Genomic DNA, 576,716 nt, shown 5'->3' with positions numbered 1-576,716 from the left:
TACAGAAAAGTCACAAAAATAGCATTAAGAGCTCTTGTTTACCCTCACTCAGCTTTCCCTAATGTTTAAAATGTTATATAACCATAGGACAATTACCAAGACCAGGAAATTAATAATAATAAATATTAATATTACTAAGTAAATATTAGTAATAAAAAGATATTATTAACTAAACCACAGATCTTATTCAAAATTCAGCAGTGTTTTTACTATTGTCCCTTGTCTCTTCCAGAATTCTATTTAGGATCCCACATTGTCTTTTCTTGTTATTTCTCTCAGTCTCCTCTAATCTGTGAGAACCTCTCAGTTTTTCCTTATTTTTTTTTATCATCTTGACACTTTGGAAGAGTATTGATCAGTTACTTTGTAGAATGCCTTTGATTTAAGTTTGCCTGAGGTACCCCCACGACTGTTGTGAGATTGGAGTTTTTTGTCAAGAATACACAGAAATGGTGGTCCGTCCTTCTTAGTGCACTGGACTGAGGGCTTCACGATGATATGTGCTAACCTTGATCACTGAGTGAGGTTGGTATCTGCTGGCTTCTCCTCTGTACCGTTTCTGTATTTTCCTTTGTAGTTAATACATATCTTGGGATGAGATACTTCAAACCAGGCAAATACTGTTTTTTCTCAAATTTTCACCCACTAATTTTAACACCTATTGGTGGATCTTGTGTGCAGCAATTTTCATGGTGGTGTTTGTCTAATGGTGATTTTATATCACACTCTTCCTTCTACATTTATAAATTGGAATTCTTAATAAGGGAGAGCTGTTCCTTCCCCATTTACATATTCAATTATTTATATCTGTATGAATCACGGACACTTATTTTGTTGAATTATGATCAATTACTGTCATTATGCATTTTTGCTCAGTTTGTCCCAGATTTGGCCATTGGGAGCATCTTGAGCTGCCTCCTGTGTCACAGGCACAGTGTATTGGGTGTCTTCTGGCACATGGGATGTTCCATGGTCAACCCAGAGTCCTGGTGTCTTTTGTTAGAGAATTACATTAAACACAAGCATCTGAGTGTAAGATGTGCTCCTTGCTACTGGGATGCCATTGCTTCTAGGCCATCTCAGCTGACAAATTAGGAAATACCTGTAAGTACAGTTTTATACATGTCTAGAAAGGGCTCAAATAAATAAAATTAGAAATGAAAGATGACTAGTTACAGACAACACCACAGAAATACAAGGGATTATAAGAGATTACTACTAACAAGTGTATGCCAATAAAATGGAGAATCTAAAAGAAATGGATAAAATCCTAGAAACTTACAAACCCAAGAGTGAATCTATACACAATATGAATAGACTGATTACCAGGAATGAAACTGAGTCAGTGATCAAAAGCCTCGCAACAAACAAAAGTCCAGGAGCAGTTAGCTTCACTCGTGAATTTTACCAAACATTTAGAGAAGAGCTAACACCTATCCTTCTCAAGCTAATCCAAAAAACTGAAGAGGAAGGAATGCCTCAGAACTCATTCTACAAGACCAGCATCATCCTGATACAAAAACTAGACCAGACAAAGACACCCCATACACAAAAAATTACAGGGCAATATCATTGATAAACACAGATGCAAAAATGCTCAATAAAATATTAACAAACCAAATTCAACAATACATTAAAAGGGTCATTTATCCCAGGGATACAAGAATGCTTCAATATTTGCAAATTAATCAATGTGATACACCTCATTAAAAAAACTGAAGAATAAAAATCATAGAGTCTTCTCAATAGATGCAGAAAAGCTTTTGACAAAATTCAACATCCGTTTATGATAAGAACTCTCAAAAATGGGTATAGACAGAACATACCTCAATATAATAGAGCCTATTTATGACAAACCTACAGCCAACATTGTACTCAAGAGGGAAACCGAAAAACATTTTCTCTAAGCTCAGTAACAAGACAAAGATGCTCATTGTCACCACTTTTATTCAACGTAGCACTGGAAGTCTTAGCCACAGAAATCAGAAAAGAAGAAGAAATAAAAGGAATACAATTTGGACAGAATGAAGTAAAACTGTCACTCTTTGCATATGATATGATGCCTCATTTTGAAAATCCTAAAGGTACCACCAGAAAACAATTAGACCCCAAAATCAATTTAGTAAAGTCAAAGGATACAGAATTAATATCCAGAAATCTGTTGCATTTCTGTACACTAATAACAAAAGATCAAAAAGAAAAAATTTTTTTAATCCCAGTTACATTTTCATCAAAAAGAATAAAATACCTGGGGATAAATGCAACCAACGAAGTGAAGGACCTGTATTCAGAAAATTATAAGACATTGTTTAAAGAAATTAGGCAGGACACAAACAAATGGAAAGATATTCCAGGTTCATGGACTAGAATAATTAATATTGTTAAAATGTCCATGGGAAGAGATGGTTACTAGCCTTATCATGGGGATCATTTCATATTGTATATAAATGTCAAATCACTATGTAGTACACTGAAACTAATAAAATATTGTATGTCAACTATATTTCAACTAAAAAATAAAATAATTACTGCTACCAAAAAAATGAATAAGAAAAGAGGCAATTAAGTCACAGACACATACAGACGGAAGACTCAGGGGAACAGAGAGGCCTCAGAAGAAACCAGCCCTGCCAACACCTTCATCTTGGACTGTTAGCCTTCAGAATTGTGAGAAAATACACTTTTGTTGTTTAAGCCACCCAGTCTGTGGAACTTGGTTAGGGCAGTCCTAGAAAACTATAGGACACAGACTGTAAAGTGTTATAAAAACATGTTTTTCATCCTGTTAAGAGTCTGAGATTTCTATGTTGGTTGTAACAACCAGCATTGTTCATTAGATATACAGCACTTCTACCACCAACGAGGCTTATCTTCCTTTCTGTCGCACATTTTTATTCTGACAAATGCATATCCATGTCCTGAGGTCATTTGTGTTTTTTTCAATTTTGCCTACTTTTTCTTCATTATTTCTTTCATACTTTTTATGGTAAAGAGTCCTTCCATACCCTAAATCAAATAAATGTGTACTTGTATGTATTTTCTCTCATATTTTATTTCTTCAAGAACTTACATTATCACTTTGTAAGATGTTAAGTTCCATCTTTATTTTAGTTTTTTATCCACTCTGCTATTTTTCTGAATGTGCTATTTAACAAGTTACCCCAGAAGAATTTACTAAATAATTCAACGAAATGTTATATTTTTTCATCATATACTAAATGTTTATGACTTTCTATATTTCTGAATTTTCTATTTTGTCATACTATGTTTATTCATGTTGAAACAATCCTGTTTTATTTATTATACATTTATAATTTTCAGTTTTAACTTTAAGTTATCAAATTAGGCAAATTTAAAATATTTTATTGACTGTTATGCACTCTCATCTCAAATTAAGTGGAATAATTTTGTCGAGTAGAAGACTCCCTTTACAATATTGATTATAATTGCTTTTCTAAGTCAGTTAGCCACTTGGAGAGTGAAAGAACAAACACTGTATTATTTTGCATTTCCCATTAGGAACGTGCTCCTTAAGTCTTCATTCTACTCAGCTTTTCTCTTTCATCTAAAGATGAATTCTGTGGTTTTATTCATATACATTTTGCTTAGGATTTCTCATGAGGTTTAAATCTAGATATTTTTCTAGGAGTGTTTTAAATGGTGGTTTATTTAGTATTTTAAACATAGCTATAGTTATTAAATATATTTTAATTTAATTGAGATATTTCTTTGATATGGGACTACCTCACTAAAGTTTATCCATTTATTTAACAGTTAAACAAAAAATTTATTGAATGTCTATTTTCCTAAGCAGATAATCTTGTCATGTGAAATGAATGGTAATTATGCTGGCATAAAGTTGCTTGTAATAGCCTCATAATTTGTAATCTTGTCTACATGTGTTTTCATAGGCATCCTATTCCCTGGTCAGAGCTACTATGTATAGTTAGCGGTATCTAAAATTCAGGGGTCAAGCTTAAAATGAGAGCTCTTTATTAGTTCTGATCGGGTCCCTTGGAAAGGATGGTTTCCATCTTCATTCTTCCAAATTATGCTCCTTTTCCTCTTATCAAACTCAATCCTCCTATAGGCAAGGGGTCTATGTTAAGGAAGTTTAATTGTTTTCTTTTTTCTCATCCACCTTCTGCTACCATTGCCCACTTGATCCATTTAACCTTAGTTTCTGACCATGCCAGGATTGAGACTTCGAGGGAGGATGTGAGGTGAGTGGAAATTTACTTTTTTGACTAGCAAGTTTGCAGAATTTTAACCTTGGAATTCCCTGGAATTGATAGAATTTCAACCAGGCTCTTTCTCTCCGGGGTGTCTTCAGGAGTTCTTTGAGAAAATCTCTCCCCCATTGCTGAGGACCGAAGCATTCCATCTTCTCTTTGATCATGTGTATTTGCCCACCCAGGCAGCCTCCTTCAACAGGTTGTAAGATCCCAGCTCTCTTTGATGCATGGCTTATACTTGGTCCAAAGGTAACGCACATTGTTTGTCCTGGCAAACCCAGGGTGGTGATGGTTGTACATATCTGTGAATATACTAAAAAACAATGAATTGTATACTTTAAATGGATGACTTGATTGATAGATGAATTATCTTAATAAAGCTGTTTAAAAAAAAGAAAATCTCTGTGAACTGTGCAACTTCTGCCTTATTTAAAGCAAGAAAGAGGGCAATCACAGATTTATCCCATTTCAAAGAAATATGTGTCAGGCAGTTTAGACAGCCAGGAGTGAAAGAACAAACAGGTATACAGTCATTCTAGGCTTGTTAATTTGTTTTCGAGAATCAAGGATCGAGACCTACTATATCAAAGCACAATGTCATCATTCCAGTGAAAATAAAACAAATTGTTGGCCAAAATTAGAAGTAAAAGACAAAAAAGCCTAGTAAGCAAAGACTAGAGGAGATGTGAGGGATAGAGAGAAGTGTGATGATATTCTGTAATGACCTAAATGGAGAAAGAATCTGAAAAAGAGTGGGTGCATGTATATGTATAACTGAACCACTTTGCTGTACATCTGAAACTAACATTGTGAATCAACTACACTCCAATATAAAATAATCAAATTTAAAAAATGCTGAAGACTGAGGGAGAATGATACTCTCATTTTGATTTTTTCTCTACAAAATGTTTAATAAGTTCATATTTTGAATTATCCAAATGAGTCTTTCATCCTATTTTAATTCATAACTGCCTGCTTTCATAAATACAAGCTAAATGACTTTGATGGTTGATCAGGTACAATGACACCGAGCACTTGCCTTAGGTAATGTGGTTCCATTTTCAACTAAGATAGAAATCTCCTCAAAAATGAGTCTAAAACCTGATGAAGTCAGACCTCAACTCTATCCATGTGAATCTGGGAGAAAGTGATCCGTGCCCACATACACATAGTCACAAAAGCTAAACATAAAATAGTGGGACATTTGCTGAGTTTATGTTGCTGGTACAGAGTTCACCACTCCTTTATTTCAGCAAACCGTGGAATTGTAGAGTGATGAGTCATCTACATTACTGAAAAACACTCTCGTGAAGGATATATACAAAATTGAGGAAGAATAGAATGGCGTTTTCTTACGCTATTATATGGGCACTGCAGATGTTAGCATCCTGTTGATTTTTAAATTCTGTCCAGGCTATGAACACAGTGATAAAGGAAAGAGAGTTGTTTATGAAAGTGCAGGGAGCTTCCTGGTGTGCGGCTGTTCGCTGTTGTCCGCCGTTGCCATGGGAACAACATCCACCGTGCAAAAAGGAGTTGGTAGTTGTAACTACTCACTGTTCTATGTCTTTGGAAGGGATACAATGCTGATGAATTGGAAGCATCATAGATAGGCTTAAATTTTAAAATTTCAGAAGAGGATCATAATACTAATTTAGAGCAGATTCGTTTAAATATGGGCATAATAGGAAGAAAAAGAGCATATGAATAATCAGTAAGCTAAGATAGGAAAGGAAAAAGAAGAAAGTTACAGATATGTGTTTTCACTTCTGTAACTTTTTGATGCAGTTCATCACTTGAATAAACAATAATAAATTATCTGTCCATAGGAAGAAAATTGACAAAGCAGTGCAGTGTATTTTGACTTTGTCAAGTATATTCTACAGCTGCGTATTATGGCTGACCATCTGCCTAATAAAATTACAGTGCAGCATGATAAACTCTTGAGGGGAAATTTCTGTTTCACTTTGTCAAAAAAGACACATAACTAAGAGCTATATACTGCTTTTGGAATACTATATTATTTTCTCAATTTTCAACAGTAATCCAATTTCTATTACTTTCAGATCAGTGGATTTTGAATAACTGACAGAAAGTATGAAGCTTAGCTCACAATAAAATACTTTCCTATTGCTTCCAAGACATTTCTATCTTACCTATTGAAGGCACTTGCTAGTCCCAAATATACTTTCATTTACCTCATGTTCAAATAAGTAAACTAGAAAATTGGGTCAGAAAGAGGAATGGCAGTGAGCAGCCCTTGTTCTATGCGTTATGAATGTGACCAGGAACTAACAGCAACACTGATTCGTCCACTGCAGATCCGGGTGAGTGTGACTTGATACACACAAGATGGCACTGATTAGCCCCTGTGTAAATGCATGGTCATGCACATAAACTGAGCGTTACTGGTGTCTGGCAGTCATGCTATGCTTCCTTCTCCCGGCAACTATTTCACACATCTCTTGGGTCTTTAAATTTCCAACATCTCTCCCCATCTTCACTGTCAGCTGATGACGTGGCTTCCTCCCCTAGGTAAGATATAAGCAGTAAGAAGAGAACCACAGCAGATTCTTACCACATTTACCCACATCCCAGCAATCTGGGCTGAAATTCTGCCATCCTGCCCTTTATTAAGATGAAATATATGGTTTACCTAAAGACAATTTCTCTGTGTGCCTTACCTCCTCTTTCCTACCGGTGGCACTGCCAGCGTCTTCTGTTGAGTGGGGACAGCAGGGAGGTGACAGTCAAAGTGAACGAAAAAGTTCAGCAATCCAGTTTAATTTATCTGTTAGCAGAATAGCTGGAACTCCGTGTAAGTAGACAATGATATTTTTTATCATTGAACGCCCTAACCTATGGAAAGTTCTCAACAAGGTGTCTCTGGATGAAGATTGATTACGTAAATAAACCAAGTGTCTATGTATGTATGAAGCGTAGTTCCTAGGGTAATATCACAAGTTATATACAATTTCATAACTTAAATACCCCCACCTTGTAAGGTAATAACATGTGCACCTCAGTTAGAGACCATCTCTCTGCTGAGACAGAGGCGCAGGAAGGAAGCTCCTGGAGGCCCAAGTTACATTACTGGTAGCTGAATAAAAACAGATCCTACAGTTTATTTTTTTAAATGTTAGAATTTACTGGATGATTTTTTAAAATAAATTTATACTTTCCTGTTTGATAAGGAGACCAAGAAATTAGAACATTTTCATTTTCTTCCCCTTTGGCCATAGCCTGGCATAGATACGTAACCATCAGGGTGCCTAATACTGAGTTTCTAGTAGGTGAGAGATCCCTTTGTCTTTCAGAGTTTATTCCGTGATTAACCAAGAGAGGGACCAGTGGAGTCAGTTGGCTTCAGCACTTACAGGTCAGTGATGTAATGTAGATCCAGTCCCTTGATTTTGAGAAATCTGAGATACCTGGGTCCATGCCAGAGACAGAGATGTAAGATTTCAAAAGGAATTAGCTAAGCACAGAGGCAGAACTTGAGTAGTGTTCAAAGAGAGAATGGTGCTGAATGAAGGGTCACCTGAGAGCAGCATTGTAAATCAAAGGATCTTAAAAAATGTTGCAGAGGGAACAGGTGATCATTAACAGTAGATGACAAGTTATGAAATATGACCACATATGAGGCACAATATTCATCACGAACTCACTGAAGACTTGACGCACAGAGATGTTCATGGACAGTACTGGGCAAGACGGATTTTATGGGAAACTCACATGTAGAGAGAACTGTGTTAAAATTTAGGTCTAAATGTTAATAAATTTGCTTTGGAGACACTAAAGTCCCCCCAAGATTGTGATGTTCAGCATTCAAGGCTGATTTGTAGATTTCAAAATTGCCCATATTTTTGATGCAGTTATGTACTCAGATAAGGTAGTGGACATCTTATTCATATATTTGGAAGTATGTGTAATTCATGGCGACCCCACCATGCCATGACTCAGGCTTCGTCAGGGAAGAATAATCTAGTGACCAGAGGTATCTGGAAGACCGAATTAGAAAAGATTCCTGCCACAGTGCTGAATTACAGACCTCACACAACTTTAGTCAGAGGTCGGAGCATGAGATGACATCCAGCAGCAGTTTTCTTCCCGGGGCAGACAAGCAATCTAAAGGAGTGAGTCTGTATCGGAATTAATTGTAAGCTTTCAAAATTCCAGATTTCTTCCCCAACTCCGGAGATTCACATTCAGTAAATTAGGAAGGTGAGCCTAAATATCTTTTTTTTATTTTTAACTCTTCATGTGATTTTGACACAACCAGTTTTGGGAGCTGCTGAACTAGAACACTGTGACTCCCGTGGGGGGATGGGAGGTGAGTGGTTGAATAGATGGCACATCAAAACTGTCTGGGAGTTTTTTCAAATGTCCTTGAACACCTCACCTACCCCTGTGAAGCTCGAGGTGTAGTGATGACATGTCACTACTTGGGAAGTTTTAAAAAATGTTTATAACTGAGTAAAGATCATCAGGTGAGTTGTACTGTCCCTCCCCACTTTTACAATTGTTGAACTAAAGATTTGATAGGGGTAAAAAAAGAGCCCCTCAGAAAATTAAATGTACCAAGGTTAAAAAAATCACTCCGAGCAACAAAAGCAAAAATAAACAAGTGGGACTTCACCAAACTAAAAAACTTCTGATTTGTAGTGAGGTGGATGGACCTAGAGTCTGTCTTACAGAGTGAAGTAAGTCAGAAAGAGAAAAACAAATACCGTATCCTAACACATATATATGGAGCCTAAAAAAAAACAGAATGGTTCTGAAGAACCTAGGGACAGGACAGGAGTAAAGACGCAGACGTAGAGAATGGACTTGAGGACACGGGATGGGGAAGGGTGAGCTGGGACAAAGTGAGAGAGTGGCATGGACATATATACACTACCAAATGCAACATAGATAGCTAGTGGGAAGCAGCCGCATAGCACAGGGAGATCAGCTCAGTGCTTTGTGACCACCTAGAGGGGTGGGATAGGGAGGGTGGGAGGGAGACGCAAGAGGAGATATGGGCATATATGTATACGTATAGCTGATTCACTTTGTTGTACAACAGAAACTAACACAACATTGTAAAGCAATTATACTCCCATAAAGATAAAAATAAATACTCTGTGTGGTTTAGTGTTTTGGAGAAGAGTTTAAAATAAATGAAAAAAAAGTTTCAAAAATTTCTGCTATTTTAACATAGAAATGCAAGACTGACCAAAATATGGGTTATTTCAAAATCATTCCTTTCAAAAAGAAAGACCTAATCCCAACTAATTTGGAAAATTTTATTTCATATTCAAATTTCTAATTTTTTGTGATATTATTTTTATTCTGCTAATACAGATGAATTACCTCGAAGTTCAGAGTAACTGTATGGCTTGTCATGGTGAAAAGTTGAATTGTAGATTGTCTTTAAAGAATCTGGTAGTTTTCTTTCTGCTCCAAGTCTCTGCAAACATAGCTCCATTGTAACTGCCTCAAAGGGTTCTGGATTTAGGGTGGATCTTGGGGTCAGAACACACGGACATGGCTATCAACCTTTTAATGAAGATAATGTTGAAGCTATATGATTAAACATAGATAAGAATTCCCACTGGAGTCTCAACTCCACGAGGCATGGACTGCTTTCATGTGGTTTGCTCCATATTTTGGTATGCAGAATATAGGAGCAGGACGGGGTGGATCCCCAAGATAATTCACTCAATGCTGAACAAAAATTAATCATATACCTCCATCGATGGAATAAAATTGTCAATGCATCTGGCATAGCTCCTAGCCAGAACTAGGTACAGAGCCTTCCGGGTAGGTGTTGGGGTCCCAAGAAGTGGGCTAAGAGGTCCACGGGGGAACTGAGGTCTGGACCGGAAGCCCGATGTTCTTTCTTCCTACTTTGAACTGTGAATATTATAAGACCTAAATCTCTTACAATTGCTAACATCTGCTAATCTCCCTGTATTTCTCATTAGGGGTTGGACCCTCTCCCTACTGTAAGGAATAATGCCTTTATTGATGACGTTGTTCAGCATTATTTTTTTTTTTTTTTTTTTTTTTTTATTTATTTTTGGCTGTATTGGGTCTTTGTTTCTGTGTGAGGGCTTTCTCTAGTTGCGGCAAGCGGGGGCCACTCTTCATCGCAGTGCGCGGACCTCTCATTATCGCGGTCTCTCTTGTTGTGGAGCACAGGCTCCAGACGCACAGGCTCAGTAGTTGTGGCTCACGGGCCTAGTTGCTCCGTGGCATGTGGGATCTTCCCAGACCAGGGCTCTAACCCGTGTCCCCTGCATTGGTAGGCAGATTCTCAACCACTGCGCCACCAGGGAAGCCCCAGCATTATTTCTCATGGAGTGTTGGGGATGTATAGGGTAGATTTTTTTCTGTGAATATATACTTAAATAGATGTTTTAATGGAAAAAGATGTCTTCCACTCATAGATGTCCTAGCAAAGCTCATCTGAACGTTAACTAATATTTTAGTTGAAAATTTTGTCTTTCATTTCTTTTCTCTATTTGTTATTTTTATAACACAACAAGAAGACAGTCTATCCCCAGGGTTAGTGCCAACCCTCTCTGAAGTATCACCAATCCTCTAAATTCCACAGGAAATGAAGACAGTGTAAATCATATCCCGAAGCCTCTGTGTCTCGCTGGTCTTCTGTAACGAGCTCTCCCTTTGAGCAAGAAGAACACAGAAAGAAGAGAGACTGGACTCCTGAGACGTCACCGAGGACCACCCTCACCCACGTCTGGAAATGCCCTCCAGCTGTCCCTACACCCGACCACACACAAGCCCTCAAAGTCAAACCAGTACAACACGTGCTGACTTACTGAGGGGAACTGGCTAGAGCTAAGAGAGAGAATTTGTTTCCTTCAGGAAAGAAGCAGTGGTTGTGTCATAAGTTCTGAGAATCACAATGAACCCTACCCCACACCTGGCCCAGCCAGGCACATGAAGGCTGAGTTCACAAGACACCTGTGTTCTAGTTCAGTTTAACTACTCAGCTACTGGCTAGGAACAAAGACCATAAATAATGTTAGTTTAAACTGTGGAATGGAGGTAAAATGTAAATACTACAGGCTACATCTAGACAACTGTCATATTTTCCACAAGAACTGTCCTTCTTGACAAGGATCTAAGTGTGTGGAGGGTCCCTGTGTTAAAAGTTAGTTCTGGGGGGAGATGGCAGATTCAAAGAAGAAATGTCACCAAACCACCGAGAGGACGTCACATTCCCATCTCTCCTTTAGATGTCAGACTAAGAAGGAAGGGAAATAAGTCTGGCTTTAGCATAGCTAGGTTATAGGGATGATGGAAATTAAATCTAATAATTATAGAAATGTCCTCTTTGAATAAGAGGAAAGTCATAACGCTTCCTGCAGGAGGGACGTCTGGTCAATGACAACAGCCAATCCTCATGACGCTGGCTGCGCGGCAGGCCCTCGGCTAAGCAGTGTGGCTTGTCCAGCTGGAGAGAAAGGCACCCTCATGCTTCCAGCTCAGCCTCAGGGCTCAACCAGCCCAAGGTTCATCGCAGTCATTAATTCACTGAAAAGTCAGTATTTTTCCCATTTTCTTTATGGCTGTTTCCTCACCGCGTAGAAGAGTGTGTCTGGCTCAAAGTAGGTGCTCAGCAAATACTGGAAATACCATCTAAATAGTGTGACGCTCTTAAAGAAAGAAATCACAAAAGGGCAAAGATGTGAATATCACTCTCAGAATTCTATGTCTTACAAGAGCACCTCTAGTTTGCAGTTAATTCTAGGTACCATTTGTAAAATGCTTACTGTGACTGATACATGTACACGGTGAAGTAGACCTGGTCATCCTCATCTCTTAATTCGAAACTCAGTCTTCGAAACCTCGAGCTGTTACACAGCTAGTAGGTCTTACAGCAAAAATCTGAGCTCAATAAACTGGGCTCCAAAATCTACCTTCTTAACCGTTAATCCCCACTGCTTTACCAAACAGAGTGACTATGAGCTTTTGAACTAACAGTAAACAAACAGATTTATAATGTCTTATTATTAGTTAATTATTATCAATTTTTTTTGTTTTGTGAAATATCCTTCCAGAACCACCTTGGTTATAATTATTTGATCCTTAAGAAAGGACTGGGGAAATAAGAACATAGTGTCTAAAGCAATGACATATTTTTTAATTTTCAGAGAACATTGCTGGAATATGTAAGAACGCACTATGTTGAGTTCATCTCATTTCTATTTTCTACTAGGAAGCTAGTCTTCTTGTAATAATATTCAGAATGAAGAAGTTTAAATGAATCTAGAAAATATACTTAATTTGGGGGAGGGGGCTGCTATCAATTTTTATAGCTTCAACGATTACTCATCCTGACACATTAACAAAGTCAGGTCGATCTACCAGCAAGTCAAAACTTTGTCCTTAATCATATAAAAATTGCCTAAAATATTGGCTTTAAAACTTCTTGGTAGGAGGTTTCAAGATCACTAATGTGCCCCTGGCACGGTTTAGACCAGAGGGTGCAATGCTTGAAGAGGGGGGTTTGAGAATGGGGCCATAGGCCAGTATTAAAAGAGTTAATAGAAACAATAACATGGATAATATAAATCAGGTCTCCAGTTGGAGGATCTTCCTAGTTTTACATGATTGTTTGGTTTCAATTATTGCGTTCTGTTTTAAGTAAATGAGATTATGTAGGTCTATTAGGTAACGATATTTGGTTCTGTTTAAGTAGCAAAATGTATAACTTTCTGAAACAAATTTAAGGGAAGTTTGCAAAATGCACATATAGTTTGCCTCCCTGTATTATTAGATTGCAATGCACAGCAAAATTTGGAAACAAGAGCAATCAAAGAACAGCAGCTCATTTACATAGAATCTCGGAATTGTTCAAATCAATTTTATTTTGCCTTTTGGCAAATGTTTTCCATCAGCCTCAGATGTAGCATGCATTTCGATGGCACTCCAACAGCTGAACATACAGCCTGAGTCCAAAGACTGACAGCAACCTTGAAATAAATCACTTTTATTCCACACAGTAAGGCAAAGCCATTGCACTAATGGATCACAAAGAGGGTAGGAACAGACACAAATGTTAGTCTAATGAACACAATCAGTTCTCAGACTTCACTGCTTCTGCCTAATAAGCTGTTCAACAGATTGGGATATCAGCTTTTTTTTTTTCTTAATGTTCAAAATGGATGTGTGTAAGTGGCTTAATTAAATTGTAGAGCCCAAATGTTCGTGTCCAAAAAGTCAAAGTTCATATTAAAGATCTGTTTGTTTATATTTTCCTTGCCTTCTGTATTTTCTAAGGATATTTCTGAAGAGATCATTTCATTTAGAAGGCATTAATGATTACAAAATAAAAACCCAGAAAACACACATATCTACCCCAAAACCAATTCCAGAAGCCCAGACAATGCCTTATGGAGTAGAGCTGACATTCCTTGAAATTGCTTATGTATGCAGACATAAAAGTGCTCTTAGTAGATGTAATCGCAGTTTTTACAACCTTCTAATTGAACAGCACATCCTCATATACATTGTCTGCTTTGCTGAGATTGTATAAATCAGTCTGAAGCAGACTAGGCCGAGCTGCTTCTGCCTCTGCACCTGCTAATACTAACTGTAAACAAGCAACAGCCAAAGGGAGAGAAAAATCTTTCACATCAGAAAGTGAAAAATGATATGATTTCCTGTTCTCAGTACTTCTTGGCTCAGACCAGAAAGTCTAAATGTGCATTGTAATTATTGCATGTTATTTCTTTGGAGCAGAAATGCATCCTGTGATGTGAATCAGCACCATTTTTCTACTATTAAGTCAAGGGAGGATGAAGATTTTCCCCAAGATGATAAAGCAGTAAGCGTATTGAATGGGTGTGTCTGACTGGCAAAATCACTGAAATTCAAGTGGCAACTTACATCAGATTCAGGGTTTGCTCTGTGTCTGTGGTACCATTTTCCTACATTTAAATAAAAGGAAAGGAAAGGAAAGAGTTTATATTTACATTTTTATCAATATGGTCTCTGCTTTTTGATTTACTCTGAAACTTCGGTAATTTGAAAAGAAATGCTTCTTCTCATTATGAGGAAGAAAGGACATATTGATAAGTGACTTGGGAGGACTCTTCAGCAAACTATATATACGCCTGAAGAATGCATGTCCTTCCTGAGTCCAGAGTGCCGCGTGTCCGGTTGTCTGGAATTAGGGGAGGAGGTGGAGGATGGGTTAGGAGAAGGGGCCTCAACTGTCCTTCCTTAGAGGAATTTTAGTAGCGACACCATCGTACGGAGACACTGAGAAGCAGAGGATGGGGAGATGGGGCTTTTCTCACTCGTGGAAAGTGAAACCTCATTCCCTCTTTTCTCCTTAAGAGAAAAACAACACAAGTAAACACAGAAACAAGAACGCTGGTTTTCAGGTCGGTCATGAATGTGATGAGAAGCATCACTGAAGTGCTGACACCCACAGGCCCTGTTTCTCACCCCTTAGAGAAGCGTCCTGGGGTCCCCAGGGGAAGAAGGTGCTCCGTTCTGCTCACCGACTTTGCCCTGAATTGATCCACTTTATTAAGGTCCCGGAAAGATTATTCGTCAAACATGACTTTTTAAATTACTTAAGGTAACCCCCAAAAGATGCTTTCACAATGCTCTCCTGGGACGAACATCTGGAAAGGATCAGCTCAGGTTCAGAGAGGAGACGCCCTCTCCGGCCCTGCTTCCATCACCTCCCGAGACACGGAGCGTCAGTGGTGGCCCTTCAGGGTCAGTTCAAGGTTGAGGCCGGGCTGGGGGCTGCCGGGGATCTCTGTCACTGGGCACCAGAGACAGCCGGAGAGATCCAAGGAGGGAGAGACCATGGGCCAAGCGGTTCCACAGACCCACTCTCCTACCTTCTTGAAACCCTTTCCTGGTTCAGACGGACAGGTCAACCATTTGTGGTCTTTGCTTTTTTCACCCCGTAGTTTGCACTTGTGGGGAAGAGCCAGAGACATACTCCACGGAGAAGAAAGTCATTCAGCAGAAATCTGACAAGCTGCCGATTTACCTGCTCTTCAGATAGGAACATCTACTCCGACGCTATTTTCTGTTGTTTTGAAACACCAATTCGTTAATTCTTTTAAAATACAATATCTGTGTTTCACAGAGGCATGTGCCTAATCCACATCAGTGGGGAAATGGATGTTTCTTTGACAGCTCCTACTCTGAACTTCCTTACTGAGGTTTAGCAATACCACAGCAGCCTGTAAACCATCTTTTAAAAGTTCTGTATGGCCCTGTTGGCCTCGATATCTGAAAATCTTGGCTATTACCCATATCTGTGTTTACCATGTAAGTCTCAAAACTTCTAGCATGGAATTTAGAGATTATTCTTGAAAACGCAGCATGTTTGAGTTACTCACAATGAAATCATGAGGCACTTCTGGTAAGAGCGATCTGAAGAGGTCACCGATTTGGGGAGTTTGCAGAAAACAAGTATAAAACTGGACAAAGTTGGCCAAAAACCACACTTCAGGATGTTGGAAATTGACCAAAATCAGAAAAACAAATTGAGAAGCACTTACCTTGGGAAAACCAAGGCAAGGTGGACCGTGCGGTCCTCTCCCCAGCCGCCCCATCCTCTGCCCAGCGCCCAGGCGTGGGCTGTTCTACCTTCACCAGGTGAGGCCGGCTGAAAAGGATAGCAGCTTTAGTGCCACAGCCAGAAAATTCAATCTAGCACCAGAGATGTGAAAACCCAAGGCTTTGCTAACTAAAAATGGCAGACTTTATTGGGAACACTTAGGAAAAATTGAGTGTTTAGGGCAAGGGATCAACCAGCCAGAAACTTAACTGGGAGATTTGGAAAAGGAGGAAAATCTCACGGACGGGGTGAGCTAAGCTCTGCACACACCCAGCAGATGCCAAACTGTGCCTGCAGGGGGGTCCCGGGGGTCCTGCGAGAAGCGAACTTGAAGGCGGCTCAGGACAGGCTGCAGGAGAGCCTGTGTCCACAGCCCACACGCGGCTCGGCCCACAGGGGATGCACTCCTCTCGGTCTGGGGGTGAAGGGCACAACCTCTGCCCAGCGGAAAGTGGTGACCAGACCACACAAAGGGTGGACCACTGGGGTTCCCGACTGAAAAATAAAATGAGAATAAAAATTGGTCAGAGAAACTAATGGCTACACATCGAGATGGAAAAATACAACATAACCCAGAGTTGTTGGAATATTATCTAAATATCCAGCTTTCATCAAAAAATACCAGGTATACGAAGAAATGGGTAAGTCTTCCAGGTACTGAGGACAAATGAGAGCCACTTTAACCCTACTCAGAGCGGACTTGTAAGTCAGATAAGCAGACAAAGGCTTTAAAGCAGCTACTACAAACATGGTCAAAGAATATGTAAAAGGAAGGAAACAGTAAAGATCAGAGCAGAAATCGATGAAATAGAAAACAGGAAAAAAAACCAGAAAATTTACGAAACCAAAAGTTGATTTTTTTTGAAAAGATCATTAAAATGGATAAATCTTTGGCTACACCGAATAAAAAACAAAATACAAAAATCAAGAATGAAGAATGAAAGAGGGCATCACTACAGAAACTCCATAAATTAAAAAGAATCATAAGGGAATACCATAGAAATGTATATTTAAAAATTTGACAATTTAGGAAAAATGGACAAATTCTAGAAAGAAGCAAATACCAAGAGTGCTGAAAATTGGAATAGAAAATCTGAATAGACCTATATCAAGTAAAGAAATTTAATTGAATAGCAACCCTCATACATTTCTGGTGAAAATGTAAACAGTATGGCCACTTTGCAAAACAGTTTAGCAGTTTCTTAAAATTTAAGCATATACTTCTTGTATGACCCAGCATTTCTACTCCTAAATATTTATATCAGGAGAAATGAAAACATAAGTCCTCACACAGAGTTGTGTGGGAATATTCACAGAAGCACTATTGAAATAGTTCCAAACTAGAAACAAGGCAGTTAGTAGCTCCATTGTGGAGCTATGGGACTGAGAGATTTCCCTACGGTGACATCTTACTAAAAATCACGAATGTTCTTACATTCTCAAGTTCATCCCTTGACTCTGCTACCAAACAGGCTGAGCTCTGGCCGCATAACCATGTAATTTACTCCGATGCCCACTGTGAGCATTTGCATACGTATGTCCTCTGCGGAAGGTGACCCTCTCAGAACGTTAGTGGGTTAGAGATTGGAGGTGGAGAGGCGTTCCCAGGAGAGCAGGCCCTGCAGGTTTCAGGGAGGCACAGAGACACCAGGAACTCGTCCTCCCTCTTTAGGTCATAATATGAATACGTTCTCTTCCTGATCTCCGCAGTATTCCCGTTGGCCTCTCGCCAAACTTTAAACATCCCTTTTGTTTTGGAATTAATCATTGCTCACTTGTATGGCTCTTCTTTCTTAATGAGTTTTTAATCATTTATATCCCGATAATATAGTTATAGTGGCTACAACAACATTTTACATTCTAGGCTATAAATACAACCAATATTTTCGTACAACGAATACTAGTACCATCAATATTTATCTCCTCATTGAATCCACATAGTAGCTCTATGGAGTAAGTACTATTTTTATTCTTATTTTCATATGAGGAAGCTGATTGTTAAGAGACATTCAATAAATTACCCAAACCAATGTATCGGTTTCTCTTGACACCAGGATTTTAACAATGGTTGGTCTGCTCCAAGATTTGCTTTCTTAATATCATATTGTGATTTTGTTTTTAACAGTGCAAGAGGAAATGGAATCTAGAATAACAAAAATCCGAATAAATCCTATTTGTGTTTGAGGCTGCAGCTACTACTTGCAGTATCAGAAGATGGCATGCCCTTCAGTCTCTCTGGAGCAGACTTGACCATAGGCTGAAACCCAAATGAACAATGTCTTTGATATGGGATTGAAAATCTGAGGCACAGACTAAATTAATAGAGCATATTCAGTGGAGATAATTAGGTAAAATCAAAAGGTGAGACAAAAACACCACATGAAATTAAAAATCAATTTTCCATTATCTCAGTGATGAGTAATTAGACAATGAGCTCATTAGCACCCTAATTTAATTGTCATTAATGTAAGCATATGCTTTTAAAAATCACCTTGAACTGTGGTCACTCTTTAGAGACTGACCTCTGTTTATGATCCAAAGTATCTTCATTAATTCATTTACTCAAGAAATACTGGGAAGCTGGGTAATATATCAGTTATTATTGCAGGCACTAGGGATAGAACAATGAATGAAAGAGACAAAAATTCCTGTTCTCATGGGACTTACATTCTAGTTGGGGAAAAAAGAAAAATACTTGAAACAATCTTTCTATATCTAAAAAATAAAAAAAAAAACCTGTCTATATCTATCTATCTATCCATCAATCATCTCTCTACCTACCTACCTATCTAATATAGTAGATTAGTAAGTAGTAAGTGGCATAAAAATAAATGAAGCAGAAAAGATAGACACAAGAGCATTGAATGGGGAATGCGATGAAATTTCAGACAAGGTGGTCGGCAGAAACCACACGGAGACAGTAACATCTGAGCATAGACTGGAAGGAGGTGAGCGTGTGATTCATGATCATGTGATTCATGAACGTGTGATTCATGATCATGTGATTCATGATCGTAGTAGGACAAAGTAGTTTCCACTAATGGAAACAGAAAGTGGGAATTTTTCTCTGCAATTTCTGGAGGAGGGAGAAACACTGAAGATGGAGTACAGCCAGGGAGTTAAAGGAGCTGAGGTCAAAGAGTTTTGGAAGAGAATGGATGATGTGTAGCCTTGTGAGTGAGGGAGAGGTTGCAGGAGATCAGGGAGATGACCTGACTCACGTTTTAACAGAATGACACCGCATTGTCTGTTGACTAGACTGGAAGATGTGTCAGGGCGGAGACTGTGACACACAGAAGTAAGCTGAGTGATCATCTAGAGGGTTATTGCAGGTGAGAGAGGGTAACAGCTTGAACCAGGAGGAATGGGTTACAAGTGATAAGAAGTGGCAAGATTCTAGACGATAATTTTATAACAGAACCTGTAGGATTCGTTGATGGGTTGTAAGTGGAATGGGAGAGAAAGAGAGCAGTCAAGAAAGACCCTAACATTGTGTCCTGAGGAACTGGTATAACGGAGTTGCCAGTCACTGAGATAAGCAAGACGCTTGGAAGAGCAGAGTTGGAGAGAAAAACGAGGAGTGTGGTACTGGGCACATGGACTCAAGGTGTCTATCAGATCTCTGAGTGGAACTAAGTAGACATTGGCTACGTGAATCTAGAAAGGTCTCATATATATGTATAGTATTTATCTAAGTATATCTATATACCTATATGGATACAAACTTAGTATTTATATACTAATTTAGTAACTGTCAGGATGTTGATTGTACTTAAGAGCATTTGACTCAATAGTATTATAAAGACAGTGATAGAGAAGACGACCCAACAAAAGGAGAAATAAGGGAAGATCAAAAAAAAAAAGAGGGGCTTCCCTGGTGGTGCAGTGGTTGGGAATCTGCCTGCCTATGAAGGGGACACGGGTTCGAGCCCTGGCCTGGGAAGATCCCACATGCCGCAGAGCGGCTAGGCCCGTGAGCCACGACTACTGAGCCTGCGCGTCTGGAGCCTGTGCTCCGCAATGGAGAGGCCGCGACAGTGAGAGACCCGCGCACCGCGATGAAGAGTGGCCCCCGCTCGCCGGAACTGCAGAAAGCCCTCGCACAGAAACGAAGACCCAACACACCCAAAAATAAATAAATAAATAAATTTATTAAAAAAAAAAAAAAAAAAGAGACAAAAAGGTAATGGCCACAGAGGGATAAGGAAGACCAAGATATGGTGTCCTGAAAGACAAGTGTATTAGATATCTATTTCTATATGACAACCTATTCTGGAAATTATTGGCTTAAACATATACTTATTTACTCACGATTCTGTGCAATGGGAAGTTGGGCTGGACTCTGCAGGCATGGTCTGCATCTACTTCCTGTAGCATCGCTGGGCTCTCTGACATGCCTGGACCTTCAGTGGCGAGGCTGGCGTGGCTGAGGTCTTCGCCCACAAGGCCCCTGTCTATCCGGAGGCTGGCCTGTGCTTGTCCCACAGTGGAATCTTTCCGACAGAGAGAGTGCAACTCTGCAGTGTTTCCTGAAGTTTTGGCTCCGCAGTGTACACCACTTCTACCACGTGCTGTTGGCAACATAAGTAACAAGTCCAGTCCAGATTAAAGAGACGGAAAAGTGAAACTAGCTCTTTTGCAAAGACCTGCAAGGAAGTTGTGACAATTCTTTGCCATCTGTCCCATGCTAAAGAAAATGCTTCAACAAAAGGAAATGGAAAATTGTCTAGTGTTATGTCATGTAAGATGAAGGCCAAAATTAGACCTTGCATTAACAAAATTAAAAACTCAGCCAAATTCTCTAATGATTAGTATTGGAATATGTGGAATATAAGAGGACCATGTTTAATTATTTACGGTGTGGCAATTATGTTTATCACATGAGAAGTCTCACAGTTTGGAGAAACTCACACATTACCATGGGCTTTTAACAATATTTCAAAAAACAGCAGTGATCTTTTCATATTTTTATAAGATTTTAGAGTTCAGCCCTCCAAGTTTCCTTTGTTAATTCAATCAGGCAGCAACTTGCTGTTTTTTTTTAAGTGAAAGAATGTACTGAGAATTATATTTTTAAACAAGTCAAGGGCAACACCATAAAAACTAATGTCTGATTCTCTAATGGAAATCTTAACCATAATTTAAAAGAAATAAATGCTTGAAATACTCGTATGTATTCAAAATGAGGGCTTACAATTTTGAAGTTAATAGATATGTAAAAGATTTGAATATATAAAATTGAATTCTATTTTTATATTTAAACACATAATTGTCTATGACCTGAAGAGTTGCAAGAAGTTCACTTAAAAGAACACTAAGTAATTCTTTTTTTCCATTAAGCCGAAGAGGGAATATCTAGTTTTAAAAATATTTTTCAATTGAGTGCAATTTAACGTATGATAATGAAGTGCTCTGAGATGGCAGTTGCTACAAGAAATAAGAAAAAAAACCTTACTTTTGGAAAATATGTCCTTCCTTACATTTGGAATGACTAGAGGCACATAATATTACAAGATCAAATTACAAAAAGATGGCTGTTGTGAATAGTTGTGAAAAATAATCACATTAAAGCATCTTTTGTTTTAAATTACCTACATTCTAATTACATAACCAAAATTGATTAAAGTCAAAAACTATAAATTAAACACGCAGATAATAGATAAACCTTAAATCCCACTAGCACCAGATAATAATTAATAACATTTTAAGTAAATCACTTGAAATACGTTCCTATTCAGATATAAAATATATGGAGTATACAGTGGACACTTGAACAACATGAGTGTGAACTACAGCCCAGAACTCTTGGGCTCCACTCCTGAGTATATATCCGAAGAAAACAAAAACACTAATTCGAAAAGGTACACACACCCCAATGTTCACAGCAGCATTATTTACGATTGCCAAGATATGTAAGCAACCTAAATGTCCATCAACAGATGAATGGATAAAGAAGATGTGGTATATATACACAATGGAACACTACTCAGCCATAAAACGAATGAAATCTTGCCATTTCTGACAACATGGATGGACTTGGAGGGCATTATGCTAAGTGAAATAAGTCGGACAAAGACAAATACTGTATGATATCACTTATATTTGGAATCTAAAAAATACAACAAACTAGTGAATAAAACAAAAAAGAAGCAGACTCACAGATATAGAGAACAAACTAGTGGTTCCCAGTGGGGGGGGGAGGGGCAATAGAGGTGGAGGGAGGTACAAACTATCGGGTGTAAGATGGGCTCAAGGATGTATGTACAACACGGGGAATAGAGCCAATATTTTATAATAACTGTAAATGGAAAGTAACCTTTAAAATTGTATAAAAAATAAAATTAAAAAATATCTGAAGTCCAGTACTGTGACTGTTTAAGCATAGTATAGTAAACACTGGGTAAGTAACTGAAAAAATGATATTCTAGCTGGGTCTATATTTGCTACATCATATAAAGAAAATTTAATTCTAATGTTGATGAATCTGTGTCCTATATGAGTTTTTAAGAAATAAATTCCCAAAGAATAAAATATCAAAATAACCATCACTGGTTAGAGATAAAATAAATGTTCAATAATAAAAACAATAATTTTCTTCCTCTGCTTCTTTAGTGGTTTAAATTTTAATATTTGAAATTTGGCTCCCCATTACATTATATTGGATTTTTCTTTTTATTTCAGACTTAAGTGAAATCAAATAGCTTCTAAATGAGATGCATTTTTTCAATGAACAGAAAATGTCCCTCAAAGTGACAATGCAAGTCCTCATGGTACAATAAAATGTTAAAATATTTATACCCCAGAAAAAAGCAACCATTATTTTCCATATGTTCTTTTAGTCTTTCATCAGTGTCTTCAAATTATGGTTATCCTTATTCTGTTAAGAACACATGCTGAGAATCTACTAAATGAAGAGCTTAAAGGCAACTTAAGGAGATTAAAAAGAAATCGAAGTTATATCTCCAGAATTTAAGCAGAGTACAATGGTGACAAAGCAGAAATAATATGACAGCTTTGTTTTATGAAAATTAGTGAGTCCCTATTTTTCAAATACTAGAAATAAGATGTGTAAAGAACAAGGCTGGTTTTTTTAATCCATTCATAAATATTTACTGAAGAGTTTCCCAGATTTTGGGACCACAGTGATGAATAAGACATAATCATTAAGCCAGTGACATTTATCTGCTAAAGGGAGAGACAGACACGTAAATGAACCACTCCTTTCTGTAATGATGTTAACAATATTCACAGTACATACAATGTACTGTGGGGCTTCAGAGAAGGGGCATGGTGGGTCACCAGACTGGGGCAATCTCCGGAGCAGGGGAAGTATGTCCAGGATCCAGTACAAAGCCTTTCAGGGGAGGCGTGCAAATGTCTTTCCTGAAGAGGATTCAATTTAGAAAAGTTAACACTTAGGTTAACTCTTTTTTTTTTTTTTTTTTTTAAATTTTATTTATTTATTTATTTTTGGCTGTGTTGGGTCTTCGTTTCCGTGTGAGGGCTTTCTCTAGTTGCGGCGAGCGGGGGCTACTCTTCATCGCCGTGCACAGGCTCAGTAGGTGTGGCTCACGGGCCCAGTTGCTCCGCGGCATGTGGGATCTTCCCGGTCCAGGGCTCGAACCCGTGTCCCCTGCATTGGCAGGCAGATTCTCAACCATTGCGCCACCGGGGAAGCCCCTAGGTTAACTCTTAAAGGTTAAGAGGGAACTTTCCAGGCAGTCAAGACAGAACAATGTGTACAAAGATGATGAATAAAAATAATTACAAATGACTTTGCATATCGAAGACAAAGAAATGCTTGAGTATAAGAAAAGGGTGAGTGTGATTTACAAGGTTCAGATTAGGAGGACTTCGTGTACCATTTCAACAACTTTGAATTTTGCAGGCAGGAAACGAGGAAACACTGAAAGCTTTGAAACAGGAGGCTGGTGTTTGAAGGAAAACCTCCCTGGAGGCATAAGACTCTTCATGGGGCAGCTCTAAATGGCCCCAATAAGACCCAATTTTTTAAAAAGTATTTACTGTTACTTTTACAGAATTACAATGGAAATATCTAGATTACTGGTAGTTATGTTTTTTAAACTGTTTCATTGAAGTATAATTGGCATACAGACAATGATAGTTCGAAGGAAAATAGTAAAGCTCTATTTAATCAGCTGCACTTGCTGTGGCCCATGGGACAGAGTGAGTCTGAGAAGGAAGAGTGAAGGGCAATTTCTAAATTCCTGTTCGGGAAAGCCGAGCTGATGGCGCTATTAACCCCCACATACACTCCATCACTCACTCTAGTCTCCAAGACCTAAAGTAGATGGAACCTAAAAGACACCATGCTGTCGTAGAGAGAAATATATAGAAAATGGAACCATAGTCTATACCATGAATTTATTTTGGATAGTAAATGCTCGGGCACAAGACTAAATGTATCGAGAAAGGAAGGATGGCGGCAAGTAGATCAATCATAAATACTGAATTCATTTTTACTAAGTATAAGACTTGATTAATGTTATATGCTTGCAAAGAAATGTAACAATGATGGAACTGTTGAAATGTGCTGAAGGAAAATATTAATACTATTGTAATACAACGTTTAAACACTTCAGATAAACAAGATATATAACCATTATTTTTTTGCAAGCAAACTACATGTGCTGTGGCTGACAAAAGCACCTCTTATTTATATGTAATCGGCTCTTTTCTTTGTCTTGTTATTCTGCCAACTAAGAGGCCCCCTGCAAATCTTCCCAAGGGTCGCACAAGCTGACTCTGCTCCTGACACCTCCCAGAGCCCCCTTTATTTTCCCAAGTCAAGTGGAAACAACTTGTTTGACTTATAAATCTGGGTATTTGTTACAACAACATTCCCAAAATGTAGAATGTGTGTCCTATGGGTCCTGTGACAGTTTCCTAGGGAAAAGGAGTTAGTGAAGCCATGATTATAATACAGTGTAACAGGACCTAAAATGGAAATGGTTTGGTTCATGTTAGGAGCGAATGGGCAAGAGAATGCCAGAGGTTCAGCTTTGTACTTACTGTTACAAATTCATCAGAAGCAGAAATAATGGCTGGATTTCATTAATATCATTTTAAATCTCAATGTTAGTGATTTTAATCACGAAGTCAGTTAAGCACACATTAGACAATTTACAATTTCTTATGACTTATAAAAAAGAATTACATTGGTAATTATTTGGCCAGGTGTGTCAAGAAAAAAAAAAGATTAGACTTGTTTACTCATGACGAATAATCTAATACAAAAACAAATGAAACTTGTTCTCATCAAGCATTGAGGATGGCAAAAATGTTCCCATGCCTACTGAGAGGTTCACTATGAAAAATAGTGTGTTTGCATCAATAAAAATTAAACTAATGCCTCTAATGATTCTTTCTCAGGAGTAAAGAGATTTATAATCATCACATCTTTATCTCCAACGTGACATTCTTGGAGGAGATGAACCCGAGGTGCCTTCTCTGATGAAGGAAGCACACTGTTGGCCCAGATGCTTGGTTGGACTGACCTCCACTCCCCGGCTTTCCTCTCATCGAACGAGCGACCCCAAGACAAAGGGAGGAATCAACTTGCCGTCCACGGATCACCAGGTGTTTACAGTCTCAGCAAGATGTGGGCTGTAAGGTCACCCAGCACTGGGACCGAAGGCATGAGATGAAGAGGAGGAGAAATCACCGCCTTGCCGTTCTCTGTCCTCTGCACTCAGGTGAATAAGTCTATCTCCTTTTTACAAAAAGATATTCAGAGTTCCTGCTTCAGTCGGGTCCCGTGCAAGGGTTAGGTAAGGCTGGATTAGCCCGCCCTGCAGCCCCCAGCTCTCCCATTCCTGCACTGATGTTCTGTATTTAATTCAGGGACCGAGTGGAATATGAGTTCTTCACGCACGGCGGGCATCTTGGCATCCCTTAGGGGAAGGGGCGCTGCCGAAGTGAAAACTGCCCCCTCTGTGACGACAAGCCGGGAACCTTACGAGCCCTAAATAACAGATGTGTGGAGTCAGGGAAGTGAACCATTTGTGAGGTTAAAACCACTGCCAAAATCCAGGGGTACAGTGTTAAACATTAAGACTAGCAAGTGGTCCATGCTATAACACAGAACAGCAGAATCAACTGTACTGAAAAGTATGAATAAATAAATTTATTGATTGCACTTACCTGCTCTAAGAAGGGAGTGTTAAATGAATCAGTTTAATTATCTTTGGTGAGTCTTTATCTACTTTTTAAAAATAGCTTTCTATTAAACAAATATTTTCTAATGATCAATAAAGTATGCTATTACTAAATTACATTCTTCTTTTTGTTTATTGTTGCACTGTGTGGCAATAAATTACATTCTTTACAACACAAAGAAATACATATACATGAAATATATGAAAATGGAAAAATGCCTTTTTTAGAGTAATATGGTTATGAAACAATTTCTATACTAGAGAAAATGTGTGTCATCATTTCCTAAGATGGTTTCACGTTCATGAGACACATTCAATATCTCATTCTCAGCCTGCCACTGTACCTCTGGGCATTTCTAATGTTTTTCTTCATTTGAACTCCTTCTTTTTAATGAATCACCAGATTGCCACTAGTCTGAGTAAAAGTCCCATAGAGTTGGTTATACAAGCAGTATAGTGATGTGTGGTATCTCCTGACAGTGTGGTTGTGAACAGAACGTGTAAATCTCTGCACATGTAAGAGCGTCACAACACACAGCCATACAGTAACACAATACAGTGTTCAATCTTCTTCCTGGATGAATTGTTTCAACATAACACTGCTCCAGAGATAAGACCTGGCTGGTGGGTAAACACATCAGGATCAGCATAGGCTGCAGTGAACTTAATCAAAATATTGACAACATTTGTTATTCAGCATGTCACTTTTCTACAATACTAAATGCTTGACTTTCATATGATGCTAGAAACTTACAAACAAGTCCCCTGTGTGACGGACTTGGAGGCTAAATGTTCATCTAAAGGCTGTTCACCCTAAGTCAGACAAAGCCTCTCCTTTCCAAGCCCTCCAAAGCCTTCCTTGTCACTTGGAGTACAAGCCACAGTCCTTACAATAAATAACCAGCAAGACCTCAGTTCTCCCTCCCACTCACTGGCTCCAGACAGACAGGCTTCCTTGCTGTGCTCTGTAAACACAGCCACCAGCCCCTGCCTCAGGGTCTTTGCAGGTACTGCTCCCTCTTCTGAGAACACGCTTCCCCGAGTATCCCATTGTCTTTCTTACACACGTAGCTCCTTCATTCTCAGGCTATTATTCAAATGTTACCTTCTTAGAGAGATATTCCTTAGCCATCTTTTAAAAATTGTATCATCACCAGAATATTCCCTAAATCCCTTCTCTTCTTGCTTTGTTCATAGCACTTATCAATATACGTCTCCACAGTTTATTTATGTATATATTACCTCCCTGTCTTCTCTTTCTCCGCACTAGACTTTGAGTTCCATGAGGACAGTTTTTGATTGCTTATCCACTGCTTGCAACCCTAGAGCCTACAAGAGTGCCTCGTATACAATCAGTTCTTAATAAACGTTTGCTGAGTGATTGAATATTAACAAGTTGAACTGAGCTTACTCAACTTTTCCATCTCTTGAGAAATATACTGCATTTAAAAATATATCAAAGAGGGACTTCCCTGGTGGCCCAGTGGTAAGGAATCTGCCTTACAATGCAGAGGACGCGGGTTTGATCTGTGGTCAGGGAACTAAGATCTCACATGCCGTGGAGCAACTAAGCCCTCATGCCACAACTACGGAGCTCCCATGCCTCAACTAGAGAGCCTGCATGCCGCAAACTACAGAGTCCATGAGCTCTGGAACCCGTGTGCCACAACTACAGAGCCCACGGGCCCTGGAGCCTGCACGCCACAGCTAGACAGAAACCCATGTGCCACAACGAAGAGCCCGCGTGCTGCAACTAAGACCTGATGCAGCCAAAAATAAAATAGCAATAAATAAATAATAAATAAATCTTAAAAAAATGTATCAAAGAGATTCTAATTTTGAACTACTCAGGAATGTATCAAATGACAATGAATATGATGTAACTTTAATGGAAAATAATGAGAAGATGCTAAGAAAATATTAACAGTGAAAAGGTGCCCCCCTCAAAGAGCAAATGGAATGAGAAACAGATCAGAATGTGCTTCTATGTTGAAAAGAGAAAAGAGTAGAATATACAAAAGCTATGAGATAGAAAAGGGGAATAACATAGATTTGAAATTAGAAGAAAATTAATTTGAATAACTACATAGAAAAGGCAGGTGAAGACCTAATTTCTGTACTTGTCAAAGAAAAATGTATGTCTAAGGGCCATAGCAAAGCAGATAAGGTCAATGTTGATGAAAGATTTATTTTAATTTCCTAGACAGAACAGATGTGGCACAACAAAGGACAGAGCAGGTAGAACTTCATGAGACAAAAAAATATCTGATTGCACTGAGGATGCCAATTAAATGGTATCAGGAAGGCAGTGATAGTTGTACCTTGATAATTCTTAAATTTTATTTTAAAGACTAAGGGTATGCTTAAAACTAATAGAATAAAGGAGTTCCTTTAGTTTTGGCGTGTGTGTATATAAGACAAAAATACACAGGTTTCAGACTCAGGAAGACAGCGTTAAAATGAGAAATTTTACTTGCGATGTGATCTTAAATGACAAAATCTTACTGAGCCTTCCTATATCTTTTTCAGTGAAGACGGGAAAAGGGAACACACCTCTCAGGGTCGTTGTAAGATTAAATGAGATAATATATAAAAAGCCTATAGTACAGGCTAGAAACATACTTATTTTTCCCTACAATTAGTATTGTAAACTATGAAGAATATAGAATAATAGAATGACAAGTTATGTTGTGAAAATAAAAATCAAATTGGACATCTTACACCTGACCACACCTTTGTAAGCAACATCTTCATTAACCTCTGTTGCCCCTTTGAGGATGCATTCTGTTTATTGTGGTGTGGAGGGGAAAGGATTCACCCTGCTTCTAAGTGTTTATTTTATGTGGCATTTCTACTGGGATATAATTCTGGAGGTGATTTAATAGCCACTGAAGCGCAGGGAGAAAATGTTGGGGAAGCAAAAAATATGGCATTAGGTTTTTTTATTTGTTATTGGTTTCGTTTTGTTTTTTACTTACTAGTTCACTGTTGGCTGTTGATTGGTGTAAGGGAAGTGGGGGGACTTCCCTGGCGGTCCAGTGGTTAGGGCTCTGCGCTTCCAGTGCACTGATCACGGGTTCCATCCCTGGTGGGGGAACTAAGATCCCACAGCCAAAAAAAAAAAAGGGAAGCTGGGTGAGGCCTGAGGGTTACTTTCATATCAAGGCTAATTTTTTACTATTCAATAATGCCTGCCTTCGGAGTCCCATCTCAGAATTTGAGGTATCACCAGCACGTCATCTTAGAGCACGCATGCTTGTCCTAAAAGTGAATACTATTCTGTCTGAGGCCATACAATGTCTCCTACATTCTCCTGTGTTCCATTTTTGTATGTGTTCACCACACTGAAATAGGGCGGCACAGAGCCTTACTGGGAAAATTCCACCACCCAATTCTGGTGACTCAACCCTGACATTAGATTGAAAGTCGGCATCGATGATGTGGATGAAACTATTTAAAAGGCTTAATGCAATAACCAGAGCCAACAGTGAATCAGTATGCTATTTAAACAAAAATTGGGATACTCTCGTCTTCTCACAAACATCGTGTTTTTGTTGATTCTTCTCCTTTTTAAATCTTTCTCTCCTTTTTATTTCAATGCTACAAAAAGGATATTAAGATGTTTATTTGGGGGGTTGTTTTGTTTTTCACATTGTTTTTAAATTGTCTTATGAAACAATATAATGTTTATTCATGCAAAAAAGTGCCATAGTCAGTCAAAACAGTTTAAACTGGTGTCTCTTTTAAAATAGTCCCCGTTTTGTTTTCCCGTCGATGCACCAGACTTTTCTTCTTACCTGTCAACAGTGTTGACCTTTTGGACAAATTCAGTTTTGGCTCTGGATTTCCAGTGAAACTTTTTATGTAAACACACAAACCCAGAATTTTTCAAATTATGGAGATTATAGCATTTTAGTGCACACATAATGTAATTTTTAGATATGTTCCACTTGTATTTTCCACATCTTATGTTTTCTTTCCCAAGCTAAAAGGTGTCTTCTAATTTTACTGCTTGATTCTTCTATGACCCTCAATCTTATTTTTATTTTATTACCTTTTTTTGTTGTTGTTCTAAAACACTTCTTTCTTCCTTTGTGGAGCAATGGAGTTCAGGTATTATAGCTTCAGATTTGTTCTACATGGTTTCTGTTCTTTTGTTCACACAAGGCCAAACATTTCTGAGAGTTTTCAAAGAAGAGATTGGAGTTCATTGAAAAGCAGTGTTTTCTGTGATAAAACTCAGCACATATTAAAGGTGTGAAGAAAATGTCACTAAGGGAAAACTCAACTCAGGTTATGGAGAAAATCAAACCACTGCCAATTCACAGGTACACGCACAGAAAACAATGCAATTACTGATTTGTCTGGCTTTCCTCTTCTTGAGGCTTTTCTGGTCTCAGAAAATACCAGAAATGTATGTGGATCCAAAGGTGGATGCCAATGAGGTGAAAGGATGATGAGGTTTTGTTTCGATGTAATTTAAATTCAGCGATGATGTTAGCGGTTAAGATGAGTGTGTCTAAGAAGGGATTCATTTCCCGTGATTTTCCTACTGATTACTGATTAAAAATGTGTATACCTGAAAAGTGATTCTGAGAGAGAGGTAAAGACATGCATTTTTAAAAGGCACTGCAGAAACTTCAGAAAGGGAAGATAACTTCAGAAAGAGAAGATATACCTACATGTACTGTTATGCCTTTTTCTCTCTTCCTAAACAGTCTTGTGCAAACACTTTGTAGTTTTAATACAACTTTAATCAATGTCAAATCACAATGCAGTGACTTCTTGTGTTAAAAGTTAATTTAATGAGGTATTTCTTCTCTGATACACAGTTTCGAAGATGACTTTATTCTTATCCCATCATTTTAACTATTGTTTCGTTAATAGAAAAATATCCAAATTTGATTCTGTGATATCTTTGTTCAACTCAAATAAGCACAGTAATTGTAATAATTTAATATTGAAAGTAGAAAAATCTTCCCTAAAGCAAAAGTTAATACAATCATTTGCTATTGACTCTGAAATTTTAAATGAAAGTTTGAATAAATACACAAACACATACATATTTGCTCACTTGCATTTCTGAATTTTGATCCAATAATTAAAAATATCCAGGCTCTGTGTGTTACCAATGACAGCATCTTGGGTCGTTTAGAATGTGTCTGTGAGAGAAAAATGAAAATTTCATGAAGTGATTTAGCAATTGAATCTGCACAATCCAATAAATATTGGTAAATTTGCTGTGATATTCTTCTCAAATATTTGTTATTCTCTAACATATTCTGTTTTAGTTCATGAAATTCCCACCGCCTACCACTGGGAAGGGAAAGGGTTAATATATAAACCAGGAAGATAAAGCAAAATTCATGACGTTTTTAATATACTGCCATTTTGTGGCACATAAGGTTGCCTTGTCTACCAGGAGGTCTTCTTCTGTCCAACTAAACTTTCTTACATGAAAGGTCATCACAGGCCATGCCTGGACCATCTCCTCTGACAAGTATGAGGCGGGCTCTGCTCGTCAAGAGGGCCCCAGAGGTGCCCCTTGGCAGGAGCCTTGGCAGCATTTGTGCAGCCCCTGGAGTTACTTTCACCCCTGATGACGGCCCAGGTTCCAGAAGGTAAGACACACATGGTGGACGTGCAGTCCACATGGCTCAGGAGCCCCACGCCACGCAGGGGCCACTGCTCCCCAAAATGATGCACAGGCCTGTGCTTCAGTCTCCTCAGGGTCAAGCCAACTCAGGAGCTGCTGCCTTCAGAGAAGCCCAAAGCCAAGGGCACACTCAAGTGTTTGTAATTCGTGTATCCTTTCCCCACATACAGATGTAATACACAAACCAGGGGTAATGTCTCATGTTCCTTAGAAGCAGCTGGTTCTTGTCAGGTTTCCAGAAGAACAGCTAGAGAGAGGAAGTGACTCATGCAGCAAGGGGAGGCTTTTTCTACCCTTTCAAACACAAGTCTAGGTAAAATTTGCTCTAATGAACATTTTTCGTTGTTGTTACTGCTAAAGAGGCTCAAGGCAAACATTCCTTTGAAGTGCATACGTTTTACATAGAATATACCAATATTTCACCCTTTTCTTATCTAAAAATAATTGGGGGTGTTTTACAGGCCAACTGAAGGGATCGCCCTCCCATCCTCCCTATCCCACCCCTGTAGGTCATAGATATTAACAAATTGCTTTCCAAACAGGAAATTGTAACAATATAACTTGTGATTCCCAAACAATATATTGTAACCATATACATGCCCACCAGTAATGTGTGAGATCGCACTTTTTCCCCATCCAGCAGAGTAGATCTGGATTTAACAGCAGTGCCTGTGGAGTGTATGCTAATATCCAGTAGGACAAAAATACCTCGCAGCCTTTCTTTTCTATAGTTTCCATGCTAACTTCCAGCTAGAATTTTTTTAAAAAAACTATTGTGATCCTTTAAGATTGTATGAATTCTATGATAATTTGGGAGGAATTGATATTTTTATTCTTCTCACACTTTTCCATTTTGTTGACATTTTCTATTACTTCTTTGAATATGACTTGATTGCTTTATTTATAGAGGTCCTGTGTCTTTCCTGTGGACATTGTTTCCGAGCATTTTATTATTACTCTTATCTATTGTGGAAAGATTGTTTCCCAATTCTGTTTCTAGGCAAGTCTTGCCATCCTACAGATAAACTATTGATTTTTGTGTTTATAGCTTTTGTCAACTTTCACCTTAGCAAAACACCATCCAAAACCTGCCGAGCAGGCAAAGCTTACTTTGTTGGATCTGCTGAAATAAAAAAGAAACATACCTTGGCAGAATCTTAGCCCCAAACAGGAAAAGTAGAGTGATGGGTTTTTAGGGTCTGCCTGGGTGACAGATTTTCAGACAAGTTTTTGGAGGTCGGGAACTCTTTGGGACCGGGCAGTGTGTGAGACACAATAGCTTTACACTAACGCACATATGAGACCAAGTTTTGAGCCAAGTTTGCTCAACAGTCTTGATAATTCAGGTATTTATAGCTTATCTTCAGGGCTCAAGTATTTCCCAGAGCCAGACTCTAACATCTTTCATTTTTCTCAGTCTTCACACAGTGACAGGAAAGTATCCTGGGGATATATATTTTTAATCATGAGGAAAACCAAAACCCCATGGGTTTAAGCTCTCAGCCCCCCACCCCCTTGACATACTTGTCAGCCCAGGATGGGGATTACAACCCCATTGTCTGTGAACAGAAGCAATTTCAATCTTCACTGCTTTTGGATGAGTTGTGGATATATGATAAGGCTCTGCTGGCAGTTTTCCAGAATCTATTAGTGTCAGATTTTTTTTTCTTTTTGCTTGAAGATCGTTTGTTGGATCACTTGAAGGAACAAAGTCCATTTACCAGTATTTTTGGGTTTTTTAAATTAAAAAAGAATTTTTTTAAACATCTTTATTGGAGTATAATTGCTTTACAATGTTGTGTTTGTTAGTTTCTGCTGCATAACGAAGCAAATCAGCTATACGTATACATATATCCCCATATCTCTTCCCTCTTGCATCTCCCTCCCTCCCACCCTGCCTATGGTCACAAAGCACCAAGCTGATCTCCCTGTGCTATGCGGCTGCTTCCCACTAGCTACCTATTTTACATTTGGTAGTGTATATATGTCCATGCCACTCTCTCACTTCGTAAAAATATGGAACACTTCACGAATTTGCATGTCAGCCTTGCACAGGGGCCATGCTAATCTTCTCTGTATCGTTCCAGTTTTAGTATATGTGCTGCCAAAGCGAGCACTACTAGTATTTTGGACTTTGGTGACGACACATCTGAGCAAAGCAACGTGGAATAATGCTAAGAAAGACATGGGTCAGGGTTTGTAGTCCTATGTTAGGCAAGAGGCAAGGGTGCCCAAGCTCTACTTCTGTGACAAATTGCCTACAAAGTTGCCAAGTATTGTTACTTTTCAGGCAGACACCTTCATGTCCAGGTTTGACGAGAATTTTATTTTTCTGGCCACTTGACCCATTGTTTTATATGTCACTTAGAAAGCACTTAGTGCTTGATTCCAATTACGCAGAAAATCATCTTTCTTATTGCAACGAACTGGCATCACAGGAAGCTGGTTGTCATCCAAAGGAACGCAAGTATAAACAATAATTATATTGGATGTGCATCTTAATCAAAAGACACACACAAAGGAGTGACTAGAAGTATAAGAAGAAAAGTTAAATATAGGGAACGTATACACATTGTAGATAAGAGGTTTGAGTATCTGTTAATAATCTAGGTCCTTAAGTAAGTGGAGAAGAAAGCGTGGATGAAAGGCAAGAACAAAGGTGAGCAGACTGAGAGAGGACAGTCTGCCTCTGATATTTGGAGCTTGTTTTCTGGGTCTTATAGAGAACTTGTCCCCTGTGTGACTCATCATCTTGGTCAGGATTCTTGGATAAGGTTTATGGCCCCTGAAAAACTGACTGAGAACTTCTTACGGGTCCTGGCCTGAGATCTCTAGTTTTTCATGACTTGACAGTATCTTTAAATCTCTTTGGTTGTGAGGTGTAGATCTGAGTCTTAACACTTCACAGTTTTATTGTCGCTTTAGTTGTGACAACTCCTGGTAAGATCTTTTTCATTAGGTTCAGTGCACACATTTTCAGATGAAATCTCCTGAAGCAAAATCAGAACTACAAGATTAGAGTCTCCTCTTGAGGAGGAACACAAAATTAATTTATAGTGATGTAATGATTAGTCTGGTGGTAAATAATACTAGAAGTAAGGACACTGAAAATCTTCAGGGTTTCTTGAATCATATCACAAAGGACATTACAGGGACTTAACGTACTTGACAAGAGAATTGGAACACAGTGATCAAAAAATATGACTTTTGAAAGAAAGATTTTATAACCACTCTTTGAATATGAAAACAACCACTCAATATGAAAACAGTGCAAAGTCATTGAAATATGTTACTCTTTATGTATATATAATTAATTTAAGGCAACAGAAATTCATTTGGGGAGCAGGATTTTAATCTCAAATATGATCAACCAAAGACATCTTACAGTAGTACTGAGTTACTTAAAATTTAAATAATGCCAAGGAATCCTAATAATTATGTTATCTTCCTTTTCTATGGAGAAGAAGCAAAACTTCTTGTTATCTGGTGAATGTTCCAGAAACCTCCCCAAAATTAGTTTACAACGCTTTGTTCATGGTTTGTTTTTTTTTGAATTTGGGACATGAATTGGGAAAGACAAAAATATCAAGAGGGGTTGTCAGAAGAGACAAATATTAACAAAGCTATAGTGTTTTTTTAAAAAGAAGTGGCTGTAGGGACTTCCCCGGTGGTTCAGTGGTTAAGACTCTGCATTTCCACTGCAGGGGCACAGGTTCAATCCCTGGTCAGGGAACTAAGACCCCACATGGAACTAAGATTCCACATGCTGCATGGCATGGCCAAATAAATAAATAAATACATAAAATAAAATTTTTTTAAAAAGTGGTTGTAGAAAATATTGTGAAAACATACAATAATAAATAACAGTGAATATTAGAAATTTAATATTTTTCTAAAATAAGGAAATTGTACTTTACTTGATTAGTAATCAGGAAATGCAAAATAAGAATATGGTGAGATGACATTTGTAGTCATTATACTGGAAAAAATTGACTGATAACTCCAAATATTGACAAAGATGTGGATCAGTAAGAACTCTTACATCCTGGACTGTGGGGTTTAAACTGATGAAACTTTGGAAAATAATTTTTCTGTATTATCATGTTAAGTTCGACGTCAATACACCCTGTGACCCATTGGTACAACTCCTGGATGTATACTCAGAGAAGTTCTATCACATGTTTTTCACTACACAAATGCAAGAATGTTTATAACAGCATCATTTATACAAGAAAAAACAAGTAGTTCAAGTGTCCGTGAACACGAGAAACGGTTCACTGTGATACAGTCACACAATGGAATCGTATACAATCACAAAAAAATGAATGAATGCAGTCCCTTGAATCAACATGGATAAGGCAAGAAGCCTATAGTTAAAAACATTCCATATAGATAAACCTAAAAGACAAGCAAAAGTAAACAGTACTTTTTAGGGTCACGTGTCGTCAAAAAGGCTTGGGTAAATATATCTATTTATAAATACATAACATTAAGTTTATTTATCATGAGGAAAGAAGATAAATCCATTATACAATACATGTAACTTTTGAATGGGAAAAAATCGTTTTCAATGAAAAGGTCAAGGAAGGAAGCAATATACAAGTCCTTATAATTCCCTTAAGTCATCACTTCGAAAGTGAAAAACTTGAAATAATGCTGCAGAGTAACGTGGTCAAGAGTTTGTGTGTTTAGAACAGAGATGGGGGCGCTGTGTGTGTGTGTACGGGATGTGGGAGGTCCTCTGGGCTGGAATCTTGGTTTAGCTATTTTCCAACTGAATGACCCTGAGTCAGATTCCCCAAATAAAAAGTGGCAAATCATATGATTGCTCTGAGGATTGTTACAATAAAGTAATCCGAAGGAATGGAAGATTTCTCTTTATTATGCCACGAAGCAAGAAAATAGCCTCTGAAAAAGTGCATCTAAACAGGGAAGTGATTTTACAGGGTTTCTTAGAGAATTGGGGGGAAGGTTTTGTTACCAAATTAAGTCGTAGGGACCCTGCTCGGGCCCTAGCCTGGCCGAGGACTCTGCCTGGGCGGTGGAGGGTTCTGTCTCCATTCAGTTAGGAGGCAAATAAAAAAACCGAAGCTGAGATCGACACAGCATGGGCTTCATTCAGTGGCCAAAGAACGGAGAAGTGGGAACTTAATTTAGAGATCAACTTCTCACCCACCTGGAGAGAGTGATTTAATTTTAAAGAGTAAAGTCAAAGGGAGGAGGAGTGAGGGTAGTGATGGGGAGGCAGATGCGTTTGTCCACCGGGGAAGGGGCAGGGCTTTTTCAAGGGCCTGGGGTGCCACCTCCTTTTCATCCTATTTTGGGCCTTAATGCCGCCGGCAGGTGTGTCATCTGGTAGCCGATGTAGTAAAAATCAACGTATAATGAGACTCAGGTTCTGTTGGAGGTTAGATTCATTGCCATCTTGGTCCCAGCTGGTTTGCTTGGGGTTGTTGGTTTGTTTGTAGCTTCCTTTCTTATCTCTGGACCCTTTACTTTAAAGATTTATGTTCACTCCTGCTAAAGGTGGCGGTGGGCGTGCTTTGAGCAAAGACCTGGAGCAGCTCTGGCGATAGTTGGAGACATTTTGAGAAGAAGCAGCAGAAATTCTGACAATGGAGACCGAGGTACAGTCTTAACAAGTTTTAACAAGGCAGTCTTTTAATTTATGAGAGTAGGAACAAAAGATGCCTAGATTTTTTTGCTTGAGAAAAGTTATGCATGGTTATTTATCAATAATAGCTGTATCTTGGGGTCAAGTGGAATTTTCTCATTGAGATAAATGGGGACTGGGAAAAACATATGATAACAGGGAGATACAAGATAGTTCAAGAAAATATAGTTTGGGGGAATAAAATAAGTTTAAAAATGTAATGATCTTGGGGAAATGTCTGGTAAACAGCAGATGCTCTAATTCTATTAGCATTAGTTTTATAAATGATTGCTGTGATTAATTTTTAAAGTTTTCCAGGAGAAATTATGCATTTTTTTTCATTTACTTGTCCGAGTAACAAAGAATGAAGTTTTAAATATTATAAATATTTGAAGGATACATGATGGCAAAGGGGGTAATAGGTGTTAGGTTTTTGTTTTTTCTTAATTTATAAAATGATATATCTGTTAGGAGTTTTATATCTTTTAATTCTTCTAGAAGTAGAGGAATCCATTCATTCTGGGAAGCAAAAGCCTTCCAGGTGGGATTTAATGTGACTTTTAGTTAAACAAATGTAAAATACTATACACCTATTTTTCTTGAGTGAAAGAAGCCTGCCTGCCCCAGAGACACTGCCAGGTGTTCTGTGCAGCCTTCAAAGTCGCGCTTTCTTAGGTGGTGTAAATTGAATTTTGCCTTTGCAAGTTTCATTCTCTTTAGTAGAAAGTTTCTTTCCTTTATCTGGAATCGGTGGGTTAATTGTTGTTTGACAAGAGAAGTTAGGACTTCTGGGTTGTACCCGGTTGGCACAATTTTCCGGACCAGAGCTCCCCCAAGAGAAATACCCTCTTCAGCAGTAAGGAGGAAAGGTTGGGAAAGGAAGGGCCTCCTCTGGTGTTGTACAAGCAGACTGAGGTGTTAGGACCCACCTGAGATTTTGTTTGTGGCTGATTAGCGTAAAGGTCAGGTACCTTGCTGACTGCCTGTGGTTTTTTGTTTGTTTGGTTTGGTTTGTACTCTCATTACTTAGACTAGAATCCTATAAGTGAGTGTTTTGTTCATCCCTCCTCTGCCCATAAAAGAATGTTCTGAGAAAGTGCCTTCTATGGCAGCCAGCCACCCCCGACCCCACCCCACAAGGACCAAAATGACAGTGTGACTTCAGAAGAGCACCTCCGTGGCTCCCCACTTGTTCCGGGAATCGGCCCAGCCACGGAAAACCCTCTGCCCCAAGCACTGAACACTCTCCCTTCTTTTGAACTGTCCCTTTGCGGTGAACCAAGGATGGCCAAATGCACCTGAAGACCAGATTGGAAGTCTCCCCATTTCCAAAAATCCCAGCTCAGTAGAACACTTGCCAACCAGACATGCTCTCAATGTTCCCCGTTTATCCTCTATAAAATGTGCCATCCTTCCTAACGTCTTTGAATCCCGCTGAAACAAACGTGACATACTTATGTATAAACCACTCTGTTCGTTATGTCTGGCCTTAGTTTTGTCCTTGACAGTTCACGGCAGTACTGCCTAGAACAACCAGAACCCAGAACAACACCTGGGCATCATCTGGAGGATGGATGAATAATGGAAAATAAACCAGTATTCATACATGTTGGTTTACAACCTCAGGAGCTCCCCAGGGGAGATCTGAAACCTCCCTCCTTCCACGGAGGGCAGGGAGAGACTGAAGAAACAGGCAGACCCTCCAGTGAGCAGGTGCAGGTGTAATAAGCAGGGAGCTTTCACAGGAGCCCTGTCCTGGGTGCTATGAGATCAGTAGATCTCCATCCTTGCCAGAATCTCAGGCTTTAACTGGACTCAGTCCTGTAGACCATCCAGGTGGTCTCACCACCACACCACCAGCTCAGGGCTGTGTCCTTGGGCAGCTTCCAGCTCAGGCGAGGCAAGTGGGGCACACAGCCTGAGGATGGGGAGGGGGGCAGGAGCCTCTGATTGCCTGGGTCCAGCTGGAGGGTTAACTATTGTCACCACCTCTCATTGACCTCCTCCAACCATGCAATGAACAAACGGCCAAATAAAATAAAATTCATACAACGGAGCCCTGGAGAGCGACGAGAATGCAAGGAGGATATGGATGGATCCTGCAAACCTAATGCTGAGCACGGAAGCCAGACGCGAAGGGTTGCGTTTATGGAAAATCCACAGACAAGCCTATTTAGTTTAGTGTATTCAGTCAGGACTGTGGTTACCTTGCTGATGGATAGTGGTTGACAGGTGGCAGAGCGTGGGCTTCGGGTGTTATAGTTCTTGATCTGGGTGCTAGAGGTACAGTGTGTTTGCTTTGTGAAAATTTAATGAGCTATACTTAATAATTTATGCATATTTACACTAATGTATGCATGTTATAATTGTAAACATGTATTTTAAATGTCATCATCCCTTATGGTCATAGATTGGAAAGTTCTCTCTACCTCCAGGGATACACTAATGTGAAAGTTAAAAACATACTTTAGAAAATATCTGAAGCAGTATTAACTTCCCTTACTCAGAGAAAAAGAAACTTAAATTTATTTTAAAAGTGTACCAATATGATTGCCTGAGTGTGTTAGTGGCCGAGAGAAGAGTATTCTAAAAAGATTCTGGTCTTAGTGCACAATTAAAACCCTATCTTAAAAACAGGTATCTCTCTGAGAAGAATGAGTCAGGTGAAAATAGAAGTGGTCTTCAATCTGCTAAAATATTTTAGGTGGCTGGTGCAGTCACGTAATATAACACGTCTGAATTTCTATGTTGAACAAAAGCACATATCAAGGATTCAGGGTGGTCAGTATCTCAGGCAACAATATGTTACATTAACAGACATCTAATGAAGAAGACACTCGTGTGGCTCCTAGCAACAGACTGTTGTTTAGAGTCTGTGTCATTTAGGAATTGCCGTGTTGGGAAGGCCTTGCTCAAGACAACGTCTGAATTGTCTTCCTTTGTGGCCTTGAATATCTCATCTCCAGGACAGTCAGTCACTCCCATACACTGGTCTGCCACTGAATTCATCACATCCTGCCTACACAGTTATGTTTTCAAGCTTCCCTGAGTTATTTGTACAGATTTCCTCTCAGCATTTACTTACTATGTATGTTTTCTGAGTATAAAAAGGATAAAGTTGAACTAACTCTAACAAAACTGCATTTTTAAAGCTTTAAGAATTATTATTATATAAATGTCATTGAAAAAGTCTTATCAACTGGTAACATCTTGCTCCATTACACTGTATAAGAAGCAAAAATGATCAGTAAGTCAAGTCAAAACCCCATGTGCACTTTTTATTGGCACCAAGAAATGCTGCTTCTCCTTATACCATCCATGGACTTCTCCTTGACACTTTTGTGTTTGAATATCATTTTTTCACAAAGATACTGGCCTTAACAAGACCTGTCCTCAAGAGAACCTACTTTACCAGAGATTAGCCTACTCTGGTTTCATCAGTGCCTAACTGCCCTGGGGTCAGGAACTACCCACCTGCATTCTGCTCCAGCATTCCACATGGGGGAAGAAAATATCCAGAGTGGAGATTCACAAGTGGAAATTACACAAGAGCCATCACCAGGGTAGGAAAGCCTTAATTGTAATTTACCAGTTGCTGGAGGCTCAGTGTCAACAAACTGTGTTAAAAACTCCAGAAGGTGGGGGGAGGGGGGAGGAGAAAAAAAAAAAAACAACACTCCAGAAGGACCTAGTGGTGGGGGCACCCATAAGATTGTGGGGTTTACTCTTAGGAGCTCAACCAGGTTCTCACATTAAATATCAATAAAAAACCCCTTTATGCTTCTGACAGAGAGACCATCCTGTTCTTCTGAATAAGGCTGCCCTCAGGGGAACCTAGAAACCAGAACCTAACCTACCTGGGTATCATCAGAGCCAGGAGAAAGAAAAGAAAGAGAGAAAGTAACAAATGAAATATTTGAAACAATACTCGCTGAGAATTATATTTTCAAACTACAGGAAACCAAAGATAAAGAAGAAATCCTGAGAAGCACCAGAGGAAAAAAAAACTTTACCTAGTGTTGAAATAACTTTCTAGGTTCAAGATGGAGCTGCTCCCGCCCAGGGTGCCATGTCAGCAAATTGAAACTTAGATGACTTTTGTGTCTCTGTACATGTTCCTTTTGACCAGAAACACTGCATATCCAGTCAGCCAATCCCCACATGTCAAACCAGTTCTGGGCTCTGTACTTATTTCCTTGTTCCTTCTCATCCTAAACAAGGTTGACTATGTTGCCTAGCCAAGCAGATATTTTCTATTTGTCTTCTTCTTCTTCTTCATTCTTTGTCTTAGAAAAGCCTCTTGCCTTCTACCCCATTTTGCAGTTTTCTAAAAGTAGACTGTCTGCTTCATGAAATGTTAAAGTTTGTATTACCTAAATTTTCTTTAATCATTCTCTAACACGCTAGGGGAACAAAGCTAAGGATTACATTTGATTTCTCAGAATCCTTGAAAGCAAGAAGAGAGTACAATATTTAGTGTTGAGGAAAAAAAATGAAGGAGAAATAAAGACTTTCTCAGACATACAAAAATTGAGAGAATTTGTTTCCTTGCAAGAAATGGTAAAATAAGTTGTTTAGAGAGAAGAAAAATAATAAATTGTTTAGAGAGAAGGAAAAAATAGTTGTTTAGAGAGAAGGTCAGAAACTCAGGTCTACATAAATTAAGAAAGAGCACTGAGGAAAGAATAAGTGAAAGCAAAATAAAACTTTTATTTTTCTTATTCCTCATTTATTTATCAGCTAACAGTTTGTTCAAAATAATAATACCAACGATATATTCAATTATGCATGCATATATTATATACTTATATATGTTTGTGTATGCTTGTATATAAATGAAAAATATGACAGCAAAGATAAAAGGGGTTGAAGGAAGGGATTAGGATTATTTTGTTATTTATAAGGTTCTTACACTACCTGTGAATTGTGAAGTTATTTGAAAGTGGCCTTGGGTTAGCTGTAAGTGTATGTTCCAAACTCTAGGGCAACCACTAAAATAAGTAAAAAAGAAAGTATAAGTGATATGCTAATAAAGGAGAGAAAATGGCATCATACAAAATGCTCAATTAAAATCGTGAAAGGCAGAAAAAGAGTGGAGATTAGAAGAACAAGGGCAACAAATAAAATACAGTAATGAATATGGTAGATACGAATCTGAAAACATCAGTAATTGCTTTGAAAGTCAGTGATCTAAATGCACCAGTAACTGATTGTAAGTTGGATCAAAACAGAAGACTCCACCATATGTTGTCTACAAGAAACCCATGCTGAGTATAGAGACACATATCGATTAAAAGTAAACAGATGGAAGAAAATACACATGTAAACAATAGTTAACAGAAAGCAGGAATAGCAGTATTAATTTCATACAGAACAGACTTCAAAGCAAGGAAAGTTATCAGAGATAAAAACGGTATTAAATAATGATAAGGGTGTCAGTTATCAGGAAGACATAACAATCCTTAATGTGTATGAACCTAACAACAGACAAACTGTGTGAGGCAGAAACTAATAGAATTGCAAGAGACATAGGAAAATCCATTATCTTAGCTGGAGACTTCAACACCTGTCTATCAGAAATGGACAGATCATCAGGCAGAAAATCAGTAAAGACAGTTAAATGCAACAATAACATCCATCAACTGGATATAATTCACATCTGTAAATTATGGCAACAACAGAATACACATTATCCTTGAGCTCACATGGAGCATTCACCAAGATATACCACATTCTAAGCCACAAACACATCTTAACAAATTTAAAAAAATAGAAATCATATAATGTCTGCTCTCAGACTACCATGGAATTAAACTTGAAATTAGAAAGATAGCTGGGAAATCCTAAAGTGTGTGGAGATTAAACAACACTCTTTTAAAGAACACATGAGTCAAGGAGAAAATCTCAAGAGAAATTAAAAATATATTTTGAACTAAATGAAAATGAAAACACAGCTTATCAAAATTTGTGGTATGCAACAAGAGCAGTTCTTGGAAGGAAAGTAATAACACTTGATGCATTTATGAAGAAAGATCTAAAATCAATAATCCAAGTTTATACCTTAGGAAACAAGAAATAGAAGAGCAAATTAATTGCAAGAAAGCAAATGAAAAGAAATAATAAGAATTAGGGCAGAAATCAATGAAATTGAAAACAAGAAATCAACAAAGACAAATCAATAAAACCAAAACTGGTTTTTTGAAAAGATGAGCCTCTAGCCAGGTTGACTAAGAAAAAAAAGAGAGATGACACAAATGACTGGTATCAGGAATAAAAGAGGAGACATCACTACAAACCCTATGGACATTAGAAGTATTAAAGGAATACTATGAACAACTCTATGCCCACACATTTGATAACCTAGATGATATGGACCAATTCCTTCAAAGATACAGTTTACAAAACTCACACAAGAAGAAATACGCAATCTGAATAAGCTTGTATCCATTACAGAAATTGAATCAGTAATTAATAACACTCCAAAACAGAAAGCACCAGACCCAGATGGGTTCACGGGTGAATTCTACCAAACATTTAAGGTAGAAATTACACCAATTCTCTACAATATTTTTTTAATTGGAGTATAGCTGATTTACAATGTTGTGTTAGGTTCAGCTGTACAGCAAAGTGAATTAGTTATACATACACATATATCCACTCTTTTTTCGATTCTTTTCCCATATAGGTCATTACAGAGTATTGAGTAGAGTTCTCTGTGCTATACAGTAGGTCCTTATTAGTTATCTATTTTATATATACTGGTGTGTATATGTCAATCCCAATCTCCCAATTTATCCTTCTCACCCTTTCCCCCTTGGTAACGATAAGTTTGTTTTTTACATCTGTGACTCTATTTCTGTTTTGTAAATAAGTTCATTTGTACCATTTTTTTTAGATTCCACATATAAGCGGTATCATATAATATTTGTCCTTCTCTGTCTGACTTACTTCACTGAGTATGACAATCTCTAGGTCTATCCATGTTGCTGCAAATGGCATTGTTTCGTTCTCTTTTATGGCTGAATAATATTCCATTGTATATATACACACACACACACACCACATCTTCTTTATCCATTCATCTGTCGATGGACATCTAGGTTGCTTCCAGGTCTTGGCTATTGTAACTGGTGCTGCAGTGAACATTGGGGTGCATGTATCTCTTCGAATTATGGTTTTCTCCAAGTATATGCCCAGGAGTGGGATTGCTGGATCATATAGTAGCTCTATTGTTAGTTTTTTAAGGAACCTCCATACTGTTTTTGCATAGTGGTTGTTACCAATTTACATTCCCACCAACAGTGTAGAAGGGTTCCCTTTTCTCTGTACCCTCTCCAGCAGTTGCTGTTTGTAGATTTTTTGATGATGGCCTTTCTGACCTGTGTGAGGTGATACCTCATTGTAGTTTTGAGTTGCATTTCTCTAATAATTAGTGATGTTGAGCATCTTTTCATGTGCTTTTTGGCCATCTGTATGTCTTCTTTGGAGAAATGTCTATTTAGATCTGCCCATTTTTGATTGGGTTGTTTGTTTTTTTTGATATTGAGCTGCATGAGCTGTTTGTATATTTTGGAGATTAGTCCCTTATCGGTCACTTCATTTGCAAATATTTTCTCCCATTCTGTGGGTTGTCTTTTTGTTTTGTTTATGGTTTTCTTTGCTGTGCAAAAGCTTTTAATTAGGCCCCATTTGTTTATTTTTGTTTTTATTTTCATTTCTCTAGGAGGTGGACCAAAAAGGATCTTGCTGTGATCTACAATATCTTTTAGACGATAGAAGCAGAGGGATTACTTCATAACTTATTTGAGGCCGGCTTTGCCCTAATAACAAAATCGTACAAAGTTATTACAGGAAAAGAAAACTACAGACCAATATCTCTCATGAATATAAATGCAAAAATCTTTGTGAAAATATTAGCAAATGAAACCCAACAACATATAAAAATAATTATACACCACAATCAAGGGTGGTTTATCTCAAGTATGCAAAGCTGGTACAACATTTGTATTAATTTTAATTTTAAAAATAATAATAATCCTGGTTGACCACATCTGGCTTTTAAATTTATCTTGTTAAGTAGAAAGATAGAAAAAGAACAATAACTCAAAAGTATGGCCCAAGGGTTTTCACTTCTGCTCTTGCTGTGTTAGTGTCTCCCCCAAATTCCTGTGTTGAAATCCTAATGCCCATGTGATGGTCTTAGGCAGTTGGGCCCTGGAGAGATGCTTAGTCACAAGAGTGGAGCCCTCAGGAATGGGGTTAGCGCTTTTACAGAAGGGACCCACAGAGCTCCCTCCCTGCTTCCTCCCTGTGCGGTCCACATTGGACACAACCCTGTGCCTGACCACACTTGGGCGTCCAGCCTCCAGAACTGTCTGCTGTTTATGAGACACCCAGGCTGTGGTCTTTTGTTATAGCAGCCGGAACGGACCAAGCCACCTCCCCTCACTCTACTCCCATGAAAAAGGTTGGATGTGTATGTGTGTGATGCAGAATTAAGACCACTGACTCTCACATTTTACGGGGATGAGCCCTAGCAGATGATCAGACAGGCGCGGTTTCCTCCCTCCTGGCTCTTTGCTCCAGACCATCTTTCATTGTAATGAGGGTGGTACTCTCTCATCCATTCTGTGCTGAGAACCACAGTAGGCACTAAAGGTGTGAAACTCCTGGTTAGGTGGCCTGTGGGTGTGGGGAAAGTGGGCCTGCTGGGGTCCTGGGCTCTAGGCGCCAGCTGTTGTAGGCGTGTTCTCCATGTTGTCACGTCCGCCCGGCCGGAGACCATCATGAAGGAGTTGGTAATGAAGTCTGCTTGGTCCTCTCTTGATCTCTGTTTTCCTTGGGAATCTTGAGCAAGTGTTCAGGTGTCCTGGATTTGAGAGGCAGATCGAATCACACACATTCATCTTCAGCAACTTGCATGTAAAAGCAGGTCTGATGGAACCACAGGCCAAGAATAAGTTACCATCCAGGAGTGCTTGCTCGACTTTTGTTTTGTCTTCAATGGTGTCAGTAAGAGAGTGCCCCGGATTCTGTCTGACACCACTCAGAAAGTTCTTTCTCTCCAACAGATAAATGTATCCATTCTGAAACAGCCTTTGCAAACAGTGCTAAACATAAAACTAACCGGCAGAAATTGACAGTTACAGCCCAGAAGAGCTAGAGGGCTTCACCATTCCTTGTTACATATTTAGAATGCTGTTTTGATAATAAATCCTTCAAATCAAAGCAAACAGCGTGTTCCCAGCTTCTGTTTTATTTTAGGTCTTGCATTACTAAAAACGTGTGCAGTCAGTGAAGAGCTGGCAAGGCTGGAGCATGAAGGACTTTGCTACAGTTTGGCGATAGGATCATTTTAATAGGCTGAATCTCCAGTTCTAGCTTCTGAGAACTCAATGTGTGCACCAGCTTTTATTCTCTCTATAAAATTTAGTTTAAAAAATAAACTAACTAAATAAATTAAATAATTGTTAAATGATTACATGCATATAAATGCATGTGGAAGAGAAAGGAAAACACAATTAGCTGTGGTCACACAGCCTGGAATGGACACAGTTCTACATCAGTTATTGTTATCTGGAGCTTTCTTCTGACAGGGAAAATAGATTCCTTTTCTAGTCAAGATTTCTCCTAAGTCAATTGGTTTGTTTGAAGTTTTATTAGAGTTTTGATAAGAACAATAGCTTGCAACACTAAGGGGTTTATTACCAAGAGGAGATACATTGCAGTATATTAAACAGGCAAGAGCTTGTGCTTTGGACTGAGGGATTTTTTTTCTACATGAAATTCTGTGGACATTTACCCTAGTTCTCTAGATGAAAAATGCTTACCCATGCTCCTTGATGTCATGACTACTAGCTTATTCAGAGACATGAGACTTAGCCGAAGGAATAGCACTGAAATTGGGTTTATAGGAAGTTGTAAAGCTCCATGTGCCCGAAGGAACAGAGTTACAAGATACTGCCTGTTGTTCTGAGGACAAAGAGTCTCACTTTGGCTTAGATGTGGATTATCTGACCGCCCTTTTTATGCAATCACCAACTATGGAAGACAGAAAGATCCGCTGCTTCTTTCTCATGTCCTCCAGTTATTGAAATTATTTGATAAAGGAAAACAATAATTTAAAATGCTAGCAAGCCTGGATCTAGTCAGCAATTTTCCAATTAAAAATCCCATGGCAACTAGCTAAGTTCCTCTTTCATTGGCTGGACAAATGTTTTAATCTATTGTTCTGTGCCTGTCTTAGACTTACAGTGATAACATTTTGCCAAAGCAAAGCAAATATTAGTTATGTGCATGTGTATCTAACTACTACCTATCTGTGTAAATCCCACCTACATGACATTTTTTTTTTTTTTTTTTTTTTTTTTTTAATTTTTTTATTTATTTATTTATTATTTTTGGCTGTGTTGGGTCTTCGTTTCTGTGCAAGGGCTTTCTCTATTTGCGGCGAGTGGGGGCCACTCTTCATCGCGGTGCGCGGGCCTCTCACTGTCGCGGCCTCTCTTGTTGCGGAGCACAGGCTCCAGACACGCAGGCTCAGTAGGTGTGGCGCACGGGTCTAGTTGCTCCGCGGCATGTGGGATCTTCCCAGACCAGGGCTCGAACCCGTGTCCCCTGCATTGGCAGGCAGATTCTCAACCACTGCACCACCAGGGAAGGCCTACATGACATTTTAAAAATGTATTAAATAGCATCCCTGGATGTTAGCACTGCTGGAGAAATCTAATTCCAAGGTTATCATCATTATAATGCCATTAAATATTTAGTACTCTCTCCCTGAGATTGACAAAATAACAATGTTTGCATCAGAGTTTCTTCTGTTCCTTTTTTTTTCATAATATCACCTTTCAGTTTTATCTGAAATGAATAATTTGCTAGAAATTCTCATTTGGTGAGAATTAAGAACCTTTCAAAACATCACGCAACTTTCTGCCTCTCTGTTAATTTTTATGAGTGAAAGACACAAATAGATACAAAAATATGTAAAGATCCCTGACTTGTGTCCTATCTATGGGACAGGCTGGATTAACTAAAATAAGAAGAAATAACCTTAACCTGATTTAACTAATATGTAAGTTGTTAATCCACTGCCAAAATTTAAGCATTAATGCTTCTGTCAGTTATGGGAGATATGGGGTTAAAAAGAAAAGTTAGTTCAGTTATAACTTAGTCATCACTTAAAATTTCATAAACATCCTGAGGTTCTCAAGTTAATATTTTTTGAGGGGATTTTCCAAACTAGGATTAACAGGTCTTCATGATGCTAATCTAAGAAGTATTCATGGATTTAAAATGATTGTAAACAATTCAATTTGTTTCCCTTTAATGAATCCTTAAAATCACTTAAATTCAAAGGCTCTGTGGAGTAATTATGAGTGTATATATATATATAGTTATTGCCCTTGAAAATCTTACAATAAAGTGGGCAGATAACGTGTTCTCAAAGATAAGAGAGATATAGAGGAACATGGATACACAGTTACATGTAGATATAGAGAGAGATATGGAAATAATTCCATGATAATGTCCAAGCAGTTGCATTAAAATGTGAAAAAGATCACACAATCACAGAAGTGATCAAGAAAGAAAGAAAAGCAGAGGTAGAATTTTCTATTTTTATTTTTTTAATTTTGATTTTATTATTTACAATGTTGTGTTAGTTTCTGCTGTACAGCAAAGTGATTCAGTTATATATCTGCATACATTCTTTTTTATATTCTTTTCCATTATGGTTTATCACAAGATATTGAATATGGTTCCCTGTACTATACAGTAGGACCTTGTTGTTTATCCATTCTATATATAATAGTTTGCATATGCTAATCCCAAGCTCTCAATCCATCCCACCCCCACCCCACCTCCCCCTTGGCAACCACAAGTCTGTTCTCTACGTCTGTGAGTCTGTTTCTGTTTCATAGATAAGTTCATCTGCGTCATATTTTAGATTCCACATATAAGTGATATCATATGGTATTTGTTTTTCTCTTTCTGACTTACTTTACTTAGTATGATAATCTCTAAGTCCATCCATGTTGCTGCAAAGGCATTATTTCATTCTTTTTATGGCTGTATAGTATTCCATTGTATATTTGTACTACATCTTCTTTATCCATTCGTCTTTTGATGGACATTTAGGTTGTTTCCATGTCTTGGCTATTGTGAATAGTGCTGCTATAAACATAGGGGTGCATGTATCTTTTTAAATTATATTTTCATCCAGATATATGCCCAGGAATAGGATCGCTGGATCATATGGCAACTCTATTTTTAGTTTTTTGAGGAACCTCCATAGTGTTCTCCATAGTGGCTGCATCAACTCAACTTACACTCCTACCAACAGTGTAGGAGGGTTCCCTTTTCTCTACACCATCTCCAGAATTTCTTGTTTGTAGACTTTTTGACGATGGCCATTCTGACTGGTGTGAGGTGATACCTCACAAAATGTATCACCAAAATTGTAGTTTTGATTTGCATTTCTTTAATAATTAGCAATGTTGAGCATCTTTTCATGTGCCTGTTGGCCATCTGTATGTTTTCTTTGCAGAAATATCTATTCAGGTCTTCTCCCCATTTTTTGATTGGGTTGTTTTTTGTTGTTGTTGAGTTGCATGAGCTGTTTGTATATTTTGGAAATTAAGCCCTAGTCAGTCACAACATTTGCAAATATTTTCTCCCATTCTGTTGGTTGTCTTTTTGTTTTGTTTATGGTTTCCTTTGTGGTACAGAAACTTGTAAGTTTGATTAGGTCCCATTTGTTTATTTTTGGGAAAAGCAGAGAGAGAATTTAAATGAGAATTCTTCCTAGGTTTACACACAGGGTCTTGAACTCCAACCTGATATAAATTATTTTTTAAAACACCATGAGAGAAACAGCCAAATTTTAACAAATTTGAAAGTAAGGATAAGAGGATAACCGCTCTAGGAAAATTTTATTAAAGTATATTTTAATGGTAGAAATAGTGCTTTAAAGGTCCTAATGGCTTTGGGTTTCTAGTTCTTGATCCCTTGGGAAAGAGCTGTCAAATGCAGACCTGGGAAATGCACATGCAGCATGAGAAACCCATTTGAGTTTAGTGCAGTAACAGAGAGCAAACAAAATCTGAAGCTAGAAAGTAAAATCGAGAAGCAGTTTAACTTCACGTTTGGTCAAGTTTGGTATAACTGCTTCCATTCCTGCACATAGAGATGGAGGAAAATAATATAAAGAAAAAACAAAATAGATGGAAACGATCAATGGTGCAGAGTGAGGTGTTGAAACCACGTGCTGGTGATATTTTTCTGTAGATGGTTTCCCTGGCACAGTCTACCTTTACAGTTGCTTTTTAAAAACAATTGAGAGTGCCCTCATTCATTTCTAAAAAGCAGCCTAGTTTAGTGGATAAAGCATATGGCCACCCTGGGAAAATTCATAAATTGTGGTGAATTCAGTTCCCGTGAGGCAGAGAAAGTGCCCGTGAGAAACAAACTGGGGTTGTGCTCAGTATTCAGCCTTGTGCATTGAGAGGGCTCCCTCGGCTGGGGAAGGAGCCCAGGGGCAAAGATGCAGGTACAGCCCAGAGACCAGAGAGACCGTTCTAGTCTATTCAGTGAGCTCAGCGCACAGCTCTGAAAGAGCCTCAAGTGTTTCTTGTTGGAATGCGGGAATAAAAGCCAGGGCAGCTAACTACAAAACCAGAAAATTGCAAAAATGAAAACAAATCTTTGACAAAATGAGCCTATACATCAAAATTCCATAATGAATAATCTTATGCTAAGAAATATGATACAGAACCATGACAAAATAGAATCTCTCACAAAATGTGGGGAGGGTTTTGGGAACTGGAGGAGGGTGGGAACAGGGGACAGAATAGTGATAAACAGCCTTATGGGGTAACTAGTTACTCAAGTATTTGCGTAGTTGGATGGTGACTTGAAACGTAGGGCTTCCTGAGTCAACATAAACTGACAGTGAGGAATCAAGGCAGGATCTTGGTGATTTCCATGGTGCTGTTCAACATTCAGATTGTTTTTCTTTTATCAGGTTTGATATAGTCAAATCATAAAAACTCCCCAGGTTTTTCTTTATGTCATCACTTTTCTTCCTTTTTACCTTCCTCTTTACCCTCAGTATTCACAACTCTCCCGTGTTTCATTTCTCCTCATTTATCAAAATCTATTCTGAAAATGACCTGGTATTGATGTTATTTACAAAACAGTAGAAACATCTGCATATTACATGTTACATGGGTAGTTCAAAGGGATGCCTCCTCATTGAAACGCATCACTGAATAAAAGCCACACCTTATAGTGAAAAGAGAATTTCGAGTTTTAGGCCTACGGGGAAGCATTGAGGGAATAATAATGTTTTCCTCACGTCCTCTGCGGCCAATCAGAAATTACCAGTCATTCTTTCTTCAGAGTTCATTATTACAGATCTGTTTATCGTCAGCCATTTCCATGCTCTAAGAAACACAAAGCATTAATGCTGACCCACTGGCTTTACCTTAACTGAGTCTTCAGATCTCTAACTGCAATCTAAGAAGAGGACATTTTTAATTTCAGGAATAAGTAAATGTTATAACCAGATCTTATCATCCTTGTGAGTAAACTTACTGATGAGCTTTTTGCTCTAGAAAAAGCAGGGATATACACTACTAAATCTGACAGTATTGTCATCTTTGAAATGTACTGCTTTCTACCACCTTTTCCAGCTGACTCACATGAATTTACATCAAGTCAAATCTGTGTTTATCATTAACCTTTATATTAAAATTATTTAAAAGTATTACCTTTTCTTTCATATTTATTTACCATTTAAAAATATGAAAGATGTTCTCACTAAATTGTTATCCCAGTGGGGAAAAAAATACTTCCAAGAAACCAGTTGTCACTAAACAAATTATAATCAAGAGAATCTCTCCAAAGGCATAAACTATTTAAAAAATGTATAAAATGCATTAACAAAGATGTTGTTTGTTGTCTGTAAAATATCTTAGCTCTCAAATGTGTATTTTGAGACGTCGTTACAAACCAGTTCTGGCCAGTGTATTCCTGCAGCATAAGCAGTGGGCTGTGCCGTATTGGGACCTTGAGGTGTTTGGAGCAGCCGAGACCTGAGCCCACGTTCCTCCAGCTAGGTCTGAGCAACTGTCTTCCACTCACACCACATTACCTTCCTACCTGCAGGTGCATGACTACACTATACAGAGTAATGAGTCTTCCTTTTCTTAGTCTTTTCCTTCAAGTCTTGGCTATTCTTAGCCCTTTACATTTCCATGTAAATTTCAGAAGCAGCCTGTCCCTTTCAAAAATATCTAGGATTTTAACTGACATTGCAATGTATCTAAGGTCACTAGCCAATCTGTCTGTCTTTTTTTCCCTCTGATATTCAGAGTCTTCTGATAGTGGCTTTATGTATTTCATCTAGGATATTTGGTTATAATTAGCAGGAGGAGTAGGGCGGAATACATTTACTCTATCTTGCCCGGATCCAGAAGTACTCTAATGTTTTAAAATCTTATTATAGAGAAAGACTTTCAGAGAAAGGCACAGCCTATAAATGAACACCTAGCCGTATAATTCTGTAAGTGTCTTTAAATCTCAATAAGAAGGACACAACGCAACGTTAAAATAGGACAAAGTATATTCATAAAATAAACAAAATTATGAACATTACTAAAAAAAAGTCACTCACAAGTCAAATCAAAGCATTTATGAAATACCACTTGTCACCTATAAGATTGGCTAATAATGAAGTATTTTATAACATTCAATATTAGAAAATGCGTAGGAAAATGACCACATTCATAAATGTTAGTAAACATAAAAACTTACAGAGGACATTTATAGAGGGTAATTCGGACTGTTTTGAATTTGAGGTGCTTTTTGATCCAGCAATTCTACTTCTAGGAATTTATCTTGCAGGTATTTACATACATGTGGAAATGACATGGATAATTTTATTCATTGTAGCATCATTTGTAATAGAGAATAATTGAATACAAAATTTATGTCCATAATAAATAAATATTGTATTAATTATTTGTTATATATTTCCCCTTATTAGAAACTCTGCGAAGGCAGAAAGAGTATTGAATTCTTTCCTGCTATATATTCAGTGCTGAGTATAAAGTAGTAAATAAATATGGAATAAATGAATGAAACAACTAATAAGGAAGATACAAATACACTGTAAAATACTGTGCAGCCATCTATAGTATATGCATAATAAGATGGTGCATACTGATACAGACTGAGTTTTTAATAGTGAATAACCCTAAAGATGGCTGAGGAGGTATCATGAGGTTTCCTTTTTAACACGTATTTCTGTAAAGTTTGAAGATCTTTACATGAAGTATTAGTAACTATTATTGAGTACCAACAGTGAATCTCTGAGCTGGACCAGAGCTAAATCCCTCCTGCTACACCCTTCACTCTATGTAGACAAAAGGAACAGTGAATCTTGCTCGCCACTATAGACACAGTGTCTCTGGTCACATTCTGAAATCTCTCTCAACTTCCTCTGCTTTCTAGACTAAGATCCCAGTTTTTAAAAATTATTTATTTATTTATTTTTGGCTGTGTTGGGTCTTCGTTTCTGTGTGACGGCTTTCTCTAGTTGCGGCAAGCGGGCGTCACTCTTCATTGCGGTGCGCGGGCCTCTTCACTATCTCGGCCTCTCTTGTTGCGGAGCACAGGCTCCAGACGCGCAGGCTCAGTAGTTGTGGCTCACGGGCCCAGCTGCTCCGCGGCACGTGGGATCTTCCCAGACCAGGGCTCGAACCCGTGTCTCCTGCAATTGGCAGGCAGATTCTCAACCACTGCGCCACCAGGGAAGCCCTAAGATCCTATTTTTAAAAGGGTCAGTCACTTCAACCAGAATGTTTAAAACCAGAATTTCCTCATCCCTAAAGAGAGGTGGTTTCAGAATAAAAATACCAATGAGTTTTGAAATACTGAAGAAATGTATTTTTCTATCATCTCCAGCATTACTTCATAATAAACCAAACGAAGGCAAATGAAACAGAATCATTTCAAATTCGGAGCAACATCAGAAAGGCTAAATAAATTGGTTAGTGTTGCATAAAAACATTAAATAAGCCTTTTCAAACTTCCAAATATAAGGCTCCAAAATATATCCTTAAATATGCTTGACCATGGACATACCAAGTGCTCAACTGAACACCCTGAGATTAAATACACGATTGCTCTCTTTTTAAGAAATAGGAACTGCATCAAAATCAGCAGGACGTCATGTCTCAGAACCAGGTGGAGAACAAATCCAGTCAGGTCTCAGGTACGGTAAAATGGGAAGGATTTGTTGCCACAGCAAGCTTTGATTCCTGGAAGTAAAGACTGGCCAGCTGAGCTGCAAATAGTGCCTTTCCCACATTTCTGTTAAGAATAAAAGTCTGAAAGGTCAACATGTCCCTTTTGGCAACAAAATTAAAAAGATGAGGGAAAAGTTTAATTAGAAAGAATATGTGACTTTTTAAATAAAATGACTACCATTAAAATACATGAATATAAAGCTATAAAGTGATTAATAAAACCACTAGAAAAATTCTAATGCCAATTGTCTTCACATCTCTCATAAATATTAAGTAAAGAAATGTCAGAAGTATATACAGGATATTTTTTTTAGTTCATCTTTTTAAATTTAATTTTTTTATATTACAGTTGATTTACAATGTTGTGTTAGTTTCAGGTGTACAGCAAAGTGAATCAGTTATACATATATTGACTCTTTTTTAGGTTCTTTTCCCATATAGGTTATTACAGAGTACTGAGTAGAGTTCCCTGTGCTATACAGTAGGTCCTTGTTGATTATCTGTTTTATGTATAGTAGTGTGTATGTTAATCCCAAACTCCTAAATTATCCCTCCCCACTCCTTCCCCTTTGGTAACCATAGTTTGTTTTCAAAGTCTGTGAGTCTGTTCCTATTTCATAAATAAGTTCATTTGTATCATTTTTTTAGATTCCACATATAAATGATATCATATAATATTTGTCTTTCTCCATCTGACTTACTTTACTTAGTATGATAATCTCTAGGTCCATCCATGTTGCTGCAAATGGAATCATTTCATTCTTCTTTATGGCTGAGTAACATTCCACTGTATATATGTACCACATCTTCTTTTTCCATTTCTCTGTCAATGGACATTTAGGTTGCTTCCATGTCTCTACTATCATAAATACTGCTGCAATGAACATTGGGGTACATGTATCTTTTCGAATTCTGGTTTTCTCCAGATATATTCCCAGGAGTGGGATTGCTGGGTCATATGGTAGCTCTATTTTTAGTTTTTAAGGAACCTCCAAAATGTTCTCCATAATGGTTGTACCAATATACATTCCCACCAACAGTGTTGGAGGGTTCCATTTTCTCCACACCCTCTCCAGCATTTATTGTTTATAGATTTTTTGATGATGGCCATTCTGACCAGTGTGAGGTGATACCTCACTGTAGTTTCAATTTGCATTTCTCTAATAATTAGTGATGTTGCATATCTTTCCATGTGCCTGTTGTCTATCTGTATGTCTTCTTTGGAGAAATGTCTATTTAGATTGTCTCATTTTTTTGATTGGTTTTTTTTTTTTTTGGATGTTGAGCTGCATGAACTGTTTGTATATTTTGGACATTAATCCCTTGTCGATTGCATCATTTGCAGATACTTTCTCCCATTCTGTGGCTTCTCTTTTTGTTTTGTTTATGGTTTCCTTTGCTGTGAAAAAGCTTTTAAGTTTAACTAGGTCCCATTTGTTTATTTTTGTTTTTATTTTCATTACTCTAGGAGGTAGATCCAACAAGATATTGCTGCGATTTATGTCAGAGAATGTTCTGCCTATGTTTTCCTCTAAGAGTTTTATAGTTTTCAGGCTTACATTTAGGTCTTTAATCCATTTTGAGTTAATTTTTGTGTATGGTGTTAGAGAATTTTATAGTTTCATTCTTTTACATGTAGCTGTCCAGTTTTCCCAGCACCACTTATTGCAGAGACTGTCTTTTCTCTGTTGAATGTTCTTGCCACCTTTGTTGTAGATTAATTGACCATAGGTGCATGAGTTTATTTCTGGCTTTCTATCCTGTTCCATTGATCTATATTTCTGTTTTTGTGCCAGTACGATGCAGTTTTGATTACTGTAGCTTTGTAGTACAGTCTAAAATCAGGGGGCCTGATTCCCTCAGCTCTGTTTTAGTTCACCTTTAAAGCTATTTTATCCCAATTAAGTTTTACTGTAACAAAAATACTTGTAATTCCCCTGGTGAATACAGATCTCAACATAAATTGTGTAGTACAATGCTTATCATGCTCAATAAATGCTTGTTGAATGAACAACAGTATTATGTTTGTATCAAGCTTTGTTTTTCATGTTGAATGCAAGCTGAAGATCCTTACTCTATTATTCCAAAGCACCTCTTAAAATAAAGAAAATATATTCCAATGGTGGCTATGGGGTGCCTCTCAGATATAACTAAGCACTTACACCCCAGCTAGAAATGCTGTGCTCATGACTCAGCCCCAATCTTAAAGTTACCAGTGGTTGAAGGACATTGCCTGGCCTCAAATAAGACAACTTCTCCAAAGCTGCCTATGTCCATTACTTGTCAGTGTAGATGTTCAAAGACACACCCCCTTGCTTTAATTTAAGACTGTGAAGAGCCATCCACCTCCCGAAGCTTCAGTTTGTTTGTTTTTAATAGATTTTATTATTGAGAGCAATTTTAGGTACACAGCAGAATTGAGCAGAAAGTACAGATTCCGGTATACCCCTGTCCCATGCATGCACAGCCTCTCCCACCATCAACTTCCCCCACCAGATGGTACATTTGTGACTATTGTTAAACCTCCATTGACACAACATCATCACCCAGAGTCCAGAGTTTACCTTAGTGCTCACTCTTGGTGTTGCATATCCTATAGGTTTGGACAAATAAACATTTAATGACGTGTCCACCATTATACTATTGTACAGAATAGTTTCACCACCCTAAAAATCCTCTGTGTTCCACCTATTCATCCCCTCCCCCTTAGCCCCTGGCAACCACTGATCTTTCTACTGTCTCCCTAGTTTTTCCTTTTCCAGAATGTCGCATAATTGGAATCACACAGCGTGTAGCCTTCTCAGATTGGCTTTTTTCACTTAGTGATATGCATTTAATCTTCCTCCATATGTTTTCATGGCTTGATAGCTCATTTCTTTATAACACTGAATAATCTTCCATTTTCTGGATGCACCACAGATTATTTACCCATCACCTACTGAAGGGCCTCTTGATTGTTTCCAAGTTTTGGCAATTATGAATAAAGCTGCTATAAACATTCCTGGGCAGGTTTTTGTGTGGACATAAGTTTTCAGCTCCTTTAGGTATATACCAAGGAGCCTAGTTGCTGAATTTATGGTAAGAGTATGTTTGTTTATTTTTGTAAGAAACCACCAAACTGTCTTCAAGAGTGGCTGGACCAGTTTGCATTCCCACCAGCAGTGATGGGAGTTCCTGCTGCTCCACATCCTCAGCAGCATTTGGTGATGTCAGTGCTTCAGATTTGGGCAGTTCTGATGGGTTTTGAGCCCTTCCCAACACCCCTTCCCTGAGACCCACCTCCCCAGGTTTTATGTCTCCAGCTCATGAGGCGTCCAGCAATTTATCAGTTATAGTTTGAGTGTCTCTTCCGGCCCCAGTGGCAGGCTTCTGCTCTGGTGATTCTGTTCCAGACAAACTGTGATTCTCTCTATTTACCTGTCTCTCCAGTTTTTGTGGCAACAGTTTTTCCGATGACCTCAGTCTTCTAAAAGGTCTGAGAAGAGGGTTGATGTTCTGTTTGTTCAGCTTTTTCTCGTTGTGAGGATAGGAGTGACGGCTTCCCATCTCTTTACATGTCAGATCAGAAAACAAGTCCTCTAGATTTAAAAAAAAATTTTTTTTACTGTGGTAAAAGTCACATAATATAAAACATACTAATTTAACTGTACAGCTCAGTGGCACTAAGTACATTCACATTGTTGTGCAACTCTCACCATCATCCATCTCCTGAATTTTTCAGCTTTCTAAACGGAAACTCTGTCCCCATTAAACACTAACTCCCCATTCCCCCTCCCCACCCCCCATCCCCTGGCCCCTGGATTTTTTTAATCTAGAAAAATTACAAATGCATTGGAAGTTTCCTGGGTACTGTTTTTTGATTCTGTTCTAGCTCTTTCTAGCCTTGGGTGTCAATCACAGGTATGAGTTATTTTATGCATTTATTTTATATGAATATACTAAAAATATATATATAGTACATTTTGCACATTTTAAGACATTGTATAAACAATTAAATTGTGTTAACTGCTTATTTCACTCCACAATGTTTTTTTACAGATATGCTCATAATAATGTATGTGGCTCTGACTTTCATTTTGTTTTCTTCTGTAAAAGTCATGCCAAAAGTATGAAGGGTCTGAGATTTTTATACGACTTGCAAACTCACAAGTCAGCCTGTGGAAGTTTCAGGGTTGCTGAGACATTAGAATCTTGGGTCAGAAACAAAGGACATTGTTAGTCTGAGCAGTAGTAGAGGCCAGAATATCTCACATGTTCTCTTGTGGCCCAGGGCTCTGCGAACCCCAGAACTCACAGGGCAGTTCAAGGAGGTCCAGGTGCCTCCTACACAGGCATGGGCTGTGTTACAGGAGTAGAGCACAGAACTCAGGGAACCCAGTGTTTCCTACTGGACAGTAAGCGTGTCTGACCTCTGTACTGGAGGGGGACACCCTCTCTGTCTTCTAAGACTGTGCACAAAATCCTTGAAAAAACTAGTATGAAATAGAGGCAGTGTCTTTTCTCTGAATTGTACAGAATATGAGAACTGTCTCCATAGTCATTGTTTGCATGATATGAATTTGATTCATTGAAGCTATTGCTGATTTTATTAGTAATCTATTACTTATTGTTTTATATAGAATTATAAATTCTACTCATTAATCTTGTACAAATCTTCAACCTTCTTATACACATCTCCTTTTCTCTCTGGGCCTTCATCTTTATTATGGTATTGGCTATTCTGTTTATTTTTTGTTAATGCATATAGATGCTATTATATTGTTTTTTCTGTTTTTCTTTTTATATATTGAATTTATATGCATCATTTTTAAAATTCATTATAGTTTATCTATTATGTGTCAGTGGATATTTTCAGCTACCATCTTTCTATGCAACTAATTTTCAACAGTGCATATTTTAGAAAATGGTACCTATTAAATAATTTCATCGAGATTTTTGCTATTATAAGTCCACACTCTGGGCAGAGTGTGTGTGTGTATTTGTGTGTATCTGTGTGATATATATATCATACACACACACACACACACACACACACACACACACATATATATATACATACACATGTGTTGGTGTTACATTACCTGCAGAGAGAATTTACACTTTTAAAGGCTCTCATTTGAGGTTCAATAGAAAAGAAAACCTAAAACCTTTTGCTAAGTAGCCTTTATAGAATATAGTAACATTTATAGAGCGTTAGCTTCAATCAAGGAGAAAGCAAAGGAGTAAACAAAGGAGTTGAACAACAGAGAACCATCATTTTCTTTACCTCAGGTTCCCAAACACGTTGGCAGGGATGAAACTCACTTTCCTGCTGGTGCTATTATGCAGGAGAGCAAATCCTTTCCTCCTCACAATGAGGGTCCTGAAGGACATGGTGTCTCAGGTGGCAGAGGCAATACAAAATGAGAAGGTGAAGAATTTCAGCATAAGAACCAGAAGAGACAGAGATGCGCTGGACAATCACAGTCAACAAAGAGACTAAAGGAATGAATTTCTTTGTTGTGTTTGTTCCAACTACACCAATTCTTTCTGTATTTTCTTAGAGTTTCCATAGAGACAGAAACAAAACTGATATGAGAACAAAGAAATAAAAAGATGAGAGAATTTAATTTAAACTTATGATGATGAGAAACCAAAAAAAGTCCTTTTCTTTTGCTGGTATGATTACTCGGAATGGCAGTAATTTTGCTAAACATACTTTTCTTCTGATAGCTCTTAGGAAATGTCCTTACTGTTGTATTCCAAGCCTTGAATAATGAAATTTTGTAGAAGAGAAATTCTGGGGAGAGCTATCTAAATGCCATTTTACAATGAAACACTGATTTTGTTTCCAAGTAGTCTCTTTTTTAATTATAAAAGTTATACATATATGGGGGAAAAGTCATAACTTACTGCAAAGTGAACAGAAAATTTTAAACATTTCCTATGATTCCACTACCCAGAGAAAAAGCCACAATTAATATCTGATGTGTGTGTGTGTGTGTGTGTGTGTGTGTGTGTGTGTGTGTGTGTGTGTAGATATATACATAGTTTCCTGATATCTCTCTATAGTATTCCACTACATCAGATTCCTGCTCGGAGGCATGCATATTGCTATATTTTTTTAAAAACCTATTTTAAACTATTATGCAAGCATAACTTTAAATATAAATCTGAAATTGTATGCTCATTACTTCCTCCTGAAAAATACCAACAACTGGAATTGTTTGGATGTATGGTTTCCCTAAAATTCTCTTGTGTATAAATTACCTCATTTGATTCTTAAAACGATCTTGTGAGCTAGGTAGGCCCACACTACCCGTAATTAAAAGTTTATTGTACAGATGAGTGAATTGAAGCTTTTGAATGGAAAGTCACACTTGAACTGAGTTGTAGCACCTCAGATTCTACGTGCTTTTCACCATAGCAAACAGCAAAGATGCCTGTGGAAAGCGTTGTTGACTTTTGCGGTTGTAATAAATTGATGAACACTATGTAAATTACTGCGCGGAGACGTGCTGAGTGGAGTTTCCCGGGGTTAATCACAGATGTTCTGTGCCGGCCGCAGGCTTGATGCCCGAAGAGGCTGGTGGAACAGGATTTTGGGTTTTCATTCTTTTCTTTTTTTTAAACAAAACCCACCATGCAGAACCACTTTAAATCATTACAGTGTTGCCTTTCCTTCTGTTCTAATTTCTAATTAGTTTCCCTGAATACATGTCCCTTCCCCTCTAGACCAATCTGTCTCTGGCCATTGGGCAAGAAGTAGAGCATGAGGGGCTAATCCTACTCCAGCTAACAAGTCCCAGTTTCCAAGTCCTAACTCTGAAGCAGTTTGGAGTTTGCAGGATTGGGGAAATAATAAGCCTAACAAATGCTCACATATAGCGGTCGATCAGTGTTGCACTTTACCAGTGATCAATCTACTTTTTTCAAGTGACTGAGAGGTTAGTAAAGATGGTTCAGTTGCCATGAGGCATTGCCAATATGTCAAGAAAGAGCCAAATAGGGCCACGTTTGTAAAAGCTGTTATTGTTCAACCATGCTTTAGAACTAAAGTAAAACATTCACAGGCATTTAGAACTGGGTATAAAGACACTCAGCTGAGAGATTATCAAGTCAAGCAATGTCTGCTCAAAGTGGTTGTTTGCTAAAACAATGCTTGGGTCTGTCATTGTGGAAAATGTCAAAGTGGTAATCTTTTGAAATTCAAATATTTTCAGAAGACATTTTTCATTGTTATTGCAGAGGAATTAGGCTTAACCTTGTGGGAAAACAGTGTGTGCGGGGTCAGAGCTGTCTTCGATTTGGTCTTTGACATGAGCTGTTGCACAGAGATCTCACCTAAAATTTCAGTCTCGATTTTTGTCACCTAAAAATGGAAATTACACATACTACTTCACATATGCGTACTTATTTATGAAATTCGGCCTCTGTACGTCCATGCCAGATTAAATCTCGGAGACAGTTTTGGGTGAACTAGAAAATAATAGCTTTACTGCTTTGCCAGGCAGAGGGGGCCACAGCAGGCTAATGACGTCAAGACCATGTGACCCGCCCTGGAGGGGGTAGTGATGGGTCCTACAGTGTTCAAGGAGCAGGGCGTGGTCAGCTGGTGGACACTCTTCTGATTGGCTGGTGGTGAGGTCATGGGGGAGTTGGCATTATCCACCTTCTGGTTCCAGCTGGTCTGGGGTCTACGTGCCTGTGGGCAGCATGCAGTTAACTTCTCCCACCTGGTAGGGGCTTCAGTATCTGCAAAACAGCTCAAAGGCCATGGCTCAGAATATTATCTTCAGCCCTCGAGGAGGAACCAAAAGTCCTTGACTCTGTTCAATAGCTAAACTATTATTATTTTGTCTTGTTTGACTGTTTTCCTTTCTTTCTGCATTTTCTCACTTCTCTGATTAAATGTATTCTTTGACTAAAGTTTTTCTACAGACAAAAGGCAGGCGGAGGACATGGGTCGGGGGGCTATTCTGGGAAGGCCCCGTAGGGTCCTGTTCGGTTATGTGAGCTGTAGAGCCCACTGGGATTTACAAATCATTGATCCTAACAAGTTTTCTCTGTTCCCTCAGTGTCACTGTTCTCCATAAACAGCTTAAATTCCCAAAGTGTCTCCCGTGCCCTCCGCTCTCTGCCTCAGGTTCTCTCTCCCATGCACACCAGCCAAAGCTGTGTTTAGAATTTAATCTCCCCCAGCCCACGCCCACACTTATGCAGCCAAATATAATTAGAGCAAAACACACAAACGTGCTGACGATCTCTAAATGCAGGACTTCGAACCTTGACTCAATCTTCATTGCTGTCCAATAATTGTACTGCAAGCCAACAGCCCTCTCACTCTCTCCTTTTACGGAAAATTATTTCATCTCTCTTCTCAAACCTCTGAAACCTGCAACTCCATCTTCACTCTGAGGGACTTGGCACCCAATTCACTGAGAAAATACAGATTCCCACAATCTCGTGCTACCGCACCTGCACACCGACCAGACCCCAGGCCCCAGGACCTACGTCCTATTCCACGACTGTCTGTTAAAACCCCTTTTCTCTTCCCTTCCCTAAGTCGTCGTCACTGTTTCCAGTTACTCTTTTTCCTCTTTTCTCCGAATCACTGCACTGACTCTTGTCCAACCTCACCTTCCTTGAATCTTCATGTACATGCCTGTGTTTGACTATTTCCTCCATTTAAAATATTTTTTTTCACTTTGATTCCAGGAAATCTCTCTTCCAGTTGTGCCCACTACAAGGTCCCTCCTTCTCTGGTTCTTGCACGTGTTCTTTCTCATCCCCAATCTGCTAAACACTGAGGTGCCCCAAAGCTCCGTCCTCAGACCTTGGTCCTTCTCTCTTCTCTCTCTGTCTCAATGTCATCCTACCCCAAAGCTTTAAATGCCATTGATATGCTAATGCTTCCCAAATCATATTTCCAGACTAATCATCTCCGCAGAATTTGAGGCAAGCTTTTCTACTTTTTTTCCAAGTAATCACTCGCATGTCTAATTGATATCTCAGCCCAACACATTAAAAAATAAACTCCTATCTTTCTACTACCCCAAATCTGTACCTCCTGCAGATTTTTCTATCTCAGTTTACAGCCAGATCTAATCTTAGTTGCTCTGGTCAGAAGTGTAAGAGTTTTCCTGGATTACCCTCTTTTACTCAGACCCCATAACCAATCCAGTTGGGTTTTCTTTCAAAACACATCACTACTTCCCCTGATTCACCTGTATCCAAGCCATCACCCTCTTCCTCTTAGGTTACTACAGAAGCTTTTAACTCACCTGTGGTTAAGTCGCACCTTGTCACTTAGCTGCTCAAATTCCCGCCGGCTTCCTGTTCAGTCCTAGAGGGCGGCACATCTCTTAAAGGGCCCTGCATTATTTGGGTCTGCGGAAGCCTCTGCATAAACTGATAAGTAAGGCTTTATGGGATTTGCTTCCCCGCGTCCCCAGACTTTACTCTCACTGCAGGTTCTTTGGACTCGCTGAACCTCATTGCCTGGAATGCTGCTCCGGTGGAGATCTGTCCTTTCTCTCCTCCTTAATATCTCACTGAGGTGTTGCACCTCCTTTTTCTGACACCAACCTCTCACCAAAATCACAACTCTCCCCACGCTCCTGACCTCCCCCCCCCGCCCCCCCTTCATTTCCTTCTTTAGCTTATTTCCTGCATTTCCATATTTAGATTAGGAACTTAGGAACTACACTAAGTATGACTAGAACTGTTTAACTCAGGTGAAAGTGAGAAAGCATTATGTGGTCAAAAACATAGGAAGAAATACAATTTACAGTTCATTTAATTAAGAAACAGCATTTTAAAAATAATAATGATATACCTGTGTAAGTTAAATACATGTACCAATTTTAGCTAAGATGACTGCTATTGTTACCGAGTCCAAGCTCGCTCTGCTTGCCCCAGGACAGGCCAATGAATCGGAGACGAAGTGTTGAGGCACAAATACGACTTTATTGGGAAAGCCGGCAGACTAAAGTCTCAAAATAACCATCTTCTCGGGGTTTGGATGCCAGTTTCTTTTATAGCACAGAGAGGGGGAGATGGGGAAGTAAAGTAAAAGGCCATAAGTTTTGCAAATATCACCTGGAATGGCCAGCTTCCGGGAGGGGATGTGTTAATTTCTTCTTTCTTGCAGCCATCCGCAGATGGACAGGGTCCGGATGTTTCCCTGAACAAAGGCACTTTGGGTTAACATTCAGGCAGAGGGGCAGGGTTCCCTGAGGCAGGCCATTATGTATACACAGTATCCTTTTAGTGAACAAAAGCAGCGGGAAAGCAAAGGTTAAAGTAAAAGAAGCAGATCCAACATGTCAGATTTGGCTCTTCTCTTGTAACACTGTTTCCAATTCCAGTTGTTTTCTTTCAGAAAATATTTCAGTCTTTTGACTTAGAGCTTGCATACAAAGATTCTTAGCGCTTACATATGATAGCAGAGAGCTTGCTTTTATTTCATCAATAACATAATAAACAAAATCATTAATGGCTAATATTCTGATATTAGCACAATCAGTAATACAATTCTATCTTTAATTATGAAAATCCTAACTGCAGTCAAATAATTGAATTTATAATACAGTTTTTTATAACTAATTGATGATTTTTTCCTTGAATTTTTGGAACAGGTAGTGAATTTATTTTATTTTGAGAACAAGATAATCTAGAAATACCATGCATTTTGAGTATAAATATAATGACATGATGGCTCTAGAAATGTGATGTAAATTTTAAAACCGATAACAATTTAAGGTGCTCCTTGAAAGCAATTTTTATAATTTAGGAAAAAAATGTGAATTTTATGTTTCATTTTTAAAAAAGTAAGATGGAGGTAGAATTCTTTTTATTAACAACTTCATTTTGATATAATTCACATACCATAAAATTCACCCGTTAAAAAGTGTCATGCCATGGTTTTTGATGTATTCACAGAATCGTGTATCTATTCTCACAAACAATTTTAGAACATTTTCATTGTCCCTAAAAGAAACTGCATCCATTTGCTATCACCTCTGGGTCTCCTATCCTCCCCAGCCCTTGGCAACCACTAATCTACTTTTTATATATGTAGATTTGCCTTCTCTGGGCATTTCATGCGAATGTAATCGTACAGTGTGAGGTCCTTTGTGCCTAGCTTCTTTTTTAAAAAAATCATTTTATTGAGGTAAGATGGACCTATAAAAAGCTGTACATATTTTTTTTTTTAACATGGGGAAGTCACTTTTATTTTGTGAGATAATCTATCACGGAAGAGTTTACATTGTTTTTAGTAGAGAAGATTAAGTGGTAAGCCCTCTTAAAATTTTTACTTAGCTAAGAGACATTTTTTTTTTAACATCTTTATTGGAGTATAATTGCTTTACAATGGTGTTTTAGTTTCTGCTGTATAACAAAGTGAATCAGCTGTACATATACATATATCCCCATATCCCCTCCCTGTTGCGTCTCCCTCCCACCCTCCCTATCCCACCCCTCTAGGTGGTCACAAAGCACCGAGCTGATTTACCTGTGCTATGCGGCTGCTTCCCACGAGCTATCTATTTTTACATTTGGTAGTGTATATATGTCCATGCCACTCTCACTTCATCCCAGCTCACCCTTCCCCCTCCCCACGTCCTCAAGTCCATTCTCTACGTCTGCGTCTTTATTCCTGTCCTGCCCCTAGGTTCTTCAGAACCATTTCTTTTTTTTTTTTTTAGATTCCATGTATATGTGTTAGCATACGGTATTTGTTTTTCTCTTTCTGACTTACATCACTCTGTATGACAGACTCTAGGTCCATCCATCTCACTACAAATAACTCAATTTCGTTTCTTTTTATGTCTAATATTCCATTGTATATATGTGCCACATCTTCTTTATCCATTCATCTGTCGATGGACACTTAGGTTGCTTCCATGTCCTGGCTATTGTAAATAGTGCTGCAATGAACACTGTGGTACATGACTCTTTTTGAATTATGGTTTTCTCAGGGTATATGCCCAGTAGTGGGATTGCTGGGTCATATGATAGTTCTATTTTTAGTTTCTTAAGGAACCTCCATACTGTTCTCCATAGTGGCTGTATCAATTTACATTCCCACCAACAGTGTAGGAGGGTTCCCTTTTCTCCACACCCTCTCTAGCATTTATTGTTTGTAGATTTTTTTGATGATGGCCTTTCTGACCAGTGTGAGGTGACACCTCATTGCAGTTTTGATTTGCATTTCTCTAATGATTAGTGATATTGAGCATCCTTTCATGTGTCTGTTGGCAATGTGTATGTCTTCTTTGGAGAAATGTCTATTTAGGTCTTCTGCCCATTTTCGGACTGGGTTGTTTGTTTTTTTGATATTGAGCTGCATGAGCTGCTTGTATATATTGGAGATTAATCCTTTGTCAGTTGGTTCGTTTGCAAATATATTCTCCCATTCTGAGGGTTGTCTTTTCATCTTGTTTATGGTTTCCTTTGCTGTGCAAAAGAAAAGCTGTACATATTTAATGCATACAACTCAGTGAGTTTGGGGATTAGTATATAGACATTAAATTATCATTAATACCAAGGTCACGAAACCATCATCAATATCAAGGCCATAAACATACTATCACCCTCCAAAGCTTCATTCTGCCCCCTATAATATTATTGTTATTATTGTTGTTGTTACTGCTTGATGTGATGAGAACATGTAACACAAGATCTGCCCTATCCTCTTAGCATATTTTAAATAAGTGCTACCATATTTTTAGGTGTAGGCACTGTGATGTATAGCAGATCTCCAGAACTTATTTATCTGCGTAATGAAACTTTGAACCCTTTAACCATCACCTCTTCATTCCAATAAGTGTGAAAGGACATTTTGGAAAGATTTAGAAAATAAACAAGCTGATAATTGATAGAAATTTTTGGCCCTCTAGGCAAAATAACTCCTCTACAGGAAAAAAAAAAAAAAGAACAAAACTTTGTACTCTAATTGTGAGCCCCTAGACAAGAATATGTGTAAATATTGTGAACAGGAAGGCCATTGAAGGAACCAACGACCCATAATGGTTAAGAAACACAAGGATACTTACCTGGCAGGGGAGATACCATGATCACGAAGGTGGTTTTCCCAGGTTGAGGCTTATCCACTGCACTCTGGATGTGCTGACCCCTGCGATTTCCCCAAATGTAGGAAACTCGACTGCAGAATTTGTCGTAGTGGGGTACTGCGTTTGCGCTTTCCCCTGTTAAAAAAAGGAAAAAAAAAAAAGAAACACAAGGAAAACTGTCTAAAATCTGTTCAGTAGTGCTGCTTACAGGGAAACCTTGCATCCTGAAATTCCATGCTCTTCATCTAAACTCTCCAGGGAAATGGCCTGTAATTATTTATGAACAATACAGCTTTCCATTTTTCCTTTTTTTAAAATTTGAAATATAGTTGACACACAATATTACATTAGTTTCAAGTGTACAACATAGTGATTCAATGTTATATACATTACAAATTGATCACCATGTCAGTCTGGTTACTATCTGTCACCACACAAGGGTGTTACAATATTATTGACTACATTCCCCGTGTTCTACGTTGCAACCCTGTGACTTAGTTATTTTATAACTGGAAGTTTGTACCTCATAATCCCCTTCACCTATTTCACCCATCTTCCCATCCCATTCCCTCTGGTGACCACCAGTTTGTTCTCTGTACCTATGAGTCTGTTTTGGTTTTGTTATGTTTGTTCATTTGTTGTGTTTTTCAGATTCCACATATAAGGAAAATCGTACAGTATTTGTCTTTCTCTGTCCAACTTATTTCCCTTAGCATAATACCCTCTAGGTCCATCCATGTTGTCATAAATGGCAGGATTTCATTCTTTCTTATAGCTGAGTAATATTCCATAGCATATACATACTACATCTTCTTTATCCATTCATCTGTTGGTGGTGATGTAGCACTTTTCATCCAATAATTCTCTAACACCCATAAAGGGGAATCATGTGACTGTATATCTGTAATTAAGGAATTGTTCATGCTCAGAGCAGAATTTATGGACACTCCAAAACCAGAATCTGACTTACTATGTTTGCTCTGGTTGCTTTTAAATTAAACATGTAATGGAAGAATATGTGTTCACTAAAATAAGTAGTCTAGTCACACCTATTGAATCTAATTTCTTACCAAAAGTTAAATTGAACTGACCTATGACACTTTTTAGGACATGCCAAATTGTCTAAATAAAATAGTAAATCTATACACGAGTAACAGGTTCGATTTTAGAACACTTGGTTTCTTTGAAATAATATAGAAACAAAAAAGCTTCTCAGACTCTTCAGGTACTATTTAAACATGAACAAGTACATGAATTACTTGATTCCTTGATGTCTCCTAAGATAATTTCTGTCATAAAGGTAGATTCTCACAATAAACCAGATACTATAAGAGCTAGTATCTTATACTGTAAACAATATAGACTTACTTTAGAAATTCCATAGAAATATATAGGAATACTTTAGAAAGTACCTTAGCAGGTTTTCATCTGAACCAGGCTACTCCAACTAAAGTGTATACAAAAGCCCTTCTTACCAAATCAAAAAGTCACACATCTATGGAGCTTTGTAGATACACAACGTGTACACTACAGAATTCAGAAATAATGCCCCAGAGAACGATTGTGTTGTCAGAACCATGATCCCTCAAGCATCCGTTCTCATGCCCAAATCCGTTTATTTATTTAATTCATTGCGTGTTCTATTCCAGATCACAGATATAGCCGTTTCAGTATTCTTAGCTCCTACCCCCATGGGAAAGAACTTTATAAAACAGAGTCCGCTGTTTATGTACAGCACATTTTGCCTTTAGTCTACACATTCTGTTCATTTCTAAAGTTACTGAGGCCAGCACCTTTTGCCCCGCCACTGACAGTGAGTTTTTTCATACATTTTAGATTACGTGTATTCTACCCTGTGACACTCCCACTTCCTTGATTGCTTGATTTGAATAGGTTTCAATTGACTCGTGGAACCATAAAAATCTATGGTTTAGACAGATGCACGGTGGCAGAGGTCCATCGCTAAGGTATCTGAACTGTGGCGTGATCTGTTTACCATCTCTTAGTTTGCCTTTTCCATAACGTCATATAAACGGGGTCATAGAGTGTGTAGGCTCTTGAGCTTGGATTCTTTCACTTGTGAAGGCAGAATCAAAACGGAATACGTAATTATAAGAGAGTTCTTTAGAATGGAGCTGGGAGGTCATTTAGAAAGTGTGACTTACCACATCTCAGCCTGAATGGAATCTGACCTTCTGACTTGATGAAGTCATCCGGAGCATCTGCCAGAAGCTCATGAAAGGTACAGTATTGCCATTTATAGAGTGTCTTCCACGCAGTGCAGGAAGAGAAGGGCGTGAACTCTGACCGGTGAGGGAGGCACGGCCTGCACTTCCCGCACGGACCACAGGGTGGCGCCGAGCCCGCCTCTCTGACCCACGGCGCATGCGCGTTCCCGGCGGACTCGGCTCTGAGCGCAGCTGAGAGGAGTTGTGTCTCCTCAGTCGACGGCAGGCCTGCGGCTGGGACGCTGAGCTCAGCGTCTCTGCTGACAGGAGCTCGGTCTCCTCAGGACTCGCTGGGGTTTCGGCTTCAGGACAACGTGGGGCTGCGTCCACGCTGACGGGAGCTGGGTTTCCTGAGGACGCAGGCGACGCGGGGAGGAAAAGGTGAGGAAAATTGGGGAAAAGTGGGGAGAAGCTTCCTGGGGGCGACTGACGGCTGAGGGGGTCCGTCTTCGTGCGACCCGGAAGGGCTTGGTGTGCAAAGCTGGGTTTTTGGTCAGGCTGGTGCGCGGTGGAGCCGCGTGGGTTGTGGGGTGCAGTCTTCCCCTCACCGTTTACCGTGGGGCTGCCCTTCCCCTCGGTGTGTCCTTGGCCCCCTTGTCGTGAATTAAGGGACCCCGCCCGTGCGGGGTGGGTTCTGGGCTCTCCGTCCCGTCCCTCTGGTCTGTGCGCCTGTTTTGAGCCAGTTCCGCAGTGTTTTGGTGGCTGTAGCCTCGCCATGTAGTGTGAAGTCAGGGAGGGAGGTGCCTCCGGCCCGTGCTCCTTTCTCAGGGTCGCCTTGACTCTTCCGGGTCCTTTGTGGTTCCACACACACCTTAGGAGGATTTGCTCGGTTTCTGTGGCAAACACCATCGGAGGTTCGGCAGGGCCTGCGTTCACGGCGCACGCTGCTTTGGGCAGAACGGACATTTTAGCAGTATTCTTCCATCCCATGAGCACGGGGCGCCTTTCCACGGATTTGTGTCTTCCTCAACTTCTTCATTAAGGTCTTAAAGTTTTCAGTGTGCAGGTCTCTCACCTCCTTGGTTAAATCTATTCCTTGGTATTTTGGTCTTTTGGATGCAGTTGTAAACTGGATTCTTTCTCTTTCTGATGGTTTGTGATTCGTGTTTAGAAAGACAATTGATTTTTGTGTATTGATTTTGTAACTTTACTGAATTCGTTGATTCGTTCTAATAGTTTTTTTGGGGAATGAGGTAGAAAATTGGAACTTGGAAATCCCACTGCTTTTTTCACAGCCAGGTCATGCGCAACACGCACGACACAGTGGCTCCTAATCGAATCTCCCCACGGTGCTTGTAAATTACACGTGGGCTCCTGGGAGGGCAATTAGGTCCACGACTCTGTGTGAGCGGGATCTGGGTAGGGCTGGGCCTCTCTTAGGAAGTGTGATGTTTTCTCTGCTTTTCTGGTGTGGGGTTTTGTTTTTGTTTTTGTTTTAATTTATTTATTTTTGGCTGTGTTGGGTCTTTGTTTCTGTGCGAGGGCTTTCTCTAGTTGCGGCAAGTTGGGGCCACTCTTCATCGCGGTGCGCGGGCCTCTCACTATCGCGGCCTCTCTTGTTGCGGAGCACAGGCTCCAGACGCGCAGGGTCAGTAGTTGTGGCTCACGGGCCCAGCTGCTCCGTGGCATGTGGGATCTTCCCAGACCAGGGCTCGAACCCGTGTCCCCTGCATTGTCAGGCAGATTCTCAACCACTGCGCCACCAGGGAAGCCCCTCTGGTGTGGTTTTGATAAGTTATTTACTTTCCAGTAATTTCAAACATACAGAAAACTTCCAATAGCAGAACAAAGCCCTGTATATCTGCACCCTCAGATTCCCCAGCCGTCCTTGCTTCACTGCATTAGCCACTCCACACAAAATACTCCAGTGTGTTTTACCCACACCAGGGCACTCTTCCAGGCAACTAACTAGCAGGTAACCACCCAATGAGGAAATTATTGTCGTGGTTCCCACATTAGAATCCAATCCACAGGCCCACTTCAGCTTCCACCAGCTGCCCCAAGTCAACGGAAATGTCTTTTCCCATACTGATCCAGTTTTCTTTTCTGGGGACCATTACTGATACTTTCTCTCATTTTCACAACTTTGATGGATTTAAAGCACACAAGGTGAGTAGGTGATCTGGTTGGCTTTTTCTATATGGCTTTTTTTGTTTTTTAACTAAGGGTGTTTTCAGTGTTCATCCATATTGTAACATGTATTGGTACTTCACTGATTTGTTGTTGTTGTTGTGATTAAATATACATTACATGAAATAGTCCATTTAAATGGTTTTAAGTATACGGTTTTATGACATTAACTCCATTTACATCGTTGTACAAATATCCTCACCATCCATCTCCAGAACTTTTCAATTTTCACCAGCAAAACTCTGTAGCCATTAGACACTAATTCCCCTCAGCCCCTGGCAACTGCATTCTCCTTTCTGCCTTTGAATTTGACTTGCCTGGGTACCTCGTATTAAGTGGAATCATATCATTTTTGACCTTTTGTGACAGGGTTATTTCACTTGTCAGAATGAGTTCAGGGTTCACATACATCGTAGTGTGTGTCAGAATTTCCTAAGTTTTTAAGGCTAAATAACATTCCGTCCTGTGTACGATACAGTTAGTTTATCCATTCATCCATCAGGGGACACTTGGGTCACTTCCACCTTTTGCTATTGTGATTAATGCTGTTATGAATATGTACAAATATGTACAAAAAGAGATATGTGTACAAATATTTCTTTCGGTCTCTGCTTTCAATCTGTTGAGTATATACTCTGATGTGGAATTAATGGATCATACCTTAATTCTATGTTGAATTTTTTGAGGAACTGCTATACTGTTTTCCACAGAGGCTGCACCATTATACTTTATAAATTTTATGGTGGAATAATACGGCAGTTTATGGATCTACCCCATTTTGTTTATAGATTTACCCATTGATGGACATTTGCCTTGTTTCTACTATTTGGCTGTTGTGAAGAGTGCTACTATCAATATACGTGTACAGGTTTCTGTATGAGCACCTGTTTTCAACTCTTTGGCCTATATATATCTAGAAGTGGAGTTTTTGAACGATATGGTATTTGTATGTTTATATTGTAAACGTAAGTTGCACCATTTTACCTTTACACAAGTAATATTTAAGGGTTTTAAATTCTCTACATTGTTGCCAAGATTTGTTATTTTTAGCTTTCTTGATTGTAACTATTTTAGAATGTGTGAAGGAGTTCTTGCATTGTGGTTTTACTTTGCATTTCCATCATGACTAATGATGTTTGACATCTTTTCATCTGCTCGTTGACCATTTGTATGTCTTGTGTGGAGAACGGTCTATTCAAGTCCTTTGTCCATTTTTAAAATTGGGTTATTTGTCTTTTTGTTGATGAGTTGTAAAAGTTCTTGATGTAATTTGGTTAAAAACTCGTCAGTACATAATGTGCAAATATTTTCTTCTGTGGGCTGTCTTTTCACTTTCTGGATTGAATCTTTTGATGCAAAAAGTTTGTAATTTTAAAGAAATCCAATTTACCTATTTTTTCTTTTGTTGCTTGTGCTTTGGTGTCAGATCTAAGACACCATTGCTAAATCCAAGGTTATGAAGATTAATCCCCATGTTTTATTGGAGAGTTTATACAGTAGTCCCTTGATGTCTGTGGGGGATTGGTTCCAGAACACCCAGGGACGACAAAATCCTCGGATGCTGAAGTCTCGTACAAAAGGGTATAGTATTTGCGTATAACCTGGGCACATCTTCCTGTACACTTTAAATTATCTCTAGATTACTTATTATAACTAATACAATGTAAATGCTACATAAATGTTGTAAATACAATGTAAATGCTATGTAAATAGTTGCTGGCACATGGCAAATTCACATTTTGCCGTTTGAAACTTAACCATAATTTTTTTTCTAATATTTTCTTTCTGGAGTTGGTGGAATCCACGGATGTGGAACCCGTGAATATAGGGGATTGACTGTAGTTTACTACATTTAAGCCTGTTACCTGTTTTGAATTACTTTTTCTATGTGGTACGAGGCAAGGATAGGCAGTTGCTTCTTATGCATGTGGATAGCCAATTGCTTAGCATCACTTGTTGAAAACACTGTTTTCCCCCAATTTAATTTTGTTGACTGTTACCTAAAATCAGTTCATCCTAGATGGGTGGGTTTATTCTGGGATCTGCATTCAGTTCCATTTATCCCTATGTATATCTTTATGCCAGTGTCACCGTGTTCTATTTGCTGTTGCTTTATATTAACGTTTGATATTGGGAAGTGTGAGCCTCCAACTTTGATTTTCTTTCTAAGAATTGTTTTAGCTCCTTAGCTTCTCTTGAAATTCCATGTCTTGGGGTGTCATATTCTGCTCCCCTTCACATGGGTGTACCCCAGTTAGCTTAGGCATTCATCTTCTGAAGGCATCCTGATTCCTGTGAGGTTTAGACATTATGAGTAGAAGTTCTGTGCATAATAGCATCCTTGTTTTTGTTTGGATACTGTTTTTCAAAGCAGTTATGTGAATACTGGAGGCGTGACGGATGGATCTCAAGGTGTGAGACCCGTTTGGCTCGGAAAGTACTGCCAGACTGTATCTCAGGAGGCCGTCTGCGCGTCCCGTCAGTGATGAAGAGTCGCTGGTGTTCCCCACCCTCCAGTGATCGGTATTGTCATGTGGGAGGAGCTTAGCAGTTCTCATGGGGTGTAGAGCTGTCTTGCTGTTTTAATTGGTAATTCCCTAATGGTGTACAATGTTGATCATGTTTTTGTCCACTTATTGATTATCTGTTTATCCTCTCTGGCCAGTGTGGCTGACTGCTGGGGGCTGGGGTGGGGCTGGTTAGTCTTCAGAGGACCCAGCGGAGGAAGGGCTTGGCGTGGAAAATTGTGGGTTTCAGTGAGTTTTGTGTGTGGCGCAGACGGTGTCCAGTGTCCCTCTTGGGCTTGTGATGTTCCATTTTCCAGGCAGTTTATTGAGGGGAGTGTCCTTTCCCTGCTGTATGTCCTTGGCGGCTTTGGCATCAGTTAACTGGCCACGTGTGTGTGGGCTTATTTCTGGGCTCTGTTCTGTCCCTCTGGTCCGTGGGCCTCGTCTTGTGCTATTTCTACACTGTTTGCTTAATGTACCTTTGTAATATGGTTTGAAGTCAGGCAGTGAGTTTCCTCCAGCTGCTGCTCTCCTTTCTCAGGATCCCCTTGGCTGTTTGGGGTCCTTTGTGGACCACAGAAATGTTAGAATTCTTTGCTCAGTTTCTGTGAACAATGCTGCTGGAATTTTGGTAGGAGATGCATTGAATGTGTATATTGTTTTGGGTAGAATGGACATTTTAACACTGCTAATTTTTTCCATCCATGAGCACAGGCTATCTTTCCATTTATTTGTGTCTTCACATTTTCAGTGTGCAGGGTTTTCATGTCTCGGGCTAAATTCATTCCTAGGTATTTGTTTTTTCTGATGTTATTGTAAATGGGATTATTTTCTCAATTTCTCTTTCAGATGGTTCCTTATTAGTGTATAGAAACACAAGTGATTTTAGTGTATTGATTTTGTATCCTGCAGCTTTACTGAATTCATTTATTAGTTCTAACAGTTTTTTTGTGGTTTGATGCGGAAAACTGGAATTAGAAACCCCACTGTTTCTACCGCAGCAGGTCATGCACAACACCCAGGACACAGTGGCTACTATTATAATCTTCCCACAGTTCCCCTTAAAAACATGTGAAATCCTACAAGGGCGGTTAGCATGATCACTTTTGATTAGCAGGATCTGGGTAGGGTGGCCTCTATAACAAAGTTGGATGTCTTTTCTGCTTTTCTGTCCTGCTATTGACACAGTTGTTTCGAAAAGTAATTTATTTTCCAATAATTTCAAATGTATAGAAAACTTTAAATCGCAGTACAGAGTACTCACATTTGGCACTTCACACAAAATACTCCCGTGTGTTTTACCCCGAACAGCGACACTCTCCCAGGGAACCAGCACATAACCCCCAAATGAGGCTCATTACAGTTTCCACATACTAATCCAATCCACAGGCCCACTTCAGCTTTCACCATCTGCCCTGACACTATGGAAATGTCGTTTTCCATTCTGATCCAGTTTTCTTTTTCAGTAAGCATTACTGAGATTTTTCCTCATATTCAAAACATCGATGGGTTTAAAGTGCACAAGATGAGTTTATGATCTGGGCAGCCTTTCCTGCATGGCTTCTTTCACTTAATATGTTGTCAGCGTTCATCCTTGTTGTAACACGTATCAGCACTTCATTTTTTTCGTTGTGATCAAAACGTAATACATAGCATAGCCTTTACCATTTAAATCACTTTAAGTATAAGTTCAGGGGCATTAACTACATTTCCATTTCTACATTTCTGCCTTCCATCTCCAGAACTTTTTCATTTTCCCCAAGTGAAACTGTATCCATTAGACACTAAATCCTCTCAGCTCTTCACAACCACATCCTTTCTGTCTCTGAACTTGACTTCTCTGGATATCTTATGGAAGTGGAATCAGATAATTTGTCCTACTCTGACTTATTTCACTTAGTGTAGTGACTTCAAGGTTCATCCACGTTATAGCTTGTGTCAGAAGTTCCTCAGTTTCCAAGGCTGAATAATATTCCTTGTGTATTATGTACCACATTTTATTGATCCATTGATCTGTCAATAGACACTAGGGTTGCTTCCAGATTTTGTTATTGTTAATGATGCTGCTATCAATAGGAGTGTACAAATATTTGTTTCAGTCCCTGCTTTCAAATATTTTGAGTAAATACTCTGAAGTGGAATCGATGGATCACACGTCAACTCTATGCTTAACTCTTTGAGGAGCTGCCATATTGTTTTCCACAGTGGCTGCACCATTTTACTTTGTTCGTTTATATGGCAGAATAATATCTTACTTTATGGATATACCCCATTTTGTTTGTCTACTCACCTGTTGATGGGACATTTCAATTATTTCTACCTTTTGGCTATCGTGAACAGTGCTGCAATGAATATTCATGTACGAGTTTTTGGTTGAACACCTGTTTTCAATTCTTTGGTGTCTATAACTAGGAATGAAGTTGTTGAACCACATTGTATTGTACATTTAGTTTTTTGAGGAAATGTCAAAGTATTGTACACATAGGCTGCAGCACTTTATGTTTCCATAAGCCCTGTTTAAAAGCTCCCTTTTCTCTATATTTTTGCCAGTATTTGTTACTTTTTAGTTTTTTTTTTTTTTAATTATAACCATTCTTGTATGTTTGGAGGGCTATCATATTATGGTATTAATTTGCATTTCCATCCTGACTGCTGATGTTTGACATCTTTTCATGTGCTTGTTGACCGTTTTTTTTTTTTTTTTGAATTTTATTTTATTTATTTTTTATTGTTGATCATTTTTTTTGTCTTGTTTGGAGAATGGTCTGTGCAAGTCCTTTGTCCATTTTGAAAATTGGGTTCTTTATCTTGTTTGGATAAACTGTAAAATTTCTTATACCTTCTGAGGAACAGACTCTTATCAGATATATAATGTGCAAATATTTTCTTCCATTCTGAGGACTGTCTTTGACTTTCTAAATAGCATTTCTTAATGTACAAAGGTTTTTTAAATTTGAGGAAATACAATTTATTTTTTTTTCTTTCATTTCTTTTACTTTGGTGTCAGATTTAAGAAACCATCGCTAAATGCAAGGTTATGAAGATTTATTCCCTAGCTTTATTCAGAATTTATACAGTCATCCCTCGGTATACAGTTCACTACGTTTTAGGTCTGTGGTCAGAGTTGGTTTAGGGTCACAGTTTAGGGTTATGGTCAGGGTTGGAGGGTCAGGGTAGAGGGTCATGGTTAAAGGGTCAGGATCAGGGATTAGAGGCTGGAGGCCAGGGTTAAGGGTCCCGTGTCTCAGATTAGGGTTGTTAGGTTTAGGATTAGAGGTTAGGGTTATAAGTTATCGTGTTAGGGTTAGAGTTAGGTTTAACGATAACGTTCCCTCATCCCCCGTCTCCCTCTCCATCTCTCTGAGGCTCCCAGATGGACAGGATTCTCCCAGGGTCACATGTGAGTCAGGGTGTTGTGCTGGGCCACTTTTTTTGTCCCCCAGTCCTGGGCTCTGAGAGAAGAATGAAATGTCTGTATTGTCTTGGACTGTTTCACATCCAACTCAACCTCAGTCAAGGGTGTGGAGACGGTCAGAAGTCATGAAGAGTTTCTCTCTGCCCTCCCTCCCACCTGGGAAGGATGGTGCTGGCCCACTCTGCCTGGGCAGCCCCAGGTTCCAGCAGAGCCCAGACAGGAGGGCACTCAGAAGACATGTGTGGACTTATACAGGACTGGGTGCAGCGGCTGGCCAGCCCTCAGGGGCTACCTTCTTGAGGGCTGGTGGGACCCTCTTGGGACTGGAGGGATCCTTTGTCCCATCTGAGTGGGTGTCAGTAGACCATCAAGTCTCAGACAGGACAGACCTTGACTTCTTTTTTTTTTTTTTTTAAACATCTTTATTGGAGTATAATTGCCTTACAATGGTGTGTTAGTTTCTGCTTTATTACAAAGTGAATCAGTTATACATATACATATATCCCCATATCTCTTCCCTCTTGCATCTCCCTCCCTCCCACCCTGCCTATCCCACCCCTCTGGGTGGTCACAAAGCACCGAGCTGATCTCCCTGTGCTATGCGGCTGCTTCCCACTAGCTATCTATTTTACATTTGGTAGTGTATGTATGTCCATGCCACTCTCTCACTTTGTCCCAGCTTACCCTTGCCCCTCCCCGTATCCTCAAGTCCATTCTCTAGTAGGTCTGCGTCTTTATTCCCGTCTTGCCCCTAGGTTCTTTATGACTTTTTTTTTTTTAGATTCCAAATATATGTGTTAGCATACAGTATTTGTTTTTCTGTTTCTGACTTACTTCACTCTGTATGACAGACTCTAGGTCCATCCACCTCACTACAAATAACTCAATTTCGTTTCTTTTTATGGCTGAGTAATATTCCATTGTATATATGTGCCACATTTTCTTTATCCATTCATCTGTTGATGGACACTTAGGTTGCTTCCATGTCCTGGCTATTGTAAATAGAGCTGCAATGAACATTGTGCAGACCTTGACTTCTGACCATTTGGCAGGCATCTCTGTTCCTCTAGCTCAGGCCAGCCTGGGCCCTGTTAAGCCCCCATGACCAATTACTGAGCTGACCTTGCTGCTGGGCAGTTGAACAGCTACCTGGGGCAACATAGACGGCTCCTTGGGATGTTTCAGTTCTCTACATCCATGTGGTTGAGAAAAGGGCCTCCTGCTCACAGCCTCTTAACCTGCCAAGTGAGGTAATAACCCACCAAACGTTGCGTATGGCCCTGGCCACAAAACCAGACAGCAGACCGTGGCCCTGCAATCCTTTGGCCTCACAGTTGTAGCCAAAGCTTTGACATTCATACTCATTAAGAATCAATGATATGGAAGCAACTGGGCCTCCCAATAGGCGGTTTCACACCAAGGCTGCATGGTCTTGGAGAGCCACGTGCATCCCTGGGGCCTTTGGAGAAAGCCTGCCAGCTATGGATTCCATGGTATGCAATAATCCTTGAGCTTGCTGATAATTAATTGAGCAAGAATTTCCTTACCAGCCTAGCATCTGGTTCTGCTCTTCGTGAAGGAGAGAGAAGAGACTGGAAAATGAACACATTTGTTCATCAAGGATGGGTGATTCCTGTGGCCAGGGGGCAGGTGTGACTCCTGGGCTCCCACTTCCCAGAGACACAAATGAGGTCTGTGTGTTTTCTGAGGGCACACAGACTATTCTGGGTGGTCTCTGATATTCCAGGACCCAGTGCCCAAGGCAGGAGCCTGGTGTTTACCACCATCACCACCAGTCTTGCTTTTCAGCAAGTGAAAGAGCTTCTTGCCGTCCCAGGAGGACAGCAAGAACACTGGGTGGGGGGCTGCAGCCACTGACCCTCCGTGAACCCCTTCCTGCCTTGGGCTTCAGGTTCTGTGCTGTGCCGCGGGCTCTCGGTGATGTGGAATCTCATGCTTTGACCGGGCCAGCATCTGTCCTCATGTCCAGGTGCAGCACGTCAGCTTCCCTTTGGGAACTACCTCTCACCGCTTCCAGTGCAAACAGTTTCAGAGGGCTGACGCCATGTTCCACCCACCTGGAAGCTGGGTGTATGGTCCACACCTAGCTAGTCCCATTTTCCGTCCTCGGCTTGCTGTGATGGGTTCAAGGATGGGAGTGTGACCCAAGCCAAGCCAAAGGCATCCCAAGCCATGGGTTTTCATGGAGCCCTAGGGAGGGAGAAACCCTTCCAGGTATTGATAGAATGGACATTGGGTGGGTGTCAGTCTGGAGTTGCTGGAAGCCCTGGGCGCAGTGACAGAGACTGTGCCTGTGAATTGGGGCCATCCCAAGGCACTCAGCAGGATGGAGGGTTGAAGAGGGACCAGGTCAGATTGGAAGAGTGTGAGCCCCTGGACCTGTTAGGTCCAAACCCACCCTTAAACTTGCCTCTTGCCAGTATTAATTTATTTCCACCATTTAAAATATTAATTTATTTTACTTGAGTAAGTGTGTCTAGTTCCTTGTCATCAAAAAAGTCCTGACACATCAGGACCAGTGATTCCTGAGACTCCCTCTGGTACAGTGTCCTCACTGGGTGAGCGTGTCTGGGGGAGATGAAGACACCGGGAGGGGTCAGATCTAAGGGGAGCTGCCAGATGACTCTGTGCCTGTTCCTTCTATGTCCCGGGAGAGGGAAACCCCAGAACAACATGAGGACAATTAGCAGGCAGAAGGGGACCCGGGATGTTAATTGGTCTGCTTGTATTTCCCTTATTTTAGAGTTCATTTTGTTTGTATGTTTTTTACTTGATAAAGTCATACAGAACATCTTCCAGAAACTCATGACAACCTATTTACTTAATGGAACCTTACCATAAAATAATTCATGACAGTCTATCTACTTATTTTACCTCTACCCTAAAACAACTTGTGATTCTTTAAGGACACATATTTTATTTTACAGGCTTAGCAATATACATATCCTTGTCTTAGCATGGGTTAATGGTTTATTTCTTTCTATTGCTAAATTGTATGAGAGGAAAAATAATTTTCCCTCTATTCTTCTTTGTTCTTGGTTGAGAGTCTCCACTGTAATAGAAGGCAGATTAACAGGAGAAAAAATCAGAAATTTAATAACTTGTATATCTCTGGTATATACGGTAGATACCGAGGAAAACTGAATAACCCCCTGAAGTGGTCCAAGCCATCACCTTAAATGTTATCTTCAGCTAAAGATAAAAGGAAAATGTCAGGGGAGGAAAGTAGCCAGTAATGGGGGTTATCAGGCAAAGCACAGTAAACGTGGTTATGGCTGGTGTGCAGATTTAGGTCAGGCCTTTTTCACTGACAAGAGTTTCTTGAGATTTATTTAGCCTTCAGTTACTGGTACCGAGAGGGAGACACCCTTACAAGTGGAGATTTCCCTAATAAATGTAAATTTCCCTCATAAAAAGGCAACTTCTTTTTTTTTATACCACTTTGCATTTTATTGTTTATTGACAGAGCTTTTTAAGTCATTTGTGACAGTTTGTAAAATTGTATATCTTTGTACATACCTAAAAAATGAAAACATAAAAAATTTGGTTAAATTTTCTTGAAGCTTCTCCACATTCAGAGTCTGACTCCTGTGGATCCTGTTTGGACACAATGAAATGGCAGCTTCTTATGGGTTTACAGGTATTCTCTGGTGTTTGCAACTTTTAAAAATTAATTGGCCCCAAATAATCCTTATGTCAAACATATTTTGGGGTCCATATTCTGCTCCCCTGACATGGGGGTGCCTCAGTTTGCTTATGCATTCATCTACAGAAGGACATCCTAATATCTTTAAGCTTTTGGCCATTACGAATAGAGCTGATGTACATAATTTTATGCTAGTTTTTGTCTGAGCACAGTTTTTCAAAGCAGTTGGCTAAATACTGAGGTCTGATTGTTGGATCCTATGGGAAGACTTGTTTAGTTTTTGAAAAAAAACCTGCCAACTGTCTTCTAAAGTGACTGTACCTGTACTCTACCAGCCAAGAAGGAGACCTTCCTGTTCTTTCCCCTCCAACAATTGATATTGTCATTTTTTGCAGTTTAGCAGTTCGAATAGGTGTTCAGGGCTATCCCATTGTTTTAATTTGTGTTTCCCTAATGGTATATGATGTTGAGTATTTTTTTGTATGCATATTTACACTCTGTATGTCTTCTTTGGCCAGGAGTCTGTTCCGATCTTTACCCATTTTTAATGGTGTTTTTTGTTCTAGAGTTTTTAGTACAATTTGAGTTCAGATCCTTTATTACATGTGTTTTGCAAATATTTTTCTCCCAATTTGTGGTTTGCCTTTTGGTTTTCTGAATAAGGTCTTTCACAGAGTAGAAATTTTTAATTTTATGAAGTCCACATTACTATTTTTTCTTTCATAGATTGGCTTTTGGTGTTGTGTGTTAAAATTCATCACCAGACCCAAGGTCATGTATTGATAGATTTTGCTTTGTTTTGTGTTCTTCTAGAATTTTTATAGTTTGTAATTTAAGTTTGTCTATGGACAATTTTGAGTGAGTTTTTGTGTAAGTTGTCAAGTTTGTGTCTATATTCATTTCATTCCATATGGTTTCTAATTAATTATTTGGAGGGTGGTATCTAGTTTTCTCAGCACCTTTACCTGATGGGACTGTCCTTTCTCTGTTGTCTGTTCTTGGCCCCATTGTAAGGGAATCATTGACCGAAACCGCCCACCTTGGCCACACACCATGATAACCACTTCCATGAGTTGTCTCACGACAGAAGGTCCTGGTAAGGAACATGATGCTGCCATCGAAAACTAACTGGGAGAAGTCAGGAGGGCCAAAAGGAGGGAGGACACCAGCCCATAATATATCCTGCCAACCTCCCAGAATCCTCCTTGTTGGAATCCATCTTGGCTGAGATGCATGTACCACCAGGAAGGACCCTGAGTTGGACCAAATATGAGCCAAGCAAGCTGATTGGCCAGAGACAACCCGGAAACTAACCCCATCACCATAAAACTCGAAACTGTAAGCCACGTGGAGAGCAGTCCTCCTGGGTTTCCTTAGCCCGCTGCTCTCCGCCCAGGCGCCCTTCCCAGTAACGTCTCTTGCTTTGTCAGCACGTGTGTCTCCTCGGACAGTTCATATCCGAGTGTTAGACAAGAGCCCACTCTTGGGCCCTGGTAGGGGTCCCCCTTCCTGCAACACCACTGTCATTAATTAACTAACCATACACACATGGGTTTATTTGTGGGCTCTGTTCTGTTGCTCTGGTCTGTGTGTCTGTGTTTGTGCCAGTTTCCACACTGCTGTGGTTACTACAGCTCCGTGATACAGTCTGGAGTCAGGGAGGAGATGCCTCCAGCTGTGTTCTTTCTCAGGATCGCTTTGGCTGTTCAAGGTCCTCTGTGGTTCCATACAAATGTTAGGAATTTAATTTCTATTTCTATGAAAAATGCCATTGGAAATTTGATTGGGATTGCATTGAATCTGTAAACGGCTTTGGGTAGAATGGGCATTTTAATAATAGTACTTCTTCCAATCTGTGAGTATGGAATAGATTTCCATTTATTTGTGTCTTCAGATTTTCTATCAGTGCATTATAGTTTTCCCAGTACAAGTCTTTCATGTCCTTGGTTAAATTTGTTCCTTGGTATTTTGTTCTTTTTGATGAAATTATAAATGGGATTGTTTTATTTCCCCTTTTGGTGGTTTGATATTAGTGTATAGAAATTCAGCTGATTTTTGTATATTGATATTTTATTCTGCAACTTTACTGAATTTTACTCAGACAAATTTTTGTGTGTGTGATGTGAAAAAATTGTAATTCTAAGATCCCTCTGTTTCTGCTGTATCCCAGGTCATACACAGCACCCGAGACATGGTGGCTCCTGATGTAATCTTCTCCCTGTGTCTCTTAATACCATGTGGACTCCTGAGAGGCCAGCTAGCATCACAGCTTTGGTTGAACTGGATCTGCGTAAGTCTTGGCGTTTATAACAAAGTTTGATGTCTTTTCTGTTTTTCTGGAATGGTATTGACATGGTTATAGAAAACTTTCCAAAACAGTAAAAAGTATTCACATTTGCCACTTCCCACAAAATACTTCAGTGTGTTTTACCCAAAACAGGGATACTCTCCCTGAGAACCATCACATAACCCCCAACGTGAAGAAATTATATGGTTCCCACATTACAATTTAATCCACAAGCCCACTTCAGCTTTCACCGGCTGTCCCAGCTGTTTGAAACTGACATTTTCCATTGTGATCCAGCTTTCTTTTTCTGAAACTATTACTGAGATTTTTCCCTTATTTTGACAGTCTTAATGGATTTAAGGTGCACAAGATGAGTATGTGATCTGGGTGGCCTTTTCTGTATGGCTTTTTTCACTAAGGATGTTGTCAATATTCATCCATTTGTAACATACATCAGTACTTCATTCATTTCTCTTCATTGTGATTAAAAATATGTAACATGACATTTACCATTTAAACATTTTAAGTGTAAAATTCTGTGGCATTAACTACCTCACATTGTTGTACAAATATCCTCACGGTCCATCTCCAGAACTTGTCATTTTTCTCAAGGGAAACTGTATGCATCAACTAACTGCCCTCAGCTCCTGGCGATGACATTCTTTTTGTCTCTGACTTCTCTGGATACCTTATATAAGTGGAATCGTACAATATTTGTCCTTCTGTGATTGAGTTATTTCACTTAGCATGGTGATGTCAAGGTTCATCCACATTGTAGCATGTGTGAGAAATACTTTAGCTTTAAAGGCTGAATCATATCCATTGTATTTATTCATTCATCTGTCGAATGTACACGTGGGCTGCTTCCACCTTTTGGCAGCATTGTGAATAATGTTGCTATGAATATGTTTGTACAAATATCTGTATATACACTGAAGTGGAATTGAAAGATCATACATTAACTCTGTTTAAGTTTTTGAGGAACTACCATTATGTTTTTCTACGGTAGCACCAACACATTACTTTATTCCTGTATATGGCAGGATAACAGGACAGTTTATGGATCTACCCATTTTGTTTATCCATTCACCCTTTGATGGCCGTTTCAATTGTTTCTACCTTTTGGCCAATGTGAATAGTGTTGCTGTGAGTATTCATGTACAAGTTTCGTTTGAACACCTGTTTTCAATTCTTTGAGGTCTGTATCTAGGAGTGGAGTTGTTAAATCATATAATTGTGTTTTTTATCTTTTTGAGGAAATGCCAAAATATTGTAAACATAGGCTGCACCATTTTCCATTTCCCCAAGCAAAGTTTAAGGGTTCCAGTTTCTCTACATCATTGCCAACATTTGATATTTTCTGTTTTTTGATTATAACCATTCCATTGTGTGTGAGGAGTACTGGATTATGGTATTAATCTGTATTTCCATCACGACTACTGATGTTTGCCAGATTTTCATGTGTTTGTTGACTATTTGTATTTGTTGTCTGGAGAAGGGTCTATTCAAGTCCTTTTCCTTTTTAAAATTTGGGTTATCTTTTTGTTGATTTGTAAACATTCTTGATGTATTCTGAAGAACAGGCTTTTGTCAGATATGTTATGTGCAAATATTTTCTTCCATTCTGTGGGTTGTGTTTTCTCTCTCTGGATATCACCTTTTTTTTTTGAAATTCATTCATTCATTCATTCATTCATTTATTTATGGCTGTGTTGGGTCTTCGTTTCTGTGCAAGGGCTTTCTCTAGTTGTGGCAAGCAGGGGCCACTCTTCATCGCGGTGCACGGGCCTCTCACTATCGCGGCCTCTCTTGTTGCGGAGCACAGGTTCCAGACGCGCAGGCTCGGTAATTGTGGCTCACGGGCCCAGTTGCTCCGCGGCATGTGGGATCTTCCCAGACCAGGGCTCGAACCCGTGCCCCCTGCATTGGCAGGCAGATTCTCAGCCACTGCGCCACCAGGGAAGCCCTGGATATCACCTTTTGATGCACAAAAGTTTTTCAAATTGAGGAAGTCTGCTCTATCCATTGTTACATGCAAATTGTAACCTTCTGCCTTTGTTTATATGTACCTTCCGACCCCAAATGTAAGATACCTGGCTTCCACTTCTGTCATATACTGAATTCATTGCTTGCTCCATTCCAGATTACAGATGTGGTAGTTTCAGTATTGTTAGCTCCTAGCCCCAAGGGAAAGAACTTACAGAGTCCAGTATTTACAGATGGTACATTTTGCCTTTGCTCTCCAGTTTTGTTCTTTTCCATAGTTACTTAGGTCAGCCCATTTTGTCCCACCACCAACAGTGAGTTTTTTTCATACATTTCTAAATCAGTTAGATTCTTTGTCACATTCTGTATTCATCCTGTGACACTCTCACATCCTAAATAACTAGATTTGAGTATGTTATGATTTATTTGTTGGGTTGTAAATATCTATGTATTTAGACAAACACATAGGTTCACGTCTCCATCACTAAAGTATCACATGGGACATTTCAACCCCTACCCATAACCTTTTCCCATCTTTATTTTACTAGTTCCAGAATGTCATAGAAATGGGGTCATACAGTGTGTAGCCTCCTCAGATTGGATTTTTTCACTTAGCAATATATGTGTATGATTCACCCATGTTTTTTGTATGGGTTGATGGTTTATTCCTTCCTATTTCTGAGTAGTATTCTGAAGCACGTGTATAGGAGGAAAAATAATTTTCCCTCCACCCTCCTAGGTTCTTGGTTGAAAACAGCCCCTACCCCTTGTAATAAAAGATTATCAGGAGAAAAACAAAGAGAAGTATAATAGCATTTGTACCTCCTACATGCATGGGAAAGGTGAATAAGTCCCTGAAATGGCCCAAGCCATCACCTTAAGTAACATCTTCGTTTAGAAACAGAAGAAAACAAGTGTATATTTGTTCTGCAGATTTAAGTCAGGCCTTCTCCTTTGATAACAGTTTCTTGAGATTTAGTCATCCTTCTATTCCTGGTACAGAGAGGGGAGACAGCCTTTTAAATGGAGATTTCCCTTATGAATGTAAATTTCCCTCACAAAAGGGAAAACTTGACTTGGTTTTCAGAAATTGTGTCTTCTTTTTTTAAACAGTCAGGCCAAAGTAAGCCTTACGCCAAACAGATAGATTTTTGGGGTGGCATCGTTTGCTCCCCTGACGTGGATGTACTGCAGTTTGCTTATGCGTTCATCTCCTGAAGGACATACTGATGTCCTTAAGTTGTTAGCCATTATGAATAGAGGTGCTGTGCTTAATTGCATCCTTGTTTTGTTTGGACCTAGTTGTTCAGAGCAGCTGGAGGCAGGATGAGGGCTCCTCAGGTGAGACTTGTTTTAACTTTGCTGTACAGTCCTTTCAGCAGCAGTGAAGGGCAGTTTCCATTGCATCTCATCCTGCATCAGTTGGTAGTGTCATTTCTTTGGAGGTCAGCAGGTTAATAGTTGTGCAGTGCTATCTCATTGTTGTTTTAAGTTGTCATTCCCTAAGGGTATAAGATGTTGAGCACATTTTTGTATGCCTATTTACTATCTGTACATCTTCTTTGGCCAGGTCTCCATTCAGATATTTACCCATTTTTAATGGGGTTGTTTGTTCTAGAGTTCTTGGTATAATTTGAGTACAAATCCTTTTTCAGATAAGTAGTTTGCAAATATTTTTCTTTCCATTTGTGGCTTGTCATGGGATTTTTGCCTCCATTTCAGTTTCAGTGTTCAAATTTAGTGGCTTCATCAGACCTGCCAGCTGGGAGCAGGGCCTCCAGTGGACTGTAAGCGACGAGGCCTGCACACACCAGCTGGCAGAGCCAAGTCCGCCTCTCTCACTTTTGAGGCTCCTGCGTGCTCAGCTGGGGGACTTGATTCCATGCTCAGACTTGGCTCCTGCTGCTGCTGACAGGAGCCTGGTCCTCTCAGGTCTTGCCAGGGCTTTGGCTTCTGGACAATGCCCGGCTGAGTCGGCACAGACAGAAGTTCAATCTCCTCAGGACATACTGGACCTTCACCTTCTGGACGACACTGGACCTCATCCACGCAGCAGGAACCCAGTGTCTGGGAGGTGCCACCATGGGGGTAAAAGGTGAAAAAAAAGTGGGGAGAAGCTTCCTGTTTGTGGCTGACTGCTGAGGGGGTTCCATTTTCAGAGGACCCAGCAGAGGAAGGGCTTGATGTGGTAAAGAGTGGGTTTTAGGTAGTTTTGTGTGCAGTGCAGACAGTATCAAGTTTTCTCGGCATCATTTATTGAGGAGACTTTCCCCGCTGTGTGTCCTTGGCAGCTTTGTCGTAAATTAACTGACCACATATGTGTGGGGTTATTTCTGGGCTCTCTGTCCTGTTCCTTGGTGCATGTGCCTGTTTCTGTGCCAATTCCACACTGTTTTGGTTCCTGTAGCTTTGCCTTGTAGTTTGAAGTCAGGGAGCCACATGACTCCAGCCTGTTCTCGTTTCTTAGGATCACTTTGGCTACTTGGGGTCCGTTTTGGTTCCACACAAATGATAGGATTGTTCTGTTTCTGTGGAAAATGCCACTTTAATTTTGTTAGAGATTGAATTGAATGTGTACACTGCTTTGGCTAGATAACGTTTTAATAATATTCTTCCAGTGCTGGACCATGGAATATTCTTCTGTTTGTTTCTTCTTCAGTTTCTGTATCAGTGTCTTATAGTGTCAGCGTGCAGGCCTTTCACATCTTTAGTTAAATTTATATCTAGGTATTTTGTTCTTTTTGATGCAATTGTAAATGGAATTATTTTCGTAATTTTTCTTTCTGATACTTCTTTATTAGTGTATAGAAACTCAACTGATTGCTTTTGTGTCATGAAACTTTACTAAATTCATTTATTACCTGTAACAGTTTTTTTGGTGGTTTGTTGTGGAAAACTGTAATTCAAAGATCCCATTGTTTCTACCATATCCCAGGTCATATACAGCACCAAAACATAGTGGCTCTGAATATAATCTTCCTGTGGTGCCTCTTAATAACAGGTGGACTCTTACAACAGCAATTAGCTTCACCACTTTGGGTGAACTGGATCTGGGTAGGCCTTGTCCCCTATAATGAAATTTGATGTCCTCTCTGCTTTTCTGGCATGGTATTGACATGGTTGTTTTGAAAAGTTATTTACTTTCCAATAATTTCAAACATACAGAAAACTTGTAGTAGCAGTAAATGTACTCTTAATCTGTAAGTTCAGATTCTCCAGGCATCATTGATATTCCACGTATGCCAATTTAAATGACAACTTCCGGTGTGTTTTATCCCAAAAGGGACACTCTTCCAGGGAACACCCACATAGTCCCCAAATGAAAATCATTACGGTTTTCATCTTCTAATCCAATCCACAGGCTCAGTTCAACTTTCACCATCTGCCCCAAAGCATGAACATGTTCTTAAAGAAGTTGCCTCATTTTCAAACCTTGATGGATTTAAAGCACACAAGATAAGTATGATCTGCTGGCCTTTTGTGTATGGTTCTATTGCCTTAGGATGTTTTCAATGTTCATGCATGTTGTAACATGTATCAGTACTTCATTCACATTTTCCATTGTGATTAAATCTATTAAACATAATATTGACTAAACAATTTTAAGCATACAGTTCTATGACATTAACCACATTCACATTGTTGTACAAATATCCTCACCATCTATCTCCTGTATATTTTCATTTTTCCAAGTGAAACTGCATCCATTAAACACCAAATCTCTTCAACCCTTGTCAACCCCATTCTGCTTTCTGTCTCTGAATTTCACTTCTCTGGATACCTCATAGAAGTGGAATCATATATCTATTCTTTTGTGACCAGGTTATTTCACTTAGCAGAATGACGACTTTAAAGCTTATATGTGTTGTAGCATGTGTCTGATTTTCTGTAGTTTTTAAGGCTGAATAATATAATTCATCTATCCATGGACACTTGGGTTGCTTCCACCTTCTGGCCAGTGTGAGTAATGCTGCTATGAATACGGGTGTACAAGTATCTGTTTCACCCCCTGCTTTCAAACCTCTTATGTATTTTCCCTGAAGTGAAACTGATGGATCATGCATTAGTTTATGTTTAAGATTTTGACTGACTGCCATACTGTTTTCCACAGCTGCTGCACCGTTTTACTCTATTTCTGTATATGGCAGAATAATATCGAAGTTTGTAGATCTCCCCTCTTTTGCTTATCCATTCATCCACTGATGGCTGTTCAGATTGTTTCTGTTTCTACCATTGGGCCAATGTCAACAATGCTGCCGTGAATATTCATGTACAGGTTTTTGTTTGAACACCTGTTTCAGTTCTTTGTGGAATATATCTAGGAGTGGAGTTCTTAAACCCAACTCTAGTTGTATTTTTATCTTTTTGAGGAAATGCCACACTATTTTACATATGGTCTGCACCATTTTACATTTCCACAAGCAGTGTGTAAGGGTTCCAACTTCTCTACATTGTTGCCATGATTTTTATTGGTTTGTTCTTGATTACAACCGTTTATTGTATGTGAATGCATGTCACATTGTGGCTGTAATTTGCATTTCCATCATACTATGAAAGAAATATACCTAGGAGGATCTTATTAGAATCTCACACCTCAGGATACTGCTCAGTAGACACAGTTGTTATATAACTGAAAAGTAGTAACATTCCCCTTAAATAAATGTTAAAAACCATTAAGCACAACAATCCACCAAAATTTATTACTATACCACTACCACTCACAATTAACCCAAGCCCACCATAAATTTGTGAAGGTTTTGAAGAAAAACTAACTACAAATCTAACTACAAAAATAGTACTTAAAATGAATACCATGTATGTCATTATTATTCTCACATAAAATGTAACCATAGGCAATGCCATGAAAAATTATTGTATTTCAACTGTAGGAACACTGTAATGACCAACATTCAAAAGTCCCACCTGTTATTAAAAATTGTTAACACATTTATTGATCTACCAGCTCCATCACATATCTCATCATGATGAAATTTTTGTTCACTGCTTGATATTTGTTAAATTTTACAAATCTTAACAGGTTTATTCGTAGCAATACATATCTATCAATATGTAAACTACAGATTAATTATCTGATATTTATATGCAAACGGAACTTTCATATTCTTTATTTGCTTATTTATCCATGTAGGTCAAGGCCTGTATTATGGATCTTACACCTTCCTAGAAATATGAAACATTGGAATCATCCTACTATTTAAGGTAATAGCCACAGCATTTATAGATTATGTCTTACCATGGGGCTAAACAGGTAATTTATTTATTATTGTTTTTATTTATTTATTTTATTATTGGGGTAGAGTTGTTTTACAGTGTTGTGTTAGTTTCTACTGTACAGTGAAGTGGAGTTCCCTGTGCTATACAGCAGGTTCTTATTATCTATTTTATACATATTAGTGTATATATGTCAATCCCAATCTCCCAATTTAAACAGGTAATCCAAAGGGTCAGTTTTTCTTACATCTTGTAACCATTTTGCCTCTTGGGAAATTCTTTCTAGGTGTGTCTCAGCTTCTCCAGAGGTGCTGATGAAAGCGCAACAAGCAGTAAGAGCAGTAGCACAAACACCTCCTTGTTTAGCCAGTAGAGAATCTAAGGCAACCTGGTTATCTGATACTAATTGGGCTGAGAGATTTAGGGATGTCTGTAGTGCTGCAATCTCTTTGGCTATTTGACCAACAGTGGCTGGTAAATTTCTGATCATCTCTTTGTTCACATACACTCCTCCATTAGGAACCAAGATTCCCCGAAGATTTTGCCACGGGTATTTTGGTATCTTGCTAACATAGATTGCTTGACTCCATAAAGAAGAGAGAAAGGAGGTTCATCTGCTTCCTGAGGTATAGACAACGGGGTATCATAATGTCCTAATAAACATAAACCTGCTATTTGTCAATTAAGGGACAGAGGGAGGGGGTCCTTGGGTAAGTTGTGCTCAGTCCCTAAGGACCGAAGATAGTATCAGACAAGGGATGGACATATTAATATGTTGAAGAGTTTAAACTTGAAAGTTTAGGTCAGAGGGAGGTTGGTCTGGGTGAGTGGTCACATTAGGAACATCTGAAAAGTCAGGGATAGGTATTATGAGGTCCTAGCCCAGTAGCTGTGCTTTGTGAGAGCTTTACCAAAGAATTTTCTTTCCATCCTGAATATTGGGGCAAAAGTATAGCTAGAAGTAAAACAGTAACTTTCAACTTGGATAGGGAGACAAACATTTGGTAAACAGTTCAATTGAACTAGTAGGATGGATCTTACAGGCCTGGCCCCGATTCTTGGGTCAGCTGTCTATATCATCACTGTTGTCTTCCTCTTCTCGTCCTGGCTCGATGGTTGTTTTAAGGTAAGTTCGAGGTGAGCAGTCCCCTCTGTAGACCAGTCCAATGCAGAGGCCCTTGTTTGTTAGGTGGGAAATGAGTTCAAGAGTTCATTCCCTTCAGTTTCACTATGCATGAGCTAGTTAAGAGTACCTGATAAGGGTGGGTCCTTCCATTTAGGTTGGATATAGTCCTTCAGATGATGTCTTTTACCAGTCTGCACAATCTCCAAGGTGCAGGTCATGGAGCATCTGGTCTTCAAAGATAAATCACAGTAATCAGATTCAGAAACAAGCTTCAAATATCCTTTTAATAATTCAATTAAACTTTACAATAACGTAACAAAGCATCACCTTGAATGTAGGTTGTAAACACAAAACCTTAGGATATATAAAACCTCAATATCTGCAAAGGTATATTATTGAAACTTAATTTTTCTCTCTAAATTATCCTCATTTTGACCAAACATAGTCAAATTAAGACTAATTTTTCTGCAAAAGAAGTCTGGTTTCAATACAATTGGCCTGATTATTTGCATAGGTGTAATTGACCGTATAGGCTCTTTTAAATTTATATTTATTGGAACTTTTCCTAAGGGATCTCACTTTGAACTTTTAAAAGGCCTCTCAAGGCCAGGAAAGCCATGACATTAGGTTCAAGCTGCAATACCTGCAGATTTAGGTGGATTCCTCTCTTCTCAATTTCCAAAGTATCTTGAGGTTCTTACAGAAAGTGGCCTTCCTTATTCACCTGGAAAGGCTGCTAGGAACCTAAGAGATTCCAAATTAAGGAGCAATCAGGTAGGGAGAAAAGATAAATGCTTCGATTCTTAAAAAGGTTATAATTTACAAAGGTTATAATTATAACCTGACAAAGGTTATAATTTACCAAAAAATTAGCTTAAGGGAAAAGGTTCCCTTTTATCTGGAAAGCAAAGATTAAAAGCCAGTAATATTTCAGACCAAAAGGCATAAAAACCATAATCGTATTTATCAGTTCACTCAATCCCATGTAATTAATTTTTTTTCTGCTTGAGTCTAGTTTTTCCTTTAGTTTTGTTGACCTTGCCTGATGATTGAGGGTGATAGTGACAGTGATACTTTTAAGAAGTTTGAGAGATTTCTGTTAAAATCTTGTAGGATTTGCGCAGTGAAGTGGATGCCTTGATCACTGGAGATTGTGGAAAGTATACGCAGGTGGAAAGCACATTTTCTAACCATTTCTTTTTTATTGTGAGGCAGCAATGGAAGGCTTTAACCCAGCGAATAAAAATGGGGTTTGCCAGGGAGCCGGGAAGAACCGAGCGGCTATCTTGGGTTTCCCGTAGCCCTGACTGTTTAATTCACAGCTATTATTAACCCATCTTAATTTCTCCGATTTAGGAGCAGACTGTTGCCATGTTACAGGGATATCAGGATGGCAAAAGTCTGACAAGGAGGGGCTGATATTTTGTAGAAGCAGAATGGCCTTTATCTACTTGTGCCATAATCTTCACAGATCCTGTTGTTGCCTTGGCACGAAGGGGCATTTCCCTGAAACTTGGGTCCAGTCCCTTTACTGGGAGCCTCAATTTTGATGACAGAGAACATTTTATGTCAGGACATATAAGATTTCCAGGAATTTCATATAATTTCTAGAACATTTATTTGACAATGTTTTCCATGAAACTTAATAAACCAAATAAGCATAATTAAATCTCTCTCTTTGAGACACTTCAGGACAGTATCAATCACTTTTCCTTTCTTCAATCCTTTTACTGAAAACACACCTCTTATTTTCCTTGGATGAAATGTTTACCTAATTATTTCTACAAATTTAATTACATATATGTTATAAGTTTTAACCCTTAAAAACCTTAATCCATAATGAAAACCAAGAAACAAGCAATTGTGAACTGTCTGTCACATTCGCATTTCCTGATTGGCAGGCTTACAAACATATTCCACAACCTCTAGAAGCATACATTTTCTCACAGCATGATTCCTTTTCTAAATGTGGTACAAGACGTGTGTCCAATAAACCTAAACATCTTTAGTTTTTCTCCAGTAACGCAAATTAGGTAAATTCAGACATGCTTAGCAATGAATGCGTATTTTTATCTTAATTGGAAATGATCTGGATAGTCAGTGAGTTCCCATCATTTAATTTAGCAAAACTCTAAAGTTTCAAGTTACCAAAAATCTGGAGAAACTATTTTTAGGTAGAGGTACCATAAAACAATCATCTTTAAAGACTTCACCTAAAAACTTTTATCGCATTTATCTCTATTTCATCAGTTATGAATATATCATCATACCAAGTTAATTTTCTTGTTGACAGATTTTGTAACAGAGATAACATGAACTCACTGACATTTAGTAAACCTAGGTACCAAATAAAATATTATACCTAATGTTGATGACGCTAAAGACGTGTCTGCATTAGTCACCAACAACTTTTCATTTACTGAAGATTAATCCTAGATCACATGATCCTTTTAAAATTGGGTGTTTTTTTTTGTTATACTTAGAAATATTTGATTTTTAAGTGCTTATTCTTAACTCAGTAAAATAGAGCTCTTTCACAAATTCATTTTGATAATATCATCCGGAGGAAGAAACATGTTTATAACATACACATAGGCATACTTACATCCAGATAGACAAAGAGATCTCATAGTTTTCCTGCTTGAGTTTTAAAATGCCTTTTTTTCCCCTTCAGTTTTACATTCCACTAATTGAGCCAAGGCTGCAGTCTCAGGCAATGTGGGCTGTGTTTGCATTTCAAGGACATGATAAGAGTTACAGCTTCAAATTTTCTTCTAGGAGTACTTTTTTTCTCTCAGGGTCAGAATTTTGAAAAGATGTTTTATTAAGCCAGCTTTCTTTAATTGTGCATGTAAACTTCAGTTTTAATGTCAAAAAAAGTTCCATCCTGGCTCTTTCAGTGTTGGATAAGTATTTGCAAGTACTAGCTCCATACCAATTGTAGAAGCCCACCGAGTGCCAGTGGAGCAGGCGCTCTAGGAGCCTGATTTCCTGCTTTCTTTTAGCTTCATTTTATTATAAATTACAAATAAATTTAATTTTCCAATTTTAAGCCATATATATATATATTTTTTAAAGTCAGCCAACCCAGTTCACTCAAATTCCGTCCAGGCCTTCCTGCTTAGAAATTCCCTGGATCCTCTGCCTAGGAACCTCTTCACCTAGGAAATGTACTGGTACCCCCTTAAGTCTCCAAGTCGTTAAGATAACAGCTCAAATAAAAGTCGTGGAGCGTCACTTAATACAAGGAGATGTGATTATGAGGAAGAACTCACCGAATCACCTGAAGGATGCCCCGAAGCCAGAGGGGTCAAAGGCCCACGCTTGGTCCCGAGCGCCGGTCCACAGTAGACTCCAGGGGACCTCAGGTGGGTTTATCTGCTATCCTGCCAGCTGCGCCAAGTTTCGTCAGTGACGATCATCAATCTAGAATAGAAACAGAAAAGAGTTTTCGTAGAGCCAGACTGAGGACCGAAGCCAGGGAGACAGCCTCTCTGGCAGCTCTGAAACACTGCTCCAGAGAAGCAGTTTTCAGTACAGTTGTATATCTTCTCAGAGCAAAGAACATTAAACAGGTCAGGGATGCATTCCTTCAAGACTTCAAGAAAAAAAAACCAAAACCAAAAACACACAGTCACAGCGAGTCAGTATGGCCTGGGCACCTGGGAAGGGAGTGTGATCGAAGGAGGACTGGCTTTGGCAGCCCAGGAAAGGAAGCATTTAACCTTTATTTTTTATCATGGTCATGCTTCACTTCTGGTCAGTGTGCCCTTTCCTTTAGTAATTACAGCAAGTGTGCAATGTATGTTGGATAGGCTACAAATGGGCTGTTTTAGTGAGCATCCGATTTGAGTCTGTCTAAGCCAGAATGTCCCCGTCCCTCAACATGTGAAAATTTCTTTTATCAGTATCATAATAACACTCACTATCTTCTTCCTATTTATGCCCAGCTCAGCTACCACAACACTATCAATCATTATCACACACATGACATAAAACACCTTTCATCACAATCCTTATCCTCACCATCATAGTATCACGGGGAGGTCTCCCGCCACTATCAGGGGTTTTACCCAAATGAATAATTATCCAAGAGGTAACAAAAATGATAACATTATTCTACCAACACTAATAGCCATCATAGCAGTTACTCAGCATGTATGTCTACTTGCAGCTAACATACATCACTAAGTATATTTCCATCAATAAAAAACATAAAAACAAAATGACAGTTGGAACATACAAAACAAATAGCCCTCCTATCATTACTAATAGTAATAGCCACACGATTACGACCCTTAACACCCGTTCTGTCAGTGCTGGACTAGGAACTTAGGGTAGTTTACACCAAGAGCTTTCAAAACCGTAAGCAAGTGTAATTTACGTAATTCTTAAAAATAAGGATTGTGGGGCTTCCCTGGTGGCGCAGTGGTTGAGAGTCTGCCTGCCAATGCAGGGGACACGGGTTCGAGCCCTGGTCTGGGAAGATCCCACATGCCGCGGAGCAACTAGGCCCGTGAGCCACAATTACTGAGCCTGCGCGTCTGGAGCCTGTGCTCCGCAATGGGAGAGGCCACGATGATGAGAGGCCCACACACCGCGATGAAGAGTGGCCCCCACTTGCCGCAACTAGAGAAAGCCCTCGCACAGAAACGAAGACCCAACACAGCCATGGGTAAATAAATAAATAAATTAAATTAAATTAAATTAAAAAAAAAAAGAAACTGGTTTATAAAAAAAAAAAAATAAGGATTGCAAGACTCGGTCCTACATCAGTTGATGCAAATTAAAGATTTTAAGCCCAATCCTTACTAGATTGATGAGCTTCCACCCCAGGAAATTTTAGAATGTGTATCTCTAGATGTCTATATAGATAGATAGATAGAGATATCTATATAGATATAGATATCTATATTTGTATAACTGAGTCACTGCTGTACAGCAGAGGTTGGCACAGCACTGTACGTCAACTATACTTCAATAAAAAGATGAAAGAAAAGACATCTCGATGGACTATCAAATCAGCTTATGCTCACACATAACTGGTTTCATGCATTTGGTATTTTTTAATTCTGGGGGCTGCTGTGACTCAGCTGTGGCCATCAGAGGCCTTAACACAGTCAAGCAACTTGTAGCTGAGCTTAAATTGAATGTTATTTGCCAACATCATCAACCATAATGTGTTCCTGAGTCAATGGTCACAGGACATAGAACAATTACACACACACGTACATACGCACATGCATTTCAGGTAAACAGCTTCCTTAATCAAACCCTCCCACCTCCCACTAAATCTCATACTTTGTACACTATGATCGCCTTGACAGACCCCCCCAAACAAGGCAAAGCATATAACTGCGTGAGTCAACTAACTCATTTAACAAACATATTGCCCTTACCTAAACAACCCAAAGTTAGTATAACTGCAAACTAGCCTCTTCGTAATACCAATCAATCACTTAGATTGATTGCCATGTACCCCCTAGATCTGCCATGTACCTCAAACAAAAAATAAAGTACGTTTTTAAAATTTATAAAAAAGAATTTCATTGGAGTATAGCTGCTTTACAAAGTTGTGTTAGTTTCTACTCTATAGCAATGTGAATCAGTTATACATATACATATATCCCCTCTTTTGGATTTCCTTCCCATTTAGGTCACCACAGAGCATTGAGTAGAGTTCCTGAGCTATATACAGTAGTTCTCATGAGTTACCTATTTTATACATAATAATCACTAGTGTATGTATGTCAATCCCAATCCAAAAGAAAAAATATTAAATATTTCAATACCAATTTTAACACAACCCAAACTACTACACTGAATACCAATATGTCACTTAAATACATAAATCCTATATGTACGAAGTCCTACTCAGCCTGTTGCTGTAGCTTAATAATTAAAGTGAAGCACTGTGAATGCCCAGATGAATTTACTAACCCCATAAACACATAGGTGTGGCCCTGGCCTTTTAATTTCTAATAAAATTACAGATGCAAGTATCTGCACCCCAGTGAGAATGCCCTCAAATCATAAAAAATTAAAAGAAGCAGGCACCAAGCACACTACGAAGTAGCTCACAATGCCTTGCTTAACTCCATCCCCATGGGAAACGGCAGTGATAAAAGTTGAGCCATAAAAGAAAGTCTGAGTAAGTTATATTAACTACTTAGGGTTGGTGCATTTCATGCTAGCCACCTTGCTCATAAGATTAACCCATATTAATAGAAATCCAGTGTGAAGCATGTTAAAGATTACACTAAAATAAAGTACTAGCTAAGCTGTAAAAAGCCATAGCGAAAATAAAAATAAACTATGAAAGTGACTGCCATTTCTGATTACATGATAGCTAAGATGTCCCACTATGCTTATCCCTAAATTCAAATAATTACAACAAAAAAGTTATTCACCAGAATACAACTACCATCAGCCTAAAAGTCAAAGAGCTTGACGGTGATTCATACTCCTCTAGGGGAGCCCATTCTATGATCAACAAACTGATAAACCTCACCCGCCCTGTATACCGCCACCCTCAGGACACCCTGGTAGGGAACAATAGTAAGCGAAATTATCAGACATAAAAACGTCAGGCCAAGGTGTAGCCTGTGGGAGGAGAAGAAGGGGGCTACATTTTGTACCTCAGGAACATAAAATAATTTATAGGAAAGTTTTTATGAAATGAAAAACCAAAGGAAAATTTAGTAGTAAATTAAGAATAGACCTTAATTGAATCAGGCCATGAAGCATGCACACTGTCGTCCCCTCCAATACCAATAACCTCATAACCCGTTAATAAGTTCTAAATACATAAGCGGAGACAAGTCCTAACAAGATGAGCATACTGGAAAGCGTGCTTGGATGAATCAAACTGTAGCTTAAAGGAAAGCACCTAGTTTATACCCAGGAGATTTTATACCTCATGAACACTTCATACTAAAACTAGCCCAAACCTCCCACCAAATTCAACTATCATAAGTAAAGACTCATTTAGCATCTATGTATAGAAGGTAGAAATTTAAATCTGGTGCTACAGATAAAGTTCTATAAGGGAATGATGAAAGAAGTTAAATACCCTGAAACCAGAGGAGCTACTTATGAACAGTTTATAAGAAAAACCCATCCATGTGGCAAAATAGGGAGATTTATGAGTAGGGCTAATAAGCCTTATAAGCCTGGTGATGGCTGTTCAGAAAAGAACTTTAGTTTAATTTTAAATATTACTTTAAAAATATAATTTTAAATGTTATTCAAAAATGGTCCAGCTTTTTAGATACAGAATACAACCTTCCCTAGAGAGTAGCATATACAATACCACGGTTGGCTTAAAAGCAGCCACCAGTTAAGAAAGCATTAAGCATTCAGGGTCAACCACACAGTCACCTTAATACCAATAATAAATCAACTGCTAATTTAATACTGGACTAATCAATTAATAGAAGCAACACTGTTCATATGAGTAACAAGAAATATTTCTCCTTGCATAAGCTTATATTAGAATTTATAACCCACTGACAGTTAACAGTAAAGTAAAACTAAACCAATACCTAAGTATTTATTAAAACAATTGTTAACCCAGCACAGGCATGCATTTAAGATTAAAAAAGTAAATGGAACTCGGCAATCACAATTCCTGCCTGTTTACCAAAAACATTACCTCTAGTACTTCTAGTATTAGAGACACTGGCTGCCCAGTGACATCGCTTTAACTGTCATGGGCTCCTGAGTGTGGAAAGGTAGCACAGTCATTTGTTCTCTAAATAAGGACTTGGACTTGCAAGAATGGCCACATGTGAGTTTTACCGTGTCTTTTAATCAGTGAAATTGACCTTCCCAGGAAGAGGTGGGACTAATAGGAGAAAATCCTATGGAGCATTAATTAATTAATCCAGAAAAAAAAAAAAGCCTGAACTTTAAGGGATAACATAGCTTTTAATCGATTAACAATTTTGGTTGGGGTGACCTTGGAGAATAAAACCACCTCTCAGTGATTAAAATTTACAGCCACTAGTCAAAATGCTTTATCACCTGTTGTTCTAAAACACTGATCAACGGAACAAGTTATACTAGGGATAACAGTGTGATTGTATTCTAGAGTTCTAGACAATAGGGTTTATGACCTTGATGTTGGATCAGGACATTTCAGTGGTATAACTGCTATTAATGGTCTGTTTGTTCAACAATTAAAGTCCTATCTGATCGGAGCTCAGACTGGAGTCATCCTGGTTGGTTTCTGTCTATTATAAATTTCTCGCAGTATGAATGGACAAGGGAAATAAGACCTATTTTACAAGATGACTTCAAACTAATTGATAGTAAAAGCTCAATTGAATTAATTTATCATACCCTACTGTAGTCAGGGTTTGTTAGGGTTTGCAGAGCCCAGCAACTGCATAAAACTTAAACTTTATGGGCAGAGGTAAGTCCTCTTCCTAAGAATATGTTTATCATCAACATTCTTTCACTAATTACCCAATTTTGCTCGCTATAGCATTCCTTACATTAACTGAATGGAAAATCCTAGGCTATATACAAATCCAGAAAGGGCCAAAAATCATCAGCCACTATGGATTATTACAACCCATTGCTGAGGCAGTCAAATTATTTATTAAAGAACCACTATGACCATCAACATCATCAATTTATATATTACTGCCCCAATGCTAGCCATAACCCTGGCTCTCACAACGTGAATTCCTCTTCCCATATCTTATCCACTAATTAATATAAATGTAGGCATACTATTTATATTAGCCATATCACACCTAGCCATTTATTCCATCCTGTGATCTGGATGAGCTTCAGATTCAAAATACTCATTGGAGCTCTACAGGCAGTACAAAGTAACGTTAGCAGTTATTCTCTTCTCAGTCCTACTGATACATGGATCATTTACACTTTCAACAGTAATTATTACACAAGAACAAGTATGACTAATTTTCTCCTGACCCCTACCCTCAATTTGATTATCTCTGTACTAGCAGAAATCCAATGGAGCTCCACGCAATTTAACAGAAGTAGAGTCAAAACCTGTGTTTGGCTTAAATGTAGAAAACGCAGCAGGCCTATTCGCCCTCTTCTTCCTAGAGAATATGTCAATATCATTATAAAAAACATTTCCACAACAATCTGTTTTTAGGAGTACTTCACAACCCCTATGTGCCAGGATTATATACAGCCCAAGTCATCATTAAAACACATCTAACAATCTCCATTCTATGAATTCGAGCATCCTACCCATAATTTTGATATGATCAACTTACACATCTCTTATAAAAACTTTTTTACTACTAACATTAGTCCTAGGTATATAAGAGGTTTCACTACCTGTCATACCAGACAACCCACCACAAACTTAAGAAATATGTCTGACAAAAGAGTTACTTTGATAGAGAAAATGACAGCGGTTTAAATGCTCTTATTCCTGGAAGTGAACTTACTCCTAAGAATTTTATGTTCCCCATGCCACCACGTTACACCACATGCTATATAGTAAGGTTCTCTAAGTAAGCTATCAGGCCCATACCCCCAAAATACTGTCGTATATCCTTCCTGTACTGATAAACTCTATGCCCATTATCTCAGGAAACATAATTGTAGTAACAAGCTCACGCTGGTTAATGGTATCCCCATTCTAATAAAAAACATGAACCCGTAAGCTATAGAAGCATCCAACAAATATTTTATAAAACAATCCACCATGTCAGTGCTACTTATAATGGCTATTATCATTAATCTAATATACTCTGGTCAAGGAACACAGTGAATTACAAAAATCTTTAATTCAGCAGTATCCACCATCATAACAATAGCCCTTGTAACAAAAGTAGGACTTTCCCCATTTTACTTCTGAGTGCCTGAAGTAACACAAGGCATTCCATGAACAGCAGGCCTGATGCTATTAACGTGACAAAATTGCACCCCTATCGGTTTTATACCACATGTCACCATCCATCACCCTAAACATACTATTAATCATAGTGATATTATGAATCATAATTGGAGGCTGAGGAAGACTTAGCCATACTCACCTAGAAAAAATTATAGCTTCCTCATCAATTACCCATATAGGATGCATAACAGCTATTATAATGTATATTCCAATTATAACAATCCTAAACATACTAATTTATATCACAACAACACTATCTTCTTACTATTTATGCCCAGATCATGTACTACAAGAGTATCATTATCACACACATGAGATAAAACACCTCCCATCACAATCCTTATCCTCACCATTATAGTATCATTAGGAGGTAGCCCACCACTGTCAGGGTTTTTACCCAGATGAATAATTATCCAAGAAATAACAAAAATGATAACATCATTCTACCAACACTAATAGCCATCATAGCAGTCCTCAGCATATATTTCTACTTGCAGCTAACATACTCCACATCACTAACTATATTCCCTTCATTAAACAACAAAAAATAAAAAAACAATTTGAACATACAAAACAGATAACCTTCCTATCACTACTAATCGTAATATCCACTCAATTACTACCCTTAATACCCATTCTATCCGTGCTGCACTAGGAATTTAGGGTAGTTCAGACCAAGAGCTTTCAAAACCCTAAACAAGTACAACTTACTTAATTTCTAAAAATAAGGATTGCAGGACTCTATCCTATATCAGCTGAATGCAAATCAAAGATTTTAATTAAGCCAAATCCTTACGAGATTGATGAGTTTCCACCCCAGGAAATGTTAGTTCACAGGTAAATGCTCTAGTCAATTGGCTTCAATCTACTTCTCCTGCCTTCAAGGAAAAAAAAAAAAAAAAAAGGCAGGAAAAGCACCAGCAGAGTTGAACTGCTTTTTTGAATTTGCAATTCAATGTGTTGATTCACCACAGGGTTTGCCAAAAAGAGGACTCAATCTCTGTCTTTAGATTTGCAGTCTAATGCTAGCTCAGTCATTTTACCTCTGTTCATAAACTGATTATCTGCTACAAATCACAAAGATATTGGCACTTTATATTTACTATTTGGTGCTTGAGCTGGAGTAGCAGGCACCACCTCCAGTCTGTTAATCCAGTCTGAGCTATGCTAATCTGGAGCGCTACTTGGAGATGACCAAATCTGTAACGTAGTCATACAGTCCCTGCACGTGTAATAATTTTCTTTATAGTTGTACCCATTATGATTGCAGGGTTTGAAAACTGACTTGTGACCCACAGCAAGCATCGTACTCAATGGTGAAAAACTGAAAGCATTTCCACTAAGATCAGGAACAAGACAAGGGTGTCCACTCTCGCCACTCTTATTCAACATAGTTATGGAAGTCCTAGTCATGGCAATCAGAGAAGAAAAAGAAAAGGAATACAAACTGGAAAAGAAGAAGTGAAACTGTCACTCCTTGCAGATGACATGATACTATACATAGAAAATCCTAAAGATGCCACCAGAAAACTACTAGAACTAATCAATGAATTTGGTACAGTTGCAGGATACAAAATTAATGCGTAGAAATCTCTGGCATTCCTATACACCAACAATGAAAAATCAGAAAGAGAAGTTAAGAAAACAGTCCCATTTACCACTGCAACAAAAAGAATAAAATATCTAGGAATAAACCTGCCTAAGGAGGCGAAAGTTGTAGTCAGAAAACTATAAAACACTGATGAAAGAAATCAAAGATGACATAAACAGATGGAGAAATATACCATATCTTGGATTGGAAGAATCAATATTGTGAAAATGACTATAGTACCCAAAGCAATCTACAGATTCAGTGCAATCCCTATCAAACTACCAACGGCATTCTTCACAGAATGAGAACAAAAAATTTTACAATTCGTATGGAAACACAAAAGACCCCGAATAGCCAAAGCAACCTTGAGAAAGAAAAATGGAGCTGGAGGAATCAGGCTCCCACACTTCAGACTCTACTACAAAGCTAGAGTAATCAAGACAGTATGGTACTGGCACAAAAACAGAAATATAGATCAATGGAACAGGATAGAAAGCCCAGAGATAAACCCACACATATATGGGCACCTAATTTATGACAAAGGAGGCAACAATATACAAGGGAGAAAAGACAGCCTCTTCAATAAGTGGTGCTGGGAAAACTGGACAGCTACATGTAAAAGAATGAAATTAGAACACTACCTAACACCATACACAAAAACAAACTCCAAATGGATTAAAGATTTAAATGTAAGACCATACACTATAAAACTCTTAGAGGAAAACACAGGAAAAACACTCTTTGACATAAACCACAGCAAGATCTTTTTTTGATGCACCTCTACAGTAACGGAAATAAAAACAAAAATAAACAAATGGGACTTAATTAAACTTAAAAGGTTTTGCACAGCAAAGGAAACCATAAGCGAGACAAAAAGACAACCCTCAGAATGGGAGAAAATATTTGCAAATGAAACAACAAAGGATTAATCTCCAAAATATACAAACAGCTCACAGAGTTCAATATCAAAAAAACAAAAATCCAGTTAAAAAATGGGCAGAAGATCTAAATAGACATTTCACCAAGGAAGACATACAGATGGCAAAGAGGCATATGAAAAGATGCTCAACATCAGTAATCATTAGAGAAATGCAAATCAAAACTACAATGAGGTATCACCTCACACCAGTCAGAATGGCCATTATCAAAAAATCTAGAAACAATAAATGCTGGAGATTGTGTGGTGAAAAGGGAACCCTCTTGCACTGTTGGTGGGAATGTAAATTGATACAGTCACTATGGAGAACAGTATGGAGGTTCCTTAAAGAACTAAAAATAAAAAAAAAAAAAAAAAAAAAAAAACTAAAAATAGAATTACCATATGACCCAGCAATCCCACTACTGGGCATATACCCTGAGAAAACCATAATTCAAAAAGAGACATGTACCACAATGCTCACTGCAGCACTATTTACAATAGCCAGGACATGGAAGCAACCTAAGTGTCCATCGACAGATGAATGGATAAAGAAGATGTGGCACATATATACAGTGGAATATTAGACATAAAAAGAAACGAAATTGAGTTATTTGCAGTGAGGTGGATGGACCTAGAGTCTGTCATACAGAGCGAAGTAAGTCAGAAAGAGAAAAACAAATACCATATGCTAATCTAAAAAAAAAAAAAATGGTACTGATGAACCTAGTTGCAGGGCAGGAATAAAGAGGTAGACACAGAAAATGGACTTGAGGACATGGGTTGGAAGGCAAAGCTGGGGCGAAGTGAGAGTAGCATCAACATATATACACTACCAAATGTAAAACAGATAGCTAGTGGGAAGCAGCCGCAGAGCACAGGGAGATCAGCTCAGTGCTTTGCAATGACCTAGAGGGGTGGGATAGGGAGGGTGGGAAGGAGGCTCAAGAGGGAGGGGATATGGGGACATACGTATGCATATGGCTGATTCACTTTGGTGTACAACAGAAACTAACACAGTGTTGTGAAGCAGTTATACTCCAATAAAGATCTGTGAAAAGAAAAAAAAAGCTGACTTGTGCCACTAATAACTGGGGCACGTGATAGAGCATTTCCCCGAATAAATCATGTAAACTTTTGACTACTTCCCCTATCATTCTTACTCCTACTCATATTACCAGTAGTAGAAGCTGGTTCTGGTACCAGTGGAACCGTGTATTCAGCTCTAGCCAGCAATGTGGCCCATGCAGGAGCCTCTGTCGACCTAACCATTTTCTCCTTTACATCGAGCAGGGTCTCTTCAATTCTTGGTGCTATTACTTTTATTACTATAATCTTTAATACAAAACCAGCAGTCATATCCCAATACCAAACACCATTATTTGTTTAATCTTCCCCAACTATAGCCATATTACTATAATTACCAATCTCAGTCCGAGCAGCCAGAATTGCCATACTGTTAAGAGATAGAAATCTAAACACTACTTTCTTGACCCTGCAGGAGGAGACCGAATCCTATACCAACACCTATTTTGATTCTTTGCTCACCCTGAAGTCTGTATTCATGGCCTACCAGGGTTTGTTATAAACTCACATATCATTACATACTATTTAGGACAAAAAGTGCCTTTCAGCTATCTGGGAATAGTATGAGTCATGTCCACTGGCTTTTTAGGAGTTCTCTTGTGGGCCCATCATAGGTTTACCATAGGGATAGCTGTCGACTCAGGAGCATACTTTGCAGCAGCTACTGTAATTACTTCCATCCCTGCAGGAGCAAAAGTATTTAGCTGATTAGCAACTCTTCACGGAGGTAATATTACGTGACCTCTCACTATATTATGAGCTTTAGGCTTTAGTTTTCTTTTTACAGTAGGTGGTTTGACAGGAATCATCTCAGCCAACTCATCCCCGGACATTGTCCTCCAGGATACATACTGTGTAGCAGCACACTGCCATGGCGTAATGTCCATGGGAGCCGTCTTCACTATTATAGGAGGCTTCTACACTGATTCCCACTATTCTCAGGTTATACAGTTAACTCAGCATGAGCAAACATTCACTTCACAAGTATATTTGTAGTAGTAAATATGACTTCCTGCAGCGCTTTCGTGGCCTCTCAGGGATGTCACTGCGTTAATCTGAGTACCCTGAGGCTCACACAACATGAAATATTTTGTCTTTAGGCTCATTCGTCTCAGTAGCAGCAGTAATGCTAATAATCTTCATACTTTGAAAAGCATTTGCGTCTAAACAAGAAGTCTTAGCAGTGGAAACTGCTACTCCTAACCTAGAATGGTTACACGGATGTCCTCTACCATATCCTATGTTTGAAGATCCTACCTATGTAAATGTAAAATAAGGAAGGACTCAAGTCCTTTTCAACCACTTTCAAGCCAACACCATAACAATTATGTCTTTCTCAATAAATGAGATAAAAGTAAAAAGTGATGTAGCTTTGTCAAAGTTAAATCATAGGCTAAAATCCTGTATATCACTAAGGCATATCCATTTCATCTAGGGTCTCAAGATTCATCACCGATTATGGAAGAACTTCTACATTTTCATGATTATGGATTAATAATCATTTTCTTGGATAAGTTCTCTAGTCCTCTATATTATTTCACTAATACTGGCAACTAAACTGACCCATATACGTACAACAGACGCACAGGTAGAGAAAAGCTGAACAATTTACCAGCTATCATTGTAATCTTAATTGCCCTATCATCATTGTGAATCCTTTACATGATACATGAAATAAATAACTCTTCCCAAACCATAAAAAACTAGGGGTCAGTAATGATACTGAAGCTACGAATACACAGATTATGAAGAGTTAAATGTTGACTCCTCTGTAATCCCCACATCAGAGCTAAAACCAGGAGAATTATGACTAATAGAAGTCAACAACCGCGTAGTATAGAGATAGTCGTTGAATATTAGTTTCATCTGAAAATGTTGTACACTCCTGAGCTGTTCCTCCTTTAGGCCTAAAAAGAGCTGCTATCCCAGGACGCCTAACTGAAAGAATCCTAATACCGACAGGACCAGGCCTATGTCGTGGAAAATGATCAGTAGAGGTAGTTTTCCTGAGTTCAGAGACAGGACAGAGGGATATGGCTGAGACATGGGGTGAGTCTGGAGCCCATGGGGGATGCACTCTCCAAGCTCCAGGATAGGAATGGGGCCTCGGGGGTCCCAGGCCACCCACCACGCCCTCCTGAGCAGGATCTCAGCAACATTCCCTGTCACTGATGAGGGGGCCTGAGCACCTGTCATGGCCCCAATGCCGTGACCTATGTGGGCCCCATGCTCTTGGGACCACACCCCACACTCTGTGGGTCAGCCCTGCAGGATCTTCCCTGCCACAGGAGCAGCGACCACCCAGCAAGCAGGCCCCTCCCAGGAGCCCAGAACAGACAGCAATGACGCAGATGAGGCAGAGCCCAAGAGATGGGACCAGAGGGCCCAACAGGCAGCTGGTCAGGTCCCAGCTCATCTGCACGCCGGACACCCTTGTCCCTCGTACACCCCCTTCCTCATTCAGCCTCCCGAAATGCAGATTCTTCAGACGCAAAGAGGCAGAGCTTCAGACTGAAAGTCAGCTCTTCCAAAATGACCCGTCAGCAAACACTGCAGGATTCCACTCAGATGGGGGCCCTGGTGTCGACAACTCATGGACCAAAGTGGACGTCGGTGCCGGGGCTGTGGGAAGGGGTGGGGAGTGGAATGTTGTGGAATTTGGTTTTGCAAGATGAAAAGCTCTAGGGATGGTGGTGATGGCTCCACGAGAAAGTGAATATATCTGATGCCTCAGAAACGTGCACTTAAAATGGTGATGGTGAAGGGTATGTGACGTGTGTTATTTCGCTTAAAATAAATTTTAAAAATGATTTCTTGTTAATTGAGATTGCATTTCGACTCCCCTTCATCACAAATGTCAGAGGCCCAAGCACCGTCCCCCACCTTGAGGGCCATCATGGTACCCGCACATGGCACATGGGAGACCATTCTTAGGGGGGCTAGTCTGTGCTCACCTGAGCCTTGTCCAGGGGACCCCAACAGTGGTGACCCCCATGGCTTAGACAGATACACTGTGATATTAACATGATTCCGTAACCGAGCAGGACCCTGGGGAGCCTTCCCAGGACAGCGCCCCCTGCCCCATGTCCTCTGCCTGCCTCTTGTCTGTAGAAACACTTCAGTCTCCCAGGCTTCCCCGAGTTCCAGAGACTGCATTTAATCAGAGAAATGAGAAAATGCAGGAGGGAAAACAGCCAAACAAGACAACGTAATAATACTGCAGCCATTAAACAAAGCCAAGGACCTCTGGTTCCTCCTTGAGGGCTGTAGATAATATTCTGAGCCGGGTCCCTTGAGCAGTTTTGCAGATACTGAAGCCCCTACCAGGTGGGAGAAGTTAACTGCATGCTGCCCGCAAGCACGCAGATCCCAGACCAGCTGGAACCAGAAGGTTGATGATGCCGACTCCCAGTGACCTCACCACCAGCCAATCAGAAGGGTTTCCATCAGCTGACCACACCCCACAACCCCCCTCCTTCACCCTGTCTTTAACAGCCTTTCCCAGAAAGCCTTAGGGGGATTTGGGCCTTTTAAGCATAAGCTGCCCTGGACTCCTTGCTTGGCGCCTGCAACAAAAGCTGTACCACAACCCAGGGTCAGTAGATTGGCTTTACTGCACACGGGTGAGTGGACCCGAGTTTGGTTTCGAAGCAATACCACCAAGGGTTACTGGTCACTCAGCAGAACACGGAGCAGCAACCTGCTCAAAGGTTCCTGTCCTCATATGAATGTAATAAGATTAAGAGAAGGACCACAGGTTAATTACAGCAACACCCTCAATTCAGATGTTAGAAATCTCAGAGAGGCCAAGAACCAATGCAGGCAAAGAGCAGACAGGGGGTCTCCCCGTACATGTGGTCCTGACCCATGCAGATGGGGAGAGACCCCCAGTCCCCAGACCCTGCACCTGGGGTCACACGTCCACACTTGCCAGGTGACCCCACCTCCCCAGACCCTGCACCTGGGGTCACACGTCCACACTCGTCAGGTGACCCCACCTCCCCAGACCCTGAACCTGGGGTCACACGTCCACACTCGCCAGGTGACCCCACCTCCCCATACCCTGCACCTGGGATCACACGTCCCCTTGGTCAGGACACCACGGCCCTGCTGGTTGGCCCCCTAATGTGGAAGCGAGCTGGGTTCCTGGGACCTCCTGCGATGGCAGAAGAAGTGTAGGATTGGTCTCCTCTCCCCAAACTTGGCCCAGAGGAGTCCTCCTCTTTTCACTTTGGTTCTGTGATATTTTAACTGTTTTTAAAGCTTTCATGATAAGTTGAACATGCTACCTTGGTGCTGGCAGGCTCAGTCCTTTCTTGGCTCACTGAGGTGTTGAGAAAACACACGGGACAGCAGGGCTGAAAGCCGAGGGGCAGCTCTGGTCTCTGCTGAGCAGCGATGGTTGACCGGAAGTAGATTACAGCAGCAGCCTCACCTGCTTCCCATCAGCCTTTTGCCCAATCCGTGCGCCCTGCAATCAGTTCACCAGCTAAACCTGCCTGCCTACGCACCATGCACGGGCTGGTAAATTGGGATAATTTCCAGGTAGCCCACCTGAGGAGTCCCCACGAGGCCCAGGGAAGGTGAACCTTATGGGGGTAAAGACTAAGGCCCTGACCACAGCACTGACCCCTGGGAGAGCCAGGTCACCACAGCTGGCACAGAGCGCTGCTACCCAGACAAGCCCACCTGAGCTCCAGACCCCAGACGTCTAAGCACTGACATTCAGACACAGGCACCGAGCTTTCCAGGACTGAGGCCAGGACAGGTCTCTACCCTGGTCTCCTAGTCCTAGTGTACGCAGAACACAGGTCTAAATGTTCTCATTATAGACAGCACATGGTCAGGTCTAAACATACTCAGTGTAGACAGGACATGCAGAGGTCTAAATCTGCCATGTAGACAGAACTTGGTCAGGTTTAAGCTAGCTTAGGGCTGATCTCATAGGACGTACAGGCCACACACATGGGTCTCTCACCTTTGGACAGGGGGCTCACCCCCGTGTGGGAAGTAGGATGTACGTTTCTTGGAGAACAAATCAACATCGGGATCCACACTTCATCCACATCAGGAAACTGAACAAAATCTTTGTCATTAAAACATTTCAACAGGCAAAACAAAAATGTTGCCAGTTTCTCTGGCCACGTGATGGTCAGGATCCAGGGCTGAGCCTGGAGCTTCTCGTAGTGCGGCCCCGTCTCCTGCAAGGACAGACAGGAAGTGGCCTGATTCCAGCGTCCCAGGCTTCCAGCTGGAGGCGGCCGCACTGGAAGCCCGGGCGGGACAGTCCACTCTGCGGGCCAGTTGCGGGTGGAGCCTGCTCAGGGCCGCCGAGAGCCCGGCACTCAGGTCCTGCTTCCTGGTAGCGTGGGCGGGGTGAGGGGGGGGCTGGTGTCCCCTACGGCTCCCGGGCAGGTGACCTCACGCCCCGGAGCTGACAGGAGCATGGGCACCGCGGGGGACAGGTTGGGGCACAGAAGCCGTCGGAGTGGAGACCCCAGTGGCAAGCTCCTCACGCACTGGCCCATTTCCACCCAGTGACCTGCCTGCCCATCGAAGTTCTGGGGGCGTGGCACCCTCTCTGCCGCCCACTTGTAAGTCTCCCGAGCGTGCTATTCTAATAAATCATTTCTCATGTATCACTTTGCCTCTCGCTGAATTCTTTCTGCACTGAGACATAAAGAACCCAGCTCCCCGGAGACCCCGAAATGCCACCTAGTGGTTTCACAACCCTGACCTCAATTCTACCTCTCTGGTGTTCGCAGACGTTTTGGTGTCTCACCTGTTTCAACCTGGGGTTGCTCTTCCAGACTTCTGCTGTTTGACTCATAGATGCTTTCAAAATGATCCATAGACAAAGACATCTCCTTGGTCCTTCAATTCCAGAAAGCTTGGTAAAAGTGTTAAAATAAATAGTATGTCTTTTATGGGCATGATCTTAAAACAACTCAATCTGCTCTTACTTTATATGTTTAAAGGCATCTTAATTAGGAAGGCATAGGTCAGAGATGACGTTTATTCATTTTTGAGAAAACACACTAGTGACTTTCGATGCCAGTTTTCCTCAAATCTCATTGAATTCATGGCAAACTCAGCCATCTGCTTTGGTAGTAAAGACTTAAACATACGAACAAAACAAAAGGTCAACGACCAGCGAAGGACTGGTGGAAGGATAGCTTACATTGAGTGCTTATAAAATAATGTCAGTAAGAAATATAGCACCATTATTTTAAATTAAATTTGTAATAGTCTTCAAAGTTACTGCGCTCAAGGCTGTAGTCTTGTTTGCTTTTTATTACCGTAGACTGAATGATTATATTCTTTTATAAATGACAGAAAAACACTTTAAAATATCAAGTGCACTTAAATATTTTCAAGTTTAAAAAAGAAACAAATATTTTAACACTTTAGTTCTGTTCAATTAAGTAAATAAATTACACAGATGTATTTTGTTATTTATCTCTCTTTGGGATTCTGGGGAAGAATTCTGGAAAAGTATATTCTTTTTCAGAATGAAAATATATTCCTGAGATTGGCAAGCATATTAGTTGTTATTTGCAAACCTAAAATATTCTTAAAAGCTTGGCACCCTGACCTTTGCGGCTCCATTGGTTCTATTTGTGTTCAGATTTTCTTGCAAGAAACAAGCTGTCATTTTAAATTAGTTTCTCCTAATTGTGTTCAATTTGTTATACTATGAATGAAAAGCCACATTAAAAAAAAAAAATTCCTGGAAACAATTACTGACTTAAATAGCCTGTAAGCTGCATATACTTTTTCTTATAACAGTTTCATTTTTCTCCCTGAAGAAACCTGAAAACAATAGGCCCACTGATCTTCTTGCTGTTCTGTTCAGACTGAGCTAAACTGAAATTTATATTCTTATCAACAAGTAACAGTTTTTGAGTTTTGAGGTGTCATACCAGGGTAACAAAGCTTACCCTACCTCATTCCTTTAAAACTGGTAACATGATATAATGTGAATATAATGGGTTTGGAATTAGGCAGACAGGCAAACGTGGTTTTAAATCCTACCTCCCTGCTCGTTCTGTGGCCTAGAAAGATACTCTATGAGCCTCAGTTTCCTCACGAATATGTGAAACATGGAAAATAATAGCCAGTACGTAGGTTTGTGGTGCGGTAAAGTAAGACCGCATAGCTGAAGTAACTAAGTTTTTTGCACCTAGTAAATGTGCAATTTGTGCATCATTACAGCCATAAAGGGACATTATTTATTTAATTGAGGGTAATGAGAATAGAGATAAATTCAGTTAGAATACACACAAATGCATTTATAATCAGATATATAAATATAAATCTTAGATACATATATAAATCAACCTTATATATATGATTTATTTTCAATATCACCCAATGGAAGCAAGTCTCTCTTAGTGGATACGCCAAGTCATTCATCTGTCACGCAGGTTCCTCCCCAACAGCCTTGGGGGATGATATATATGAATCTAAGGTTAAGAAAAAACGAATGAAGTAGCTGGTAATAAAAAGTCCGCTGCCAATTACATGCCTCATATATTTGAAGAAAGAGGACATGCTTCATGTATAAACAGCTAATGCTTGGAAGCAGACAGTTGATTCAGCAAGTAATAGTCTATTATAATAAGAATACTGTCTTCCTAGGAAATTTTGTAAGACTCTGTGCATTGGTTGTATCCATGACGGATTTGGTATAAAGTAGGTGAAATTGGGTAAGTGCCATCATACAGAAAGTACCACAATCTCAAGTGCTTAAAAAGTAGAAATGATCCAAGTAGTACCAATTTTATAATGAAAATATCGATCCTATTCGTAACATCATTATTTTGATGCCATGTCTATGGGGAGTGGGACGGAATGCTGAGGAATAATTTGGGGATAAAAACTCACTTACCGGTGGTCTCTGTGTCCACACCACTTAGTGGTAAGAACACCTCCTGCTTAGGAGACAGACTTTCTTTCCAGCAAGAGTTCAGCCTGGTTCCTGATTTGGTGACGTAGCTGTCATCGGACTTTCCTTGAAGAGATACCTGGAGATCATTTCAGTCCTTTGTTTCCCAAGTTCCACTGTCAAGAAGAAAGAGGCTGGGAGGAAGCTTTCTTATTACTTGTCTGGATTCGGTCAATTTGTTCTTAAATTATAAAAACGCACTGAGCCTACTTCATTTTCAAGACAGAGATAACAGTCATTCTTATTTGGCACAAAGCAGTTCTCTCTAAAAGTTGTGCCTTCACTGTGCTGTAGTTTACAACCAGCTCTTGGTAAAGAGAAAAAATGCCCCGATTTGTAGGTTTTGCCATTAGCATGGCAAAAATACTCCAACTGTGACCAATCTGAATCTTCCAAAGTGATGTCACTAAATCTGGAGATGGGAAGAGAGTTGATGAATAAATGAAAAATACGGATTTTCAAATCTTTTTGAATTAATGAATAAATCCAGAGGCTGACCAGTAAAAAAAAAAACTTTTTAACTAAAAGAGTTAATTAATTTGATTGTTCTTTTGCTAAAAATTCCAAATTCTACACTAAAAATTCAGTTGCTCCTCAGACGCACTGCCCTCATTTCAAGTGTTCATGAGCCACATTGGCTGGTGATAAATGTAACAGACAGCGAGATTCTAGAACAAACCACAAGACAGACTTGAGTTCCTAATTTTTAAGCCAGCTTAGGTGGCTCTTCTTCCTGGTTTGCTGCTGTTCTATGTGAGAACCCGCAGTGTACGTATCAGCATTTGGGGGGTCCCTACCCCACCCCTGGACGTGCAGAGAACACTCACAGCCCTTCACCATCACACCATAGTCAAAGGCAGGGTGCCTTCCGGATGGAGAAAAGTGCGCATTAGCAGAAAATAGGTTGATCAAAAAGGAAATACACATATCTAAAAAGACCAGTGGGCTCCCAGATCAGCAAAACTTATTTGCAAACAATTTCAAAGAATACTCAGTCTAAAGTGTGTCAATCAAAGAAAGCCACCAAGGCAGAGGTGAAAAGCGCTCATTCTGAATCCTCCTGGGACAGTTCTACCTCCGCCACAAATATTTTCCAGGATTCACCAATTCTCTACTAGAATTTTATTTTTCTCAGTATCAAGTTATAATAAAATGACCCATTAAAATCAATTTAATTAATACTCATTAAAATCTTATTTATCATTTATCAAATTCAAATGTATCCTGTTTATCCTATTTATCACTCTATTTAAAATATCCTCTTTTATATATAAAGTCTCCCTCTTAAGAACATCTAAATAATCAACTACTACACACTTTGTTTTTATATTTGTGTTTCAAACACAAATCATGTGTTTCAAATCATGTTTCAAACCAGGTAATTCCTTGAGGTAATAGCCAGTAACTTAAGTTTTAGTATTGCATAATCTAGGTCTGGCATATCCTGTCAAATGTACCCAGGAGAGATGGTGCCCTCTTATTTCAGAGCTTTGTGTAGTTAGTATAACAATCTTCCACTTAACAGCTAAGCGTCTGCTTCTCTCAGAGTGCTAGGCATTTCTGAAGCAAGGAAAGCAGGGCTCTGGCTTTATTTAGGAGCTGGGGAAACTAAGGATAGCGGCTGGGATTCCAGAAGTACCAAGCATGTGAAGGGATTCTGCTCCAGGGCTTAACTCTGGACCACGCTGTCCCTGGGGGGTGGTGGCCGCTGTGACTGCCCTCTGCCTGACCCACATCACGAAACATGCAGGAAAGGCCCTCTGCTTTCACCCTTCATGCCTCCATCACATCCTTCAACCCGTGTTAGCACAGTAAATTGAAAACTACATTTCTAATCTATCACTGACTTGCATCTGCAGATGTACTTCCCTGCACCTTGAACTGGATCACCACAATTCTACTGACCTCAGATCCCAAAGGGACCAACACTGCTACAAGATTGTCAAATGTTTCAATCTGTCATTCTGTCACCCAAGATCCCTTTTCCCACAGGCCCCAAATAACTGTGAGCAGAGGGATCTCAAACAACATAAAATGCTGAACAGGAATCTTGATACACATCAGACACCTTGCCTCATGTAACAGATGTTATTGCCCGGAAGCAGCTAAACTTGTCAAAAGAGAAACATATGATACCAGAGACTGAAAAATAGCCTTTTATATTAAGATAACATCTTTCATTTGGAAACATCCCAAGGTGCTTTTCTCAAGCCAAACAGTTTGAATTTGCTGCCCTAAAGTGAAATGCAGGAACAGAGCGAACAATTTCCCCGTAGCTGAAGTATGCATTCTTTCAGAACGTGCAACTTTAAAACATTCCTGCTCCTTCAGGGTAATCTCACCGTCCATGTCCCATGGTCCATGCTTCCTCCTGTATGACTGCTTGTATGACGTTCATGTGACCTGCTGATAACATATGGCCATCAATCTACCACCTGCTTTAAGATATTTGGTTTACAAGGAGCAGAAACTCTCAAGTTCCCAAATGGGTGGATTGTTTTAAGGACACACAGGAAGCGTCTAGGAGACAGGCATGTTGCCTGAAGCCATGGAAAGAATCCAGGACAGAGCAGAGCCCCTGGGGGCTGGAGCCCAGGCAGGTCTGGAGGCCAGGGTAGCAGATGTGCACATCCCACCCTGATGCTCCACGAGGGACATGGACATCTCGTTTCCCTGGGTCCTACAGCTCCTCCTCACTCAACAGACGACTCTCTGTCTCCAGTCTCACTGAGCCTGTCTTCTCCTAAGTTTGGTTGCCATTCTCACCTTCCATCATCAGCTTGAAATTCCTTCAATTTCCCAAATTCATGAAAAAGAAAACACGTTTGCCCCAGCTCATCTTTTTTACACAAGGCCACCACTTAAAAACCTCTGGCCATGTCTTTAGTTTCACCACCCTCCCCACCCCGTCTATTCTCCATAGATCCATAGATGGCAATTTCTATATCACAAAATTGGTCTTGTAACTTCTTTTAATAAACGTTTTTCGATGATTTCCCCAGAGATTCTGCAATAACTCCAAACTGCTCGACACGGCATGTCGGAGCCTCCCAGTCTGGCCTCGATCCTTCTCCTGTTCTCACCAGCTCACGCTCTGCTCGTTAACTGCTCTCCTTCTCCACTGCTTTCCCTCCATCCCAAGCCTGCCTGCCTCCTCTTCAATTACCAAGCCGGGTTCTTGGATGCTTTAATCCACAGAAATTGATAAGAGGCCAGACCACGAATTCAGGCAAAGCTTTACTGGGACTCATGCTGCAGTCCGAGGGAGTGAAAACAAGTACCACTAGAGCTCAGCAATGAATTTGGTAAAGTTGCAGGATATAAAATTAATACACAGAAATCTCTTGCATTTCTACATACTAACAACGAAAGATCAGAAAGAGAAATTAAGGAACCAATCCAATTTACTGTCACATCAAAAAGAATAAAATACCTAGAAATAAACCTACCTAAGGAGGCAAAAGACCTGCACTCCAAAAACTGTTAAGACCCTGATGAAAGAAATCGAAGATGACACAAACAGATGGAAACATATACCATGTTCTTGGATTGGAATAATCAATATTGTTAAAATGACTATACTACCCAAGACAATCTACAGATTCAGTGCAATCCCTATCAAATTACCAATGATGTTTTTCACAGAAATAGAACAGAAAATTTTTAAATTTGTATGGAAACACAATAGACCCCAAATAGCCAAAGCAATCTTCAGAAAGAAAAACGGAGCTGGAGGAATCAGGCAGTCTCTTCCCATTCTCTGGGAAGACTGGACAGCTAAAAGTAAAAGAATGAAACTAGAACATTCTCTAACACCACACACAAACATAAACTCAAAATGGATTAAAGACCTAAATGTAAGACTGGATACTATAAAACTCTTTGAGGAAAACATAGGCAGAACACTCTTTGATGTAAATCGCAGCAATATCTTTTTGGATCCACCTCCTACAGTAATGAAAATAAAAACAAAAATAAACAATGGGGCCTAAAATTAACCTTAAAATCTTTTTCACAGCAAAGGAAACCATAAACAAAACGAAAAGACAACCCATAGAGTGGGAGAAAATATTTGCAAACAAGGCAACCGACAAGGGATTAACCTCCAAAATATACAAAAAGCTCAGGCAGCTCAATATCATAAAAACAAAAAACTCAATCCAAAAATGGGCAGAAGATCTAAATAGACATTTCTCCAAAGAAGACATACAGATGGCCACTGGCACATGATAAGATGCTCAACATCACTAATTATTAGAGAAATGCAAATTGAAACTACAATGAGGTGTCATCTCACACCAGTCAGAATGGCAATCATCAAAAAGTCTACAAACAATAAATGCTGGAGAGGGTATGGGTAAAAGGAAACCCTCCTATACTGTTGGTGGGAATGTAAATTGGTGTAGCCACTATGGAGAACAGTCTGGAGGTTCCTTAAAATCTAAAAATAGAGCTATGATATGACCCAGCAATCCCACTTGGGCATATATGCAGACAAGACTATAATTCAGAAAGATACATGCACCCCAATGTTCATTGCAGCACTATTTACAATAGCTAAGTCATGGAAGCAGCCTAAGAGTCTATCAGTGGAGGAATGGATAAAGAAGATGTGGTACATATTTACAATGGAATATTACTCAGCCATAAAAAAGAATGAAATAATGCCATTTGCAGCAACATGGATGGACCTAGAGATGATCATACTAAGTGAAGTCAGACAAATATCATATGATATCACTTATATGTGGAATCTAAAAAAATGATAGAAATGGACTTATTTACAAAACAAAAAGACTTACAGACTTAGAAAACAAACTTATGGTTACCAAAGGGGAAAGGTAGGGGGGAGGGATAAATTAGGAGTTTGGGATTAACATATACAGTCTACTATATATAAAATAGATAATCAACATGGACCTACTGTATAATACAGGGAACTCCACTCAATATTCTGTAATAAACTAGGAAAAGAATTTGAAAAAGAATAGATATATGTATAGCTGAATCACTTTGCTGTACACCTGAAACTAACACAACATTGTAAATCAAATATAATCCAATATAAAATAAAAATTAAAAAAAACAGCTTCACTAAAAGACCACCATATTTGTTACTTTAAATTCATTTGCTAAACCTCTATATAGCATTTGATTTTTTTTGTCTTTTTCCAACCAATCCACAAGTTACATTTTGTGATTTCTATACATTTGTTATACAGATAAGGTTATTCTGTCACTCTTCAAAAAATGCAGCTGCTATAGAAATTTAGCTAAATATGTTAAGTATAATACCACAAAAATGGGCTTAAAAATACCTCTGTCAACAAAGGAAATGATCTACTTTGCAATGCTATGACAAATGAAAACAATTAAAACAATCTGACAAAGAAAAATATTTTTAAACGTATCGAATAAAACAACATGCAAGATGTCAAGAGCTCTGACTTTGAAACTCAAAATTTTAAAAAAAACTTTTCTAGCTAGTCTGTGATGTATGCTTTTTAAAAATCAAGAAACAGATGAAGAATCCTGCATGCTACTATCTATACCCCAGAAAATCATTAAGGAACAGTTTAATTTGGTTGCAAGATTCTTTATTTTGTAAACTATACATAAACAGTAAAAAAGAAAATGCATTTTACCTTAAATATTACATAAAGTTAACATTAAAGATTTTTTTCTTAGTGTATATAAATCAAATAGAAAGAATCCAACAACTTTATTTCAGTGGATTGTAGACTGGGAAACCAGCTGACCCACTGTTTAAATGGTGACACCAGTGTGTAACACCCAACAGGTTTTTCCACTTGTATTATGGGCACAAAACCACAGGTCTGATATCCTTAAAAGTGATGGTGTACCAGAAGGGCTACATGATTAATTAACATGCTAACTTAAATACAACAATTAAAGTAATTTTTGTTGCAGTTAAATCTTAAATGCTACTCCACACAATAATCATAAACAAGTCCACATGGTAACTATGTAACAGTAGAAAAAAGAAAGAAAGTATTCTATTTTCTTCATTCCAGCAGCACTACCAGGACGGGTATTAACTTGTGATTAGGTGTGCCTATCTATGGCCTAATGTCCTATGTGGGGATGCATGCTGAAACCTTTCTATGTCTATTTTGCAAGGCACCATACAGTATGTTCTCTAAGTTTTGACACTAGTAACAAAAATGGCATAATTCTTAGATTAAATGCAAATATTTATCTAACACAGGAAATAAAATAAGAATGAAGATTTTTAAGTTTGATATTGGGGCAAATGACAAACTTTTTGTAAAAATACAGTTTAAAAGAATCTTTCCCTTTGTCTTTCCACTTTAAGTTCTGCACCCTAAGTTGCTGGTCAGAAAGATAAAGAAACCTAGAAAGATAAAGAAATCATGCTGGTTAAGGTTATCAAACAAATCAACATGAGACTGCTGTCTAAATTAAAATAAAAATTAGAAAGGACAACTATGTTAACTTTCAAAATCCACGGTTTTTCCCTACTGGCCATTTTATAAGATATCTGGTCACATCCAGAATAACTTCATAACTAAAAACATCACTAAAACTTCATAACTAAAAACATACAAACATGGTGGAGGTCTCCAGGATGGTGACTTTGTTCTTCTCACTTTGTGCTATTCCCTCACTCACCTCTAAATCACTCCAGCTCTGGGAAGAGTCTACTTGGAAACTGCAATTAAGGTCATGCATATTTTTATAAAATCCTTAGAATCCAGGTCACTAGTATGTTATTGTAGATTCAACTTAGAATTTCTCCCAGAAAAATATCACATATGACCTCAAGCACTGGTTGTTTTGTTTGTGGCAGACTCACATAGATCAGTAGCTCTGCATAACTTTCTCTTGTCTGGCTGGACTCCATATGTGTTCTCTTTTTCATATAAAAACTCAAAGTAAATGATACTTCTCTAAACATAAAGTTCTATGACTTTACTTGCAATATTTGAAATAATTATACAAAATATAAGTGAGTTTTAGAATCATTTTGTTTTGGGGCAAGAAGGTACTCCTCAGTAGGGGATCACTTGGTAAGTAAAAGAAACGTAGAATTTGTTGCTCTCAGCTCTCATCCATCAGATGTATCCATCCTGGTCACCACCATCATCATCATCCCCTTCATCCTCATCATCATCTTCAATTTCATCTTCATCGTTCACAATGTCATCTTCATCGTCATCAGCAGCCCATTCACGGAAATCTCCACTTGCAAAATCTCCAGAGATCTCAAAATCAATAGCTTAGGAAAAAAGTAAACATTAATGTTATGTGACTGAGTGGTGGGATAATTTCTGAGGGTCAGAAAATTCTGATGAAAATTGAGGAAATTAATAAACTGAGTCACTTTGCTGTATACCTGAAACTAACACAACATTGTTAATCACCTATACTCCAAGAAAAAATAAAAAGTTAAAAAAGATAAATAAAATAAAATTTTAATGTGCTCTTTAGCTTTCTTAACAAAAATAAGGTAAAATCCATTCTTTATCATTTGTTAAAATATACAGTGCTAAAAAGTGGAATTGTTGCTGAGGTCTGATATGTAAGATTTCCAGTTCAGTAATACTGAGCTCAGCCCAGTTTTTATAAAGTCCATGTCAAACTTTGAATTTTACAAAGAATTGAGAACTTCTTCTCTTAGTGTGTAGGCAAAATAGTTGCCCCTCAAAGATGTTCACTCGCTCATGGCTGAAACCTGTGACTATGTGACCTTACATGGTAAAGGGGCTCAGGAGATGTGATGAAATCACGGGCCTGGAGCTGACAGGTTACTGTGGGTAACTTGGGTGGGCCCAGGTGATCACCTCCATCCTTAAAATCAAAGAACTGTTTCCAGATGAAGTCAGAGGGCAGTGTGATTACAGAAGAAGAGTCAGAAGCTGGGTAACGGTCCCTGGGCCAAGGAACGTGAGTGGTCTTAGGACAAGGCCAGGAAACACTATCCTCGGGAGGGGGCCTCAGAAGGAACCAGCCCTGAAGACACCCTGCCCTTAGCTTGGGGAAGCCCACGCTGGACTTCTCATGTTCAGAAGTGCAAGATCACACATCTGTGTGGGTTAAGCCACGAACTCTGAGGGATTTTGTTGCAATAGCAACAGAAAACTAACACAGCCAGTAGGTACTTTAAAAAATGTTTAGAAATTTATAATGACTATGGAGGCAATAATGCACACATATCTCAGCTCAGAATGTAATCATTTCCCAACTCCCCTAGTATCAGTGTGTTTACTTTCTATCCTTTCTAATATTTTGGTCTAATAATTCTTTGGTAGCTAATTATAGCAAATCCTATTAATGTCATCCAGTGCTTATGAACGGATTGATTTCACCATACAACACACTGAAGTTCGTATCTTTTGTGAAGAAAATGTTATTTGTACTCTTCTACTTCTTGTATTTTCTTAATAATTTCAACATGCCGAGAAAACTCACAAGTCACATTCCCAAAACAATTTCCCTGTCACCTATTGAATTCATCTCCATATAATTATTATTTATAAAATAAACACCTGAAATTCTTTATCCATCACGGATAACTGAAATAACTAATAGTGCAACTCGTTTAAACTATGTGTTACAAAGCTGTGTTCTTCACATGTAACAAGTATGTTATGTAGCTATTGAGTACTGCACTCCATCCTACGGAATCTGAAAACGCTGGCCAGAAAGCCAAAACCAAGCTATTAAAAGTGTCATGGAATAAATAAATGCAGAACAGGCATTTAAGCATTAAACGCCATTGCTTTTATACCGTTTACCATTTATCTATTTCTAAACAAATGATGTCACAGTGTATCAGTTTAAAAATTGCATAAAGGAGAAAAGTAAACAGTTTCTGAAATACAAGACTGACCAAGTACTTTGTTTACATTTTGGTCATTTGTATTAGTTGAAACATAATCCATTAATTCCGTCTGTGTGTGTGTGTGTGTGTGTCTGTGTGTGTACAGCTAAGTGGCTTTTGTAGTGAAAGCTCTCCACAGTACAAGCAGAAATACTCACTTGAAACCTGCATTCTGAAAAAATATTTCATGAAACACAAAAGACATCACACTTAAAACTTTACAATGTGTGTATGTTATGCTCAACTTAACTGTAATATTATTTGTTTAGGTTTATATATAAAATGCATGCTCAGAAAAAGAACTAGAATATTAATTATAATTACCCTTCAAACAATTAAAACTATATTTTCTCACCCAAACATAAGGAAACATGCTCACACAGCTGCAATTTATGGACCTTTACTTTAAAAAGGTTACTTTTTCTTTCATCGGTGCTCCCATGTTCTCCCTGAGTGACCTTCTCCAAAGGCACACAGACGGGAGGGTGCTGTGTGGTGACACGGCACCCACCAGGGCCGGGTGACAGGGCCCAGAATGGATGACACAGTCTGCCTTACCCGAGAGGAACACAGAAGGCATGCGACATCCTTCCCGTACTTGAAGGAGTAAAAGCGGCCCACCTTTCATTATTCTTCCTTAAAATATCTAAGTTATGCAGTTCTACTTGTTAGTTATGCAACTTTTTCTAACATGCTAGGAGTGAGCCTTCCTGCCCCCCGCCCAGTACACTCCGTAGGGTTTGCATCGAGTCGGGAAGAGAATGCGACTCTCCAGCACTTATCCCGCGGGGGAGAAATCGTGGCCCGCGCGGCCCTCCTTACCACAGTCTGCAGCACCGCGCCGCCTGGACCCCGCGACTTCCCTTCCGTATCGGTCCACGCACCAGCACTGCCCAGCGCTGCCGTGGCACTGCGTCGGCCTGTAGTAACCATCTGCGTCACACTGGGGGACGTACTGTCCTGTGAGACACGCACATGCGGGAGGAACGAGTCACCAGCCAGGCACCGACTCACTCAAGACACACACACGCGAGCTCCGGCTCCAGGCTACGGGCTACGGCGCAGGTAGAACAAAGCAGGCGCTGTCATAATGAACTCCTTGCATTTCTTCTGCTGAGCAAATTTAGCGTCTTGTCTTTTTAATCACTCAGCAAAGGGGGCTGTTTCCAGATGTACAATATACAGAATTAGAGCTGATAAACGCCATGCATAATGAGTCACCCAGGCCACTCAGCAGGGCATATGAGACCCTTCACCATCTCATCACTGCCAATTTTTGGCTTTCATTTCCCCAAATTTTCATTCATGTATCCTCAGCTTTTTCCACATCAAGCTGTTTTCCACAAATCCAGTCCTGCTTCATCTCTCTGTGCATCTTCTCCTCAGCTGGGATCCCTCTCCTTCCCTCCCTCTTGCAATGTAAAACTTGACTGAAATGTGACCCCCTTCTGTTAGGTTGGAGGGTTTCTGATATATTTCTTCCATCGTGTGTGTCTCTCACTGCATGCGTTCACCACTACTCTGTGGTACCCTCTGTATTGGGAACTTTCGGTTCTCCTGATTTTGATTGTTATACAAACAACTCACACTCAGTCTAGTGGGAAGCTAGACACTTACTTTCATAATACAATATCTAACATGTACCTGGCACACTGCTAGTGATAAGTGTGCAATAATAATTGAGAAGTGAATTCACATTCTTCAATAAACACTCCCACACTACAGTGTAAGCTTTAGGAGATCAGACAATTTTCTTGTCTTTCCTGACCAATTGTCTGCTCAGTGACCAGACACAGTATAGTTACTTGATGAAAGGAAAAAGGAAAAACAATGACTAATAAACAGATAAAACATGAAACTGTTCCATTTAGTCTTGCAACAATATGGGATCATTATTTAACCTTTTAAAAAAGTTTCAAAATTCTGCTATATATCAATTTAGTTTAAAAATTATAATTCATTTGAAAGATTTGAACTTCTGGTCTTTCAGTGAGGTGGACCGGATATCACCAATATGGGAAACTCGAGAACACCTTCTGTGGATTTATAGCAGGAAAGATAAGGAAGATTTTCAACATTATTATCTCTACCTCTTAAAAAATACCATAATTTGACATACTTGACATAAAAATGTTAAGATGGACAGTCAGTGTGGCCATTTAATTTGTTGTCTCTGCCAGTACACTCTGGAAACAGAAGAGCATTGTTAGGAATTAGCCTAGAACTGCAGACACCAAGACAGCTTGCAGCCTGGATGCAGCGCACCTGCTACCGCGTAACAGTGGACAGACTGTCAGAGAAGGACGCTTTCCTACCCATTTCAGAAGGAATATTGAAGGGTCAGTGCTCTCTAGTAATGACTTTCATTTTTATTACATAAGATGAATAAAGGTGACTCCTCTCTCAATTGGGCTCTAAATATGTTTTCATTTTTTGTAACATCAAATAATCAAAGCCTGGATGTTAATAGCTTTTTGTCACTAATAGACCTTGACCAAGTCGAAGATATTTTCCAGTTGAATGTCAATGGCTTTTCCCACTGCACATGGCTGAACTTCGATTTGTAGAAAAAAAACAAACCCAGGTACCAAGGTAACGTTTCCACCTGTGAGCTGGAAAGGTGCATCTTGTAACAGAGTTAAAAGAAATGTGATACATTGTAGCTTTTATGTAATGATGTGGCTTCACATCTGAAATGCTACATTAAAAAATTTAGCCTATTTATTTTGAACTGTGAATTTTCAAGTAATATGAAAAATCTTCTCATATAAACATACAATATTGTAATTACAAACATAGCATATCATAATACAGATTAATCAGATCTAAAACCATAAAATTATGTGCCACTAAATACACAAGAGCATTAACATACATGAAAAACAACAACAAATGTTGCATATGTGGTGTTCTACACTGTATGCTAAAATGGAAAAAAGGACATGTGTGGACAAACTGGTGAAATCCAAATAAAGTGTGAGGCTTAATTAATAGGATTATAGCAATGTTAATTTCTTAGATTTGATAAATATACGACAGTTAATCTATACATGGTAAAATGGTAACTTTAGATGAAGCTGGGTGAAAGATATATGGAAACTCTACTGTATTTGTAAAATTTCTGAATCTAAAATTATCCCAAAAAGAGTTTATTGAAAAATTGTATGTTGACAAAAATAAAGAAAATAATCATATGTAATAGTTTAACAATCAGTTAATAGCCAAGCATTCTAATATTTCAAGGCTTTGGGTGAAATTTGGAATTATCTATGTATCTATGTATCTATTTATCATCTAATACATATATTTACTTAGTAAAAGTAAGTTTATAAAAAGTGCTGATGAGAAACTAAAAAATCTGTTCAAATTTTCCTGAGGAACTCAGACCACGCTTTTAACCGTCTCTCTCTCTCCCTCCCTCTCTCTTCCCCTCTCTCTCTACATACATACATGCCATCAATTCGTGAACTGTCAACCACAGAATTAGAACTGAAGTTTCTGCTGCTTTACCTTTAGCATTGTTTAAATTTCTTTTTTACTTAATAACTTTCAAAATGAGCATTATATTAGGGCAATAAAACAGACATCATATCTTTCAATAGGTAAGATGATAAAAGTAAGGCTAATGACTTTCAAAAACGTCATAAATTTTGTTGCTGAAATTTAGTGAGGTCCACGTTTGTGGGATTAATATCGATTTTGTGTTGCTGTTTCCCCAGGGTTATTTATGTGAGCAGTAAAGGTGTCAGAGAGTGATCCACTACTCACCGAGGAGCTTCTTCACCCCGAGCCGCTTCTGAATACTGCCGAGCTCCGTCTGGCAAGGTGGGTCTGCAACGGCATTAACGTCACCTCAATGGTTATAGGTAAACAAAGAGGGGGCGATTTCTACGTTACCAAACCTTAGTTAGATTTACAAGGCTTTAGAAGACCCGTTACATATCAACTGTAACTTTTACTTATGGAGACACATACAAGTATATACATATATGTATACATATACATGTATATACACACACATCCATCTACACCTACCTCTATACCTACAGTACATCTGCACCATCATGTACATCTACATGTATGTCATCTACATCTACATCATCTACATCTATATCTGCACCTACATCTACATCATCTACATTTACACCTACATCTACATCATCTACATCTGCACCTACATCTACATCATCTACATCTGCACCTACACCTACATCTCCATCATCTACATCTGCACCTACATCTACATCATCTACATCTACATCTATATCATCTACATCTACACCTACATCTATATCATCTACATCTATACCTACATCTACATCACCTACATCATCTACATCTACATCATCTACATCTGCACCTACATCTACATCAACTACGTCTACATCTACATCATCTACGTCTACATCTACACCTACATCTACATCTATATCATCTACATCTACATCTGCACCTACATCTACATCATCTACATCTATACCTACATCTACGTCATCTACATCTACGTCATCTACACCTACATCATCTACATCTACACCTACATCTACATCAACTGCACCTACATCTACATCAACTACGTCTACATCTACATCATCTACGTCTACATCTACATCTACATCTATATCATCTACATCTACATCTGCACCTACATCTACATCATCTACATCTACATTTACGTCTACTTCTCTATAGAGAGGCTTTTCTACTTATTGGTAGATTATCTTAATTTCCACAGAATGACAGAATTGGATGAAAGAAAGGAGAATGGTATAAAATATTTATAGGATAGAAAATGGTTCTTTTCATTGACTTTTAAAAGGTCAATCAACTCATTAATGTAAATACCACTGACAGGTTGCTTCCCAAACTAACTGATTATGTTTTCCCTCATTTAAAACAGTTCCTACGATCAACAGAAACAGCTTCAGATTGAAACATAATCTAGGAAAACGTGAATGCTTCCAAGTTATTCAGAGACACTGTTATAAATTTTGATACTGAATAACACTGACAGGCTTCAGTCTTTTCAGTTTCACCTAGATGTTTGCAGTATATACCCAATTTGGAAACAGGATGTAATATACAATAGCTTCTGAGAAGCCATCTTTTAAAAAATAAACTTAGAACATTAAACCAATTTGTAAATAAGTATATGCCTATTTTTCAAACTCTTTAAAACCACTTAGAAGGAGATTAGTTTCAGAGAAGTATAAAATTCTAAATAGACATAATATAGTTTGGCTTATATTATTATATTTAATTATATATTTTCTAATATATATACATATTCTTATCTGAAAACAGTTCAATGTACTTTAGACTCTTATTGTAAAAACTTGCTGTTAATACTTGCTATATAAAAACTGCATCACAAACTACTGAAACAGCAAAACAATAAACTAGTACTTGCTCCACTACAGCTTTTTTAGTGAAAAGGCAAGATATAATTCGAATAATTTAAGAATTTTTTTACCATACCAAGCTCACAATATTCAGTTATTAAATTTGCATGTAAGCAGCAGAGTGGAAAGAGACCATGAGAAAAAAACTTAGTACGTATTTTACAGTTTAATATGTCAGGCCAACAATGCTTTTCCTGGAGGAATCAAAAATGTGAAGAAAAAGTAATTTGCTTGAAAAACCTGATTACCTTATTGTTCTACTTCGTGTTGATACTGGCTCAACTGACCCCTTTGTTTTTTTCTAATAATTTGTGAGTCTTATATTATTAACAGAATAGGAATGAAGTTGCATAATATGGGCTTATAGAGTAGACCTAAAATTTACTGCCCCCCAAATATGACATTTAAAACCAAGAGGAAAGATTCTAGCTGAAGTTTCAATACTACATTGAAAGCAACTCTTCTCACTGCTATGGGACAGTTATTGTAAGTAGAAGTGATATTTCTCTTATCTTCCTGTGGGATTGCCCGAAATCAGGCACGTCTGAGTCTGACTCTCCCTGAATAAACCCGGGGCAACCACAACGTGTGTGTAGGGGAACCTGCCAGATTTCGAGCGACGTCATGACAGATTGGGCTGTTCCACTACCTACAGCACTGGATTGTGAATATCTATCCTGTGCTCTGTCTGGCCTTTGACTCAGGTACACTCGGATGGCGTGACTGAGATTTCACCTGTCATTACACTCTCTTGCAAACAACTGATGTAGATGAAAGGGCAGTGAGGTGGCAAAGTGCATGAAGGTTTGGACACGATTAGGCACAAGTTTATACACAAGATTTATTTCCCCCAATCTAATGGTGATTTGACTTTATGGAAAATTCTGATTTTATATGCTTAAAATTGTATGAAAATCATAAGTTATAAAATATAGGCTTTAATATAATCATTAAATTTACAAGTAATTATTCCCAACAGTAGTTTTAAAAAATAAGAAAAAAAAAGAATTAAAATCTTTTACCAGTTAATTTCAAAATGCTGTTTTTTAAAAAATTAACATTGTTTATTGTTTTGCATTCTGAATTTAAAACCTCAAAGCCTTATATTGGAACCATTCACACATTATCTATATTATGAGTGGATAATTGTCGATGCAATGGTAACAATGCATTTTTATTTTCCCGCACGATTTTGAACTGAATAAAATGTCACCGGGAAAAATAAATAAGGAAATATCTCTATGTTTACAACAGTAATATACAAAGGTGTTCTTACTGTACTCACAACTAGTTATTTCTAGGGAGTATATTTCTATTAGCTGTCAAATATATAGATACAATGCGGTGTCAAAACTGCAAAGAAAGTGGACATTGCAGAGTGTGCGCGTGACTCAGTGGGTGCCACACACACCTGCAGGGGATGCCTCCTCCCTGCAGGGAGGGCACCCGGACCAGCTCAGCCTCCTTCTCAGGAGGCCTCTGCCCAATCCCCTTCCTTCATGGAGCCTCTCACAGAATGGATATACTTAAATAACTTTATTAGGTTTACTTTGTGCAAATTTCAAATATTCATAATACCAAAGGACAGCATTGCCTGTATTTAATATCTTTCATTAAATTAAAGAAAAACATCCTTTGTAAAACTAATGCAGATGACGCCCGTTCTGACATCTCCCCTGTGGCTGGAAGGCATAAACGACCTCGAAAGATGCGGCTGTTCTCACTGTCGTCCCATCGGGTGTATCGCTGGCCGGGCTCCTGCCCTGAACAGGATTTGCCGGCAAGCTGCCTAGGGGCATCTCTCAGCATTTTATGTATGAGCACTTCGCAAAGTCTGAATGTAAAGGTAAAGCTGCTGGAGATGCAAACTACTATCAGTATATACAGGATGGATAAACAGCAAGGTCCTACCACAGAGCACAGGGAACTACATTCAATATCCCGAGATAAACCATAATGGAAAAGAAAATGAAAACGAATACACATCTATATCTATATATATCTATAACTGAGTCACTTTGCTGTACAGTGGAAATCAACACAACATTGTGAATCAACTAGACTTCAATAAAATTAAAAAAAAATACGAGGTACAGCTGCTGGAGAAGGAAGTTTCAGATCCCCCGTCCCTGCGCTCATTCTGTAACATGAAGGACTTTAAGATCACTGAGTGTCGTCCTCAGCTGTGGACGAGATCGTTACATTCTCACAGGGCTGTATGAGGGGGAAATGATTTTATGTGCCCAAAAGACGACATGGGCCTGAATAAATGTTAATTTCCTTTCTCTTTCCTGGATCTTACACAACAGCACTTTAACTGAAACAGCAACTAATAAATTGAGGTACTTTTCTGAGTAGGGGCTTAAAATATATTTTATGAAAGTAAGTTATTAACACCTAAGGTAACAGAAATCCCAAATTAATATTTTTCCTACGGATTCTTTTATAACTAATTAGAATGAAATCATACAAACCACAATCATATCCATTTTGTGTTGCTTAATTGTCATGATTTCAGAAAATCAGTCATAGAAACAGATATGCATTTTAGCTAATTACAAACTTTTTTTAGGTTACAATTTTTTTCCCTTGGAAAACTACAAGTATTTCACTTGCCTGAAATTTTATATTCTCAACCTCATTTATTAAACTTTTGAAATTAACCTTAATTTATTTTTGAAAGGTATTTTTTTTAACAACACTATTACTGTATTTTTCAGATATTTTCCAACAACCATACAACTATAGTCCTGATTGCAGTTTTAAGTCAACCTGGATTAATAACACCCCATTATACATTATTCTCTCCTTCTCTCTCTCTCTCTATATATGTACACACATACACACACACATACATATATTACTCTAATTATAATAAACTTAAGAATTTGTTGTTTTTATTGAATAAACAGGAAAAACACATTCCTTATAAGGTGAAACATTTGAAAAAATATTTTTAATGTTTATTCTTTTCCATGAAATTACTTAATGAGCTAACTCCATAGTCAGTTACCCCGATAGAGCTTTTGTAATATTTTCTAGCATATTAATGAATGGAATTAGCCAAACTCTCCTAAGCTTCTGGGAAGTTATATAAATCATTTAACCAGTTCAGGTATCATTTACTAAATTATCTCTACTGTGTATTAAATGATCTCAGAGGATGTCTTCATGTGACTATGAAGATTTTGATACTTTGGAAGTAAGTATCAAGAATAATAAATGAAAAGTATATAAAGCAGAATCTTTTGGGGACCTTTAATCAGTTCTACGAATATTACTGCAAAATCTAGGAATGTTTTAAGGTAAAAATATTTATTTCTGCAGTAGAAACATTCAGAGTTATTCAGAATATTTTTAAATGTTCACGTATAAACACTTGGACATGCTATCATAATAATCAAAGAAAAATTAAAATAACATTTGTCATCATAACAAAAGACCACGTCTCTTTGTGGCAGTTTACCTGGATTTACTTTTTTATTCTGTAAATCAGCGGTCCCCAACCTTTTTGGCACCAGGGACCAGTTCCATGGAAGACAATTTTTCCACGGATGGCGGGGGGTAACGGTTCAGGCGGTAATGGGAGCTACGGGGGGTGGGGGGATGGTTCAGGTGGTAATGTGAGCAGTGGGGAGCGGCTGTAAATACAGATGAAGCTTTGCTTGCTCGCCCACTGCCCACCTCCTGCTGTGTGCCCAGTTCCTAACAGGCCACGGACCAGTACTGGTCCGCAGCCCGGGGCTTGGGGACCCCTGCTGTAAATGATTTAAGGGTATACTAGTCATTAAAACCAGGGCAAAACTTTTTAGGGGTATTCAGTCACCTAAAAAGCACATATGTGATAGTGTAAGTCAACAAGTGTGTGTTTGTGTCAGTATGTGAGTGTGTGTTTGTGAGTTTGTGTGTGTCTCTGTGCATGTGTGTCTATGTGTGTGTGTGTGAGTGTGTGCATGTGTGTCTATGTGTGAGTGTGTGTGTGTGTGTATGATTTAGAATATTTTAACAGATCCAATCTACTTTTTAAACTTTGTTTAAAGTGGTTTATAAACACATTAGTGGTTTAATCTATGCTACAAACCCTGCTGTTGACTCACTGCTAATCAATTTATGCATAAGCATGTCATCCCTAATCACTGAACTATTACTAATATATGAAAAAGTAATTGTGATAGTAAAATGACTGATATAATGTGCTGGCTTCCATATGAAAACCTGAGACTCATTCACACAGATTAGAGCAGCTTGTTCATTCTGGTAGCTGTCAAGGGCTTTCAAAGGCAGTGACAATAGCAGATGTATCATGTTAGACTAATTCCCAATTTGTTTTTCAAAATTAGCATCAAAGTTACACATGTCATTTTTTCTTAGTTTCCCCAAACCTTATCACAATTTGAATGTTTTGGGTCTATTTCCCTTAAACACAATTTTAGTTATCATTTGGCTGATTACATAAGCATGGCTCCCATTTTCCCTTATGTTACCGTTTCCTAGTGAAGCAGGACCCATGAAGGACCAGCCTCATCCAACCCTCCAGGCTGCCTCGCCTCTCCTGGGGAATTGAGACTCTTTCTTTGCTAGTGCATTTTCATAAAGCTAAGTTATCTAAAAAGTTTGAAAGGCTAAGTCATTTTAAAATCAAAAGTGTAAAAATAACTTTATGGTGAATGCTGTGGTTCATTTGGCTCATTTAATAAGATCACAAAACAGAACATTAAAACTCCACAGCATAGTGATAAAAAACCCATTTATTTTACACCATGGGCAAAGCAGATAGCAAACTAATTTAAATGATTACTTTCAATATCTATGTTCTCATATCTCTGTGTGTTTCTTGGCGGTTCATAATGGAAACTATAATGAAGTGCATTAATAAAAAATATTAATGACTATTTTTCATCTCATTTAGCGTGTTTTGCATCCCTAGCTGAGTTATACTGTTCAACGTGCTGCTTATTTGCTCTTTTATTAAACACTCTAATTGGAAAACTATCCCTCACAATGAATGGGGTGTAGCATGCTGGTTTTTTTTTTCATTGAAAAAAATAAAAAAAAAAATTTTTCCTTGGAGTGTAGTTGATTTACAATGTTGTGTTAGTTTCAGGTGTACAGCAAAGTGAATCAGTTATTCACATGTACATATGTCCTCTCTTTTTTTGATTCTCTTCCCATTTAGGCCATTGCAGAGTACTGAGTAGAGCTCCCTGTGCTGTATAGCAGGTCCCTATCAGTTACCTATTTTATACATAGTGGTGTGTGTATGTCAACCTCAGTCTCCCAATTCCCACCCCCGCCTTTCTCCCTGGGAGCCAGAAGTTTGTTTTCTGCACGTGTAACTCTGTCTCTGTTTTGTAAATTGAGGACAGGGTACAAATGAGCTTGTCTGTAGTGCACGGCTTTACTGTGCGGACAAGATGGCCTTTGGCTCGGTACCTTGTTGCCTCTGGAAGCAGTAGCACCACTCATTGTTGGAGATGGAGCTGTCCTTGTACGTGTCACAGGAGCTGAAGAAGGCCTCCGCGCACCGCTCGTTCTTGTCCAGGTAAATGCTCCCAAGCTCCGACTGGTCCAGGAGCAGGTCGTAGTTTGTATCAAGTCTGTTAAACATCCAGCCGAGTGAATCCTTGCAAATTGGCAAAATACTGGTATCAAATCCTAAAGGCACAGATGGAAAGATATTAGCTAAACGTGAAAGTTGCCATCAGCAGCAAGCAAAATAAAGAAGTGTCACGGCGGGTTTGTAAGAACAAATCTGACTCCATGTTAGATCTGTTTCTTTTTCATTAACCTTTGTATTCTATTGCTTTTGCTACAGTTAAGAATGTTGCCTACAGCCTAAAACATACAGGATAGCCCAGTTCTCAAGGCTCTGACCTTTAAGGCGATAACATTTTTCCATTCATATAGAGATAAAAAGTTGCCCAACAGAGAAGAACATTTGTCTTGTTGGAGGTTTACAGGAACATCGTGACCTGACCTGCTGGACGGACGCAAGAACAAGGGTTCTGACACCATGAAGTTCGCAACAACCAGCCGCGCCCCTCCCTCGCCTGGCCTTTCAAAATGCTTTGCTGAGACCCCTCTGGGAGTTTGGGCTTTTCTGGGCATGAGCCACCCATCTACTTGCTTGGCCCTGCAATAAACTTTTCTCTGCTCCAAACTCTGACGTTCCGATTTGTTTGGCCTCAATGTGCATCACGCATACGAACTTGCAATCAGGTTCCTTAGGGCACCTACTCAACAGTCAGAAGTCGGGCTTACATCCATCTTGAGTAACTGGTTTCAGAGTGAAGTGGGGGTAGTAACATACACCTCTCAGGAGAGCTGTGAGAGTTAACTAACCAGAATATAAGGCGTCTAGTACTAATCAGTCATTCATTCAGTGGCAGTTACTACTGTAATTATATTATATATTATTTACTATTCTTTTTGTTGTTCAAGCTTTTTCTGAATAAATAGGCTAGACGCATGCCTTGCTAGATGGATATAGCTATAACTGAATAATAATACCCTACGCATAAAGAAATAAAATTCATTTATTTAAAGAAATGAAAATGCCCTTTGAACAAAAGTATAATTAACACATAATAAATAATAACTTCAATAATGCTCTGTATCTTGGTACAACCATGGTGACCGTGATAGTTCACAAGTAATATCCAGAGCAAGAATAACCAGCAGGTAATTTACACACTGCTCTGTCTTCCGCTTCCCACAAGGCAACTTTTTAAGCACACAGCCACTAGAATGAGGCAGCAGGGTTCAGTGGCAGCAGATGTGCATCAGAGCTACACACCATCGAAGTGTGGGCTACCCGGGTCAGCTGCTGACCTCGTGAAGGCTCGGTGTCCTAAAAAGCAGCAGATGCAATGTCAGCGTATGAAGCGTAACTGAGAAATTTACTTTCAACTCTTCATATTTGTCAGGTTTAAGCTACCTTTAACGTGGGTTTTGTCATCTGGTTTTTGTTTTACTTGCTACTTTTCATGCACTGCAAGTGAAAAAAACAATACTCGCGTCACTGGTATGGAAGAGAGGGTGTGTTTGGAGATACGACAGCTTTCTGAAAACCGAGTATCAGAAAGACTTAGTCTTCAACAGCAGGAGCTGAGGAGCAGTTTAACCGTTTACGAGCGGAGTCCCCTCTCAGGGGTAGTGAAGTTTGATAATTTTAGTTTGTTAAAATTCGAGATGCAAGAATAAATGCAGATATAGATATTTAAGGTTTCCTGTTCAAATCTTATCCAGCATTTTAAGGATACTTAGGATTAAAAATGAAATAGGACTTAAGCAATTCATAATTTCACCACCTTTTCAGGGTTTATTTTACTAATAAATTCAGAGCACATTTAGTGCTTTCTACCTGTGCATCACTGTCTCGCAATGGGGGCCAAAGGTAAAGTGGTATTTGTGACACTTTCATAAAAGCAGAGAGACAGAAATTCAGTGCTTTTCTCACTGTTTGTATTTTTCTTTGTAAAACTGTTTGTAGAACCAAACAGAATTCTCCCAAACAAACAGACAGAGAGCAAACATGAACTGCTCAATTCCTATTGACTTTCCAGGTCTTGACCCTGGTTCTGAGAATGCAGGGTTGAAACATACAGACAAGACCCCATTCTCTTAGAGTTTACTTTGAAAACCAGCCTGGTTTGAGATATTGGTTGAAACTGCCTCTTACCACCCGAAGTTGTCAAATGCCCAGGGATTACATGAAGAAAGCAACCTGCAGAAAAAGATATACTAAAGTCTGTAAAACCATTTAAAGAACCTGAATTCGGGGTGTGAGATTCTGGTGTGCCTTGGACCCCACCCTTCCTTCCCAAGCTCATTTTAGGAGGCAATGGAGAAACTTAACTGCCTTCAGCAAGACCTTTTTTGACCCACCTCCTAGAGTAATGAAAATAAAAACAAAAATAAACAAATGGGACCTAATGAAACTTAAAAGCTTTTATACAGCAAAGGAAACCATAAACAAAAGACAAACCACAGAATGGGAGAAAATATTTGCAAACAATGCAACCGACAAGGGATTAATCTCCAAAATTACAAACAGCTCATGCAGCTCAATATCAAAAAATCAAACAACCCCATCAAAAAATGGGCAGAAGACCTAAATAGACATTTCTCCAAAGAAGACATACAGATGGCCAACAAACACATGAAAAGATGCTCAACATCACTAATTATTAGAGAAATGCAAATCAAAACTACAGTGAGGTATCACCTCACACCGGTCAGAATGGCAATCATCAAAAATTCTACAAACTATAAATGCTGGAGAGGGTGTGGAGAAAAGGGAACCCTCCTACACTGTTGGTGGGAATGTAAATTGATACAAACACTATGGAGAACAGTATGGAAGTTCCTTTAAAAAGTAAATATAGAACTAGGATATGATCCAGCAACCCCACTCCTGGGCATATATCCAGAGAAAACCATAATCCTCAAAGATACATGCGCCCCAGTGTTCATTGCAGCACTATTCACAATAGCCAGGACATGGAAGCAACCTAAATGTCCATCGGCAGATGAATGGATAAAGAAGATGTGGTACATATATACAATGGAATATTACTCAGCCATAAAAAAGAATGAAATAGTGCCATTTGCAGAGATGTGGATGGACCTAGAGACTGTCATACAGAGTGATGGAAGTCAGAAAGAGAAAAACAAATGTTGTATATTAATGTATGTATGTGGAATCTAGAAAAATGGTATAGATGATCTTATTTGTGAAGCAGAAATAGAGACATAGACGTAGAGAACAAACGTATGGATACCAAGGGGGAAAAGGGGGGGGCTGGGATGAATTGGGAGATGGGGATTAAGTCATATATAATATTGATACTATGTATAAAATAGATAACCAATGAGAACCTACTGTATAGCACAGGGAACTCTACTCAGTGCTCTGTGGTGACCTAAATGGGAAGGAAATCCAAAAAAGAGGGGATATATGTATATGTATAGCTGATTCATTTTGCTGTACAGCAGAAACTAACACAGCATTGTAAAGCAACTATACTCCAATAAAAGTTAATTAAAAAAGAGAAGGAGACTTAACCTGCCTTTATGAACAAAAGGTCTTGGAAGAGGAGAGAAGGGCACTGGGAGTCAGTGACGCGAGTTTATCCCCTCCCCCACCTACTTCTGAAGGGAGGGGTCATCTGGTGAGCCTCCCAGAGCTCTGCACGGGGCGGGGGTGGGGCAGGGTGGTGGTGCTGCAAGAGCATCCCGTAAAGGCACCAGAGTCTGCGGGGACAGGGAGTGTCTGACCCCCGGGGGAAGGCCTGCTCATCTGCTTTTTGATGAGTCCTGTTGCTGCCAAAGTGGGAAAGGCAGCTGGAGTAGAGCAGCAGGGACGGCTCTGGGCCAAGCAGAGCCCGGAGGCTCAGTCTGGGTGCTGGGATGCTGAGGTGGGTGGGACACAGGGGACCCCAGAGGAGGTGCGCAGAAGCCAGCGGCTGGGGACCAGCAAGAGAGCTCCCTGGTGGGAGGAGTGATGGAGGACCAGCGCAGAGACCACAGAGCAAGCGTGCCCTGTCCTCAGCACGGTGAGGCTGCAGTGCTGACGTGACCGGACTTTGTTTTATTGGGTGGGCCAAGAAGTGCCTTCGGTTTCTTAAGTAAAAATAAAAGACACAGTGTTCATTTTCACCAAGAACTTTATGGAACAACGTATTCACCCTTTTGTTCCATTACTTTCTGCCATTTTTCAGGCAACTTCGTAATTCCATCTTCCCAAAACTTTTTGTCTTTTTGAGCAACGAACTGTTTCAGGTGCCTTTTACAGTCTTCCAGGGAATTGAAATTTTCTCCATTAAGAGAATTTTGTAAAGACTGAAATAAATGGAAATCCGAAGGTGCAATGTCTGGTGAATATGGCAGATGAATCAGAACTTCCCAGCCAAGCTGTAACAGTTTCTGCCTGGTTATCAAAGAAACATGCGGTCTTGTGTTATCCTGATGAAAGATTATGTGTTTTCTGTTAATTAATTCTGGACGCTTTTTGTTGAGTGCTACTTTCAGTTGGTCTAACTGGGAGCAGTAATTGTTGGAATTATTCATTTGGTTTTCTGGAAGGAGCTCGTAATAGAGAACTCCCTTCCAATCCCACCATATACACAACATCACCTTCTTGGGATGAAGACTGGCCTTTGGTGTGGTTGGTGGTGGGTTATTTCGCTTGCCCCACGATCTCTTCTGTTCCACACTGTTGTACAGTATCCTCTTTTCATTGCCTCTCACAACTGGTTTTAAACATGGAACGTTTTGATTACGTTTCAGTAGAGAATCGCATGCGGAAATACGGTCAAAAAGGTTTTTTTCGCTTAACTTAGGTGGAACACAAATGTCAAAGCAATTCACATAACCAAGCTGGTGCAAATGATTTTCAACGCTTGATTTGGATATTTTGAGTATGTCTGCTCTCTCCTGCGTGGTATAACGTTGATTGTTCTCAATTAATGTCTCGATTTGATCGCTATCAACTTCAGCTGGTCTGCCTGACCATGGAGCATCGCCCAGTGAGAAATCTCCAGCACGAAACTTCGCAAACCACTTTTGACACATTTGATCAGTCACAGCACCTTCTCCATACACTGCACAAATCTTTTTGTGCGTTTCAGTTGCATCTTTACCTTTCTTGAAATAATAAAGCATAATATGCCGAAAATGTTGCTTTTTTTCCTTCTGTCTTCAATATTAAAATGGCTACACAAAAACACACCAATTTTGATGTCTTTTTTTAAATGCACGCTGATATGACAGCTGTCACATACAAACTAACAAAATTGTTTCAAATGAAGTTAAAGACAACTAAGTGCTACTAGAGCCATCTTACGGAGAAAACCGAACGAAACTTTTGGCCAACCCAATAGAAGGAAAACAGCCTCTGCACAGGATTAGATGGGAGCTGGGGCGGAAGCTGGGAGACCAGCAGGAAGTAACCATCACAGCCCTCGTGAGAGATTTCTGTGGATTGTTTGTATCACATCTTCACTCGAGCTTCTTTTGAACAATCATCAATCTTTAAAATATAAGTTTTAAAATGATCTCTGCCCAGCTTTTATGACGTGCCAGCCAATATCCTTGTCAGTTTTAATGCGTTGTTATTTTTCTCAGTATAGGGTGAAAGAAAAGTGGTCTTAACCATTCAATGGTTTTTGTAGCTCTACTTTGGGGAGAGCTTTTCTGCAAATCAGATATCAACATGAAAGAATATTTCTGAAAATATGACATGCATAGATACTTAACAAACCTTAGACACAACAGGACCAAGAGTTTATCCTTTATGTTACAAAGAAACGGACTTCTTATAGAGTACATGCCTGGTGAATGATCAATTTGATGACATGTGATGTCTTTGATGGAGAATGTCAGGGAATCTGATTTGGAATCAGGTCACTGGCCCGAGTTCTGGCACTACCTTGTTGTGGTTAAGTTATTTAATGTATCAAGGCTGTAATGTCCACATTGAGACAATGTGGAGATTTTTAAAGTATGATCTCTATGTTACCCTGCAGATAAAAAATACAGTGAGTTTATGTTATTTGAATGATATATTTATACACAAAGTTGTGTTACAAGGGTCACTGGAATGATAAGTAACAGAAAAGGACTAGAAATAAAATTATTCTGATAGTCTAAATTATCAATAAATGTGTACTATTCAGTATGATTCTGTTGATGCTACAAATATAAAATAAGATTAATTTGGGAAAAATTTTAAACTTTTGGAGCCACAGATACTATGTGGTGACTTTGAGCATCTTGGATATGCTACTGTATATTTATTATATATAATACAGTACAAATATTATATATGTGTATATATATAGAGAGAGGAAAGAATTCTAGGTCCAGCCAGAAATCTGACTTGGGTCACCAAAGTAAAAACTTTTGCTTTCACCCAATTTCTGAAGTCTACTTTGCCTCATAGAAACATAACCACTCCAGCTTCCTTATGATTAGAATTTCCACTATTTTACTTTCAACTAATTTTCATTTTACATTTAAAATGGGTCTCTGAGAGACAGCATGGCACTGAGTCTCACATTTTTTCCAAGTCTGACAATCTTGGCCTTTTTACTGAAGTGTTAAGGCCACTTGCATTTAATATTATCAAAATGGTTGTATTTAAAACTTCCATCTTGTTATTATTTGATTTGTCCCCTCTATTATTTGTCTTTTCCTGTCTTGTTTTTTATTAAACATGTTGCTCTTGTTTTTTATGATTCCCACTTAATCTCCACTATTGGTTTATGTGGCAGGCAAAACCGTGGTCCCTCAAAGATATCCACGTGGACCTATGTGATACCACATCCAAAAGGGAGTTATGAGTATGGGTGGAATTAAAGTTCCTAATCAGTTGACTTTAAAATTGGGAGCTCATCATGGATTATCTGCATTGACCCCACCTAACCACATAAACCCGTAAAAGTGAAGAACTTTTCCCAGCTGTAGTCAGACAGAAATGACACAGAAAAAAAAGGCTTTAAGGAAGGAGGCTGTGAGCCCAGGAACACGGGTGGTCCCTGGGAACTGAGCACAACACAAAGGAAAGGGGGCCCTGGTCCTACAGCCGCAGGAGCCCAATTCTGACCGCCATCCACTGACCAGGGAAATGGAGCCTCTCCTGTAGCCTCCGACACCTCGATCTTAGTGTGGTGAGACCTGCCTTAGACCTCGGACCTACAGAGCTGTGAAACGATGAATCTGTGCTCCGAAACTACTAAGTTTTGAGGTAATGCTACATCAGCGGTAGAAAACCAACGTAGTTTATTCACTATATTTATTTTATTGTTTGGTGGTTGCCCAGGGTTTACAGTATATGTCACTGGCTATCATGTCTACCTTCAGATGATGTCACAGCCCTGACATCCGCTGTAGGGAACTTACCAGCGTGTACTTAGACCCCGACCCCAATTCCTCCACACTTTCTGCAATTCATCCATTTAAATTCTACATGTTATAAACCCCATGCGCTGTTACAGTGTTTGCTCTAAACAACTTAATAGCTTTTCAACTGATTAAAGATGAGAAAAGAAACCCTTTTACTTTAAAGGAAACTTTGTTTTCTGTGCATGACACTCTGACACCAAGCGTGCGGGTTTTCCGCCCAGCACTACTCTATTTTCTGTGGACGGCAGCGAGGGTCCTGCAGCTCAGTTCAGTCCTTACCTCCGTCCTCAGACCCCAGAGCCTATGGGCTCAGCTCCACAAGACGGCGCCCACCCCACATACCAGCTGCGAGAGGTGGGGATTCAGGTTCCGTAACTTATTAGAACGGCACAGAACTCAGGGAAAACATTACCTACGTTTGCCAGTTCATTATAAAGGCAATTATAAAAGACAGCAATAGACAGCCCGATGAAGCGGTACCCAGGGCGAGTTCTGGAAGGGTCCCGGGCCGGAGCTTCTGTCCCACGGGGCTGGCGTGTGTCACCCTCTCAGCACGGGGGCGCACCCACCAACCCAGAAGCTCTCTGGACCCTGTGATTGGGGATTTTATGGAGACTCCATCACGGAGGCATGAATGACTATTAACTCCATCTCCTCCCCAGAGGATGGATGGGGGCTGAAAGCTCCTCCCTCCTAACCGGGGCTCGGTCTTTCTGGTGACCGCCCCCCAACCTGGGGCCATCCAGGAGCCCCCGAGTCACCCCCTTCCAAAGAAGACGCTCCTTTCACCCAGCAGTTCCAGGGGATTCGGGAGCTCTGTGGAAGGAGCTCCTATCACCCTCATCATGCAGGAAATAACAAGGGTTTTAGGAACCCTGTGTCAAGAACTGGGGTCAAAGACCAGATATTAGAACAAGATACGCTCCCAGCACCTCTACTACTCAGGAAATTAGGGTAACAGCAGCGCTGTGTCAGGAATCCTGGGCAGGGACCAAATGCATTATCTCTCACCATGTCACATTTCTGGTCCGTAATAGTCCTCTGTGTAGATAGAAACTTCCGTGTGGCATCACTACCTTCTAGAAATTCCTGTAACATTTCTTGAAATCTCTCAACTTTGGATTGTTTAAAATGTCTTGATTTTAGCTTTCTTTGCCAGGGATGGTAGTTTTTTTCTTTTCTTTTAGCACATTAGAAATGTTCCACTGTGTTCTGGCCTCGTGGTCTCTGGGGAAAAGCTTGCCGATGTCCTGACCTTTGTTCCTCTGAACAAAATTTGTCCTCCCCCCTTTATTTTCCTTCCAGTTGCTTTTAAGAGGCTCTTCTTAATGCTGACTTTCAGCATTTTGATTAGGGTATGCTTTGGTTCGTTTTTCTTTGTTTCTATTTCTTGATGTTTGTTGTACTTGTATCTGTGGGTTTATAATATTCATCAAGTTCAGAAAATTTTAGCCATTATTTCTTCATATAACTTCTAAGCCTCACACCTCCAGTACTGTTACTCGTAGGTAATGCATCTGACATGGCCCCAGAGTTCACTAAGACACAGGCTTCTGTTTGTTTCTTTTTTCCTATGTGCTTTATTTTGGGTAGTTTCTATCATATCTCTTCAGGTACGTGGACTTTTTCTTCTGCAGTGTCCAATGTGCTTTTAACTCACCCAGCACATTCTTCATTTCATTTATTGCCAGCTTCCCCAGATATACTATGTGGTTGTTTTCTTCATATATCCCCTCTTGCAACTGCTGTCCCTGTTTACCTTTATATAACTGTGCATATTAATAATATTTACAATAGTTGTTTCAGGTCCTTGTATACTCATCCCATCATCACTGTTATTTCTGGGTATATTTTCTGGATTGCAGTTTCTCCAAGTTGTGGACCATATTTTTATGCTTCATAGCATACTTGGTAGATCTCAGTTGGATGCTGCACATTGTGAATTTTAAGTTATCAGTGGTTGGGTTTTGTGGAATACCTCTACGTGTTATACTTAGTTCTGACATGAAGTTAAAAACCTGCACGTCAGTCTAACTCTGAAGGCAGCTTTAAGGCTCTGTTATGTGGGTGCAGAGCAGACCTTCATTCCAGGACAGATATAGTCCCACCAGCAATGCAAGTCTTATTTCATCATAGGGACGAACAAACATTTCTTCATCTACTCACCAGGCAAGGACATTTGGGTTCTGGCCAGTTTTGTAATTATAAATAAAGTTGCTATAAACATTCACATATATGTTTTTATGTGAGTGTATGTTGTAATTTCTCAAGGATAAATATCTTGAGATGGGATTTCTGGGTCATATGGTACGTTTATGCTCCTTTTAGAAAACACTGCCCGATCGTTCTTCAGAGTGGCTGCACCACTTTGCATTCCCACGAGCAGCGGACGAGAGACACAGTTACCCAGGCCTCACCTAGCACTGCTATTCACTTGGAGCCATTCTCATAAGGACGTAAGAGGCATCTCACCGTGAACAAAAATTTAGCATCTCCCTAATGTTGACAGATGTCCAGATTCTTTTCATGTGTTAATTACACCATATCCCTTCTTTGGTGATGTGTACAGATGTTCTGCCCACTTTTAGTTGGGTTGTTTGTTTTACCACTATTGAGAAATGAGTGTTATTTATATTTTCTAGATGCAAGTCCTTTACCAGATGTTTTTGTCAATATTTTGTCCCACTTTGTGGCTTGTCTTTTCACTGTTCAATCAGTAGCTTTCAAAAATCAAACATTTTTAACGTTGATGAAGTTTGGCATCACTTTTTCCTTTTATGCATCGTGTCTAAGAAACCTCTGCTGACCAAAGGTGACATGTGTTTGTGCTTACGTTTTCTCCTATAAGTTTTATAGTCTTAGGCTGTCCACTTAGGACTGACTTTTACTTCAGGTAAATGATGACTTTGGGACTCTCTTCCACGGACTGCTCCGTTGGACACAAGTGAAAGTGTGGTCACTCTTACCCCACTTGGGGAGAAAGTGAACCTCCTGGCTAGGGGCGGGGACTGCATGTTCCCTTGTGCTCTGCACGTGCTGTAGGGCCTTGTGTTGCCCCATCGCGGGACACACTGCAGCCCTGGGCCCAGTGATCACATGGCCTGCCGGCCATGGCAGCTCCTCGGAGGGAAGCAGACACCGAGCTCTGGACCCCTGCCTGGGTCCCCCAGGCTCTCTCCTGGTCACAGAGCCCAGGACGAAGTACACACACGTGGCCCCTTCCCCAGGGCGGCTGCCTGCCCCACGTCTAATCCCGACACCACCAGGGTCACTGCGGGCTTTGTTCCTGTAGCTGCGCATCTCGAAGTGAAAACCGGGCACAAATGGGATCCCCTCCCCACCCTGTCCCAGCGCCTCTACCTTCCTTCCTGGTCCTCAGAGCTGCAGTCAAGGGTAATCAGTCAAAATCAGGGCAAGGAACCCCAGGATCTTAAAGACAATCACGCAAAATTAGTACATTTAGGGATTATTATAAATGATCCCCTTTTAGTTTATATGTAATTAACTTTAAAACTAGTGAGAAGGTAATACTTCATATAAAAAAATTACTCATAAATAGATTTAACTTGTTATCAACCTTTGCATTTTCCAACGGATGTTAGAACACAGGGACCCAATGCTACAAGTGATAGAGTGGAGACTAAATAAACAGAAAGTACATAAACTGAATTTAAAAAGCACGCGATGCTGTCTGCTTCTAGTATTTCTAAAAATGGCTCGCTCCCTATTTTTCTCCACTGCTCTGACCGGGTCTGTGCTGTACGTCTGGGTTATAATGTGGCCCCAGTGTTCCAGCTGGGACATTCTTCTCATAAGAGGCTCGATGCCCAATTTCCAGAAGCTAACAACTCACAGTGTTATCACAAAGACAGGGGATCTGTGCGTGAAATGCTCTCCCATTGTCACAAAAAGGATCAAATCTGCTAGTCTGTCAATATGAGATGAGAGAAAAAATAACTGAGGGATAATTTAAATTTATAAAACTGAAATATGTATTAGTTAGGAAACTGACACAATGCAACATTCAAAAATGGTTTTTTAGAGTCTAAGGTAATTTGTACCTTATAACAAATTCAGAAATAACACACAGCTGCGTATGGTTTACTCAGAGTGGCTTCAGGTCACAGGCTGTGGTTCTGCATGGCGTGGCCTGAAGGTCTCCGACAGCCGTGACTTCCTGAAAGTTCCCCTTGGGTCTTTGCAAGGTCCTCCTCCCTTGAGAATGATAACTTTCATGAACTTTTTGGATAGTTTTTCGAAACAGAAGTAACCTAGGGCTCAATCTTATAATAAATGTCATATTTGGGATACTTATATTTTTAGGATGTTAAAAATAATAAGTATGGGGCTTTCATCAGCATAAAAAGAATATTATATGCAAACAATTAAATTAAAAAGGATAAAATTACCATGTTTGTATGCAGACAAGGATGGGAACTGCATTTAGAAGGAGGTTAGCTCATTTACTTTCTTCTCCTCTCCAGTGTTCCTGAGATAATAGTTGACATAACATTGTATTACTTAGTCCAAAGTATGCAGCATATTCTTTTAGCAACTTTCAAATACACAACACAGCATTGTTAACTGTAGTCGCCATGCTGCACATTACATCCCAGGACTTATTTATCCCCAGAACCTCTTGTCTAAGTGGAAGTTTGTACCTTTTGACCCCTTCACTCAGGTCCCACATCACCCATGCCCACCTCTGGGAACTACCAGTCTGCTCTCTGTAGCCATGAGTTCTCTTTTTTTTAGATTCCTCATACACATGAGATCATAGGGTATTTGTCTTTCTCTGTCTGACTTATTTCACTTATATTTGGGATATTTAAAAGAGAACATTTAAATAAAGCCATTGTAATTTAGTTATGTTGTAAAATTTGTCATTATCTTAAAACGCTTTCAATAGTTAAACTAAAATTTTTTATCATGGTATGAGACTCTATCAAAGTTTGTCTGAAGAAAGTAATACTATAATTTACTTGTTACTTGTTATTTTGTAACTTAGGTGTTGCTGAGCAATCAAGCATAGCTAGGGTGTGAAGCTGGGCACTGTGTTGAAAATAAATTACAACGAACCTTGTGGGAGAAGATAATGCTTAACTCTTGAGACATTTTACAACATTCTCTCCTTTTATTTATTAATCCATTTTTGTCAGTGTCCTTCCTTTATCTGTTCCTTAAGTATTGGTATTCTATCTAAAATATGACACAAATGAACGTATCTACGAAACAGAAACAGACTCAGCGAGAGAACAGACTTGTGGCTGCCAAGGGGGAAGGAGCGGGTGGGGGAGGGAAGGAGTGGGAGTTTGGGGTTAGCAGATGCAAACTAGCATATATAGGATGGATAAACAACAAGGTCCTACTGTGTAGCACGGGGAACTATATTCAATATCCTGTGATAAACCATAATGGAAAAGAGTATTAAAAAATAGGATGTAAAAAAATAATAAATATTGGTATTCTAAAAACTCATTTCTCAACTGATTTTTTTCTATTTATTCACACCAGCTCGTGGGGGGATCATTCACTTATGTTGTCTTAACCAGCGTCCCTCAGAGCCCACAGCCTATGCCTGCAGCCCCCCTACCTTTTCTGAGGTTCATACTACGTAAGTATAAGCACAGGTCTTACCATATAAGACACTGTATGATAACAGTTCACTGATTATGTAATCACATATACACATATCTCAGACAAGTGTGGTTTACAGGATACAGTCTGAATCCACTTTTATTTTTTCTCTGATGCTCTCTACACATTCGTTCTTTGGTGAAAGTTTCATTCTATCTCTGGATGAATACTCAGGTGGTCCCCTAATTCCTTCAGCTCGGCTTCAGGTAACAAGTGTAGGTGAACTGGCGTTTCAGAATGCCTGACTTCATGTCACCCACACAGCCCCAAACCTGACCCTCCGGTCCCCACCTGGGGACGTGGCAGAGGCAGTCATGTAAGGGGTGCATCGTGTACCCCAGTCCTTCTTCATTCCCTTTTTGTCTTATGACTCTCCTCTTACCTTCTCTTTCTCTTATGACCACCTCCAGTTTGGGAGCAGGTGAAGGATACTTAAGGGTGGGGGGGGAGTTTCTCACCACACTGATGTCTGGCTGAGGACGGCTTTGTGCTGGGTGGGTTCATCAGGCTTTTAAAGCTTCATCCGTCTTTCTCCTTGTAGATCCTTTTATGGACCTTCCAGGGCTCCCTGGTGTGAACAACTGCATCTCCTGGATGTGTGACACTCCTCTGCCATCACCTCAGCCTCTGCGCACCTGGTGGTCCATTCTCTGTTGGGACTTACTCACTACTCCCTCTTGGGCAGAATTACGTTGGTTCTCACTCACATGGCTCAAATATTGTCCACAGTAAACATCCTTGTGTGTCTTGACCAAACACACAACTCCAAAGCAGCAGCAACTTTCCTTTGCTTTGACATCAAACAAGTAAGCAGCTCATGACTGTCTCTGACTCTCAGATTTTCCTGGTGAAATTCAGACCAGAATCCAATTGTCTGGGAACACACAGAAAACTGAGTGGTTTTGTTGAAATCTGTCTCTCAATTTGAAGTGAAGGGAAGCACAAATTTATCATCTTCTTAGATAACATTAAAAACTTTGGACAGTAAAACATAAGTTTGTTTTGAGGTAGTGAATGCACTTAGGGAAAGACATCCAAAGCAGTACAAATCGTTCATTATCAGCTCAGGACAGGGATCTGGGGAAGGAAACGCTTAGACAAGACTCACTCAAGGACTCACTTGGGCAGAAAGACCGATATCCCAGGCCTGGTCAGGCACAGTAAGGATAGGGGAGTATCCTTCACTCGTAAAAGGAAAGAGAAATCACAATGCAGCACCCTCTGAATTTTATATATCCCATGACTTATGAAATATTTAGCATACAGAAATCTTCAATTGAGGATATAAAAATTATCATGGAAATAAATGGTTTACTGTATGAAAATCATCTCCTTAAAATAATCTTTATAGGTAGAGATATAAAGTATTAGGGATGCCCACCAAAATACTTTTTCCTAATATTAAGGACATGGTTTTAATCATTAAATCTCAAGATACTAAAAACCTGGGTAAATTTTTGAAATTTCCAACAGTTAGCGCCAAGACTAATATGAGTAAATGTGACAAAGAAATAATTTAATGGACAAAAATCTTTCTCTTGTGAGTTGGTATAGATTATCAATATAACTCAATTCAAGAAAGCTTTAAATACATGTATTAATCCCACTCTATAAAAGTTATTTATATTTATAAGAAAAGAAACAGAAACATTCAGAAACATGATAATAAAGGCAAAATAATGATTAGTAATTTTTGGAAACATTTCTAAAATCTTTAGCCAAGATGAAATAGGAAACTATCCTCTTTGTGCAAGTGTGTTTATATGTCTTTATGTGTAAGAGTCTATCAGAGGCAGCTATCACAATCTAGATGAATTATGTATTTGAACTAGTTTAATATTCCTTGAGTACTGAGAGATCCATTGGGAGGTTACACGAAGACTCAGAGAGCATAAGTTCATAAGTTCAGAGCCCATAAAATCTATATTCAAATCCCAGCTCTACCACTTACTTATTGTGTGACTTCATGTTTTAACTCTCAACCTTCTTCATTATAAAGTGGAGAAAATAGTATCTATCCCATCCCCTTATCCTCCACATTCACCAATTCTTATATTCCTTTAGAGCACTGAAATTCCCATGAGACATCTAAAATCACTTTTAATAAATGCCTAGCAATGTCTCTTCTCTTCAAAGATGTGTCAAAATTTTCTGAAAAGCAGAAGTTATCAAACACGAAGTCTTTATAATCGAAAATCATCTCTCAACATTCCTGAGTGTTTATGCCACTGTAGAGAATGGAGTTATTCACATCTAGAATGTAGACACGTAGCAGTTCAGTCCCTCATCTTACGGAAATGCAAGCCTGTATTAACAACTGCATCTGCTTAGGCAGCAAATGTATCAGCATAACTGAGATTCACAAAAAATCAATGTAAAACCACTCAAAGGAAAGCAAAAACTCATTAAATGTAAATTTTGAAACATAGTCAAATTGACTGACGGATTGCCCTCACTCATGAAGGTTTAAAATTTTAAGGAGTACTGTAATACCAAAAAAAAAAAGAAGACTGTTAAATTCAGGAAGGAAGAGGGGTAAACAGGAATATGTAATGGAAAATAAAGTATCATTCTAGCCCACACTGGGTTCAATACACAGGTCTTGTAGATTCAAAGACAAAAATAAGGTAAAACAAAAATCCTCTCCTCAACCTGTCATTTAAATAGTTATTTTAGATTCTGTTTCCAGTAATGTCTGAGTAACATATACTGGACTGATTCTCCTACTCATAAATTGTTAAACTCTGCACATAATTTAAAAAAAAGACAGGAAGGAACCGAAGAGCGGTTAAGAAGCAGGCATGCTCTGGCGGGTAACCCACACTTTGAGGAGGGAAGTTCTACGGAGTGAATTCTCAGGTCTCACTGTTTTTCAGCCTGGGGACAGACCTGGCATGGCAAATCACGTGAGGGACAATGGTGGCAAAAGAATGCAGACATTCCAGCTTGGAAGAATCAAAAGACTGTAAAACTGCTGAAGATCTGGGGAGAAATTCGGGACGGAAAAGAGCCAGAGAGCCCAACATTGTCTGCCCTAGCTTCTGATGACCCATCAGACACACACACACACACCGTGGACTCAACTCACCTCCACTAGAGGCTGCAAATCTGAACTGAGGTTAGAGCTGGTGCCCAAGAAATACAGTTTTCATTTAGAGCCCAACAAAATTAATCATCTGCTGAAACAAAAAACACTCAGTGGACTAAACTAACATAACAAAGCCTCCCACAATTTAATATCCATAACATCGGGGGCACCATCCAGAATTAGGAGATCTATAAAGCACCAGGGAAATGGGACATGTTCTTAAAAGAAGAGATGATCAATTAAGAATAAACCTGAGATGAACCAGTTGTTGAGGTAGCAGACAAAATTTTAAAGCAAGTAAAATAGCTCTCTTTAATGAAGGAAAAAATATGCTTGCAATAATTGCAATGACAGGAACGATGAGAAGAGAAGTAGAAATTATAAGAAAGAACTAAATAGAAAGTCAAGAATAAAATAACAGATAAAGCTACACAACTTTTAAAAAAATCACAGATGAAGTCAAGAGCAGAAGTGAGTATACAGAGGAAAGAAAGACAGTTGTCTATAGATCAGCTGCAAGGATCTACTGCAAAGAAAAGCCAGGATAGGGATGAGCAGAGCCTCTGAGACTGTTACATTATATCAGGGAGCAAAACACATGTAATTCAAGCCCAGAAGAGAAGAGAGAGAGAACGGGGCAGGAGAAGTGGTCGGAGGAAAGGTGGTAGAAGTTTTGATAAATATCTAAATTTACAGATTAAAGAGATGTAACAGTCCTCAAGCAAAAACACAGAGGAGGTCATTTCTAGTCAAACTGTTAAGAACTAAAGATAAACGACACATCACACTTAAACGATTCAGTTAAATCCTGGTATCTCATTAGAAATTACAGAGTCCAGGAAGGGTTGAATGATATCTTTAAATGAGGAAAGAAAAAATGTTTTTAATGCTTTCAAACATCTATATCCATTGAAAATATTCTTCAGGCAAGAATTCCCTGCTTCCACTGAGGGAGGAAGCTGAAAAGAGTATTTTTCTCACCCTAACAATAAGAAAAATATAAATAATCTACAAAACCACAATTTTTTGAGCTCATCAGAGACTCTGTGTCTCTGGGCAGTGTAATAACTCAGGACCCATGACAGGCTTGTGGCTCCAGAAGGAGATGGTGCGAGCATCTGATCACCTGAGAAAGCCACAGAACATTACATAAGCTAAGGAGGAGAACGCAGCCAAGATCTTCCATGAATTGTGGAAGGCTTAGTGTATGTCTACTCTATGACAGCAAACAACCCCTGGAAGCCACAAAAGGAAGAGGAATCCATAAGCACCAACAGATTTTATTCCACAGACCACAGCAAGTGCTTTCAAGAAAGACACAGGGTGGGACAAGAGACCCAGGAAAGCCACCTGAGAAGCAGAAGCTGCTGTGAGAAAGTATGAGGGTCCACCTATGCCCCCTTTCCTGTACCCCTCACAGAGCAAGCGTGAAGTTCCTGGGGGAGAGCGGGAGCCTCTGTCACCCTGGGGACACAGCTGAGGATACTTCACCAGAGGAGTGGGAAAGAAAAGCCCAGCTCTCTCTGAGTGAGATCAGGACAATATTCAGGGTACAGATCATGGGAGAACCCTGCCACCAGCGGAGGATCGGGTCTCTGAGAAGGTCCCACCTCGAGACCCAGGTACATGGTCCTACCTACGGCTACAGCTCAACCGGAACAGAAAGGGATCTCCTAGGTCCGGGTAGCACCTGTCGAATACCGAGTATCAGCAGCCTGCCAGCGGGGGAAAGACCATGAAGGGGGACCTTCCCTGAGGCTGGGTTTCAAAGGAAAACCATAAAGAAGCAGGCGGAGAAAAAGGCCATGGTAACTAGCCCCACCACAAGCACAAGGCAGCACAAAGGAATCTGAAGCTTCAGATGCCGTGAAAGTGACAATAATAAACCAAACCACAAGCAAGTTCAGGTATACGTCTGGACCGACTTGATCACCTTATCAAAGGCCAAGCACAACAGGAGGCAGCCTCACTTCCAGGCATAAATACTGTTTACCTCAGTCTTACTGTCTACTCAACGTGTCCACTTTTAACGAAAGAAACAGACATACAAAAAAGGAAGGAAAAATTTAAAAACATTGCTATGAGATGAAACACTCAATAGAAACAAACTCAGATATGACAGAGGCAGCAACTATCAGAGAAGTAATTTAAAATGAATATGATTAATAGATTAAACGCTGTAGTATAAAAGGTAAAATTTGCATTAAAACTATAGGCAGAAACTATAAGAAAAAGAACCTAAAAGATACATCAGGAGGAGTAGAGGGAGGAGGAGGAGCAGGAGTACAGGGCACACAAGACCCATAGATCCTTAGAAAACAGACCAAAAGGGCTTCCCTGGTGGCGCAGTGGTTGAGAGTCTGCCTGCCAATGCAGGGGACACGGGTTCGAGCCCTGGTCTGGGAAGATCCCACATGCCGCGGAGCAACTAGGCCCGTGAGCCACAATTACTGAGCCTGTGCTCCGCAACAAGAGAGGCCACGACAGTGAGAGGCCCATGCACCGCAATGAAGAGTGGCCCCAGCTTGCCGCAACTGGAGAAAGCCCTCACACAGAAACGAAGATCCAACACAGCCAAAAATAAATAAATAAATAAATAAATATTAAAAAAAAAAAGATGATACTATCTTTAAAAAAAAAAAGAAACAGACCAACAGAAAGTGATTGAAATGGCAGAAGGAAAAGAGAGAGAAAATAGGGTAGAAGAAATATTGCAAGAGTTGATGAAGAACCCTCCAAATTAATGAGATACATCAGACCACAGAGATAAGAATCTTAGAGGACACAGAACAGGATAAGAATCAAACAAACAAAGAAACAAAACCTAGACACATCAGAGTCAAAAGCGAGTGATGAGGAGAAACATCTTTAAAGCAGCTAGAGGCAAAATACACATTTCTACAGAGGAACAAAGAGAAGAGAATGACAGCAGACTTCCCAGCTGAAACCACAGAAGCCAGAATACAAGGAAAATACATTTGTAACGTGCTGAAAGAAAATGGGCTCTTGACCCAAAACTATTTACCCAGAGAAATTATCTTTGCAAAAGGAGAAGTACCTTTTAAGAAACAAAAATGGGAGAAAATTTATTTAAAACAGATGTGATCTATAAGAATTGTTGAAAAAAAAAAGAGTTCTTTAGGCAGAATAAATGTGGTATCAGGTAGAAACTTGGATTGCTACAAAAAAGAAACTGAAGAATTCTGGATGTTGCATAAATAAAGATTAATATGAAATTCAGGTTTTTAATTTCAAATTGTTTTAAAAGATAATTGAATGTCTAATCTAAAGCTATTAGCAATGCATTTGTATTTGTAGTATATGTAAAAGCAAAACATACGTCAAAATAGCACAAAAGATGGGATAAATTGAAAGCTGTAATTCCTTCTAATGTATACAAAACGGCAAAATATTATTTGAAGGTAGCTTGTGAAAAATTAAATTTATATCTTATAAATCCTAGAGCAACCAATAAAAATCTTTTAAAAGCAGGTAAAGTAAAAGAATGTCAAGAGCAGAGTTAAATGAAATCATAAAAATACTTAACTGGTCCAAAACAAGGCATTATAAGAAAAGAAAATGGGCAAAGAGGAGATGGAAAAAATAAAAAATAACTAGCAAGAAAGCAGACTGTAATTAAACCATATCAATAACTGTATAAAATGCAAATAATCTAAGCATATCAATTAAAATACAAAAAAAATGCCAGACTGAATAAAAAACCAAGGCTCAACTATATATTATTCTAAAGGAAACCATTAAAAAAATGGCATAGTAGATTGAAATTAATAGATTGGGAAAAAAATATCATGCAAACACTAATGAAAAGAAAGTCAAACTGATTCTACTAATAATATATTTGACTTCAGAATAAGGAATGTTACCAAGATAAAAAGGGGCATTATATAATAATAAATTGTTCAGTAAGAAGAGAAAACAACCCTAAATGCGTTTGTATCAGAAATGAAGCTTCAAAATACATGACAAGGGGATTTCCCTGGTGGTACAGTTGTAAAGAATCTGCCTTGCACTGCAGGGGACGCGGGTTTGATCCCTGGTCCGTGAACTAAGATCCCACATGCTGCGGGGCAACTAAGCCCGTGCACCACAACTACCGAGCTCCCATCCTCAATGAGACAGCCCATGTGCTGCAAACTACAGAGCCCATGCGCTCTGGAGCCTGTGCGCCACAACCAGAGAGAAAAAACCCTCAAGCCACAACTAGAGAGAAGCCTGTGTGCTGCAACGAAAGATCCTGTGTGCCTCAACAAAGATCCCGTGTGCCACAGCTAAGACCCAACGCAGCCAAAAAAAAAAAAAAAAAAAAAAAAGAAAAAACAAAACACATGACAAAAAAATGAACAGAACTGAATGGAAGAATAGAAAAATTCCCAGTTATATCTGGAGACTTCAACACTACTCTATAAAAAAAAAAATCAGTGGAACAAGTAGACGGAAAAGAGTATAGAAGAACCGAACAAAATTTTCAACAAACTTGAAATAACTTCTACCAATAGAACACTCCAACACATAATAACAGAATACAGGCTCCTTTCGAGTGCATTTGGAACATATTCTGAGCCATAAAACGGACTTTAACACATTTGAAAGAACTAAAACCACATGAAATATGACATCAGAACGTAACACAATTACAGGAGAAATGAATCACAGAGAAACTCTCAAAAAACAGACATTAAAGAGAAAATAGAGGCATAGAGAATAAATGTGGCTTAAATAATTGCAAAGATGTTATTTTAATTCAGTAAGGAAATATGATCTATTGCCAGAATCCTATCACACGCCAATAAACTGGGGATGGTTTAGAGATTTAAGTGCAAAAATATATACATTAGAAGAATATCCATGTCAGTATTTTCTTAGGGAAGTCTCTCTCACAAACTAAGAACTCTGAAATCAAAAAAGATGCCGTGAGAACATATTTGCAATACAATAAAGATTTAAAAGGTTAAAATGATGGAGAGTAATCAGCTTGCTGTCACGTACTGTGTATAGTGTGAGATCATTTACATTAAAAATGTTTATGTGAATATATATGCTTGTATGAGAATGAAGTAGGATTGGAAACCATGTGTACCAGGTTGGTAACAATTTTCACCTCATGAGGGAAGGAACGGATGGAGTTGGTAAAAGGACAATAATTCTCTTCATGTTCCTTCATGTGCATTAAAAAAATAAGCATGTGTTACACATAATTAAAATATACGATATGAAAAATTAAATAAATAGGAAAAAACAATGTTATATATATGTTTCCTTCCCAGCTGTGATACATTAGAATAATTTAATACTCATTAATGTCTCAAAGGAATCATCATAAAATTAATCGCTTTTTAATTGGCTAGCCTGTGGCCCAAGGACCACTGTGGTGTCTAGAATCACTTGTTGCCACATTAAATAACCTACGGCAGTTATGAGTTTGAGCTATTTTATTTCCTTATTATACTTTGTCCCTTTGTTTTTGCTATCACCTTTTGTGGCTTTCAAGACATCTACTAAGCAAACATTCCAGGTTTTTGTGTATTACTCAACTGGCATTATTAGAGTAAAATTTGACAAAAATAATGCTTACTTGTAACTGACTGAATATATATGACATATATATGGAATGTGAAACTTTATGTTTTGTTTTCTTTTTCTGTACAGATTTTTAAAAATCTGTTGGTTTTTTTTTGGGGGGGAGGGTACTTTATCCCTTTTTTTCTAGGTTCAAATAGTTCAAATTACTGGTTAAATGTGCTCTGAACACCCTACATGATTATATTTTGAAATTAAGGTATTTATTTAGTTGAAAATGGAATGCAATAAAATTGGCAACAGTTCACTTACCCTGTGAGAAGCAACAAGCAACCTACTTTTTAATGATTCCCAAATTTTCAAAGCTAATAATGATTCCCTCTATTTGGAGTACTACACTTCCTAAAGACTAGAGTTTCACCAAAATTTAGTGCTAGTAAATTTAGTGCTAGTAAATAGTGCTAGTAAACTGGATAATTTCCCAGGTTATAATAATGTAACAAAACATTCTTATTATAATACATCATTCACTTAGCACCTTATTTTATATTTATTGTTTCAATCTAGCTAAATATGAAATAATTTCAATCTAGCTAAATAGGAAATACATAATTTCTATAAAATTATATCTAAATATTAAGACAATACCTTAGTAATACTAAAGTGTATAATTAAATTTTATTATGGAGAGAGTTATTGGATCTACCTACTAAAAGAAGAAAATGCCAGATAACAAACAAAACAAGCAATGATCTGAATTTTCATTTTATTACTTGAAATAAGAAAAGAAAATTTATCCACCAACTTTAGAGGTCTTTGTTTTCAAAAATGAAGTTCCCTGCTATACCTAGAATGCTCCTGATTACATTAAAATGGGACATTGTTTTTAAGCCATCTGATTCCAAATTCAACCTTCCTCTCAATGTGAAGGCAGCAGACATAAAGTGTGTCATCTTGGTAAGAAATTAGAATGTGTTCGTTTACCCGGGGGTTAAGTAGTCTCTCACCTTGTCTGACTGAGCAAAGCATTTGGCGGGTAGGAAAGCAAAAGTAAGACGTTATCTTAATTAATCTTAGTCAGACTGTTAATCTGAGGATTTTGCATATGATTCTGATGTCCAGACGCTTCTCAACTGACAAAAAGAAAATTAATATAGTATCTCTTTCAGAGAAGGACAGGCATACACACACACACACACACACACACACACACACAATTGCAACCATATTAACAAACAAACCTTGGTATAGTGTTTCTGTTCTTAAATTTTTGGAGATTTAGATAATGAAACAAAATATATCAAGTATACAGTTTAGATAGGTAAAACATATATACTGAAAAAAGGCTCAAACAGTACTTTCATGGTATGATGATAACAGAATCAGAGGCCAAATAGATCTATTTCCTTCACCTTCTCATAAAATACATTTTAAGTTTTTTACCATCTTAGGCGCTTTTCTATGGTTATTCCTTTGTGACAGCTCTAAAATATACCCAAATAAAACGTACCAAAGAAGCCTGATTTTTTTAATATAAAGTAGACTTAAGTTGTTAAAAAATAATGGCAAACTTTACCAGCTTGTTTAATTTCTTAAGAAGCTATAACATTATTGATCTTTTTTGTCAACTGAAACCACTTAACTATGTAATATTTACACTATCCAAGATTCAGATAAACAATCAATTCTTCTTGGGTAATGGTTATAAAATCCTTTATGGAATGGCTGTGATAAAATCTGGTCAATTAAAAACTCAGGTTAGTGTCCTATTGTGTTTGAGAGTTAAGAATAACTACTAAAATAACCAGTAGGAAAACAAACCCACTATTTTTCACCATACCTTAAATTATTTTGGGCAGTGTGACAAGATGTTTAACTAATGTCAAATGCATAGCAGCATTAATTTGGTAGCCAGTGTAAGAGGCTGGCAAGTTCCCCTTCCTTATAAAGCACAGACCACATTCTGGGTTCACTGCCTTATAAAAAGAAGTAGTGTACCTTCCCGTTTAAGCTTCATCAAGTCTTGACCCGTTTATTTCAATCCTGCTACAGTCAGAGATTTGCCCTCCTGGAACCTGCCTGTTCCAGCAAACATGGGAAAGCAGCTACAAGCTACTTTATCACTCTTCTGAAACTAGACCAATTTTTAGATGAAAACTTGTGATTAGATTTTAACTTATTCACTAAACAACTTGTTCCTGGGTCCCTACTGTGTGCCAGGGCTGTCTTTCTGGGAGCTGGGGATCCCACAGAAGAAAGTTCCTGGCCTCACAGAGCTTACGTTTTACTTGGAAATGACAGAAAACAAACTAGGAAACATCTGTATATCACGTAGTGACATATGCTATAAAGGAAAGCAAGGTTGTCTTGCTGTTTTACATGTGATGGGAGCGCAGGCCTCTGAGGCTGGATATTTGGGCAACAAGCTGATGGAGGTGAGTGAGGAAAGACCCCCGGGGGGGGAGCGTGTCCTAGGACCTCAAAACAGCAAATACAAAGCAAGCGTTTCTGATACATTGATCAACAAATCCTGTGAGACCTCCCAGAACCCAGAGACATCAGGGCAATGGTGAGGGCACTAGCATCCTTTGTACTAACAGTTCTGAGCAATCTGGCTTAAGGGTAAGAGCGAGAGTGTATTCCCCACTCAGCATTCAGCTAAGGACCAGGAGTGGCTCTGCAATGAATATACAGTGAGCTGGGCTATAAGACTCGGATAAAGGAAAACAAGGGATTTCATGGCTTGATCTGTATTTCTACTCATCATAACAGTGCAGAAAAATTAATAATTTCAATTATGTATATATAAAATAATAATAAAGAACTTAGACGAACTTATACGAATGTGCAGATTACTTTACATATGCAAAGTAGAGTAGTGAATTTCACATTGTTTAAGGACAGAAAGCACTGACAAAGCAGACCCGGGGGGGACACCATTCTCCACTCTCCTGTGCCCACTTCAGTGTCTGCCAGCGCCATCCCTGAACTCATTCTCTGACTTTTACTGTCTATTAGTCTATAAGGTTAGATCAAACAGATGTAAGTTTTCAGAGTTATTTTGTAAGAAAATAAATATTCTATTCACAAACAGTCTAACAACACAGAAAGTAAACTCTATTTCCAGACAGTACACAGGGGCCATTTTTATGAAAATTACCTTTGATTTAAACTAGAGATACAGATCCATGAAAAGACAAGTATCTATCTCAAGGGTAACACGGTACGTGTTAAACAACAGATACTGGCATTTAAGCATACTTATTCGCACAACCAGAAAAATATACACGTCTTGGCCCTCCGTTACATATTTGCCCCTGGCAATAATATTTCGATGTTTGAATGCAAACAAGAATTCTTCTCTGAATTGTTTCCCAGATCTGTCACTCTTTCTAGGTTAAACTGGAAGTTGGCTGCTGAAGCATAAGGCAGGTACTCTGACCACTCAAAACGCTGTGACCCCCCACCCCAGGATGGACTTCATTCTACTGTCCCCGCATTGTCCAGTGAGTGTTGCAGTCTAAAGTTGGGGTGCAGGTCAGGATGGGGGCTTCCCGTCCCCACGGCGGGACAGACTAGGGGTCCGAGGATGGCCAGGAGGGGACGGGCTCTGAGAACCTGACCACAGACACCCGTAGGCTCTGGGGAAGGTCAAGACCCACTCACTCTAGTCCTGGCACCGCGGGCTGGGCTCCACGATGGAGGCCAGCCCAGCTAAGGGACCCGCGGGGGAAGTGGCCTCTTTCAAGCCTCAGAGACCGGGGGCCTTCCCGATGCTTTGAGGCAAAGCCGAAGGGAGGCTCTTCCCACCCCGTGAGAGGAGGCTGCCAGCGAAGGGCCGGCCCCCAACAGACGGGCCCCAGTGAGCACGCGAAGGAAGGTCAGCGCACGGAAAGGGCCCAACAGCCGGAGGGAAGGATCAGTGACACGCGGAGCTGAGTGAGTGAGGACACGGCCCGCTTACATTTAAACACACGCACGGATACTTCCGGGCGCACACATTTAAAAGTGCACAACTGCTCTGTAGACCGAAAACCGTAATTTCCCGGCTAAGCATCCTGCACGTGCATTGTAGGCGGGCAGCAAACTAGCGGCCCAGACGACACATCAGAACACAGGCAGAGCCATGAAAGGGCTGAAATTCTGAGTAACACAGGAGGCGGCTGCAGGGTCTCACGTGCCTGCTTGGTAGGCACGTGGGTCAACCACGCAGAGAAACGTTTCCGAAGTCCTCAGGTTTGCTGCCTCAGAATCCCCACGGCCCTCTTCCCCGACAAAGGCACTTCTCGCCCTGCTCACCCCTTCCTGTAAAGGAAAAGCCTGCTTCTGTCTGATTTGAGACGCTTGCAAGTTTGAGGGTGAGGCATTCTCCCCATCGCAAGAGTCTTTAAGTAAAGTCTCTCTTTACTTAGTCTGGGTTTGTTCCCCTTTTTTTTTTGTTTTCCCCCAGACATGGATGGGTGATCGGATGGGGACCCCACACGTCTGAAGCAAGGTCCTGCAGTGACACGCCACCTTGTGGTGGACGGTGGGCAGGACACGGCGGCAGGCCTCGCTCTGGGTTTGTTCTTATTTGACATTTTTATGGTGTCCTGAACACCCCTTGGGCCCCACCGTCTTCACCCAGGGCTTCTCTGCCCAGTCCCGACCCTCCGCCCCTGCGGTCACTCAAGCTCAGGGCTCCGCCCCAGCAGGGGCAGGTCTCGAGGGGTTCAGGGGCTCCAGGAGCAACCATCTCAGGCTCAAAAAGCTCATTTTGTTAAAAATATAATTTTATCCTAAGATAAAATTTACCCTAAGACAAAATTTATCCTAAGACTAATTTTCAAAACCTGTATAAGATAAAATCTACACAGATACAAAAAATTATAAAATGTTTGCCCCAAATATTATTTGTCATGGTCATTACTGGCTAATATTTAAAGGGTGTATTCATTCACATAATATTTTTAAATTAGTATCAAATATTATACTGGTACAAAACTAAAATGTGATTTCTTCTCTAATGACAAAAGTTTCTTGGATTATTGGCCTACTCTTAAAAAGAGATTGTAAAATAAGTTTTTCTTTGTCTTCTGGGAAATCTGCCTAAATGGTAAACATTCTGTGTCTGATCAGAATATTTTCCTGTGCCTTCTGTTTATCTTAATTATTAAAAAAACCACAAAATACAAGTCTGCTCACTGTCATACTGAAGACTCAGAACCCAACTATGTATGTTTACAAGAAAGACACTTAAGTCTAAGTAATAAAGAAAGACTGACAATAAAATGTTAGCAAGTATATCAGGCAAATGTAATAAATTTGAAAGTAGGAGTGGTAATATTATTATCCGATAACATGAAATCTATGCTAAAAAGTGGTAAGTAGGGTAGAGTGTAATAAAATAAAGGGATAAGAAGCATAATTAATGGATAAAACAGAAATAAATCCATATATCTAAAAAACAGAGCAGCAAACACATAGAGCAAAAAGCACAAAAAGTACTAGAAGGAACTATTTAAATAAAATTATAATGTAAGACATCAATATGGATTTCTCAGAATTAAACATATAAGCTGACATAACTTAGGATGTTTTTTTGTTGTTTGGTTTTGTGCTATGGACTGAATTGTGTCCCCCCCCCACCCAGATTCATGAATATGAAGCTCTACCCCCCAAAGTGATGGCATTTGGAGGTGTGGGCTTTGGGAGGTGATTAGGTCATGAAGGTAGAACCTCATGACGGGATCAGTGGCCTAAAAGACAGACTAGATCTCTCTCTCGCTGCCTTGTGAGAAGACAGCTGTCTCCAAGCCTGGAAGTGAGCCTTCACCCAGACCCCAATCTGCCAGCACCTGATCTAGGACTTCCCAGTCTCCAGAATTTGAGAAACAAATGTCTAGTGTTCAATCCACCTGGTCTAGGGTATTTAATTATAGTAGCCTGAGCTGACTAAGACGTTTTACTTTGTTTTGCTGTGCAAAAGCCCTGCCAACCTTCGCCAATATTTTATGATCAATTCACTACTAAAAAAGGAAATAAAAATTAGATTAACAATGAAATATAACAGCATGCTCACCAGAATGAACAGTTAAAAAGAATGGTAGTAATTTTTTTACTGCCAGGGATGAAGGCAAAAGCTAACTGTCGTGCTTTGCCGTTAGAAATTAGAAATGCCCTAAGCTTTCTGCAAAGCAGTCTGGTAATCTATTATTGTTTATAATTTGAAATGCGTGCACATCTTGACCTATTACTTCGACTACCTGGAATCTTCCTTATAGAAATAAAAGCCTACCAATTAACCACAGAATTGATTGAGAAGGAGAAAATAATGGAAACAGTAAATAATCATTGCTAGGGGAACAAGTGGTTGATTGAATTACGGTATATCCACACAATGTGGTATTTTTGATGGCTTCTTTGCTTCATCCATCCATTAATTCTAACTTTAGTGAATGCCACGTGTCAAATTATTCTACGTTCTGATGATACAATGGTGATCTCTCATTTATGGCTGTCTAGTGTGGACAGAGAGAGAAAATAAACAAAAAATGTATAGATGAATATTATAGTAGACGGTGAGGGACGCCATGGAGGGAAAACAGGACTAGAAAAGAGATGGGAGCCCAGTACTGGGGGGCCGGTGTCAGGAGAGGCTTCACCCAGGGGCAGGCGGGCCTGAGGAGCTGAGGGACTTGGCCACTCCCCATCTCGGGACTCGTCTTATCTTTTAACAACTTCCTTTTGGAGATTTCCTCCCTTTGGCCTCTGACCCCTTCAGTCTCTATAAATAATCCTCTACCTACTGTTTCACTGATTCTGCAAAGACATTCAGCTCCCAAAGAGCTTCCTGTTAATTCGCCCACAATATTAAGACTGTCTCATTTTTTTGTAAGAAAAAGCCAGAAAGGGAAATAATATTTAGGAATGTGTACAATTAACCAGGCATTGTACTGCGTGTCCTACAAGATCTCCTTTTATCCATTTCCAAATACAGGAGGGATTATTAGTCTTAACTAAGCTCAACAGAGAAAGGTGAGAGTGAGCAATAAAAATATTCAAGTGTGAGTATTGGGAGAACAGGTGTGGACGTGAATCAGAAAAGTCAATACGGAAGGATCTAGAACAAAACTTTACGTTACGCCAGACATGAATACAGGGGCAAACATACTTTATTACTTCTATTAAGTAAGATCAGGCATCTTACTTACTCTCAAGGCATCAAAAACTTAGCTTCTGCCAAAAATTTAAATGATAATTCTGGAGACAAGCCTGGAAGCGCTCCTACAAGGTAGGGAAATACTGTGGTTTCTTTGAGGACTTCCTAAGAAGAGGCATATAGATGTGGCCACCACACATTCACACACAATTATTATGTCTTTCTGTGAAAGCTGAATGAAAAATAATTATTACATTCTTTTGAACATAAATACGATCCATAAACACCGAACGTTGGGATTATAGAAAATTCCTTGGTGACAAGAAAACAAATGGGGCATTTTAGGAAACATAGATTAGGGATGGCCGTGCCCTCTTATCAAGTGATTCTGTTAGAAACGGGTAGCTGAGGGTTGCGAGTGGAAGTTCATGGTCTCATGGCGATAAGCAGCGGGCACTGGGCCCTTCTCTGTCAGCCGGACGCTGCCCCGGGTCACTGTTCTACCTTCGTCCCTTGCATCTTAGAGCAAATGAGGCGGTCTTGGAAAGCTCCCCCAAACTAAGCTCAGGTTTCAATATCTTTCTTTTACATGCATGAAAAATGTTGTAGATATTTTTTATAAATGAAAAAACATAAAATGAAGAGTTCATAAAATTATTCATAGCAAGTGCACTATTTCAGGATGCAGTTCCTATTTCTAAGAAATTAAAAACCACTTTTATATAGATTATATAGATGAAAGAATCATGTAAGATTCACTTGGCTCTTATTTTCTTCTTTCTTTGATGAATTTGATTTGCAGCATGGCAAACATCCTGTTTCTACTGACATACTTGGGTCAAATCAGAAATGACTAAGGTGGAGGAGGGCTAATCATGTTGTTTAAAAATCTAAGCACTTCAAAATTATTACCTTTACTCCCCACGTTGTTCTACTCTTTAGCACTTCAGCCAAAATACTGGAAAATATTCCTACTCTTTCAATTCAACTGGAAGCTCAACGCTGTCTCTAATTCCTTTTCTAATCAGAGTTGTCACAAATGCTTTGTTTCCTTGCTAAATACATGTTATGGCTGAGCTTGGAAGTAAAAACAATGTTCAGACTTCCGTTCAGCATCTAAGTAAAGAGTAAACTTTGACCTAAGTAATTCACTGGACATAAAATCCCATATCAAAGACAACGACACAGGGGCTTCCCTGGTGGCGCAGTGGTTGAGAATCTGCCTGCCAATGCAGGGGACACGGGTTCGATCCCTGGTCTGGGAAGATCCCACATGCCGCAGAGCAACTAGGCCCGTGAGCCACAACTACGGAGCCTGCGCGTCTGGAGGCTGTGCTCCGCAACAAGAGAGGCCGCGACAGTGAAAAGCCCGCACACTGCAATGAAGAGCAGCCCCCGCGTGCCACAACTAGAGAAAGCCCTCGCACAAAAACGAAGACCCAACACAGCCAAAAAAATAAATAAAAAAAAAAAAAGACAACGACACACATCAAATTTAGAAGCCTTACTGCTTCTCTCCGGCCGCAGCGATGCTTTCGTCTTCTTGTTCTGGCTCCCACTCTCATGCAGGGCCTTGAACCAGTCCCGCAGTCTGCTGGCCATCTCCCTGAGCTCCAGGTCACTGCAGGCTGAAAGCAAAGAGGAACAACACAAAGCCTGAAGAGTCACTGAGCGTCATGTCAGCGCTAGTTCTCAAATTATTCCGATACCTAAAAGGTAACAACAACTAAAAGAGGAAAACTAATACAGTTGCTAATTGTGCTTTAGCCTTGAAGAACGAAATACGTGTTTGCAACATAACAAGATGTAATATAACAGTAACACTTCTTTAAAAAAGAAATATGAATAGTGGAATTCTGCTTGCACTCTTCAGAGGGTCTCCTTGTGAACATCACATGGATCTAGTCATAATATTCATGTACTGAACACATCATGGGAAGATGCTGGTGGGTTGTCTGGGGAAATAAGGGGCTGAAAAACCAAAATGAATACTTACACATTTATTACTGGCTCTACCTATTATAATAGCTTATGATTTATAAACCTGCATTAGTATGCAATATATGTAGGAATTATCAAATATAAATATGTGCTGTTTTTATTTGGTTTAATCTTAATCCTACATATTTTTTGACCACAGAAAAGGAACAGCTCTTATTTGACATTAGGAAAGATTGGAAAATATTTCAGAAAATGATATCATATTTCTGTCATAAAAGAAAGGTGTTAGCAAACTTTGACATTTGGACTTAAATTAATTCCTCTTTTCAAAATATTGTTATTTACCAATAATTATGTTCTTAAAATTAGTCTATACAATAAGAGTAGCAGAATATATTTTATAAATATGTATGTGTGTGTGAGACTAGTGCTAAAATATGGTAGGTCAAATTCAGTAATTTGTTGCCAAAATATTTTGAAAATATAAGAAATACTTATTTATATTGTTACTGGAGACCTCATCCCTCTTCAAGTAACTAATGTGCAATTTCCTGAACCAAGTGTCCTTTAACACACTCTTCCTGCTCAGTTTGTTAAAAACAATAATTTACACAATGATATTAAAGTGTTACATTACACTTAATATATGCTGTACACATTATATTACAATACGTATTATATATAATGTAACATGTACAACATAAAAAATATAGTATAGTGTAATGCAATATAATTTAAGAATCTAAGCCCACTTCCTGGTATTAAATAAAACTGCAGATGAAATAGGCCCTCCCGGTACCCAGTGAGGCGGATGACCCGTATCAGCAAATCACTGTGACATTTCAGGACCCTGGAGGCACAAAACAAAACCCTAAGACAGCCGTGGAGGGAAAGCAACACAAAGTGCCGTGTGCAAAGAATAAAGACTTGGAATGTCTTCAGACTTTCCAGGAGTAACATTGACAGGCAGAAAGACAACTGGAAAATTACTTCGTAGTTTATACCGGGAATCCTACATCCAGAAAAATCAGGTGGGAGAGTAAGCTAAAGGTATTTGAAATATACAAGATCCCAAGATTAACCACCCACATCACCTTTCCCCACGAGCCGCTGGAAGATGTGATCCATCAGAGAGAGAACTGATGAGTGGATGTGAGACACAGGAAATATGAGTCTTAGAAGTGAGGCGGTTTCTGGGACGATGGGAAAGAGGGTCCCAGGACACGTGCTGTGGGTTTGAGCATCGCTGGTCAAGGGTTAGGGCTGCAGGATTTACAGCTATCATTTCATCCAGGGAAACAATGAGCTACGTGAAGGTGGAAGAAAACATCACCTTTACAGGTCATGTCCAGGCTGGCTGAGGCTGAGGGACGGAGACAAAGAGTCCCTCTAATGTGACCGTGGACACTCCAGCCCGCAGCTCTGTGCCCACAGACATCCAGGCGAGAGTCTGCTGACTCCACAAACTGCTATGCAGAAGAAGACGAAAGCCCACCTGAAGAAAGGCATTCTTCTACATATGCTCATTTACCTGACACGCATCTCTGGAGGGAAAAGACAAGGCTGATGAGGCTAGTTCTCTCCAGCGGGGGGAACCAGATGAAGGAAGGAGAGTGCTGTGAGGGAGTCTTATGTTTACCGTTCATCTCTTTTTTCCTATTCAACTGTGTGCTTAAACCCCTATTAACATTCAAAAATAAATAGAAAGTTTTAAATTTCTTTCAAGAATTCATTACAACGCTTCTAACCCTTCACCCAGCATTTCTCTTTCTTAAAAATTGTCTTGCAGGTGTACCACACATACACAAGCTTATTTAAATTGCACAACATCATTTATTCAGCACGTCTCTAACAGCAGGGGGGTTAACAACACTGCTTCTCAGCAGTGGCCTGGTGATAAGCCAGGGACATCCACCGCCAATGAAGCTCTGAGTCATTAATACGTTAAGAAGGTCATTATGTACAGACTTGGAACAATACCTACACTACAGCTTCTGGTGAAAAAAGATGAACACAAAAGATGTTTGGTACACTTCCGTTTGTGTAAGAAGGGAGGAGAATGTGTTTGTTCATGTATGCCTAAAATATCTCCGGAAATACAAAGGAGAGATTGAGAGACTTTCACCTCTGCAAGGGGGCTGGGGGAGAGGAGATCCAGGTTGGTGGAGACGTCTGTGTACGTACATTTATTTTATTTTTTATTTTTTCCCACCCATATGATAGTCCTTTATTTATATATTTATTTAACTTTCATTTATAATTTTAAACATTACAGCATGTTAATGCATTACCTACTTTAAACACATAAACATTCAAAAGTGAATTTTAGTTCTCTTTTTCCTTTATCCACCTTATATTTTTCCCAAACCACACCCAGCAAACAGCAAAGTTTCATCCAATAAAATACCTGCTGAAGAATGATAAAGTCTGTTGAAAAGATGGTATAAATTTTCTTTTATTCTGTTAATTTTAGTGATATAGTGCTTACCATGTATATCTAATGAAATGTTTGTAAACTTGTATGATTTTTATGAGGTTAAGTAATTTACATTTAAAAATAATACCATTAAAAAAATTTCCTCAAATATGAGACATTACACAGCTTTACTGTGTGTCACACACACCTAAGCTTAAGTTTCAACAGAAGGTTATGTATGTCTTGTAATAGAACATTCTAGGAATTAAGAATCCTGTGGTAATAATAATAATGATATGATAATAGCAGCTAACACTACACACTTACTGCTAGTTCTTTACAGATATGAGCATGTTTAATCCTTATAAAAACTCTATGAAGATTATACTACTGGGAGGACCTTCAAGATGGCAGAGGAGTGAGACGTGGAGATCACCTTCCTCCCCACAAATACATCAGAAATACATCTACATGAGGAACAACTCCTACAGAACACCTACTGAACGCTGGCAGAAGACCTCAGACCTCCCAAAAGGCAAGCAACTCCCCACGTACCTGGGTAGGGCAAAAGAAAAAAGAAAACACAGAGACAAAAGAATAGGGATGGGACCTGCACCAGTGGGAGGGAGCCGTGAAGGAGGAAAGGTGTCCACACACTAGGAGCCCCTTCGCGGGCGGAGACTGCAGGTGGCGGAGGGGGGAAGCTTCGGAGCCACGGAGGAGAGCGCAGCCACAGGGGTGCGGAGGGCAAAGCGGAGAGACTCCCGCACAGAGGATCGGTGCTGACCAGCACTCACCAGCCCGAGAGGCTTGTCTGCTCACCCGCCGGGGCAGGCGGGGCTGGGAGCTGAGGCTTGGGCTTCGGTTGGATCGCAGGGAGAGGACTGGGGCTGGCGGTGTGAACATAGGCTGAAGGGGGCTGGTGTGCCACAGCTAGCCGGGAGGGAGTCAGGGAAAGGCTGGAGCTGCCGAGGAGGCAAGAGACCATTGTTTTAGGGTGCACGAGGAGAGGGGATTCAGAGCGCCGCGTAAACGAGCTCCAGAGACAGGCGTGAGCCACGGCCATCAGCGCGGACCCCAGAGACGGTCATGAGACGCTAAGGCTGCTGCTGCCGCCACCAAGAAGCCTGTGTGCGAGCACAGGTCACTCTCCACACCGCCCCTCCCGGGAGCCCGTGCAGCCCGCCACGGCCAGGGTCCCGTGATCCAGGGACAACTTCCCCGGGAGAACGCACAGCGCGCCTCCGGCTGCTGCAACATCACACAGGGCTCTGACGCCGCAGGCTCACCCCGCATCCGTACCCCTCCCTCCCCCCGGCCTGAGTGAGCCAGAGCCCCCGAAGCAGCTGCTCCTTTAACCCCGTCCTGTGTGAGCGAAGAACAGACGCCCTCAGGCGACCTACACGCAGAGGCGGGTAGAAATCCAAAGCTGAACCCCAGGAGCTGTGCAAACAAAGAAGAGAAAGGGAAATCTCTCCCAGCAGACTCAGGAGCAGTGGATTAAATCTCCACAATCAACTTGATGTACCTGCATCTCTGGAATACCTGAATAGACAATGAATCATCCCAAAATTGAGGCAGTGGACTTTATGAGCAACTGTAGACTTGGGGTGTGCTGTATGTAACTGACCAGTTTCTGATTTTTATGTTTATCGTAGTTTACTTTTTAGCGCTTGTTATCATTGGTGGATTTCTTTATTAGTTTGGTTGCTCTCTTCTTTTTTTTTAAATTACTTTAAAAATATTTTTTCATAATATTTAAAAAATGTTTTATTTTAATAACTTTATTTATTTCTTTTCTTTTCTTTCTTTCTTTCTTTTTTTTTTCTCCCTTTTCTTCTCAGCCTTGTGGCTGACAGGGTCTTGGTGCTTCAGCCTGGTGTCAGAACTGAGCCTCTGAGGTGGGAGAGCCAAGTTCAGGACACTGGACCACCAGAGACCTCCCGACCCTACATAATATCAATTGGCTAGAGCTCTCCCAGAGATCTCGGTCTCAGCGCTAAGACCCAGATCCACTCAATGACCAGCAAGCTCCAGTGCTGGACACCCCATGCCAAACAACTAGCAAGACAGGAACACAACCCCACCCATTAGCAGAGATGCTGCCTAAAATCTTAATAAGTTCACAGACACCCCAAAACACACCACTGGACATGGTCCTGCCCACCGGAAAGACAAGATCCAGCCTCATCCACTAGAACAAAGGCACAAGGCCTTTCCACCAGGAAGCCTACACAACCCACTGAACCAACCTTACACACTGGGGGCAGACACCAAAAACAACGGGAACTATGAACCTGGAGCCTGTGAAAAGGAGAACCCCAAACACAGTAGGTTAAGCAAAATAAGAAGACAGAGAAATACACAGCAGATGAAGGAGCAAGGTAAAAACCCACCAGACCAAACAAATGAAGAGGAAATAGGCAGTCTACCTGAAAAAGAATTCAGAGTAATGATAGTAAAGATGATCCAAAATCTTGGAAATAGAATGGAGAAAACATAAGAAACATTTAACAAGGACCTAGAAGAACTAAAGAGCAAACCAACAATGATGAACAACAAAATAAATGAAATTAAAAATTCTCTAGAAGGAATCAATAGCAGAATAACAGAGGCCGAAGAATGGATAAGTGACTTGGAAGATAAGAGAGTGGAAATAACTACCACAGAGCAGAATAAAGAAAAAAGAATGAAAAGAATTGAGGACAATCTGAGACACCTCTGGGACAACATTAAATGCACCAACATTCTAATTATAGAGGTCCCAGAAGAAGAAGAGAAAAAGAAAGGGACTGAGAAAATATTTGAAGAGATTATAGTTGAAAACTTCCCTAATATGGGAAAGGAAATAGTCAGTCAAGTCCAGGAAGCGCAGAGAGACCCATACAGGATAAATCCAAGGAGAAACATGCCAAGACACATATTAATCAAACTATCAAAAAGTAAATACAAAGAAAAATACTAAAAGCAGCATGGGAAAAGCAACAAATAACATACCAGGGAATCCCCATAAGGTTAACAGCTGATCTTTCAGCAAAGACTCTGCAAGCCAGAAAGGAGTGGCAGGACATATTTAAAGTGATGAAAGGGAAAAATCTACAACCAAGATTACTCTGCCTTGCAAGGATCTCATTCAGATTCAACCGACAAATTAAAACCTTTACAGACAAGCAAAAGCTAAGAGAATTGAGCACCACCAAACCAGCTTTACAACAAATGCTAAAGGAACTTCTCTTGGCAGGAAATACAAGAGAAGGAGAACACCTACAATAAGAAACCCAAAACAGTTAAGAAAATGGTAATATGAACATACATATCAGTAACTACCGTAAATGTAAATGGCTTAAATGCTCCAACCAAAAGACATCAACTGGCTAAATGGATACAAAAACAAGACCCACATATATGCTGTCTACAAGAGACACACTTCAGACCTAGGGACAAATAAAGACTGAAATAGAGGGGATGGAAAAAGATATTCCATGCAAATGGAAATCAAAAGAAAGCTGGAGTAGCAATTCTCATATCAGACAAAATATACTTTAACATGAAGACTATTACAAGAGATAAAGAAGGAGACTACATAATGATCAAGGGATCAATCCAAGAAGAAGATATAACAATTGTAAATATTTATGCACCCAACATAGGAGCACCTCAATACATAAGGCAAACGCTAACAACCATAAAAGGGGAATCTGACAGTAACACAATCATAGTAGGGGACTTTAACACCCCACTTTCACCAATGGACAGATCATCCAAAATGAAAACAAATAAGGAAACATAGGTTTTAAATGTCACATTAAACAAGATGGACTCAACTGATATTTATAGGACCTTCCATTCAAAAATAACAGAATACACTTTCTTCTCAAGTGCTCATGGAACATTCTCCAGGATAAATCATATCTTGGTATCTTGGGTCACAAATGAAGCCTTGGTAAATTTAAGAAAATTGAAATTGTATCAAGTATCTTTTCCGACCACAATGCAATGAGACTAGATATCAATTACAGGAAAAAAAACTGTAAAAAATACAAGCACATGGAGGCTAAACAATACAATACTAAATAACCAAGCGATCACTGAAGAAATCAAAGAGGAAATCAAAAAATACCTAGAAACAATTGACAATGAAAACACAACGGCTCACAACCTATGGGATGCAGCAAAAGCAGTTCTAAGAGGGAAATTTATAGCAATACAGTCCTACCTCAAGAAACAAGAAACATCTCAAATTAACAACCTAATCTTACACCTAAAGCAATTAGAGAAAGAAGAACAAAAACCCCCCAAAGTTAGCAGAAGGAAAGAAATCATAAAGATTGGATCAGAAATAAATGGAAAAGAAATGAAAGAAACAATAGCAAAGATCAATAAAACTAAAAGCTGGTTCTTTGAGAACATAAACAAAGTTGATAAACCTTTAGCCAGACTCATCAAGAAAAAAAGGGAGAAGACTCAAATCAATAGAATTATAAATGAAAAAGGAGAAGTAACAACTGACACTGCAGAAATACAAAGGATCACGAGAGATCACTACAAGCAACTATGCCAATAAAATGGACAATCTGGAAGAAATGGACAAAATCTTAAAAAAGCACAATGTTCCGAGACTGAACAAGAAACAGAAAATATAAACAGACCAATCACAAGCACTGAAATTGAGACTGTGATTAAAAATCTTCCAACACAAGCCCAGGACCAGATGGCTTCACAGGCGAATTCTATCAAACATTAAGAGAAGAGCTAACACCTATCCTTCTCAAACTCTTCCAAAATATAGCAGAGGACACTACCAAACCCATTCTATGAGGACACAATCACCCTGATACCAAAACCAGACAAAGATGTCACAAAAAAAAGACACCACAGGCCAATATCACTGATGAACATAGACGCAAAAATCCTCAACAAAATACTAGCAAACAGAATCCAGCAGCACATTCAAAGGATAATATACTATGATAAAGTGGGGTTTATCCCAGGAATGCAAGGATTCTTCAATATATGCAAATCAATCAATGTGATACAACATATTAACAAATTGAAGGATAAAAACCATATGATAACCTCAATAGATGCAGAAAAATATTTCGACAAAATTCAACACCCATTTATGATAAAAACTCTCCAGAAAGTAGGCACAGAGGGAACTTACCTCAACATAATAAAGACCATATATTACAAACCCACAACCAACATCATTCTCAATGGTGAAAAACTGAAACCATTTCCACTAAGATCCAGAACAAGACAAGGTTGCCCATTCTCATCACTATTATTCAACATAGTTTTGGAAGTTTTAGCCACAGCAATCAGAGAAGAAAAAGAAATAAAAGGAATCCAAATCGGAAAAATAGAAGTAAAGCTGTCACTGTTTGCAGATGACATGATACTATACATAGAGAATTCTAAAGATCCTACCAGAAAACTACTAGAGCTAATAAATGTATATGGTAAAGTAGCAGGATACAAAATTAATGCACAGAATTCTCCTGCATTTCTATACACTAATGATGAAAAATCTGAAAGGGAAATTAAGGAAACACTCCCATTTACCACTGCAACAAAAAGAATAAGATACCGAGGAATAAACCTACCTAAGGAGACAAAAGACCTGTGTGCAGAAAACTATAAGACACTGATGAAAGAAATTAAAGAGGATACCAACAGATGGAGAGATATACCATGTTCTTGGATTAGAAGAATCAACACTGTGAAAATGACTCTACTACCCAAAGCAATCTACAGATTCAATGCAATCCCTATCAAACTACCAATGGCATTTTTCACAGAACTAGAACAAAAAATTTCACATTTGTATGGAAACATAAAAGACCCCGAACAGCCAAAGCAATCTTGAGAAAGAAAAATGGAGCTGGAGGAATCAGGCTCCCGGACTTCAGACTCTACTACAAAGCTACAGTAATCAAGACAGTATGGTACTGGCGCAAAAGCAGAAATACAGATCAATGGAACAGGATAGAAAACCCAGAGATAAACCCACACACATATGGTCACCTTATCTTTGATAAAGGAGGCAAGAATACACAATGGAGAAAAGACAGTCCCTTCAATAAGTGGTGAGGGGAAAACTGGACAGCCACATGTAAAAGAATGAAATTAGAACACTACCTAACACCATATACAAAAATAAACTCAAAATGGTTTAAACACCTAAATGTAAGGCCAGACACTATAAAACTCTTAGAGGAAAACACAGGCAGAACACTCTATGACATCAATCACAGCAAGATCCTTTTTGACCCGCCTCCTGGAGAAATGGAAATAAAAACAGAAATAAACAAATGGGACCTAACTAAACTTAAAAGCTTTTGCACAGCAAAGGAAACCATAAACAAGACGAAAAGACAACCCTCAGAATGGGAGAAAATATTTGCAAACGAAGCAACTGACAAAGGATTAATCTCCAAAATATACAAGCAGCTCATGCAGCTTAATATCAAAAAAACAAACAACCCAATCCAAAACTGGGCAGAAGACCTAAATAGACATTTCTCCAAAGAAGATATACAGATTGCCAACAAACACATGAAAGAATGCTCAACATCACTAATCATTAGAGAAATGCAAATCAAAACTATAGTGAGGTATCATCTCACAGTGTTCAGAATGGCCATCATCAAAAAATCTACAAACTATAAATGCTGGGGAGGGTGTGGAGAAAAGGGAACCCTCTTGCACTGTTGGTGGGAATGTAAATTGATATAGTCACTATGGAGAACAGTATGGAGGTTCCTTAAAAAACTAAAAATAGAACTGCCATATGACCCAGCCATCCCACTACTGGGCATATACCCTGAGAAAACCATAATTCAAAAAGAGTCATGTACCAAAATGTTCATTGCAGCTCTATTTACAATAGCCAGGACATGGAAGCAACCTAAGTGTCCATCGACAGATGAATGGATAAAGAAGATGTGGCACATACATACAATGGAATATTTCTCAGCCATAAAAGGAAACGAAATTGAGTTATTTGTAGTGAGGTGGATGGACCTAGAGTCTGTCAAACGGAGTGAAGTAAGTCAGAAAGAGAAAAACAAATACCGTATGCTAACACATATATGTGGAATCTAAAAAAAAAAAAGGTTCTTTAGAACCTAGGGGCAGGACAGGAATAAAGATGCAGATGTAGAGAATGGATTTAAGGACACAGGGAGGGGGAAGTGTAAGCTGGGACGAAGTGAGAGAGTGGCATGGACATATACACACTACCAAATGTAAAATAGATAGCTAGTGGCAAGCAGTAGCATAGCACAGGGAGATCAGCTTGGTGCTTTGTGACCACCTAGAGGTGTGGGATACGGAGGGTGGGAGGGAGATGCAAGAGGGAGGGGATATAGGGATATATGTATATGTATAGCTGATTCACTTTGTTATACAGCAGAAACTAACACACCATTGTAAAGCAATTATACTCCAGTAAAGACGTTAAAAAAACCCAATATTTGCTATGAAGCACCAATTGGAAAATTTTGGCAATTATGAATATTTTATGTAGGTTTTTGCGTGCATATGTTTTTATTTCTCCTAGTGAAGTAATTAGAATTGGAATTACAGGATCTTGGGGTATGTTAGTTTCACAATAAAACTTTTTTTTCAAAGTTAAAAAAAAAAGATTATAGTACTACTGCTTCCATATAAGTGTCCGGAAATTGAGGCATTGAGAGCTTTAAAACTGTCTGAGCTCAGAGAAGTGGGAGAACCAAGTTCTGAACCCAAAAGGATAGACGTCAGAGCCCAGGTTCTTAATCCTGACGGGAAACCCCCCTCAGTAGTCCCAGTAATAATAATCACCACCACTGCCGCAGCCGCGGCAGCAAAGCCGTACGTGGAATAGCCAAGTCAAAGCTTCACTCCAAGCCCAGGAATTTCCGCTCTGGGAAGTGAGGACTGGATTCCTCAGTACTGACGCGTGGTGATCGCCATGCAGAGCGGGGTGATGTTAGCAAAACACACTTTTAGAAGAAAATAACACGAAACCTATGTAAATACATCTTCTTGACTAGGAAGGAATCATTTGTCTTCAAGTCCACTTTTCGTGCCAGTTAAGAACAGATCCCAGAGATGTGATGAACACCAAATGCAGGAGAGTTTATGCTGCTACAGACCTCACTGCAGTTCACAAAGGCCACGATGGAGGTCACAGAAGACGTGCCTTCCCCTAATCGTTTAAGAGAAGCCACAGTATTGCCCTCACTTTTTATGAGTCCAGCTGCCCTTGCCATACACAAAAAAGGACATGCCTAGCTCACGCAAGCTTGAAATATATTACTTACAGGACGACAGTCACAATTCCCTGGCTACCAAATCCTTTGCTACAGACACGCTCTGATAGGAACAGGGGCAGTCAGACCCCACCCACGCGAGGGTCTGACGGCCACCAGCACTTCAGTAGTGTTCTTTTCCAGAAAAAGTCAATGAATGTCTTTTCCTGATGTTTTCCACAAGTTCTACTATATTGATTTTTTTCTACATATAGACTCTTGCATTTATATAGCATGAAATGGTTTGAATGAGGTTTCACATTTGATTTTAATGTCAAGCCTGGAAGATTAGGTAAAGGATATTATCATTTTTTCTTTTTACAGCTATGGAAACTGGGACACAGAAGTTAAACGCTGCCCTAAATTTTATAGCCAGTAGTGACTAGAGCAGGCTTGGTGCTCACTGATTTAATTGTATTTGTAGTCAGGAGTGAATAACAGAACAATAAATCATAATCAATGTGAATAAAAGAAAAGCTGGGTTTCAATGCAAGGTTCTTCAGTTGTGTCCAGTTATAAACTAGGGCCTGATGTTACACAAAGCAAAGCAGTGAAAAGGGAAGAGGTCTTAGAGGTTTAAAAAGTTACATATTGTATTTATAGCAGTGTACACACACACAGGTCTTTGACAAGAGAAAAAAACATGTAGAAGAAAGGATGGGATTATTGTAGAAGGTAAAATAAAAGCAAGAGAGAGAAATTACAGAGGAAGAACATAAAAGAGATGCTAGGAGACAGGGGGGGATCTGTCTAGAAGTCCAGTATCTGACTTACACAGTTATTGAGAAAGAATTTGAAGTGGATAAATTACTTTAAAAATACAGAAAATAATTCCTATAACTGCAGAAGGAGAGAAGTTTTCAGAGAGAGGGACCCCCTGAGTTCTTAGCTGAATGAATTAAACATACACATATACAAACTCACACAAAGACATCTTTGAAAACAGAATATGAAATATAAAACGATTATAAGAGCTTTCAGGAAGCAAATAAAACTGAACAAATAAACAATCAAACAAAAACAAACAAATGGTTACTACCAAAGGCAAAGAATCAGCTTGCTATCTCAATAATCATTAGCAATAAGGGATTACAGACAATTATGAAGCAAGCCTTCAACATTCTAAAGAAAACTGATTTGAATCTAGTATCCCACATCCATTCAATTATCAATCAATAGGGCAGAATAAAGGCAGTTGAGCTGAGCAAGGACGCAGAGATTTTTGCATTCCACACCACCAGAAGAATGGGCTGAAGCAAAATGAGAGAGGAAATTAAGAAAAACAAAGGCAAGAAATTCACAAAAGAAACACGGAGAACGACATACTCAAACGAGTTGTGCAGCAGATCTGGGGGATGGCTCAGGGGGGAACAGACCCAGGTGGTGAGGAGAGGGGTGTGACGGAGCTTGTGAAAACTCATCACAGTCGTGATAAAGGCAGCTGGGGCGGAAATGGTAGAGCGCACTTCAAATTGATGCTGGGAATACTCTCCACTGAGACTGAAGAAAATGCACGTATACTGACGAAATTCCAGCATAAATTCTCACTCCGCAGTGAACAATATTTACATTATCATTGTAGGGTAAAAGTTCTTGATAGCAAAGTGACTCATCTTAAAGAATTCACAGAAGACCTAATGGTGGTTACAGTATAGTATAATCTAAGTGTTGTCACTCTTGGGAAGGAGTGGTCCCACTATGGCCACTGGACGTGGGCAGACAGAGGTGAAGACATGTAGAGTGAACAGCCAATGTTCCCATTTTACAAAATGAGCAGGCAAGAGCCATCTGCGGACCTGGAAGCAGACGGTTACGTGTTCTGGGTTTTGTTTTTTTTGCTACTGTTAATTGCTTTTTGAAATTGAAACAACTGGAAAACTAAGAATAGCCATATCTTTATACTGGACAGTGGGAGGGAAGTGAAATTTATTCTCATTTATCAAAGCAGAACATCTAAAGGTAATGGTTGAAGTTGATACATAGCCATTTCACCAACTGCTAATCACCAGATGGGGAAAACCATCAGGGCTCAAAAATGACCAGCTCTGTGACCAGGGCTGCGATGAGGAGTGCGGCAGGGGGCCACTGGGGGTTTTATTATAATCCCTTCCAAGCCTTTCACTTCTCAGCTACACTTGAAAATCAGCAGCAGAGGGTCACTCCCCTCTCAGCACCATGTCTCCCCTTTATGCAAACCCTGGGGGGCTACTGTGTGCACAACGAGGGGCGGGAGCTGAGGGGGGCCAGTTTGCATTACAACACGGAGGGACCAGCTTCCTTTACACACCTATGAGCTCAGAGCATTCGTCACCTCACTTCAAATCATAGTTGTTCGGTGGCAAATCTGGTACTGCTAATTCAGAACAATGTCTATTCTGCTAAACCAGCCTCTTTTTCCCACCATTAAACAAAATAATACTATTAAGATGTCACTGGCAGGGCAGACACAAAGACCTGTGAACCCACATCTGTATGGGTCCACGTGCGGAGGATCACCCAGAGTCAGGACGGATGGAGACATCTGGGGACATTCAGTGCCTTCAGATGCCCAAGGCATTTTCTTCTGGAGGCCCCTACTTGTAGCATACATTAAAAATAATATATTAGGTATAAAATCTTTGAAAATATTTTTTAAAATTTTGCAAGTTAATTTAATTAACTCATTCATTTTAAAATTGGCAATGATTTATCTGAAAGTCTTGAGCAAATCAGGAATTCTTCCCAAATCAGAAACTTTAAACATTCCTGAAGTTTAATTAAATTTTATAAACACAAAATTTAAAAATTAGAGAAATGCAAATCAAAATTACAACGAGGTACCATCTGACACTGGTCACAATGGTCATCATTAAAAAGTCTACAAACAAGAAATGTGGAAGACGGTGTGGAGAAAAGGGAACCCTCCTGCACTGTTGGTGGGAATGTAAATTGGTGCAGCCACTATGGAGAACACTATGCAGAGTCCTCAGAAAGGTAAAAATAGTACTACCATGTGATCCAGCAATCCCACTACTGGGCATATATCCAGAGAAAACTATAATTCGAAAAGATACATGCACCCCTATGTTCACAGCAGCACTATTTACATAGAAGCAACCTAAATGTCCATCAACAGATGAATGGATAAAGAAGATGTGGTACATATATACAATGGAATATTACTCAGCCATAAAAAAGAATGAAATAATGCCATTTGCAGCAACATGGATGGACCTAGAGACTGTCATACAGAGTGAAGTAAGTCAGACAGAGAAGGACAAATACTGTATGATATCACTTATATATGGAATCTAAAAAAATGATAAAAATGAACTTACTTACAAAACAGAAATAGGGTCACAGACTTAGAAAACAAACTTATGGTTACCAAATGGGAAAGGGGGGGAATAAATTAGGAGTTTGGGATTTTGGGATTAACATATACACACTACTATGTGTAAAATAGATAACCAACAAAGACCTACTGTATAGCATAGAGGACTATACTCAATATTCTGTAATAATCTAAATGGGAAAAGAATTTGAAAAAGAATAGATATATGTATACATATAACTGAATCACTTTACTGTACACCCAAAACTAACACAACATTGCGAATCAACTATAATTCAATATAAAATAAAAATTTTTAAAAAAAGAAAAAAAAACTACATTGATGTATCAATTCACACCAGTCAGAATGGCCATCATCAAAAAGTATACAAACAAAAAATGCTGGAGAGGGTGTGGAGAAAAGGGAACCCTCCTACACTGTTGGTGGGAATATAAATTGGTGCAGCCACTATGGAGAACAGTATGGAGGTTCCTTAAAAAACTAAAAATAGAAATACTATAGGATCCAGTAATGTCACTCCTGGGCATATACCTGGATGAAAATATAATTCAAAAAGACACATGCACCCCAATCTTCATACCAGCAGTATTTACAATAGCCAAGACACGGAAGCAACCTAAATGTCCATCAACAGATGAATGGATAAAGAAGATGTAGTACATATATACAATGGAATATTACTCAGCCATAAAAAAAGAATGAAATAATGCCATTTGCAGCAACATGGATGGACCTAGAGATCATCATACTAGGTGAAGTAAGTCAGAAAGGAAGGACAAATATTGTGTGATATCACTTATGTGTGGAATCTTAAAAAATGGTACAAATGAACTTATTTACAAAACAAAAATAGACTCACAGACATTGAAAACAAACTTAGGGTTACCAAAGGGGAAAGGGGGGGAGGGATAAATTGGGAATTTGCATTTAACACTACTGTACGTAAAATAAACAACAAGGACATACTGTATAGCATAGGGAACTATATTCATTATCTTACAATAACCTCTAATGGAAAAGAATCTGCAAAAGAATATATATATAGCTGACTCACTTTGATGTACACCTGAAACAGTGTAAGTTAACTATACTTAAATTAAAAAAAAAAATCTCAGTTAACAATTCCTGCATGCTTTGTGGTGGACAGACGGAAGTGTCTGGGGTTGATCCCATTACACGTGTTACAGGAGCCATGTCTCTGCAGCTCAAAGTACAAAATCAGACAAGTTGCCCTCCAGACACTCTTGACCCTCACCCCACCCCAGACACAGACACACAGACACACACACACACACACGCATCTTAGAGAAGACTTCTCACCAGGATTACATCAGTCTCAGAGTGCTGTGCCTTAAAGTCATACTAAAAATTTTACATGATAAATTATGGAACTAAAATCATGAGCCTTCAGTACTGCTATATATCATACAGTTTTATTAAAACATGAGCTACAATTTCTATAGCAGTTGAAGAATACTGATGCTCACAAGCGTATCTGAAACTCTCTGATTCATGGATAATTTTTAAAAATTTTTTAAATTAATTTTTATTGGAGTATAGTTGCTTTACAATGCTGTGTTACTTTCTACCATACAGCAAAGTGCATCAACTGTACGTATACATATATCCCCTTGTTTTTGGATTTCCTTCCCATTTAGGTCACCACAGAGCATTGAGTAGAGTTCCCTGTACTGTACAGTGGGTTCTCATTAGTTATCTGTTTTATACATAGTATCAATAGTGTTTATGTGTCAATCCCAATCTCCCAATTCATCCCACTCCCCCTTTTCCCCCTTGGTATCCATACTTTTGTTCTCTACATCTGTGTCTCTATTTCTGATTCACAGATAAGTTCATCTACACCATGTTTCTAGATTCCACATACATACATTAATATACAACATTTGTTTTTCTCTTTCTGATTTCCTTCGCTCTGTGTCACAGTCTCTAGGTCCATCCACATCTCTACAAATGTCCCAATTCCGTTCCTTTTTATGGCTGAGTAATATTCCATTGTATATATTTACCACATCTTCTTTATCCATTCGTCATTTGATGGACATTTAGGTTGCTTCCATGTCCTGACTATTGTAAAGAGTGCTGCAATGAACACTGTGGTACATGTCTCTTTTTGAATTATGGTTTTCTCTGGGTACAGGTCCAGTAGTGGGACTGCTGGGTCATATGGTGGTTCTATTTTTAGTTTTTTAAGGAACCTCCATACTGTTCTCCATAGTGGCTGTATCAATTTACATTCCCACCAACAGTGTAGGAGGGTTCCCTTTTCACCACACCCTCTCCAGCATTTATTGTTTGCAGATTTTCTGAGGCCATTCTGACAAGTGTGAGGTGATACCTCATTGTGGTTTTGATTTGCATTTCTCTAATAATTAGTGATGTCGAGCATCTTTTCATGTGTTTGTTGGCTATCTGTATGTCTTCGTTGGAGAAATGTCTTTTTAGGTCTTCCACCCATTTTTTGATTGGGTTTTTTATTTTTTTGATATTGCGCTGCATGAGCTGTTTGTATATTTTGGAGATTAATCCTTTGTCTGTTGATTCGTTTGCAAATATTTTCTCCCATTCTGAGCGTTGTCTTTTTGTCTTGTTTATGGTTTCCTTTGCTGTGTAAACGCTTTTAAGTTTAGTTAGGTCCCATTTGTTTATTTTTGTTTTTATTTCCATTACTCTAGGAGGTGAATCAAAAAAGATCTTGCTGTGATTTATGTCAAAGGGTGTTCTTCCTATGTTTTCCTCTAAGAGTCTTATAGTGTCCAGTTTTACATTTAGGTCTCTAATCCATTTTGAGTTTATTTTTGTGTATGGTGTTAGGTAGTGTTCTAATTTCATTCTGTTATATGCAGCTGTCCAGTTTTCCCAGCACCACTTATTGAAGAGACTGTCTTTTCTCCATTGTATATTCTTGCCTCCTTTGTCATAAATTAATTGACCATTGGTGTGTGGGTTTATCTCTGGGCTTTCTATCCTGTTCCATTGATTTATATTTCCATTTTTGTGCCAGTACCATACTGTCTTGGCTACTGTAGCTTTGTAGTATAGCCTGAAGTTAGGGAGCCTGATCCCTCCACCTCCGTTTTTCTTTCTCAAGATTGCTTTGGCTATTTGGGGTCTTTTGTGTTTCCATATAAATTAAAAATTTTTTTGTTCTAGTTCTGAGAAAATGTCATTGGTAGTCTGATAGGGATTGCATTGAATCTGTAGATTGCTTCGGGTACTATAGTCATTTTCACAATATTGATTCTTCCAATCCAAGAACACGGTATATCTCTCCATCTGTGTCGTCTTTCATTTCTTTCATCAGCCCCTTATAGTTTTCTGAGTACAGGTCTTTTGCCTCCTTAGGTAGGTTTATTCCTAGATATTTTATTCTTTTTGTTGCAATGGTAAATGGGATTGTTCCCTTGACAGATAGTGTGCTTTTTGAGGACCAGCCTGAGGGTGGAGGGTTTTATTCTGAGGCATTTTGTTCAGACACGAGATGGCCCATGTTCAGTGAATGAGCCTCCGGGGGGGTGTGGGCAGTGGTGACACAGGATTCGTCACCTGCCAACAGGCAGTGGCATTTGGGATTTTAAAAAGGTCTCTCTGAAAAGCAGGGATGACTGGAGGGGTTCAAGCAACACAGCCGCATTCCAGGCAGACGTCTTAGAGATGACAAACTCTTGGGATATTTAATGTCCCATAAAACACAGACAAATCCATGTCTGTCCTCAGGCTGGGAGGAGAATGAAGGTCAGGTTGTGTCAACGCTTTTTAAACTAAATTATCTGAATCAACAAATTTGAGCCTTCAAATGTCTGCTGATCTTTCCTACTAATGGAACATGACATTAAGCTTAAACTTATCTGTGACATTTAATAATAATGCAATCAAAAAGGCTATTAGAATTCCATGCCTGGAGTTATTACTAATCTGTATTTCTGGAAAGAGCAACGAGATACATTTATCTAATTCATCTGAATATACAGATGGCCTTGTTTCTACCCTTGTATTAAATGCAGACTAGATGTAGAGTTAACAAGAGGAAAAACTCTTGACAGCTTCCCCATCCCTGTAAGGAAACCACAGCCCAGGAAGCCCCCAGTAGAGACACGAAGAGGCTTCGGCAGCAGCTTCTAGGGACGAAGGTACTTACTTAAATCGCTCTCTCCGGGGTGGGTCGAGGGTATCATCACACAGGATCCTGGTGGGTCCGAGGGTCCCCGCTGGACTCTAAGATCCACCACAAATGCCTGGTAGGTAGACTAGTTTGCCGGAGCTGCCATAATTAAGTCTACACACTGGGCGGCTTACGCAGCAGAAACTGATTTTCTCACAGAGCTGGATGCTGGAAGTCTAAGGCCAAGGGGTCCACAGGCTACGTTCCACCTCTGCTCCTACGGCCTCTCCTTGGCATGAGGTTGGCTACCTTCTCGCCATGTCCTCACACGTCTGTGCCTCAGTCTGTGCTCTGTCCTAATCTCCTCTGTGACAAGGACATTGGTCATATTGGACCAGGGCCCACCCATTGGACCTGGTGTTACCTGATCTGCCTCCAGAGGGTCCGTCTCCAAATGCAGTCACGTCTGACACCCGGGGGGTCAGGGCTTCTACGTGTGCACTCAGACCCTGACAGGAGGGGAAGTGGGACATTATCACGGTGTCACAGGATGGAATACGAACCACCCAAAACTCACGTCGTTTGCAGGTTAAAAGGTTCTCCTCAAAATATGTTTTCAGGTATATTTTAAATCTTTATATATTTCTGCATTTCAAACATTAAATATCCTCGACCATCATCACTCATAATTGTATACTGAGGAAAGTGATGAAAAAAGAACATACATTTCTCTTTTGCTCCTAAGTCGTTTTCTAATCACTAAAACACACTAATTAAACAGTAAATTCCACCGCAGCACAAATGCCTCATAGATCACAGTTCTGGGAAGTATTACATTTGTTTCATGAAGATGGGTTCCACAGTCACAAGTTTAATAAACACAGAGCTGAAAAAATTTTAAACAGATTTATTTTACGCATAATTTATCAAGAATGTTAATATGCTTTCAACAAATATTCATCTCTAAGAGTGATAATATATATAGCATTATGAAAACGATTTTTGTTATCACAGAACCCTATTTTCTCTGGACAGTAATATTCTATGCATTTAAATATATTACACTTCATAAAAGGGAAAAAGTACTACACCTGTCATATATTTTCATGAATGCCTAATCTCTTGCATAACACAATTACATTGATAATAAACAGGACTTGAAAAATTATTGGTTGGATGGATGGATGGATGGATGGATGGATGGATGGATAAATCAATGGAAACTATAATGTTACTCTTTTGTTTTAAAATTTTTTTGAGATTCTCCTTTTGTAGGTCTGGCAAGTTTTAGATATCCAGAAAATACATTTGATAATCCACATACTTTACAAGCATAGCACTGCATTCTAACAGGTTTCTTTCCTACTGGATGGTAATTTTATGGTCACATAAACAGTAAGAATAATAGTCTGTCGGATTTGAAAGATGAGGTGAAGTAAGGCAGATCCATTCAGATTATTATTTTATCTGACAGACTGGCAGATGAATCTTTCATGGCAAAAGACAGACATTAAAGGTCACAGAAGGTTAGACAGTAATCAAAAGTGCATATTTAATCAGATGGATTCCATTCAGGAGCATGCTTTTACTCTTGCATAAGATTAATAGAAGGCATGCCTGCTATTATAATCAATTCTAGTAGCCATTAAGAGAATTACTGTAGGGTAAAAAGGAAGTCACAAGTGCAAAGGTAGGTACATTCAGCAATCATCTGAAATAATAAAACCTGCCTGGCTTTCTAAGTTTAAGACATAAAAGTCTGAAATAAGCAGAAGAATCTTTAAATTCATAAAACACTACAAGTACATTTTTCAGAAAATCCATTACAGTAAACACTATTTAAATAGTATAATCAATTTCTTCCTCATAGAGTAAAAGATATAGTGTAATTCTGCATTAGAATATAATTGCTGTTTGTAGGGAAGCACAATAAAATGTTGATGAATTTATACCTCCTGCCCTGAATTCAAAGGTAATTGAGAGATGTAGAAAAGCAGTGTTATTTAGAAAAAATGTTGATGAAAAAAACTGTTAAATTATGCAATATTGTTAATATATAGCTATATTTTTAATTACTACTTTACTACTACTTAAATATTATGTACACAAACACTGCAGAAACAGTTAAGTGCATGTCACATTTACATTTGAGCCCACAAATTAGAAAATGTCCTCATGTCAGTGTCTTGAAGTTCTCCCCAAGGCTCCAGACTTTGTTGTGACCTCAGTTATAAGTATTTTGATTCTCAGAAATATGTGATGCTACACATTTTACAGCTTAGTTTTGCAGTTTGCCGCAAGTGAATAATTTTGTTTTAACAAGGTCATCTCCTTGGAGATTGTTTATTTCCTTGGCAATTTACCCATAATTAAGAGGAGTTGCCACCAGATGGGGGACGAAGCTTCAATTTTGCATGTAAATGAGCTAAGTTATTCAATGGTGAAATTAAAAGGCTATTTGCATGACTTTTTGTGAAAATATTTCTTATCATGTGAAATACTGTTTTAAAAACCTTAAAGACTATTGCTACTATGTGTACCAAACGTGAACATATTACATCTGGTATGAAAAAATTTTAGTAAAATTTTAAGAAATATATTTGTTTGTTTGGATTATTCGTGTTTTTTATTACAATTGATTTGTCTTAAAGTATACACTACTATGATTAAGGTTCAAATACCTGCAACACTGACTCAAGGATGTTTTAGTAGCACATCTATATCAGATAAAAAAGAATACACGAGAATCCAGCCACCTGCTGTGTGGCAGACCAAACATCTGTACTTAGGTGTAGGATGTTTCAAGCAATCTGTAACCTGCAGCGAGGTGGTCCCCACGGCCTGGAGGATGGATGCCAGTCACAAACTCTCAGGGGCTGAGTCACAAGCTGTGGGACCAGGTGACCAAACCGAGGAAAGCGTGGCTTGAGGATTCCACGTGTTCCAGGTCCAGGTGACTGGCGTGGAGTCACGCCCGCCGTTACGGGTGCCCGGCCCTGCGTCTGGCGTGCTGGTGCCGGGCCCCAGACTTTCTTAAACAAAGTGCCCCTGTTTGGGGTACAACATCAGTGTGACCCCAGGACCCCTGCCGTGGTGGAGCCCAGTGAACTCTGTACTCAACAACACCCTTTTGGTTAAACTTAAGTTTCTGTTAGTTTCTTTTCCCAATCCTGCATGTTGAGCAGGACACATAACAGAACAAAAATCAAATACTTCATCATCATCTATCTCAACTCTTTTATTTTTCAGATAAAAAGAAGAAAGTCCTTCTTACTATTTGTATTCCTTCCCAGAGTGTATTTACTTTCTAATTCTTTTTCTTTTTTCTTTTTCTTTTTTGGCCATATGGCACGTGGGACCCTAGTTCCTCGACCAAGGATAGAACCCGCGTCCTCTGCACTGGAAGTGTGGAGTCTTAACCACTGGGCTGCCAGGGAAGTCCCCCTACTTTCTAATTCTTATACCCAGATAGCAGTTGAGCTGCACAATATTTATGGGCTCCAAAATGGTCTCTCCGTGGATATGGATGTCTTACTCTGGATAGCATCACAACACCATGGGAACCGCTGGCACTCAGGACCCCTGCCCCCATACTCTCCGGTGGTGTTGAAGGGCTGGGCGACGTGCACCACATTCCAGGAGCCCCGCCGGCACCTTCCGGGCCAGGCTCCCCTCAGGAGGGCTTACGCTACCCTAGGGATGCAGAAGAAGACGGGCAGCCATGATGCTTTTCTTCCTGCCGCAGGGGCAAGCCCATGGATGGCAGCGCCGCACGTGGGATTCTGCAAAGGCCCCTCGGGATCTTCGTTTTCTAAAGTCACGCATCTTTAGTTTATTTCGCTACCTACCACCTCCTGAGAGGAGCGAAACCAAGAGTCTGCCCTCCTTGACTTTTGTTTCTCTGATCCCTTCCCTGGAATGGCACCACTTCACGGCACCTGACATACCTGAGCGTTCACGCACGCATAACCGGGCCCCGTCTGTGGGGTCAGAGCCGGGAACACAGGCAAGCTGGGTGGGCTCCCAGGGACTAGGGGCACCTCTGTGTGATGATGTGGAAACCCCATTATTCCCCCAATACAGCAAAGCCGCTGTGTCCCCACTTTATCAGTCCTTATTGTACTGATAAGAATCAGTACAATACACAGTGGATTGAAATGACCTTTTCAACAAATATCTGTTGTTAGTAAATAGATATAAATGTACTTCTGAGACAGCTTGGTTGTTCAAAAAACCAGAGTGACAAGAAAACACGAGAATACCCGTTTAGATAAGCTTTAGGTTTTATTCCTAAACTTTAGTGATTCTCCTCTGTTCAATGTTCATTAGCATCCTCTGGCTAATGAGAGAACAAAGATCATAAAGTTCACGAAGCATGTTGGTAGCGATTTGTGTTTATTACATTGACCACCAGCCAGTATGGAGGGTGTTGAAAGGAATATGCTTTGAGTCAGAAATAAGACTCAGGGCTTCCCTGGTGGCGCAGTGGTTGAGAATCTGCCTGCCAATGCAGGGGACACGGGTTCGAGCCCTGGTCTGGGAAGATCCCACATGCCGCGGAGCAACTAGGCCCGTGAGCCACAACTACTGAGCCTGCGCGTCTGGAGCCCGTGCTCCGCAACAAGAGAAACCGCGACAGTGGGAGGCCCGCACACTGCGATGAAGAGTGGCCCCCGCTTGCCACAACTAGAGAAAGCCCGCGCACAGAAACGAAGACCCAACACAGCCAAAAACAAATAAATTAAAAAAAAAAAAGCAGAAAAAAAGAAATAAGACTCAAATCCTGGGTTTATTTAGGCAAGTTATTCTCTGAAGTTTTCTAGTTGCTTCATCTGCATAAGAGAGCTAATAACATGTATCTCAGGATGTGGGTGTAACAACCAATTGATACAATACCTGCGAAAGAGAGACGCAGCCCTGACAGCTGGAGATGGCTGAGCATGAACACTCAGGGGGTGTTGCATGGGGTCGTCTGGCCTCAGAGCTGAGCTGTGCTTCTGCACAGAGCAACCCCGTCAGACACGGGGGCTCTGAGACCACGACCACGACGGGGCAGGACAAAAGGAAAGCTGCTCTGAGATCCCAATCCCATCTGAGTGCGGACACACAGGAGCACTTCTCCACTGCACGGGATAAGCCCGCACCCCGACCCTGCTCTTCCAGCCCACGGAGCAAGTACAGTAACTGTATTAGTTACAGCTTTATCTCCACTGCAGCCCTCTCGTCCTACCGATAAAAACTATTAAGCAAATCAAACAAAATCCTCCTCTCTTCTGATGACACCTGATTCAGAGCCAAGTTCCAGTGCTTGAACCCTTTTTGAAACCATTTAACGCAAATCTACACGTGGATTCTCTGGGTGGCGAGGAGCCAGCAGACCTGCCTTTCCTGACTACAGGTGCGTCCCCAGCACTCGAGCTGACACTGGACGAGGCATCTAAAACATGATAATGTATCAATATTAGATTCTTTCAATTTTCTTTACATCACACCCAATGTTACTGAGATGGTGACCAAGCAAATAGCGTCTTCTGCAGGCCACGCCATGGGAATGCTAACACTCGTGAGAGTGTGTGTGTGCACATCTTGTAGCCATGGAACAGGCTCAAGACATTTTAGAATTTTAAATAAGAAATTGGGAACCTCACATCACAGTCCAAACTGGAAAACTGATACCTAATCAAATTCCCATTAGACTGCTAGCTTGCTGAGCTAGTACACGGGATGTACTCTTAAAAACAAAACACGCACCCCCACACACAACATGAATCATATATATGAGAGAGAAGAGAGGTTTCTCCTCTCAAATAGCTTCCAATTCTGAAGCTTTTATTGTCTTTTTAAACAAAATCTTTCATTTGATCAAAGACTGCAATTAAAATACCTTCCAATATATTTTTTTCCTAATCAAAAAATCCAAAAGCAAGTTTATAATCACATGCTTACTGCTGCTTTCACAACTGCTTGAAGCTTCATAGTATCTAATTTTTGGGAGCAGTTTCATCGACATGGTTCCTTGTTTTCTTCACTTACTTGGTCTAATGCAGTTCATACAATTTTTAAAAACAGTTTGTCAATTTCCACAGTAACTGACCTAGGATTTTCACTAGGATTTATATGTTCTAAAGTTCATTTTTTTGCAGTAGCATTAGTTTTAACACTACATACGTTTCACAGGTAATGTGTTACAACGTGACTTCTGCACACACTACAGGAGCTGACCCCCCTCTAGTTTGCATCACCACACACTGGACCCCCTTTAACAACTTCACCCACCCCACCCCTTCCCTCTGGTGACCTTGAATCTGTTCTCTGTATCTATGTGTTGGTTCATGTTTTGTTTCTTTATTTTGCTTTTTCTATATTCCACATATGAGTGAAATCATACGGTATTTATCTCTCTCATGGACAGAGCATATACCTCCATTTATTTATGTTTTCTTTTTTTAAAACATTAAAAAAAATTTATTTATTTTATTTATTTATTTTTGGCTGCTTTGGGTTTTCGTTGCTGTGCGCGGGCTTTCTCTAGTTGCAGAGAGCGGAGGCCACTCTTTGTTGCGGTGCGTGGGCTTCTCATTGCGGTGGCTTCCCCTGTTGCAGAGCATGGGCTCTAAGCATGTGAGCTTCAGCAGTTGCAGCACGCGGGCTCAGCAGTTGTGGCTCGCGGGCTCTAAAGGGCAGGCTCAGCAGTTGTGGCACGTGGGCCCAGTTGCTCCGCGGCATTTGGGATCTTCCCGGACCAGGGCTCAAACCTGTGTCCCCTGCATTGGCAGGCGGATTCCTAACCACTGCGCCACCAGGGAAGACCTATATTTTCTTTACTTTCAATATTTTATATTTTTATAGTGGTCTTACACATTTTGAAAGAAATTCATTGCTAGGTATCTGATATTTCTTGACACCATTTTAAGTGATAATTCTTAAAATTTTTATTTCTCTTTCATTTCACATAAATAAAAAATATAATTAGCACTCTGATGAATTTATATAAGTAGTCTTTATGAATTCACTTATTCATCCCAAAGTTTACCTCCAGATTCCTTTGGGTTTTCAACAGATTCACGCTGTCTGTGAATGGATGCAGTTTAATTCTTCCATTCTCATCATGACCACTTTTAGTTAATTTTCCAGACTTACTGCACTTCTACAACAATTGGATGAGATGAGTCTGTTACTATAGCAGCATCCTTGCCATGCACCCGTCTCAAAAACAATGTGCCCAACATTTTGTCACTAAGGATATCTGCTATAGACATTTTTGTAGAAGAATTTTATCAGGAAGGAAGTTTTATTTGATCATTAATTCCTGAAGCTTTTTGTCATACATGGACAGTGACATTTATCAAATAATTTTAAATGTGATTTTTCAATGTATTTTTAAGTGTTACAAACAAAACTGGTTTTTCAGTATTAAAATTCCCTTTAATTTCTGAATCCATTCAAACTTGTGATATATTACACTTAAAAATATACATTCCTAGACTAGTTTTGTTATTATTTATTAGGCTTTTTACAATTATGAGAAGAACATAATAATTTCCTTTACATATTTTCTTATCTAGGTAATGCTGGATATGTAAAATAAACTGGGAAGTGCTGCTTTTTTTTTCTTATCTGAAAGTGTGTTAATAAATTTCGTATTTTTTCCCTTAAATATCTGGGCCAAGAATTTCTTTTGCAGGAAGATATAAATGATAAATTCTACTTCTACAATATGATTGGATTATTTAAATTTTCTATTTCTCCTTTTGCCAATTTAAGCAAGGCGTTACTGTTTCATTCAGGTTATCATTGGTTCATATTACCAAATAACCAACTTTTACAATCCTCTCAATTGCTTTTTAAATTGTGCTTTATTAATTTATGCTCTTGTCTTCAGTATTGAACAAGTTCATTGAAAATTTAACTCCAGTTCTTAAGGAGCTCAGCACTTCCCCTAAACCATCATAATGCACAAATGAATCAAGTTGTTTCTTCCAGCAGGATGATTTTTTTATGACCTGGTGTATGATACGTAACCCAATATTTCCTCACTTTCAGCTAGGTCTTCGATATTCTAATAAATGCTGTTTAAATAAAATTTATACTCTAATTAATCAGCCTTGTAGAGAAGGTAATGTTAATGTTTATATTTCATTCACAGAAAAATAAACTGGTACATGTGGTATTCCATCTAGAGAAGTACGCCGATGACTAGAGATTTCACATGATAGAAACTGTCACACTCAGAATTCTCAACATAAACATTTTCACTTTAAATGTAGGAAGAGAGGACTTCCTTGGTGGTCCAGTGGTTAAGAATCTGCCTTGCAATGCAGGAGATGCGAGTTCCATCCTGGTCGGGGAACTAATATCCCACATGCCGCGGGGCAACTAAGCTCGTGCGCCTCAATTAGAGAAGCCCAGGTGCCACAACGAAGACCCAGTGCAACCAAAAAAAAAAAAATGTGGGAAGAGATTCCAACTGAATGATATTGAAGGATTTTGCTGACATATTTTTAGACGTAGTGTTTCTATTTATATTATATTTCTATTTGTATTATTTCAACTAAAATATTCAGAATATATCAACAGTATGATATTGAAAATTTTTTTAAATTCTGAGGCATGCCCCCACTGGATCATAATTCTTCACTGGGATGAATTAGAAAAGTTTATTTTTTTGAGCACAGAAAGGTTTATTGCAGGGCCAAGCGAGAAGAGGTGGCTCAAGCTCAAAAACCCCGAAGTCCTAAATTAAAATTTTTATTTAAAAATCTTGAAGTCTTTACATTTTAAAAGTTCACACATACACATATACCCACATGCAACTACACATGGAGTAACACTATTATATTTTCTTTAATTTCATTGCTCATGTGTTTTCATTAAAGGTATTACTGGTTTGGGAGGCTGTGGGAGGGGAGTGGAGTATATTTTAAGGTTAATAAACATAAGCACTTCGATTTCCTTTCTTTAATGAAACATAATGAATTTTCTATTCCAATGATTCCATTTCATGAGATAATTAATACAAACACTATAGCTGTCAAGCCGGGGAAACACAGCTGCTTCCTCTCACTGCTTCAGACTCACGCTCCATACACAAATTCTGCGCAAGATTAATGCATCATAAACCTTCAGATGATTAAATCAAATTACATTTTCATAAAGTACATCTGATCTCAGTGGCTTGTCACAATTGGTGAGACCACTAGTACTCAGTCTACAGGGCAAAGACAGAACAGCTGTGTAGACAGTGTATTCTCAAACACATCACAGTCACACCCGAGCATCTACGGAACAAATAGCTAGTGGGTGCAAGACTCAGCAAAGGCGTGGCACCGAGGAGTGTGTTAAGACCTGGCATCGGTGCTCTGCGTACTTGAGACTGAAGAATGATAACTCTGAAAATAATATTACATAGCAGTTAGAAGCTATTCTCAGATGTTCGTTCTTTGAAATAATCATTCATTCCAGGGAGGAATTATCATCAACAGAGCATATCCAAAAATATGACTGGGATAAATTAGAGTAATATATATGTCATTACATGTATCATGTTTTATAATATATATTATATAGCATGCATATATAACATATAAAATATCTTTAGTATATATCAATTATATTTTGAGGGAATTAAGAAAATGCTTATATATTATTTAACTGCATATATAATCTGTTGATACAAAAATAGTTGTTAGGAAGAGTAGAGAAAAACTTTTTATTTTACAAACTTCATGATGAAAAATGTTCCCTTCAGAACTTGTAAAATATAGCTGATGCAGGGAAACATCTCCTGTACTTGGGACTTTTTTCCTCATATTGTCAGAACATCACTGAACAGATAATGTGCCTATGAACCAACCAGCAAAATAAAGACCTGTGACCACAGAGCTGTTTAATAACAAGGACAGAATGAAAAGTTAATGCATCACGACACTGAGTGAAGCTGAGCTATTTTATTAGTAGTGAAAATTGTGCATTTTTTATGGTTACAAAATTCTGAACAAACTGTCTGGTGTACCACAAACACGAACATATACGGGATATGACCTAATAAAGGGATGTGTCCATTTTTAAGTTTCTAACACAAGTTAAATCTTATAATAGGCCTTCAATACAAGTACTGTAGCCGAGAAGGACCCTATGAGGCCTTCCAACCCACGTCCTCTGCTGCCTGCCTCTTGTCTGTAGAAAAACTTTAGTCAGAAAATAAATTTAATCAGAGAAGTGAGAAAATGCAGAAAGAAAGGAAAACAGTCAAGCAAGACAAAATGATAATAGTTTAGCCATTATACAAAGTCAAGAACCTCTAGTTCCTCCTCGAGGGCTGTAGATAATATTCTGAGCCATGGCCTTTGAGCTGTTTTGCAGATACTGAAGCCCCTACCAGGTGGGAGAAGTTAACTGCATGCTGCCCACAAGCACGCAGACCCCAGACCAGCTGGAACCAGAAGGCTGATGATGCTGATTCCCACCAGCCAATCAGAAGGTGTCCATCAGCTGACCACACCCCACAACCCCCCTCCCTCACCCTGTCTTTAACAGCCTTTCCCAGAAAGCCTCTGGGGAGTTTGAGTGTTTGAAGCACTAGCTGCCTGGACTCCTTGCTTGGCGCCTGCAATAAACACCGCACTTTTTTTCACCACAGCCCGGTGTCAGTAGGTTGGCTTCACTGCACATGGGCGAGCGGACCCGAGTTTGGTTCGATAACAGTATCTCATCTAGTCAGCCCTGAGAGACAGTATCCCCATTTTCAGGAAGAGGAAACTGAGTTCAGAGCATTTCCATTGGTAACCCAAATCCACACAGTTTGCTATTCCACAACTATGTATCAAATCTAGTGATTTATTGGCTTTACAGTCATGTTCTTCTTACTATTAAGCTGCGGCATCCTTACGATTACAGAGGATTCAAGAAAACCTTGTGTAATCTGGTAGGAACTAAATAATTCCTCTATTAAGATAAAGCAATTGTCTAAAGAATGAACTTAATTTCTGCTTTAATTGCAGCTCATCTTATCATTTTCTCTCCTCTTTGTAAATGAAAGCAATTCATTTCAAAATCATTTAATGCCATTTTCATATAAACAGCCCATATTTTTTTAAAAAAATGTTATCCTTAATCTCTTATCTGGCTTTAAAATATGCATTGTCTTTTGTTCGTAGATGCAATTTCAACTGTGTATGCCTATGCGATTCTTAATATGTGTTTTTCCTCTAGGCTGTTTCGAAATTCTTTATACATCCTGGGTAATTGGTGCTATACATTTCATTATTCATTCTGTCAGTTCATGCCAAAATGATTCTTATGTGTGTGTACATTTTGGCCCTGCAGATTTTTAACTAATTCCATTGCCATCAAGTAGCATTTTTATCAAGCATCCTGTATGCTTTGTAAGGCTGCAATTTTCCAGTCTGCCAAATGTGTTATTTCTCTCTCTCTCTCTCTGAGACGACAGGTTTCCTCTGGAGCCACATAATATCACTGTGTTGATTGGAAAGGAAATTATATACGGATCACACACTTTACCTTAAGATGAATGCATGACTAATTTTAAATCATGGACAGCCTATGGGGTCTGACAAGATGTTAATACAGCACATAATCCTTATTCCTTTCTCCAAACCAAACCTGGAGAAACCACAGAAGCAAGAGTATGTATGGATAAAAACGATTCAGAAAAACACCATTCAGATCTCATAGAAGACAGAAGGCTTCTGCTTTGGTGTGAGCAGAAAACTCCAGCCGGGAGGACTGGGGTGCAGCACCTGTGAAGAGGCCTGGTGCCCCTTTACCTCCACACGGTGCTGGGTGGATGTTTTCTATGACAGAAGGCCTGGCAAAGCTGTGAAGGGTCTGACGCTTCCCCTGCTTACACAGTAGCCTCCACAGTTTTATGGACTTGGGTAGAAGACCCAGACTCTGGGCCAGAAAGAAAGGCCAGTTTACTGCACACAGAGTGGAGCAGCCAGAGCACAGTCCTTTCCCTGCTCTTTCCCGGGCCCTGACTCAGGGCAAGGGGACAGGACCTGGGGACACGACAAGAGCAGGCGAGGTCTGCCTGTGCCCTGGGCTGTTTTACAGGGAAGACCCAGAGCTGAGGAGCTGCAGGCAAACCTGCTCTGCTCTGAAGGGAACCCATTCCCCCCCAAGATGGCACCATGTGGGGACCCAGCAGAACGGCCCCCGACAGGCAGCAGCAGAAGTTCAGGGTCACAGGGCAGTATCGGGTAACCAGAGTCTGACATGGGTGAGAAGCAGACTGTTTAACTAAACACACTATCCATTCCTGAGTGGCCCTCTGTCAGCAGCGCCTCCCCATCCATGCTGAGGTTGGAACCACTAAATCTGGAGAGAGGAGCTCTAAGAAAGATTAAAAATTAAGGAATATACATAAAAAAATGAAACAGGCAATTCAAGTCAAAAGTAAACCAGAATAACAATATTAATATCAAACAAAATGGAACACAAGACGAAAAACTGTTTAAAGGACAGAGAGGGATTTTAAGAGGAGCAGTAGATAAAGAAAACATCACTGGAACAGGATAGAAAGCCCAGAGATAAACCCACGCACATATGGTCACCTTATTTTTGATAAAGGAGGCAAGAATATACAATGGAGAAAAGACAGCCTCTTCAATAAGTGGTGCTGGGAAAACTGGGCAGCTACATGTAAAAGAATGAAATTAGAACACTCCCTAACACCAAACACAAAAATAAACTCAAAATGGATTAAACACCTAAATGTAAGGCCAGACACTATAAAACTCTTAGAGGAAAACATAGGCAGAACACTCTATGACATCAATCACAGCAAGATCTTTTTTAACCCACCTCCTAGACAAATGGAAATAAAAACAAAAACAAACAAATGGGACCTAATTAAACTTAAAAGCTTTGCACAGCAAAAATCCATAAACAAAGGAAAAGACAACCCTCAGAATGGGAGAAAATATTTGTAAATTAAGCAACAGACAAAGGATTAATCTCCAAAATATACAAACAACTCATGGACTTCAATATAAAAAAAACCAAACAATCCAATCCATAACTGGGCAGAAGACCTAAATAGACATTTCTCCAAGGAGGACATATGGATGGCCAAGGGGCACATGAAAGGATGCTCAACATCACTAATTATTAGAGAAATGCAAATCAAAACTACAATGAGGTATTACCTTCACACTGGTCAGAATGGCCATCATCAAAAAATCTACAAACAATAAATGCTGGAGAGGGTGTGGAGAAAAGGGAACCCTCTTGCACTGTTCATGGGAATGTAGATTGATACAGACACTATGGAGAACAGTATGGAGGTTCCTTAAAAAACTAAAAATAGAACTACCATACAACCCAGCAATCCCACTACTGGGCATATACCCTGAGAAAACCATAATTCAAAAGGACACATGTACCCCAAGGTTCATTGCAGCACTATTTACAATAGCCAGGTCATGGAAGCAACCTAAATGTCCATCAACAGAGGAATGGATAAAGAAGATGTGGTACATATATACAATGGAATATTACTCAGCCACAGAAAGGAATGAAATTGGGTCATTTGTAGAGATGTGGATGGACCTAGAGTCTGTCATACAGAGTGAAGTAAGTCAGAAAGAGGAAAACAAATACCGTATATTAATGCACATATATGGAATCTAGAAAAATGGTACTAATGTCAGGGCAGGAATAGAGATGCAGACATAGAGAACGGATGTGTGGACACGGTGGGGAAGGAGAGGGTGGGACGAATTGGGAGATTAGGATTGACGTATATACACTACCATGTGTAAAATAGATAACTAGTGGGAACCTGCTATAAAGCACAGAAAGCTCAGCTCGGTGCTCTGTGACGACCTAGATGGGCAGGAAAGGGGGTGGGATGGGAGGGAGGTCCAAGAGGGAGGGTATATAGGTATACAAATAGCTGATTCACTTCATTGTACAGCAGAAACTAACACAACACTGTAAAGCAATTATACTCCAATAAAACAATTTTTTAAAAAAGTAAAAAAGAAAAAAAAGAAAAGAAAATATAACAGTAATTGATAAACATACACATAGCAACAGAACACTACAATAGAAAGTAAGGGAATTGAGTGAGTTAGTGCATGTGACGAGGCTGCTTTTGTTATAAAGCCTTTACAATTAGTGACCCTTTTAATTCAGCAATCCTATGAAGTAGGTTACTACTAATACCTTCATTTTTAAAAATAAAAAACCAAAGCACAAAGAGTTACTTTGTTCAAGATCACAGGGTTAATAAATACTTTCACCAGATAATTGCTTTGGAAACTAAAATAGTCAAAGCTTTTAACTCCTTTGATAAAGTGCCTGTAATTATAAAGGTGCTCAGTAGACATGAGCGGTTGTTATAGGACCCAACACCGGTTTCCTACCGAGAACCAGTGTCTGAGCATAATAACTAGCACTGTGGTTTCTGGTACACAGATCAGAGCTGTGAAATAATTATACATTTTTTAAAATTTTTATTTTATTAAATTTATTTTTATTGGAGTATAGCTGGTTTACAATGTTGTGTTAGTTGCAGGTGTACAGCAAAGTGAATCAGTTATATATATACACATACCCATTCTTTTTTAGATTCTTTTCCCATATAGGCCATTACAGAGTACTGAGTAGAGTTCTCTGTCCTATACCGCAGGTTCTTAGTAGTTATCTATTTTATATATAGTAGTGTGTACATTTTTAAAAAGAAGTAATTTCATTGTTTTCCTTGGCAGAATTAGGTTTAACTTACTTTTTTTTTGATTTATGCAGTTTTATTTAGGTCACTAGTTACTGGTTGTATTGTTTTGTACATAATGTAAACTTGAATCGTCATATCCATTAAATCCCTCTACTCCTCTGTCAACAGAAATAGATACTTCACTTATCACACCTCATGCTAAAAGCTGCTATTAAACATTGCACTGAAGACTTATACTTCTTTTAAAAATTCATCTGTGAACATATAAACTCATACTTATACTAAAATTAATTTAAAAACCTGTTAGCTTAGTATAAGTCTCATTGCAACTATAGACAGGACCCTTAAAATGGTTTCCAATCAACAATTTAAAACAGAACCTTGTGAATTTCTTATGTTTATAACTGAAAGAGACTTATAAATGAAAATTGTTTAACCAGGCCATTAGGTGCTTTTTAAAAGTCTCTAGGCCTCACTATAATTTGAATCATAAAAGTCCATTCGTTGGCATTGTATTCTTAACAGTGAATTTTCCATTGAATTTTAGCACACCATGGTACTACTAGTATTTGGGAAAAATAAAGGAAGAAAAGCCAAATTCCAGTTTTCTTTAATTGTCATTATTTCAAAATTACAGTTGTTAAGGAAAAAGAACACATGAAAATCTCAATGAATGCAGAAAAATCATTTGACAAAATCAAAAGTCCAATTCATGATAAAAAATCTCAACAAACTAGAAATAACAGGGAACATCTTCAACCTGATAAAGGGCATCTACAAAAACCCCACAACTTACACTGTAATTGATGGTGAAAGTCTGCAAGGATGTTTGTTCTTACACTCACACTCAACTTTGTGTGGGAGGTTTTAGAGAAATGAGGCAAGTAAAATAAATAAAAGGTATCAGGATTGGAAAGGGACAAGGTAAAACTGTCTTTATTGGAACACACACACAACTACAAGAACTAATAACGGAGTTTACAAGGTCACAAGGATACATAATCCATTATAAAAATCCATTATGATTCTATGCTGCTAATAACAAACAATCCAAAATGTAATCAAGAAAACAATTCCATTCACAAAAGTATCAGAAAGAATGAAATATTTAAGAATAAATTTAATAAAACAAGTACACACTGAATGAAACTAGAGAATATTGCTAAAAGAAATTAAAGCTTTAAATAAATTAAGAGATAAACCATGTCATGGATTGGAAGACTCAACGTTATAAAGATGTCAGTTCTCTCCAAATTCACGCACAGATCTGATAAAATACCTATCAAAATTCCAGCAGACTCTTCTTCAAAAACAAGCAAGCCAACTCTAAAATTTATATGCAAACACAGAGGACCCCCAATAGCCAAAACAATGTTTAAAAAAAAAAAAAAGTTGGAGGGCTTACATTTCCTGATCTCAAAATTTAACAAAATGCTACATTATAGTACGGGTATAAAGACAGACATTTTAGATCAAGGGAAGAAAACTGAGACTCCAGATATAAACACTTATATTTGTGGTCCTATAAACCCACATATTTACAATCAACTGATTTTTGACAAAGATGCCAAGTCTCACACCAAACAGAAACATTTACTTAAAATGGACCACACACCCAAATTTAAGCTCTTCAAAAATGAAAACAGAAACAGCAAAAAAACAAAAAAAAAGGAGTAAATCTTCATGACCTTGGGTTAGGTGATGACTTCTTAGCTACAAAACCAATAACGCTAGCAATAAAATGAATTGATAAATCAGACCTCATAAAAGACAGAAACTGTTGCACTTCAAAAGATACCATCAAGAATGTAAGAAGATAGGTCACAGCCTGAGAGAAACATGTTTGCAAATCGTATAGCCGATAAAGGACTGGTAGCCAGAATACATAAAGACCTCCTACAACTCAGTAATAAGGTGACAAGTAATCCAATGAAAAACAAAGGGTTTGCATATGTGTTTTCTCAAAGAAGCTGGAAAAGCACTCTAGGGAGAGGGGTCTAAAAGGGACTGAACACTGGATGGACAGCGTCTCTACAACAAAGGGTAAAAGGGCAGCACTGAGATGGCAGGAGAGGCCGGGATGCAGACTTGCCGAGGGGGGAAAACACTGCAGCCCCATCTGGCGATCCACCACCAGCAAGGATCACAAACACAGTTATTTTCCCCGAGGAACAAGGGATTCCAGCTCCACATCAGGTACCACAATCCTTAGTTCCTGCACAGAAAAGAGGCGAATCCAGAACACCTGACTTTGGAAACCAGTGAGGAATAATACATCCAGGGAAAACGACAGAACTACAGGGAACAGAAAACCTTCTCTTTACAGGCTCCTGTGTAGACTCGCTTAACCCCAAACCAGCACAAAAACACCCGACTGAAAAGGGCATGGACCTTCCGTGAAGGGGACCCGCTCACTAATCTTGAAGCATCTGTCACAGAGGGAGAAACCGGTCGGGATGTTCACTGGGGTTTGAGACCCTGGCCGCTTTCGTGATCTCAGGCACCTGCTGACACCAGCACTGGTGGCCCCATCTGGGGATCCTCCCTCAACCTGCTCACACCGGTGGGTGGGCCTACTGAGACCCCCACCCACACCTGGGCTGCACAAGGGCCTCACAGCTGGTCAGGTGAACAGCCCACCCGCCAGCACCTGTCAGCACCAGGGCACCACAACAGCCCTGACCCACCACACAGGAGGGCGCGTGCAGCCACCTGGGGACACCCGTGAGCCCCTGGCCATGGTGGCCATGCAGGGCTGTGCCTCTGAGCCCACAGGACAGCTCCCCCAGGCCACACCTTCAAGACTGGGAGAGGTAGCTGACTTACCGAAGACAGCGAAATAAATACAGAGAGTAAAGCAAAATGAGGAGATGAAGAAATGTGTTTCAGTCAAAAGAACAAGACAAAACCTCAGGCAAAGAAGCAAACAAAATGGAGATAAGCAATCTAACTAATAAGGAGTTCCAGGTAAGAGTCATAAAATTGCTCATGGAGCTCAAGAGAAGAAATGGGTGAACACACTGAGAACTTCAACAGAGAGAGAGAAAATACAAGAAAGTACCAAACAGGAGTTACAACTGAGCTGAAAAATACACTAACCAATGGAATAAAGTTGGATGAACTAGAGAATCTCTCTGCCTCTCAGTCTTCTCGTCTCAAAGTGAGTATCAGGAGTTATCACACAGCATCATTATGGGGACTAAAGGGTTTATCTCGTACCAACCACTTTGAACACTATCTCACCAGCAAGACGCCCGATAAGTTGTAGCTGTTATTATTAAATATCTCTGAGATTTTCAGGCCTACGATTGTGTAGTTTCAGAAGCGAGGTCACAATTCCTTCAGGAGATCTTTGGCGTTCGTGCTGAGAACTGGCTGATTGTTTCTTCGGTTCCTAACTGTCCTCTGAAAAGACACTTCCGTGCTCCAGACTCACTTTCTATCATGACGAGGTAGAAATCGTGGTAACAGTGGGTTCCTAAAAACCTTCTGTTCTTGAATTCACCATCCTTTTTTCCTTAAGTACAAAAACGTCTTCTGTTACAATCCATCTAAAAAAGTGAGTACGTTCCACGCCTTTCACCAAAGAAAGTTAATACAAAAGTAGAGGGCTTCCCTGGTGGCGCAGTGGTTGAGAATCCGCCTGCCAATGCAGGGGACACGGGTTCGAGCCCTGGTCTGGGAAGATCCCACATGCCGCGGAGCAACTAGGCCCGTGAGCCACAACTACTGAGCCTGCGCGTCTGGAGCCTGTGCTCCGCAACAAGAGAAACCGCGACAGTGAGAGGCCCGCACACTGCGATGAAGAGTGGCCCCCGCTTGCCACAACTAGAGAAAGCCCGCGCACAGAAACGAAGACCCAACACAGCCAAAAATAAATAAATAAATAAATTTAATTTAAAAAAAAAAAGTAGAGAAAGGTATTTAAAAAAAAATAACAAAAACTGATCTACTCTGTTTTAAGAGCTTTCAGCTGGTTTAATAGTTTTTTAAGAAAATGAGAGAGCTCACATTTTCCCCTTTCTATTATGTTAATGGAAAAAATAGAAAACAAACAAGCAAAAAATAAGTTTACAATGGCAAATAACTAACCAAAAAAAAAAATACTTAGGAAGTATTTGTAAATGTCACTGAGATATGTTCAGGGTTCATTCTGTTTCCTCACGAGCCTGTACTGGGACTAACGCTCTAATCCTTCTTTGTGCTTTCTAAATCAGGTGATTCAATTTATAACATATTTAAGAACTTTACTTGCAAGGTAATATGAACATTTAAAGTTTTTTCTTTAGTTCTGCACTTTTAGCAACGGAATGCCAGTCAAGCTGGGACACTCGGGGGCAGGTTCATCTTTTCTCCACCATCTTCCCTCTTCTCCTGACCGAATCCCGAGGCTCTGACAGAGGATGCTACGGCAGAGACGGGGAGGAAAGGTGCTGGGTGTCTGCATCAGCACCTGAAAGGTGAGTGACCTGCGTCTGGCTGGACTGCTCCGGGGGCAGGAAATGCACTTGCCCTGTATGATTCCCTGAGATTGCGGAGCTGTCTTGTCGTAATAATCCGCATACCCTCATCGAGGGCGACCGCGTGGTGCCCTGTGAAAACGCTCCCATTCTTCATCAGCGCTCGACTTAAGCGTCAGGCAGCACTGGTGTAATAAATACCGCGGGGGGTCAGCAGGGAGACAGACAGGCCGACCCCGACCAGGTTAAAGACGCGCCCGTCCCTCGTCCCCCTGTGAGAACCCTTGGCACCTGCAGCTCGTTCACTGGACCCAGTAGGTGACTGGATGGCACAGGTGTCACTTAACACGCCACGGTGGTGCTGCCCGCAGGCTGCTGCTTTCTCCACGGCAGGCTGAGACCCTCACCTCCAAAGCCCACTGACACCAGACTCCAATTTTCACAATCCAATCATTTAAAAGTAGCCAGAACACGCCAATTCTTGCCCATTTAGAGCCTGCGTGCTTTGCACCCCCATGCACAGCGCCCACCAACTGTGGCCCCTGGTCAGATGGGGCCCCGAGCTGAGCCGCCCTTCAGGGTTCTCTGGGATGGAGACCCCAACACCCTGCCCAGTGACAGCGCCCCCGCCCGGCGCCCTGCTCCTCTCCATGCCCCGCCCTCCTCCCGTCCAGACGTGGCCCCTGGGCCTCAGACCCCCCCACGGCGCCACGTCCTGAGGGAGCCCCCTCTCAGCAGCCCGTCCCAGAGCTGCCCACCACGGGCCCAACCCCGAACCTTCCACAGCAGGTCAGAGAGCCCTGAGCCCTGAGGGAGCTGCCACCTGCCTCTCCCTTCCTCCACACCTGCAGGGCCTGGGTCCGCCCCCCGGTCCACCTTCTCGCTCCAAAGCGGTCATGCCCGATGGTCTCAGTTAATTTTCCAGTGACGTGACTCTGAGCCAGCATGTAACCCAGCTGTGACCAAAGACAGGATGGTAAGTCTGCTAGGGTTTCTGTGACAGGTTTCTTTGCTTAAAATTTAAAAAAGTTAAATAAAATAAAGATATAGGATCACACCTGACTGCTCTAAGTTAATTTGCTAATGGCGTGACTCTGAACTATTCACTGACCTCATCAGCCCTGGAGCACCTACCTCCATACACGTTTCAGGAGATTATAAATCCCAGAATTTTATCTGTGGTTTGATGGGACCTCTCATATCCTCACAGGGGAAATTACCCCAATTGACACCTTTACTGAAGCTGTATTGCCGATGGGAAACAAGTAATTGAAACCTACTCTACCAGGAAGAAAATACCAAATTTGTTATATTAGTCTCCCTAAAAATGCAATCAGATTTAATTAGGTGGAACTATGGAATAATCATTTGCCTTGAAAGATTTCATTTATTCAGACATTGTGCTATGCATTTTATTTCCACGCTCATAAGAAAGCTAAGGATTTAGACTATCTATGACCCATGGAAATAAAAAGGACACTATTATATGACTAAAAAAGTACCTAAGCAAACAGTCCATTGGATAAGTCTCGAGAAATAACAGATTTGACCTTGCCCTATCTTTTGTCATGGCTTCCAGTGTTTTCCTGTCCTGTTTCTGACATAAAAACAGGGTATTAGGACTCATATTGTTAAACTGTTTTCCTAAAGTTTGCCTTTACTTATCTTTACTATAAAGACTTGTCAAATAAAAACCTTTTACAACATGCAAGAAGTGATCTGCTTCCCTATAAGAAGAGTCTGTGAAACAGAGGTTTATACTGAGCTCTATTTTGCTCTGTGTTATTTGTAGGCCATCAATTGTAAGATGCACATATTTTCTCAGGTAGTGAATGTTTTAAAAATTGGCTACTAGGATATTTTAAAAGTAAAAAGAGCAGTTTTTCTCAGTGTCGTATAAAATAATGGAGCATCATTTGTACATTTTTGATTCAGTGAAATATGATAAAATAATGGACTTCAAGTCTAAATCAGTCAATCAATCAAGCAATCAATTATTCACTCATTCATTCAAATAACAGGAAAGATCTATCATTTCAATAAAGAGAATGCCAAGCCAGTTGTTCTGTGCTCCCATAACTGAAATTCTTGTGGAGGGCTCTAAATATACACTGAGGCCTGTTTTTGAGTGATGGACTTACTGGGTCACAAGGTATGTCCAATTTTAGAGTCACTAAGTCAAATGTTTTTTTCAATTTACATTTTAATCTGGATTATACGAGAATGCCCCAACTCATATAATGGGAGCACCACACCTTAACGGGAATATGAGTTTGTCTTTGCAGCTTTCCTTTTTTCGCCTCCTTCTCTGTAAATCTATCTTATCCTCCATTCCTTAGCAGCCTCTGTGTTTTGGGCAGAGTCAGGTCAGGAGAAGAGCAAATGGCCTGACCAGAAAATCAAAATGTCCTGTCTTATTGCTCCAGAGTTTGGAGAAGGGCTGAGACTAAGATCAAAACTGAAACCTTCATAAGTGTTGCTGGGCTTATTAAGAAGATAACATTTGACTTTATTTTGTTTTGTTTGTTTGTTTATCTAGAGCTTAAAGGAAATGCAGACTTGAAGTGTCAGCAACCCCTATATTCATTTATTTAGTTTTTATTTTTACCAACAGTGGAGTTTTTCAGGAGCATGTACCCTGAACTCTGGAATTAACTTATCTATTGTTAAAGTAATAGTCAAATTAAACTAGTTCTAAATGGAGATTTCCTTAAACATTTAATCTTTGACAAGTGATTTAATTACTATATACCCACTCCCTAAGACCATCTCCTGCCTTCTGAAAAGGAGATAATAAGAAGTAATTAGAAGACCTGCTGTGTTGACATAAGATAAGGTCGGTATGTAACCGAGCAGGGCCCTAGGGGGCCTTCCCGGGACAGACCCACTGGATGTCCTCTGCCTGCCTCTGGTTTGTAGAAAAGCTTTAGTCTCCCAAGCCTCCCCTGAGTCTCAAAAGGCTGGCTCAAGAGTTAGGACCAGGAAGGTGAAGACGCAGAGACAAAGAGTACTTGTTGGGCCAGGAAACTCATAACATTTTGGACTGTAAACCAGCCACAGAGCAGTCACCAGGCTGCCTGACACGCATCCCTAAACTGCTTTGACAGGAAGCAGACCCTGTCAGATGGAAACTGCTGACCTCAAGCACCTAGACCCCAGACTGGTGGAAACCAGAAGGCTGGTGACGCTCGAAACTTCACCTGGATGCCAAGCAGTCCGAGAACTGTGCCCGAGCTGCTCATGCCCCCTGCAGCGCCCCCATGCGGCCTTTCACACCTTAGTCTCCTAACTGGCAACTTGGAGACCGTCTGAGGACATTAGGCCACCTCCTTCCCAGGTCGCTGGCCTCCTGAATAAAGCACCTTTTCCTTGTCCACCAACACTTGTCTCTCGAGTATTGGCCTTTCGAGCAGCCGAACCTGGGTTTGGTACCAGCCTTGTCTGGTTGCATGTAAAGTGGCTGGTACACTGCCTGGCAGGTAATGGGCACCCAGAGGTTGGCAGGCACTGGAGCTGTTCAGTGAGTGAAACCACATTTCATAGCACTTAACAAGCACCTACATTGTGCCATGTACTTGGTTTCTCTGGTAGCAAGTCATATTTTGTTTATGGTTAAAAGTTCTACATTGCAATTACTTTTTGTAAAACAGAGCTGCCTTCAATAACCAGTAGGCTTTACAATAGGAAAAAATAAAAGGTTTCAGGTCAGTATTCAGAGAAAACAAGAGGAAAAACAGCAAAAACAGCATCATTTTAAAATCAGAAAAGTATGTTAGGATAGTACATTGTGGCCAGCTTGTCTCTGGGCTACGTGACTGGCTCTGGATAGCAGTAAATCTATAGAGCTTGTAGCACCAACTACGCCCCATATATTACCACATTCTGTGCCTGACACCCACTGCAAATCTGAGAGTGAGAATAACAGCCCCTGTATATACTTCACTCCCGACAGAAAAAAAAATCCTAGGACAAAATGTAAATAATTCCGAGAACACACTGCTAACACTTTTCATCTATTACGGAGCATCTTTCTTTTTTAGAAGAAAAAAGTTAGTAGCCCATAAGTGTAAGATTTAAATTTCCCCAAATTCACTGAATCTGAATTATTGTTATTTAAAACAAATGGCACTTTAGAAAAATGCAGAAACAGTACAATTCTCAACAGTCTTTAATTACTACCCCTTGTTTAAAAAATAATCACAGCTTAATTAATTTTTGTAAGAAATTTAGTATAATGTCGCCAGCTTTTCAAAAATTACTGGTTGATATGTCCTATAGTCTTTTCTTCTTCTTTTTTTACATCTTTATGGGGTTATAATTGCTTTACAATATTGTGTTAGCTTCTGCTGTACAACAAAGTGAATCAGCTATATATACACATATCCCCTCCTTCTTGAACTTCCCTCCCACTCCCCCCATCCTACCCCTCTAGGTCGTCACAAAGCACCGAACTGATCTCCCTGTGTCTTTTCTTTACACATAATCTAAATACTGTAGAACTGGAGTGAATATCGTTTGCTTTCTTACAAGCTGAAAAAACAGAATGATTTGTCATAGTTTATGATTTTAGCACATAATATATGATTTTTTCTAAAGAGGTATTTTCATATGTAAATAATTAATTTTGATTTGCCAAATTTTTCAAAATTTCCTTTGTATTCACTTAGCAAATCCCATCTAGTTCCAAATGTAATTTAGCTTGGATTTATACTTTTTTGTTTGACTATCTCCAGAGAAGAAAAATCGTTATCATCAGCCATATGTAGGAATTAGATAATACTGTGTAATTTATCATGTTCTGTGGACGACACTTTTTCCCAGACAGAGCTCCACACCATGGTATTCTCTAAGAGTGCGTCCTAAGGTGCACAGATTATCCTATCACAGGGCCTAATCGTATTTCCAGGATGAGAAGCTTCCTCCTCACGATGGTGGGGAAGTGATTGCTCTGCATCTGGGCAGAGTGAAATGAGCATTTATACGGTGGATGCTTTTGCATTTTCGTTTTAACACATTAAGAACAAAAATACCCACAGAATATGTGCTACCACATATACAGTGGCTCTTACTGCTGAATTTACAAACAATACATTTCAACAAAGCAAGCATTTCTTTTGACCATTGATCTTCATGTAAGTTTTCCCTAAAAGGCTGAAATCCACCAAGAGAAATGTATCCTGCTTTTAATAATAGGGAGAAATGTTGCGAGATATAATATTCCTGCCAAGACGACTGATGATACATCAAGATTGTTTCCCTAATAAATAATATTTTTATCTGAAACACTGAAAATGTTGTGAATATGTTTACTTAGGACAATTTCAGTGACCCACCTTAGACAATTTACTTAAGCGATACCAATTCAAACTATCCTTTAAAAAAAAAAAAAGCCAACTTGCGAACAAAGAACTTTAAAGAAATTGTGTACTCTCACCACACAGAGCCAAGCCTATACAAACGCAAAATCCTGGATTAGATGAGATCCTGTTGATACAGATCATATGGTAAATATCAGACTAATATGGCCCAATGAAATCAAGGCTGTTGTAATTTTCTTTAAGTAGAGTTTATCCTTTTTGGAGGTTAGCAGATAATTCTAAAGACCACCTTTGTAAAGAATGACAACATTCATGACTAGCCAGATGGCAGACTTCATTTCTACTCGCTAACGTATTTCTTTTTGTAAATAGGGCTGAATTGTTTTATGTTTAGGGCAAAAAGGACTATTCTAATGTCCTTTCATTTCTTTCTAACTTTGGAATTTCTTTTTTGACCTATCAATCTTTTAAACTGAATAAAGAGTATGATTGCATTTATTTAGTTATTTGCTAAAAAGAATAAAAACCATTTTCACAGCACCAGCACTCTGGAATGACCCCCTTACCTGTTACTGTTCTCAACTCAGAGACACTTTCTCTGCAAAGTCTGACAGAGTGTCCAAAGGTCCCTGGGAAGCCCCTGCTGGGCAGGACAGTCTTTTTACTGCTGAAATTCAAATTCTTTCAACAAAGGGCCTGTGCATGGATTGTCACCTATGTCTTTTGGAGATCTGTATTTATGAGAACTTTAAGAATCTCATTTCTATTCCATATGGCGACCCTCCAACTTTACAACACTCACCTCTCTGGACTAGCAACGTTTCACTTTCTTCAGGTTAAATATCTTAATTCCTTAAATCATTCTCCATAGTACGTGGGATAAGTACCATCACCACCCTGTCTGTTCTGTGGTTGCACCCTTACATCTGGATGTGCCCATTAAACAAGTTTGCACTGATATCTTAACAGTAACCCACACTGCTGTCTCTAGCTGGCATACTGGAAACTAAATTAAGTTTGCTTTTCACATGAATTGCTTTCAAATCAGGTCCCTCATTCTGTGATTTCTGGGATCTAAAAAGAAGTCTTTATAAATGTTTATGTTTATTTAAAGCTTGCTGCTTCTAAGTTATGTCATGGCATATTTTGACAAGCCTGAGTCTCACTGTGTCATTCACGGAAGAATCCATTCTTCTGAAGCTTGCTGGATGTTCAGATTTGATAAGTACATTTTCTAAGTTATTGGGAAGTTGTGACAAACAGGTTAGAACCAAGGATAGACTAATATCTAAGAATACCTAGGGAACTTCCTCAAAGAAGAAGTTAACTTCTTCTGTAACTTCTTCATTGGTTTGCACAGACTTCATTAAAAGCTAACTTGGATCTTGAAATCAGGTTATGTGAATCTTCCACCGTTTCATTCTTTTTCAAAATTGTTTTGGCCGTTCTTGCCGCTTTGTTTTTTCACATACATTTTAGAATCAGTTTGCCAACTTCTACCAAAAGCAAAAACAAAATCCTGTGGGGATTTTGATTGTTAATGTGTGGAGTCTACTGAACAATTTGGGAGACAAATAGTAGTTTGGCAACAGGGCGCCTCGAATCCCACCAACATGGTGTATGTCTCCATTTATTTAAATCTTTGATCTTGGTCATGATGTTTTGTTGTTTTCATTTAATGCACTAAATTTTATCACAATAATGTGAACCTCATAAAATGAGTTGGAATGCGTTATTTTCTCTCCCACTATCTGGGTGATTTGGGTAGAACTTCTTCCTTACATGTTTCTCAGAATTTGCCAGTGAAGTCATCTAGGCTTGGAGTTTTCTTTGTGTGAAAGTTTTAAATTATAAATTAAATTACCTTAAAATATATAGGAAAAAAGAATACAGGTCTACTCAGGGTGTGAATTTCTTCCTGAGTAAGCTTAGGTCTATATCTTTGAAATTATTTGTCTACTTCATTTAAGTTATCAAATTAACTGGCATGAGTTCTTCACGACAAACCATTATCTTTTAAAATAATGTCTAAAGTAATGTATGTCTTCTCTCTTATTTTCTTGACGGGTCTGAATAGAGTTTTGTCTATTATCTTGACCTTTTCAAGTATTTTTTTGGTTTCTTTAGTGTTTTCTACTTTTTTGTTTTTAATTTCATTTATTTGGGCTCTTATCTTTTTATTTATTTATTTATTTTTATTGGAGTATAGCTGCTTTACAATCTTTAAGAGATAAGATTCCCTCCCTTCTGCTTGCTTTGAATTCAGTTTTCTCTTATTTTATTAGGTTCTTAAAGTAGAAGCTTAGACTACTGATTTCAACCTTTTCTTGTTTTATAATATAACCTTCAATTCTTTAAATTTCCCTCTAACACTGTTTTAGTGGAGTCCCATAAGTTTTGACATATTATACTTTCATGTTGGCTCAATTCAAAATATTTTTTCACATTTATTGACCATGATTTATTTATTCAGCAAATATTTATTTAGTGTCTGTTGTATTCCAGAGCTATTTTATTTTTATTTTTAATTGAAGTATAGTTTATTTACAATACTGTGTTAGTTTCAGGTATACAGCATAGTGATTCAGTAATTTTTGCAGATTATATTCCATTATAGGCTATTACAAGATACTGGGTATAATTCCCTGTGCTATACAATATATCCTTGTTGCTTATCTATTTTATAAATAGTTCTTTGTCTTTTAATTTCATGCATGACTGCCACTTTGACCCATGGCTTATTGAGGTGTGTGGTCTACTTTACAAATATTTCTGGAACTGTCCATATAGCATTCTGCTATCCAGTTCTATTTTACTTCTATTTCCCTTTGATAACATACATCATGTGATTTCAGATCTGCTTAAGTTTGTTGCATGGTCCAGGATGCAGGTTGCCTGGGTGAAGTGCTCTGGGCTCTTGCAGGTGGTGTGTTCAATAAATCCAATTACGCCACGCCGGTTAGCAGTGACATTCAAGTCTCCTGTAACCTTACTGATTCTATGACTGCCTGTTCTATTGATGCCCGAGAGACAGATGTTGAAGTCTTCAACTATACAGCAGATCTATTTTTCCTTTCAGTTTTATCCATTTTGCTTCATGTGTGTTAAAGTTCCATTGTTAGGTGCCTATATATTTAGCGTTACATTTACATTTACTGTACGTATCAACAGGACTGGATTTAAACCGACCATAGTGTTAGTTATATTCTACTTGTCCCATTGATTCCCCATTCTTCTTTCTCCTGCCTTTTGAATTAACTGAATTGCTTCATGATCTCACTTCATCTCGACCAGTGGCCCACTAGTTCCATCTCTTCAGCAGGCTGAGGGCACCTAGGCCTGTAGGTGTGTCCTCTTGAGCATCCATGGTGGCCAAACTGTGTCTTCTGTCTGTGATTCTCCTGCAGGTGTGAGTGTTACCTACCTTATCCTGGAGTACCTTGGCTCTGCTTGTCCCTCTGCTCAAGAGGGGTCCTACCTTTCCTCCTGCCGACAATTTTACTTCTGTCTCAGCTCTAGAAGGAAACCGGCTGGGGAAGGATACTGTGCAGTCCACACCCTGGGGCGAGGGTGACCCGTCTTTATGGCTCTCCAGGGGCAGGGCGTGTCCACTGCGGGGAAAGACTGTGCTGTCCCCGCCCGGGCTAGACCCTGCAGTACACCTGCACCATGGGGGGCCCTGAGACCACCTGCCCCAGACGCCCCAGCTCTTTCTCCTGAGCACCAGTGAGTGCAGACCCTCTTAGTCTGGGGCCTAACCTGCAGCCCTTCCTCGGGCCTGGGGAACGTGGACAGTTTCCAACTCCTGTTGCTGGTAGTGCAACCTCTCTCCCTCATGGAATAGTCCCTGTGGCCTCTGTTCAGTGGAAGGTCCTGTCTGTCTTTGGAATTCAGATTATTTGACTGCCTTGCTACTACAGCTCTCTGATGAGCTAAAGAACAATTTAAATGTTCAGATTATCAGGCTTTTTCTCTATGTTCAAGTGCCAATATTCAGGTGGGATCAACCTTATCTTGGGGCTTTCTACACCCTAAGTAGACACTTAAGTCCTACCTCCTCACATGAGTCTAAGAGGTGATCTTCTCTGGCATCTCTTATCCAAGTGTATTTCAAAAAGTACCTGCTCTCACAACCATAAAAAATCTATGGGTTGCAGCAAAAGCTGTTCTAAGAAGGAAGGTCGTAACAATACAGGCCTTCCTCAAAAAACAAGAAAAATCTCAAATAACCTAGCCTACCACCCAACCTAACCTACCACCTAAAAGAATTAGAAAACAAACAAAACCTATACTCAGCAGAAGGAAGAAAATAATAAAGATCAGAGAGGAAATAAATAAAATAGAGATAAAAAACAACAGAAAAAAAAATCAATAAAACCAAGAGCTTGTTTCTTTTTTTTTTTTTTTTTTTGTTTGTTTTTTTATACTGCAGGTTCTTATTAGGCATCAATTTTATACATATCAGTGTATACATGTCAATCTCAATCGCCCAATTCAGCACACCACCATCCCCACCTCACCGCAGTTTTCCCCCCTTGGTGTCCATATGTCCATTCTCTACATCTGTGTCTCAACTTCTGCCCTGCAAACTGGCTCATCTGTACCATTTTTCTAGGTTCCACATACATGCATTAATATATGATATTTGTTTTTCTCTTTCTGACTTACTTCACTCTGTATGACAGTCTCTAGATCCATCCACGTCTCAACAAATGACTCAATTTCGTTCCTTTTTATGGCTGAGTAATATTCCATTGTATATATGTACCACATCTTCTTTATCCATTCGTCTGTTGATGGGCATTTAGGTTGCTTCCATGACCTGGCTATTGTAAATAGTGCTGCAATGAACATTCGGGTGCATGTGTCTTTTTGAATTACGGTTTTCTCTGGGTATATGCCCAGTAGTGGGATTGCTGGGTCATATGGTAATTCTATTTTTAGTTTTTTAAGGAACCTCCATATTGTTCTCCAGAGTGGCTGTATCAATTTACATTCCCACCAACAGTGCAAGAGGGTTCCCTTTTCTCCACACCCTCTCCAGCATTTGTTGTTTGTAGATTTTCTGATGATCCTCATTCTAACAGGAGTGAGGTGATACCTCATTGTAGTTTTGATTTGCATTTCTCTAATAATTAGTGATGTTGAGCAGCTTTTCATGTGCTTTGTGGCCGTCTGTATGTCTTCTTTGGAGAAATGTCTATTTAGGTCTTCTGCCCATTTTTGGATTGGGGTGTTTGTTTCTTTAATACTGAGCTGCATGAGCTGTTTATATATTTTGGAGATTAATCCTTTGTCCGTTGATTCATTTGCAAATATTTTCTCCCATTCTGAGGGTTGTCTTTTCGTCTTGTTTATGGTTTCCTTTGCTGTGCAAAAGCTTTGAAGTTTCATTAGGTCCCACTTGTTTATTTTTGTTTTTATTTCCATTACTCTAGGAGGTGGATCAAAAAAGATCTTGCTGTGATTTATGTCAAAGAGTGTTCTTCCTATGTTTTCCTCTAAGAGTTTTATAGTGTCCAGTCTTATATTTAGGTCTCTAATCCATTTTGAGTTTATTTTTGTGTATGGTGTTAGGGAGTATTCTAATTTCATTCTTTTACATGTAGCTGTCCAGTTTTCCCAGCACCACTTATTGAAGAGACTGTCTTTTCTCCATTGTATATCTTTGCCTCCTTTGTCATAGATTAGTTGACCATAGGTGCGTGGGTTAATCTCTGGGCTTTCTATCTTGTTCCATTGATCTATGTTTCTGTTTTTGTGCCAGTACCATATTGTCTTGATTACTGTAGCTTTGTAGTATAGTCTGAAGTCAGGGAGTCTGATTCCTCCAGCTCCATTTTTTTGCCTCAAGACTGCTTTGGCTATTCGGGGTCTTTTGTGTCTCCATACAAATTTTAAGATGATTTGTTCTAGCTCCGTAAAAAATGCCATTGGTAATTTGATAGGGATTGCATTGAATCTGTAGATTGCTTTGGGTAGTATACTCATTTTCACAAAGTTGATTCTTCCAATGCAAGAACATGGTATATCTCTCCATCTGTTGGTATCATCTTTAATTTCTTTCATCAGTGTCTTATAGTTTTCTGCATACAGGTCTTTTGTCTCCCTAGGTAGGTTTATTCCTAGGTATTTTATTCTTTTTGTTGCAATGGTAAATGGGAGTGTTTCCATAATTTCTCTTTCAGATTTTTCATCATTAGTGTATAGGAATGCAAGAGATTTCTGTGCATTAATTTTGTATCCTGCAACTTTACCATATTCATTAATTAGCTCTAGCAGTTTTCTGGTGGCAGTTTTAGGATTCTCTATGTATAGTATCATGTCATCCGCAAACAGTGACAGTTTTACTTCCTCTTTTCCAATTTGTATTCCTTTTATTTCTTTTTCTTCTCTGATTGCCGTGGCTAGGACTTCCAGAACTATGTTGAATAATAGTGGTGAGAGTGGACATCCTTGTCTCGTTCCTGATCTTAGAGGAAATGCTTTCAGTTTTTCACCATTGAGAATGATGTTTGCTGTGGGTTTGTCATATATGGCCTTTATTATGTTGAGGTAGGTTCCCTCTATGCCCACTTTCTGGAGAGTTTTTATCATAAATGGGTGTTGAATTTTGTCAAAAGCTTTTTCTGCATCTATTGAGATGATCATATGGTTTTTATTCTTCAGTTTGTTAATATGGTGTATCACATTGATTGATTTGCATATATTGAAGAATCCTTGCATCCCTGGGATAAATCCCGCTTGATCGTGGTGTATGATCCTTTTAATGTGTTGTTGGATTCTGTTTGCTAGTATTTTGTTGAGGATTTTTGCATCTATATTCATCAGTGATATTGGTCTGTAATTTTCTTTTTTTGTAGTGTCTTTGTCTGGTTTTGGTATCAGGGTGATGGTGGCCTCATAGAATGAGTTTGGGAGTGTTCCTTCCTCTGCAATTTTTTGGAAGAGTTTGAGAAGGATGGGTGTTAGCTCTTCTCTAAATGTTTGATAGAATTCACCTGTGAAGCCATCTGGTCCTGGACTTTTGTTTGTTGGAAGATTTTTAATCACAGTTTCAATTTCATTACTTGTGATTGGTCTGTTCATATTTTCTGTTTCTTCCTGATTCAGTCTTGGAAGGTTATACCTTTCTAAGAATTTGTCTATTTCTTCCAGGTTGTCCATTTTATTGGCATAAAGTTGCTTATAGTAGTCTCTTAGTATGTTTTGTATTTCTGCAGTGTCTGTTGTAACTTCTCCTTTTTCATTTCTGATTTTATTGATTTGAGTCCTCTCCCTCTTTTTCTTGATGAGTCTGGCTAATGGCTTATCAATTTTGTTTATCTTCTCAAAGAACCAACTTTTAGTTTTATTGATCTTTGCTATTGTTTTCTTTGTTTCTATCTCATTTATTTCTGCTCTGATCTTTATGATTTCTTTCCTTCTGCTAACTTTGGGTTTTGTTTGTTCTTCTTTCTCTAGTTTCTTTAGGTGTAAGGTTAGATTGTTTACTTGAGATTTTTCTTGTTTCTTTAGGTAGGCTTGTATAGCTATAAACTTCCCTCTTAGAACCGCTTTTGCTGCATCCCATAGGTTTTGGGTCGTCGTGTTTTCATTGTCATTTGTCTCTAGGTATTTTTTTATTTCCTCTTTGATTTCTTCAGTGATCTTTTGGTTATTTAGTAACGTATTGTTTAGCCTCCATGTGTTTGTCTTTTTTACGTTTTTTTCCCTGTAATTCATTTCTAATCTCATAGCGTTGTGGTCAGAAAAGATGCTTGGTATGATTTCAATTTTCTTAAATTTACTGAGGCTTGATTTGTGACCCAAGATGTGATCTATCCTGGAGAATGTTCCGTGCGCACTTGAGAAGAATGTGTAATCTGCTGTTTTGGGATGGAATGTCCTATATATATCAATTAAATCTATCTGGTCTATTGTGTCATTTAAAGCTTCTGTTTCCTTATTTATTTTCATTTTGGATGATCTGTCCATTGGTGTAAGTGAAGTGTTAAAGTCCCCCACTATTATTGTGTTACTGTCGATTTCCTCTTTTATAGCTGTTAGCAGTTGCCTTATGTATTGAGGTGCTCCTATGTTGGGTGCATATATATTTATAATTGTTATATCTTCTTCTTGGATTGATCCCTGGATCATTATGTAGTGTCCTTCCTTGTCTCTTGTAACATTCTTTATTTTAAAGTCTATTTTATCTGATATGAGTATAGCTACTCCAGCTTTCTTTTGATTTCCATTTGCATGGAATATCTTTTTCCATCCCCTAACTTTCAGTCTGTATGTGTCCCTAGGTCTAAAGTGGGTCTCTTGTAGACAGCATATATATGGGTCCTGTTTTTGTATCCATTCAGCCAGTCTATGTCTTTTGGTTGGGGCGTTTAATCCATTCACATTTAAGGTAATTATCGATATGTATGTTCCTATGACCATTTTCTTAATTGTTTTGGGTTTGTTTTTGTAGGTCCTTTTCTTCTCTTGTGTTTCCCACTTAGAGAAGTTCCTTTAGCATTTGTTGTAGAGCTGGTTTGGTGGTGCTGAATTCTCTTAGCTTTTGCTTGTCTGTAAAGCTTTTGATTTCTCCATCAAATCTAAATGAGATCCTTGCCGGGTAGAGTAATCTTGGTTGTAGGTTCTTCCCTTTCATCACTTTTAGTATATCATGCCACTCCCTTCTGGCTTGCAGAGTTTCTGCTGAGAAGTCAGCTGTTAACCTTATGGGAGTTCCCTTGTATGTTATTTGTCGTTTTTCCCTTGCTGCTTTCAATAATTTTTCTTTGTCTTTAATTTTTGCCACTTTGATTACTATGTGTCTCGGCGTGTTTCTCCTTGGGTTTATTCTGTATGGGACTCTCTGCGCTTCCTGGACTTGGGTGGCTATCTCCTTTCCCATGTTAGGGAAGTTTTCGACTATAATCTCTTCAAATATTTTCTCTGGTCCTTTCTCTCTCTCTTCTCCTTCTGGGACCCCTATAATGCGAATGTTGTTGCGTTTAATGTTGTCCCAGAGGTCTCTTAGGCTGTCTTTATTTCTTTTCATTCTTTTTTCTTTAGTCTGTTCCGCAGCAGTGAATTCCACCATTCTGTCTTCCAGGTCACTTATCCGTTCTTCTGCCTCACTTATTCTGCTATTGATTCCTTCTAGTGTAGTTTTCATTTCAGTTATTGTATTGGTCATCTCTGTTTGTTTGTTCTTTAATTCTTCTAGGTCTTTGTTAATCATTTCTTGCATCTTCTCAATCTTTGCCTCCATTCTTATTCCGAGGTCCTGGATCATCTTCACTATCATTATTCTGAATTCTTTCTCTGGAAGGTTGCCTATCTCCACTTCATTTAGTTGTTTTTCTGGGGTTTTTTCTTGTTCCTTCATCTGGTATATAGCCCTCTGCCTTTTCATCTTCTCTATCTTTCTGTAACTGTGGTTTTTGGTCCGCAGGCTGCAGGATTGTAGTTTTTCTTGCTTCTGCTCTCTGCCCTCTGGTGGTTGAGGCTATCTAAGAGGCTTGATGGGAGGCTCTCAAGAGCTTGTTTCTTGAAAGGATAAACAAAACTGAAAAACCTCTGGCCAGACTTACCAAGAAGAAAAGAGAGATTACCCAAATAAACAAAATAAGAAATGAAAGAGGAGAAATAACAACTGATACCACACAAATACAAAATACCATAAGAAAATATTATGAAGTTATATGCCAATAAAATGGACAACCTAGAAAAAATAGACAAGTTTCTAGAAACACAGCCTGCCAAAACTGAGTCAAGAAGAAACAGATAACTTGAACAGACTGAGCACTAGAAGTGAAATACAATCTGTAATTAAAACAAACAAACAAAAACTCCCTGCAAACAAAATTCCAGAAACGAATGGCTTCACTGGGGAATTCTACCAAACATACAAAGAAGAATTTATATTTATCCTTCTCAAACTCTTCCAGAAGATTGAAGCAAAGGGAACACTCCCAAAGACATTCTATGAAGCCACTATCACCCTGATACGAAAACCAAAGACACCACCAAAAAAGAAAACTACAGGCCTATATCTTTAATGAATATAGATGAAAAAATCCTCAATAAATATTAGCAAACTGAACTGAACAACATATAAAAAGGATCATAGACTATGCTGAAGTTGAATTCATTCCAGGGTCATACACCATGATGAAGTTAGATTCATTATATGCAAATCAATAAATGTGATACACATCAACAAAAGAGAAAAACCACATGATCATCTGCACACATGACAGAAAAGCATCTGAAAAAATATAACATCCATTCATGATAAACTCTTGCCAAAGTGGGCACAGAGGAAACATATCTCAACATAATAAAAACCATTTATGACAAACCCACAGCCAACATAATACTAAATGGTGAAAAGCTGAAAGCCAGCCTGCTAAATTCTTGGTAAAGACAAGGATGCCCACTCTCACTACTTCTATTCAACACTGTAATGGAAGTCCTAACCACAGCAATCAGACAAGAAAAAGAAATAAAAAGGTATCCAAGTCAAAAGGGAAGAGGTAAAATTGTCATTATATGCAGATGACATAATACTATATATAGAAAACCCTAAAGATTCCACATAAAACCTATTAGAACTGATAAATGAATTCAGCAAGGTAGCAGGATACAAGATCAATATTCAGAAATCTGTTGCATTTCTTTACTTTAACAATAAGATATCAAAAAGAGAAAGTAAAAAAAATCCTATTTAAAATCACATTAAAAATACCTAGGATTAAACCTAACCAAGGAGCTGAAAGACTTATATACTGAGAGCTATATAAAACGTTGATAAAGGAAATCGAAGATGATTCAAGGACATGGAAAGATATCCCATGCTCTTGGATTGAAAGAATTAATATAGTTAAAATGGCCATACTAACCAAAGCAATCTACAGATTTCATGTGATCCCTATCAAACTACCCATGACATTTTTCACAGAACTAGAACAAATAATCCTAAAACTTCCATGGAACCACAAAAGACCCAGAATTGCCAAAGCAATCCTGAGGTAAAAAACAAAACTGGAGGCATAACCCTTCCAGACTTCAGACAATACTACAAAGCTACAGTAATCAAAACAGGGTGGTAATGGCACAAAAACACAAATATAAATCAATGGAACAGAACAGAGAGCCCAGAAATAAGCCCACACACCTATGGTTAATCAATCTTTGATAAAAGAGGCAAGAATATACAATGGGGAAAGGACAGTCTCTTCAGCAAGTGGTGTTGGGAAAGCTGGATGGCTTCATGTAAATCAATATAGTTAGAACATACCCTCTCACCACACACAAAAATAAACTCAAAATGGCTTAAAGACTTAAATATTAGACATGCACCATAAAACTCCTAGAAGAGAACATAGGTAAAACATTCTCTGACATAAATTGTAGCAATATTTTCTTAGACCGGTCTCCCAAGGCAAAAGAAATACAAAACAAATAAAACAAAACAAAAACCAAATGGGACCTAATCAAATTTATAAGCTTTTGTACATCAAAGGAAACCATAAACTAAACGAAATGACAACCTATGGACTGGGAGAACATATCTGCAAATGATGTGACAAGGGTTTAATTTCAAAAATATACAAACAACTCATACAGCTTAATATCAAAAACAAACAAATGAACAACCAAATAAAAAAGTGGACAGAAGACCCAAATAGACATTTCTCCAAAGAAGACATACAGATGGCCAACAGACACATGAAAAGATGCTCAACATTGCTAATTATCAGAGAAATGCAAATCAAAACTGCAATGAGGTATCACCTCACACCAGTCAGAATGGCCATCATCAATAAGTCTACAATAATAAATGCTGGAGAGGGTGTGGAGAAAAGTGAACCCTCCTACACTGTTGGTGGGAATGTAAATTGGTGCAGCTACTACAGAGAACAGGATGGAGATTCCTTAAAAAACTAGAGTTGTCATATGATCCAGCAATGCCACTCCTGGGCATATACCTGGAGAAAACCATAACTCAAAAAGATACATGCACCCCAATGTTCAATGCTACAATAGCCAACACACAGATGCAACCTGTATCCATAGATAGATGAATGGATAAAGAAGATGTGACATGTCATATATATGTATATTAGCAACATGGATGGACCTAGAGATTATCATACTAAGTGAAGTAAGTCAGTCAGAGAAAGACAAATATCATATGATATCACTTATATGTGGAATCTAAGAAAAAAAAAAAGATACAAATGAACTTATTTACAAAACAGAAACAGACTCACAGACATAGAAAACAAACTTATGGTTACCAAAGGGGAAAGGGGGTGGGAGGGATAAATTGAGAGTAGGGGGTTAACAGATGCACATTACCATATATAAAATAATCAGCAAGGATTTATTGTAGAGCACAGGGAACTGTATTCAGTATCTTGTAATAAAGTATAATGGAATAGAATAAAAAAAAGAATATAGATATATACATATATATGTATAACCAAATCACTTTGCTGTACACCTGAAACTAACACAATATTGTAAATCAATTATACTTCAATAAAAAAGTACCTACTTTGCTAGACAAGAAAATACAAAACACAAGATGAAACAAACAAACAAAAAGGTCTAGGAAATGAATTCCTCATTTTCAAAACATGTAAGTGAGCAGAGAATTCCATCCTCAGCCTGAGAATATGTTTGGTTAGGTATCTACGCCTTCTCTTTCCTTCCCCTTCCCTCTTTATCATCCTGTTAACTAGAAATGTTTGACCATTTTTCTATCAATCAGCACCTCTACTGTACTCTGATTTCTCAAGCATAGTTCTATAAACACACCTTTGTTTTCTTTAGTAGCCCAACCCTTTTCTGGGTACATTAGGACAGTTTTATTCTTTCTAAACTAGATCTGTAAAGATTTACGATTAATATGGCAAACATGGAAAATCTGAATTTTCAGTGTATAAATAAATAATAAGAATAGTTTTCTGCTTATTTGCCATTATGTTTATATGTGATCACCAATAATGATGTCATTCATTTATCTATAATATAAAACTGTTGGAGACGTAGGATAGGAAAGGCTTCTGAACTAACTGGCTACATTAATTTACACCTTAGGACATGTGGAACTAAAAATCATCCATATTGAGATTATTTCTCCCTATACTTTAAACTTCTATAAAATCTTATTTATAATGTCCAAAAATTCTTGTCCATTCTATTTTCAGAATTCATGAAACCAAGAACACTTATAATGTCAACAGTAATTTCAGCATTCCCTTGAAAAGATGAAGGATAATATTCAAGTAGGAGTTACCTAAGGAAAGAAAACAATTCCTTTATATATTTTTTCAACACTGGAGGTTATTTTTTAATGTTGTATCTTAAACTATTCAAAAAGGGCCAAAACGGAATAGCTAATGTGAAACTAGGCTTCATTTCTCATTTATCTGTATGGAAACTTTCTCTGTTCTCTTCCTGTGTAACTGTTTCTTAAATAATTTGTTAGTTACCGTGCAGTTGTTCTACAGTTGGCTTCAGCAAGCTATGCTTTTGTGGATTTTAAACACTGTTTATCCTTTATTCATCAACCAGAGGAAATTCTTGGTACAATATAAATATTCCTGCAAAGAAGGCTGATTCATTATTGAATCCTTTGCAATGCCTTCAGGAAAGTGTACTGTTATGTTAACTCCCAACCTAACCGCAGTGACACTTTACTGTAAGTTATGTTCTGGTTCTGCTCTCAGGTTGTCTGCATCTAGTAAAGAAGAGTAGCTGAAGCGATGACCCCCTGTATCCTGAATCTGCCATCACAGCTAATCCAGCTCTCCTCAGCTTTTTGAGTTCTGCTTTTTCCTGGGAGTTTTAACCACAAAACAGTGTAAGCAAAATATAACAAGCATTCGGCTATTCATATCCCAACATTCACAGTATTTTGTCATTTTTTTCAGCTTTCCATAAAAAAATTAAAAAATAATCTGTTATGGGACTTCCCTGGTGGTGCAGTGGTTAAGAACCTGCCTGCCAATGCAGGGGACACGGGTTCGAGCCCTGGTCTGGGAATATCTCACACGCCGCGGAGCAGCTAAGCCCGTGCACCACAAATACTGAGCCTGCGTGCTAGAACCCACGCCACAACTACTGAGCCCACGTGCTGCAACTACTAAACCCTGCACACGCCTAGAGCTGGTGCTCCACAACAAGAGAAGCCACCGCAATGAGAAGCCCGCTCACTGCAAGGAAGAGTAGCCCCCAGTCGAGGCAACTAGAGAAAGCCCGGGTGCAGCAAGGAAGACCCAACGCAGCCAAAAATAAAAATAAAAATTCTAATTGAAAGTTACAAACTGCTGGAAAACAGAGTAGAGTTTTGCTCACTTAACTCTTCAAATGACAGCAGCATAGATGCACCAGTACAGGCCTGGGAAAGACCCAGAGAACTTGTATTTGACTCTTGAAAAAAAGGGAAAACAAGTTCCAACGCCTGCGCGCCATTCCCTCCCTGCCAGGGTCTGCAGCTTCCTGAACTGTCCGGCCCTAAGGCGGGCAGAATTCTTCCTGTTACAGAGTGATGTTCTGAAATGCTCTGAGACGTCAAATACAACACAAAGACTCAGGTCAATACAAACGCTTCCTTGAGCGCGCTCGGAGAGCGCTCCGCTTTGAACCATGTGGGGACCGGCTGTGAGCTGAGTGTTCCAGGCTGACACTTTCTCAAAGGCGCACTTGACCTCAAAACCAGCAGGTGGATCAAAAGCGCCCTCACACTCGGTATCTGTGTTTGTTCTGAAGGAAGGCGGCTACACTACTGCCCTTGCGCAGGGCCGCAAATACGAGATGCCGTTCCAGCCCGCACGGTGGGCTCCCGGGGGCGCTCGGGGGGCGGCACGGTGGGCTCCCGGGGGCGCTTGGGGGGGGGCACGGTGGGCTCCCGGGGGCGCGCGGGGAGGCGGGGGCACACGGTGGGCTCCCAGGGGCGCGCGGGGCGGCGGGGGCGCACGGTGGGCTCCCAGGGGCGCGCGGGGAGGGGGGGCGCACGGTGGGCTCCCGGGGGCGCGCGGGGAGGGGGGGCACGGTGGGCTCCCGGGGGCGCTCGGGGCGGGGGGGGCACAGTGGGCTCCCGGGGGCGCGCGGGGAGGGGAGGTACGGTGGGCTCCCGGGGGCGCGTGGGGAGGGGGGGCGCACGGTGGGCTCCCGGGGGCGCGCGGGGAGGGGAGGCACGGTGGGCTCCCGGGGGCGCGCGGGGAGGGGGGGGCGCACGGTGGGCTCCCGGGGGCGCGCGGGGAGGGGGGGCGCACGGGGAGTGGGTGGCGCACGGTGGGCCCCCCGGGGGTGCGCGGGGAGGGGGGGCGCACGGTGGGCTCCCGGGGGCGCTCGGGGGTGGGGGCACGGTGGGCTCCCGGGGGCGCTCGGGGCGGGGGGGGCACGGTGGGCTCCCGGGGGCGCGTGGGGAGGGAGGGGGGGCGCCTGCTGGGCTCAGGGCGGAATGTCGCGCCCGGCAGGCTGCTGTCCCCCTCTGTCGTGGCGCTGTTGCTCCCAAGGGCGTGTCGCTCCCCACACTGTGACACAGGTCACTGCTGACCGGTCCCCGGGGTCCTCCTCGTCTAAAAGGCAGAGTAACACGTCCTCACTTGCTCTTCTGTAGTTACCATCAGCACAGACACGGGTAGGCTGCGCTTTTTTGAGGACTCAAGAATGGCCTAAGTTAAGAGGTCAACATTTATCAACATTGTAAAAAACTCCACACCGTTACAGAATTAGAAATATGCAAGTACCTAAAGCACAGGCCCTGTCGCCGAGGAGGCTATGCCTTGACGGTGGAAGTGAGACCCTGGCTTTTCAAGGTGAGCCAGAGCGCCGGTGTAAACAACCGATACGTTCTCAACCTCACCAAACTTCGGTATCCGTTCTGCCTGTTTCTACACATGAGATTCAAATTTAACCATATGTGCACAGACATCTGTCAATCTGAATAGTTCATATTGAGATAGTAATTGCTGCCTTAGTAAAAATATAAAATAAATGAAATTTCAAAACTGAGTCTTCTGTATTATTGCAGTGGATTGTTCTATGCACACTGGGCTGTGTGTCCCCCCCCGCAGGAGAGACCACTAATCACATACACAATTAGTGGAAAAACTTTCAATACTTGTTTTCTCAGAGAAAGCTTCATGAAAGGGCAGGAAAGTTAAAGAGCCCTTATTCAGACACAGATACAACATTAAAAAGATATCTATTCGTTATTTTTAAAAATGGTGGAAAAATACACACAAAATTTACCATCTTAACCATTTTTAAGGATACAGGTCAGTAGTGTTACGTACATTCACACTGCTGAGAAACAGATCTCCAAAATGCTGTCACCGTGCAAATCTAAAACTCATCCTCGTGAATCACTAGGACCGCCACCCCCAGCCCTGGAGCCCGCCATCTACTTTCTCTATGAGCACGCTCCAGCCACTTCGTGTTAGTGGGTCAGTGCAGTATCTGTCTCTCTGGGATGGGTTGTTTCGCTCAGCAAGATGCCTTCAAGCATCATCTGTCTTGTAGCCTGCGTCAGAACCTCCTTCTTTTTAACTGATGAATCATGGTCTATTATTTGCATAAACCACATTGGGTTTATGCATTCATCTGTCAATGGTCACCTGGGCTGCTTCCACCTCCTGGGCATCGTGAACGATGCCGCTGTGAACACGGGTGTACAAATATCTCTTTCAGACCCTGCTTTCATTTCTTTTGGGAAGACGCCCAGAAGTGGAACTGCTGGATCACAGATGGTTCTATTTTTAATTTTTTGAGGAACCTCCGTACCCTTTTCCGCAGCAGCTGCACCAATTTACATTCCCACCACCAACTTCCAGTTTCCAATTTCCCCACATCCTCACCAAAATTTGTACTTTTGGGGTTTGTTTTTTTTTTTTTTTTGCAGAAGCAGCTATCCCAATAGGTGTGAGGTGGCATCCACGGTGGCTGATTTGCTATGTTTTAATAACAGTAAACAAATTTGAATGGGATGAAAGTTCTATGCAATAATGTTGCAAATACGGGTGGGGCCTGGACTTTTAAGAACCTTGACTGTGAAGCTAAACAAAATCTGGAATTTATTTTAGGGAAAAGGAAAGAGGTATGCACTTTGTGGAACCCGCTGTGACACAATGAAGTAAAGACTCAAAATACAGCAAAAATCATGATCATGAAATTTTATGGTAGATTTGAAAACATAATGTAACTGTAAAAAAAAAAAAAGTATAGAGTCTGCTTCTAAAAATCTGAATTAGTGGAAATATCTTTGGACTAGATGTAGAAAGATTTGGGTTCCAACCTCAATCTCTGGGCTGGTTATTTACTTTTTATTTTTATAACTTGTTTTTTCTTTCTTTTCCAAAATAAAGAGCTTAGATCATCTCCAAAGTCACAACCTCCACCCTCCTCCCACAAAAAAAAAAAATCTAAAATTCTATGAGGTATTTTAAATTTTATCCAGTTGGATATTGAAATAGGTTGCTAGTATTTCTAAAAATTAAACTGTATATTTTTATGTATTCAGTACACAAAACACTGATAGAAGAGGCACTAAAATAAAACCAGCAATATGAGAAATTCAAGGTCAAATGTAATAGAAGAATTATTTCACTGTAAGAATAAGGATAAGGCCATTTTCTAAATTATTCACATCAGTTTCCTAACATACAGATGAAATTTAAATATTATGCAGTGTAAAATGTTTCCCATGTGTCGAGGTCCTCTAATATAAGAGACTATTCTTTCAGAGGACTATGCCTTTTTCGGAGCTGACACAACTCCTCCAAGCCACCCTGCACCCTTTAATGTGTGATGCAACAAGGCACTGAAAATCCCCTTCAAATTTTCACTCATATGTTTCCAAAGTATTTTTCAGGGTGCAGAAGGGAACTACATGGAAATTACACAGACTCCACAAAGTCATCCACAGACAGAATTAATCACAACATTAGCCATAATAAAGCACAATATCTCCAAAAACGTGAAGCAATCTTTTAAAACAACATTAGGTGGAGCCACATGAAATTGATGATATTCTATGTTTTTGACCTACAAAGAGACAATGTCATGTAGCCCAGCTCAACGTATGCTGTTCCTTATTGGCATCCTAACCATTGTGGGTGCACTGAACTTATTCATAAACAAACCTTCCCTCCCCAGACAAGGACAGAACCGTCCTCTATCAGCAGAGCACAGGATGTTAGAAGTCTCAGTGAATTCAAGCTCCATTTTGTGCCAATTCTTGGGGCCAGAAGAGGTTTCTGACACTCATTTTGTTCCCCAGCAGCACTTTACCAGGGTAATCTGCCCACACCCTCCTCTGAATAAAGATGTGATTTATTTGGAACACAAATATAATCTATTTTCCATTGTCTAAATCCTGATTTAACTAACAGATTAGGATTGGTACTATTTGCTCTGCTCTGTTCACTGAGCAGAATTAAGAAATACCTACATACTTTCAACAAATTGGATTCTCTGACTCTATTAGGAAAAGTTATGAAAGACATATGGTCTCGCCATCAGCTACAATTCATTTCAAGATTTCTGTCAGTAGTATTTGCAGACTGTGCATTCTCGTTAGCATATTACATGCTATTTGGGTATAACTTAAGAATTTAATTCCTAAAAAAATTATGTTATCAAACTGTGTTGCTGAAACAATTGTGTAAATGGGAAGGTGAGGACTGAAGGTAGAGATACGCTGGAAAATTTCAGACACAGCAAACGTGCCTTCCATTTGCAGTTACATAGCAAAGAGGATTCCACAGACTGAAAAGACTTCACAAGTCGCTGACAGAGCTGACTAGACGGCAGAGAAGACACACAGCAGTATCCAGAGAATGAGGCTGGCTGACCCTCAGGTACCACCAGCCGGCCACTGGCTCTGGGCGCTCAGGCAAATCTTTATAAACTTACCATCCACTGTTTGAGAGATGTGGCATGACAATCTTTTAGAAGTTAAAGACACGCATTCACAAAATCAGAATAAATGACATCTGAGTTCACAACCACCCATAACACACAAATAATGAGACAAGCGCTCAACTGCTGCCTACCTGTACGAAGCAAGCGTGTTCTCGCCCGGAGCACAGGCTCACAGAGGACACAGGTTAGAGTCAGCTCTCGATCGCGCTGAGATTTTAACCAGCATTTTCCCATACAGAGCAAACTACATGTCTTACTAAGTCAGGCCAATTCTTCCTTGTATACATCCCCCAAATCCGTGCTGTAAGAGAAGTGCCTTTCCTTGGTATTTTGCACACACACGGGGGAGAAACCAGAAACGCGATCCCTACTCCCTGCCACTGCTCTGCATTCACCTTCCCTTCAGGCCTTCAACAAGTCCTGACCTGCATCTACCACGTGCAGGAACATCACGCTTAGAATCACCTGGAGGGTCTGTTAAAACACACATTGTTCTGATAGAGCAGGTGGGGTAGGGGCACGAGAGCTCGCATTTCTAGTCCTGACATGCTCCTAACAGTTTCCAGCTGGTGCTGATTCTGCTGGCCTGGAGAACCACTCTTCCAGGGGTGGAACACAGCACCTTTCCTCATGAGATGTACGTGCTAGTGGAGAAGACTCGAGGACAGATTAGTGGAAAGAGTACCTTGCCCGGTATTATGTCAATGAAAAGTAACTGAGTTGCATTCACATACACCCTAAGGCAGCATTTCTCTTGGGCAGCTTGACTTTCCAATTCCGCGCGTCCATGGCTAGATTGCTATGTCTGCTCCGCTAAACAGATACAGAGCACTGAATCATCTGGCAGCCACACCTGGGCAGGTTTCCAGGATAAAGCAATCAACCAGAGGCACTGATTTCTTCTTCTGACCCTAAAATGGGTAAACGAGATCATACAAAAGACCGCCTTTTGAAGTTTCAAGAGTCTAGTTTCTCTCGGTGGTTTTTCAGTTTATTCGTGCAGGTGGCAGGTCCTCCACCCGGAGGTCAGTGGGAAATGCACTGCACCCCAGGGAGCGTGGTCCCCACGGCACCGTCCCCAGGCTTAGGCCCTACCTCTGCGCAGCATTCACAAGGCGGGTGTGTGTGTGCAGAGGCCTGTACCAGACGGGGGTACAGCCAGCAGTGTCAGAGCGGGAGGGGTCCGGACGCAGACCTTGAGAGAATCTACACGAATCAGCTAGAAAGTCCTGCTCCTCTACCTTCAACATTTCACGTGTCTGGCGTGAAACCAAGACTTTCTCCCCACCCATGACTGAGGTCCAGTATGCCGTGGACCCAAACTTGTCAAGAAATAACCATAAATAGGAATCTCAGCGTAATTTCTCCTGCAATGGAGGTAAAGCTTGCGAGAAAACTGAAAAGTTGAATTTGAATGTCCCTTTTTTTTTTCTTGGAAGACTTTTTTGACGTGGACCATTTTTAAAGTCTTCATTGAATTTTTGTTACAATACTTCTTCTGTTTTATGTTTTGGTTTCTTGGCCGTGAGGCATGTGGGATCTTAGCTCCCTGACCAGGGATCGAACCCCCTGCATTGGAAGGTGAAGTCTTAACCACTGGACAGCCGGGGAAGTCCCTAAATTTCCTATCACAGGTAGTTTGAAGACACTAAGAAAAAAGGTAACTTTTAGGAGAAGTGTCACAAATAAATTATTCTCTTTCCTTTTATGGCTAGTAGCTCGAAACATAAAATCTTTCAAGTAATACAATCATAGGCTGAGGAATCAGGGTAGGAACTATCCACAGACGTGCTCGCTGCAGCCCTTCAGAGATCTGTTATGTATGGTTAGGTGTTGGCCCAGTTTACCAAGTAAGAGTGATCTGTACCACCCCATTTTGTCATAACTGTATTTTCCTTTTACATGTACCTTGGGAATGATATCACAGCAAAATATAGTCTCTTCAGCTTACAGCCCATAAATGGAGCTAAGCCAGGAGTAAAAACTCTTCAGTAACAATTCTTTTAGCATATTTTGATTTGGGCATTAATAATTATGTAGCAACAGAAAATACATGCTTATCTGTATTCCTGTAGCACCTAGCCCAATGCACATGTGGGCAAAGCACTTGATAGATACCTTTTAACCGAATGTGATTTCTTCCAACATGCCCACTGGCCACTTCAGATCCAATTTAATGCCAAATATGTAGTTATTAGCGTCTGGGAGGCAGTCTGACAGCATCAATATAAACATTCCTCTCAGAATTTGGGAGTCTCCCTATTTTACTAAACTCCTTGTGAAATCTTAATGCTACTAATTTGATCAGGTTCCTTGCTCTGTCTTCGTTCCTCATGCTTCTACCTCAATATGTAATCTTTGGTTGGTACCAAATGCTAACTCACCCCATTTCTTCCTGAACTGCCATAGAATTTAATCTCCATCATTTTCACGGCACTTCTCTGTCCTTATCTCTTATCATAGTATTTATGTACAGGTTGCATAGCCTGTGGATTCTTGGAGAAGAATATATTTACACCTTTCTCAAAACTATATCTGCCAATGTTACCCAGCATTCAATAAAATATTTCTTTAGTGAATATAAAATAGAGGCAGATTTAAACCCCCTGTAAATATTTTGTATTAATACGAAGTACAATATATGTGAAATGAGGGTCATCTATTTAAATTGAAAATGCAATAATTCAGACATTTTACAAGAAGACAGAGTAGGAACATGGTGGAGAAGGAAGACCCTGGGCTAACCTCGACAAACAGTTGGCTGGCTGCCACAGCGGGATGCAGGTCCTGGTGGCTTACAGGGTGGGGAGCCACCCCACCTACCAGACTGCTCACAGAAGTTGGCCCTACCACAACAGAAAAGTCCACTCGGCCCACATAGGGGCCACCTCCAGAGCCTGTGGCTCTGGTGACCAGAGGGGAGTGCACTGCTGGGATGCCTAGGACGCCTCCACTAAAGGCCACTCCTCTAAGATCAGGAAACGTAGTGCACCTACCTGATACACAGAAATAAAGAAAGAAAATTAGGCAAAATGAGATGACAGAGGAATATGTTTGAAACAAAGGAACAAGACCCAAGAAGAACTAAGCAAAGTGAAGATAAACAACCTACCTGATAAAGAGATCAAGGTAAGGATCATAAAGATGCTCAACAAACTTGGGAGAAGAATGCATGAACAGAGTGAGAAGATTAACAGAGAGTTAGAAAACACAAAGAAGAACCAAACAAAGCTGAAGAATACAATCACTGAAATAAAAAATACACTAAACGGAATCAATATTAGATTAAATGATACAGAGGGACAGATCAGCAAACTGGAAGACAGAGTAGTGGAAATCACCTGATCATTACAGAAAAAAGAAAAGCGAATTTAAAAAAATGAGGATAGTTTAAGAGACCTCTGAAACAACATCAAGCATGCTAACATTCGCATTGTAGGGGTCCCAGAAGGAGAAGAGAGAAAGAAAGGGGCAGGGAATTTATTTAAAGAAATCATACCTGAAAAACTCTGTAATTTAGGGAAGGAAACAGACATCCAGAACCTGGAGTGACAGAGAGTCCCAAACAAAATAAACCCAAGGAGGTCCACACCAAGACACATCGTAATTAAAATGGGAAAAATTAAAGATAAGCAACAAGACGGGGACTTCCCTGGTGGTCCAGTGGTTAAGAATCCGCCTGCCAGTGCAGGGGACACGGGTTTGAGCCCTAGTCTGGGAAGATCCCATATGCCACAGAGCAACGAAGCCCATGCACCACAACTACTGAGCCTGCACCATAGAGCCTGCGAGCCACAACTACTGAGCCCGTGTGCCACAACTACTGAAACCCGCTCACCTAGAGCCCGTGCTCTGCAACAAGAGAAGCCACCACAATGAGAAGCCCTCACATCACAACGAAGAGTAGCCTCCGCTCACCACAACTAGAGAAAGCCCACACACAGCAACGAAGACCCACCGCAGCCAAATAAATAAATAAATTTATTTATTTATTTTTTAAAAAAAGCAACAAGAGAAAAGGAGCTAGTTACATATAAAGGAACTCCCATAAGTCTACCAACTGACTTTTCAGCAGAAATGTTGCAGGCCAGAAGGGAGGGGCACAATATATTAAAAGTGATGAAAGAGAAAAACTTACAACCAAGAATATTCTACCCAGCAAAGCTATCATTCAGACTGGAAGGAGAGATAAAGAGTTTTACAGACGAACAATAGCTAAAAGAGTTCAGCACCATGAAATAAGTTTAAAATCAATGTTAAAGGGACTTCTCTAAACAGAAAAGGCCACAAATAGAAATACGGAAATTTCAAAAGATACATTCACCCCTATGCCACTGCACCTTTACTCACAATAGCCAAGATATGGAAACAAGTTAAGTGCTCATGGATGAATGAACACATGAAGAAGATGCAGTATATATACAATGGAATATGACTCAGCCATAGAAAAGGATGAAACGCTGCCATTTGGGACAGTATGGGTGGATCTAGAGGGTATTATGCTAAGTGAAATAAGTCAGGCAAAGAAAGACAAATACTGTATGATTTCATTTGCATGTGGAATCTAAAAAACAAAACAAAGGAACAAACATAACAAAACAGAAGCAGACTCATAGATACCCAAGAAGAAAGTGATGGTTGCCAGAGAGGAGGGAGGGTGGGGGGGAATGAGTGAGTAGGTGATGGAGACCAAGGGGTATGAAACTCCAGTCACAAAATAAAGAAGTGACAGTGACGTGTGTGCAGCAGATAGTCAATAATATTTTAATAACTTTGTACAGTGACAGATGGTATCCAGACATCATGGTGATCATTTTGTAATGTATAGAAATATCAGATCACTATGTTGTACCCTGGAAGTAACATAGTGTTGTAAGTCAATTATACGTCAACAAGAGAAGAAGACAGGGCAGGACTACCAGCAGAGATATTGCATAAGCAAAAAATAAGAGTAATTATTAAAAAAAAAATGAATACAGAAGTACATTATTTACTCCCTGCTTGCTGTTGGCCTCTGTGTATTGTGAGCATTAATAAATGTTATATATATATATATATGTATGTACACACACTATATATATATGCTATATATATACATATTATATAGATGTAGATATGAATAAACATATACATATAGATGGCCTTGGGTGGTATACAGATATGAAAAATAACCATCAATATTATCTCTGACAGAGATTTACATCTTAGGCACATTACTCTGTGGGAGAAATTACTTTGTATTAGGTTTACTTGAGTTTAAAATTACACAGATGTGTATACCCTCCTTAGTCAATAATTACAAAGAAAACAGACTGGCCTGGGAAAATTCAAGTAATATTTGACAAACAATACATACGACATATGACAAATAGTGACTATTTTTAGTACTGTAACATTATGATATCCTTAATCACACACACGTGCTAGTAATAGGAGCTTTTCCTTTAAAAAATCATGCCTTATAGTACCATCTGGAATACAACTGTTGCTATGAATTGGGTGATTTACCCCGTGTGCCTTGGAAACACAGTAAAACTATAATTTTTCTTTGTAAGGAAAGATCAGAAGGGGAATGCTTCAAGGATAATTAGCACACAGGGGGTTCCTGTTACTAAATAGGACACATCTTCTAAAACAGGGCTCTGAATTTGAAAATGTCACTTTCCAGAGACTCTTAGTCTAGGAAAAACCTACACAGCCAACAACAGTAGAAGGGTCTCACTTTGTATAAGTAACCTGTCAAGAAAGTGCATCACAAATGTATTAGAGTTGAGGATAAAGTACCAGTATCTTTTGGAAGAGCAAGCGTGACTTATTTAGACTAAGGACAGAGGCTAATATTCACTTTATAAAGATGCCAGTGGAACACGAGAGATTCTGGTAACGCTGCAGTCCATTCACCTGGGCAGCAAGGTGTGACAGCCTATCATCATGAGTCAGGTACGGCAGGTGGCAGGTCACCTGAAAAGCGCTGAGCGGGATGGAGACGGCCTGCTGGCGGCGAATCTGTGAGACCATCCAGGGCAGACTCACACCAGCACCGACACTGCTGGGCTACGTCGGTGACGCTCACAGCGAGATGTCTTTGTTAACCACCCTGAGGCCCTCATCTCCTCCCCGTGGTGGAGGCGTTCTCAAGTATAATCTGCAAAGTTTCTACAGCCGAAGGAGTTTAGCATCAAAGAGTGTTCAAACTAACTTCAAGGGAAAACATGGAACACAGCTTGACAAAAGAAAAGGGAGAGAGACAGAGACAGAGAGACAGAGACAAGGAGAGAGAGACAGGGAGACCGAGAGAGAGACAGAGAGAGAAAGAGCGAGAGGGAGAAAGAAAGAGACAGAGACAGAGGGAGAGAGAGATAGAGACAAGGAGGGAGAGAGATAAGAGACAGAGAGATAGAGACAGAGACAGGGAGAGAGAAACAGAGACAAGGAGAGAGACAGAGACAGGGAGACAGAGATAGAGACAGAGGCAGAGGCAGAGACAGGGAGAGACAGAGACAGAGAGACAGACAGCTCCAGGGGAGCAACTGCATTCACCATGTTGTAGAAATAATTCCTGGGAGTGAGAAAAACAGACCTCAAACAGTGAACAAGCTAGTGTCGGCGTCTGAGTGCTGCAAACAGGACTGATAAGTCACCTAAATTGTGTAAAATCCGTGACTGAAGGGGGCACACAATCTACAAGCACCCTGGTGCCCAACAGAATCCCGATCAATACACGATCGGGAGGAGCAGGGGCAGCAAGACACCCCCCCAACCACAGGGGAGCAAGGGCTTCACCAGGCTCGGGGTGGGCGGGGCTGCAATCGTCCCCCCAGCACACACACACACACACACACACACACACACACACACACACACACACACACACAGAAAAGAGAGCTCCAGGTTTACCTTACTTTCATTATAAACCTCAGAATTCTCGCACAATATGGGTTTGGTAACTTCCGGTCCTTTCTAGAGACAATATGAAGTGTGGAATAAAATTATAACTTTGGGTATGATTACAGGTAACTATTTTAACGGAAAGGGTCTCAACTGGCCATTGTGGGTTCTGGTTCCCTGGGCAAGTGGCTGGAGTCACCAGGTCTCCTGAGAATGAAACCACCACCAGGATCATCCAAAGTCCTGATTCAAAGTCCACTAGGAAACTGTCTACTAACAGACCGTCCCAGAAATGCATCAGGCCATGGATTAGCTTGCTTTCAATTAGTCCCACAGAGCACGACTGCTGAAGGGTGATGAGTAAAATTGAACACTTGGATAAGAGTGTCCTGAAGGTTACCCAGAGTCAAGGAAGGGTCTTCCCTCAGGTGGTAAAGCAACACCAGTTATTCAGACTCTCTCTCTCCTCCTCCCTCTTTCCTTCCCTCCCCCGGCCCTCCCTCTCACCACCTACTTCCCTCCCTCCCCCGTTCTCCTCCCCCTCCCCATCCAAGCTCTGTTCTCCATGCCTTTCTCAACATCCTTTACTAGAAACACTATAAACATTTTCACCTCCATACAGATACTTCAGTAAAAGCAAATCCTAATTTACTGAATTCCACTCGAAAATTCTAGCTCAGAACTTCTAAAATGGCAAACCCCCCACTTCAATTGATGTTTGAAAATTAGGCCACAATTGCCTTGAGCAGCCAGTTCAGCAAAGTTAGGCGACTTCCTTTGTGGTGTTGGGTCCACACTGCCCTCCCCTCGGCCCCCCAGCCTGGGCCCTATCATGCGACCCCTCCCGGCAGCGCTGGCCCCCGGACCTGGCTTGTCACCTCCTATAGCCTGGGGTTTCCGAGAGGCAGCTGTCCACCTGTCTGTAGGGTCAAGTCCACTGTCCCTGGTGTGGGCCTTCCTGATGGGATTTCCCTGGGGACGTGGGCCAGTAACAGCTCGGGGAGATGCTGGGGGCCCTCCAACCGGGTCAGGCCTGGGATTCTGCCGGACCCGCGCCCTCCGCTTCTCCCGATTAGGAAGATCTGCTTGTGCCCCTGTGGATCCATCAGTTCCCCTGGGAAACCCCCCACATGCTGTTCCGTCCTCGTGTCCCTCTGGACTCCGGCTGGTGTCACACCCCTGGAGCCAGAGCCAGCCTGGGTCCCAAGGCTGGACCATCATGGGACTGAGGCAGCTGGGAAGGATGTACCAGCAAATGTGCCCCCCTTGGACCTGTAGCGCCTGGTCCCCCTGTGCATCGGACCACAACCTCCAGGTCCAGGGGAGCCCTCGGTGTGTGTGGAACTCAGGGAGTTCATGCAGCCAGGAGGCTGGGGTTGCTTCAGACCCCCTCAAAAGCCAGACACAGAAGCTGAGAAAATGAGTACGTGATTAGATTTAGAGAAGCAGGTGGGAGGTGGGTTTCCTGCTCGGCGCACAGGATCTGTCCTCGGTGGTTTGGGAGATTGGAGGGCCCGCAGAGGGAGGAGTCTTGGAAGGGAAAGGAAGAGGGGAAGCAGCAGAACCGTGAAAAGCACCCGAAACACATGGAAAGACAAAATAAATGGAAAATAACATAGAGGAAACACCTGTTAAGCTCAGGGGTTGGTGTGCAAGTGACAGAATATTTGGAGAGTTAAGAGAAAATAGCCAATTTGGTTAAAAATTAGTTGGGGAATTAACTTTACATCTTATATTACAAAATAACATCAACCTTAAACATTTGAAAAATTCTCTTTTGAAATTATATGCTGTGCTTGTTTGGTATGAAAAATTGGGCAAATCACATAATCTCCCTGAGTAGCCATATGGGTCTGTAAGACGCTTCTACCGACAGCACCTAATACATTTTTATTCCTGATGGTGAGGGATGCTGACTTCCCCTTAACTAGCAGGTAGAGCAAGTGGCAATGAGTGTTAAGTAGGTCTTTACCATTTCTTTACTTTTCCTGTGAGATCTTTCCACAGCCACATCCCATCTGCCACAGGACTTCTATGTTCATGCGACGATTCCATTTACAGTATCATTTCCAATGTGTGGCCACATAGTATAACCTTTACATAATTGGTACTATTCCACTTTAGCATGTTTCTGTGGCTAGGAATCAGACACCCAGCTTAAATTTGTTTTACAACTACTTAGGTGTGTAACATTAATGTGTATATACATACACACTATACACACACACACACATACATGTAGGCTTTTGTTCCTTTAAAAAAAACCCAAAACCTTGGGTGTAATAATACATCTCCTAAATATTTCATAAGATTGCAAAGCATCAAGTTATGAAATGTAGTAAAGACATATTAGATCCTTCTTATTATGATTTTCCATTATTAACTAATCAAACCAATAATTGTAGTAAGTTAGCAAGACAAAGGTAGGGTGTCCGTAAATACAAGACAAATTCCTAGGAGGATCAGTGTATTGAGAAGAGACTTTCGACTATTATAGCTACATGTGCAGTGTTCTTTAAAGAGTATAATGAATAATTTAAATATGCTACTCATACAGAATTACATGATTTACAGCAAAGTACATCTTGTTTTCATTCTTCTTTTACTTAAAAACATCAGGAAGATTTATAATAAATTCACCTTCATCTGATTAGAAAATGTGTGTCTACTCTGAAAGTATAATATTAGAGGTCCACCGTTGAATTTATTAACTCATTAAAAATAATTTTAATTCATTAATAAATTTACCCGTTTGTGCAAAATAAAAACATTTCATGATTTGGAAAATTTAGACAAAGTATAAATGCATAAAGAAAAAAATATTCTGTTGTCTTAGACAACAAAATCTGTTGATTAATATGTACAGTATTCTGGAAAATTAGTTTTTCTTGGAGAAATAAATATTGATATGGATGCAGTAACATAACTGGGGTCTTACATAAATACTTTGTTTTTTATATGTAGTACTTAATATTCCTAAAACATAATTTAATGGCTTCATTGAAAACCACACATACTTTATTTATCCATTCCCACGTTATTGGACATTTAGGTTTTCTCCAATTTCCTTTGGCATATTTTTTTTCTTCAATGAACACCTGTGTTTAATAATAATTTTGTGGTTTTATGACTAGTAATTTAAATATATGCTCAGAGGTGGCAATACTAAGTCAAAAACTAAGATTTTTTTCATGGTTTCTGGTGCAATCTGGTTTTCAGAAGTTCCGTATTTTTATAGTACCCTCTGTCTGCCAGGGCTCATTTCACCATACCTTTTCAAACCTGGTATTATTATTTTATAATTATTATTTTAATTTGAAAGTCTAAAATCATACTATGTTCTTACTTTGATTTGTTTGATTATTCGTGAAGCTGAACAGGTTTTCTATAAATTTATTACCATTTGCAATGATAATATATTTCTATGAAATTTCTGGATAAATCCTTTTATTTTTCTATTAGAATTTGATAGCTTTCTATTACTACGTATGATCCTTAAAATACTGAAAATATTAAATCTTAGGCTACAATAGTTGTAGTTGATATTTGATCTGGTACAATTATCTGGTAAAATGTAAACAATTCTGTCATTTCTTTAATTTTTCTTGTATCTAGAAAAATATCCACATCTAGCTATAGGCTAGAAATTCACCTATATTTTCTTCTAGTTTAAAATGTTTGTTTATTTTTTTATTTCATCCATCATTAATTTTGCTTAATAGGGATAAGATATGGATTACCATTTTTTTTTCCAAAAAAATGATTGGTTTTCCAGATATTGTTTGGTTTCATGAACTTTCTTTTTCTCTTAACTGTGATGTGGCCTCATATATCAGAACCTAAACTCCTATGCAAAAGGTCTTTTACTTATGAAAAGGTTGGTTTCTGAAAAGAAGGCTCCAGGTCATTTGTTAGCTACACAACTTGAATAAGGGCAGAGACAGCCTGTCTATTCCCTAGGTAGTTCTAATTTTAGGTATAATAATCTGGAGGGAGACAGTTCTTAATCAGGGGAGAATATACACTCAGCAACACCTCCCCTCCCCCTAAATGCAGCTATCATATGAAGATTTATCTCTATCGAGACTTGTAAGAAGGTCACTTTCCAAAGGTACAGGTTGCAGGGTATGTAATATAACTTGGGAGTCTTGTTAACCATATTTCCATCAGGTAGGGAAGATCTAACATTAAATGTCTTGCATTCCTGGGATAAACTCAAAACAAACTTGCTACATCACAGATATTATCATCTCAAAACTGTCTGCTAATATTTTGCTTAGGAATTTTACATCTACATTTATGACGGAATTTTTTTTTTTCCCTCACACTATTTGGGCCTTGCTTTGAAAGGCTTGACTCACACAAGATTCCTCTTCTTTGTTTTTTTTTTATCTCTGGATATCTTCGTGGGTAAGACTGGAACTAGGTGGTTTGTTGCATTTTAAGTCTCCAGCAAAACAATTTGGGAATGGTATGTTTTTTGTTAGATGTTTTACTATGGATTAAGTTTATTTAATGTCATGGATCAATTCTGGTCTTTTCTTCCTGTTTGTGCCAGTATTGATATTTTCCTATGAATTTATCCTCCTCGCGTATGTGATGTTACTTATTGTAAACAATATCTTTTTTTTGTGTGTTTAATCTAAAAACACCAGCTTCTTGCTTTTTCATTCTTACTTTATCTCCTTTTTCTAATTTGTTAATTTTTGCCCTCTCTTGATTTCCTTCCTGTTATACTCATTGGTTTTACTATTTTTTAAGTAATTTAAATTCTATCCTTCACTTTTAGCCTTTCTTCGTTCCCAAAATAAGTATTTAAGGCTATAAATATCCCTCTGAGTTCTACCATAAATTCATCCTTCAACTTAAATGGTATATAATATTATTTTGTTATTTTTTAGTTTCACATATTTTCTAATATCCATTAAGATTATTTTAGCCTTTCTTCTTCACTTTTAGCCCTTCTTCGTTCCCAAAATAAGTATTTAAGGCTATAAATATCCCTCTGAGTTCTACCATAAATTCATCCTTCAACTTAAATGGTATATAATATTATTTTGTTATTTTTTAGTTTCACATATTTTCTAATATCCATTAAGATTATTTTTGTAACCTGTAAGTTATCTATATCTTTAGTTATGCTTTGATTAATTATATCATATGTGCAAATTATAACAACAGTGTCTATTAGCAGATTCTGTATTTTCAAATTTGCCTACTTGCTAAATCAATACTCAGGGTCCTTTCAAGGTTATTCATGGATGTGCGCAGATGGTGGAAAAAATGAGTCACCTGACAAGCACATTTCTAATTAAGGTCGAACAGGGAGCCACTATGGCTTCCGGTTTCAGCTTTCATATGTTAACAAATGTCTTTTTCATGGTCTACTAAGTGCCAGGGTGTTTGCATTTTGTGCCTTTTGTTGGAGATTTCACTGTTCAGAGTGGCCCCCAAGCCTGGTGCTGACAAGCTGCGTCCTGAGCCCAGGAGGGCTGGGATGTGCCTTGCGGGCAGGACTCCTGTGATATGCGCGTCCCTCAGGCATAAGCCGCTGGGTGTGCGCTCAGCATGACCAGATAATAACACATACTACATACAACAACACATGAAACAAGGTTAAGTGTGGACCAGTTGACAAAAGTGTACCCAGAGGTTTGCAGGAACCTGCCCTGCATTTCCCTCAGGAGCAGGGGTTTGAGGTCACTCATTCAGTATCTGTGGAAATCTGCAAAACAGAACAGCCATGGACAATGAGAGACTAGACTCTGAAGTTCCTGAGGCTTACTTTGCGGATAAATGTGGCCACTTTTAACAAACGTTCTAGGGGTGCTAGAAAAGAACGTGTGTTGCTTTGACACCGGATGTGGTTTTCTGTATAAACCATTAATATTAAAATTGCTGTTATGTGAAGAGTCAATATTCTAAGTTTTTGTTTGCTTGATTATTATTAGGAAGTGTAAAAAGTACTATGTATTCATTTTCCTAATTGTAGTCATAATTCTGTCATTTTGTATATTTTGATGCTATTTTGTTAGATGCATAGAAATTTTAAAATCTTCTTTCTGGTTATTTTAGTCTTTTATATTCATCTGAACTCTCTTCATCTCAAACAATTTTTTGTTTCCTTTAAAGTTTTCTTTCATGTAATAATTAAACAGACAAGCCAGATAATTCCCTGTTACATCTTGTTTTCTATTCTTTACCTTGAATTTTATGGAAAAAGGTAAATACATTAAATGCATCACTGTAAGCAGTTGTTCTTTTTTTTTTTTTTTAAGCTGGGCCAGTAATCTTTCTCTTTTATTTGGACTATTTAGTTAATTTGCATTAATTGTAATTACCAATATATTTTGTCTTTAAGTGTAACGGTATGTCTAGCATTTTACATATTTTCTTTTTTCCTCAACCTCTCCATTTTTGTCATGGTATTTTGTTCTCCATATACTTTCATGTCAAGCAAATAGTCTTAAATTCACATAAAATTAATTCCTTTGGTTTGGTTTTGTTTTACCAGCCACTGGTAGGTATTCAGTTCACTTTTCTGTTACCTCCTACTGCAGAGAAAGGAATTAAATATATTCCTATATAGAAATATAACAAGGAACACTATCTCCCTCAGGCCATGGACAATCCTCTCTCGTTTTTTCCATTATATTTTTCCCAGTCAGCAGAGATCCCTAATATTCCTTTCCTTTTTCCCATAGGTATGCATTTTAATATTTTAGATACTTCTGAAACATATAATATTGGTTTTGCTTGTTTTAATTCATACAAGTGTTATTGTTCTAGACATCAACCTCTTCTTTTTCATCCAATGATAATTTTTAAAATGTACTCATATATCACATTCTATTAATATATTGTTTTTTTCTACTGGCTGTAATGTCTGTTTCTTTCTGGTTTACAGGAATTTCACATAATTATTAAAGTCTTAACAAATTTGGACATTTTAAATATCTTCTGCTCTGTCACATGTATGTTAGCTAGATGTCCTCTTTTGAATAAAGTCCTCATAGAAGTTGTGGTAAGGTCTGTCAATTTATCAAGTTGATTATTTCTGGTATAGAGGAATACTATTTATTTCATAAGTTAATCATCTATCCAGATATTCCTGAATTTTCATTTCTTTTCTCAAATTCTCAAATTTTGTTGGACTTTATAGAAATAATTTTATTATTTGCTAATAGCAAATGGTTCCCTCCTAATCTTCCTATTTGCTCCCATTTCTTTAATAATTGGCCAGGATTTCCGATAGTACTTTGAGATAGCAGAGGATATTCTTATATGTTTCCTGAGTTATGTTAAGCATGGTATTTGTTGAAGATTTTGTTTAAAAAAATAGTTTTTGTAAGTTCAGGAATGCAAAAACAAATCCAGAAAGAAATTTTTTCAGGGAGTACTCATAAAGAGGTCATCCTATGAAATAACTGGCAATGTCTGTAAGTTCACAAAGAAGTTCTCCTCTATAGCAGCACCACTTACAATAGCCAAGACCCGGAAGCAACCTAAATGTCCATCCACAGATGAATGGATAAATATATGTGGTACATATATATACAGTGAAATACTACTCAACCATAAACTGAAAAAATAATGGCATTTGTAGCAACTTCGATGGACCTACAGACGATCATACAAAGTGAAGTAAGTCAGACAGAAAAAGACAAATGCCGTATGATATCACTTATATGTGGAATCTAAAATAAGATACAAATGAACTTTTATGAAACAGAAACAAACTCAGACATAGAAATCAAACTCATGGTTACCAAAGGGGAAAGGGAAGAAGGATAAATTAGGACTTTGGGATTAGCAGATACAAACTACTATATATAAGATAGAGAAACAACAAAGAAAAAAAATTTTTTTTAAATGTTAAAAAAAAGTTCTCCTTGAGAAGAGAACCCTCCTACACTGTTGGTGGGAATGTAAACTGGTACAGCAACTATGGAGAACAGTATGGAGGTTCCTTAAAAACGAACAATGGAACTACCATATGACCCTGCAATCCCACTCCTTGGCATATATCTGGAGAAAACCATGGTCCAAAAGGATACATGCACCCCAATGTTCATTGCAGCACTGTTTACAATAGCCAGGACATGGAAGCAACCTAAATGTCCATGAACTGATGAACGGATACATGGAATATTACTCAGTCATAAAAAAGAATGAAATAATGTCATTTGCAGCAACTTGGATGGACCTAGAGATTGTCATACTGAGTGAAGTCAGACAGAGAAAGAGAAATATCGTATCAATATGATATCCCTTATGTGTGGAATCTAAAAAGAAATGATACAAATGAACTTACAAAACAGAAACAGACTCATAGACTTAGAGAACGAACTTATGGTTACCAAGGGGGAAGGATGGGAGGAAGGGATAGTTAGGGAGTTTGGGATTGACATGTACACACTGCTATATTTACAATGGATAACCAAAAAGGACCTACTGTATAGCACAGGGAACTCTGCTCAATGTTATGTGGCAGCCTGGATGGGAGGGAGTTTGGGGGAGAATGGATACATGTATATGTGTGGCTGAGTCGCTTTGCTGTGCACCTCAAACTATCACAACATTGTTCATCGGCTATACTCCAATACAAAATTAAAAGCTTTAAAAAAAAGTCTCCTCAAGTCTGTTAACATGAGCCAAACATCACACCCAGAGCAAGTCCATAAATGCAACAATTCCAGAGTGAAAAACAGACACTCAGTCCTTATAATCCAGAAAGGTTTATTAAAATATCCGTTAAATAATGTAAGAGAACAAGTATTTCTTTTTTCTCTTGTTACTATTATTACTATCATCAACACCATAATAATCACCATCTTGTCTTTACTGAGCTTTGCACAGCTACTGTCCATCAGTTGGTTCAGACGGTGCCCTTTGCCAATTTCCTGCAAAAGTAGGGTTCCATATTCTCCAGGAGGTTGGAAAATACTATTAGCTTATGGTCACACATGGAGCATGGCTGACAATTTCTATGAAAAGTGACAAATTTTAGAATATACTCCTGGAGACCACTCTATAGTGAATCAGAAATGAGCTAATGAAAAATCCACAGATATAAATGTTTCCCTATAAAGTCCCTGTTATTCCATCAGCGACGCCCGACTGCATTCCACACTCTACGTAATTTGGACCCTGACCACGGAGTGCTAAGAGTGAACCAGACAAGCCTCACTCTGCAACTTCAACATCTGCTGGAAGTCCCTTCTGATAACTATAAGGAGACGCTTGCATTTCAATGCATAGTTTGCAGAACCTGGAGTGGAATTAATGAGATATTATGGAAAAACACAGCCTATACTCCTACTTCAAACTGCCCTGTCTTCTGACAGTCTGGATGGAGATCTCTATAGCATTTAATAACTAGAATAATGATGACAATAATAATAGCAATAATCTCCCAGACATACTGCTACGAAGGACTGTTCCGTCTCTTGTCCATATGGCTTTAATATACATGAGAAGAAGTAGAGAAGAAAAGAGAGTTTAATCCTAGTGAGGAAAAGGAAATATTATTTAAATTAACAGGATGTAATGGAGAGTTTTGCTCCAAAAAACTACAACAGGAAGTCTGAGTGGCGGTGTTTAAGCTATTACAATTATTACCAAAAGGCACTGCTCTCATTTAATAAATAGCCAAGTTTTAAGACAAATGATTTGTAAGTATGGAACACTGGAAATGAAATGTCATGATTTTGGATAAGGCTTTTGGCTCATGGTTAAGTGATTATTGATCAATTGACTACATTAAATAAGATGAAATCATTCATTAAAGGTAAGTAAAATTGCTTAATGGTTTTGAAGAATAAGCTTATGAATAGAATATGCTAATAATAAAGGTGAACAAAGTAAAAAAACTATAGTTAGGCATGGTTACTAAATATTAATAGTAGGCATATTATAAAAAATAGTAAGTTAGAGTATAAAAGAACTATGGTGTGTTTAATGGTAACATCAACAATCTTAAGGACCACATACTAATTTGTGAAAGGAAAAAGCAAAATTGAGAAAAGCTTTATGTTGAAGCAAGGATAGTCTTAACTACCAAAATACATGCACCAGACAAATGAATTTATTTACAAAACAGAAATAGATGTAGAAAACAAACTTATGGCTACCAGGGGGAGAAAGGGGGGGAGGGATAAATTGGGAGATTGGGATTGACATATACACACTACTATACGTAAAATAGGTAAACAACAAGGACCTACTGTATAGCACAGGGAACTCTACTCAGTACTCTGTAACGACCTATATGGGAAAAGAATCTAAAAAAGAGAGGATATATGTATGTGTATAACTGATTCACTTTGCTGTACACCTGAAACTAACACAACATTGTAAATCAACTGTACTCCAAGAAAAAATTTTTTTAAAAAAAGGCTCCTTTTATTAAACCCCATTTAGAACAACTGATCCATGTACTTAAGTTCAGATAATGGGATTTTGCAAATTCCAGGCATGCTTGCCCTGAAATTCATCATATTCTGACTTCACTCTGACTCCTCAGACCTCTTAGGAACGAGGAACAAGGATAGCAATGAATTTCTGCTCCCCAAGAAAACAGAAAGCAAAAAATAAATGGTCAAGCCCCTAAACAAAACTAATCAAAATCAAGTGTGCAGACCCCTATGTTCACTGCAGCTCTATTCACAACAGCCAAGACATGGAAGCAACCTAAGTGTCCATCAACAGAGGAATGGATAAAGAAGATATGGTACATATATACAATTACTCAACCATAAAAAAACGAAATAATGCCATTTGCAGCAACATGGATGGAACTAAAGTTGATCTTACTAAGTGAAGTCAGAAAGAGAAAGATAAATATGATATCACTTATATGTGGATTCTAAAATATGACACAAACGAACCTATCTACGAAGCATAAAGAGATTCACAGACATAGAGATCAGACTTGTGGTTGCCATGGGGGAGGGAAGGTTGGGGAGGGATGGATAAGCTGATGCAAACTATTATATATAGGATGGATAAACAACAAGGTCCTACTGTAGAGCACAGGGAACTAGATTCAATATCCTGTGACAAACCATAACTGAAAAGAATACAAAAAAGAATGTATATATTTGTATAACTGAATCACTGTGCTGTACAGCAGGAATTAACATAACATTGTAAATCAACTATGCTTCAATAAAAAAAAATAAACAAACAAACAAAAAACCAAAATATATGTACCAGAAAAAATAAGTTTGTGCTTTAAATGTTATTATTTTTATAAGAATATTATATATGTATATAGTGTAGTTGACTTGTTTGATTAAGAAACAAATGGTACTGTTAAAATATTTTTGAGCAATTAAACAGCATTATTTGCATTTGTCGTAATTTTAAGAAATTAGCTAACTATAAACTACTACATAGTTCTTAGTTTTTGTTTGTTTTTGTTGTTTCTTAATCCTGGATTAACACATTCTGGAAACAAGATTTCTGAACGAAATCATACATCGATTATCATCTAAAATAACCTGGGATTACAGAATTAAATTTTCTCAAAATGCACGTGCAGATACTCTTGGGGGGGTTGATAATAATATTCAAGTATAGATCGTAAAATAAATCTAGGCAAATTCAAATTCCTTTGGGAAATAGTTATCTAGTTATAAGCTTATTCATCCTTTTGTGTATTTATAAATTAGATACAACCTTGCTGAAAAAGTCAAACCATATCAATATGGTTTTATTCCTTTAGTCCCAAAAAGGAGAAGAAATGCAATGACTATATTCTAAGTGTGAATTTCCCATACTACTTGAAATCAAGACTTAACCAAATTAGATGGTCTCTGGCCAAAATTACACAAACTCTCTCCATTATTATCTTTTCTATAGTATGATCTCCTGGAATAATTTTATGTTTACTCTTTAGTGGCTTTAGTGAAAGTTACATTTTTGATAATGGAGTCTGAATTTTTTTGAAATTAAGTTTTTAAGAACAATTGTATGCTAGGAAAATCAACTTAAATGAAACTTTCAGTCAGAGGGGAGAACAATGAGTTGGTGTTTTCATTAATTATTCAGAAAATCACAGAGCTGCTCACGCTGATGGAGCGAGCTCTCGATTTGACCCAGGTGAGCAGCTGCTGACAAACGCCTGGGAGGCCTCATGGGGCTGGACCTCACAGGATCTGCAGGAACAGGTAAAAGAGCAGTGCTGTTAAGTTCACAAAAATGTAAAATGCTCATGTTTTGGTCTTTTGAGTTAAAGCAATCAGAGTTAAATACATGCCAGACCACATAGTCAGAAATCTTATGACAGTAAGTACAACCGCCTAATGAACCAGCAAAATTCAGATCTCTGACGCCCCCTCCTCCCTTTCAGAGTTACAAACTAAACCTGCAAGTGCAGTTGCTCTTTTGTGCATTTGTTCTATTGGGTCCCCCCAAATCAGAAGATGGTTCAGGATATGAATACTTTTAAATATCCATAATACTTCCATGAAGGAAATATCATCACATATATATTTTTTACCATTAAGTCCCAGTGTCACCCTTTCACCTGAAAGACAACTGATCAGCATTATATTCCAATAAATTACATGGGAATAACCAATAATGTATTAACAATTATGTGGTGATTTGCATTTTAAAAGTATTTTTACAGACTTCAAGTTACAGGTCCAATATGTAAAGAGCTTTAAAGTCATCACTCCTGTCTTACACCAAGAAAAATTTGAAGAAACTGAAAATCACTTACTTTTCTTAGACATTTCAGAGAACTGAGGTTACAAGACAAACCACCACCCTGAAATCTAGAGAGTAGGGAAAATCCAGAGAGATACAGCACCTGAAATTTATTTACTTCACGTATGAAGCAATGGAGTCATACACAGGTAGAAACTTTAAACAGTAATTTTGACTGATGGATGGAGGCTGAGTGTGGACTAGCCTGAGAGTGGGAGGCTCCTGGGGGCTGCAGTCTTAGGAAGGCCATACTTTCCTGGGCTTTCCTTCCAAGAACCCAGGGGAATATCACTTTGTGGCTCTGGTAGGAGAAGGAAAAAGTAAGCATTTGGAAACGACCCCAGTCCTTCTACCTAAGAGAGACACACTTTCCAGGGAAAAAATACTTTGCCAGAGCCTCATCCCATCTACAGGAAGGGACTCCCCCACTTCCAGGCCCTTTCAACCTTCCTATTTTACCTAAGGAAGCAAACAAACTAACGAAAAATTAAATAAATGCCATAACTGACAGGATAGGGCCTCAGGGAAACAGATTGAGAACTCTGGGGCTGCAGAAGGGAATACAGGTCGTGGGGGGGGGGGAGCCTTGATGCCTGGAAGAGGGACAGAATGACTTTGGAGGCACTTTACAAGAAATAAGCGCACTGAAAGACAAGACTTAACAGGAAAATTAGACATTGCCCCTACCCACACACACATCCCACTACCACTCTGACATGCCTCCAAGAATAACAGTAAAATAACAAATGAAACAGCTGCCAGATGTGGACTCTCCCTGGGGAGAAGTACAAAGCTCTGAAGCCAAAAGGAGAGAACTAAGCAATGGCACCGGAGGAATTTGGACCCTTTGAGGTCTGTAGCAACGATAAACATTAACACTCAAATCCAAGCCACAACAACATAAACACTCTCGCTACTGGCTTATTTACCTGTGTACCTACTACCCTCTCCAGCTTTCAACCAGAAGTTACAAGGTGTGCCAAGTTAAATAAATTAAGAAGTAACTCATCATGAAAGATGGCAGAGTAGAAGGACGTGCTCTCAATCTCTCTTGCGAGAGCACCGCCATGACAACTAACTGCTGAACAATCATCGAAAGGAAGACACTGGAACTCACCAAAATAGATACCCCACATCCAAAGACAAAGGAGAAGCCACAATGAGACGGTAGGAGGGGTGCAATCACAATAAAATCAAATCCCACAACTGCTGGGTGGGTGACTCACAAACTGAAGAACGCTTATACCACAGAAGTCCACCCCCTGGAGTGAAGGTTCTGAGCCCCATGTTAGGCTTCCCAACCTGGGGGTCTGGCAATGGGAGGAGGAATTCCTAGAGAATCAGACTTTGAAGGCTAGCAGGATTTGATTGCAGGGCTTCAAGAGGACTGGGGGAAACAGAGACTCCACTCCTGGAGGGCACACTCCACTCCTGTATGCCTCGGGACCCAAGGGAAGGAGGAGTGACCCCATAGGAGACTGAACCAGACCTACCTGCTAGTGTTGGAGGGTCTCCTGCAGAGGTGGGGGGGGGGTGGCTGTGTCTCACCGTGATGACAGGGACACTGGAATCAGAAGTTCTGGGAAGTACTCCTTGGCGAGAGCCTTCCCTGAGTCTGCCATTAGCCCCATCAAAGAGCCCGGGTAGGCTCCAGTGTTGGGTCGCCTCAGGCCAAACATCCAACAGGGAGGGAACCCAGCCCCACCAATCAGCAGACAAGCAGATTAAAGTTTTACTGAGCTCCGCCCACCAGAGCAACAGCCAGCTTTACCCACCACCAGTCCCTCCCATCAGGAAACTTGCACAAGCCTCTTATATAGCCTCATCCACCAGAGGGCAGACAGCAGAAGCAAGAAGAACTACAATCCTGCAGTCTGTGCAACAAAAACCACATTCACAGAAAGACAGACAAGATGAAAAGGCAGAGGGCTATGTACCAGATGAAGGAACAAGATAAAACTGCAGAAAAACAACTAAATGAAGTGGGGATAGGCAACCTTCCAGAGAAGGAATTCAGAATAATAATAGCGAAGATAATCCAGGGGCTTGGAAAAAGAATGGAGGCAAAGACTGAGAAGATGCAAGAAATGTTTAACAAAGACCTAGAAGAATTAAAGAACAAACAAACAGAGATGAACAATACAATAACTGAAATAAAAAATACACTAGAAGGAAGTAATAGCAGAATAACTGAGACAGAAGACCGGACAAGTGACCTGGAAGACAAAACGGTGGAATTCACTGTTGCAGAACACAATAAAGAAAAAAGAATGGAAAGAAATGAAGACAGCCTAAGAGACCTCTGGGACAACATTAAACAAAACAACATTCGAATTATACAGGTCCCAGAAGGAGAAGAGAGAGAGAAAGGATCTGAGAAAATATTTGAAGAGATTATTGTCAAAAACTTTCCTAACATGGGAAAGGAAATAGCCACCCAAGTCCAAGAAAAGCAGAGAGTCCCATACAGGATAAACCCAAGGAGAAACACGCCAAGACACATAGTAATCAAAGTGGCAAAAATTAAAGACAAAGAAAAATTATTGAAAGCAGCAAGGGAAAAACGACAAATAACATACAAGGGAACTCCCATAAAATTAACAGCTGATTTCTCAGCAGAAACTCAACAAGCCAGAAGGGAGTGGCATGACATATTTAAAGAGATGAAAGGGAAGAAGCTACAACCAAGATTACTCTACCCAGCAAGGCTCGCATTCAGATTCGATGGAGAAATCAAAAGCTTTACAGACAAGCAAAAGCTAAGAGAATTCAGCACCACCAAACCAGCTCTACCACAAATGCTAAAGGAACTTCTGTAAGTGGGAAAAACAAGAGAAGAAAAGGACCTACAAAAACAAACCCAAACAATTAAGAAAATGGTAATAGGAACATACATATAGATAATTACCTTAAACGTGAATGGATTAAATGCTCCAACCAAAAGACACAGGCTCGCTGAATGGATACCAAAAAAAGACCCATATATATGCTGTCTGCAAGAAACCCACTTTAGACCTAGGGACACATACAGACTGAAAGTGAGGGGACGGAAAAATTCCATGCAAATGGAAATCAAAAGAAAGCTGGAGTAGCAATACTCATATCAGATAAAATAGACTTTAAAATAAAGACTATTACAAGAGACAAAGAAGGACACTACATAATGATCAAGGAATCAATCCAAGAAGAAGATATAACAATTATAAATATAATGTTCCCAACATAGGAGCACCTCAATACATAAGGCAACTGCTAACAGCTATAAAAGAGGAAATCGACAGTAACACAATAATAGCGGGGGACTTTAACACCTCACTTACGTCAATGGACATATCATCCAAACAGAAAATTAATAAGGAAACATAAACTTTAAATGACACAACAGACCAGATAGATTTAATTGATATTTATAGGACATTCCATCCAAAAACAGCAGATTACACTTTCTTCTCAAGTGCACACGGAACATTCTCCAGGATAGATCACATCTTGGGTCACAAATCAAGCCTCAGTAAACTTAAGAAAACTGAAATCATATCAAGCATCTTTTCTGACCACAACGTTATGAGATTAGGAATCAATTACAAGGGAAAAAAACGTAAAAGACACAGACAAAAGGAGGCTAAACAATACGTTACTAAATAACTAAGAGATCACTGAAGAAATCAAGAGGAAATCAAGAAATACCTAGAGACAAATGACAATGAAAACATGACGATCCAAAACCTATGGGATGCAGCAAAAGCAGTTCCAAGAGGGAAGTTTATAGCAATACAAGCCTACCTCAAGAAACAAGAAAAATCTCAAATAAACAGTCTAACCTTACACCTAAAGGAACCAGAGAAAGAAGAACAAACAAAACTGAAAGTTAGCAGAAGGAAAGAAATCATAAAGATCAGAGCAGTAATAAATGAAATAGAAACAAAAAAAAACAATAGCAAAGATCAATAAAGCTAAAAGCAGGTTCTTTGAGAAGATAAACAAAATTGATAAACCATTAGCCAGACTCATCAACAAAAAGGAGAGGATGCAAATCAATAAAATTATAAATGAAAAAGTAGAAGTTACAACAGACACTGCAGAAATACAAAGCATCCTAAGAGACTACTACAAGCAACTCTATGCCAATAAAATGGACAACCTGGAAGAAATGGACAAATTCTTAGAAAGGTGTAACCTTCCAAGACTGAACCAGGAAGAAATAGAAAATATGAACAGACCAATCACAAGTAATGAAATAGAAACTGTGATTAAAAATCTTCCAACAAACAAAAGTCCAGGACCAGATGGCTTCACAGGTGAATTCTATCAAACATTTAGAGAAGAGCTAACACCCATCCTTCTCAAACTCTTCCAAAAAATTGCAGAGGAAGGAACACTCCCAAACTCATTCTATGTGGCCACCATCACCCTGATACCAAAACCAGACAAAGATACTACAAAAAAAAGAAAATTGCAGACCAATATCATTCCTGAATATAGATGCAAAAATCCTCAACAAAATACTAGCAAACAGAATCCAACAACACGTTAAAAGGATCATACACCATGATCAAGTGGTATTTATCCCAGGGATGCAACGATTCTTCAATATACACAAATCAATCAATTTGATACACCATATTAACAAATTGAAGAAGAAAAACCATATGATCATCTCAATAGATGCAGAAAAAGCTTTTGACAAAATTCAACTCCAATTTAAGATAAAAACTCTCCAGAAAGTGGGCATAGAGGGAACCTACCTCAACATAATAAAGGCCATATACAAAGAAACCCACAGCAAACATCATTCTCAATGGTGAAAAAGTTAAAGCATTTCCTCTAAGATCAGGAACAAGACAAGGATGTCCACTCTCACCACCATTACTCAACATAGTTTTGGAAGTCCCAGCCATGGCAATCAGAGAAGAAAAAGAAATAAAAGGAATATAAATTGGAAAAGAAGAAGTAAAACTGTCACTGTTTGCAGATGACATGATACTATACATAGAGAATCCTAAAGATGCCACCAGAAAACTACTAGAGCTAATGAATGAATTTGGTAGAGTTGCAGGATACAAAATTAATGCACAGCAATCTCTTGCATTCCTATACACTAATGATGAAAAATCTGAAAGAGAAATTAAGGAAACACTCCCCTTTCCCATTGTAACAAAAAGAATAATATACCTAGGAATAAACCTACCTAGGGAGACAACAGAAAACTTTAAGACACTGCTGAAAGAAATTAAAGATGATACAAACAGATGGAGAGATATACCATGTTCTTGGATCGGAAGAATCAATATTTTGAAAATGACTATACTACCCAAAGCAATCTACAGATTCAACGCAATCCCTATCAAATTACCAATGGCATTTTTTTACAGAACTAGAAGAAAAAATCTTAAAATTTGTATGGAGACACAAAAGACCCCGAATAGCCAAAGTGGTCTTGAGGGAAAAAAACAGAGCTGGAGGAATGAGACTCCCTGACTTCAGACTATACTACAAAGCTACAGTAATCAAGACAATATGGTACTGGCACAAAAACAGAAATAGAGATCAATGGAACAGGATAGAAAGCCCAGAGATAAACCCACACACCTATGGTCAACCAATCTATAACAAAGGAGGCAAGGATATACAATGGAGAAAAGACAGTCTCTTCAATAAGTGGTGCTGGGAAAACTGGACAGCTACATGTAAAAAATGAAATTAGAACACTCCCTAACACCATACACAAAAATAGACTCAAAATGGATTAGAGACCTAAATGTAAGACCAGACACTATATAACTCTTAGAGGAAAACATAGGAAGAACACATGAACCACAGCAAGATCTTTTTTGATCCACCTCCTAGAGTAATGGAAATAAAAACAAAAATAAACAAATGGGACCTAATGAAACTTCAAAGCTTTTGCACAGCAAAGGAAACCATAAACAAGACGAAAAGACAACCCTCAGAAAGGGAGAAAATATTTGCAAACAAATCAACGGACAAAGGATTAACCTCCAAAATTTATAAACAGCTCATGCAGCTCAGTATTAAAAAAACAAACAACCCAATCCAAACATGGGCAGAAGACCTAAATAGACATTTCTCCAAAGAAGACATACAGATTGCCAAGAAGCACATGAAAAGCTGCTCAAAATCACTAATTAGTAGAGAAATGCAAATCAAAACTACAATGAGGTATCATCTCACACCAGTTAGAATGGGCATCATCAGAAAATCTACAAACAATAAATGCTGGAGAGGGTGTGGAGAAAAGGGAACCCTCTTGCACTGTTGGTGGGAATGTAAATTGATATAGCCACTATGGAGGACAGTATAGAGGTTCCTTAAAAAACTAAAAATAGAACTACCATACGACCCAGCAATCCCACTACTGGGCATATACCCAGAGAAAACCATACTTCAAAAAGACACATGCACCCCAATGTTCACTGCAGCACTATTTACAATAGCCATGACATGGAAGCAATCTAAATGCCCATCAGCAGACAAATGGATAAAGAAGATTTGGTACACATATACAATGGAAAATTACTCAGCCATAAAAAGGAACGAAATTGGGTCATTTGTAGAGACGTGGATGGATCTAGAGATTGTCATATAGAGTGGAGTAAGTCAGAAAGAGAAAAACAAATATTGTATATTAATGTATATATGTCGAACCTAGAAAAAGAGTACAGATGAACCGGTTTGCAGGGCAGAAATAGAGACACAGATGTAGAGAACACATGTATGGACACCAAGGGGGGAACGTGGTGGGGGCGGTGGTGTGATGAATTGGGAGATTGGGATTGACATATATACACTAATATGTATAAAATGGATAACTAATAAGAACCTGCTGTTTACAAAAATAAATAAAATAAAATTCAAAAATTAAAAAAATAAAATAAAAACAAAGTTTGTTAAAAAAAAAAAGAAGTAACTCATCATTAGAACTGGTATCACTTGAGTGGATATTGAAATTATCAGAAAGGGAATGTAAAATAACTATGATTAATATGTTAAAGGCTGTAATAGAATAGAGGAAACATGTAAGAGCAGATGAGTAATATAAGCATGTAAGCACAGAGATAGAAAATATTAGAAAGAATCAATAGGAGATTGTAGAAACTTTTAAAAAATCATAGTAACAGGAATAAAGAATGCCTTCAACAGGTACATCAGTGGACTTGACACAGTCAAGGAAAAAATCTGTGAACTTGAAGATAGGTCACCAGAAACTTTCCAAAGTAAAACACGAAGAGAAAAAGAATAAATGCCAAAAAATAAAAACAAAACAAAAAGCCCAGGTCACCCAAGAACCATGGGACAATATCAAAAGCTATAACATTTGCTTAGTCAGAAACCAGAAGAAGAAAGGAAAAAACAGGGCAGCAATATATGTAAAGAAATAATAATCAAGACCTTTTCAGATTTAATGACAGATATCAAACTACAGATTCAAGAATCAAACAGAATATCAAGCAAAATAAACACACAAAGCAAAATAAAGCAAAACAAAAACAAAAACCCCACACAAATCACATTCAAACTGCAGAAACTAAACAATGTTTAAAAAAAAAAAAAGCTGGGGTGGGAAGAGCTCATCTATAGAGAAACAAGGATAAGTGTTACAGCCAACATCTCAACAGAAACAATGCAAGCAAGAGTGGCAGAGTGGTTAAGAATCTGCCTGCCAATGCAGGGGACACGGGTTTGAGCCCTGGTCCGGGAAGATCCCACATGCCGCAGAGCAACTAAGCCTGTGGCCACAACTACTGAGCCTGCGAGCCACAACTGAGCCCGCGTGCTGCAACTACTGAAGCCTGCGTGCCTAGAGCTCGTGCTCCACAACAAGAGAAGCCACTGCAATGAGAAGCCTGTGCACTGCAATGAAGAGTAGCCCCCGCCCCCTGCAACTAGAGAAAGCCTGTGTGCATCAATGAAGACCCAACGCAGCCAATAAATAAATTAGTTAATTAAAAAAAGAGAAAACTGGAGCAAAATCTTTAAAATAGTTGAAGAAAACAACTGCAAAATTGAATTCTATAAGCAGTGAATTTACTTCAAAACTTAAAGAGAAATACTCTCTCAGACAAATTAAAATGGTTGCAATTATTTCCATCAGCTAATTGTTTGTTTAAAGCAATAATAGTAACAACATGTTGGGTGTTTATAGCATGTAGATAAGTAAAATGAATAGATCTAATGTCACAAGAAATAGGAGGGAAGAACTGGGAAAAGTCTGCTGTAAGGCACCTATACTACACATGAAGGGTCACATTTTTTTTGAAAGTAAATTTATTGTTTACTAAATTTATTTAAACACATATATTGTAGATCCTAGGGCTAAAAAGTCCATAAAAGAAGTATAAATGATATGTCAGAAGATGAAGTGAAACTGAATCATATTAAATGCTAATTAAAGCCAAAGAAAGCAGGAAAAAGAGGGTAAAAAAGAAACAAGGAATAAATGCAGCAAATAGTAAATTTTTAAAGATGATAGATTTTAATCTAACTAAATCAATAATCACTTTAAAAATGAATGGTTAAAACACACTACTTTAAAAAAAGAGATTCTCAGTTTGGAAGAAAAGAAAATAAGACCAACATACGCTGTGTATCAGAAACCCACTTCAAAAATATATCAAAGAAAAATAGATCTTGCTGACAGTAACAAAGGGTAGAGCAGCAATGCTAATTCTAGACATATGAGATCAGAGCAACTAAGATTATCAGAGATTAAAAAGTGATACTACATAATGATAAAGGACCAATTCTCAAAGACGGTGTAACCATTGTAATCACATATACACCTAACAAGAGAATATCAAAATACATGAAGCAAATCTGAAAGAACTGACAAAGAAACAGACAAGTCTACTATTACACTTGAAGACTTCAGCCTGCCTTTATCAGTAGTTGACAGATACAGTGGGAAAAAAATTAGTAAAAATACAGATGGCCTAAACGCCACTAACAATCCTCTAAATCTAAATGACATTTATAAAATATTCCACCCAAAATCCACATTATTCTAAAGTGCACATGGGACTTTACCAAGATAGACCTCATTCGGGGCCATAAAACACACTCCAAGAACTGCAACTGAAGCAACAAGGTCCTGCTGTAGAGCACAGGGGAGTATATTCATTATCCCGTGATAAACCATAATGGAAAAGAATATGAAAAAGAATATATGTGTATATGTATAACTGAATCACTGTGCTGTACAGCAAAAATTAACACAACACTGTAAATCAACTATACTTCAATAAATTTAAAAAAAAAAATAGAAAATGACCTGATGGAGGAGTGGCTGATACACTCTTCTTAAAGGACATGCAGATACTTGTCACATTACATGAACTACTCATAACACAGAAGTATTAATTTATAATGTGTTAGTTGTTATTTTTGGTAATCAGTGTCAGTTTTCTGTGATAACCTTGCATCTTTTGAATAGTAAGAGGGGGAAACTGTGTATGATTGAAACAGTTACAGCTGGAAGGAATTAAATTCCTAGTTCGTTTAATATATAGCTTTGCCTCTTCTGGTAGGTACAGGTTTTTACTCTATAAGTATACCATTAACGTTATTGGTATAGTTTATGATTTTTTTCAGTCATTAATACAGCATTTGATACAATATACAGGATCTTGTTTTTATCAACAACTCTAGAAGCTAGAAGACAAAGAATCAGTGCCTTCCACTTCTGAGGGAATATGATAGTTTACCTGTTTGGGTTTTTTTTTCTCAGTCATACTATTTACCAATTGTAAAATATAAAAAAAAAGACTTTCCTGATATTGAAGTTCTCAAAAAGTCTACCATCCCCACACCTTTTGGAGAAAACAACGAAGACAACCAAGAGACAAGGTGAGGAGAAGGAAGACCTCGGACAGGAGGAGGGGAACAGAGTCACCGGTGAGCCCCCGAGGCTGAGAGGGAAGGTCGGGACAGACAGGGCGCATGCAGAGGAAAGTGGCTCCAGAAACGATGTCACTGGGCTGCATCTCCATCAGTTCAGTGGGGAAGCGCAACACCTCTGAACAAATCTGGACCGTTCACTGCTAGTGGGGCTGCGGGCAGCATGAGCCCCCAGGTCCTGCAGAGGCGACGTGGGCCAGGCCCGGGGACACGCGATGTCCCGGATCCCAGGGATCAGAGGACTGGGCCATCCGGAGACTAAGGAAAGTGGCCCGTGAACCTCCAGGGGAAGTCTGCGTCCAGGCTCCCAGGAAAGAATGTTCAAGACGCTGGGAAACACATGGAGAACTGCTTCTCTACAGCCCTGGAAATGCCAGTGGTGTTTTCTTACAATTGTTCTCTCACGAGGAAGAAAAAGAAAGTTTTTCAGAAACTTCATGGAGGAGAGTCACGGTTCAAATATAATGTTAACTAAATTTGGTGTTATTTTAAGCAACTGAGAGTGTTGGGAAGATGATCCCTTTGGTCTTGACAAGTGGCACAAGGGTTATAGCATTAAATCGTGGTGACGGCCAGGCATCTACAGCACAGATGACACCACAGCAAACTGATGAGAGACACGATAATATTAAGAGTATTTGTGGATTTTCAACACTTAGAATCACACTGCGGACAAATCACAAAAGACGTTTTAAAGAATAGTCTTTAAGTGTAATAAACATAACATTTACAGGTGAAAGTTCAGGTGATGGGGTGCGGGGTTGCTGGGGAATCCGGATGTCTGGGGGCATCTTCCTGAAGTACATGGAACACTAGACAATTTTACATTTATTATTTAAAGTTACAAAAATTGGGCTTCCCTGGTGGTGCAGTGGTTGAGAATCTGCCTGCCAATGCAGGGGACACGGGTTCGAGCCCTGGTCTGGGAAGATTCCACATGCCGCAGAGCAACTAGGCCCGTGAGCCACAACTACTGAGCCCGCGCGTCTGGAGCCTGTGCTCCGCAACGGGAGAGGTCGCAACAGTGAGAGGCCCGTGCACCACGACGAAGAGTGGCCCCCACTCACTGCAACTGGAGAAAGCCCATGCACAGAAACGAAGACCCAACACAGCCAAAAATAAATAAATAAATAAAGTTACAAAAATTACCAAGATAATGACTGTGACAATAGTTGACTGTCACCCCCTGGGAGGTTGCAGTCAGGTTAGGGAAACGAGCTAAATATTTATCTTTCAATATAGACAGTGTATAGTGTCTGTAGTTGATAATTGCCACTGAAGAAATACATATGTTGGAATAATGGTGGGAACAAATGAAAGACATAAATAGGAAAGTGGTTAGAAGTGGTGAGCTCCAACCAATAATGAAGGGTCCTGAGCGCTGGGGCAGCGACACTTTCTCACTCCTACTCCACTTACCCTTGTTTGTACTTCACTCAGTTCATGAATTATTTTGTAGTGTCAAAAAACCCTCCTATAAAATTAAAATTCTAAACCTTCCAGAAATATTTTAAACTTATTTGCTGTGATTCCAAAAATTAGATTTGTCTGTGCCTATTTTCTCTGGAACTATTAAACACTCTTTGATATGATAATTTATACCTGTTTGGGGTTTTCGGTGGGTTCTGCTATTAAAGTATTTCCTTCATGGTGATTGAACTGTCACCTTTTCAGTAAAGAGTTTCATTAAAAACTGAGAGTTCTCTCCTTCAGAAAACCTAAGCTAAGAACAAATAAACATAAATATATTTTAAGGCAAATGCAATATAAAATTAGACCAAGTAAGTGCTATCTCCTACCAGATCTTTGGTGAGAATAAACAGAGGGGGAAAAATATAAAAAACTGAAAAAGACAGTGAATAGAAAATAAAATGATTCCACGGTAAATTTGAGAGCATACTGTAATGTAAATTTCCTCCTCATCAGGTGACTTTTGTCCAGAGATAAATCACACTTTTATTATTAGAAATGATTTGGAGAAAAATAAATTAAAAAATTTAAACAGATTCTTAGGAAGAAGTATGCAGCGTGTGGGTTCAGAAGACAGAAAGATTATCTAGTAATTATGTAAAGTTGGGAACATCTCTTAACTCTGTGGCCTCAGTCTCCTCATGTGTCCAACTGGTCGACCAATGGCACCTCCATGTTTTGAGGAGGTAATGAAATAACAGGCAAAGTGCCTTGTACACAGTAGATGTCAGATACATGTTATTCGTACCCGTACTGTACTGTGTACTGTATTCTCTCAACCCCACCACACTGGCTGAAATGAATTACATGCTGAGCACAGGAGACGAGCAGGGGTGGAGAAAGGAAGAAACATTTACTGAACACCTACTGTATACATCAATTAACTTGTCTGCATTATGTCATTTAAACCCCATTAGACTGAAGCAGCTCTTTGTCCAGCCACTACTGGCATTCTAACTGCAGGTCTGTGCTCATTTCTCACGGCTCCCACTATAGAACTTCCCTCCTCGATCCAAGACGCAAGCCCACTGTCTCTTCAAGTCAGAATTCATCCCTCAGCTTCCTGGACCCTGTTCTTGCCTGTTTCTCATTTGAGCCACACTAAGTCCTGCCTACATCCTTCTTCCTGCTCTGAGCACCTCAGGCTTTTCCAGACCTCTCGTCCTGCTTTCCTCACCGTCTGCACCTTGTGCATCTCCAGCGTTTGCTCCAGCCCAGACCTGCCCTCTCGGATGCATGAACATGGGCGTGTCTACACTCAGAATGGGCCACACACACACCAAAAACACAGTGTGTCCCATATTGAACTTAACGTGGTGCCCACCTAAACTAGATAATTCACAACTTTTCCAACTCGGTTTTATCATCATAATCTTCTCAGGAGTTATCACTGACTCCTGGCTACCTCGCCTTCCCTAAATTCAATCAAGTCTTGACCATTTAGCTTCCAACACATTTCTCGATTCATCGCCTGTTTCTTATCCTTAATACCTTAGTCACCATCATCTTAAGCCTCAATTATTACCAACCTTCTCATTGCTCCTGCTTCTCCATCCTTGTACCTTTATATTTAACCTTCACACATCCAAAATTAAGTATTTAAAAATCCAAATATGACTTCTCCTCTGCCTGCTGAATCCCCTGAAAATCTTTGTGGACTGGTTTGTTCAAGTATTTATTCAAAATATTATTTCTCTTTTATATATCATTATTCTTGGGCTTTCAAATATGATTTCCAAATAAAGCAATCAAACTAACAGTGAAAAGATAAACTGTAATAAAAAACCATGAAGACATCCAAGAGACGCCTTTAAAATGAGTCTTTGAGGTATACAGAGTAGAGTGAAATGTAATTTTACTTTTGTAAGCAGTTTAAAATGAAGAAAAAGCACAGCATAGTTTACATTCTCTAACCTGTAAACAGAAACATCAATCCCACTTACAGGCAGATTTTTTTCAATAAATATATTGAAAACATTTTTGGAGATTTATGACAATTTGGAAAAAAACTGCAGATGAAACACGTAGCCTAGAAATATCGAAAGAAATAAGAAAAACTTAGGTACGTCATGAATACATAAAATATATGTAGATACTAGTCTATTTTGTCATTTACCACCATAAAATATGCACAAATTTATTACACAAAGTTAAAATTTATCAACACTTACGTACACAATTACAGACCGTACATGGCACCATTCACAGTTGAGAGAAATGTAGACAAACATAAAGATGCACTATTCAATCATCACCTCACACGGTTAACCGTGGCACATGCTGTCCTGCTGTAATAATTTTGTACCAGCCCTGCTGCTACTGCGCTCAGCTCAAGTGTAGTGAGGAACCACTTAAAATGCCCTGAGATGCTCATCGTCTCTGTCTGAGCCGTTCCCCTTCCCAGGATATTGCGAATCTACTAAAAAGCGATCTCTCGAAGTTCCTGCGTATTTTAAGTCCCAAACTGTAAACCCTGAATAACGCCATGGGACCCAGGAAGTGCCACTGGTGATGCTGGCCGTGCTCCCTAGAAGCAGAGAAAGTCAGGACACGACGAGAAAAGGCTGGATTGTTTGATGTGCTCTGCAGATTGATGCCCGCAGCTGTGGTTGCTGCCATTTCAAGATGAATGAATCCAGCATAAGGACCGTCATAAAAAAAGAAAAGGAAATTCATGATGCTTTCACTGCAACAACTCCAGCATATGCAAAAATCTTGCACTTTTTGCGAAATACTCTTTTATTTCCTATTAAAAAGGCAGCTTTTTTTGTGGGTGCTGTAAGAAAGGCTTACCTAGAGACTATAATACTATTGAAGAAAAAGCAAAGTCATTATATGACAGCTTAAAGTAAAAGGAAGGTGAAGGAGGTAAAGCTGGAGAATTGAAGGCCAGCAAAGGATGGGGTGAGAACTGTAGAAAGAGGTTTGGCTTAAAAAATGTCAAGATAACAAGAGAAGCAGCTTCTGCCAACCAAGAGGCAGCAGATGAGTACACAGAAGCCATTAAGAAAACCACTGGGAGGGCTTCCCTGGTGGCGCAGTGGATAAGAATCCACCTGCCAATGCAGGGGACACGGGTTCGAGCCCAGGAAGATCCCACATGCCACAGAGCAACTAAGCCCATGCACCACAACTACTGAGCCTGTGCTCTAGAGCCCGCAAGCCACAACTACTGAGCCCACGTGCCTCAACTACTGAAGCCTGTGTGCCTAAAGCCCACACTCTGCAACAAGAGAAGCCACCACAATGCAAAGCCCGCTCACGGCAATGAAGAGTAGCCCCCGCTCGCCGCAACTAGAGAAAGCCCATGCACAGCAACAAAGACCCAACACAGCCAAAAATAAATAAATAAATAAACAAATTTGTAAAAAAAAAAAAAAAAAAAAAAGAAAACCACTGGGAGCCACGACCTGGAAACAACCTAAATGTCCATCAACAGAGGAATGGATAAAGAAGATGTGGTACATATATACAATGGAATATTACTCAACAATAAGAAAGAATTAGATAATGCCATTTGCAGCAACATGGATGGACCTAGAGATTATCATACTAAGTGAAGTAATTCAGACAGAGAAAGACAAATACGATGTGATATCACTTATATGTGGAATCTAATTTTTTAAAAATGATACAAATGAACTTATTTACAAAACAGAAATAGACTCACAAATTTCAAAAACAAATTTATGGTTACCACAGGGGAAATGTTGGCGGGAGGGATAAATTAGGAGCATAGGACTGACATACACACACTACTACATATAAAACAGATAATCAACAAGGGCTTACTGTATAGCACAGGGAACTCTACTCAGTACTCTGTAATGACCTGTATGGGGAAAGAACCTAAAAAAGAGTCAATATAAGTTTATGTATAACTGAATCACTTTGCTGTACACCTGAAACTAACACAATGTAAACCAAGTATACTGCAACAAAATTTTTTAAAAAAGAAAAAAGAAAACCACTGGGGAGAAAGGACATCTGCCTAAACAGATGTTTTATGCAGATGAAAGTGCCCTCTTCTGGGGGACATTTATTAATATGGAAGAGAATCAAGCACCAGGATTTAAGGTAGAAAACAATAGGTAACTACTGTTTCGTGCAAATGCAGCTGCGTTTAGGATCAGAACGGACCTAACCAGGACTTCCCTGGCGGTCCAGCGGTTAGGAGTTCGCCTTCCAATGCAGGGAGTGCGGGTTCGATCCCTGGTCAGGGAGCTAAGATCCCACATGCCTCGCAGCCAAAAAACCAAACCATAAAACAGAAGCAATATTGTAACACATTCAATAGAGACTTTAAAAATGGTCCACATCAAAAAAAAAAAAAAAAAGAACTGCCCTAACCTATGAAGCTGCTGGACCCCTGAGCTGCCCATCTGTTGGTTGTACAACAAGAAGGCCTAGACAATAAGAACCCTTTCTCTGTGTTGGTCCCATCCATGCTTTGTCCCTGATGTCAGGAAACACCTTTGTCAGGAAGGGACTGCCTTTTAAAGTTCTTTTGATATTAGACAATGCCCCTTGTTACCTGGAACCCCATGAGTTCAACACCAAAGGCGTCGAAGTGGTCTGCCTGTCCCAAACACAATGTCTCTATTCAGCCTCTAGGTCAGACGGTCCTAAGGACCTTTAAGGCTCATTACATATGACACTCTACAGAAAGGACTGTACACGCTGCGGAAGAGAACACGGACAGAGAGAACATCCTAAGAGTCTGGAAGGATCACACCGTTTAAGATGCCATCATTGTTACACAAAAAGCCACGAACACCATCAAGCCCCAAACAATAAATTCCTGCTGGAGAAAACTGTGTCCAGATGCTGTGCGTGACTTCACAGGATTTAGGACAGAGCCAATCAAAGAAATCATGACAGAGTTGCTGGGTGTGGCAAAAGACGTGAAGGAGGAGAAGGGTTTCAAGACGTGGATCTTGGAGAAATTCAAGAGCTAACTGACACCCCACCCAGGGAATTAACAGAGGGTAACTTCATGGAGACGAGGGCTTCCAGACGAGGCCCATGATGCGGAAGAAGACACAGAGGAAGTGGTGCCGGAAGCAAAGAGACATCAGATTAGTCAAGACTGCTTCTGACTTCTTTCACGACATGGACCCTTCTATGGTCCGGGCGCTGGAACCAACGCTGACAGTGGCAGAAGGACTGGTGCCATGTAGGAACGGCTTTAGAGAAATTGAAAAGCAAAAACGTCAGGCAGAAATTACAGCATAACTCCGTAAAATTACACAGAGTATGCCTGCCTCTGTCACCCCTGAGACACCGGGACGCACCTCCGCCGCCCCCAAGACAGCGGGACCCCCGCCTCCGTCAGCCCTGAGACACCAGGACCAACCCCTCCTCTCCCACCTCCTCAGCCTGCTCAGCGTGAAGGAGGACCAAGACCTTTATGATGACCACCTCCACTTAATGCATAGGAAATAATCATCATGTCATACAGTTACTAAGTTTATCTGTTGTGTATGTGTGTCTGTGTGAAAGTCTAACAACCGTATGAGACACCTTTGTGTCACCACCATCATTGCCTAAGAATTCATTGTGTAGACCACTGCGGGCAAGACTTGTATTGAAGTGGATGGCCTATCTTACATGAGCATAAGGTGATATTTAATACAAAATTAATAATGTGTTGGTTTTCTTACTGTTTTGTAACTTTGCTTTCAAAGAATTACACTACCATACAGTATGCCTCTCTCCTGCAACTGGGGAAGCTGTGTACCAGTCTGTCATCATAGGTAAGTGGTTTTTTAAAAAATGTAACAATGTTTCTAATACTGCATTATGAATGTGAGTCTAATACTTTCTGCCATAAAATTTTATATTGATCCATTCATTAGTATATAAGACTAGGCTACCGTGAAGCAATTGTATCGATTGCATTAGGCTACCATAAAGAATCATATTGCTGCTTCTTCATTATCAGTGCATAAACCATTAAACCTCTAAATAAATATGAATTTCTTTGTCACATCATCTTTCATCTTTGATGTCTAGGGTTAGTAATACATATGACATCTACAGTGTTTTGTATCATATAAGACAATATCTATGTACGTATTGGCAGACAGACCATTCATGTTGTAAACAGATGACATAAACTTACGGTATCGATAAATACAGTACAGTACTGTAAATGAATTTTCTCTTATGATTTTCTTAATAACATTTTCTTTTCCCTAGCTTACTTTATTGTAAGAATACAGTTTATAATATATACAACATAAAAAATATGTTAATTGACTGTTATTATTAAGGCTTCTAGTTAACTATTAGTAGTGAATTTGGGGTTGGGGGGTCAAAAGTTCTACATGGATTCTTGACTTTGTGGGAGGTCAATGGCCTTAACCCCCAAATTGCTCAAGGGTCAACTGTGCAGTGTCTAAGTTCAACTAAATTACTTGTTCCAAATACATTTCACAGAAAAAGAATATATTCTCATTATTTTGCTATGAATTCAATCTGACTTCATGCTTTCTTTCTTTTACAAAGTACAGATGCAATCTATTTTTTCCTATATTCTGAAATATAAAATCAACAATTTTTTATGAAAGTATATTTATACTTCATTGACTTTACTTTCCTTTTTTTGAGGCTTAAATTTATCATCAGAATCTTGGGAACTCATTGAGAGTTTTGAGAAATCTGGTAAGCTACATAAAGAAACTGTAATTTAATCTCTGAAATATTATTCGAAAATACCGTTCAGAGTGTGTGATGCTAAACTTCAGATATATTTTTTTGATTCCTTTATTTACAAAAGAATTTCACAGAATACCTTCTAAATACAAATCAATTGGCCTCCTACATTTAGAAAGAGAGTAATAATTCAGTATCAGAAGTAGAAAAGCAAACATCTTATTATATAACATTACCTTTAATGTTGGTGGAAGGATAGACACTTTTAGTGTGAGGTAGGTAATACCCTTTTAGTAAGTGTTGTGTGGAATGGGGAAAGTGGGCATGTGTATTATTGGAAATAACATGTGATTTTGTACCCTTATTTGTGGTCATGTAATTATTTATTCCTTGTTCTAAACTTGAATGAAATGCAGTTTCTGTGTTAAGACTGACATCTCTATAAAGGTTTGAGTGCAGAGACAGTTTGGCTAACAGCTTCCCTCTCTCTGTCCAGTGTAACTGTGTTAGTTCTTTCAAGAAATGTACACATTTTACCATATAAATCTCAGGGAAAGGATCAACCGATATCAAACTCTTAAGGAATCGCAATATATCCCATTTTAAACCCAGAAATGTTTAGTTTCTAGGTCCACCTTTGGGTTGTTTTTGAGTCGAAGTCCAGTAAATGCTGGCAGCCCCACGGCGGTGCAGTCAATCCTGACCTGCTGGGCTCACGCCAAACCTGCTAATACCGTGATGATCACCCCTGCTTTTAGAAAGTGCTTATGTTGCATATCGTAAAGAACGATTTTCAGAGAACACAGATCATATGCTGGAAAGGAGTTAAACAAGGACTCAGTATAAACAGTCCTTTGCTATTGCAAGAATTGATGCAAGGCTTCCCCACTTTTATACCTGATAACATACAACTGCATAAACTCGAAATACAAAATTTCTAACTAGAATTTATAGGGAAGATAGAAATAAATCCCACAATAATTTCATGTAGAAAATAAAATATTTGTGTAGAATTTGAAATTGACAGAGATCAATTTCAAGAGCAACACACACACAAAAATAGTTTTTCAGAGAAGACTCACAACATGTGCACATTAAAACCACCCCTTTCCTGGATATTCTCTATCTTTGAAGAAAGATTAATTTTAACCCAGGAATGCCTTTCAAATGTTCCAAAAGAATAACTTCATTTTTAATTATAAATCATCATGCAACACTGTCCAATAATTTTATTTATCTTTATTTCTGCGGATCTAGTAAAACAAAATTATGGAAGAACTTATCATTTATGAATATTACATTTTATAGAGAAGTATGCATGTTCCAAGAGTATATTAATATGCTGATGTTAAACTGTTTCTTAATGAAAATTCACGTCATCATACAGGAGATATTCTTTAAAAGCCCATTCTAGAAATGAAATATTAAAAGTAAATTTTTGCCCATTAGTGAAAGCCATAAATAAGTGCTTACTCAATGCTATTTTTTAAGATAAATAAAATTTATAATCATAACTCAATAATTTAATAAATTATTTTTCTTAATAGGGCTCTACAGGACTCAGAGCATGAAATAAATAGAGAAAAAAATGATGGTGTCAGGTCACAGGAGAACCCATTCCCGCATCTTGTCTTACTGTGGATAAATCTCTCAGGCTTTCTGGTTTAGCAAATCATAGCTCCCCACAACCGTCTAAAAATTTCAACCAGTCTTAGATGGGATCTCGTCTGTTAAAAGAACTACCTTTTGTTTGTGCTGCTGAATGTCTATGACCCCACACCAAACCTTCCTGGGCACCAACGACCTGAAACACGAGGGACTCAGAACTCATGCTCCCCCTGGTCTGGGCAGGTCCCAGGAGGGCGCGGCTGAGCCCCTGTCCTTGGTGCTGAACCCACCGTGCTAGACCCTCAAGGCCCAGGGTTTGAAAAGTGTCTTTCAGTCACTCTCTGCAGCAGCGTATGGATCAAAACTGCTTTCCTGGAACCTTCCTCCCGTCCTCTAGCGCCCAGTTTGCATTCTAACGCTCACACATTCCGATGTAAACTAATTAGCAATAACCAAGCACTGAAAAATCTGAGGAACTTGAAGTAAATTAACTTCACAAAATTATAATTGCTAAAACAATGAAGGTCTAGGCATTAATAAATGTGTTTAGATTTGTAGTTAAGACTATCGCAATACATCTTTCATGAGATCATAAATGACCTGGAGAGGGTATTTTTAATTACTAAAATAATATACTGTGCAACTTAGGTTAATATGTTTAGAATCTAGATAAGCAAACAGTTATTTGAGAAAGCATAAATTAACATAATTGTTATAAGAAGCTATATATATGTACACACACACACACGCGCGCACACACACACACACACACACACACACACACACTACAAAGGCCAGGAGCTAGAAAGAACGTGAAAGATTTATCAAAGTAAATAACCAACAATAACTCCTAGGCCCCAGAATTTTACTGCTGAGTTATTTCAAACTCTCAATGTACAGATAATTTCTAAATTATATAAATGCTATTGACTATAAAAAAGATGGAAACTCTCCAACTTTTTTTGTAATGCAACCTGATTTAAAAAAAGCCCAAAAAATAAAATTACAAATGAGTGACATTTAAGGTATGAAAAAATTCTACACTTTGTTAGAATTCAACAGCATTTTACAAGTATCATCAATTAAAATGAAACAGAAATTAAAAGAAGGTTTCATTTGAGGAAATACATCCATAAATCTTTATAATTTATATATTTTGTATTTTACAGATGAAGAAACTGAGACATAAATTTAAATAAATTGCCAAAGGCCACATGGCTAGTGCAAAACTGGGATTCTAAAATCTATACTCTTAGACAATGAATGATAATACCCCAGAGGGTAACAACAGAACACATAAAGAAATTCTCCGGAACAGTTAAAACACACACACACACATACACACACACACACACACACACACACACACACACACACACACACACACAATCAAAGTTAGGACCAAGTAACTCCTACGTGCAGGATGACAGAATTACTGTCATTGAGCATCTGTTTAATTCTGACAGAATAAGGCATAGAGGAAAATATGATGCACTACATCAGGGGTCCCCAACCCCTGGGACGCAGACCAGTACCAGTCCGCAGCCTGTCAGGAACCGACCTGTACAGCAGGAGGTGAGTGGCGGGCGAGTGAGTGAAGCTTCATCTGTATTTACCGCCGCTCCCCATCACTCGCATTACCACCTGAGCCCTGCCTCCTGTCAGCCTTATGGTGAGTTGTATAATTATTTCATTGTATATTACAATGTGATAATAATAGAAATAAAGTACACAATGTAATGCGCTTGAATCATCCCAAAACCATTTCCCCACCCCCGGTCCATGGAAATACTGTCTTCCACAAAACCAGTCTCTGGTGCCAAAAAGGTTGGGGACTGCTGAATTACATGATTCTCAGCTTCTGAAAAAAGGGACCTCGAGTTGTACAAAACAATGCAGTGAGGATATAATGGAGACCACGAACCACAGGCCCAGAAAAATCTCAGGTGGCATTTTGGTTAGTCTTCTATCAATCACCCAGATCACTAAACTCACAATTACCTTTCAAACAGTCTGTTTCCTTGCCAATCGTATTCCATTGTGTGGATTTCATCTCAGTGACATTACTCAAATTCAATCTCTCCTCTTATTTATACATCTACTGCCTTTGCTGGGACCTAAGTACCTTCTTTCTGAATTACTGAGCAGCCTTTAAATGCATCTCCTGGGACTGCACCACCCAAAAAGACAAACAAACATCACCCCTGTAGCATAACAGCACAGATAAAACTTAGGAAAACTGTTTTGGAAATGCTCTCTGCTCAAGAACCTTGACTTCTTCTTATGTCTGACTCTAATGAATTAAACCCAGAGTCTGCACCTCTGGCCATGACCGGATGGCATCCTTTATGAAAGCCCCAACACCCCAGCACAAATGGAGCCCCATGCCTTCAGTGCCTCCAGGGTTTCATCTTCTTCTTCTATTCTGTCCCCTCTCATCTAGCTTTACCTGAGGAGATCTTTATGTTATTCTATTTTTTAAAATAAAAATTGTCTATATTTAAGATGTACAACATGATTTTATATATATAATACATATGTCTATATATAGCTATAGATATAGTGAAATGATTGCTACAGTCAAGCTACTTTTCATATCATCTCCTCACACAGTTCTTTTTTGTGTGGGGTGAGAACACCTGAAATTTGTTCCCTTAGCAAGTTTCCAGTATTCCATAGTCTTATTAACTACAGTCTCCATGCTGTATGTCAGACCTCTAGACTTACCTACGTAACCTCAGCTTTGCTCCCACTCACAGGCACCTCCCCATGTCCCCACCTGCCCATCATGGTAACCACTGTTCTACTCTCTGCTTCTATGCATTTCACATTTTCTCATTCCACACACACGAGAGATCTGCAGTGTTTTTCTTCCTTGGTCTGTCTTATTTCCCTTCGCATAGTGTCCTCCAAGTTCATCCACGTTGTTGCAAATGGCAGGATTTCTTTCTTTTTTGTAAAGGCTGAGTCATATTCCATTATATGTATATACCACAGTGCCTTTATCCATTCATCTGTCAACGAACACTTAGGTTGTCTCCATATCTTGGGTAGTGTGAGGAACGCTGCAATGATCATGGCGGGGCAGATATCTCTTTGACATACTCATTTGATTTCCTTCGGGTATATGCCCAGGAGTGGGACTGCTGGGTCATATGGGAGCTCTATTTCTAGTTTTTTCAGGAACCTCCACACCGTTCTCCATAGTGGCTGCACCAGTTTACATTACGATCAACAGTGTAGGAGCGTTCCCTTTTCTCCACACCCTCTCTAGCACTTGTTTACTTTTCTTTCTGATGATGCTAAAATCTTTGATAGGTCTTTTTCTCCTCCATCTCTATGGCTATCTCCACTGAAACTCAACACTTCAAAATATGAAGGTATGTGAACGTTTGTTTACATGCATGTTACAGGTGATGATAAAAAATATTAAAGTGATATTATTTTAATTAATAAAAATTGTAAGAGATTAGATATACAAAGCCATAGTGGGTACATAAAACCCATAACAAGAAAAGCATTTGGGGCCTTAGGATACTCAAATCTAAAGCAGAAGAAAAATGTCAATTAAAAGAATCTTCTGAATCTAGCCAACCAAATGAATAACCAAATGGAGCCCTTAAGATCTCTCACAGGTCTAAACTGTGCTGTGCTTACAAACCACCGATGAGTAGATAATTTAAGATATGTTTAGCGTACACTCCTTTGAGTTTGGTGTTACCAACTACAAAATAAATGCTTCCTAAGGCCCTTCCCAATGTTCTTGACCTTTGGCTCTGCAAGTTCCCTCTAAGATTTAGTATTGCTTTTTGTGTGTACAGAAAATCGGTTGAAACACAGTTCATGCTCACAACTATGAATCGTGTACTAGCCTGGCTACCTAAAATATTTCGGGTATCTTTAAAAATCAGTTATAAATAAATATTCTTTGAATGAAGTTGATTCACCTTCCAAATGATAATTCTATATTTGTGATCAAGCAATAAATGTTTTTACAAAGGGAAGGAAGTAACGCAGTAAAGGGACGTAGAAGCACTGGCCTTTGTAATATTGATTTTATGAGTTAGAAAAGCAGAAAACTGTATAGTTAGATTACTGATTGAAGAGGGGTGTGCTTATCTAGTTACATAAAATAAAAATCTAGAATTTTTTAAAAGGTAAATTATTTTTCTTTATTTGGGTTACTTGAATGTATATACTTGGACCAATTTGTGCCCATCCATTACTGAATACTTTAGCAGAACAGGGGAGAACTTTATTTTCCTTTCTATATAGACAAAATGCAATATATTTTATTAGTTTTAATATATTTCAAGTAGATTTAAAGAACTCATTCTGCTCGTAACAGAGTGAAAACATAACTGTGTCAATCTGACCTCAAATGTACGAAGTTAGAAAGATTTAAGCAATGTTTTATTGTTGGTAGTTTCTGCCTCACTTTTTCCAGAACAGAGATGACATTGAATAGAATTCCTTGGGCTGCACAGTCTGCTGAAGGCCTGCTTCCAATGTAAACGGCAGATGAAAGATGGGAAATGGTACTGAACCAGGTCTTACATTCCCCACGTCTCTTGGCCTTTGGTGCTGTGTAGAAATGCCATCACAGTTTCCTTACTGCTCTTCCACAGCAGCTGCTAACACCCCGGACTCGCTTTTCCCTGACAATCCATCAGAGCAGGACTAGTTTAAGATCTTCTTGCCTCTGTTTCTACGTACACTGACCACAAGCGCTCTCTATCCTCTGCTGATACGGCTCTAGGAAGTTTCCTTCTTAACATATCAATACAAACACCATGCAGAGAATCTGAACATGCAACACAACCCTGTTAACAAGCGGTCTTCTTCTCACAGGTGTTACCTTCCACATCTAATGCACTTTTAGTTCATTCTGCAGTGCGTGGGAGGTTACGATACAGCAACCCCATGTCAAACATCTCTTCTCATACAAAAGCAAGTTTAAAGGCAGAACATCTTACTGAGGGTTCCCTGGAGAAGAAAAGCTGTGTGAGAGGTCCCCGTGCACTTAGGATGACTCTCCTCAAATGCTGTCCTTAAAAGCTTCCGATGAAGAGAAGGAGATGTAGGTGTTCAACACCAAGGTAGGAGGCACTTCATACCCGACTTTCAGAGGAAGGTGTATTCCAAGATGTAAACAGGGGCAGGGCTGAGGCAGGCACGGCCACCCAAGCACTTCCGTCCATAGGAAACACACACAATTCGCTCTTAATTACACAGGGGCTGATCAGCGTGTTCAAGGTCATGCTGACCATCCTTATCTGAGCTCCACTAGGGCCCCTGGACTGGGAGACGGGGTCGGGGTGAGTATCCAGAGGAATGAAGCTCGGAGGCGGGGACTCGGGACTGGGGGGAGGCAAGCAGGTGAGGCTCGAAGAACGGGAGCCTTCAAGGCAGCTCAGAGCCTTTCCTACACCTGCGGGTGCCTCTCTGCACGGCGTCTAATGCTCGAACACCAGCTTACCACTAACTTTCAAATCACTTAATTGACTTTTGATTAATAAAATAGATTGCTGGCTTTACTAAAAGTGAAACATAACACAGCTTTTAAAATTAAAATTATTGGAAGACCTGCAAGATGGCAGAAGAGTAAGACGTGGGGATAACCTTCTTCCCCACAAATACATCAGAAATACACCTACATGTGGAACAACTACTACAGAACACCTACTGAACGCTGGCAGAAGACCTCAGACCTCCCAAAACGCAAGAAACTCCCCACGTAACTGGGTAGGGCAAAAGAAAAAAGAAAAAACAGAGACAAAAGAATAGGGACGGGCCCTGCACCAGTGGGAGGGAGCCGTGAAGGAGGAAAGGTGTCCGCACACTAGGAGCCCCTTCGCGGGCGGAGACTGCGGGTGGCGGAGGGGGAAGCTTCGGAGCCACGGAGGAGAGCGCAGCCACAGGGGTGCGGAGGGCAAAGCGGAGAGGTTCCCGCACGGAGGCTCGGCGCCGAGCAGCACTCACCAGCCCGAGAGGCTTGTCTGCTCCCCCGCCGGGGCGGGCGGGGCTGGGAGCTGAGGCTCTGGCTTCTGTCGGATCGCAGGGAGAGGACTGGGGTTGGCAGCGTGAACACAGCCTGAAGGGGTTAGCGCACCACAGCTGGCCGGGAGGGTGTCCGGGAAAAGGTCTGGAACTGCCGAAGAGGCAAGAGACTTTTTCTTCCCTCTTTGTTTCCTGGTGCGTGAGGAGAGGGGATTCAGAGCGCCGCCTAAACGAACTCCAGAGACGGGCGCGAGCCGCGGCTATCAGCGCGGATCCCACAGCAACAGGGGCGCAGAGGGCAAAGCGGAGAGATTCCTGCACAGAGGCTTGGCGCCAAGCAGCACTCAGTAGCCCGAGAGGCTTGTCTGCTCACCCGCCGGGGTGGGCGGGGCTGGGAGCTGAGGCTCGGGCTGCGGTCGGATCGCAGGGAGAGGACTGGGGTTGGCAGCGTGAACACAGCCTGAAGGGGGCTAGTGCACCACAGCTAGCCGGGAGGGAGTCCGGGAAAAAGTCTGCAGCTGCCGAACAGGCAAGAGACTTTTTCTTACCTCCTTGTTTCCTGGTGCGCGAGGAGGGGGGATTCAGAGCGCCGCCTAAACGAGCTTCAGAGAAGGGCGCGAGCCGCAGCGATCAGCACGGGCCCCAGAGACGGGCAGGAGACGCTAAGGCTGCTGCTGCCGCCACCAGGAAGCCTGTGTGCAAGCACAGGTCACTCTCCACACCGCCCCTCCCGGGAGCCTGTGCAGCCCGCCACGGCCAGGCTCCCGTGATCCGGGGACAACTTACCCGGGAGAACGCACGGCGTGCCTCGGGCTGCTGCAACGTCACGACGCCTCTGACACCGCAGGCTCGCCCCGCCTCCTCCGTACCGCTCCCTCCCCCCGCCTGAGTGAGCCAGAGCCCCCGAAGCAGCTGCGCCTTTAACCCCGTCCTGTCTGGGCAGGAACAGATGCCCTCAGGCGAGCTACACGCAGAGGCGGGTCCAAATCCAAAGCTGAACCCCAGGAGGCGTGCGAACAAAGAAGAGAAAGGGAAATCTCTCCCAGCAGACTCAGGAGCAGCGGATTAAAGCTCCACAAACAACGTGCTGTACCCTGCATCTGTGGAATACCTGAATAGACAACGAATCATCCCAAAATTGAGGCGGTGGACTATGTGAGGTTTTGCCTGTATAGCTTTGCTTTTACCATTTGTCCTAGGGTTCTCTCTGTCTGGTTTCGGAGTTTTTTTTAGTATAGTTTTTAGCACTTGTTATCAGTGGTGGATTTGTTTTTTGGTTTGGTTGCTCACTTCTTTCTTTATTTTTTTTATTACTTTTTAATTTTTAATAATTATTTTTTATTTTAATAACTTTATTTTATTTATTTATTTTTTCTTTCTTTTTTTCTCCCTTTTCTTCTGAGCCGTGTGGCTAACAGGGTCTAGGTGCTCCGGCCAGGTGTCAGGGCTGTGCTTCTGAAGTGGGAGAGCCAATATCAGGACATTGGTCCACCAGAGACCTCCCAGCTCCATGTAATATCAAATGGCGAGAACTCTCCCAGACATCGCCATTTCAATGCTAAGACCCAGCTCCACTTAATAAGCAGCAAGCTACAGTGCTGGATACCCTAGGTCAAACAACTAGCAAGACAGGAACACAACCCCACCCATTAGCAGAGAGCCTGCCTAAAATCATAATAAGATCACAGACACCCCCAAACACACCAATGGATGCAGATGCAGTCCTGCCCACCAGAAAGACAAGATCCAGCCTCATCCACCAGAACACAGGCACCAGTCCCCTCCACCAGGAAGCCTACACAACCCACTGAACCAACCTCACCCACTGGGGACAGACACCAAAAACAACGGGAACTACAAACCTGCAGCCTGCTAAAAGGAGACCCCAAACACAGTAAGTTAAGCAAAATGAGAAGACAGAGAAACACACATCACATGAAGGAGCAAGGTAAAAACCCACCAGACCAAACAAATGAAGAGGAAATAGGCAGTCTACCTGAAAAAGAATTCAGAGTAATGATAGTAAAGATGATCCAAAATCTTGGAAATAGAATGGAGAAAATACAAGAAACGTTTAACAAGGACCTAGAAGAACTATAGAGCAAACAAACAATGATGGACAACACAATAAATGAAATTAAAAATTCTCTAGAAGGAATCAATAGCAGAACAACTGAGGCAGAAGAACGGATAAGTGACCTGGAATATAAAATAGCAGAAATAACTACTGCTGAGCAGAATAAAGAAAAAAGAATGAAAAGAATTGAGGACAGTATCAGAGACCTCTGGAACAACATTAAGTGCACCAACATTTGAATTATTGGAGTCCCAAAGAAGAAGAGAAAAAGAAAGGGACTGAGAAAATATTTGAAGAGATTATAGTTCAAAACTTCCCTAATATGGGAAAGGAAATAGTCAACCAAGTCCAGGAAGCACACAGAGTCCCATACAGCATAAATCCAAGGAGAAACACATCAAGATACATATTAATCAAACTATCAAAAATTAAATACAAAGAAAAAATAGTAAAAGCAGCAAGGAAAAAGCAACAAATAACATATAAGGGAATCCCCATAAGGTTAACATCTGATCTTTCAGGCGAAACTCTGCAAGCCAGAAGGGAGTGGCAGGACATATTTAAACTGATGAAAGGGAAAAACCTACAACCAAGATTACTCTACCTACAAAGTATATCATTCAGATTCGACAGAGAAATTAAAACCTTTTCAGACTGCAAAAGCTAAGAGAATTCAGCACCACCAAACCAGATTTACAACAAATGCTAAAGGAACTTCTCTAGGCAGGAAACACAAGAGAAGGAAAAGACCTACAATAACAAACTGAAAACAATTAAGAAAATGGGAATAGAAACATACATATGGATAATTACTTTAAATGTAAATGGATGAAATGCTCCAACCAAAGACATAGACTGGCTGAATGGATGCAAAAACAAGACCCGTATATATGCTGTCTACAAGAGACACACTTCAGACCTAGGGACACATACAGACTGAAAGTGAGGGGACGGAAGAAGATATTCCATGCAAATGGAAATCAAAAGAAAGCTGGAGTAGCAATTCTCATATCAGACAGAATAGTCTTTAAAATAAAGACTATTACAAGAGACAAAGAAGGACACTACATAATGATCAAGGGATCAACCCAGGGGGAAGATATAACAACTGTAAATATTTATGCACCAACATAGGAGCACCTCAGTACATAAGGCAAATGCTAACAGCCATAAAAGGGGAAATCGACAGTAACATAATCATAGTAGGGGACTTTAACACCCCACTTTCACCAATGGACAGATCATCCAAAATGAAAATAAATAAGGAAACACAAGCTTTAAATGATACATTAAACAAGATGGAATTAATTGATATTTATAGGACATTCCATCCAATCACAACAGAATACACTTTCTTCCCAAGTGCTCATGGAACATTCTCCAAGAATAGATATCTTGGGTCACAAATCAAGCCTTGGTAAATTTAAGAAAATTGCAATCGTATCAAGGATATTTTCTGACCACAACACTATGAGATTAGATAAAAATTACAGGAAAAAAATCCGTAAAAAATACAAATACATGGAAGGTAAACAACACACTACTTAATAACCAAGAGATCACTGAAGACATCAAAGAGGAAATCAAAAAATACCTAGAAACAATTGACAATGAAAACACAACGGCTCACAACCTATGGGATGCAGCAAAAGCAGATCTAAGAGGGAAGTGTATAGCAATACAATCCTACCTCAAGAAACAAGAAAAATCTCAAATAAACAACCTAACCATACACCTAAAGCAATCAGAGAAAGAAGAACAAAAAAACCCCAAAGTTAGCAGAAGGAGAGAAATCATAAAGATCAGATCAGAAATAAATGAAAAAGAAATGAAGTAAACAATAGCAAAGATCAATAAAACTAAAAGCTGGTTCTTTGAGAACATAAACAAAATTGATAAACCTTTAGCCAGACTCATCAACAAAAAAAGGGAGAAGACCCAAATCAATAGAATTAGAAATGAAAACGGAGGAGTAACAACTGACACTGCAGAAATACAAAGGATCATGAGAGATTACTACAAGTGACTATATGCCAATAAAATGGACAACCTGGAAGAAATGGACAAATTCTTTAAAAAGCACAACCTTCCAAGACTAAACCAGGAAGAAATAGAAAATATAAACAGACCAATCACCAGCAATGAAATTGAGACTGTGATTAAAAATCTTCCAACAAACCACAGCCCAGGACCAGATGGCTTCACAGGTGAATTCTATCAAACATTTAGAGAAGAGCTAACACCTATTCTTCTCAAACTCTTCCATAATATAGCAGAGGAAGGAACATTCCCAATCTCATTCTATGAGGCCACCATCACCCTGATACCAAAACCAGACAAAGATGTCACAAAGAAAGAAAGGCCAATATCAGGCCAATATCACTGATGAACATAGATGCAAAATTCCTCAAGAAAATACTAGCAAACAGAATCCAACAGCACATTAAAAGGATCATACACCATGATCAAGTGGGGTTTATCACAGGATTGCAAGGATTCTTCAATATACGCAAATCAATCAATGTGATAAGCCATTTTAAAAAATGGAAGGAGAAAAACCATATGATCATCTCAATAGATGCAGAAAAAGCTTTTGATAAAATTCAGTACCCATTTATGATAAAAATCCCCAAGAAAGTAGGCAGAGAGGGAACGTACCTCAACATAATAAAGGCCATATATGACAAACCCACAGCCAACATCGTTCTCAATGGCGAAAAGCTGAAACCATTTCCACTAAGCTCAGGAACAAGACAAGGTTGCCCACTCTCACCACTATTATTCAACATAGTTTTGGAAGTTTTAGCCACAGAAATCAGAGAATAAAAAGAAATAAAAGGAATCCAAATCGGAAAAGAAGAAGTAAAGCTGTCACTGTTTGCAGATGACATGATACATAGAGAATCCTAAAGACGCTACCAGAAAACTACCACAGCTAATCAATGAATTTGGTAAAGTTGCAGGATACAAAATTAATGCACAGAAATCTCTTGCATTCCTATACACTAATGACGAAAAATCTGAAAGAGAAAGTAAGGAAACACCCACATTTACCACTGAAACAAAAAGAATAAAATATCTAGGAATAAACCTACCTAAGGAGACAAAAGACCTGTATGCAGAACACTATAAGACACTGATGAAAGAAATTAAAGAGGATACAAACAGATGGAGAGATATACCATGTTCTTGGATTGGAAAGAATCAACACTGTGAAAATGACTATACTACCCAAAGCAATCTACAGATTCAATGCAATCCCTATTAAACTACAATGGCTTTTTTCACAGAACTAGAACAAAAAATTGCAGTTTGTATGGAAACACAAAAGACCCTGAATAGCCACAGCAATCTTGAGAAAGAAAAATGGAGCTGGAGGAATCAGGCTCCCTGACTTCAGACTATACTACAAAGCTACAGTAATCAAGACAGTATGGTACTGGTACAAAAACAGAAACGTAAATCGATGGAACAGGATCGAAAGCCCAGAGATAAACCCATGCACATATGGTCATCTTATGTTTGATAAAGGATGAAAGCATATACAATGGAGAAAAGACAGCCTCTTCAATAAGTGGTGCTGGGAAAACTGGACAGCTACATGTAAAACGAATGAAATTAGAACACTCCCTAACACCATACACAAAAATAAACTCAAAATGGATTAAAGACCTAAATGTAAGGCCAGATACTATAAAACTCTTAGAGGAAAACATAGGCAGAACACTCTATGACATAAATCACAGCAAGATCCTTTTTGACCCACCTCCTAGAGAAATGGAAATAAAAACAAAAATAAACAAATGGGACCTAGTGAAACTTAAAAGCTTTTGCACAGCAAAGGCAATCATAAACAAGACGAAAAGACAACCCTCAGAATGGGAGAAAATATTTGCAAATGAAGCAACTGACAAAGGATTAATCTCCAAAATTTATAAGCAGCTCATGCAGCTCAATATCAAAAAAACAAACAACCCAATCCAAAAATGGGCAGAAGACCTAAATAGACATTTCTCCAAAGAAGATATACAGATTGCCAACAGACACATGAAAGGATGCTCAACATCACTAATCATTAGAGAAACGCAAATCAAAACTACAATGAGGTATCACCTGACACCGGTCAGAATGGCCATCAGCAAAAAATCTACAAACAATAAATGCTTGAGAGGGTGTGGAGAAAAGGGAACCCTCTTGCACTGCTGGTGGGAATGTAAATTGATACAGCCACTATGGAGAACAGTATGGAGGTTCCTTGAAGCACTGAAAATATAACTACCATACCACCCAGTGATCCCACTACTGGGCATATACCCTGAGAAAACCATAATTCAAAGGGAGTCATGCACCACAATGCTTATTGCAGCACTATTTACAATAGCCAGGACATGGAAGCAACCTAAGTGTCCATCAACAGAGGAAAGGATAAAGAAGATGTGGCACATATATACAATGGAATATTCCTCAGCCATAAAAATAAACGAAATTGAGTTATTTGTAGTCAGGTGGATGGACCTAGTGTCGGTCATACAGATTGAAGTCAGTCAGAAAGAGAAAAACAAATACCGTATGCTAACACATATATATGGAATCTAAGAAAAAAAAAATGGTTATGAAGAACCTAGGGGCAGGACAGGAAGAAAGACACAGATGTAGAGAATGGACTTGAGGTCACGGGGAGGGGGAAGGGTAAGCTGGGACAAAGTGAGAGAGTGGCATGGACATATACACACTACCATATGTAAAATAGCTAGCTAGTGGGAAGCAGCTGCATAGCACAGGGAGATCAGCTCGGTGCTTTGTGACCACCTAGAGGGGTGGGATAGGGAGGGTGGGAGGGAGACGCAAGAGGGAGGGGATATGGGGATATATGTATACGTGTACCTGATTCACTTTGTTACAAAGCAGAAACTAACACAACATTGTAAAGCAATTATACTCCATTAAACATGTTTAAAAAAAAAAAGATGGTAAAGGAGCCAAACACACACACAAAAATTAAAATTATTATCTTAAATGTTACTTGACAAGTAAAGACCAATATACATGGCATGACTGAACTTCAAAAGTTTTATCTCTAATAACATATTGATAATGGGAGTGCAACATGGAATATCAGGTATAGAATGTTTAAGACAATAACGACTTATACTAAACCCACTTCACATCCACTAAGTCGTTTTCCTATCTGCATATCCATTATTCATATTTGTCAGGAAAAAGGCAAAAACAAATTCTCTGCATTAAGGACCCACGATAGTAGTTGTTAAATTACAAGATTCAGACGGCTATAAAAATATGATAAATGTTGACGATGATGCTTATGAAACAGTCTTTGTCTTAAAGAAACACCTGGTCCCAGCATTTCCTCCTTCATCTGTGGCTGTGAAGAACTGAAACCAGCAGCCATGGAGATTTTTTTGAAAGGCATAAACAATATCTCAAATATAAAAATGCCATGTAAACCACAATATATAACCTATAAAAGTCAATTTATATACTGTAACCTGTGTCGGGTTAAATGTACTTCATTACTTTATTACACAGCAAACCAATAAAAATAAAGATTTAAGAACTCTAATCGAAAGAAAGTTTAACTTATAAAACTCTTCAGCAGGAAATTTTATACACACACAGGCACACATGTACATACACATACACACGCTCTACATGGGGTAGACACCTTTATTTAAAAAGGTTAGTATTAATTGATTTACCAGTTTCATTTTGACCAAACTAATTTATCACTTACTATGTTACTACTGATCAGTTGTTGGCTCCAAATGAAAAAATAGATGTAAAACACACATTTTAGGCAGAATAATTCACAGGAGGCATTGCTGTAGTTTTTTTATATGTAGAAATAAGCATCCAGCTGTTACTACTGAAATAACAGAAATCTACAGAAAGACATTACTTGCTATAATAATTGAGGCTAAAGGAAAAAAAAAATTCACTTACAGTATAATTATAAAAGTTCGGTATATGTATAGAAGTAAATTTAATTGTGTATTCAATGACTTAACATTCACTGCAAGATATTTTAATAGAGGGAACAAACATAAAAGTATAAATAAATTTTCATCACCTACCTCTCTTCATATTCCTGCTTGAGCCCATGGTCGTATCTGAAGGACATGGGCAACGTCCTTCACACTTGACTGAGATCTGCTTTCCTAAGATGCATGCCTGGTATTCTAGTTTGCACTGTATAAAAAGAGAAAAAATAGTAATTGAAGTACATTTAGTTATATCAACAGGAAGTCAAGAACATGAGAACAGGGCACCTGCAGTTCTATGACACCTGCTATAAGACAGAGAGGTGAATGGAACAGAGCAGAGCGCGTTACACCTGAATCCGCATCCTGTGATGCCATTCCCAGTGCGGTGTCTGGGCCAGCTTCTGAAACGTTCTCAGCCTCAAGTCCTCATATGAATAATGGGGAAGATAATATCTAATTCTAGTGGAATCTAAAAGAGTGATACAAATGAACTTATTTACAAAACAGAAATAGAGCCACAGACTTAAAAAACAAACTTGTGGTTATCAAAGGGGAAAGGTGGGGGAGGGATAAATTAGGAATTTGGGATTGACATATACACACTACTTTATATAAAATAGATAATCAACAAGGACCTACTGTACAGCACAGGGAACTCTACTCAATATTGTGTAATAACCTATGTGGGAACAGAATCTGAAAAAGAATACACATGTATATATGTATAACTGATACACTTTGGTGTACACCTGAAACTAACACAACATTGTAAATCAACTACACTTCAGTAAAAAATCTAATCCACAGAATTTTAAGAATCAAATGGTAGTAGCTACCATGAATCAGGCTCTCAGAAAATGTGAATAAAACCTGAATGAAATTAAAGGCAAACGATCGACATTGTTATGGCACATGAAGACATTTTTTTAGTTTACTTTTCTTTTAATTTTCTTTATAAACATTGCTCTTTATAGAATTTTAAGCCTGAGTAGTTTAAATCATTCTTAAGATAATATTTTATAACTGTATATTTGACATGATTTAAAAAACTGCAAACCTACTCCATCATTTAAGAGGCAATAATTATCTTCCACCTCAAAAAAATATAGATCTTGCTAATTCTGAAGTAATGTGATTTCTTTCCTGGCTGTGTCCATAATTTACTCAGTGCAAATGATTTTAAAATTAAATAGGGCAGACTTTCTGGCTCCAATTGACAAATGTACCAGTGACTAATTTAATTCAGCTTCAGCTGATATCAGGAAGCATGGAATATACCCAATGACTAATCAGATTATTCACATATATGTAACATTTTTTTCCTTGCCAAATAACTCTCTAATGGACAGGCAAAATTCTTAACTAGGCCTGTTACAAAAGATAAAAAATTATTACACTTGGAATATATTTGTAGTGGCTTAGTGGGCCTTTTTGGAGGAATAAACTCTTTCAAAGGTATCATTATTTTTCATTATTCAATCTTTCAAGAATCCAAGAAAAATGACCTTGTCATATAAAATCGCAACGAATTTTAAATGTAATTTAAAATGCCCAATAGTAATCAAATGTAGAAATAAATAAAGAGATTATGAGTGTTTTAATAAAAGACAATTTATATGAAACCTTGAGACTTCAAATTTAATATTCTTTACTGTAACTACTTTTAATATTTCAGAAACCTGGATTGGTCATAAGATAATGACACAATTTAAGAAAAGTTCAAGGGCAACTGTAAGTGGCGTATGAAGAGACAAAGCCAAAAGTCAATATTAATTACAGCTAATGTGGAATTTTGAAATTTGAAAATGTTAGGTCCTTTCAAAGATGTTATGCCATACTCATTTACATTTTAAATGTAGTTTATTTTAGCAGTGATTTTTTTAATAAAAAATGAATGTCTGAAAAATACCTGAATAAACAACAAAAATAGCACAATCTTTATAAAAAGTTGATTTAATTTTCATCAAAAATGTTTGACCTCTTAGCTAATTTTCTTGGATATGTTACAATTTAAAAATTTCACAGCTGTCTTTAAAACTTGGCATGATATGATGAAGTTGTAGCTTTGTAAAGAATTCTTTATAAAGAATTACTTTGTAAATGAAACAATTTCTCTTTCAGAATGAATGATTCTATGGAACACTTCTTTTCTGTATGCATGTCTGTAAACAGCAACAGAATCAGATGTCTAGCAAATACACCCTATGTGTATAGTTGTATGAATCTAGCTTCCTGTCATCAGAAAACCATTTATTTTTTTAACTTATGGATTTTGAAAAAAAATCTTCATGAAGAATTTTATTCAAAGAATATAAAGATATTAAAAGTACTATTTAAAAATATTTTTTAGCTACACCCACTGATTGCATTTCTAATTAATAATATTCAATTTACTTAATTATCACAAAGCTGAAATATTTATAACAGTGTAAGTGAACTAAAATATCACATAAAGGGCATGCTCATTAGTCTGTAATTACCCCAAAATGCAAATACTGTAGAGAGAGACAAGATTAATGCATTCCTGATTACCTAAGACCTTTAGTCTTGAGAACACTTGAGTTACCAGTGATCCTGAGCAGTCAGCCTGCAGGATGGTTTTTCTAATGTCAAAACTGACAACTGTCAGGGAAAATAAGTTACCTGTTTAAAAACAGGATCAAAGAAGAAGGTGTGACCTTTCCACCCGCAGAAAAGGACTCCGGCCAGGAGACCCTGGGATTGGTCACTGGTAAGGTTTGCAAGATGATGTAACCCCCACGGTCAGGGACACGGCTTAGACCAGAGGTTCTCGGCCAGGGGCTGACTCTGCTCCCTGGGGACATCTGGGGACAGTTTTGGTCGTGACCATGGGGCGGGGGGCGGGGGGACACTGCTGCATTACTAGTTAGAGGCCAGAAGCGCCATTGAACACCTCGCAGCACGCTGGTCGGCCCCTCCAGGTTAAAGCGCTACCCGGCCTCGCACGTCAGTAGAGCCGAGGCTGAGGAGCCCGGTTAGGGGTGCTTGTCTCCCAGAAGACACCAGATGGACTAACTAAACTCTCAAGGCCTCATCCACACTTCCTTAGGCTGTTTTTCCTTGAGCGTTCGCTAAAGTAACACATACAAAATAAAAACAATGGTATAAGCAAACCACCAGCTACAAGTACTTTATTTCTTTAATTTTTTTTTAGTAAATGTATTTATTTTATTTATTTATGTTTGGCTGTGTTGGGTCTTTGTTGCTGTGCGCGGGCTCTTCTCTAGTTGCGGCGAGCAGGGGCTACTCTCTGTTGTGGTGCGCGGGCTTCTCATTGCGATGGCTTCTCTTGTTGCGGAGCATGGGCTCTAGGCACGTGGGCTTCAGTAGTTGCGGCGTGTGGGCTTCAGTAGTTGCGGCACGCAGGCTTCAGTAGTTGTGGCACGCAGGCTCAGTAGTTATGGCATGCGGGCTCTAGAGCACAGGCTCAGTAATTGTGGCTCACGGGCCCAGTTGCTCTGTGGCATGTGGGATCTTCCCAGACCAGGGATTGAACCCGTGTCCCCTGCATTTGCAGGTGGATTCTTAACCACTGCGCCACCAAGGAAGCCCTACAAGTACTTTAATTTCCCAGAAAACCCAGAAAATACAAAACAGCTAAGACAACAACATACAGTTTATCAACAGCAACGTTCATGAGGCATCCCTGAGTGTGAAGCTCTGGGATTCGATGCATTACTCTTTTGATCATTGAGTAAGACAGGCATATTTTTTAAAATAAATTTTACAAGTCAAACTTAGCTTCTGCATCTGATCAGAAGTATCAATACATGGCTCAAATGGGATTCAAGCACTATTTTATAGTGTTTCTAATGTAGAACAAGTATGTAATTAGCAGTAGGTAAAACAGCCACAATGTTCTATGTGGTATTGTAGTGATAAACACATTTCTTCAAGTGAAAATAAACTAAGGAACACGGAATGCTATGCATCACTTTTTAGCCTCCGTTTTACCTGGGTTGGATGGGCTAACACACCACATCATCTCCCTTTAATACCTTAGAGGCCCAGGATCTCAGACACGCCCTGCGCTTTCACAGGTGGCTTTCCTCACGCTGGCATGGCGCCCCCTTCCCGAGCACAGCCTCCACCTGCGTTTCCTGGTCCCTGCTCTGCGTGGCCCAGCCCAGCCCATGGCAGCCGAGGAGGGGGTACAACCCCGACCCCTTCCTTCAGCTGGGATTTACCATCCGCGCGCACACCCTAATTTCTCTTTTTGGAACACCCTACATTTCGTTAAGAAGCAACGCCCTGCTGATTCGGGCACCTTACTTCTCTTTCCACTACAGAATGTTCCCTCACACACCCTCTCACGGGGACTCAGGTGACCTGTCGCCCTCCCACGTTCGTAACTGGACCTGGGAGGGGGCAGGTCCCCTGGGGGCTCACGGCAGGTGTGGGCACAGACATGAGGGTCCTGCACCCGAGCAGTCCCCCGGGCTCCCCGACAGCCATGTCAGTCCCCTTCTTCCAGACACTTGGCTTGCCCTCCACCAGGCCTCCAGTCAGCATCTAGAGACTGGGCTTCGGAAAGGACCAGCGGGATGTGGGCTGACCGAGGTGAGGTCACAGGAGGGCAGGAAGGATGCTTCAACCCGAGTTCATACATGTACAATCCTTGTCCTGTGCTGTCGACATGAATAGTAGAATATTGCTGCTCCGGCTGGTGACTCAGTCACCTGACAAGGAGAACTGCCAGGAGAAAATGAGGCAAGGAGAGCATCTGTAACCCTCACCTCGCCACACACATTCTCTTACATCTAGTACAGTCTCTGGACCAGTATGTCTCCAATTCTGCAAACAGGAATTAATATTACAGATGCTCTTTCTTCCAAAATTAAACACCTCACCGCAGAAACCTGCCTTGTTTGGCACACAGAGCTTACCGCATCCCGCAGGGCAGCACCAGAACACGCCAAAGAGAAAACAGTGGGCGTGGAGTGGGGACTCAGAACTGGTTTGGGGCTGGTTTTCCTTTGCTGAGTCTTTGTTCCCAGATGTCCCTGGGGTTCCTACACTGCCTTCAACTCAATTTAATCCAGAGTAGTCCTACAATATCAGGATGCGTAATGTCCCTCACCTCAGGCAAGGCTGCTAGTGTATGCATAAAGAAAACCCGCTTTTCATACACTGAATTACTTAGTGGAGCTGCAAGACCATCTAAGCAGGGTCTCCTAGTCCGTGATTTCTGTGCATACGGCAGAGCTCACGTATGGATTTTCCTCTTTGTTAGGCCATTGTTGCAAACAGTTATTCTAGACTTCAAAATCTGGTAATAAATTTAAAAGATTTTAAGGGTCAAAGGGATAGTATGTTTATTTTACCATCATTTCATGCTTACGTTTCATTGAATTTTATCATTAAACCAAAATTCTTACTTAAATTACTCCAGATCAAAGTTTCTTTCAAGTATGAGTAATAGTTTCAATTAAAATAAGACCTATAAAAACATATTGTTTGATGACTGATACAATACATACATGAAATTAATAAAATTATTTTAAATGATTTGTACTTCCTTTATTTACCTTCATATATATAACATGAACTTTGTAAGATAACAATTCAGAATTTTCCAGAGGTGCAGGAGTGGTTAAAAATACTTAAGAAATGGATGAACACAGAAGGTTGTGACACCAAGCACTCCTAAAAATGAGGATGACATTTGCGGAGACATTATTTTTACAGATATAAATGACAGTGAATTTTTAAAAAGAGAATGGGAGTAAGAAACAAGAGGTGTATTTCAAAAAACATACAAGGAGATGAAAGAATCAGGACAGAAGATTAAATTTAGGTAACAAGAGAGAAGCCTCTGAAGACCTCAAAGTAGAAGACGCCAACGATTATACAGACACGGAAACGCTGACGCGTGATAGTTTGTGCACACGTTTCAATGTCTGTGGGGCTTACAAACTGAACTCTTCATTTTAACTGTTTTTTAATAAATAGAAAGCATGAGGAAATTCCTTGTTTATCATGCTTAAGAAATACCAAGCTCCTGGTAATTAAAAAGTATGTACTACTCTTAAAAGCTAAGACACGCACCGAAGGGTCAGCTGCCCTATACAGTTTGATACACTGGTAGCAAAGATGCCCTTTGGGATGCACGGAAAGAGAAAGAGGGGAAGAGGGGTGCCATCAGCTTTGACACAAAGATACCAGGACAAAAGACTTGGTTTTCCTGCTGTGTCAAGTGTCCCCTCGAGTAAAGGGGAGGGGGTAACTGAGGAGCTAGTGCCTCCAGAACAAGGGTGCCCTCTGTCCACTGACCTCAAGAGGGCACCTGCAACCAAGACCGTGATGGGAGAGAAGATCCTCAGCTTCCCAGGAAGGACGGAGGGTCTGCTATCGGGGTGGTCAAAACACGGGATGAAGGACGAGTTACTACAGGTAAGGTGAAGGTAAAAAGGACAAACGCCAGAGTCAGGTAAAGCAGAGTGGCAGCAAACTAGACGGCCTTTCTGAGGCGGACAGCGCATCCAATATTAAGAATAAACCAGCATCCTGCTGGAACACACACTCACACAGACATACATCTGCGACCAATTCACATGCATCCTTGTGCACAAAACTACTCAAATGAGTTCACACTCATCCCTCCGATTCCGATCCAACGCCCAGGACCCCTTCAGGCCTATTTTCCGCGTCTGTCAGCACTTCGTTCAACAAGGAGAAACGTGGATCCACTCACATGCTCGACCTACTTTCGTAATTATTCCACAGCTCCGCTCACGGTCCTCTCCTCCACACGGAAGGTCCCGGAGCGGCCGCACTGGACGCCCAAGCTCTCAGGCCCAGGCAGGGACCCCTCCGGGGCCGAGGTACCGGCTCAACTCGCCTCCTCCACCTCGAGCAGTGGGTCCCACGGAGCGCGAGGCCCAGGGAGGGACCTAACTTTTCTTCCTGTAGCTCCACCGGTTTCTAAGAGAGGAGCGCTGAGATCTCAGCATGTGTCAGAGAGATGCGACCGTTTCTCCCTGTAGAAACTGCTTTATGTATCTGGAGACTAACTTTACACACATAAGACTGGAATTCTTCTATTTTCCAGGTGAATTAACATATGAATCATCATGCGGTAATCCTTTTCATCTTCTGCGGCTTTTATGTGAAGATCTGGTTTGTCCGGCTATTCTGCAGTATTGGGAGTCGAGTCCCCAGGGATCTCCTATGTTTCTACAGATTGTGGGAGCAGAGGCACGAGTGCCTTTTGCTTTGTGTAATCTCTTAAATTTGTCTGAACATCGAGTGTCCTTGCCGGAGAGAGATGATGTGTCCTCTGCAGAGAAGGCAGCTTTGCTTGCTTCTCAGTAAAACAGAGGTAACTCCCCCCAGGGGGCGGAGGGTGGGCAGGCCTGTCTGCAGCCCACGGTCACACGTGGGGTTTCCTCTGCTGTGACACAAACCCCGTGCGTGTGGAGCGTCCAACCGGGTCACTCTGCGCGGCCCTTGGGACTCGCGGGGAAAGGAGAATGGACGCCAGCACGAAGACCGAGCTGCTGGTGTCGTGAGTAACAAGTGACCCAGGAGGCCCGTGTCTTCTGCAGCGCGCGTGAAACAGGGTGAAAATCCCAGGCCCTCACAGTTCTCCAGTTTTTGCGGCAGTGAAGACCCTTTCTGGAGGAGAGAGGACGCCGGGCCCCGAGCCCAGGTCAGAAGAGGAGGAGATACCCGGGGCAAACGCCCTCAGGCCAGCCACAACCAAAGCCGGCGACAGGCTCACCCACCGTCCCCCGGCTCCCGACCCCCGGGCCTGGGCGCAAGGCGCGGCACCCAGCGAAGCCGGCCAGGCGGGCTCTGCTCACGGCTCCCGAGCGCCGGGCGGGACGCGGAAGGCCGTTCTGCTGAGCACGAGGCCGGCTGTCCAGGTCCCGGACGAGGCGGAGGGCCTCGCACATGCACCCTCCTCCGGCCCGGCAGGGGCCGTGCAAGTGTGGCCGCGACGGGCGTGCCGGGCCTGCTGCGGAGGGGGCGCTGGGTTGAGCCGAGGGCCCGGGCAGGGCAGGCAAGCCCGCTGCCCTTTCGGGGGCCCCTTCCGGCCCGGCCGGCGCCCACGGCCCGCGCTGCCTGAGCCGGAGCGGCGTGCCCTCGGGGGGAGCGCCCGGGCGCCGCCGCTGAGGCCTCTCGTGCCCCCCCTTCCTCGCCGTCTGCCTGCAGCGCCGCCGGGCGTCTGCACTGCCCGGCATCTTCGGCGTCCACAGGAGGCCCCGTGCGAAGGAGAGTCAAGCTTTGTCCGGAGCTGATCCACTCCCGACAAATTTCAGGGGCCTGTTCACTAAATACGGCTCCTTAAACCACGTGGGTGGATTCGCACGGTCAGCGCCTCCCACACGGAAGGAACGCCGTTACCCCCTAGGTCGCCACCCGCAAAGCAGCCCCGGCCCCGGACTGCTCCCTTAGGGCCTTGAGAGAAGAATGACGACGCTCTGCGTGGTCCCTTCATCAGCTCAGCTGACAGGCTGACCGGAAGCCGTCCAGCAAGCTGTGTCCACGCCCCGCGGCACCCCCGATGAACCCTTGTGGGGCCTCGTCTCTCCTGACCCGCTTTCAGGTGACACCGTCGCTACTGCAGTTGCATCAGCTGACTGTGGACTTAGTGCTGAGACATAGCTGCGTTACGAGTTTGACGTACTGGACTATTTGTCGTTTGCCCTCAGGGCAACTTTTGTCACAAAACCTACTCATTCACAGGCTGACAGGCACAGTGTTGCATGAACAGCCCCTGCCCCTCACCGTCCACAAGCAACCGATCTTGGTAGGCAATGGCTGGTCTCTTCAAAGTCCCGCTCAAAAGGGTTTCTGGCTGGACCTGTCTCACTGACTAAGGCAGTGTGGTCACAATTCCACTGCTTCCAGAAAGGGGACGTAACCACTCAGCTGGCTCCTGGGTAACGGAAGCACGAGAGACTATATGGACTTAGTAGACATTCCGGATCTTTACTTTCTTCTCTAATTGAGGTTGCAGGCTGGTCCAACGCTGGACCTCTGCATGATGGCCTGTCCACAGGGGGACCTTGGGCATTAAACTGAATTCTGGTTCCAGCCCCTGGATTCCCTTGTTGGATGGAGGTGGCCCTGGACATTTGTCCATGCAGGTCACAGGCGGGGATGTAACGGGTCTAACTTTCACAAAAATGCCCTCTTCCCTCCTGGGCTGGACGCGTATGGACGAAATGTTTATGGGTGAGGTTGAGAGGCTGATAGGAAGAAATGGGACCTCTGAGTTGCTGTCACTGGCAGGGTAATTTTACGGTAACGCGGGGAGAGCCACAACCCCAACGCCCGGGGAGGGGACGCCTCAGGCTCTGGGAAGTGGCGGAGGGAGAAGCATCACAGATGCTCCGTCTTCCAGAACCATGCCTGTCTCTCCCCCTCAAGGCAGGTGCCCTGTGTGCCCTCCCAGTGCTGCAGACGCCTTAACTTCTGTGTAAACACCTGCCGACATGTCCAGATGCCTTTCCCAGACCCCATTCTTAGCCATCCTCGGAGGTGGATGGATGCCACCAGGATTGTCTTTTGGAAAAACAAAGGCACAGGGAACAGGCTGCTTTCCAGCTTTCACTCCAAAAACAAGGAGCAGAGTCAATTATTCCAACTCAGTTGGGACACCTAAGCTCTCCCAGCCAGGCTGGAGGGCACATGGGATGCCCTGTCACCCTATGTTCCCTGAACAATGTAGGTCCTGCCTGCACGTCATGGCAGTTTTAACAACACTTTCTTTCCAGGACACCCCGCACATTACTGGTGATGGACACCAGGCATGAACTCACCTCTGTCCTAAAAAAATGGTGATGTGCTCCCGCTGGGTGGTCTGAGACTGTCACCTGCTTTAGGAAATGCCCCTAGCAGATGGTGTAGCCTTCAGATACCTGAGGAGCTCTCTCCACAGGGAAGGGACCCTCGGGCATTCAGTTCCAGGTGACACACCTGACTCATCCCTACGAGCATCTTGCAGGAAGTTCTCTCCCTAACAGGAGGGATCCAATTAGAAAAGCTGATATAAAAACTGTCACTGATCTTAGGTGAGGTGATCAATGACACCATGTTGCTCCTGGAAGGGATTCACTTCAGCTTCATGACTGACCACTGGATGACATCATTGTCCTAAAAGCCTCCTCGGCCAAGTGAGGTCTACGCAGTCACTAATGCATCCTGCTGTCCCTGGGTTAAATCCTCAGGCCAAGTGGAGAGACGAAGACGGACACTTGAGGCAAAAGCCACTTGGATTTCTAAGGCAGACCTTGGAGGTTTATGGGGTTTGTGGGGAGGTAGGGCCCAGGGCCCTGGAGAGGGGAGGGGTCAACACTGCAAACAGCCTGGTCTCCCCTTCTGCTTGGATCGCCCTGGGTGTCAGCCTGAGTTAAATGCTGCCTGAGACAAACTGACCAGGATTGGCCCCTGCACTGTTGATCGTATGCATGCAGTGGTTGATGGAGCGAGGTACTTACAGGAGAAGTCTCTGGCCAAGAAGATAGGGAATGAGGGTGGATATGATAAGAGGCAGTTCTGCTAGGTCACGCATAGTTCTGCATGTCTTCCCGTCAGAGGCACAGACAGTTTGTTCTGTACGAGGATGTTTGTGTAGCAGTCTTGGAAGAGACTTTCTCCTGAAGTATCTGCTTTTAATTATCTTTAGCTTTCAATGTCGTAAGTGTGCTTTTCCACTGTTTTCTGAATTCCATTAATCTTGTTGAGATCATCTTTGTTGGTGTAATGGTATAATATTTTTGGCAAGTAATAAGGCTTTTTAATCTGGCTGGATTTTATTTTGATAATCAATCATTTCTTCTTACTTTTCTCACCTGGCACATTGTACTTCTTGTATTTGTAGAGTCATGCCTTTCAACATTTCTGGAAAAAATTTTAATATCTCTTTTAACATTTTCTCCACCTTATTATTTCTAGCTTCTCTTTCTGTATCTCAGATTAAATTTACTTATCCCTTCTCATTCTGGTCTCTATCCCCTATTACCCTTTTTGGATAATTTTTCTGAAATATTTTCTGAAATAGTCATTTTTCTGAAATATATAAATACACAAATATATACACATAGACATTATGTTTATATACTTATTATTTTTGTTACATATATTTTCTGTTTTATATATGTATATTATCACACGCATATGCATATATAGTAGTTCATTAATTCTCTTCATCTAATGTCTAATCCATCTGTTTAATTTTTAATCATATTTTTAATTGAATAGGTCATATTTGGTTATTTTGCAAATCTAATATTTTCGGAAATTATGTTGGTCTTCCTGTATCTTTCAATACCACTTTAAGTCTGTAAACATTTTACACATTAAAAACGTTTCATATAGTGGTTGTATGTTCTGTTTTACCTAATTATTTATCTGATAATTTTGATATTTAAGTGTTGAAACCTGTCCGGTTTTGTTCTTACATTGTTCCCTCCTACCTGTTGGCTTTTGTCATTTAGTTTGTTGGTTTATTTATATTAGTGTGTTTCTTCTACTTATAAGATTTATTGGTATGTGAGCAAAGAGTTGGCAGAATACCATCTGGAGAATCCTTAGGAGTCTGGATTCCTGGTACTTTTCTACAGAGAGAACTTCTGTTGGAATTTTCAACTGTCAGGGGTACTGAGTACACAGAATCCCTTAAATTTTATTTATCATCCTGGGGCTTCCACGACCTCTGCTCTGAGGTGGTGAAATCCAAAATCCCAGGTCTGTGAGAGAACAGGTTCAAAGGTATAAATATTGTACTGCAATAATGGTATTATTACCCAATAATGGTATTATTTCTTTTTTGCCCCCAGTTTCTATATTAGAGTTTAATTAACTCCTAGTTTCAGCTGGCTTTTGTTTAATTGGCTTGTTTCAGAAGCCATAGCATCCTTAACCTGTTGTCTGTTCACAGAACTGGACCAATTTCCTTGGTGGAGAGCATTGAGGTGGTGCGAGATAACAGACATTGAAACACACAGTGATCACAGAGAGATGGCAGGAAATCTATAATTTGCCCATGCGTTCACTGGAAGGGTATGACAGCCACACTACTGTGTTTATTCCATAATTTACATGATTATAAATCTACACACATATAAGTAGATACTATACAGGACATACTTGACTTTTCTTTGCCTAGAAAAATAATTTATCACCGTATTAACACCACATTCCTATAATAACGTTATCCATATTGCTATTAATAAATGATTAATATGCATAAATACATACCATACTACATTACACTGATTTATTACATACTATTATTTCATATCTTTCGTACTTTTATTTGTAGCCACATTACTAGCCTTGCTGTTTACCAGCCCTGTGACCTTATGAATATATTTAATATCTTTGTGCTTCAGATTCTTTATCTTTAAAATATTAGTGAGTGTTTTTTGTGTCTCCTACTGTTGTCTGAGGAATAATTCATATGTAAATTATCACATTACATTAATGAATAAACGCATTAATATAGTAACTCAGAGTAGCAATCAACACACGCTAGGCAGGCACTAAGCAACAGCTTTCTGATAATCTTTTCTCTGCTGGCACAAGTTGTGATTTAGACAAAAGAGATGCAGACACAGCTTTTCCAAGGTGCTGCCAGCACGCTGGTCCTGAACTTGCTAGAAACTCGTGGGATATCTCAGTGGGAACGCCTTCTACCAGCAGGGTAAGAATGCCTCAGTTACCCTCACACGTGGATGCCTCTTTATCTTGCTATAACCTGAGTTTTTAAAGAGCTGGAATATACATGGCTTCTCTAAATCTCTCCTATTGCCTATCATGATTCTTTCTTCTTGATAAAGTGACGAATAGTTGAGGTTACAGAGGACATCACTAGGGTAAAACCCAGGCCTGATAAGTGCATCAATCAGGAGCTCGCTGGCCTGTCCACGCCCAGAACAGCACAGTGGCCACCGTGTGCCTTAAGCTGACCTCGATCCTGGCGTCGTTACTTTCCAGCTTCATGGCCGCTCTGTGTCTCCTTTCCCTTATCTAACGATTGTGGACCACTACAGAATCTGTCTTCTAGGGTTGTTTTAAATACTAGCTTAGCACACAAAATACTTAGACCATTACTTGACATCGTTGCTCAATTATTTTAGCAATTCCTGCCTATATGACTTTCACAGCGACAGCTACTACATGCCAACGACTACGGTTATTACACTTCCCTTAGAGAATATGTATATTCAAGCATGCTCTACATATGTAAAGATTTTTAGAGAACTGTCTCCTTAGAAATGCAAACCCTGTGGAATATTTACAAAATACAAGTTCCTTTCATCGAAAAGGCAAAAATTATATTATCTAAGAAAGCACGGAGACTCCACCAGTGAACATATGTGCTGTTCTCCCATTTTTAATAGATAGTAACACAAAATACAGACACTGACCCTGCATGTTCTATTCTATGAGGGCTGCAGAGAACCTGATTAGCATATACAAAACCTGTATGTAACTTCATACCTAATGGTAAAATACTGAAAACTTTCTCCTAAATTTGGATTAAGGCAAAGAGGTACACTGAACATTGTACTGAAAGGCTTAATCAGAACAATAAGGCAAGAAAAAGAAAAAAATGCATAAAAAGAAGGAAAGGAAGAAATAAATCTGTGTCTATTCAAAGAGGATGATTATATGTGTAGAAAATCCTGAGACAGCCACAACAAAACACTGCTAGAAATAAGTGAATTTAGCAAGGTGTCAATAAACAGGGTCAGTATAGAAAGATTAGTTATATGACAATATACTAGCAAATAAACGTCACAACTAAATTTACAGTAGCATTAATAAAAATAAGTTAGCAATACATTTAACAAAAAATATTACAGGTCCCTATACCAAAAACTACAAAACTTTTATTAACTTTAACTAACAAAATGAAGAGATATACCTAGTGTGTGGATTTGAAGATTGTTATCCATCTCCTCAAATTTATCTACAGATTTGACAAAATCTTAATGATTATTCAAGCTGGTTTTTTGTAGAAATTGACAGACCAATTCTAAAATTCAAATGGAAATGCAAAGGGCAAGCGCCAAAGCAGCACTGAAAAGGTGGAATCAAGTCAGACTTGCAGCACTTGAATTCAAAACTTAACATAAAGATACGGCAAACAGGTCGTGCGGCACATCCTAGGGGCAGATACCCTGAGACAAAATAGACACAGAAACAGACTCACACTTTCAGGACCACTTCATTTTTGACAAAGAAACCTAGGCAATCTGATGGGGCAAGAACAACAAATGGATGTTCCAACAACTGGCCACACTGAAGAAGTGATATTCACCCCCTGCCTCTTACCAAACACAAAGACCAATCACCACGTACACACAAACCTAAGAGTTAAAACTTTCAGTCTCCTAAGAAAACACAGAAGATTGTCTTCTACAAGAAGTTATAACCATAGAAAACTGATGATGTAGGCTTCCGTATCATGCAAAAATCTCTAAAAATATAATTCTGAAAAATGGCTCTGTGTCCACAGGCTTCAAACCAGTGAGAAACAAGCAACTATAAACTTAAAGGGCATATATTGCCATCTTTACTTAGTGATTCAAATAAAAACAGTCATCACATTTATTATGTGTAGTAACTAGAAAAAGACGAGGGGCACTTAATTTTTTAAAAAGTCTTTCTGCTCCAAATTCCTATTTAAAAAAAAAAAAAAGTGGGGACTTCCCTGGCGATGCAATGGTTAAGAATCCGCCTGCCAATGCAGGGGACATGGGTTTGAGCCCTGGTCTGGGAAGATCCCACATGCCGCGGAGCAACTAAGCCCATGTGCCACAACTACTGAGCCTGCGCTCTAGAGCCTACGAGCCACAACTACTGAGCCCACGCACCACAACTACTGAAGCCTGTGCGCCTAGAGCCCATGCTCCACAATGACAGAAGCCACCGCAATGAGAAGCCCACACACCACAATGAAGAGTAGCCCCCCTCGCCGCAACTAGAGAAAGCCCATGCACAGCAACGAAGACATAACACCGCCAAAAAAAAAAAAAAAAAGCAAAAGCAAAAATGGTTTCGATTTAGACAATGGACACTGGACTTCGCTGAGACATTGGGCAAATTACTTCACTTCTGTGCATCAGTGCATCTATAAAAGGGACAACCATGAGTTAATATACCCAAAGCGTTTACAGGATCTGCCCCCAAAAAGAGCGAAATAAATGCTTGATCAGTGTAGACACACGTATCTATAGGAGATTATGAAGTTCAATGTAGTGAAAAGGTCATGGGTCACCACCCTGCAAGATCAATGCACAGGTTACAGCAGATGTCAGACGAGAGGCAGGCACAGGGCTGGTCCCCATAGCCGAGCCCGGGCATCCGCCCTGGGAGGCACTGGTCCGAGCACTGGGAAGGCCCTCAGAACTCAGTGTCCAGCTGTCACAGCAGCGTGGCCGAAACTCCGTGCCCTGGGGCAAGGCACCCAGGTCCTCGCTACGCCTCTGTCCAAAGGCGCTGTGGTCGCTGCACAGTCTAGGACCATCGGGGATTTGAGAACAAAAAGAAGCAGAAGATGATAAGGGACTCATAACATTGCCCACTGCTTCATTTCCTCCTAATAAGGAAAGAGCTTTGGAATAATCACTGAATTTGGCATTTTCTGAGTTGCCGGTAAATGTTGTCAGTCTTGCTGAAGCCGTGGCCAAGAGCGTCCAGTGTGTCATGGAGCAACTGGCAAGGCAGAGTGCGAAACAAGCAGTAAAGACCATGGGTCAAAACGTAGATTCAGATTTTACTGATGGTCGCTACTTCAAAGATAAGTGTGTGACAACATGTACGTTTGCCAACTTTTCATTTTCCTAAGGAACTACATTAAACATAACTAAAGAAATTAATAAAATTACAAAACCTCTATAATATCTGTGGAGTTTGGTGAAAGACCATTTTAACAAAGTTACTCACACAAAAGTAAGATTACAATTTCAAAAATAAATCAATATATCAATGTAGAAACTAGTGAACACTGTCCTAAACTCATTCAATATATATAACTCAAGACTCTTGAACAGGCCAGGAAAGCAAGCCTATGTCTTTGTTAAGGCTACAGAGAAGCATAAAATAATCCATGAAGCAAAGTCCTGGGGAAGGAGATGCAGGTGTCTGGGGTACCGAGAGATTAAAGCCTTAACCCTCAAAAATACAGCGTCCCAAGCCAGGAGCCAAAAGCCAAGCCAAGTTGAAAAGCAGTTCAAAGAGAAACAGTGCACATCTATTTCTGACTGTTGATCTTTCGAAATAAAATTATCTCAGCTCAAAGTGTTCAGGGGAAGGCAGGCAGGACAGGTAAATACCAAATGCTAATAGGAGAACGTCGAAAATTAAAACGGAATTTTCTCAAATTACAACAAAAAGTAAATGCTTCCACTTCGGTGCTAATGTTACTGTTCTATTTTATTAAAAACAAGAACAACAACTGTTATATCTAAGAATGTAAAGGCAATAGATTGAAGGGATGCAACAGTGGTTCTCAACCATGCCTACACACAGAGATCACTTGGGGAGCTTTTAGAATTTAGATTCCCAGGGCCTCGTCCCAAACCAATTTAAGTAGCATCTCTGCAGCTGGTGTCGGGAACTGCAGAATAAGATGGATAAGCTTCCTATTTACTTGCCTTTCCTCAACACACACACACACACACACACACACACACACACACACACACGCATGCACACACACGCAGTTTCCTATACTGACCGTTATTTATTGCAATAGTTCAGCTCCCAAGCACTGCATGACTAAAAATGAGAGAGAAGTATCAAAAACCACCCAGCACGTTGTGCCTGGGGACTTTATGTTACAGACACCCGGCTGAGCTCTAGAACATCAGTATTATTTGCTGACTTCTGCTCAGCAGATGCAGCGTACAATTTACACAAGTCAGACACAAACATGCCCTAGTTCTAACATAGATGCTACATTGGAGAACAATTCCTGGTTTCACTGAGGCCGGGCAATACAATGCAAATAGACTTTGCCTGAAGGAAGAAACAGAGACCTTCATCTTTTGTGTCAATTTCAGGAATGACTACCTCTCAAACAGCCTTGAACAGACTTATATTTTGATTTTTCTACTACTGCTGAATTCGGAAGAATTCAGAAAACATGGGTTCTTCTGAAAAGAATGATTAAGTAGACTTCTAAAACAGTCCATCGCTTTTCTTAACATGAAAAAAATTAGATAACATTACATAAACACTTTTTATGAAAATCACGAGACCCAATATTTCTCCAAGTAAATCTATTTTTTCAGTTATTCATCTGTGCCTTTGTCTTTTCTGCAAACATTTTAAAAACACTCCTCTGAGGACTGCTAGACAAGTGGACACATTCAGAGCTTGAAGTCTAATAAATTAATTATTCAAAATCGGTTCCTTTGTGTAATGAGGGGCACTTTCCAAGATTAAATCCTCGTTATGACCTTTGACTAAAGTTTCCTTTGGAGACCTTCTGATAACTGTCTTTCTCACCTCAGCCCCAGCTGCTGGACCTACTGTGCTTTGTAACGACCTCTCCTCCAATTATGCTGTACGGCGGAATATAATTTATAACTTCATCTCGATAAATTGAGCTGAAGGTAATGAGAAAATACTGTGGGTCTAAAATAGAACATATAGGAATATTGTTTGTAGTAGTAAAACAAAACCGAACCGAACCGAAAACCCTGTACATCAATGCAGGGTGTCCAGAATACAGAGGGATGGTAAGAAGACCCGGATGTAGGGTCCCTCACTCTGGACCAGATGGCCTGGCTCTGGCCAGTCTTCGTCACATCAGGATCACTCAGCTCCAAGCAAAGAGCTTCCTGGATTGCACGGAGCTTGGGATTTGGAGCTCTACCTTTACTCTGAGCGCAAATGCCCACCAGCCCCCAAAAGCTGTTTAAATCTGCCCTGTCAGGGTTTGCTTGGTCTACTGACAAAGCTGAGTGAGGCAAGAGCCAGAAGAAAGGTCCCACGACTCCTGCACCTGCCTTATTTATTAGCTTGTTCATATGACAAGATAAGCTTCTCCAGAAGGCACTGGCCTCTGCAGTCTTTGTTCGCGATGCCTAAATAGCCTAGGGCAATGCCTGTCTCACAGAAAAAAGGTTGAGGCCTTAATTTGAATTTAAATCCCATGAATTTCTAAAAAGTGTTAGTAAGAAGAGTTTGGTCTGGGTTCCTCCTGGGCTGAGATCACTATTTAGTTTGCATTATATTATACAGTTCAGCCTGCTGTCAGCGCAGACACTTAAGACTGGAATTGGTGATCAAAAGTGGAAAAATCACCAACTTAAATGAGAATCAACAGAAATGAAGATTGACGTTTGGGGTGACTAAAAACTCATATTCATCTGAACCATGTTCTTTTTATGTCTTTCTATACAAACAAGGCACGTATTGAAAGTGAGACATATCCAAATAAATGTTAAATTAATAATTCAAGGATGGATTATTTAGAATCGTTCTATTGACAATATCAGTGAGGGCGTAGGATTGTAAGCTGGGGCCTCACAACAGTGGGAAACCCCGAGGAACTGTGAATCCACGTGAATTAGTCTACTTATGGCAGGAGTATTTAGTCCTGAGTGGGAGACTGTGTTTCTCTAAAATCGTCAAACAAAGCCTCCCACGTGGTCTCAACAGGTGGAAACCTCTTGTGATCGTACCTCTGTGCCCTGTGACAGTTCACTGTCAGAGAATGGATCATGTCAAGAGGGTCCTAGAGAGGCAGGCGGTAGCCTAACGCTTGCCCTCTGCAGGGAGGACGACCCCCTCCCCGGTGCTAACACACCAGGGCCCACAGCAGGTACATTCCTGAGGCTGAGAAAGACACAGCGCTCCCCCAGGGGGATGCCGGGAATGACCTCAGTCTCTCTCTTGACTCAACCTGTTCAACCATCCATGTTCATCAGGTCAACTTAGGAGTCAAATCTGCTTCCCAAGGAACTCCAGCTACCACTTTGAATACTAGAATCTGCATCCTTTGTTGTGATTTAATAAATCAGCATAATGGGTTCCACATCGTGAGCTGTGGGGTGTGAGAATATGAGGTGGGTGCCTTCTCCCTTGCACTGACAGCAGGAATTTCAGCTTGCAAAGCAGAGGGTCCCCGAGATCGAGGTAGTGTTGAGAGGATGGGTGACACACTCCTTCCTCCTAGCAATATCTCCACCTCCACATACACCCTGAAAACTTCAGCAAACAGGCACATGGTAGCCTCACCCAGTAAGTACTATGCACGCATCTACTGACTGTATTAAGTTTCCTTGTCCTTGTAGCCCTCTCCTCAATTGTAAACTGCCGGTGCAAGTTGTAGGGAAATATTTTCTGAGACAAAGTATGGTTCATAAAGTGGTATGCACCAAACACAGTGTTCTGATAGCCAAAAACTTCTGGAATTTACTTTGCTTTAAGCAAAAGCTTACTTTATAGTAACCTTTAAGCAAAAGTAACTTTATAGTAAAACTTTAAGCAAAAGGTTACTTTATAGACTTCATAGTTTCTAGAAGAAATGTTGATCTGTTTAATTACAGGGTACACTGGGGACACTACGTAATGTGCTATCTTACCTTCTCAAAATACATTTTAGAAAAATCTAAATTCATAAATGCATCTGACCCTGAAGTTTCAGGTAAGAGGTCATGAGCCGTATTCCTTCCTGTCACATAATCAAAGAAAACTCATCTATGTCCTATTACGTGACGTTCTTAAAACCTCCTAAATATTTGAACGATATGAGGCATCAAACGAGGTGCAGATTAATGTAGCTAGAGACACTGAATCAGAGAAGACATCAAATCTGGGCTTCGGTGTCAGCTAAATATGTGAAATGTGCTATTTCTTTCTGAGCCTTGTTTTTCTCCTTTGCTGTACGGAATTTTGGGGGGCTTAAATGAGATAATATAGGAAATAAAACAGCAATGATACTGACAGATTTTAGCTGGGACAGCTGTTATTACTGTTAACATTATTATATACATGGTAACGCTTCTGCCCTCTCTCAGAGTAGCAAGAAAGGAAACACTGGTTTTAATATCTGAGGGTTCAGAGTGGTCACAGAATCAATATTTCAAACTTTAAAAATTCTGTATAGGAGAAACAAATGTACAAATGTTTGAATCATATTCCCAACTAGTGATATTATTCACATTATTTTAAAAGATAAAGTATTTGGATGACCACATTGGAGAACAGTTTTAATCACTTTCTAATGACTGTGTACACACATATATGAATATGGATATGTTTTATACTAAATGACTATCGTTGTCTTACCTGAGCAGAGTAGGTATGTCCATCTGAACCACAGACGGGGCTGGTAGAGACCCCCAGGCACTGCTGGCAGGTGGATGTCGGGGGACCCCTCCACTGCTTCTGCCCAACTCCTGCATCTTTCATACTGTTGAAAAAATAAAACAAGCATACTTAGTGCATTTATTTATAAAATAAATTTATATTAGCATCATGCCTTTTCTCCACTGCCATTCCAACTCTTCAAGATAAATTAGAATCAGTAAACTGTATCCTCATTTTCAATGTATTAATCCATAGTGTTCTTCACAAACTTTTGTTTCATAATCAAGGTTTTCCTATAATAAAATAAGAATATATTCCTTAAGGGGGCTTCTCTGGTGGCGCAGTGGTTGAGAATCTGCCTGCCAATGCAGGGGACATGGGTTCGAGCCCTGGTCTGGGAAGATCCCACATGCCGTGGAGCAACTAGGCCCGTGAGCCACAACTGCTGAGCCTGCGCATCTGGAGCCTGTGCTCCGCAACAAGAGAGGCCGCGATAGTGAGAGGCCCACGCACCGCGATGAAGAGTGGCCCCCGCTCGCCGCAACTAGAGAAAGCCCTCGCACAGAAACGAAGACCCAACATAGCCAAAAATAAATAAATAAATAAAAGAAACCATGTTCTCATGTGAAAAATTAAAAAATATATATATATTCCTTAAAAAGATTCCACTGGTTACATATAGACTACAGTTACACTTCATCATATGGATTCTCCGGTTTTAATTTGTGGTTGTGAAATGTGTTTTTAACAGCCCCCCAAACAACTCACATGTCTGGAACCTTCCCAAGGGCCCCCCTAGAATTCTACTACAAATAGTATTAGAAAGCAGACATCTAATTCACCAGGCGTCCCAGAGGTGCATGAAAATAAGAGCAGCTTACTTTTAGAGAAAATAGCAATAAGAAACACTTTTCCAGCAAAGACCAGTATTTAGAGAGCCCAATTAGCAGGTTCCGTGAGAGCCAATCCTCTCTTTCTTGTGTGGAAAGAACTCAAAATACATCCATCCGGCTTTGATCTGGAATAAAGTGGGAAAACCCATTCTCTTCCGCTACTTACTCCTAAATTATCCGTTTCTCCACTTTGATTAAACTGCTTGTGCTTGGCCTATTTGTATGAATAGTTCACACAGAAAGGGGCAAAGGCCTTAAAAGCAGGAATAAAAACAACAGGGAATCTCTACACAAGCATTTCCTAGTTAGAAGTCCTCCAGTAAATCGGCACTCGGTCTTGTTCATTAAAACGGCTCATGGAGAGTAATTTGATGTCTCTATCAAGATGAGAAACGAGGTTTTACTGGAAACATTTGCTGCCTTTTGGCTTTTCTTTTCACGAATAAGTCAAATCTACAAAAAAGTAACCCCAAAAGACAACTAAGAAGTGTAATGTTAATCCTCATTATAGGGAAAGAAGTTCGGACTAATGTATTTTAAATTGTGATAACATTTGGGTGGGCTTTGGGAAAAGGTTTATCACCATCTCTTACCCCCTCATCCCTCTCCCCCGGCCACTTCCCCCTCAAAAAGAAGCCTATGATAGCTCCAAACACATTTTCTTCATTTAAATTTTGTAAATTCTGCCAAATGACCACTTTAAAATCTTGTCTGGCCACAGATGTCACCTCGTAAGAGACACAAAAGGGAAAATAACCATGCTGCTATTACTGATTAAAAGATTGGCACAAAATCCTAATGGGAATCAAAACAATGACTGGAAAACCAGGGACATTATTCTACACCACCTCCAGACTCATAAGTCACAGAGACACAGCAGAGAGAAACAAGAAACATAAAATATTATGTTTGCCTTGTTCTTTCACTGTGTGCAATCAAAACAAGGCATGAAATTATGAAATTATTTGCTCTTCAGTTACATTAGTAGAAATCATTACCAAGCACAGGCTTCTAATCAATAAGAAGTATTTTATTAGAACAGGATGTCTTTATCGCTGTTGCTTTGGGATATGCACCTGTCTATATACACTATGACATATATATGTCAACGCTATGACTCCTTGTAATCACCTCATTCCCTTTTCCTAACTTTAAAACTCCACTGAAACACAGAAACTAAGATTGGGACATTACTTTCTTGTATAAACATTTTTTGATACATGATGTAGTCTTTTATATATAATTCAAATAATTCAAACAGTAATTATATCTAGAAATGAAATCTTTTTGAAAATTGGAAGATTTACTAGAAATTATTAAAATTCAAATGACTTCTTAAATGGTGAATTTACAACATACCTGTAAAATAAGTTTTGGGGTAAAAAGTTTTAGTTATCATTATTCCCTTCAAAGTCAACACTGCCGAAGCCTAAACACTTTCAGATTCCTGAAGTATATCAATAGAGATGGTATTTTTTATGTAGATTTCATCCTGGTCAGGATTTGCTGAAGGATCATCAACATTGGAAGCATCATAATATTGCTTATATTTGCATCACCATTTTGCTTGAGGTGATGACAAATTATACCATTCTGTAAACCAGCAGAATATTTACTTATGTTTAGTTTAAAATAAATACAACATTAGATGATGATAAATTCAACAGAATTCATGTTTTAATATATTATTCATGCCATACACATGGAGAACAGTGAGTCATGAACTTTTCACTATACTCAGTAAATCCAAAGGAAGCACTTAGCATTTTATCATCAGAACACAGTCTTTCTAGAAAGGACAAATTAGTCTACAAAATTAGAGGCTAAATTTGAAATCCGAAATTCTAAATATCATAGATTTTACGTGTTCTTAAATCATCTCTGACCTGAAGAAAATGGTTTATGACATTTTCTGTAGAAAGACAAATTACATTCAAGCACATACAGGGCGGTATAGAAGATGGTTTATCCAGGCATATATTCATGTTGGAATTAGGGTATGAATACAAATGAATTTCTAAGACTGTTATTTGAATAAAAAAGTACTTCTACAACTCCATAAATCAATTAACCATAGACTAAGAAGAATCGCTAGATATAGACAAATAGGACATGTACATCCTTCATTTCAAAAATCAAAACATCTACGATTGTGAAAATAAGGTTGTTTCATGTGAAAACAAAATGATCAACCTCACAGCAGGTACTGAGGGGCAAATAAACTGTACTGTTAACAGGACTTGAGGAATTCTAGTAACTCTGACCATTTGTCAGAACAGCCCAAACAGGCCGGTGTGTGTGGTGGGGTGGGCGGCACACCTGGACCACCCTCGGGGTCCCCTCAGCACCCTGAGGGTTCCACCTGTCCGGGTACATGTGGTACCTCCACTCAAGTCTCTTCACCAAGGAAGAGAGCTTTTCATTCCAGAGTCTCTTTTATCAGACTTATCCTGTGATTCAGAATTTGTTTGCTTTAGCATCAGGAATGTTTCTCAGAATTAGTGTTAATCAAAATCTTGTCTATTAAAATATTTGTTTGTTCTTAGGAAAATTAGTGTAGTTTATGAGCTATAAACACAATTTTCTAAGACTTAATTAAATATCTATGCATTATGTGTAATATGTAAACATTTTTCAGATTGCTTTTTAATTATATTTTCAAGGCCCTATTTAAAGAAGAGCAAAATGTGTTTACGTGAGAGATAAAATCCTGGCAGTGAGTGTACAGACCAAGATGGGCAAAGTCAAGTGCTTGGGAAAAGGTGGAGCCGGCTGAGGCTATCAGAATGGATGCCTGGCATCTGGGACAGGTGAATGACAGGTAAGAAGTTAGACTTGGCAATCTGCTCTCGGACCCGGCCACCAGCAGGCCAGCAACCACCTCACAAGACAGGGCCTGGCAGCCAACCAGGCTGGGGACCAGCCCTGCTTATCAGCTGGCCCAATGTAGCCAGCTCCCCCTCAACAGAAGGGCCCACACAGCCCACAGCTCTGGTGACGGACACGAGTGTGCAGCTGGGCCTCACAGGACACTTCTCCAAGATCAGGAAACCTAACCAACCTACATCATACACAGAAATAAACACAGAGAATTAGGCAAAAGGGGGAGAGGGAGGACTATCTTAGAAACAGACAAACAAAATAAACAGATCAGAACAGAAAAAAAATGAAATAGAGACCAAAGAGAGAACAGAAAAGACTGATGAAGATAAGAGCTGTTTTTTGAAAAAATAATCAAGATTGATAAACCTTTAGCCAGACGTATCAAGAATCAATGCAACCCTGTCAAAATAACAATGGCGTTTTTCACAGAACTAGAAAAAATAATTATAAAATTTGTACTGATAATCAAAAGACCCTGAATAGCCACAACAATCTTGAGAAAGAATGGAGCGGGAGGCATCATACTCCCTGACTTGAGACCATACTACAAAGCTACAGTAATCAAAACAGTGTGATACTGGCACAAAAACAGACACCTAGAGCAATGGAACAGAAAAGAGAGCCCAGAAATAAACACTTATACGGTCAATTAATCTACAGCTAAGGAGGCAAGAATACAGAATGTGGAAAAGACAACCTCTTCAATAAGTGGTGCTGGGAAAACTGGACAGCTACACACAAAAGAATCAAATTGGACTGCTTTCCCACACCATATACCAAAAAAAAAAAAACAAAATGAATTAAAAATTTACATGTAAGACCTGAAACCACAAAAATCCTAGAAGAAAACATAGGTAGTACATTCTTTGACATCAGTTTTAACTATATTTTCTTGGATTGTCTACTTAGGTAAAGGAAACAAAAGCAAAAATAAGCAAATGGGACTACTTCAAACTAAAAGGCTTTTGCACAGTGAAAGAAACTGTCAACAAAATTTTTTAAAAAGACCTACTGAATGGGAGAAGATATTTGCAAACTATACACCCAATAAGGGGTTAAAGTCCAAAATATACGAAGAACTCATACAACGCAACACAAAAATGAAAGAAAGAAAGAAAGAAAGAAAGAAAGAAAGAAAGAAAGAAAGAAAGAAAGAGAGGGAGGAGGGAGGGAGGGAGGGAGGAAGGAAGGAAGGAAAGAAGGAAGGAAGAAGCGACCCGATTAAAAAACGGGCAGAGATCTGAATATAAATTTTTCCAAAGGAGACATACAAACGGCCAACAGGCACATGAAAAGATGCTCAACATCACTAATTGTCAGGGAAGTGCAAATCAAAACCACAATGAGGTACCACCTCACACCTGTCAGAATGGCCATCATCAAAAAGAACGCAAATTAACAAATGTTGGTGAGGATATGGAGAAAAGGGAGCCCTCGTGCACTGTTGTGTGATTGTAAACTGGTACAGAAAGTATGGAAAACAGAATGGAGTTTCCTCAAAAAACTAAAAATAGAACTACCATAGGATCCAGCAATTCCATTTCCGAGTATTTTTCTGAAGAAAACAAAAACACTAATTTGAACAGATACACACACCCCTATGTTGATTGTAGCATTATTCACAATAGCCAAGATATGGAAACAACCTAAGTGTCCATCAACAGATGAATGGATAAAGAAGATGTGGTCCATATATATGACGGAATATTATTCAGCCGAAAAAAAAAGGAATGAAGTTTTGCTATTTGCGACAACATGGATTACCCTGGAAGGCATTATGCTAAGTGAAATAACTCAGAGAGAGAAAGACAAATACTGTATGATCTCACTTACATGTGGAATCTAGAAAACAAATGAACAAACATAACAAAACATAAGCAGAGTCATAGATTTACAGAACAAATAGGTGGCCGCAAGAAGGGAGGGGGTTGGAGGGAGGAAAGAAATATGTGAAGGAGATTAAGAGGTAGAAACTTCCAGGTATAAAATAAGTAAGTCACGGCGATGTAAATGTATAGCAGAGGGGATATAGTCAATAATATTGCAGTTAGAGGAGGTGCAAGATAGGGTTGGGGATTAAGAGGTACAAACTACAATGTATAAAATAAATAAGCTATAAAAATACACATAATTATAAAAATAAATAATATGTAAAATAATATATAATATAAAAGTAATATACAGCACAGGGAATATAGTCAATATTTTATAATAACTTTAAATGGAGTATAATCTATAAAATATTGAATCAATATTGTACACTTGAAATTAATATAATATTGTAAGTCAAGTATACTTCAATAAAAAATAATAATAAGATTGTAACACCTTTGTATGGTAACATAGGGTACTTGACTAGTCATGGTGATCACTTTGTAATGTATAAAAATATAGAATTACTGTGTTGGTCCCCTGAAACTAATATTGTCAGTCAATTATACCTCAGTAAAAAAACAGTTTTGGCAAAAGCATCGCTAAGTATATTACTCTGAATACCGTAGGTGCAAAAGATCTTTAACCTCTGAAAGGAAGTCTAATTTTTTGATATATCAAAGGCTATTTGCAATGACTTATTCTGAATTATTATCAGATTGGATAATATAGTTTTCTCCCATTATTGATGTATAAAAACTCAAACTGGCTGCCAAACCCTGAAATTTTAAAAAATTACTATTCCAACTGCAACCCTGCTAGAATCAGACTCTTCAAAGAATACCTTTTTAAAAATTTATTGTTTATTCAATTTTGAAAGGTTACCTTCCGTTTACAGTTATTACAAAATATTGGCTCTATTCCCCGTGTTGTACATACTTCCTTGAGCCCATCTTACACCCCATAGTTTGTACCTCTCCCTCCCCCACCCCTATATTGCCTTTTAAGAGAACTGCTAAGTATATACTTCAGTTTGAAGATTGAAGTTAAACATTTATTTATCCACCTTATAATGACATCCTATACGCCCATGATCCTTTTCCTTAAAGAGCAAATAACTGTATATTTGAACCCAGGGAATTGAAGCCATTAAATGATAATTTATAATACACAAAGTCAAGGTTTTTTCCCAAAATCTTTTTTAAAAATATTCCCCCATTCAAGGTGCTAAGTTTCATACCAATATACCTGTTATGCCTCTAATGGCTGGAAAGTTAGGCTCACAGAGAAGTGTTTATCTACGGCTCGTGTTCCGGCCCACGGCTCCTCCGCGGCAGCTGGGTTGCATCCTCTCCCCCTGAGCTGTCTTCTGGTCCTGACTCACCCTGCACGCGGGTCTCCAGCATCACCTTCCAGCCTCAGTCACACCTGGAAGCTCGTTAGCCTCTGACTTTCCTAATAAATCCCACGTGCATTCCTTCCACTTCCGTTGACTCAGTTTCAGTCTATCTGGTTTTCTGTTTCCTGAACCACGTTGTGCATTTTAACAATATAATTTGAACACGATTTCCACGTTTTAGGATTTACCTTGATTTTAGAAAGTGCGTAAATGATGTTACCAAAATGGTTAGCTGAAAAAAGCTCATTCCAGTTTGATCCGAATTGCACTTTTGACTGTGTCATCAATGCATCCTGGCAAGTCAGCAGCCTCCCTGGGTCTTAACTTCTTCATGGATACAATTCGAAGCTTCATCTGTATGGATCATTTGCTCTAGATCATTCCACGAGTCTATAAATCTTTAATAAAATTACTTATGTGAAGACGCACAGCAAAAATCAGCAGCATAGACAGTGAGTACCGGACACGTGTTGTGGTTTTCGACCTTGACTTGCGTTACCGAGCGACACAAATACCTCATCATGGCTTGAAGGATGATGTGGCATGGGGCGAGATTGCTTGAGATATCTGAATCATAGACAAGTTATAATGATGTCTGAATAATATATTCTGATAAGTAAATATGTTTTACTAAGCAGTGAGCACACTCACAATTATTGAAGACATCAATAAATAACTTCAAAATTTCAAAACAGACATCACTATCAATGACCCTCATCATCTATTTCTCAATCTGAGCTCCAATGGACTGAATGAGTAATAAAGCTTCGAAACGCAGAAAATGTAGATGATGTTGAATTCAGACTCTAGGGTTCTGGGTCTCTGATGTTTCCATATATTTAATTCCAAACAGTATTTTAATTAGTAAAGACCTCTTCACTTAAACTATGGTAAAAGTATATTCAACTGCAAAGGATCTCCGTTATGTAAGATAAAGAGAGTCACTGGAGTTGTCATGGGCTAGAAATGTCCTCACGTCTATTTTCAGCAAAATACAGGCCAACAGACTGGGAATTCATGATCTTAACATACGATAAATCAATTACCTAATTAATAAGTATGTATAAGAGAGTTACTGATTGCTTTCAAGCCAATAAAATGTTACCAGAAAGCAAAATTTCAGGAACTGAGTCAAATGTTTACACAAACGTAAGGTTAGATTTTCACGTGTTTTGATAGCCTTTCACATGCCAGATACACATATTACAATTCTATCTATTATTGTAGCAATCTCATGCAATGTGCATTATTCTTTAAATTCTGAAGCTAGGAAGAGGGAGGTTGAGAGAGCTGCATTATCTTCTCAAGTCTCTACTGCTTGTCTTTGGCCACTGTGGATGTCACGTGTTCTCCTTTTCATTTTGAAACTGATGTTTTTCTTGCCATAAATGTACATACGAAATTTTAAATGTCATGGAAGACCACACTCCCACAGTTCATAAATTTCTAGATCAGTTTCACTTAATAGGTAAAAAATGACAGCATAGATCAAATTTTACTTAAAGAAAGATCTACGACCAGTAAGTGGTATCTGGAGAGCACATCTGGCCAATTAAACCTGAAAATTATCTAGAGTGTAATAAATAATACAACACCATATATGTGATTCTGATTTAGGGAATCAGTATGAAGATTAATTAACTAATATATAAACTGGTTCTATTTAATTTGTGTTGACATGCATGTTTGCATGTCAGATATGAGCATATAAGAATATTTGCTCACTATACTTCCTGTATTTAAAATAAGAATTAGGAAATGCTTCATTTTTCCAATTATTAATGTTCACAAGTAAAGCAAGCTTTTGACCATTAACTGTGTCCTTAATTTAACCTTCAGCAGTTCTATAGCAAAGCAGGAACTAAGATTTGAGTTCATGAAAATGTGTGATTCTCAAAGATCAAGGAGAGTCTATATTCGGAAAACCATCTTGACATTTTTAAAATAACAGTGACAGATATGCAGCTTAAAAAGGGAAAAATATTCCACCTAAAAGAAAATGACTAACAACGCAGCACTTATCAAAACACATGGGAACAGACTGATCATTCAAGATGTATTTTATATATCAAAAATATGTCTTGACTATGAAAAATTCTCTTGGTTTTTGTTTGTTTTTCTGAACGTAAGAAATATTTTTAGCAACTGTTGGCTAAATAGACCTGACAGCTTTGGCAAAAGCCTTAACAATTAAATGCCACATTTTATTTAAAACAATTATTAAAGATCATCCAAAGTGCAGGGACGGAAAACAGAGCTTTTCCTCCCTGTGCTGTCTTCACAGAGGTCACCTGTACTGGCCTCCTCCTCACTGCTTCGTTGTAAAAGCAAAGTTACAGAAGCAAGAAAAAAGAAAGAAGCTCCATGATTTGCTCGAGTCTAATTACAGGCTGAGAGAAAGGTTAAAAGTTCAAAACCTGCATGATGCACTAACTCTTACAGAATTTTCAAGTTAACGAGTTAGTAACATTAAAAACAAGCCTAAGTTTTTGACTCCATAGTATTTCTCTCTCTACCAGACCATGTTTAATCCCTGTCCTGAAAGCATCTTCTCAGCACATGTCGACTGATTCTGGCGTAGCCAGGGGTAGAGTCACAGTTGCTGGACAAGGAAATGTTCTTCAAGAAATATTTTCTCAATAACTTCTACCATCTAAAGAGTTGTCAGAAAGGTCTTTTAAAACAGTTCTATTATTTTTATTCATAATATGTTATTACATATGGTTACAGTTACTGACCACGTTCTAGGAACGGAATGAGGTATCGTCCAACCCACGCCTGGCTCAACCAATAACTTGTCATCTTCTAACCTAGAAAGAGTACCCATGCATCCTTCTAAATACCGCCTGTTTTGTAGCCGAGCAGGACCCTATGGGGCCTTCCCAGAATAGACTCCCACCCACGTCCTCCACCTGCCTTTTGTCTGTAGAAAAACTTTAGTCAAATACATTTAATCAGAGAAGTGAGAAAATGCACAAAGGAAAACAATCAAGCAAGACAAAATAATAATAGTTTAGCCATTGAACAAACCCCAGGACCTTTCGTTCCTCCTCGAGGGCTGCAGATAATATTCTGAGCCACGTCCTTCCAGCTGTTTTGCAGATACTGAAGCTCCCACCAGGTGGGAGAAGTTACCTGCATGCTGCCCACAGGCACGTAGACCCCAGACCAGCTGGAAGCAGAAGGTTGATGATGCTGATTCCCGATGACCTCACCACCAGCCAATCAGAAGAGGGTGAAGAGGGTCCACCAGCTGACCACGCCCTGCTCCTTGAACACTGTAAGACCCATCACTACCTCCTCCAGGGCGGGTGACACAGTCTTGAGGGCATTAGCCCACTGTGGCCCCCTCTGCCTGGCAAAGCAGTAAAGCTATTATTTTCTAGTTCACCCAAAACTCTGTCTTCGCATTTCTATTCGGCACCAGCGAACAGAGGCCGAGTTTCGGCAATAATTTTATGCATTTATTTAATCATGAATATGCCCTACGATGTGTCCAGGTACTATTTGATAATCTGGAGGTTCCAGACTGTAGAGTCACTGAACTCAGGGAGCTCAGAATTCTTTTGGAGACACAGAGACAAGCGTAGCGTGGGGTGCGGTTTTCCTGCGGCCCAGGAAGTAACAAGGAGTGTGGGGTTTATCTGAGCAACTTGTCCTCATCTCTGAGGTCCCAACTCGGATGTCGTTTCTCTTGTAAAATGCCTTCTGACTCCACCACCGGCTCCCTTTGTAACTTACACCTTTCTTCAGTTATTACTTCTAGTCTAACAGCCAGGGGCATGGTTACCTTTCTCAGTTTACCAGCCTACCCTCAAGGGCACCTAGCTCTGAGCCTCTGTCTCGTACCCGCGGCCTCCGCTGAGCCAGTAGGAGCATTCCTGTGCCTGACACACACCCACTCCTCCCCTCCTTCTGCTATTTCCCCCGGCTCTGAGCGTGGGCGATGACAGGGCCACTTAAAGCAAGAGCCTGCATTTTGTGGCCCCCAAACACTTCTCGTCTCTGTGCAGCCCCCATTCGCACGCGAGCAGAAAGCAGCTGGGCATCAAGAGACGGTGTGTAATGTGTACGCACATGGGTGATTCGCTTTGTTGTGCAACGCAAACGAACACGGTATTGTGAAGCAATTCCAATCCAATAAAGATCTATTAAGACAAAAAGAAAAAAGAGAGACGGTGTGTAAACTGGATGGAACCACGGCATCCTCTGGAGTCAACACCCCAAACGTTCTCACCTACAGACCATGTACTCAATCACATTCTTGACTTCCTTTTGGTTAGATCACGCTTCCAGAACTTGCTTTCAAAACTGAGGAAAGTGTTTCTGTCCTAGGTTTGCTGTAACCAGTGACCAAAGCCTTTCTGGCTTAAATCAACAGAAGTTCCCCTTCTCACAGGGATGGAGGTCGAAAGTCCAAGACCACCTTCACTGGGTGCTGGCGGGGCCGCACTGGGGGTGACAGGTAGGTCCCAGGTGATGATCTGTCCCTTGCCCCTCCTGTCTTCTGGTGTCCTTGGCACTCCCCGGCTGCTGGCCCATCTCTCTCTGCGTCTCCCCCTCTGTGTGGCCCTGTCAGCACTCCCTCTGTCTCTAGTATAAAGAGAAATCGTGCTCATTTTTAGCAGCCCCTCTCTAATCCAGGACAACCTCCTTCTCGTCAGACCTCCAATTTAACCACATCTTTGGCCCTACCAGGCAACATTCACGGACAGCAGGGCGTAGGGTGTGGACAGGTCTTCCAGGCTGCTGCTCGGCCCTGCCAGAGGGAGGGTACTTGGCGAAAGAGAGGCTTAACGTCTCACAACCAAGTCACTTCAGTTCCGAAGCCCTGCTTTGGAGGGATGTCTCAGCGATGGTTTGGAGGGATGTCTCAGCGATGGTTTGGACGGATGTCTCAGCGATGGTTTGGAGGGGTGTCTCAGCGATGGTTTGGAGGGGTGTCTCAGCGATGGTTTGGAGGGATGTCTCAGCGATGGTTTGGAGGGATGTCTCAGCGATGGTTTGGAGGGATGTCTCAGCGATGGTGGATCCTGCCTTGTGCTTACTCCAGTGGCGCCCCAACCGGTAGCGGATGGACGCAGGGTCCCCGGCCACACCTGGGGACCAGAGCTGGGCCGCTCGCAGACGTGCGTTCCTGCTCAGACGGGGCTCCCATCAGGCACAGAGCAGCTCGGTGCTTCCCGGCCAGCATGCTGTAAACCCACCTCATGTCTCCCTGAATCACGGCATCGTTTTACTTCTTCGCCCTACTGATTCTTAAGGGAACTGCATGAGTGCCACAGTTGTGAAGAGTAGAAAACAACGAAGTCCCCATTGTCCTGGTCAAACGATAAAAATAAGTCACCTCAACAAGCCCCATCTGACCCCCAGTGTGACTGGGAGAAGAACAGCGGATGAAGACAGTGGGGTTCTTCTTTTTGTTCTTTCGCACTTAGGAGTAGCGATCCTTGGGGAATGCTGAGAGGGAGCACGGGTGACAGACTGAGTGTCACGGGGGGGAGAAGACAGACTCACCCAGGTCCAGGCCACCGCGTTACACCAGAGCGCCGAACACAGGCTCCGCTCTCACTGTGAGCTGGTTCTCTCTTCCCAACTTTGCTGGTCGATCTTTCCCAAGACTTTCCGTCCCTCTCCACGAACACCTGTTCACCACAACTCACTGTTCTTTCCCCAGCATGTTTCCCTGAACCTGGCACAAAGTAAGTGCTCAATAAATAGCACTGAATGGATAAAAGGAGGGAGGGCGGGAGAGAGACCAGTGATCCCCGGCTAAGCACTGAGGGTGGCTCCTATGTTCTTATCTTAGCTCTATGTCCACTTACGAGGTAGAAATTCTATAGCATTACTTTAGTACTGAATAAACTTTTTATAAATAATTGTTAAGTCCTTGTTAAAAGTCATTACAACTTGCCAGATAAAAAGCCAGCCAACTGGAACAGGATAAAAAAATAAAACGGGCTCTGAATTCAAACAACAGTCTTATATTTCCCAACAATTATTTTATGCTACGTCACAAAGGAACGTGGCAAAGTTTTACACTGTTTCCTTCAATAGGTTCGGTCCATCAAGGACTCTTGTCAGCCTTGTGTTTTAGCATCTTTAACCCGCCCTTCATCACTCATCCTGGAAGCAAGTGTCAGGAAACGAACAACGTGCTCTCCACGACTGTGCAGGGAACGGCGATTTCCACACGCTGCTCCTTTCCGACAACTCTTTAGCTCCTGTAAAAACACTGCTCATTTGCTGCCATTTTTTCTTTCTCACTTGACTTTTTAGAATAAAATCCGTTTATTCTACAGCCTCATGCTAATTTCCTTTGGAAAATACTCCGCCACAGTCTCTCTTGCCCCTGTGACAGGGTTTTTCTGACCACTGGGGGGCCACAGACACACAGGAGACAAGCACCCCCTGCAGCCCAAACTCCTCACAGCACTGCCTGCAGTGGGTAAAAAGATGGCTAGTGATCTATCGTGTTTACTGTTATTTTACTGACCAAAGCTGGGGAGTGGGATTGCTGGGCTGAATAAAAAGTTCCTGAGTCCCTGGTGTGGAGTCTCAAGGCTGAGGAAAGAGCTGGAAGGTTCTCTTCTGGGATTTGGCCCCTGTCTTCCTATATTGAGGGGATGCTGAAAGGGGTAACTGAACCCAAAGCAGGTCTGCCCTAGACTTGAGATCAAAGAATATCTGTGCTCTCCCTTTGTGTTTCTTGTTGGAAGCTTTGTTTGCTCTTTGGTTTTTGTGTGTTTATTTTGTTTACATTGCTTTGATAAAATCCAAGCTTGGATTACTTAGGATTTGGAATGTAAGTAAGTAAAGAAAGCCTTCGGCTTCCTTTGATCCTATTGATATATTATGCAGACATCCCAGGTTAGGTGAAGAAGTGTTCTGTGGGTTATAGCAGGCAGACTGGCCTGCACTGGGGTTTCATGCTGAAGCTCCAGTGTGGGGTAAGTATTAATTTATGTACATATTTCTTCTTTGCACTTGTGTCCTTTGGTGAAAATTTTGGGTATTCTGGGCTCCTTTAATCACTTCCCAACAAGAGACTAAATATAACCTTTGGTAAGCCTGCCTCACAAATTTCACTGGACGTATGTACAGATCTGTGTTCGTGTACCACTGTGACACTTGCCGACACAGGAACTCTATAAGCATGTTTACAGAAAGAGTTTAGTCCCTGAATCAACAGAAGGAGGAGACCCCTTCTGACCAGGACACCCTTCTTGATTTAATACGTGGAAAATAAATTACTTTTTATTGTGTCACACCACTGAAATTTGGGGATAAATTTGCTATAACACAGTATTACTATAAATAATATACACATTTAAAGCAATCTAGGCATATTAATATCTAAAATACACCTCATTTTAATGCAAACCATAAATGAAATGGTAGAAAGCAATTCCTAGCCTTTCTGATTTCAAATCAGACATCAATTCAACCACCACAAATAAAATTTATTTTAAAAAAATTTATTAACTTCTTTAAGTTCCCCAAGCTTAGAACCTCAATCTTGGACTCGAAAGTATGAAGATATAAAGACAGCAGAAACAAAATTCTCAAAAAATATACATTGAAGTCAGTGTCATGTTTGTGAATTTCTTAATATGCAATTTGAAAGAGTTCCAAGATGCATTCTATTTTAAGATAACTAATGGAAATCACATAAAGGCATTAAGCTTAATTTTTTTACAACTCACTTTAACCAAGTATGCAAATATGTCTATGTCCTACTGAGTTATCAAATAAGGTTCTTCCTCTCGAAATTATACACATAAATTTACACAACCCCCTGAGTGAATCTGTAGATGTTGTTTTTTTCAGAGCTCTAGGAATTTTTTAGGAATTTGTTGTTGAATAGCATCTCTATCATTGTCATCAAGAGAAAATAAATTATGATATAATAATCCTTTGGTGAAGCTAATTTGTCCAAATCCTTAGATTAGCATGCAGATGTTGAGTTGCTGCTGAAGCTTTACTAAATATAGAACATAAGAAGAAATTAAAATGCTGTTGTGAATTATTCATTGAGTTTTATGTTCAGTAACCATGAGAGCCTGCGGGGTCTTTGATTCTGCCAGCAACTCACAGCCACCTCTGCAGAACTTCTGCTTTCTTAAGGAGATGAGAAAAATTATACATCTTTTGACAGAAAATTGTCACCTTTGGCATTTGCTTCAGGTTACGTTCTCCAGATCCCATTTGTAATAATTTCCTGGAGAGGTTTGAGCTCTGTCTTCTCTGATGACCTATTTGAACTTACTTTTCAGACTTCTGTCTCTGACAGAATTTTAAAATGTCTTCATCTTAATGCAGTACAATGGCTGGTGAGTGAGATTTCAACTTCTGTCCTTTCCTTAGGGCCCCTGGACCCACCCCTATGCGGGATCCTTGTACTCCTGTTTGATAGGACTCATAATTTTAGTTTGATTCATTAAGAAATTATATAATTACTTAAAGCAATTTTTAATTGTGTTATTCATAACGTTTTTGAAAAATGATGCAAATATTTCGTTATGCAAACTCACTATGTATAAGCCTTGACATAGATAATCCCACAAGGTCTGAGGCACTCATGGTCAACAGGGGAGAAAAGTCCCAGGGAGGAGATAAGATCCTTACATCATGACATGACTTGGTGACAGTGACCTGAAGTTCTCTGTACTGACATGGTCATATTTATGTCCAATACAGAGGTCTCAGCTGCAAATTCCAATGAACACATCTTGTTAGCAGCAGTTGAATGACCCTGTACTACTGATTTAAAGATATATGTTAATTCATTGATGAAAATGGCATAGCATTGTTGTGATGACTAATGAAAATATCTTTTTCTTTATAATTTTGTTTTCCTTTTCTTCTATTGTTAATTTCAATTTTTTGTCATTTAGCATTTTTCTCCTTGTGTTGAAAACAACTGTAAAAAATAATTCCAAAATCAATATTTAAAGAGGGATAAGCAAAATTAGGTGTAAAGGAACAAAAGCTAAGGAACAATTAAGTTACCTTCTACATGAGGTTTATACGCTATGGAAGAGTAGAATTTGCAACTTATATAAATGATTCACTTATCCTAATGATGGTTTTTTAAAAATCCTGACCAATCTTTCGTTAAATTAAAAAAGAATGTTAGTTTTATGTTTCAAACACTTATATATGCAGGGTTGTTCTGGTCTGAATTGATGGGTTGGTGCCCAGAGAGCACCAGCTTAGCGGTAATGTCCTAACCCTTCCCAATTCAGAAGTTAGCATCTCACTAGATTCTCATGCATATTCTGCATCTTCACTGCATTCCCAGAGATGTCAAAGTGCTCAGGACTTGAGGGCTGTGGATCTTTTCCTTCCTAATTGTCCACACTGTAGGTGCACAGAGATTGTTGACCCAACACCATTAAATCATTCCTGATTTTTTAATTTGAGCTGGCATCAGAAATCTTCCATAGAATATTTCAATAAGATCAACGGAAGGAGCAAATGTATTTTAGCAGTCTATCCTTACAGTTAGGATGTGAATCCTGGTAAGATTTTCCTTCAGAAATCTGCCATTTCTATGTATTAGTTTCTTCATAAAATCAAGAACCTCTTCTTTCAAATATCTGCTTAGTTTTTGAGTGCTCTTAGTATGTGTTGCTTAATTTAAATACAATAGCAATGTCAAGGAGTGTTCTGCCTATGGTCACTTCTAGGAGTTTTATGGTTTCAGGTCTTACATTTAGGTGTTTAATCCATTTTGAGTTTATTTTTGCATATGGTGTGAGGAAATGTTCTAATTTCATTCTTTTACATGTAGCTGTCCAGTTTTCCCAGCATCACTTGTTGAAGAGACTGTCTTTTCTCCAGTGTATAGTCTTGCCTCCTTTGCTGTAGATTAATTGACCATAGGTGCATGGGTTTATTTCTGGGCTCTCTATTTTGTTCCATTGATCTATGTGTCTGTTTTTGTGCCAGTACCATGCTGTTTTGATTACTGTAGCTTTGTAGTATAGTCTGAAGCCAGGGAGAGTGATAACCTTCAGCTTTGTTCTTTTTTTTCCTCAAGATTGCATAGGCAGAACACTGTTTGACATAAATTGTAGCAATATTTTTTTGGATATGTCTCCTAAGGGAAAAGAATTAAAAGCAAAAATAAACGGGACCTATTTAAACTTAAAATCTTTTGCACAGCAAAGAAAACCATAAACAAAATGAAATGACAACCTGCTGAAATGGGAGAAAATATTTGCAAATGATTTGGCTGATAAGGGGTTAATATCCAAAATATATAAACAGCTCATACAACTCATTATAAAAAAAAAAAAAGACAATTAAAAATGGGCAGAAGACCTGAATTGACATTTTTCCAAAGAAGACATACAGATGGCTAACAGGCACATGGAAAGGTGCTCAATATCAGTCATCATCAGGAAAATGCAAATCAAAACCACAATGAGATATCACCTCACACCTGTCAGAATAACTATCATCAAAAAGAACACAAATAACAAATGTTGGTGAGGATGTAGAGAAAAGGGAACCCTTATACACTGTTGATAGTATTGTAAATTGATGCAGCCACCATGGAAAAGAGTATGGAAGTTCCTCAAAAAATTATAAATACAATGACTATAAGACCCAGCAATTCCATTCCTGACCACAAGTTTGAAGAAAATGCAAACACTAATTTGAAAAGATACACACACCCCACTGTTCATAGCAGCATTATTTACAATAGCCAAGATATGGAAGCAACCTAAATGTTCATTGACAGATGAATGGATAAAGAAGATGTGCTACATATATATTGACAGAATGGAATACTACTCAGCCATAAAAAATTAACAAAATTCTGCCATTTGCAACAACATAGATGGACCTAGAAGGTATTATGCTTAGTGAAATAAGTCAGAGAAAGACAAATACTCTATGTTATCACTTATATGTGGAATCTAAAAAATATAACAAACAAATGAATATAACAAAACAGAAACAGACTCACAGATATAGAGAACAAACTAGGGGTTACCAGAGAGGAGAGGGAAGTGGGAGGGCAAGATAGAGTAGGAGATTAAGAGATACAAACTACTATGTATAAAATAGATAAGCCACAAGGATATACTGTACAGACAGGGAATAGAGCCAATATTTTATAATAACTTTAAATGGAGTATAATCTACAAAAATATTGAATCACTTATGTTGTACACTTGAAAATAATATAATATTGTAAATCAACTATGCTTTGATTTTAAAAAAGAAAATAAATTTAAGTGAAAAATGCATAAATAAATCCATTAGCAAGATTTACAGTACTTCTCTTGCTCAACTGGAAAATAAGGGAATTCCTAACAATATATTTTTCCCTCCAAGCTGATCCCCACACCACAAGTCAGCTTTAACTGTTAGTTCAAGCATATGTAAGAACTTAATTTTCAAAAAGATTTAAACACTGGAAATGTTTAATGTATAAGGTGTACATCAAATAATAGAGTGAGAATAATAACCAAGGCAAAATGCAATGGTCTTTATTCAGTTTAAGAAGTTTTCATTTAAATAATGGTAAACTTAAGAAGGTTTCAATGAGGAATACAGACCATGATGAAAAACTACAGTTCTGTTCTTTTGGGGACAGTTTCTAGTAAGCTGTTAGCTCTCTAATTCCTTAATTCTGCACACTATTTTGAATTTAATCCTTTTGCTGTTAGATACATTTGAGTGACATTCTTAAGAAAAATGACTGCTCTTTCTAAAAGTAAAGAAAATGAGTTGTAATGAGATTATGAAGAAAATATATGATTTTTCCCTCAAAATAGTGAGGGTGGAGGTGTGGGAGAAGGGCAGTAAAACACAAAGTAATAAATGTTTACATACACAAAAGCTGTCAACATACCTCACCTACTATGTGTGTTACATTTGTGCAGGTTTTTTACTATCATCAATCATTATATTTTACTCTATCATTATTAAGTAAGTGTATTGTACGTAGAATGGAGCTATTCTTACAAAATTGACATAAATCTTGTTTAATATTCTCTCTTTGTAAAAAGGGACAGTAACAGCCAAAGTTCGACTGACAGCTCTTTAATAATTCTGGTGGCACCATAAAAATGAAAAAAAAAAAATGCAGCCTTTCATGAGAGAAGATAAATCAGAGACAAATGGCTGAAAAAAATGACTGCACTATGAAAAGATCAGACACTTAGATTAACATAAAAGGCACTTATGGAAAACACTTGCATTTCCTGTCATAAGACCAAGTACAGACAAGAAAGTTAACCCCCGTTTTCCTACAAGACAAGCTGCCACAAGAACAACTTATTTTTGCTGCTAAATATCATCGTTTTGAGATTTCTTTTAAGATCACATTTAAAATAAAGTTCTAAATATAAAACACAGTCTCTAATTAGATTTGCCGTAAAAATATAAATATGTCAACTTGTCACTGGCAAAGAGCGAAAATGGGCTGTTTTAGGGTTTCTGCTGGTGTCTTCCTCTACGTTTCTTATAGATTCACATACATATCCACATACGTGCATACACGCACTAACATACACGCTCACACACACTCACACACACGCTCACACACACTCATACACGCTCACACACACTCATACACGCTCACACACACTCACACACACATGGGACTTTCAATCCTCACTCATGCTCGAGCACCTGCACTGCTCTGGCTTAGTCATGCCAGTGGCTAGAAAATGTTTGCAACACCTTTTGCCTTGAAACTGGAATATCATTTTAAAGCCATGCACTGATGCACATGAAAAATGCATTACCTTCCCTGATATTTAATAACCATCCTCTAGATGTTAGCTTTGTTCATCCTCAGTCTAACCCTACTAGAATATGATATATAACATTCAGTGCTATAGCCCCTGTGACTACAATACTCCCCAACATAGGTGTCCAAGAAATATTTATTTAAAAAAACATGACTAATTGGCAATAATTAGTATCTCTTGTCTATATATTGTGTCATTGCTCAGAGCATTAGATTTATGCTCAGTGTTTATTTTCACTAAAAAGTTTCTCTTATATTAACCACTTACATACTTCCTGATGCTGAATTTGGCGCAGGTGACGTGGTTAAAGGTTTAAGTTCCTTTAAGGAGGAGGAGCCTCTCAGGTTCTCACAGGCCTTACTCAGAAAATTGTTGGGGAATTGGACCCGCCTTCTCTGTTATTACTGGGTCTTCCTGAATTCTGCTGGTGTTTGGATCTTTTACTCTCTTCTTACTTGGCACTTTGTACATCTCACACATTTCAAGCACATGGATACAGAAGAATAGGGTAAGATGATACCAATTATGATGTTTCCTAGGTAGTGACAGAGCTCACGTTTTGTATTCATCACGACTGTTGCTTCTGGCAAACTGCACTTTGACATGCATTTTTAAAAGGTACACACATCCCTGAACCACGGAAAAAAGCCTGAAAATATTGCCAACATTGTTTAATTTATCAGAGTTTAATAAACCCTCAATTTACGGAAAGACATACAATTAAAGATGTCCTGTGAGTTAATGAATGTTAAATTATTTTGGAAATAGTGGCAAGACACCGCATTTCTTTTATCAAGAAAAGCCCTAATGTGTGCACTCTGGAATATTCACCTTCAGTCATATTCTGAAGAGCACTCCCCCACAAAAGGGCTCAGGTATTCCTCACATAATTCCAGATTTTCCAGCCCAAGTGCAGACTAATTCTGATAACATCAAAACTATAAGCAACAATGTGATCATTAAGCCAATATACACGGAAATATTCATTTTATCTTTTAAATGAGCCTATTTTTAGATGAAGTTTTTCTCGAAAATCCTGCCACAATGAACTCCTCTGAAGCTCTTTTCTGTTTTGTAAGTAAAATGTAATGCTGGGAGATTTTTGATGCACAACTATCAATTTCAGTAGATGTTCACTGATTTGTTTCCCATTAAAATAAGATCTAGGTACAATTTCTAAAAATTAGTTACATGACTTAACTTCCTCAGGAAATAGTCTATTGGATGGATGGATGGATGGATGGATGGATGGATGGATGGATGAATGGATGGTGGATGGTGGATGATGGATGGACGGATGGACAGCAGTAAACAGATGTATTTTTTCTTGTTGATGAATTTATTCACTCTGCTTTTTTATCTGTGTATATTAAAAAGCGTAGGGCTTTTTCAGCAATGTGGTATTAAGAACTGTCTCCCTGCTACATGGGAAAGGCTTTCTGTGTACATCCTGTCCCTCCAACCTGCACGTCAGGGGTTGTGGCTGATACAGTAGTCAACCTAAAATACTATTTATACTTATTAAATCCTATTAAGTACAAACGCACTGACAACATCATGCATTGATAAATTTGCTAAAAGGTATCCTCTGGGAAAGAAAGTAAATGTGACTGCCAAATCTTACTCAGACCTCAGATACAAATAATCTGTGAATACAACGTTAAAACTATGAGTATTACAGGTAACGTTAAGGGATTCTCAGATTCTCTTCTGGTTCCTTTCTCTGCACTGAAGTCAGAAGAGATTTCCAAAATGGAAATCTTATCATGTCACTATCTTGCTGAAAAATAACAAAACAACCAAACAACAAAAGACAAAAAGCAAAACTTTAAGTGCTTTCCTGGTGACCTCTGGATAAACAACAGGGGGGGTCTGCCCCTTCCATCTCTGCAGCCCCCCTCACCGTCCCCGCTGCTCTGGGTGCCCAGCCCCGCTACCCTCATCTAGTGCCTTCACGACTTTCCCACAGCGCAGGGCTAGCTCACTACTCTGCCCTCTGTCTGAACCTATATATCACCTGCAAACCCTTCAGATCTCAGCTCCAGTGTTACTTTTCACAGAGAACCCCTTTTTGGCTGTTGTTTCATTCCTTTCAGAAAGTTGTTTCTCTCTCTCTCTCAGCAAATCTCATTTCTCTTTGCAAGTAGAAAAATGTTTTATTATTATTATTATCATAAACATAATACACATTAGTGATCCAATTCTCCAAGTGCTCCTCCCATTTCTGTACATCTTAGAAACACAGCACCAACCGCCCTTAGTTCTGGACGATCTTTGCAAAGATGAGTGTATTGTAAACTGCTCTTGACCACAGAGCTATGTCTCCCTATGGAAGAAAGAGTGAATTCTTGACTGTTCAGTAGAATAAAGACAATGAGCTCATCGCAGGGAGGCTTACAACTCCCTAAAAAATTACCTCACTTATGTCCTGTATTGTAACCCACAGTGAGTGCAGGTGTCTCACTGGGCCCACCCACGTTCCCCCCTGGGACCGGGAGCAGGAGGGACTGACAAATATGTGATGCCCCATGCTCCCTCTGTGCCAGGGAACCAGGCTCTCTGCCTCTGACCAGGAGTCTGGGGTCTTTCACCAGCACCCACAAAACTGAGACAGGCTAATTTTTCAGCTTATTAATGGGGTAAAATCTCAAACTGTTTATAGTTCTTAATAATGTACAAAAGGGAAGAAAAAATGTGAACAATATTACAATAATACGAAGGAAAAACTGGAAGAAAAGGAACTAAGTAGAAGACCATATGGAACACCAGGAAATTAGAGAACCACATGAATTAGAAAATAAACATCACGCCCAATATCACTACCCAAAGATATGCTCGGTGTCAGCTGTCTGATGTATTTGTACTAAAAATATTCTCTATGTATATGCATTTGCTATAATAATTTATTACCACATAAAACAATGTTGTGATAAGTACTATTTTATGTGCCTCTATGAGGTCTGATTATTTCTACAGCATCAATTCCTACAAATTGAATTTCCAAATCCAAGACAATGCATGCTGCCCTACTTTAGTGCTCTGCAGAGAAGCAGTCTGAATGGTACTGAGTATTACCAAGAAAAATAAGGGGGACAGGGGATTGTGCTGCATTTTTAAGAGGAAGCAAAGAGCTGCAACGTTAATATTTAAGAAAAAACCTTAAGGAGATAAGGAGTAAGCTATGAAAATTCCAAGCAGAGGGAACTGTAAGGAAAGTCAGCAGAGTTTAAAAAAAAAAAAAAAAAAAAAAAGAGGGGGGGTTTGGCCTATTTGAGGAAAAGCAGACAGGGCAGCACAAAGCCACACAAGCAGGGGAACAAGAGCAAAAGGACACGCCGGGACCACGGGACACCGCGGAATCCAGGTTGCAGGCCTGGGGGCAGAGGAACTCCGCATGGGTGAGGACCCCATTCTCGCTGAAAACACCAAAAAGAGGCCCTGTTGGCTCTTCCCAAGGTTGAGTTCCCCGCAAGTCACCTTGAGATACGACGTGATGTCTCCCCCTGCACACAGCAGGCTTCCTTCCACTTCTTGTAAAGCGATGCGACCCCAAGCTCCATGTTCTCCCCTGCGGCAGCCGCTGCGTGAGCTGGTCCCCGTCACAGGTCAGGAACCCGGGGACAAGGACAGCGGACACCAACACACAGCTCCAGCTGCTGCTGCTGCTACGGTCACAGCATCCTCTGTCACTGACCCGGAGTCCCGGGGCACAGGGGCAGCTGCACCTGTAGCTCCCAGGTGGGTAAAAGCCCACACCTCGCATGGTCTTGACAGGTTACACCAACCACTGCAAAGATGTGACCAGGAGTTCCATCAGACTGTGCACACAAGATTAATGCAAAGAGCTAAAGGGTCACTGTCATCTGTGCAGGGAACAGACCGAAATAAGACAAGGCTGAGACACATAGGAAGCAACTCCACAAAGGCAGGCAGGACATGGTGGCCGTCTGGACAAAAGTCCTGGCAGGGGGCATGCTGAGTGGTCGCATTTCAACATACTTAGACTGTAGAGCTACCAGAATTTCTGTATAATAAAATAAAAGAGTAACTCACGACGAGTTGCTAAAAGGATGGAGCTGGAATTAACTAAATTTATACAAGAAGCTCAGAATTGGAAATTTCAGATTAAGGGAGTTTCCTCCCATTCTCAGTTTGGTAAGAGTTTTTATAGTGAATGGGTATTGATGGATATTGAGTTAATAAATGCTTTTTCTTCAGCTAATGAGAGGATCATAGGTTTAACTCTTTAGTTCTGTTAATTACATTGATCACTGGGTCTTGTTTGCTTTCCCCAGAATAAACAACACTGAGCTGTGAGGTATTATCCTTTTATAAGGGATAGGATATGCTAATAGTTTATTAAGAATTGTGTGTGTATATTCATGAGCAGTATTAGCTTGCAATGTTGTTGTTTTTTCTTACTAGATCTTGTCAGTGTATATTGCAACTGATCACAATTATTGGGAACAAATTCAAATTCTACTATCTAGAAGCGTTTGTACAATGTTTGTGGGTTCTTTCCTTTAAATATCTAAAATAATTCTTGAAAACACCTCAGCCTAGAGATTTCTATATGGGAAGGCTTTAAAATATAAATTTGATTTCTTTAATAGTAAATATTTCAGACTTTCTAATTTGTTCTGAATTGGTTTACATAAAATTGACTTTTTCTAGAAATTTGTACATTTGATCAAAAGTGACCTATTTGTTAACATGATACTGTTACTAATAAGCTCTTAAGATCTTTTTAATATCTATAGGCTCTCTGGTGATATGCCTGTTTTTCATGTTTGATACTGGAGATGTATCTTTTTTCTTGATCATTCTTCCTAGGGGTAAATCTCTTTTATTAGTTTTCCTTCAAAAAACTAGCTTTAGATGAGAGATTTATTTTTTACTGTATATTTGATTTATATTTCAATAATGACCCCCCTTATATTTATTATTTTCTTACTTCTTTCTCAATTTTTTTCAATTCTTGTTCTAACTTCTTGAGTTGAATACATAGAATGTTGCTATTCATCCTTTTTTCTTTTCTGAAATATCAATTTTTAACGCTATTTATTTCCCACTAACACAAATTTAGCTAGATCTCAAAAGTCTTCACATTTTGATATTAGATATTTTATTATAATTAAGTTCAAAATATTTTCTAACATTAATTGTGATTTTTTTCTTTGAAAACGAATTATTTATAAGAATACTGCTTGATATCCAAACACTTCGGGCTTTTCTAGTTATTTTTTATATTAATTATATTTGACTAAATGTCTCACTGTGGTTAAAGAACATACTGGGAATAACTATTTAATACTTGTTTTGTCCTGCTTACTACAAAAGGTTCATTTTTTTTAGTATAAGCTACAACAAGGACTTAATAGGCATAGTGGTTAACAAAGACACAGGGATAATGCCACAGCACATGTGCAAGGAAGTTAACTGCAAACCGCATCACATAAGTGTAAAATATAATACATTCTAAAAGTTTAGAAACTCGAGAAATAACTTTTCCCCAGACTTGCCATAGAAAATCTTAGAAAATACGGGTTTAGTCAAGGCTGAGAATTATGTATAAGGTATATACAATGTATTTCCAGTACAGATCAGTCTTAGTAATTGTGGTTGTTCTCGTTTGGCTGAAAGAAAGTTTTGTTAAAGCTGGAGAGTTGTAAGAAACACAGCTGGAGGGATAATTGGGGCTTTGATTATTTTGATTGTTGGGTAAAGATGTTTCAATTTTATCCTCTAGGCAATGTGAGTCCATATATCTGAACAGATGGCTAGAGAAGTGATTTTGAAAGATGAGTATAGCATCATCTGAAGAGACAGAGGAAAGGCCTGCTAAGCAGTTAAAAAATTGCTAAGCCACAAATTAATACCATGCAAAAGTGAAAGCAGAGACACAGAAAGGGACAGACCTGAAAGACACTTGTGAAGGGAAAATCAACATAATGTAGACATAGTTCAGGTGCAGGAATGAGCCAGATTTCCCTGAAGTTTTGACTTTGGTAATGTAGAGCTGTGTGTCTATAAAATGAAATATGAATATAGTAAGTGTATGCTGATAATTCTTTGGTTATAGACATTTTGAATTTCAGATGCTGGTGATCAATCTGGTAAAAAATGTTTTGTAGGTAATTACAAGCTTATAACTTGAACCCAGAAGTGAACATAAGTATGAACTTTTAGAATTTAAGGTAAGAAATATGAAGCCAACAGTTTCATTTGTGGATACATATAAAATCTCTGAAAAGAGAACGAGGGGAAAAAGAATAAAAGGAGATATTGTGAGTTGCATGCAGATGCAAGAGACAGGAGAAAAAGAGAAGGAAATGAAGAGGGTAGAAATGACATAGTCAGCGTTTAGTTAGTCAACAAACGCAGGACTAGCCACACACTAGCTAATCTGAAAGAGTAATCATATAGTGCAATACTGCAAGTATCTAGGAGGGAAAGACTTCTGAGAAATGATGTGCTGATGGGCAAGAGCAAATATTTCTGTTGGCAAGAGGAAGGGCACGAACATTTATTGAGTGCCTACTGTATGTCTGATAAGGTAAAAAGACACACACACACAACACACAGAAAGAAGGAGAGAGTCTCATTAAATTCAATGAACCATATGATATGGGTAATGCAATGTTGGAATAGGGAAGAACAAATCTGGCTCCGTATTAGATCTGTTTCTTTTTCTTTAATGCTTGTGCTCTGTTGACTGCGCTTAGTCATGCTGACTCTGCACCTTTTGTAAAAGAATGTTGTCTATAGCCTGAAATATACGGGAGAGCCCATTCTCAAGGCTCTGACCTTTCAGAGTCCATTGATATAGAGATAGAAAGTTGCAAAACAGAGAATAACATGTGTCTTGTTGGAGGTTTATAGGAACATCGTGCTCTGAGCTGTTCATACGTGCACAGCTGCAAGAACAATGGACTCCCGATACCAAGAAGTTTGCAACAACGGACCTCACCCCTCCCTCACCTGGCCTTTAAAAGTAATTTCCTGAAACCCTTGGAGGAGTTCAGGGTTTTTTGGGCATGAGCCAGACATTCTCCTTGTGTGGCCCTGCAATAAAACTCTATGTTCCAAACTCCAACATTTCGTTTTGTTTGACCTCACCGTGTGGTGGGCACAGGAACTTGCTTTCGGTAACAATCTCTATTTATAAAGTAAGGACAAGGCTCTCTCTTTAAAGTAAAAGGCATGCTCTATCAAATCCTAATAAATGGTGCAACCTGGATTTTTTCTGTTTCCAAACCTACCCTCAGAAAGACAGGACAGATTTTTAGTAATGTAAGATAATTGGAAGTTACAGTTTGTTAGACCTGAGGGGGATGAGGGTGAATTGCCACAACTGACTTTGAGGATACAGTGAGAGTTGATGGGACACCCATAATTTGGATTCATACTTTCTTCCATTCATTCCTACAATAAATATCTACTATGAAAAGGGATATGCAGGATGGCTAGGAATAAAAGAGGTCAGCATAAACGCAATAACAACAACACAGCAATAAAAACAAATGTCATCCGAACTCTCTCTTTAGGAAGATAACAGTACAGGGGAAACAATTGTGAATTTTAAAAAAAGGCCGAACATATGTAAAACTGATACTGTGATAGTGTAAGGAAGGAAATACACAGTTCTGTGACAGAAAATGATACCTGAGCTGAAATCTGAAGGAAGAGGAATTATTTACCAGAAAAAAATGTGCTTTTATGTGTGGCTAAAGGGAAGGGGACTCTAGTATGTATATATTTAGGACCCCAATAAATGATGGTTGAATTCTAAATTACTCATATCCAATGCCCTCAATCTTGTTTAAAAAAAGCTCAAAACCAGAGTCTTGATCACAACATTCTAAATAAAGTCATTTGATCTTTATGTTTAATAAGAAAAAAGAATACTGCAACAAACATATTCCCAGTAAGATTGGTAAATATTATTTAGTCTATTTTCTCTTGTAAAAGCCATTGTTGCTAGAAAGATAGCAATTATTAGAATTATGATGAACTAGAAACACATAAGGTAAAATCCCTTAGTTGGTTTTACCAGATTTTAATTGGTGATAAGCAGAGTACTTAACTTCATGATGCAAAAAAATTAACATCTTCTGTAGTACTAAAGGAAGGACATTTAGATTAACAAAATAAACGGGAAAATGGGGACAATGCAATGGCCGGTTGTATGCATCACGCATGGTGAGCCAGTAGCATTCTTTGTACTATTGTTCAGACAACCTAGGGATGGTTTTCAGGAAAGAAGAATTACTCTTTCTGGCAACTCAGTTATCCTTCTGAGAATCGAGAGACAAAAATCTCTAAGAGTCACCTTTTGAGTGTGTGCCCAGATGATAAAATCCCTTTTTCTCTCAGAACTGCCAGAGGATCCGGGCTCCTTTTAGCCACTGCAGCTGCCCTAACCCCCTCAACACACAGCCCCCTGGCTGTATACACAGAGATGTGGATCCCACAGTCATGATTAGTCACAGTTAAAATGGATTCAGGATGGAGAACAGACAGACCTGGGCCAACCGGTTTACTCCTCCAGAGAAGGTACAGAAAACTCCTCAAACCCCAGGGGGAGAATATAAAACAAGAATCTGTAAACAAGAGAAAGATAAAAATCCGATCTTTTCTTGTTGTGAATTTGTCCTGGAAAACGGAATTCAAGAAAAGCATCCTTTACTAACTGCAGGAGCAAACACAGTACCATTTGAAGGGGTTTATTGCATATATATTGTAGCTTTCCCCCTCTGTGCCTGCTGCAGCATTACTCGTCCCACCGTCGGAAAGCTCAAACTATTCCCAAGAGAAGGAAATTCTAACATAGCTCAGCCTTTAACATCCCAGTATCTGTGGGCAGGCAGCCTCTATGACCACCCTCAGTGACCTTGGGACCTGCCTCTCCTTGAGTGCGGACTAAGCCCATCCACTTGCTTCTAACACACAGACCACGAAGCGATGCCACTGCTTGGATCAGGTCACCAGCAGAGCGAGGTTGCCCTGTCTCAGGGGCTGGCTTTCCCCTGCCCTCTCTGTGCCCCTCACACTGGGGAAGCAAACTGCCAGGTTGTGAGTCAGTCCTCTGGTAAAGCTCATGTGGCCCCATAAGGCTGAGGCCTCAGTGCTACAGACAACAAGTTGCAGAAGCCTGACAAGGAACGCGGGTGAGCTTGGAGGAGATCTTTCAGCCCCACACGAGACGTGAAATGATCCAACTCACGGCAATGGCTTGAATGCAGCCTCAGTAAAGACCTTCAACTGGAGAAAGTTCGTGGCTTTATGCAATTCAATTCTCAAATAACTTGCTACACAGAGAACTAATACAACGTCCTTCCATATTTTAAAGCTATTTTGTACATATTTAGATGTTAATCTCCTTTAGACTTTCTAACAAAACAACCACACATGAAAATGTAGTTAATAGATCCATAGTTTGAGTTCAGATCATTCTGTGTTTCTACATCTTGAAATAATTTTTCAAATGAATTGGCCTGTTAAGTCAAAGAGGATATGACCCTGGAAATATTGAGAAATCTTTTCCCTCAAAACAACCAACCACACTCATATTTCTATAGCATTTTTTATGCAAAAAATGGACAATAGTCTAGTGAGGCAAAATGTCAAAAAGAATGTAAATAAGGAAAAAAACTCAAAAGCTATGGGGCAGTCATTGACAGACGAATGGATAAAGAAGATGTGGTACATATATACAATGGAATATTACTCAGCCATAAAAAGGAACAAAATTGGGTCATTTGTAGAGACGTGGACAGACCTAGAGACTGTCCTACAGAGTGAGGTAAGTCAGAAAGAGAAAAACAAATATCATATATTAACGTGTATATGTGGAATCTAGAAAAATGGTACAGATGAACCAGTTTGCAAGGCAGAAACAGAGACACAGATGTAGAAAACAAACGTATGGACACCAAGGGGGGAAAGTGGGATGGTGGGGATGGTGGGATGAATTGGGAGATTGGGATTGACATGTATACACCAATATGTATAAAATAGATAACTAATAAAATCCTGCTGTATAAAAAATAAATAAAACAAAATTCAAAAAAATACCAAAAAAACAAAAAACAAAAGCTATGGGGCAGAAAAGAGTAGACTAAGAATGTGCTATGGAATTTGGCTTAATACTTGGAAGATATCACAGGTATTGATATTTGTATGATACATTCAAGCAGAATTTATAGCAACTTAGCTGTACAGTAAATCTAAATGTCTTATAAAAAGCCTATTAAGCAGTAATTGCTATTCAATATTCATGGCTTAATGAAAGTGACTTGTTGCAATTTGAAGCCATTTTAGAATCATCATTATGTAAAACTTTGACATGTGGAAACTGTTTATATCAGATAGTTTGGGAGGAAATATGTGCACATAGTCTCTTTTTTTCAGTATCAAGAAAGAAGAAAACACTGATTGCATTCCATTTAAACAGCATGTTTATGATTTTGACAAAACTTTCAAAAATGCCACTTGATTTTCTTTAAAGTTTGTCATTCAAGAACATGACATTAACATCTGAAGCAAAGAATCGATTTCCAGCCAGTCACATCCACTGGTCACACAGACATATTTTTTGTGGGGCATCTCCGAGCACAGAACAAGTTAAAAAGAGGCATATTATAATTAAAGGTCAGAGTATATCGGATCTCAATGATATTATTTAGTGAAAGACAATAGTATAATTTGGCAAAAAGAAGACACATCATGAAATCGCAGAAACATTGGGCTAAAATCAACTTTAACATGTCAACCAATTTTTGGTCACGTGGTGAAAAAAGAGTGAATTGGGGAAAAAAATGCTTTTCAAAGTTAAGTCAAAATGTATACCAAGTGTTTCTTTTTTGCTTACATTAGATATTTTGAAATATTGCAGAGTAGTAAATCATAGGTAAATTCTTATTTCTTGTAAGACACAATTGTTTGGAATTTACTGAATGTGGTCACATATTATGCAAATAAACTGCACATCCTTATTTTAAAATTATCAGCTAAAAGAAAAAAGGCTAAATCAATAATCTTCAGATTAATGAGGAAGTAGGTAGCCTTAGCACTAAATGCCATCAGTGCCCTTTTCCTTATACTCTGTAAACATTTCACTACTTAAATCTAACTTGTATATACTTAAAAATAGTATAAAATCAAAGGCCTGCAAATTTTATTTTTTATTCTGCAATTTAACACCAAACATGAATGGCATTATTAGATATTAGTATAAATAACCATGATATTACAGTTGCCACAAAGACAGCTTAGGAAAAAAAAAAAAAAGACAGCTTGATTCAATACTCTAGAAAGTATTTTTCAAAAGAGAGAAAAGCCCTCTTTCTACATCACATGGAGGGGATTGTACAAAGGTGTGTGTATCAGTTGCTGACGTGACGCCCTATCAGCCCCCCAAAACTTTAGTGTGTGTTTGCTGCAAAGACACATCTTCTCTGTAACAACAATGCTGTCATGTGAATGAGAAAATTAATGTTGACACATTACTTCCACCTACTCTCAAACCCCATTCAAGTCTTGCTAATTGTCTCAAGAATGTCCCCTTTTAGAAAATGAATGCGATCCAGAATCCTATTTTGTTGCACTTAGTTGACATTTTAAAAACTGTTCCTGGGCTTCCCTGGTGGCGCAGTGGTTGAGAATCTGCCTGCCAATGCAGGGGACACGGGTTCGAGCCCTGGTCTGGGAAGATCCCACATGCCGCGGAGCAACTGGGCCCGTGAGCCACAATTACTGAGCCTGCGCGTCTGGAGCCTGTGCTCCGCAACAAGAGAGGCCGCGATAGTGAGAGGCCCGCGCACCGCGATGAAGAGTGGCCCCCACTTGCCGCAACTAGAGAAAGCCCTCACACAGAAACGAAGACCCAACACAGCCATAAATAAATAAATAAATAAATAAAGCTAGGCTAAAAAAACAAACAAACAAAAAAACCAGTTCCTTTCAACTGGTTACAGTTCTCCAGTCTTTTCTGGGCTTCTGCACTTCTGAACATCATGGGCCGAGAATGACATAGAACATTCTCAATTTGGGTTTATCTGAAGTGACGTCATGACTAGACGCAGCTTGTGCGGCTCTGACAGGAGCATCACAGAAGAGCCGTGTTCTCAGCGCATCACACCATGCGGCCCATGATCTCAATTTGTTCCATGAACATGGCGCTTGGTCATTAATCCTTCTATGTAAGTATCTGCGGTGGAAGAACTTTGACGTTATGTAAATATCCCATTCCTCATCAAGACTCATTTTATTCACTTCATTTATATTTCTGTGTTCTTGTGATTTCCAATCTTATTCTGTAGGTTATAATCTGGTACCGCTGTCATGAGGATACTCATGCTGTCCTGGACATGGCCTGTCAAGGCCCCTTGACCTGGCCTCTCTGACCTTTGGACCTGCCCCATCCCTCTTGGAGCACTTCCCTTGCTGTCTAGCAAGATGTTTCAGCCTCATCTTCTTGGTCTTTCCCAGCTTGGATTCAACCACTGCTGCACATAGACTTGGTTCTTTTCAGTGCTGGGTGGTAATCGGAAACCAAGATCCAGGTGCTAGATTTGCTCACCACAACTGGGGTTACCACTCCGAGGCCCTCTCAGGGGACAAAGCTAGAAAATATACATCACCCCATCACATACATACAACACATCTACCTCCACTCTTAAATCTACACCTATTTTTATTATTATCTATAGGAATTCAAAACCATGAATTTCAACGATACCCTGGATTCTAATCCAACACTTCGGATGTATTCGGATTTTCCCCTTTCCATACGTGTAACTCTCTGTCCTAACAGAGAAGAAAGCTCCCGCCAATTACCTTTCGTATGTTACCGGTTAGACAGACTCCCCAGAATGTAATCATTTTCTCATCCCAGACCCTGCCCCAACCTCACACACACCTTCTTCTCACTCTGGCCGCCCACAAGTGCAAGCCCTGGACGTATCCCCCCTGCCCTGACCGCCCCGCGTCCTCACCCCAGCCAACCACTCCGCGGGGCTCTGACACCTGCAGGTGTCCCCGGGTGGGTGCCTCTTCTCCTCTGCTCACACCTGAACCTCCACGAGGCCATGGCTTGCGTGAAGGCCCCTCGCCCACCCCCCCGGGAGTTGATGCCTGGCTCTGGGCCCTCTCTGCTCCCCTACCTGCTGGGAACACCGACAGGCTCTGCTTCACCTGCAGGCTCTGGGGCCTGATTGTTCCAAAGAGTCCAGAGAGGAACAGCCCCTGTGCTCACTCTTTTTTTTTTTTTTTTAACATCTTTATTGGAGTATAATTGCTTTACAGTGGTGTGTTAGTTTCTGCTGTATAACAAAGTGAATCAGCTATACGTATACATATATCCCCATATCCCCTCCCTCTTGCGTCTCCCTCCCACCCTGCCTATCCCACCCCTCTAGATGGTCACAAAGCACCGAGCTGATCTCCCTGTGCTATGCGGCTGCTTCCCACTGGCTATCTATTTTACTTTTGGTAGTGTATATGTCCATGCCACTCTCTCACTTCGTCCCAGCTTACCCTTCCCCCTCCCCATGTCCTCAAGTCCATTCTCTATGTCTGTGTCTTTATTCCTGTCCTGCCCCTAGGTTCTTCAGAACCACTTTTTTTTTTTTTTAGATTCCATATATATGTGTTAGCATACAGTATTTGTTTTTCTCTTTCTGACTTACTTCACTCTGTATGACAGACTCTAGGTCCATCCACCTCACTACAAATAACTCAATTTTGTTTCTTTCTATGGCTGAGTAATATTCCATTGTATATATGTGACACATCTTCTTTATCCATTCATCTGTCAATGGACACTTAGGTTGCTTCCATGTCCTGGCTATTGTAAATAGAGCTGCAATGAACATTGTGGTACATGACTCTTTCTGAATTATGGTTTCTCTGGGTATATGCCCATACTGTATGACTATGCTCACTCTTTTACGGCCAAATATTAACTTATCTGCACTATGTAAGTGCAGATTAACTTATCTGCATAAGGCAAATATCTTCATCTCCTATTACTCTGCATTACTTTTAAAAGAGAAATTATGATATTTCAATTATATAAACGAGTCAACCAACAGCCCCACAGCTTCCCATTATTTTCCGACTTTTTAAAAGTTTTGAATTGTCATGCCCATGAATACATTTTCATAGTTATACTGAGCCTGCCACCTTTTCCACTACTGCACGTTTTCTAAATTCTTAGAGTGATCATGTTGCAAAGAGCCCCACACTCCGCATATGACACATTTACTGAGTGTTCATCCATTACAACACTGTACCTGCATCCTTATGCATCGACAACACTATCAAAGGGGAAAACGCTTTTGTAAGCAAATTCGTGCATGTTAACTTTTGCTTCCTTGGAAACATTTCCCTTAGGAAACATTCTCAGAAATGAGATTATTGGATCAAAGGATACAATGTATTACTGTTCCAATTACAAAATCAGTGACACACAAAAAATAAGGGTCACAGTTTTTCCTGCTAAAGCTCACCAGCACTACATTTAATTTTGGGTGCTAGTTACTTTTTCCAAATGTTCTCTGCATTACCTCTTTTTTAAAAAGCAATTTTACTGAGGTATAATATATTTAGCAAAAATTCAAATTTCATATAGCACTTTCATATAAAATTAAAATCCACTCATTTAACTGCGCAATCAAATAATTTTTAGTAAATCTGCAGAATTAGGCGACCGTCACTACAATCCACTTCAGAACATCTGTATCATCCCTAATGATTCATAGCCCCGTCTGCAGTCACCCCCTGTCCCCCGCCCCCCGCCCCAGCTCCAGACAACCAGTCATGCACTTCCTGTCTCTGTAAATTCCCTTCTCCTGACACGTCACAGACATGGAATCATGCACTTTCTGTCTCTGTAAATTTACTTCCTCTGGACACGTCACAGACAGGGACTCGTGTAACGTGTGGTCTTTGGAATCTGCTTCTTTCACTGAGCATGACCTGTGAGGTTCGCCCTACTTGTCCTGACCACTTCTTGATAGTAAAGATTCTCATTTCCCATGTGTATGTTCACACATTTCCTGGTGAGAACTCTTAGACCAAGGTTTTTGTCCGAGCAGCTATAAAGTAAAATTACTGATACGTGAATTCATGAGTCACATGGTTTATTCTGAAAAATATTTTTAAACAACTTTAAATACTGACACATAAGAACCTCTGTTAACATGTCTGGTTTTGAACAGAAGAAGGTACCCATAGGAGCTTCCCTATTTGGAAAAGAATGTGAGTTTTTTTAGCGTGCTGAACTGTCATAAGCCCTTCATCTCTCGTACCCACGTACCCTCACCGGCTGTCCCAGCCCGCCGGCCACACCACCGACGTTCCCTTCCACGGGGACCCGCGGGCCCGGCAGCCCCGCCACAGACTCACCCCCACGCTTCTCAGCACCCTAACGAGCTCAGTCCCGACATTTCCAAAAGCGCACAGCTATCAATCAGTGATGGGCACTTTTCCTTTGCAAATATATAATTCCAACGGCCTGCCCATTCCCTGCATGTTCGTGCTCTAACCAGCTTGCCTGTCCCCTAAAGGTACTGCATCTCCAGCCCTCTGGAGCTTTCCCGTGACTCGTGCCATGGGCAGGGCGGACGTCTCCCTAGTCCTCATTCTTTGTCCTTTTCCTCTAAAACCACCTGCTGCTGAATCTCACATCACTATCCCTCAATGGCTTTTGCTCCCGGTACCCGGTCACTGATTCCAACAGAACTCTTGTTGATTTTATGATGTTAATATCCATACAGAGGATATTTCCAACACGCTTGCTGACAGTGATCCTTTCCTCCACTCAGCCTCACTTCTCTGTTACGGGAGAGTTGGTGTTACTACCAGTAACCACAGGGTCTCCATAACCCCAAATGCAAGCTCCTCCCCTTGCACCCCAGCACCAACAAGCCCGCTGCCCCACCGGGATCTCCCAGCCTCCCTCACCTGCCCCGTCCTCCCTTCTGTGCTCGCCCAGCCTAGAACCCACTCACTACAAGTAACATCTCCCCCTTCCCCAAACACAGGTAGCAGAGCCCGTGCACCCAGGCGGATGCTTGTGAGAAAACAGTCTCAGTGTTCCGTCTCGCTTGAAACTCAGGGACCACACGAGGTAAGTGGGCTCTGATGTCACAGGCTATTGTCCTAGAACGTTTATCCACTGCTCCCTCTTAAAGGACAAACTCATACATAAATCCATGGCCCCTTCCATCCCCTCCCCACTGACCTGCTCCCCATTATTCTCACCTCTGACTCCCCTTTCCTTCTCGCAACCGAAAGCTGAAGCGGTTTGGCTCTTTCTTCAAAATGCATTCAATGTTCATGCACTGATCTTGACCTCCCTCCACTGAGCTGGACCAGCCATCGTCCGCCCTCCCCTGGATACAGAGGCGGCTTCCTGGCAAGTCTCCTGCCCGCACCCCTGTCCCTGCCCCACAGTGTTTTTCCAGCAAACACATACAGGGATGCCCCCTGTGTTACCCTAATTACATAACACAATACTTAGGAGGTAGAAAGTGCTATGGAGAACAGCCGGGCAAGAGGAAAAATGGTAGAGAGGGGCACGGGGAAAGGTAGCAATTGATATAAGATGATTACGCAGAAACTAACACAACACTGTGACTCAACTATATACCAAAATAAATTTTAAAAAAGAAAAAAAAAAAAAGATGATTATGGAAGTCCAAATTGAGAAGGTGATATTTAAGTGGAGATGTATTTATTTTGCTGATTTTCTTTCTCCTTCTAGAAGTTAAGTCTGTGAAGGCTGGGATTTTTCTGTTTTGTTTACTGCTGTATCCCTAGAACCCAGGAATGCATTCCTTGGACCAGTGCCTACGAGGGACATTCACAAAGACACATGGAAGGGATGATCAAGAGCGAAAGGCCTCCCTCCTTCTTTGCACTTTGTCAATAAATAAGGTGGGGCAAGGGAGGAAAGTGGCCAGCTTAAATAACGATATTTAAATCTCTGATAACGTCTTATATTCAATCCCAACTCATTCCAAAGATATTAATTTTCATTTATAAAATTTGACAAGCATGCAGTTGATGCTTTAGGCATAACGTGAATTATTTTTTAATGATTTTAGAATGTGTGAAATGCCATGCTCATTGCAAATGTGGTTTGCTCATTTGACACTGTTTACCTGGTTCCAGTTAAGTTAATGAAGCAAAAACCAGAGAAGGAAATACGAAGTGATCAAGGAAGACATGCATAAGTGAGAAAACAGAGCCTATGACTTTTTCCAACTAACTAATGCTTATGAGATAAAGAAGAAAAGTAGATTTACTGAGGAAGTGAATGAAAAGAATGAATTCTTAAGATTATGGGGGAAAAAAGAGAAAAACATAATTAGATAAAATTGTGAAACACCACCTTTAACTACATTATAGTTAAAAATGTAACTATAGTTTTTAGAATTTATAGAGATAGGTCAGTTAATAGTTAATTACTATTAACACTACTATAATTATAGGACTATTTTATAAGTATGTCATGTGACATACTTATAAAAAATAAAAGAAATGATCATAATAAGAAAGTAAACACAGACTTTCATTAAGGGAGCAGGCACAGAAAGATTTAAAATTTTCTATTTCCCTTTGGCTATTTTCAAAATGAGCACAACAAAAACATACTAGAACAGTAATTGAAACGTTTTAGTCTAATTAGACTTGATGATTCTGGAACTCTTTCATAAAGCTAGTCCTATAGTACAAACCTAATAAACTCAAACAAAAATCCTTAAATTTTTTTCTGATTATGCAAGTTGTATACACTCACTATAAACATATCAGACAATACAGAAGTGTTTGATTTGAAAAGTGAAATCCCTTATAACGCAAGGATTACTCTTTTCAAGTTTTCTTTATATTGATTCATTTTTTACATGTAAACATCAAATTTTTTGCTGGTTGATATGGGAATGCAGGAATAAAAAAGACAAGGAAAGTCACAGACCCTAGCAGATGGTAGGTAGCACTCAGGTAATGTGAAAAATCTCAGTGAGGGATACACATTTCTGTGAGATTATACAAGAGGGAGAAATAAAGTCAGGGGGGAAATATCATAAAAAATTCACTGAATATAAAGCAGTTGGAATTTATGGGGAAGGATGGAGATATGTGACCGCTACCTCAGAATGTTCACCACCCCAGAGGACAAAGTAATCAATCTCAGGAGGTTTGCAGAGGCTTTGGTGGAGCAGGACAGCTACTCAATGACACAGAAATAAAAGAACTTCTCTGGAAGGCCAGCCTCTTCACTGAGTATGGCGACGGCATTCGGATTTGTGAGGACAAAACCCATTAGCCTTATCGGCAAAATCAGTGCTAGGGTCAAAGTGGGACAGGTCGTGCCTGCCTTCAGAATAGGATGAACACTGATAACAGGACAGCTTTGTGTGTGAAAATGTACTTGCCAGGAACAGCAAGAGAAAAGCAAGTGCAGTGGGCAGGCACACGAGTGACCAGAGCTTAAGAAACAGTCTGGTCAGTCTTAGCGTCTAAAGACAGGAAGGTTGGAATGAAGCTGGAGAGGATGTTGTCAAGTCACTCAAGGGCTGAGCGGTGAATTGTTCACATATAAGGAAACTGAATTCATCAAAGGTTGTACAACTGGGGTAGAAATGGCCATTCTTGTTCCAAACGATGACTAATCTGGTAGTTGTAGATTTAGAGTCTTATGCTTGTTGAAATAATGAACAGAGTACCCAGAATATACTTTTAGAAATTAACAAAAATTAAAAGATAGGCAAATGATAAAGGATAAAATCAAATAGCCCAGAAAAGAAGGTAAAAATAAAATAAATCCACGGACTTCCCTGGTAGTCCAGTGGTTAAAACTCCATGCTTCCACTGCAGGGGGCACGGGTTCGATCCCTGGTCGGGGAACTAAGATCCCACATGCCAGGCGATGCGGCCAAAACAAAACAAAACAACAACCAAACCAAGGAAATCTGAATAAAAGATTGACTTTAAAAAATAAAATAAAATAAAATAAATCCAACCTCAGTGAAGCACAATGTAAACTGATAACATCTGTACCCACGAAATGGACAAAATTTTAAAACGTATTTTAAATTCATAAAATTTTAAAATACATAAATTGCCCCCATGAAATTAAAAAAGATAAACACAATATTTAAACACAGATGCATATTTGCATCCATAGAAATATACGAAAATTTTAAACATAAATATATAACCTAAATGAGGACGTGCAGGATTGGACACTCTCACAATTTGATGATTGAAGTATTTTTTTTTAATATTTATTTATTTATTTATTTGGCTGCACCAGGTCTTAGTTGTGGCATGTGGGATCTAGTTCCCTGACCAGGGATCGAACCCAGGCCCCCTGCATTGGGAGCGTGGAGTCTTAACCACTGGACCACCAGGGAAGTCCTGATGATTGAAGTATTAATTGAAGAAACCTTCTGGAGAATAATTTAGCAGGAGTCATAAAAACAAATGCACGTGATCCACTGGATCCATCAGCTAGTATCCTCACATTCTATGTACGTGAACCTCACATACACGGGCAGAGAACCTGCGAAGCTATTCTCTTTTGAGAAAGAAAATTGAAACAGATGTGCAGATATAGAGTTCCAATGGCATTTGAGTTCCTGTTCAAGTTTATCCTTGAGGCCTGGATCCGTTTTTCATTTTGAATTCTGTGAGTTGTTCCTTAACCCTCATATAAGACATCCTTCCCACAAACTTTCCAAAGACAGTTTCAGACGGTTTCTATACTTGCAACTCAACAACAAAAACGGTAACAACAAATCAAAGAGGAAAAAAATACACCAATCATTTCAACAAATATAAAATAATTTTTAATCAAATAAGCCCTGGGGGAAGACCAGTGGTGTCCAGAAGCACCTTCCTCATGGCCAGCTCCCCTGAACCCAAAAATCCTCACCAGGGCAGCGGGAGCCACCTCGGCCCCAGCTCACATACTTCCTCTGTGTAGGCAGGGAGTTCACACGTATGTGACACAGCACGTCACAATGGTTACTTCCGTCATTACTGCTATTAAGCAATATAGGTCTTTCATCACAAAACGGCTCCCGTCCAGTCTTTGTCTCAGTGACAAGCTTGCCCTTCAGAACTACATTGCTATGTAAGGATATCTGCTACCCCAACAGTGTTGTGTAGATTCTCAAGAACTAATGTCATTACCGCCTATTCCAACGAAGGCGCCCCCTACGTGAAGAACAACACAGACCACAACACAACGTACGCTATGCTACACTCTCTCAGCACACGAGCCGGCAGAAGACTGAGCCGGCCAGGACTGTGGTAGCGCACATTGGTAGACGGTAAGGTGGACCAGGCTCTGCAGTGAGCTGATGGCAGGACCTTACGCCGAGTCCTCCAGTCTGCTAAACATCGTGCGTTATTACTGAAATATAGCTGATGGAAGATATTATGTTAGTGTCAATGCACTACGTAGAGATTTGACATTTGTACACATCATGAAACGATCACCACCATAAGTCTCGTAACCATCTGTCCCCAAAGTTATTACAATATAATCACTCGTATTCCCTAGGCCATATATGACATCCCTGTGACTTGATTATGTAACTGGAGGTTTGTACCTCTTAATCCCCTTCACCTATTTTGCCCCCCAAAACCCCCTCCCCTCTGGCAACCACCCATTTGTTCTGTTTGTTCACTTGTTTTGCCCTTTTGATTCCACATATAAGTGAAATCATACAGTATTTGTCTATCTCTGTCTGACTTATTTCACTTAGTGTAATGCCCTCCAAGTCCATCTACGTTGCTGCAAATGGCATCATTTCATTCTTTTTATGGCTGAATAATACTCCACATATATACTCTTTTATATATATCACATCATTTTTATCCATTCGTCTGTCCATGGGCACTTAGGTTGCTTCCATATCTTGGCTATTGTAAATAATGCTGCTATGAACATTAGGGTGTATATTTTTTTTTGAATTAGTGGTTTTGTTTTCTTTGGATAAATACCCAGAATTGAGATTTCTGGATCATATGGGAGTTCTATTTTTAGTTTTCTTGAGAAATCGCTCTTCTCTCTAATTTTTGCCACTTTAATTACAACGTGTCTTGGTGTGGTCCTCTTTGGGTTCATTTCATTTGGGACTCTCTGTGCTTCCTGGACCTGGATGTCTGTTTCGTCCCCCAGGTTAGGGAAGTTTTCAGCCGTAACTGCTTCAAATAAGTTCTCTGCCCCTTTCTCACTCTCTCCTCCTTCTGCGACCCTATAATGACAATATTAGTATGCCTGATATTGTCCCAGAGGTGTCTGAAACAGTCCTCATTATTTCAATTCCTTTTCTTTTTTTCTGTTCAGTTTTGGTGATTTTCACTACTCTGCCTTCCAGCTCACTGATCTGTTCCTCTGTGCTGTTGATTCCTTCTAGCATATTTTTTATTTCAGTTACTGTATTCTTCAGCTCTGTTTGTTTCTTCTGTACATCTCCTAACTCTCTGTAAATCTTCTCACTGTGTTCATCCATTCTTCTCCTGAGTTCTCTGAGCGTCTTTTTTTAAAAAATTAATTAATTAACTTTATTTTTGGCTGCCTTGGGTCTTGGTTGCTGCGCGCGGGCTTTCTCTAGTTGAGGCAAGTGGGGGCTACTCTTCATTGCGGTGCGCGGGCTTCTCATTGCGGCGGCTTCTCTTGTTGCGGCTCTAGGTGCATGGGCTTCCATAGGTGTGGTGCGTGGGCTCAGCAGTTGTGGCTTGCGGGCTCTAGAGTGCAGGCTCAGTAGTTGTGACCACAGGCTTAGTTGCTCCGCGGCATGTGGGATCTTCCCGGACCAGGGCTCGAACCCGTGTCCCCTGCATTGGCAGGTGGACTCTTAACCACTGCGCTACCAGGGAAGTCTCTCTGAGCATCTTTATGGTCTTTACCATGAACTCTTTATCAGGCAGATTGCTTATCTCCACTTTGCTTAGTTCTTCTTCTGTGTTTTTGTCTTGTCCCTTGGTTTGGAACATATTCCTCTGTCATCTCATTTGTATGTATCAGGTAGGTTGATAATGTTTCCAGACCTTGGAGAAGTGGCCTTATACAGGAGACGTCCTATGCGTACCAACAGTGCGCTCTGCTCTGGTGAGCAGAGCTACAGGCTCCAGGGTTGTCCCCTACGTGGGCTGTGTGGGCTCTTCTGTCACACAGGGCTGACTATCGTGAGTGCACTTGTCAGTGATGCAGGTCCCCCAGTCTGGTAGCTGCCAGGCCCTGCCTCCTGGGGAGGCTGCTGGCCATGGGTGCATGGGCTGGATCCCGGGGCAGCTGGCTGTGGGGACCCTGGGCCCTGGGAGCTCTACTACTTCTGTGACACTTGAAATCAGACCTCCCAACTCTCTCTGGAAGTAATTTTCATCCTGTATTTTCCTACTATTTACTAAAATAGTAAGCAGGACCATCTTGTTGACATTTTTGGCAGGTGGATAACAATATACACAATTTGGAGAGACAAATAGAAATATGAGTAAACAGGATATTTATTCTGTTTATTTATGTTCTTTGTTATTTGGAAATGGAGATGTTATTACCAGAATGACATCAATCCTTTTTTTTGTTCTCATTAGAAGAATTTAACATGATTTTTTATCAGTTAGAACTGTGGACTTGCATGAACATTTTTCGTAATGAAATATATTAAACAGAGTTAGTGTTAGCACCAGAACACTAAAATATTTTATAAGGCTTCCAAGCAGCCAAAAATTTCCAGCATTAAAATTCATTAACTTAAACCCCAGGAGATAATACTGAATAGCCAATATTCATGTAAAGCTGACACTTTATTTCTATTTTTACTCAAGTTTTAAAAAACAAATTAAAATGTGCTATTAAAAACTCTGCATACAAAATGTTGTTCATTTCCTTTTCATACAAAGCTCGGCTAACATTCCCCACTTTTCAGTGGAAGGATATGAATATGAATACACTTGTGGCACGATTTGAAACTTGGTTTTTATCCCAATGTCAGATTTTTCCCCCTGACTTTCAAAACATAAATGAGAGATAGTTCATTATTATATTAGATATAAGGTATCGTGAGTCTCCAGCTAAAAGAATTTGATTAGTAATATGATTTAAAATATGAATTAACTGTCTTATGACCAGAATCTCAGGATAGAAAATTATACCCATGTGTTCTGTTCCTCTCTTTTTCCAGAACATCTGCACTCACCTTTACATAACAACCAGCCCACTATCTCCTTATTTCCTTTGTCCTATATTACAGTGTATATTCTTTGAAAGAAAAGCTATTACCTGTGTTGCGGTTAACATGCACTACATGGTCAATACATTTTTGAGTGAATAAATGAATTAAGGGATAAACACAGGCCTGACTTCTTAAACACATTATTTCCTAAATAAGTTTATCCTAAGAACTTGCCTGTGCATGAACATTTCCTTTCTTTCTATCAGTATTCATTATTCAATTTTTCAGAGGAAATAAAAATACTAAGTAAAAAATAGGAATAAATGTTCAAGCACAGCAGATCAACCTATAATGCTATGAGATTTAAAGATATTTAGACATCAGATCTCTGAAATCTCAACCATATAGTTGTTGCTATATATCAGGTCCTCTCTAAGCCCACAGAAAAATGGCAACTCAGAATGCACACAAAATCATAACTGAAAATAATTAGAGCACACAGGGTCTCAACTAATGTCTTCATCATATATTTTTATTCTACACCATCACATAGTACTCAATAGGCAGAATTTTAATCTGGAAATATTCTATTATTCTATACCTAAATACATATGTAAATATATAATATATTTAATTATAGAACAATCAAATAATATATAATATATAACAAATATATATTTACATAACAAAATATAATGTACATATTATACTATATTATATAACAAAAATTTAGTATGTAACAAAACCATATACACATGCATAAACCCCACAATGAACACTGTAATTTATATTTTAAAATCACATGTCTTTTTAAAACTTTAAAAATTTACTGAATATTAATATTAAATTTAATTTATTAATCTATTAATTTAATTAAGTTTAATATTTCCAGGGTTCCATTCCTTCCTAATTTAACATGGTTGAATTCCTTTCAACGTCTCATCCTTTTGCAATTTTCTGTAGCGAAAGTTCTGTTGGCAAATAATTTTCTGTTCTTCTTTTTCTGAAAATGGCTTAATTTCACCTTCAATCCTGAAGGTTACTTTCATAGAATACTTCTGGTTTGATTTTTTTTCTTTTGAGCACTTTCCATTGTCTTCACGCCTCCACTGTCTCTGATAGTGAGTCAGTCATTACTCATATCTTGTTTCCCTTTGTTGAATGTGTAATTGTTCTCTTGCTGGACATTCATTAGACTTCTTGAATTTGCTGGTTTTGTATTCAGTTTTGGAAAATGTCTACCACTATTAATTAAAATATTGTTTCTGTCAGGTGCTTCCTTTGAAGTGACAGGCTTACTTCATTTCTTATTGAGAATATGTCCTTAAATTCCCCAATCAGAATAACCATAGTTTTCTGTTAATCAATGTTTCATAAAAAAATTGTTATTCTGTGAAAAAAGTGGCTAGTTCTGTTTGCAACTCAACCATATAAGTGCTTTCCCTCGAGACAACCATTTTACTTCATTTTGCAATGAAAGATTTTATGCATATTTCCAATTTCATCATACAGATAATTAATATATTTTATGAATTTATCAAGGATACTCAAGTGAAGCTGTTATTTTCTACTCAATTTCACGGCAGTGAAGAATAAAATGACCACTGCTGTAGGTAGTTGGCGAGGCCTTAATTGAAATTAATTAATTAATTTCAGAAGTTTTACTCACCATGCTTTGGAGACATAACTGCAAATGTTAACACAGTGGAAAAGGACAAATATCTATCATTATCATCATCATTATTATTACCAGTATTAAGTAGTTTGACCTCACTGACCCCCTAGAAGGGTCTTAGAGATCCCCAGGAATTCTGGGATCTTGCTTTGAGAATACTGTGCAAGTATTAAATTAGCCCAGCCTCCAAAGCCTGGTTCACTAGACGTCCACTGAGCCCCTACAGGTGCCAGAAAGGGGCCTCTGGGCTCATCTTGTGAGACTCGTACCAACATGGGGTGTCCTCCAGAATCTCCAGTGGACGCATGCCCTATGAGCCACATCTTGCCCTGCACTTGGTCATCTTGTGTATTTGGCAAATATTAGAGACCCCCTGTGCAGATTTATGAAGCCTCTCCCCTCTTTAGCTCCCTTTTCTTTATGAGCTGGATCTTCAAATTTTTACACCTCAGCAGCCCCAAATTCGAGCTCTGCCTCCCCAGCCCACGCTGTCCAATCTGGTCCGGGCTCCATCCAGACAGCTGTCCAATGCCCAGCTAACGTGGTTCTCCTCCTTGGGGATCACAGTGCTATGCAGCCTTGGTCCAGCCTCTGACAACAGCTGCCACACTGTCTGACTCACATCCTGGAATCTGGTTCCAGCAGTTCACTGACTTTCTCACCCACACATGGGCATTTTCTGTTTTTGGTCAGTTACCAGTTACACAGATTTTCAGGCTGACTTTGGTTCCTTCTCTTTAATATTCATGTCTGGCATGTTATTATAGAGGTTGAGGACTTTATTACCGAGTGTCTACACTTCTTTTGAACTCCTGTGAGACTATAATATCGATACACCGTCATACTCTCTTAAAAGTCTACAGATAAGTACAGATTCCAGAAAAAAGATTTCAGAAAATAGAGTTAACGCAGGACTTGAGAACTTGTAGTATATCATAAAAGTGACATCATCCTAAAACCATAAAATATACCAGAGTCATTTAGTACAGTCCCAGCTCCAAACTGAGAAAGTGGAAATAGATGACAGGCATAGGCACTTTCTGGCATTTAATTTCAATGTGTAATATACACGATTCAGAATGAAGATCTAGAGGCATTGCCAAGATGTGACACAGAGAAGAAGAAGAAGGGTAAATGATTCATAAGTTTTCTGATGCATAAATATTTATTTGTGTAGGTAGCTTCCCTAGGTTTTTTATGAATATGTCAAGAATTTTACTAACGTGCCTTTTTATTTTGCCCTCTCTGTCCCTATGCCTCACTGACATCTTGGTGGTGTGCAGCTCATTAATAAAAGAGATTTATTTTTCGTCTCTTTTAAAGTGCTTGATTATTTTAGGAGTCAGAAGAGAGGAAAAGCGAGAAAACTGCTTTTAACAGGAATTTGGAGATTATCTTACAGAAGTGGTTTCATTCATTCTTGTGTTTAAAGGTCCCTAATTCTCCCAATTCGTAAAAGAGATGGAGTCATATGCTTTCTCTTTTCAAAAGAATAGTTTTTCTTATCATAATCATGAAAGATATCTTAAAGTATTCAATGAAAACATATTTTTCATTCTTGATTTTCTGTGAATAGCTTTTATTTGCCCAAAACTACGTGTTAGATTTGAATCTGAAGAAAGTTATAACCCAACACATGAAATGGTTAAGAATATAACTCATATAATTAAGCTAATACTCCATAAATGCAATAAAAGTGATACATTTTGTGATGCATTTTCCTGAAACATCCTAGACATCACTAGTTTCAGCTTAAGACCAAACACAGGGAGTTCCCTAGTGGTTGGTCCAGTGGTTAAGACTCTGCACTTCCACTGCAGGGAGTACAGGTTCAATCCTTGGTCTGGGAACTAAGATCCCAAGTGCCATGTGGTGCAGCCAAAAAAAAAAAAAGAGAGAGAGAGAGAGACCAAACACAAATGTTAAAACAATTTTCAACAATGGCAAAAGCAGCGTTAATCTGTGTGAAATTACTAGTGGCAGGTTAAGGTCCACTACCTTTAGAATAAAGGAATACAACTAAGGCACAAGGCACAGGCAACTTTCACTTTGCAAGAAAGGTAGTGATTCCCTGCTGGCCCCTGAGATGTTACAAGAGAGAATCAGGGCTACACAGGTGCACAATAATTGTATTAATCCAAGTTACACAATAATATCATCATGGAAGAGGCAGCGCTGCTCATTAGTTGAATGCAAACCGTTCCCATAAATTCAGCCTCTGTGGCACATCACTTCCTGTGCAAACAAACACTGATAATACAACAAGCTGGAATGTCTTCCAAACCAGCAGGCTGACAGCCCAAATTAGTCAGCGAAAGAGAAAGCCTTCAGTGGTTCAGAAGGCCTTGCTACGCAAGAATGATTGTTTCTGAACAAAAGCACACATCACAGTAATGAATCGGATGGATATTTCCGATAAGAAACGTAATGCACCAGCTGGTCTTCATCACACAGCGACACTGTAAAGTGAAATGATGACGCGTCAAACAGCGGAGCTGGCACCTTCCAAATACTCCATCTCGAGTACAGGCTGCCTGTCTTGACAAGAGCATCATAAAGAAAAACTGACAAATCAAGAGAACGTCAACCACTTCTAACACTTCATGAGGGAAAAACAAAAGCATAAATCATGGTTTTCAAGTTGATCACTCTTCAACGTCTAATATAAAAAGCTCTGTAGCCTGTGTCAAAAATGTACAATAATCTATTTAATACATATTAAATTTTGCCCAGTTTTGCTTCAACATTATTTACTTTAAGCAAACACTGTGAGGCTTTATTTTTTAATTGTTGATCAACAATGAGGCCCATTACTCTACAGCCTTAGCAATGCACTAAACTATATGAAATATTGCAAAACATGTAACGATACGGAGACGACTTCCAACAATGTATAAAATTACTGGATGTGCGACATCTTGATCTCTGAATTAAACCACACTTGATTTCAGTCACACTAAAAATAAATAGTTCAGTAGCTTGAGTAAACTGTGCCTGAAAACATTTGCCTTTCTCATTTTGAACCACCAACAGTGGCTTAGGCATGCTCACATGGGCCTGTTACCATTTCCAAGCACAATGCCCGTAATTATCAAGAAGTAGCTCCGAAACCTACCCAACACTTCCACCCTGCAGAGTAAGCAACTCCTTAAGTGGGGGACATGTCTTAGCTAAGTACAAAGTACAGTAAGTCCCCTACATACGAACTTCACGTTGCGAACTTTCAAAGACGCGAATGTGCCCAGAGAAAGGATGAAGAGAGACAAGAGGAAGAAGTAACTGAAGAACCAAAGAGAATTCACGACACAGGAAACAGCAAGGGGATTTTCTTTATTTGAGGAGGCACTGTTAGTTTCTGAGGCACAGGACCTGAACACAGAACAGTACACGAAGCTTGCAGCAGCCGTTCAGAATGCAATCCAGTGCTACCGTGTCATCTATGACAAGAAAAAAAAAGCTACTACCCAGACATCACTGGATCGTTTTTTCAAGAGAGTAGATAGAATTGAATCCAGCAAGGACCCAGAACCTGTGCCAGCAGCGTCAGGCGTGAGTGACACTGCAGCTTGCCCTCCGTCTCCTATGACCGACGATCCTTCAGCTCTACCATCTCCCACCTCCTCTCCCCCCTCCAGTCAGTAACTCTTCTTGCCTGTTCCCTCGATGCCAGCCCCGGTATGCCAGCTGTCGTACTGCACTACTGTACTTTTCAAGGCACTGTACTGTAAGAATAAAAATGTTTTCTTTATTTTTTGTGTTTGTTTTTTATGTATTATTTGTGTGAAAAGTATTATAAACCTATTACAGGACAGTACTATATAGCTGATTGTGTTAGTTGTGTACCTAGGCTAACTTTGTTGGACTTACTAACAAATTGGACTTACGAACGCGCTCTGGGAATAGAACTCTTTCGTATGTATGACTTACTGTACTGATATACCTCATTACAGGTTGTCACTGGAACTAGGTGAAACTTCTCACTCAAAATCTTAAACGTTATCAAGTAACTTAATAAAAAGTAAAATAAAATCTGTATGTAATGTAAAGGAAAATACTTGTCCACTATTCCTGAACTAAAATTCATCCAAATAAATTTGCCCTAAATATATTATCATGAGGCAATGAGAGACAACAAAAGTGGTCTGATCCCCAGTTGATTTAACTGCCACTGAAAAAGATGGACTCAAGATTGAAAAAGGATAACTTCAATGGAAAGGAAAGTTATTTTTAAGTTTCGAGGGTAAACAAAACAACTTTTGCCAAGGAAAATTATAACACAAGCATTTTGACTACAGAAAATACCTAAATACATTTTCAAAAACTCTAATTATAAATTTAATTTAGCTATAACTAAGAAATATTTATGATGAACAAATCTTGCTTATTCATGTACACAAATTGAACAGTTCTTTAAAATATAAAACTACTGCCTTGGAAGTATTCATGGGTTAAATAGTAAACTGAAATGTAATATCAAGGGCAGAGCCCACCAGCTAATCTACAAGAATGAAATCTGAAACGTCATTTTGAAGAATCCCATCAAAGCCTTAGCAATCCTTCAACATGATTCTAAACCAGGTAAGGTTACTGTGAATAAATAGAATATTATTTTTTACATGGCTCATGCAAACTCCACTGACAACAGTAATCAATGGATACCAATGTCCACTTTTTAGTTTTGACTTTCTTTAAGCACACTGACGTTGTGGAATTGGAGTTTGGTGCAGGTGGTGGGCTGTATTTCTAGCTTTAAAAATTATTAATGTTAAAACCACATAATCATACTTCAGATAATTTGCAAAACATGTAAAATTCATTTACAATTAAATGATTCATAACTATTTGGATATGATTTATTTAGAGTTAATTAAAACGTATTTCCAAACTAATTTTCATAATTAATATTTTAATAGCTAATAATAAATCATACTGCGTGAGCCACTTTTTTCTTTTCTGTTTTTTATAAATTTATTTTTATTTCTATTATTTAGTTTTGCCTGCGTTGGGTCTTCGTGGCTGCACGCGGGCTTTCTCTAGTTGTGGAGAGCGGGGGCTACTCTTTGTCGTAGTGCACGGGCTTCTCATTGTGGTGGCTTCTCTTGTTGCAGAGCACGGGCTCTAGGAACGAGGGCTTCTGTAGTTGTGGCACGCAGACTCAGTAGTTGTGGCTCACGGGCTCTAGAGCGCAGGCTCAGTAGTTGTGGCGCACGGGCTTAGTTGCTCCGTGACATGTGGGATCTTCCCGGACCAGGGCTCGAACCTGTGTCCCCTGCACTGGCAGGTGGATTGTTAACCAGTGTGCCACTAGGGAAGTCCTGCATCATTTTTTTTTTTAGATTCCACATAGAAATTATCATACTAAGTGAAGTAAGCCAGACAAAGACAACTAGAGAAAGCCCGCATGCAGCAACGAAGACCCAATGCAGCCATAAATTAATAAATAAATAAATTTATTTATTTTAAAACAAACAAACAAAAATGGTGCAAAATGAACTTATTTACAGAACAGCAGCAGACTCACAGACACAGAGAACGAACTTATGGTTACCAAAGGGGAAAAAGGCAGGGAGGGATAAATTAGGATTTGGGATTAACATATACACACTACTATATATAAAATACATTATCAACAAGGACCTACTGTATAGCACAGGGAACTCAACTCAATATCTTGTAATAATATATAATGGAAAAGAATCTGGATAGAATATATATACACATATATACACATATATGTATGTAAAACTGAATCACTGTGCTGTACACCTGAAACTAACACAGCACTGTAAATCAACTACACCCCAATATAAAAAAATGTCATCCTTCCAGTTTCTGAGGCCAGACTTCTGGAGGTATCTTTGCTTCCTTTCTTTGCCTACTCCCTCATGTCCAACCTGTTGTAAACCTGTCAGTTTTCCAGTAGGGAGATGCCCAGGGCTTATGACGTTCTCCCCACCTGTGCTGCTCGAATCCCACCTACAACATCACCGCCCCCTCTGGACCCCTGGGGTGGTCAGCAGGCCCCTGCCCGAGCCCATTTCTCTGGGCCCAGCGAAGCTCGAGTCTCCTTAAGACAGAGGACTCCTCTGCAGCCCTGGAACGTGCCCCTAGGATAAGGCTCCAGACACACACCGCCTTTCGGTCCTCGTGGTCTCAGCGCAGATGTTCATGGATGCCCCACTGAAACCCCTGACACCCAGCCCCCACCTTAGCAACACACTAAGCTCTCTTCTTCCTTTACCTCCAGAAAATTAAGCTTCTGAACCTCTAGTGTCCACTGAAGCACATGAAACAAAGAAACGTTCAATAAATATTTACAAAGAAACAAATGGACTGGTACCTTATTTCCAGTTTGGGGAGCTCAGTCTAACCATTAAATACTAAATGTCTTAACCACCTGTTTCATTATTTCTACACTCTCCATTTTTAGAAAACTAACATCTAGTGGAGATCTCCCAGGTGTCCTACATACTGTAACTGAGCAGGACCCTATGGGGCCCTCCAGGAACACACCCCCACCAGGTACTGCACCTGCCACATGTTTGAAGAAAAGCTCTAGCCTCCTAGGCCTACCCCGATTGCCAAAGAATAAATTTAATCAGAAAAATGAGAAAATGCAGAAAGAAAGGAAAACAGTCAAACAAGACAAAGTAATAATAGTTTAGGCACTGAAAAAAATCAAGGACCTTCAGTTCCTCCTCAAGGGCTACAGATAATATTATGAGCCATGGCCTTTGATCTGTTTTGCAGATACTGAAATCCCCACCAGGTGGGAGAAGTTAACTGCATGCTGCCCACAAGCACGTAGACCCCAGACCGGCTGGAACCAGAAGGCTGATGATGCTGATTCCCGATGACCTCACCACCAGCCAATCAGGTTGATTAAGATCTCTGCCGGTCCCCGCCATGATGGTTCCACCCACTTTCAACGCAGATGCTGAGGGACCATACAAGGCCAGAAAAGAGGCGGCACCTTCTACCCCAGGAAGAAGCCCAGAAAACCACTGGTATGCCTCCCCCTCATTAACCTTGCCCTTACATCTTGCCTTAATTGTGCCCCTGGGCGAGAAGGTGATTTGTGAACTAAGCTCCTGCTTCTCCAATCTCTGACCATTGAATAAAGTTTGCGTTGCTTCAATCTCAGCTTCGGTTTTGTTTTTGGCTGCACGAACCCGAATAGAAAAAGAACCTTTCCCACCAAGGCAGGGGCTGTGGTTGGGCTAGGGCCCAAAGCGGGGTCTGTACAACATAATTCGGTAACAATATACTATCTACTTTTCTTTCATTATATCACTTGAGTCTTATGAAATTAATTTTGAATTATTATTAAAAATAAGCCAATTTTTATATGTGAGGAAACTGGGGTTCAGAAAGATGGAGCAGTGTGCCCAAGCTTCCAGAGTTATTACTAAGAGGCAGAGCAAAATTCAAAACAAAGTCTTCTTGTACCAAAACTCATTTATTCACAATATGACAAGGTGTCAATGATTCTTTTCTATTTCATCAATGCACTTAAATGTGGAATACTGTTGTTATTTTCAGACATTTTACTCAAAACATTGTATCTTCTATGAAATCTGTTTTTTATACTATTTGTTTTATAATGTCTTTATAATCATATTGTATTTAGTAGACATGTACAAGTTAGGGGTTGATTTATTTGTTTCTAAAGGTCTTATTTTATTTGGAGTCAAATTAACTCATTTACACTTAATCTCAGTTATGAAATTTACGTAAAATGATGAAGACCAAAAATGTATAAAGTTGTAAATCTCATGAACACTTTAAAATATTCATTATGATAATTATTAAATAGGGAAGACAGGATTACTTTAAAAAGTTAATAAGAATAGTATTCCCTGTTAAGATTCTAAGTTTTCTTTCCCAATTGTTTTATCATTTTAAATTACAGAAATTCCAGTATTGTTTTTGTCTATTACTTTCACAGCTATGTGTCATGGATTGATTCTGATACTCATGTTTTCAATTCCAGAATACATATTTTCAAGGGTATTTGGAGGATTTTTTGCATCAGATAAGTCTGAGAGAACATTCTAGAGTAAGTCATTTAAACCTAATGCTTCTTAAGTGACTGTTCCATAGACAGTGGGGCCAGAATCTGACAGTCACTGGCTTTTTCTCTGGAAATCTTCCATTAGTTGGGAAGGTTGCCACAGCTCTTGTCCTTTAGGAAGAAGGATGTAAAGCAGATTTGAATCAGTAAAGCATGACATCAATTTTCTCTCTCTTGGCAAAACTGCAAAAGCACCGACACAAAGATGTTAGAGTCCTATTAGTAACACAAGCCTTTGACTCAAGTGTAGCCATGAGTCAAAGTTATTGCTACAAATCTGCTTAATAGTCTCCACTGACTCTTTTGAAACAAAGGACAAGGCATCCATTATAGAGGAAGCAGTTATTGATCCAGGTTTCTGATTTAGTCGACTACCATGTATATCATCAGAACGTTTTCACTGACGCTGGACCAAGACCCACATTAGGAATATCAGGATGGCAATCTGTCAAGTCAAGACAGCTGAGCCCTCGACCTCCAAAAGTCTGGCTTCTCTGTTCCACTTCCTGTTGCTTGTTTGCCTGCCTATCAGCTGGAAGCACCTCTGGGACCTTCCTCAACCAAGGGGTCTTGCCCGAGACGGGACTGGGAGGGGCAAGCAGAGGGTCAGTCCCGGTGGGGACAAAGGGCAATGAGAGCAGGTCCTCATAGGTCAGAGAGAGAAAGGGGGTTAGAGGAAGCAGGACAGGACAGAGCCGAGGACAGGATGTGAGCACGGGAACCAGAACCAGGCATCAAGGTCAAAGCTGGATGAACAAGACAGACGATTCAGATCATGCCTCTGGTTTGCGGCTCAACTCTCAAAATACCTCTAAAATACAGGGGAAAAGGAAGGAGACTAACAGTTACTGTACACTCACCATGTGCTGGGCTCCGGGTAATGCTCTAAATTCAAACTATCACATGTAGAATCTGTTTTAAAAAATTAAAAGGCATGTAATGTAGCTCTTAAAGGGGGAAAAAAAGGAGGAGGCTTCATTTACTAAAAATGATCTCAAAAATACCATATTAAGTAAACACACAGAATGAAGATAATGGAAAATTGAAGGGAAAAGGGAAATTAATAAAATGCATATGTGGATCCACAAGAGGGCAGACAGCAGAAGCAAGAAGAAATACAATCCTGCAGCCTGTGGAACAAAAGCCACATTCACAAAAAGATAGACAAGATGAAAAGGCAGAGGGCTATGTACCAGATGAAGGAACAAGATAAAACCCCAGAAAAACAACTAAATGAAGTGGAGATAGGCAACCTTCCAGAAAAAGAATTCAGAATAATGATAGTGAAGATGATCCAGGACCTCAGAAAAAGAATGGAGGCAAAGATCGAGAAGATGCAAGAAATGATTAACAAAGACCTAGAAGAATTAAAGAACAAACACCGAGAAGAATTAAAGAACAAACAGAGATGAACAATACAATAAGTGAAATGAAAAATACACTAGAAGGAATCAGTAGCAGAATAACTGAAGCAGAAGAACGGATAAGTGACCTGGAAGACAGAATGGTGGAATTCACTGCCGTAGAACAGAATATAGAAAAAAGAATGAAAAAAAATGAAGACAGCCTAAGAGACCTCTGGGACAACATTAAATGCAACAACATTCGCATTATAGGGGTCCCAGAAAGACAAGAGAGAGAGAAAAGACCTGAGAAAATATTTGAAGAGATTATGGTCGAAAACTCCCCTAACATGGGAAAAGAAATAGCCACCCAAGTCCTTAAGAAATTAAGAAACTGGTAATAGAAACATACATATCGATAATTACCTTAAACGTGAATGGATTAAATGCTCCAACCAAAAGACACAGACTCGCTGAATGGATACAAAAACAAGACCCATATATATGCTGTCTACAAGAGACCCATTTCTGACCTAGGGACACATACAGACTGAAAGTGAGGGGATGGAAAAAGATATCCCATGCAAATGAAAATCAAAAGAAAGCTGGAGTAGCAATACTCATATCAGATAAAATAGACTTTAAAAGAAAGAATGTTAAAAGAGACAAGGAGGGACACTACATAATGATCAAGGGATCAATCCAAGAAGAAGATAAAACAATTGTAAATACATATGCACCCAACATAGGAGCACCACAATACATAAGGCAACTGTTAACAGCTATAAAAGAGGAAATCGACAGTAACACAATAATAGTGGGGGACTTTAACACCTCACTTACACCAATGGACAGATCATCCAAACAGAAAATTAATAAGGAAACACAAGCTTTAAATGACACAATAGACCAGATAGATTTAATTGATATATATAGGACATGCCATCCAAAAACAGCAGATTACACGTTCTTCTCAAGTGCGCACGGAACATTCTCCAGGATAGATCACATCTTGGGTCACAAATCAAGCCTCAGTAAATTTAAGAAAATTGAAATCGTATCAAGCATCTTTTCTGACCACAATGCTATGAGATTAGAAATCAATTACAGGGGAAAATAACATAAAAAACACAAACACATGGAGGCTAAACAATACGTTACTAAATAACCAAGAGATCACTGAAGAAATCCAAGAGATAATCAAAAAATACCTAGAGACAAATGACAACTAAAACATGACGATCCAAAACCTATGGGATGCAGCAAAAGCAGTTCTAAGAGGGAAGTTTATAGCAATAAAACCCTACTTCAAGAAACAAGAAAAATCTCAAATAAACAATCTAAACTTACACCTAAAGGAACTAGAGAAAGAAGAACAAACAAAACCCAAAGTGAGCAGAAGGAAACAAATCATAAGGATCAGACCAGAAATAAATAGAAACATAGAAAACAATAGCAAAGATTAATAAAACTAAAAGCTGGTTCTTTGAGAAGATAAACAAAATTGATAAACCATTAGCCAGACTCATCAAGAAAAAGAGGAGAGGACTCAAATCAATAAAATTAGAAATGAAAAAGGAGAAGTTACAACAGACACCACAGAAATACGAAGCATCCTAAGAGATTACTAGAAGCAACTCTATGCCAATAAAATGGACAACCTGGAAGAAATGGACAAATTCTTAAAAAGGTATAATCTTCTAAGACTGAACCAGGAAGAAATAGAAAACATGAAGAGACCAATCACAAGTAATGAAATTAAAACTGTGATTAAATATCTTCCAACAAACAAAAGTCCAGGACCAGATGGCTTCACAGGTACATTGTATCAAACATTTAGAGAAAAGCTAACACCCATCCTTCTCAAACTCTTCCAAAAAATTGCAGAGGAAGGAACACTCCCAAGCTCATTCTATGAGGCCACCATCACCCTGATACCAAAACCAGACAAAGATACTACAAAAAAAGAAAATTACAGAACAATATCACTGATGAATATAGATGCAAAAATCCTCAACAAAATACTAGCAAACAGAATCCAACAACACATTAAAAGGATCATACATCATGCTCTAGTGGGATTTATCCCAGGGAGGCAAGGATTCTTCAATATACGCAAATCAATCAATGTGATACATCATATTAACAAACTGAAGAATAAAAACCATATGATCATCTCAATAGATGCAGAAAAAGCTTTTGACAAAATTCAATCCCCATTTATGATAAAAACTCTCCAGAAAGTGGGCATAGAGGGAACCTATCTCAACAAAATAAAGGCCATATATGACAAACCCACAGCAAACATCATTCTCAATGGTGAAAAACTGAAAGCATTTCCTCTAAGATCAGGAACAAGACAAGGATGTCCACTCTCGCCACTATTATTCAACATAGTTTTGGAAGTCCTAGCCACGGCAATCAGAGAAGAAAAAGAAATAAAAGGAATACAAATTGGAAAAGAAGAAGTAAAACTGTCACTGTTGGCAGATGACATGATACTATACATAGAGAATCCTAAAGATGCCACCAGAAAACTACTAGAGCTAATGAATGAATTTGGCAAAGTTGCAGGATACAAAATTAATGCACAGAAATCTCTTGCATTCCTATACACCAACGATGAAAAGTCTGAAAGAGAAATTAAGGAAACACTCCCATTTACCACTGCAACAAAAAGAATAAAATACCTAGGAATAAACCTACCTAGGGAGACAAAAGACCTGTATGCAGAAAACTATAAGACACTGATGAAAGAAATTAAAGATGATACCAACAGATGGAGAGATATACCATGTTCTTGGATTGGAAGAATCAATATTGTGAAAATGACTATACTACCCAAAGCAATCTACAGATTCAATGCAATCCCTATCAAATTACCAATGGAATTTTTTACAGAACTAGAACAAAAAATCTTAAAATTTGGATGGAGACACAAAAAACCCTGAATAGCCAAAGCAGTCTTGAGGGGAAAAAAACGGAGCTGGAGGAATCAGACTCCCTGACTTCAGACTATACTACAAAGCTACAGTAATCAAGACAATATGGTACTGGCACAAAAACAGAAATATAGATCAATGGAACAGGATAGAAAGCCCAGAGATAAACCCACACACCTAGGTCAACTTATCTATTACGAAGGAGGTAAGGATATACAATGGAGTAAAGACAGTCTCTTCAATAAGTGGTGCTGGGAAAACTGGACAGCTATATGTAAAAGAATGAAATTAGAACACTCCCTAACACCATACACAAAAATAAACTCAAAATGGATTAGAGACCTAAATGGAAGACTGGACAGTATAAAACTGTTAGAGGAAAACATAGGAAGAACACTCTTTGACATAAATCACAGCAAGCAAGATCTTTTTTGATCCACCACCTAGAATACTGGAAATAAAACCAAAAATAAACAAATGGGACCTAATGATACTTAAAAGCTTTTGCACAGCAAAGGAAACCATAAACAAGATGAAAAGACAACCCTCAGAATGGGAGAAAATATTTGCAAATGAATCAACGGACAAAGGATTAATCTCCAAAATATATAAACAGCTCATGCAGCTCAATATTAAAAAAACAAACAACCCAATCCAATCATGGGCAGAAGACCTAAATAGACATTTCTCCAAAGAAGACATACAGATGGCCAAGAAGCACATGAAAAGCTGCTCAACATCACTAATTATTAGAGAAATGCAAATCAAAACTACAATGAGGTATCACCTCACACCAGTTAGAATGGGCATCATCAGAAAATCTACAAACAACAAATGCTGGAGAGGGTGTGAAGAAAAGGGAACCCTCTTGCACTGTTGGTGGGAATGTAAATGGATACAGCCACTATGGAGAACAGTATGGAGGTTCCTTAAAAATCTAAAAATAGAGCTACCATACCACCCAGCAATCCCACTACTGGGCATATACCCAGAGAAAAACATAATTCAAAAAGACACATGCACCCCAATGTTCACAGCAGCACTATTTACAATAGCCAGGTCATGGAAGCAACCTAAGTGTCCATCAACAGATGAATGGATAAAGAAGATGTGGTACATATATACAATGGAATACTACTCAGCCATAAAAAGGAAAGAAATTGGGTCATTTGTAGAGATGTGGATGGATCTAGAGACTGTCATGCAGAGTGAAGTAAGTCAGAAAGAGAAAAACAAATATCGTATACTAACGCATATATGTGGAACCTAGAAAATGGTACAGATGAACTGGTTTGCAGGGCAGAAGTTGAGACAGATGTAGAGGGCAGATGTCGAGACACAGATGTAGAGAACAAACGTATGGACACCAAGGGGGGGAAGCGGTGGGGGCTGGGGGTGGTGTGATGAATTGGGAGATTGGGATTGACATGTATACACTGATGTGTATAAAATGGAGGACTAATAAGAACCTGCAGTATAAAAAAATAAATAAAATTCAACAACAAAAAAAAGAAAATGTTTTAAAATTTATTGTGCTGATGTTCACACAGCTCTGAGGAAGAAAAAAATAAGTAAAATGCATATGTGTGTATGTGAATAGAATCTTTCTGGAAATATTCAGAAGACATTGAAAACATCATTTGATCCAGGAAAGGGAAACAGATGGAATGGGAAAAGTTAGGAGGAGACTTTACCCTGAACATACTTTAGCATATTTTGAATCTCGAAACATGGTAAAGTATCCTTATTGCAATAACAGTAAGATATGTCATAGTAATTCAATTTTTAAAATAATTACTGCTAAGAACCATGATGACCTACTTCACTGCCTTTAAGAAATAGGAGGTATTAGGAAGAATATCTTTTTCATAATTTACAATATACAGATTCACACGCATCTGCACATTTTCTCTTATTCTGTTTGTCACAAGATTGGGGAGATGCCCCCCTTTCCACACTCTCTCGTGTGGGCAGTATCCCTCACTTCACCCTCAGAGACACTGACTCTCTTCCTCCAGAACCACGAGTCTCTCCTTTACTGAAATCATGTCTATAACAACCGTCTCTGATGTAAGCGCCCAGCCTAACCTGAGACAAAACAAAACCCGACAAAACTCCTTGGTCTTTACTGAGACTTTCCCATTGTTTTCTCTAGAGTATACTGATACTTTGTATTTCTTTCTTTTCCTTCACTCCCACATTTATCCTGCTCTGAATTCCAGTCCCAAATGGTCAGGTTCAGCGGTTACTTTCCTGTACACATCCTGCTCAGCCTCTCTGTGGAGCGGACACAGCCAGCACTTCCCCGAAGCGTCTCCCAGCTCCTGTGTCACTGTGAACCCCGGACCCGCTTCCCACCTCATCAGCTGCTCCCTCTCAGTGTCCTCAGGGACTGTCTCTCAGCAGCTGGAGTTGCCCCGGGATCTGGTCTCTTCCCTGTGTTCCGTCTCTCTCTAAGGGCCCTCATCCATTCCCATGAGTTTTAATATCACGCGTATGTTGAAATCTAACGACAGCCCAGACTTCTCTGAGTTTATGAACCCCTTGCCTGTTTCACATCTCGAATGGATACCACATTGGCCTTTTAAACTAACATGTTCACAACGGAGCACCAGATGCTGATGTGATGTTTATGACTGTAATTGTTCCCTCCCTTCTAGGCTGTCCTGACTCTACACAGCACCACAATCTGCTCAGGTGACCAACACAGGGCACTGGAAATCCTTGACGACTGTTTCCTCCCCTTCCCTCTCCATGTGCAATTCATCAGTGAGGCCCCTGGTTTCCACCTTTAAAACGTATCACTGCCACAGCCCTGCCCTCCACCTGCAACCACTACCATCCAGTCTACGTCACCGCTGTGGCTCCACAGTCCCCCCTGCAGACCCTCAAACGGGGCCCACCCGTCCCTTCCTTGGGGCCTCCACACGAGCGGCTCCCCTGTCTCTCTCTACTTCCTGCGCTTTGCCTGATGACGTCCACTTAGGCCTCCTGCTCAGGCTGTGATGTCACACTTGCAAGAGGTCTGACAACTCGTGCACTAGGACATCATGCCAATTCCATCTTGATCGCAGCAGTGACCTCATTCTGTATTTACATACCTATTCTTTTTATTTTTAAGATTTTTTTTTTCGATATGGATCATTTTTTAAAGTCTTCATTGAATTTGTTACAATATTGCTTCTGTTTTATGTTTTGGTTTTTTGGCCGTGAGGCATGTGGGATCCTAGCTCCCCGACCAGGGATCGAACCCACACCCCTTGCATTGGAAGGCAAAGTCTTAACCACTGGACCACAAGGGAAGTCTCTACATATACTATTCTTTACTTTAGAAAAATTATATTAGATTTTAGCCTCCACAAGATGAAAATGTATGTCTCTTTTATTCATTAATATATATGCCATGCCTAGAAGTACTGGTATATTGCAGAAAATAAAATGGTTGAATAAAGAAATGAATGACTGACTAGTTAACCAACTAAATAACTAAATAACTAAACAAATAAATTCAGTAATATCTTGTTTAGTCCTCCTCCATTACCATCACCAAGAATTTTCTAAATCATATCAACTTAGAGCTCACTGCAGTGGAAAATATGCCATGTCCTTAACACAGAGATTACTGGCAATATAAAGCTGTCTTTCCAAGATTTTATAGTTCTCTCTCTTCTGTCATTTATGTGGAAATAATCAAAACACTTTCATTGTAAGCCCGCATAATAATGAACACATTAAACAATAACCACTAGAGATGAAAATAACAATTATTTTAGGGCTACCCAAGCAAATGATTTTAGGTCAATTCTGAATTTTACTAATTGGAGTTTGGACTTACGATTACATTTCCATACATGATCTAGAAGAAATATACATTTGAGTCACTAGACTGACAAGTTAAAACTAGTAGAGATGTGAGATGTAAAACTCAAGACATTTATTTTTTAGACATTTTCTTAAGAACGTGGTGTCCCTATATTTAGAGAGCCCATGTCTGCATCCAAATAAGCATTCCTAGGAGCTAGGACAGTAACCAATTATTAATAAAGTGGCAATATTTATAATTTATTAATCCCTCTCCCCCAAGTTCTTTCCTGAGGTAATTTGTCCAATAAGCATAAATGGTAAGATAAAGTTGTACAAATACATAGATTTGCATTCCAATAATACAATCATTAACTTTGAGGATTTTTTTTCTATATAGAATGGAGTCTATACTCAACAGGGTAAAATGCGGCGACGGTGTCGTAGGAAAGAGACAACTCACGGACTGTCAGCTCCATTCCTGCCAGTTTCTGCCCCCGTCACCCTCTACTTGGCTCTGACGCACCGCACAGCACAGAGCTGGGTGAAACTAAGATAGGTCTCATTTATTTTTCACAAATACATGTTAAAAGACATTTATATTTAAACGTATATTGTCTCCATGTGAAATTATGTGGTTATGTGTCTATTAAATTAATCCTGTTTGAAAGCCAAGAGTATAGCGCATTTTTTACATGAAATATTGAGTTTTACTAACTACATCCCTCCCCGCTCAAGAAAAGGAATATTATCGGTATTACACTACCTTAAAGACCCCCTGTGCAGGTCCCTGATGGCACCCCCTTCTTTCCACCAGAAAGGTAATCCCTGCCCTGAATTTTGTTTTTGGAATCTCCTTGCTTTTCTTTAAGTTATATAAACAGACATGTATAGGCCTGCCCTGAATATATGCAGCCCTGGCCAAGAATACATGGAAGCCTATGGACCATATACCCAAATGTATAAAATTTATAAATCAAGCTAGCAAAGTGTCAATTTAAGAAACAGTAAGTTTTTTGGCCTCTTGCCTGGAAAAGTGAACCTTCTTGAAAACCTAGAAAGCCAGATTCAAATTTCTCAGGTTACCAATGAGGTTGAGCATTTTTGCACCTTTATTGGCCATTCTTCTGCTGTAAGATGATTATTTTGTGATTTTTCTAATGGGTTGTTTGCTTTTTTTTCTTACTGATTTTTTTTGAGTCATAGAAGGGTTTTACATATTCTAGACACTAACCCTCTGTCCAGTTACAAGTGTTGCAAATACTATTAACTTGGATTTCCCACAGCATCTAGCCTCATGCCTTATGCATAGTAGGTGCTTAACAAATACGCACTGAGTTGGAAATACATCTCCCCACTTACCTGAATATAATAAAGCAAGAGAAAGAAAGACCAAGCAACACGGAGATGTCTGTAATGCAGTGACGATTCCTCTTAGGGAAATGACAGAAAACCTAAGAAATAGCATCTTCCCTCAGCGATACGCTAATCAGTCTTCAGACTATTATGTATGAAAAGAATAATTCACGCTAACTGAAGCAGCTGCACTTCTACCTAGAAAATGACACTTCTTATAAAATCTAATACCACAAACACATTAAAATGCCTTTTAAATGATCACCATGTTCATATTTTTCCCAGTAATGCATTCATCTCTCTCTTGATAATTTACTAGATGAAAGAAAAGGTTATATGACCTTTCAGGATCCACTAAGATCTCAGGGGGATTGGTCACCAGGATCTAAAACATCGACAGCAACACAAAGAAACGCTGAACTTTTGAGCGCAGGTCAGGAGGATTTTCCTGAGGCAGCGTTTCCTCCCTGTGCACATGACACACATCACTAAATCATTTTTTATAAAATTAACTACTTTCGCCATCCTCCGAAAACACTGTTCTACAAACCCTAGAAAAGAATTTCAGTGAGAAAACGTCAAGGATATAACTTGATGAACTGTATGCGGCAGTTCGATTCCCACATAAGCAGCCCTCCGTCCCCAACCCCTCCCCACAGCTGCCCCATTTAATCAACTGCTGAACTGGCCAAACACCACTAGTAAATCTGTGAGTGCAAAATGCTCTGCACTGATATTACTACAAAATGCTGAGGAGTTCTGTTTCTGTTTGTTTCTATCCCCCCCCTCCTTTTAAAAGTTCTTGATATGAGGATCAACAGCATAGATGTCACAGTCAGACTGAGCTCCATAAGAGGGAGAGATTTCTGGGGTCACAACAGCAGACGCTGGATGAACAGGACCTGTGTAAAAGAACTCAGCCCCGAAGCACAAAGACGGCCTCAGTACAAAGACCCTTCTCCGTTCTAAGACCACAGACAATTCACGAGTTTTTCCTTTTCGCCTCTTAGCAGCCAGTCTATCTTTTCTACATTATTAACTACAGATTATGAAATGTATACAATGGTATCTTGGTTAAAGTTTCATTAAAAATGAATGTTTGGGGTTTCCCTGGTGGCGCAGTGGTTGAGAATCTGCCTGCCAACGCAGGGGACACGGGTTCGAGCCCTGGTCTGGGAAGATCCCACATGCCACGGAGCAACTAGGCCCGTGAGCCACAACTACTGACCCTGCGCGTCTGGAGCCTGTGCTCCGCAACAAGAGAGGCCGCGATAGTGAGAGGCTCGCGCACCGCGATGAAGAGTGGCCCCCGCTTGCCACAACTAGAGAAAGCCCTCGCACAGAAACGAAGACCCAACACAGCCAAAAATAAATAAATAAATAAATAAATAAATTTTAAAAAACCCAAACATTTGCCATGAATAAATTTGCAAATTATAAAAAAAATTAATGTTTGTCCTTTCTAATAATTTTGTCTTTTAACAAGAACTCTTTAATTTTTGTCTTTAATGGTCAAATTTTTAGTTCAAGGCACGGATACATCTGTTTCTTGTCCTTAAAACTGAAGCGGGATAGATGATATTATTTTGGAAGAAAACAGGAAATTGCTACCTAGAAGCCACTCAGATACAGATTGGGGACTGTCTACACAAAAAATGAGACAGTTGAGCTTCTTGAAGAGAAGCCCAGGGCATAATATTCTTTTAATTGACAACGTCATCATTCTTTATATTTATTAGGTTTTTGAATCACTGCTGAGACTTGGAGAGAAATGGACCAACTGCAGTCTTTTTCATCACAGGGTTGATTTGGATTGTTTGAAACCAAGGACCCAAGAAATTCCTCCCAATGAGAATTCAACATTGGAACAAGCATCAAAGCAGGAACTTCCTTTCAAAATGCTCCCAAAGATCATCAGCTTGCTATCATTTACACAGCCTGGCCAGGCAAACTGGCAACAAGTAACACCTTCTTCTGGACCCATTATTCTGAAGACACGGAGATAACAGTGGAAACTGCAGTTACATCAAACCGTCTTATTAAAATGAGATGACACATTCCACTGTGTTGCACATCTCCCTACAAAGAAAACCTGCTTGCAGAAAACATGCCAATTATACTCATTTTTCTTGTGTTCATTAAACATTCAGGACTTAATGCTGTGTTCAGTATTAGAATTTCATAAATGAATAAACACCTACAATGATCATAATCCGTGGAAACCATTCTAAGAGCTCTGAAGTTTCAGTATGGGCTGTAAATATAAAATAACCAAAATGCACCACATTATCTGGCATTCAGGTTAACACTAGAATTATATAATCAGGTGAAAAGGTAGACAAATTTTATTTTCACATTAAAAAATATAGAGACCAATTCATGGAATGAGAGTTATTTATTCTGCGAAGCTAAATGGGAAAAGGAGATACCTCATCTCTCAAAAGAAACTTTTAATCTCACCAACACCAGGATATCAAAATTTCTATGTTGGTTTGCTACATTTGTGCAAAAGGCATGGATGAGGGTTCAGCTGACGTTATAGCCCTGAGCTCTGGAAGTCTGCCATACTGTTCCCCTTTCCTCTATAATAGTCCATTAAAATATATGGAATTTTGAAACACAGAGAGAATCTGCAAGTAAAATGATTCCACTTCAAAATGAACTCTTCCAAGTTTCCCAAATTCCTTAAACTGTTTTTGCCTTAGATCCTCACTGACTCCAAACCAAAGCAACATGCCGGGAAGCAAAACACCTCAAAGTCAAGTTTTCACCACGTTCACTTGTTCAAGAATTTTTCTCTGATTTCCCACAGGTCCTTTGCTCATAGGCAGCCCCAATCCTTCCTTCCAGGTGACTTCCACGGGGCTCCCAGTAGTAACGCAGGTAGCCCGGTAGCAGGAGCACGCGTTACTGGTGGCCTCCGGGGACCCGCCAGCCCGGCCTCGGTGATCGGCGTGGGGATCCGGGCCTCCACAGGACCAGGCTCTGATGCTTCCAAGCTGCCTTCCCCGCTGGTAAGTTTAAAGCACGTGGATACAGGAGCCGTGCGAGAATCCTGTGATGTGACGTGTGTCATCACAAAAGCAGGCTCCCGATTCCCGATCACTGCGACACCGCAGCAGGGAGACTATAGCAGCCCGTGAAAGGGGCTCTCACCTTCCAGGAGGGAAATAATAGGATGTATCTGGGTCGGGGAACAAAGGCCACGGTTCTGTGGATTTTACATGGGAATGGCTATATGTAGTCATTTATCACAAATTCACAAGCTTCTTCCGCATGTCCTCAAACAAGCCATCCAAGTCATCCAAAGACCGATCGGGTTCACCTTCCAGGTGCACTCCGTCCCCCCGCTACAGTGCCCCGTGCCCCAGCACCGCCCCCCGCCCCCACCCCCCAGGTTACGAGATCACCGTCTGACTCTGAGCCTGGACTGTCAGCCTGCTTCCTCAAGGCACCTGCGGGAGCCCCTGGGACAGGAGATTCATCTCTTATCCCTCTCTCCATCAAAGCCCTCCTGTGGCCGCCCACTACCCTTAGGATAAAAGTCAGGACCCTTACGTGATCTAGAAGCACCGTAAGAGCTACAAGCTCCCCTCAGACCTGGCGTCTCACCTCCCTTGTAAACACTCCTGCCTTGGTTCTGGCTTTGGGGTACATGCCGAGGTTGCTTTTGCCACAGGTCTTTTCACTCTCTGTTCTCCGTGCCTGGATCACTCTTCCCTGATACCTGAAAATGACTGATTTCATTGGGTAATTTTTAATCATCTATCCTGAGAGGGCTGCCCCCTACCCCCTGTATCTCCCTTTAGTCAGCTCTATTTTACCTTATCATCTATCACAACCTTACATTATTCTGAGTATTGTGTTATTTCTTTATTTTCTGCCTTTCATTCCAAAATGTGAAAGGGACAAAATTCGGGGCTTTCTTTGCCCGAAATACACTGTAATCCAAGTGCCCCCATGAGTGATCGGCTAATGAGGGATGTGTGTTCAGTGAAGAATGAATTAATAAATGGACACAGAAAGCTCAAAAGAGATAAGAACAAAACAATAAATGATGAATTTGGCGACATGAAAATTACCAGTGTCCTACAGGAAAGTAGCTTCATTGCTTGAGCTGCATAAAAATTTTAAGTTAAGTAAAGTAATTGTAAGTTAAAGTAAGGCAAAATTCTCCATTTATGGAAAGGCAACTTGTAGGAATGCTTAATAATCATGTGCAGTATGTGGATAATCAAATGAGAAGCAAAGAAATAAAAATGAAATTCTTCTAAGAGATTTGCCAGCAAATGGCAGTAGAATTGCCTGTAAGCCTTAGAAGGGGACCACAGGTAAAGAGGGAATGTGGAGCTTTTGTGTGCTTGCTTGCTTTTTTTTTTCCGCCGCACCACGTGGCTTGCAGGATCTTAGTTCCCCGACTAGGGATTGAACCCGAACTTTCGGCAGTGAAAGCACCAAGTCCTAACCACTGGACCACCAGGGAAGTCCCTATGCTTGCTTTTTTTACTCCTTGTAGAAACTTAAATTTGTTTATATACTCAAGTAAATAAGTAAACAGATAGAGAAAGGCTTAAGATACTGCACTGAGCAATAATTATTAGAGCAAGGATTACAGAGATGGGATGACTGGAGTCTAGAACCCAAGATGAGGGACTGGAGTTTACAAGAGAGAATGATGAGGGCTCTGCTGATAATAACAGTAACAGTGACAATCGCAGTGATTATGTGGCAGACTGACCAGGTGTTTCACAAGTGTTAGTTAAACTGATAACTCAGCAAGTTAGTAAACAGAGCATCAGAGGAAACACAAGGATGGCTTCCACTTTCTCTGTGAAGAAGCCGAAGCATTCACCGAAGGAACAAAACGAAGGTGGGAAAACAGGAAGCTTAATAAGAAGAGAACGTTTTACAACCACAGAACTCACAGAACAATTCCCAGAATGTGTGTATGGTCTACACCCTCAGGGGACATCAATTCTTATAGCCACACAAGCCTCTGGATGCAGAAGGAATAGACTTTAGTCTTAAATATATTAATAAATAGCTGTGTGACTCCACAAGTGAGTCAACAGCTACCAACTGTGGCAGCGAAAACTGGGGGCTCAGACATCACTAGGCGAAAACCCAGCTCCTGGCTCGGCCACGGATGTTTGTGTGGACGTTGTAATTCATGTGAACAACCTGAGTTTCAGTGTCTTTACCTGTAAAATGAGGACAAGACCGTACCTACCAAATAAAGTAACACACGTAAAGGGCCTACAGATTTCCTAGTAAACTTAGCAATAAATATTTAGGCATTGTTTTTCCTATGATACTCAACCCGACCCACATCATCACCATTTCCATAATCATAAAAATCACTTCCTTATATTTAGAATGCAGGGTTGAATTAAGTTGTCTCTAAAGAACTTTCCAGATCCAAAATCATTTTTTCTTCTAGTTGCAAACCTTATACACATATCAGTGGACCTAATGCTAAAACAAGAAGGGAACCCAGAGAAATGATGAGGCCTGTACTCTGTTCCCATGAGTGTGTTAGCTTCTTATCTTTGTCATCAAAGCGCAAACATTATAATTATGTGTTGCGTCTATGAATTAAATTAATACAACTCATGTAGTGTCTTTAATATAAAACAGGCAAAATCCCTCTAACTTTACTGAGACCCCACAGTCTGGAGTAATTTTTTATAATCATCTGGAAACTCCAATCAGTGGTCCCTGTGTCTCACATGCTACAATTTCATCCGTGAGAAGTACGCAAAGTGCCTCCAGTGGGAATGAAATACGCGCCACATTCGGGTATGTGCGTTCTGGGAGGTTGCTGGTCCTTAGGGCACAAGACGCCACATCATGCTCGGGGAAGGCGCCCAGTGGACCAGCTCTCCGACAGCTGTCTGTAATCCTGTGTTTGTAGCCAATGTAAAACTTGGTCATGACCATGACTCCACTACATACATCTATGATTTTCCACCATGAATGTCACCCTCAAATTTTCTTGAGAGTAGATTTCAAATACATTTACCACTGGGATAATGCTAGCTACGACCGCACAGCTTAAAATGTCAGCGTCTTAATATAAGTTTGTTCCTTGGATGACCTTTCACATGGCAATTCTGGTACCAAGTTCCTTATTCCCTGTGGGTCTACCACACCCAAGGCCTTAGAATGACTGCCTTTAGTCCCTGGGCAGGAATGAGAGAGGAAGTGGTCACACCCACTCCTGAACCGTCTCTAATGTGACAAACCTTACTTCTAGCTGGGTCCACTCACAGGAGCTCCTCACGTGACCTCACAAAGAGGACCAGCGTGAAATGCTGCTGAAAACTGTGTACCTGGCAGAGCAGCCGCTTCCGGGCAACTGTCTACCCCACGGAAGGGAAGGGCGCCCGTCTGCTGTGTGGTCCATGGTCTCTGCCCACAGATGAACATCAGTGAATACAACTTACACATTCAAAATCACAATGGGAAGAGAGAAAATAAATAGGAAGCACAGAGTTCCATATTTTGACAATAGATAGGCTGAACATTGAAAATGGTTTTCAAAGTATTTTAAAGAAATCTGAAGGAAATATTTAAGTAAAATAAATCAGGAATCTAGGAACACAAACCATTCACTGAATACAGTAGCACATGACTCTACATTCCCTAATTATCTACATGAGTCAGCTACAAGAAAAAAGGCTTTCTACAAAGTTTAAAAATTAATATGCTCCAGCCTCACCCAGAAATACTACAGTCTCTCTGCCAACGCTTGGCTAACAAGAGGTTCCGCTGTAATTTACCCAAAACGTTGAATTTTTAAATAAAATCTTGGTACTAGAAAGTTCGGGTGTAAGATTTAAAATATCATAATGAGGGCTTCCCTGGTGGCGCAGTAGTTGAGAATCTGCCTGCCAATGCAGGGGACACGGGTTCGAGCCCTGGTCTGGGAAGATCCCACATGCCGCAGAGCAACTGGGCCCGTGAGCCACAACTACTGAGCCTGCGCATCTGGAGCCTGTGCTCCACAACAAGAGAGCCTGCGATAGTGAGAGGCCCGCGCACCGCGATGAAGAGTGGCCCCCGCTTGCCGCAACTAGAGAAAGCCCTCGCACAGAAACGAAGACCCGACACAGTCATAAATAAATAAATAAATAAATAAAAATTAAAAAAAATATATCATAATGAAAATTAAATGAATTCATAGCTGAACTGGAAATCTCAGTATTAAGAATCATCATATTAAATTCTCTAAAATGCTAAGAAATAAAATTATTTAAAGAGGGAACTATTTAGAATAAGAAATATTCATTTGATGAGGAAATTACCAAAACGAGAAACATGTAAAACAGTAATTAGTTTCATCAGAGCACCTCTCCATCAAATACCAAATGCTTTAAAAATAATAGGTCTAATTAATAGAGAATGAGTAAATTATGCACATTTTGTTACTGCTTAAATATCTAACACATACTTTCTAGTGTTGGGACCTTTTTTATTAAACCTTCTTATCTTGTAATAAAACTGTCCTCTTGTTTGAAAAAAAAAAAAAAGCTGCAGCTCCAAAAAATGTTAATGGTTCGGTCAAATTTCTTTAATTCACCACGATGTTTGTATCACGTTTCACCGTGTTACAACTTGGAAGGGAATGACTGATATTAAACCACCAATCCATCCATTTTTAAAGACACACACACATGTTTCTTCTTGAAACTGAAAAGAGATTAAAAAAAACTCCAAAAAATCTTTATTTTCTTAGAGCAGTTTAAGGTCCACAGAAAAATTGAGAAGGTGCAGAGACTTCCTGTAGACCCTCTCCCCCTCCCCCCAAGCACAGCCTCCCCATTATCAACATCCCCACCTAGTGGTCCGTTTGTTACAGGTGAGGAACCTATATCAGTACACAAAGTCCATGGTTTACATCAGGGTTCGCTCTTGGTGTTGTACACTTTGTGGGTGTGGACACATGAATAATAACCTGTATCCATCATTATAGTGTCATACAGGGTAGTTTCACGGCCCTATAAGTCCTCTGTTCTCCACCTATGCATCCCTCCCCCCCTTCCCCCCCAACCCCTGGCAACCACTGATCTTTATACTGTTTCCATAGTTTTTGCCCTTTCCAGAACGTCATATAGCTGGAATCACACAGAATGTCATCTTTTTAGACCGACTTCTAAATATCGGCTTAATAATATCCCATTTCAGATTCCTTCATTATCTTTTCAGGGCTCGAGAGCTCATTTCTTTTTAGTGCTGAATAACAGTCCACAGCCTGGTTGCTCCGCACGTTATTTACCCATCACCTGCCGAAGGACACCTGGGTTGCTTCCATGTTTCCGCAACTGTGAAAAGAGCTGCGATAAACATGCCTGTGCGCAGGTTTTTTTGTGGACATACATTTTCAGCTCAACTGGGTAAATACCAAGGAGTGTGATGGCTGAAACACATGGTTAGGATACATTTATTTAAGTAAGAAACTGCCAAACCGTGTTTCAAAGTGGCTGCACCAATCTGCATTCCCACCAGCAGGGATGGGAGTTCCTGCCTCTCCACATCCTCCCCAGGCTTCAATGCTGTCAGTGCTGTGAATTTCCGCCATTCTAACGGGTGTGGAGTGGAATCTCGTTGTTGTTTTCATTTGCATTTCCCTGATGGCGTAGGATGTGGAGCATCTTTTCTTCTGCTTATTGTCATCTATACATCTTCTTTGGTGAGGTATCTGTTAAGGTCTATGGTACATTTTTAAATTCAGGTTATTTGTTTTGTTATTATTGAGTTTTAAGAGTTCTTTGCATATTTTGGATAACAGTCCTTTATCGGATGTGCCTTTTCCAAGTATTTTTTTTCAGTCTGTGCCTTGTCTTCTCATTCTCTTGACATTGTCTTTTGCAAAAGTTTTTACCTGTAATGCAGTCCACCTTATCCTTTATTTCTTTCACAGATTGTGTCTTTGATGTTATATATCAAAAGGCAGTGCCGTATCTAAGGTCGTCTAGGCTTCTCCTTTGTTATCTTATAGGAATGTAATAGTTTTTTGTTTTCCATTAGATCTGTGGTCCATTATGAGTTTATTTTTGTGAAAGATATAAGGTCCATGTCTACATTCATTTTTTGCATGTGGATGTCCAGTTGTTCCAGCACCATTTGTTGAAAAGACCATCTTTGCTCCTTTGTCAAAGATTAGCTGACTACCTTTATGTGGGTCTACTACAGGGCTCTCTATTCTGTTCCACTGATCTATTTGTCTGTTCTTTCCGTGATACCACCCTGTCTTGATTACCGCAGCTTTATTCTAAGTCTTGACATCAGGTACTGTCAGGCCTCCTACTTTGTCCTTCTCTTCAATATCCTGTTGGCTACTCTGGGTCTTCTGCTTCTCCACATAAACTTAGAATCGGTTTGCCGTATCCACAAAATAACTTGCTGGGATTCTGACTGGAATTGAATTGAATCTGTAGATCAAGTTGGGAAGAACTGACATCTTAACAATATCAAGTCTTCTTACACATGAACATGGAATATCTATTTATTTTGTTCTTCTTTGATTTCTTTCAACACTTTTGTAGATTTCCTCATATACATATTATACTCATTTTGTTAGGTTATTCCTTAAGTATTTCATTTTGGGGGCACCAATGTTAATGGTACTGTTTTCTTTATATTGAGATATAACTTATAGATAATATGTGTAAGTTGAAGGTATACAATGAGTTGGTTTGATACATTTTATATACTGCAACATGACTGCCACTGAAACTTTCATACCTCTATACATCACGAAACTATCATTTCTTGTTTGTGGTAAAAATTTTTAAGATCTAGTCTTTCAGCAATTTTGAAGTACATAACACAGTATTGTTGACAGTAATCACTAAGTGGTACATTCAGTCTCCAAGACTCATTCATCTTCTAGTTTCAAGTTTGTACCCTTGGACCAACATCTCCCCAAGTTCCCCCAACTGCCAGCCCCTGGGAACCACCATTCTATGCTCTGTTTCTTTGTTAGATTCCACATATAAGTGATATCATGCAATATTTGTCTTTCTCAGTCTGGCTTATCTTAATAAGCATAATGCCCACAAGGTCCCTTCATATTGTTGCAAATGGCAGGATTTCCTTCTTTCTTATGGTTGAATAATATCTCATTGTGTATATATATGCCACAATGTCTTCATCCATTCATCCACTGATGGACACTTAGGTTGTTTCCATATCTTGGTTATTGAGAATAATGCTGCAATAAACATGGAAATATATATAACTCTTCAAACTCCTGTTTTCATTTCCTTTGGATACATACCCAGGAGTAGGATTGCAGGATAATATGGTAGATCTATTTTTAATTTTTTGAGGAACCTCCATACTGTTCTCCACAGTGGCTGGACCAGTTTACATTCCCACCAACAGTGTAGGAGGGTTCCCTTTTCTCCACATCATCACCAACACTTGTTATTTGTTGTCTCTTTGATAACAGATATTCTGACAGGTATGAGTTGCTATCTCATTATGGTTTTGATTTGCATTTCCCTGATTATTAGTGATGCTGAGCATCTTATGTGTCTACTGACCATCTGTATGTCTTCTTTGAAAAAATGCTTAGACAGGTCCTCTGCCTATTCTTAAATCAGATTGTTTGTTTTTTTGTTATTGACTTGTATGAGTTCTTTATATATTTTGGATAACAACCCCTTATCTGATATGTGGTTTGCAAATATGTCTCCCATTTTGTAGGTTACCTTTTCATTTAGTTGATGGTTTCTTTTCCTGTGCAGAAGCTGCTTAGGTTGGTGTAGTCCCATTTTTGCTTTCATTGCTTTTGCCTTTTGTGTCATATGCAAAATATCATTGCCGAGACCAATTCAAGGAGCTTCTTCCCTGTTTTCTTCTTGGAGTTCTACAGTATCTGATCTATGTTTAATTAATACAGTTTGAGTTAATTTTTGTAAGTGGTCCGGTATCATTTTCTGTATGTGGTTATCCAGTTTCCCCAGCACCATTTATTGAAGAAACTGTCCTTTCTCCATTGAGTGTTTTTGACTCCTCTGTCAAATATTAGTTGACTATGTATGCAGGGGTTCATTACTGGGCTCTCTGTTCTGTTCCATTGGTCTATATGTCCATGTTTACGTCAGTACCATGCTGTTTTAATTACTATAGCTTTGTAGTACAGTTTGAAATTAGGAAGCATGGTACCTCTGGCTTTGTTCTTTTTCTCAAAATTGCTTTGACTATTTGGTGTCTTTTCTGGTTTCATACAAATTATAGAATTGCTTTTTCTATTTCTGTGAAAAACACCACTGAAATTCAATAGGGATTGCATTGAATCTATAGATAGCTTTGGTGTATGGACACATCAACAACATCAGTTCTTCTAATCCATGGAACAACTTTAACCAAATTGTTAAAATGTTATTTTTTTTTTAAATGTCAAATTCCACTTGTACATTTCTGGAATATAGCAATGAAGTGACCTTTGTACCTTTGTTAACCTTGTATCCTTCAGCCTTGCTGTGATTGCTTATTAGTAGTTCTAACAGGGGTTTTTTTTGTCAATTCTTTCATATTTTCTGTATCAGATGACCATTTCATCTGCAAAGACAGTTTGATTTCTTCCTTCAAAATATGTATATGCTTATTTCCTTTTTGTTATTTTCAAATTAACTAGAACTTACCATATGATGTTGAAAAGGATTGGTGAGAGGGGAGAGCCTTGCTTTGTAACTGATCTTAGTGGGCAAACTTCAAGTTTCTCACCATTGAATATGATGTTAGCTGTCGGTTTTTTGTAGATATTTTTTATAAAGCAGAGAAAGTTCACCTCTAATCCTAGTTTACTGAGAGTTTTTATTATGAATGGGTGTTGGATTTTGTCAAATGCTTTTTTTGCATCTATTGATAGGATCATGTGATTTTATATAAACCAATTTAAAGTCAAGAATAAATCATAACAATTGAAAATTCTAAATTACTAATATTTAAACAGTATTTTGTACTGGCAAGGGTGTGATAAACAGGCACCAGCATATATTGCTTGAAGTAGAGAAACCGATACAATTTCTTTGTGGGGCGTTTGGCAACATCTGTCAAGATTTAAATATACTTTCCCTTTGACTTAGCAACTCAATTGTTAGGAATTTACAGTCAAAATATGCACACGTGGACACCAAGATGCACGCCAAAGAGTGCGGTAAGTAACGGTATAAGAGGAATAGCTAGGACTAACCCTAATGTCCATCAATGAGATATTGGGTAAATAAACTGTGGTGCATACATGTCATGGATTTTTATGGCCATTCAAAGGAGTAAGATGCATATGCTGAGTTGCAAATGTGCAAAACATATTAAGTTAGTAAAACAAAGCACAACAACATGCATAAAACACTCCCATTAGGAGATAATTGTGTTTGTATGGATTTGTGTGTGTAGGAAGTTTCTGGAAGAGCAGGAGTGGCCTGAGGGTTCTTGGGAGGGAGCGTGCACTGTGTACCCCCTTTTCTATCTTTTAAAGGGGTTCCCTTCCCACATGTTTTCATAAGAGTTCAAGGAAAATGTTAAAGTTGGTGTCAATTATACCATTTTTGTATAGTATTTTCCTACTTTTTTATATTTAACTAATAAACAGTCATGGTTTTTTTCCAGTTCCTTCAAAATAGTAAATTATGACAATATAGAAATAGATTTCTATCTAGAAAAATAAGAATAATAGACAGTTTTAACCTCCTTATAGACAAAAGGATGGGATATTTGTTTAATGTAAAAAGTAGCTATTTGGCCTGTGTAATTCTCTCTCTTCCTATAATTCAGAAATCTGATTAACGTAATTGGACTTTGAATCTGAGACTCTTAATCCCCATCACTAAAGGACATGGGTTTAGGAGATCCTAAGATCCACCTAAAGTACATCCCTAAAACTTACCTTCTTCATGAATTACCCAGTCTTTCCTCTCTCCAAGGGCCTCACTATTCTCTTGTCTATTCTGCAAACTGTACTTCATCGAGCAATATTTGAATCTTCCTTCATTGCACTTTTCCCCAATTCTTACTCTTTTCCTTGTATAAGAGACTGTCAGGGAGCCAGAAAGGATGGCAGAGAAAAGGGCTTGTGCATAAACGATCTCCTTCCGTTCCCCATGCCCGGGGCTGCCCACTGGGCTTCCAGCCCTCAGAAAGGACACAGAGGACATGCCCGAGGCCACCACAGGTGACTTTGCCAAGAAGTCCAGGAGGTCCTACGCACGGCGGACCCACTCGTGTACTCTGGGCTTCCTGGTCTGAAGTCTCTCTTCACCGGGAATGGGGAAACAGACAGCGGTAAACGACATGAACCAGAAAAATCATTGAAGGCAGCAAGGCTGTCCAAGTCACAGCACCTAACAGTTCTCGGGAGCGCTGACGCCCGGCTCTTCCCTCTGAGCAGCCGTCCTCACATATTCCCCACGTCCTCATCCTCTCCACCCTCAACAGCGACATCACACACGTCCTTTTACACGAAGTAGACAGGAATCTTCATCTCCCACCCTCATGACGGGAGCCACTCAATGTTCTCACATACAACAGCAACTCAACCTTTACCTATTAAATACAAACACAAACAACTCTAATGCAGGGAGATTAAAAGTGTTTCTAATGTGCTATGCACACAGTCATAAAGGAGAGTTTGATTCTTCCTTGGGCTGGGAGGCATGTGGGAGAAAGCCGAATTGAGATTTCTCAATCGTTAATGTTTACTGAGTGCTTACACTGTGAAAAGAGCTGTACACAAATGATGTCTTTAATTCTCACAAAAACATAGATCGCATAATTATCACGTCTGTCTTACAAACAGGAAAACTGAGTCTTGGGGAGTTTAATGTGTTCAGAGTCGTCCTCTATCAGACCTCAAAGCCAGCCAGTCTAGTTTCAAATTACACACCGTTAACCATTAACGCTAAAAGCTTCTGCAGAGTGGAGAATATGCCAGAAAAACAAGGGAAGAGATGGGCAGAACATTTAACTAGGGAAAAACTCAGACATAATGAAAGTCTATGATTACAAAATACACAACATGTTTAGGAAAAAGTAGCAGTAGCTGACCCTTGTATTATGCCTGCCCACTTTAGATCAGGTACTGTTCTAATTGTTTTTGTATATTAACTCATTAATCCTTCAAACATCATCAGAAAGTACAAGTTTTCTCATTCCTTCTTGACAGAGGAAGAGACTGAAACACAGAGAGGTTAAGTGACCTGCCCAAGGTCACACAGCCAAGTAGAGGAGGCGAGACCGTGAAGGCAGGCAGTCTGGCTCAGGTGTGTGTCCTGAAACATCCCTACAGAGAGCTCCCTGCCTGACAGAGCTGCCCCCTGCCCCAAGGGCTGGGAAGCTGCCAGGTCAGGTCAGAAGGGGCTGCCTGAGGATGTCAGACTTTCAACAGGAGGAAATAATATCACAGTAATGATATGAGTGCTGTGCACTTTAAAAGTACTGTCAATGTTACTTAGTTCTATATTTGAGAAATGTGATTTCTGTCTGTGTGATGGGGAACATCTAAAGTAAAACTTGACCAAATCATGTGGACTGATCTAAACGGACAGTCTAACGAATTCAATTTTCTTCTTCTAAGCAATTCCCAAGTGGCTCTTGAGGCTGATATCAGAATAAAAGGAGAACCAAAGAACAGCATTTTCAGGAAGAAAGGATGTGCATTAAAATATGCTGAGAAACTATATATCAGGCGGTCATTAGTCAGAGATTTTCATAAAGGAATGTAGGATTGTTTTAAGATAAAATGAGTTATCTCCATAATGCTTAGAAGAATGCCTTGTTTATATAAATGCTTTATCAATATTAAATAGTATGTTACAAAAGACAACGTAATAATTAAGAGAATAAATTCTGGAACCTCAATGGCCAGGTTCAATGTCCAAATCTATCACTTGAGCAAATTCTATAAATTCTGTGTCTCAGCTTTTTCCACGAATAAAATGAGGTAATAACTGTAACCCACTTCACCTCACATCACTGTTGTGAGATTAAATTAGTTATGCATACATATGTCTGTATGCAACTATATACATGCATATACAGACAAATATATATTTATTATATATAATATGTATATCTTTAGAAAAGTTCCAGACATAAATGAAACACTATGAAGTTTAGCTATTATCTGTGTCTTAAAAAGAGGAATCAAACAATGTCACCCTAATTCACTGTAGTATTCAAAATACTATGACCTGTTTTTTAAATGCAATTAATATTAAAAAGTAATATGAGCTGTGGACTTTGGGGGACCCTGACGTGTCAGTGTAGGTTTACAATTGTAACAAATGTCCCATCTGATGGGGGTGGTGACAGTGGGAAGCTGTGCACATGTGGGGCAGGGGGCACGTGGGAAATTCTCTAACTTCTGCCCAATTTTGCTGTAAACCAAAAACTGCTCTAAAAAATAAAGTCTATTAAAAAAACGGTGTTGCAAACAGTCTATATTCTAACCAAAGAGATTCATGGAGATACTCCATGAGTTACATAAACATCTGTCCACGAACACAATTAAAGTCCATTTATTATAAAAAAGGAATGCTTATATAAAAAAAGGTAGACATGATTTCAAATCTTCAATCTGCCCTATTTCTATCTCTCTCTGTCTCTCTCTCTCTATCGGTTTATACGAGTAATCTCAGGCAGAATACCCAGAATCTCTGAGCTTCAGCTTTTGTTTCTGTATAATGGGCACAATAATCTTTGGTATAAAGCACTAGGGTTGTTGTAAAAACTAAATCAATTTAAGGCACTTAGTGAAGAGCTTTGCACACGTTAAGTCTGAAATAAATGTTGGATTTCACTATCCCTAAGAACAATATCAACGTATGATACTGTTATTGATATTGATACCATAGAGGGTCATTACTTCAAAATAGTTATGGTAAGTTCAATTCAGTTTAAATATTTTTGGGACTCTGCTAAACTTACGCCTTGAGATTGAATCCTCCCATCATAAATATCTCAACAGTGTAGCAATGGAAATATAAATACCATAGCCATGCATTTAATAATTACCCAAAGAAATTAGATCTTCTTTTAAATAAGGTCATTAAAACTATGAATTCCAAAAGTACACAGTTAAAACAGAGGAACTTTAGGATTCACTCTCTTTTGATATCTATTTTTGATAAGGAGCATTTTAAACTAGCTTCATCATTCTTTGATTTAATGCCTTCTTAGGAGGCCAAAAGCATTTCCTTATTGATTTTATTTTCAACCTTTGGTGTAAATGAAGCAGAAATTAACAGGGCTGGTTCTGTCCTATAACAACTACTTCAACCTTGCTCCTTGCTTATTTTGCCAAACCATTTTTTTCTTTTTTTAATACCAGCAGCATCGATTGAAGCCCAAAACACTGATCTAGAAATAGTGCTAATTACCGGCAGATGTACAGGCAGCAAAGGAGCAAAAACCCTGGGCTCTGCTTACAATATGCAAACCCTGGACCCCTGTTCACAACACACAAACACTATGGAACAAACCCTTGGCTATCAGCATACTGGGAGCTTTTCCCCAGAGTAACAGTGTGAAACAGGGGATCAGAGCCATACCTGGGAAGCCAGCACACACTTCGTATCAAACCCCTACACAACTGGCTACGTTGCCATCGTGGAAAATATGTTGCAGTCCATGTTCTTTCTCACTGTTCACAAAACTATTTGGTTTCACAGTGATGGAAACGAGAAGAGTAACAAAAGCAGCACAAGAACACAGGCTTCATGCTTGTCTGAGGCCAATTCTTCACAGAAAAAGCCATCAGGAGACAAACGTTCAAACACATGACGTTAAACACGACATATTTGGAAGTTGACACAACGTTCTACGTCTGCAAAGCCAGCGTGAAGCACAGAGTGAGCTTTGGAAGCAGGCTGTTTCTCTGGTCAGAAGACAATTAATGTTATTGAAAGCACTAAGGAAGGAAATATTTACCAATTATCTGAGGTATTTGCAAATCTAAGGTGAGTACCTACCAGTTTCTTCAAACAGTTATGGACTAATCTCTCCCTCACAATTTCATATCTTCCTCACCCTTTTTTTCTGGCAATAACTTATTTGTTTCAATCATTCAATACATTAACTTTAAAACATTTGTTGATTGACTTCTACGCCCTTCCCAGACCACCTTCTACAAATAAGCACAGAAAACAACTTTTAGACTGAGGTTATCTAGACTAACCAATTCAATTGATCAAACTACTCATTTTTTCCTCTAAATGTTTTATAAATAACAGGTATTTTAATACACTCTTCAACAAACATATACACTAGCCAGTAAGTATGCCAGGTTCTGAGTCTAAAGTGGTGAATAAGACACAAACCCACCTTCAGGAAATATCCAGTCAATTGAGGAGATGGTGTTAGATGATGGGTGTCACAGGATGAGAAGTCCAGGGCACTAAGGTAACAGGGACAAGCGTGTGCTATCTAGTTGGTGGGGGGGGGAGCTTAGGAAGAACTCTTTGAAATAAGGCAAGGATTCATTTTTCTCTTACATGAGATCGAGGAAAGAAACAATAAGTTGTTCCCATAAATGAAAAACAGCAGGAATTTCTAACCTACGCAATGTAAATGGCCAAAATTGATTAATTAAGCTCCTTTTCTCTGTTTCCATGCCTCACCCCCCCAAAACACACACAATCCCCCAATGTAAGCTCTACATTACTTATATTAGTCGATTATTTACATTACGAATCACACTGCATGGCAGCCCTCCTTCCCTAAGTGCTGTATAAACATTCCCTATGTGCTGACATCCTCAAAGCACATCAAATATTAAGTTTATTTCTTCGGAAACTAGTTTTTTATTTATTGAATATAGTGTGTACTGAGTGCCATTTTTAAAGTCTCTATCGGAAACAGAAGTGGACTAAACACTATTTACAAAAACATTCCGCGATGCCCACCTCCTCAAAGCTCAGCCCTCACCCAGCCCACCACTGCAGCCCAGGCAGAGCTGGCCGTGGTCCTGATTCAGGACGCTTCACCTGCTTACGCTCAAATGTAGCTCTTGGCCTCTGAGAGTCTTTACCAGGTTAAGGAAGTTTCTTTTTGTCTGTAGTTAAGTCTGTTCACAGTAAGTCAGAGAAGCAGTGAGATGCACATTGGTAAAAAGCACTGACACAGGTATCAGTGAACAGGAATGGATGCCCTGAAACTCCCTGGCTCTGTGACGTCAGTTACTTCAGCGTCTCCCAGCTCATTGGTCAGCGGTCGTCAGGAGACCATCTCTGCCCCAGACATGCTATTAACTGGGAAGTCTTCACTTGCTCTCCTCCTGGGGTTCAGGGAGCTGGGGTGAGACGGCAGAAGAGCCTTTCCCAAGGTGTTAAATGTCAGTGCATGGAAATCTCCCCGGGGTCTCGGAAACGTGCGATGAAACAGTTTTGCTTTTCTATGAAATGAAGCGATGAACTCTCTGCAACTCAGGGATTCATTTCCACACCATCCTCCTCCTGATTTCTCAAGTAGAAATCGCCTCTCCCACACCCCTACATGTATGTTTCCATACTAATATTTTAAATGTTTGATGACTAATTAATAGGAATTCCAAGAGATTCAGAAACTGTTTGGAATTCTAGGGAAATACGGAGGAAAATAAACTTCTGGCCCAAAGTTTTGCTGTCCTCCTATAAAACTGACAGAGAGGTCATGATTGCCTGGGGGTAAATACCTGATAAATGCTTCACCCCCCCCGTAACTCCCCCGCGCCCAGAGTGCGCTGACTTCAGGAAATGCTCTTTCCTGGGGGGCTCCTACACTTCCCGGCCCCATGCTGTGCTTCTCTCTCCCCATCCCTCTATCACTACCATGAGGAAGTTACTGATATGACACAATTCTCTGTCCCAACTGAACTCATTCCCAAAACTCTATCTCAGCTACACTGACCTGCCCCGGTATTTGGGTTCAGCCATCACCGCCTGGGCAAAGGGAACGAAGACCCCCGCTAATCTACTCAGCACGGAATAAGGGGCTTAATGTGTAAGTGCTTTCCTGTATATAAGGAACATCAAAGAAACTTAAATGCTGGCTGTTTCCTAGAACTGCTACTTATGTTATCACTCTCTGTTGTTCTTATTCTCGGTCGGCTGGTGTGTTTGACTAACACAATTTAGATGTCAGTACACTAAAGTCAAAAACCAATTTGTCTCTGAACACCCCTGAAATAGCGAAATTCTCTTGCTCATTTGATGTAAAAACAAAACATGAATCACAGCCACTATCACAGAAGAGAGCATTCTCGTAAAGAGAATTCCTTTTAGAGTAACAGAGGGAGTGGGCACACCTGCCGCCTCAGTCAGCTACCCAGTGATTTGCACTTTGTGGGTCGTGCCATGTTCCCATCCTGACGCAGCACCAAACTCTACAGCCTGTTTCTAAATTACTGACACTTCTCCACATGCAGCCTGCCCTACAGAAGCAGTCCTGACCCTCACGTAAGATATTTAAACACTCTCTTCTCCTCTTAGGATTTTGTGTCAGCCTTCAGGGAACAGACCCCAGGGCTTCAGCAGTACCAGTGCTTCCTTGAACACCCAGACCTCTATTTGTGACTTTTCATCTTTTTTTTTAATAAACATCAATCATTCACTTTTTTTCCTATTAACTTTGTTTCTAACTCTCCCCTGAGGGATACAGGACTTTTGGGTTGGCATATGCAGAAATACTTAGAAGATACCCAAACTGTACTTTCCTTAAACTTGAAAAAAGTATAAGTATGCAGATATAGATAGCCCTCTAACACAATCTTCACAAAATCCTCTTTCTCTAACAGTATATGCCTAAATTCTATAATCTAGAGTAATTCTGACTGATAACAATGTTTAACCCAAGTGAATCATGATTGTATTAGCCAAGGTTTTGCAACTGTTTCAGTAAACTCTGGATCAAAGCTTAGCACATGTTGCCAAACATTTACACTCTGCAGTAACTCCTGGTACAAAACCATTCAGTCAGTGGGACTGAGTTACGAGGTTACCTGTGCGTGAGTCTCCGCTGACCAACGCAGACTGCGGTCTGAGAACCTTGAATAATGCACACTTCGTGGCGACTACATTTCAGCCTTAAGCACGGGTCTTTAGTTGGGTCTAGAGCTAAAAAAAAAAGAAAGAGATTGCACAGAAAACATTAAAATAAGTTTCTGTACAATGGAGGTTCTAATCTCATCAAACACAATTTGATCAGGGAATTTACAGAGCGTTCAGCTGTAAATTTTGTTCACGTTCTTCCTCTATTAAGAGGTACTTTTGTTTCCACTCACGTAACACAGAGTCAATAGAGATTTGTAGTTTAGTCTCATCCATTCTGTTCAGAAGCTGAAATGCACAAACCCCTGTGATCAGACAATGTGTGATCAAAACAGAAACCTGACGACCAAAACTCTCTGTAGTTGCTACTGCCTTCTAAGCATTCAAGGTGGAGAAATGAAGGTAGGGTGTGTTGCTGCAATATTTGTATCAGTGAAGAATTATAAATTATACTTCCGCTTTTCCCGGATGGATGCAGGTGGGTAGGAAAAAAAGGCTGAAACCCAAAAGGGTGTCAGTGGACATTAGAGTCTTGGGATCTCCAAGAAAAGTCTACAGCTGTATGCAGGGCTGCCTGAGTGCATCATGGTAGGAAACGAGCTGTATCTTCATTTTTAAACTGTTTGTGCCTGACATCTGAACTACTGCATCTCCAGAAAAAAACCTCTATCTTGGTGGTTGCCAGCACAAAACTGTGTAGTTTGTTGCTGTGGTGTTTTTTTTTTTAAATATCAGTTTTACTGCAATGTAACTCACACACTATACGATTTATATGATACATTCTTTTAAATTTTAAAATCTGCAGTATAGTCAAGACCCACACCCCTGTGTTGGCAACCCACAAAAGGGAAGATAATCAAAACTGCAGAGGTTCTCCCCAAGGAGCAAGGGATCTGAGCCCCTCATGGGTCTCCCTAGCCCAGGGGTCCTCATTCAACTCAGCATCAAAAACAAACAACCTGGGCTTCCCTGGTGGAGCAGTGGTTGAGAATCTGCCTGCCAATGCAGGGGACATGGGTTCGAGCCCTGGTCTGGGAAGATCCCACATGCCGCGGAGCAACTAGGCCCGTGAGCCACAACTACTGAGCCTGCGCGTCTGGAGCCTGTGCTCCGCAACAAGAGAGGCCACGATAGTGAGAGGCCCGCACACCACGATGAAGAGTGGCCCCCGCTTGCCACAACTAGAGAAAGCCCTCGCACAGAAACGAAGACCCAACACAGCCAAAAATAAATAAATTTAAAAAAAAAATTAAATAAAAAAACAAACAACCCAATTAAAATTGGGCAGAAGACCTGAACAGACGTTTTCCAAAGAAGACATACAGATGTCAACAGGCATGTGAAAAGACGCTCAGCATCAATAATCATCAGGGAAACGTAAATCAAAACCACAATGAGATATCACCTCACCCACCCCTGTCAGAATGGCTGTTATCAAAAAGACAATAAAAAACAAGTACTGCGTAGAGCATGCGGAGAAAAGGGAACCCTTGTGCCCTGTTGGTGGGAATGTAAAGTGGTGCAGCCACTGTGGAAAACAGTATGGAGGTTTCTCAAAAAACTAAAAATAGAACTACCGTATGATCCAGCAATCCCACTCCTGGGTATTTATCCAAAGAAAACAAAAACACAAATTTGAATAGATCTATGCCACCCTGTGTTCACTGCAGCAGTATTTACAATAGCCAAGACATGGAAGCCACCTAAGTGTCCATCGACAGATGAATGGATAAAGAAGATGTGGTACATATATACAATGGAATATTACTCAGCCATAAAAAAGAATGAAATAATGCCATTTGCAGCAACATGGATGGACCTGGAGGGTTATTATGCTCAGTGAAATAAGTCAGATGGAGAAAGATAAATACTGTATGATTACACTTATACGTGGAATCTAAAAAACAAAACAAATGAACAAACATAAGAAAACAGAAATAGGCTTACAGATACAGAGAATAAGCTGGTGGTTGCCAGAGGGGAGGGGGTGTGAGGGGATGAGTGGAAAACATGAAATGAGGTACAAACCTCTAGATACAAAGTAAATAAGGCACAGGATGTAAGGAACCTTATAGGGAATAGACTCGACAGTATTGTAATAACTTTGTACAGTGACGTATGGTAACTAGACTTACTGAGGTGCTCATTTTACAATGTACAGAAATACTGAAGCACTATGTTGTACACCTGAAACGAATATAATACTGTAAGTCAATTATATTTTAATAAAAATTAATTCAATGTTTTTTCAGTATATTCATATTTGTAAAACTATTAATCAATTTTAGAATAGTATTATCACCTCAAAAAAATAGCCATACCCTTTATTTATCACCCTTATTCTCCCAACCTATGACAACTACCTACAGTGGGCACTCACTAATCGATTTTCTGTCTCTATAGATTTCATACAAATGGAATCATATAATATGTGGTCTTTTCTGAGTGGTTTCCTTCATTTAGAACAATGTTCTCAAGGTCCAACCATGTTATAGCTGCATGCTTACTTCATTCTTTTATGTTGCTGAATAATATTCCATTGCATGGCTATTCTACATTTATTTATCCATTCACTAGTTGATAGGCGTTGTGTTGTTGACACCTTTTCTCTAGTTTAAATAATACAGCTATTGGTGATCTCTACTGTTGATGGTTAGTGATATTTTGTTGTGATTTATTATGGGGGGGAGGCCAGAGAGGGAATTGGTTTAGATAAGGAAAAGGCTGAGTGTCCAGTTTGGGTACAGGTCAAAGTTGAGAGAAAGAATCCATGAAAGATAGCAAGCTGAAAATAAAACTCCAGTGCATGTAGAAGAATAAAGCCAGGGTGACCAGAAGAATGTGCATTTGGAATATTAAAAAGTATTTGGGAGGACCCTGGGCTTTTCACTGGACATGAAATGTAGATTTGAGCCAGTCTTTTGTAGACAAACGTAGGTAAACTAGAGCTAATATCTGGTGTATGAATCGAACTTAGTTTTATGAATATGTTAAACCTTAGGAATATTTAGTCAATAACCTAAATAAATGAGTTCATTTTGACAATCAATGAATTCAATAAAATATGTATATAAACAGATATATGTGTATATATATTGCATATAGACAGATATAGATAGATACATATTTTTTCCTTTAAAAATACAAAGTATAGGGCTTCCCTGGTGGCGCAACGGTTAAGAATCCTCCTGCCAGTGCAGGGGACGCGGGTTCGAGCCCTGGTCCGGGAAGATCCCACGTGTCGCAGAGCAACTGAGCCTGTGCACCACAACTACTGAGCCTGCGCTCTACAGCTCGTGAGCCACAACTACTGAAGCCCGTGCGCTTGGAGTCCATGCTCTGCTACAAGAGAAGCCACCGCAATGAGAAGCCCCTGCACTGCAACGAAGACCCAACACAGCCAAAAATAAATAAATAAAATAAATTTATTAAAAAAAAAAATACAAAGTATATCTGTGTAAAACTCTTATTTGAGATTTCAAACAAACATGAAGTTTAAAATAAAGAATATGAACACATATATTTGATAAAATACTCCCTAACAGACACAGCATGATGTTGGGTTGGCCAAAAAGATCTTACGGAAAAACCCGAATGAACTTTTTGGGCAATCCAATAAAATGGTCAAGACATTAAACACATGTATTTGCAACACAAATCTCCCATTTCCTCCAGTCTAAGCAAAATACTTTCTGACAAGCAATGATTAACTCAATTATATTTTCTCTTAATTTCTAAGTAGTATCAAAAATTAAGATAAACTATATTATTTTATTCCCTATAAAACGTTAAGCATTCTTTGTTCAGTATGAAAATGCAAATTTCTGGAACATTCTCATTATACTGTCACAGTTTAAACCGTCACTAATTAAAAAACTATTATACCTCAGAATCATGATTTCTTGCTGGACAACATAAAAGAAAAACATACAATAACTTAGTAGACATTAAAAATGTCTTGAGCTATTTCTAGTCCTTAGTCTATTTTGATTTTTAATTATTAATATGACTTTTAAATATTGATTAAAATTAAAGAATTCTGTCTAACAACTAAACAATGACATTGCACCTACAACTGTGCCTTGTATACGTACATGTCATATACTCATTGTTGATATAGTTAATCTAGGACATCATTCTAAAAAAGGAGTGTTTCCACTTTGAAATAAAACACTATATAGTACATATAAAACTATCATGGTTAATCTAATCTAATTGTACTTTGAATGAAGACTATTTTAAAAAATTTTTTTTAAATTTATTATTATTTTATTTTATTATTTTATTTTTGGCTGTGTTGGGTCTTCGTTTCTGTGCGAGGGCTTTCTCTAGTTGCGGCAAGCGGGGGCCACACTTCATCACGGTGCGTGGGCCTCTCACTATCGCGACCTCTCTTGTTGCGGAGCACAGGCTCCAGACGTGCAGGCTCAGCAGTTGTGGCTCACGGGCCCAGTTGCTCCGCGGCATGTGGGATCTTCCCAGACCAGGGCTCGGACCCGTGTCCCCTGCATTGGCAGGCAGATTCTCAACCACTGCGCCACCAGGGAAGCCCTTGAATGAAGACTATTAATAGTTATAGTTAGTTATTTCTTTCAGTTTTCTTTACTTTATACAGCCCACATTAGGTAATTTTCAAAAGTTCCATGACCCTCTTATGTTACATCTATTTAATAAGATAGATCAGAACTCAAAATTTGATGTACAGTGAGAAGGAAATTATCAGAGCAAATACAGCACATGAAAAAGAATTTAATGCAAGTTTGGCATAAAACTTTACATAAATGATCAAATAAAAGAGCAAGAGCATTTGTCAAGAGACGGAAAATATAACAGAAAGTGAACAAGAGGAAGCCCGTACGGAGAATCTGCAACAAGAAAAAGACACTTTCTGTGCATGGGATTTTACCCATCTGTACTTTTGAGTAGAACTCACATTGTTGGCAGCTTACAACTATAAAACATCACAGGCTATAAATACAGATGCCTGAGATTTCATTCTTGAAATCACAACAGTAACACAGCCATCTTCCTCTTGGCTGAAGCCCATGGATCAGAACCAATCCTGTATCTTAGAGGCTGGATAAAACCATCTCCTCCCCCCGCTGCGCTCCACTCTTTCCATCGTTTTCAAATTCCCTAATCCTATTCTATCCTGCATTAGTGTTTTTAACTTTCTCTCAATCACCCAGTAAAACCACACCTAGGAAGATTTCAGCTAGTGCATTCAGTTCACTTGGTTATATTCTTTTCTTCATCTACTAATCTAATAATAATAATCTAATAATTCAATAATCTTTCTCATTGATATGTACTAACCTGAGGACTTAACTGATATCATTTTTTTTCTCCTTTTATTACTGAAGTATAGTTGATTTATATTATATAAGTTACAAGTGTACAACATAGTGATTCACGATTTTTAAAGGTTACTCTCCATTTATAATTATCATAAAATACTGGCTATATTCCCTGTGTTGTACAATATATACTTGTAACCTATTTTATACCTAATAGTTTGTACCTCTTACTCCCCTGCCCACTAGTAACTACGAGTTTGTTCTCTGTATCCGTGAGTCTGTCTCTTTTTTGTTATATTAACTAGTTTGTGGTATTTTTTAGATTCCACATATTAAGTCTTTCTTTGTCTGACTTATCCATGTTACTGCAAATAGCAAAATTTCATTCTTTTCATTCTGCTCCTGAAGTGGGTTATTGCATTTCAGCACACATGACACCACATACCCTACGTGTTCCCCACAGACTCAACCCTTTTACTGGAAGAGAGACGAATAAATAGGTAAGTAGAATACACTGTTGGGTGTAAATCATATACGTGTGTGTGTGTGTATTTAGCTTTGTGGGAACACACACACACACACACACACGCAGATGAAGGGATTATATAATGGTGAGAGGGTTCCCTATTCAGGGAGTGACAGGTAGTTCAGGACCAGTGAAATGCAAATGTGGGTGATACCAGCAAGTAGTGTGGAAAAACACTGGAGACGAAGATGGAAGCTTCTGACCCACTGGAGTTTCACCTTGTCAGTAATGCTACGTGGTCGAGGGATTTTGAGCTGGGGAGTGGTGTAATGAGGTTTGTCACACACAAGAATCTGGAGCTGCTCTGAACAATACGTGATCAACAGGGAAACTCAGAAAACGTCCAGCAGAGAAGGGATGAGGAAGATGGGCACGGGGCCAAGGGTGACCACAGGGCAGAGCAGAAATGGTTTCAGGGGCTCAGGCAACGCCTGGTTTGAACAGGTGTGTTGAGGCAGCAACCTGAATCCACTGAAGAAACTTCCTGCTCCTCCCTTCCACTATGTAGATTCTGTCCGACATTAATATTGCTGTAACTGCTTTTCTTCTTCTGATGTGTATTTTCCTGGTGAACTTTTCCTCCAATCCCTTTATTTTTCAATTCTTAATTTTCATATTTTAAAGGCAGCTTTCAAAACCCTTAGGTGGATTTAGAAGCCCAACCTAAAACAATTTATCTCTTTTTCTGTTTTACCTATTGTAATTTTCTTTATATAATTGGACTCTTTTCTATCACGTTATTTTGTGCTTTCTATTTTGCGGTGTTCTTTTTCCTTTGCTTTTCTTTCCCCTTTCCTGCCTCATAGTGTATTGGTTGTTATTTTATTCATTGAGTACCTTTGTCCTTCCTGCTAGTTTGGACATTATGACATCTCTTTAGTTGTTTCCTTTAGATGTTTACATGCACAGCTGGCATAACTGATAAGAATACCCATAGAGTAAGTAGTTCGTCCTCCTTCTGAAGGGAACTAGGACCTTCGAACACATCAGCACCAAATCTTTGACATTCAGTTTCCTCACCATTTTCTATTAGTTACACCACACGTTACCACCCCACCCCTGCAAATTAGTCATTATTTCTCTTATTATTATTTTTACTGACATAGCTCATCTAAAATGATCAACTCTACCAATTTATGCCCATCATTTCTTCTTGCAATTCACTCTTCCTTTTGGGTTTTCTTGTATGATTTCCTTCTATTTGTTGAAGCACATCCTTTTGTGATTGTTTCAACAAGCACAATTTGTGCTCTGCCTTGGATATTTATTTATTTTTCTGAATGTATCTTTATTTTTCAATCCCTCTTAAAGGATAATTTAGCTGTGTCTGGAACTTTATTTGATAATTATTTGTTCTTTACCACAATGAAGATATTATTTCATGTTCTTTTGCCATAAGATGCCACTAACTAGTACGTCTGCTCGCCGTCCATGCAGGCGATCATTCTTTACCTCCTGAACATTATAATATTTCGTTATCATCAAAATTTTGTGCTTTGGAATGTTTATCTCCAGCTAGTCTAGCGAACATCTAAGCAAATGCACCCTTCTTCTGAATTTCAATTTTTAACATAAAGCATATTTAGGTGATAAGAGAACTCTTTAGCAGTTGGAATAAAACCAAGAAAACAAAGACTCAGTTGGATATTCATCATGATTTAAGAGCAGGTGAACTGTGCCACTGAGAGTTGGGTTTTAATTTTGGAAAAATGTCAACATCACTATACAGTAAAATCAACATACGTATCAGCATTCACTCGGGAACCTGTCTCTTTAAGCTTAATTGGATGCTTTTACAAAAAATGAAGTAACCTGCAACCCGAAAATGAGATTAAAAACCTTCCTCATGGTTCAATTACGAAGCATCAAATATGCTTTTGTTGCTTTTCTAACAATAGTTCACTTCACTATAACTCTACGCTGTGAAACTAAAGGAAGAAGTGGTCTTCTAGGGAATTTTTTAAACCTTGCCAGATGTTATAATGAAAGGCTGTGCAAGTGAGCAGTGTGGAAAACAAGACTAATGCCTGAGAGTTAATTAGACTTTTGACAGCCAATTTTATGGTGCTAAATGTGATTAAATGTAGCCTCAAGTCTTTGCAGTGACTTTCTTAGTTTGAAACCTTACTATCACTTCAGTTACATAAAATCCACACACTCTTAACTTGGAGTCCCCACTACAAACAGTACATGTGGAGGTCTACACAACTCGCAGATTCAGATGCGATGGCTTGATTATTTTGTAATAAATATATATCAAATATAAGAGTGTTTATTTCAGTAATATCCTATCTTATAAAGGTGTATTAAATGCAACTGACTACTGCATTGATCAATCAAAGTTAATGAAAACTCCAGGAGCCACCACAAGGCAGAATCTCTTCCTAGAGTTGTTCTGCTCTAGTCAAAGACTGATGAAGATTTTCAACACCATTCTCTTCAGTTCTTTATCATTCTTTTTCTTTGTCAATACATCATATTGACTCTTAAAGTGATAAATGCTAATAGTGTTTCTTTTATAAAGTAGATGCATTCCAGAAAAATTGGTTATGTGTAAAACTCATTATTTTTACTGGTTTCCATTTTCAAATCTATTATTTCATATATAAAGATGATGACATTTAATCTCCATCATAAAGGTTTATATCTGGGATTTTCTTTCCAATATTAGAGCTAAACATACCTATGATTTGGTTCACATTTACTAAAGGGTTGCCTGAAACAGAATCATAAGGAAAAGTCCCTAAAAATACAACAACAGCTTGTCTTATGAAATAATGTTTACCTACAGTTCCTGATTATGTCCCCTAACTATTCTATACCCAATGTCTTCATCTATAAATGGAAGAAATTGGGCTAATTCTAAAATATAAAATAACATATTCTATAATTTTGTGCTTTAACTGACCTGGGAGCCGTGACATTAAAAAATAAGAAATAATTTAGAAAATGAGCACTGAGTTGAAAATATGTTTATGTGACTTTGCATAAATGTGTGTTAACTGCCTAGAATATTTCCAGATGTACAGAAAGTACTCCATTTGCCCATTCCTGTTTGTATTCTAAGGGACAGTTATGAAAGTCCTACAAAACTTCTGTAAGTTGCCAGGCAGCTGCAAGCACCTCCCCTGAGCCATCCTCTGCCCTTGAGCAGGCCGCTGGCTCTAAGCTCACTGCTTCCCGAAGTAAACTCTACTCTTCCGTTTTTGCCTATTTAAAAGGAAAAACGATATCGTCCACATGCACTCTTTCTGAGAGGACGATGAGGCTAATCCCTAAGAGACACAATCAGGGCTTCTAAGCACCTACACGCTTCCTCCGGAAACAGAGGCAAACATCTGATGCTGAGGCAGAGCAAAGGGGACGAACTGAACCAGGAACCCGCGCTTCCTCCCAGACGTGGGATGCAGACCTCGCTGGAGAAAGCTACCACCCGCTGGGCGCCTGAGCATCTGGCTGACGGGAAGGGGCTGGTCCACAGTCTCTGGAGAGCAGGCAACACCGTCCCACTGCCCCCATGGCTGGTACGGGTGCACCCAGGCTGGAGGGAGGGACTGCAGCTGGGGGGCACCAGGAAGCCTCCACCCACGTGCGGCTCGGCTGCCGCTGACAGGAGTGTGCCCGTGGGGACCGGGCATCCGTTCTCCAGTGCAAGACCTGGGGTGTGAGGCGTCCCCTGAGCCTGGGGTGTGCAAGCCTACCATGGGATGCAGCTGGGGTGGGGACGCCTGCCTGCCTCCATCATGTACCCCTGCCAAGACATAAGGAGAAACCAGACAGAAAAGCTCCCCCCCCACGCAACGCCCTTGCAGCCCCTCTACTGACAAAGCTGAACTTTGTGTTGGCTACAAAGGCCACGTGCTCCCGGATCCAGCTCCACGGCTGCAGAGGAAGGTGGGTTGAGAGATGACAGGACATAAACTGACGCCCTGCACGACCTCTCTGGAACGTAGTTCAGCGCTTTGTTATACAGTTAAACCACACTACGTCTATGAATTCAGCCAAGATAATTTTTTTGCATGTTCACAAAAAGACTATTACAAAAATGTTCGTGGCATCCACAGTTACAAGAACGAACTCAAATACCCATCAGCGGAGGAGTGAATCAACAAATCACTGTCATGCAGACAGAATACCACCCAACAATAAAACAGACCCCAAAAAACCCCCGAAACACGCAAAAATGTTGGCTAAGTCTCAAAAACATTATACCGAGCAAAAAATAGTAGACATGAGATATACACACAGTGTAGTTCCATGTACACCAAATTCTAGAGCAAGCTAAACTAAATTAAATGAAAGAAGTCCGAACGGTTCGGAGCAGGGATGGCTTGGGTCAGGGCAGGACGTGGGACGGGGCCGGGGGGTGGGAGAGCGGGCAGAGCAGACAGTGTGAGGAAGGTTTGTTCTCTATTTCTACTTCAACTGAGGTGGTATTAATTCAATGATCTGCATCCACGAAAATGGATCAAACTGTACATTTTAATTTATTTCCTTTTATTTTATGTAAATCATGCATCAATAAAAATGAGGAAAGCCTCATTTCCTCCTTTTTACGAGGCTTTCAAAAGAAAAATCTGCATTCTCCAAGATAATATTTAAGGCCTTCTCCACGAACTACCTCAGCCCAGCAGAGGACACAATCAAAAATCAAAGATGACACATTTCACCTGAAATTTAGATACTGAAAATCAAGCCTTCCCCATCAGTGAAGCATGTTCTTTTATAAGGTAAATACTGTACACTAAGGACAGGTAAAGTCCATGAAAATCAAGTAATGACAGGAAAAAGAATGCAGAACTAGATCTCGCTTTCTCAAATCTGCACTTACAGGCTGTTGGTAACGTCCACAAAAGACTTCCATGTAACCGCTGGGATCTTAACATCCTAAACATGGAAAGAGGTTTTAAGTGCGCCCAGACCTTTAAAACGAAGAGGGTTTTACAGAACCAGTGATAATACTGGCTGAAGTAACGAATTAGTAGAAATCATAACTAAATGCTTTTTAATAGACATAGTCATCTTCAGAACCCATTTTATGAGTTAAAGCTTTTAAAGTGTTTGTCCAATATCCTTTCTTTCAGGTCGATGGCGCTCAAACAGCTGTGGACACAACCGTAACAGACCATCTTGACAAAGCCCGACGATAATGACCCCGGCAGGTGAGTGGGCCTCCAGGGTCTCCCTCAGCCTTCAGTCTGTCGTTTCCAGTTAATATCACCGCTTACAAAAGACAGTCCTCTGCAAAGCATGGATCTGACGGTTGTTAAACGAAGATTCCATTGACTGCCACCGACTCAGCGTGATTAGCTTAAATTCCACACAACCAGCACAGTGAAATCAGAGGACAGTGCATTTTCTGATACTCACAGCCCTTTTCAGTCAGCTTATTCAGCTGGTACAAATGAAAATGACTAACTGCTATCTTCTAGAGGACCGCACCTCTAGCACTGACCTACCAGATCAGTGGTTTGCCATTGTAACCACACAGGACCCTCTGGGGCCTACCCATGTCCAGACGCCCTACCATGTCCTCTGCCTGCCTCTTGTTTGTCGAAAAGCTTTAGCTTCCTTGGCCTTCCCCGAGTTACAAAGAATAAATTTAATCAGAAAAATGAGAAATTCCAGAAAGAGAGGAAAATAGTCAAACAAGACAAAATAATAATACTTTAGCCACTGCACAAAGTCAAGGACCTTTGGTTCCTCCTCCAGGACTATAGATAATTTTCTGAGCCATGGCCTTTGAGCTCTTCTGCAGATACTGAAGCCCCTACCAGGTGGGAAAAGTTAACTGTCGGCTGCCCACAAGCATGTAGACCCCAGACCAGTTGGAACCAGGTTGATGATGCTGATTCCCGATGACCTCACCACCAGCCAATCAGAAGAGTGTCCACGAGCTGATCACACACCCCGTAACACTTTCCCTCACTCTGTCTTTAAAATCCCTTCCCCGAAAGCCTCCGGGGAGTTTGGGTGCTTTAAGCACTAGATGCCCTGCAATCCTTGTTTGGCGCCTGCAATAAACACTGCACTTTCCTTCACCACGACCCGACGTCAGGGGCCTGGCTTTACTGCGCGTGACAACCAGCAAGTTAACAGCCCCAAACACCTAAGTTAGAAATCTAAAGACACTGGAAATGTTTGTTGACTGAGGCATTTATCCAAATATCCAAAACATTCAAAAAGTCTTCGCAGACACTCTTCTGGGTTTGTAATGGACAAGGCGATGGGATCCGATCAGGCCTAGACCAGAGCAGCATCCAGTCCCGGCACAAAAGCCGAGAACGACAAGATGCGGCTCCACATCAAACACGTGGAATCAGCAGCGATGAACGGCTGCGTCGTTGTTAATAGTAAATATCAGAAATGTATCTTTCTGACTAGGCTATCAGGAAATAAAAGGAACAGAATGAGAACAATACCATGTAACAACCATCATGAAACTGAAGCATCATTTTCACCACATTCTCTGACCTTCTTGTGCTCAGTGGTTGTAACCCTGAGACTGCATCTAACAGGCCGAATGTAAGGAAAAGAGAGCAGCACCGTCACAGACTTCTTGCATTCACAGCCCCGTGGTACATCCTTATTTCAGCTGAGAGGGGGACCTCCCGGGGCTTTAGGATGTCGGCCACGACGGCGACATGTGTTGTGTGTCCTAGACAAGCGACCGGACAGCTCCTGGAAACACCTGTGGACGAAGCTGGAGGGAACGTCCACTGAGTGGAGGCCCCCGACCTCCCTGCCCTGACACACAGCCGAGAGCCTCCCTGACAGGTGCTGATGTGCTAAGTGGGTCCTGTTAGGGGCCAACCTCACAGAACCCAGCCCGCCGGGCAGGTGGCAGGCGGCCTGGAAGACGGAGTCCCCATCGCCCAGCAGGAAATACTCTGTCAGCCGGTCACGTGCTAGGACTGTCAGGCAGATGAGAAGTTTACTGAGCCTCCGGGAGAAGTGGTGGAAAAGTACTTGTCAGTTTCCAAAAAGAACAGCAGCATAAATTCAAGGTTTCTCTATAACATCCCCGTCCCCACCTTTGCAGGAATATTAAAAGTGTCTTGAGTACACATTGTTTCTAATAACATTGTTTAACATCATTCTTCTCTACAAAAATAAACATCTCCTGATTTCTCACTGCCGAAAGAAAAAGAAGGGACTTCCCTGGCGGTCCAGGGGTTAAGAGTCCGCGTTTCCACTGCAGGGGGCACAGGTTCGATCCCTGGTGGGGGAACTAAGATACTGCATGCCTCAGGGCGTGGCGTAGAATAAATAAAATAAAAAATAAAGTAATAAAAGAAAAGAAAGAAAAGGAAAAAAACCTGCTCACCTCTAAAACCCACGAAATCAAATAAAACAACAATCAAGGCACAATTAGTCCCGGCAGCATGGAGAAAAGGCAGGTGGTGAGGCGGGATGCATCCATTTCTTAAGGCCAGAGGAAAAAGCGGACGGTACCAGTGAGGGAGGAGCTGAAAATGTCTCACAATCTCTTAGATTCACTAAACCAGGTGAGTTTCCTGAGCGTGTAACTGCAGAAACAGTAGGTGAATTGCATCATGTATTGAAACCGGATTAACAAAATATTATTATTTTATGCAATTCATGAAGTATAGACTGTAAGAATGTTGGAGCTTGAAAAAAATTAATCTTTAAACAAAAGGTTCAGACTTTACAAACTCATTGTTTGAAATAATAAATCAAATGATTTTTTTTTTAGGGCAAGTATTTACTATTCCGAAGACAGGAAAATTAACATCTACTCATTCATTGCATTTTTATTTAACTTGTCTTAAATAATTTACTTATAAAGAAATCACCCAAATTTCACTGCTGCCATTTCTTGCCAGCTGGTCCTGGTGGGAGAAAAATGTTAGGGAAAACGATTATAGTAAAATCTGGTGATGCCCACGCATCAACCCTCTGAATGCAAATGTAAGTAAACAGTGACGGGCAACTGGTCCCATTTCTCCCAGACACGTTCTCAAGGCGGGTCCTGAAGTTCTCATCCAGGGATGGTGACTTAGGCGAGGAAGACAGGGCAGGGAAACGTCAGAAGGAGAGTCCCACACCTGCCCTGGTCTCCCTGCTCGGTCTCCCCAGGTCAGGAGGACAAAACTGGCACCAACTAACTGGGAGATTCCTGGACTCACAGCCACCGTCCTGGTAGTTACAGCAGCCACGTGGCCAGAATGTTCCACAACCCTACAGAGACAGGTCAAAGACCACCACCAGGGACCCACACGGCAGCACAAAGGAAGATAATTTTGGAAGGCACGGATGGGCCCAGGGACAACAGGACACAGAGACTTGCCTGGAAGTTTCTGAGCTTACATGATGCAAAATGGACATTTTAACTGCTTCAACGTTTTTGGCCCCCATCTGTCTTATACTGGGGTTTACCATGTACACTCGGAAGTTAACACTTGGAGTTTATTAGCACTTAAGTTACTCATTCTACTCAATTGCCAGAATTTGATTCTTCTCTTGAAATAGGTCCTTCAATATGTAGTTAGTGTTAATTTTTCCGATCCTGCTAATTACCTTTATTAATGTTTCTCTGCTTTATTTTCCCTCGTGTCTTTTACAACTTTGATTTGAAGGCTCATCTTGACCAGAATAATCTCTCTCTCCTCTCTGTCTCCTTCCCTGCGTCCCTCCATGCTTTGAGGGGCTGTTTGCATTTGGGCCTTTGAGGCTCCCAAACAAGAACTGGGATCAAAACAGGTCCAAGTTCCATCCAGAAGCCCTGCTGCTGATATCACTTATCTAGTCACTGAGCTTACAGCCCGTAGAGGTCTGTCCCAACCCTGCACATGAGTCTCCCTCCTGCTCTAGCCCACAGCTTTACGTGAGCGGGAGCTGCCTTCAGGAAGTTGCTGTTTGCAAACATTACTCCTGCTTCTTACACAGGGTTCCCTGCAAGAGCACTTTTAACCATCGCCCGGTAAGCAGAGCTGCTGGTCGCCTCTGTACTGGGTCAGACCTGAACCCACAGCGCAGGCTGTCTGCTCTGCTGGTCCTGAGTTCAACGAGACTGTAGCTTTCCTATTTTCCCTTCTTCATATTTTACTTACCATATCATATCTTTGAGGCATAATCTACAAACTAAACTTAAAAAGTAAAGTTCATCAGAAGTTAATTAATTTGAGTTTAATCTTCACCTTAATGTTAAGACAAATTCCTATATTTTTATACTCAGATGAATAGCATCCAATTAATAAAACATCTGGTCTAATAATATTTTCATACTGATTGAGTCCTAGCCTGTCACAGGGTACTATATTACAGATATGAGAAAAGACAACATGAATAGAATAAACCCTACATGTATTATAGTCTATCATGAATTGTTTTATTATATGGCTGAGCTATTTCAGTAAAGGGATAGTCACATGTGTTGAGGACAAAGAGAATGTCTCCTTTATTATTCATTATCTTCCGCAAACACAAATATTCCTTCACTTGACTAACATATTTTATTCTCTAAGAGCAATGTAAGGTCCTAAACGTCACATGTTCTGGGATCAAAGTGTTGACGGACACATCCCAATATCAATGATGTAAGTGGTGAACGGCTCACCTACCACAAAGCCACGCACGGTGAAGAGAAAGTGTGGAGATGGGAGAAGAGACGTTTAGTTCATGAAACTGAAGCTCTGTCGTAGGATGCCGCCCACCTCCTGTGGACTGAAGGGCAGAGTAAAGGAAGTCTAGAAGCAAAGACCAAGCCCGGAGCAGAGTGTGATCGCCCGGGGACGGAGCAACAGGAGGAAAACAGGTGTGGAACCTCCCTTCCTGAGCCACCCTCCTCCTGTCACAGGCCTGCCTCCCTCTCAGGTTTGCCCCCCATTACCTCAACATGCTTCTGCTCCAGTGACAGGGCCTAAACACCTCAGTCACGGAGTGAACGTGAGACCTGGACCTACCCATGAGATCTAGTTCCTCGGGATTTGTCATCTGGACCAGCACAGGATCCAGACGACGCTACTTCTCACTCTAGCCATTACCTCCGTGCTCAGCTCAGCCAGGGTTGATTTATTTTGCTTGACACTAAAGGTCACAATGTATATAAACTCACCACAGCAGGAGCAGCTGCTGATTTACTTCAACAAATTAAGAGAGAATCTGAATGAAGAAGAGGAAGAGGCTGAAACAGTCCCAACGTACAAGCCTGAGAAACAAGAAATCCACCGCCATTAAATAAAGTCAAGATTTTAGGGCATTTTTTGAGGGGCGGGGCGGGGGGGAGCAGGTATGTGAAGTAAACATGAAGTGTCCAATTTTTGCACATGACTTAATTATTGACTATAAAGATGTTCAGTTACCAGCTGGTGTTTCAGAGGCAAAGGTGCAGGTGGCAATGCTGGTGGGCACGCCAGCTGTCACTGGCAGGAAAGGAGAACTGGAGGACGGGACCCAGGGCTGGAAGTCCGCCAGCCTCACAGGTTATAACACTGCTGAACTCTGGCTTCAACGTCAGTAAAGTCATGTAACTGTCCTGTGTGATTCCTAAGGTCACACGGAACATCGTGCATCCACCTCTGTGGGTGCTACATGCCCAGTCAAGGCTTGTAACTCATGGCTGAGACCTGACACAGACAGGAGGCGTGCTCACAGGTAAGCCCAGCTCCACAAAGAAAGGATACAGGTGTTCTACCAAGACACACGGGTTTATTTCAACTCAGTTTTCTTAACTATCGTAGGAAACAACAACAACAGCAACATAAAAAAGCTGAGAAGAAAAGAGCCTGACTTTAATGACATTTTGTTCTGTCTCCAACTCTAAAAATTATCAGTTGCATTTCTATTTAGGTTCGGGAAAACACACTAAAGGTCTCCACTGTCATTATCTCTTAAGATGCTAATGAGGCAATAAGGAGTGATTATCGTGTGATTTTGGGCCAATTTGGACTCATCCTCTTTAGTTTCCTGTGAAAAACTACTACAGAGAAACCCGAATTCTTCAATTACGACTAATGGTTTTATTTCTCAACTGCTCAAGCTCAGCACAGATACTCAGCAGGGCTGCATTATCACCGCTGTGATTTAATTTAGCTCAAAGCCATTGGCAGAGATGTTAGTCATAATATCATGGTATCATGACATCACCATCGCAAGAAACATGACCACTAATTTATCAGCAGGAAATCAGCAGGGCCGAGCATTAACACACGACTTTTCAAAACTAAAAGGAATCCTTGACTAGAACTAATTTACCTTTGGGCATTTTTAAGGGTTTATATTTTTAAATAAATGCTCAAGGTAACATCATGTTTGGGAAAACAAAAAATGTACATTCGTTCTTTAAAACTGTAAGTCAAGAAGCTATACTTACCTAATAACATGCTATTAGGCATCATTACTGCTGTTGTTACTGTTAAGTGTTTCCTGTGGACTAAGTACCATCCTCACCACCCCAGAAAGACTATCTAATCTTCACACGTCCTGTGAGGGAGGAGTCTTTGCTCATCTGAAGACAGTAAGTGAAAGCAAAATTGAGTGACATATATTCCCTGAAATATAGGGGAAGAATTACGCTGAGTCAGTGGATAACAAGGCAGGTAGGTCCATGGTGAGTCTCTACACAAGGCACAGCCCCTCCCAGGATGCTTAAGGATGCTAAGGCAGTATCCTTGCCTGCCTCTGCCCAGGTACCAGAAACATTTGTATGAACTTACTGAAGGTGCTGTTATCCATAAACTGTCTCAATTCTCCATGTGAATTCACTGGATGAAGATTCTCCTCGATAAAATTACAACCAACCCTCTTCTTTCTTCTGATTATTGCACTTCAAATTCATCAGCTGTTTTATCACAGTGTTTCACTGAATAATAAATTATTATGTTTGTCATATACTCCTGACTTCAGAATTCCCTTCTGTCCACAGGAAATTACATGTAACATGAGAAAATAAATAGTAACAGAGTAGCCACTACCTTCTTTCTGAAATGTCTTATAACAAATAAGTTTCAGAAAGAATCTGAATATTGGAACAAAAAGATTTCCAGATTCTGAAAACCCTCTGAATTCTCTGGAATTCTAGAAAGCTTAAATAAAAGTGTAGCCAACCTAGAAATAGGGGACAAAATTTTTAATTCTATGTATATAAAATAATATTTATTAGTTTTCATGTCCAAAAAGTCATTCTCAAGCAAGATAATAAACTGAGAAATTTAGGGATAAACTTTGAATCCAAATACTCAAGGTTTATTTATAAAAAAACAACAAAAAGAAACTGCTGAAAACCAAAGAAAGTAGGCATGGAAAGGAATAACTGATAAAAAAGCCGACCCTGTATTTCTCAGCAGGAGACAATGAATGTCTTTTGCTTAATTGAAAGATGGAGATAAGGTCTGAAAGCACAGCTTGAGGGCCATGTAACCACCTAATGAAAAACAGGGCTGCCGTGCGGAGCGTAACTCAGCAGTATGGTGACAATTCCCTTCTATCAGCTCAGCAAGACAATCCATGTTCTGTGATTAAAACTATAGCTCTCACACGTGCACCCCCAATAGCAAACTTTTACTAAAGATAAAGCATGGCCTCTGAGATCTGTATCTGTGAGAATTTCCATTAACTTAAACTAGTGGTGCTCTAGCCAGAAAAATGACTGCCACTTATACATCTGCGTATAAAGCAATGCTAAATGTACTTAAAAGGGCATAGATATTTTGAACTAATCAACAATGATGTCATTTTCATAGTGGAATAAAAGTCATAGTGAAATAAAGTATTTTTTGAATAAAAATTTATCTCCACGCAGTTTTAAAATCTTGAGACTCTTTTTGTATCAGGCAATTATTTTGTCAACAAATACATTTGTACTTAAGTATATTTCGAGTAATGTATTAGTTCTCAAATTAACATCTATCATTGATAAAATATACTGTTTTCATAAATTAGTTTAAACTTGATAGGAAGTTATCTAGGATCAGTTTAAAATAGAAGTAGACTATAGTGATTAGCGAACAAGAGAGAGCTGACTTTGTCCGATTCACACTTAGATCACCTCCAAAGAGAAGGAAAATACAACAGGGGTGAAGTCTTAAGGCAGAAAAATGCTATTTCTTCTACAGACTGTGACCGCACAGACCTGACATACGGGCACATTTTTGGTTTGTTTTTGTTTTGCTTTATGGCTTTCATTATTTCTATATGGTTATCACGACACCTAAGTGTGACCCCATATGTGGACTGAAGGGCGATGTCTGAAAGCGGGCAGGTTTCAGTGTCATGAGAGCAGAGGAAATAACGTAAGAGATGATGAGAGATACACATGTATATCATCATATACATACATAAACATATAGATACGTAGATAGACATAGAAATAGGTAGATACATACACAGATGATAGATACAGATAGGTAGATAGATACATACATGATAGGACAGACAGATAAAGAGATATAGTGATAGATAGATGATAGATAGATGATAGATAGATAGATGATGGATAGATGATGGATAGATGATAGATAGATGATAGATAGATAGATGGATAGATGATTAGATAGATAGATGGATAATCTCCTAGAGTATGAGACAAGTCCCAACAGGACCCCCTTCCTTCGCAGAAGGAAATTAAAGAGTCCCTGTTTAACAGGGAGGTGGATGGACCAAAGCCACTCGCTCTGCAGACCCGCCTCCTGCAGTGTATCTCTCCTGCGGTGTCAGGCTGCTCTCTGGCCCTGAAACCTGGTCTGTAGCTTCCTTAGTCCTGGTAACTAGTTCTCTGTCTCCTTTCCCGCCACAATGCCTGCTGGCAGGCTCCTCCCAGCTTCCCGGCTCTTGAGCCACACCTGCCGAGTTCAGTCACATCTTCATCGCTGTTTCCAAGGCTAGAGGTCCTCTGTCTGAACGGGGACACAATGCCGGCTAAGTCCTGCCGACTCAGGTGCCTACTGTCAGGAGCTCTGCAAACACCACCTTTCGCTGCAACTCCACATCACTCATGCAGGCAGCTCCCTGCAAAGCCATCTCTGCCACCCCCATCCCTTACCAGCCAGGACCTGAACTGAAGTCTTCACCACAGCATAGACACAATCATTAAAGATAAACATCCTATTTGGGCTTCGGCAACAAAACCCCCAACAATATAATCCTGTTTTTCATCCTCACATCTTAAATGTTTATGAAAGACTATTTAATGTTATCTTGCCAAAAAACTTAAATTAGACTCCCCCTACTGATGTGGTTACCCACGGACAGAACATGACATTCCTAATAAGACGCACACTTGCCTGACCTACCTGAGTTGTGTTTGGTGTGCCTAGACGATATGTCAGTGTATTTCCCTGGCCTTTGAATTCTGATGGTCTGGCCTCAGTTATCTTCATCTGCTTTTGTTCTCTAAGTTACATGGGACACACCCAAGGGTCTGGGAGTTCCTGCTCCTTCAAGGCAATCTCTTCTTGACCTTGTTTCTTTCCTTCTGTCCCTGGTACAGTCTTGTGCTGAGGCACAGTTCAACTGAAAATATCTTTCAGTTCTGCTGTAAACCAGGCACAGAAGAAAATACAAAAAATCACCTTAAAATATTTTTGCTGACAGTTATTTGGGATGATTTTGATTATTATTCAGTGGGCTCTCAAATAAGAGACGTGTGATAAAGTGCTGTCCTCTGAAATACAGAACTTCTTGAATGGAAGGGTCTACTCATACCCTTCTTTAAACCTTCTCTGCCAAATACTGTCCTTTATGATGAAAATCTACAACTAACGGTGAGCAAAGTTATAAAGTCACATATTGACACCATTCTATATTCTAATGAAAATCAATATGGCTTTCTAGATTTCTATGGTCTTACACTGAAAACATCTGATGGAGGACAGGGATGGCTGCCCTGTTACCTGTTAGGTCAACAACCAGAGCATTCTGAGAGACCCACATTGATGCAATATTTTGCGATTTTAGTCTCAGAGGTCACCTGGAATGTTTATTTCTCCCTGGATGAGTTTGGGTCTAGTTCTCTGTTTTATTCTTACTGCCTGAAAGGGCTTGACCATGATGAAGTGGTAACACAGGGTGACAACGTAGGTTTCTAAATTATGCATTTTACAGACGACACTGTTGGGTTGAGGATTTGGGACCATGGCCGCTGAGGGAGCCCCTCACTGAGGGGAATCGTCGTCATCAAAACAGGGGAGAAAGTAAAGATACTGGCTGTGGTCCATTTAAATTACCCACATCCAAGATTTCACACCAACACTGTCCCACCTCTTCAGGAGCTTTGTGCAGCGTGGCCGCCCAGGTTAGCTCACTGCCTGCGAGTTCACGCTCCGAATTCACAGCTTGGGCTCCCCGGCGGCACCCGACACTCCAGTGACGGGCCAAATGGAGGAGAAACAAAGAAGCCACCATAGATGACGTGTCACCCGCAACAGCTAACGTAACAGGAGGACGTGGCTTTGACCTCTGAGGACCATCTCAGGTTCATACCCACTACTTAGTTTGACGTAACTTTATTAAATTAAATATTTTCCTGAATCTCTCTCCAAATATAGTTACATAAAGTGAATTTTTAGTTTTCAAGAAGGTCAAAGACTTTCCAAGTCTTTTTTTAATGTTTGTTTTTGTTTTGAAGCTGCTGATACAATGACAAGACCAGTACAGAAATATACAGTAAAGCTTCAGGGAAAATGCAGTTATATACGATACCAACATACAGAATTCTCAGGAAAAAAGCCCGGGTACCTAGCAGGTTCCCAAAAGGACCAGCTTCACAGGCACATGTTCTGAGACCCCAGGGTCATAACAGGGCATTCCTGCAACAAAGCAGGAATTACAGCTTCTTACACAAGGGCTGGGAGTCCCTTTGCCTAGTCCCAACCTCCATAAACACTCTAGGATTGCTTACAACTTGTCTCTAGATACTATTTCTATACAGTTAGGATACTACATAAGAGAGATTGACTAGAACTGGCTTAGCCAAAGATAGAAAAGTTACAGGAATCTCTTACAGCTCACGTCAGACGTGGCTGGAAGTAGGGTCCAAACTGTAGGTTCAAGAAGGGGTCCCACCTGTTCCCCCTTGTAATGAGGCACACCTACGTCTGGGGCTCCTGCCAAGGTGGCTCCGGTTCTCTCCAAAGTTACGTCACGTTAAACAGCTGCACCTGCAAAAGGACAGCTCCCCCTCCCTCTAACTCCCCTGCACATCCCAGGACCTAACTGGACTGGTTTGGGTCACATTCTCATCCTTCAACTAGCTGCTGAGGACAGCAGGGCAGGGAGCCCCTCCCGGGTCAGGTCTGGGTCAGGATCAGCGCACCCAGACCTGTGGTCTCAGAGAAGGAGTGAAGTATGCTTTTCCAGAAGAAACTCAGGTGCTGAAGCCAGAAAAATGGGTGCTGCTTAAGCAAGAATATTCATCTAATACACACACACTCTATATAAAATGTTACATAATTTTAAATTAATGTATTAAGAGTTATTATCAACATATACTATTTTTAACATGTAGATCAAAGGAAGACATTAGTCTGTGTTTATTTGTACATCAAGCTCTCACACTTAGTGGAATGTTTAGTAATTATAGGAACTGTTGAAACATCATTTTGATACGACTGACTGTATTGGCTTCCCAGGGCTGCCCGAACAAACTACTGCAAACTGGGTGACTTAAAAAAAACAGGAATTTATTCTCTCACGTTTCTGGAGCTTGGAGGGTGAGATCCAGGCGTGGGCGGCGCGGTTTCGTCCCTGTGCTCGGAGTGGGGATCCGTTCCCGGCAGCCCCTGGGGTGGTGACAATCCTTGGTGCCTCCTGCTTGCCCAGCACAACTCCAATCTCCACCTCCCCGTCACTCCCCTTCTCCTCCTGTGCCTGTCTCTTTTCTTCTCTTCTTATAAGGATACCAGCCATGCTGGGCTAGGGCTCATCTTAAACCAGTATGATCTCATCTTTAAAAGTCTGATGATACCTGCAAAGACCCTATTTTCAAATAAGGTCACATACAGAGGCATGGGGGTGGGGTGGTCTGGACTTTAACGTATCTTTTTGGGGGTACATCATTCAACCCATAACCCTGACCCTGACCTTATAAGAGACAATAGTACTTAAATAACTAGTAATCAAGCCTAATTAATATAAAAATGTTATCTCCAGGATTAACATTCAGCAGAATATATATAATTCGTCTCTATTTTCCTCCTAATGTTTTCAATTTTAAATGAGTAGGGGATAGGTTCCGACCTCCATTTACTCAGAAGTAGGGCTCAAAACATTCACATCATAGAGTTCCAAGTGGAAATCCGTATGTTCATTAGTTCTTTTCTTGATAGGAATTCTTTTCTTAGCACTTTAGAATCAAAGGTTTCATGCATATTTTAAGTGTGCTTGTGAAATCATTTTAAAAGCGTGTGAATTTTCTTAACATAGAATACGATGTCGCGTCAATAGTTAAGATGCCTTGATCCTAAATGATAGACAGCCTGAGTTTTCCCATCCCTCCTCTTCCCCTACCTCTTTATTAACTATCTCTTGGAAGCCTTCAGGGCTTAAGTTAAAGGTTAATCTGCAAACATTACTTTTGGCTTTGGGTTAATTAATTTTTCCAAGCTTGCAGAGCAAATAAGTAGTAGGGCTCAGACTCAAACTTCATCCTCTCTGATTCCCAAGCCCACAAAATTTTCCTGAAATCATGCTGTCTCCTATCCTGCATTAAATGCCACTTTGAAATTTTAAACACGTTGTCACCTATCCTGCATTAAAATTTATCTTAGTTTCTAAGTGTTCTGGCCTTAACTAGAAACACAACCAACTCCACTGCAGTATGGCAGTAATTAGCTCATCTTTACGATGATGGTTAAAAGTAGCAGCAGATGATTTTGGAGTATTGTGCAGCGGGAGTCACAGGACTAGGTGATGTGACATAAGTCTGAGATGTGTCACTTAATATCAATGGTTAGCATAACATTTCATTACTACAACTTCCGCCAAGCCCTGACCTTTCTTATTAAGTGTCTGTAAGGTCAGAAGCCCCATTCTTCCAATCATACAAAATTTCATTAGCCTCAAATTAGAATGTATATGAAAACTGTAAAATATTACAGACCTCATACTTATTGTTTGATAATTAGCCAGCTATGCATATGAGGATAAAGTATTTTAAAATAAGTTTGATAAAGTTTCTAACTTTTCCCAAATATTATCCTAAGATATCATTTTGCAAATTTCCCTTTAAAATTAAATTCACCCTTCCAATGAGAAATCACTGCTCTTTTAAAAATAATACGAGTGAAAATTATTGACAGAAGAAAGTGTTACAATGTATCAACATTTATATTCAAAGACTCATGCATCAACCTGCCATTCATAGGACTTACAGAACACAAGAAAGAGAACTTCGGCGCTGAAGGGAGGCTTAGAGATCATTCCTGGCACATTCATCATTTTGGAAATCAGAAATCAGAAGCCAAATGAGTTTGATTAAGTGATTTGTACAAAGTTAAGTGAGTGGAAATAACTCAGTCCTTTTTCCAGTGGCAACAGCAGCTTCCTTATGAGCTGTAACTTGAGTTTGGAGTGAACGGCCAGGGACCAGCCAGGCCTGGCACAGGAGCTGGCCCAGGTCCTGAATCAGAGAAACCTCAGAATCCAACGCGATAGATGTGAATTCTGATCTTATTCCAAACAGCTGTATCATCACAGGCAAACTACTCTCATTCATTGGGCATCAATTTTCTTTCTCTTTGTAATTGGAACAATGAGAAGAATAAAAGTGAGGACAAAATAAAATCAATAAAAATGGAAACGGTACAGATGAACTTATTTACAAAACAGAAATAGAGCCACAGATGTAGAAAACAAACTTATGGTTACTAAGGGCATAAGAGGTGATACGGATAAATTGAGAGATTGGGATTGACATATACACATTAGTATACATAAAATAGATAACTAATAAGGACCTACTGTAAAGCACAGGGAACTCTACTCAATACTCTGTAATGACCTATATGGGCAAAGAATCTAAAAAGGAGTGGATATATGTAGATGTATAACTGATTCACTTTGCTGTACACCTGAAACTAACACAACATTGTAAATCAACTAGACTCCAATAAAAATTAATGAAAAAATGGGAGTTGGTGTGAGAATTGAGTGAGATAATGGCTAAATACTCCTGGTGTACGAGGTGTTCCTCTCATGAAAATTATGCTTTAAAAAAATGAGCTACATAAATAGGCAGGTTATTTTGCTACTAAGCCATTACTATTAAACCACTAATGAATTAACAGAGGCTACAGGATATCTTGGAAAATCATAGGATTAGTATTTCAGGATTCTAAGGTCAATTGCTTTTATCACTATTTGTGTAATTTGAGCAAATCAAAAAGTAAATTATGCCCAGTTTCTTCATGTGTTAGAATTAGCAACAGTCTTACACCCCTTACAAATTTTGAAAGGATTTTTCTGTGTGTGAGGGTCAAATGAAACGTGTGAAAATGCTAGGAAAATTCTCTAAAAAGAAGCCAAATTACTGTCAATAAAGAAAAGGGCACATGTAAATTATAAGGTCAACACAAATAACATGACTTCCCCAATAATGAGTCCCGGGTTGAACAGACAAATTCATCTGCTTGTATCTGAACAAGACAAAAATATCCTCAAAATTCCTTCCTTCCACTCAGTAGACTTTTATTCACTCCTTTAATTAGATATGTCGAACGTAGTAATAAATAGCCCCAAATATTACTGCTTACAGAACGCTGCATTAAAAGAACAAAACAAGGAATAGAACAGGAAGTTATATAACTGTCTTTCACTTAAGCAGGAACAGGTCTGGGACAGACAAGTATGTTGGTTTTTGTGACGGGTTGAAAGTCCAGGGACCCAGGCACAGGGCTGATGATGGGCAGGGTGGAGGTGGGGCTCATGCACTCGTATATAAAACACTCCCAGGGTGGGTCTGACGAGTGGTCTGATTACAACACCCCTGATCACCAATATATCTCATTCATACGTGGGAAGAAAAGTACTGCATAATTAAGGGCATTTGATACTGAAAACACCCTCCATAAAGTAAAATAATAAATACTTCTTGAGGTTGAAAAGACTTGCACTATCATATCTTCAAAAATAATTAAGTGGTTCTGAATATATACACAGAATTTCAAGATAAAATGGAAATTCTAGTTGACCAAGTTTAGTCCCAGATGCTTTATAAGGGTTACAGGCTGAAACACCTAAGGGGCAAGTGAGTTATGCAAACAAGAGCCCCGAGGATGTGGAGAAAAAGGAACTCCCATTACTGCTGGTAGGAATGCAAAACAGTGCAGCCACTTTGGAGGACAGTTGGCGGTTTCTTACAAAAATAAACATACTATTACCCTATGATCTAGCAATCGCAGTCCTTGGTAGTAACCCAACTGAGCTGAAAATTTACATCCACACAAAAACCTGCACACAGATGTTTATAGCGACTTTATTCATAATGGACAAAATGTGGGCAGAAACAAGGTGTCCTTCAGTAGGTGATGGATAAATAAACTGCGGTCCATCCAGACAATGGGATATTATTCAGTGCTAAAAAATAATGGGCTATCACTCTCCATAGGTAAAACTATGGAGACAGTAAAGAGATCAGTGGTTGCAGGGGATGTGGGAAGGGAAGGATGAACAGGCAGAGCACAGAGGGCTTTTAGGGCAGTGAATATACTCTGTATGATACTGTAACGGCGGATACCTGTCATTACACAGTTGCCCAAACCCACAGAAGGTACAACAGCTAAAGTGAGCCGTAATGTAAACTATGGACGCTGGGTGATGTGATGTGTCTATGCAGGTTCATCAAGTGTTACAATGTACTGTCTGGTGGGGATGTTGATGGGAGACTGTGCCTGAGAGTGGGGGGCAGGGGGCTTGTGCTAAATCTCTGGCCCGTCTGCTCAACTTTGCTGTGAACTTAAAATTGCTTTGAAAAATAAAGTCTGTTTTTAAAAAATGTAATAAACCGTGCTTAAAAGAGTATCTTTCTGTTCAGACCTTCTCACCTCTTTAAACAGGAACAGAAATAAATTTCCAGGCTCTACAAGTGAAACACTGATAATTCTTTTTAGTATCATGACCACAATCAAGAAGGTATGTTTTTTGATCAGATTATTTAAAATTAAAAAAGGAAAAGTAATTATTAAAGGGGGGGGGCATTTCAATGTTACTCTTTTAAAAAGGCTATCTTTTATGCTGTAGAAAATTGTTTTAATAACTGAATCCAGGGTGTGTACTCCTTTTTACTACTCCATAAATGGTACTTATAAGCCTAATTGATTTCATCTTATTAATTACAAATTGTAATGTATGCTGCTTAATATAATAAGGAACACTGCTCAACCCAATATCATTACCCTAAACTTGTCAAGGAAGAAAATTTTTCACAAAATCTCTCAAAATAATTATTGTTCAAGGGTATGAAGCCCAAGAATTTCTGTGACCACTCTAGCTATTAAAAAATACTATAAAATGGACAAATACTTTACGTCAGGGCAAGAATACTGTTTTCAAATAAATAAAAGTAGTAAAAGTTTACTAATTTTTTTCAAAAGAAATATGAGAGAGAGAGAGAAGGTAAAATTCTAAACATCTTATATTACTGTGTGTATAGGTTTTACAGGTTTTTCATTCAGTTTCACAATTTTTTGAATTAGAATTTGTTCCTAATTTTTGTTTTAATCAGAGGAAGACACCTGTAGAATGGTTGTGTCTGGCACGAGGTAAGTAGCCAGCATTCCTCAGCTGTGACTCCAGCTCACGTCTCGGTGGCCCAAGCAAACATTCCCCACAACTGGCCATTTATCTCAGCACCTCAGGGGCGCCTGGGCAAAGTCACCAAGAAACATGCTGCGGAAAGAGGAAAATATAAAGTCTGGGGCAAAGGAGCAAAATTAGTGATCTATAAAAAATTTATATAAAATATTTGTGAAATGTCAGAACTAGAAGCAACCGTGACCATGACATTCCAGGGTCTCGTGATGAGCAGCCGAGGATTCTCATCTAAAATATTCATTATGGGGCTTCCCTGGTGGCGCAGTGGTTAAGAACCCACCTGCCAATGCAGGGGACATGGGTTCGAGCCCTGGTCCGGGAAGATCCCACATGCCGTGTAGCAACTAAGTCTGTGCACCACAACTACTGAGCCTGCGCTCTAAAGCCCACGAGCCACAACTACTGAGCCCACGTGCCACAACTACTGAGCCCATGAGCCACAACTACTGAGCCTGTGCTCTAGAGCCCGTGAGCCACAACTACTGAGCCCACGTGCCACAACTACTGAAGCCCGAGCACCTACAGCCCGTGCTCCACAACAAGAGAAGGCACCACAATGAGAAGCCTGCTCACCACAAGGAAGAGTATCCCCCGCTCGCTGCAACTAGAGAAAGCCCATGCACAGCAACAAAGACCCAACGCAGCCAAAAATAAATAAAGCCCATGCGCAGCAACAAAGACCCAACGCAGCCATAAATAAATAAATAAAATAAAAAAATAATAACATAAGATATTCATTAATTTTAAAAGTGATTCATTAAACAAAAACTCCTACAAAGAGTATCATATTGGTTAGTTTCTAATATTCCAATAATTTTCATGTAGAAGAATGAATTTATTCGCTCTCGATCATGAATATAGGACCCCAAATTGGACATAAGGAAAAAAAATGTTTGTTTAACTTAAGAAGCTGCCTTCACATAGTAAATGCCTGCTTGGCAAATCTGAGGAGAAAGTCTTGAGTCCAGGCTGGACCCCAGGCTCCCTGAGATGCAGGCATTCCTCAGCTGTGTTAGTGACGGGGCACAGGCACCTCTGAGTTTCAGCGCCAACACTTCAATAACCTAAGAACACATGTACTTTTTGTTTTCATTTCGGCCACGCCACGCGACATGTGGGATCTGAGTTCCCCGACTGACCAGGAATCGAACCCAGGCACCTGGCAGTGAAAGCGCGGAATCCTAACCACTGGATCGCCAGGGAATTACCAGGAATTCCCAACACGTGTACTTCTTTCCTCCAGTGCTTGTAAGGAAGTGAGGTGGGAATCGTGGTCAAGAGATTTCAAGGAAAAGTACTTCCAAGAAAGTATTCCACAAAGGCTTTCTTATGTCGTTAAAACATTTTCTTGCCTTGCAGATATGCTGTAATTGCTCCTAAGAAATGGAAATACACCCACTGCAAAAATCCTTGCACTTGTTGGAGAATAATTACATAAGTGAGTTTAAAAATCTATATTCCTCTATTCTAAAATTAGAACACAAGTTACAAACACCTCCTTTCCTTGGTAGTGGAGCAATTCTAAACAGGGTACCATGTATACTGGATGATCGCTAGCTATCGCTGTGTCATCCTGATAGGGACAGAGTAAAGGGACAAAGTAGGTGATTAAATAGTTAAGCCCACTAGGGGATCGTAAGTAGAGAAAAAAGTATGGGAGACCCTGTGAGTTAATGATCACTCAAGAAAGCAGGCTTGCTTAACAACAAAACCAAGCAACAGAAGCACGAGACCTGCCCCCAGACAATAAAACCATGGTGCACTGAAACCCACATCCTGCCCGGTGAGCTCAGTGAGTTAATATTTCCTAGACACGCTCCTCTGTGCACCTTAAAAACAAAAATAAAGGAACAAGTGACATTATACCGAAACCTGAGAGGATTTACCATATTTTAGCATACGTTACCACCCTTCTCCTAATTTAAATAGTGCCATGACAGTCCTGGCTTGACCACGTAGGGACAAGAAAACTCCCCCACCTGGTGTGGAGGAGGAGATGATGATGGAAGCTTGATGTCTACTCAAGAATGAGGAAGAAGGTGGTCTTCTCTCCCTCCCCACTTTTCCTTTGATGATAAATATTTAGCCCACTAAATTCTAGGGGCAGCGCTGGATTGCTTGCTGGCATTTCTCACGAGCGTCCTACACTAATAAATCACTTCTTACCTATCACTTTGCCTCTGGCTGAATTCTTTCTGCACCCAGACATAAAGAACCTAAGCTCCTCGGACCCCCCCTCCCACGCCTGCCCACACAGCCTGCGGTTTCAATCCCTACCATGTCTTTTCATAAAAAATACATCTGAGTTGAGAAACAGAACACATGCATACAAGACTAGAAAGAGAAAAGGTCTCAAACCCACTAACAGGAGACTTCAGACCCAGCTATGCCTACTAGCTTTGTTACCTTTACCAACTTCTCTCAACTTGTTTACTTTGTAAAGAATGTATCTACTTTTTAAGGCTGACACATAGGCAGTGCATGTTCACTGGTAACTATGATTCTAGCTTTGGGGGTTTCTTGATTCCCACAATCCATTCTCAAACTCCTTTGCACCTTCTTCTGGCACCAGATCTGAAAAGGCAAAGAGGTTATTTAAAATTCCCTGACATTTTTGATTGCCTTCAAAAGAACAGCTGTTTTGACCATAAACTTCTCAGTAGTGCAGAACAGAATGAGGAAATGAGAGGAGTTATTTTGATGTCATTACTTGTACCCTGTGATTCTCATATGTATCTGCATAAAATAATAAACTGTAGAACTTAAAGCAGAAATATATACATATCCATCAGGAGGGATATTGTTTTTTAAAAAAACACAAAATAACAAATGTTGGTGAAGATGTGGAGAAATTGGGACACTTCTGCATTGCTGGTGGGAATGTGAAATGATACAGCTGCTCTGGAGATTAGTATGATGGTTCCTCAAATAATTACCCATGGAATTACTACAAGATCCAGCAATTCCAATTCTGGGTATATACTCAAAGGAATTGAAAGCAGACATTGAAACAGATATTTGTATGCTAATGTTCAGAGCTGCATTTTCACAATAACCGAAGTGGGGAAGCAACCCAAGTGTCCATGAATGGATCAATGGATTAACAAAATGTGGCACGTACATAATACAACAGAACATCATTCAGCCCCAAAAAGGAAAGGAATTCTGACACGTGCTACAACGTGGGTGAACCTCGAGGACGTGACGCTAAGTGAAATGTCAGTCACAAAAGGACAGACCCTGCATGATTCCGCTTACATGAGGGCCTTAGAGGAGTCAAATAATAGAGATAGAAAGTAGATGGTGGAGACCAAGGGCTGGGGGGGGTGGGATGGGGAGTGACTGTATAACGGGGTCAAAGTTTCAGTTTGGGAAGATGAAAATATTCTGGAGATGGATGGTGGTGATGGTTACGCAACTGTGTGAATGTATTTAATAACAGTGAACTATACACTTAAAATGTGTAAAACAGTAAATTTTATGTTATGTATATTTTATCACAATTTTAAGAATTAAAACACACACACAAACACACAGGAAGTGCTCCAAATCTGTCCCAGATAAATTAAATCAAACATTCAGGGATCGAGCCCAGGCAGCTGCATTTTAACTGGGTGCTTAGTAATTCTCATGTGAGGCAGGACTGAAAATCACTCCTTTATCCAGGGGAGGATTCCTGCTTAAGTATCATTTCCTGTATATCTCTAATGTTTTTCAACCTTCACAATCTTATTAGTAGGTTAGATTAACAAGGTTTGAGATAAAGATATTATTTCTTATGTATCAGAATAGAATACCTTTGAAGTGAATTTGATCAATCCCTCGCTCTAAAAATCTGATTCACAATTTACTAACACATAAGGTCACTGAAAAGAAATAAACAGAATTCCCTTCTTGCCACCTATGCAGGCTACTGTGATACGAACCAAATGAAGTACCATTAATCTTGACTGTATCTTATAAATTAAAAACACAGACCAGATCTTTATTATTCTATGGAGAAAAAAGGCACTATCTGACATAGAATGAAACAATCTAAGATTCTTGATTCCTATATTTTATAGATTTTGGTATAAAACAAAATAAATACTATTCTTGTATAAAGAAATCAAAATTGGATGGGGAGAGGAAGTACTTTTCTCACTTCAAAGTCCTGTGTAGTTGTATGCTCTGACACAGGGTAAATGAAGACGCCCTGTTGGTTTCTACGTTGAACACAGGTTTTTTTGCAGGTTTTCCAGAGGGTTCTATAAGCCAAGGTTGCCAACATGTGTGATATAACTAACATATGATGTAAGAGGCATGGTTATTAGTTAGCCCTTGAAAACCCTAACAAGTACTCTGTCTAAAGTGATAAAAAAATCTGAAATCAACTCTTGTGTGTTGATCAAATAAAGGTTCAGATCAAATAACGGTTCAGAATTTACATTTTTAAATGATTGGAAGCATTTAAAAATATTGTAATCATATAATCAACTTTGCATATTGTCCCCACTGAATTTCAATTCTGGGAACACCAATTTTTCTACTAGAAAAGTGCCCAAATACCACAGCTCATGAACTAAATAGCATCGGGGACCAGTAAGCCTCTGCTGGGAAGCAGGCCAGCCCGGCCTGTGGTCCAGACCACCAACCAACATCTTCTCAGAACATGAAAAAATTATCCTCCTGGAACAAGTGAAAGTTAAAGGCATCTGGGAGAGAGACAATTCCTACAGGTGTCACCACATACATGCACCTTCAAGAATATGGGGTTGCATTTTAAGAAGGGAACGATGAGTTTGTGGGTGTATTTTCCCAAACACAAGTCTTCTTCAATTTCAGAAATAATTACGGCCATAATACTCAACAGCTCTGTTCACTGAGGGGAAAAAAAGCTCCAGATGACGCCTCCACAGCTTTCCCTTTGCAGCCAGAGGTGGTTGCAGAGGATACCTCAGGCTGTGACTGTGGGAATATGTGAGATGCTTTGCAAATGAGGAGGAGAAATTAGGGGAATCGGGTAAGTTCTGAGACCTGCTCCTGGAAAGACAGAAGCAGTGGATAAGTGTACAACTAAGTCTTCTTCTCAGCTCCCCACTCCCAGGCAAGGATGGCTCATGCAGACACAGAGCTAGCTGCCCACGCTTATCTTCCGCAGCTAGATTTTGAGCTGCTGGCGTTTAGGAATGGTGTCCTAGCCCATCACCTCTTCAGGAACGTTTGTTTAATTTAAATACAACTTAAGCAGCCAGTAGGAGTCAAGCTGCCCTTCCCAGAGAGGGCCAGGCTCAGAAACAGAGCACAGCGCGAAACTGCGGTGACAGACAGATGCTGATGGAAGCACAGCTACACTCCTGCCCTAATTCCACATCCCTGGTAATCTGCACCAGGAGGGGGAACACATCAGTAACAGGGAAACTGATCTGCCTGAGACCTCCGGATCTATTAAATTCAGCTTCTTTATGTAATTCATCGCACGGTAAGGACCAAGTGGAGGGGTCTCAGCTGGTCTGGAAGGTAAAACTGGGGAAATATAGAAAACACATTTAGCCTGAATCTCTTTCATCTCGGGGCTCCTAGATATCAAAGGCTGGAGAAAAAAATTTTGGGATAAAAGGTGATCCTTAGAGACACAGCACTTCGGGACAAGCAAATTCTCTCAACAACTCTCAAGAACGAAGGCTAAACATTTCAGCAACTTGGCTATTACCTAAATTAACCCCCAACCAAAAACAAGGCAGGAAGAATGTAGTGAAAAGGAAAAAAGTGACTATATTTTAAATCTACAGCATATTTATCTGAGGCATTTATTAAATTATTTAAAATGCTTATCATGCTGCCCCTCTAGGTTCATTCCTGAACTACCCCTTCAGTTTCTCATGGCAAACACAGAATTTTCATGCCATGTTCAAGAAGGTGCACGTCCTCGTTAAAACTATTTTTCAGGCAATTTATGTTGTGTCAACTAATGAAGTAATGGCACAGAAAATTCTAGGTAGAGAAATCAAAAGCAATTTATTTATGGCATCAGTATACTTTCTTTTACTTCAAAGCAAGTTCACTATCACCAAAATAGTTTTACTTTAATTCATTTAAAACCATTATATTTTTTCCAAAACTCTTACTATTTTAGTGGTTTAAAATAAGTGGGAATGTTCTGATTAATTAAAAAAAGAAACTCACATGAAATGGAAAATGTCACAGCAAAACCGGAAGGCAAATAAGCTATATGTGAACAATCAGTTGATTTTTACCTAAAGGCAAGTTTGCAGGTGCCAACATGTGTGTTTGTTCAGTGTGTAACTATGTATCCATGTTGTGTATGTATGTGTGGGTACATCTATGGATATACATAAAGAGGAGCTTTGCGCTCAGAAATTATGCCATTAATATTATGAAATATTAAGTAACATTTAAATTAGTGGTATTTTGCATATTTTGTGGAACATAATAGAAATGGAAGTAAAATATAATTTTGAATGAATATGGTAAAAATTATACAAACATTATCAGAAAAATGTTATATGCTAACGTAAATTTTTCTTTGTACTTTTTAGAAATATGCAAGACCCCCAGTAAAGATACTGGGGAAAATCAATTTATATTGATATGATATTGATGTCCATAAGCCAATGGAAAATGTGATATATTAAAATTTAAAACACTCATAAAAAGTATTCTGAATTATGTTCAACAGCTCAATCACTTTGAAAATGATCCTTAATGGAAAATTCCTTCATCAGAAAGAACAAGAAGCATTAGAAATTAACATATTTCAAGCATCTATTCTAGCCCAATGATGACACTATCTATCTTATTCAAAGCCAGGTGAGAACAGGATGATTTTTCTCACTCCTCACTATGGTCTGCAAATGGGTTGGTTAATTTGACTCAACACAAAAAAACAAAACAGAAAAAAATACATGCAGCTCAAACTAATTTTCCCCGTCTTTCTTATTTTTTGAATACAAAACTTTCCCATGTATATTTATCAACTATATGTTCAATCGATCAAAACCTGACAGTGTACAAAATATCATTTTAAATACAGAAACAAAGCTAACAGCAATATGTCTAAGCTCAGTCAAGTAAATACTTATTCTTAAAGCACAACCTTCAAAATTCCATTCGTATGCCATTATTTCATCTTAGTGCTACCATACGAGTGACAGCACCTCCTAGCAATCAGGAAATGGGGTGCAGGGGTCACACTGCCTGGACCCAAGGCCAGGTGCCACTTTGTAGGAATATGACCTTGGCAGGACCCTCAACGCCTCAGGCCTCATCTTCCCCATCCACCCGGCAGGGTGACCATGAAGATTAATGAACTAATGTAACTCATATACTGAATACTTAGAAGAGTGACTGCATACAGGACACTTTACAAACATTAGCTATCATCATGCCTGAGCTACTCTCTGCTTGATAAATACGGTATTTTCACAAGTTATTAGGTTAAAAACTTCTTCAAATAGTAAAGTACATCAGTCTTACCAGTACCTCAGGATTTGGAAGCCTCTCTATAACGATCTCTTTTTCTTTTTAAACAAGAGATAAATTGCAGTGTAACACATATTCACACATACAAATGAGAAAAACAAAGCATCTTATTTGTCACTGGCTACATCAAGTATGGCAAATTTAAGTGTTAACATCCGTTTCATAGATAACTCCAATTTTTCAAGGTTTATGATTCCACAATAAAAACTCATTTCCCAAGAAAGCATGCACAGATACCTCAGTCTGCATTTCATTGCAGGCATACCTCAGAGATTGTGGGACCGGTTCCAGACAACCACAATAAAGCAAATATTGCAATAAAGTGAGTCACATGAGTTTTTTAATATAAAATTAAAAAGAAAAATATAAAATATATTTTATATGTAAGATATTTAAAATATATAAAAGTTATGTTTACACTATACTGTAGCCTATTAACTGTGCATTATGTCTAAAAAAAAACAATGCACGTACCCTAATTAAAAATACTTTTTTGCTACAGAATGCTAACCATCCTATGAGCCTTCAGTGAGTTATGATATTCTTGCTGGTAGAGGGTCTTGCCTGGATGTTGGTGGCTGCTGACTGATCAGGGTGATGGTTGCAGAAGGCTGGGGCGGCTGCAGCAGTTTTTAAAAATAAGACAACAAGGAAGTTTGCCGAATCAACTGACTCTTCCCTTCATGAATGACTTCTCTGTAGCATGAATGCTGTTTGATAGCATTTTACCCACAGGAGAACTTCTTTCAAAATTGGAGGCAGTCTTCTCAAACCCTGCTGCTGCTGCGCTATCAACTAAGTTTATGTCACATTCTAATCCTCTGCTGTCAGTTCAGCAGTCTTCACAGCGTCTTCAGCAGGAGCAGATCCGTCTCAAGAAACCACTTTCTTCGCTCTCCCATAAGAAGCGGCTCCTCATCCATTAAGGTTTGATCCTGAGATTGTAGCAATTCAGGCACATCCTCAGGCTCCACTCCTAACTCTAGTTCTCCCGCTGTTTCCACCGCATCTGCAGTTCCTTCCTCCACTGAAATCTTGAACCCCTCCGAGTCATCCATGAGGGTTAGAATCAATTCTTCCAAACCCTGTTAAAGTTGGTATTTTAAGCTCTTCCCATGAATCATAATGTTCCTCTTTGATCCATGGGCTGCAGAATAGATGCTGTGTCGGCACAGCGGATATGAAAACGACATTAATCTCACTGTACATCTCCATCAGAGCTTTGGGTGACCAGGTGCCTTGTCAACGAGCAGTAACATTATGAAAGGATTCTTTTTTTTTTTTTTTTTTTTGAGCAGCAGGTCTCAACAGTGGGCTTATAATATTCAGTAAAGCATACTGTAAACAGATGTGTTGCATCCAGGCTTTGTGGTTCCATGTATAGAGCACAAGCAGAGTATATTTAGCGTAATTCTTAATTACGGGATTTTCAGAACGGTAAATGAGCATTGGCTTCAACTTAAAGTCACCAGCTGCATTAGCCCCTAACAAGAGGCTCAGCCTGTCCATTGAAGCTCTGAAGCCAGGCATTGACTTCTCCTCTCTAGCTATGAAAGTCCTACATGGCATCTTCTTATGCCACAGAAGGCTGTTTCGTCTACACTGAAAATCTGTTGTTTAGTGTGGCCACCTTCATTAATTATCTCAGCTAGATCTTCTGGACAACTTGCTAAAGCTTCTACATCACACCTCACTGCTTCACTCTGCACTTTTATGTTATGGAGACAGACAGCTTCTCTCCTTCAACATCATGAACCAACCTCTGCTAGCTTTAAGCTTTTCTTCTGCAGCTTCCTTACCTCTTTCAGCCTTTACAGAATTGAAGAGAGTGGGGCCTGGATCTGGATGAGACTTTGGTTTAGGAAATGTTGTGGCTGGTTTGATCTTCTATTCAGCCACTAGAATTTTCTCCATGTCAGCAAGAAGGCTGTTTCGCTTTCTTAGCATTCATGTGTTCACTGGAGCAGCACTTTTAATTTCCTTCAAGAACTTTTCCTTTGCTCTCAGAACTTGGCTCACTGTTTTTGGCCTATCTCGGCTTGCTTTTTTTTTTTTTTTTAATCTCTATTGAACTGTAGTTTATTCACAATGTTGTGCTAGTTTCAGGTGTACAGAAAAGTGATTGAGCCATATATGTATGGCTGAATATATATGTGTATATATATTATATATATATATATTCTTTTCTAGATTCTTTTCCATTATAGGTTATCACAAGACACTGAGTACGGTTCCCTGTGCTATACAGTAGGTCCTTGTTGGTTATCTGTGTATATGTTAATCCCAAACTCCAAATTTATCCCTCCCCCCACCCTTTCCCCTTTGGTAACCATAAGTTTGTTTTCTAAGTCTGTGAGTCTATATCTGTTTTGTAAATAAGTTCATTTGTATCTTTTTTTGTAGATTCCACATATAAGTGATATCATATGATCTATTTGTCTTTCTCTGTCTGACTTACTTCACTTAGTATGATCATCTCTAGGTCCACCCATGTTGCTGCAAATGGCATTATTTCATTCTTTTTTATGGCTGAGTAATATTCCATTGTATATATGTACCACATCTTCTTTATCCATTCCTCTGTTGATGGACATTTAGGTTGCTTCCATGTCTTGGCTGTCGTAAATAGTGCTGCAATGAACATTGGGGTGCATGTATCTTTTTGGATTATGGTTTTCTCAGGATATATGCCCAGGAGTGGGACTGCTGGATCATATGGTAGCTCTATTTTTAGATTTTTAAGGACCTTCCATACCGTTCTCCGTAGTGGCTGCACCAATTTACATTCCCACCAATGACATACCTTCCTCACTGGGCTTCATCATTTCTAGCTTTTGATTTAAACTGAGAGACTTGTGACTCTTCTTTTCACTTGAACACTTAGAGGCCAATGTAGGTTATTAATTGGCCTAATTTCAGTATTGCTGTGTCTCAGGGAATACGGAGGCCCAAGGAGAGGGAGAGAGATGGAGGGAAGGTTGGTCGGTGGAGCAGTCCAAACACACAACATTTATTACATTTATTGTCTTATTTGGGTGGAGTTCATGACACCTCAAAACAATTACAATAGTAACACCAAAGACCCCTGATCACAGATCACCATAATAAATACAACAATAATGAAAAAGTTTGAAATAAGGTGAGAATGACCAAAATGTGACACAAGACAGGAAGTGAGCAAATGTTGTTGGAAAACTGGCACCAATAGACTTGTTGAATGCAGGGTTACCACAAACCTTCAATTTGTACACACAGTATCTGCAAAGTGTAATGATGTGAAGCATATTTGCCTGTATTTTTTCATTGCCTCTCTTTTAGTGCCTTTCGCTTGACTTACAGTAACCAAATCAAAATCATTTTTATGTAAATCCCACAAATTAACACACTGGATAATAACAGTGAAATCATGTGAAGTAAGGAACAAAGAAAGTAATGTTACAGGAGGGGCAGGATGTGAATGGCTGTTTCCGACTGAAGGTTAATTTCCATGTTGACCACAATTCCTTGTCCATCCCAGCTGGTCCCCACTCAGAGGCTGGCTGAGGTAGTGTTCATCCCAAATATTAGGAAACACAGCACAATACTGTAAAGCTTCCTTTAATGGCATAGTATGGCTCATTTAAAAAAAAACTTCTACTTTTAAGTAATACTGCTTCATGGATACCATGTTATGTAAGGTTACTACAGCCGATGTAAAGTAGAAATTTCTTTTGTTTCAAACTTTAAAAGGAAGAGACTGGTTCTAATAGTGTACAGTTTGGTAAACAAATCTGTTTACTTACATAATTATGACTGCATTGAGATCAGGCATCTCCTGCACCCAGGGAAGGGCTTCCTGTCCCGTGTGTGTGTCCTGCCCTCCGTCTCAAGGGGACCAAACAAGACTACAAACTGCGAGTACAGTTTTTCAATATAAGAGTTTTCCTTTTGGGTCTTACTAAGACACCAGCTGAGTCTATTTACCAGTCTGCTCCATTTTAAAGGAAACCTTTTATTTACTGAAAATGAGACAGCAAAGCCATTTGTTTTGAAATTCTGCAAAAATAAATCTCTTTCCTAGTGAAGGTACTTGAATATATCTGAGAACTGGATGAAGTGACTTGTATCAACTGATAAGAATGGACACAGTAAAGTTCAGAAGCCTAAATCAGACAAATCAGATATGATTCTAAAAATGAGAGACACCTTGACAAATCATGATACCTAAGTAACTTATCTCTAACTATAATATTCTGAAGTGAAAATAATTATGGCATGAATTTTTTCCATTCATCTAAGCTCTCCTATTTAGTATTTTAAAATCTAACCAGGCAATAATATCATGTTTAAAGTTCAGTGATCGCAAACATGTAAAAACATTTATTTTAAAATAATGACATTCTTACCCCCATCGAAGGCCTTTCCTGGACTCCAAGTGCGGAAATAATCATCCTAAGGAGAAAAATAATGTGAATTGAGTGTCTATGAGTAATTAAAATGTAAAGATTCATATAAAATCAAAAATAAAATGTGAAATACAGAAGCTGAATACAAACCTCTACTTCCTGCAATGGCAAGCAGTAAATTATAAAAAAATAAACAAACAAAAAGAAAAAAAGGAACAAGAGAAAAACAATAGTTATCAAATGAGAATACACTGTTAACACATTATAGAAATATCTTTCAGTAAATGTGTTCATTTTCATGGCAAGTCAACATTTACTACACTGTAAGAATTTAACTGTTTTGGTTGCCACGTCACCTAAATATTATAATGCGATACTTTCAACGTGCAGTATAACACACAATTACGTGAAGCTAATAAGCTTATAAAAGCATCCACCGGTTTCCAATTACACAACTGCATTTTGCACTAGTACATGAGTAAATGGACGGGGGAAGGGGGGGATAAATTGGGAGACTGGGGTTGACATGTATACCCCAGTATGTATAAAATAGATGACTAATAAGGACCTCTGTATAGCTCAGGGGACTCTAATCAGTGCTCTGTAATGGCCTGTATGGGAAAAGTACCTAAAGAAGAGTGTATCTATGTATGTGTATAACTGATTCACTTTACCGTACACCTGAAACACAGCATTGTAAGTCAACTATACTCCAATAAAAATTAATTTTTAAAAATACATATGCTATAATTAAATATGAAATAAATAATAAATAAGGAAATTGGGGCAAAGAGAAAAGAGCCACATATTTGGCTATAAGATTTCAAGCAAACAAAGTAAATTGAACATGAGATTCCTGTTCAATTAAATGTCCCTGAGATAATGAAAAAAATTACTTTCTCCTCAAAAAAAAAAAAAAAAAAACAAAACCAGTAACTGGAACGGTTACCATAGCAGGAAACATACCAGGTGACTCTGCAGCGGCCCAGACGCTATAAATATACTTTATGAACATCAGGCACAGGCAACTGAACATCTAAGGAAATCATCAAAATGCACCGGGAAGCTTGAGAAAAAATGCGCACCTAATTAAATCTCGCCTAAAGTTTCAATCTTTGATATGGGAAAGAATCATTACATTTACTGTATATTTAGTACATTTGACCATAAAGCACAAAAGCGGGGCAACGGATAGTGCACAGAGCTGAGGCAACTGACTGACTCAATTTTATTCACCGTTTTTACCTAAAAGCCTTGTAAAGGCACCTCAAACAGATCATCTCTTATGCAAACAGAACCGATTTCACTGTTCAAATTAATAAGCTATTTCCACCATCATAAGCAAGAGAAGTGCACTATGGGAAGCTCCTTGATGAAACAGTCCCCAGCCCCAAATCCTAACCCACCAGAAACCTCAGAATGTAGGGAACCCAGAAGGCCAAGCAGAGATTCTTTCAATCTTCTTCTACCCTCTTTGCTAATATCCTCCAGTGTACTGGGAGGGAACGTATAGAGCATTTTAATTACAGAAATAAATATACTTCCCTAATTGATTTATTGAAAAATTTTAAACTGTTACAAAACTTTTTCCTTATTGTGACGAGTCACTCATTACCACCTTTTTCACCCCCATCTCTCACCCTCAAAGGAAAGAAGAAAAGAAAAACCACAGAAGACACGTCTGTCGGTCTTCTATTTATGTTGAGATAGGGTTATAACAAGAGAGGGGGCATTTTAGGGCAAAACACGCTGACAGGTTCTGCACTAAATTATCCAGAATTAGATGAAGGATGGCTAACACCACTGGATAATTAGACAAATACTGATTGCTTAGTCTCATCTTAAAATCTCACTTTTAAAAAAATTACAGCATGATACAAATCTTGGGAAACTAGGTTTTCAAATCAAGTACCTACACTCAAATTCTCAAACTTCTCAAAGATCACAGCACACTCGTGTAATCACTTTTTTAAGTTACCGCTCACTGCGTGGGGAAGACGCCTGTCTTCCATTCCAAGCGTGGAGAGGGTTGGAATTCTCCTGAAACACAGGCAAAGCCAGACTCTGGCCCCTGGTGATGGCTCTGGAGATGCAGACCTGAATTTGAAGTCTGGCTCCACCACCTAATAGCTGCACGAGGCTAGAGAAAAAGATGGTCTAAACCTCAGATGCTTGTACTAAACTCGGAAAAAGAATACCTACCTGTCTGGTAAGGGTGGTGACGGGATGAGTTACAAAAATGTAAAGCACCAGCCCACTCTTGGCAAGAAGCAGGTGCGAAAGCATGTTTGCCAGTCAGAAGGACTAAGGTCATCCCTTTAGTGTCTGGTCAACATCACCACCAGACAAGTTGTCATGACTGCTGACAAAGTCCTGTAGTTTTTCTGTTTTTTTGTAGAAAGAGCTACGGACCCCTCATCACATTTTTCAAAGTGATGTCCACACTGCAACCCTCCCCCAAATGTCAGATGTGAGATGCAGAGAACTTTTTCAAAGCCAACATTAATGACTGTGGTTAATGCCAGAAAACAAGTACTTCTGCTGTCCCCTCAGACTTTCTGAAGCGGTACAGCTACCATGGCACCATCCAGAAAGGTGCGGGAAGGTTTTTACTACAATGGTGACTCTGGGCTGCGGAAAGGCTGGCACAGGAGTGGGGCTGACACTGAGGCCTGATAACATGACAGCATCACGCCTGCCACGACACAGAGTGTTTGAAATACTCAACATTGTACCGGTTAGCAGGAAGTACGTGGACATATAGAGAAAACAACGCGATGGCAAAAGCGAACCTCGACAACTTAACTGAACGTCCTTCAGAATAACATGATCACACTGGCTTAATCTGGGATCAGAGCTATAAAAAAAATCTATAATCATAATGTACAACATGACCTGGCTTTTTGTTATGTCAAGGGCATCACGGACAGCTGGCCACCTGACATGGTACAGAAAAGCAAAGTCCTTCCCCTATTAGCTATTTTTAGATAGTTTTCTTTGTGTTCCCATATCACTAGACTTTTATTTTTCTGAAAATGGTTTCACCGCATTAAATCTCAGGAATGTTGCCAGGATGAGAAATCAAAGTATTTTCACATAAAGTGTTCATTCAGGCGCAATTTCTTTTGTCTCAAAAAGCTTTAGTGACTATTGGGTATTCCCAGGCTTCAATTTAGATCCAGAATAAGCCAACTGGGGATTTAGAAAACAACTCAGGAAATGCCCACGACTAGAGAAATTCAGGTTCAGATGACGGATACCAAGCCCGAGGGTCCCACTGGGCAAAGCTCACGCTCCGGAGCTTACACCGTGAATTATAGGGACAATCAGAGTTAATTCTGCACCTTTTCCAATTTCTTATATTGAAAGAAATAATATTTGACAGTTTTCCCCAAAATGTGGTCTGCAGAAGAAAATTTGATTTCTGTATCCTGTGATTGAAGCCTTTTCCTTGTGGTTTTAATGTCCTATTTTTCCTGATTTTAAATAAGATAGAGCACAGTTTCTCGCCATCACTGACACTTTGAGCAGATAATTCTTTGTTGTCTGGGGCGGGGGCAGGTGGGGGGATGGCTCTGTGGAGCATTGCAGGCTGTTTACCAGCATCCCTGGCCGCCACCCACGACAGGCCAGCAGTGACCTCCCTCAGGTGTGGCATCGAGACTGTCACCGAATACTGCCAAATGCCTCCTCGGGGGGAAAAACCACCTACCCGAGGACCCGTGATGTAGAGTTTTTGGGAAATACAGAAACACAAATGAATCAAATTATCCTACAGCAAAGACCTGCTAACAGGAACAGATTTTTCTTCACACATGTTTTACTATATTGAGATAATACTGTATGTTCAATATTATATCCAGATGTTTTGTGCATCACTTTATTAAGAGCATTTTACAACTGTATTAGTATGTTTTGTCAAAATACTGAACGTCTCACATCCATCTGTGTGGATTCACCATCCTTTAGTTACTTCTTCATACGTCTGTGCTTCCATGTTGTTTATCATATTTTATAACAAATCACTCATACGTAAATGTCTAAGTACTTTCTTATACATTCAGAATATATGTTTCAGAATAAAAACCATGCCCAGAATATAGAAACTAGTTTCCCATGACAATAGCTGGTCGGAATCAGCCTTTGAAGTAGGTGGGAAGGACCAGTTTATATCCTCAGATGAACTGTCTAGATCATTCACTCACTGCTGCATTTACGGTGATTAATTCTCCCGATGCCTGAAGGCATCACAGGGACCAGGAAACTAGGGCGGGGATTACTCAGCATCCTCATGGGTTCCAACACGTGATCAACCGGGAAAAGGAGAGACTGGAAGCTCCAAGAGCCCCCCGAGGGCTAGAGCTGAACGTGAGCTACACGCAGGCATCATATCGCTGAGCCACCCAACCTGCCCCCGAGGCCACGAAGGTTTGCGCAGACAATGGGACCTTCCTGAGATATGTATCTGAAAATTGCTAGCAGGGCACACCACCTTTAAATGATAATCAGTAAAGATTCTATTGATGACTACTGGACACAACTGTGTCCTACATTCCCATAAGTGTTCTGTAATTTATATTAAATAACTGGCATAAAGGATTTTTAAGCTATAAAAAAAAAAGTATTTACAAGATTACAAAATGGGACACGGAAGATAATGCTTTTGGAGACATTGTAAAAATAAAATAAGTGCTAAAGTGATGGTTATCAACGGTGGGTAGTTCTGAAACGCCATACTCATAGCCCCAAAATATGACAGTCCAGTTTCAGGTGGGGTATAGGATTTTAGGGTCAACCTACACCAAGATCGTTTAGGCGATAGTATTTCCATAGTACTTCCCTTCCCCACCTGAAGTCTGCTATCAGAGTATCTAGGATGTCATGTGAGACCTTTGTTATTAGTCATCCATTTGGAACACACACACACACACACACACACGAAACACACTCATGCATCTATGTCAAAATATATACATATATATAAATGTATACATATATATTTTAAATAGATGAGTCTATTATAGAGATACATTTCATTAGTGTCTGTCTAAAACATTTAAATGACATTTAAATAATATTTCAGTCATATGAGACAACTCACAGGCAGCTATGTTTTAGCCAATCAGCTTTGCCCCTCCCCCCAAAAAAAACCCTTGTGGTATGAGATTGATAAGATTTCTTTCCAGATTTGCACAACTACCTATTTATGACTATGGAAACCCAGCAGTCTTAGTCCAGAGACAAAGTAAATAAATACACATCTCTGGTATTACCCACTATGTGCACTGACACTTATTACAGTAAGTGTCTTTGGGATAAACTCTCCCCTGAAGTGATGGTGTCAGGACAACAAAGAGAAAGCCCCTCTCGACAGCTGTCTCTCAGTCTTGCTTTTAACTGACAGTCCCACCTAGATTGCATCTTTTACTCTAAGGCATTTATAAGTATATTTCATTATGTTAAGAATTTACATGTTGTATTTCATTAGTGATGCACTATTTTAAATGATATAACAGATCCAAGACTGCCTGACTTGATTTGAAATGGTTGAATCTGCAGTGTAAAATGTGGGTCAACCATGAATAGGAACTGAAATTTAGTATAAGAGAGAAAAGGACTTGATGTAACAAAATCTTGTAGCTACAAATCCCAGTACAGAGCACTTGGGGGACGGGAGGGGGCGGATTGGTGACACAACCAACCTCCAAAAGCAGTAGTTTTTTATCAGTGATGTCATTCATATAACAATTATGTTTCAAATATTTTTATGAATTATGATGAAAAATGAAAGCCTGAGAAAATTTCATAAATAATAATTAGGAAGACAAAGATAAACTTATCTTGGTACAAATTTTCAAATCCTAGCTTGACAATTTCAATGAATGAGTTAGAATAAAAAAATGTGAAGAAAGAAAAATAGAGAAATATATAATAGGACATCGGGGGCCCAAGAGTGAGGTTTCTGAATAAGAAAAGCCTATATTTAAACCCTGTATTTACCAGTTACTCTGATGTTTCAATTCTGACCTTAACTGTTCTTTTCTGAAAATTGAGACTAGTAAGCTCAATTAAGCTGAGGAAGATTAAATTATTAAAATATGCAAAGTATGAATATAGCTTATAGCTCACAATAAGCACTTAAAAATTGGTACCAGTTATTATTCCAGCCAGAAAAACTTTCGAGTAATTGTCACTTACCATTATGATGTTAAAAATGACTATCTTTCTTAAAGTGACATCATATGAAAATCGGATTTTTCAGTAAAACATGTGGAGTTGCTGGGGGAAGCCTGCAACCTATGGGAGGGCCGAGGGAAAGGCCTTTGGAGTACTGTGACCCCTGACCTCCGAAGCCACAAGCACATCACGTGACCTTATTCACCATCCAATGTTGTATCAGAGACTCAGGATGTGTTTTGTTCAATCCTTCCAGTAAATATTTACTTTGCTTCTAGTAGATGCTAAGGAAAAAGAAAACCTAGTGCCACGTGGCCTGGGACTTCAAGGAGCCCAGAATCTGATGTGAGAGCCGCCTGCAGTCCAGACGGACTCTGTCTCAGAGAAAGCAAGCAGATGGTCTGCAGTGTAGGTGAGAGGTCTTCACACGCTCGTGTAGGACACAGAGACCCGAGCGTGAGCCCACCCGGCTCTCCGAGGATCACCCTGTCCTCCCAGGCCTCCCTCTGCGAAAGGGCATCGGAGCCCCCGACCTGCAGGAGGAGGTGCCCATCGGGGGCTTTCCTCCTGGGCATCCTTCCTTCCCGTCACTCCCAGGACAGGTGCAGGGCATCCCCCGCCCCTAGCCCAGCCTGGCCCCGTAACCTGCTGACCAACAGAACCTGGGGTGGTGGTGGGGCTGGTCCACAGGAATCCATCATCAGCCACGGGGAGAAGAGCCACCTGCCCCTCCCCTCCTGAATTCCCAGACGGCATCCAATCCATCATCAGCCACGGGGAGAAGAGCCACCTGCCCCTCCCCTCCTGAATTCCCAGACGGCATCCAATCCATCATCAGCCACGGGGAGAAGAGCCACCTGCCCATCCCCTCCTGAATTCCCAGACGGCATCCAAGATCAGCCACCATCACTTTCTAGGGACTCAAAGTGATATCGGGCTGAGCACAGTCAGAACTCAAAAACGTGAGAGAGAATAGAAAACTGTGGCATATTAGCAAATAATTAAGAGCTGGAAGGCCCCCCAAGTCATACAGTTAGTTAGTCCTGAGGATAAAAAGGTACACGAGCTCTCCACCTCTGGCTTGGTAATGTGCCTTCCCATACACAGAATCCAGAACCTCCAAAGAGCCCCTGTTGGCAGAACTGAAGCTGCAACCCATAAGGTAAACCCTTACAAGGTCAGTCCCACTGGGAATCTGATGCTGCATGATGGGTTTGGCCTTGGAACGGGGCCACTGGACCTGCAGCAGATCCAGGGGCACGTCCCAGGGTGTCCTCCACATCCTGACTCTGTGTGTGGGTATCAGTCTGTCCTCTGTCCATTCTTCCCTGGGACTGCCCTGCTCATCCTCTGACCCTATTTCCCATCCTGGACTTTCCCTGCATCCCCTGCTCCCCATCGATCACTCTGCATCCACACCCACTCCCCTGACATTGCAGCCTGGACCCTCTGGCCTCTATTTGGTTAAGTCCTCATTCCCAGCAACGACCACGACCACCAAGAGCTTTTCCACAAGCCGGCAGGAGACAAACGACTTCCTGGTCACCCTAATAGGACACAGTCATAGAAGCATAGAGACAGAGAGAGCAATTTGGGCCCCTAGTCATCTTCCGGGAAAGAGAGATTGGGCCAGAGTTTCCACAGTGAAAGATCTGTGTATTCCCAAGGAGCAAGTGAATCAGCAAAGCGCCTGCATTTGGGGAAAACATAAAAGACAGGAATACACCCGATTCTGAACTGTTGTACAATTGTACTTTTGGATTCAAACCTAGAGAGTGAAAGCAAAGATAAGTATAAGCTATTGCTCTACTTATTAACAAAAGCTCTGTTAATCTTTGTAAATGTCCACAGAAGTCAAACAGTATGATGACACCCGTGTGGGCCTATGCTGAGGGCTGCCGAGGGAAGTTCCCTAGAATTTCTGTGATTTGCGATTACATCCCCCAAACCCTCTCACACTAAACTTTAGGATTTCCCAACTAAAGTGACCTCTTCTTGTTTGCTGTGTTTCAACAGCTCAGGGAACTCACGAGGCACTGCTAGTTGTATAAGCTCAAGAACAGCAATGAAAGTCTGTTTTTTGAAATGTGTTCTATGCTGTGACAGCCTCATGTACATCTCACCCCATCGTGGGAGGAATGCCCAGTGTAAGAGTTAAGCCAGTACATTTCACAAAAGAGGACGTCCCCCTTAACACGTGATTTGATCCCAAGATAGAGGAAGTAAGCTCTATCTGGGCACAAAGGAATTAGCCATGAGACAACCAACTGTTTCAGCCCCCAAGGCCGCGTTTATTACTCAAGTCCCCCTCGTCTCTCCAGTGATGTCCTAGGACCCTGAGAGAATTCATTTATACCACTTTAGTGAGCCCTTTACTTCTCAGAGAGCACTTTTATGCTCCCTGACTCACCGCAGATTAAACACATAAATAAAATAAACTGCGCCAAAAGAAGTGTGCATTGGAGATTCCTCAGCTGTCTCTGAAAGTCCCTGCGCATCAAGGCGGAAATTCTTCCGCATATGTCTGTGGACTGGTTAGTTTCACACTGATATACAAAACTTACAATTCATTAATTTCAGGGAATGACATCAAGGCTGAAATTCTTCTGCATATGTATGTGGACTGGTTAGTTTCACACTGCTATACAAAACTTACAATTCATTAATTTCAGGGAATGACACAGAAGTATTTGCCTTAATAAAATAAAATAAGGACTTTCAAATATTGGGAGCCTGGGTTTTAACTATAAGAACACCAACCAACAGGAACAGAAACTGAGAAGCACAGTGGCCTGGAGCTCCACTCGCTTGCCCTGGACCAGGTTCCCAGAACTTAGCTTTCAGCATCTGTAAGAGGCAGCGTGTCTGCTGTCACTTCTGCTGCACAGGTGAGGCCAGGGAAGCAGAGAGAGATCAGCCACCCGCTGGAGGTGGAGGGGGGGAAGCCGCGAACACATGCTTAAACCCCCCGAGAACAGCACAGGCGAGCCAATGCACCCCATGGGTGGCCCACCACCTGTTTTTACAAATAAAGTTTTATTGAGACGAGGCTGCTCTGGCCCCCCCGCCAGAGCCCAGGGGAGTTGTCCTGACTGAGCCCCTGAGGCCTGCAAAGTGGGTCTTAAACTGGAAAAGACCCGGATCCCTCCTATCCTGGCCTATGATGCCCCATAAAAGAACGCGTGTAAAAAAAATACGAAAGCAGTATTTAATGGAATACCTCTCTATTTCCATTAATACAGGATAACAAATATTTTGGGTTGGGGGAAAAAAAAGGTGTTTAATGTTCTGAATCTGTGTGATTCAATCTCCAAACCTTAAAGCCTATGAATTTGCCAAGTATTTCATTTCCACTTTCTGATCATAAATATATCATGTAGCCCTGGATAATCCGCAGATGCATTTACCATATTTTCAGCACAAGAAATCAAGATGTATAATCCAGAAGCACAGAAGAATGTGATTCTAAAAGTTCTTATGATATTTTACACCAAAGAAGTGTTTTAGGCCCAGGTTGCAAACATGTGGCGACCGGATGCCTTACAATTCTGTATGACATCATGATTCTCCATTTAAAATGAAAACCGTGGGCGAATTGATGCAACCTGCTTCCAGGTTCTACAAAACTGCTTTCTAGCCCTAGAACACTGCTCAGGTTAGTAAATCAAAACTTTAGCTATTGTTTAGTCATCGGAACAAAAGAGCAGCATCCAGATTTCTATACTTATTTCACATTCTTTTGGTGTTTTTTAAAATTAATTTTTATTGGAGTTTAGTTGATTTACAATGTTGTGTTAGTTTCAGGTGTACAGCAAAGTGAATCAGTTATATATATATATATCTATAGAGCTATCTATATCTATATATATATATCTATATCTCCACTCTTTTTTAGATTCTTTTCCCATATCGGTCATTACAGAGTATTGAGTAGAGTTCCCTGTGCTATAGAGAGGTCCTTACTAGTTATCTATTTTATATATAGTAGTTGTATATGTCAATCCCAATCATTTGGTGTTTATAACAACATTATCTTAGTGTTCAAAATTCATGATTTCAAACAACTATATGAAACTAAATATTGACTGTAATTCAAGTATGTTTCATCATATCAAATGTAAATAAGTTTATATTATATACAAATATTAAATGCATACTATCAGTCTGATACAAATCATCAGCATATAAAAGTCAATGAAAATATAGTACTAGTCAAAATTTAAATACTGTGTAAAACAGATAGAAGTTACTCATCATAAATGAAAGCAAAATAGTATTTCTCTTTTTTAGAATGTGCTATGTTAATAAACAAAGGATATTCGTTGGTTCCTTACTGAGTCAAGAGTATATTTCTGTGCTTTTTTACACCTCCAGCAGCAAAAGTAAGCTCTTCAGATGCTATACTGACAGAGTGGGTGGGGGACATATTTACACACGAACTCCGATTACGTACAACTGGGTCCTTATTCATGATCAATACCTGGGAACTCCTTTCTGAATGTATCTATATTTAGACAAAAATTGAGAGCTATCTGGGTCACACTGAGATTTCAGTTTTGTGTTTAAGACAATTTTTGATTTTCCCTCATGGTTATTATTATTATAATTCTATTTCCTCATGTATAAATTGAGATCCTGATGCACAGCTATTATCTACAGTGACAGCGTTACGTTCACAGTTCACTGGTTTATAAAATCTTCGAACTAAAGTGTGCTGTGTTGTTGCCCTAGAAGTTTCACTTGGTGAGTATTATCTTCTTCCTCTTCTCTGCAGAGAGAGAAGACTTTCTGAAAGAATGATCCTTTGCTCAATTCAAAAAATTAGTAATGTATACATATTGGGGTTTGTTCCAATATTTAAGGTTTACATTTCACACTTCTTAAAACACTGAAACAACAGAACCAACACCATCAACACAGTAGTTTTTAAAAATAGCCCAGTTCCCAGAGAGCCAAAAATGAGCATTACAATCAGTAAAGGATAATGGAGAGAACAGTGGTTAAAACACAGTCTCCAGGAGCCACTTGCTTCTCTGTGCACCAGGACCAGATAAAGCAACCCCACCTCCTTTTAGGCCCAAATCTAGAGGCTTGGGACAATAAACATCCGTCTCAGAGTTCTGGAAGGTCCAGAATCTGGGCGTGGCTCAAAGGCTCTCTCATGGGCAATCAAGGTGCCAGCCGGGCTACAGTCCCTCCTAGAGGCCTCGCTGACGAAGAGCTTCCGAGTTGTCAGGCATTTTTGGTGACGTAGCAACCTTGCTCCCTTCCGGATGGGGGTTCCAGCTCCTTACCGGCTCAGCCCCTTCCCTGCCACACGGGGGTCCCCACGGGGCCGCCCTCCGCGTGAGGACGCTGCCAGGGAGCCTGGCACACAAGACGGTCTCTTTACGCTCACCCCGGGACGACACCCCATCACCACTGCACCTTTGACTTGTTCACAGCGAGTGGCTGCACCCACCCCATCCAAGCCCAGAAGCAAGACCACCAGGATGTAGGGCCCTTCGGGCCAGGTTCGAGGTGCTGGAGACCCTTCCCCTCTTAGGACACAAGAACACTTCATTTTTCCACCGTCAGGATTTTGAAGGAAAGGAATTTCAAATCTCCCCTAGTCTCTTCAATTTCAAGATTCAGTCACTTCACTGTCATGCCTGTGCGATGCAGCAGGGCCTCAGAAGGGGCAGGCTGCGGGGAGAACATTTATTTTTCCCAAACATTTCAGAACAAGCCTTTAGTAAAATACAACAAAATGAATTATTAAAAAATGAAACCAAAACAGACGTACAAACCCAAATTCATCACTACTGGAGTTAATCCATAGCAATAGAGATCAATACAAATGTTCATGTCAAACAGCTAAGAAGGCTTTTCAATGCTCAGTCCCATCTCTGTCCCTGCCCAGCACAGGCTGCGAACCACACGGAGCTTGTGCGCACCCTTGGCAGCTCTGATGGACTCGATGTGGACCAAGGTCCTCATAGGTGTGTCCCCTAAATGCCGCGTATCTAAGCTGAGGGTGTTTTCTGATAAAATGCTATGAATCCAGGGCTTCCCTGGTGGCGCAGCAGTTGAGAACCTGCCTGCCAATGCAGGGGACACGGGTTCGAGCCCTGGTCTGGGACGATCCCACATGCCGCGGAGCAACTGGGCCCGTGAGCCACAATTACTGAGCCTGCGCGTCTGGAGCCTGTGCTCCGCAACAAGAGAGGCCGCGATAGTGAGAGGCCCACGGCACCGCGATGAAGAGTGGCCCCCGCTTGCCGCATCTAGAGAAAGCCCTCGCACAGAAACGAAGACCCAACACAGCCATAAGTAAATAAATAAATAAATAAAATCTAAAAAAAAAAAGAAAAAGAAAAAAAAATGCTATGAATCCAACAATAAAAAAAATCACATCTCCAAAAGGCTGAGAACATTTCAGCCAATTTGATAGCTGGAGAAAAATTACGCTAAAGAACATTTTTCCTTATGATAAAGAGGTGAGATAAAATCAGTAACAATATTTGCATGGGATTTAGGACAAGTAACAGTTCATCCCTCCTCTCTCAGTCTGCAGTCATCAAAAAGCAGCACCTGTCAACAAATGTAGGAATAGGAAATAAATGTGTTTGCACACTAAAATTTACATTAAAATGAATTGCAGTAAAATTTTATAACATAGGGAATCCTATACAGCGCTGTGCATTTTCCAACTCTAATTATAATAAAGCACACAACATAGAAACCAATATAAAAATTATAACCTGTATGCTTGCTAACAGCCTCTTCCACAATAAGAAATCTACTAAGTTTTAAACTAGTACAGTTTATTTTCTTATGTGTCCACTAATTAATTAAGCTTATGCTCTACTACAAGACTTTTTTTTTGCATTAGGTAATCTAATAGCCAAAATATATATTTAGAAAATCAGAAAAGTGTGACTTCAGATACCAGCAACCAAAAATTAGAAATGTTTTAAAATTTATATACTTCTCTTCATAACTTAGCTTGCTACTTTTACATCCTGTTAGAACCATACCAATAAAAATAAATTTACCATAGTGATATCATGTCCACACAAAGAGACTGAAGTGGAAGTCTGACACATATATCTAAAAGTATGCATGCAATTGAGTTGATTTTTTTAATCGCGTTAAAATAAATACACCAATTGAAATAAAAACTAAAACCAGAAGTTGTACGGTTGAGGTTCACCCCCTTTATCCTATATAAAGGAAGATAGGAAATAATAAATGTACCTTAAATTTAAAAATATGATATTCTTTTGTTATTAATTTTATGATCTGAAAAGATCAGTTTTGAAAGGATAATCAATCTTTTGTAACAAGTATGAGTGTGTGTGTACATAGGTGTTCACACACATACACACCCACTTTTCACAGTTCTTTAGATTTGCACACAACCCTGCAATGCCTACTATCTTGTACTACTGTGATCTCATCCTTATAAAAAGAAAGACAAAAAACTACAGCTCAGATGAAAAGAAATGAAATTCATAAGGAAATGCACATGATGTTCTTATCAACTGCATCTTGTAGCTCAAATTACCAGAATGTTTTTAAGGAAACAAACCTCCTTTTAAAACAATCTGATGTAAAACAAGACGATATCTACATTACATGTGCTTTCAGCTGGAAAAAAAAGTAAGTCGTTTTCTACTTGTAAGTTTTAGAACCAACAATTCTGCTTCCTTTTTCTTTCTCCTGAATACACCAAAAAAGGAACAAATTATTTAATGGCTCAATGCTAACGTTTAGCCTGTGGTATCCAGTTTTACTGGTGCTCTGGGCTCCTCATTGGTACTTTAATAAGGGCAAACGTTAAGTAAGTTTTGAATATTATGGAATAAAAGATTAGTGTTAGTACCCATTATATTACATATGCTTGATTTCATTTTGTATTGCACTTGGTTATTGCAGGTGAGCCATGTACAGAAGGAGGACAAGGAGAAAAGGATGAGGGGGGAGCAGCAAGGGGGGAGGGAGGGGGAGTTTCACAAATGTTCATTCAGAAGCTTTGAGGGGCCAGGTACAGGGGAGGCTCCGGCCGCTGGAAGGTGAAATACGCAGACGCAGCCTCTGTTCTCCCGTAATTTAGTCCGGCGGTCCCCAGACTTTTTGGCACCAGGGACAGGGTTTCGTGGAAGACAGTTTTTCCACGGACCGGGGCAGGGGGCGGTTCAGGCAGTAATGCAGGCGATGGGGAGCGATGAGGGGCAGCAGATGAAGCTTCCCTCGCCCGCCGCTCACCTCCTGCTGTGCGGCCCAGTTCCTAACAGGCCACGAACCGGTGCTGGTCCACAGCCCGGGGTTTGGGGACCCCTGACTTAGTCTATAAAGAGGTCATCATGGTGGCAACATAATGTAGCCACATACAAAGTGTTAAGTCTGCCTCAGCCTCACAGGGTCAGGGTCAGAGGACATAGAACAAGAACTGTAGCTTCAAAATCCACAAGAACAGTCATTTCCCGTAGAAGCAAATGGAAAGGCATGCGGGTGGGAGAAAGCACGGAGAAGTCTGAAGACCACAAGTAGTTCAGGGTAGGGATCGTAAGTTGCGTGTGCGTGTGTGTGTGTGTGTGGTGTGTCTGTGTGTGTGTGGTGTGTCTGGTGTCTGGGTGTGTCTGGTGTGTCTGGTACGTGTGTGTGTGTGCTTGTGTGTGAGTGTGTACGTGTAGGAGGACAGGTCTGTCAGGAAGGAGTGGCGATGGGCTGGGGGGTTTCAGGACAGTCGAGGCGTCCAGGTAGACACACAAAGGCTAACTCATCATAACCAGAATTGCTGCTACAAGATATATTTGTCCTTTCCTTCCAGATTCCAAGTTGGTCTAAATGTTCTAAGGTTGCCATGTGGCCCCTAGAAAAATCATGACGTTGGTGTATTTGTACGAGTCCTTAATACCTACACAAGAGTCCAGAATCAGGGACTAGTAACAACAATAATAACCACCACCTCTAACGTAGTGTCTTTGTACAGCATCACTCTTTAAACACTGGAATCAGCCTGGGAGGAAAGGCTGACTGACGAGGTCCCACGGCCAGGACTACCAGACACAAGACCCAAACCCAAACCACCCGTGGCTGTAGGCCATTCTCTTCACCACTTTTCTCATGCTTCACTTTTCTAATTCTTCATTTTATTAGTTAATTTCCAAGTGTTAATAGCACTTTTGCTATGCAAAATAATTTAAGAATTCCAACCTAAATTATTTTTGCTCACTGATTACCTAGCAAATATTTATCATCTATTGTGCTCCAGTTCTAAGCAAGAAACTAAAATCAGTGAATAAGATAAAGGGTCCTGTCTCCCTGGAGCACAGAGTCTGACTCTGGGTCTATGTCACAACACGGTTCTAAATACTATTTATAGGTAAGAGAGGTCCTATGATCATCAGGAAGATCCCTTTTGTTTTTCCAAATTCATTCCATTTTGATACTTACATTTTATTCTTTGCTTCTCAAAATGGCATTTGAGCAAATGCAAAAAAAAAAAAAATCTACCCTAGCATTCATAAGAGTATATGTGCAGAAATCTTAGATGCAAGCTCAGAATACTGTCAAATACAAAGATGAAACAGCTGTGAATGTCTGAAGCACATTTTAAAAACACAGAACTAAACCTTGTAGCTTTCTTCTCATATGCTAGTTTTCAAAAGTTGCAAAACTATTAATGACTTTTTAAAGCTTCCCACAAAATTGTTTTGTCAGTATCCATTCATGAGGAACGTCCTATATCCCTTGATAGAACCTAATTTATGCTCCTTGCTGTGTTTTCTTTGAACTATCTTGGATTTAATTATCTGGAATAAACTGTTCCTCTTGACAAGAAATACTGTTTCTTGGGCTTATTCCACATCTAAAGAAATTTAGAAGCAAGATCCAATAGAGAGGGAGAAATCTTTATAGACTAAACCTACCAAGAAAATAAATGTCCAAGGAGCATGATGAAAAGATCCATTTCCTTAGTTTTAATCAGTGATTAGATGCACATAAGACAAAAAATCAAACGCAGTAGCCAATTTCTCCGTGAATGTGTGATTAATATCGCCAGTCAATGGAATCTTGTTAGCAGTTCAAAGTGTTGTTAATTACAGTCCAGGGGAAAGCAAATTCAGTATCAAACACTTTTAGGCAAAAGTAAATGGGATTTTAGGGTGCTGGCAATGGTAATGTGTCTGGAGCTGTGCTAAGCTATTTCATACATTATTAGCAGAGCTGTTTATGGACCTGCTGATACGATATTTAAAATGTATGCTGATGTAGGTATTAAATTAGATCAGAATTGTGTTTACCAGTTTTGGGTGGGAGGCCATATATGCTACAAAGATAAAAGGATTTAGACAGTTGAAAAACCAGCAAGTAAAGTTAAAAATCCCTGTAATGAACTCAAGAGCCTCTGCTGTCTGGGGGAGCAGGTAAGGTCTTGCAAACCCATTGATGGCGAATTTTCCTTTTACCAGGGATCTCTGCTCCTGCCATTTTCCACACGCGGCTATTACTAACGGTCTCCACCCTCAGATATAGCTATATTTGTCCCCAAAGTCAGCTTCCTAATCTGTAGGGCTTTTCACATCCTCAAACAGGGGAAGTGCGGTTTCCCACCGCACAGTCCCCACCTGCGATCTGCTGCACCAGAACTGAGGGAGCGAGTGGTAGGTGACACTGGGACGGCCACCTGCACATGAGTGTCTGGTGTTCCCAGCAATCTGTCGCTTGGATCGATCAGCTCTCTGTCTACGTTGCCAGCATTCCCTGAGGGCAAGCAGACCAGCATCCCTGAGAAGCAGTTACAGGAAGGTAGAGTAGCCCGGGATTCTCAGCCACAGGGTGAGCTTTTCTCCCAGCCCTGCCCAGGAGGGAAGTAGAAAGGACAAAGAGGACCTTGTAAGCCATCTTAGGAATGCAGGGTCCCCGAGAAGTGCAAGCAGAGTGCTTGGACACCCCAGGCAGCCGGAGGGGAGTGGCTTCAGCTGAGACCCAGGAGAGTACGAGAAGGGACAGAAAGCCATCATGAGCCGTGAAGGGCGCCTCAGCTTCGGGGAGTGAAGCCCGAATCTCCCTCCTCCTGCCCGACCCTGAAGGCGGGCTGTGACGACCTCACGCTGGAAGGAGTCCTTGCCTCGCCGCGACTCTGCCAGCTTCTCCTCCTGCTTGGTGGTGACGCCCTGCACCCGTGGCAAGGCTTCTCTGAAGCTCATCCTGCAAATCTCTGTTCCCACTACTGTGCTGGCTCTTGAGGCAACGCGGAATGGCAGACAGTGCAGAAATACTACAGACATGGACACGGGGAAAGCTCTAGCTCTACCGTCAACTGGTGAAGGACCGTGAAAAAGCTACACACTTTTGGCTTCAAATTCTTCAACTGAAAAACTCTGGATAAAACCACCTTTACTGGGAACCTGAAAATGCAATTTATAGCATTTAATGAGCCCTCAAATAAATAAAGCGTTGCTGCCTTCTTCTTCCAAATAATGTTAGTTAACTACTATCAGAACTTCCTGTTGATACGTTCATTCCTTCAATTCCTGGCTCACTCACTCATCCACGTAACTGCACTCGGTATATTAATGCAAAAGATGTCAACGTAGAGTTACTGTGGAAGAAAGACAACATTAATCTACCAAAGAGACCCACCCCCGACATCAAACTTTGAAAAGGGCAGAAAAGTCCTTTCACAGCAAGATCACGTTCTGGCGATTAGATCTCCCTCTCTGAATGGGAACCGTGCAGAGATCTAAGCTCTTGTAGCAGAAGCAGCAGGACAGAGAAAGAGCCCAGGGGCCGGCGGGGAGCAAGGCTATGGCTGAGACCAGGCGTGAAGGAGAGAAGACACGGCGGGGCTCCAGAGCAGGCTGAGGCCTCACTGGGAGCCGGGAGGGGACAGGGACACTGGCCAGTGCCAGCCCCCACCTTCCTAATGACAGTGTGCAGGGGCTTTCCTTCCTCCCACCCCACCATGTGCCCCCCCTCATCCACAACTGCATCCTCACGAAGCCGACAGGTAAATCCTCCGGGTGGAAATTCACTTTAAAGCACTTGGTAGGCAGAGCTTGGACGCAGGTGCATAACTTAACTGTGTCTAAAGCCTGGAGGTGACCCGGCAGCAGCTGAGGTGCCCGAAACAGGAATCGACATTGTAGGGCCAGCTACGGAGTGATCGCAACCTTGCTGTGAAAACCTACAGGCGATTTTCATTACTTGGCATCAGACGTGCACACGTAGGAGAGAAAGTGCAGGGGCCCCAAAGCCCTGGTGAGGTCCGCCTGGGTGGTGTCATCTCTCTTCATAGACACGCCGCTCCGCGTGACCAGAAGCCTGGCCGATCTCGCCTTTTCAGCGGAATCCTGGAAACACCAGCCCCCGGGCCACAGAAGGTCCGCTGCCTGGTTGGTAAATACAGGTGTGTTGGCGCCCAGCTCATTCCATACGTATTGTCTTATGGCTTCTTTGGGGACTTCAACACCGGAGCTCGGTAGTCGTGACAGAGACCCCAGCCCAGAAAACCGAGCACATCTGGCCCTTTACAGAAAGTTTTCTGAGCTCTGCTTTACGTCACCGTCCCCGCAGCAGGAACCACTCCTGCAGGGATCATGTCAGACTCTGAGGTTTCCAAGCACATGGAGCAGCTGCGTGACCGCGTCGGTGCCTGTTTACTAAAACGGCTGCGGTGAATTCGGCCTCAGACTTTCTGGTTCTCACCTCTTGGTGAGGTTGGGGGAGCAGGAGCCCGCGGCCCCCACTGCCCTAGAAGGAGTTCCTAACAGCGGTAACACCAATCCCCACACAGGATCAAGTCTGCAGGGGGTTGGCTCCAGAAAGAAAAAGAAAGGAAGGGAGGGAGGGAGGGAGGAGGAGAGGGAGGAGGGGAGGGAGTGAAGAAGGGAGGGAGGGAGGGAGGGAAGAAGGAAGAGAGGGAAGAAGGGAGGGAGGGGGGAAGAAGAGAGGGAGGGATGGGGGGAAGAAGGAAGTGAGGGAGGGAGGGAGGGAAGAACAGAGGGAAAGAAAAGGCCGTCCTGACATCCAGACCTAGCTGACCCTGAGCTCGGGCCCACAGCCCGGCACGCTCCTCTGACTCAGAGCAAAGCCAGGTCACGCTGTGGGACGCTGACAATCGCACACACATCCACTTCAAGCGCAGTCACTGTACAAACTACAGAATGCCCAGTCCCTCCTCTCCTGCTGAATGAATGACCGCAGCTGTGCCCTCCCTGGAGACGAGCCTCCCTGAAAATAAGATCTGATGAGACAGACGACCCCAGAACCACCCCACTTTCCGACAACAGCCAACCCCAAACGAACCTCACTGCCGTTGACCCTCCCTAAGGTACCAAAGGCAGACCCTGACCAGCGTCTCGGCAACACCCCCTTCTGAGGCCCCCTTGGTCCCCATGGCATGTGGCCTCCCCCCTCCTGTGATGGCCAGTAAGCCACCCTTTTCCTCTGGCGGTGCTCCTGGTGGGGCCGGCGGGGCCCACTGGCCGCGGATTCCCAGGGGTCTCTGTGCACAGGCGCCACGGACTTTGGAAGCAGGAGGCCACCATCTGTTCAGACTGCAACGCTGCCCTTCAGCAGGGGTGCCCGCCGTGCGCTCACGTGCGCGGCGGGATTAGCATGAAACTATCTGGCGGGATTAGCATGAAACTATCTGGTCGAAAGGCTCGGGTCCAGCTGCGCTCCATCATTCAGCAGAGAGTTACTGATTCTGCTTGGATGGCAAGTACAGCCATTAATTAAGTGAACCTTAATATTCATTTAGAAGGATAGAGATAACAAAAGAGGGCAATAGAAATTTATACAAATTCTTGGTTTCCTTTGTTCATATTGCCTGAATATCAGTTATATCACTGGGGTCCCAGAAGTTCATTTCTTTCACTGCAGAGCATTTAAGTCTAAATTATACTATTTAAGCCTATATTATATTTTTCAGGAAAAATCACTAAACATTAAGTAAAGACACATCACCTGGGTTAGGCTACATGACAGTTCTACTTATAGGAAACGTCTATAACTTGGGTGATGATTTAATGGTTTTAGAGATCCCTCCAAGGATGGAGAACAAATCTCCAGAAAGTGATGTCTGGAACTTAGGAAGATTATCACAGAATGATCACTGGGTTCAAGTTCCATGATTTATGAGAATATATGTGCAGCTAATACACTTGGATGAGAACTCGTGACAGTAGGTTTCCCGGTGTTCAGTTACATATTTAAAAGCTGTTAAAAGATACAGGTAAGATTTTTCTGAATACGCCGGAAACTACCATCTCTGTAAGCCTCAAAATGGGAAAGAAAAATAATAGCACTGGTTGTACCATAAAAAATGACTGCATGTTTTTCTTCCCCTACCATTTTTCCTCCCTTTTAATTTTCAGTTTCTGTGTAATATTTTCCTCTTTTTTTTTTTTGAATTTTTGAATTTTATTTTATTTTTTTATACAGCAGGTTCTTATTAGTTATCCATTTTATACATATTAGTGTATATATGTCAATCCCAATCTCCCAATTTATCGAAGCAAAGCAGAACTTATATATTTTTTCATTACACAATCCACATCTCATTATGATATAGATATTTATGGCAAATGCATCACGACATGTTACATACTATAGGCGCTTAATGATAAACATTCATTGTTGGGATAAACAAACTACCCAGGTTACAATGACGATGCAGAAGAAATGGACAGAATAGGGTACCTAGCCTACTAGGATATTAGGATGTATTTAAATTCTCCTTGGAAACTTTATTTTTACATTTCTTCACTACCATAGTTAGGTGATTATTCTCTTTAACTTACTTTATCCATCCTTCAACAAATACAATAAAAGCCTAAAATTAATACCGAGCTCATTGATTTCAACAGCTTCTGAAAGACCATGGTAAACACCTCGCCAGAACAGTGCCTCAGGAGAATTCACTTTCAGGCCCCATCTTGTTATTACAAAATGAGTCACATATTAACACATCAGAGTTTCATTTAAGACTCATTTACTGAAGTGAGACAAATACTCTCCAATTATGAAGATCAACAGGTCGGACATAACAGAGGTTAAAACAAAAGAATACTGTAGTGGAAGTTGGAACTGATTTTATTTCTGCCCTCCTTTTATGCATGAAGAAGACGAAACAGAGCTGGCTCTGGAATCAGATCACTCCCAACACTGTTATGAGTTCCATCAACCGTGATGGGCTCTGCAACTTCCAAAGGTACCTTACATTTTCTGATTTGTTATGCTTGCCACTGTTAAGTGGGAATAACACCAATTCTCATTTGACAATCTATTGTCTCTCATTCTGCCATGCCTTAAGGAACTGTCACCGTTTCCCCTGTTTCAGGGGGGAGGCACCCACTTTGCCCTGTGAGTCACCAGCCGTGTCGCATACACACCTAACTTACTCTGCGAAAAGCTCCTTAAGATCAACAACTAGTTCTCATTCTTTTACAACCTCTACATTCCCGAGCACAATGTCATACACAAGACAGGTGATTAGAAATATTTGATCACTACATTAATAAATGATATAACAAACGCAAAGTATTTCAGGTATGGCTTTTTTAAAAAAAAACCTCAGAAATTGATACATATTGTTATTATGGGTGCTTAATGACAAAAATTCGTTGCTGAAATAAACTACTCAGATTACAATGATGATGCAGAAAGGACAGAATATATTTGGCCTAACTGGATATATAGGTATATAGATAAGAAAGATACCTAGATACAGGTACCTCATTTCCCTGCACATCATTTATTACTTACCTAACCCTTACTCTGACCAGGTGGTACATGAAGTAACTTAAAATTTTAACTCATTTAATAATCATAGCAAACCTAGGAGGTATAGGTGTCACTATAATTTCTTTTTATAAATGAGAAAATTGCAACATAGCGATTGAATAAATAATATGCCCAAGATCACAGAGCTTGTAAATTTCAGAGCCAGAATTCAAATTGACAGAGGTGCTTCAGCATCTGCTTTCCTAACCATTATATTATGATGCAATACTTCAATAAAATGTGTCCCCACTACCCTCTCGAAATACAGAGCGTAATTCTTCCAAGAATTGTGATAAATATATTAAAGTTACAGTAAGAGCCACTGATAGGAAATGTACTTTCTTTTAGTACTAGTGAAAACAGCATGTGCTTCATCCACACCTGAGGTGCTTAAACAAATCTTCCAAACTTTCATCACTAGATCAAGGTCAGGGACCCTTCAGGCTCCTGCAGAACTGCTCCCTGGCAGTGTGTGTTATCTGACATGGTTCCTGGAGTTACCAGCCTTATCAAGTTATGATACATAAAGTCAACACCGTTACTGACATGGGGTTACTTCATGTTCTCATGTTCCATTTACTTTCCCATACTAGGGAGCCAAGATGGCCTTTCATTCTGGAACAGATTGCTACAGAACATCGCTTATTTATAACTGCAATAAAAGCTTGATGTTTTTTGCTATCACCACTCTGCTTAATAAAATCAGTGATGTGAATATAGGGTCTTTTTTTTTTGCTGCTGGATTTTTATGGAACCAGAAGAAGATGGTACTAGACCAACAAAAATTGATCGCATGTACCACTAACCCACAGATTCTAAGGGAATGTTTGAATGGTGTCATTCAGAAAGAAGCAAATTATTCCAGAAGGAATATTACAAAGGCAAAGGAAAAGATGACTGTTTTCTTAATTTCCCCTGAGGATGACATATAACTAGTACCATTCTAGATGTCTAGTAGAAAAAGTACATAATGGATGCCTTAAAGCGTTTGCAAACTTCAAGTGCAGTGGAATTCTCTGGAGGACTTGTTGTAACATGAACTTCTGGGACCAACCGTCAAGGTTCAGATCAAGCTGGTCTGGGGCGCAGCCTGAGAAGCTGCATTTCTTACAAATTCCCAGGTGCTTGTCACTGCTGGATGGGGTCTCACTTTGAGAATCATTGCTTTAGGGTTTTAGAGCTTAATCTTATCTTGGAACTTGGTGGGAAAAAGGCCACCAGGCTTTAATAACTTTCTCTTTCCAAATGTAGAGGAAATGTAGACTGTCTTGCAAATAAGCCCTATGAAATATTTATATCCTCTGAATGAATCATTTGTATTTTTCAGGTCAATTCAGGCAATATAACTCTTCATACTTTTAAAAAATTCATTTTATGGTAGCTATGAACTACTTTGATGATGTATCAGACCTTCACAGCTCTTGCAACTGTATTAAACAGGTTAAAAATATTAGGTTTATTTTTGGTCATTTAAGTATATTCCTATACACTAAGTATGTATGTTAATTAATTGTCCTCAATAATTTAATAATTCATTTAACAAATGTGCATTGACCAATACTTAGTTATTAGATGCTGTTGTTACATGACTGAAAAAATAAACAAACCTTCTCACAAGTCAATTACTTTAAAGATTAAAAATCAATTGGAAATATAATATTTGAAAGAGTGTAACTGATAAAAAGAAAAAAGAAAACCACAGAAAGGGAATAAGAAATGTCTGGAATGTTGCAATTTCAGACAGGACCTCCTGGGAACACTTTCCAAAGAAAGTGACATGAGTCACTCGTGAATTTCATCTTACTTTGTTAGTTTTCCAATATTTATTTTTTCCTGATTTTTAATAATATTAATTTAGTTTTTTTAGTTTTGGTTTTGTTTTGTTTGTTTCCTAATTCCTTTAACCCTTGCACTGATAGAGAAGCTATAAATTGGTTTACCACTTGATTGGTTACTTTTGAAAGTTTACATGCCTTTTAACCAAATCTAAAGTTGAAATCCTGGCAGCTTCAGCCCAAAATATTTAACTCTGCTCATCCAGTAGACACTATTTGGGAATTTTTCAAATCACAAAATCAGAAAAATTTAAGTTAAAAAAATTTTCATTTTTATAAATTAAAAAAAAATCAAACCAGAATTTTAATTTTTGTCCGTTTTACTGACAATTTATATGCATGATATTGACTTGTCTAAGTGTACAGATCACTGAGTGTGGTCGAGTGTATTCACTGAGTGTGATGTAAACACCAGCGCAATCAACGTTCCATCACGTGAAAACAGTTCTCTCCCGAACGTTATTTAAATGAAATCACAAAGTATGTGAACTTTCAATTCTGGCTTCTGTCCCTCAGCACAACACTTTCAGGCTTCATCCACTATGTTGTACGTGTCAGTAGATACTTTTTAAAAACTGATGAGTAATAGTCCATTGTGTGTATGGACCACAACTTATATATCCATCCAGCGTGTGAAGGACATCTGGGTAGCTTTCAATTTGGGATAGTGATCAATAAAACTGCTATGCACATTTACAACATGTTTTTGTGTGGATGTCAGTCTTTATTTCTCCAGGATAAAAACTTAAGAGTAGGATTCCTGAGTCAAATGATGAGTGTAGGTTCAACTTTAAAAGAAAGCCCCCGATTGTTTTCCATGTTGGTTGTACCATTTTACATTCCTGTTCTGCCCTCGTCAGCACTTGGCTTTGTCATTGTTTTCTTTGCTGCTCTAATAACACGTAGTGGTGTTTCATTTTAGTTTTAATCTGCTTTTCCATAATGACTAACAATGCTGATCAACTTTCACGTAATTATTTGCCATCCAGATCGCCTCTCTGATGAATATATATGTTTTCTCACATAATATTTTAAAGTTCTGAGGCAATACAAACAGATACAGATATTTAAAAGGCATTTGACTAACCAATTTTATGTTACAAGTGCAATCAAGTGTTTTAAAATCCAAAAGTAATGGCCCAATAATTAATACTACATTGTTCTGACAAATAATTCAGATCTAAATAATGAAAAGCATTAAAGTAAAAATGAGAATATATATCAGAGATCAGAAAACACTACCTTTAGAACTTCCACAACTAATCAAACTCAGCCAGTTATAACCACATAAAAATGCTTCAGACTACTACCACCATGTACTCAGCTAAACACTTACAAGAATTAAATAGGACAGTTAAAACATCACGTGTTTCAAGCATTTCACACTTAAACTGCTACATTCTGTCCCCTAAGGACTGGTCCTGGAAGCCTCTCTGACCTCATTTTGCCTCAGACACCAAATAAAAAACTGTATTCCACTAACATTAAATAATTTTGAAATGTTTAAATACCAACATAATATCACACACACAAAAAAAAAACCACTAGATTACTGGCAGTGAGCTGATTACAAGCACTAATTAAATAGTAAAATATTATTTCATAATCAAATACTAAATGTCTATAAGATGAGAGATTTGAAAGACTGGCATGGAATTTGTATGCCACTGTGAATTATACATTAATAATTATGTGACAATGTTACATCACCTCTCAGAGCTTGATTTCTTCATTTGCAAAATGTTGATACCAAATTCTATCTCCCACAGTTATCTAAAATGTAAAGTCAGGGACTTCCCTGGTGGTCCAGTGGTTGAGAATCCAGGGGATGCAGATCCAATCCCTGCTCGGGGAACTAAGATCCCACATGCCGTGGGGCAACTAAGCCCGTGCGCTGCAGCTGCTGAGACTGCAGGCCACAACTAGAGAGAAGCCCGCACGCTCTAGAGTCTGTGTGCCACAACTAGAAAGCCTGTGTGCTGCACCTACTGAGCCCTCACGCTCTGGAGCCTGCACATCACAACTAGACAGAAGCCTGTGTGCCACAACGAAAGATTCCGCGTGCCGAAACTAAGACCTGACACAGCCAAATAAATAAATAAATAAATATATTTTTTAAAATAAATAAAATATAAAGCCACTCTCTAGACTAAATATTGATACTTAAATATTAATACTATATCTCTTCATGTATTATTAAAAACATGAAATTCATATCCCTTACTAGAATGTAATTTTGTTTAATATAGTGGAAACGCATATTTGTAAGTTACGTGCACTGCTGCCATCAGAAACAAATGTGCATTCTCATGAATTATAGAGAATAACATAAAAGCTCTAATTTTTATGGACAAATAATAATGAAATCCTTAAGAATAAAGAAAGTGAACGTTTTCCATCTACCCATCTCTCCCTACCCATTTTCTAATTCCTTATGTTCTATGGAGTAACAATTTCTAACCTCAGGTTTTGCTGAATAACACCCAAAATGAAATTGTATAAGTTTTTCCCTCTATCATTAGATAGAGGTAAACATGGTAAAACAGCAAAAGAATGGATTCAAAGAACAAAAAAACAGAAAGAGCAAGAGAGAGAAGGAGAAATAAAAAAGAAGAAATTTTTCTACAAAACTTAGTGAGAATGTTTAGAAATCTGACCTCAGCCTATTACATTAAACATTTACTGAACACCAATTATGTGCCGTGGACTTTGATAGTAACAGGAATTCACATCCCCAAACCCAGACATAATCACAAGAAGACTAGACAGTTTGAGGGGCTTTGCTTCCATAGAAGATCCAGTTGATGGATAAACTATAAGAAACGTGCTCGTAAATGTATTACTGAACTTGTGAGAAATACCAAAGGCAAATAAACACACACACACACACACACACACACACACACACACACAATATTAAATTAATATGCTTCAGGAAACTCAGGATTTGGGCTACTTTGGAAGAAATGACATATATCTGGAACCTAGAAATTCAGGACTTTTAACTACTAAGGGGAACAGTACTCTAAACCCTGTGTTTACATTCATCGGAGTAGCTGAATCAGAGACACTAAAAAAAAAAAGAAAAAGCCAAGATACTTAAAATGAGTATTCATATATAATAAAAGATGGAGCTATAAAAATTCACTTGCAGGCAAAAATAACTAATAAAAAATCCTATTTATGAAAAAGAAATTTTACAACAGCAATAGCAATTCTGTCGGCTGGAATCTGTGACCACAGACTTGCTCTCACCCGAGGCCCATGTGTTAACACACAGGACAGACACTTTCTAGCAGCCCCTAAACTGTGATGGTCGGTTCAAGCAGACTCAGTTGGAGAGTGAATCCATAGCAAACTCCAACCTTCGTTAAGGTAAAAGCATAACCAATGTAAATGCTTCAGTTTCCAAAGACTAAGTCTAACAAATTCATATTTAAAGAACCAAACATGAAGAAACAAGCCAGCATGAACAAGATGACAAGAACACAAAATTAATAACAAACAATAGAGCTTAAGTCTTCAGACCCAAATTTCATACTGGATTATAAGATTAATAATATGAAAAGTCTATATATTAAAGATATAAAGATAAATATATAAAAAAGCAAGCAGCATAACACAACATTGTAAATCAATACTTCACTAAAAAGAAAAGCAAGCAACATAGGGCTATGGTAAAAATAGAGATAGATTAGAAAAAGCAACAGTTTCTGAAAGTAAGTTAAATAATTATAAACATTAAAATCTAATGGAATATGTTACATGACTGAATAGACACACTTAAAGAGAGAATCAGTAAACTAGAAGTCACTGAGACAGCTCAGAAGATGGATAAGTATATAATATTTATGGATAAGAAGATACAATGACTTTGAGAAAGATATCATTTCTTACCAAACTGATAGTCCAAGGAAATTCTAATTAAAGCCCCAACATGTTTATTGATGAAATCTGATAGTTTGATACCACAAATGGAAGTAGAATAATCAAGAATATCTAAGAACAAAGTGAGGACGATTTGTCTTGTAGAGTATCAGTATTTGTTATAAAGACTTATAAACACAGTAATTAAGTAGTTTGAAGTTGATGTGAATAGACAGCTGGCAGAGATTAGAGAGCCCAGAACATAGGCAGGTGTAGAAAGAAACTTCACATAAAACAGGGTGTTCTTTGAAGACTGCTTCCAATGCATTATGTTTTTTTTAATTTTTAAAAAATTTTTATTGGAGTATAGTTGATTTACAAAGTTGTGTTAGTTTCAGGTGTACAGCAAAGTGAATCAGTTATACATATACATATATCCCTCTTTTTTTTAATTCTTTTCCCATTTACGTCATTACAGAGTACTGAGTAGAATTCCCTGTGCTACACAGTAGGCCCTTATTAGTTATCTATTTTATATATAGTAGCATATATATGTCAATCCCAATCTCCCAATTTATCCCTCCCCCTGCTTTCCCCCGTGGTAACCATAAGTTTGTTTTATACATCTGTGACTTAAATTGCAGCAAGATCTTTTTTGATCCACCTCCTAGAGTAATGAGAATAAAAACAAAAAGAAACAAATAGGATCTAATTAAACTTAAAAGCTTTTGTACAGCAAGGGAAACCATAAACAAAACAAAAAGACAATCTCAGAATGGGAGAAAATATTTGCAAACAAAGCAACTGACAAGGAATTAATCTCCAAAATCTATAAACAGCTCATGCAACTCAATATAAAAAAAAGAAAAACCCCACCAAAAAATGGGCAGAAGATCTAAATAGACATTTCTCCAAAGAAGACATACAGAGGGCCAAAAACCACATGAAAATATGTTCAACATCACTAATTATTAGAGAAATGCAAATCAAAAGTACAATGAGGTATCACCTCACACCAGTCAGAATGGCCATCATCAAAACAATCTACAAACAATAAATGCTGGAGAGTGTGTGGAGAAAAGGGAACCCTCCTACACTGTTGGTAGGAATGTAAATTGGTATAGCCACTATGGAGAACAGTATGCACGTTCCTTAAACAACTAAAAATAGAGTTACCATATGACCCAGCAATCCCACTCCTGGACATATACCTGGAGAAAACCATAATTTGAAAAGATAATACATCCACCCTAATGTTCACTGCAGCACTATTTACAATAGCCAAGACATGGAAACAACCTAAATGTCCACCAACAGAGGAATGGATAAAGAAGATTTGGTACATATATACAATGGAATATTACCCCGTCATAAAAAAGAAAGAAATAATGCCTTTTGCAGCAACATGGATGGACCTAGAGACTGTCATACTGAGTGAATTAAGCCAGACAGAGAAAGACAAATATCATATGCTATCACTTACATGTGGAATCCAATGCATTATTCCACGAACGGTCTGAAACAACAGGTCATCCACAAAGAAATGAAAGAAGCTGGATCACGATCTCATACTTTATATACACAAAAATACTGTCTAAATTTTAAAATTTAAAGCAGATTATTGAAAATTTTGTCCTGCATTTAGAAGAATATCAGCATCACTTCAAAACTGGGCAGGATATATTTATTAAGAAACAAGGAGTTCTTTCCAAGAGGAGATATTAATTTAAACACACTAAAATTCAAAACTTATGTCGTCAAAGCCACCCATTAATACAAGTTTAAAAAAAAAAGCAGTAGGGAGCAAGAGAAGTTATTTGCAACATATAAAATCAACAAAAAAAGATATCCAGGGGCTTCCCTGGTGGCGCAGTGGTTGAGAATCTGCCTGCCAATGCAGGGGACACAGGTTCGAGCCCTGGTCTGGGAAGATCCCACATGCCGCAGAGCAACTGGGCCCTTGAGCCACAACTACTGAGCCTGCGCGTCTGGAGCCCGTGCTCCGCAACAAGAGAGGCCGTGATAGTGAGAGGCCAGCGCACCGCGATGAAGAGTGGCCCCCACTTGCCACAACTAGAGAAAGCCCTCTCACAGAAACGAAGACCCAACACAGCCAAAAATAAATAAATAAATAAATAAAATTTAAAAAAACAAAAAAGTTATCCAGAATTTTTTAAAGTGGCAACTGAACAACAACAACAACAGCAAAAACAGGTGACCTGACAGAAAATAAGTCAGCTTCATACAAACGGGCACTTGGAGGAGCAGAAAGCACCAATGGCCAAAATTTATCAAAAGAAAAAGGTCTCAAAATTATTCAGTCAGGAAAAAACAAATGCCAACCACATGGGATACCATTTGAAGTCCAATACACTGGCTTTTATTTGTTTCTTTCACATTGAGAATTCCAAGCATTGGTGTGGACGTAGACTCATAACTCAGGACCACGTGCACTGTCACTTTTCTGCGTGTGATGATCTGCTCGTTCCCTGACACAGCAGCTCCGCTACCAGAGGTCCACCTACAAGGATACACGGTCCCCAATATCACAGTTTGCAGAAGCAGGAAAACAGAACCCAAGTGTGTCCACCGACAGAGGAAGGGATGTGTGTATGTGTATATATATTTTTTGCCATTTATTATCATTGGTGTATAGGATTTAAGTGAATGAATACTGCATATCATCACAGTATAGAATGCTATAAATTATAGTAATATATTTATTCACTGGAATTATATATATATACACAGATATATTATGTATCTGTAATATATTTATTCACTCGAATTAAATGTCTGTTATAGGTGAATCTCAAAATCAGTGCTGAGTAACAAAAGCACGTCATGGAACAACATATACAACATGATGACATGTATATAAAAATAGAAAAGAAAATAAGATGAATGGGAGATAAACATGTGTAGTAAACTGGAATGAAAAATCACAGACTAAGAATGACAAAATTCAGATTGGATGTTACCCTCGTGTGGTGCAGAAAAAGAATTCAACTGGAAAACTGTGGATTTTAGGAGTATTAACAATATCTCATTTCTTAATCTGCTTGTGCTTACATTTGTATTTTTTGTTAGTTTTACACTGTGTATACATTATTTTACCTTGGTTATATGAAATAACTCACAAAAGATTCTGTTAATCGGTCATCTATGAAAGGATGACTAAACAGAAGCTGCAGGCAGTTAGGGAATATTAACTTCAATATATCAAAGTCACATGTTTTGTCAATTATCAGGTGCAGGGACAAAAATCTATGTGATTTATAACTGATGTTTTAATTCATCAACCTACTAATCTCCAAAGAGGTTTCCAAATTCTCATTATTACTTGAAAACTCAAGCAATAATTTCATGCATGTGTTCATGTTTTCATTGAACCAAATGTCTAGTAAGTGCCAGGCTCTTTTTTGTTAATGAGTGTACATCATGGGAAACACAGACAAAATTTCTCACCTTTGTGATGCTTATATTATGGAGGGAGTGAGACAGATGACAACATTTTTTTGCAGTAAATTAATTACAGTGTTATATTGGGTGCATGTTAGAATGCACTAGTAGTATGAGAAAACTAGAGCAGGCAAGGGGCCCTGGGATGCTGCCAGGTCTGCCCTTCCTATGGGGGCAGCAGAGCCCCGAGTGCTCTTCTGAGACACAGGATTTCTGATTTAGAACACGCCTTCAACTGTCAGACCAGTTCTTTGTTCCTGGATACTGCATCCTTAGAGATGAAGACAAAGTCCTCGGAGAACAAAAGTGTAATAAAAAAGTGTACGTATCTAAGCTTCAAGCTTCTTATTCTATTCTAACCAGTCAAACCTCTGCAAAATATGTTCAAAATAAGTAATCAAAATTCTGATGCTTGGATAGTGGGAAAATCTGAAGATACTTGTGCTATGTTAGAAAAGCAACATAAATGAAAATAAAAATCATTCATTAGAAGACTCGATTATCTACAGGTTTGTGAGGTGCTGAGTGGGATCAGATGTGGTTTCAGCCCCCCCAAAATTTTCCAACTATAAATTTCCATTGGAGATTGTAATGCTTATAAATTGGAAAATGCACTGAATTTGGGACCCTACAAGAACTACAAGAACTTCAGTCACCTCACTTGTATTGATAAAAACAAAAAAACAGAAGAAGCAGGGTTGGGATGGGGTTCGCATGAAATTATTCTCAAGGATTAGCCTCCCTTTTACTTATTTTTATTAATTTATTTATGTCCTTAACATTTAAGTTATAAATTCTCTCTGTTCACCAGTCACTGGCCTTGGTGCCATTGTGAGAACTGGGAGCCAGGCCCCGGGAGTCTTCATTACCATGTTACTATTCAGTGGTTCCTACCCATTGTCACTTCCACTGCACAAGGTCCTAAACGTCCGGTCCCTGCCCTCCTTCTCCACTTCATCTCTATCCATCCTCCTCTCCATCCACACCAGGGACACACCTTCTCTATCCATCCTCCTCTCCATCCACACCAGCGACACACCTTCTCTATCCATCCTCCTCTCCATCCACACCAGCGACACACCTTCTCTATCCATCCTCCTCTCCATCCACACCAGGGACACACCTCTATCCATCCTCCTCTTTCCACACCAGTGACACAGATCTTGCTGCTGCCGTGAACTGTTCCTATTCAGAGCCTCACATGGCTTCATTAGACCTCACTAAATGTCATCTCAGAAATGTGTTTTCTCTCACCCTTACTAAAACTGTCCATCACTCATTATCCATTTAGACTGGTTTTAGTTTCCAGATAGTCTTTACCATACCTGAAATTACATTACATATTCATTTTTTTGGCTATTAGGATATAATAAAAAAAAGACATAAAAATGAGGGATATATTACTTTAATTGCTTACCAATATGCATTGATTATTCACAATAGAAACTGGACTAAACCACCAAAACAAAAAGAATTCCATCTTAGACTTTTAATATGATTATGATACAATATGGCATGTGCCATAAGTCAAAGTAAATGATACTTTTTCCATTGTGATAAGGCAACATCTCCAAGATATTGGACTCCATGAGTTAGGATGAATTATGTTCACAAAAAGAAAACTGAAACAATTGAGGAGAAGGAAAATTAATCATCCAATCAATAATTCTTTGGAATGTCTCTACCATTTTTATTATACAGGGCTTTATAAAACTTACTAACAACTTGGTGAGAAATCAAGAAAAACCCCTACTGTTTACTTGACATTATGGAGACTACGGCAGTTGAAAGAGAGACTGACCACACTGCGGATCGGAGAAATGTTCAGGGTTGATAAAGGTGATGCTTTTAGGAGCTACTAAATTTATGGATTATCAAGCTTTTGAATGAAAAACTCTATGATTCTTCACTGTTGGGAACTTTACTGCTTACCAGCATCTTCCTCAGTGTCTAGAGAAATGAAGTTAAAAAGATGCAGAACTTTACCACCACATAGAACAGAGTAGGAAGTTTACAAAAGTAGTGACCAGGACATTGAAAGATCTGACTAAAGTTAGTCTTTAGGATATTCTGGTAATTTGTATTCTCCAAGTTATCACTGTTTCCAATTTCCACAAAGAATGAAGAGCTACATTTTAAAGCAAGATCAAAACCAAATCACTGCAAGTTTCAAATGCATTTTATCAAATCAGAGCAGTGCAGTAATTCTGAGAAAATTCAAAGAAAGTCATTAGATAAAAAAAGAGAATGTTTGCCAGGAGTATGCTAGGATCTGGAGGAGGCCGGGCTTGCAAAAGGAAAGTAGAAGGAGATGACCCAGAAAGCACAGTATCTTTGCTGCTTATGTCCCTAAGGGGGAAACCCCTTAGACCACACATTACAGCTTCCATAAAGGGAAATGCCGTACTTCTACTTTCCTCTTAAAATACTCTCTTAAAGGGAGTATTTACACAAGCAAAATGATGTACATTTATTTACCATATTTGTAAAGTAAGTTTGATCTATGGCTTGCATGAAAAAAAACTGTGATAAATTTCTTAAGCTATAAAGTATATGCAAATGTAATGATAAACTAACAAAGAGGTTATCACGGTTTCAGTAACGCCTCAAATCTTTTCCACGAAAATCTATTTGGAAAATGAGTGAAAATGTCACACCATGCTGAAAAGGAAGTTTAACCCTGAGGCTTCTAGAAACAAAATAGATTGTAAATATGTAGTTTCTTTAAATATTTTAATATGAGTGCAAACCCTTGGTTTGGAGTATAATTGTTCATAGGATGAATTTTTTTAATCAGAAAAATTAAATTTCATCAATAACACAATAAAACTCATCTCCTGGACTCTGCTTGACAAAAACTGTATAATTGCTACAGATAAATAAAAAGAAAAAATCTAATTAAATTCCTTAAAATTCCATAGAAATCAAAGCACTTCTTTTTGAGCATTTATAAAAGAAAATTAAACAATGATGAAATGATCAGTTTAAATAATTGACTCACAATATCATGTCATATTAATTCCTTTTATCGCATATATAACTGGATCCAGATAAACTATTGTGTTTGTCAGAACACAGATACTACAGAGTAAAAGCAACAATTGGCAACCTTTATTGACATGAAATATCAATCTGGGCTACCATCATTCTAAATCATTGGAGCATATGATTACAGGAAATCAAAGAATAAAATCTATCAATCTATTCATTTACCAGATTACCACATTTTATGTAATGAAGAAATAAGGGGTACATATTTAAATTGCCTCTGCACAATATTAATAAATATATAACTATCAGATAATTCAATTTAACATATTTGAAACCAGTGAATTTTTGTAGGTCTTACCAAATACAAAAAAACATCAATAGTTAATTAAGATTATTCTACTACTGGGGATTCTGGCTAGAAAGATAAGCTATCAGGACACCATGAAAACTGAGAGAATTTTGAAAAACTTAGAACTTCATAACTACATCTGAGCTTTTCTCCACTTTATTCACCAGATGAACCTGGGAAATCGGTTACTTCAATAACATGATGATTCCAGGAACCTGGATATTACTTTAATTTCTGTTTTCACTTTCTTCCTTCTATTTTAATTTGCAAGAAACAGAGTACAACTCATCATGGAATTTCTATAGTTAGCTCTAACTCATGATTCTAAAATATATTGAGATAGCTTCTTAAATGTTAAATGCTTTAAAATAAAATCTTTATTATAAAACAGTATTAGAGTTATAGAAAACTGAGAATATAGGACAGACTATTCTCACACGCCCCACAACCATGCCCCCCTATTACGAACATTTAGCGCCTTACTGATGTGCATTTAAGAGCATCCTTGGCTTGACTGATCACTTATTTTTATTGCTGAATAATATTTCATTGCATATCTATACCCTCTTTATTTATACCTTCTTCTATTGAAGGACATCTTGATCTTGGTTACCTCTGGCTTTTAGTGATTATGAAGAAGGCTGCTAGAAACATTTGCATGCAAGGTTTTTGTGCATGTGAGTTTTCCAATCTGTTGGGTAAATACATAGGGCTGCGACTGATAGATCCAACGAGAAGACTGTTTAACTTAGTGAGAAACGCCAAACTGTCTTCCAAAGTGGCTGCACCATTTTGCATTCCCAACAGCAAAGAATGAGAGTTCCTGTTGCTCTACACCCTTATCAACAATTGGTGGTGTCATCAGACTTTAACCTTTCTAATAGGTATACAGGTGGTATTATTGACTTACTTTTAATTACCTATTGACAAATGATGTTGAGCTTCTTTTCATATGTTTGACAGCTCTTTATCACCTTTGCTGAGGTATCTGTTCAGATCCTTTGCCCATTTTAAAATGAATTTGTTTTCCTACTGTTGAGTTTTAAAAGTTCTATGTTAATTATGGACACAAGTCCTTTTTAGTAGATATATGTTTTGTAAATGTTTTCTACTAATCTATAGTTACCTTTCTTTCTCCTAATAGTGACTTTCACAGGGTGGAAGTCTTTAATTTTAATACAGTCTACTTTATTTTTTCTCTCATAGATTGTGCTTTCAGTGCTGTATTTAAAACCTGCTCACCAAACCCAAAGTAACATTTTATCCTATGTTTCCTTTAAGTAGCTTTATAACTTTGCATTTACGTATAGGTCTATGATCCGTTTTCAGTAAATTCTGTGAAAAGTCTGTGTCTAAGTTCCCGTGTGTTTTGCACATGGACATCCAATTGTTCCAGCACCATTTACTGAAAATGCAATTCCTTCTCCATGAAGTTGACTTTGCTCTCTTGTCGTAGGTCAGTGGATTGTATTTGTTGGTCTATCTGGGCTGTTTCTTCTTTTCCCTTGACCTATGGCTATGGTCTGAATGTTTGTGCTTCCCCCAAATTCATATGTTGAAATCCTAACCCCAAAGATGATGGTATTAGAAGGTGGAGCCTTTGGAAGGTGCTTAGGTCATAAGGGTGGAGTCCTCACGATGGCACAAGAGCCCTGATAAGAGGTCCCAGAAAGATCCCTCATCCCTTCCACCACATGAGGGCACAGTGAGATGGTATCTACTATGAACCCGGAAGAGGGTTCTCACCAGAACCCAACCCAACCCATGCTGGCCCCGTGATCTTGGACTTTCAGCCTCCAGAACAGGGAGAAATAAATTTCTGTTGTTTATAATCTACCTACTTTGTGGTATTTTGTTACAACTGAAGTCACCTATATATCTATTGCTATGCCCACATAATACTGTCTTGATTATAGCAGCTCTACAGTAAATCCTCTGATACAGTAGTTTGAGCCCTCATTTTCCTTCTTCAGAATTATGTTGGCTCTTCTGAGTCTTTTACTTTTCCAAATAAAGTTTAGTATCAGTTTTTCTATACCTAAAAATATATCCTGCTCAAGAAAATGAGAAGACAAGCCACAGACTGGGAAAAAAATATTTGCAAAACACACATCTGATAAAGGACTGTCATCCAAAACACACCAAAAACTCTTAAAACTCAATAATTAAAAACAAACCACCTGATTAATAAAATGGGCAAAAGATCTGAACAGACACACCACAAAAGAAGATATATAGATGGCAAACAAACATATGAAAAACTGGTCCACGTCATATGTTACCAGGGAATTGCAAATTAAAACACAATAGCATCACACACCTACTGGAATGGCCAAAATCCAAAACACTTGACAGCACCAATTGCTGGCAAGGATGTGGAGCAACAGGAACTCCCATCCGTTGCTGGTGGGAACAGAGAAATGGTGCAGCCACTTTGGAAGACAGTTTGGTGGTTTCTTACAAAACTAAGCATACTCTTACCTATGATCCAGCAACCAGGCTCCTTGGCATTTACCCAAATGAGTTGAAAACCTACACATGAATGTATCTTACAGCAACTTTGTTCATAATTGACAAAACTTAGAACCAACCACAGCCTTCAGTAGGTGAATGGATAAATAAACTGATACATCAAGAAAGCTGAAAAGAAATAAGCTATAAAATCAAATGGAAGAACCTTACGTGCATATATCACTAAGTGAAAGAAGCCCACCTGAAAAGGCTACACATCGTACGATTTCAACTCCCAAGATTTTCTGAAAAAGGCAAAACTATGGAGACAGTGAAAGGATCAGTGCTTGCAGGGGTTAGTGGGGAGGGAGGATGGACAGGTGGAGCACAAAGGACTTTTAGGGCAGTGAAATTATCTGTGTGACATTATAATGGTGGACACAGGTTATTATACATTTATCAATACTCCCAGGATGTACAACACCAAGAGTGAACCCTAATGTAAACTATGGACTGAGTGATTACAACGTGTTAATTCAGGTTCATCAGTTGTAACAAGTGAACCCTCTGGTGGGGATATTGATAGTAGGGAGACTGTGCAAGGGTGGGGGCAGGGGTATATGGGAAATTTCTGCACTTTCCACTCACTTTTGCTGTGAACCTAAAACTGCTCTGAAAAAATAAAGTCTCATTTTTAAAAACTGCTTGCTGGGATTTTGAATGGGATTGCACTGAATATGTAGATAAAATTGAGAAGAACTGGCATCTGAACAATATTGAGTCTTCCTATCTATGTACCTGGAATACCTCTAAATTTATTGAGATAATTATATTTCTTTCATTCAGGTTTTAGAGCTTTCCACATACAGATCCTCTAAATATATATTTTTTTAGTTTTACAGCTAAGTATTTCATTTATTTGGTTATATGGTAGATGGCTTTGTTTCCTTAAAATCAAATTCTAGTTGTTCCTTGACGCATACAGGAAAGCAGTTGACTTTGGTGTGTTCTCCTTGTTTGCTGTCTCCTTGCCTCTTTGCTTATTAGTGCTGGAAAGTGTCTTGTTGAACCACTGGGATTCCCTACTTATACAACATTTTCAGCTATGAACAAAGACAGTGTATTAGTCAGGGTTCTCCTGAGAAACAGAATCAATAGTGTATGTATATGTGAAAAGATTTATTATAAGGAATTGGTCGTGTGACTGCAGAGGCTGGAAAGCCCAGACCCAGGAGCACGGATTGGTCCGGTTCCAGTCCGAAGGCCTGAGAAACAGAAGAGCCAATGGTGTATGCCCCAGGCTGAGTCCAAGTGCAAAGACAGGAGAAGACCAACGTCTCAGCTCAAAGACGGCCAGACAGAGAGAAAGAATTCTTCTTCATTCAGCCTTTTATTCTACCCAGGCCTTCAACAGATTGCAGGAGGCCCACTCCCATTCGGGAGGGCATTCTGCTTTGCTCGGTCTACTGGTTCATCCAGAAATACCCTCACATACACCATAATAATGTTCAACCAAATATCTAGGCATCCCGTCACCCCATCAAATTGACACAGGAAATTAACCATCACAGAAGGTTTGATATGCATGGAAAAGTGATGAAAGGGCTTACTCATTCTTGATCTTAAGGGGAAAGAATCCACTGTCAACCCATTAAGTATAATTTGTAGGTTTTGTGTCGATGTCCTTTATTACGTTTACAAAGTTCCCCTGCAGTCCTATTTTGCTGAGAGTTTTTTCATGAGCGTGAACTGGATTTTGTCAAATGTCTCTTTAGCAACAAGTGATAGGATAGGAGGATTTTTCTTCTTTTGCCTCTTAATGTTGATTACGTTGACTGATGTTCAAATTCTGAACAAGCCTTGTATAGTGAGAATAAATCACACTCTGTTGTGGTGTGTACTTATCTGTATAGCGTTGATTTTGATTTATTATTAGTTTGTTGAATATTTTTGCATATATGTTCATTAGAGATATTGAGCTATAGTTTTCCTTTCTTGTAACATCTTTATTTGTGTGGTACTAGGGTAATACTGGCATCATAGTTAAGAAGTGTTTTCCCTGATTCTATTTTCTGGATGAGTTGGTGGAGAATTACTATCATTTCTTCCTTAAATATTTAGCTGAATTCACCAGTGAAACCATCACTGGTTCTTTATTTTTTGGAAGGTTATTATTTAATATTTAATTAATCATATTAAATTAATAATTAATAACCTTAAATAATTAAGGTTGTTTAATATTTAATTGATTATATATTAATTAACTTATTTAATATTCATAGGCCTCTTCAGATTATCAAATTCTCCTGGTGAGAGGTAGGGAGTTTGTGTCTCTCAAGAAATTGGTCCATTTCAGCTAAGTTATCAAGTTGTGGGCCTAGAGTCATCGCACTATTCCTTTAGAGTCCTTTTAATGTCCACAGGTCAGTAGGGAGGACCTCTCTCATATTTCTGATATTGGTAAATTGTTCTCTCTCTCTTCCTCTTCTCCCAAAGGCTACAATTTATTGACCTTTTCAAAAAAATTAGATGTTGATTTTATATACTATTTTCTTGTTTTCAATTTTATTAATTTCTACTCTAATTTTTATTGTTTATTATTCTTTACTTGTTTGGGAATTACATTGCTTTTCTTTCTCTAGTTTCTTAAAGTGTAGACTTAGATGACTGCATTTCGATCTCTCTTCTTTGATGATATAGGTGTTTAGTGTTACGAACTTCCCTGTAAGCATTTCTTTTGCTGCATCCCACACATTTTGATTAATTATCATTTCATTTTCACCCAGTTGAAGGTATTTCTAAATTTCTCTTGCAGATTTAGAAATGTGTTGTTTATTCTCCCAATATTTTGGAACTTCCAGTTATCGTTTTGTTACTGAATTCTAGTTTGACTCCACTGTGTTGTGAGAACATACTTTGTACAATTTCTATTTCTTAGTTATCTGTTAGTTGTGTTCTGTGGCCCAGGGTGTGAGGTTCCCTGTGAACTTGAGAAGAGTGAGTTCTTTGCTGCAGTTTAATGCTCACTTCTAACAAGTGTCAACTACAACAAGGTGATTGACAGGACTGTGCAATCATTTATATCTTTGCTGATATTCTGCCTGTTTTAGTTATCAATTACTGAAAGAGGGGTTTTGAGGTCATAAACTATATTAATGGGTTCATCTATTTCTCCTTTCATATCCATCAGTGTTTGCTTTACGTATTTTTGTAACCAGATAGGGTAAGGGGTCCCCAGGGAGAGAGAACCAGGCATGGCTTTCCTGACATAAGAGAAGCCATTTTTGGCCGAAGCCATTTTGGGATCTGAGCCTGGACACAGTGCTTGCCCTTGAACAGGTCTCAGTAATTAATGATCTTAAGGGAACAAAGCAATGCAGGAACAAAGGAAAAGCAGTCAAGAAACAATCGTTCAGCAATAAAACAGAGTCTGAGTTCCTCAAGGGATGTACAGAACATGTGCTACAATTCTGCAGGAACTCAGGCTTCCTCCCAGGTGGAGGACGGAATGATGATGTTGAACCTCTTGACTTCAATCAACTAAAGATTGGACTCAGTTGACCTTTGCCCCAACTCTATGCTGAATTCTCCTCTGCTCAACCCCCCTCATGAATATGCATGCACCTTTAGCTTTGAACTTCCCCAGTTTTGCTGTTGGGGAGACACTGCTTTGGGAGAGATCCCCCGTGTTCTCCTTACTTGCTGCAAGTAATACAACCTTCCTTCTCCCAGTCTTTGCCTTGGCTATGTCTATTGGCTCAACACCCACCAAGAGGGGAACCCAGGTTTCAGGTGCCATTTTGACACTGTCATTAGGTGCAAGCACATTTAGCATTGCTATGTCTTTTTGGAAAATTGATCCCTTTATTATTATGTAATGCTCCTCTTTATCCCTGCTTTTCCTTTGTTTGGAATTTGAATTTTCCAGAATCAGTAAAGCTACTCCCGCTTTCAGTTAGCATGGCATATCTTTCTCCTTCCCTTGACGTGTGATACAGCTGAGCTTTTGTATTTAAAGTGAGTTTCTTATAAACAACATATGGTTGGGTCTTAGGTCAATAGCTACCATTTTTCTGCCTTCTATTTGTTGCATTTGCTATTTTTAACCCCTCTTTTTTTTCTGCCCTCTCTGGTTTTATTTGAGCATTTTAAAGATTCCACTTTATCATGTCTCTCTGTCCATCTGTATCACTTCTCCTCCAGCTCCCTGTTGTGGTCCTTCCTGACTTTGGTTTCCCTCAATACTCCTCCTCAGAGACTCTGTCCTGCATCTGTTCTGCTGTAACCTTGCTGTTATACAGACCCTGCTGGTGTGATGGGAAGCTGTGGGCGGGAAGCCCTCTATTCCCTTATGATTAAATCTGAGTGTTTCGGTGTGTCTGTGTCTCTGGGCTGTGACCTTCACAACTGCTTCTCCGGTGGTAGGGCTTTCCTTCCCCTTAGGAGGGGTACTCCATTATTGAGAGTAAATCCTCATCCCAGAGCCTCGATAAAGTCGCTTCCCCTGGAGACCACGTCTTTCTTCTGGAGAATGCTCTGGGCATGTGAGTAGAACACAGGATACAGCCATCCCCCGTCCAGACACAGACCCACAGGGTTCTCTCATTCTCCTGCTGGTCTGCATTCAGCCTCCAGAAATTTGTCTCAATTACCATCTAAGTTTCCTACCAGTTCATGGCGCAGGGTCTCCTGGCTCCACAGATGGAGACCTACACTGCATTTACTTCAATAAATTCCATTTTTCTGACTTGTAAAATTTTCAAGAGTAATTCCCCCCTTAGTGAAATATTCGCAGTTGCAGGACTGATCTCAATGCTCAGCTCTTAGCATCTCACAGCCTTGCTGAAAATCCCTAAAGCTCCTCACGGTTACAGAACCAATAACCAAGCTCAACTGCTTTCCCACACTGTTTTTCACTCTGTTTCTGACCCTCTAACCCAGCTGGGTTTCCTGTTTCCAGCATTTTAATCTAATCATGTCCTGTCTCTCACTCAGTACATCTCTTCAAAGCTGTGTACTGGCCCCAAACAAACACCAAATTCTAAAACCTTCAGTGGCCAACCTCTCCATAAAGCCTTTCAGATTCCCCAGAAAAAAAACTCTCCTCTTCTTTCTCCTAAGTTCCCAGGGCATTTTATCCATCACTTTCTGATGCAAGGCTCATTTTCTATCAAGTCCTATGGTTATTTATCTCGCGAATTATGTCTTTTACTTTAGACTTTATGTTCCCTAGAAGGCAGGGATCAGTGTATAATTCATCTTCATAATTTTGAAATCAACAAGTAAAGTTCTTCCCATAGAATATCTACAATAATTATTTTCTGAAAGAATAAAATAGAATAGTTGCTTTTGATTCTTCTTAAGGATTTTTCCCCAATCATTTTTATTCTTCCTCCCATAGCTAAAATACATAATTGTGAATCTAGGTTAATGTCTTGAAACCAAGATAAATTGCAGCATTTCAATACTTCACTTGTCAGTAAATAGTTTTATCATTTTAACTCATTTTTCCTTATATATTTAAAAAATACTTGGAATTAAATATGGCCGATTTAATGAAGCATATGTTTCCTGATTTCCTAGTAAAATGATTGTAAAGGCACAAACATATAAACATACAAGGACACTTATAATGTAGACCAGAACAGACAAGATATATCAACAGAACTTTGTTAGTTGGAAATTAGATGCACATGTGATATATGACTCAGCAGATCAGAAATACATGGAACCTTAACCCTGCAGAGGCTGGAGTTGATGAAAGGCAACCACATTTGACTATAGGACCTTGGAAAGGCTCGGGAATTGGTGGCCCACACAAAAACTGTATCTTACGCGTCTCTTGTAAGCTTACATGAGTCTAAAGCTTCTCTTAATCAGAGTTTGTCCTTTCCCTTACCCCCTGAAACCAACAGTGTTGCACAAACTGGTCATTAAGCATTTGTTACCTCTTTCCACTTTTCTTCTTTTCATTTATAAAAAGTGTTGGGTTGGCATTTAATGGACTTAAATCCTGTTGCCACTGCCTGCCATTTTTCCTGCTCTATGTTTAAACTTTCCCTTTTTGAATGATTCACCTATTACTGCACAGAGAAAATGACATTCACTACTATATTCAAAATCACTTTGAAAACAGCTGAAGATCTTAACAAAATTGAAGTGCAATTTGACACATTAATTTCTTTCTCATGACACTCAGTTCTGTAGTTTGCTCTGAGCTCCCACCGTAAGTATAACCTAAGATCACCCCAGCCTTTCTTTTTGTCTTATAATGTGTTCAGAAGCTTATTTATCCTCATATTCTGTACCCGTTGATGCCTGTGCTACTGAAATATAAATCTATCCTTGCCAAGAGCAGTCAATACCACATTCCCACTATCAACTTAATTCTTATGAAATATTTTATTTCCATCAATAAACAATGTGCCCCGAGGTGTATTTTGCCAAGGCGTCTCCTCTCAGGAGTTTCCAGTATCACTGAACGCAGGCAGCTATTGTTAGATGCTCTCTCTCTCTTGGACTGACTGACGTCCTGTCCCCGGTTCTTCTATTCAGGAGCTGCCCATCTTCTCTCCTGCTCCAAGCGACCTCTCACTGCCTGCTGAGCTCAGAGAAACACCCCGAGTGATCCTGTGCTCCTGTCACTTCTCTCTCACACACACAAACACCGCCCTGTTCCCTGTCAGAAAACCATGTCTCAGATTTACTAGAGGGTCAACGGAAAGTCAACTTCATCCACCCACCCACCCAATAATCCTTCTGCATCAAGAGTCTGCAGAAATAATTAGGCTATAAAGAAGAGATGAAATATCAACTCAAAAGCAATGACTTTGCTTCTAATAAAAAATCAAGATATTCTCAGAAAGGTCTACTGTTTCTATTTCATTGTGTACTAATTCTTTAAATGTTGGCTAATTTTTGAAAAGAGGATCTCAGCGAAGCAACATGTCCATCAGTCAGATTATTTCATTCCCAAACCAAATGATTCCCAAACGGGCAACCAATGGAATTTATTTCTAAAACATATTTCTGAGAAACAGGGTATGTTGCCCCATTAACCAAATCTTTGTGGTTTCTGCCATTCGCATAGTGACCCTCTAGGATTTAATCCCTTGAGGCAGTATGATCAGTCTCAAAGCCCCTGCAGTTAGCTCGTGCCCCTACACACGCCCCCTGAAACTGCCACCTGGTGATGTTCAAACTCACGCTCAGGCTTTGGTGAAGTTGCTGACCTTTAACCCCCTAGTCTCCATAGTCTCAGCAGAATCTCCCCCTAAGTCCACCCAGGCAGTGGCTGCTTTCTACACCAACTGTGCGCACAAAGGCCTGGTCGTGGGGTCAGCGTCCCTCCGGGTCTCAGGAGTTGTCACAAGGCCTGGCAGTCACTTCTAAGACCACACGCCCTCCCCGCTCCTTCCTACAAGGTACCAGCTCTGAATCCACAACTTCAGGATGCACTCACCATCCTCCTCCCTAACGATCATCTTTCTTTCCTTGGACCCCTTTTTCTTTCCTCTTATTCCTTGAAGGCTTTGAGTGGCCACTGCTCACAGCTCCTCCCGCCACAAGGCTGGGCGGTGCCAGCACCCGCGCTGAGGGCCCTCCCTGCGTCTCACCTCCTCCACCTGCTCTGCTCAGCGGCTGCACGCCCACAAACCCCAGCCGCTCTCGGGAGCACAGAACTGCCCACAGCGGCCACTGCTTTCAAAATGCAGCCGAACACCCCCCCTCACCAGCACCCTCCCCTCCCTCCAGAAAGCCCAGCAGCAAATGGCCTCGGGCCACCTACACCTTCAACCCATCACTCCTACCTTGTGTCCAACGTTCCTTATCACCCCCACCCCTGACGTCTTCCTCTCTAGCCTTACCAGCTTAAATTCCTTAGTAAATTATTTTAATTCCTTTTGGGCACACACCCACAATTCGCTCCCTTCACAGGATGTGCTTGCATGAATCCCACTCTTGGTTTAAGCCAAATCTCCAGCTCCTCGGGGTCTGAACCCACAAAGCTGCATAAAGCACACAGCCGTGCGAGCCCTGACACAATTCGGGATCCCTCATCAGGCGGGAACTCGGTGGTACCCAGCACCCATTTCCCTGGTCACTCCCTCCCCGCATCCCTGGAAGAACATCTCAGACCGCGTCTCCTCAACCTCCTCCCCCTCATCCTTACTCAGTGTGTGACCTGTTTTTCTCCATTTCTCAGAAAAATAACAGACAAACAGAAAGAAATAGCAGATATTCCACAAACTCCAGCCATGATATCTGTACCTCCGTTTAGGCTAGAAAGTGTTCTAGGCACAATAATATCTTTTAAAATCTTGCTTTGTTTAAGGAACACACACAGAGAGAGAGACGGGACCCTCATCTCTTAGTCCTACGACTCCTTAACTTCCAGGTAAGGAACCCAGTGTAAGGACGGGCAGGCCAATGAAAGACTTCAGTGAAAGCAGCATCAGTGAGTATCCATCAAACACAGAATGCACAATACCTTCGTTCGTGTTCTATTTAATCATTTATCCACAATACACATATCCACTGACCCCCGACTATGGCTAAGAAAGTACTCAATAAATGTTGAAAGAACAAATGCATTGACAGACAGGAAGAAGGAATAAATTCTAAAATACAGCATAGGGGCTTCCCTGGTGGCGCAGTGGTTGAGAATCTGCCTGCCAATGCAGGGGACACGGGTTCGAGCCCTGGTCTGGGAGGATCCCACATGCTGCGGAGCAACTGGGCCCGTGAGCCACAACTACTGAGCCTGCGCTCCAGAGCCCGTGAACCACAACAAGAGAGGCTGCGACAGTGAGAGGCCCACGCACCGCGATGAAGAGTGGCCCCCGCTTGCCGCAACTAGAGAAAGCTCTAGCACGGAAACGAAGACCCAACATAGCAATCAATGAATCAATTAATCAATAAAATAAATCTTTAAAATACAGCATAAAATTTCAGGCAACTTTTCATTAAACAGTTAAACAATACTTTAAAAAAACTCTTCCAATATGAGGTTATTAATTACTAATGAATATTCCCCTGAATAAAGATGAATGTCAGTGCTATCAGTGGCATTTTACAACTTATTGTCTCAGGTGAGAGAGGGCTTCTTTTTTCATTTAAAAAAACTTTAATTATCAGGAGTATCTATGTCAAATATTTGTAATAACCATGTTTCAAAATGGCATACAAATATACTTTATTAATAATAAGCTAGTGACCACTTACAAGGCTAAAGAAATCTAAATATAATTTAATATAAAATAATTAATGTTACTCACTTTTCTCTTACATAAATGATATATTGATATTTCTAAAAGTGGTTACAAGAACACGTTCTAAGAATAAGTCTTAAAGAAAAAATTTCAAAACTAAAAAATGGTGACAATTTCTTAACTGAAACATACATAAATGCAAACATGTAAATAAAAGCATTAAGGGAGATAGCAAAATTTGCTAAAGCAAGAACATATTTTCCTACCAAAAAAAATAATCTAAACACAGACCTTACATTCTTCACCAAAACTGACTCAAAATGGATCGCAGACCTAAACGTAAAACACAAAAAATAAAATTCCTAGAAAGTAGCATAAATGTGAAACACAAACTATAAAATATCTAGAAAGTAATGTTGGGGAAAACATAGATAACCTTGGGTATGGTGGTGCCCTTTTAGATACAATAACAAAGGCAGAATCCATGAAAGAAATACGTGATAAGCTGAACTTCTTTAACAGGAAAAACTTCTCCTCAGTAAAAGACGATGTTAAGAGAATGAGAAGATAAGCCACAGACTGGGATAAAATATTTGCAAAAGACACAGAGACATAATGGACTGTTATCCAAAACATACAAAGAATACTTAAAATTCAAAAATAAAGAACATAAGCAACCTGATTAAAAAATGTACCAAAGATCTTAACAAACATCTAAGAAGATACACAGATAGCAGATAAGCACATGAAAAGATGTTCCACATCAGCTGTCATCAGGGAAATGAAAAAAACAACAATGATGAGATACCACTACACACCTATGAGAACGGCCAAAATCCAGACACTGACATCATCAAATGCTGGTGAGGATGTGGAGCACGAGGAACTCTCCTCACTGCTGGTGGGGATGCAGGATGGTGCAGCCACTTTGGAAGACAGTTTGGTGGTTTCTTAGAAAGCTAAACATTCTCATCACACATCCAGCAATTGTGCTCCTTCGTATTTACTCTAAAGAGCTGAAAAGTTATGTCCAGATAAAAACCTACATGTCCGTAACTTGGAAGCAACCAACATGTCCTCCAGTAGTTGATGGATAAATAAACTGATACGTCCATCGAGACAACGGAATATGACTCCGCACTAAAAAGAAATGAGCTATCAAGTCGTGAAAAGACATGAAAGAACCTTGAATGCATATGACTAAGTGAAAGAAGTCAGTTTGAAAAGGCTGCAGATTGTATGATTCCAACTATATGACCTTCTAGAAAAGGCAAAACTGTGGAGACAGCAAAAAGATCAGTGGTTGCCAGGGGTCTGGTGGGAGGAAAGCTGAACAGGCAGAGCCCAGAGAATTTTCAGGGGAGTGAAAATAATTTCTCTAATATTATAGTGACGGATACATATCATAATACATCTGCCCAAACCCATGAAACGCCAAGAGTGAGCCCTAAGTAAACGATGGACTTTGGGTGATGATGTGTCACTGTAGGTCCATCAATTGTAACAAATGTACCATCTGGTGGGGATGCTGATGGTACCATCTGGTGGGGATGTTGATATTGATGTTGATGGTTGATACAGAGGTATAAGGGAAGCCTCTGTATCTTCATCTCAATTCTGTTGTGTGCCTTAAATTTCTCTAAAAAATAAAGTCTTCTTAAAAAGAACATAACTTTCAATTGTAGTTCAATTCTGAAATATTTTCATAATTTAAATACCAACACCAGTCACTTTTTCCCACTGAAAGTTGAAATGAATGACTGGTCTTTACTTGAGCGCGTTTTTACATTTTTACCTCACGGCCACGAGAACTGTCTCAGCGAACTCTCTGGAGCGCCAGCTGAGAGGACCATTCCAGCCAGCCCACCTGCCCTGTTCCTGGGATAATTTCCAAAGAAGCTATAACAATACATTATTCTAGATAAAACCTGCTTAATTCTTTAAATACCAATTTTTCAAATCTGAGACTAGCTTCCAACCAGACACTACAAATGAAAACCTCAACTTTTCATCTTTTAACATTAATTCATCACATTTTAAGAGTCTGTCATATAAGTATCACAGATGAGCTCCACGAAGGCAGCTGCCGAAAGGCAAACTGTGCTGTAAATTTTTAAAATTACCCCGTTGCCAAGGTTGATTCCCAGATTTATAACAATGGATTATAAAAAAAAATATTGCCGCTATTTTTTAAAGTAACTTTTAAAACCTCTGGTGAAATAATCAAAAGGAAATGCACTAGCATCTTAAATCAGTATATATGCTTTATCACCCCTGAAAACTATTACCACATAGCATACCTGAATACAATATGGTTTCGGCAAACACACAAATCCTATGAATCCCCCCCAGTCTGCTCCCTAAGGACGTGGAACAGGCAACTGCAAATAGGGCTCAGCGTTCCAAAGAAGACTTTGCAGGGCTGTTCCAAGATCTCCAGCTGGTTTTTATACAGATTGATACAGGTTTCAGTGGTCTGTTAGCTAACTGATAAACTGAGGGCTACTGACTTGCTCTGACTTAGGGGTTCTGCCAACATGCCCACCTTTATTCCCAAGGGAAGGGAACAACTGGGTTGGGTTTTCGTGAACGAGACCCGCGATTCTGGCAGGAAACCCCAGGGCTGCGGGGTTGCGGTGATGCGTCACAGGACTCGCCTGTCTCCGCAGGAGGTGGAGGATGGAAACGGGACGGGCAATGTCCAAGGCTCTCCATCCCCTCCCATCACCCCGTGACAACGGTTCCATTACAGACCTGGTCGCGACCCCTCTATGTCAGGTGAAACACCGAGATGGAGAAATGAGGGTCGGGGGTATCTCTCAAGGCTGCTTTCGAAGGAAAAGAGAAATGCCATGTGGCATCATCGAGAGATGTCGTCGGAAATGAGCCCCACATCCCTGCTCCCTGGATTCTGTGCTCTTCGTAAAATAAAGCTCATGTACCAGATCTATGAGTATAAATCAAGAAGAACTGCATCAGTGGCCTGTGCACCTGTCTTATACACGTTATCAGCACACCCAAGGACACTGAGTAATGAGATTTTCTCCCCTATTTTCAGGCCAGTCCACTATCAAGTGACTTGCCTGCTTGATTATATCGATTTTGCATCTTTGCAGCAGGTAGAAAGAATCCATGTGAAAAGGTCAGCGTGTCAGGGGAGGAACCGCAAATCCCATACCGGTGGTTGCAGGGGTGGAAACACTCCAGGTCGACACGCTGACACGCCCAAGCCAGCGGATGCCTCTCTACCCTCTTCGGTCCAGACCGCGCACTCATCTACCGACTTATCCCTGTGATGTCGCTACTCGGTCTCACCTAAAAACTCTGCAGACCTCGCTCTACACAATAACCCAGCGTGTGTTTCTCAATCGTGTGTCTCCTAGCTGCACAATTCACGCTAAGGTACACTTGCATTTGGGGAAACCTCATGAAATGTTCACTGTTATCTTTCAGGTTTTACTCTCGGTCAAATACACGTTTGCATAAGTTACAAGTCCCGACTTTTGGGCAAAACCTTAACTACCCTACTCATCCACCCTCAGCGCACCCTCTAATTACGCAGATTAGGATGAACACGTAGACCAGCCAGGGTGTGAGGAGGAGGCATACCCAGAGGGTTAACGGATAAAACCTTACCCAGGCAGCTCTGCAGAGAGGAGCGGGTGGGATTCAGGGCACAGCTGAGGGTGGTCACGCAACAAGGTTCAAGCAGCAGCGGGAAACCCATCACCTCCTTAAACACACGGTGCACGATGGGGGCTCAGAGCCGAAGGGAAGCCAGACCCCGGGAGGGCTCCACCCCCAGGACCTTGGCCGGAGGGTGACCAGGCGTCTGTCCACGAAGGGAGAGGGTAGGACGGCCTCTCAGCCGCAGGGCCGGGTCCCCTGGGGGTGCCCACCCCCTGCTCCAAACCCAGTTGGATGCCAGACCACAGAGTGTGGGAAATGCAGTTTGCAGGACATCCTGAGACCCAGAGCAAGGGAGAACCATGAAGAGAAGGACCGTGACACAGCACACTGAAAATAACCTGCGCAGAACAAAGGAAAGAGAAGAGACCGCTCTGAATTGTTTCCCAGAGACTAAAGAGTAATAGATGAACGTCCGTCCCCAGGAACGCTGGACCAGCCTCCAGCTGCCCTCTAAAAGCAAACCAGGGAAGCCAGACGTCAATCAAACAAGCCAACAAAGGACAAAAACCAACATTATCTGAAGGTACTGAAGACCCAGCCGTGGGCCAGGGAGGCAGGGTCCAGGTGCTGGGAGAGGGCTCACCTCCCACAGGCCAGCGTCTGTCTCTAAACCGACAGAGACGCTGGGAAGCTGAGCAAGAATCTGAACAGTTTCCCCCCGTTTCTTAAGGAAGTGACACCCAGGTATCCAGGCTTCTAGGACAGCCAAGACTGAGGATCCAGGACCCTCAAGAGAAGGCAGAGAGGACACGGGAGCTGTGCACACACCTCCTCTGGGTCCCGGGTCCTCACCAGGCCACGCGGGGCAGGTGCAGAAGAGCCCACAGCACCGGGTGTGAAGAGGCGAGAATGCAGTGGAACCTTCAGCAGTCACGGGGGCCTGGGGGATAAATGGTGGCAGATGGGGCCTGCCAGCGAGCAGGCGATCAATTCCCAAGACTTTCACTTGGGACCCCTGAAAATAGAGTACCCCTGGATCTATGGAGAAGCAGAAATACACCGAGTTCTGTAAGAACTGAAGCTCAGCCTCGATAACGCTCCCACTTGGTGGTAGGAAGGTGACACGTCCCCCTGCATTGACGTCTCATCCAGAGCCTTTGCGGTTGGTCACACCAACACTCCAGCTGCAGAAAATAAACAGGCAGAGCAGGAGAGGTGACCAAGAGGAAAAACAGGCCCTAGAAGTAGACTCAGAGTTGATCCAGATGCTGGAATTATCAGACACAAGTGTTAAAATAATTATAATTAATATGCTCAGGAAAATAGTTGGCATTATGCTAAATTTCACCAGGGAACTAGAGTCTATAAAAAGAGCCAAGTGTAAACTCTTGACATAAAAAATACAGTAAATGAAATTACGAATTCAATAGGCTATATTAGACAAGAGGTTGGCAAACCTCAGCCTGTGGGCCACATCTGGCAGACTCTTGGTTTTGGTAATTAATTTTTATTGGAACAAAATCGTATCCATCTGGTTACCTACTGGCTATGACTTTGTTGTGTTATAATGCCAAGTTTCCTAGTTGTGACCAAGGCTATAAAAGCATACGATATTTACTATCTGGCCTTTTACAGAAAAAGATCACTGATCCACGGATTAGGAAAAGAAGAAGAGATGACTGCAATAAAGTTCAGGAGAAAATCTCCAGAATGAAGCACGAGAAGAATCTTTAAAAATGAAAAGAAATAAGAGAGCATAAAGATATAACAGGTGTCCAGATAATAAGGTCTAATTTATGCCACTGTAATGAAAAGAGAGAAGGTGATGCTGACATAATACTTGAATAATGGCTGAGATTTTCTAAAAGTGGTGAAAATATCATGCTATAGATTCAAGAATCATCAGGGACACCAAGCAGGGAAACACAAGCAAACATAAGATGAAGCAAACTCAAATCTAAGGTATAGAAAACTCAAACATAAGATGAAGCAAACTCAAATCTAATGAGCAACTGAGGGGGGTACTGGGAGTTTAACCTTCTTTGGGTAACAACAAAACTGACAGTTTACTGTTATCCACTCAAATGACAAAAGCCAGAAGACAATAAAATAAACTCTCTAAATTCCAGAAAGAACATGACTGCCAAGAAGAATTCTATGCCCATATCCTTTGGTTTGAAGAATAAAAATAAGTATTTCCAACCAAACTAAAACTGAGTGAAATCATCAGCAGTAGACGCTCACTGGAAAGAATGACTAGAAGTGGTTCTTCAGGTGCAAGGATATGGCAGAGAAAAGTACTCAACTCAGTAAGGAATAGAGTAATGGGAAAAAAAAAAACATGTGGATAAATAAATAAATAAATAAATAAAACATGTGGATAAATCTAAATAAATCATAACTGTAAGAACAGTAACAGTCTCTCATGGAGACCAAAACACATGCAATTAAAACAGAGGTGAGATAGTCCATGATTCAGAAATCCCAGCCCTATAGATGTGCCGAGAGCTACACACACACCCAGGCATACGCGCACACACATCTACACACGCACACGTACATACACACACACACACAAATACATCCAAAGACATGATAAGAAAATTCACTGCAATATTAATTTTAATTTCTAAAACTGGAAACCATGTACGCATGTGCCACCCCGAAGCCAATTCCAATTACGGCTAAGAGATGCACACGACAGCAACGCCTATCGCTCCCACTTTAAAAGTGCGAAGAAGTCAGAGAACTCTGAGAGCACATGTGTTGTTAAGTCCATCGTGGCGCTAAGGATTGAAGGAAACCACCAGGCACGGACTTCCAGATAAGGGTCAATGCTTCCACGGCCACCTCGAGCCCCGGGCACGGGTGGATACAAGAGCAAACCCGCCGTAAAGAAGAGTTGGGAGAAGACGTAACAATTCAGGTGCCGCTCGTGGGTCTGGGTCGGGGGTGGAATTCAGAGAAGCCCCATCACAGGGGCGTCCTCACCCCACCAGCCCTCCGCAGGGCCCTGGGCCGCCTCCTCACGGGCAGCTGGGGAGGCCGCACTGGGCTGGAAGCTGGGGCTCGGCTTAGGAGGCTGAGAGACCCGGGACCCTCAGGGGATGCCAGGAGCCCAGAGCTGCCCAAGGCCAGGGTCACGGCGGGAGGAGGGTGGGGCTTTGCTCCAGCAACCCCTCTCCACCAGCCTCTGTGAGTTCTGCTGAGTGAGCATGTCGCACATGTGATGTTTCTTTGCATGTGTATGTGATTATAATTAATCCAAAAATATAAACTGGCTAGATGCAGCTGCTAAAGGGATTCTAAAGCTTATATAACAGAATGAGACTCACACATCTTATTTAAAAGCTTTCTTATCAGAGGATCTCCATAGTCACCTATAAATCCAACATAATTATTTCCTTACTTTTCCTTTGGTTACTAGTCTGTTGGAGTTTCTCCTATCTCTCACGTTCACCCTCAATTAAATAAATTCAGTCCAATGACACCCTGAAATACCCCTATTACTCACTGTAAATACAAGGCTGTATAGGTTTAGGGTTGAAATGTTCCTGTGAATAGTTTGTAGGTTGAGAGACTGTCTCATTTATCCCGACTGTGTCTATGTTCTATGTTTGCTCATGGAGCGTTTTCAACTGTAAAAGTCACGTCAATGAATCCTCCTGAGCACCAGCTGCCACCCCCGTGAAACCTTAAATAGACAAACTGCTCATATTTCATGTACTAGTTACTCTTGAAAAAGCTTCATCAAAGTGGCATTATGCCCTGTTTTACAAGTATGTTAAGTTCTTTTTCCACCAGAAAAAAAGAGCAACTTGGCCATCAAGTTGTTCAGGAAACAGAAATGCTAGTTTCTTAGGGCTGTTCTGTTACTTTCCTCTGAAATACTCAAATGTCACTAGCAAATCTAGGAGAAGGAATTTCACATAGTCCTGACCAGGTTTCCAGCATTTATGCCTCTTCTTTTCTATGACCTGCCCTGGTTCCCACTCTTCTTCCCTGTCCTTGGATGACTTCAGGCTCTGCCTGGTCACCCTGACGCCAACCCCTCCCTTGGATTCGCCCACAGCCTAATGGACAAGGTCACCGTGGCTCCGGAGCAGATGAGAGGGGCACAAGAGTGAATACACAAAAGCTAGTCCACTGCAGTTCTGTGCTCTGAACCAGAAGGAGGAAAAGCGACATTTCGTTTCAGCTACCGGAGCCTCAAACATGATCTGTAAGGGCAACCGTGGGGTTACACCAGCAAGACTCCCACTGGTTTGGGGAGAATTTGGCTGTGACACAGGAGGCAGGCAGAGCCGCACCATCCCTCTCAGTCCCTCACCATCCCTCACCCATAAAAGGCAGGATGCAGCCATCACCCACTGTACAAGACAAAACTCAGGTGCAAAGACACAGTGAGCCTTGAAAGAACTGCTGATAAGTTAAGTACAGGTTAGAACAGATGTTTTGCGTGGAACATTCCTGGGCTTTATCAAGGAAGTCTTCATTCTAATGAAGAATTTTCATTCCAATTTTCCTTAACAATTACTTTTACCATCTGAAAATAAAAGGTTACTGAAATTTGTTGGAAAGAATAAGAAAGGAAATGCCTGTTGATATTCTACATTATGATTTAACCAAATAGCTGTCTCTAAAAGAATTTCCACTGACGTCATTGAAATCATCATGACAGATACTTACATAATTATACAACAGAAATAAGAAACCAGCAGTGAAGGCCTGAGGCTGACATCAGTCACATTTGTTTGTTTGGTGCACGCTGTAAAGACAGTGAATTTGAAGTGTTGAGGCAGACTGTTACGTCTGTAATTTACCACCGTGCCTGTTCCTCCCTATTGTCTTATACGTTTAATAATTTCCATTACCTGGCTGAGTAGATCGTCACTACTGTGGACCGACCTTTTTCCTTCTTACCAACGCCCGAAAGTGTCGCCAGAAGCAAAAAACAAAAAGAAAAGAAAAACTCCTTACTGCTGAGAATCCCTACATAAGTCGCATGATTTCCACTGAAGTATCCTGTTCTGTGAACAAAGTTGCACTTGAACTCCACGCATGGTGGGCTCTGGGTTTCTCTGAAGGAGAGCCCTAAACTGAGGCATAGATATAGATGTCTTTGTACATTAAGATGCAGCTGTCAAAATCACACCATATTCAACAGGCACAAGAGTCTGTGACCAACCAGAGCGACTCTGGAGCCACCTCAGCTTGGATTCCTGCTCCAGGACCCTCGAGCCTCAAGTGACCTCAGATGTGTCACCTACCACCATGCCTCAATTTATGATAACAGTATTTATCCAGAGGGTTGTCCTGGGGATTAAATAAACTCATATTTGTAAAGCACACAGCACAGCGTCTGACATGTAGAAAATTACACAATTTTAACTATTCTAGTTATTATTAATACCTCTGTCCAAAGAGCATTCCTGGAAACAAGGAGAACCACAGTCTGGCTGTCTTGTTACGGAACAACGACTTGACAAGCAACCCTGATGGCTAAAATAATTTTTGAAATCAAATAATTCAATCACTCTGAATGTTTGTGCTGTGTTGTATGTAGCAATTTCTGTTTGCATATCCATCCATTCAAGAAATAATGTAGATTTTTTTGTGTGTGTCCTGGTGTTTAGGATTTGTGACTGAATTTAGTATTAACTGAACATTTTAATGGGTGTTACCCTACAATGTAACAGAGAACGTGATTTCAAACGCATAAGCGCATTCATTTTAACATGAGTGCATTAAAACATTTTAATATCAAAATGATTAACCCCACATGAGTGAAAGGGTTAATTTATATGATTTTAAAATTCAGCCCCCCCCCCCCCGCAAGAGTAAAGAATTATTATCCTCAATGTTACCATTTAAATTAATTTCCACGTTGGGTAACATCTTAGTTAAATGAAGTTATTTCTCTAATAAACCTTGACTGTTTGAAAATACTAGAATGTCTCCCTGCACAGGATTCATGGACACCCCCCACTTCAGAGGGTACCATCCTGCAGGTCCAAAATCACACTACTGCATTGCATAGTTCAACAAAGTTAGATGCTTTAATTTTACTGAAGCTAATAATGGAAAAAATACCCATATCTAAATCTATATATTTAAATAACATATAATTCACATAACTGTGTGAATACCCAAAGTGGTTTTTGGAATACTGACATTTAGTGCACAAGACTTTTTCAGGTTAAAGAAGGTCACTCTTTTCCTGTAAATGGCTTACACTTCTCCCATCAGATCACAGGATGGATAATAATACTACCTGCCTCATCAGACTTTCTCTTTCAGCCAGTTCTCACCCCGTCGGCTGCCCACTGTGCCTTCCCCAGAGTTTTGTGTAACAGCCTTAGGTGAGAGATGCCAGAATCCACTGGTGCCTCATAGAGATTTCTTCTCAGGTTTCAGGTAAGAAAAGTGAATCAAATGTAAGAAACATTAGTAAGAGATGAGGGAACACTGAAAGAGAGAGTGGAGGACACACTGTGTCTGACAGGATTCCTGGCCTTACGTAATTGCAGAGCAAGATTTTATACTATTTACTTCTAATCGTGGGTAAATCACTAGGCTTTGTGTTCGGCCACTAACCCTCCATTTTCACATCCTTAAAGAACAGAGACAGAGCCGTGACTGTGACTGTCCCCTGTTCCAAAGGAGCCGTTTCATTTCGACTATGGTAGCCGCAAGGAAGACTTTTTTTTTTTTCTCTGGCCGCACCGCGTGGCTTGTGGGATCTTAGTTCCCAGACCAGGGATGGATCTCGGGTCCTCAGCAGTGAGAGCGCCAAGTCCTGTCCACTGGACCGCCAGGGAGTTCCCCAAGAAAGATTTTTAATGGCAAAGCTGTTTCGGTTGCTTGAAGTGTCTCACAAAGAAGTCATGCCCCATGAAATATTAATATAGGCAGCATATTAATCCATAATATCCTTAACAAAAATATTATGACTACTATGAACAAGTAGTACAATATAATGTAAAATCGCTTCTATAAACACAGATAACTGCAAAATAATACAAAAAGAAACCTGCGAACTTAACCATGCAAAACTGTTATTCCAAGTCCCCTGTTAATAATTTTCACGAGTATATTTGTTTTGCTAGCAGATTCTAATAAAAAAATGTAAAGCGCCATGCATTCACTTGTTCCTCCCTGTAGACTGGGGTAAAAGTTACTATTGCCTTCTTTAGGGGTAGAATACCTCAGTGAACATTACAAATGACAGTGCGGGATGAAGCACAGTCTTATTGTCCTGGCGAGGTCACCACAGATTCAGACAGACGTGACACACCACTGACATGACACGCACACACATCAATCAACCCTCCATCTCTCACAGCTGGTGTCTGAAGGGTGCAGTAAACGCCATGAAGAGATACACGTGTGAGATTCACAATCTCCACACAACTCAATGAGACATGTCCTGGAGAACATTAAAATCATAGAATACATTCTCAATATTTTCTCATCAGTCCTGCTAAAGAACAGTAATCAACTCATGAAACGTACTTAGTATTGCAGTGTCTTTTCCAAAATCTTTACCTTCTATTCAAGACAATAGCAACATCAGCCTTAGATAAATGGTAAATAGAACTAGACGCTGTTATCAAATGATTAAATAACAAACCATATATTGAGTTTTCAGAAGTAAGGGGACAGTAAAAAGAAAATAAGGTTAAAAAAAGTCATGTTCTCAAAACTAGTGTTGTAAAAGCAAACAGAAGGTAGAAGGGGCAGAGAGGGCAGTATACAGAAAGTTTGAAAACATTATGCCAGTTTTTAAGAAAAGGAGAAAGACAAAACACCAATGTAAAAGTTAAACAGCATTTAAAGTGGTAAATTACACTTCAGTATTATGATGGGAAGACCGCCTATTATGAATGCTTTTATACAGGAATGACACACGAGCTCACAGGCTAATGCGTAACAACAAAGGTAATGTAACTCATCATATCTATGCATCTCTGAAAGTCCAGCAGCGACTCTTTTTTTTTTTTTTCCACACACACACACACTGTATTTTATTTTTACAAGAGATAAATAGACTGACACCAAGCATTGTACTGGGCATATACCCAGAGAAAAACGTAATTCAAAAAGACACATGCACCCGAATGTTCATTACAGCACTATTTACAATAGCCAGGTCATGGAAGCAACCTAAATGCCCATCAACAGACGAATGGATAAAGAAGTTGTGGTACATATATACAATGGAATATTACTCAGCCATAAAAAGGAACGAAATTGAGTCATTTGTTGAGACGTGGATGGATCTAGAGACTGTCATACAGAGTGAAGTAAGTCAGAAAGAGAAAAACAAATATCGTATATTAATGCATGTATGTGGAACCTAGAAAAATGGTACAGATGAGCCAGTTTGCAGGGCAGAAGTTGAGACACAGATGTAGAGAATGGACATATGGACACCAAGGGGGGAAAACTGCAGTGAGGTGGGGATGGTGGTGTGCTGAATTGGGCGATTGGGATTGACATGTATACACTGATGTGTATAAAATTGATGCCTAATAAGAACCTGCAGTATAAAAAAACAAACAAAACAACTAATACTAAACTTTCATTGGGTTATTTGTATGGAAATATGTTAATATAAATGTTTCAGACATTACATGAAATTTCTAAAAATCTTATATTTGTATTTGTATGGAAATATGTATGGAAATATGTTCATATAAATGTTTCAGACGTTACATGAAATTTCTAAAAATCTTATATTTGTATTTGTATGGAAATATGTATGGAAATATGTTAATATAAATGTTTCAGACATTACATGAAATTTCTAAAAATCTTATATGTTCTGGTATAATGTTATAAGTCATAATCCTAGTTATTACTTTAAAATGTATATCTCAGAAATAACTAATTTTCTTGTCAACTGCATTATTATGAACTTTCATTGTTGCTTTTGTTGTGGTCAGCAGCGACTCTTAAAGGGCGTCCTGCTTTCAGACTCACAGTCGCCACTGTCTAGTGAAGACTGCGTGCCTCCTCCCCGGTAGGGCACAGGCGGGGCTGCTCCAGCCTCCGAGGAAGGTGTCAAGGGCTGAAGGTGAAGCACACGGACCTGCAGCAAAGCACACCGTCTACACTCCAGGCTGGATTTAGTCACTATTCAAAACCGCCGACCACGTGCCTGAGTCAGAAAGCTCTGTGCTTCCAGGCCGGGCCCTGCACTGTCCCCAGGCCCCCTCACTCCAAGTGACAGCCTGGAGAACCCCCGCCCACGTTACCACGCCTCCCGCCACGCCCCGAGCTGGAGCCCACGTCCCCTATTACATCTCCTTCCCCGGCCGACAGGACACACGCTCCCTGCCATTCCTCCTGCCTTTCTGTCCTCCTCTCCTCCTGACCATTCGACGCTGCAAAGACCCCCCGCCTCAAGACGAGTCCTGGGACCTCCTTTCCTTCCCACCTCTCACTCCCCAGGGACCTCCTAGGGCTTGGGATGAAAATCCAGCCTGTGTTTGCCCATCTCAGGGTCTCTCCACGTGCCCCTACCTCACTCGCCTCTCAGGCTGGCTCCTTGGAGGCCCCCAAAACAGCGAGTCCCAAGCCCCTGCGTCCCCCCAGGGTGGGCTGCGCTCCAGTGAGACCGCAGGTCACGGAACGGCAGCCCTGTTCCTCTCACCGCTGTCACCACGACCACGGGGACATCGTGATGTCACCACGACCAATGACAACATAAGATATTTTTTAATGACTGGATTATACAACACTGTATTGTAAGCATGTCGTTAGGAAAGATTAGACCCCAAGGTGCTTTAAGATAACAAAATACAATCTCTATTTAAAAGATGTTTTAACTCAAGGTGGAACTACTTCTAAGGAGCAGGTTACAGGTGTCATTCACACCTGCATTCATCAAGCAAGTCCAGGGATGCCTTGCACAGCCCGAGGCGCTGGGACTGAGGGTAAACAGAAACCAACAAACCCCAGGTGGGGCATTTCCTGTAAATTCACGCTGTTTGACTAACTAAGGCTCAGGTCATCTTGCAAATGTTACTCAGTCTGTCTGCCACACACACACACAGACTCGCTCAGGATCTCAGGGTGGGTGACAGTCATTGATCTTCATTGTTTGTGGCTTAAGTTTTGCTTTTCTCCCCAGCACGCTGAAAATCGTTATTTAAAATAAATAAAAACAAATAAAGACTTCGAAAACAACCTTACGGTTACCAAAGGGGAAAGGTGGGGGGGAGAAGGGATAAATTAGGAGTTTGGGATTGACATGTACACACTACTGTACATACAATAAATAATCAACAAGGACCTACTGTAGAGCACAGGGAACTCTACTCTATATTCTGTAATAAGCTATATGGGAAAAGAATCTGAAAAAGAATAGATACCTGTATATGCATAACTGAATCAATTTGCTGTACACCTGAAACTAACACATGATAAATCAACTATACTCCAATATACAATAAAAATTCAATTAAATAAATAAGTAAATAAACCAAGCCAAAGACAAAAACATGTGCTCGACTGTGGCATAAAAACCAGGAGCCTTTCCAGATGGCTGCTCCAGGGGCCCCGCCCCCCGACTGACCACCGAGGCCCGTCCTGCCCTAAACACACCACATGACTGTCCTCAGTGGAAAGCAATTTAGACAGGATTCGATTCAAGCCTGGGTCAAAAATAAAAGATACAGTCAAAACAAATGAGAAGAAACATGACAAAAAAAGACCATACAGTACCATTCATCTCAAACCTAAGAAAACTCTTCTGCGTATTTGTATTCCTCATATATTTAGGACATCTGTATGTGTATGCTTGTCTCCTTGAAAATTTAGTGAAACCCAGGTCTTAACATTAAATTTTACTTTCCCATCTAGCATCTCTCCAAAAAAATGTGTAAAAAATGAGGAACATAAATAATGACACCAGTAGTGAACTCATGCCCTCTATCAAACATCCTTTTAAAGACTCATCATATTGTGAATCTATTTAAAAGTTTTATATTTGGTATCCAGGATAACAATGTCATATCGGACCTATTCCTTTTCCTACAAACTACTTTATTTTTTTAACATCTTTATTGGAGTATAATAGCTTTACAGTGGTGTGTCAGTTTCTGCTGTATAACAAAGTGAATCAGCTATACGTATACATACATCCCCATATCTCCTCCCTCTTGCGTCTCCCTCCCACCCTCCCTATCCCACCCCTCTAGGTGGTCACAAAGCACTGAGCTGATCTCCCTGGGCTACACAGCAAATGTCTTGTTTTAAGCCTTCATTTCCACTAGCATTCAAAATAGAGTAAATATCTGTAAATTTTTAAAAATGTGAAATGTTCAGTTTCAAAATGTGATGCACACTGAAGGAAAAAATAATTCCTGTTCTTACCATCTTTTTCCCTAGAAAGAGCACACATCAGAAAGAATAGTTTGAGATTTTACTCAGTGGAAGATAATATTCAATCAGCTTCAAATACGAGTAGTTTCAATCTCCCTCATCCCTCTGCAGCCCCACTGGAGAGAGGTCACATGTCTTAGCCACTTAGGAACATTCTACCAAGTACTACATGAGTCGTATCGTTGAGAACGTCCTGGAAATTCACAGCAATTCAAGGCCAGGTGCATAGGCAGTATTTCACAATTTTTTTTCAATCTAGACACATTGATGTATTTATTATCCTACATAAAATACGTGTGTGTGTGTGTGTGTGTGTGTGTGTGTGTGTACAAAATTGAGTTAGGCTGTTTTAGTCCACCTGAGACTACAACAAAGTTTAAAGATTTACTGTTAAATAAATACCTGTCAAGGGAATGAGTGCGTGGAGGAAATCCATCTGTACAATGCCACTCCCCCTTCCTCCTACCTCTGACTTGATCAATCAGTAAGCCAAAAACAGCGACTGTATTCTTTCGATGTCCTATTAGGAATGAACAACTTTTGAAAATGTAAATTTAAAAAAATCCTTCCCAAGCAGCAAAGCAGAAGAGCAAGGAAAGGACCTTTCGCCAGTGGCCGAACCTGCTTAGGGCCAGTATTTTCCCTCTACGGCGGTGGTTGTCAAGTGTAGATGGCAGGACCACGGGCAGTCACCCGGGATATTGTCAGAAAACACACCTGTAGCTCCACCATCAACCGGGAGGCTGAGAACCCCCCTGTAGGGCCCAGGAGTTACCAAAGCCCCATGGGGTTCTCACGTTAGGAAAGTTCCAGAACGACTGTTCCGTGACCATCTGCGAACAGAGGGGTGTGTGTGGTATGTGTGTTCTCACACACAGACCTGTACTGTCACCAGCACTCAGATAGGACACACTCATTTGCTACGTGGTTTCCAAACTCCCTTCTAATAATGGAAATACTTTTGTAAATCTGAGGATATAAAAATACCAAGTAAAAGGAGGCGATGAGTACTGGGCTGAACCGTCTCCACAGTGGACACGACCGGGCTGGCAAGTGGCCTGGGAGGGCACCAGCATCGGTCACCTCCACCTCGGCACGCGGCGGAGCATTTCTCACAGGAGCCCATTGTCAGCAGAGTATAAATCATATTTGTGTGTGTTTGCATCTTGCAGTAGGTCTACTTCTCAGAGTGAGAAAGGTCCCATGGTCCTGTATCCCAGCCTCAAACCTCTTCCCGAGGAGCCTGTATTTGGGGACATTTGTACGGATGCAGTGAGAGGTACCAATTCCTTCCATCCTCGAATAATTTAGAGGCAGCTGATTTTTCATATTTCCTCCTTATTCTACAGTCCCATTTCCATGTGAGTACCTGTCAAGTGATGAGAATACTCCACTCTTTTCTACAAAATTTTTTGACTCTTTTTCTAATTTTTGAGACGAAATGCATAAAACTTTAGTACTTTCCTGACTTTATCCAATGATATATTTGCCCAAATACTGGTAAAAGCTACACATGAAGCTAATAAGGATTAAACTCTGCTGTTGTGTGATACTTGCTCATCAGAAGCTCAGCTACACAGCAATGTTAATAAATGGAAATTTTAACACATTGAACGTACAAAGTTTGAATTGTATAACTTTCTATTATAAGTTTTATAGTGATAGCTTCATGATTTTAAAAAAATTGTGCACACATCGGGCTATATTCAATTAACCAGTCTATGTTAATATTAGTAATATTTTAAAGATAAAACAAACATTATATGTAAATGATTACAATATGTTGGTTGTATTAAACGTTGCACTATCATCTAAAAATACTCAGTATGCCGAGGCCATAATCTATAGATCATAAACAGACCCTGGAAAAATGAGACACGACACAAAGTTAACTATGACTCTAGCGCTCTCCTCGCTGTAAGATTATGAAAGCTTTTCAAGTTTTTCTTAAAGACTTTTCTGTGAACCTTGTATTATAATCATACATACGTCTATAAAGACATAAAATAAATGTGCCAACAAAAGCACTCAAGTAAGGCGGTCAACAGAGAAAGTATATTTCAATCATGTTTCCTAACATTACTTTAATCACCAGTACTGGTTATTTGCAGTAACAGATATCTATCAATAAAGACATCTTCAGATAATTTCTACAATTCGTACCATAGAGTTATTTTTGCTGAATCTCTGTGCTTCTGGCATATGCAGAATTACTAGAGGCAATCTGAACAGCAAAAAAGCTGAGAAATGGTTCATTTGTGATTTCTTAAAAATTCCAAACATGAAAGCTTACTCATCTTGATAAAATTTTCAAGTGCTGCATAGTGGCAGGTGTTCTGGAACAGCATTTAGGAAAACTGGGTCCCTCCCACTGGAATGTGGGTTTCCCGAGAGCAGAAAAGCCCACGTTACATTCAGGCAGGTTTCAAGGTTTCTGAGGCTGAGAAGTGGTGCGCAGGGGACGTGCTCCGAACCGTCTGACCTTGAACAAATGACCCTGAAAGTCCTCTGTTGCCTGGCATCTTAACCCTCTCACCCATAAATCAACACCTGCGGTTCTGGCCCAACCCAGCATCATGATCCTGAAATCCCAGGCAGACTGGATCAGTACTTGTTAGGGTTAGTACTGGACTATCCAGGAACCAGCCCCTCACCTCCTTTTCCCTGCTGGGAAGGGGGCTTCTCGGAGGCTGACCTAGATGGGCCAGAGGAAACCTGCATCTCCTCTAAAACGTCTGGAGGGAAATAAGTAAATAAATATGCTAGGTGAAAACAGAAATCATGTAAAGGAGATGTGGCACATATATACAATGGAATATTCCTCAGCCATAAAAAAAAAAAAAAAAATTGAGTTATTTGTAGTGAGGTGGATGGACCTAGAGTCTGTCATTCGGAGTGAAGTAAGTCAGAAAGAGAAGAACAAATACCATATGCTAACACATATATATGGAATCTAAAAAAAAAAAAAAAAGGTTCTGAAGAACCTAGGGGCAGGAATAAAGACACAGATGTAGAGAATGGACTTGAGGTCATGGGGAGAGGCAAGGGTAAGCTGGGATGAAGTGAGAGAGTGGCATGGACATATACACACTACCAAATGTAAAATAGATAGCTAGTGGGAAGCAGCCGCATAGCACAGGGAGATCAGCTCGGTGCTTTGTGACCACCTAGAGGGGTGGGATAGGGAGGGTGAGAGGGAGACGCAAGAGGGAGGAGATATGGGGATATATGTATACGTATAGCTGATTCACTTTGTTATACAGCAGAAACTAACACACCATTGTAAAGCAATTATACTCCAATAAAGATGTTAAAAAAAAAACAACCCAGAACTCATGGATACTATGCTCATTTCTATCTGAGCGTTTCTCATCCCCAGCCTCAAGTGAAGAAAAGGACCTGAATTAACGAAATAGGATACAAAATAGATTTGATTATGTTAATCTTAGCTTTACATCTTTTTAAAACTTTAAAATGAAGGATAGAATACATTTTAAACCCATTATTTTCATTGAAATATTGAAAATTTCTTATTACTTTTACTGATTCAGTTTTTAGATATTATGTGATTTTTGTGCATATGCTATTTAAACTCTGAAATGGAATTTTAATTTGGCTATCTTAGTTATCAACATTATAATCAACACCACAGACTGACGTCATTCATAGATCATTAACTCTTTCATAAAGGGCTCCAATTTTTTTGCTTATTTATTTTTTGATTACATGGCTAATCAAAATGGCTAAGCTATGGCCCTTATAATAGACAAAATACAGAAACAGATAGGGGATCAAAATTTTAAAATACTTAAAACACAAAAATATCTACTAAAATATTTTGATTTAAGTATGTTCAGTCTTTCATACTAGCGTACATAAAACATGCATGAATTTTGATACAAAAAAGTTTTAATACTTATTTGTGTCCAAACGTATGCATCTGTTCTGACGGGACTCTTCTATTGGTTTTAAGCTAAGGTGATAATTCTCTATTAAGAGATCCAAAAATAAAATACACATTTTTTTCTACTAAGATATTTACGATATCACACTTTAATATTTAACATTTTAAATAACCTGAAATCTATTTTAATGTTAGTTTTGGTACTAAAAGTATTCTAAGTTTATCTTTCAATAAGTAACCAAGTTCCCTAGCACTGTTTCACAGAGAAGTCACTTCCTCAGGTGATTTGTAGATAAGGAGAGGGCAAGCTCCCTGCAGGCCACCCGTTTCCCCCTCACCGGGTGTGTGCGCAGTCCTTGGGAATCAGACAGGACAAAGAGGGAAGGAGGGGACAAAGTGGTAGTAAGGCTACCTTGGAAGCAGGCAAGCATTAACCGAGACCATTTCGACATTTCCAGAAATTTTTCCTTTAATGTTGAGCCCTAATTACTCAATTTCTATGACTGAACAAGATTCTTTAACATTCTTATGACTTCAGTAATTGTTTACCCCTAGAGTAAAATTTCACTGAAGATTTGTCTTTGAGAGAGACGCACGCAGAGACTTTGGGAGGACATAGAAAAGCAGCGGTTGGACTCAGATCTTCACTCCAGTCTCCGTGCTTTACAGCGTTACTGCGGCGGAAGGAAGGAAGAACTGCTCACATTACCAAAACCTCGGATTACTGTTCACTTTCCCACCTACTGCAGGAGTCCAGTACGCGGTACAGCGTTCGTACCCGGTCAGTAAAAATACACACAGGATCCTATCATGAAAGCACAAGATGGGAGAAAGAAGGGGAAAGAGGGTTGCTTCTTGCTGCATCCCCACCAGTAACAAAGAGCTACCTTTGCACTGGGAAGACATTCCTGGAAATGTTATTACTTTTCCAAAAAAGAAACCAACAAACGCAAACATGGAGAAGAGGAAACATAGTAGGAGGAACTTTTTAGCCAGATACTTTATCTTCCAGACACTTCCAGGGGTCAGTCATTCGAAGAGAAACAAAAAAAATCACAGGACTGAAGAAAATTAATGCAGGTCTATGATCTCTGATTAATATGACAATTGAATTATTTCATTAAATTTTTAACAACAAAAATGTTAGACACTGCACTAGGAAAAAAGGGGTGGTGTGACATTTCACTTGATAGGATCAATTTTTAAAAGACCTTACTACTAACTTACTTTTCTGTAATTCAAAGGGGTTCTAGCATAAGTCCTTAAGGTCTAAATCAATCCATGCTTCCTTTGTGAGCTCAGATCATAGTTCCACTGATCCAATGATCCATTCTGAACCATAGGTTAAAGCAGATAAAGAGCTGAGTGTATATATCTAAAGACATTGCATTAAGCAGTTTTTCTGAAGATACAAAATAGTTTATTTGTCCATCACTGAATGTCATTCACTCAACTGATACACATGTGTAAGTGAACTACACTGGAAGAAGAAAGAAATGAAAATGATACATTTAAGGGACTTGCTGGTGGTCCAGTGGTTAAGACTCCATGCTTCCAATGCACGGGGCACTGTTCGATCCCTGGTTGGGGAACTAAGATCCCACACGCCACGTGGCATGGCCAAAAATATAAAATCAAATAAAATGATGAAGCTTTTATTTAAAACAGAGATACATTTAAAAATGTGTTTCTAAATGTGGCCTGAATTTCTGTGAGAACCTGAATAATTCTGGTGGAAAGCACAGAAAGTAATTCCAGAAAAACTATGGATTTGAAATTACTGCCACTCTGCAGGTTACATTCACTATGAAATAGAGACCGCTGAGCCAGCAAAGTAGATAAATAGGTAATCATCCATTTCTTGATATATTTCTTCTTTTTTAAGATTTATTTTTTATTTTTTAAGTTTTATTTCTTTTTGGCTGCATTGGGTCTTAGTTGCAGCACGCGGGATCTTTGTTGAGGCATGAGGATCTTTCGTTGCGGCATGCGGGATCTTTGTTGAGGCATGAGGATCTTTCGTTGAGGCGTGCAGACTTCTCTCTAGTTGTGGCGTGCGGGTTTTCTCTTCTCTAGTTGTGGTGCGCAGGCTTCAGGGCGCATGGGCTCTGTAGTTTGCGGCACGCAGGCTCTCTAGTTGAGGCGAGAGAGCTCAGTAGCTGTGGCGCACGGGCTTAGTTGCCCCGCGCCACATGCGATCTTAGCTCCCCGACCAGGGATCGAACCTGCTTCCCCTGCACTGGAAGGTGGATTCTTTACCACTGGACCGCCAGGGAAGTCCCCTTGATATATTTCTAATGTATAAAATTGCTTTTATTTCTCTTTTTATGAGAAATTGGACAATATGGTCATAAGGATTTTCAAAATTAAATGATCACATTAAAGGTTTTCTTAACACCATCGGCAATGACTCATATTTTCACAAGCATATTATTTGTGGAACTTTAAGTAATTCCATAAAATTTCATTGTACAAAATCATTTCAGTTCAGCGTTAAAAACACAATTCAAAGAGTATCTCTAAAAAAAAAAAAAAAAAGAGTATCTCTATTATTGCTTTCATCTTCATATTTCAGATAATTATTCTAAGTTAGTCATGATAATTACATTGCCCTAGCCAATTTTTATTTTAGGAAAGACCAGGTGACCCAGCTGTGGCCAGGTGGCCCGTTCTGAGTGAGGGTTTCCTGGGACAGTTTTCTTCTTCTCACTGAGAGAGACAGAGCAGGCATCCCCAGCCCTGCTCCTCCGGGCGTTGTCACGGGATACCTGGACCTGCCTGCGATCATGCTGCCTACAGCCTGTGGTCAGAGCCGGAGAAGAGCCGGAGACAGAGGCAGGAAGGGTGTGGGCACCAGTCACAGCATGAACAGCTGAGTTAGCCTGACGAAGCCATCTCGTACCTTTGATTTCTTCATGTGAGATGATGAACCACTTTACTTTTGAATCTGAACTTGGTTTTCAGTTGCTTGAGGCACAAAGCACCCTATAATATTGCATAGGTATATATGCTCCAACAAATCCACTCAAGACAGTAAATTTTCTGAAACATACTGTTGGTGACGGGTGTAAATATTTTGGAAGATTAAATTTACTAGATTAACTTTACACATTTATCTTAATAATTAGAGTTTATACCTAATCAGTCTTATCACGCTCGTAGCCTGGCTGCACTTAAAACAATTGGTAGCAAAGAACTTATGATTACTCCTCAAATAGGTCCTTTTGACCCAATCATATACAGTGATGGTGGGTGACTGACAGAGAGCTGGGTAACACCTCAATATACTGGCAATACATTGCTGCAATTTTCTACACTAAACAACGATATAAAATTGAGAAATATTAAGTAACCAAGTTCACTATGTAGGTTGGTTTTACTTATCTGTACTCACCTCCTCTACTTTACATCAGTAAGTAAAAAATTATATTTGTCTCCATTTTTATTCAGAATCGAAATCACTTTGCTTTCTTCTACCACAGCAACTACAGAATCCAAATGTTTAGGGCTCGCTACATCCCAAGACTCTCTCCTTCCAGATGGATGACGTGGAGGAGAAGAGCAGAGGGTCAGGGACCAGACGTTTGGGTCTGAGTCCGAGCGCCGTCACAGACCAGCTCTGGGAAGCGGGCAAGTCAGCTGAACTCTGTGTTCCAGCTTTCTCTTTGCAAAACGGGCTATTAACCGCATTTCTCTCTAATAGGTGTTCTGAGGTGAAGTGCACTGGATCCACTGCACGGACCCATGAGCATGAGCTGCTTTTGTTTTCATTATTATTATTATTATTACCTAAGTCAATCCATACCTTTCATGTTTATGTTTTTCTTTTTTTTCTTTTTTTAATTTAATTTTTATTTTATATTGCGGCATAGTTGATTCCTTTTTATCTTTTTAAACCTTACGACTCCACATCTTAGGATCCTAAGGAGTTTTTTTTGAGTCTGAAAATTCTTTTTAGCTCTGTGCTAAGATACAGATACACGTTATCAAGGTATATGTGTAAACTTTTGCCCCCCAAACCCCACAGACACTACAGAAAATAGATCGTTTTCAAGTCCCAACACTGGGAAAACCAGCAGAGGAAACCTGGTGACCAGATCGTGGGAGCTGGGAAGCAGACAGGTGGAGGGCTTGTCTGAAGTCTCTGGCGGGAAAACTAAGGGCCAGACCGACTGAGACTGAATCCTCCTGCAGCTCAGTATAAAGGGGGTTGTGAAAATTCAGAGGACTGAGTTAAATCTGTTTGAGAACAGACCTCTAGAGCACGGCCAACCCCCCAACTCTGGCCGAGAGGACCACCCAGAAGGTCCGCCTGGGGAGTGGGAGGTGTGGGTGCCAGGGGAGAGCCGGTGCCCTAACAAAACCAGAGGTAAGGACTCAGCCCTGAAGCTGGAGGCCCCGGTCCTCTCTGCCGCTGAGGGCCCCGAACCTCCAGCAACAAGACCCTCGCCCTCCAGGAAGGACTCTGGGCACTGCCATCACACCAGGAAGGAAAAACTACAGATGCAGGCGCTGAGTGACCTCCGCATCCCAGGTGCCTCATCCACTCAAGCCGCAGAAACTCTCAAAGGAAACAAGCCAAGATTGTGTCACTTAAGCAAGGGGCCTGAGATCCCCCTTTGCTTTTTCAGTTTTTATTCCTCTGTGGGATGGAGGTGGGGACTTCAGGATGCAGAAACTGTGCTGGTGAAAGAAAGTGTTAGGGACTTCCCTGGCGGTCCAGTGGTTAAGACTTCCAATGCAGGGGGTGCAGGTTCTATCCGTGGTCGGGGAGCTAAGATCCCACATGCCTCGTGGCAAAAAAACCAAAACATAAAAAAGAAGCAATATTGTAACAAATTCAATAAGACTTTAAAAACTGGTCCACATCAAAAAAAATCTTAAAAAAAAAAAGTTTTAAAAGCACCTACCACCTTCACACCGGTCAGAATGGCTGTCACCAAAACGTCTACAAATGACAAATGCTGGAGAGGGTGTGGAGAAAAGGGAACCCTCCTACACTGTTGGTGGGAATGTAAGTTGATGCAGCCACTATGTATGGAGGTTCCTCAAAAAAAAAGAAAAAAAGAAAAATAGGGAATTCCTTGGAGGTCCAGTGGGTAGGACTTGGCACTTTCACTGCCATGGGCCTGGGTGCAATCCCTGGTCGGGAACTAAGCTTGCACAAGCAGCGCAGCGTGGCCATAAGAACCAAAACAAAACAAAACAAAACAAAAAAAAAAAGAAAGAAAAAAACTAAAACAGAGTTGCCACAGAACTCAGCATTTCCACTCCTGGGAACATATCTGGACAAAGGTCTAATTCAAAGAGACACATGCACCCCACTGTTCACAGCAGCTCTATTCACAATAGCCAAGAGATGGAAGCAACCTAAGTGCCCATCGACAGAGGAATGGATAAAGAAGGTGTGGTACATATGTACAATGGAATATTACTCAGCCAGAAAAAGGATGAAATAATGCCATTTGCAGCAACATGGATGGACCTGGAGAGTATTATGCTTACTGAAATAAGTCTGACAGAGAAAGACAAATACTGCACGATATCACTTATACGTGGAATCTAAAAAATAAAACAAACTAGTGAATATAATAAAAAAGAAAAAGAATCATAGATATAGAGAATTAGTGGTTACCAGTGGGGAGAGGGAAGGGGGGATGGGCAATAGAGGGGGAGGGAACTAAGAGGTACAAACTACTGATACTATGTATAAAATAAATAAGCTACAAGGATATCTTGTACAACACAGAGAATATAGCAAATACTTTACAGTAATGTTAAATAGAGCATAACCTTTAAAAATTGTGAATCACTATGCTATACCCTGAAACTTACATAATATTGTACATCAACTACACTTCAACTTTAAAAAAGGAAAGAAAATGAAGCTTAAAAAAAGGTAAAGGGCGGAAAGCAATAGAGTGAAGTCCACAGCCTAAGGGTGCCTAGACTTTTGCTCACAGAGCTTTCCCATTTTCACAGTCTCAGTCTTGATGTCATAGAGGGAAAAAGAGGAAAATAAGGGAGGAAACTACAGAGTGAACTCTCCTCAAGATGGTCTCCTCTGACTGTGAAGATACGATCACATCCAGCCCCAGTCTCATTCCAGGACCTTCCACAGCTAATGACCTCAATTAAAATTGCTAGCAGAACGGCTTGCAGAGCAGAAATGGAGAGGAGCCCTATTAACAACTCTCTTTTCAGAGAAAACACAGTAATTGGTTTCTGAAACCCTCGCTGAGAATTTAAAAGATAACACATAATGGAGCTCCAGGTATAATAAAGAGGAACAATACAATTGAAAGAAAGTGAGATCAGGTATTTTGAGATACGAACATAAATATTCTGAATCATTGTAAACACAGCACAGTGTACCCTAGAGCAGCCATTAGCTATGGGGCATCCAAAAATAATTCCACAACTTAAGAGACCGACCTTAAGTAGGCTGTTAATAGAAATGTTCCAGAGAACTGTTTTGGGACAATTGCTAGATAAATATAAATTTCTGCGCATCTAGGTCAGGTTACCCATAAACAGAGAGTACCAAATGATAAAGGATAGTAACATTAAAGGAGATTGTGGCCCACGCTATACTCAACATTTATAACACCCATGGCGTAGCTTCTCAAGGTACTGGGTACGGAGAATAGAACTGATCGAGGCTGTTGAATAGAACGGTTAAGGCTCATTTCCCTGACGGTTCAGTAACAGGCATCTCACACATCTGTGATAAAAGCATCACTTGGGCACTTTAAAATCATCAGAACTTGGACTAAACTGAAATTCAAACTCCTTTAATAATCACTGTACACTTAAATTCAAGGAGAATAGAAGTATGAGCAGCTGTTGATAGCTGAGAGCAGAATTTCCTAATTTGAGAGAATTAACCCTGTTTTTAAAATGTAGGGAAATTTCAACCTAACAATTAAATAAAGCATCACGCTTACAAAATAGCACAGCAATCTATTCAAATATCTACCTTAGTATATTGACCAGGATATTAGGGTATCTTTTATTTTACTATTGATAACATTGACCAGGGTATGGTTTTCAAAATGCTTTCCAAGTATATTGAGAGAACGATGGAATCTTCTGGAAGGTTTCTTCTTTATCACTTCCCTGGCATAAACTGAAGTGACCTCATCTACCTGGATATCTTGACAATTATCCAAAGCAAAAGAAATCCAGTAATATCACCCATGTACTGACTAACAGCATGTCAGGCACTATTCTGAGCTGCTTGCATCCGTTTAATTTCGCTCTCACCGTGAGAGGGATATCACTGCTCCCGGTTCTACAGAGGGTAGGCTGAGTGACTTCCCCGAGGCAGTGACTCACATGCCATCGGCACGCGGCCAGGCTCAGACTGCAGAACCTCTAAGCCCGGGTTCTGCCCACCCACCACTGCATACCTGGCAGCACCCCCAAGAACACGGGATCCGTGGGGTGTCCACGTGATGGGAACCAGAGCATCCGTGGACGCCAGTCTGAGACACTGCTGCTTCGGAAGCTGTTAGACCATGTAAATCCGAGGGGACAGCCCTACAGCCTCTGCTGTCCCTACGTAACTACTGGAAACCAGGCTCAAATTAATTACAATAAAACAAAATATTAACTTCAGCCATACTGGCCACTTTTCCACGGCTCAATAACCACGCACGGTAGCTGGTGGCTACCGTACTGGATGGTGCAGATGTGAAATATTTTCATCATCTCAGAAAGTTCCGCTGGACGCCACTGTTGACTATTACCTTAAAAATCTTAGAGTTAGGAGGTACAGCATGATCTAAATTTTAGCAATATTTTCCCTAAAAAGTCTATAACACAGGTGGTACCACATTAGCATTCTAATGATTCTTAGTATCAAAGCACAAACAGGAACTTTGTTTCTAAGTCATCAACTTATAAATACAATTTACATGTTGGAGCTGCGGTGGGGAGGGAAGATGAGAGCCATTCGGCTGGTTTTCAGGGGAAACTAGAACCCCCTTCACAACTGTCTCCGGTTTCTCTCCACGCCTGTTCCCTTCCCTTTTTCTGCCCCAATTCCCCGATGCCAGGCATATTCTCTAAGAATTACATATACTAGTCTATCGAATCTGGGGTTTTCTTTTATAGTGTGACAACTGTTATTTCCATATAATCTGTTTTCTTTATAATCCTACATATTTTATGATATACATTTGAAAACATTACTCCGAGAAAAGGTCCACAGACTTCACCACAGTGATCCTTGTGACACAGAGATGTTTCTGAACAACTGCATCTAGTGAGAGACGAAGGTTACATCCTCTCTGGCTTCAGCTCCATGATTTTGAGGACACGGGGTCAGGACCCAGTTGGGTCAGGTGCATACCCTGGGATCGGGACCAGGCCCTGGCACACCCCGAGGCCCCGGCAGAGGTCATATATGGGGAATGAGTACGGGGTAACAACACGAAAAGTTGGGTTACTGTTTCAATGTGAGAGAGTTAGGGGAATGAAAAACTAACACTTCTCAGCCACGCTAAAAGATTCTGAGTTCTCAGTTTCCATGCAGAAATCATACATTTAAACAACTGAGCAAAAGAAACAAATTACCTCAACAGAAGCGGGGAATTAGAAGTTTGTTCAACATTCACTTTTAGTACGATCCTGTCCTGACCTCTTCAAAAATACTCCCTGCCTCTGATTATTCTGGGATTCAACAAAAATGGAAAATTTCTGTCATTTCAGTGTCTTTTCAATAAACGGGCCTTCACTTTCCAGAACTGCTACAGATTCTGAGGACATCACTGTGAACGCCTTTTGTATTGGAGTCAACGACTGAGACACAGACACCTGCAGAGAGCAGCTCCAGAGGCTGATCACACGATCTCGACCTGAAATTACTAGCGTCCAGCGATGCAGAGACCGTGATGTGCTTTCCAATCCCTCCTGCTTTCTTTTGCTCAGTAGTTCTGATGATGTAAGGAAAAACATCTTCAATTATCCTAACACTTTGCCTTGAAATTATCTTAACCTAGTGCCTGTGTTAAATCGTCCATCCCAGGAAGTGTCTATTGCCCTCCTAACAGGAGATTATATATGGCGTGTCTGGTAAAATTATGTAATTTATTCCAAGACCTCATCATATGTCTAGTCCTTTAAAATGCAGAAAATGAAACAAAGCAATATTCCCAAATGTCTTAACTGAAGTTATAATAACAAAAGCTTGGTAGAATACATAACCCATAAGATACAATAACAATTGGTGTGTAAAGCAATTCAAAATTGATCACCTTTCTACTCACAAAAGTCCAAAACTCCTTAGAATACACTTTTAATTGACTTGAATTTTACTGCTTTCACAGAATAAATTTTAAATCATTGGGTATTAAATGCAGACTTTGATAACCAGCAAATATATGAGGCTTAAAAAGATCAAAACATTAAACTAAAATGCCAGAAGTAAGACTACTAGCTGCAGTATTTGGAAGACACAGAGCAAATACTGTCTAACAAATCACTGTCTAACAGAAATCATACGTGAGGCACACGTGCAATTTTTTTAATACATCTTTATTGGAGTATAATTGCTTTACAATGGTGTGTCAGTTTCTGCTTTATAACAAAGTGAATCAGCTATACGTATACATATATCCCCATATCCCCTCCCTCTTGTGTCTCCTCCCACCCTCCCTATCCCACCCCTCTGGGTGGACAGAAAGCACTGAGCTGATCTCCCTGTGCTATGCAGCTGCTTCCCACTAGCTATATTACATTTGGTATGTATATATGTCCATGCCACTCTCTCACTTTGTCCCAGCTTACCCTTCCCCCTCCCCATATCCTCAAGTCCATTCTCTACGTCTGCGTCTTTATTCCTGTCCTGCCCCTAGGTTCTTCAGAGCCTTTTTTTTTTTTTTAGATTCCACATATATGTGTTAGCATATGGTATTTTTTTGTCTCTTTCTGACTTACTTCACTCTGTATGACAGACTCGAGGTCCATCCACCTAACTACAAATAACTCAATTTCGTTTCACACATGCAATTTTAAATTTCTAGTAGCCACGGATACAAAGTAAAACAGGTGAAATGAATGTTCATCACATATTTTTCTTAACCCAATATATTTGAAACATTGTGCTATCTAGTCGATGTAAGAATTGATATACTGTGCACTAATTTTTTTTTAATAAATTTATTTATTTATTTTTGGCTGTGTTGGGTCTTCGTTGCTGCACACAGACTTTCTCTAGTTGTGGCGAGTGGGGGCTACTCTTCGTTGTGGTGTGCGGGCTTCTAATTGCGGTGGCTTCTCTTGTTGAGGAGCATGGGCTCTAGGTGCACGGGCTTCAGTAGTTGTGGCACGAGGGCTTCAGTAGTTGTGGCATGCAGGCTCAGTAGCTGTGGCACGTGGGCTCAGTAGTTGTGGCTCGCAAGCTCTAGAGCGCAGGCTCAGTAGTTGTGGCGCATGGGCTCAGTTGCTCCGCGGCATGTGGGATCTTCCCGGACCAGGGCTCGAACCCTTGTCCCCGCACTGGCAGGCGGATTCTTAACCACTGCACCACCAGGGAAGCCCTTCTGCACTAATTTTAACGGTGAGTCTTCAAAGCCTGTTCCCTGTTTCCATCCACAGCATCACCTCAGTGTGCCCTGGCCATGCTTCCATTTCTCACCTGCACCACATCGCATGGTGCAGAGGTGTGGTCGGCGAGACCAGAGGGCAATTACGGTAACCCATCCCCAACCACGTCCAACTCCGTCTGTAAAAACACAGGAAGTTGTTAACAAACTCTTTCCTTCCGAATCATCTCCCACATGTACTGTAAAAACTTAGGGACGTCCACAGGTCCACATCCACGTGTGCCGCCTGAGCTGCTCTGCATGGGAGCAGATGCTCGAGGGCGGTGCTGTGAGCACAGGACACCAGCTCCTTGCATCGTTCAGACGGCAGAGGGGATGAGCAACTGAAGCTCAACAGAAAACAACAGTACATATAAAGACTTTTCTTTTAATTATAAAGACCGTAAAGTATAAAATTTCGTTAAAAGTGAAAACATAATAAAGGCAAAGAACCTGGAAAATAACGTAACGTAACTCACTAATGTCTGCGTAACTTCCCTATTCCATTTAAAGGAACTTCTTAGAAACATGCCCTGAAGCATGACCCACTAAGATAAGCATTTACAGCACCCAGAGCTCCAGCCAAAGCATCTACATGGCTTAAAAATCAAAGCACGGACTTAAATGATCCCAACTGTTAAGACTCTTCCCCAATTCATGAATGAAAACTACAGGGTAAGATTTAGGGGAAAAAGGATATAATTCCTTGAACTGGAATTTGGCCAAACATTGTGTTTCTACTCAAAGTACTCAATGATAATGCTCTGTGGTTTTTAACAAACGTCACAGTGCTGTATCTCGACCTGAGATTCTGAGAGTAAACGCAGGACTCCAGCAGAACAATTATTTGCAAAGACTCGCCACTGCACTATTCTCGGAGGAGTAGTGGAGATGCAGAGAATATAATTTCCAGAATATAATTTCCCCCTCGAAATCTGCTTGTGGTTTTGTTCAAGTTCTGCTTTAATAATTTATGAAAGAAAATACAGACCAAAGAGTGATAGAGGTATGTAGAAAGAGGGGAAAATCCCAAAGTCACAAAGTTCAGTTAGCTGTTACATCTTTGAGAATACCATCTTTACAAAGACTGGCAGGTTAGAATTCCCTAGGGCGATAACCGTGAAAGACCATGCCATCCCAGGACGTGAGGACACGCAGACTGAAAATGTGAAGCAAATAAAAATCTAAAGCAATTTCAGTTATTTTTGTCTAAATTGTACCCATGCAAAGGAATAAAATAAAACTTGAAAAAAAAAAAACTGTTTTAAAAAATGTCCCTTGGGGCTTCCCTGGTGGCGCAGTGGTTGAGAATCTGCCTGCCAATGCAGGGCACACGGGTTCGAGCCCTGGTCTGGGAAGCTCCCACATGCCGCAGAGCAACTAGGCCCGTGAGCCACAATTACTGAGCCTGCGCGTCTGGAGCCTGTGCTCCGCAACAAGAGAGGCCGAGATAGTGAGAGGCCCGCGCACCGCGATGAAGAGTGGCCCCCACTTGCCGCAACTAGAGAAAGCCCTTGCACAGAAACGAAGACCCAACACAGCCAAAACTAAATAAATAAATAAATAAATAATAAAAATAAAGGAATTCTTTAAAAAAAAAAAAAAGTCCCTTGATACAGCCACTATGGAGAACAGTATGGAGGTTCCTTAAAAAATCTAAAAATAGAGCTACCAAATGACACAGCAATCCCACTCCTGGGCATATAGCCTGAGAAAACCGTAATTCAAAAAGATACATGCACCCCAATGTTCACTGCAGCTCTATTAACAATGGCCAGGACATGGAAACAACCTAAATGTCCATCAGCAGAGGAGTGGATAAAGAAGATGTGGTACATATATACAATGGAATATTACTCAGCCATAAAAAGGAACGAAATAGTGCCATTTGCAGAGAAGATGCGGATGGACCTAGAGACTGTCATACAGAGTGAAGCAAGTCAGAAAGAGAAAAACAAATATCATATAATATTGCTTGTATGTGGAATCTACAAAAATGATACAGATGAACTTATTTGCAAAGCAGAAAGAGAGACAGACATAGAGAATACATGTATGGATACCAAGGGGGCAGGGAAGATAGGATGAATTCGGAGATTGGGATTGACATATACACACTACTGATACTATGTATAAAATAGATAACAAATGAGAACCTACTGTATAGCACAGGGAACTCTACTCAGTGCTCTGTGGTGACCTATATGGGAAGGAAATCCAAAAAAGATGGGATATATGTATACGTATAACTGATTCACTTTGCTGTACAGCAGAAACTAACACAACATTGTAAAGCAACTAGACTCCAAAGAAAATTAATTAAAAACAAACAAAAACAAATGCCTCTGACCAATAACACACTCATGAAATTCTAGATTTTTAATAACCCCATAGATTGATTGATCAGCAGACAAAAAACAGGAGGGGGATTGCTTCTGGTATTAATGTTTGGGAAATGCCACATTTTATGATCCTTTTCCTGAATTTTGCCAAGCCCATAATAAATAGCTGTTTAACGTATGGGTTTTTTAAACCGTCTCTGTGCAACGTCAGTAGACATACTACGGATCCAGAGTTCTCAGCACACTTCTAAAAATGTTTCCCTAGTGGAAATAGCTTCATTACATACAAAAAGTTTCATTTTCCCTGATATGACACCAAACCCAGGGACATCTACAGTTCTGACTGTATGTATTCTTTTGGGTCACATAAATTACACTGCACTGATAAACTGTTGTGGAAGTGATAGATTTTGCAATAAGCCACATGTTCAAGTTATTGTCTGTATTTTTTATACTTAGGAATCCTAAACGTCTCCTGGCTATTCTTTACAATATTCATTTAAAAACAGCCAATATTTTGGAGTGCTGTATAATTAAGCGTAAAATGCCTGTATCTTTCCAGCATTCGATGTCCTAATACTAACATAGATATTTGAGGCTGAATATAATTAGTTGGGCAGTGGAGGAAACAGAGGAGAGTAAATATAGGAATGCAGGAAAAACCCTAAGATTACTCAGTTGTACTCATCACTTTTTTTATATATAAATTTATTTTATCTATTTATTTTGGCTGCTGTTGTTCTTTGTTGTGGTGTGCGGGCTTCTCTGCGGTGGCTTCTCTTGTTACGGAGCACGGGCTGTAGGCACGCGGGCTTCAGTAGTTGTGGCTTGCGAGCTGTAGAGCGCAGGCTCAGTAGCTGTGGCTCATGGGGTTGGTTGCCCCGCGGCATGTGGGATCTTCCCGGACCAGGGCTCGAACCCGTGTCCCCTGCATTGGCAGGCGGATTCTTAACCACTGCGCCACCAGGGAAGCCCTCATCACATTTTTAAAAACTCCACTACAATGAAATCAGTTTTTTTTTTTTTGCTTTTATAAACACAGAAACAGAGAACATACTATAGTCTTTGGCATCATGTCAATACCTCCCAAAGTGGTTTCTGCTCTGTTTTTAAACACAATTATTTTAAAATACTTTCCAACAATTGAAAAAGACGTTAAAACAAAATATCAAGCACCGAAAGATGGAAATGTACATATGCAGCTCTATAAGAAGTGCGGTGGGCGACCCGATCAACCCTCATGGCCGCAGCCCAGCACACGTACAGCGGGGTTTGGAGGCTGCACCACCACACACAGGGGACCGCTCTCCTTAACAGCTACTCTTCCGTCTTGAACCAAGCAAATAACCCTTCAGAGCTTCTAAGAGAGGAGCCACCTCTCAGGGGATCTTTCAGAATGTGATATGTAACCGTTCTTCACAAAAGCCCAAGAATAGTCTACTTCTCAGAGTTCCATGCAAATAAACTCCATTTCCCTGAAAAAGTGTAGGAGAAACAAAATGGATAATAAAATTATATCTACACGTATTATCAAGTCTTTGCACCTGAATTTATTCTCCATATCTTTAACAACAGCAGGTATCACCTTGGATGTTTTAAAAAATGTAACTGAAGTAAAAGGTCGTCAAAATATTTTTGGTTTTTGTCTGTTTTCTCCCCTGGGAGGAGTTCAGTAAGGATAAAATATCCACTCATGAATATTAGAAGAACTAATCAAAAAGAAAAACATTATTGTATATATGGTTAGAGGCAAAATGTCTAAAAAGTAAATATGGTGGTTGAGCTGGAATATTAAACATACACGAAGTTGATATTTGCTAGCAAAAACATGAAAGCCTACATAAGTGGAGGTCATTTCAGCCATAAATCCTTGTTTGAACCCAAGATCCTTTACAACCTGAGCTAAGTCGCTTAACCCAGTGAAACTTTGGCTTTTTCATCTGAAGAGTAATGGCTCTCTCACATGATTGCTGTATTAAAAGATATAATGTCTGTGAAACATAGGTTTAACCCTGTGTGTACCAGGAGAATAAGTGTTACAGTAAAATACACTGAACTTTATCTTAAGCACTGCCCATGTATTATCTTATTTTAACAACTGACCTATAAACCCCCAAGTCTGGGCTTTCCAATACAGCAGTCACTAGCCCATGTGGCTATTTAAATTTAAATTATTAAAATTAAAAATTAGTTTCTCAGTCACACTGGTCATATTTCAAGTGCTCAAGAGCCATGTGCCTCTAAGGAGTACACGTTACACAGCAGAGGGTAGAAAACACCTCCATCCACACAGAAAGCCTATTGGCCAGCACTGCCCCAAGATGTATATTTATATATTGTCACACATCTCCAGGATGAAGCATGGCATCCTGGTCTCATTCCTTACGGCAGATGTTCAATCCGCGCCAACTGCATTCACACTCAATTTTTATGAGGCTATAAATGTAAGGGTAATTTTAAAAATCAAATATGAATATGCACAATGTTCATACAATAATCATGCTACATTAAGTTCTCAAGAGAATAGTATGCAAAATTAGAACAGAAAAATTAAACTCTGGGGAAGGACCTACAGGTGGCCTCTGCAGTCTCAGTAATAATCTACATTTATCCTATTTGCTGTTGCATGGTTTTTGATTTGTGATTATTAAATAAAATGTAAATACCTGATTCATACTTTTTTTCATAGTAAATGATAAAATCTAATTGAATTATATTAAATAATTAATATTTTTCTTAGATCTTTAAATTATACTTTTCATGTAAATACAGTTTTTTTTACTAGTTGAACTGAATCCTGCGATTAACAGGTAGATTTTTTTTTTTTTTTGGACAAAGTTTGGGAAATCCTCACTACAATAAACGTGAGAAAATGTTTTACTTAAACCCTCCTCCCTTATACCACATTATCTTGACCAGCAAATTAGCTGATGATCACTCAAGTGGACAATGTATAAGTTTCAAGTCAGTGTAACTCAGAGAAAACACAAACCTTGACTCTGAAGGTAAAGGGGATCTCTGACAAGAGCTAATGATGTTTGTACCTGACATACTTGACCTCATAGCTTAGCTACTACAGTCTACAAGCAAAGAAGTCCTCACTTGTTCTGTGAAAAACTAGACATGGGAAGCAATCTTCAAAGTTTTAGTTGAGGCCTTAGAATAAAAGACAAGATCACAGGATCTGAGGTTATCTCTAAACCTCCTTTTCTCCAGAGTATCAACCCCAGAAATAACAAGACTATTCAGTCCAGTACGAACAACACTGGCTCCAAACTCCATCAGGAAGAGAAACAGTAACATCTTGTATCAGAACCAAGGACGAATTCCATCCTCAACCAACAATTCAATTTTGCATCATGGAGAACAATTCTAACCAACAGAATATTTCACCACATGCACATATATACAAAACTCCTGTGGGTTTTATAAGTAATACAATTATATTACTCTAAATCTTTAAAGTATTTATACATCCTAAGTCTGTATATATGGATTTGAAAAAAATATATAAAACGATGTGAATTCAAGAAATTAATGAGAAATCAACTATACTTCAACAAAAAATTTAATTAAATTAAAATTTTTTAAAAATTAATGAGGTCAAATAGACTTATCAGGAACATGAGTACCAAACAAGGTAGAGGTTAATATTCTTCTTATGTTAAATTCGTGGAAGTGAGATACATAAATTGAAAGTATAAAATCAATAAATAAGCAACGGAGTGTTTATTTTAAGGCTACATGTAAATACCAATCAGAAAAGACTTCCTAGTGGAGCGTGTGGTGAGGGAGAGGTATGTTGAGCCAGCGAAACACTTTAGATCAACAACACTGCACCGCACACAGTGGGAGTTTGCAGAGGTTCCGGAAACACCCAACAAACGTCCGTGGATACAGACGACATGACGCTGGAGGACAGCTCTGGGCTGAGGCGTAAGATCTACTGGGTACGGGCCAGGCACCCCCATCACAGGGGCAGAACCTTCATCCGATATAGAAATGGCATCATTAGCAAAACCAATGATTGGTTTATGAAAATGTGTATGTTTTAAATGCCTCCGTACTGAGAAGGCAAATTACAATACTATTCAACAGACAACCACAGAGAAGTCACTCATAACCCACATTCAAGGGGAATTCCACAGAGAAAGAAGAGATGGGGAAAGAAAAGTTACTGTTTAAAAATCATACTTTACTAAGTCCAAAATGGCTATTTTCTTTGATACTGTAGATAACTGAAAAATGTTTGCACCATTTTAATATTCCCCGGACAAAAACAGAACACTGCAGATAAAGGTCTTTTTTAAAGTAAGAAGTCAATGCCTCCTAAATTCTAAGGAATTAAAACTTCAACTGCGGGTCCCACAGCATCCAACAGGCCGCACACAAGGCCACACTGTTTTTCTTACTTTCTGGTGTCTGACAGCCCAGGACCCTCTCTTTGTTCTGCTCTAAGAGGCGAACTGAGCTGACAGCCACACGGGGATTACAATCCGTCTCTCAAGGACAGGAGAAGGCTGAATGTCTTACTAGGTCGTCAAGAGCTCCTGTGCTCTTACTGTCGGAGTTTTCTCCATTCTTACAACTCCAGTGCAAAAGCACCTATAAGCCTTTCCAGCCATTAGTTTCCTGGGGACTAGTTAATAGTTTCCTGTCACACAGCTAATTTTTACAACAATGGAAGGTAACCGGTCTGTTGAAATGATGTAGCCCACCACGCACTAATTTCACTCCTCAGCAGGGCAAGAGCAGTTTACATATTTCATTTGAAAACTGTTGAAAATGTTTGTATGGGATTTTGAAATGGCAATGGTTTTAAAATACCCCCGAGTCTTTCTGTACCACAGTCCCATGGTGGAATAAAGTATAAAGCAACCCATTCTGAGTATTTCTGAATGATTTTAATCATGAGAAACAGACTGAGTCTTTTCGAAATGAATTACACTCATACTGGAGTTCCATGTCTTAAATACCTTTGAAGAACCAGGAAAAATTAAATTCCAGTATATTCCCATGAGTTTATGGGACACTGCCAAGGCCAATGTCCTCATATGACACCTTATTTTATTTTATTTTTAATTCTTGATGGGCCATCCTAAACTCCTTCAGTAACATTCCTCTGTCCCCCCATTGCAAATTCCATCTTGATATTTAGTACTCTTTTCTGTATTTTTCTTGATTAAGAATGGTGCAGTTAAATTACAAAGAAACATAATGGGTCATCAATAATTCCAGAGATAGACATACAAAAAATAACATTCACAGTGTTGAAACTTGACTTTTTTTATAAGTGATTTTGAATTGAGTGGGGAACCAGGGGTGTAATCCCTTTTCCATTATGAGAGCTGATTTTGTTTTGTAGTGACAGTAGGGGTGATTTTTGGAAATATTCTTCTTTCGCCTGCTGCCATGGGCAATTCCTAATTATTAGATACCATTCAAAAGCAGGGACTTCGTCTTGCAAGTGCCTTGCAAATTCAATATAATTACCTTGAGTCAAACTTCATCTGCCTGTTAAAATTGTTTTGGAAAATGGTAATAAATCATCAACTTAGAGGGAATGGTGTTTCCCACAGATTTGAGAGTATGAAATCAAAATAAGCAGCATCTTTCTGTGCAAGAATTCAGGCTAAGAAATAGGAAACCCCATTTTCCCTGATAGAGGATCTGTATAGCGAGAAGGCACAATAGGATTAAATTGAATCCAATTAAAAACCATAAACTCATTTGATTTGATTTGAACAATCAGTGGAGAGAACAAATGTAGACAGAGAACATTTATTCCAATATCAAGAGCTTGAGAAAAATGGATTTAATTTGTCAATAAATAGTTTTAGTTTTGTGTATATATCCTAAATCTAATATTGCAAGTATTGGAAGTTCAGGGGAACTTAACACACATACAGATAGTGTTAAATAGTAGTAATATACATAATAGTGGTAAAATAGTATTAAAATTGCTGAAATTCACCTCAAAAGACAAGTCATTTCTCATGTTTATATCCAGGGTCACCATTTTTGAAAGCTTCTCTTTTACTATTGTAAATATAAATAAGGGATATTGTCTAACTGATTTGTCCTACAAAAAATGCCAGAATAAATCAACCTGAATTTTACAAGCTCTCAGACAGTTTTTGAATGATACCTTTAAATAACTCAAAGAGAAAGCTCTAAAAATGTACCAGGTGTTTATGAGAATATACAGTTGATACATCATTCATTCATTCGTTCAACAAATATTAACTATATGCCTCTGACACATACATACTTCCCCAGTTGAAATAATCATGACAGCCAACACTTACTGAGCCATTTCAGTGGAAAGACGCTGATCTAAGCACTTTACTTCTATTCACTCATTATATCCTCATATGATTTTCTAATTATGCCAGTATTACTGATGTGATAACCAAGGCACAGGCAGCTCACAACCTCTTGCGAAAGCCACACATAGAAAGTGGTCAGGGTTCTCTTTGAAGCCTGGCAATTTAGCTTTGAGCCTACATTTAAACCACTGGTCTCTATCGATTCTGTAAGTTCATCTTCTTATAGGAAAACTTGATAAAGAAAATAATCAATCACCTGAAATCTGAAAATACCTCAGAAAGCACGTCATGTTTCAGAATGTGGAGGTGATGAGAGCCCCAAGGTGGTGAAGTCAAATTTCAACCTTTCAAACTTAAGATGATTCTATTAACTGGTTTAGAAAATCAAAAGACAGTAACAGGGGCCTGACTCAAGGTGAAAAAAATCAAGTCAGCTCAAAGGGTTCAAAAGGAAAGGCAAGTGGGGTGCCAGGAAAAGGACAAGAAAGAGAAACTTGCAAGCAAAGAGGGAGAAAGAAGCGGAAATGATCAACTAGGGAGAAGCTTCCAAGTATTTTTTAACCATATTGAGAGATGCTGACAGAGCAAGTCACCGGATTCCCCAAGTTTATCAGTTAAAATACTTTCACTATGAATGAAAATCTGACTTATCAAATAGAGGCCTTGGGAAGGGAGAGCTCATTTGTTTGACACATGCTCTATTCTGATTCTTCTAAATGCCTAGTTATACACTGGGAAGTGTGTAGACTGTACATAGGTTGATCAAAAACTGAAATTATACAATTTTAGAAAACTTCATCTGCTTAACAGCATGAAGTACCCTGTTCATCATTAAAAGCCTAAGGTAATACAGAAGTCTCCAAAAAGGAGGCAGATTGGCTTCCAAAGGAGGACTTATGCGAGGTTTTTTTCAACAGGAAGAAAATGTATAAAAGGCGCTGAGGTTAATCATCGATGGCTTAATCAAGCCTTTAAATATTTACAATAAATATTTAGATAACACTAATATGATGTCAGTATCAAAATGAGAAAAATTCATAGTTTCTCTTACATGCTTGAGAAAACAAGCATAGATTTAATTCGAGGAAAATGAGGAGGCAGGAGAGAGAATCTAAAAGCACACCCTACGAACTTAAGAATGTTCTGAAAGTTAATGATACTATCTGGGGGGGGTAGATGTAATTTTGCATTAAATCTATGGATTATCTTTCCTTTTTTTTTTTTTTTTAAGATATTCACCATGTATTTCTTCTTTAGGTCTTTTTTTTTTTAATTTATTTTTATATTTATTTATGGCTGTGTTGGGTCTTCGTTTCTGCGCGAGGGCTTTCTCTAGTTGCGGCGAGCGGGGGCCACTCTTCATCGCGGTGTGCGGGCCTCTCACTATCGAGGCCTCTCTTGTTGCGGAGCACAGGCTCCAGACGCGCAGGCTCAGTAGTTGTGGCTCACGGGCCTAGCTGCTCCACGGCATGTGGGATCTTCCCAGACCAGGGCTCGAACCCGTGTCCCCTGCACTGGCAGGCAGATTCTCAACCACTGCGCCACCAGGGAAGCCCTGGATTATCTTTCTTTAACTTGAAAGTGTCTCTGTCTTATTCGGTATCCTTCTCATGATCTGACCTACTTCTCTTCTCTTGTATATAGAACAGGAGGAGGATGAATGGAAAGATCAAAAGGAAATTTTATAAAAAGAAGCAGAAGATTCCTCCCGCCCACCCCCCCTGCCAGATAACTTCAAAAGCAACAGAAGAGGCTGAGGAGACGGGAAGGATGCTGAGAAGAGGGAAGAAGGTACCAGATGGGCGAATTTAGCTGGGCTCAGAAAGAGAAGAGGAAGCAAAAGGAAGCACAGTCCAGGTCAGCTGCCTGCGGGGGAGGCTCCTGGCGGGAGGCCCGGAGGCCCTGAGGCTGAGGCCAGTGCGGAGGCCGACAGTGAGAGCAACATACAGGTCCTGGCATGCTGTTTACAAGTCCAGTGTTCCTTACCCTAAATTACAACCAAAGTTCATAATCAGAATTTTTCCACCAGGCAACTGTTATAAAGGTCACTGATTTAAATGTGTCATTATTCTGACAGAGACTACACTGGATTTTAGTTTGGCAATTTGCAAGTAATTATCGAATATCATTTTTCAGGGCAGTGCTCACCCAACGAAGAGACATTCCTTTCCTAAAATAATGCGTCTTCAGTGAAAGCGGGAGCTGCTCCATCTAACATTTATATGAGCCAACAAGTAACCATTCATGTCTACTTACTGAAAGAGAATTCCTGATACTTATTTCTTCCTTTGTATTGCTCAAATTACTATCCATTGGTATAAAAGAAACTGTATTTCCTAAAACACACAAGATAATTTTAAACTAGTTTCGCCTGATTTATCCAAATCAGTTAAATCAGTTCATTTATATTACAGCAAAGTGGTATCTAGGCACACATTTTCCAAAAACTGATTATAATTTAGAAAAGATAGAGGTTTTCAAAAATAATATATTTGTATATTCATTTGCCTATAGTCATATACACATTCCTATACATATGTGTATCTATATGTATATCGATGTACACATGTATGTACTGTATCTATATATATACCTATATACCCTGTCTATATGCATGTATGTACATATGTGTATATACACATATACATGAACCTTTGTGTGCTTGCGTATATATACATATGCATCTATCTACATAAGAATGTATGTACATATTTATCTCTCTCCATGCAGGCATTTCATTTGGGAAAGACATCTCTGGTTGACAGTTTGCTACAGGTTTCAGGGGATTTGGCATGATCTCAGAACTCATACTTTTTCAAGAGTAAGTTAAATAATTTTTCATGTACTAAATAGGAACAATCTGACAAAATTGATCATAGGAATGAATCCTTGCCTGTTAATTTTTTCATATTCTTTACATTAATTAGGCTGGAAGTTTACAGAGCGGATGCAAACAGAATGTCTTCCTTTCATCTGCGTAACTCATCAGCACCAGGTATCTGCAAGTCAGGCTGTGTCCATGGTTATGTTTCCCACTTGCCTTGAGTGGTGTTTTTTTTTTTCTTTTTGTTTTTTTCCCCAAAAACCTATGGTCCTTTTATTATTACTTTCTGCTTTCCTTTATCAGTTTTTTTTTAACTGAAGTATAGTTGATTTACGATGCTGGTTTATTTTCTGCTGTACAGCATAGTGATTCAGTTATACATATATATATATATTTTTTCTTTTTCATATTCTTTTCCATCATGGTTTATCCCAGGACACTGAGCATAGCTCCCTGTGCTCTACAGCAGGACCTTGCTGTTTTGAGTGATGTTTTTGTGATTTCCCACTTTTATCCCCCAGGATACAAGACATGAGTGGGTGCCCGTGAGCACTTGTTTATCTACACAGAAATGGCACTTCATTCAGTGTTATACCCAAACTGAAACATCTCTGTGTTTTCATTCCCATTATTTTCTGCTCTTTTTATTACAGTGGGTCCAATCAGTGCTATTACAGCTTCTCAACATACATGTAAATTGCCTGCACAATATTGCCTTCCGCAGATTTAAGTTCCTTTGCGTTTGGTAACTTTTCTTTCTGGTACTTTAAGCCTATATTTCCAAGTACTTAGTAAATTTCCTGAAAGAAGTGTTTATCTTTTTTTCCCCCATATCTAGCCAGTGCTCTGAATCTAACAGATATTTATTAGATACCAATGTCTTCACGTGACCTTCTATACTTTTCTACAGTGACAACGACAAAGAGAAAAATCTCTCTTAATATGAATAGCACTCCACCCCTGCCCTGGTGGTTTCTTCACTGGGTTAAGTTTTCTTGTGTAAAATTCCACAAACGTTCACTGGGAGGCTTTAGGGAAGGGCATGGGCTCAGGGCTGGTAAACAAACAATGACCAACTTCTACTTCGAGAATCTGCATACAGTGAGAGAGAGGCTGAAATGAATGAAAGAAAGAAAAGAAATTGGTGAAACTCCCTAATGAGGTAACTGCTGAGATGCAGAGACACACTGGATTGAAGGACTCAGGAAACACTTCAAGGGTGGAGCAGAATCTAGAAGAAGAAAGGAGATAAACCCAGACAGTCCCAACAGAAGAAATAGCTAGAGCAAAGGCAATATGGGAAAGGGGTCATTTTAAGCTTCTAATGGAAGATTTTCTGCATTTGGGTACAGAGATTTGTTACTGTTTCTAACAGCTTCAGGGTAAAACAACAGCATTCTAGTAATCACTTCTGTATGAAAGAACACAAGTTAACAGCCAATCCAAGTAAAATATACAATTACATGACACTGATTTCAAAAGCAGCCATAAGGTGCTGTATTCCTTTAAGATTTGTCCAATATGATATTCTTATTATTCAAGAACTGTTTTATTTATACAACAAATAGCAATTTTGTTGCAAATTTTCTGTAAAAAAACAATAGTACGCGTGTTTTCTAAAGGTGAATAAGAAGGGTAGGACTTAAACTAGAAATACATGTGATCCCACATATGAGAAAAAAATACATTTTAAAAATGCATTTTATGTTTCATGGAACCAAGGTATGAACAAAACCACTCCTTATAAATACACTACAAACTGTTAACTCAAAAATTCTGAAAAAATCAAATAAGCTCCCTAAAGCAAACAGATAACTTAGGCCACCACTGCCCAGAATGTAGAGGATGTACAGTTGCTGATGCTTCAAATTCCACAGTAAAAGGGGGAGGATAGCTATGCTGGTGGGGTTCAGGGAAGGTTCCTCCAAGAGGAAGAACATGGGTAAGAGCCTGTGGGGCGGGAACAGAGGTTCCAGGAGCCAAGAAAGATGCTGAATTTGGAGACGAGGCTGAAGCAGACACGAGACCTTCAGGTGAAACAGCCTCAGAAAAAAAATGTCCAGAGCAGGACCCTGGGGGCTCAGAAATGAGGTTCAGAGAGCCTACAAATGACCTGAAATTTATGCAAAGTCCGTGTTTCTACACACACACACATGCGCGTGCGCCCACGCACACACGCGGGCACTTTTCCGGTGAGAAACCAATCTGTTTTGTGTAAAAATATTCTCAAAGAGTCCTTGAATCGTTAATCCCCACTGATCCAGGACAAATCTAAAGACAGTCAGATTTCAGCGGTGGACGTGATTTGGTTTGTTTCCTCTATGGCAGAAGGCAGCTGCCACTTGCCAGATTAGACCGATTTTTTTTGTCCACCACCTGCAGGATTATCGGGGATGCTCACAAGGACACAGTAACTATACGCCTACGCAGACCTCACGGGAAAACACGCATGACTTAAAGAACTTCCAATTAGCTAAGGACATTCTGGACATTGATAAAGGGAGTTGTTTTTAGAAGTAGCAAACTGTCATTTCCCATAACTGAGTCACCCATGGTACCATTTGTTATTAAAGCAGTAAGTCAGGGACTTCCCTGGTGGTTCAGGGGCTAAGACGCCATGCTCCCAAAGCAGGGGGTCCGGGTTTCGATCCCTGGTCAGGGAACTAGATCCCGCATGCATGCCGCAACTAAGAGTCCGCATGCCACAACTAAAGATCCCGTGTGCCGCAACTAAGACCTGGCAAGCCAAATAAATAAATAAATATTAAAACAAACAAACAAACAGTAAGTCAGTGTCTCTACAACATAAAAGAACCACCTTAGTCAAATGAAAGTCATGGTTAAAATAATTCTTAGATACTTTCTGAGCGTGTGGTCATGGCGTTCACATTCTAGAATTTTATTTTAATTAAACATAACTGTTTTGGATTCTTTGTGCCCCCTCCACTCATATGTTAAAGTCCTAACCCAGTAGCTCAGAGTGTGGTCTTATTTGAAGACAGGATCTTCACAGAAATAGGTTCAACTGAGGTCATTAGGGTGGACCTCAAATCAATTATGATCGGTATCCTCATAGAAAGGGGACTTTTGGACACAGAAACACATACAGCGGGAAGACAATGTGAAGACAAGGGGAGAAGACGGCCGTCTGCAAGCCAAGGAGAGAGGCCCGAAAGAGATCCTTCAGGGCCATCAAGTAGAACCAACCCAGCCGCCATCTTGGTCTTGGATGTCCAGCCTCCAGACTGTGAGACAATAAATATCTCAGTTCGTGGTACTTGGTTACGGCAGCCCCAGGAGAGTAATACAATAACACTAACAATAATAAAGCTATCATATTGTACTAGTTTCCTAATGCTGCTGTTAACAAATCACCAAAAACGTAATAGCTTAAGCGATACGGATTCACATCATAGGGTCCCATAAGTCAGAAGTCTCCGTAGACTGCAATCAAGGTGTCGGCAGGGCATTCCTTCTGGGGCTCGAAGGGAGAACCCCTCCCCTGCCTTCCCTACTTTCTGGAGGCTGCCCACCCCGTACCCCTTGTTTCAGGGCCCCATTGCTCTGACCTCTGCCTCCATCACCTCATCTCCTTCTCTGACTCTGACCCTCCTTCCTCCCTCATATATGACCGTGTGATTACATCATGCCCACAAGATAATTCAAGACAACCTCCCACATCACGATACTGCATCACACATGCCAGGTGCCTTCTGCCACATAAAGTACTTAATGTAAGCACAGGTGCTGGGGGTCAGGACGTGAACGACTCTGGGGGGCATTTTCCTGCCTTTCACACATACTGAGTGACGAACAGACATCCAGCTAGGAACTCTACCTCAATTTCTGCATTTAATCTTCCCAGCCAGCTACTCTCGCCTTCTGAGATGGCCCATACTCTAAGTGTGTTTCTCTCCAAATAAATCCACTTCTTACGTATCAAAAAAAAAAAAAAAAAAATCTTCCCAGTCATTTCATGGAGTGGATACCATGATTATGCCCATTTTATCTAAGGATTTACAATTAACAATTTGTATGTTTATGCCATGAATTATCCTGCTCTAAACCTTCCCAATCATGTAATCAAGGGCCGTATTTATTCTCAGTGTGTATCCATCGTCCACATATATAACTGCTTTTTACAGAAAGATGATGCATCCATTTCTTTCAATTATTAGATATCAAATTTTTATCCACATTCAGCACCATCAGGACCCCACACTGTTATTGAAGTCCATCTCCTGATTTTTTTCCCCGAAAGGCCCAGGTGGAAAACGCACAGGACAAAATCTCCCCCTCCCGGGCTGACAGCCACGGCCAAGGAGCCCCACTCAGCTGCAGCGTCTGTGCTCAGAGCACAGCCTCAAAATAACAGAAGCCGCTCTAAAACTCATCAGAGCAGGGAAACCAGTGCAAATCCAACTTCCCTTTTCCCCCTGGGCAGTTCTGGTCCCAGAAACCTCTCTGAGTTGCTAAAATGACTTCCCAGAGGAAATGTTTTTTATAATCAAGTGACTTTTATTCATTTACGGATGTTCTATTTTCTTTATCTAATTTACGATGCATGAATTTCTTACAATCGTAATATAAAAATTTAATGAACAGCCACGATAACCTATACTGATTTCAGTTAATGCACCTGTAGCCTTGGAAGGAAGTGGACACTGCGCATTGTGTTGCGTGCAGACCAGAATGACAAGGCACTGCGGTCGTCGAGATCTTTTCATTCACAGTGTACAAGAGGCAGGGGTCCTCGCCGTGCCAGAAATGAATTTCATATGTGTCTTCTGGGAGAACTTACGAGACATATTTCACCTGTGTTCAAAATTTATTTGCACCTATGCACCCATTTGCATGGAAGCTGACACATCCTTTTTGGAAAGAAACTCAAACGACTGAAACCGAACAGGACCTTATAGGGCTCCTGGGCACAAAAACCTTTCCGTGTCCCGCATTTTCTTGTTTGCAGGAAATAGGCTTCATTCAGCCTCCATGACCTTCCCTAAGTTCCAAGGGGCAGGTTCAAACAGTTGCTGATCAGGGAAGGGAGGGGATGCAGAGACAAGGGAGGAACAGTCAAGAAACAATAGTGCAGCCTTGGGGCACGGTCCTGGTTCCCCCTCAAGGGATACACAGAACAATATCTTTGAGCTGTTTTGCAGATACTGAAACCCCTACCAGGTGGGAGAAGTTAACTGCATGCTGCCCACAAGCAGGGAGACCCCAGACCGGTTGGAACCAGAAGGCTGATGATGCTGATTCCCGATGACCTCACCACCAACCAATAAGAAGGATGTCCAAGAGCTGACCACGCCCTCTTTGAACCACTGCCATATTAACTCCTCACTACCCCCCTCCAAGTCAGGACACACAGTTTTGAGGGCATTAGCCCCTTGTGGCCCCCTTTGCCTGGCAAAGCAATAAAGCTATTGTTTTCCACTTCACCCAAAACTCTGTGTCTGAGATTCAATTCGGAACCGTGGTACAGAGGCCAAAATTTGTCTACAATATCACGGTGAGAATTAGATAACTCACAAGATGGCTAATACAAGTGGCATGGGGGTGGGGAAAGGAGAGGAACTTGTGCCCCCATGTGTAATTCCTGTGTAAAATGCACAAGGGGATGTGGCCTTCCTGAGAGGGCTCTGGTTATTAACACTTGGAGCCAAAGGCAGAGCTGAGGGTCTGCGAGGGATGGAGCTTCTCAGTAAAACTGTCACAAACTTATTTCACCTCATCCAGCCCTTCTTGGGGGCAAACTGGAGAGGAAAGAGCCCAGTGAAGACAGGAAACGCTGGAGCCACTCAGGGTCCAAGAGCTCCAGGCTGCGGTGGTCCTGAGCCGACAGCGTTCAGAGAGGAGGGAGGCGGTCCCGGCCAAGCTGCACCACAGCCGAGCGCTGCGTCTGAGGAGCAGGGCGGGGACGCTGCAGTCCAGACGTGGCCGTGCGTGCGGGCAGAAGCAGCAGACGGGCACCGAGAAGAGCCTGCTGCAGCACAGAGAGCGGGGCGCGAGAGGGTGCTATCGTCCCAGGCCGCGGGCGAGGCCCGGGGACGGCCGCCGAGCGTGGGTTCTTGCTTTCGTGCAGGAAAGAATTCAAGAGCTAGGGCTTCCCTGGTGGCGCAGTGGTTGAGAGTCTGCCTGCCAATGCAGGGGACACGGGTTCGAGCCCTGGTCTGGGAAGATCCCACATGCCGCGGAGCAACTAGGCCCGTGAGCCACAATTACTGAGCCTGCGCGTCTGGAGCCTGTGCTCCGCAACAAGAGAGGCCGCGATAGTGAGGCCCGCACACCGCGATGAAGAGTGGCCCCTGCTTGCCACAACTGGAGAAAGCCCTCGCACAGAAACGAAGACCCAACACAGCCATAAATAAATAAATAAAACAAATACTTTAAAAAAAAAAAAAAAAGAATTCAAGAGCGAGCCATAGTGAAGTGAAAGAAGGTTTATTCAGGGACATACACACTCCACAGACAGAGCCTGGGCCATCGTGGAAGGCGAGAGGCCCCAGGGTACGGGGTTGTCAGTTTTTATAGGGGTGGGTAATTTCATAGGCTAATGAACAGGAGGATTATTCCAACTATTTTGGGGAAGGGGTGGGGATTGCCAGGAATTGGGCCACGGCCCACTTTTTGACCTTTATGGTCACCCTTGGAACTCTCCTGGCACCTATGGTTGTGTCATTTAGCTGATGTGTTACAATGAGCTTATACTGGGGCTCAAGGTCTAGTGGACGTCGACTAGTCTGACGTCCTGGACCTAGCTGGTGGCAACCAGTTTATGTCTTGTCCTCGGGCTATGTCATTCTTTTAAGGATTGTGCCCTGCCCCCTTCCTGTCTCAAGCCCACACAGGCAGGAGCCTCGGTGGCCGGCAGAACAGTGAAAGATCATGTGAGCAGCGGCCCAGGACGAGTGTCAACCACATCGGAGCTCACATTTCATTATCCTTGAGGAGAAAACACAAAAATCAAAAAGGGAACCTTGAAAAGTAATTGTGTTCCTGTAAGTCTGTCAGTAGCAAGAAATACGGAAGCCTATATAGTAAGGTCTCATTTTTATGCACAGAATAATGAGGCATCGTGATATTTCAGCATTTATACTTCAAAGATAAATAACCTGGTTAGTGATTTTCTTATTCCATAGCCACTAAAGCAACGGGTGAAAATAGTTAAGTTTATGACTATGAGCTCATCAATCCAGGTAGTGAATGAAGGTCAAACTGAAACCAGGAAGATGTGGCCCAACATTTTGAAGGGTATCCACATGAAAAACGATATTCTGGTTTTTAATGCATGTGTTACAGATAAGTCTGCAGCCACCTGAAGAGTTAAAAATGGATGTGTTCCAACTACACTGAAATTTAGAAAGTACAGATTGTCTAACTCTAAATTAAAATTATTTTGGTGCCATTTAAATTTCTACTATAAAAACAGAAATAGAGTTACAGATGTAAAAAATAAACGTATGGTTACTGGAGGGTAAGTGGGGGGAGGGATAAACTGGGAGATTGGGATGGACATATACACACTACTACCTATAAAATAGATAACTAATAAGGCCCTACTGTACAGCACAGGGAACTCTACTTAATATTCTGTAATAACCTCTATGTGAAAAGAATCTAAAAAAGAGTGGATATATGTATGTATATATATAACCGAATCACTTTGCTGTACACCTGAAACTAACACAACACTGTAAATCAACTATACTCCAATAAAAAATTTTAAAAATAAATAAAAAATAAATTTGGTTGGGTCATGCTGAAGAGGACCGATTCCCAGGCACTGATTCACCCCTTACATGATTTTAAATACAGACTGTGGCCTCTGACTCCCAATCCTGCCCCCATTTTCTCCAGGGGAGCACTTCCATGTAAACACCTGCCTAAAGACTGTGGTGTCTGGAGAAATCTTAAACAGGCACAATGACAAACATCTGACTCTCCCCACCGGCCTCTCCCTTTCCCATCCTGTTAAAGGCGACTCCATTCTTAAAATGCACAGGACAGGGACCCTCGGGTCACCCCTGGCTCCTCTTCCGAGGCTGACCTTGAATCTGCCAGCAAACCCTGTGACTCGTCCTCCAAAACCTAGCCCAAGTCTGACCCTTTCTCACTGTCTTTGTTGACATCAGGCCACCGTCTGCAAGACCCTACAAGAAATTCCTACCTGGACTCCACGTCTACTCTAGTCTGGTCTGCCAACAATGGATCAAACAGTTCCCGTTTAAAATCTCCCACTGGCTTCCCATCTCCCTGAAATCCACATGGCGGCCTGGCCGCAGCCGCACTGAGATCCCGCTCCCTGAGGTGGTGACTTCATCTCCTGCAGCCTCCCCTCCCCCGCCCTGCCTTCCGGCCTGAGGCTCCCTGCTATCACTCAAGTCCCCAGGCACCTGCTTTGACCTCTAACTAAAAAGATGTTCAGTGAAATACATGGATGGCTCCCCCTCTTGCTTTTTCCAAGCCAGACTCAGAAGTTCCATTTTTAGGGATGTTGCTTTGATCCCCTAATACCGCCCGGCACGCCTTCTTCCTCTCATGAACTTCATCTTTTATTTTCCTTCACGGCAATAACCTCCCAAGCTACACCCGTTTTGTGAGGTTTCGTCTCCCCGCTAGACGGGAAGTGCCATGAGCTCCTGGCACTCTTCACTGTACCCCCCGGGTCCCCAGGTGTGTACCAGATGCTCAGCAAAGATCTGCTGAATGAATTAAACAATCTCAAAAATTCAGGACTTCATAATTTACAATGTGTCCTGTTTAAATCTATTCTTTCATAACTTCTAAATAACTCATTGGGCAGAGTTACAATTCAAAAAGTTCTAGCCATTTTTATGTTTTTAACAAATTATTGGAGAACACATTACATGCAGTCTGGCGGCCTTAATGTTTTCCTTGGTTACCAATTTCAATCCATGCTTTGTTTTCTAACCCTCGAAACATAACCACAGACTGTAATACCTGCTGTATTTGCAACAGAATAGAAATTATGTATAATATAATACAGCATAATATGTGAAAACATATACATATAAACATATGTATAAAACTTAATATAATATAGTGTAATAACATGAAACCAGAACTCACGTTACCACACCGAGCTCCACTCAACCCTCCACAGTTTCACACGAGCAGAAGAACATGGAGGGGTGGGCGGGCGGTTCTGCAGCCACAAGGAAAACAGAATCTAAAGGTCAACTCGCTCCCCACGCTCAGGCTCCAGGGTATCTGAGAGGCACTGGAAGCGAATAGTTAAAATCTACAATTATGAAAACACACCTGTCGGCTTCTCACAAAATGGGCTCTTGTGTCCTTTCTTACTCATCCTTGGTGGATCTCCTGAGATCACTTTTGTTCCCTGGTCTTCCCAGTGATCCAAGCAGACCCTGACCGCCCTCGTGGTCCAGGACAAGAGAAAGGCACGTGGACCAGGGCACCTGCACGCAGCCCTCAGAATCGCAGGGATAGCACAGCCTCCAGACCCAGACCCTGGAGAAAGGGCTCGGCTGAGCCCAGCCACAGATGCTTGAAGGATAAGAAACCATCATTGTTTGAAGCCACTGAGTTCTGAGGTAGTTTGCTATGCATCAATAGCAAGCCAGTATAATCTTCTTTCCAGAATACTCCTTTAAACTTCCTAAAAGACGATTTCTTCAAGAAAAGTCAAAAAAAAGTTCAACCAAGTACAAAAACATGAAATGACTTCCAACCTAAATTTAGCAAACAGCATGAAAAAAATGACCCTTTAAAAAATGCACAGAAAGAATTTCTAATGCATTACCTTCTTATAAAAATATGAATAAAATGTCATACTGAGGTGCTTTCATGATAAGGAAGTCTGAACAAAACAGAAGAGGAATAAGGAGAATGGAGGACTTGTGATATTCACTGATGTTAGTATTTTATTTTTCCCAGAGAATTTTAGCATACAGTAGCCACGTAAAAAACAGCTTGCCTACAAGAAATGAGTTCCCAGAATAAGAGTTACCCTTTGAAAAATTTAATGAAGAGAAGCCTACATCTTATCAGACTGTAAATAAGAGATTGCCTAAAAGCCTCTGAGAACAATGCCAGCAAAAGGTCTTCAGCCGGCAGAGTTTCCCAGAATAAACCTAACGCTACCTCGGGGCCCGTCAAAACAAGACACAGAAGAAATATCCAGACACAGAAACTTTTATGAGAGTTCGCCATAAAACACTGATTGAAAAACCTTTCTGAATATCATACCAGGATCACTTCTTCGAAGCCCAAATGGTTCATGAGTCACCAAGATGGCAATAAATCAAAGGGCTGTGAAGGTAATTTTCTTAAATTCCCATTTGTTCTTGTGAAATATACACACCAAAAGAAATTAGCCTTTTCATGTGTACATGGAACATACTTCTTAAAGAAAGACTTCAATTTGGAGGGACTTAGAAATGAATCCCCTTTCACCCTTAGGCCTGTTTTCCCCAAAGAATCATCCTACATCCACCTGGACATTAGCTATTCCTTTACTCTGTCAAGAGAATCTATCAGTAAACTGAACTGGGAAATGGCCAATCCGGCTTCAGGTGGCACATTTCACCTCATGGGAATCAGAGGGCTCACGGCGTGGCCTCTGGTCACTGTGTCTCCAAGGCTCCTGACCCACCAAAAGCATCTCTCCTACTGCAACCGGCAACCCTTAGGGTCCAGAAAAACCACACCCACCCACGATTCAGTAACAGGTATGCACACTGAGCTACACTCCATCACAGGTATTTCACCAGAGTTAACTCCTTCAAGCCCAAAACCTAGAAAATAGACCCTTACAGATCAGAGAAACGAGGCTCAGCTTTGCGGAACCAACACAGAACCAGGATGACACACCAGCCCGACTGACTCAGCCAGCATATCACAACCTTAGACACTGGAAAATAAAACAGCTGTCACCAGATTTCATCTCAGGAAGAGAACAATCCCATTTGAAAAAATACCTCGAAAAATGTCTTCATTTGCGAGCCAAGAGAAATCGTTATTTTAGTTTTTCTAGGGAAGAAACTAAGATCTATTGTTGACTCCCCTTTAACATGGAACATGTGGCAATTTGGTGTTGAAGGGGGAGCAGAGGTGAGCCTGACACTTATTCAGCAGAACGGGAAGGAGAGGTTATTTTAAAAACAGGGATGTCTGCTATTCATCTTGAACTGCTTGCATCATAACCCCCAGCCCCTCCCTACGCCCACCAGCCTGGGGGAAGGGGATTCCACCTCCAGGTGAGGAATTTAGATGAATTCCGTGGGAAGCGGAAACTGCACTTGACAGGGATGAGGACAACGTCAGGATATTGGAAATCCACAGGAATCTGAGGAGTTTCTCAAGGCTCTGGAGTGTCATCAGGTCAAGAAGTGTGAGGGCAGTGGGGACACTCAGACAGTAAGGGAGTGGATGAGCCTGGCTGAAGAGCAGGTCAGCACTGGTTTTTTATGGAAACATCCCCGTACTTGGTGAGGTGCCTCCCCTGCACCCCTCGCCCAGCCCCTTCCTCCTCATCTGCCAGGAAGTGGCCCTAAGTCTCCCCAGCTCGGCCTGGCCGGGACTCAAGCCTCCCCTCGGAAGCACCACCTACTGGGTGGGTTCCGTGCCCACGAATAATCCAGCTCATTGGGGAAACTCATTATTCAGCGAAGTCACACCTTATGAGGAGAAACAGGGAAAACTGGGATGGATCGAGACGCTCGTATTTCAGCTAAAACCAGGGTGTGGAGGGCATCCTCCCCAGTAACAGCCCCCCCTTCACAAAAACTGGAACTTGGGTCCTGACAGCATGCTGGTAGGAAAAGTCCAAGTGGTGATGAAAGGAAAACCTACATACAAATAACTACCACTGAGATCAGGGGTGGAGGGGGGAGATCACTTCTCTTAAAACAGGGTTTTATCCCTATTTAACTTTTTTAAGAAAAATCCCTTTTGGAGGGCAGACAGCAGAAGCAAGAAGAACTACAATCCTGCAGCCTGTGGAACAAGAACCACATTCACAGAAAGATAGACAAGATGAAAAGGCAGAGGGCTAAGTACGAGGTGAAAGAACAAGATAAAACCCCAGAAAAACAACTAAATGAAGTGGAGATAGGCAACCTTCCAGAAAAAGAATTCAGAATAATGATAGTGAAGATGATCCAGGACCTCGGAAAAAGAATGGAGGCAAAGATCGAGAAGATGCAAGAAATGTTTAACAAAGACCTAGAAGAATTAAAGAGCAAACAAACAGAGATGAACAATACAATAACTGAAGTGAAAACTACACTAGAAGGAATCAATAGCAGAATAACTGAGGCAGAAGAACGGATAAGTGACTTGGAAGACAGGAGGGTGGAATTCACGGCTGCGGAACAGAATAAATAAAAAAGAATGAAAAGAAATGAAGACAGCCTAAGAGACCTCTGGGACATTAAACGCAACAACATTCGCATTATAGGGGTCCCAGAAGAACAGAGAGAGAAAGGACCAGAGAAAATATTTGAAGAGATTATAGCCGAAAACTTCTGTTAACATGGGAAAGGAAATAGCCACCCAAGTCCAGGAAGCACAGCGAATCCCATACAGGATAAACCCAAGGAGAAACATGCCAAGAAACACAGTAATCAAACTAGCAAAAATTAAAGACAAAGAAAAATTACTGAAAGCAGCAAGGGAAAAACGATAAATAAAATACAAAGGAACTCCCATAAGGTTAACAGCTGATTTCTCAGCAGAAACTCTACAAGCCAGAATGGAGTGGCATGATATACTTAAAGTGATGAAAGGGAAGAACCTACAACCAAGATTACTCTACCCGGAAAGGATCTCATTCAGATTCAACAGAAAAATCAAAAGCTTTACAGACAAGCAAAAGCTAGGAGAATTCAGCACCACCAAACCAGCTCTACAACAAATGCTAAAGGAACTTCTCTAAGTGGGAAACACAAGAGAAGAAAAACAACTACAAAAACAAACCCAAAACAATTAAGAAAATGGTCATAGGAACATACATATCGATAATTACCATAAACGTGAATGGATTAAATGCTCCAACCAAAAGACACAGGCTCACTGAATGGATACAAAAACAAGACCCATATATATGCTGCCTACAAGAGACCTACTTCAGACCTAGGGACACATACAGACTGAAAGTGAGGGGATGGAAAAAGATATTCCACGCAAAAGGAAATCAAAAGAAAGCTGGAGTAGCAATACTCATATCAGATAAAAGAGACTTTAAAATAAAGAATGTTACAAGAGACAAGGAAGGACACTACATAATGATCAAGGGATCAATCCAAGAAGAAGATATAACAATTATAAATATATATGCACCCAACATAGGAGCACCTCAATACATAAGGCAACTGCTAACAGCTCTAAAAGAGGAAATCGACAGTAACACAATAATAGTGGTGGACTTTAACACCTCACTTACACCAATGGACAGACCATCCAAAATGAAAATAAATAAGGAAACAGAAGCTTTAAATGACACAATAGACCAGATAGATTTAATTGATATTTATTGGACATTCCATCCAAAAACAGCAGATTACACTTTCTTCTCAACTGCGCACAGAACATTCCCCAGGATAGATCACATCTTGGGTCACAAATCAAGCCTCAGTAAATTTAAGAAACTTGAAATGATATCAAGCATCTTTTCTGACCACAGCGCTACGAGATTAGAAATAAATTACAGGGGGGCTTCCCTGGTGGCACAGTGGTTGAGAATCTGCCTGCCAATGCAGGGGACACGGGTTTGAGCCCTGGTCTGGGAAGATCCCACATGCCACGGAGCAACTAGGCCCGTGAGCCACAATTGCTGAGCCTGCGCGTCTGGAGCCTGTGCTCCACAACAAGAGAGGCCGTGATAGTGAGAGGCCCACGCACCACGATGAAGAGTGGCCCCCACTTGCCACAACTACAGGAAGCCCTCGCAGAGAAAAGAAGACCCAACACAGCCATAAATAAATAAATAAATAAATAAAAAGAAATCAGTTAAAGGGAAAAAAACGTTTAAAACACAAACACATGGAGGCTAAACAATACGTTACTAAATAACCAAGAGATCACTGAAGAAATCCAAGAGGAAATCAAAAACTACCTAGAGACAAATGACAATGAAAACACGACGATCCAAAACCTATGGGATGCAGCAAAAGCAGTTCTAAGAGGGAAGTTTATAGCAATACAAGCCTACCTCAAGAAACAAGAAAAATCTCAAATAAACAATCTAACATTACACCTGAAGGAATTAGAGGAAGAAGAACAAACAGAACCCAAAGTTAGCAGAAGGAAAGAAATCATAAAGATCAGAGCAGAAAAAAATGAAATAGAAACAAAGAAAACAATAGCAAAGATCAACAGAACTAAAAGCTGGTTCTTTGAGAAGATAAACAAAATTGATAAAGCATTAGCCAGACTCATCAAGAAAAAGAGGGAGAGGACTCAAATCAATAAAATTAGAAATGAAAAAGGAGAAGTTACAACAGACACCACAGAAATACGAAGCATTCTAAGAGACTACTACAACCAACTCTATGCCAATAAAATGGACAAGCTGGAAGAAATGGACAAATTCTTAGAAAGCTGTAACCTTCCAAGACTGAACCAGGAAGAAATAGAAAATATGAACAGACCAATCACAAGTAATGAAATTGAAACTGTGATTAAAAATCTTCCAACAAACAAAAGTCCAGGACCAGATGGCTTCACAGGTGAATTCTATCAAACATTTAGAGAAGAGCTAACACCTATCCTTCTCAAACTCTTCCAAAAAATTGCAGAGGAAGGAACACTCCCAGACTCATTCTATGAGGCCACCATCACCCTGATACCAAAACCAGACAAAGATACTACAAAAAAAGAAAATTGCAGACCAATATCACTGATGAATATAGATGCAAAAATCCTCAACAAAATACTAGCAAACAGAATCCAACAACGCATTAAAAGGAACATAAACCATGATCAAGTGGGATTTATCTCAGGGATGCAAGGATTCTTCAATATATGCAAATCAATCAATGTGATACACCATATTAACAAATTGAAGAATAAAAATCATATGATCATCTCAATAGATGCAGAAAAAGCTTCTAACCAAATTCAAAACCCATTTATGATAAAAACTCTCCAGAAAGTGGGCATAGAGGGAACCTACCTCAACATAATAAAGGCAATATGTAACAAACCCACCACAAACATCATTCTCAATGGTGAAAAACTGAAAGCATTTCCTCTAAGATCAGGAACAAGACAAGGATGTCCACTCTCACCACTATTATTCAACATAGTTTTGGAAGTCCTAGCCACGGCAATCAGAGAAGAAAAAGAAATAAAAGGAACAAAAATTGGAAAAGAAGTAAAACTGTCACTGTTTGCAGATGACACGATACTATACATAGAGAATCCTAGAGACTACCAGAAAACTATTAGAGCTAATCAATGAATTTGGTAAAGTAGCAGGACACAAAATTAATGCACAGAAATCACTTGCATTCCTATACACTAATGATGAAAAATCTGAAAGAGAAATTAAGGAAACACTCCCATTTACCACTGCAACAAAAAGAATAAAATACCTAGGAATAAACCTACCTAAGGAGACAAAAGACCTGTATGAAGAAAACTATAAGACACTGATGAAAGAAATTAAAGATGATACCAACAGATGGAGAGATATACCATGTTCTTGGATTGGAAGAATCAATATTGTGAAAATGACTATACTACCCAAAGCAATCTACAGATTCAATGCAATCCTTATCAAATTACCAATGGCATTTTGTACGGAACTAGAACAAAAAATCTTAACATTTGTATGGAGACACAAAAGACCCCGAATAGCCAAAGCAGTCTTGAGGGAAAAAAACAGAGCTGGAGGAATCAGACTCCCTGACTTCAGACTATACTACAAAGCTACAGTAATCAAGACAATATGGTACTGGCACAAAAACAGAAACATAGATCAGTAGAACAAGATAGAAAGCCCAGAGATAAACCCACGCACCTATGGTCAACAAATCTATGACAAAGGAGGCAAGGATATACAATGGAGAAAAGACAGCCTCTTCAATAAGTGGTGCTGGAAAACTGGACAGCTACATGTAAAAGAATGAAATTAGAACACTCTCTAACACCATACACAAAAATAAACTCAAAATGGATTAGAGACCTAAATGTAAGACCGGACACTATAAAACTCTTAGAGGAAAACATAGGAAGAACACTCTTTGACATAAATCACAGCAAGATCTTTTTTGATCCACCTCCTAGAGTAATGGAAATAAAAACAAAAATAAATAAATGGAACCTAATGAAACTCAAAAGCTTTTTCACAGCAAAGGAAACTACAAACAAGACGAAAAGACAACCCTCAGAATGGGAGAAAATATTTGCAAATGAATCAACGGACAAAGGATTAATCTCCAAAATCTATAAACAGCTCATGCAGCTCAATATTAAAAAAACAAACAACCCAATCCAAAAATGGGCAGAAGACCTAAATAGACATTTCTCCAAAGAAGACATACAGATGGCCAAGAAGCACATGAAAAGATGCTCAACATTACTAATTATTAGAGAAATGCAGATCAAAACTACAATGAGGTACCGCCTCACACCAGTTAGAATGGGCGTCATCAGAAAATCTACAAACAACAAATACTGGAGAGGGTGTGGAGAAAAGGGAACCTTCTTGCACTGTTGGTGGGAATGTAAATTGATACAGCCACTATGGAGAACGGTATGAAGGTTCCTTAAAAAACTAAAAATAGAATTACGATACGACCCAGCAATCCCACTACTGGGCATGTACCCAGAGAAAACCATAATTCACACAGACACATGCACCCCAATGTTCACTGCAGCACTATTTACAACAGCCAGGTCATGGAAGTAACCTAAATGCCCATCGACAGACAAATGGATAAAGAAGGTGTGGTACACATATACAATGGAATATTACTCAGCCATAAAAAAGAATGTAATTGGGTCATTTGTAGAGACGTGGATGCATGTAGAGTCTGTCATACAGAGTGAAGTAATTCAGAAAGTGAAAAACAAATATCGTACATTAACGCATATATGTGGAACCTAGAAAATGGTACAGATGAACAGGTTTGCAGGGCAGAAATTGAGACGCAAAAGTAGAGAAAAAAACGTATGGACACCAAGGGGGGAAAGCCGTGGGGGGGTGGTGGTGGTGGTGTGATGAATTGGGCGATTGGGATTGACATGTATACACTGATGTGTATAAAATGGATGACTAATAACAACCTGCTGCATAAAAAAATAAATTAAATTTAAAAAAAAATTTTTTTTTAAAAAGAAAAATGCCTTTTATTTTTAAATAAAAATGAAAATGTTATGTGTTTTCTTTCCCTCCCTTTTCTCCCAGATTCTGACACCCACACACCCTGACAAACTGCTGTGCTGACTAGGGCAAGGAGCAGTGGACACTGTTTACCATTTCCAAACCACGTACGCACTTCCTCAAAAATGACACATACCTCATGCCCTCCTGTTTGTTCAGATTTACTTTACAACAGCGCTCTAACAATATAAAAATATGTGGTACTGATATTGGACGAGGACAAAGAGGGGAGAATAACTGAGATTCCCACAGCAGGTAGAGCTTCTCTTTAAGAGAAACCTTCAGTAAAACAAACATTGCACGAAACAACTAATTATAAAATGTTAGGCCTGGATATTACAACTAAACTTATGTTCATATGGAAACATGAAATGCAAAACTAAAATAATTATGTAAAACACAAAAAACTCAAATGTTGCTTTTAGGTTTAAAAATATATATTCCAGGGCTTCCCTGGTGGCGCAGTGTTTAAGAATCCGCCTGCCAATGCGGGGGACATGGGTTCGAGCCCTGGTCTGGGAAGATCCCACATGCCGCAGAGCAACTGGGCCCGTGAGCCACAATTGCTGAGCCTGCGCGTCTGGAGCCTGTGCTCCACAACAAGAGAGGCCGCGATAGTGAAAGGCCCGCGCACCGCGATGAAGAGTGGCGCACCGCGATGAAGAGTGGCCCCCCGCTTGCCGCAACTGAAGAAAGCCCTCGCACAGAAACAGGGACCCAACACAGCCAAAATAAAATAAATAAATAAATAAATTTATTTTAAAAAATATATATATATATTCCAACTTTATATTTTTGGTTTCATCAATAGTTGTGTGTATTTAAAACAAACCTCCATTCAAGACAGGAGTCCACTTGTAGGATATAAAATATACAATTTACAAAATAGGTCAAGAAATGATAACTGTATATTAACTTGACATTGATTAAGAAAAAAAAATTAACAAGTCACAGAGACCACCTCATTCCCGATGGCCTCACCTTCCTCCAGGATGTCCTGCTCCAACTCCCTCTCCACCTTCTGTGTCTCACGGGCACAAAGCTCAGCCACTTCCCTCTAGAAACAACGTCAGGTTCCCACCCAACAATTCACCAGGTGGCCTCCCTCCTTTCCCTCTTTCCCCCTTTTTATCAGTAAGCATTGACCTCAGACGCTCTTTCCTAAACACCTTCCTCACATCACCTCCCCAGTCACAAACCTAACATGCTCTCTGCTTTCTCCATAATCTAACACCTAAACATGCCATTTTAAAAAATGTATTTATTTTTGGGGCCACACCATGTGGCTTGTGGGATCTTAGTTCCCCAATCAGGGATCGAACCCGTGCCCCCTGCAGTGGGAGCGCAGAGTCTTAACCACTGGACCGCCAGGGAAGTCCCCATTTTTTTCACTTACACTTTTTTATAGTCTACTTTCCATTGCAGCCAAAGCTGAGTCTCTGTGTCCCAGAATATTTAATTGTATTTAAAACCCCTGAAGTTACTTTATTCTAATGTCTCAAGTGTATTAGGTTTATTCCCAAATTGCCTTAACATCCCCCAGAAGCCAGCACAGAGGTGAGTAAGAACGTACTCAACGCAACTCATGCTTATTTGCTGACTTATAATCCCAATGTCTTCCAGAATTTCCACACTTTCTATTTACGTTTTAGAACAAGAAAACTGAATATTCATCATGCAAACAAACAGTTAAGTCAAGTTTCTGTTCACCAGGTTTGAGTTGGCTGGTCTAGTCAGCCAAGTGGATGTCCCTAAATGTTCACCATTTCTACTTGGACATCTAGGATGCTGGGTTATGTTATGACGTTTTAAAAAGTTTCCAAGAAAGAAATGTTTTCTCAACTCTTCTCACAAGGATGAAAACACTTACTGTATAGGTTTTTCAGAATATTCAATAATTCCCCAAGAATCCTAGATAACTTTCATTTCTCCTAAAAGAAAACCAGGATTCTTGGTGCCAAAGGAGTTCTGATAGGAGATCTACCTGTTCATCTGTTTGCCTCACTAACAGGAGTAGTGAGGAAACAGCACATGCTGGCAGTCGAATATGCCTGAATTCAAATAGAAGCTCTGTCCATAACTTCCTGGTGATTCTAGGTGGCAAATTTAACTAACACGGGACTAAATCAAGAATTTGCACTAAAGGAAAAAAGATGATTTCTGTAACTATTTTAAAATAATAATTCATGTATGTTTGTGATTTTCCCTCAAGCAATCCTATATAAAACTATTCAGAAATACAGAAATACATAACTGAATTGAATATAATGTGATTAAAAATATTCTGGTATTCATGTAGGTAATTAATGGTATCAGAAAGCCTCATGGTAAAGTTCACAAAGCAGCATTATATACAACTCACACCCACTTTTACTGATTCATCATTTGATGAAAAGGGATGCACATTTCTGAAATTCTTGATCAGAAGATAATATATATGGAAATGGAAGTTCATAATCAAGAGATTTTAAAAGAAAATTTAATATAATAGCATATACAGTGTTTTACCATCTAAGAAAAATATTAAAGAATGCATAAAAAGATTAGTCATTGCATTGTTTGTAATAAAAAAAAAGACTGGAAAAAACCTCTTATGAGCAGCTATATTTCATTGATTAAAGAACTTATGGTCTAACCATACCATGGAATACTTTGCAGCCATAATAAGGAAGGAGGTACAGAAAAGACAGAGGTCAAGGGGGGACTTTCATGCATGCCACCAATTCACCACAGAAATGGAGAAGTAAGTTACAAATCTACCCAAAGGACAGGATTGTGTATAACTTTATAAATTCACTGATTTCAGTGTCATGGATCTAGGGATACACTCAGAGCTATTAAAAAGGACAAAACAGGTATTATTAACACCCACAAAATGTACACTGCAATTTAAACATATATATATATATATTTTTTGGCTGCGTTGGGTCTTTGTTGCTGTGCACAGGCTTTCTCTAGTTGCAGCGAGCGGGGGCTACTCTTCATTGTGGTGCGTGGGCTTCTCATTGCGGTGGCTTCTCTTGTTGCGAAGCACGGACTCTAGGTGCACCGGCTTCAGCAGTTGTAGCACGCAGACTCAGTAGTTGTGGCACACGGGCTTAGTTGCTTCATGTCATGTCGGATCTTCCCGGACCAGTACTCAAACCCGTGTTCCCTGCATAGGCAGGTGGATTCTTAACCACTGCGCCACCAGGGAAGTCCCTAAACTTATGTACTTTAATTCACGATGTGTGAAATCAGAGGCTATTATTTATAATGTAAGTGAAACATAAGGAGAGTGAAAATAAACCATTGGAATTCAAGGATGAGAAATCTATACTTCACTAATTTTCAATTTCTGTATAAATACTTGAAAAGTAAATCTCCTTAAAACTATTTGAAGGTTGTTCTCTAATGTATTAATGGCTTTTTATCAGAAAAAAAAGAAACATTAAACCAAAGTGGCAAGACATTTTTATGTCATTTAAATAATGTTAAAATAATTAAGAAACAGGATGTAGACCTAGAGATTGTCATAGAGTGCAGTAAGTCAGAAACAGAAAAACAGATATCGTATAATATCACTTATACGTGCAAAAATGGTACAGATGATCTTATCTGCAAAGCAGAAATAGAGACACAGATGTAGAGCACAAACTTACGGTTACCAAGCGGGGAAGGGGGAGTGGGATGAATTGGGAGATTGGGATTGATATATACAGTATCGATACTATGTATAACATAGATAACTAATGAGAACCTACTGTATAGCACAGGGAACTCTACTTGATGCCCTGTGGTGACCTAAATGGGAAGGAAATCCAAAAAAGAGGGGATATATATATACGTATAACTGATTCACTTTGCTGTACAGCAGAAACTAACAGAACACGGTAAAGCAACTATACTCCAGTAAAAATTTAAAAAGAAAAAAAAAAAAGAAACAGGATAAACTTAAGCTTTCGTCACAAATTAGCTATTTCCATTCCTAAATTCACCGAGTGTACATGTCATGTTTCAACGGCAGGCTTGAAAAATAAGCGCGGTCAGTGAGGTGGGCTTCCACACGGCCTTTGCAAGGAAGCACCCCGCTCCTTACAGAGGGCACCCCTCTCCCTCAGTGTGCCACGTCCCTCCCCGACCCGCTTCCCACCTGCAGGAGGGCTCCTGGAGACCCTCCCACTCCCCACAGCTGCTGGGCTGGCCTGTCTCTATCAGGGTCACCTCCTCCATTCATTTATGTTTGCTCATCTTACTTCATATTATACATTTTTAAAATCTATGTGCACGGCTTTTCTTAGTTCCCTCCAATATACCTGGGATCAGATCATGAATACTGATAGCCAATGACAGAAATACGGGTCTAGAAAAACATATTTTGCTCTTGAAAATAAGAGAGTCAAAACGGAGCTAAGCGGAGATCCAGCTGGTCTTATTAATTCAATCATAAATCCCTCTTTGTTACTTAGCATTAAAAACAGTAACAAAAAAACAGATTTCTGTGGCGATCCCTGCTGTAATGCCCAGAGACCAACCAGAGCGCCTGGAATGGCTTGTAATCCTGCTGGGTGATGCCCCGTCCAGCAAACTGGTTATAAACATTTTTGGAGAAAAACATGAACTCACACCTGGCTGAACCCACCGCTTCTTTAGAAAAGTGAGGATTCATGGAAGTTCCTAAGCAAATGGGTCTCCCCCGTCTCTAAAATGACCAGGTTTCTGAATAGATGAGGGAGTACTAAAATCTGCACCGAGTTGATACGCTCACAGAATACAGCATCTGCTATTAGGGCCCTGCCCACCATATCTGCATATGACATATGACAATAATTAGGAAAGACCGTAGTTGTGCTGGTTTGTATCTGCGTTTTCCCTCCTTCCCCTTTGAATTCTCTTTTAGATTTCCTATGAATCCAGGCTCTGACCCTCACAGACCAATCCCACCCCTCACTTCTTCTCCCAGCTCAGTCTCCAAGGACCCCGGTTTAAATCTGACCACGGGGATCTCAGCCCCTCAGGGGCAGTTGCGGGACAACCACACACTTAGGTGACAAAATCAAAATCAATGAGTGGCTCTCATCAAGTAAACTGGAGTAAAAGTAGTAGATTTCAATCCTATGTAATCAGGCATATAGAATATAGTCCTAAAACTTGCGCCTTAACTTAAGAAGTCCCAGGAAACCTATTACGTAGTAGCTAAAATCACCCTTCCTTCTTATGGAAAAGATCTCACAATTCACCTTGTGTTGCCCATAGGTCTATTTTTGAATACACAAAATAGTCACTAACGGTACAGAATCCTCAGGAAAACAAGTCAGAAAAGTTAAAACTGCATTCAGGTTACCGGAGGGCAGCGTGAGATGGATTGTTGCCTGAAATTTCAAATACATCAAGTCACAGAAATCACTGTTAAGTCTAAAAGATGTCGAAGAAGCAGACGAGTTACGACCCGCCCCCTCCGGCCCCGTGCTGCGCGTCCTGTGCGCATGTGCAGCGGGAGCCGCCCTGCCCAGGTGCCTCTTCTGGAGGCAGGCGTGACTCCCCAGGTGAGGCAGCGACTCCCCACGTGACGCGTGACTCCCCAGGTGAGGCGCGACTCCCCAGGTGAGGCGTGTGGGCTGGTGACAGCGCACAGGTGAGTCCCCCACGGCCACCGCCACGGCCACACCCCATCCCTGGGGCCGCTCCCCAGTTCCTCACACAGCTTCACCCCAGGTCAGCTCCCCTCTGCCCAGCCTGCTTCCTTCACTCCGCAGGTGTCCCCCCAAAACCTCCTGCTCTCAAATCCCAGGGTCTGTTTCCGGGGAACACAACCTATTACAGTTTTCATGAAATTTAAAAAAATAATAACTTTAAATCCCAGTACAAATAACCATGGTTACCACAGGCAGTATTTCTTCTTCTCTGTACTTACTGTATAATCTATTCTAAACCTTGAATATTTTTATAACTTTAAAGAGAAATAATCTTTTTTGAAAAATATTAATAATGGAAACAATGACTGTATAATTACAAAAAATGCAAAAAAAAATCCATGCATAGTCTACAATCTACAGAAGGTATACGTTTAACAGTGAATGTTTATCTTGGAAAACGTAAGATATAATAAACACCTTCACATATCTGTGTGATGATCATCTGGACAAGGAAGTATATTTTTATGTTTCTCCAGAAGGCAAACTCAGCACCCACACGTGGAATTCGTCCATTTGTATATTAGTTAAATACAATGAAGCATTTTCCGATAATCACTGCCTGTCTGATAATTCAGAATGCAAAGGAGCAAGCATCAAGGGGATTCATCTACTTGATGGACTGAAATCCTGCTTGCCGTGGATGATCAGCTTAGAAACTTCTATGTACTCAAAGAAATACCATGTTATCTACTCCTTCCCTAAAACAGGAGTCAACAAATCTCATCAGTTTCAGCGAGAAGCAGGTACAATGCAACCAGGATATACTCTTTCCGATGTTTAAGGAGGTCACGTGCCATTTCATTAACAACTGAATCCGTAGGTTGATATTACAAACTGCAAAATACAGCAGGTGTTGCTATACTGAGAAGGCCGTGGACAGCATCAGTCACCAGAGACACCCCAGAGCACCTCAACACGTATCCTTCTCGTACATTCCATACGTAAGCACTTTTCTGCAATAACAAACATATAACATTACAGCCGGTAACAGCTCCAAACAGAAGTCTTCAGAGAAGGAGCAGATACCGAGGAACAAGAGAAGTCCTGGGAAGCAGACCTTGCAGAGGGGTCCAGGCCACCGCCAGGTCCACGACCCGGGAGCAGAGAAAACAGCTTAGGTGCCGCTGAGTTCGAAGCCGCGTCTCATCAGATGTAACAGATAGAAATGACTTGTTTTACAGAGAGCAAAGGTACCTGCCACTTCTAACCGACAGAGAATAAACCCTGCCCTCTTGCACAGCCCTTTGCAAGGCTGCACAAGGATGGACCCGCTACAAGTGCACGACTTCACTGTAGCTCTCCCTGCACAGCCTACCGAGGCTTCGTATCAAACACTGAGACGTGTGCGCTGAATGAAACTTCCTCTCTGGATATTGGCAGTTTCTCCTGGGGGCCACGGAGAGAGAAGCTGGGAAGGGGGAGGAAAGGGTGAAGGGGAGACTTGGGAAGAAGAAGAGAACAAGGCGTCCAGGAGAGCAAGTACTGAATAAAAATGTGCTCCTCTAAGAATTAAGAACGAATATAGAGGCTCGAAAACCAAAACGATACTGCATGTGTGATCTTTCCTAACCATAGTAACAAATACGGTATCTGTACACTGTTAGAGCATCTTCACGGATTAAAAGTTGTCTCCTGATAGTGACGACAACATCTTTCTTGGTCATTTAATGAACAATGTATGATAAACAACTTGCATCCAAAAAGTCTATATATGGGAGTTTTGAGAAGAAAAGAAATAGGAAGACTGATCACAAAACCTCTCCTATTTTCCTTCATGTATCTGATGGAAATTGAAGTCCAATTTAAATTGGAGTTAAACTGAAGTCCAAAACCATTAATGGAACACAACAGCTCAAGATGAATGCCTGCCTCGTTTTGCAAGAGTAATACTATCTAATTAGTAGACATATTTGTATAAGTTCAGGTAATGAATAGAATATAAAAATGGTTTCTTGCATAAATATGCATATTAAAAGTACACTTTCTAAATTGCAACAGAAGGACTCACATTTACTTTCCCTCCTGCAGTCACTACTAACGTGGGACTATTTCACCCATTTTGGAAACTAAAGGCAAACACTTCACCCGGTAGTCATGTGACATACTCAAAGTCAGGCATACAGTAGGAGAAGGAGGTTTAACCTACAACAGCTTCTAATGATCCAACTGAAGTGTCCTGCAGACACGCCAGAGAACACCCCACTCCTGCAAAGATTCCGGGGTGACTTCTCGGTTCCATATAGCGCGATCATAAACTCGTAAGGGTGTATTTGCTTTTCTTCAACTTTATGAACTTTACTTAATGTAATGGCCAGAATTTATTAATCTCTTGGTCAACTCAATATACTCTGGCTTCCAAAAATAAATACAACTTTATTAAATCACAGAGAAGTAAATGTTATTTCATAACTTTATGACCGTTACTAGAACCGGCTCACTGGCCTAACTGGAAAAGTCATATAAACTTTCTTCTTAGACGCCATATCCTGACTGCGCACCATGTAAGTTTCATCCAACTGTGTTTCCAACTGTGCAGTTTTATACCACTAGCAACTGCAATTATCTACTGTAAGCAAATAGCAATTCTGACTGATAGAATACTTATGTCATAGTTTTGTTTCACTTTCAACTAGCAAATATAGATACGGATGTAGAAAGAAAAAAATACACTGTGCACATGACATTTTACACAAAGCCCAAAAAAGATAGATTCCTGAAAGTGACCACTGTAATCAGTTGGCCGGTAACGTAAAAGCACACTTGATACACAGAAGATTTTTTCCAACCAATGCACGGGGGATGTTAGGGCACACCACATAAATCCAACTGCTGACACCACAAACCAGTTCACATGCTCTGTCATTTGCCCTGGGATCAGCTCTGTAACTCACTCTCTTCAACTTTGTAAACTTGTCTTACACAGCAAAGTTCCCATATCAACTGTGAAAGGGACACTCCCCATGAACTAAGGCTCTCTTTACACTTTCGGTGAATAACTATCCCTGAAAGAGTCTTACAAGTATTTAATGCAGGAAAACCAGAAAGATTGCCTTTTTTGTCCCATTTAAACATTTTTAGCTCAAAACCAGAGCTCAGCAGTACTAAGATATAGATGAAGAGAAAGAGCAAACCACTTGGCCTACATGTGACCATTTTTTAGTATTATGATTTTTTTCTCTCCTTTAAACACACCTTTGAGAGTTTTAAGATTCTTGTATTTGGTCTTTTCCTCTATAAAATATTGTAAAATAACGATTTTGTTATATCAATATTACTATCAATGCTTACATAATTAAAAGAAAAAATATGGACAACAAGGAATGTCTCCTTCTACAAGTTTCATAGTTTTGTGCTTTTACATTTGGGTCTGTGATCCATTTTGAGCTAACTTTTGTATAAAGTATGGTGAGTAGGCTGAGTTCATAGTTTTGAATATGGATGTCCAATTGTCCTAGCACCATTATTTTAAATTGATTTACATTATTTTCCAAAATGAGTAAAATTTAATTCTAATACAGATTACTTTTAATTTTAGAAAATTTGGAAAATGCAGGAGAGTAAAGAGGAAATACTGTTACTTATAATATCAGCACCCAAAGAATTACCACCGATTATATTTTGATCTTTTTCCTACCTGTTTTTTAAATGCCTTTATAAGCATAAGTTAAATAATATGTATTATTACTATAAGATAATGTGTTTATTTGAGAAAATTTTTAAATTATAGGGAAAAGCACAAAGAAGTTAAAATTACATCCTTGAAATAAAAATATGACTATTCCTAATGTGAAAAAATTATAAAATATTTAACCAGATTAAATAGTGATTTCACAGAAACGTTTTTCAAGTATTACAGATTTTTCATATTTTGTTTTTACTATTATACATGAAACTATATACTGGTAGTTATTTACTACTAAGATTTAGGAATAGCATTACTACAATGACACAAGGCCATAAAGAATTTTTATTCATTCAAAATCCAATGTTAAAGAACCATAACACTTCCTACTTTCTACTAAAACTGCCACATGCGTTTTCTAGAGGAATGTTTTTGAAATAAATAAGTAAACATCTTATCCACAATTTTTTTAAATTACATAACCTAACTGTGGCAAATACTCTTGGACGCCATCCAAGCAGACTTTCCCAAATATCTTTTCTGATAGAGCGCATTTTCACAATAAAGGTGCTAAAAATAACAATACTAATATCCCTGCAAGCAAGGCAAAAACCTGTGACTCAATATTAGTCACTGAAGCCTGAGGGAAATCGGCCTGGGAGATTATAGAAAATGTTTTCCTGTCTGATGGAGAGAGAGAGAGGGAGAGAGGGAGAGAGGGAGAGAGGGAGAGAGGGAGAGAGGGAGAGGGAAGAAAGAAAAGGCAGAAGAGAAAAGATGGAAGAGAAAGAAAGAGAGAAAAGAGAAAGCAATAGAAACTGCTCTTCCTGCATTTGGACATGGCTTTCTGAGAATGCCATGCCTGGAGCTGCACGTGACCACGGTCACCAGCCACCTTGTGACCATGGAGACAATTATTCATACTGTGAATAATTATCAGTGGCAATCTTGCTGAGGATGTGGAATGAAAATGTAGAAAAAATGTGGAGTCCTTGATAAATTTCTGAGACTTAAAATAAAACCAGTTCTGTCACAGCTCTACTTATGTGAGGTAAGAAATATTCTTATATTTTAACCTACTTATAGCTTTTTTTTTTTAACGCACCCCACCGATTATGGGATCTTAGTTCCCTGACCGGGGATTGAACCCAGGCCCTCGGAAGTGAAAGCACAGAGTCCTAACCACTGGACTGCCAGGGAATTCTCTAAGCTACTTATAGTTGAATTCTGATACCTGCAGTTGAAAGTATCATAAATGATACATTAATATTTAAGACAAGCAATGTTTATGTAAACTTTCTAAAATAAATGTATTCTAATATTTCTGTTAGACAAGAGGCTAGTTTCCCCATAATATCCATTCTCCCCTTGTTAGTAATAGAACCTCCAATTTTAGATGTAGAAACAGCTAAAGACTGTTTCCCAACCTCTCTGCAGTCTGTGAACTCATGCCCCTAAGTCCTGGCCAAACAGATAAGACTGGAATTGTCATGTACAGTTTCCCAGGTTGAACCCTAGAAAGCGCAGGTCCTGCCCCTCTTCCTAGAGGCTGGATGAAGGTGTGATGGCAGGGCTAGGGCAGCTACCGTGAAGGACGTGGCAGAAACTCCTCTGGGAGGAGGTGAGAACCAAGAAAGGAGTGTGGGTTCTGCCCCCTGACTTCCTTCAGCTGCTACACCCAGGAGGAATAATCTTCTAAGTTTGTAAGTCACTGTTCTGTCTTTTTTTTTTTAACTGCGGCTTAGCCTTTACCTTAATGAAAACAATTCCTAAACAGAAAAAAAGGCGCTTTTTTTGCAGCTTAAGTTCGTTTAAGTATTTTAGAAAAAGTTTTTATTTTCCACCTGTTTAAGCAACTACCTGTCAGAAGTTTCATTACAAACCTGTAATTCTAGAAAGTATTGCTAAAGAAGTATGTTTACATAGGTTGCAGATACAGGTTGAACCCTTACATCATGAAGAGAAAATAATATTTGTATCTGCAAACAAATTTAATGAATAATTTTTATTAAATAACAGCTGGTTTCAAATATATAAACATTACATAAAAGAATCAAATTATTGTGTTGTTTATAAATCCATCAAGGGGAATGTCACTTTCCTGAACAAATGCAGATGTCTGCTCCGGTAACTAATGAGTCTTGAGGAAAAATAAGTATTTCCAGGGCAATGTGAGTTTTAGTCTAATGAACAAGTTGTGTGGCTGAAAATTATCAAAACTAAAGACTAAGAGGCCAGCTGTCCATCTGAAAATTCTCCATGGAGTTTGTCTCCAGGTTGGAATAAAATTACATGAGAATACACAGGTAATAAACCTTGACAGATTCGATTTACTCTTTAGGTATGTATTATTATTTGTTTATGATCTCTGACAGTAAACTGGGACTATTACTTTGACAAAAAAATTAAGACTTGATCATAGAGATATATGAACATTCAAGTACTAGCACTTTTGGAATCAGAGAATTATGATTGTATTTTAGAAATATATTAATGCAATATTATATATAGTAATACGATACTATATTACCTGGCTTTCTAATAAAAAGATGTAAAGTTAATATAAGAAAATAATATTAGAATAATAATTATTTTAATTACTATACCATCCATGTATTTGGTGTAAAATTATTTTTTTATAATTTTGAATATGAACCTTTAAATACTTTAATCAGTGGTGAGCATAACATAAAATCATGTTGCGTACTCAGTTATCACCTACAAACCCACTGTAGTCCTGTTTACAATATTCACTGTAATATGCCATTTTAAAAAATTGTGAAGCATTTTAGACATTTCCTGAGCAACGGTAAATATATATGTAAATCTACTTCAATAAATTAATACACAATTATCAGTTTAGGATCACTCATTTTTTGAACTCTATAATAAACATTAAATTCCAGATTGCCTCTGCTCTCCAGCAAAGTCTGAGCCATGCTGCTTTCATTTAGTTTATGATCAAGGAAAGCAAGTCCATTTTCCCTTAGGGCCAAGGAGCCCTGGTTTGTAAGTGTCTTTCCAAACTTTGCTGGGGTTTTCAGTCTCTTACCCTCTGCTCCTCTGACTTGAATGCCGCCCTATCCTCAATCCCTGACACCTTATCTCAGCACTCAGACCCCAGGAACCTCCTCTACAAGACATTTCCAGACCGAAGCCATGAAGGCAGAGCCCTTACACACCTGTCTGAATCACCACTGCCGAGTACAGCAGGACACGTGGTGAGGGGACACACGGAAGTTTACTGAACAATGAGTGGAATTAAAATGGTATAGCAGCAGAGGTGATGTTTTCAACCACTTGCTTTTGCTACTATATTTATAGCTGGCCTTCTTTATGAGCAGGAATAACAGGAAACGTGGGTGCTTTATTTCGGAGCTATTATTTCTCTCCAAATTGTTAGAGACTCAAGTCACTTACTTTTAGGAAAATTCAGTCTAGTTTGGGAAGCCAGTGGAGAACTGTGACCAAGAACGTGGGCTTCAGGTCAAGCAGGCGCCTCTGAGACCTCCCAGCTAAGTTAACCTGGGACAACTACCTTAAATTCTCAACTTCATTCTCCAAATTTAACTGGAATTTATATTTTCTTCTTTGTATCTTCTTATACCTTTCTGAAATAAGCACATTTTTGGAATTGGGAACAGATGTACTACTTGATGGTAGTTAAGTGAATTACATTCAATTTAGATTTTCGTTTAAATAGTAGATCTTATTGAAAATATGAGAAAATATTTCTACAAATTTAGCATGATTTCAGCTATTATAATGAATAGTGATCATTTTATGAGTACTTCGCCAGGAATATTTCTTTCCTATAGCACTTACAAGTAATAAGAATCTAAAATAGCATCCTAAAAAGAAAACATATTAAATCTTTAAACATTAAATACAACAGCCTACACATCATCAAACACTACATGCGCTAGTTAATAATCATTTTTTTGTGTTCTGCATATGAATCACTAGCAGTTAAATTTCTCCTTTGACATTTCAATACATAAAAAGCACAGGAAGGGACTTCCCTGGTGGTGCAGTGGTTACGAGTCCGCCTGCCAATGCAGGGGACACGGGTTCGAACCCTGGTCCAGGAAGATCCCACATGCTGCGGGGCAACTAAGCCCGTGCACCACAACTACTGAGCCTGCGCTCTAGAGCCCACGTGCCACAACTACTGAGCCCACGTGCCACAACTACTGAAGCCTGTGCGCCTAGAGCCTGTGCTCTGCAACAAGAGAAGCCACTGCAGTGAGAAGTCCACGCACCACAACGAAGAGTAGCCCCCGCTCGCTGCAACTAGAGAAAGCCCATGCGCAGCAACAAAGACCCAATGCAGCCAAAAACGAAATAAATTAAATTTAAAAAAACAAAAAAACACGGGAAGCAGGAAAGTGTCAGATTCAGATTCCTTTCTCCTTTGTTGTAAAACCACCACAACTACTCCAGTCACAGCTGAAGCCAGAAGGTCACCAGCAGTTTGGTTCCGAGGAGCCAGGAGAGATCGGGTACCGCAGGGAACACCATGTTACCAGCCCAGGCACGAGGGCTGGACCACACACCCGGGGACGCCCCCGCCCTAGAGAAGTACATTTGTTTCCCAAGCAGTGAGTATTTGAAAATATTCTTTTCTGTTGCAACAATGATTGATTCATGAAGCTTAATCTGGGTTTTGATGGTTGAGTTGAGTTTGTCTTTTGTACCAGAATGGAATGCAAAAGGTATGTACATTTTAAAGAAAAATGCTATTTTCAAAGAAGCGATGCAAACATTGAAAAGTATTGCAATCTGGCCTAGTATGGAAATTCAGCTGTTTGCTGGGTTTGGAGACTAGGAGGGAAACTTTTAGGTCTTTATAAGTCCTCATGTTCAATACATCCGCATTCGTCTTAGGGATTTCTATATGTCCAGTTTGGGATACAAAATTCTATCAGTGCTCATTCCCACTTCAAAAGGAACACTATGAAATGCAGAAGAATTCACCAGCCATTACACGAAAGAGGCCGCGTGACCTGCGATGCAGCATGTGCTCAGAACACCAGCAACCACAGACACACAAACAACATTTTTAAAATAAAGTTAGGGCTTCCCTGGTGGCGCAGTGGTTGAGAATCTGCCTGCCAATGCAGGGGACACGGGTTCGAGCCCTGGTCTGGGAAGATCCCACATGCCGCGGAGCATCTGGGCCCGTGAGCCACAACTACTGAGCCTGTGCATCTGGAGCCTGTGCTCCGCAACAAGAGAGGCCACGATAGTGAGAGGCCCGCGCACCGCGATGAAGAGTGGCCCCCGCTTGCCGCAACTGGAGAAAGCCCTCGCACAGAAACGAAGACCCAACACAGCCAAAAATAAATAAATAAATTTATTTATTTATTTTAAAAAAGTTAAAGGGACTTCCCTGGCGGTTCAGTGGTTAGGACTCTGCGCTTCCACTGCAGGGGGCACAGGTTCGATCCCTGGTCGGGGAACTAAGATCCCACATGCCACGCGGTGCGGCCAAAAAAAAAAAAAAAAGTTAAAAATTTTCTATTTTTTATTTTCCTGAAAGAATCAAATCAAAGTAGACAACATGGGGGGAAAAGGCAGACCTTCACTGAAATGCCTCTCACTTTTATTCTGAATGACGTGCGGGGAAGGGAAAGAGGCCCTTCGGGGATTAGCATCTGCAACGGTTTACTCTGACCCTGGGGACGTCCGCCAACATCAGTCGGGCCGCAGATGCAGAGCGGGAACTGTAGGCGCCCTCCCTCCACAGTCTCTAAGGACAATCTGTTTAGCAGGTTTTAGAAGCACAGCTAATTCTAGCCCCGCCACTTGTCAGTATCATCTCCAAGGACTCCCTGTCATTCTCTCTGTCGAGCCACACTTAACCCCTCATGGATATGACACCTCCAAACCTCGGTGCCTGCAGACGCCTGCCAGGTAGGCTTTCTCCCACCTGCCCACCTGCCCAAACCCTCCTCAGCCACCAGAATCCAGAGTATGGACCCCATGAGGCCACACTGAGTCACCTCCCTAAGAGGCACTCATGTGTCTGCATGAAACTCATCTTATTCTCTTGTCATGGCACATCCCAAGATCCTTCAATCCGTCAATCTCTTCAACTCTTCCAAGGATTCTTTCGGGAGGCGATGGCCCATCTTGGATGCAGGGCTAAAAGTGGCACACGTAATTATTTTAAAACAAAGCAGCCTTTCCTCGTTTTGATATATTTTTAGTCTCAATGATATAAAGTTTATATCAAAAAAATTAATGCGTATATTTAGAAAAGAGAAACTTAGATTGCTAAATGGATGAAGAATGTTTGTTTTTGAAATGATATCATCCTTTAGCAATTTATTATTTTCCAAAGTGTTTTCACGTGCATTTGATCGTTTGCTATTTATAACAATCATCTGATTTTCTGAAAGAGCAAATACTGCTCTCGTTTTACAAGCTAAGTAACCACCTCTTGCAGATGTTCTGTGATTAGCTCTAGAGCACATAGGTAAGTGCAAAATGCTCTCAATCTATAAATATTTTTCTCTTAATATCTGATACTACTTCTGTCATTGAATAGATACCTGTAATTTACTGGAAAATGCCAGGTCCTACATATTTCAGACAACATGCTTTATCTAGACATGGCTCAGTTGTTGAACAATGAATGATTTTTTTAAATTAATTAATTAATTAATTATTTTTTAATTTTTGGCTGCGTTGAGTCTTCATTGCTGCGCATGGGCTTTCTCTAGTTGCAGCGAGCAGGGCTACTCTTCGTTGCGGTGTGCGGGCTTCTCATTGCGGTGGCTTCTCTTGTTGCAGAGCACAGGCTCTAGTCACATGAGCTTCAGTAGTTGTGGCATGCCGGTTCAGTAGTTGTGGCCCATGGGCTTAGCTGCTCCACGGCATGTGGGATCTTCCTGGACCAGGGCTCGAACCCGTGTCCCCTGCGTTGGCAGGCGGATTCTTAACCACTGCGCCACCAGGGAAGCCAGAATGATTTTTTTTTAAGTTCAACTTAAATTGTAAATTTAAATAATGAAATAATGATGACTAACACATATCATGTATTTAACATACGCCCACGTGAACTAAGAACCTCACACCTATGAACACCTCACCGTCCAACACAACCCTGTGCAGTAGGAGCCGAAGCACGTGGGCAGAAGAGGACCTGCCAAGGTCACTGAGCAGGAAGTGGAGCCCTGGGTTCAGACTCAGGGGGTCTGGCTGCAGGACGAGGGTCATCCCACAATGACGCGTTACAGCAGCAAGACCCGACCTCTCAGCACCCAACAGCGGGACTGTGTTACATTAAACCAAACCACGGCATCTCCACGATGTTTACGGACTGTAATAAGGCCCCTGCTGTCACTTGAATGGAAGCATTTCCTCACTTTTCTCTGGTTGAATGCATTCAGCCCAGCAGTCAATCGATCAATAGCATCAGGGTTTGATTTTCCTAAGATATTAATAATACACAACTTGAGAACTTTCAGAAACAGGTGCCTAGAACTCTAGGAAGCTCTGAATAAACTCATTTGTGTTTGATCAGTGTCTCAAAAAACAAGACACAGTAGAACTGCTTTTCTTTTTAAATCATTTCATATTTTTTCTAAGACTTTACAAAAATGTTTTTTCTTACATACACTATTATTTGTAGCCCAAGAACCACACCAGCTCTCCTTCATAACGCCCCACAAGAAGGGGGACAGGACACTTTTGATGCGGTTCATCGCTTCACTTAAAAGGGATAATGATCTTGGGAAATGAGAACTGTTTTTCCTGGATGAGAGAGCAAATTTCAAACTACCTTTCTCCAAATAAAATGGAAATATTTGTCCACATAATCTAATGAGCCCTTTGCTAATATTGTCTTAGATTATGTCAAAAACCAAGATATGCACTGTGGTTTTTGACTTCTTTAAATGGGCTTTTAATGGACCATTAAATACTAACAGGCAACTCACTACAGTTAATGAAATTAGCTTTGTATACAGTTTAGTTTCTTTTTTTTTTGTATTAATGCTTTTTATTATTACTGACCATATTAGAGCCACTGACATGTCCAAAATCATATTAAAATGAAGACACATCAGGTTGCTCCTACATGAAGCTCAAATTTTAATATCATATAGTTCCTCTTTCTTTAAATCGTATTAAGACTGTTCCTACCTGCCTAATTATTGAATAAGTTTTTAGAAACAAAACAAAACAAAAAAAAACATTGTCATATTAAACCTACACACAGACTAAAAAATTCATTTCAGTTTCAGGAATGACTTTTTAAAAGTTATAAAATATGCATATTTGAATGTAATAAATATGGTACTTTTTATTTTAACAACAGACAACAGCTTACTTGTAACCAAAGGTGTTAGGCATTTTTCCTGTTAGGCTGTGCATGTCACCATATAAAACAGAGACTTCACCGTCTTGTTACATGACTCCTTACCAAGTTTTTCAAGCTACTACACACTAAACAAGATAAACACCCTGATTGTAGCATCGTAAGACATGATTTTCCCACTTTTTAAAAAACCCTCTGAGCACTACTTTCTATTTATCTAGTCGCTCAGTATGGACGCTACGCCTGTATCTCGGGGCTGCTGTTACAGACAACACACAACAAAAGCAGCTTCACCCCATGCTTTTCTGCTCCTGGGTGCTGTTCTCTGAGTTACCCTCAGTTTGAGTCTTCAACGAAGCTGCTGTTTTGTCTTTTTGACTATTTTTTTAAAGATTTATGCTTTTACCTCTCAACTATGGACAAAGATCTGCATTCAAGAAAAACTGACTATTTTAACCTAAATCGTATTTTCCTCTATTCCTATTGCTTCAATAAGAGCAAAAGTTATTTCTGTACCATAAACCATTTCAGGGAAATCAGGGAATCAGGAACCAAGGGTCACGTTTCTTCAGCCAGATCACAGTATAGACCAGAGACCTCATGCGATCCAAAATCCACTGAAAATCATTTCAAAATTGACACAACACAGTTTTTTCAGCTTGCTTATGTAACGTCACTAGAAGTCCTGTCGTGTAGGGAGCTAGAAACCTTTTAACAAGGTCAAGTATTTTAGAAAATTGCAGTAATGTTTGCATTTTTTTTTTTTCAAGGCATATGGCAAAATACGAAGCAAATGAAACGCAGTGTATTCGTCTACGTGAATTTAGGAACGACCTTACCATGTGTGGTTTGGCTACGGTCCCACCTGCGGTGAGAAGAAGAATGCTGGGGTGTGGTCTCCCCCTGAGCAGCTCCAGACCCACCACCTGGGCCTGGAACACCAGGTTTGCATCCGCGGCCGGTGCCAGACTGTGCTCGGGGGTGACGCAGAAAGTGGCAAAGCTGTTCCTACGGCTCTCGGTTCCCCGTAGGGAAACAGGTCTGCCCTCCTCCTGTAACCACTTGAAACAAACAGCCACTGATGTGTGAGAATGCGGTACTTATTTTACTCTTGGCTTAAAATGAACTGTTTACAGGTGCGATTTCTTCCTGTGTCTTTGCCAAGGCAGGTGTCGTTCTGTGTCATGTGAAGTCACGGGGGGTGCAGAGGAAAAGGAGGATCACCTGTAGGATTCCACAATAACCCTGGGTGAGAATACACAGCCGACTCATTTATAGCTTTTCTAACCATTAGTGGCATGGCTGCATCAATTAACAGTATAATAATAGAATAGTGAACCCCTACCTTTAGCCTTACCTGTCATCAATTTATTTAATCAATTTTAAGGGCATTTTATGGGAAAATGAGCAGTCATTGGGTGTTTGCATAAAGGAAAAAAAAGTACCTAACTAAAACGTTCACTTTTCTATAGTTTTGCCATCATGTCTGCTATCTGTAAAATGGTACCAAAATCTAACCTCTTTTATGACTAATCTTTTCTGGACAGTACTTAAATCGCAAACTTTTTAATTTGCTGCTTCTTTTCTGATTTGAATTTGATTATTTTTATGTAACAAAATTACATTAAATAGCATTTGAAGTGACTATATATATAATTATAGACATATAATATACAACAATTACAGATATACAATAATTTATTTAAAAGTTGTAATCATTTTTAAATCTTTTCTGCTGTACATGAATAACTGATTTAAGTATTTATTTTTAAAGTTGTTAAACTGCATTAATAACCTTTAAAAAATCATGTTCTAAGTAATAATGTAAAACAAACTGTCCCCCAAATTTAGAAAACTTAAATATTTAGCAAGAAAATTTTTATTTAATTGTCATTTTTTCACTAATATCAGCTGCTATTTAGTGTTAACCAAGAAACTGGAGGTCTAGTTTGAAACACAAACACTATTGCCAGAACTGTTTATTTAAATATAAAGAGGGACTTCCCTGGTGGTTAGGACACTGAGCTTCCAATGCAGGGGGCGTGAGTTCAATCCCTGGTTGGGGAACTAAGATCTCGCATGCCATGCAGCGGGGCAAGAAAAATAAATAAATAAAATAAAACAAAACAAAATAAAATGAAAAATGAATGAATGAATGAATGAATAAATAAATAAAATAAAAATAGAGGAGAAAATAGGAATCTCCTTTCCACTGTGATCTGTCTCAGTAACAATCTGATGGCAGAGGTCATGCAGAAGATGTGACTGCCAGCTGATCGTGAGCTGGACCTGGGTAACTAGAGGTTCCTCACCCCCTCCCCTCTGTCCCCAATCACTGGAACACAGACTCTGCCCACAGTTCCCACCACAGGAGCCGTTCCAAGGATGCAGCCTTGAGAGAGTAACACGGTGTTGAGACCACTGGACTAAATACGCCGTGAGCCCAGATGAGGCTTCTGTATAAACTGTAAGACTCTGGCGGGTGGGTCTAGTGATCTACTCGTCCTGTGGCGCCCGAGTCAGTCCCCTTATTCATTACACCTGCTGCCTGCCCACCCAGAGGGTCTGCCTCGCTCTTTGGTCTCTCCCAGCCCTCCATACACGGGAGCCAGTTTCAGGTCTCACCCAGGGAACTTCTCAGGAGGTTTGTGAACCAACACAATTACAGATGAAACAGTCATGGTTTTAATACAACTTAACTATCTTGTATTATAAACCCCAGACCCTGAAAGCATAAGAAAGTAAGCACTGTATTTCTGAATCTTTAAGATTTTTTTCAAAAGAGCACTGAGTACAAAATTCCATATCACGATGTGAATTAGCAGTCACCATAAAAGATGGTAAACTTTAAGATGACATTTCATCACGTGGGTTTTTGGTCATTAACTGCACTGTCACAAGACTGCAGGATTCAGATCTGTGAAGTTTTATTATAATGATAATCAACACCTTGATCCTACACTACTCTACTATAAAATGACATGGGAATATTCCAGCAATTGGAACACATGATTTGATTTCAAACTATGCTCTCAGAGGCCTCATTTCTGCTTCAGATTTTACAGGTGTAGATGCCACCTCCATGGCAGTTGGCTGAGGATGCCGTCAAGATGAAAATTTAGAAACCGCTTAAGGAAATAGCCAAACCACTCAACAGCTAGTGGAGATAATTCCTGGTTTGGGTCTTGTATGAGTTGTTATTACTGTTTTTATATAGTTTAAAGAATAAAATGTCCACAAACAGTAGTTGTTACTATCCTTCTTAAGCAACTTTAACCTATGTTATAGATTATAAGTCCGTCTTCCTTCAGTAATTTAGAGTCTCCAGAGTTGAATGCTGAACACTATAGGATTACATGTAGGAAGAAGAAAGTTTATGTGAGAAGTTGTCATTTCGACTGCATTTAGGATAATTAAAAATTATAGTTTTCTTAATTCACATGATTAAACTTCAGGCTACAAAATATATCTCAGGGCACTTGTGTCTTTTCGAGAGGTGTTTTCCAAATGGTTGCTCTTAACATTATATTTTTATTACAAAATCAGGTTAAGAAGTTTCCTTTCAACAGATGCTCTTCCAGAAAAGAAGAAGAAAGCTATAAATTTCCCTCTGCTCCACTGTTACATACAGTGAAGGAACCGATCCTCTGAGTTTTAAGGGCACTTTACGATGTTTCTTCTTTCTTAGGATTCTCATGTTTAGAGAGTTTGAGTTTAAACAAAGAGAGTAAGGGAAAATCCTTTTTCTAGCTTTGAAACCTTGACTTGGGGCGGCTAACTTCTGTGGCAACGTTTGGCAAAAATCCAGCAGCCTACTGTTGACATTTTCCTAGTCGTCATAGAACAGGAGGTGCAAGAACGTGTACGACATGGAAACCCTTACTAACATTCTTTCTTTTGTTTTGTTTTTAAATATAGTTCAAACTTGATGGCAAAAAGCAACACCGTTCTTATAAAACAAACGAGAGCTTAAATGCAGAAGTCAGATATTTAAGAAAGACTGTCTAAGGAATTGGGAAGGAAGCCAAGTTCCATGATGACACGCGCACTAAAACCCTGGGAAAAGATAAAATAAAATGCTGTAGCATCAACTACTAGTATCCACCTGGGCTCTGAGCTCTGCGTTAACCGTGACTTTCCACACCTGAGTGGAAGGGCCGCGGGCCCGCCCACGTGCCCCGTGTCCCCCCGTTTCATGAGCCCCCTTCTGCGGCCTGCGGAGCGACGGCACTGCCCCGCCGCCAACACCAGCCTCGCCAGGCGCGGGAAGAGGGAGGCTGCATCCAACTGTGGAGAGTGGGGAGGGGTTAGGACACACTGGCACAAAAAATGAGAACTGTCAGGGGAGAGATGAGAAGCCGGGCAAAGGCCCCCTGTGCAGATGTTCAGGTGAGAACCGCCCAGAGAGAGGAGGGATGCTGGCCCGGCTGGGGTGTGGGTGCCTGAGACAGAAAACAGGGAAGAGAAGCAGGTGATGAAGGGCCTCGGATGTCAGTGGGGCTGACATTTGAGCAGCAGCTCCCGGTGAGACCTGTCTGTCCCCAGGAGGGTCCCGGCTGTCCACGGTGACCTCATGCGGAGATGCTACCTGGAGGGACTTCCCCCCACCAGAACCTGCCTACAGCCCCGAGGCCTCAGAGACCTGGTTCCATCAGCAGGAAGCAGTGTCCCTGTGGCTGGTACCGTCTCTCCCCGAGGCTGAGCTCCACTGAAATGACGAGTGGGCCGGGTGAGCCCCGGCCTGAAGAGGAATTTCTGCCATCCACCTGCTGCAGAACCTCAGACCAGCCTCGGAAGCGACCACTGTCTCTCTCCTGAGCTGTTTCTCTCGCTCACGTCAGAGTCCATCTGATGAACGATCTTCCTCCAAGTACGTTTTACGATTGCAAACAGCGAACCTCAACCCTAACAGGTGTAGGAATCACACAGTATCCCTCCAAGATGACTCCACACCTACACGAACTGATCCGTTACGTGGAGATGCCACAGTTTTTCTCGTGGAGGGCAGTTTACAGCTGCAGCCAAATGTAGTCCTGCTCTGTCATAAGTGAAAGGATGAACAGGAGTTTCCAACAGAGGAGCAAAAAGATCCAAGCTGTACTTTGGGAGAAATTAGTGTACTGATAAAGCGTTAGATGCTGTAGGCAAAGAAGAGCCTAGAAACACGGAAGCCATCCATCCACAAGACTAGCCCAGGTGGAAGGGGGGGATCCCAGCCAAGGATGAGAGAAGACCTTGAGGGACCTTGCAGGTGAGCTGGTGGGGACAGTGCGGGAGGACAGGGACCCACACACTTCAGTAAATATTGCCCTGAAACTCTGAGGGCCTTAGGAAAATCTCTGCCCAGCTGGAAGCTGAAGCCTGTCCTAAGCTCCGCAGAAATGGCTACATTGATATTGCGACATCAATACTGCTAAACCCCTGTAAAAATTAAACCGTACAAGTGTCATCATACCATCAAGGAGAAAGTTCTTTAAATTTATAGTTTAATTCAAATTAAAAAAAAGTTAAACCCAAGAACTACAATAAAAAAAGGTTTTTATTCAACCACAAATACAAATCAGAAACACTGCAGTCTAATCCAACAACAAAAAAAGTGAAAATTATTTATTCAAGTTCAACAATTAAGAACAAATGGGTTTTAAGACCCACCTATACCTAGAACTACCTACTACTTACAAGGATTACTGCTCACAGAGAACTTATTTTTGGAGTCCAAGGTGACAGCTATGGAGTAAGGAAACTTGAGAGCCATTCAGGGCACACACACAGGCAGACCAATTAGAAGTCAGCGAAGAGCTTTCAGCTCAGAAAATGATTATGTGAACAGGAACACACATGTCCCAGAGCCCCATGGTCGTCGGCTTCGACCTAGACGACATCTGTTGCTTTACTCTTCCTCTGATCTGGGTACCACGTGAGGGAACCACACCTGAGACCAGCATGAGCAGGGGACCAGCAGGAGAGGTGCCTTTGACACCTGTGACTGTGGTGACCCAGCCTCCCAAACCACAAGTCAGACCAGCAGCACGTGTAAATAAAGAGGCCCTCAGTCAAAGAATAAACACAAGGCTGTCGGCAGCAAAGGCCAGCTGGCTTTCGGCTACTCAGCCAACAAAGCAGTTCTGAAACTGGATTTCCAGATCCCACCACCTGACCTATAAGCTGTGGCGGTTCTCAGTGATATTCAAAACTGGATGCATGGCAAACGTTCAAAATGCATCCCCCCCCCCCAAATACTTCCTATTCGCGAGATGTCTTCTCCTATCTTGACTATTAATTTGCTATCCGAATTAAACACGTCATTCCCCATTGGCAATTTTCCCATGTTTTAAATTTTTTTACTTAGGAAAATATGTGAAATAAAAAAATAACAGAAAGCATTCAACTCTGAAACAAACGATTTTCAGCGACAACACTAGCAAGCCAAGCAGGCGTGTGTCATCAACATGAAATTCTGAGGATAACGTGACCAACGTGATGGTCGGCCTAAAAACATGACTTTCCCTGGGGGTGACTTTCAAATGCCACAGCTTCCAAACCAGCAGCGCCCCCGTCACCAGCACGGAGTGTGCCCTTGATTCACATAGTTTCAGGAAGTCCAACAGTCCTTTAAAATGATAAAGTGTTTAACATCTGAACTCCAAGAAATTATGTTTCATGTCAAAGAAACATTTTGCAGGTCATGCGAAGGTAGTGCTTGTTGATACGATGTTCCAGAAAAGCTGTGCCTCAGGGAATGTTCATTGAGTTGAATGTGACTGCCCGGGGACTTGGGGGAGAAGACCAGATGTCACCAGGACGGTCCTACTGGAAGACTATAACTTCACCCTACACTGTACGCTACAGAAGGCCTAGAAATATCCCCATGTTCTAAAACTGCTCTTCAGCAGATGCTAATACCATGTGTCCAGGCAACTAGCAAGCCCATATTTCAGACGTTTGAGACGATCCTGCCTAGAAAGCCCCACGTAAATATTTTGAAAGTCATGGAGTAAGCTGGTGATAGAACAGTCAAAATGAGCTGTGATTAAGGGACCATCAAATTACTATTTTAGGAGCTAGAGCTAGTAAGCATTTTACCAGATTCAGGAAGCTAATGGCCTGCAATGTTTTATCTATTTGGGGACACAATTAGATTAAGTTGTTGCATTTCTGGCCCTCTTCCTTCTTTTATTTCTGCTAAATAATGGGCTTTTCCTTATGCTAAGAGTAAAAAACCCACAGAATTATCTGGAACACGCAACACATACCAAAATAACTACAAAATATAGAAATTATTAAATTTTAAGTCACTCATATTTTCTTCAGTATGGCAGCTAATTAATTTTGCTCATTACAAAACTCTAAAAGCAGAGAATTCGTGTTCAATGAAACAGTTCATACTGAATAACGTCAATGAAATTCTAGATGGAGAAGTCTCCAAACAGAAGTAGACAACAAAAGTATTTTAAAAGCAAGACATGCTCTAACCTATCTTAAATACGATGCAATTTCACTTTTTAAAAAATCAACGGTGTTCCATCAATCTTTGATATTCAACATGGGAAATATAGAAAAATAAGTGATCTACCATGGACAGAACTTTGGCAGGCTGTGTCAGCACCCATTCAACAGCGATCACACTTACAGGCGTAGGTGTTGACTGTATGCAATAAAAATTTCTGGATTTCTAGTCTAAAATTGTAAGACATAATTCCTTTTCCACTTTCTTGACTTTGAAAATAAATCCGCAACTGTAGCAGGTGGAATGCAGGCACAGTGGTGCAGAGTGGTTCCCAAAGATGCTACAGGTGTCGTCAGAAGCCCAGTCACAGCCACGTAAGGACACATTAGTGTTCCTTTTCACAGCACTCCTGCCCACCGAAGATATATTCAGAACCGCACTGGGATATCGAAAAAATTCATTACTAAGTAAAAATGCTGGTACTATGCATGGTCACATGTACTATGCCTGTCCGGATAAACGCCGTTCTACTGGAAGTCTTCTATTGTAGCGTCAAGATGAAATGGTCAAGCTATAGTAATATCACTGTAACTCTGTATAAGAGACACTCCCTCCATAATTGTAATAAAAATGCCAAGTCTTTATCAATTTATTGCTTTAGCAGACAAGAACCAAAAAGATGGTGATTGTGACCATTTAAAAGGACCCAACATAACATTTCAAATGAAAAAAAAAAAAACTAATTTGAGTTGCTTTGCTTGTAATTACTCATTGAAAGTGGTCAACTGTTAATAAATAAGAAACAGACAAATAAACATGATCTTTAGAGCTAGTAATCTCACTAATCTTAAGCAGGTTAATTAAGCTTGTTGAAACTAAGTCTTCCCCATTTGTAAAACATATATCAATAATGTCTACTTTTTAGGTTGGTAAAAAAAAATAATAAAAATGGGCAAAGGACTTGAATAGACATTTCTCCAGAGGTGACATACAAATGGCCAATGGGTACACGAAAAGATGCTCAACATCACTAATCATGGGGTAAATGCAAATCAAAACTTCAGTGAGATACCACCTCATACCTGTTAGTATGGGTATCATCAAAAACCAGAAACAAGTGTTGGTAAGGATGTGGAGAAACTGGAACCCTTGTGCACTGTTGGTGGGAAAGTAAATTGGTGCAGTCACTATGGAGAACAATATGGAGGTTCCTAGAAAATTTTTAAATAGAACTACCATATGAGCCAGCAATCCCAATTCTGAGTATATATCCAAAGAATTGAAAGCAGGATCCTGAAGACATATTTGCACACCTATGTTCATGGCGGTCTTTTTCTACAGCCAAGAGGTGAAAGTGATCCAAGTGTCCATCCATGGATGAACGGATAAACAAATGTGTGTGGTGTATACACACAATGGAATATCATTCGGCTTTAAAAAGGAAGGAAATCCTGCCATTTGCAACAACATGGATAAACTTTGAGGGCATTATGCTCAGTAAAATAGTCAATCACAAAAAGACAAATCCTGTATGATTCTACTTACATGAGACGCCTAAAGTCGTCAAATTAATATAAGCAGAAAGTAGATGGGTGATGGCCAAAGGCTGTGGGAGGGGAACAGGAGTTGTTTACCAGGTGCAGTTTCAGTTTTGCAACATGAAAAAGCTCTAGAGATGGTTGTACAACAACGTGGATACACTTTACGCTACTATACTATACACTGAAAAATGGAAAATATGGTAAATGCTATATTATGTGTTTTTTACTACAATTAAAAATATTTTTTAAAGATTCTACTAAATGTAATAATATGCTTAATATGTCTGGTACCTAACAGACACCCAAAAATAGTAATTATAGGCCAAGAAGCATCATAACGCAGTGAGAGATCCAAAATGTCAGGACTGGGGAAGTCCTGACTGGTCCTTGTGAGCCCTGTGACCCAGAAGGAAAAAGGTCGAGGTCAAGGCAAACAGCTCACTGGAAATAATAAAAATCCCTTCCGTGGGCACAGGGAGTATTTCCAAGAAACACTGAGATGGCTGAAACAGACCCAGGAGTGGCCTGTATCTTCCTCCCTGTACCCGCCTGGCCTCCTTCCTCTCAGCAGCCCTCCCGCCCCCGTGATAAGCTGACATCCCGGCTGCCCTTGGAGAAGGGAGGGGAGCCGTGTCCCTCACTCCTGACCTGTGGGACAGTCCCACCTGGCCACCTGCAGTCCTTGCCAGCACAAGCTGTGTGTCCTCCACTCTCTCAAGTCCCTCCTGCTGGACAGAAAGTGGCCATTGATGGAGACCCGAGAGGATGACTGAATCCCAGGCCTGGACCACCCGCTTCCTGAGGGCCGGTTACACGGTGGGGAGGTGAAATCCTATCTGCACCCAGGCACTCAGATTCAGTCCCCTTAGGCAGGAACCCAACACATCGCTACCTGAAACACCAGCAATTGTAAGTGAGGCAGAAGTGACGGAAATGAATACATCTGGACGCGCCGCGAGCTGCCCGGACTCAGGTGCACATCTGTGAATGGAAGTGCAGGAGTCAAGTAAGAGAGGGGGGACACTGGGTTTGATATTACCTAGCGGGCAGCAAAACACCTCTAAAGGCTTTAGAGCAACAGTGTTCTGTGGTCGAAGAGAAACTGCAGAAGAAGTAGAGGGATGGGCAGAGGGGATACAGCCCACGGTCGAGTGGACACGGTCACAGTGGCCCGGCACGCCCACCTGGGCACACTGTGGACCGATGGGCGAAGGCAGTTTAGGATTTGACACCTGACATTTTATAACAATTAAATATTCATTCAAATTACAAAACTGGGTTGGAGGGGGGGTGGCCAGAAAGGGAAATGGTCCCTACAAAGCACACAGATGTGAAAGGCTTTCCTCGCGACCGGGCAGGCGGCAGGTGAATCTCACATAGGGCTCCTTCATGGTCAGCGTTATCTAATCCTCACTCCCAGCTGGTCCCTGTGCGGGTGCCCGTGAACTGCAGGGGTGTGGGGTGGAGAGAGCACAGTCTACTGTGGTACAGAGCTCACAGCCCAACAGGGCAGGGAAATCTGTAAGCTAACAGAAGTAGAAAGAGCTGAAAAGATTAAAGGATGTTCATAGACGGGAAGACGCATGTCAATATTCCAGGAGCGTATGGGACTTGGATAGTGAGAAGACTCACAGATTACTTTAAAAAATAAATACAGAAAATAAAATAAAAGAATTCTGGAGAGTTTGGGGGGAGGGGGGAGGGAGAAGAAAAAAAAAAAAAGAATTCTGGCCCAGATTATGAAAACTAAAGTTGTATAAGAACAGAAAATGTTACTCTGAGTCAGAGGCCTGAGATGTAAAAGCAGTCTTACATGGAAACAACCTAAATGTCCATCGGCAGATAAATGGATAAAGAAGATGTGGTGCATATATACAATGGAATATTACTGAGCCATAAAAAAAAAAATGAAATAATGCCATTTGCAGCAACATGGATGGACCTGGAGATTATCATACTAAGTGAAGTAATTCAGAGAAAGACAAATATCATATGATATCACTTATGTGTGGAATCCAAAATATGACACAAATGAACTTATCTACGAAGCAGAAACAGACTCACAGACATAGAGAACAGACTTATGGTTGCCAATGGGGAGGGGGTGGGGAAGGGGCGGAGTGGGAGTTTGGGATTAGCAGATGTAAGCTATTACATATATTCAATAGGATGGATAAACAACAAGGTTATACTGTAGAGCACAGAGAACTATATCCAATATCCTGTGATAAACCATAATATAAAAGAATATATACGTATGTATAACTGAATCAATTTGCTGTACAGCAGAAATTAACATTGTAAATCAACTATACTTCAATAGAAAAATAAAATAAAAGCAGTCTTATTCTAAGAGCAGGAGAATAAATGCTTTATAGCAGTGCTTGCTGTTCCTTTTGTATATCTAGCTAAAAGTTTATAAAAGTATATCTAGCATATAACCCCCAACAAGCTGACTTCCCGTAAGAACCAGGAAAGCACACAGGGACCACATACGTAACAGCAAACGAGATCACGTTCTCAATTCATGAGATGCGGAGAACTTAACCAGAAAAAAAAACCACTGATCCATGTCTTAACATTTTAGGGGGACTGTCTGCTTTCTAATTAACATATAAAAATAATATCTATCATACAATATACCAACACCTTGGTTTTCTGATTATTTAATCTGTCACCTATTTGAAGAGGCACACACACACAGGTAAACCATATATACAACATGTATACATTTATGCACAGATCTGTATGTTCATACGTATACACATACAGAACATGTATTCACACACACATACAGAGTAACTTATTTCTCAGTCCTCTTAGTTACACTTTCCTAATAATTCACTAGAAGTTATGAGAGCTGGAGAGTTAAAGTGTTACCCACGCCCCTAACTTCTATCTGTCAGAACGAAGCCAGGGCAAATCGACTAAATTTTGTACTCAGTTCAGGCCTCCTGATGGGGTCTGACAATGCGGTGTCAGCTCCACCCAGGTGCCCCTCTGCAGAAACGGCAGATCCCTGGGCATCGTCTGACCTGCCTTCCTCATATGATGCTGACTTGACTAAACCAACACTACACCCTGACACCCTGGTGAGTATGGGGGCGGGGGGGGGGGGCGGGTAGTGATAAGAAACACGGATGTGGAGACTGTACAAAACCAGTGCTTAACCAGGGCCATGGCTTAACCAGGGCCATGGCTTAACCAGGGAGATGGCTTAACCAGGGCCATGGCTTAACCAAGGCCATGGCTTAACCAGGGCCAGGGCTTAACCAGGGCCATGGCTTAACCAGGGAGATGGCTTAACCAGGGCCAGGGCTTAACCAAGGTCATGGCTTAACCAGGGCCAGGGCTTAACCAGGGCCAGTGCTTAACCAGGGCGATGGCTTAACCAGGGCGATGGCTTAACCAGGGCGATGGCTTAACCAGGGCCAGGGCTTAACCACGGCCATGACTTAACTAGGGCCAGGGCTTACCCAGGGCCATGGCTTACCTAGGACCCTGATGACCAGGAGAGGTCAGGGTGCTGCATGGGGATGGCCCCTTGCTGCTGAGGCCACTCACTGGCCCATGGCCTTTAAAGCCTGTTGCTTCCTTTAGGAGGTCAACCGCCTGTCTCTCTAGTAAACCCCCTGATTTCAACAATATGAACAACAGTCCAAGATAAAAAAAACACCTCATGCTATAGTCTTCACCAGCTCTGATCTGCAAATACGGACACTGTCTACAAAGGCTGCTACGGATTTGGAGTTTTAAACACACTGTGGCCCACTGTCATCAAAAGATTAAAAGACGGAGAGAAAAACAATCGTGAAAATGCAAGGAATTAACTGTGAAGAATTCCCAAGAAGACCCCATGTTCTCAACTGTGATAAAACATAATAGTGTCACATTTTAAAATGTGGTTTCATAGTGAGAAGCACTAAAAATATACTTTAAAAAAAAATCCGAATTGGATATCCACTATTGAGAAAGTATTCCTGAACAGAGAGAATAATGGTCTAATGTGTTAAATTTCCCCAAATTGTTATTAATTGTTTAATTTTATTTTTGGTGCATATTGTTGAAAAGCAAAGTAATACAAGTCTTGCCTACTATTAAAGTACCACAAAAGGGGTCATTTCACAAGACATATGAATATGAGATCATCACACCATACACCTTAAGTATATACAATTGTATTTGTCAATTATATCTCAGTAAAAAAGGAGCCTCAGTTTTGAGGGGATGCCAGGTAGTCAGGACACACAGCCAGGGCCCTTTGTAAACCTAAGAAATGCACTGAGAGGGTTCTTTTAAAGATTTCCATTGTCTGAACTGTAATGCCTTTTATTTTTATTTTTACTTTTTTTAACATCTTTATTGGAGTATAATTGCTTTACATTGTTGAGTCAGTTTCTGCTGTATAACAAAGTGAATCAGCTATACATATACATATATCCCCATATCCCATCCCTCTTGTGTCTCCCTCCCACCCTCCCTATCCCACCCGTCTAGGTGGTCACAAAGCACCGAGCTGATCTCCCTGTGCTATGCAGCTGCTTCCCACTAGCTATTTTACATTTGGTAGTACATGTAAGTCCATGCCACTCTCTCACTTGGTCCCAGCTTACCCTTCCCCCTCCCAGTGTCCTCAAGTCCATTCTCTACGTCTGCGTCTTTATTCCTGTCCTGCCCCTAGGTTCGTCAGAACCATTTTATTTTTTTTTTTAGATTCCATATATATGTGTTAGCATACAAGGTGAAGTAAGTCAGAAAGAGAAAAACAAATACCGTATGTAATGCCTTTTAAATCAAGAGTCCTTTCCTTGTAGTAGGCACAGAAACCATCCTATTTACTTTCTAACAGCTGTGTCCCAGTTAACAGATGCCGGGGTTGGGGGGTGCTTTATTCCTCAGCAGCCACTAAGGACGTGGAAACATCCCTCCCCATCAGCCTTCTCTCTCAAATAATCTGTACGCTCGAACCCCAACTCAAGTGAAAAGGGAAAGAAAAAGAAAAAGGAAGTTCATAGGAGTTTGGGATTAGCAGATGTAAACTATTATAGAGAATACATAAACAACAAGGTCCTCCTGTAGAGCACAGGGAACCACTGATATACTCAATATTCTGTGATAAACAACGGAAAAGAATAAGACCATATATACATACATACACACACATATAACTGAATCAATTTGCTGCACACCAGAAATTAGCACAACATTGTAAATCAGGTATACTTCAATAAAATTTAAAAAAAAAAAGAAGTCCATAAGTGTTTACTTACTATTCAGTATATCCAAATCAGGCATTTTTAAAAGACCAACTTATAATTTGAGTGCCTCTGAGACACTTCGACCTATATTTTACATTTTCACAACATTTCACATGTCCCTTAATTTACGTTAAGGTTGCATTTTTAAAGTTAAATTGTAAAACTTTACTACCTACTGCTTCCGATACATCTAAAGAGTATTAAAAATTACTCAAGGAACAAATGTAACTGAAGTTGATTTCAGGTTTTGCAACACAAATGGTAACCCCTTCTTAAAACAGTGTTTGTTTTTTGAGGTGATGGAGTTGTGGTTATGATTTTTTTTTTTTACTCTACTTTTTTATTTTTTTAATTTTATTTTGGCTCTGTTGGGTCTTCATTGCTGTGCGCGAGCTTCCTCTAGTTGTGGCTCACGGGCTCTAGAGCGCAGGCTCAGTAGTTGTGGCACACGGGCTTAGTTGCTCCGCGGCATGGGGGATCTTCCTGGACCAGGGCTTGAACCTGTGTCCGCTGCATTGGCAGGCGGATTCTTAACCACTGCGCCACCAGGAAAGCCCCTTAAGACTCTACTTCTGTAGAGCAGTTTTAGGTTCACAGAAAAACTGAGAGGAAGCTACCGAGATTTCTCATATACGCACTGCCCACACGTGCATGAATTTCCCTTGTCACCCTCCCCACCAGATGGGACCTTTGTTACAATGTTACAATTGATCCCACTACAGGACACATCACAGTTACCCAAAGTCCATGGTTTACCTTAGGGCTCACCCTTGGGCTTGGACAAACGTACAGTGACATGTATCTACCATCTTACTATCATACAGACTATTTTCACTGCTCAAAAAGTCCTCTGTGGTGCATGTATCTTTTCAAATTATAGTTTTCTCTGGATATATGCCCAGGAGTAGGATCGCTGGATTATATGGTAACGCTACTTGTAGTTTTTTAAGGAACCCCCATACTGTACATATCTGAAGAAAACGAAAACACTAATTCCAAAAGATACACACACCCAAATGTTCACAGCAGCATTATTCACAATAGCCAAGACATGGAAGCAACCTAAATGTCAATGGACAGAGGACTGGATAAAGAAGATGTGGTACATATATACAAATGGAATACTACTCAGCCATAAAAAAGGAATGAAATAATGCCACTTGCAGAACATGGATGGACCTAGAGATTATCATACTGAGTGAAGTAAGTCAGACAGAGAAAGACAAGTATCATCTGATATCACTTATATGTGGAATGTAAAAAAAAATGATACAAATGAACTTATTTACCAAACAGAAACAGACTCACTCACAGACATAGAAAACAAACTTATGGTTACCAAAGGGGAAAGGTTGGTGGAAGGGATAAATTAGGAGTTTGGGATTAAAATATACATACCACTATATATAAAATAATCAACAAGGACCTACTGTAGAGCACAGTGAACTATACTCAGTATCTTGTGTGTGTGTGTGTGTATATATATATATATATATATACACACACACACATACATACATATATCTTGTATATATATATAACTGAATCACTTTATTGTAGATCTGAAACTAACACAACATTGTAAATCAACTATATTTCTGAAAAAATTTTTTTAAAGTATCTTGGATTAAAAAAATAGATTTCTCTGTGATCCACCTATTCATCCCTACCTCTTCCCCCTACCCACCACTCCCAGGTATTTTTATTGAAAAAGAAATGTAACCTAGAAGCATTTGAATTTCAATTTAAGGACAGAATTCTGATTTGATTATGAGTTATTTAAAATTAGCATGACCAACACTGCCACTTTTGCTAGATTTTTATTGTACTGCTGCCAACATACAGTATCCCTTCCATCATTCCTAATTAGTATATGTCCTCCAGTGAAATCAATAATATAAAAGGTTGATGGTAGTATTATATAATTCACTGCCGATTTATTGGTTTCCAAATTCCATACTCATTTATTACATGATAGAGTATAGTTTAATTGACTTATAAATCATAAATGTTTGAAATATATAATATATAAACCATGTGATTCATGGTATAGACTGATGTATATATTCATGTTTGCAAAAACAGGGTGAGGGGGTCTCTACCCTGTACCTGGTGAAGGTCATAGTATTCCCACAGTTCCCCCACTGAGGAGTCTTGGGTTCTGGATTTTATCACCACTCAACAGAACTAAAAAAGCAGAACATGCCATGCAACCAGTGTATCTACTTAACATACCCTGAGGTTGAGAGTTTTTTGTCTGCTTTATTTCAACATCTCATCATTATACCCTGAATAGGCTGGCTCAATCTACCACACTTCTTTTAAAATGTGCTGACCTCTTTCTATCTTCAAGTTAAACTTTTATTTTTCCTAAAACATGGAGACTAGAACCTCTACAGGAATTTTATACCAATAACCAAATATAATATATCCTTTTGATCTTCAAAAGCATAAAAGTTCTCTGTGTCTATACGTCATTTTGGACACTTTAAAAGGGCAACAAAACTTTATTCAAAGAGCGCTGGTAGTACAGGGTATAGAGTGGTCAAAAGTACTTGAAGCTTCTCCTATGTTAATACTTACTCACCGTAAGCTGTCCTGCGGTTTTCTTATTCCTCTGGGATTCATCCTAAGGAAACTGGGAAGATGAACTCCTCCTTCACCACTGAGTCATCCATGACCCTGTTCTTCTGTTCACCTGCTCCCACAGAACATTTCCTGCCCATGGTCCTTATTTCTAAAGCTTTATTACATAAAACAATTTATATTATATAAAACCTACTTAAAGACTACATTTATTTTAAAAATCATTCAATTAAAATAGAATGATTAATTGTATTCTCAAATATTATTCAAAATAGTTTTCAAATATTATTCGAAAGAAGATGTATTTCCAACTTTCATTCAGGAGTTACTTCTAAAATAATGGTAACTGTGTAAAATAGCCACAAGAAGGTAAGAATTCATGTCAGCATCAATTATGCTAAGAAATCTCAAAGCTTTTTTTCTACATGAAAGTAATTATGTTTTAATGGGAGAAAAGCACTAAACAGAAGTACTTCAGTCAAACTGTTTCCAAAAGAAGAGGTTCAGATTTCCTTGTTCCTCTGCCTTTGTACAAACTGAGTATGCAACGCCATTACTTAAGATATCAGAGCTGAGGCAGAACATTTAAAGGGAGATCCGCGCAGTACAGACTTGTTTCAAGCAATGCCTCCTAACCATGTGTTCCCAGTTTAAAATGAACCAACCAATAAACAACATTATGAAAAAGATAAAAAGAAATTATCAAGCTAACAATTCCCCCAAACGTAAAGAAAATATGTAAATTGCCAGTGGGGTAGGTGGTCTAAATAAGGATATAGTGTGCATTCTGCATTAAGACATCACACTGTCAGCACACCTTTTATCATGTTAACAATAAGCTACAGGTGGTTCAAGGGGGAACAATCACTAATCTCCTGCCTGCTCTCCAGAAGCCATCCACAAAATTTAACTGTCTTACTAAAACGGTAAGCCTAAAACCTTGCAGAAGTTTTTCAAATAAATCCTTATTACATTTGCATGTATATTTGCATGTACTTCAAACAGATGTTTGCTAAAAAAAAAAAAAAACTCAGTAAATCCTTTACTTAAATTTAACATATAATTTTGATGGATTTTGCCCCTGAGATCACATAAGAATAATTGCAAACACGGTAGCAATACAATAGTCTACTTGGTCTCCGTAGAAGCTGGCTGCAGGAATCCTGGAATATTTAATCCTTCCAGGCCACTCAGCTTTCTCAGTCGTTTAAATCAAGCACATTTACAAACTGTCCGAGTATAGACTGGTTTGCTCTTAATAATTCAATAAAGTAATTTGAATCAAGTCAGAGAATACTAAGATATTCAAGATTTAAAATATGTTTTAGAGAAGGAAGCATAAAATCCATTTTTTAAAGATTTTTAAAGCAGCCATTCAGCAACGAAATGTCGTAATAGGAAGCATTATTCAAATAGTTACAAATGTTCAACCCAAATGAAGGCAGGATGAACAGAAAATTTCCCCTAGGTTTAGAAATATCTCATTCGCCTGCTGGCCTTTTGGATCGTATTCGACACCAGCATCAACTTGAATAAAACAGGAGTGTAAGGGGCTCGCCGGTGAAAGGAATTTTACTCATCAGTAAAATGTTGCTTAGGCTTCACTCACGGGCATGTAAGACAGAGCCCTGTTAAATGCGACCATCACCGTTTTCCACCACCTATACGCAGGCCTATTATCAATGAGATTATACGTCGAATTTTAAAGTAAAAATGAGCGTTTCTGGCGGAATCCGGCTGCCAGAATCGTCTCCACGTTGGGCTCGGCTTGTCAGCCACTTCTTGTGAGGGGCGTTGCGAGCGGCTGGGGGTGAAGGGCCCAGGATGAAACTAGCCCGAGCTTCCACTCACTTTCCCAATTTCCCAAATCAGGACGGAGTGTGAGCCCGAGGGAGCAGATCCGCCTCTGCGCACGAGGCGCTGCGGGCGGGTCCAGAGGGTCCTCAGGTGTGCGGAGCGCGGCTGGCGTCTGCCAACCCGACCACAGAGGCTTAAGGGGGGCGGGGGGAGGGGCAGCCCCACCGGGACCACCGCGCCAACCCCGCGGCTCCGCTGCGTCCGCGTGCGGTGCACAGTGACCAGCGGATGGGCACTGACCAGCAGGTGCGGAGCGACCCGCGGTCGGGTCTCAGGTACAGGCTGCGTCTCGATAGCCCTCACCGTCCCTGAGGAAGCTCCCAGGTAGGATGCGGGACGTGAGGGGGGGGGGTGGGAGTCCACAGCTTAACCCTGTCACTGCCGCCCCGGCCGCCCACCCTCGCCGCGCAGTCTGCAATATCGTGATGGAGTGCAGGTCCTCGCCGGGTGCGGACGCTGACGCTCACCGGGGCCCCAGACACCCTCCGTCCCCGGGAGCGGGCGGGCGCCGACGAACCCACACCTTCCCGCTCCCGCCCCCCACGCCCCCGGGTGCGCCGCCAGCCGCGGGATCGAGCCCACCTCAGCGCAACGCCTCGCCAGCCCCCTGGCCGTGCCCGCCAGCGCCAGGCCCCGTGCAAAGTTGGGCAGGTGGCACTTTGCGAACCTTTGGGGGCGGGGAGAGGACCGTGGGGCACCCGGACCCCGGGGAGGCGACCCCCCAGCACGGCGCGGCCTCCAAGGCGCCCACTTCCCCCCCGCGCCCCAACCCGACCCCCACCCCGCCCCGGGCAGCGCGCTCGAGCGCGGGAAGGCGCCGACTTACGTCTCGGAATCGGTTCCACTGTCCGGCCTCCCGGTCGTACTGGGACACCGTGCTGAGCCATTGTTTGTCGTCCAGAAAATTGCCGCCGTCCGGCCGACCCGCGGCCGCCGCCAGAGCCTGCGCGCACCAGGCGGCCGCGCACACGCACAGCACGGCCGGCGCCCGGAGCATCTGTGGACGGAGAAAGCGGGGCCGAATCACACGAGGGCCCGAACCGCGCGTCTCGGCCGGGAGCGGGGTGGGGGCGGGAGGAGGTCCGGCGCCAACCCCGTGGGCCGCCCGGCCCCGCCGGACGCACTGGACACGCTCCCAGAGCCGCTCCCGGTTCCCGTGGCCACCGCCGCCCCGCGCGCCCGTGCCCACCCGCGGCCGCCGCTCGTCTCTGCGCGCCCCTCCCTCCTTCCTTCCCTCCCCCATCCACGCTCCCCTTCCCCGCCCCCCCTCCCCGGGACCCCTCCCCGACCCCTCTCCCGTCCCGCCTCCTCCGGGCCCACCTTCCTCCCCGGATCCGAGCTGCGGGCGCTCCGGATGCGACTCGGCTGGAGCGGAGGACGCGGCGCCCGCGCGGACCCGCATCCGCCTCCCGCCCCCTCCGCACCGGCTCCGGCGCGGCCGCCGACCGGCCTCGCTCCCGGGGGCGCGGGGCTCGGGGCGCGCTCGGCACCGGGACGCAAGCTGCACCGGGGCTCGCGGTCTCCCAGCTGCTGCCCTGCGGCTCCGCGCTGCGCGGCCGGAGAGGGACGCGAGCTGAGGACGACTCGGTGCGTCACCGTCCGGCTCCTCCGACTCCCCGCCCCGGGGGAAGCCGCCCGCGGGGCCTCGGGGATGCGCCGGAGTCCAGAAAATTTTAGCTACGTGTGCGTGAACTTCATGTTAAAGGGCGGAAGTTCTTTTCCTTTCCCTTCTTTTTTTAAGGAGAGAATCTTCACTACGTGGGGCGCGTGAGTCCGCCCCCATCCCTCACGTGCTGTACCTTATTCTCCTTTCATAAAAACGCCTTGGCTGCTGTAGTTTACGCTCTAGGACTTGAACCGAAAACTTAAAAGCCCAGTCTGTGTCTCCCTACTGCACCATGGAAGAGAGCTTTGAAACTCGTTTTGCCTTCCAAATCTGCATTTATGACAAAATACTCGGCTCCCTCTGGCTTCTCCACATATTCTAAATAAACTGGAAGGAAGTCAGTCATTGGCCTGCTGTGAGCTGACTCTGACGAAGACAGACTCTCCCACAGACTTAGATGATGTAGGTGAAGTGAACATTATATGCATATCAGGAGATCCACAGAGGCTGAAACACTGCGATCACGTTCTGTATCTCTGTGTGAATCATTAGAGATTATTTCAGCCGGAAGTCCATCTCCCGAAGCTGTGACCTTTGAAAATGTCCTGGAGCTTCTGAAACTTGAGGAGCTATTTGAATAACAGCTGTACCTTCTCACGTTCTCCGTTTCAATCTCATGTAACATTTGTGCAACATGTTTCAAACTATATTAAAATAGGAGTCAGACATGATTAATTAACACTGCTATTTTTTTTAAATACAGGATTTAAAAATGAATGTATAGTATGTAAAAATGAAAGAAAAAAATCTGCTATTTTTTAACTCAGAAAAATGTTTTTCCCACCATTTCCCCCTTTTCCACTCGAATGATAGCAAGGGGAGAAAAAAAAACCAGAATCTACAATTGTAATTCATAGATGCACCGATTGATGTCAACACGTTTCAGATAACTTCGAGAACACTGATGTGTACTAATTCTCCAGAGATGTGTGTTTGGGCCTCTACAGCTGGCCGTTAGTTTAGAATGTTCTAATTCCTGTGTACGACATCATTAGATCATCCTTCGGTCAGCCCTCTGCTATGGCCTCTTCCGGATGCCCTGTCCTTCAGCTGCCTGCACCCCAGCCTCACTGCTCTACTTCAAAATTGGAAGTACTTTACTCTCAATTCAATGAGAATATTTCAATATGTTTAAAAAACCTCATTCTTTTTAATTTAAATCTGATAGAAAAAGCACAGAAAGTGTGCTTTAGATGAAACTTGATGCACAGCAGAAGTAATTATTAAAAATGACCTTCCAGGGAATTCCCTGGTGGTCCAGTGGTTAGGACTCCGCTTCCACTACAGAGTCCCTGGGTTCGAGCCCTGGTCGGGGATTCCCACAAGCCGCACCACGTAGCCAAAAACAAAAACAAAACTTCCAACCTCTAAGAAAGATGTGTTATTTGCTACAGAATATTTGATTATTTGATGAGGGATAGTGCTACAAACTCTCCACCTTCAGAATCCATAGTGATCTGGATTTTAGCATGGTGATTGCCATCTGAAGCTAACATGATCACCTTTAGATGGATAGATATAGATACAGATATAGGTATATTCTTCATTTACCCAAAATGCATGTATCTCACTGCTGAACCTCAGATGTTCATAGAATCTCTTCATATCTAGCTGTCACTGGCAACCTCCAAAGATGCAGCCCCCCATGGACTGCTACCTACCAGTTGTAAAAATCTGTGGAAAAACTCACAGTGACAGTGGTACTTGTCTTGGGAGAAAAGCTTCCAACAGGGCATCAAGCTCCAGATCTGACAGTGAACAGGATTTACCAACAAAGTGCACGTTTGAAATGGTGTGAGTCCAAAGAGGTAGAACGAGCCTGTCTGCAGAGAGTTTGTGCTGGCCTGGTGCGGTCCAGCTCGCCTCCCCCGACTGGCAAAACTCCTGAACCCCAGCCTTCTTCCAAAGCCACAGGGAAGGTCACAGGGAAGTCCCTCGTCTTGCTCCCTATGTAACTGAATGTTTGGGTCTTTAAAGAGCCTGCTTTCAAAATTTAAATAATCCAGAGAGAATTCACACTTCCGTTAACACCCAGGTTATCATTTAACACCTCCATGGGGGTTAATAGAAAGCTTGCTGTAAGCAAAGCACCACAGGGGAGAAAAAGGAAGAGAATTAAGTACGCGGTGAGACATGGGAGGGGTAGCTGGGACCTTGCAAGTCAGAGTGGGGGGTCCAGAGAGGAGTAATTCACTGCCTGCTTCCCAGTTGTGTTGAGAACCAGTGTAGGAACAGGAAAGGCTAGAAAAGCAGAAGAGGGGTGAGGTGTTTGGTGGGGGCAGAGTAAGACACTGGTGCAGGACAGTACTGGACAGGGCTAGAGCTTGTTTTTGTGTTTCTGAACATGCTTTACAAAATCGGTCACAGCAAGACACAAGTCTTCAGATTCCCAGCCCCTTTCCTGTCACTTCTGTCACCTCATGCCAATTAATAACTCATATACATCATGAACAGCCAACATTGGGGTCACTCTGACCTTGAACTTGACCCAGAGGTCAAGTTTCTTTCTTACTTATTTCTTTATCCTTTTAACAATTCCTGTACTAAACATGAAGTTAATCCATCAACGAACACCTATTATAGAAGACACTTTGCTTGGAATTTTTTTTTTTGTATTAAGTCTATTTCTTCTCTAAGTTTTCTTACCCTCATTTTCAGACCTGCCACAATTCTAGAGAGAGAAATACTCAGTGTATAGTGACAACAGGTCTCTTTCTAACCACCTTTGAGATTGGGATCTCTGAAGACGTTGATGGAGCTCCATTTCTTCACACACACACACACACACACACACACACACACACAGAGCCATCTTTCATTAGTCACTTTCTTTCTCAGTTGCTGTAATAACCATCGTGAGGATGTACAGGAAAGGTCCGACTCATCGCGCATCTCCCTGTGCCAGGCACTTTACAGGATGCCCTTTCGTCTTTGCAGCCTGCCCGGGACCCTGTTGTTAGTAAATACACAGGAATGGTTGTGAGGGTCTGTGAACTTCTCCAGGGTGGTCGTGCTTCTCTGCTTCTAGGTCTTCTTTCTCTAGAGAAACTGCTGTTTTGATCTTTTGTTTATGTTCTTTTGTTCCTCTCCTGCCCCCATCTTTCCTCCCCCGCCTACTGTGCATTTCTTTTTTTTTTTTTGAATTTTATTTTATTTATTTTTTTATACAGCAGGTTCTTATTAGTCATCCATTTTATACATATTAGTGTATATATGTGAATCCCAATCTCCCAATTCATCCCACCACCACCACCACCCCCGCCACTTTTCCCCCTTGGTGTCCGTACATTTGTTCCCTACATCTGTGTCTGTATTTCTGCCCTGCAAACTGGTTCATCTGTACCATTTTTCTAGGTTCCACATATATGCGTTAATATACGATATTTGTTTTTCTCTTTCTGACTTACTTCACTCTGTATGACAATCTCTAGATCCATCCACGTCTCTACAAATGACCCAATTTCGTTCCTTTTTATGGCTGAGTAATATTCCATTGCATATATGTACCACATCTTCTTTATCCATTCTTCTGTCGATGGGCATTTAGGTTGCTTCCATGACCTGGCTATTGTAAATAGCGCAGCAATGAACATTGGGGTGCATGTATCTTTTTGAATTATGGTTTTTTTCTGGGTATATGCCCAGTAGTGGGATTGCTGGGTCGTATGGTAATTCTATTTTTAGTTTCTGTGTTTCAGTCAGAGCTGGGACACACCCTTACTCAGAGTCAGGGAAAGAGGTGACATGAAAGCAGGGAGCTCCCCTAGCGCCTTGGTCCCTGCCTCAAATGACCTTATCCCCTCGGACGCTGGGTCTCAGCAGCAGCAAGCCAGGAACCAGCAGGCAACCCACCTGATGGGCTGAGATGGGAATTGACCAAACTGCAGCTCTGTCTTTAGGAAAAAATGTGGTTTGCCAACCAAGCAAGTGTGGTTGCCTTTCTGTTACAGCCAGCTGCTGCAGACAAGGGGCCGTGGGGGTTAATGGGCTTTGCAGAGTGTCTGATGTCACCAGAGCCGTGGTTTAGTGTTAAGTGAGTTATCCTAAGGCCATGTCTGAAATATTACATTATAAGGCGAAGGAACCAATATCTGAGCTATAAAAGTCTACTGTCTAGAGTGATGCCTTATGCCATCTCCATCTATAAGCTTGAATTCAGCATATAAAAAAGAAGAAAAAATGAAGCAAAACCCTGGGTATTAAAAGTTCAGGACCAAATTAAAGACCTGCCAACACCATCCTGGAATCATGCCAAGAGGGGTCATTCTGTGTCCTCATCTCAGAATTTTATTTACTGAAACCATCTAAGTCTTATAAATCATCTGATCTTAATTTAATAGAAAGTAGCAATAATTTCTAAAATTTTCATTAGGGGCATCAAAAATAAATAAATTTTTTAAAAAACTAAAATGGAATTGCTAGGGTAGTATAACAGGCTTTGTTGTTGTTTGTTTGTTTTTAGAGACCAACCCCACTTAAACAAACTTGATAAACAGGCCCTCTTGTGATTTAACTTAAACATTCAGTAGATAAATTGACTTTAAAAGCTATAATAAATATGAAAAGCACATCAATCAGTTTAATTATGGTAATTCTTAAAAAGACATTTTTCAATATTTAAACCAGAGGGTGAATCTGATTAAATTACTGATTACTAAATTGATGGTACTGGAAAATGACCAATAAGGCAATTAAAATTTGTTTTTACTTTACGTTGAGATATAACTCTTGACATTTTTTTTAAATTTTTTTAAATGAACCTATTTAATCTTTTTTTTTTTTTATAAATTTATTTATTTATTTTTGGCTGTGTTGGGTCTTCGTTTCTGTGCTAGGGCTTTTCTCTAGTTGCGGCGAGCGGGGGCCACTCTTCATCACGGTGCGCGGGCCTTTCACTGTCGCGGCCTCTCGTTGCGAAGCACAGGCAGCAGACACGCAGGCTCAGCAGTTGTGGCTCACGGGCCCAGTTGCTCCGCAGCATGTGGGATCTTCCCAGACCAGGGCTCGAACCCGTGTCCCCTGCATCGGCAGGCAGACTCTCAACCACTGCGCCACCTGGGAAGCCCAACTCTTGACTATTTTTAAGAAAAATATTTAAAAATTTTAAAGAACATTAATTATAAATACATAAATTATACTGAGGGGTAAAAGGTACTGACACAAAAGTGTATAAAATAAAATGTATCAGAATGTTTAAACAATAAACTCTCTTTACACATAGGAACGTTCTTATACCAATGTTATTAAATTTAAAAACATGCAAATCAAAAAGGTTTTTAAAAATAATTCTGTCCTTGAGATTAATACAGATATGTTTTTAAAAGTTGTTTGACCTGCAGATTTATTAATATAGTAACCTTCATATAAGAATGTGTGTGGAGTGAATTTATTCTTTGACTCAGAATGTTATTTGCCCTAGGCTGTTACCTGACGCAAGTTCAAGTGCCCAGCATGGAGTGAGGCCAAACAAACCAAAACGTTGGAGTTTGGAGCAGAGAAAGGTTTATTGCCGAGCCATGCAAGGAGATGGCTGGCTGGTGCTTAAAAACCCCTGAACACCCTGAAAGTTTTCAGCAAAGCATTTTTAAAGGCAATGTGGGGGGGCAGGGGTCCCAGGATGTGTGATCAGCTCGTGCACAATTCTCTGATTGATGACGGTGGTCAGTCCTTAGGTGCCAGAAGGTCTGGGGGCTACATGCTCCTAATCATCAAGTAGTTAGTTTCTGCCATTTGGTGGTGGTTTTAGCATCTGGAAAACTGAGGAAATGTGCATCAGATACTCTTATCTGGGTACTTCAGAGAGGAGCTAAAGCAGAGGATATGGGGGGAGGGGTCTGTCCCAAGAAGGCCCCATAGGGTCCTGCTTGGGTACAGGGACAATATTTTATCCTCAAATAGCTATAGATAGAGTTTCTAAATCAAGATCTACAAAGAACCTTTTATGTTTATCATTGTGAATTTTTCTTGACTTATTTTAGCTGGCTAGTGGAAAACAAGCTTTTTGCTCTTTTTTTAAATTTTTTTAAACAAGTAATGCTAATTAGATTTGCTGTAGTAATCCAGTTCTGGGCTGCAATCAACAACGATACAGCTCAGTTTAGTTCAGGTTGTACTTTGAAATGAGATCTTGAGATATTTTTCTTGACATTTTTTTTTTTCCTTTCAGGAGCTTTTTAATTACAAGCTTAATTTCTTTACTTGGTAGAGGACTCTTCAGGTTATATGTTTCACTATGGTTGAGTGTTGATAGTTGGTGATTTTTAAGGAATTGATGCTTGTAAGTTATCAAATTTATTTGTTATTTGTAATATTCCCTTTTCATCCTTTTAGTGAATGCACGATCCATAGGAACAGCCCTGGTTTTATCCCTGATACTGATGATTTGTGTCTTCCTCCCATCTCTGTCAGTCTTCTTAGAGCTTTATAATTTTTATTAATTTTTTTAAATCAGATTTTTGTTCCATTGATTTTTTTCTATTATTTTCCAATTTTATTATTATTATTTTTTTAATTTTATTTATTTATTTATTTATTTATTTTTGGCTGTGTTGGGTCTTTGTTTCTGTGCGAGGGCTCTCTCTAGTTGTGGCGAGCGGGGGCCACTCTTCATCGCGGTGCGCGGGCCTCTCACTATCGCAGCCTCTCTTGTTGCAGAGCACAGGCTCCAGACGCGCAGGCTCAGCAGTTGTGGCTCACGGGCTTAGTTGCTCCGCGGCATATGGGATCCTCCCAGACCAGGGCTCGAACCCGTGTCGCCTGCATTGGCAGGCAGATTCTCAACCACTGTGCCACCACGGGAGCCCCTTCCAATTTTATTGATCTCTTATCTTCACTATATCTTTCCTTATACGGGTTAATTTTGCTCTTCTTTTCTCTAATTTCTTAAGGTAGGAAATTAGATTATAAATTTTAGAACCTTCTTTACTAATTATAAGCATTTATTGCTATAAATTTACTTCCTGTACTGCTTTAGCTGCATCTCACACGTTTTGATATGTTGTGTGTCCATTTTCATTCAGTTCTATGCACTTTTAATTTCTTTTTAAAATTCCTCTTTGACTCGGAGATTGTTTACATGTGTGTTGTTTGATTTCCAGATGTTTGGAGATTTTTATATTGTTTTTATGTTGTTAATTCTAGTTGGTTCCATATGGTCACAGAATATGCTATGAACAATTTCAATTATTTTAAATGTATTGAGCTTTGTTTTATGACCAAATGTATAGTCTACCTTGGTTTCTCTAGATATTACAATATACATATTTAATTGATAACAGTCTACTGATATGGAATTTTTATCTCTGAACAAAGTGCAGAAACCTTATTTCCATTTAGGTCCATTTACCCTCTTGATTCTTTAAATATAATTGTCTTAAGAATTTCCTCTACATATGTAGGGCATCACTTAGGTGATGTTTTAATTTTGCTTTAACCATCAAATATGATTTAAGAAACTAATGAGATTAGTCTTATTTGCCCCTCTTTTTTACCCATTCCAATGTTTTTTATTTCCTTCTAAAGTCCCAAGCCTTCTTTTGCTATCATTTTCTTTCTCTTTAAAAAATTTCTTTAGCCATACTTAAAAGATAAGTTTGCTAGTGATCTTTGTTTTCATTTCCTTTTATTTGAGAACATCTTTATTTCCTGTTCATTCCTGAATGATAGTTTCACCAGATATAGAATTTGTGGTTGGCAGTTCTTTTCTTTCAGTACTTGAAAAATGTTTTGCCATTTCCTTCTGTCCTCCGTGGTTTCAGATGGGAAATTTCCTGTCATGTGAATTGTTGTTCTCTGTAGGTAATATGGTCCCTCTCTAGCCAATTTTAAGATTTTTTTTGTTTGTTTAAAATTTTCAGATGTTTCAGGAGTGGATTTCTTTGGGTATAACCTATTTGGTGTTAACTCAGTCTCTTGAATCTGTAGGTTTACATCTTTCACCATACTTGGGGAGTATTCATCCATTATTTCTTCAAGTATTTTGTCAGTGTCTCTTTCTCTGTTCTTTCTTTAGTGCAAATAATATGAATGTTAGTTCTTTTGTTTCTTCACAGCTCACTGAAGCTAGTCCCTTATTTTTTTAGTCCACTTTCTCTCTGGTATTCAAATTAGGTAAATTCAATTCATGTATTCACTGATTCTCCAGTTCATTTATCCTAATCCTCTGTCATCTTTGCTCTGCTATTGAGCCCATCTAGTGAGTTTTTTAATTTCAGTTATCTGGTCATCTGGTTCAATTTATCTGTTATCTCCTTCTATTTATAGTGTTCACTTCTTTGGTTTTCTGTTTTTCCTTTTGTTCCACGATAATTTGTAACTACTTGTTGAAGCATCTTTATGCTTCCATAATCCTTGTCAGACAATTCCAACAACTGATTCATCTTGGTATTGGTGTCTGATTATCTTTTTCATTTTGGATATTATGTTATGACTGGATCCTATTTAATCTTTTTTTTTTCAGTAGGCAGTTCCCCTGTTAGGTGATAACCGCAGTGCTAGGTGGGTTTGTAAATTCAGCTTCTCATCTGGACCCTGCCAAACTCACTGCTTGCAAAAATGAGGCACTTGTAAATTCAGCTTCTCATCTGGACCCTGCCAAACTCACTGCTTGCAAAAATGAGGCACTTGTAAATTCAGCTTCTCATCTGGACCCTGCCAAACTCACTGCTTGCAAAAATGAGGCTCTCATTCATAGCAGCACTGCCTCTTCATGGGTGGTTGGGTTGTAGGTTCAGCCCCTACTAACATCTTCCCATCAAGAATGGGATTTCTCACTACCTCTGAGAGTGGGGGACATGGGGATGGAGAAGGACAGAGTGTCTGAGTTTCCCCTGGGCCCTGATGGCATCACATGGAAATGAGGGGATGGTGCTATGTGACTTCTGAGGCTAGTAATAAAAAGAATGGTTTCCGTCTGGCTGGTTGGCTGTCTCTCTGATTATCTGCTCCCTGGAGAGACCACCAGCAAGTTGTGAGGACCCTCAAGATGCCTATGTGGGAAAAACTGAGGCTCCTCACAACTGGCTAGGACCAGGCTGCCAGGAAGGCCAGTGAGCTACCTCGGAAGAGACTGTCCAGCCCCAGCTGAGCTTTTGAATGACTGTAGTTCTGGCCAACATTTTGACCACAAGGCAAGAGGGTCTCTGAGCCCAAACCATCCAGTCAGCTGCTCCCGAATTCCTGGCTGGAGCAGAGTTAGGGGGTCTCAGCTCAGCCGGTGTACATTTGCTTAATCTCCCTGCATTTGGATGTAAACTCCACACATCTGGGCATGATCAGCTCGCTTCCAGGGATCCTGTGTTTTATCCTCTAGAAAATCCACCGCCCACTCTCGCAGGAGGGAAGGGCCATTGGAGTAGGTCTGACTGCTTCTTATATGAATCTTCAGCCACTCCTCCTTACCTTAGCCTTATCCTTTTACCTAGACATGAAGAAGTAACCACGTGCTGTTAATTGTGGAGTCTCCTGGGGATCAAGTGTTCTCATCCTGTCCACCTTCTTAGGGTTCCGTGCTCTTGGTCCCATTCCTCTCCCTACTCAGCTCAGTTCCATCATCATTCTGTAGCTGATATCATCTGCTTTTTGGTTTATGCATCTTTAAAGATCCCTCTGTCATTATTTTATGGTGGTTTCAAGAGAGGGGAAAGTTAATATGTGCCTCCAATTTGCCACCTTCCCTGAAGTCTTCCAACCCAAAATTATTCTTAACTGACTCAAAAATCTAATACCTCACTCATCGAATCAGAGTACATTTCAGATGTATTAAACACTTAAATCATAGAAACAGAATCTTTAAAAAAATTGTATTAAATGTGTAATCTTAGTGTTGCAGGAAGGGGGACACCTTCCAGGGCCCAAGAGTGGGCTCTTGTCTAATACTCAGAAATGAATTGTCTGAAGAGACACACATGCTGACAAAGCAAGGGACGTTATTGGGAAGGGGCACCTGGGCAGAGAGCAGGTGGGTAAGGGAACCCAGGAGGACTGCTCTCCACGTGGCTCTCAGTCTCGGATTTTATGGTGATGGGGTTAGTTTCCGGGTTGTCTCTGGCCAATCATTCTGACTCAAGGTCCTTCCTGGTGGCACACGCATCGCTCAGCCAAGATGGATTCCAGCTTGATGGCTTCTGGGAGGTTGGTAGGACATATGGACTGGAGTCTCCTCTCTCCTTTGACCTTTCCCAAATTATTCCAGTTGGTGCTAGCTTGTTAGTTTCCCATTCCTTACCAGGACCTCCTGTTGTAAGATAACTCATGCAAGTGGTTACTATCATGCGTGGCCAGGGTGGGCAGTTTCTCTCAGTGGTTCCCCTAACATTAGAATGGGGAATACATCGTTAAGCATAACCAAAATCCCCAAAAACAAAAACATGGAAATGGATAAATCTGATTACATAAAATGCAGATGCTTGTTATTTAAAATAAATGAAAATTAAACAGAAATTTATTTTGACAGAAACAAAGGAATAAAAACAAACTGAGAGAAACTGTTTGACACAAATAACATAGGGTTAATTTTATTTATTATGCAAAGAAAAATTATAAATCAATGAGGAAATGTTTTACAATCCAGTAGAAAAGCAGACATTAAGAGAGGTGTAAAATAAAAAATATGCTAATTTCAATGAGCAAGTTTAGGAAATGTTCTTAGTGCGTCACATGTTAAGCAAGCAATAAGTATGATCACATTCTAAATTTTCAATGCACGTTGACAAAATCTATGGGAAGAAGATGGGAGTGATTTTAAGGGTCCCTTTGATATTTACAAGACATAAGATAGATTGTTCAGTTGCCCAAACAAGAGGTTGGTAATGAGTTTATCTCCACACCTACTGAAGATAGTAGTGTGTCTCTCAATTGACATTAGTCTTCTTTTCTGAGAGTACCATTTTAGAATTTTCTCCTTATGCATCTTTCCACATTTTTTTATTTAAACTTTCTTTTTAATATTTATTTATTTATTTATTTATTTATGGCTGTGCCAGGTCTTAGTTGCAGCACTCAGGATCTACTGTTATGGCATGTGGACTCTAGTTCCCTGACCAGGGATTGAACCTGGGCCCCCTGCATTGGGAGCACAGAGTCTTAATCACTGGACCACCAGGGAAGTCCCCACATTTCTTGTCCTTTGAAAATGTATTGTATTGCTGTTGGTTCAGGGTATGTGAGTCCTGTTCCAATGATTGTTTCTAAGTGACTGTTTATGGCTGGGAGAAATCAAGTAAATTCACTGCCAATAATGACATTTAGCTTCCTTGTTTCCTTCTATGTTTCCTTTGTTTTTTATCTTGTTGAGTTGGTTAGGACCTCTAGTAAAATATTAAGTAAGAATCATGAGAACTGATCTTGCTTTATCTTCTTATTTAACGAGAATACAGTTGACCTTTGAACTGTGCGGGTCCACTTATGCAATATTTTTTCAAGAGTAAATACTACAATACTACACTATCCAAGCTTGGTTGAATCCATGGATGTGGAACCACAGATGCATAGGAAACTCAGATACAGAGGAGCCACTGATAAGTGGGGCTGACTGTGAGCCCCATGAGTTGATGAAGGGTCAACTGTGTGCTCCCTATTTCTTCATTAAATGTCGTGCTTGTTAGAGTTAACTTATACTGTTATTGCAGGTTGACAAGGTTTTTCATCTCTATATAATGATTTTTGAGGATTTTATCAAAGTCTTTTAACCTCACACATTCTCCTTCTTCTTGCCCAACTATTAATGTGGTAAATTACATCAACAGATTCTCTGTCCTGTGGGGATAAACCATGTGTGGCTATGACCTATTAGTATAGAATTAGATTTCACTTTCTAATGTTTTATTTAAAATTTTATTTTTACGAGGGAGAACTCTCTCTGGGATGTTTATGTCAGAATCTTACTTTGCTTGTGGAATGAACATGGAAATATTTTCATCTTTCACTATGACTTTGAATAAACTGATAGACAATAGGTATTGCCTGTTTGTTGCTGATTTGGTAGGTGTCACATATAATATCACCTGGGTTTGCTTTCTATTTGGGTGATAGTTTTCAGAATACCTTTTCAGATTTTTGAACAATTCAGGTTTCTTTAATTCATGAAATTGTATTTTCTAAGAAATGTATCATTTTTTCTAGGTTTTTGTATTTATCAAGCTCAAGTTGTACATAAATGCCTCTACAATGTTAAGTTCTGAATATATACGTGTCAGTCTCCTGTGGTGCTCATCTTATCTCTTCATCCCTTTCCTTTCCTGATCATATGTGCCAGATGTTTATTGAACAATTTTGTTTTCTCTTGTTTATTTTTCTTTATTCTTTCAAGAATTTTGGGAATAATTTTGTGTTTCTCTTAAGTTATTTCTGTTTCCTAAAAAAATTGTTTTTCCTATTTTGTTTTCTTATTGATGGCTTTAAAGCTAAAAGTTTCCCTCTGATTACTACTTTGGCCACATCACACAGTTGTTGATACATTGTGATTTTTTTTGTCACTTAGTTCTCAATCATTTTAAATTTTGTACTGTTTACCTATTCATTCAAAGAGTTATTTGGATATATGCTTTTTAAGATGCAGTTGTTATTAATTTGAGTATATATTTTCCCCCTTTTTAAGTATTGACTTACATACATAGTGGCTTAAAAGAACTTTTAAAAAATATATTGGGAATTTCTTTGTGGCCTACTATATAATCAAAATCGGTGAATGTTCAATGCATATTTGAAAATAATATCTATTTTTTTCTATTAATTACAGAGTGATGTGTATATCTGTATAGATATATTCCATATGATGTTTGAAATTTTTGTTATCCAAAACTCTGCATCCCTACTTGTGTTCTACTAAGCCATCTGCTGCTTTCTGAGAGTTGTGATAAAATCTCCCACGTGACTGTGAGAGAAATTGGGGCTCATTCAAGTTCTGTCAGTTTTTGCTTTTCTTTTTGGACTTAAAAGCTATGATGAATGTTGAATACTGTTTATGTCTTGAATTCTAGTTCCAAGTGTGCCATCGACAGTGGAACTTAGAATAAGTCAACAGTCCAGCCGCTAGATTTGTCCCACCAAGACGATAACAAGATTAGATGACTTCTAGGGCTCTTCCAAATCTGATAC

At 40.1% G+C, this 576,716-nt stretch overlaps 1 protein-coding gene and 3 long non-coding RNA genes across 6 annotated transcripts; 3 read left to right on the top strand and 1 right to left on the bottom strand.

The window, feature by feature from the left end:
• The first annotated feature begins 96,675 nt into the window (after positions 1-96,675).
• LOC309664131 lies at positions 96,676-450,933 on the top strand. The gene is made up of 2 exons (XR_014265643.1): positions 96,676-96,847; positions 450,825-450,933. It is a non-coding gene; the product is annotated as an uncharacterized lncRNA (long non-coding RNA).
• On the bottom strand, positions 117,255-567,566 carry SPOCK3 (SPARC (osteonectin), cwcv and kazal like domains proteoglycan 3). Of its 3 annotated transcripts, XM_082468989.1 has the most exons (11): positions 563,276-567,562; positions 562,782-562,952; positions 421,134-421,179; positions 381,627-381,741; positions 299,410-299,533; positions 279,217-279,331; positions 163,792-163,911; positions 133,407-133,628; positions 126,340-126,402; positions 123,394-123,531; positions 117,255-120,966 (listed from the first exon to the last, which is right to left on the bottom strand). In XM_082468989.1, exons 2-11 carry the CDS (start codon positions 562,950-562,952, stop codon positions 120,803-120,805), a joined length of 1,278 nt encoding a protein of 425 aa, XP_082325115.1. In that variant the 5' UTR covers positions 563,276-567,562; the 3' UTR covers positions 117,255-120,802. The 3 variants fall into 3 exon arrangements, with proteins under 3 accessions (XP_082325115.1, XP_082325117.1, XP_082325116.1); XM_082468990.1 differs by lacking the exons at positions 117,255-120,966; positions 123,394-123,531 and adding an exon at positions 123,542-124,757 and having other exon boundaries at positions 563,276-567,566; XM_082468991.1 differs by lacking the exons at positions 381,627-381,741; positions 421,134-421,179; positions 562,782-562,952; positions 563,276-567,562 and adding an exon at positions 322,731-327,980.
• Positions 440,957-443,129, top strand: LOC309664134. The gene is made up of 2 exons (XR_014265645.1): positions 440,957-441,920; positions 441,967-443,129. It is a non-coding gene; the product is annotated as an uncharacterized lncRNA (long non-coding RNA).
• On the top strand, positions 526,322-534,389 carry LOC309664267. Its single transcript, XR_014265708.1, has 2 exons — positions 526,322-531,168; positions 531,208-534,389. It is a non-coding gene; the product is annotated as an uncharacterized lncRNA (long non-coding RNA).
• Positions 567,567-576,716: the final 9,150 nt, after the last annotated feature.

The sequence above is a fragment of the Balaenoptera physalus genome (genome assembly GCF_965194825.1).
Source record: "Balaenoptera physalus genome assembly, chromosome: 7".
Taxonomy (NCBI): domain Eukaryota; kingdom Metazoa; phylum Chordata; class Mammalia; order Artiodactyla; family Balaenopteridae; genus Balaenoptera; species Balaenoptera physalus.
This window is presented reverse-complemented; position numbering and strand designations above follow the sequence as displayed.

What these genes read in the sequence shown, in the direction of transcription:
- SPOCK3 (XM_082468989.1), bottom strand. Translation starts at nt 562,952, where the DNA reads ATGCTCCGGGCGCCGGCCGTGCTGTGCGTGTGCGCGGCCGCCTGGTGC. An exon ending in AGTGGAACCGATTCCGAGAC is followed by an intron (nt 421,180 to 562,781) that starts GTAAGTCGGCGC and finishes TTTTCTCCTTAG; the next exon opens with GATGATTATTTCCGCACTTG. An exon ending in GCGCGGTGCTGCAGACTGTG is followed by an intron (nt 120,967 to 123,393) that starts GTAAGGAGGGCC and finishes TTTTTTCCTAAG; the next exon opens with CTATTGATTTTGAGATCTCT.